The 576,716-nt window shown below is 42.9% G+C and overlaps 1 protein-coding gene across 3 annotated transcripts; it reads right to left on the bottom strand.

The window, feature by feature from the left end:
* Positions 1-107,126: 107,126 nt before the first annotated feature.
* PPARGC1A (PPARG coactivator 1 alpha) lies at positions 107,127-569,785 on the bottom strand. Of its 3 annotated transcripts, none has more exons than XM_043572870.1 (13): positions 569,707-569,785; positions 203,114-203,293; positions 150,751-150,945; positions 148,556-148,678; positions 147,491-147,695; positions 142,921-142,966; positions 142,738-142,811; positions 128,306-129,221; positions 127,604-127,708; positions 127,324-127,444; positions 118,008-118,129; positions 117,523-117,674; positions 107,127-111,162 (listed from the first exon to the last, which is right to left on the bottom strand). In XM_043572870.1, the coding sequence occupies exons 1-13, from the start codon at positions 569,722-569,724 to the stop codon at positions 111,059-111,061; spliced, it is 2,361 nt and encodes a 786-aa protein (XP_043428805.1). In that variant the 5' UTR covers positions 569,725-569,785; the 3' UTR covers positions 107,127-111,058. The 3 variants fall into 3 exon arrangements, with proteins under 3 accessions (XP_043428805.1, XP_043428804.1, XP_043428806.1); XM_043572869.1 differs by lacking the exon at positions 569,707-569,785 and adding an exon at positions 208,348-208,495; XM_043572871.1 differs by lacking the exon at positions 569,707-569,785 and adding an exon at positions 208,348-208,495 and having other exon boundaries at positions 129,104-129,221.
* Between the last annotated feature and the right edge of the window lie 6,931 nt (positions 569,786-576,716).

Here is a 576,716-nt window from a genome sequence, read left to right as displayed (position 1 = left end):
GCCACCCTAGAAATTAAAATTTACATTTTTTACTTTAGATTAATAAATTTTACTGCCTCTCAAAGATTGTAAGTAATAGCACCTTAATTTCACCTTTTGAGCCTACTTCAGTATAGTCCAGTAAACGGTTAGCAGTTATTTGAAGAAAATGTATGCATATGCGCATATATGAGTTTATTATACTTCTTACTGATAAAAAATTATAGCGCTAAGTCTGCAAATAAAAATAAAATATACACTGGAGCACCTGGGCGGCTCAGTCAGTTAGGTGTCTGACTCTTGATTTCAGCTCAAGTCATGATCTCACAGTTTGTGGGATCAAGCCCCACACTGGGCTCTGCACTGACAGCATGGAGCCTGCTTGGGATTCTCTCTCTCTCTCCCTCTTTGCCCCCCCTTCTCCCCTCAAATAGATAGATGGATAGATAGATAGATAGATAGATAGATAGATAGATAGATAAACTAACAACATAAATAAATATACATGGGTCACCTGGGTGGCTCAGTTGGTTAAGCAACCAAGTCTTGATTTCAGCCCCGGTCATGATTTCACAGTTCATGGAATCAAGCCCCACATTGGGCTCCACACTGACAGTACAGAGCCTGCTTGGGATTCTCTCTCTCACTCACTCTCTCTCTCTCTCTCTCCTCTGACCCTCCCCTGCTCACACTGTCTGTCCCTCTGTCTCTTAAAATAAATCAATAAACATTTTTTTTTTAAAAAATAAATAAAATACACATTTCTTTCTATTATAAATTTTGAATAGTCAACTGATTGTCACAGAATGCTTACACTAGATTTTTTAAAACTCATATCCTTAGTCAGAGTATGGTTGAATTTGATGAGTAAGTGTACTTGGGTATATAAGTATATATAAGTATAAATGGGCTTATATCTTGTTATATTAACATGCATGATGAAGTGAAGATAATGAAGAAAAATGTCAGTGCTTGACATATTGACATAAGCAACTTCTTTACTAAATTGGATAATAGTTAATCTGCATAATTAATATTGCTTGGTTGCTTTCTAGACAATCAACAAAAACAAGAAATCAAACCCTGATTTGCAGTATTTGCCAATTTTCATGGTATAAATATTCTCATGAAAGCAAGCTCAAAGTAATAAACTGGCATCATGGACTGTATGTTGCAAAAAGATGCACATTTGTGCACCATTATATATATTATTTTCATCATGCATATATAATAGACATAAATAATCTTAGCAGCATAGATAAAATGTAAAATAATTAGGAGGTGTTGAGTTTGATTATTCATTTCTGTTTGATTATTCATAATTTCTGTTTGTAATCTTATATAACTTAAATTTTAATAATTGTTAAAATAATGGGTTTACCAGCCAACTTTCAAAATTATTAAAAATTTATCACTAAGTTCTTACATGCCAGTGTTAGGTGCCTCCAGCACATCACTGGGCTCTATATGTATTTCAATTCCTCGAGATATTATCATTTTATTTACTTTTTTAAGGTTTATTATTTATTTTTGAGAGAAAAAGAGAGATGGAGTCCAAGCACAGGAGGGGCAGAGAGAGACGGAGACACAGAATCCGAGGCAGGCTCCAGGTCCCAAGCTGTCAGCACAGAGCCGGGCATGAGGCTCAAACTCACAAACCTAGAGATCATGATACAAGCCATTGGATGCTTCACTGACTGAGCCACCTAGGCATCACAAGATATTATCATTTTCAACAGTTAGCTTATCCATACATTTACCCTTTATGATGACTTTTTGCTCTTCCTGCACTATAATGGTTATTATTAGAATCATTTTCCTTCTTCCTAAAGAAATTCCTTTAGTGTTTATTTTAGTGAAGGTCTCCTGGCAACAGATTTTTAAAGTTTTTCTTTGTGTGGTAAATAGAATAATGGCTCTCAAATGTGTTCACACCCTACTCCTCAGAACCTGTGAATATGTTACAATATGTTATGTTTCATGACGAAAGGGACTTTGGAAATGTGACTAAAGTTATATACCTTAAAATGGGAAGATTATCCTAGATTATCCAGAGGGACAAATCTAATCATATGCATCTTTAGAAGTGGAGGGTGCCTATGTGGCTTGATTGGTTAAGCATCTGACTTGGTTTCAGCTCAGGTCATGATGTTATGGTTTCGTGAGTTCCTGCCCTGTGTCAGACTCTGTGCTGACAGTGTGGAGCCTGCTTGGGATTTTGTCTCCCTCTCTCTTTGCCCCTCCCCCTGCTCATGCTGTTTCTCTCTTCAAATGAATAAATAAACTAAAAAAAAAAAAAAAAAAAAAAAGAAGTGGAGAACTTTTCCCAACTTCAGGGAACCAAAGTGATGGCGATGTGAGAAAGACTTGGCCCACTGTTGCTGGTTTTGAAGATGGAGTAAGAGGGCTCAGAGCCAAGAAATGTAGGCAGCCTCTAGAATCCTAAAAAGGCAAGGAATTGGATTCTTTTCTAGCGTCTTCAGAAAAAATTTTGGCCCTGCCGTTTTCATTTTAGTCCACTGAGACTGGTGTTAGACTCCCAATCTATACAACTGTAAGATGATTATAAATTTATATTCTTTATGCCACCAAATATGTAGCAATTTGTTCTGGCCACAATAGAATATTAATACAGTTTAAAATGCATTTACTTTATTTGAGGCATTTTTTGGTGGCATTTTTGGCAATTATTTTCTTTTAGCCATTTAAAAGTCGCTCCGTTATCTTCTGGCTTCATCATTTCTCTTTATTTTTTAAAAAAAAATTTTAACATTTATTTATTTTTGAGAGACAGAACTTGAGTGGGGGAGGGGCAGAGAGAGAGACACACACACACAGAGAATCAAAAGCAGGCTCCAGGCTCCAAGCTGTCAGCAGAGAGCCCAATGCAGGGCCTGAACCGAAGAACCAGGAAATCATGACCTGAGCTGAAGTCACCGACTGAGCCACCCAGGCACCCCTATCATTTCTCTTTAGAATTAAACTATATTTTTTATCTCTATACCTCTTCCTTTAAAAATAATGTGTCTTTTGTTCTTTGGCTTATAAGTTTTATATTTGTCCTTATGTTTTGTTTTTGTTTTTAATACTTGCACTATTATATGCCTAAATATAGCTTTCTTTATAATTACCTTGTTATGGTTTCCCGAAGTTCTTCAAATCTGTGGCTTAATTTATCATGTTTGTTTTCAAAGATGTCAATATCTGCTCAAAAATATTTTTTCCCCATTTTCTCTCTTCCTTTTCCCGGTCTGGGTCTCAAGATACAAGTATGTGAAACATCTTTATTGTATTTTAGGAGTTTGTTATGCTTTTTTTTTGTATTTTGTATTTTTTTTCCTCTGTGCCTGAAACTGGATATTTCCTACTGTTCTATTTTCCCATTCTCTAATCTTATCTTCTATTGTGTTTAATTTTCCATTAAAAAAATCTATTAATCTCTTAATATCTGCTAATTTCCTATTTAGTACAAAATTTCCATTTGATTTCTTCTCATATATTTCAATTTCAATATTTTTTATCTTTTTGTTTTTCACACATTAATCTTAGTTACCTTGAAGTTTCTGTTGGATAGCTCTAATAACTGTTTTAACCAAAGTCTCTTTTCTATGGTCTGTGTTTCTTCTTCTGTTTTTGGTCATTTGACTGTTTTATAGCATTTATTTAATTGAATGCTAAATATTGCATATGAACAATTTTAAAGATTTTGATGATGAACAATTTATTTTTCTTCTGGATAGTAGCTTGAATATGATCATGTCAACTTCATCCAGGACAGTTTATTAGCATTTACCTTTGTTCCCAGGGTATAGCTCTTCCAGGCTTTCAAGAAAACTTGGAGTGTTTACCTAGGCTTCTCTTCCTTTATAGCCCTGAATTGCATTTTTGTCTCCCAAGCACCACAAAACTGCTTAATTTTGATTAGCTTTTCGGACTCATAGAAATATCTCCCTACAATCTTGCCTTTCAAATCCTGATTGCCTTGATTGTTCTCTATTATCTTCAAATAACTTTTTTCCTGTGTATTTTGTTCTGATTTTGTAGTTGGTCTGGCAAGAAATCGAGTCCAATACCAGATATCCCATTAAATTTGGGAGTAAAAGTGACTAAGGGACTAGGATTATACTTTATTTCTTTATGTATTAAAGACTTAATGAAATTTTGGAACATAGTAGACACTTAATGTGAATTGGTAGAATGACTGATTAAATGAGTGAATAGAGTGTATTATTTATGAGTTCAAAAAATAATTGGATATTTTGACCAGTTTAAGCGATAGTCATTAGAACTGCATTTATTGAATTGTGTTTTGATTTTATGCCAAATATTTACATTGATGAGCATTAAAGTAGTCTCATGAAAAGTATTGCGTGTACATTGTTAGGCATATTGTCAAGGAACTTGTTCGTTATGACAGTGGTACTCTCTCTAGACCAGCACACAGAAAGCATAGTTATTTGGCCATAATGTCAAGAATAATTTTTATTTGCCATATTGGTTGGCCTGTTTTTATTCCAAATTTACTATGTTGTATAACTCTCAGGGCTTGGTTTTGTTTTCTTCATTTGGTTAGAGAAAGTTTAGAGAAAAGTTTGAAGTCTATCCATATTAAGTTCGCATGAATTAACCTTTTTCCTCAATATATTTTATTTTCCTGACTTTTGGTCCCCATCACACCTACTTTGAATTATCTTATCTTATGTACTTTTGGTTGCTATCTCATGTTTTGGAACTGGATAGAGAGAAGTAGTAAATTATTTACATTCTTTACAAAGTGCTTTCTACAACATGTATTTGTTTCGCAAAGCTGTATTTGGTCACATTTACCGAAAGGCTTGGTAAATATAACATTTACATATATAATAAATATTTTGTACTTTAATTAGTAGAGTTACAACTTTTATTTAGTTATTTAATATCTAATAAAACTGTAAATATTAACTTTGCTGCCTCTCTAATAAATGAGGAAACCAAGGCACAGAGTCAATTAGATGACATGTGAATAAATAAGAATTCAACCCACATATCTTAACTCCATTATAATATGAATAGAAAATAATAAATAGAAGTGTTTCTGCTTCTAAAAAAAAAATTCCGTGTCTTTTTATGCTTATTCCCATTGTCTTTCTTTTTTGCTTATGTGAGTCTTCAATTAGCCAGTACAAATATTTTCTTAAGTATGATAAAACAATTTTATTTTAGCTTAGTACTTACAAGTCCTTTCTTTGCTTATCACCACACTTTCTGTAAAGTAAGAGCCCTTTAATTCGCCTTTCATACATTTCTGCTTAAAGGTACACCTTCCATGGATCAAACTTAATTGCATTGTGGCCCTTAGCTAGCTGAAATTCCTCAATCAATTCACCTCAGACTCATCTTCTTTTAAGACTAAACAACCCCATTTTTCTTAATCTCTTCTCATATGTTCAGTAATCCCTTCCATTCCATTTATCATTTCTGTTGCCCTATGCTCTCTCCAATTTAGCTATAATGTTCTTCAAATAAGTTCCTCTATCAGATGGGCACATGCTTAAAACTTCCTCTTCTACACTCACATTAGGCCAACTAAGAAGCTGCCCTGGTAATTTCAGCTTGCACGGTTATTATGAGCCTCAAGTCTGTGGAGTGTTAAAGGCAGTATTCTAAAGCAGTGGAACAAATGATATTTCCTTGTGTTAATATTTTGAGGCAACATGGCATTTTGGCTAAAAAAATGAAAAAGTGAGTACTCAAAGCCAAAGAAAGTAAGTTCTTTGCCTATAACATGAATCGTTTGATATTCATGTTAAAGAGCTACTTGCAATCTCAGGAGATAATGTTATAATTGTGAATAATTAAATATGGTTCCTTTTCAAAATACTCAGTGGCTCTTTTCAAGAGGTTATCTATCATTATCAAGGCAATGAGTCCGATATGAATTCAGGGTCTTTGTAATAATGGACCAAATTCATCATAAGATGATATTTGCTTAAAAAAACTAAATAAACAACAAAAAAGCAAACGTTACCTGAAGAAGTTAGTCTGTAGCTCTCTGAGGCATCTCTAAAAAGAAAGAAACACTGGTGTAAGAAACATCAATTACAAAAGCCCCTGAGTGATAAACAGCCACTTCCATGCAAGGAGTAATTACTGTCTCCCGGAGCTGACCCAGAGATTCTCTGTAGGGAATGAATGTAATAGTGTAGTTGGAGCCATATGCCATGGGCATCTCCATGCACTGATGGAGAGGACTCATTTGGGAATGAGTTGGAGGAAGCCATGTGTGTTTATGCAAAACAATCTTGCCATTCTGTTATAAAGAGCTCGAATGCTGTATTCAGATCCTTAAGGAAAAGACAGAGAGGCGAGACCAGAAGTTGGGCAAAGCTGCTCACTGGTTAGCTCTTGAGAGCAAGCGCTCAGCTGAGACAGGCATGGAGAGTAGAGCTGAGCAGTCTTAAAAGCTTGGAATATTTGCTGCCAACGGTGCTGAGCGTTTTAAATGCATTTGGCAGATTCAACCCTTGGAATTCAAGAGAATAACTATCTTTGTATTGTTTAGTGGCGAGTGATGTAGTACCAATGTTACTAGTTTAGAGAAAAAATGGTAATTTGTTGGCCCTGGTAACTGAAAATTTTGGTCATATTCTGGCTTCAGAGACAGATGGCTCCACAGGAAATCAGTGGTATCCTTAGGACTCAATCTTTGGCCATCTCTTCATTATGCTTTCCTCTGTATTGGTTCTACTGTCAGTCTTCACTCATGACGGCAAGATGGCTGCCGGAAGCTCCAAGCCTATATTCATATCCTTTTCGGTCAGTAACCTCAGTAGAAAAAGTGGGTTTCGTGCTCAGTAGTTTGAAAAGAAGTCCAGAATGAGTCTCATTGGCTCAGAATGGCCTGGCTTAGTACATATGTCCATCTCTGGACCAATCCTCATGGGCAAAGACATGTGATTCTCTCACTGGTCAGACATGGGTCCCCTCTAATGCCCCACTCAAATTGCCACCCTTGGAGCTAAAAGCAAAGTTAGCCCTCCCTCCTAAAAATTGCATGTGCTGAGAGGAGCTGATTGGTGTTTCTCCAAAGAAAAATCATGGTGCTAATATTAGAAGAAGAAATGAATGGAAAAAAAAAAGTCTGGTGTTTAGTTCACCATGGACTTAAAAGGAAAAGAGGTATTCTGGGAAACCCTACAAGACTATAAAAAGCAGACAGTCGTAATCCCTTTCCACATCTAAATCCTTAGGCATATTTTTGACTACTACAACTGCCCCAGAGATGTTCAAAATGTCATTAAGGACCAAAAATCTCAATAAATGTCTATTTGTTTTTCTTTTTGTCTTTTTTAATGTTTATTTTCTGTGAGAGAGAAAGAGCATGTAAGCTGGGGAGTGGTAGAGGGAAAGGGAGAGAGAAAATCCCAAGCAAGATCTGTGCTGTTAGCACAGAGCCCGACCAGGGGCTCAATCTCACAAACTGTGAGATCATGACTTGAGCCAAAGCCAAGAGTCAGACACTTAACTGACTGAGCCACCCAGGTGCCCAGATGCCTGATTATTTAAAGTTAGCTTTTTATCGCCCAGTGGACATAGGGTCAGTTACTCCAACAACCATAGAAATCACTCATGTTTTTTATTTGCTTGCTTTTTGCTTGTTTCTTGTAAGGGATGGGGATACTGTATAGGTGCTTTACAAACATCCGCCCATTTAATCCTTAAAACAGTCCTTAGAGGTAGTAATATTGACAGCTGCTTACACAGGAGAAAATTTGCTCACATAAGATTAAATGACTTGCTTATTGTTCCATAACCATTGATGGCAAAACTAGGAATAAGGCACAGATTTCTTGACCTTTTGTCTACATAATGCTGATCCCATCTGTCTAAGTTAGCAGTACCATTTGAAGAGCAGACAAAGTAAACTCTAGTTTTATTGTCAAATAGAAAGCCTTTTCGCAATCACCATGTACAACACTCAAAATCCTTGTCTTCCTTCATACAAACCACCTTAATACAAACACTCAAAGAGAACTCAGACTTTATTTGGGGATCTGTAGAGTGAGGTTGTACCTGTCTGGCAGTCATTTCTGCTGTGTAGCATGTGTTTGTGAGTATGGTCAAAGCAGCTGGATAGTAGTTCAAAACCCATTCCTACCACTTTCTAAATGTATGGATTCAAATAAGGTTTTTGAAACTCTATTTTCAATTTTTCCAAATATTAAATAGGTATGATATTTATACCTACTCCTGATAGCTATTTTGAATAAATGAATTATACATGAAAGTTCCTTAGAACAGGGGCTTGCACACAAAATGCATTCAACACTTTTAGTTTTATTATTACTGTTGTTGCTACTATCATTATTGTTGAGAGTAACCCCCTCTGACATAATCACCAAGAACCAAACAATCAGGAAGCAGAGCCCGTGTGTACTGTTTAATAAAGAGATGAATATAAAGCACTCATTTTCTGTGGTTTTGAAAGCATTCAGTAGAGCTTGAAATATACAAAGTCAAACATATGCATGGAGAATTGATGGCTAGGATTTCTTCTCTAATCATCAAGAATGGATTCTCAGCAGGAAAGGAAGTTGAACAACCGTATGAACAGAAGAACCGGCCATTCAAACGGTATCAACTCTGTGACTTTGTCTAGTTACTTAACTTCCTGAAATTTTAATTTTTTTCATGTTTATTCATTTTTTTTTGAAAAAGAGAGAGACAGAGAGTGAGTTGGGGAGGGGTAGAGGGAGAGGGAGACACAGAATCCGAAGCAGGCTCCAGGCTCTGAGCATCAGCACAGAGCCCGACATGGGACTTGAATTCATGAACCGCAAGATCAGGACCCGAGCAGACTTAGGATGCTAAATGGACTGAGCCCCCCAGGCGCCCCTGAAACTAGATTCCACATTTGCTCGTTTGGGATCATCATATCTGTGCCCAGTATTTACAGAGGCTTCAATGAAACAATGTGATAGTTTGTGATATATAGTGGTGATACACAGCACAGTACAGTAGTTGACTTGAATCCTCACGGATGCAGGATTCTGTTTATAGAATTTATAGACTTTAGAACTCTAAATTGTGCTCTTTCTACTACTACTGTGTTTCAAAATTAATACAATTTTCCAGGTAAGTAAACTAAAATTCTGAAAGTTTCTAACGTACTCAAAATAATGTTGTTGTTGTTTAAGTGACCCTGAAGTACATCATCATTTATTTCTTGCTGAAGTGCATCCTAATTTCTTTCCTATGCTATCCATTCTAAATTTTTCTCTATTTGGGGTAGCAACTTCGATTTCTCTAGATGTTTTGCTGGGTGGCATGGGCCAAATTCTCATCCCCAAATCTTACTATAAACTTCAACAGTGTCTTTTACCAGCACTAATACCTTTTATGCTATACCAACAAAACAGTGTCTTTTACCAGCACTAATACCTTTTATGCTATAGAGTCAGCCAGATCATATGATCCCAGCGGCAGGTCCCCTTGCATGGAGCCTGAACTGTTTACAGAGCCCTTTTCGGCTCTAGGCCCCACTCAAATATGTCTGCCTATTGGGTCATCCAGGATACGCATTCGAGCGATGTCAGCAAGGGCGGTATTGCCTGTCTCCAGAACCTAAAGATACCTATGAGACTATGCCTCCTTTCTCACAGATAAGAAATAGAATCAACTGGGGCGCCTGGGTGGCGCAGTCGGTTAAGCGTCCGACTTCAGCCAGGTCACGATCTCGCGGTCCGTGAGTTCGAGCCCCGCGTCGGGCTCTGGGCTGATGGCTCAGAGCCTGGAGCCTGTTTCCGATTCTGTGTCTCCCTCTCTCTCTGCCCTTCCCCCGTTCATGCTCTGTCTCTCTCTGTCCCCAAAATAAATAAACGTTGAAAAAAAAAATTAAAAAAAAAAAAAAAGAAATAGAATCAAATGTCTTTTAGTTTGGAAGTCATGTTGCACCATGTCCCAGACCAGTGGAATCCTAAAATGTTCACTGATATATTGGTCCCCTGATTCTTCCTCATATTATCTCCTATCTCTCCAAGGCAAGTGTCTTACTGTGACCTCTACTACGCGCGAACTTCTCGTTCATTCATCCCGGTTAGCGTGATGTCATGATGTCATTAACGAATGGACAAGTGTGATATTCCAAGGTGTGTTGAGACAGTCCACTTTTCTTCAGTCTATATTTTGACAGAACACAAGAGGGTTTTCATGTCGCTCTGGGGAAAGACTATAAATGTATACCGTTAATCTCCTGCATGTGAATGTAAACTATTTTTGATCCACCCTTTTGATGGGGATGAGGGAAAAAAAGATAAAAATCATTCACCAGATCGATGGCTGAATACCATGGACTTGAGACTATTTTAATCTGTTCTAGTAAATATAACACATCTGGTACTGTTGCTCAATTAAATTGGTAGCATCCTACTATTATGTTACAGAATTCATCTGACTTTCGTATGGTAAATTAATGGAGAGATGGCAAAATAAATGGAGAGATGATAATATCCACTACTCTGTGTTCTCTAGGTTTTGGGTGGCACCAATCTGTGCCATTTTTCTAATTTTTGTTTTTTCAGTAGCTATTTTGGCAAGAGAGTGAAAGAAAGGTTCAGTTTCAGAACGTTTACTTGGCCATCTTCAGTACAATAGCTTTTATTCTCCAAGCAAAGGACCCAATATGGAACGTAATAATTGAGTATGTCTATTCCAATTAAACATTCAGGGGCCAGGGTGAGCTATCCCTGGGCCAAAACACCATTTATTCTTTGGTTGCCTTATGCTTCAACTTCACCAGGGAAGTTGTAAAACCAGGTTTGAATGTTAACTTGGGTCCTCGATTCTTGAAATATTTAGCTATCCCCCACCCCCTCTTGTAAGTGGGTGAAGGCCCCTTGGAGAGGTATTGGAGAAACTTTATACTTGCCATACTTTTCTAGATGGTTTTCTCCTGAAGATCTGGCCTCTTCTTTAGTCATTAGATTCCAAAGGTGAAGTTGTACAAGAAATTCATGACTTTTATTGGGTGGCTACTCTCAATCTCCTCATCATCCAGTCTTCATTTCTTTTTTTAGTAAAGATCATGGAGTATGCTTTTGGCTATTGTCCGATTTACAATATTCATAGCTCTCTATAGGTCAGGTCCTCCTGGCTGCGACACCAACCCTGCTGTTCATTATGATAATTACACCCCCTTGGCTTCTGAGAATTAAGCACTGCCATCTGGCTTCTTTTATTTGACACCCTATCATTGTCAATGCTACAAGAAGCCAATTGTGTAGTAATATCTTCCAATATCAAGACTAGTCCTCAGAGGAAAACCGGCACTGAGGTTCTCAGTGATGCTGATATTTTTTCAACAGTAGACCCTCTACCAATTTGTTAAACAAAGTGTTTCCAGGCTGTACCATGGCAGATAATCACCCAGTGGGTTTTTCAGGCTCACCTCTGCTCTAACATGCCCGCTTCTTAAAGTTTCTTGAGCTCTTCTCCCATGATACGCCCTGAAAGTTATAGTTACTTTATTTAATGTGCATCATAACATTCTCCAAGCTTCTACGAGCCTTCATAGTTGCATGTTGGCACAGCCTCCTGTACCCTTTTCAGTGCATTAAATCCTCTACTCCAGAAGTATGCTCACATACAGTACAGCATTTGCAATCAGGTCAATCTGATTTCAAACTTAGTGTCCCTCGATATATTTCCCCTTTGTTAGAAAGTTTTGCACTTTTCTTGTTTATATAAATACTGAAAAGTGTATCACCCTTTTTTAGAATTGACTTATGTTGTTTTTTAACAAAAAGTCTGAATTCATGCCAGTGAATTCTGCTCAGTTATGAAGAACAATGAATACTCACTTTCCTAGCTGATTTTTGTGAATTTCCCTTATATACATACAGAAAAATATAAGTAGGAGAACTTCTGTTTTTATAAGATACAATACATTTTCCTTAACAAAGTGTGTGAAATAGATTAAGTGATCAGTTTGATTGATTAATAAATGATTAAATAATCATAATTATCCATAATAAATAAATAGATATATTTGAAATCTACTTTGTTGGTTTTGTTCACTGAGTGATACTGAGCATCTACAACAATGCCTAACACATAATGCTTTCTCAACAAATATTTGTTAATGAATGACCGTTGGGAAATAATAGCTCTACATTTGCACATATGTGTGTATGTGTATGTACATTTATAGTGGCAATATGTCACTTTAACACAATTAAATATTTACAAATATTCAAACAATACGGGCTCCTGGGTGGCTCAGTCATTTAAGTGTCCGACTCTGGCTCAGGTCACGATCTCACAGCTCGTGGGTTCAAGACCCACATCAGACTCTGTGTTGACAGCTTGGAGTCTGGAGCCTGCTTCGGATTCTGTGTCTCCCTCTCTCTCTGCCCTTCCCCCACTTGTGCTCTGTCTTTCTCTGTCTCTCAAAAATGAATAAAAACATTTAAAAATTTTAAAAACATATTCAAACAATATAAATACAAGAAAAAGTAAAAGTTGTAGTTCACTTCAACTTAATTTATTTAATTTATTTGTTTAACAAAGAGGAAACTTCTATGTGATAATGACTGTGCAGGAGACCCAACACTTAGCAAAAATAGAATGATTCCCCCTGAGTAACCATTGTTATTATACCCGTGTTTATCTTTCCAGATATTTTCTTATCTATTTTTAAACACACACACACACACACACACATACACGCCAAATATACATTTTTTAACATAAATGAAATTGTGCTCTACATATGACTGTGTAATAAGCATTTGGGGTTAAACTAGGGTATCTCAAACTTCTTTACCTCATGGCAAATGTAGAAAATAATACAATATTTATACAGCTCACAAGGAATGACTGGTTGTAACTTAACATATAATGGACATATCCTTTATTTAAATAATTTTGGTCATATCATTCTGAATCATGAAATAGTCTTTTAATAAGTTATTGAATCCAGGTTGCTAAATTTTAATTTGCAATTTCTGTCTATATATTTATAGGTGTGATTAGACAGTAGTTTTCTTTTACCTTTTTAAAAAAATCTATCTTTTCCAATGTTGGTATAAGGATTATCTTAGCTTTATAGAAGGAGTTGAAAAGCTCTGCATTTTATCTTAAGATCTGAGATTGTTTTTTACATAGATAAAGGGTTTATTTGCTCATAACATATTGATGATTCTCACCTGTAAATCTGTTTTGCCTTATTGCCTTTGGTGGGGAGTTAGAATGAGCTCTTGACTCTTTTCAATTTTTTTAAATAATTCTCAGTCTATTAAGATTATTTTCCTTTTCTTAAAATCAATTCGGTCATCTGGATTTTCTAGAAATATCATTCTTTTCAACTCACTTTTAAAATTATATATTTCTAATGTATTTTTTTCTCTGTAGCGGATGTGTACTTTCTCATTTAAAGTGAGTTTGTGGTTTCCCTCATTTCTTCTCAGGCCTGGCTGGCTGCTATACTGAACGGGCCAGATTTGTGAGCAAGCTGACTTCCCTTTTAGTTAGTCGATTGATCTGCTCCCACCCCACTAACTGCCAGAAAGAGTGTCTTCACTCTGCTTAAGAACTGTGTCAATGCCTTTCACACTTTCAGCATTGGGTACAACTACGTTTCTTCTTTCTGTTCTTATTATCATTATTATCATCATCATCATCCATTATGAAGTCTGAAATCATAACATACTCTGATGGGCTTCACCACTCTGCCTGACACACAGCTAGAAACCCTCATCAGGAGCACCTCTTGTTTTTAGGTGAGTCATATGCTGCAAGGGGCCACCATTGCATTATATTGTCGGAGGAACACAGTTGGACCAACTCCTCCACAGTCAAGCCTTCACGCAACCCACTGACATAACTGCCCCACTGACTACTCAGTCTCTCTGCACCTTAATCCTGAGCTGAACTTTTTCCTGGTCCACATTGGCAAGAACTGCTTTTACCTTCAGAGTTAGGACTTCTCTGTTCTAACGTCTATGTCAATCTGATTCCACATGCGTTCTGACTGCCAGAGTTTTTCAAAATGTCTATGTTGCTGATGGTATCTCTTCCCCGCCTGCAGTCTACTCTGAATGTGCACAAGTATTATAGTATTCACCTCGACCTCACAAATTGTAATTAATGGTCATCTTGCCATTTTGATGGGTTGAAAACAGAAAACCTTTAGAGGCTAGAGAGCTGACATTTGTATAATATTTGTTTACTGAATGTCGCTATTCATGTGGAAATTATAAGTAATTTTATAGTTCTGTGTATACAACTATATAATGTGTAAATTAAGAATTATAAAGTAATTTTACGTTGTATGTGCAGCTGTCCTTTTTCTCGCTTTTTGTTGAACCGTTTTCAAAATTTCCAACAGCCCAGTGTGGACCGGTTTTGAGAGTGTGGTTGGAAAGCATTTCCACCACCATGCAAAGAGTTTCTAATACATGTCAGCGCTGTCTGATTTTAAAGTATGTGCATCTTTCAGCACCCAGATTCCCATTCATGATAAGTGACATGTGGACTCTTAGTGCTCCCAGCACCGGGGACTGTCTTTCCTACTCAGATCGTGAAGTCCTTTCAGAATTCCGCAGCATTACTCATCTTGATTATGCCACCAGTCTCTTTGATGGGAGGCTCACCCGCTTCCTTGAAGAATAAGGATGCGATTTAAGGTTTAACTTCAAACATTTAAGGCACTTAAGGTGCCAGGTCCAATTTATTTACAGCTTCTGATTGATGTCTACTTTCTGCGTGGAGCATGCATTGCAGATCCAGATCAGCTGCCTCCGTGCCCTCGTCATCCCCGTGCCCACGAGAAGTGGGCACCCTTCTCTAGGACCTCTTGGTGCCAGAGTCATCTTTTGGTGTCAGTCCTAAACCAAATCTTGGCCTTCTTGTCTTTGTAATTCTGATAAGCTAACTGAAGAGATGTTTGGACAGCATATGCAGGAATAGTGTTCAAATCGGAGCCCCTTAGGAAAATTGAGTGCATGTTTGCAAACTATAAAATCCAACTTTTATTAAGGTTTTCAACAATCCTACTTAATCTGGTTTGGAGCCAATAGAGTATGAAAACCAAAGTAGTTCATGGGGTAAAAGACTATCCCCTTTTGAACAATGTTGGTTGTGGTTTGTTTACGATTCTTGCGTGGTTTATAATGTTTTAGTATAATCTTCCCAGAAAGAAAACGTGGTGTTTGGTGGGGGAACAATGAATGGGCAGCAACATAGAGGACATGGCTTTTAATCCTCTATCTGTCACTGAGTTGTTTGACCTTCGCCACCTGACCTGTCTGGCCATGAGCTTCCACGGCTCGGAAATCATCTTTTAAGTTTCCTCTTATTTTCTAAGAATCTGTTTTCGATGCTACTGATTGTGTTTTTTGTTTTACGATTAGGCTCAGAGAAAGTCATGAAAATTCCCATACAAGTAAATAGGCAATCATAATAATGACAAAAACAAAAATTAGAATCCACGACTTCATTTTTTTCCCCTAGCAAGTCTGTAGTTATTCCAGTATTGTCTACAGGTATCTGATTTTATGGGAGTGCCATATTTAAACATTCATTATCAACTCATGCAATCAGACTTAAGTGCACCTAAGTACACCATCTGTCTTTTTCTTTCTTATATATTCCTCTGTAGTCACACACAGATATCTGCTATTCTAGTAGTGTCTGGAGCCTATTATAGCTGCACCAGTTACAGTGCAATCAGCAGAGGAGGCATTCCCTTCCAAGTCCTGATTTTCAGAATTTAACAGCACCAACATTTATAACGGCTCTACCCTTAAATGTGATACTTTCACACTTTTCGACACAGGTGTGTATTTTATTTCTCAAGGCTCCAAAGGCAAAGTCTATCTTTGGGGGAATAGTTCAAAGCTTGGACCTCTTTTGAAAAAGCCAAAGCATGACAGACAATGTTTTGCAAAGCCAGGAGGTTTCTGGTCAAGCTGCACAGTCATGCAAACCACTTCAAGGCTACACTGCAGGCAGAGAATGGTGGGAACGTGGTCGGCTCATTCTAGTCCCTGGGGCAAAAGCTTGGTCCTTTTGATTGGGTTCCACAGCCCTGTTATTTGAGCAGTGTGTCTGGTCTCAGCCCAAAGAGGCATCAGTTCTTTCTCTGCAAAGGAAACTGAACACACCTTTTCAACACACCGGTGATGACTTGGTGGCAGGGGGACCCAACTGTACCGAGCGTCGGCGACAGGTCTTACATTTTGGCAGCGTGAGCATATACATGAATAGAACATAGAACTAGGATTAGGGCCTCCTGGAAACCAAATGAGATCCTGAGGGCGTATTCTGGAATAATCAACCGCACATCGTTGAAATAAAATTCCCCAAAGTATGGTGACCCCTGACATTGAGCTCTTTTACTATATATGCTCTCTTGGGAGAGAAATAGTTGTAGTAATAGAGAGGAATTGGCTTTTTAAATTAGTCAGCCTTCATTTCAGTTCCCACCCCCTGCCACTTACTAATTGTGTGGTTTAAGCAGGTTGCTTAAACTTCTTTAGCCCTGCTTGCCTCTCAGGTGGTACAGTGATCACAAGACCACTGTTCATAGTCTTTGGGAAGATCGACAAGAGCCCAATGTACCAGAGGTATATGGTTACCTCTGCACAAAAGAGAAAAGGAGGGGCGCCTGGGTGGCTCAGTCGGTTAAGCGGCCGACTTCGGCTCAGGTCATGATTTCACGGTCCGTGAGTTCGAGCCCCGCATCGGGCTCTGGGCTGACAGCTCAGAGCCTGGAGCCTGTTTCGGATTCTGTGTCTCCCTCTCTCTCTCTGCTCCTCCCCCGTTCACGCTCTGTCTCTCTCTGTCTCAAAAATAAAAATAAAAAACGTTAAAAAAAAAAAACAAAACAAAAGAGAGAAGGAAAAGTAATACTATACAGTATTAACTACATGCCAGGCTCTATTCGAGTAACTTTCATATATTTTCTCAGTCCTCGTAACAACCAAGAGATAGATACTATTAGTATCCCTACAATATAGATGAGATATTTGCAGAGAGGTCAATTAAGCTGTCTAAGGGCATTCAGCTGGTTCTCTGTGGCATCAATATTTGGGGCCAGGAGATCTGACCCACCCCCACCATGCCCTTGCCCAGCCCATGCTGTCATCTACTAATCTGTATTATCTTGAAGAAAGCCAAGCAGTTGACCACCCACCTCGCCCAGTGCACAAGTATGCTAAAAAATATATCATTTTCTATGCCTATTTGTCCACAGCTCTTTTGGCATCACATTGTCTTTCTTGACCACAACTGGTTGAACTACTAAAGGGCCTGACTCCAAGATTGTCCATCCATAAATAGGCCAGGAAGTGATAATTTGGCCAAATGCAAAAAGTGGGACAGTAAGTTTTTCTCATTAAGGAATTTGAATGAAGAAGTGCAGAGAGAATTTGTCCATAAGCAATGGCATTAACAGCTGAGACAACAAGAGGCTAGCGGAGAGTAGCTGTGGTAAAATCAGTTTTATTAGCCCACATTTGAATGCATCATGGATACTTTTAAGGACCCAAACACTTGTCTTTTTCTTCTATGATATCATTGTTTCACCATTAAAAAAAAAATCTGAAATCTGAATCGTTTAGAACTTGAGAGATACACAAAGAGGCTCACGGAACGAAGTGGTCCTCTGAGTGTGCTTTAACTGTATCTCCGTTGTTTAAAATTCTTCCCAGGCATTTTTTCAATGTTTTAGATTCTTCGTTCCAAGGTGAACATCTTTTTTTTTCATGTTTATTAATCATTTTGGTACGCACCAGGACCAATTTGGGTCCATAGTAAATTCTGAAGGCCCTGATAGGTTTGGCTTAGAGTGGTAGCAGGTGCCTTAATAAGGAACATAGTAAGATCATGAGGTAAGAGCAGGAGAAAAGAAGACAGGGAAAAGGTGGAAAACCTCTCCCAGGCCCACTGCCTAGCTATTTCCCTAAAGCCTAACCACCTCCCTTCTCCCAGTGCTTGGTTTCCTCTTTTTTTTTCCTCCTTTGTCTTCATAAGACCAAACATATTTCTTAGGATCTCATCACTGCTATTCCTCCAACACTATGAACACTATTATTTATCTTAAGGAGGACCATATTTCCCAACCAACTGCCTTGGGGATACTCTGGCCATAAGGCCAGAATAACTTCCTCTTCTCTCAGATGGAACAGAATCTGATACAAGATAGAAGTATCATTGCTCAGTACAGTAGCCTCCAACCATATATGGACATTGAACACTTGAAATGTGGTTAATCCAAAGCAAGGGTCTGCCATAAGTGTAAAGTACACACTGGATTTCGAAAACTTATTACCAATAAAAGAATAAAAGGTATCTTATCATCTTTACATTGATTACCTGCTGAAAAAAAGCACTTTGGAATATTTGCTTAAATAAAATATAGTATTGCTATTAATTTCAATCTTTCCTTTTGTTTTTCTTTAATGTGGCTACTAGAAAATTTAAAATTATATATGTGGCTTCCCTTGTATTTAGGTGGGGTTGCACTGGTGTAGAAGTTGACAGCAATCCTATTTTCATTTTTACTAACATATTGGAATTAATAGTGATGTTAATGCAGGTATTTTAAAATTACATGAAATAAGCAGCGAGGTGTTGCTATGGCCATTTTGCTTTATAGCAATCTCTGACAGTGAGGAATTCTATGCAAACCAAAATTGTAAGAAATGAGTCAGCAGAAATTCTAAAGGAAGGAAAATATACAGAAGTAGTACAAGATCAGGAACCCAAGCTTCATAAATCTGCATGAAAAATAGATGACAATATAGACAAGAGTTGAGAAGATAACTCTGCCTCCTGGGCAAAGGGCAGATGTCCCCAGGTCCAGCTCTTGAGGTCCCCATCTTGGATCTGGAGCCATCCTTCAGTTCCAGCTCTTTCCAAGGATATGGGTGTGTCACTTCACAGTAAGCCTCCTACTCCCAGAGGAAACTTTTCTTGTCTTTGTTAAGCACCTTCTGTTACGGAACCAGGCTGGAACGCTGGCGGAAAAACGAAGCAGCACTCGGAGATCTTGGCGGATTGGAGATTTATTGAACACCAGCGGACTCAGAGGAGAACTTTCCTCCAAAGATCTGAGCCCTGAATGAAGGGGGGGAAGGGTAATTTATAGTTGTCACCTTCCATATCTGTGGCGGCTTTTTGCAGCAAACAGGGCAAGAAGAACCCGGAAGAGGGGGTCTCTAAGCTAGAGACCAGATCTTGTTTTAGTCCCATCAGCCATCGTATGGTGTGAAACTTTATTCATTTTCCCAACATTTCAACATACAAAGCACCTTTCTTTTGCTCGGGAGTGTAATAGTGAATAAACCAAGCAGGTCTCTGCTTACACTTTGAGGGGAAGAAACCAGTAATATAGAAATAATCAGTATGACATAGCTATGAAACAATAGCTAAGCACAAAAACAAAACAAAACAAAACGAAAACTGATGTAGTGAAAAGATCCCTAAAGACTGTAAGACAGGTTGATTCCACAGAGGGTTTTTGTCAGAAGATGACTACTCCTTATTCAGGAAGTAACCATTGAGCTGAGATGTGGAAAGTGAAAAAGAGCCATTCATGCAAAGAGCCTGGGGTACGGAGAGGAAAGGGGAAAACATTCCAGAGAAGAACAGCAGGTACAATGTCTCTAAGGCAGAAAGATATTTAGTTTGTTGGAGAAACAACGTGATTATGATTGGAGGGAAGGAAGGTGGTGTGAGAGAAAATGAAAGAGTCAGACAAGGGACCTTGTCTAATATAGTCATGTAAACAATTTGAATTTTATTTTGAATGCACTGGAAAGCCATTGAAGAGTGTTAAGGTGAGGAATTGATGAGGTTTTGGGGTGATAGTGGGGTTTGTGGGGTCCAGAGTCCACGGTCTAGAAAATTCTTGAAGACGTCTTTGGTGCAAAAAGGTGATTTTATTGAAGTACGGGGACAGGACCAGTGGGCAGGAAGAGCTTCCCGTGGGCCATGAAGAGATGCCGGTTAAATACTATGGAGTTGGGGGAGGTAAAGTCCAGGTGAAGTTTCCAGTGAGATTTTCATATGCTAAAGATGACTCACAGGATTCTGGAGGCCTAGCTATTGTCAGACTAAGGTTGTTTTTCCCTCTAGCAAAGTATTAGCATGAAGACAGTGGGGAGTTCCTGGAGAACCGGTTTACTCTGGCAGCCTCAAGTGTTTGTCAATGGGCTGCAGGTTATAAGGAAATTTAGTTCCGCCATTTCCTTCTGCCTTTGTTCCCCACATCACTATGGAGGGGCGATGGAGACTTAGATCCTGCAGGACTATGATCTCTATCAGTTAACCATTTGTTTTTCCCCTTTTCTTTGTTCGTGGGCAGCCAGGAGTGCCTGAGGAATACCATACAAATCCCACCTTGGCTGGGGCGGGGGGGGGCGGTGTTTGCAGCCTGTCGCATCGCCTTATGCTCCCTCCTCACAATGATACAACCAATTAGGAATCTACCACAGTGGTCCAAGCAAGGTGGGATAGAAGCTTGCATTTGAATAATCCCTGCTCCTTTTGAATCAACATAATACAGGACTGTGCCATTTAAATGACATGTATTGAATTTACCAAGAAACAGTAATATTCAGCTAGTTTTTAAATGTTCAATTCTAAGCTGCGTCTGGTTTCTTGGCCATTTAGTATTTCTAACATAAAACGCATTGTTTCATCTAAGATATCAATGGTTAGCACTTTAGGCTCCAAAGAGAGGATGTTTACTTCACCTGAGTACATTTATTACCTCATAACCAATCTTGGGCAAGAGTTAGCAGGGCTCAGTATAGAAATGTCAGAAGAGCCAAAAAAACTTGTGTTCAGGTCCTGGCTTATTCAGCTTCTGACTGTGTCCTTGGGTGAACCACTTCCACAAAGCCTCAGTTTATTTCCCTATAAACTGTATTTGTTCTGTAAGTTATTGTATGGATCAAGAAAAGTGAACATGCTATAAAACTCAGAAGTTTTCTATAAATACAGGGTGCTATTGACAGCTGGAGTCACAACCTCAAAGCATCTTCAAGGACTAGGTGGGCCTGGCTCTGTGTAAGGTGGATCCGTTGGGCCTGTGGGTGATCTCTGCCATTGTGGTAATAAAAGCCTAATGTTGTCTGACATTTCAATTTTTTCTTCAAAAGAAAATCTATAAATTTTGATTTTGGGGGGGGTAAAAATCTCCATTTTTAAGTTTTGATAGCTAATTAAAATATAATTCAAAAAAATAATTTTGTAGACCAAATAAATCATATCCATGGGCCAAAGCTGGATAGAGATCAGTCTATTAACTTTTATTGTCTCCAATTAACATGGTCGCTAACACCCCCCAAACCTCCATGTTGGCACCTTAAGTTAAGAGTATTTATTGTACTGATTGTATCAAATATAGTCCAATCTTGTAGTCACCAATTATTTGTAATTATTTCCATGATGAGGGTTTTTCACTTCAGGTGGCCAATTACTTCCTATCAAATTATCACTGAAAACCATTATTTTCATTTCCATTTGTAGACATCTCAAGACTTTATTTTCCATTTGGTACAAGAAAATGAAAAGGAAATAATAACAGCCAATGCAATTATGACTGTGATCTTATCTGTCTGGATTGATTAGAAGTCCTTACTCTAATCATGCAAACTCTTTGTTAATGTTAAGTTTATTATCACCCAGTTTCAGATGTAGTGATGTTTTTAGAGATTTCACTCATTTTATATTTTTATTTTATAAGATGGTAGGGAGTACAGGATAGGAAAAAGGAAAAAGACCTAGCTACCAAAGGGACCTAGTTTTCCTGTAAATTGGCTTCCCCACACTGATCTCTGTGAAAATCTTTCTCCATTTATCAAAACTCTGTCTCTGGTGAATTTCAGTGAATTACGATGGAGTGTTGCTAATTCATACTAATGAGTGGGATACCCAGTGCAGATTATTGAATTCTGAGAATTAGCAAGTGAACAACAAAAAAAAAGGAGGGTGGGGGGAGGAATGACAATAAATTGAGACCACTGCATCACCAAAATGTCCTTTGTTCACTTGTTTTCTTAGTTATAAGCTAGTTTTTAATTAATTCGGTGAATATATCATTGCTATTAGTGCAAATTATGTCCCTAGAGCTTTCCGACATTAAATATTAGTTAAAAATCAGGTGCAAGTTTATTTGGCAGCGAGTTGAAATAAAGCATTGGCAAAAGAACAAGGAGAGATTTAGATTGGTACTAAATTCACTAACTTTCCACTTAATATAATATTCTTTTTTTTTTTTAGCCTTGCCATCAGTACTTGGTATTAAATATGATTCTCCATTATCAGCCAAGAAAATCGACCAGTATTCCAAAGGAGGGCTGTCCACTGTTGAACATTTACCTGCCTAAAGTAATGGCAACTAGGTGTTCATAGGTGTTGGCATGGTTGCTGCTTCTCCAGGTAGCCCCACAAATACCTTAGGGTGCAAACAGTTCCCTCCCCCCTCCATTTTTTTAGGAAAACAAAGGAAGAAAGATTGGGTAGAATGTAATGAAAAATACAATTAAGTTTAAGAAAAATGTTAAGCATTGGAGACCTCCTTATTTTATTTATTTTTTAAGGCTTATTTAAGTAATCTCTATACCCAATGTGGGGTTTGAACTCACGGCCCCAAGATCAAGACCCACATGCTCTACAGGCTGAGCCAGGCAGGTGCCCCCCAAAGCTCCTTATTTCATAGGTGATGAAAATGCAGTTCCAAGAGAAAGAGAGAGAGAGAGAGAGAGAATGAGGTCCCATAGAGGGAGATGAGTTTCATGCTTTCTTCAATATACCTCCTGGATGCTGAAAGATGCCTCGTACTCCTCACATTTTTGTTATTTATTCTTTTAATGAATGTAAGGCGGTATGAACTAGGATTGAATTGGTTTCCTGCTCATACTGTGCCTACAACACCTAGTAGAATTTATAAGCAAATAATAATCACTCAGTAAACATGCATTAAGTGGCAGTGCTTACATTGCACCAGGATCTAAGGACACAGAGCTGGGGATCTTTCCTTTAGGGAGCGCACATTCTTGAGAAGGAAAGAAAAAATAAGCAAATAAATACAGTAGGATGTTTCTGTGATGTAGGGTAAACTCAGATTTCCTTGAAAGCCCAGAGTAGGGGAAGCGAGCCCAAGAGTAGGGTCAGAAAAGGCCCCTAGTAGGAAATGGTTGAGCTGAACTGTCAAGAATCATATTTACTTAGCTGGAGAATGTTGGAAAAATGTTTAGGAAACTTCACCCAGTTCACTGTGTGGAGTGAATAGAAAAGAACCCAGCAGGTAGGTAGGAAATAATTATAAAAGACCTGTTATGCCTTGTGAGCTGCTTATGTTTTATTTGGGTGTCATCAGGAGCAGTACCAAAGAGGGACCAAAGGGACAAGACTGGGGGCAAGAAGTTCAATGAGAAGACTTGCAAGGGTCTACTTGAGATTTGACAAGGGTCCCCTGGGATCTCTTATGGCTACCCTGAGCATAGTTCCACCCCTAGTGGTATAAAGGATTTCTGGAAAAGTACTTTCCCCCAATTTTAGCCTGCAGTTTGAATGCAATGACTTCATTCTCAGCTTCAAGGGTGATTCTCAATTAACTTAAGCTAATCACTAAATTCACTCACTTGACCATAGTAATTAAATTGAGACTGGACATGTGACTCAAGGTCAGTAAATGAGACCAGAGAATATCTGGACTGGGGCTTTTGGAAAAGAATCTCCCTTGCTCTTCTGGGAGAACCACTGGAAGTAATATTCTCTATTCTGGAACCAGGGCACATGTAGTCTGGACAATATTGGCCACCATATTATAAACAGAAAGAAAATCAACTGTTAGATTAAGCCAGCACTACAGAAAGAAAACATAGAGAAGTCAATGCAGCAAACCTTACTTTAAGTCTACACTAACTTTGGGTCTTAGAGTTATGCAGAATTATGAATTATTTGTAATCAGCTATGTTATTTCAAGGTGTTGTGGGTTTTTTTTCCCCCTCACTTGGACATTCCTGTTCCTGGAAGCATCTTAACTGCTAAAAACCTGGTTTCAGCAGTGACAGTCTGCATAAAGGTAGAAACTTAGATGACCTCTTCCAGTTTCTTTATTCTCATGATTCCACCTCACTTCTTGTTTATTAAGAAAATGTGAAGCCTGCACACCGCACGCTGATGACTGAAGAAAAATAGCAAAAACATCACAAGAGTCAAATGACTCCTCCACAGTCCTCTGACAGCTTTTCTCCCTTCCTCTCTCCCAGCCTGCCTGTCTTTGGCTGCCAAGAATTTGCTGTTTGCTTCTCACTTCCCTCATCCAATCCACACTGAGAAGATAACGTGCCCAGCTAGCTCCAGAACAGAAAGCTGAATGTTGGCACACATTTCGCCTTGAATGAAAATAACCTACCCGTGCAGAGTGGCCTCTGCTCTCCAGGGCTGAGACTGTATTGGGTTCAGTGGTGAGTTCTTCGGCCGTCTGGTCCTGGGATTTCAACTAATGGCTTTGGGGTTTTGCACAAGCCAAATGCGCCTGGCTTTAATGTTGCCACCATGGATAAGAGCTTGTCATGTTGTATGATATTACATAGTTACTCCAAAGGGGTTTTCTGGCTAAGTGACAGCATTTGACATGTCTCTAATATTGACAGGTGTGGTGACTTTCAAGTGTTCTATTTATTTCAGGTAGAAAGGGCGCAGAGATTTTTTAAATAAATAAACACATGCAAAGGAACCTTCTAGCTTGGTATAGTAAAAATATCAAGGGGGTTTGAATACTGGCTCTGCTCTTTTCTTGCCATGGACCACTGGTCAAAGTTAGAGACTCAGCCTGTCACCGTGGAATGGAAATGATGATACTGCCTACCTTTAAGCATCATACATTTTTAAGTAGGCTCCACGCCCTGTGTGGGGCCCAACTCAGGGCTCAACCTCACGACCCTTCGATCAAGACCTGAGCTGAGATAAAGAATCAAATGCTTAACAGACTGAGCCACCCAGGCACCCACAAGCACCATAATTATATTATCTCATGTGTCTAAGTGTCTTGTGTGATGCCTGGCTCATTGTAGACCAATCATGGCACATATAGTAATTGGGATTTCCTGCAATGCCCATAAACTTTTCTAAGTAAACAGCTATAATCAAGCCCTTAACTCTGAAAATCCTTAGACAACCTTGTTTCTACCACAAGGCTTGGCTCCTTTGGCCACAGATGAGCATACCATTGGTAGCCAGACCCAATATAGCTGACCCATGAGGTGACCGAGAAATTACAACCTGGCATGGTGCTTGAATATGACCTGCTTCCAAGAACTTAATGGACTCTTGCTTGAGTTCTGAAAGTATCAGGGGGTCGGTAACAAAGATTGAGACTGAGAGGATTTATACAGAGAAGCCGTGTTATAAGACTAAGCCATGAAGAGTCACAGAGGTTATGAGAAAGGAGACCACGTGTCAAGTGGCAAAATTCAGAAACATTTATAGACAGAAAGAATCAATGGGTTTATGGTGAGAGAAGTAGATAAACCCGGAGAGAAACAAATGTATTCAGAGTAGCTGAATTACATGAGTGGCAAAGCATACAATTGAGACCTTTGAGACCTTTGAGAAATGAACATTTTTGCTAAGGACCTTGCAACCCCCAATAGATCCTCTACAGGCAGGATGGTCTAGGAGGAGGCTATACAGTAGAACTGTTGATGATATAACTCTGAAATCAGAGCAGCTGGGCTCAAGCCCTAGCTCTGTCACTAACTAGCTGTGGGAATTTGGGCAAGTTTTTCAACCTCTACACTGCCTCGGTTTCTTCTATAACACAAGGAAACATGGGACCTACCATTAGAGACATTATGAGGGTTAAATACACGTGAAGGCTTAGTACATTACTGGTGCAGAGTCATTTTTCAATAAATAAATATTAGACATTATTAGCGTTCATCAACTATGCCTCAGTAGTCATAAAGCTGACATGTAAGCAGCCCCTCAGCTCCAGTATAACTCTTGTCTCCCTTAAGTCCAAATGCATCTTATAATTAACATCACTGTCAATCACAAGAGCCTAATTAAATAAATATCTATTATCAGTTTTGTTTGAAGAACACGATACACAAGGACAAAACAGGAGATTAAATGTTAAATACAATAGTAATAGTTACCTTTTGTGTGTTCTAACAATTTTTGTGCCATTCATTCAGTCCTTTACCTATTTGGTCATTCATTTATTGAGTCTTCAAAGATGTATTGAATTTCAACAATGTTGGAAAGTCATTTTGAAAATGGAGCCCTGTACTTATGGAGTTTCAAGACCCTGTAGCATTAAGCAAACAGTGATGCAGGATCATTTTAGAACCGAAATCTGAGGGTGAACAATCTTCTTACTTCCTTACCTCATTTAGCTAGTAACTCAAAAATCATCTTTTCAAAGAGTTCTTGTGTAACAGAATGTATTAATGAAGATAAGATAGGTAATATAGTGGTTAATAAACTAACACCATATTATTGGCTTACCAAAACAAACATATATTTGTTTTTCATATTATGTGTGCAAAGTTGGTTAGTCAGGCGGTCTGTACCCCACACAATCACTAATGGAGCCAGGTTGATGAAAACTCTGCCATCTTTTATTGGAATTATCTGGAACATGAAGCCTCTCATGGCCTCAGTGGCAGAAGAAGAATGGTCATAGAGCCATTTCACAGCCTCTCTGAAATGCTCTTAGTGGAAATTACCACATCACTTTTGCATTGGTCCAAATCAGTAATGTGGGCCAATGTAAGTGCAAGGGGCTGGAAAGTCTTCTCAGATACCAGGGAACACAGAGAACTAGTCATCTGTCCTGGACCATCTCATTCAAAGTGTAACTCCAACTCTAATCCTTCCCATCCTCTTCCCTGGATGAAGTCTTTATCACCATTTAATATATATCTCCTAACTAGAATGTAAGCTTTAAGAAGGAAAGCATTCTTGTTTCATCTTGTACACAGATACATTCCCTAGCATCCAGAACAATGTTTGGCACAGATAAGGCACTCAAGAAGTGTCTGCTACATAGGGGCGCCTGGGTGGCTCAGTCGGTTGAGCGGCCGACTTTGGCTCAGGTCACGATCTCGCAGTCTGTGAGTTCAACCCCTGCATCGGGCTCTGTGCTGACAGCTCAGAGCCTGTTTCAGATTCTGTGTCTCCCTCTCTCTGACCCTCCCCTGTTCATGCTCTGTCTCTCTCTGTCTCAAAAATAAATAAACGTTGAAAAAAATATTTTTAAAGAAGTGTCTGTTACCTAAATGAATCAACGAATCTTTTTGGTGGCAAGGGGTAGCAAGTTTAAGTGGTAAGGAGCATTAAAAAAAAAAATTAAAATAGGAAAGAATTTGTTTTGTTCAAAATAAAAGGATTAAGTGAAGACAACTGAACTCCTCTGGTTGCTGGCCTCGGTGGGATCCGATCAACCAATGAGTAATTCTCAGAACCTGAGGATCTCAGTTCCAGGTTTTGTTTTTTCTTCTAATCATGAGTCATACCATGTGCTCAGTCTTCCTGAGTGAATTGAAAAGGAAGTGTATTGGGGAAACAATGGAAACCAAAATGGAAATTCTGGGTTCTAGTTCCAGCCGTCACTCACTAGTCATATGACTTTAGTCAATACACTTCATCTTTCCATGCCTTAGTTACTGTGTCTTTAATAGGGATGATACCCTTTCTCCCTTCTATCTAAGAGACAATCTACTAAGAAAGACCTCTGTAACCCAACTCAATTTTATAAGGTACTCTCAGTATAACAACTTACTTGCTGCTTATGCAAACTCCTCCAGGAGAAGTTGATCAACGGTCAGTCCCCACCCTCTCAACTTCTTGCTACACTCTACAGGCATCTGAAAACTTTAAGGCAGAAAGGTGGATTTACCAACTAGTAGAGGGGATTCACATCTCGTATTTAGATTCCAAATCCATTTTTTTTTTCCCTTCACACCACAAAAGTATTTATAAAATGTAAATATATTTTAATGTTGTGATCTGAGTTCTGAGGGGCATACACTCCCTTTTTCAAATTCCATTTTCCTGTTGGATATACCAAGACAGAAAACACAGTCTTGGTCCTATGTCTTGGGGCCCATGAGTAACCCCATGGCAGCAAAAGAAAAGGAGGCTACATAGCTTGTCACTGCAGGGAAACCCAATGGAGAAAGAGCCATGCTCCATGTAGGTAGTAAAGCAAAGTGAGGAAGGGCTTTAGAAGGAATGCTTGGGAGTGGTTATTTTCACCCTCAACTCTAAGTGCCAAAGCAACACGATGTTCTATAGGAAACCATTATACTAAGGAAGTGACCCCAGATGGCACCAAGGGCATACTTCATCTCGAAGACATGAAATTGCTGGACTATGAGAACTGAAGCAATTCCTAGAAACGGGGACTCAAAAGGCCAGTGTAGGCTATGTGTTGTTCAAGGTGAATCCAACTGGATCAATGCCTTCTTGCCAATGAAAGTTACAAACGATTCCATAAAGTCATACTATAGAGGTTAAGGAGCAGGCATGTTTGGAGAATGGGGAAACATTACATCAGCCAAGCATCAGCTAGATGGGGGAGGCAAGAGTCTACCTGATCCTCCCATCATCCCACAGAGAATTAGCTCAGAACCAGGACGTGGCTGTGCATGTGGGGCAAATCTGCATTCCAAGGAAGGGACCATGCCCCACTCCTCATTCACTGTTTTTATGGCAAGTCTGAGAAAGGAGTCTTATCTATAGAGAATGCACAGTCATCTTGCCACCAGATGATCTGATGGGGTTGCCAGCAGTTTTAAGCATTGTCCATCCCTGGAGTCTCTAGCACCATGAGAATGTTCAGGTCCTTTCTAAATTTTTTTAGTCTTTATTTACTCTTGAGAGAGACAGAGAGAGAGAATGAGTGGGGGAGAGGCAGAGAGAGAGGTAAGCACAGAATCGAAAGTAGGCTCCAGGCTCTGGGCTGTCAGCACAGAGCCCGAGGTGGGGCTAGAACTCATGACCATGAGATCACGACCTGAGCCAAAGTCAGACGCTCAACCAACTGAGCCACCAAGGCACCCCCATGTCCCTTTCTAGAAGGAAGGAGACCCCAGCCTATGAAAAGTCAACCTGAGTGCAGTCCCTCCCCCTGGGGAAAACATCAAGGAAAGGGTTGCTGGCCCCACCAGCTCAGTGTCCAAGCATTCCAGAATGAGCACCCGGAGTCACTTTCCAATGGCTCAGATCCTCTACCGCACTGTGTCACTGCCCTGGTGTCCCCTAGTGTGTTAGAGAAAAAGTTACTAAGCAAAAAGAACCTCGCATGGCTGAGGCAACTTCATCAATATAGTTTGTTAATTAAAATAAGACCTGAATCGGAGTTGTTTTTTTTTTAAATAAACTAAATAAGATATAATTTATACTGATTTTTTTGTTTCATTCTGTTGCCACTTAAAAAAAAAAAAAATGATTCCAAGGCTGCATTCCATAAGGGCATTTCATTAACTGGTTGAATTTAAGTGACTTAATTGATGTAGTTAAAGCATTAACTCTGCTGATAAAAAATAAAATGACTCAGGGCAAACACACTGTCATATTGTTATTATTGAACACGGACTGCAAAGCGCCAGCCCAGGAGTTGCTGCAGAGCACAGTTAGACACGGTCCGTGTCCCAGGGGCATGCAATCCCAGCAAGGTTGTTATATGGTATTCATTGCAATTTGATGAACTTCATTTATCTAGACAGCCACTTATTTAGGATGAATTGGAACCTACTGAATCATCTTAATTCAGAGGCTTCTACTGCACCATGGGTCTGCAGCAGCTATTAAACTTGAGAAGATTCGGCGGCCATGACACAATGAATGTATTATTCCCACAAAATTATCTGGGTGTGATGAATCATCAGCTTTATGGACAGGTGTTGGGTGATACCCACTCTCACCTTTCTACCCCCTTAGGTTTGTAAGTATGATATCAGTGCTGCAATCACAGTTACTCATCTTCCCCGATGAAGAAGTTATCTGTCACAGATGATGCTATTTCCCCAATAGCACAATCATTCAATTCTTGGGGAAAAAAAAAATCACACAGCCTGAAACCCTGATACAAGGAGAGGGTTCCCCTAGGCACTGAGTTCTCTGAAGCGATGAGTTAATGAGGAGAGAATAGTTCTCTCCGTAACAGATACCTCCACTTTATGGCATTCTATTACTAATTGAGAGTAGGAACTCCCATAAACTATACTTGGAGGATTTATTTGGATTATTTACAAGGCCAAGGGAAAAAAAAAAACATGCAAATAGAGACGTACATGTAGAGTGAATCCAATTGCCAAACACTCTTGCATTCTGTTTGTAGACTGAGGGCTTTTGCAGACACGTAATGTGTAAGAGTTGGGGGGGAAAAAGAACCAAAAACCTTAGGGCTGTCATCCTCAAAATTTTTGGCCCCTTTCTAAATTCAGTACCAGAGACTTTTATAACCTCCAGACCAAGTGTATGTTATCTTGGATGGGAAAGCTGAAATTTCAAAACTACAAACTAAATAGAAGAAAATTATTCCAAAATGCACAGCAACTTTTAAACCTCTCAGACTCAAAAAGCCCTAGGGGCATTGGATTGGCCAGGATTCTCGAGAGAAACAAACAGGACCAATCTATATATTGTGTATTATTATAAAAAATATACATGATTTATTCTATACAATAAGTACACGATTTATTCATATATATAATCATATACATGATATATAAATCATATATCTATACAATTTATTTTAAGAAATTGGCTCACATAATTGGGTGGCAAGTCTGAAATTGGTAGGGCAGGCTGGCAGGCTAGAAACGCAGGTGGGATTTGGAGTAGAATTCCTTCTTGTCTGAGAAACTTGTTTTGCTCTCTTGCCTTCGATGGACTGGATGAGGCCCACTCATATTATGGCGCTTCCCTCTGTTGTAGATGTTACTCACATCTGCAAAACGTCTCCACAGCAACCTTAAATGAGTGTTTGACCGGACAACTGACCGCTGTAGTCTAGTCAAGGTGACACATAAAATGTAACCATCACAGGCATCAACTCTGTTTGTCACTACTTAATGCTGTGAACTTCATCAAGCAGTATTTATTGAATTCGCGTATACAAAACTCAATAGGGTCGGTTCGATAAAAAAGGATCATCTAACTTTTTCATATTGTGGCTTAAACCAAAAGTTACTTGGATTTGAAACACATCGCGCTTCTTTTTGCCGATGCCAATTCTCTCGCTGAAAGGGCCTTTCTTATGTTTTGTAACCCAGGTGTTGGCAAATGATGGCCCGCTGCTAACTGTGACCCACTGCCTGTTTCTGCATGGCCCATGAGCTAAGAAGGTTTTCATACTTTTAGATGGCTACATTATGAATAGTTATGGAAGGAATCGTACACCCCAAAATGGTTAAAACAAGAAACTTCATGTTATTTGTTATTAAGACATACACACAAGCTACGTAGGAACCTACATAATATCCAGAATGCTGTCTCCTGACCCTCAAACTCTAAAATATGTGACATCTGACTCTAAAAATGTTGCTGCCCTTGCTGTAAACCAAATACTTTCTCATTGAGGGAATAGGCTAACCCCCACCTGGTTAGTTGGACATGACAGTAACACATTTCTTTGATCCATCTCACGATTTCATAATTCCTCAAGAAGCATTGAAAATACTAGCTTTGTTTGTATCTTACTTCAAATCCTGTCTTTATAAATAGACTTTAAAGAAAATATCAGGAGCTCTGGTATTTAATGGAAGAAGTCCTTGCTTAAAGCTAGAAAAGGAAGTAAGGCAGCAGACTCCCAAGGCCCACCATGGTCTGGCCCTTTGATTTCCCCTTCAGCCTCACCTCCTGTGACTCCTCTACTCCTAACTTTAGTCCAGCTACACGGACCTTTCCTTTGTTTTTCTTTTCTTTTCTTTTCTTTTTTTTTAATGCGTGTTTATTTATTTTTAGAGAGACAGAGAGGAAAAGAGAGATCCCAAGCAGGCTCTGCACTGACAGCCCTGATGTGGGCTCAATCCCATGAACCATGAGATCATGACCTGAGCCAAAATGAAGAGTCGGATGCTTAACCAACTGAGCCACCCAGGCACCCCTTCTCTGTTTCTTGATTATTTCCACCTTGTTCCTACCTCAACTATTCCCTCACCCTGGGGCGCAATCCTCAAAGAGCCTCACATGGCTGCCTTCTCATTGTCACCTCAAACGGGACATACTGAGGCAGACTATCCGGGCTCATCCTTCTGACCCACCCCGGTACCCATTTCTCCATCTTACTATGCTATTTTAATTTGTATATAGTACTGTCTGGAATTATTTGTGAATTCATTTATCATCTTTCATCAGTAGATGCTGGCTCTAAGTGAGCAGGGATCTTGCTTGTCTTGTCCATGGCTGTACCCCATTATCTAGACTATTCCATGGCCATGGAAAGTATTCAGTTAATATTTGTGAGATAAGCTAGTGGGAAGACAGAACACAAGCCAAACTGGATTCATGTGTTTTTGTCCCTAGAGATTAGTATTCCAATTAAGTCACCATTGGGTTCAGAGTGGATTAGAAAGTATTTAATCTGACTGTTCATTCATTTAAGTAAAGGAATTGAGGACCCAACTCAGGCAAAGTTCTAGATGCTGCAGACATAACAGTAAAGAGGAAAGACAAGATCCCCACACTCAGGAATGTCACAAAATGATACATCAGGAACAGAGAAGTGTGGGATGCCATACTCCAGTGGTATTATAAAATATACTTCATATAGTTGACTGGATATGTTTTTCTTACCTCAAATACTTTCTCAAACTGCTTTGAATCCTATTTTCTAGCATTAATACATCTGAGCATTCACAATGGCGCCATGCATATGTATGGCTTTGACACTGGATCAATGTTACCTGTAAGGAATTATTATAAAGATTTAAGCTAAAAGGTAAAGAAAAGACAGAAAAAAAAATTTTTTTTGCACCGCTTCCCAATTGTGATTTTGAAAATCTCAGATGACCCCCCCAAGCCCAGGTTCCCTGTCCCAAGAGGAAAGGCCAACAGCAAAGCCTGGAAAATAATCCAGTAACAGATTCAGAGCAAGAACGAAAGAGAGAAGGAGGGACACTGGATCTGCATGTAGTGCTTCTCTGGTTTGCTTCACGGAGAATATTGTATTTGTAATTCGATCGGCATGAGATTATTAAATAGCAAAACAACAACAACAACAACATGAAGTTCTACCTGATAAATCTTTCTTTATGATTCTGCCAATATCGGTATGACTGCCCCATGACCTTGTTTCTTGGGATGCACGCTTCTAAATACACACACGCGCACATGCACAAATTAAAGGGGGATGTAAGGGCTTTTCTCTAGTTTACTTCCTGGCAAATTTAGTAAAAAAGAAGAAAATTGCATTCCAATCAGCCTTTAACACAAAACTGAGAAAAGTTTTGTCTTCCTTTCATATATATATATATATATATATATATATATATATACTTTTTTTTTTTTCCTACTGAGTGAAAGTGACAGATGGGTAGACATAACTACCACAGAACTAAAAATCAGGAAACCTGGCTGGACTGTATCTCAAATCATCTTCAACCTTAATGAAGATTGATTGAAGAACTTTATTCTCAGTTTCCTCATCTATAAAATGAATGTGCCCTTATTCTATCTTCTCTAATCTGCTCATTCCCGGTTCTAGGCTCTACCATAAAATTCAGTTTGTAAAAATAAACAGAGCCCTGCCTCATTATAATAAGCATAGCCAACTTAAAGCAAGGATGATCCAGAATTTTTTGGAATTTCAGGACTGACGCTGTATACATATGTCAAAACATATAAAATTGCACACTTTAAACGTGTTCTGCCTGTTGTATGTTAACTATACCTTAATAAAGCTCTGATTAAAAAAAAAAGAATGACACTTCAGCTCATTATCTAAAAAGAATTAAATTAGCAGCATTTTGGAGGGAAAAACAAGAAAGACATAGTTTTACGTGGGTATTATTTTAAACTGCTGATTAGATAAGTAAGAAAATGTGTCTGTCCCTTAGCAGCCACTCCTGCTGCACTGACTAGCCTTGTCTACACAAAGAAAATGCCTTGAGCCAAGGCTCCTACTAGTTGAATTCTGTTGACCTGTTTTTTCTAAACCACCTCTTCAATTCAGAAGACAGTTATGCATCGTTTTCAAAATAACCAGTTGTTTGTTCTCCCTGTGCCAGTCCCCCGGCCGGGAAGGAGCCTGGGTGCAGCGACTCTGTTAGGAGCCAACAAGTGGAAGAAGGCAGGTCTGTTTACCTGCCAAGAAAGGCCTGGAATAACTGGACTGCTTAGCTGTATTGCCGCAAAGCAAAGACAACTCGCTAAGGAGAAAACAATTCAGTCAAACTGAGACAAAACATCATTTTCTCTGAACGCCACTGTATTTTGATAGACTACAGTCAATGAAACCAATTAACAGAGGGTCAGGGTGGCTTTGGGAATAATGAGGAGAAGAGAAGTCTATGGGATGGAGAGCAAGCACAAGAAGAAGAGGAAAACAAAAGAGGAAGGGGGAAATTGTAGCTTGCAGTTTCAGGATCAAAAGGTATGCTTTCTTACCCTTTAATTTCTTTTTTTTTTTAATCCCTTCTAGAATTCCCAGGCAAAATGTATGCCAACGCGCAACTCTGCGAATACAGAAGAGAAAATAGGGAAGTGAGGCAGCTACGTGGATGCTGAAAACAGTCTCCGCTGAGCATCAAAGAAAGTTAAGCAAATTCTTTCTCTTTACCTTGAATTATTCAGAAAATTGTCTCTCAACGCTTCACTTCTCGTTGTGTTGTAAACAGCGCTAAAGCCAAGTGCAGGGTGGGTCCCGCTCTTTGTAATTCTCTTTTGTGACTGCCCAACTCAGGCAAAAAATCTGAATGACACACATTTTTCTGCAAAGGTGTAGACCTCGTACTGGAGAGCTCTGTGAAAGAGAAGCTGTAAGAATGGGGTAGTGTCTGCTAAGAGCACAGAAATATTTGCGGACATTTGCCCGTGTCTTTCCTGAGTAGCGAGGGATGTTTTCAATAAGCTTCTGCTTTCATTAACACTTAGACACTGTTCCCTCATAAACACTGAAATGACATCCTAAATGGCACGTCTGTGTAGTATAACCAGGTCACATTTTTGGTTTTGTTTTCTGCATCCCACATCAACAGCAGGAAAGGGGAAAGATTGGCCTGGGCATTGCCAAAGCAATGGAGAAATGCCTTTAGTTATTATTACCACAGTAAATGAAGAAACGGCAGACCAGATGGGTGTACATTATCTATCCAACTAAAAAAGTGTCTTGTTAACAGAGATAAATGGTCTGAAATGGCAGAACATTTTCTTGCAATTTTAAAAAATAATAGCGGCAATATTTCAGAGGATAATTCTGCAATTTTTTCAAGGTTTCTGCTAAAAACCACATTTGATATTGATAGATACATTCTTAAAGTGTTCATTGACACATTCATAAATATGTGAACTTGAAAGGGGATTTTTTTTTTAAATCCCAACTATAATAATCTCTCTTGGAAGCTTGAAGACATGATAGGATCCAGTAGGGCTGAACATATTTCATTCATTCCTGAATCAGCATTACCAAAACAAAATAGAGGTTAGAGGACATACACTGAGGAATGCGAAGGTATGAACAGTCAGACAGATCCAGGCCGCTCTGGTTCTTGTCTGCATGACCTTGAACGTTAAATAATGTCATGCAAACTCAGTTTTCACATCCCTAATGTGTATATAAAATCTAGCAGAGGGGCGCCTGGGTGGCGCAGTCGGTTAAGCGTCCGACTTCAGCTCAGGTCACGATCTCACGGTCCGTGAGTTCGAGCCCCGTGTCGGGCTCTGGGCTGATGGCTCAGAGCCTGGAGCCTGCTTCCGATTCTGTGTCTCCTTCTCTCTCTGCCCCTCCCCCCTTCATGCTCTGTCTCTCTCTGTCTCAAAAATAAATAAAAACGTTAAAAAAAATTAAAAAAAAATAATAAAAAAAAAATCTAACAGAGAGAATTCTTTAAATATCCTGTAAATATCTTGTCTGGTACAAGCAGGGTGCCATCTAAATGCTAACTTTTCAATGAGCAATCTTTGTACAATGTACTGTTTCTTTTCCTCTCCTTGTAGAAAAGCCTTCTCTTTCTCACGCAACTAGAATGTTTTGTTTTCTTTCCATGTTATGGGTGCAGAGCTTCACTTCAGGAAGAAAAGGAAACAAGATCTTTGGTAAAAATTTATAGTAAATACTATCCCCCTTCTATAGTCCTTGGCCTGGTTAAATCTAGGCTATAGTTAAACCTGAAATCTATAATGAATATGAAAACATCACCCTCATTTGCATTCAGCCATATCTGTAGGCAACAACAACAAAAAAGGTTATTTACTAGAAGAAAAATACAATTAAGTTCTGAGATATTTTATTTTATTTGGAAAGCCTCCTTTCTCCGGGAACATAACAATGACTTATGATTTATAAAGTGCTACACTTTAGAGGCGGTCAAAATGCTTTTCTTGGAATTGTGATACTACCTTGCATTTTTAATCTCAGTAAGACCTAGCTAGAACATCAAAACCGCCTTCAGAGGTGCTCTGGGCCTTTCTGTTTGTGTTACCTCAACTGCCCTTGTAGCTACCCAGGAGCCTTGGATGGTTTTTATATTTCCATTTAGCGCTGGGTTAGTTGGTGTGTTTCATTCCTGGGAGTGCTGAAGAATACAAGTGTCTTGTAAGGTGGTTAGTCCCAGGAGAAGCTACCACACTTTCAAGTAGCCCCCAGGAATAAAAGAGAAGATGCAGGGGTCTCCCTCGGAACTTGCAGCCAGCTTTGCAAGGTTTGCTGTGGTCAGCATGGTCCCCAGCGGTGGCCCACGTCACTTGGAGATTCAAGTCAGAGCACCAAATGATGACGTGTCAAGTCAAATGACTCTTGAAAAAGGTGAAGGCAGCGTGGGAGAGACTCGGAGACTATCTTCGCTACGGTGGGTCCAAAGCAAGCCTCTCCTTTCTCCAGCACTGTCTCTACTCTTCAGTTGGGCACCAGAAAAAGAAGCTTGTGCTGGGATTGAGAAGACACATTATATGCAAAATATGTATCTCAGCACAGTGTGGAGGTTGGGACTGATGGCCCCACATCACAGTCATCTCTCTTAACCTATGATATAAGAGAGGACTCTGCATCATCTACTGGATCCATGGCTGTATTTTATGGGATTAGGTATGCATTTTAACCGACCTCATCACATTAGTTTTCTGCCCAGGAAACTCATCTCCTGGAACCAGCTTGTTCCCCACTCTATCCGTGAGCTCCTGACTGGAGCTGCCATGCTTTTATTTAGCCTCACCCTCTTTCCCAATCTAGACCAATCCCTGCACTTTCCTGAGATACTTTAAATCTCCCAACACAGGGAGGGTGATACAGTCTCCCTCTTGTGGCCAAAGCAGAAACTGTGAATCTTGTTTTTCCACTTCCCCAGAAAGGTAATGTGTGGTGAAAATTATCATCATCATCATAAAGTTGAAATACACAAAGACAGCCATGAGACTTGGAGGGAAGATGGACAGCATTCACACCCTGATTCTGGTGGTTCCTGAGGCTCAGCTGGATTTTTTCCCCTTGCCCTTGGGTCGTTCAACTGTGTCACGATTGTATAAGTTGATAAATGACCTTCTTGCCCATAGCTTGCTAGGGTTAAGTTTCTGACACTTGCAACCCAACTAATACACTCACCAAAGTGTTATTTACTCAGCTCAATTTTCTTCCAAGCAAAGACTGAAATAGCACCCCCAATAAAACTCTCATTACTTGCATAAATGTATAGCAGCCTTACCTGTGCAAAACACTTCATTTTGACAGCCTGACATAACAAGTTGCTTCGGCTGCCTGGGTTTTAGGCTTCTCACCAATGGAATGATGGTCATGGTCAGAGGGACTAAGGGAGACACACACCCTGTGGTAGCTACTATGTATGGATCCTAGCATTCTTCCTAAGGACCCTCTAATCTGCTTCAGAAGATTTCTCCACACAGGACACAAGATGAAATTTGCTTTTCACTCCTGAACCTTAAATAACCTGAAAACACCATTGAAGCCTTTCTGACAACTCACTGTATTAGACCCAGCAAGTTCCTAATTCCCATTTCAGAGGTAAGGAAATTGAGGTACAGAGAAATGTATGGCTTACGTAAAGCTGTTCAGCTTGTTTTTAACCCCTCTCTTCCCCATTCAGGACTGGGGGTGGGGAGTGGAAGAAGAAGGAAAAGCTGGATGACCTTGAACTGTAGTGAGTTTCTTTCCTTGGAAAGGGAGCAGAGTGGGGCAAATCATTCCATATCCTGTGTATGATCGCTTTGGAAATGATCTTCTCTTCCCTCAATCCCTTCCTCTCCCCTACATCACATCAGTACCAGCTGGCTGTGCCCCACATTAGAGGAAGAATGGGGCCCAGCCAATTATTGCTTCTCTGCACTAAGATGTACCCTGGTGAGCAGCGCTCCCAAAGGGGGTTAAGTTATGAGTGGGAAATAACAGAGGAGCTAAGGGAAACTGGCTCAGGGACCCACTTTTGAACCCAAGCAGAGATGCAAATTTGGGGTCTGAGCATGCCATTTAGTCAACCATGCAAATTAGCACATGCTCACTTGCCCGGGGCCTGAAAGAAACCAGGAGGGGGGCCACAAGGAATTCCAATCTGTTGTGTTTCTCCTTCAATTGACTTTTGGTCATGTTTCAATTGCTATTTGCTTCTGTAGATGCCTATGGCTCAAAGGTGAATATTTGTTTTCTTAACCTGGGCATCAGGAAGCAGATGTGAAGTAAAAGAAATGAGTTAAGATGAAAGGTTAGTCATGGTAAACTAGGAAGAAAGTTTTCAAAAAAATAAGATATCTACATAGTTAGACAGATATGGATATATCTTATTTTATAAATCTTATATCTGTCTATGTGTATATAGATAGATATAGATAGTTGATAAATAGATAGATAGATAAATAGATAGGTAAATAGATATAATTTTTTACACACACAAAATCTGAAAAACTGGTACAAAAATGCAATTCAACCTAGTCAACTCTACATCGAAGAATCTTTTATTCTTTTTCTTTTAAAGGTTACCATTTATAGTCATTGTTTATGGGCACAGGGGTTAGGACGACTGTATTTAGTTGCAATTGTTGAAATATATGCTCTTCATAAAAGCAAGTGTCTCACTCTGACAAGGGTTGTAACCCCCATACATTTCCTATAGCTCTAGCTGAATTGAAACTGTTAGGTTCTATTCACTTACACCTTCTTGGCAAAGATTCCATTTCCCAATTATTGGAACAGTGAGTCAAATAAAAGCAAATGTTGCTAAAGAAAACAACATAAAAAGAGTCTTTCAATATTTAAAGAAAGCTGGGGATTGATTGCAACTATGTAGTTGGAAACACATCTTCATCCATGTCTTAACTACAAAGGCGGTGATGGGGAAGCAGGTGGGGTGAGGCCAAGTGGTAGGAGCTTGGAGCAGGGGCAAGGAGATGAGAAAATTCATTGAAGTAAAAAAGAGAATTAGTATCTGGTATTTCCCCTGCAATTTAATGCTGTCAGGCCGGCATCTTGCACACTACCCAGATGGAATACATTGCTATTACGGAAGCAGAGCTCTCTTCTAGGATAGATTAAAGAGCTAATAGGTGAAACCAGCTGCAAGGAGCATCTGTTTTTTTCATTTCAGAGCAAGAGTCCTTGCAGAACTGGAAAAATACAGGTTCCAGAGTTCTCAGGGGGTTGTAGCCTGTAGCATAGGAGGAAGTTTCTACAGTCTTCCATTTTTAAAGAGCCCTAAGCCTAATGAATCTTCAGGAATCCTTCCAACGTGTGAACTGACGTAATAGTTTCACCTTCTAAAACATTACTGGTATGAAGAGACCTAGAGAAGCCCAGTTCACTTTTGCCCAAGACATTTCCTATTCATTGCTTTATTCCTTGAGTAAGACCTGGGTGTGTATATTTGTAGATCTTGGCTGCTGGCTACTGTGAATGGTAGCCCCATTACTTATTCCCTAAAAGAATAGATGGCCTGTGTTTTTGCAGTCATCAGAGCCTATCCAAATGGTTGGAAATGACAAGTATGCCAAACAGCTGGGGGGTCACACAGGCAACTCATGGGATCTTTAGGAATTTCTTTGAGCAGGGTTCAAGGTCCATAGACGATGAATTGCAAGGGTGTTGGGAAAAGAGAAGGCACTCAGGATATTTGCTGAGCACCACTGGTATGTTAAGCAATTTAAATCTGATCTCATATTCTCTTTATAGTAATCGTGCAAAGAAAATCTGTTGATTCCCCATTTTCATTGGGGAAACATAGGATTTGTCAAGAATCTCCACATTCTTGGCTATAGCTTTGGGAGGTAAACTCAGCTTTCTTTGACTCCAAACCCTCGTGAACCACAGAAAATACATCTACTTTGTTTTCCAGCTTTATTGAGGTATAATTGACAAATACAATTGTAAGACATTTAAAGAGTACAACATGATGATTTGATATACATGTACACATTGTGAAAGGATCCCTCGCACTGAGTTAATTAACATATCCATCAATTCACATATTAACCCCTTTTTACGTATGTGAATATCTATGGTCTACTGTCTTAACAAATTTCAATTATAAAATCCAGTGTTAGCAACTAAATAGTCATTATGTGATACATTAGATTCTCAGACCTTATCCATTTTATACCTGGAAGTTTATACCCTTTACCAACCTTTCTCTACCCTCCTCACTTCCCAGGCCCAATGTATCCACTTTTAAAGTTGCATTGCCATTTCTCCAAAGCCCATCATAAATAGCAGACATTTTGGGATAAAGTAGATCCCTGTCCACTTATGTGTTCGGGGTTCTTATGGTTTAATAGCAGTGGTTTTGAGACTTTTTTGAGCATGATTCACATGCGAAATAAATCTTATATTGTGACTCTGTACAATGATATTTATTATGTATGTATATTTATAACCGAAAAAAATTCCTCAAGTAACATTTTCGTTTATGCGTTCTTATATGTTCAAATGTAATTTTAGACTATATTGTTGTGAACTCATTAGCATTGTGGCTGCGGGTACACATCGTAGAGTAAGGCCAGCTGGGATCATGTCTGAGTCCAGACATTTGCCAATTGTGTGAACTTAGAAAAATTACTTAACCTATATTACTGGTCATACCTCAGAGAAATTATCATGGTTAGTTTTATCTGTCAACTTCATTGAGCTCAGGGATGCCCAGATAGCTGATAAAACATTATTTCTGGGTGTTCTGTGTGTGTGAGGGTGTCTCCACAAGACATTAGCATTTAAATATGTAGACCAAGTAAAAAGATCACATTCAACATTGTGGATATGCATCGTCCAAGCTATGAAGGGTTTAAATAGAGCAAAAGGTAGAGGAAAGGCAAATTCACTGTCTCTGCTTGAGCCCTTACATCAACTTTTCTGCTTGAGGACATGGGGCTCCTGGATCTCAGACCTTCAGACTCACAGCAGAACTTAAGGGGACTATCAGCCCTTCCAATGCTCAGGCTTTTGAACGTGGACTGAATTATGCCACTGGCTTTCCAGGTTTTCCAGCTTGCCGATGGCAGGTCATGGGACTTCTCATATAGATATCTATATCTATATCTCTCCTATTGATTCCTTTCTCTAGAGAACCCTGATTAACACATTGATGTGGTGAAGACAAAGTGAATTAATATTACGTGAAAACTACTGACTCATAAAAAGTACCCAATAAATGTTAGCTCTTATTAAGCTCATAGCACAATGTGACGCACAGATGGGGAAACTTTATAGTGACTGACACATACCAAGTACTCAACAAACACTTGTCCTTTGGCAGTATATACTTATCTGTTGTACCTACTAAGTGTAGGACAATGTGCTGGGTATGTGGGGAGTACAACAAAAGAAATTGGAAAATATTTAAACATTAAAAAAAGAGTTGCGGCAAGATGGCGGCTTAGGAGGACGCTGGGCTCACCGCACGTCCTGCTGATCACTTAGATTCCATCTACACCTGCCTAAATAACCCAGAAAACCGCCAGAGGATTAGCAGAACAGAGTCGCCGGAGCCAAACGCAGACGAGAGGCCCACGGAAGAGGGTAGGAAGGGCGGCGAGGCGGTGCTCGCTCCACGGACTGGCGGGAGGGAGCCGGGGCGGAGGGGCGGCTCGCCGGCCAAGCAGAGCCCCCGAGTCGGGCTTGCAAAAGCGGAGGGGCCGGGCGGACTGTGTTCCGACGGCAAGCGCGACTTAGCGTCTGGGAGGTCAGAAATTAACAGCTCTGCTCGGAGGGCGGGAAGGCTGGAGGACAAAGGGAGGGAGAGCTGCTGAGCCCCCTGACAACAGAGCTCAGTTTGGTGGGGAACAAAGGCGCTCGCCAGCGCCATTTCCCCCGCCCATCCCCCAGCCGAAATCCCAAAGGGAACCGGTTCCTGCCAGGGAACTTGCTCGCTCCGCGCAAACACCCAACTCTGCGCTTCCGCGGAGCCAAACCTCCGGCAGCGGATCTGACTCCCTCCCGCTGCCACAGGGCCCCTCCTGAAGTGGATCACCTAAGGAGAAGCGATCTAAGCCTGCCCCTCCTGCCCCCGAGCACCTTGCCTACCCACCCCAGCTAATACGCCAGATCCCCAGCATCACAAGCCTGGCAGGGTGCAAGTAGCCCAGACGAGCCACACCACCCTACAGTGAATCCCGCCCCTAGGAGAGGGGAAGAGAAGGCACACACCAGTCTGACTGTGGCCCCAGCGGTGGGCTGGGGGCAGACATCAGGTCTGACTGCGGCCCCGCCCACCAACTCCAGGTATACACCACAGCACAGGGGAAGTGCCCTGCAGGTCCTCACCACGCCAGGGACTATCCAAAATGACCAAGCGGAAGAACTCCCCTCAGAAGAATCTCCAGGAAATAACAACAGCTAATGAGCTGATCAAAAAGGACTTAAATAATATAACAGAAAGTGAATTTAGAATAATAGTCATAAAATTAATCGCTGGGCTTGAAAACAGTATACAGGACAGCAGAGAATCTCTTGCTACAGAGATCAAGGGACTAAGGAACAGTCACGAGGAGCTGAAAAACGCTTTAAAGGAAATGCATAACAAAATGGAAACCACCACAGCTCGGCTTGAAGAGGCAGAGGAGAGAATAGGTGAACTAGAAGATAAAGTTATGGAAAAAGAGGAAGCTGAGAAAAAGAGAGATAAAAAAATCCAGGAGTATGAGGGGAAAATTAGAGAATTAAGTGATACACTAAAAAGAAATAATATACGCATAATTGGTATCCCAGAGGAGGAAGAGAGAGGGAAAGGTGCTGAAGGGGTACTTGAAGAAATCATAGCTGAGAACTTCCCTGAACTGGGGAAGGAAAAAGGCATTGAAATCCAAGAGGCACAGAGAACTCCCTTCAGACGTAACTTGAATCGATCTTCTGCACGACATATCATAGTGAAACTGGCAAAATACAAGGATAAAGAGAAAATTCTGAAAGCAGCAAGGGGTAAACGTGCCCTCACATATAAAGGGAGACCTATAAGACTCGTGACTGATCTCTCTTTTGAAACTTGGCAGGCCAGAAAGAATTGGCACGAGATTTTCAGGGTGCTAGACAGAAAAAATATGCAGCCAAGAATCCTTTATCCAGCAAGTCTGTCATTTAGAATAGAAGGAGAGATAAAGGTCTTCCCAAACAAACAAAAACTGAAGGAATTTGTCACCACTAAACCAGCCCTACAAGAGATCCTAAGGGGGACCCTGTGAGACAAAGTCCCAGAGACATCACTATAAGCATAAAACATACAGACATCACAATGACTCTAAACCCGTATCTTTCTATAATAACACTGAATGTAAATGGGTTAAATGCGCCAACCAAAAGACATAGGGTATCAGAATGGATAAAAAAACAAGACCCATCTATTTGCTGTCTACAAGAGACTCATTTTAGACCTGAGGACACCTTTAGATTGAGAGTGAGGGGATGGAGAACTATTTATCATGCGACTGGAAGCCAAAAGAAAGCTGGAGTAGCCATACTTATATCAGACAAACTAGACTTTAAATTAAAGGCTGTAACAAGAGATGAAGAAGGACATTATATAATAGTTACAGGGTCTATCCATCAGGAAGAGCTAACAATTATAAATGTCTATGCACCGAATACCGGAGCCCCCAAATATATAAAACAATTACTCATAAACATAAGCAACCTTATTGATAAGAATGTGGTAATTGCAGGGGACTTTAATACACCACTTACAGAAATGGATAGATCATCTAGACACACGGTCAATAAAGAAACAAGGGCCCTGAATGAGACATTGGATCAGATGGACCTGACAGATATATTTAGAACTCTGCATCCCAAAGCAACAGAATATACTTTCTTCTCGAGTGCACATGGAACATTCTCCAAGATAGATCATATACTGGGTCACAAAACAGCCCTTCATAAGTTTACAAGAATTGAAATTATACCATGCTTACTTTCAGACCACAATGCTATGAAGCTTGAAATCAACCACAGAAAAAAGTCTGGAAAACCTCCAAAAGCATGGAGGTTAAAGAACACCCTACTAACGAATGAGTGGGTCAACGAGGCAATTAGAGAAGAAATTAAAAAATATATGGAAACAAACGAAAATGAAAATACAACAATCCAAACGCTTTGGGACGCAGCGAAGGCAGTCCTGAGAGGAAAATACATTGCAATCCAGGCCTATCTCAAGAAACAAGAAAAATCCCAAATACAAAATCTAACAGCACACCTAAAGGAACTAGAAGCAGAACAGCAAAGGCAGCCTAAGCCCAGCAGAAGAAGAGAAATAATAAAGATCAGAGCAGAAATAAACAATATAGAAACTAAAAAAACTGTAGAGCAGATCAACGAAACCAAGAGTTGGTTTTTTGAAAAAATAAACAAAATTGACAAACCTCTAGCCAGGCTTCTCAAAAAGAAAAGGGAGATGACCCAAATAGATAAAATCATGAATGAAAATGGAATTATTACAACCAATCCCTCAGAGATACAAACAATTATCAGGGAATACTATGAAAACTTATATGCCAACAAATTGGACAACCTGGAAGAAATGGACAAATTCCTGAACACCCACACTCTTCCAAAACTCAATCAGGAGGAAATAGAAAGCTTGAACAGACCCATAACCAGCGAAGAAATTGAATCGGTTATCAAAAATCTCCCAACAAATAAGAGTCCAGGACCAGATGGCTTCCCAGGGGAGTTCTACCAGACGTTTAAAGCAGAGATAATACCTATCCTTCTCAAGCTATTCCAAGAAATAGAAAGGGAAGGAAAACTGCCAGACTCATTCTATGAAGCCAGTATTACTTTGATTCCTAAACCAGACAGAGACCCAGTAAAAAAAGAGAACTACAGGCCAATATCCCTGATGAATATGGATGCAAAAATTCTCAATAAGATACTAGCAAATCGAATTCAACGGCATATAAAAAGAATTATTCACCATGATCAAGTGGGATTCATTCCTGGGATGCAGGGCTGGTTCAACATTCGCAAATCAATCAACGTGATACATCACATTAACAAAAAAAGAGAGAAGAACCATATGATCCTGTCAATCGATGCAGAAAAGGCCTTCGACAAAATCCAGCACCCTTTCTTAATAAAAACCCTTGAAAAAGTCGGGATAGAAGGAACATACTTAAAGATCATAAAAGCCATTTATGAAAAGCCCACAGCTAACATCATCCTCAACGGGGAAAAACTGAAAGCTTTTTCCCTGAGATCAGGAACACGACAAGGATGCCCACTCTCACCGCTGCTGTTTAACATAGTGCTGGAAGTTCTAGCATCAGCAATCAGACAACAAAAGGAAATCAAAGGCATCAAAATTGGCAAAGATGAAGTCAAGCTTTCGCTTTTTGCAGATGACATGATATTATACATGGAAAATCCGATAGACTCCACCAAAAGTCTGCTAGAACTGATACAGGAAATCAGAAAAGTTGCAGGATACAAAATCAATGTACAGAAATCAGTTGCATTCTTATACACTAACAATGAAGCAACAGAAAGACAAATAAAGAAACTGATCCCATTCACAATTGCACCAAGAAGCATAAAATATCTAGGAATAAATCTAACCAAAGATGTAAAGGATCTGTATGCTGAAAACTATAGAAAGCTTCTGAAGGAAATTGAAGAAGATTTAAAGAAATGGAAAGACATTCCCTGCTCATGGATTGGAAAAATAAATATTGTCAAAATGTCAATACTACCCAAAGCTATCTACACATTCAATGCAATCCCAATCAAAATTGCACCAGCATTCTTCTCGAAACTAGAACAAGCAATCCTAAAATTCATATGGAACCACAAAAGGCCCCGAATAGCCAAAGGAATTTTGAAGAAGAAGACCAAAGCAGGAGGCATCACAATCCCAGACTTTAGCCTCTACTACAAAGCTGTCATCATCAAGACAGCATGGTATTGGCACAAAAACAGACACATAGACCAATGGAATAGAATAGAAACCCCAGAACTAGACCTACAAACGTATGGCCAACTCATCTTTGACAAAGCAGGAAAGAACATCCAATGGAAAAAAGACAGCCTCTTTAACAAATGGTTCTGGGAGAACTGGACAGCAACATGCAGAAGGTTGAAACTAGACCACTTTCTCACACCATTCACAAAAATAAACTCAAAATGGATAAAGGACCTAAATGTGAGACAGGAAACCATCAAAACCTTAGAGGAGAAAGCAGGAAAAGACCTCTCTGACCTCAGCCGTAGCAATCTCTTACTCGACACATCCCCAAAGGCAAGGGAATTAAAAGCAAAAGTGAATTACTGGGACCTTATGAAGATAAAAAGCTTCTGCACAGCAAAGGAAACAACCAACAAAACTAAAAGGCAACCAACGGAATGGGAAAAGATATTCGCAAATGACATATCGGACAAAGGGCTAGTATCCAAAATCTATAAAGAGCTCACCAAACTCCACACCCAAAAAACAAATAACCCAGTGAAGAAATGGGCAGAAAACATGAATAGACACTTCTCTAAAGAAGACATCCGGATGGCCAACAGGCACATGAAAAGATGTTCAGCGTCGCTCCTTATCAGGGAAATACAAATCAAAACCACACTCAGGTATCACCTCACGCCAGTCAGAGTGGCCAAAATGAACAAATCAGGAGACTATAGATGCTGGAGAGGATGTGGAGAAACGGGAACCCTCTTGCACTGTTGGTGGGAATGCAAATTGGTGCAGCCGCTCTGGAAAGCAGTGTGGAGGTTCCTCAGAAAATTAAAAATAGACCTACCCTATGACCCAGCAATAGCACTGCTAGGAATTTATCCAAGGGATACAGGAGCACTGATGCATAGGGCCACTTGTACCCCAATGTTCATAGCAGCACTCTCAACAATAGCCAAATTATGGAAAGAGCCTAAATGTCCATCAACTGATGAATGGATAAAGAAATTGTGGTTTATATACACAATGGAATATTACGTGGCAATGAGAAAAAATGAAATATGGCCTTTTGTAGCAACGTGGATGGAACTGGAGAGTGTGATGCTAAGTGAAATAAGCCATACAGAGAAAGACAGATACCATATGGTTTCACTCTTATGTGGACCCTGAGAAACTTACCAGGAACGCATGGGGGAGGGGAAGGGAAAAAAAAAAAAAAAGAGGTTAGAATGGGAGAGAGCCAAAGCATAAGAGACTGTTAAAAACTGAGAAAAAACTGAGGGTTGATGGGGGGTGGGAGGGAGGAGAGGGTGGGTGATGGGTATTGAGGAGGGCACCTTTTGGGATGAGCACTGGGTTTAGTTTGGAAACCAATTTGTCAATAAATTTCAAAAAAAAAAAAAAAAAAAGAGAGAGACCAAAAACTCAAAGACTTACATGGAGACAAATATTCTTTATTACTTTGAGATCAAAACCTTAGCTATTTCCTTCTGTAATTTAATATACAATAACATGGCACAGACATGTATCTATTCTCGTATTTTAAACTATTTCTTTCGCCAGATTATCAAGTCTTTTAGGTTGAGATTGTGTCTACTAATCTACCACTGTGTTTTCTTGGTCTAGAGCCATGACTTTTACAGAGAAACCACTCTAAATTACTACTTGCTAGGGGTGCTTGGGTGGCTCAGTCAGTTAAGCTTCTGACTCTTGATTTCAGCCCAGGTTATGATCTCACGGTTTCAGTTTCATGGGTTCAGGACTTGCTCGCGCTCTGCGCACTGACCACAGGGAGCCTGTTTGGGATTCTCCCTCTCCCTCTCACTCTCTCTCTGCCTCTCCCCTACTTCTCTCTCTGTCTCTTAATTAATTAATTACTACTTGCTGAATAGATAAATAAATGGATCAGTATTATTAGTCTATTCATATCCATATCAAAATGATTGTTCAATTTAGTAAAAACTATAGTCTTTTGGACTCTTGGTTGTCAGTGAGCAGAGCCCTTTACCAAAATTTACTCACTTTTCAAAATCATGCTGATATCCACACAATATGAGAGAGAGAGAGAGAGAGAGAGAGAGAGAGACCAAGAGAAAGGGGGATGGGAGGAGAGAAAGAAAAAGAGTGTGTGCACATACTATGTGCTTTTCCAAGCTCTAAAAGAAAAGGCAGAATTGGACAAATTTCACCTTTTTCTGCGAGGCACATCTTTTCAGGCTTGTGGCATCTCTGGGGAACTGTGTGTGTTCTTACGACAAAGGTTGAGAGGTGGAGATCTCTAACAGCCCAGGTGAGGAAGCTGGTTGCCTGTGAAGTCCCACTCCATCCACTAGCCCAGAGAATGGAGAGAAGCTAAATAAGATTACATCACCTGAAACTTCCATTCATAGGTGTTTTCTTTTGGTTTCCTCTACTGATCTGGGCAAAAGCACAGAAGAAATTGGCAGTAGGAGAAAAGTACTGAAATCCAAGAGGGAAAAGACCTATGAGATTATGACACATTGTTTCCTGCTGATGCTTCCAGCTTCTTTCCATGCTCAGTTGGCATGATATCAGAGAGGCATTAACCACTCTTATTTCCATTTCTGTTAATAGAAGAGAATTCCGCTAATTGTGTCAATGCAAGGGAATTACAAAGTTGGAATTCTCCAAAGCATTGAGAGATCATGTTTCAGGAGAGAATGGCCTTGATTCACCTCTGTAAGTGGGAGATGGGGGGATGAGCAAGGTCTTGGGATAAATAAACCAATTATGTATTATTGCTGAATGCCTACTTCTTACCTAATACAGTGCAGAGCAAGTCCCAGGAGGACGAAACAGGAGACTCAGTCCTGTTCAAGGAGCAATGAAGTTTTCTTTGTAATAGGAGAGAATTGACTAAAACATGAAAAACATAAAACCCTAAGGGCAGGACATGTGATTCCCTGTACCTAGCACAGGGCCTAGCACATGGTTGGTTAATTGTCATAATTAACCAATGAGTAGATTAAAGTAGAACAAATGTTAACATTTGGAAGTGGACCGACTACATCTCAGATCTTTTCATTTCCTAGGTATGTGATTCCACACAACCGACTGGATCTCACTAAGTGCTGGCTTTCAAAACTTGGCACATCTTATCTTAAAAATAGAAACTGTGGGGAGCGTCTGGGTACCTCAGTTGGTTAAGCATCCAGTTCTTGATTTTGGCTCAGGTCATGATCTCATGGTTTGTGAGATCAAGCTCTGAGATGGGCTCTGTGCTGACAGTGCAGAGCCTGCTTGAGATTCTCTCTCCTCTGTCTCTGCCTCTCTCTCTCTCTCTCTCTCTCTCTCTCTCCTTCAAAATAAATAAATAAGCCTTTAAAAATAATTGTACAGATTAAGTGGATCAGCACTAAAACATTTAGTACAGCACCTGACAGAGAGTAGCTGCTTGATAAATACATAGTTATTGCCTTATGACTGTTGAGATCATGTCTTAACTTATACTCAGCATGGGTATCTCCCTTTTCTCTACATGATGATGCCTGAATAAACCATAGTGCAGAGCACGGTTCCCATGTGAACCCAAAGGAGGCCTATGGATTATCTCCAATTCAAATATGCTTCCCAAATATCTGTCCCAATGATGTGCTACTGATCTCAGATTCCACCTTTGGCTATTTCTTGGGTACTACTGACTCCTAATACTGAAAGTAGACGAATTTATACTTTGGACAAATGAACAGAAGATCCAGTCCTGCCAGAGGGAGGCCACCAGACAGTAGAGGGATACTGAAAGATTACAAGCCAAGAGGACAGTGATGAAACGTACATAATAGAAAGGAAACACACTCTCTTGACTAACTCTGGGTTCAAGTCCAAGTTATGCAGTGTACTAGGTATTTGTACAAAGGCCAGTTATTTAACCTTTCTGAACTATGGATTTAAAATGTAGATATTATCCTCAAAGTTGTTATAAGAATTTATATAACATAACATAAAATGTATAACTAACACAGTTCTTGGCACCGAATAATTAACCGATATCTGCATCTAATACTTTTTCTTCTAACTTGATCTTAGAACTCTACCAGTGGGTGCAGCCATTTTCCCACATTCTCATCGTGCCTTCCTAAAATAGTTCTAAAAATACTTCAGTTTTGCACTGCTTCATTGGACACTAATAGTTCTCATCCTTTTAAAACATAAGACTTCTTAGTTTCTGAAGAATTGATCATTTGTGTCATTAGACCCCCCCCCAAACCCTCAACTCCTGAAATAGTAGCTTTTCTTCTTGAGCTCAAGGAACTTCGTCAACAACAATTACCACTGTGGCAAGGACTTACTCTTTCAAAACTCTAGAGACAAAGATCACTGTAATTTGCTTCTAAATTTCATCTGATTTGTGATTCCAATTTAGCCAGAATTATGAAATGTCCCTTCAAATTAAGCAAAGCACAGCCGATCTTGTGCTGTCTATGGGATGACAGTGTATCCCATTAGCCCTGTTCTACAGATTTCAAGGAAATCCAAACTCATTTGTAATGGCCCCACAATTGGCACTACTGGCCTTGGTCAGTACCGCAAGTTTATTGACAGAAAAGAGGCATCAGCACTCAATAGACAGTGTTAATTTCCAAAAAAGCTTCTGTCACTTGCAGAAGATTGTGGTTACTTATTGAGATGTTGATAGTTCCTAGTCGTGAATCAAGATATAATAAAGAGAAAATTAGGTGACTCCACCAACGTTTATGAGATGTCACGTAACAAGGTAAAACTATTACATAAGTACAATATGGTTCTGTGTTATTAAAAGGAAAAAAAAATGAATTTAAGCACGAAAGAGTGACATTTTTAATATTATTCTCCAGGAATGGAAGTTTTCAGACTGGTTAAAGAAATGGATAGTGCACATGAGCGTTACAGAGGGGAGGTATTTCAGACATTTAATCTATGTCAACTTATAGAGCAGTCATTGTTCAAGTCACAAAACCCTTTTTATGACTCTATAAAGAAAATACTATCTCAAGTTTTGAAATTAGTGAACTGAGGGGCTCATGGATGGCTCAGTCAGTTAGGCATCCAACTTCAAATCAGGTCATGATCCCACCGTCCATAGGTTCAAGCCCCATGTCAGGCTCTGTGCTGCCAGCTCAGCTTTGGATTCTCTGTCTCCCTCTCTCTCTGCTCCTCCCCCACTTATGCTGTGTCTCTCTCTGTCTCTCAGAAATAAATAGATGTTAAAAAAGGGTTTTTTTAGGGATGCCTGGGTTGTTCAGTCGTTTGAGCTTCTGACTTCGGGTCAGGTCATGATCTCATGGTTCTTGGGTTCAACCCTGCATCGGGTTCCGTGCTGCCGGCTCAGAGCCTGAAGCTTGTTTCAGATTCTGTGTATCCCTCTCTCTCTGCCCCTCCCTCCCTCGCTCTCTGTCTCTGTCTGAAAAATAAAAACATTTAAAAAACTTCTTAAAAAAAAGGTTTTTTTTTAATGAGTGAACTGAGATTCAGAAAGGTTGAATCTAAGGGCACACAGCTAGACGTGGGGGTATTGGGGTGCACACATAGCTCTGTCCAGATTTAGATTCCACACCTCAGGTTGGCTATAAGACTAAAAAGACAGATAACATAAAGTGTCAGAAGCATATTACGTTGAGGACAAGGGCTGGAGAGGGATGGCTTTCCATTCAGTTTTGAATTCAATGCAATTCTTTAAACATTTATTTAGTGACTACCATTACAGACTTTTATCAACTGCCCTAGGGAAGCTATATACCTTAATAGTTATGCCTGTGGGTTTTAGAGTCAGATTCTCTTGGTAGATGGATTTCTGCTTTGCTACTTACTAGCTGTGTCAATTTAAAGAAATGTGCTTAATTCCCAGGTTTCCTCATCTGTAAAATGAATCCAAAAATAACTACATTGCACAGTTTCCATGAAGATTAAACAAGATGACATATAAAAGCAAAGTCCATTGCCTGACATACTGTGGACTCGATACATGGTAGCGGTTGTTATTACTCTTGTTAAAAAACAAAATCCAACCGAGTACATTGGAAACTCTCTTTGGCTGTATCAAATGACTCATGAACCAGGCAGCACCCCTTCTAGCAAGCAGAGAGATGTTCTGAGGAGTTGAACAAAATGGAAGGCTTTTATAGGAAGGAGGGCATGGCATGGAAGTTATTCCAAAAGACAGGAAAGGATTGTTTCGGGCCATGACCTCTTCCTTTTGGTGGGAAAGGAACCAGTATGGTTTTTATCATTCAGATGACCTCACTGGCACTGATTAGGAAATTTCGGATTGACTTTTAAAAGGTCACATTCCTGGGATAGGTTGAAACTGTAATTAAATCTTAAATCTTGATTTGCTGTCCTTGTGGGGGATGTGGGGGAAAATTACTCCAATTTGGCCTTTTTTTTTCCTTTTTTAACACTCTCTTAATACAAAACTATTTCACAAATTAACATAATCTAAATGAAGCAGGTAAGCAAATAGGTGCCAAAATCACTTGTTCTTAAAGAAGAGACGAAGAGTGGACAAACATTGCTTATTCAGGATGAATGAATGATTCAACCCAGTCAGCATTATATCTCCTACACAGTTATGCAGACATTCTGGAAAACGAGAATATTACAAGTACTCTCCCATGGTAAGTCTGAGAGCCATACAGCAAACTGATGGCAAGAGACCAGATTTTTACCTGCCTGTGTTAACAGAATCTTCTGGGTTTGTTTTGTTTTGTTTTGTTTTGTTTGTTTGGTTTAATATCAGAGGGCAAAACTTTACTAAAACATGTGACAATGAGCATTGATTGGGGAAATCTAATGAGCAGCAGCTACCCAAAACTACTTTGGAGGTATGGATTATCCTAAGAATTTTACTATTGTCTCCCAGCATCCAGTTGTTTTATTCTTTAAATTTCTTGTTTCGCTGCTGGCCTAGGGGCATCACACACTTTTTAAAGAATCAGTTCATCCAGGATAGTTTCCTTCATTCTGATCAATGATTTTGTCAGGGGAGAAATTGTCATTAATGGCCACAAAAATGCTAAAACTCCTATAGTCACGCTATTCCAAAATCTTTAGGGCACATAATCCAAATAAGCTAAATTTGCCTCTTTTTTTTATCAAAGGCAAGAAACCTCTGGGTCACAGTGATGGAAACAAGGTAGTGATGTAGCTCCAGAACACTGAGAGGTAGCCCTGATGAGCCTGCATCCATTCCAGCCCAATTTCACGTTAAAGATGAAACGATCACGTGTCCCCTTTGACTATTAACTCCCCATACATTACTGTCATTTCACTTCCTAAGCAGAAGATAGCTATGTGGACCATGACCAAGCCAACCTATTTTTCTTTGAAGACATCTGTATCCCCCATCTTCCCAGGGGAAATGCTTTCACAAGGTACATGCAGGAAATTGATGTATCACCTTCGGTAGATTTCACCTAATATAAACATGAGAGAGAACACTCTGAGTTCTGATGCCAAAGAGTTTCTATACAATGACCTTGGCACACAACCCTGGAATGCTTAAGCACTCTTATTCCAACCCAGGCTGAGACTGTTCCCATTGGCCAGTACTTTCTTACCCTCTTCTGGGGATCTTTGCTTTTCTTCCCTTTCCTTTTTCTCCCTCTCCCTTTCCTATGCTGTAGGTGCCACATGCCTCCACAGATTGTTAGTACATTTCCTTTTCTGTGCCTTCGTATTAGTTTTACTTTCTAGCATTGGGCTGGGCCCTTTTCATATGCTTCATTCTCACTGGTGTTTTCTCTCCATGCAAACTTCTACTTGGTATCTCTTCCAATGCTAATTTTCAACTTTTCAAAACTCTTACAAGAAGTAAGGTAAGCTTGGAAGGCAAGCCTTGACATTCAAAGCATCCTGGAATATTCACCTCAACTGGGTCTTATTCCCAAGATGTTTGCCTTTCTCTTCTTGTTAGCAGAATGCTGGAGAGGAGAAAACGAAGACACAATATGATTGCTGATCTTGGTCTTATGAGACTGATATTTTCATGGGAACAGACTGTTTGTTTACAGTGAGGGCCCAGGGGGTGGTTTCCATTGCTGGTTGCCGTGGCAGCTTCAACAACACCATCAGCAGAGATTTACCACCACCTTGTCTTTTCCCCACACCTCCTTCCTCCCACCTTTCCTCAGTCCCTAGCTACCAGGACACAATAGAAAACTAAAACGTTATGTAGACCTCTTTGTCAATAGAAGAGCTGACTTGCCATAGTTAAGCCTGTGTTTGCAGAATTAAAGTCAGCTACTTGCCTCCATTTCTAAATGTCCCACTCTGTCAAAGCCCAAGACAAATGAATCTGCTCCACATTCAATCAGCCTTTATGTTGACTGTGTACCTGACACCATATAATCCCAAAGGAAATGCCAATTCCTGCCTTTCTGGAGCAGCTGATAGCTTGGAGGTCCCTGTGGCTGATACCAGGGCAAGTCCAGCGTGATAGGGGTCAGAATGAATAAATAGTTGGCTGTCACTAGGTACCGTGCCTAGTTTCTAGTGTGCCTGGGGAGAAACTGAACCCCTGAACCCACAGTCTCATTACCTAACCCTGAAGGTGGTATCAGACCATCTAATTGGCTTCGTCCTCCCTGTTTTTCCTTTCCTGTTCTAACAAAGTAGCCCTTTTCAACCAGAGCAAACTCTACTTCCGTACCCCTGTATCAATATGAATTGACCTCTTGTATTTGAGACTGTGGAACCAAAAGTTTCATATCTGAGTCTTTGTGTATTTGACTGCTGCAATATTGGCAATAGTGGAGGTGGCCTAAAGGTAGATCGAGCTGGATTAATATTAAAAGATACCTCGAATTTGATGCTTTGAAATCTGGATCTTTCTAGAAAGGGAAGTTATCCCTTAGCACGTGACTTCTAATATGTTTTAGTAGTTTAAGAGACTATAAGTAGAAACGTTTTAAAACAAATCACCACTCTTGTAGGTCAGAGTCCTGGGAAGCTGTGCCTCTCATGTCATATCCTGCCCACTCCCATCACACAGAGAAGATGGGAAGAAGGAGGAAGGTTGCCATAACTTCACGCCAGTAAAATATAATGACTAAACAATTTAAAGACAATCACAGGATCCCAGGCGGCCCGGCCTCTCAGTTTTAAATGACCGTGGACTCATTTAAGCATTTGTTCACAGAGGGCCAAAAGTCTATGATGGATCATGCAAGTCAGAGCTAAGTAATGGTTCACCATGGCCTGGTTAATAGTTAGACAAGCTGTTCAGGTTTGATTAGGGTTTTCTTTTCCATTGCTATAACTGTATGATAATTAACTCAACAGAATTACATCTCATTTGGGGAAAATACGTACATTTTGAAGTTTCAGGAGTAACATTCCACATACCAAGAAAACGTCTGAAATTATACTGTGGGTCTACTGCTCAGCCATAAAGATTAGACCGTTAGGTGTGTGCCTTGTGAGTTTTGTCTCTAAAGGAGCTGCTGAGTTTCCTTAGCTCCGACTTCTTCCAAAGGCCCTATGCACAAAAGCGCTCTACCCAGACAGCTGTTGATAGATTAGAATTGCCAAGTGGCAAACAGCATGAACAACTAATGTAATCTGACTTTGGAACTCAACTTGAGATAGAACACACGAGGCTTCCCTGAAAGAAAAAGCATGCATTCATACAGACACCACCCCATGATCAGGTGTTTTACATAATGGAAGGAAATTCTTTTAAAGCAGATGGCAAACTATAAGAGTCGGTATACGCATTAAGTCATTTATAAATTGGCCACACTAATAACCATAGAGATCTTTTCCCTCCTCTGACCGCATATATACTTATCTCTACCACACATTAGAGCTAATAATAATTTACTGTCTCATATTTATGCTAATTTCTAGAGTTGCTTGTATCTTTAAAAAAATTTTTTTAACGTAATTTATTGACATATTGGTTTCCATACAACACCCACTGCTCATCCCAACAAGTGCCCTCCTCAATGCCCATCACCCACTTTCCCCTCTCCCCCACCGCCATCAACCCTCAGTTTGTTCTCACTATCCAAGAGTCTCTTATGATTTGCCTCCCTCCCTCTCTGTAACTTTTTCTTTTCGCTTCCCCCCCCCGCCCCCCGCCATGGTCTTCTGTTAAATTTCTCAAGATCCACATAGGAGTGAAAATGTATGGTATCTGTCTTTCTCTGACTGACTTATTTCACTTAGCATAATATCTTCCGGTTCCATCCACATTGCTGCAAATGGCCAGATTTCATTTTTTCTCACTGCCAAGTAGTATTCCATTGTATGTATAAACCACATCTTCTTTATCCATTCATCAGTTGATGGACATTTAGGCTCTTTCTATAATTTGGTTATTGTTCAAAGTGCTACTATAAACATTGGGGTACATGTGCCCCTATGCATCAGCACTCTTGGATCCCTTGGGTAAGTTCCTAGCAGTGCTTTTGTTGGGTCATAAGGTAGTTCTATTTTTAATTTTTTGAGTAACCTTCACACTTGTATCTTTACTTAAAAAAATTACAGTTATTTATTTTTGAGAGAGAGAGAGAGAGAGAGAGAGAGAGAGAGAGAGAGAACACTAGTGGGGGAGGAGCAGAGAGAAAATGAGACACGGGATCCAAAGCAGGCTCCAGGCTCTGAGCTGTCAGCACAGAGCCCGACGGAGGGCTCGAACTCACAAACCGTGAGATCATGACCTAAGCTGAAGTTCGACGCCAAACCAATTGAGCCACCCAGGCGCCCCTAGAGTTGCTTGTACCTCTAAAGAGAGAGAAGACACTTTAGAGCGGGGACTCTTCTCTGTTTCCTCCAGATCTTGCGAGTTCAGTGCTAGCTCATGGTCTGTGCTTAATATGTGAATCAAATCATATCCGTAGGCCTCTACATCAATGCCATCTTTTCTAAGAAGCCACCCTTGACTACCAGTATTGGGTAAGTTGTCACTATTCTGTTTCTAGAGCTTCTTGGACTTAAACTTATCAAAACATAGGAACTCCTGTATTAAAATTATTTTCTTGCTTATCTTGCTTGTCTACAGTTTGTTCTCAATAAGGAGTTTTGAATGAATAAATGAACAAACACATTTACCTTTCTCTTTTAGCAAATAATAAGAATGATACAAGGTTCTTTGACAAACAGACCAATTTATCTTCTGGCTAAAACTTAGTATTATTCCCTTGCCAAATTCCAACAGTCCTATAATGTCAGGATTTAGAAAGCTAAACAGACTCTTCTAGGATGTCAGTAATGACCTGTCAGAATAGGGGGAGAGAAGGACAGGGTGAATTGAAGAGAATCCTACGATTTCTGAAAGGCCAGTGCAATGTTGCTTGATGAGGCAGATAGCAAACAAATTATCACCCTTAACTGTTGTCTGTGCTAACGATGTCTCTTCTTCCAGGGACCTTTGGATCCTAGACGCAGTGATAAGATTGATTGATGTAATACAAGCAAAACAGGGATGGTTTTCCTGCTTTTTGTCTACCAGAGGATTCTAGGGACCTAATATCTCTTACCGAAATCCTTGATTTTTGAGTAGATGAATGTTCTGGTATCACTGACAGTATTCCCTGTTCTCCTGTTTGCCTCTGACATGATGAGTTTGTATTTCTCCCATTGAGTTTTTCCTCCCTTTTACCCGTCTCTATCTTAACAGGGAAGCTCTTCTTTCTCTCTCTGGTCCAAACCTGGATAGAAATCCCTCTCCTTATTTCTCCTTAGAATAACTGAAACGTGCTGACATTTTGGCCGGATACTTTATGGGAAAATAGCCAGATCCAATGCAGATTATAGAGTTCATTACAGAGTTCATCTTAACAAGTGCATGTTTCTGATTCTATACATCCTAGAAAATGCAGTGAAGAGCATTCACACCCCAAATTCCCTATTCCTGACATAATGACATTCTTGAAAGCGTTGGCACAGCTGTCACTGTGGTTCTTCCTTCCCAGCCTGGCTATAAGCCATGTTGCCTGAGGACACCATCTTGCCTCTCTATCACCCATATATAGAACTGCTTATTTATTATATCCTTCTAAGGATGAATATCAATGCATTAAATGACAACATTTGCTAGTTCAAACCGTGTAGACACCTAAGGCCTTCCCACTCAGCTCCTGTTTCCTGGTGGAGGGTCTAGCTTGGTGCACACATAATTTGCAAGGAGGTGTTCTACCTGCGATCCCCTCGAGCAACCTGATTCTTCCACCTCTGGATTATCCACAGTTTTGCACACGTCTTGAGAATTCCAAACGACTCACCAAAGGACGCACCATCACCTACATACCTAGAGAAGTAGTATTTCACTCGACCACCAGTTACAAAAACATACTTTCAATAAGCATGTGCATTACTTTTTTTAAAGATATATTGCATATAGAGACAAGGAAATGGTGCTTGCAGTGTCCTACTTTTTACTGTACTGACTTGAAAGATTATAAATGCTAAACATGTAACTGCTTATAACAGTAGCCATTATACTCTCTACATATTTGTTTATATTTGTCTCCTTAAAACCAGGAGCCCCTAGAAATCAGAGATTATGCCTTGTAAAATATTTTTTCATTGTCTTCACCCAGCACAGGGTCTAACACTCAGGTAGCCCTTAGTAAATGTTTGATTAATTAGCAAATAAACGTGTGAATGAATGAATGAAGTCTGATGCAAAGTAACTTTGTTATAGTAGGTACTATTTAAATTTATATTAAGGAAAACATAGACAAATTCAGGTAAAGCATAGCAATTGAATGCCCTAAATGTATGTGGGGCGGTAGTGCTGTCTTGGGAGCACAAGTTAAGGATGAAAACCTGGATTTGAATCTCATCCTTACCCAAGGGAAGGGATATCACTTTTGGTGAGTTGATTTCCTTGTCTGAAAAATGGGGATAATTACCTTCATCTTATTAGGCTTTTATATAAAATAATGTTTATAAAGACCTTAGCATGAGCCTGGCATGGAGTCAGCACTCATAAAATGGGAGCTTCTGCTGTTGCCATCAGTGTGTCAGTGTAACAACAGCAGACAAAGCACAACTAAAGAGTCTCCTGGTTAAGAGATGCCTAGAAGTCTAAGTGAATCATTATCTGAGGCATCTGTCTATGGATAGCTGATGTCTAGACCATGGACTAAGGTTAACAGTTAAACTTTTAATTGCTAGAAACATTTGACAAAAGCCAAATGGGGTCTCTTAAGCAAAACTGAGGGTTTTGAACAGACAATGATGTGGGAACTTAATAATGGGACCAGAGAAGAAGTATTATGTGGCCACATAAAGACACAGCCCAGTAGAAACAAAGGCCGTAACTCCATGGCCAGGTAAGGAGACCTCACTCTTAGCAAGGAGTATAACTTCCCATGTCTAGGGCAAGCGGTTTATATGAAGCCCCAGCAGACAAAGAGGTTTTAGAGTACTAAGAACTCTGTCCGTAGGTGCAAAGTCAACTGGGGCATGGCTGAATCTACGAAAGGACAGCTACGGACCAAACTGGGAGGAGCTGAGGTGAGCAGAGGCAGGCTGACAGAGACCAAGACTAGCACAAAGCATTCAGTGCCTAAGGGATAGCCATAGCATTGGGGTGAGAGTCTATAGCTGAAGCTGAACAAAAGAAAATCCTGTGTGGCCAGGCCCCATTCATACAACAAACACTCTGGGCGTCCATCAAAATGGAATCATGTTCAAAGTGAAATCGTGTTTGCATGGCCAATGACAGTGCATCAATCAAAATGTGCATTTGAGTCCAGGATGTAGTAAGAAATCTGAAGTACAAGATAGCATCAAATGCCTGTAGCAATATGACATAGAAGGCCCAAGAAAGACAATTTGGAGAAAAATACCACAGGAAAATGGAGTTATGGACATACATCATTCCTCAGGGTTGACTTGACCTAAAGACACATATCCCAAAATACGTTCTTTCTAGTATTAAACTGTGAGAAGCTCCAAGAAAAAAATCAGTTCTGTGCTCAAGTAACTGCGAAATGCTACATGCTATAGCCCCTTTTGGATAGTTATAATATCATAAGAGCATATTAATAACATAAAAAGACCTGTTTAAAAGCATGATTACATTTGTTTAATCTAACACTACCCCAGTCTTCCAGGGCTGCCATTCTTTTCATAGTACTTAATATTCTGTGAAATAACTGGGAAATTGTGGCCCAGGACTATCCATATTAAAGCAACTACCGCTTGTTGATTTCCTCATTTGAATAACAGAGATACCAGTAAGATTGCAGCAAAGTGTAAGGATCAAATAAAGTAATGAATGTTACATACCAAGAAAAGCACCCAACATGCTATATTGTAGGCAGAAACAATGGAGGTTAACAAGATGAATTCTTGAGAACAATGGCTAAGAAGAATATTACTATTATAGCTAATGTATCTTTGAAATATTAGAACTAATACCTTCTATATTATTTTAGCTAATATATTTTTGCATCTGTATCCACTGTTCAAGAAATGTGTGAAGCACATCTTAGTGGAAGCTTACATTATAACACAGTATTAACCTGTTCCCTTCTCAGATCAAATATTTCTGATCACGTGTCAGTTCTCTTTAGAAAATCTCTGTCTCGGTGGTCACCCAATCCGCATCCTGGTTCCCTCCAAAAGCAGCACCATTAAAGAAAAAGTGGGTTTTTTTTAACGTTTATTTTTTAGAGAGAGAGAGACAGAGACAGAACATGAGCAGGGGAGGGGCAGAGAGAGGGAGACACAGAATCTGAAGCAGGCTCCGGATGTGCTGACAGCTCAGAGCCTGATGTGGGGCTCAAACCCACGAACCGTGAGATCATTACCTGAGCCCAAGCAGATGCTTAGCAGACTCAGCCACCTAGGTGCCCCAAGCAGCACCATTTTAAATGGAAACTGAAAAGCAACAATAACAAAAAACAAACAACAACAACAAAAAAACACCTTGTTTATCTCTTTTCTTTCCTTCAGATCCTCAATGGATGGGAAGAATCGGATCAAACAGAAAAATCTTGGAACTGAATCTTAGAGAAGAAAAAAAACAAGAAAACCCCCTCACACACATACACACACCTCAACATACACATCCCAGTGACAACAACAACATAGATTTTGCACAAGGTCGAGTTCTAGAGATTCAAATGTTGAGTTTTCAATCGACCTAACCTTCTCCCAGAATTTGAAACTCTTATATCTATCTGCCTATCTTATATCTCCAATTGGATATCAAAACCAAATTTTTGATCGAATTTGCTGCTGCTAGGTTATCAAACTGTTTCCCCCACAATCATTCAGTAAATGCAGTACACAGCAGCCCAATCTATCATTCCTCAAACGGAAGTCTCAATGCCATCTTGACTTCTGTCTTTCTCTCCCATACCACTTCAAATTCTTCAGCAAAGCCCACTGCGATGTCTGCACTCTACTCCTGTGGAAACCACCGCTGTCTCTTACTCAGATTACTACGTCATCTTAACAGATATAGCCTTACTTTCACCTGGTGCTGCTTTTAGCATGTTAATATTCTAGTGTAAGGTCTCCAGCAGCTTCCTAGCTGACTCACAGTATAACCCAAAGTCCTTACCATGGCTCCCAAAGGTCTGCCCTCTGCTACCGCCGGCCCCACTTTGGCACATCTCTAACTCTCCTCCTACCCCTTCTTCTCCACTTGCTTGCCTCTGGCCCTCCTGCTCTATCTGGAACATTCAAGAATGCTCCCACTTTGTAGAACTATCATAAAGATGAAATGGTTGGGGCACCTGGGTGGCTCAGTGGGTTGAGCGTCTGACTCTTGGTTTCAGCTCAGGTCGTGATCTTGCAGTTCGTGAGTCTGAGTCCCACATGGGGCTCCATGCTGATGGTGTGGAGCCTGCTTGGGATTCTCTCTCTCTCCCTACCCCCATTTGCTCTTTTCTCTCTCTCTCTCTCAAAATAGATAAACTTAAAAAAAGATTCAATGGTTAACACGTACACAGCATTTTGAGCTGCATCTAACTCACTGTAAGTTTTAATTAATATTGCATCACTATTATTTGGAGCTCCTATGTCTTGCTTTTGCTCCTTCTTTATATTTTTAACACATAGTGTATCATGGGTACTATCAGGGATGCCTCCACCTCTGAGCATTTTCTCCAACGACTCCCTCTACCAAAATAGTATTTGATTCTGAAAACCACATGGTCTTCAGCCTCACTGCCTTCAGATTTCTCCTAAAACCATCTTACCCATAGGCGCTGTTGACCACACTAAATACATAGCACCCATGACACCTGATGTGCTGACAATATTAAGAGGCAAAACAAAGAGCCATAGATCCTCCAAATAGTTGTAAACTGATGTGGAGACTTACTGTGAATAAGGCATGGCTCTAAGAGCTTTGCGTGAAATTGATCATTAAGTCCCCACAATAATTCTATGAGATAGAGAGTATCATTCATCCCATTTGTCAAAGAAATTTAGGATGCATCAAATTTACTAACCTGCAGAAGGCCATGCAGCGAAAAACCGCTATGAAGTTGAGATTTGAGCACAGGCATTTAAATTGATGGCCAATCTGTTTATCTACACTGCAGCCTGTGTGCCTTGCTGCTCCCTCCATTCTGGTGCATATAGAGCCCATCTTTCACTGATTTAGCAGTGTGTCCTTGGTCACCCACTGTGTGGCATGGTGTAGGCATGGGAACAAATACTGGTAAAAAATTAATTTGGAGAGGTAGCCAGGGCTCAGATCCCATATGGCTTTGCAGGTATTGTTCTAAGAGACCCTTGGGCGTTTTTCTAAGTGTGATGAGAAGCCCTTGGAGAGAAACGACGACATTTGCATTTTGAATGAAGCACTCTCGTCGCTGAGTGGAAAGTAGACTGTAGGAGGCAGTAGAAGAATCTGGGGGTCATTAAGGAGGCTATTGCTGGAGTTCATGAAGGAGGAACCATCATGGGTGGTGACTTAGATGAGGCCTATGGTGGGATTGGTCAGAAATGTCGAGATTCAGGGTACATTGCAGGGGAAGAACTAATGGGATTTGCTGGTGGATTGGACATACATCTCCCATGTTTTAAAAAATTGTCCCATTATATTCCACACTATGAATACTCCATTGCTTATTTAGCCATTCCTTATGTTTAAGGCATCCTTCTCTCCTTTTTTTAAATTCCAAAGTGTGCTAGAATATTTGTTCACATTCATGGCTCTTATACACATGTGATTGTTTATATAAAGCTATGAGGTGAAATTTCTGGGTCATGGAGTACATGAAAGTTTAATCTTAACAGATACTGACAAATACGTCTCTACGCCATATGCACTGATCAGCCCGTGCCAATTGTTATTTCTTTACTCCACTCTTTAAAATGCGATGCCAATGTGATTTCAATGTGACATTGACAACAGGCCCTCTTCTGTTTTCCCAATCTATCCACAGGCCATGCTGGTACTCAACCTCACCTATACACCAGTGATGAGATGGTACTTGTTGCATCACTGGCCTCTCCCTGTCTAGTCTTTGCAGTGCCCAAGCTGACTTTCACTTGCTATTTGCTACTGTCCTTTCTGGGGAAAGTTGAGAAATCACAGACAGAGAAGAGGTGTGGTGACTTTGAAAGGAAATGGCAACTGCCGCATTTGGCTACCCTTGTAAATACTTGAATAGAGAGAGAGCCCCTCCCCCCCCCACCCCCCGCTCCCCTTGAAAGTCTGGTTATTTCCGTGTTAGGAAGATGTCTTTTCACAGCCCTGGTACAAGGTCAGGCAGTGCCTTCAGGGACTGTTAAGAACAGGTTGCCCTGTAATTAACCGATGTGCTACAATACAGTAGTAAGGCATGTGTTTCCTCTAACCTTGAATATCACCCTGTGCATAGGTGCTCATTCACCTGTAAGTTGAGGGCTTCCAAGGAAAAGAGATAACTCTGCTCAATAATCTTTTGTACCAAGGTTTCATAACCCTCCACTATCTAGCACACTCACTTGTAGATTGCCTATCACAACAGACTGTAGACTTTCTGATAAACAGTGCTCTGGATACTTTCTAAACTTTCTACCATTAACCCTTTCAACCTCACATACCTGGGAGCCAGAGAGGCAGGGATATGTTATTCTAAGTTTACTTAGGTCAACCTGTGGAATGGAAAGGTTAATTGACATGGCCAAGGTCGTAAAACAAGCCATAGAGAGAGCCAAGAACAGAATTCAGATCTCTGGAAATGTTTGCAGTCTAGTGTGGGAAATGTTAAATGAAGTACATTGCTCTAATTCCGCACTGTTCTTTTCTACAGTCTTATCCCCCAAGAGCAATTTTGCCTTTTCAATTCTTCTCAATTACATTTCCACATCATGGAGTACACATCAAATGGCATGGTGTACACATAATGAGTGTAAATGGATGGTGATGTCTATGGTCTAGGCGACCAACTTCAAGTCCTAGCCATTGCAGGCCCTGTGTACTTATTTCGAAGAATGGAGGCACTGGCATCTCTGTCCGCTGTGATCTAGTGGGATCAAACTAATGAGGAAGCATCCAACATTTCTACAAAACTCGACTTCCTGCCAAGATCAACCACTCTGCTTGGAAAAAGATACGAAACTATGACAGAACCTGAAGGCGTGTGATGTCATATACGCTAGAGGACCCTCTAGGCCTGGGACTCACAGCTGCAGGAGACCAGGGGTTTGGAAGAAAGAACTATGGACTAGGGCAACCTCCCAGATAAGAGAGAATGAACTGCAGGACCGTGAAAATGGCAGTGACAGAGAACAGGCATCTGATTTGAAAGAAATTTTTAGGAACGGGTGACTAGTCATGTGGAGTGTTACAGGAGAAGTTAAGGATGTCTTCAGCATGATTAGCATTTTAAAGTTCTCACTAATCTCTTTTCTCTATACTTGAACATATCATCTCAAATCTTATATCGTTACCTCTCTAACATAAAAGTTTGGTCACACTTTCTGGGCAAGCTTTAATGGTTTCTTATCTGCCATAGGAAAAAGTCCAGGTTCATTACCTCAGCGTGAAAAATCCTCCAAGACCAGTCCCTGAAAACAAGGCACCAGGTTTCTCTTTCTCCACTGTCTATCTCTAAACCAGACCCGAACGCACAGCAAAGAATGATCTCTTTACCAGATTGAGCTTGTCTACACTTTGAAGATGCTCTTTGCTCTTTCCTTCTTCTTGTTCTTTGCCTGAAATACACCTACTCCATATCCTACCTCCACGCTACCTCCTCCATAAAGTGCTTCCCGGTCCACCAAGTATACGAACCTTCTTCTTCCCTTTTTCTCCCACAGAACCTTACAATTCTTGCATATTAACTAATGATCCGCCTAAATTTCATCTCTCCCGTTGAAGAATGACATTTCCCCCTAATGTCAATGCCAAGACTTAACTACAACCCGCATTTAGCATAGTGCTTGGAACATGATAGGTGTGCTTGTTGGCGGAATTAAATAAATAGATCTTTCATGTTCACCAATGGTTGAGAACTAAGGAAATGATGATTCCTTGTATTCTCTAACACCTTGCTAGAAGTTGCCCTCAGTGGTGCAGAGGATAAGCTGAAGTCATACATGATTTCGAATCTCACTTTTGACACGATTTTAGGTGAGTTATTTCTTACCTTAGAGCCCCCTTTCCCTCACTTTTAGAATTAATAGAGCAATACCAACCTTATAAGGTTGATGAGAGGCTCCAGTGTTACCCTAACACTTGCCACATTCCAGAATGCTCAGTAAACATTTCTTCCTTCCTGATTTTCTTCATTGGCTCCACTTTGAATACTAATAAAAATGCCTCTTGTACAACACTAATCTTTATGCACATCTTTACTCTTTTATAAAGTTCATACATTTACTTTTGGACTTCTTTATCTATGTGAACATAACCTATTAAAGCATATATGTATAGTTGTGTCTTTATGTATATAAGCCATAGTTTTAAAAGGCATACCCAAGAAATCATTGTTCTGCTGAATACTCATATAGTCATACATATATATGAGTGGCTAAAAATAATACCTTACAGTAATAATCTGAGAGGTAATGTAATATTAAGAGCTTGAGCTAGGGGGTGAGAAATAAACCTGTATTCAAATTTCTGACAATATACATTACAGGAAAATCTAACTTAATGAGGCTTCGGTTTCCTCAACTGTATCATGGACTTATTAAACATGTTTAACTTGAAGAGTTGTAAGGACCGAGAGAGATACTGAATGGAAGGCACTTGGCACAGAGCCTCTCACCTAGGACACTCAATAGCTGTTATTTTTATGGCTCCAATCATTATTATTATTTCTCTGGCTCTCACCCAAACTTGCTATTGCAGACTTCCAGGCCCCTGACAATCTCACCTACCTATTCTGAGCATAGGGAGCATAGGAAGGAAGAATGGGCGCTCTTGGTGAAGATCTACGCCTGCCCAATGGATCCATGCAGGAAGCTGTGCGACTCCTCTTTATCAATCCTGCCAGTGCCAGAAAAGCGGTAATCCCCTCCTCCAACACTCTACCACCCTTCCATCCTCTGAGCATGGCCCCAGTGCACATGGCCACTCTGAGGCACGGCCACCCCATATCTTCCTGCCACTTGAGTCCTGGGTATTTCCAATGTACAACTGTTCTTGATGTGCCAAAGGAACACTGAATTCTGTGCCAAAATGAAGAGAATGTTTTGCCACCATCTGTTACATTACGTTTGTGACATAGACACAAAAATGGTTTGGCCCTGTGGCCCAACATTTTATAGGGTTTTTACTGTCTGGGAAGTAGACGTTAAGGTTGGGGAAATATCTGAATGACTGAAAGCATTCTTCTATGAGAACCACTCCTTTTTTTTTTTTTTTTAAGAACCACTCTTTCCTTTTTTTCCGAGAACAGAGTCAGATCACTAGACAGAGTCAATTTGTTTGTTTTGTTCTTCCCTTAGAGAGAAAGTCACTCTAGTTGGCATCCCCAAACATTCCCACCCAAGTTCTATGCATAGTGAACGCAAACTCTGTGTGCCTGGGAACAGGGCCAAAGATGGCCTGACATGAAAGCTAAATCTATTTGGTGTTTCATCTTTTATCTTAGGGGGAAAAAAAAAACATGAATTTGGCATCCTCTCCATAGTATTATGTTAATATAAAATAATGGCGTTATTCCTCTGGATTTTTTAGTCCATTTCATGACTTTTGGGTACCCCCTGGAATACCTCACCAAACTCAAGAGGACTTATATCCCATGTCACGATCCCAGATCAGCCTTGGAATAAATGAGTTCTCTCTCAGGAGACTCCTCCTTTGGTAGAACTTGGTAGAAATAGATTTCTGGCATATTCTTCCTGCTCATTTGTCCAACATGCCCTGACGTGGCCAAATCCCAGCCATAAACACAACTTACAATTAAATGTGCCTCTTCTATCCCCCAACAGATCCCAGCCACGCCTCAGAGACATCATCAAGAACCTTCGTTTTTATCCTGTCATCTGCCTGTGCATTTGCCAGTGAAATGTGAGGTTTTGTTGGCTGAGTAGTCAAAAGCAGAAGGTTTGCTGTGCATGACTACTGATGGCAACCACATTTCTTCGAAGCGTGGACATGCCCAGGGAAACATTTGACAAATGTGTCTTAAAGGCAATGACTCGCATGGCAGTATAGCCTTATACAAAGAAACTTTGGGTTATCCACAGATATTCGGGACCTTCCGGAAAATAAAACCCATTCGATGAGTTCCCTCCATGTACTTAAGCATATAAAAGTAATGGATCCATAGAAATTATTGCATTCCATATTCATACCAATTAAAAATTCCTCAGATGGTTCAGTCAATGGCCCATATGTATTATAGTTCCAGCAACTCTCAACCATATGCAGTGACATAGGCTGTGCCAGAAGTACCAAAATAGTCTTTAGAAATAAATGCCTCTGCATTGTGGCTCATAAAAAATACCTGTTAATTATAAATGGAAGCCAACTCAGCCCAGTATCAGCTGAATGACATGAAGCTAATTTCTGAAACGCAGGGAGCTCGAGAACTAAACACAGTGGGTAAAGACTTAATGGAAAAGTAATAAGGTTAGGTCATGTTACTCTTATCTGCAAATTCCTGTGGTTTTCCATGAAATAAATGGGGCTCACTGCAGTCCTGTGAGATACCGAGTTTATAGCCCTCATGTTGGTTGGGCTTAAAAAGGCCAACCTACCACAAAAAGGAATGGAGTACAGATACATGCTATAACACAGATGAACCTTGAAACATTATGTCCCGTGAAAGAAGCCAGTCACAAAAGGCCATGCATTGTATGATCCCATTTGTATGAAAGCTCCAACACAGGCAAATCTGTAGAGACAGATGCCAGGGCTTGGGGAGTAACTGTTGATGAGCAGGTGTAACGGAAGTGTTCCAAATTTACGTTGTGGTGATTATTGTGCAAATCCACGAATGCACTCAAAACCACCAAGTTGTAAGCTTTAAAGGGTGAAATTTTATGGCAGGTGAATTATATTTCGATGAAGCTGTTATTAAAGGGGAAGAAAAAAAGGCCAACCAGGGTGTGGTATTAAGTGAAGTCTAGGAATGGGAAAGGATGAGCCATGACCAAAAAAGACCAAAAGGCCTGATCGCGACCAAAATCCTTAGAAGAGCTATACTGGACCTCTCCGCTCCTGGACAGGCTTCCACAATATCATCCAGAATCATTCTCCGACTTCATAGTTTTCATTGCCAGGATCCAAAGGGCCACGCTCTTCAAGTTACTAAGATGTTGGCGTTCCCTCTCTTTCTTTGTTTCTTTTCACCCCCTCATTGGATTTCCTAGTAATTTTCAGTCAGGTGGAGAGGAGTCCGCTCTGCTCTTGCTGTTCATTATGGAAATTGATTTGACCCTCATTTGCATCTATTTGCACTGCCATCAAGCTGATTTAGAATCCGAGGGTGGTTGCAACCTCCTCCGAAGCTGGCAGATTTGCTCTAAAAACAGAACCCTGGAACTTTCCAACCAGCTCCGAAGAACTTGTTCTCTTGCCCTTTTGATTTCTGCACAATATGGGAAGAGTTTCAGAGAAATACAACTCGTGGTAAAAGAAAGAAAGGAAACCTTTGTTGCCTCCTGCTATAAATAGCCTCCATTCCCTTGCCTTCCCTTCATGCTACTAGTCAACCCTGCAATCGTGGGTTGCACATCAGAAATAAACACATTGGTCTGTGGAGCCAGAGGCCCCAGGCAAGCTTGCAGGCTGGCAACTGGCAGCACAGGAGTTAAATCTTAAACAATCCAGCATGGCAATTATCCCTCCTGCACTGACCCATGGGTTCCTCACTAGCCCTGCTACCCTAGCCAAGGAGCCAAGGGGAGTGATCAGAAACTAGGAGAGTGCAGACTTCACCTGGCTCAGCCATTCTGGCCTCTCTGGTTTCCCTTCGCCTCTACAGCCCTGGGCTGGTTCCTTGCTTTCTATCCGGTTCTTCCTCTCGCCTGCCCTGTGCGGGCCTCGCGTGTGTCCAGCAACAAACACCATCCTCACCTTCCCTGTGCACCTGTGCTCTCTTTTATTGTCCGAATGGAAATTGCTTTCTTGCTGTTTATGATGTAAAATGCTGAATTCTCATGGTAAAAAAAAAAAAAATCAGTGTATATAAAAAGGGAAGGAAGAGGGCATAAAAATTAGCTACGCTCTCACCGCTCAGAGAAATTCACCCATACTGCAAGTGTGGAGTCTTCAAATTCTCAGAGAATGTTTTTTAAATGAAACCTATGAGACATATCTATTTTTCACTTAGAAATCCATCTTGTGCATTTTTCATTTCAATAAATATAGATCTACACTACCATTTTTAGCAGTCTCTATAAATGCATCCATAATTTGCACACTTAGTCTGTTTCTTCTTGATTCATATCTATGTATATATATATATGTGTGTGTATATATATATATATTCATAGATAATATACACATTCACAGTTTTTTTCTTAGTCCCAAATTTATCCACGAGGACCTCCTTCTACCCTCAAGCTCAGTCACACCTGACATCTGGGCCTCCTGCTGCCCCAAACTGTCTGCTCATCAGAAGTTACCCATCCTAGGCCTTACTCCTCAAGACCCTACGCTACTTGATGGTAAATAGAGAAACATAAGGAACAAAGTGAGTTACTGGGTTAATTGGTACAGTGGCTTTTATTTGGTGCCAACGGATAATTGGAACAGGAATGGCCTTTAGAAATAATCTGATCTGTCATTTTCCTAACTTGTCAGTAGAGTGTAGGGGTGAGAGAGGTATAAAAAAATTCACTGGTCCCTCCTCCAGAGAGTTCAACACATGATTTGTCTGGAATGGGGTCTGGAAGACTGTCATTCAGCAAGCTCTTCATGGGATCATTTTGATCAGTAACATTTTAGAAACTCTGATTTTATTCAATATCTTTATCATTCATGTGAGGTCACAGAGGACTAAATAGATCTGGTTTGTCACGTCTATACGGACAATTGGCAGTGGGACTGGAGGTATTGTCTATATTTCCCCATCCCTGAGCCCATCATCATTTTGTGGCACAAGACCATCTTATTCCAAAGAAAAATTTTATTAGAACAAAGGACTTCTAAATATAATACTATAATAGGAAGGATTTGTACCTGTCACACAGTGATAATTCTGGAACTCAAAGTGGGCTAAAGGGAGGTTGACTTTGAGTCAAGGAAGGGATCTTGTATTGACACTCAAACCTGTATCTTGCAAATGACTGTTTGCATGCATGTGTGTGTGTGTGTGTGTGTGTGTTGGTCTTAGGAAAAATATTGGAAGTCAAACATGATTACAGAACCCACAGCATAATAATAAAGGATAAAGACCTATATCTAGAAGTATCCCCAGTGGTGGGGGAAAAAAATGCCAGTGCTAATGCAGAAAGACTGGATCTAATCAAAAGCAAAGATTTCCTTTTACTTGAGTCTATCTTCATCCATGAAGACCTGTTTCAGGAAGATTTTCAACTTTCGTTGGAAACGTGTGTTATACAGGACACACAGAGACAGAAAGAAGACTTCTCAAGGCAGTCTTCAATAGGAAGCTACTTACCTACTCTGGTGGCCAGCTCAGTCATGGTGTTCATGGATAATGGGTATCTGACAGGATTCTTTAATCCAAGACCTAATAAAAATAATAAAGGTGATGATTTAAATCATCCTAGCCTCATGGAATAGGAACAGTCATGGACACCTTCCATTTTCCTGGCAGACAGTAATTCTTCCAGCGGGTACAGCTTCAGATGGTACATTCTGCTGTCTGCACTGTGTGGCAGGGGAAACAGCCGTATTGATTTGCATGTCTCCTGTTATGGGTTGCATAACTCCTCAAAATTCATATGTTGAAGTCCGAACCCTCCTGCTACCTCGCAATGTGACCTGATTTGGAAACAGGGTCATTGCATATCCAATGAGTTAAGTTAAATGAGGTCACAGTGATGTAGGATGGGCCTTCACTGCAATATGACTGGTGTCTTTATTTAAAAAAGGGGGAACTGTGGACACAGAGACAGAAATACACACACAGCAAAAATGTCGTGTGAAGATTGGAGCTATATGTCACAAGCCGATGAATTACCCGAGCTAGAAGAGGCCTAGAACAGATCCTACCCTAGAGCCTTCGCAAGGAGTATGGCCTTGCTAACACCTTACCGTTGAACGATTGGCCTCCGAAAATAAATTTCTGTTTGTTTCAAGTACTCTGTTTGTGGTACTTTGTTCCAACAGCTCCAAAAAACTAGTATAGTACCCTTCAGAACACAGCCTCCACCAGATGACAGTTTTTAAGGCAAGAACAACTCAACAATGGGCTTATCCTTGTAATATTTACTAGTGTGGCCACACGAAAGCTTAATAGATTTGGAGATCCTAATGCCAAAGGAGGAACACCTGAAACAAAGTACTTACTAACCTTGATTCTCTTTAAATAGAAGCTGATTCTTCCCCTTTGCCACTTCAGGCTCCTTATGTGGCTGCACCAATAGGCAGAGAAAGGTCACTGTACCTGCAGCCATGATTGATCCTGGGTCACTGGATTGTTGCTATCAAAGAGTACAAGAAGGGCTGTACATGGAACATAGGATGTCTCCTGGACGCCTCTAAATGCTCCCTTGCCTCAAAGTACTAATGATTGGAAAACTGGATCAACCCCCTTCCCAAACACAGACACACACACACACACACACACACGCACACATTCTTCCTAAAAGACCCCTAGGGAAGCAAAATTATGGGAATGAAGGCTCAGGTCACCACTTTCCCCGCTGAGGTGCTGCCGCAAGCTACGAGGAACCGGAAATGTATGGTAGGAAGGGATAGTGATGATGATGATATTGACAGCAGCATGACCAGCTTCCAAAGCCTGATTAAATATGATGATTTTTTACTTTTTCTCTTTCCTCTGCTACATATTTTATATGATGACCAGGAACTAATGTTTTAAGTTTCAGGTAGAAGGATGAAGGAATCCATGTTACTCCCCATAATAATACAGTAGTGACTTTGTCTCCTGTGTTTGGGCCATAAGTTTTGAAAGGGACAAAGGATAAGACCAGTTGTCAAGATACCAAAGGGATTGACTGTGCTAATTATAATTCCCTTGTGTCTTTAGATCTGCTCACTGCTCTTCCTCACCCTGCCTCTTGCCTCAGGAGGATGACTTATAAATGTTACATGAATAAATTCTCATCTCTCTGGGTTCCTGTTGGCATCTTCTTCACTATGGTTCTCTCAGATGAAACGAGAACGGTGGGACTAACTAAATGAGACCAGTAAGGACTAACTTGATTACCTCTTCCTGGGACAAAACTTTGCCTTTGAGTATAATGCTGTAAGACAATAGAGTCTATTATCGATTCAATTCAAAGTTTTAGTAGAATATGAATTGGTAAAAAGACTCCGGGTAGGGAGTAGTCCAGATGTTTTCCACTGATTTTCATTTTTTCGCTAGGATCCTTTCTCCCACTGTTACCACATGGGGATTTCCCTTCCAGAGCTCTTCCTGGTAAACACATCGGAGGATTCTGTGCTTGACATCTGTAACGGAGGAAGTAGCTGGACCAGACAATAAACACTTTGTGTAAGGTGCTGTTGAGGAGAAAATAGTCCAAACCCATTTACACAACTGTGACACCATGCTTCTGAAAAACATGTTTTTTTGGTAGAACTTGGTGGTCAATTTTTTTCCTACCTGTATTGAGGTATACAATTTACACATAATTTTAGGTGCACAGCTTTACACATTCTCACAAACTGACATAGTCATGTTACCACACAAAAGCCAAATTGTAGAATATTTCCGTCACCCCCAAATATTCCTTTGTGTCCCTTTGGACAAAATCCCCTTTCCTCAACTTTAGTCCCTGACAGCCTGTGATCTCATGTATGTTTGCCGTTTTTAGAATGGTGTGTGAGGGGGATCGTACAGTATTGTGGCCTTTTGAGTCTGCTTTTTTCATTTAGCATAATGTTTTTTGAGAATTATCCATTCTGCTCCAGGTTTGAGTACTCATTTCTTTCTTATTGCTGAATAGAACACTTATTAGAGCATTTTATTGTATCATACGCTACAATATGTATCTGAATTATACCTACAATTTGGTGGATAATTGAGTTGTTTCAAGTTGTTGACAATTATGAATAAACCCACTGTATACATTCACGTATACGTTTTGTATAGACATGTATCTTCATTTCTCTTTGGTGAATATCAGAGAATGTATTAATGGGTTGCGTGGTAAGTATGTGCTTCACTTCATAAGAAACTTCCAGACTGCTTTATAAAAAGCTACATCATTTTGAAGGTGACATTAGAGTTCCGGTTTCTCCACATCATTACTGACATTGGTTATTGCCATTTTTTATTTTAATAATCGTGTTCTGGTTGTTAGTTTTTTTAATGTTTTTGTTTATTTTTGAGAGAGAGCCTGAGTGGGGAGGGGCAGGGACAGAGGGAGACAGAGAATCCAAAGCAGGCTTGGTGCTATGAGTGTAGAGCACAACGTGGGCCTCAAACCCACAAACTGTGGGATCATAACCTGAGCCGAAGTCAGACGCTCAACCAGCTGAGCCACCAGTAATTGTGCCCCAGTAATTGTGTACCGGTTCCAGTTTACGTTTCTCTAATAGTGAACGCCGTTAAACATTTTTTCATGTATTTGTCATCTGTGTATCTTCTCAAATGAACTGTAAGTTCAACTATTTTGCTTATTTTTTATTGGGTTGTTTCTTTCCTTATTATTGAGTTTTGAGAGTTCTTTATATAGTATGATTACTCCTCTTTACAAATTATTGCCTTTAAAAATATATATATTTATTATATATATACATTTAGTATATACATTAAATGTGTACACACACACACACACACACATATAATTCCTTTACATAACGTTGCAACCCCAAGGAAAGAATCACCTCCTAACTCTTTTATCACCTTCTGAGGATCATTCATTTCAAGCAATTATACTTCTGTTATGCCCAGAATTCGTGATCCCCAAAGACCACACCAGGGAGCCGAGTCCGATGCGAAAGCAAAAGAGCCTTTATTCGAGCTAGCTCCAGCTCAGTCTCCTACCTGCACCAGAGGCAGCAGTGAGATACCAGGGAGAGAGAGCGAGTTTCAAAAGCACAAAGGTTTTATTGGGGCCTAGGGGCAATTGGTGAGGTAATGGCTGTGGCCTCAGCCGATTGGCTGGGAAAGGGTCGTGGCCTCAGCCGATTGGCTGGGGAAGGGTCGAAGTCCTGTTACGCAGGTCGCTGGGCGTGTTTTGATCAGGAAGTTTGCACGGGTGAGCGGGAGGTTACTCAAGGGGAGGAGGCGTGGTCTAGGTGAAGGACACAGAACGAGATGGAGTCTGCCGTCATAGGCCCGCCCTTTCACTTCCTCAATCTTTTAATCTTAAAATGTTGATCATGCGTTGCTTTAAAAGTTGTATGAAAACTAACTACTCACTCCGTCTCCCGTAAAAATCTGCATATATACAAATTTTTGCATATCCTTTTTGGAGTCCATAATATACCTGCTCCTGAAGTTGCGCGTGGACCACAAAGCAGGACCCCAGGCTAGAAACTTACGTGTACAGTCTGTTAATGTCAACTTGGATCAGTATAATTATCTTCCTTCTTTATCTTAGGTGAACTTAAGCTATTGAATGATGCAGGATAAGGCATGCAACTGTGCAAATTAATGCACTAAAGATATGCTTTCATCCCTTTTTGCAGGGTCTGTGCAGCTGCACAATATTTTTTTTATTAGTCTCTTTAGTTCTATTTTTAACGCCCACAGAAGCCAGTTGACAAATGTTCTTTATCACCTGTATCCCCTTCACTCTTTCATCCTGCTACCTACTCCACTGAAAAATAGAAGAAATCGGGTATAAATAAGTATCCCCACTTAATTTAAACTTAATCTAAACTTAATTTAAACATAATTTAAAGAATGCACCTCCATTCTTCCTTTGAATCTCCGAAAGAGATGTAACTTTCTTGCAGCCAATGTTATTCCTTCCTTTTGGGCTCCTGGTGCTACTCTATCCTAGACCCCATTTTTGCAAACAGCTCCTTTACCTGTATTATTCATGTCTCCCCCTTAAATTGCTATTCGTTCTCAAGATTTCAACATTTTTTTTTCCCATTGGAAAAAAGAAAAAAGCTCCCTCAACTGTGGAGCCCACTTCTCACCCCTCCCCATACTCTACCCCATGCATTTCCTTTGTTTCACAGCCAAGCAGAGACAAATACTTTACACTCTCTAATGGTTCCATTTCTCACATCACTACAAACTCTCTAGCATCCCCAACACTCCATTAAAATTGCTTTTTACAAGCAATAAATAATTTTCCAAATGGTCTAATTACAAAGAAAAAAACCGAATTGGTTATTTTCAATGATTATACCTGTCCTCTGGGAAATATTTGTTATTGTTGACTATTTCCTGAAACTCATTTCTCTCTTGTCTTCTGTAGCAATACTCTCTCCAAACTTCTCTGTTATGTGTCTATGTTGTGGGTCTCCGACCTCTTGTTCTAACAAGTACCACTGTGATAGTGATCCTCGGGTCTCTCTGTTAAGTCTTTTTTTCTTTTTACTCTCACTCAACTGCTGAATGACCAAACTGCATGATATTTTCGACTATTGCCTACCTACCTATAAATCAATGAACCAAAACTCTTGATCACTTTTAGGAATTCTCCAAAAAAAAAAGAAAGAAAAAATGAGGCAGTCTTCTCCTAAGTTGCTTGAACACAACCAGTCCCAAGTAAATGTCATCATTGTTACCCTCCCCAAACCATTCTCCAAATTTATTCCCCTCTCTTTTTTCTATCTCAGTGATTATCTCCACCATTTCCCTTGTTGCCCAAGCAGAAACCTGAGAATCACACTAAATTACTCATTTCATTTCTGAATGGTGACTAGTCAATCATACACTTATATGTGCAATAAATAATTATGGAGTGTATATACCATGTGCCAGCCACTCAGCTTACCCTTTCTGCTAACCCTTTGCCAGGTTGAATTAGACCTTATCTTGGCTCTCAAACTGCTTACATTGTAATGTTGCAGAGGCTACAGGCTATATTCAATGAGAGTTTAAAGGAAGGGCTCTCTGAATCAGACTGAGGTGGAGGTGTCAAAGAGAACTTGCCAGAGGCAATCCTTGCATTGAATGGTAAAGGATCAATGGTAATTAGCTAAGGAGAGAAGAGAACAATAATCCAAGAAGGAGCAGCCTATTGCAAGGTTTGACAAAGTGGTTCTGCTTCCTAAATCATTCATAGCCCTTTGGCTTTCTCTCCAGATACACTGCTAGAAACTTGCATACAGCCAGCCACCATATTTTTCACCAATAGAATTAAAAAGGCCTTTTCATTAGCTCTCATTGGCCGCTAGTGTTACCTTCATCCAATCCATCTTCCACATGGCTACTGGACAGATCTTTCTAAAGTGCCTCTCTGAGCATAACTCTCTAGTACTTAAATGGACTTCAAGCTGTATTCCAAAGCTGTAATCATCAAGACAGTATGGTACTGTCGCAAGAGCAAACACTCAGATCAATGGAACAGAATAGAGAACCCAGAAATGGACCCACAAACGTATGGCCAACGAATCTTTGACAAAGCAAGAAAGAATATCCAATGGAATAAAGACAGTCTCTTCAGCACGTGGTGGTGGGAAAACCGGACAGTGACATGCAGAAAAATGAACCTGGACCACTTTTTTTTTTTAATTTTTTTTAATGTTTATTTATTTTTGAGACGGACACAGAGCACGAGTGGGGGAGGGGCAGAGAGAGAGAGGGAGACACAGAATCTGAAACAGGCTCCAGGCTCTGAGCTGTCAGCACAGAGCCCGATGCGGGGCTCGAACCCACGAACTGTGAGATCATGACCTGAGCCAAAGTTGGATGCTTAACCGACTGAGCCACCCAGGCACCCCTGGACCACTTTCTTACACCATACACAAAAAGAAACTCAAGATGGATGAAAGACCTAAATGTAAGACAGAAAGCCATCAAAATCCTCAAGGACAAAGCAGGCAAAAACCTCTTTGACCTTGGCCACAGCAACTTCTTACTCAACACGTCTCCAGAGGCAAGGGAAACAAAAGCAAAAATGAACTACTTGGATCTCATCAAAATGAAAAGCTTCTGCACAGCCAAGGAAACAATCAGCAACACTAAAAGGCAACCGATGGAATGGGAGAAGATATTTTCAAACGACATATCAGATAAAGGGTTACTATCCAAAATCTATAAAGAACTTATCAGACTCAACACCCAAAAAACAAAACAATCCAGTGAAGAAATGGGCAAAAGACATGGATAGACACTTCTCCAAAGAAGACATCCAGATGGCCAAACGACACATGAAAATATGCTCAACATCACACATCATCAAGGAAATACAAATCAAAACCACAATGAGGTATCACCTCACACCTGTCAGAATGGCTAGCATTAACAACTCAGGCAACAACGGACGTTGGCGAGGATGTGGAGAAAGAGGATCTCTTTTGCATTGTTGGTGGCAATGCAAGCTGGTGCAGCCACTCTGGAAAACAGTATGGAGGTTCCTCAAAAAATTAAAAATAGAACTACCCTATGACCCAGCAATTGCACTACTAGGTATTTATCCAAGGGATACAGGTGTGCTGTTTCAAAGGGACACACGCACCCCCATGTTTATAGCAGCACTATCAACAATAGCCAAAGTATGGAAAAAGCCCAAATGTCCATCGATGGATGAATGGAGAAAGAAGATGTGGTATATATATATATATATATATATACAATGGAGTATTACTTGGAAATCAAAAAGAATGAAATCTTGCCATTCGCAACTACATGGATGGAACTGGAGGGTATTCTGCTAAGTGAAATTAGTCAGTCAGAGAAAGACAAATATCATATGACTTCACTCATGAGGACTTTAAGATACAAAACAGATGAACATAAGGGAAGGGAAGCAAAAATAATATAAAAACAGGGAGGGAGACAAAAACATAAAAGACTCTTAAATATGGAGAACAAACAGAGGGTTACAAGAGGGGTTGTGGGAGGGGGGAGGGGCTAAACGGGTAAGGGGCATTAAGGAATCTACTCCTGAAATCATTGTTGCACTATATGCTGACTAACTTGGATGTAAATTAAAAAAATTAATAAAATAAAAAAAATCAAACCAAATAAATCAATAACCCCCAATTTTCAAATTGCATCCTGACATATGATTTAGCTTCTCACTACCCTGCAGGTTTAATGAGTTACTATCATTGGACACTCTACTAACCAGTCAGTTTACTGACTGACAATGTATTCTGTAACTTTTGATCCTTTGCATATGTATATGTTGATTCCTCCTAAGATTTTCTTCTTTCTTCTTGTGTGACAGATACTCACTTACGAGTGAGTGTACTTCATCAAGACTCATTTAGGTGGCATATCTTCAAATGCTCAGGTAGATTAAGCACTACGTTCTCTATGGTCCACAGCAACATATGCATATATTCATTACAGCATATGTCACATTATATTATACCTGTTTACCTGTCTATTTCCCCAATCAGACTTGGAATGTCTTGGGGGAAAGAAAAAATGTATTATTCATCTCCATATCCTCAGTGCTCAACATAGTTGTTGGCATATTCATAGGTGCTGAAAATATTTATTGTGTAAGCATTAATTAATTAATTAGTTACTATTAGGCACTTCCATTGATTAATAAGGGAGATTTCCTTTGTGAAATGGAGAATATTTCTTTCCTACAACCTTAAAGAATCAACAAATATTTGCCAAGCTCTGACTCTAGGATAGTCACTGTGCCAAGCACTTTTAGTTTGAAGGCAAAAAACATAGTCCCTACTCTCAGTAGGGCTTATATTCTATGGGGGAAGACATACATGAAAATAGGCAACTACACAAGAGAATTAAGGGATATGATAAGGGAAATAAAGAAAACTATGAGAAATCGGGGCCAGAGGACATCAAACCTACTTCTGGATCATTAGAGTAAATTTCCAGAGCAAATGACAGTTAAGCTGGGACCTGGAGAATCGGTAGGAGGAGGGGACAGCTATTCCAGGCAGTGGGAATTTCATGTGAATGTCCCGAGTGGGAAGAAAAGCACACCCTAGCCACAGAATTTAAAGATCGGTCTGAATGGATCACAGTAATTCAGAAAGAGTTGGTGGGAGGTGAGATTGTGAAGGGTTTTGATATCTCCCAGGATTTAAAAAAAGGGACAGAAAATATCATGCTATGTTTAAGAAGATCACACTGGCTGCAGAATGGAGGCTGGCTTGGAGGAAGGCAGGAATAAAGACTTACATGCAATCATGTAAGTAGGAGACGGTGGTGGCAGTGTATAGGAACTCTGTCACCTCCAACATTTTTTTAAGACTGGCCCCTGTGACCATGGACTGAGGAAAGCTGCTGTGCATTGAAGGAGCTCTAACATCCTGCCTCCCTCACTGGGAAATGAGAGGAAAGCTATAGCGTGAAGGCAAGGGGAGCCCTTATATCTGACTTCATTTGGATGCTTATTTATTTATTTATTTATCCATTCATTCATTTATTTAAAGTTTTTATTTAAATTCCAGTTGACATACGGTGTAATAGTAGTCTCACGTGTACAATATAGTGATTCAACACTTCTATACGACACCCAGTGTTCATCACAAGTGCCCTCCTTAATCCCCATCACCTATTTAACCCACCTCCCCACCCACCTCCCCTCTGTCACCATCAGTCTGTTCTCCATAGTTAAGAGTCTTGTTTCTTGGTTTGTCTCTCTGTCTCTCTTTTTCTCCCCTTTGTTCGTTTGTTTTGTTTCTTAAATTCCCCACGAGTGAAATCATATGGTATTTGTCTTTCTCTGACTTACTTCACTTGGCTTAATACTCTCTCCGTCTCATCTCCATGGTTGCAAATGGCAAGATTTCCTCCTTTTTGGTGGCTAATATTCCATTGTATATATGTACCCCTTCGTCTTTCTTCATTCATCACTCGATGAAGCAACTTGGGCTGCTTCCATAATTTGGCTACTGTTGATAATGCTGCCAGTTTAAATGTATGACGCAAACCTGAACAAAACATGGTGTGAGGGGCTGAAGCTCAGAAATGGTGACAGGCTGATGATTAGGCCCTGGCCAGCCACGCCCCAGAAAGAATAGGAGGCCACAGAATATTGCACTAAACAGCAACAGTGAAAGTATGTTCCATGGGCAAGAGAAGATCTTGATGGGCAGCTGAATAACCCCTGAGATAGCTGGCCCGTAAAATAGGAGTCTTTTCAATGGGACAGAAGTTCATTTCAATAGCATCCACGCTGGGTTCAGATTCTTCCAAATCGCTGTAGTCATTTTGTTTTCTTAGAATCTGCCTTCAAGTCCTTCTTCATCTAAGGAAAAGGCACCTGGAAAGGGACAGTAGAACCTCTGCCTGCGAGGCCAAATGTTTTCTACCATACTCCTCTCGCAAATAAACAGCTACTGTCAAGAAGAACTCCCCCAGATTTCCCCAGTGAGCCCATATATTAATACCTCACAGCGGAGTTTCCACTTGGCTTCATGACTACAGGAAAGCATTCAAGTGTACACAAAGCACCTTGATGCTCTAATACTACCCATCCTTTGCCATAAACATTGGGCCTGTTTCACGAAAACCAGAGGTTCTCCTCCCCTGTATTACCAACTATAAAAGTGTACATTTTGCGGGCGTAGGTTTCTCATAAGCTCCCAGTCACTCAATCAGATGTTAAAATATGGCATGAAGTCATATTTACTCCAGATGGATACCAGAATATGTATCATATCACATATTCCATGTCGAAGGACTATGGCAAGTTCTGCCTAGCTCAACTTTTTAGATGATCTCTTCATCCCATTCACTTTCCTCTATCCCAATGGCCAGTAGTTCAAGCCACTACTATCTCTCACTCAGAGGCTATAATTGAATCCATCCCAAATGACTCTGCCTACAGTCTTGCCCCATCCAATCCATCCTCCACACTGCAGCTGGAGTGATACTTCTAGAATGCAAAATGAATGAATCATGTCGCTTCCTTACTTAACACTCATCAAGTGTTTCCCAGTGCTATTACAATAAAGTCCAAGCCCTTTAGAATGCCCTTTGTGGCCTGGCATCCTGCCTTTCTTCCCTAAGCTCACCCTCTTGTCCTTCCTACCTTAGGTTCAAATCAAGAAATGTGTACTTTTCTAGTTCTTGAGCATAATTTTACTCTTACCTACTGAACTCTTCATGGCCACTTTTTTCTTTTTAGATATCATCATCAAAGCCTTTCTACCCTTTGGTAAACAACATCAAATGCCCCTTTTATGAGCTCATATTAAATCTTACATCTTGTTGTTGTATTTATCACATTTTATCACAGGTAATGATTTAACTGCCTATTCTCCTGCCATACTGTAAACTTGCAAAGAAGTGATCATTTTTTATCTTCTTCACCACTGTATTCCTAGCACCTAGTGCAGCATTCATATCAATTTGTTGGATGGATAGATGGATGGATGGATGGATAAGGATGAGCTTGTAGAGAGCTTGATAAAGAAAGCGGATGGAGGCTTGTATCTCCTCTATAAAGAGGAGATAATAAAAATACTAACCTCATATCATGGCTATAAATATTAAATGAGGTATTTATTATATGTAAAGTATTTGAGACTGTGTCTGCCATGTTATAAGCACTCCTCTAAAAAAGTCAGCTAGTGGGGCGCCTGGGTGGCGCAGTCGGTTAAGCGTCCGACTTCAGCCAGGTCACGATCTCGCGGTCCGGGAGTTCGAGCCCCGCGTCAGGCTCTGGGCTGATGGCTCAGAGCCTGGAGCCTGTTTCCGATTCTGTGTCTCCCTCTCTCTCTGCCCCTCCCCCGTTCATGCTCTGTCTCTCTCTGTCCCAAAAATAAATAAACGTTAAAAAAGTCAGCTATTATTAATATTAATATTAATATGGTATATTCTCAAGAAATATGACAAATAAATGAATGGGTTTAAAAAGATTATTCAGTAGTAAAATCTAGATACATTCTCTCCGGCATCTCTGTCTAGCCCTTAATTACAAAAAAGCATTTGAGATTTCCTGATAATGCCCAACATCTGTGGTCACAACTCACCCACATTCAGCAAGCAATACAATAATAGAGTACAATGAAACATTTTCTGCCCTAGGATCCAAGTTCAACCCTTGTTACTAGAATTGTTTTTGTCAAATTCCCACCCCTAGGCTCTGGATGCTGCCCGTGTTCTGAGATCTATGACATCTTCTTGCTCCCTGCTCTCTTACCTGACCTTCTGGTCTTTGGTCCCTTGCCTGTCTATACTGGTGGTACCTGATTAATTGGGCTCTGCTCCTGACCCTTTCTTGTTTGGCTTGTGGCCAGGGTGGGTCAGTGGCTTTAAGGACATGCCCCTGGGCAGTGCACTGTGCCAAGACACACGGGAGAGGAATGCCACAGTGGTTGGTCTGCATTAGCATAATTATCTCCTGAATCTACTTGCAACCAATTCATACTTTGTCTCAGACCAACCTAGTTTTGACCTTCTTTTTATTTTTATTACTTCCTTACAAGTTGCCCTTTCAACCTGATGTTGTTCCTTTTTAAGGCTTTGATTAGCATTCTTCTAATGTGACATTTCCTCGGAAAATGTTTGGCTTGGTCCCAGGATCCCCCTTACCAATGGGCATACTTCTGTACTGCCCTACGTGGGTATAAGCCAGAGGTGATATGCAAAATATTTAATATCTGATAAAACAGAGGCAATGAGGAATCAAAATGAATGATGGCAAGAGGACTGGAGGTGGATCCTGGAAGGTCTCCATACTATGTCGAACACTGATTCGTTAGTAGCTGTATCTAAGGTTACAGACTGGGGATGTGGGGAAACAGCTGCTTACCAAGCAGTCTAATTTTTAGCAACCACTAGAGTATACCTCAAGATTTTCTCTAGGTTGGTGTTTTCTAATACAAGCCTATTTTTTCATGCTCCATAATGCGTTGCCCATTAGACTAATCCCTAAACTTAGGCACTAATTGACAGGATTGCTCACAAAAATGTCATATGCACATATATTGGCTTTAGTTGTCCAGTATGAAAATTGCTAGAAGCAAAATCATCCCCCAAATCGCTAGGTTTTTGAGGGGATGATGTTATTCAAGAAACCTCAAATTTATTATTTTTAACCCTATAAGCCCTCGAAACTTCGTGAACAAGAAATAAACTAGAAGTTTGTACATTCCTCAGGAAAAGTATCTTCTCCAAAGTCAACTTCAAATATAGTCGTGATGAATACTAGGGATCCTCATAGGAAAAATAGGTAGATTGTCTAATAAAGAAAGGCGGACTCCAGGGCCAGGGAAATTCCGTGCTATTTGACATGTTATAGACCAGTAATTTGTATGTAATTCCCATTCTTCCTTTTTCTAAGATGAAGATTCTATTGTAGTTACCCTGTTCCTTCACCACCCCTGGATACTGGATGAAGGGAATAGACAACTTATCTTTCCTAATAGTCTCTAGACTAGAAAATTCACATCTGGATCTGATAGCGAGGAGTGGACATTACTCAGAGATGATACACTTTAAGCTAGATCCTAAAATAAATGATCTTTGGGGTTACTTCCTCTAGAAAAGGGCTAAGTAGACTCTATTAAAATGTGTACATGAAGAATGGTATGCACGGATGCCCACTAGTCTAAGGAATGTCAGAGACTGTTCATTGTTGAATTCAGTACTTACCTCTAACCTCCTTCTCCTGTGCCCCATCCACCGCAGAGGCCAGAGAAGCTACATATATGTTTTCCCAGCTCCCCTTACAACCAGGGTGAGCCACATGACATACTTCTAAACAAAAAAGATGTGAAGGTCAGAGGTAAGGTGTGAAAGCTTTTACTTTACTGATGAAATGAACAGACATCACTGATAATTTACCTTACCCCATTTTTCCTAACTTTAAGTAGACATGAGATTTGGTGATGTGGTATCCATCTGATAACCATGAACAACAAACGAACAAACCAACCGAGAGATTTAAAGAGGTGCAAGCCCTGACACTACTATGCTAGTGAACACACGTCAGCAATAATCAACCTCCTGACTCTTGAGTGCAAAACAGTTACTCATATTATTTTACACCACTGCTGATTGAGTTTGCTGGTGTTTGCCGCGGAAAACATCCTTACTAACAGAGCCCTTTGTGACGCAATTAAAGTCTCTAACATCATTACCCAAGTGAAAACAACGGTGAATTTTGCACTGCACATTTTTTATGTTTTCTTAGATCAACATCTCTGTTTTCTTACAGTCCATGTGGGATGTCTGTTCTCTGCTACGAAATCTGTCAGGGTACAATTTTGCAGCAACCCCAACTGGGCAAACAATACAAGGGCCAGATGGCTATTATGATACATCAATCCTTCCAGAAGCAAATTTTATAATAAAAAATTTAGAACCCCCCAAAATTATCAGAAAACTAAACATAATTGAAGTAGCAATTAGGCATGAATCAACAATAAAAAAAATCATAGAATTCAAGCTAGCACTTCCAAGCACCATGCCTATGATAGATATTGCTGATGATTACAGTATCTTTTTTCAGAGATACCACTTCATACCTGAGAATACTTCATAATGGTTCTAGGCAACCATTATCCAGTAATTGGAGCTGGCACATAATGTGAAACCTAACTGTATCTCCTAATAACTGCATAGTCACGCTATATATATAGTCACAATCCGAACAAAAATCCATGTTCACTAGAAATTGATAATATCTTTGGGGGAGGGAGTTTGGAGGGTACCAACTAAGTGTTTCAATTTCATTTTGTACCCCTTCTTATTTCTCTTAAGTCCTAGTTGACCTTGTCGTCTTCATGACTACCTAGTCAAGAAGACATATAAAATCACATTGAGTTCTGAAAAGCCCCATTATTATGACCTTGTGCCCATCACTATAGCTAGTAAACAGTCTACGCCCTTTGTATTAATCATTGATTGATTATATCTCGATCCCTTTGTCGTTGCATCTGAGCATTTGAAACTTGGTCAAAACTAGTTTTACGTATAAAAAGGATTTTCTATTACCTCTTTACAAAAGATTGTGTATCTGCCCTTTTGGACAAATGGGCACACACATTTGTTTCTAGATATGACTTTTTGGAAGACAGCCTCTCTCCTATACAGGAAAAGACATCCTGGCTTGAGAGACTTCATTTTCTACTTCAAATCTATCTGGCAACTTAAAGGATAGATACAAAGGAGTAGAACTATTAGGAGTTAATGCTTAACACTTTCCTGCCAGGTACATGGAAGGTCCTTCTTTGATCTGGGCTGCATTGAAAGAGTGCTAAAAGATACTACAGAAGATACCAAAATAGAAAGAGATGCTATCGGGAAACTCAGGCAATTGCTGTTTGGTGACCTGAAAGGAAAGAATTACATATGAGAAAAGCAAAGGATAAAATACAAGGAAAAGAAAATATAGGTCACGGGGAACGAAATAAAGCATAAAATTAAGTTGAGTAACATTTTAGAAATGAGTGTATACATATATATATGTGTGTGTGTGTGTATACATACACATATATGTATGTATGTGTGTATATATATATATATATGAAAAAATGGTCTAAGAAAATTGGACTTCTGCTAAAAGCAACCCTAGAAGTATAAGAAATCTGAAAAATAGAGAAAGTTTGACATAAAACCAGCTGGTGTCAGCAAGAAAGAATGGGCGTGGAAATTCCAGCTCCCCATGACAAAATGGCATGATCTGGAAAAATAAGTGTAAGTTCTCTCATTGTAGGTGATGCTGTGAGCCCTCCCCCAAGGGAGGAAACAAAAACCGCATGAGGCAAAGACAGTAAACAAATGAAGAAGGGCATTTTGACTTTGTATTCAGTCATTCAATTATTCAAATATTTAGTGAATCTCTACTAATGCTAGGCACTGTGCTGGGTGATGAGTGTATGTCAGCTAGCAAAAGCCTCAAAATACCTGCCCTCATTTCTAGCAAGGGAAAGACGTGATACACTCTAAGGAATTGTAGAGATCATATCCCTTCTGTATTATATAATCGTGTAAAATTAAGCCTAAGTATTGACAACTTTTCAGATTCCACTGACCTATGGTCTAATGAAGTCAGTGTAAGAGAGAAATTATGTATTTGCATATACATATTGCCTTGCCTATTTATGAGTCAGCATCCCTTCCTATAAGAAACCATGCTTTGCTAGAAGCTCAATTTCTTGATCAGGAGATGTAAAGTGGACTAGGCAGTCTTATATGCTATTCCCCCTGGCCTTGCTCTTTAGGTTAAGGAGGGTTAAGCCTTCAAAAGAAGGGGTAATCAAGCAATGTTTAGCACTAGAAAAATCTCAAAGAAATTAGTAAAGATACTCAAGGCCAAAGCACTCAGAGATAACATCTTCTTTAAAGGTAAAAAAGTTAGTATAAGGATAGGTTAAGAAGTATGTTTTCAGGCAGGGGCTGCTGTTCTAGGTCATCTGTCCATCCACCCATCCATCCATCCATCCATCCATCTGTCCATCCGTCCATCCATCCACCCATGTATTCTAGGAAGAGCAGGGAGCTATGCAGAGGCACAGGCAACTTTATCCTCACTAGGAAAGAGGTGCCCTGATACAAGTTGACTTGCAAAATCATATTCAAATCCCATGGAGTTTATGTTGTAGGCTTTGTCAGCAGAGTTGATTCATGCGGGGGAGGGGGGTGGCACTTGTGACACCAGCCATATTTGTCTCCAGCCCAGTCTCTTCTTCTCGTCCTGTGCATTGTTACATTTTTTAAATTCTTTTTTAACACATGGGCTTTGGTATCCAATTTCCCAAAGTTGCTGGATAGCCGTGTTTGTGATAGACAAAGTCAAGCCAAAATCCTACAAAGAGAAATTTGCCTGCTGTCAGAGATCTGACATACTTTTGTATGAATGATGTAGATTCTATAAAGCATTAAAGCAATTCCTGAGAGATTTATGTTGAACACAATCACTCTTATATAGACATATATCTTGGAAGTCCACTCCTTGACATTTCTTCCTTAAGACAAAAATTAAATAATGACTCTCTGTAAAAACATTAAAGGTCTCCTTTTACTGGGGAAAAATGAGCAAAATCACAGGGCACTTTTGAAGCTTAACTTCTGTTTAGCCCACCTTGAATTCCTTTGACACACTTCTAGGTCTACCTAAGAGCAGTAGGAGAGATTCCGTAAACTAGAGATTTATAACATATGACAACTCAACCCAGATCCTTATGAAACTAGAAGTGAGTCAGCAACATTATAGCTGCTTGAAATTCAGGGCATTTCAGAGTGAGGGGGAGAAATCTTCAAGAATTTCACAGGCAATGTTTTACTCTGAAAAATTGCTGAGAATTCTTCAGAGGCAAAGTGGTGCCTGAGTTTTTATTTTCCATGGCTAGCTGGTAAATGAACCAAGGCTTTGTGAGTTGGGATCAGACAGCTGACGACAAGAAGGGCCACATCAGCGGGATGTCTAGTTGCTTCCACACAACCTCTCTCAGAAAGTAGTTAACCTTCAATGGCTCCCATTCCCTTCAAGAAAATAATCTCCAATCCTTAATGCAGGCTATAGGCCCTTAATTAACTGGCTCCGGCCTCACTAGTCACACATGCCATCTGCTCAGGCTTTCTGCTCCTCTCCTCCATACTATTGCCAAACTGAAATTCTCTCATTGCCTCGATGAATCATGCTCTAGTTCTGATTAATTATTGAATTGACCCTCGATGGATTCATAATATAAAACAACTAATTATTATACATAATAATAACAAAAATAGAGTCTCCGTGTATTGAATATCTACTCAGTGCCAGACATAAGTCTTATGCTTCTATTTTACTAATTTTCACCCAAACCCTGCAAAGCAGGCTATATATCTTTTTAGAGTTCAGGAACCTACATTTTGAGAGGATAGGTAATTTGCTTAAGGTAACACTGATAGTATGCGGTGGACATACAACTTTAGCGTAGGTCTTTTTGGTGTCCCCTAATTAACTCATCTTTGACTCTCAGTACTCAATGCATTGCAGCCATGTTCAGAAAGGTTTCCTCTGGTGCCCTCTGCTCCTGTGGGGAGAACAGGTGCTTCTCTTGCTATTGGAAAGCAAATAAAACCTCTATGAGTTACTGGTTTGCTTCTCTGTGTCCCCTCTCTTAGAATATGAGCAACAACCAGCACTCTTTCTTCTCCGACGCATCTTTACCTCCCATATGGAAGCAGCTCATAAGATGTTTCTCACCCGTGGCCAACCATAAATGAGCGAATGCTTGAAGAGGTGTCACGTGGTGATTCAAGAACCAGGTGAAGCCAGGGAAAAGCTATCTTAAGCCTTTGCCAGTGAGCACTTTCTGAAGCTACCCTTTCTTTTTTTTTAATTTTTTTTTCAATGTTTTTATTTATTTTGGGACAGAGAGAGACAGAGCATGAACGGGGGAGGGGCAGAGAGAGAGGGAGACACAGAATTGGAAACAGTCTCCAGGCTCTGAGCCATCAGCCCAGAGCCCGACGCGGGGCTCCAACTCACGGACCGTGAGATCGTGACCTGGCTGAAGTCGGACGCTTAACCGACTGCGCCACCCAGGCGCCTGAAGCTACCCTTTCTTACTTTACTAGCGGTGAGCACTGACTAGGACAACTAGATGTAGCTGAAAACCCAGGGCTGTGTTTTTTGAGCCCTCACCCTCACCCTCACCGAACCCCCTCAGCCCAGTTCACCTTTCCAAATGATCCAGAAAAACTAAAAGACAAAATCATCTCCCTACAAGGAGGTTTAAGAGTGATCATGTAAGGTAGCTGCTGAGGGACCGGTGTGAAGGGAAGTCATGATAAAGGCTGTTAGGAGGCTCTATTGAATCGTAACTCGGGAGAAATGTGGCTGGATTCATCAGGCTGTGGTTAGGAGACCTATGAGCAAATTTTACTGGCTGACCTTAACTAGAGAATTGATTTTTCTTTTCTCACAAATCTCATAACAAGAGTAGAACAGAGAAAAGACAAGAAGCCAGCAGGGATGGAGAGAAGAGCTGGCAGAGCTGAAGGGATTCTTCCCTTCTTTCCTGAAGAAGAAGAATGTGTTCTCTGCCAGGCTCAGTCCCGGGCCAGGGCCCCGCTGCAAATGAAATCCATGCATCTCCTGAGCTCTTCAAGGTTGGGAATTTCCAGACCAAATCACAGAGCAGGTCGCAGAATGAGGATCACAGGAGAGGACGTTGATTTCCTGCTTCACTTTCAAGGGCACTGATTCATGCATGTAAACACACACACACACACACACATACACACACACACACACACACCCGTTTTCCTTTCTTCTCTCTCCATCTCTTTCCGCACTTGACAAGGAATCCCTGTTGCACATAAGCCCTGCCCATGCTTGTTTACTAGCTAGTATATATTTTCAGTCACTCAGATGTCTTACTATCCTACTGAACTGGGGTTACGGAGCATGCAGGGAGCACCAGGTACTTGAGTTGCAGAAACTGTTCCGAAGTATGCCATTTATTAAGTAACGAAAACTCTTCCCTGGCAGACATGGTTATCACAGATGTTGCAGTCATTTGCAATTTTAAAAAAGGTAACCATGAATATTTTTATATGTCACCTCTAGGGATTCCTGAACTGACCAAACTTCTTGATCATAATAGCTGTTGGCTGGTGTAATCACACTTAACTCCTGGGGACTGTGAGCACCCAGGGAGGGGATGAATCTCCTGCCATGTTGGAACAGAGAAATAATCAATATTTGCTGTTATTATTAGTCACTGGTAATATTAGTCCCATTTTATATATAAAGAGGCTGAGGCTTACAAGAGTTCCAGGCTTGCCCAAAGTCACACACCTAGTAACTGACGGAGCCAGGTTTTGGTTCCACTGGGTGTACGTGAAGAATCCATCAAGGCTTCTGGACAAAATAGAAATGGGTGTAGAATCAGAGGAACAGAGAGACTCACACGGCTGCCATTTTCTCTCCTTGTCTCAGAGGAGAAGGCCAAAAAAATGCTTCTTAATGGGTTAAAGACAAGGAAGGTCCAACACCGTGTATGTGGTAAGAAATCAGCAGCGGGTCCTTGGGACAACTTCGCCAAACACCTCCATCTCAGAACAAAGTTGCTCCAGCTGCATTTACCGGGAAGTGCCGTTAACTCCTTGGAACTCAATTGCGTTCTGACATCTTATTCATCTTCCAGATTATTTCCCATCACTGACCCCGATCTTATTAGAAAAACCTTGGAGAATATCAGTAATGGCACCTTTTCTTTCTTGCTCGCTTGCTTTTTTTTTTTTTTTTTGACAAGTTACTCCAGAATGGATTTAATATCTTAAAATTGTCATTGATTGAAACTAGTAATTCTAAATGAGCAGTTTAAAACTAATATCCCTCTTTTTTTTTAATCTTTTTTCTCCCTAGCTACTCGACACTTGGTCTTTTCAAGGGTGTCTTCCTAAGCATTCAACAGGCCATAAAGATGTCCATGGCAGACAAAGATGGCAAGAAAATGTCCAGGAGCGTAGGACCTCCCCAGAGACGTCACTTATTCTCCCACTGAATCGCCCACCTACCAAAGAGTTTAGCACATAGTAGGCGCTCAAGAAATATGGAACAAATCAGGAAAAGTCATTCCTAACTGGAGCTTATTATTCATAAAATTAGAGGCTAGAATCTCAACACTCAGTAGTTCTTCAGTGGAGCTTTTGTGAGAAACAAACTACCAACATGCAGGTGGAGTGGAGGACCTGGAGGCAATGAACTTTTGTCTACTTCAAACATTTCTCTTCTCTCTCTCTCTTCCGGCAACCTTCTACTAACTGAATTTCCCATCCCTTCTACTAACTGAATTCCCCATCCCTTCCCTAAGGAAGGGCACTAACTTTGGAATTCAGAGCTGTTAGCCCAGATAAGTTTATTTGACTAGCTAATAAAGACCTTGGGCCCTGGAAGGACAAAGATATGGGGTGGGTGAGTCCCAGTTCCAGGAGGTAATCAGAAGTGCTCAACCAAAAGGGTGGCATGATTGGTTGCTGTTTGAGCAGAGGAAGTTGAAGAGAGCATGCTAAAGGGAGGGCCACCTAAACCCAATTCACCAACATAACTAGCTTGGCCCTGACACCAAATGAATGGCATGGGTTTGCTGCAAGAAAGCCATGTTTGCATTGTTCACGAGAGAAATGCAGCATCATGAATAATAATAATCATAATAATCATAATAATAGGTTTGGGGGCCCGAAAAACCTAAGTTGGAGTTCCATCTTCATCCCTTTTTAGCTATCAGGCCTATGACTTACTTTGTGTTTACTCAGTTTCCTCACCTGTAAAATGGGTATAGTTGCCCCTCCGATTCGGTGGCGCAATAAGGCATAATTGAGATCATGAAAATGCCTAAGATTGAGTCCAGTGCAGACAGTGAATGGTAGTTTCATCACCCTCAGTAATCATCAATAATTCTTTTCGAAGCAATCTTTAGCCTTGTTACTAAAGCAAAAATGAAGAGGGTCAAGGGAAAGAGGTAACTAAATCTGGAGAGGGAAGAGCAGGGACAGGAATATTTATCAGGCATCTACAAGGTGCCTTCACATAAGAACACACCCTGAGGAAAAACAAAATGTGTCATATGAATCTAGCCTTCTCTGTCTCCCCCCTCACATCACCATATCCCACAGACCCCAACTCTTCAGGCTCCCCAAAATACAGAAACACTGATGGAAAAGGAGAAACGTGAGTGGGAGGAAGAAGAAGAAAATTCTGTATAAACCGAAAGCTTAATTGCTGGAGTGTCAGACCCGGACACTTTCTGAGTTATCTCAAAACTCTGAGTAGCCTCATAGGGGAGAAGGAGATTCCCACACTGCCAATAAGACGTGATCCCTTAGGGGCGCCTGGGCGGCTCAGTCGGGTAAGCATCCAACTCTTGATTTCCGCTCAAGTCATGATTTCCTGGTTGGTGAGATCGAGTCCTGCATTGGGCTCTGTGCTGCAGCACGGAGACTGCTGGGAATTCTCTCTCCCCTTCTCTCTCTTTGCCCCTCCCCTGCTCACTCTCTCTCTCTCTCTCTCCCACAGTAAATTAGCATTAAAAATAAAAGGAAGCGATCCCTTAAGAACACAAGCCCCGTAGCAAATGGAAACCTGGTGTGCACTGGTTCAAACATTCCAGGGGAAGGGACCAAGAAGGACGGCTGAGCAATCAGAATCACGGAGTCACAGAGTCAGGCAGTATGAGCTTATAATCTTGGGAAATTCTGGAAGAGAAGAGTTTGCATCCCTCCTGCTATTTGTTCATCACCTCTTCAGAAGTATTCAAATGAGCTGAGACAACTGCTTCACTTGGCATTTGGATCCATCTATTAGCCACTCCGGGCCGCGAGTGCTTAGTCATTTCTTAGCTCATGTCACTGCCACTTTGTTCGCGCATTTGACACTGACTCCAATAACCTTGTAGCATCTGCCCTCCCAATTCCCTGAAAACCCTGAGCAGCCGGCTTCGATGAACGCTCCTTTGAATGTCCTTTTCTCTTTCTCTCTCTCTCTCTCTCTTTTTTCTTTTGACAAGGAAAAGAGCTATCAGGTTTCTTGAACATTCTTGAATAGCTAATTCCTGGAGTCCTTGTCCTCACTCCTTCCCCTCTGTACCTCACTGGCATTTGCTCCGAGATCTGCTGCTTTTCAAACAACGACCTGGCACCGAGCTGAGGTTTCCAAATGTTAACTCCCTGGCATCAGTCCTGTAGGTGCTGAAAGAATTTTTCCCTGATTTGCACACAAACCCTTTCATTTCGATGCATATCAGGGTCAGCCCGGCTTTCTGCCTTACCTACAAGGTGGTTTGGAGGCCATGGCCCAGGGAACAGCTAGAGAAGTGTTCCTCTTCCTTTTCAAACCATCTCTCAGCCACTCTCACCCAACCATTTAGAAATGCACAGTCCTCCCAGGTTCTTATTTAAACCCCTACAGGCAGAGTCACGCGGTGGACTCTTACCTACACTCCAGCTTGTCAGACTTCCTTCAGGGAAGTCTGCACAGGCTCCAGCAGCTTGTCTGTTCTGTTCTCATGCCCTTGCTCAAGGGAAAGCTTGTCTAAAGCTCCTATGATGGAAGAAACTTTCCCACCCAGGTGTCACTGTCAATATGATTATTTTAGCAGATTGCCACGAGGCTATGATGTCTACTCTAGGGTGAAGGAGTGGTCTCACCTGCCTGATATCCATTGGTTTCCACATTCCGTGCTTGATTCTTACAAGCAGAATGTAAGTGGAGCCTGGCGAGAGGAAATCAAAGAGAGAAGGCGACACGAGTGAAAGAATCCATTCATTCACCTATTAATTCTAAAAACTTTTTCTGAGTGCTACCATATGGATCTGGGAAAGGTGATGGGGAGTCAAGGAGACACATGGCTGAGGCCTTTGTCCTCCGGAACCTCAAGAGTCTAGAAGAGAAAGTGAAAGCATTTCGATAGCATATAAGCAGAGCCTGTTACTTAAGAGGAGTATTTAACCAATGCTGAGTGAAGATTAGGGATTTAATAAGAGCTTTCCAGAAGGAACAGTGTTGGAGTCAAATCTCAATGGAAATGAAAAACTGTTTATGGTTGGCCTGTTGTGGTTCAGACAGAGTGACAAGTGCTAGATATACGTCAACAAAATAGACTCTGTGCTGACATCATGGAGCTTAAATTCCAGCTCAGGACATAGAGAGATGGAGTTGGGGATGGGGGGTGCTTAGATTCTCGTTGTAAAGGCCACGTGTTAGTTAACAACTATTGAATGTTCCTATGTGCCAGATGCCATGCTAGATACATCATATTTAATCTTTAGAATGACATTATATAGCAGATATTGCTATTTCCACTTAAAGGTGATATAACTGGGATTTAGAGAGCAGTAACAGCCTGCTTACAAAGTTTACAAGTACTAGATCTGGGATTTGACATCCAGTATGTCTTACCCCAAAGCATGGGCTCTTAATCACCATGGGGAAAAGGCCGATGGGCTCTCTCATAGAGCAGGTGAAGGAGGGCATTCCAAGTAGAGGGGATGGCTTTTGCAAAGCTTCGGAAACATGATAGAATAGAGCATACTGTATTCTGGAAGCTGTAAAGGATGCAGTAAGAGTGAAGCTGTCGTGCCGGGGGCAATAGCGCTGGGAACATGAGGAAAAAGAATGTTTGTGTGAGGGGAGAGACCGTTCATAGATGAGTTCACACTCAATGCCAAGGACTTGGCACTTGGCTCCAGGGAGCACATCAGTGGACTCTAAGTAAGGGCAGGGTAGGATAAAATTGGGGTTCCAGAAACAGTATTTTGAAGTAAATGGAAGAAATGGTGGAATTGGTTATATATGAAATAATGACGATGAGAAACGATCAGTTTGAGAGCTTTGAAAGAAGTAAAGAAAATGCGATGATCTTCGATTTGGTGAAATTAGATGTGGTGAGGAAAAGGAGGAAGGATTTATAGTGACTCCTAGGTTTTTGGACAGGGCAGGTTGAGTTGATGACAATCTCTGAAAAGAGGAATGTAAGTAGTTTTTAGGGAATAAGATGATATGTTCGGCTTGGGAACATATCTTATTGTTAGGGGAAACTCAAAAGGACATGTCCAGTAGGTCAATGAGTCTGAGCAGTGGTTGGGTTGGTGAAATTGATACAGAAGTCATCTCCCAGGGCCTTTGGGAAGTCAGTGTTATTGGAGTCAGTGATACATCTCAAGGATACAGTGGCACACATCAAGAACAGAAAGATGATTCAAGAAAAAAGCCAGGGGGATATCAACATGAAAGAGTTAAGTCGAGGAAAAGAAACTAACAAAGGAGAATATGATAGGATAGCCAGAAGAGAAGGATGAGAGCATATTTTTCTACTTGCATACCATTTTAGAATTGGAAGCTATCTACCCCCTTTGCTTTGAGATGTGGTCAGTGGGGCTGGGAGAGATAAAGGGTATTGGCAAGGTGCGTATAGCTAATACTAAAGCCAGAACTAACACCCAGAGATTCTAGTCCAACTGATGCCAGGGTTTTGGTTTCTTTGTTTTTGTTTTTGTTTCCCTTAGTCTATCTGGAATAGTGTAGGAGGACTAAAAAATGTTGATTGAAAAAGTATTCTTTGGAACTCAGATTTCATTACAAATTTCCATGTTTTGAAAGGCATCTCAATTGTCACTGAGAAGGGATGTGAATGTGCTCATTGTCTGCCAGTTTCTTTGACACAGATCAGGAAATATCATATCAACCCCACAAAATGGACTTAATTTTCCCACTTTTTATTGAGGAAACTGAAGCTAAGAGATGTAAAGAAATAAATTTCCTGGGATCACGTGGGGAAAGAAGACAGTTATTTCACTGTCCCACTGTTCTCATTACTTGCCAACTTCTTGATCAGAGCTGACTCCATATTCAAACTCGACAGAAGGGACAATTTTAGAGGGGCACACAATAATAATAAAAGGGGGAGGCTAGGTTGATTTAAAACTGTTGTTCTCTGTACTGGGGGACTGAGATGAATTCTACAGTGGAGCCATAGCTTTGGGGAAATTAACAATATCTTTCAAGAAATGCCAATAGCTGAGAACCAACTTCAGAGTTATTAGTTGGTGCTTTGCTCCTTCAGAGCAAGTCTATCAATGTGCAGAGGCCTCAGCCTCTTCTGTGGGAAATGAGTTAATGTAGTCAAAATATGACATGCTATTTTTATTTCTTACCCGGATCAGCCATACTCTAACAATGCATTTCAAAGCACTGCTGATGGAAGCTCCACCTAAAACCTGTTCTCGCAGATAAGTATCTTCATCCCATTCATCCTTTCAAGAAAAAGAAATCTTACTGCACGGCAGCATTTTCATCTGCTTTGGTTTCTACCAGAGATAAATTGTGCCTGCTGCAACCTAATTAATATCAGTCACCTGGAAAGCAGAAATTGGGAGACAACAGGCTTCTCTTTCTTGACAAACAGATTGCTGGGGAAGGGATGCACACGAATGTGACAATTCATTTGGCCATGGAAATAGGAGAAATGAGACTTTTGGGACAGATACTTGGAAGGCATGAGGAAATCTCTTTCGGCTTCATCCACCTTCAGATCAGGTGAGGCTTTTGCACTAAGTTTCGAGCTTCCCGGAGTCCTCATATTCAGCAGAAATTGCTAGGCCCCTAGAAAGGTTGCCCTAAAACTGTAACCAGACTGTTAATGACCAAATACTTGGAAAACTGGCTCTGGGGACTGAGGAGGGCACCTGTTGGAAGGAGCACTGGGTGTTGCATGGAAACCAATGTGACAATAAATTTCATATTAAAAAAATGTAGTTAATTAACAAAAAAAAAAAGGAAAACCGGCCCTGTATTCCTTGCATTAGCAGCCCCCTTGCCTGACCCAAGTTCGCTCTTGGGTAAAGAACCCAAAAGCCTGGCCTCCATAGTATGTAATGCAAGGAATCCAGTATCAGAACCAAGCAGCTAGAAAAGAAGAGCAAATGATGTTTAGAAGCAAGAAGCAGCAGACAGCTTCCTCAGAGCTACCCCGTGGGAGGAGATGTCCTAAAGTGCTGAGAAAAGACGGTTGTTTTGCGTGGACCAAGTGGACCAAGTTCATCCCAGCTACTCTCAAATGAAGATATCACATCTTTGTCCTAGCAAAACCGTTGTGCCAGGAGGCGGTTCTCTGAGCCATGAGAGGGCAAATGCCACCATATGAGTATTCCTTACACCCAATTTGCTACAGAAGGCTTGAGGGATCATTTTCCCATCTCAAGAATCATAAATTGCCATTTTTACAGGAGCCTCAGAAGAATGATACTCCAGAAATGCTTCCATAGCCACAGAATTTGGGGATTAGTTTAGCTAAACATGACAGTTCACACCCACCCCTCCGTCCAGTCAGTATCCTCATAAACCCAAAGGGCAAAACAAAGGTAAATTAATAAATTAAAATATGATATTGTCATGGCTGTGATAGATGTGGATGTAGAAGACAACAACGAGCCAGTTCTACAAATCTGGGGTAGGAGGTGGGGATAGGTCAGAAGGGTTTTTGTCAAGACGGCAACACTCGAACTGAGTCAAGGAAATACGTCAAGAGTTCATAGGCAGAGTTCAATTCAATTTCTAGAATTGAAAGCATTCTAGAGAGACCTGGGGAAAAGGTTGTTGTACTTCCACTTCTGCCATTGCCCAGGTCTACATATCAAGGTCAACTCAGGAAGTAAAGATCCCATAGAGACTTCACTGTCCAGCCCCCTTTTCTTAGTGGATTTGTTTCCATAGATCTTGGGACATTTCCTAGTTATATGCTCATGACATTGTAATAAATCCACTGGATTACAAATTACTCAAAGACAGGGTCTCTCATTAACTCATTTTTTTCCACTTTGGTAACTGAAACAGTGTCTGGGACAGAGCAGGTATTTTGCTGGCATTTGTCAATACAGTACATGTCTCCACACTTGATTAAGAATTTCTGAAAGATAGGAACTATATGATTCATCCCTTTTAGGTCTAGTACAACACTCAAAGTAGATGTTCAATAACTTTAATGAATGAAAAAATAAGTGAAAAAGAAAGTTCTTAGGTATTGAGAATATAAATACTACATCTTCTTGGAGCCCACTCAAACTTCAATGTGATAGTGAAGTCAATGACACACCCATTATATGTCCTTTTTCTGATCGCCCAGTGTCATTGTCTTTCCTGCCTTTCTCCAGTCAGTGAGGGCTTGGGTACCCAGATTTGTTTCACTTTTGCTCTAACACACCTTGAAATAATCTGAGCAACAGTGGGCTAGAACTGGTAATGTCTCTGGTTCATTGGCTTACATCATTTTCGTTATTTATTATCATTTTATCTTTTCAGTTTTATTTTAAATTTTTAAAATATGTGAATCACCAAATGTTGATTATTTGTAAGAATTATGTGTAAGTCACCCATGGAAGGGATATTTTGTGGGAAGGAAACCTGTACACGGACCTCACAACTCCCACTATGGGTGCAGCTGCCTGATCTTTAATGAGACTGATTCTGCCTCCTGTTCTGGCCACACCTGACTGGTCAGTCAATATCCCTGTTGTCCTAATGGACTCAATTTCTTCTGTAAGAGTTTGTTATTGTCACTGTATTGCTGGTTCATGTTCTGATATTGTATGGCGCTCAGCAACCGGTAGCATAAGTGATGTAACTGCAGCCTGTTCTAACTCAGGCTCTACTGTTGCAAGACCTGAAGCCAGGAACTTAGCTTCTGTGACCCCAAGCATCTTCGTATGTGTCCTTGAAGATCCTCATCGTGATGCTAGTTCTAGAATCCTTTGAGTTTTATTTATCTTCTCAGTGAGAATCCGTGAAGACAACAGGGATGGCATTTCACTCTAACAAGTAGATTTCCTTTAGAAGGGAGAGGGGTGACCTCGGAAGGATGGAAAAAATTGCCACGGATCTTGTATAACCTATTAACAATGATTCGTTAAGCTGCCAAGAGGTTCACAGCCTAACTATGCCTATAAAACAACCTATTCAATCCCAACCATTGGTTTGATCTATGCAGAGGGTTGGAAAATGCAAAGCAACAGAGAACTCTGGAATTGGAATGTCATCCATATATTTGTTGGGTGATGGGAGAGACATGAAGGATCAGGGACAGATCAGATCAGGGAGTAGTGTCTTCTGCATCCAGACTTACTTCAGAACTACCTCCTTTTTGAATTTAAACATCCACTGGTTGTATATAGCAGTCCTAAATACAGAAAGGTCACCTCAGGGAGAAACATGCCCTCCAAACAGAGTCTAGAACCAAGTTCTAGACAGATTCTTCCAGAATAAAATTCTGCATTTCTTCTATAAATCACAGCCTCTTTTCAACAATTCCTTTCTCACTTGGCTCATGAAATGAATCACAAAGAGATTATTTTCTTGGCAAAATGGCAGGAAAACCCTAATGTAGACAGTTCCCCTTCTGATTGCAGTCTGACTTCCCCTTATTGAATATTACATCAAGTAGTGGGTCAGGGGTTTCAAAGGAGAGCTCAGCAAAAGGAGACAAAAAACAAAGCCCACAAATTTTTTCAAGGTACCTACTGCAGAGTTATCAGGTCATAGATCTAAATGTCAGCACTGTATGCCTGATTTGCACATTTCAAACCGATTTGGTTTTTTTTTTTTTCATTTTTATCTGCACGCCTGAAGTACTCTGGAATACTGAAACAATTTAGAATCATATTTAGTTTGCAACAGTTCAATTAACTTAAGTGCTAAAACATGCTCCCCAGCTGGTAACTAGTTTAATCGGTTACTATTACAAGAAATAATTTTTTCGGTGCCGGGGCTCCCCAATGTCCTCTCTGAGAGGGCATGGCCATTCACAGGTATGTGGGAATGGGAAGGTTAGGAGTCTGGCAAAAATCTCTGACTTAGCAGAGAAGAAAAAAAAAATCAAAGAATCCATTCTCCTATAAAAAACAAAACAGAACAAAAACCTAGGTATGGGTTTTCATCTTCTGCTGTGATTTTATGACCTCCTGTTTCTCTGGAATAAGTTTATAACCACTCAATAAGCAAGATGAGGGTATGGACCAAGAGTCGAAGATTTTTAAAGATATTGCATAAATGCACTTAACCATGAGCCAAAGTGATAAATAGGAAACCAAGATGAATGTCAGAAACACTGTGAAGAATGATTAGCTGGGACAGTTGGAGCAGCTGCTAAGGCAACTCCAAACACCTGGAAAGAAGGATTTCCTTCTGGCTTACACCAGGGCTGAATTGTTCTAATTGCATTTGCATTAAAAGGCACCACTGGCAAATTGCAAAAAGGATACATACAGTACAGTAGAAAAACATTATGTAAATTTTCAAAAGACACACAATAATACTGCATCTTAATTTTGGATATATGGAAATGCAGTTAAAAGAGAAAGAAATGGATGGGGATTGACACACACCAACCACAAGAGATGGGTCACTACTGAGAGGGGAAGGAGATGGGTGTGTGATTTGTTTGAAGAGAGATTTTAAGCATACAAGGCAACATGCTAAGATCTTATAAATCAAGGAAGTGGATATACAGGGCTCTATTTCATTATTTTATGACCTGATGCTTGTTTGAAATATTTTATAATTAAAGCCATTTTTTACAAGAGTCACTGACAACACCTGTTTTGTAGCCATTGTTAGTCATTTCACGAACATTTGTACCTCACCATGGAGACCACAAACCCTGGACTATTCAGGGTTCATAGAATTCCAAAGACTGATCAACCACCCTCTTTCCCATTACATGATCTTAACTGACCTCGTTGAGCTTGACAACTGAGTTGGAGATGGAGCCCAGATATTGCCGTATTGGAAACCGAGCCCTCTTCTCCACTATTGGTGCTAGATGCAACGAGAACACTACCCCAAAAAGACCACCCATAAACTGGGACTGTGAGTGTCTAGTGATTGATTTCCATGGTAATCCTCAGACCCAACTGTAGAAAGGTTAGCTCTGTAGAGACAAATCCAGATGAATATATCTGAGAAATTTTGAGGAGGCCCTCTGCCACGAACAGCTGATAGTCAAGATAACAATGACCATGACCACAGGAATGAGGAAGCATCCGGTTACAGGGTAACTTGTCAATATGCCTATTGTTTCTTATACATCCCAGCCTAAACCAGAAACTTTTAAATAGTGTTTGTAAAATCATAAAGAGCTCTAAAATAATTGGTTTTGTTATTGAATGCCTAAGTGGTAATAGTGTGCCAACTTAAACCTCCAAATCCATTTTAATGTAGGGAGGAAGTCTATTTTTTTTCCTTTTAAGTTGGCTACCAGTCCTTTTAAATCAGGTTGTATACTATGGTGTCACAGCCCTGTGTTAGTTTTGTCCATTAAGTATGAGGATCTCTGACCTTAACCTTCACAGAAATTTGTTACACAGTCATAGATATTCCAGAAAACACACACACACACACACACACACACACCCACAAAGGGTCCTGGCAAGAGGGTCCTGCTGTTGCTATTAGTAAACACACATTTTATTTTTCTTTTACTATATTTCCAGCTAGAATGTAGGGTAGGGTCCCTATCTAATTCTCCTTTTGCTCTTAGAACCTCATGTGGATTCTGGCCAATTCGAAGAGTTTGATGAATGGATGCAATATGTGCTAAATTTGGCTTCAACCAGATGGTAACAACAACCCTACCCCAACTTTTCAATGACCTCCAATGCAAAATATTTTCTTCTGGGCATTTAGATTTTATTTGTCGAGGCATTGTATGTAGTGAGATGGTCAATGAAGTAAGTTTTGGGGTGAACTGGACTTCGCTCAGATCTTGGCAGTCCCTTAACTTCTTTACATCGCCCTTTCCTCATGTACAGTTGTATACCTACTTCATTCTTCAGTTTGGAGGACCAATTAGGAAAATTCGCATAAAGAGCTAAGCAAAGTGACGAGGAGATAATAATCTTATAATAAATGTTAGCTGATCATATTATGGTCATCATCATCTTCGTGCTTTAATCACCCCTGAGTCTACTGGACTTTCAAATGGAGGATGGCTTTTCCTATTGGTCTTCTCATTGCAACAGGAAGATTTGTCTAATTTAAAATGAAGATGTTAGGGGAAACTGGCCAGATTAAGTACCACCATCACAGCCGAAGTGGAATTACTGTGAAACAAGGAAAGCAGATGCGTTGCTGAGAGCCGATTCTAAGAAAGGAAGTCTCCAGGTTGATCCAGTTTCCAAATGGAGTTGATGAGGCTAAGTTTTTGAGAGCGTGAAAAAAATGAAATAATATTTGTAAATCACCCCAATGCCAGAGTTTAAATGTCTCCACAGTGTCTAACAGATAAGACTTTTTGAAGGGTTTCAACTTTCACCTTCAAAATGCTGAAAGTCTGAGAAGGTTCCGTGTCTCAGATGGCTATGGGAGGGTAAAACTGAATAAATCAGAAGAAAAAAGGGGATCTTCCTCAATGAATTATTGGGATGTGAAAAGCATTGTTTACTGCATGCACATAGGGGCATCTTTTTATCCTTCCACAAAATTAAAGGTGAAAATTTCCATCCAAAAACCTGGCTATGGAAATCCCTAAAAGCCTTCCACCAATCCAGTAGCTGAGGCAATAGGCAGGATTTCAATCAACTCCTCAGAACAACATCAGGTCAGTGAAGGCCAACTGCTGTGTAGCTGACACACAGCCACGCGTACACATGGAACAAGCATTGTCAAGTCCATTATCTTCCTCACAACTCTGCTGCCTCAGCTGTACAATTGCCTCTTTTGTTTATAGAATCCCATGGAATGAGTTGGCATGAAAAGCAAATAAGAAACCATGAGGACTCTTTGCCCAAACCTTGTTTTGTACCCAAAGTTCCAATGTGTTTGGTTAACCTTCTATTTATTTCTTGTCTTTTCACCAGCTGACCTTTCTAGTCTTCGTCTTTGCCATGGCAGAAGGTGGCTCAGTGAGACTCTCGTACCATGTGACAAAGAAACTCTTATGGGCTCTCTATGAATTGTTTCATTCATCAGGTGCATTCACTGGCGCTCCTTTGTATGGCCACCAAACCTGCCATTAAAAATTGGAAAATGTCCTTTTCCAATACACAAGTACTTCTTCAGACACTGAGGCAAACAGTGGGCAGTGACTGTCAGTTTTTACGTTTCCTCCAGTTAATTTCCTGTTGGACGGTCTGCACGGCAGTTTGGATTGCTGACCCTGGGAAAGGTACCTTATTGAATAGGGATCAGGATGTTTTTCCCATGTAGCCAGATAACTGGAGGAAAATTAGGCCACGCGTTGAACTTGATCATTAAGTTACGTGACATGAAAGTAATATGGTGACATCACATACTGTGTGGCCAGTTTACTAACTTAAACTGCTCTAGGAAGTAATTGATCCTTACTCCCTGATAGGGTACACATATTCCTGCCAACAAATAGTAAAATGCTCATGGGCGGGGCAATACCTCTATGCATTATGCAACACTAATCACTTTATTAAAGGTACAGCAATCAAGCTGAAAATGGTCTAAACGGTTAAACCAGGAACAAGCATGGTCTCACTGTCCTTCAAGTCTTTCAGCGCACTGAGAATCTCAGTAGGAATAGGCAAGAGGCCTAGTTGGAAGTGAAGTGAGAGAGCAATGGTATGAATGAAGACAGGACGTGATTTTCAACAGCACAGAAGTCAATCAAAGGAAAGTACCGGTGAATTCCCTTAAATGACCTGCTGGAGGGTATTGTGCGGTAACTAGATTACTATAGCTACTTCTTTCCCCCCATCAATTAGTATTGTTAGAGAGAAGCTTGACTATGGAGTTCCTAACAGCAGCAAAAATAAATTCCCTCCAATTAAGTAGTCTAATAAGCTATTTAGGATTTTACCACTTAACATTCTTTCCTTCCCATTTAATTTCGGCTTTCACTTGGATGTCATCTTGTTGAAAATCCATCACAGACAACTATGTGGGGAGAAAAGATAATGTTGCTAAGTGCCCCTGATGTTCAAAAACGAGCGGAAGCACAATATTTTTTCTAAATCACCCCAGGATTTTTCCTAATAATTCAGCGTCTTCCTCCTAGAAATTAATATATGAAAATACATGAAAATGGTCAATATGCAGACTCAAATATCACACCAGCTACTTGTCTTCAGTAAGTGCTATATGCATAAATTTGGAACAATATAATATTCTAAGGTTCCTTGATTATAATAATGCCTTGGTGTGCATATGTGCATGTATAATTATGCTCATTTAATTTAATCATGAAAATATTATAGGATCATTTGGTTTTCTCCTCTAAAAGTTCTCTCACTTTTTTCAATTAATTAATTCCACTTTGCCCCTGCTAGTAGTCAGCTGATGGTAAGTAAGGGTTTTTGAGCTAACAGGAATATGGCCACATTTCTAGGGAATTATGGGTAGAAAAGAGGCATATGGGAAGGTGATGGCCTCTTTAGCATACATCCCAGTCATGGAATGATGATAAGCTTTTCAGTGGAACCTGATCCTAGAAATACTCGCATTTTATGATCATTTCTTCCCGCAAGTTTCCAGTGTCCCCCAAATACTGAGAATTTGCCCAGGGGCAGTCACCTGATTACAACAGAAGAGTCAGCTCATGTGACCCTCACATTCCACACGCTTGACTGGAGTGGAGCTTTGGGGACTTTGCAGAATTACTAGAATCACATGGGATATATTGAAGGGAACGAGGAGGTGGAGGACATTGAACTTAACCGTGCCTTAGAACAGATAATGCCTCTGTAAGTAGAATGAAACAGACCATTCTGAAAGGGAAGAAACGTGGCATAAAGGCCATCTCATACTATCCTTCCCCCATCAAGACATCTTGTTTCCGTTCTCGCCGAAAAACTGTGTCTGTTCTCTCCAACATGTTAACAGAGACCAATGAAAAGAAATAGACTGCTTTGTGCCCATCAATAGAATCTATATAGCATCTTTTCCCCCAGGGATTAATTCAGCTTTTGATTAAATCTTTCTGAGATTTAAATCATGATGTTACAAACCTCCAAGGAACTCCTCTATGAGTTGTGACCTTCTTTATTACTCTCTGCTGTTTGATAAAGTACGAAGATTGATTTATAATGGCGTATAATGTGTTTGAAAACAAGGAATGGCAACAGGAATTGCAAAATACGAGATTAATACAAAGTAAATATTGCGAAAAGGATGCTTTGGTTAAAATATTCTATAATTAATGCTGAGTTACAACTGTGTAGCTCGTAACACTAGTGTCAAATGAGTATACTAATGTTGGGGCTGTAAATTATATCCAATGATTAGCTAAATAATCCTACAACGGAGAGAAAACCGGCAACGCTGAAAAAGAATTTTGAATATCACATTGTACAGTTTAGGCAGATTTCGTGTACAGGACTTCTGCATTGAGACAAGCTCCCCTTAAGTAAACCGTTCATATTCAGCGCTCATTTCTTTTTATCAGCCTAATTTTGGTCCCAATAATTGTTTTTGCCATTCGTGTCATCAAGGATGGGAGTGATTTAATGTTTTGAGGACAACATGAAAAAGAAATCTTTTGTTTTGAAGCAGAGCATCCTCGTATCAGACCAGCGGCTACTACTGCTGCTTCTGCAAATTCCCTCTTTACTCTCCAAAGGTTTTGAAGGGTAAAAAGTTAACCTTTAAACCCTTTAAGAGAAATACTTGCATTATTCTAATGTCCTTGCTGGGTCCAGCCAGAAGATTGAAAATGTCGTATACAATTTAAGCATCAACCGAGACGGGTCAGAATCTGAGGGTGATCTACCGAATCTCCAGGAGTGCTTCATGCCCACGGTTGTCGATGAGGATGGTATTTGGGTTAGATAATGGCAATTTTTATTTTCTATTTTGCCAACGTGGCTGGCAAATCTTAGAGTGGCATAAAATAGAAATAATGGGCAGCGCTTCTTGTGTTATTTGGCAGGTTCCAATGTACTGTTTCCAAGAATTGCACACACTTTTTTGCTCTAGGAGACGGAGGGAGGCGAGGGCTGGGATACATTTAGCCACCTTCCCCCTAGTGCCCCAATGTTTAGGGTGGGTCTTGCAGTGCAGGTGGCTGGGACCGGGGACGACCATCTGAAATCAGGAGAGGACAGAGCCCTAAGTGTGCCCTCTGTCATCTCTATCATCAGGACCACCAGTCACCTGCGAGGCACAGCGGACAGACATCCTGACGGCAAGCTGTGTCAGCGGCTATCGGCTCGTCCCATATTTAACCTGATGACTTACATATGATGGGGGCTGCGTCCTGTTAACAAGTCTTCGAAACGTGTTCAGTCCGTCCACGGAATTGCTTCCTAAGCTGAATATTCAGCAGGTTTCTCACTAGGGGCAATGGCTTGTACTCAGGAAGACACAATTTCTGTACAAAAACAGAGGCAATCCATTTCATAAAGTCTCACGTCACTTCTCGTGATAGAAAGCACTTCTGCCTCTGCCATTTGAAAGAAGAGAAGGTAAAACACAGAAGGTCTACATTACCTTACAGCTGAAATCCATCCATGAATACGGAAAAGCGGGGAGAAAGGGAGGGAGGTCCAGAGAGGAAATAGAATAATAATAAGCGAGTAATGGGTACCGATCTGAGAAACATGCCAGGAGTTTGGTTACAATAAATAAGAAAAGCAGAAGTAGATTTGAAACATTCGTTTCCCTTTATTAGCTCAGTGAGGCTGATGTGTACTGCACATTTAAAAAAATCACAGGAATTTTCATACAATGAATAAAACCACAACAATACATGTAGAATCGGCAGGTGGAAAAAGGAAAAAAAAAAAAGAAAAAGAAAAAAAAAAGCCCGGCAAGGGCTGAACTAATCGCTCACTTACCCTCTTCAGCATAGTTCAACCAACAGTGTTACACTTTCACCTACAAATCTTAAAGTAGCTCCATCAAATCAGCAGTTCACATTATTGAAAATGTCTGTCACATAGGTACAAATTTAGAATCATCACATTATATTACATGGCTATTCTAGGTCATCTATAGATCAGGTCTTAGACTACAGTGATTGAAGTTCTCGTTACAGCCATCGAAAAAGGACACATAATCATTACCTACTGTAAGCTCACATCTAAAGGCATGAAAAGGTTTCCTTTTTTCAACTGACCCAACCACACACCCCAATAGTGCAAAGTTCCCTCTCTGCTGCTTTGAATGTTGACAGCCCAACCGCGTTGTTCTCGGAGTCGTTTAGCAAAAATTGATTTGGTTGCACTGGAAGAATTATTCTGCTACATCTCTTTAAAAAAAAAAAGGAAGGAAAAAAAAAAAGCCCACATCTCTAAAGCACCGGTTCGGTTCCCAAAACTGTAGATGTGGTACTTACCACAGCAAGAAGGCAATGGCCCGCGGTCATCTAAAAATCCTACAGATCTATGCTGAAATTTGCCTCCAGTGATGATGGTGTGCATGTGTTCATTGGAAAGATTCTCTCCAAAAAAAATTACAAATAAAAGTAAGAGGAACACAGTTTACGTTTTGATGGCCTACCCACAGGGTCTGCATAAGATACAAAAAGCTCTACTCGGACGGTTTAGTGATTCTCTTTTTTGCACTAATTTTAGATGTAATTTGAAGTCCGTGGAGGAAAACTATCTTCATGGTGACAATATTTGTCAGGCCAGAGTGGGGATAAATTAAGCCTCAACGTGAAATCTGTAGTGTTGTCTTTTTGAAAAGTAAGAAAAGAAACCAAATATTTGACTCATGTCAACAATCCAGGGCAAAAAGGAGAATGTATTTAAAATTGGATCACAAAAATTTAAAGGCAAAATAGAGAACGCATCTGGTCCTTGAACACATAATATGATTTACTAAATATTGATTTCTTAAAAATAATTTATTGCTCTTAATAGTCTTTTTTTTATTATTATTATTCTACAACAGAAGATACTCAAAATTCCGAAAGAAAGACTGTAAACTTTAGTTTGGCGTTCACACAGAGTTAAAATATCTGCATTTAACCTACAGAACAACAAGAATTAGGCGGATTAAAGATGTGTTACTGCCGTAACGCAGAACCTGTGAACAAGTTCTTTGATTTCATATTTTTTTTTTATTGCTTTCTATCTACTTAGAAATAAGAAGCCAAAAAATCAAGCAAGCATCCGACAGGACAGACAGTGGATTCACTCAGAACACAATATGCTGGTGATAAATGAATACAGCTATCAAAATTAGCTGCATTGGCCTGGGGGTGAAATCCGTTCTCTAAGATTGTGTTGGGCGAGAGAAAGGAAAAGAACGATTAAGTAGTAGGTGTATCACATCTTCCAGAAAAGTCATGTCGGCAAAACTGTAATCGAATCTCAATTTAGAAACTTGAATACACACTCCAAACTTTCCTGACTTCCTTTCCAGGGGCTCCGCACTCAGATGAAATCCTGATGCTCAAAATGGAGGTTTTTCTGAAGTTTTTATTGAATTTAGCAGAAGCAATGTCATCAAGAACAACATCATGGTCACGTGAGAGGCCAAGCTAGTGCAAGTAGAAACACCGCTTCTGCAAAAGCTGAATTTTCCAAATGAAACATTTCAACTGCAACCTGACAGTCGCCATGCATCCTAGGTAGAAAATTTCCACTGGCTTTATTATTTTCATCCCCTCATAATTTATAATAAATAGGCTATCTGCAACTGATAAATATGTCTCTTTAGTAAACAAAGGAATGAAACATCAGTATTTATACAGGATGCGTAACTGTAAAAAATACAGATAAATACCATCATCATACTCTGCCAAGGGAAAGAGATACTGGCTTCAAGAATAGTCTTCAGACACACATTAATTATTGTAAAAATCATACTGTAATTATTACCTCAGCATTTTGTATCAAATTAAAATCACAAAAATTAAAACGAAACAGCATTTTAAAAAGATTTCTGACCTCTAGTTTCAAAACTACTGTTGATAGAGAAAATAAAAACATTTCTTAATGGTTACCCATTGAGAGACTTTACATAAAATCATGATATCTCCTAGAAAAATTTTAGATGAGAAAATTTCATTCCCCTAACAAATCCAGTGTATAAAACTTCAAAGGAAAACAAGCAACAAGAAAATGTGGAAAAATATCGCGTAAGTGGTTAATACCTTTGGGGGGGGGGGCTGGGGTATTTCTTGACAAGATGCTCAGATTGACGCTCACGTAAGAAGGGATGGATGTGAGTAAAGCATCATTTTGTTGTTGCACTTGACGGACACACACACTGTCTTTTTTGTTTTTTACAATCAAATATATATAAGCAGTAAGTTCAGCTTCTAAATATGTTAGTGTACAATAATTGTATCACCTCATAATTACATTTGAATATTCTTGATTAAGAAAAATTTAGCAGTTTTGAAAAGAAGGCTGCATTTACAGTGCATAGCTGTAACAAAAAAGAACATCGTTGTATAGTATGCACACAAAATAAAAATACTCCATTTAACATCTGTAAATACTTCACTACATCAGAGAATGTAGCAATGACACTATCTGAACACATACCAGAGAGTTCTACCCAACTCTCCTCAGTAATGTAACACCGTGCCCGCTCCTCAGAAAGAACCACTGAATAAGCCGCGCGCTCGACCATTTACAAGGCTTTTGAGATTTGCAGTGGAAGATCAACATGTGGGACATTTACATGGGTGTCAGGATAGAGGATGAACTACAGAAACTTCAAAATGTTAGGAAAGTTTAGCATTCTGGCGCCCGCAGTATCCTCTCCCACCCAGACTCCATGGCAAAAGGAAAAAGAGAAGAAAAAGAAAGAGAGGGAGAAAGGAGGAGGGAGAGAGGAGAGACAGGGGAGGGGACGGGGAGAGAGAGAGAGAAAGAGAGAGAGAGAAAGGATATTAGTTCTACCGAAACTGTGGTTTCTTCGGGATTGTCAGATAACCATTACATTACGAGAGAAAGCTTGCTTCAAGTTGATTTTGCACTTTCTTAAAAAACAGAGTACGGAGGTTGATGCCCAGACATCGGTGGCTGTCATTTTAGGGTGGTTTGTGGTCGGTTGGTTAGTTTGCTTTCCTTTTGAATTTATGCATTTTTTTTTTCTTTTTGAATAGAGTATGAACATTTTGAAGTTCTAGGTTTTACGTGCGTCTTCATGGAACTGCTGCCATTTGAAGCGATTCGCCCGGGCACACTCTGGTCACGTGCCCCCAGTCCCCACCTGTACACACAGACTTCCCCCACACCAGCCGTGCGCATGCGCGCACACCCACGCCCATACACCCGCACCCACGCACACACCCGCGCGCGCAAACACACACACACACACACACACACACACTCCGTCACCAAGAGACTCCAGGGAAAGCAAAGTTGACACCCATGAATAAACGTGCTTACTGGATATCCTTCCTGTCTCTTGCCTCTTCAGCAGCTGTGTTCATGTAAACCATTGTTGTTGTTGTTCTTGTTGTATTGTTGTTGTTTTGTTTTGTTTTTATACAGAGAGTGTACAGTAGGAGAAATTCCTAAGTATGACTTGCAATAGTCAGTTAGGGAAGGACGCGCTGTCCCGTGAGGTATTCACCGTCCCTCTGTCATCTTCAGCCAGGGAACATGTTACCTGCGCAAGCTTCTCTGAGCTTCTTTCAGTAAACTATCAAAATCCAGAGAGTCATACTTGCTCTTGGTGGAAGCAGGGTCAAAGTCATCTGAGTTTGAATCTGCAAGAAACCCAAGCTAGGTTAGAGACACCCTTTGCCAAGTGTCATTAACTCAATCATCCAATTCAAGATTACCTGATTCAAACACAACTTGTCCAGTTAAAAAAAATATACCCAACTTTTGTCGGTATATCTATATCTATATCTAGATCTAGATAGATACATTGCCATAAATATCAATATTGATATTAATTGATATAAATATAATTGACATCAACATCAATATTGATGTAAATTTACATAAGTACATATTTGCAGAGGGTATATACACCCAATATTTTATCGGCATACTATTGATACATATATATAATTTACATAATAATTTATGAATAATATATCAGTATACTTATACTTTATTGGCATGCTATTGATACATATATATAATTCACATAATAATTTATGAATAATATATCAGTATACTTATGAATTTATATATATATATAATTATATATAATACATAAAAATAAGTATTTAAAATACACATATATTTGCAGAGGGTAAGGGGTGGGAAGCATTCAAAACACTCATTTATTGACTCATTTTAGTCTTAAACAATCCTAGGAGATAACCAGAACAAACTTAGTATTTCTATTCAATAGCAACACATTCAATCAATATACTTTAAGAAAAACCATGTCCTGCCCCCTCTCTGGCATGTTAAATGACTTACCCAACGTTCCTCGACAACTTAGGTGGACAGGTAAGAGTAGAAGCTGGAATTAATTTCCCTATCCAACAGGATGGATTTCACAGAGCATAAAAGCCAGGAGAGTGGGCAGGAGGGAGAATCATTAGAATTTCACCCATTCGCCACCTGACTGCTCCCCTTTGAGGCAGGAGGGACATATGATCCATTGATCTATTCCAGTACCTTGGGGAAACCCCAGCAATAGTGGCACAAATTATGCCCACATGAGAAGGTTCAGGGAAACACTTCAGGTCCAGAGAAGGTAAAGTCAACCTCTTTACCCAAGAATACGAGAGGAAAAATTCACAGGTAAGAATAAAACCACGGCCTTCTTTGAATTCCTACACTAGTCCAAGTCCGCTTTTGTGAAGAGTTCCACATACTTCACATAGCCCTTAACAAAACTGTCATGTTCCAGCAGCAATGGGTGTGAAATGAAATTCTGATTCTAAATATTTCTGATTTTCCTCCACTGACATTTATAAAAAAGTCAGATATTTCTTGCCGGTCTTGCAAACGAGGAAAAGGTATCTTGGAGACAGAATAGGAAGCCTCTTGGCAAATGAACTCATTCATTTGAAAGCACTTATTTGCAGGGAAAACAAGACCTCTCTGGGAAACATTAACAATCCTACTAAAATATGAACCCTTGTATGTTTTATCCAGAATAAGTTACAAAATAGAAATGTCCGAAGTGACAGAGAGTGTAAGAGTAGATAATGTGGAGGCATACTCATTGACCTCACAAGCTGTTCTGCTGAAAAGGTTGCAATCCCTCAAGCTCTCCAGTACCAGGCTGATTTCCCCTCCTCGCTTCGAGCTCCTTTAACCATCTCAGACTTAAAGGCAAGGAAATTCCTTCACTTTTGTTTTTCCTTTCATTCTTACCATCCCTTGTATTTACTGACGTTTGGTCAATCCAGTTTTTCCAGGTAAGAACAGCAATTGCAGTCAGCCTCAGACATAAAAGAAAGGGGAAAAAACAGCCAATCGCTCCCCACTGAAATCTCCAGGAGTCAATTCTTAAATCACACTGGCTCCCACCCTTCTCTTCATAGCCTGATGAGCAGTTGGCTCGTATCACTAAAGCCTCACGACCAGCGGTTGTTCCAAAGTCTTTCTTGTAGAAACACACACACACACACACACACACATACACACACACACACATGAAGTCCCGCTCGTGGCTTGACATTAACTTGAAATCAGAATTCCACTTGCATTACAAATAAAGTTAGACGAGCTCCCTGATGGCCGGACTCTGTGGCATTAAGGTCATCACTGAAACATCAAGAGCACACATACATATCTTTCCTGAAGGAAATTCTGAGAAGACTTAAGATATCTTAACTTTGGGTCACTCTACATCAAACCCAGAGTTTCAGGGTTTCCATATTTTCGTTAGCAAAAGATGCTTCGAAACCGTGGCTCTCAAGAGTTTCTTCACTATGAAACATGCTGGCTGGTATTCACATAGATGGAATCACTTATACGGGCATACTATGTCACACTACGGGCATCCGCAAACTCTTTGTCGTCGCATGAATACAGAACGTGGTTGGGGCGCCTGGGTGGCGCAGTCGGTTAAGCGTCCGACTTCAGCCAGGTCACGATCTCGCGGTCCGGGAGTTCGAGCCCCGCGTCGGGCTCTGGGCTGATGGCTCAGAGCCTGGAGCCTGTTTCCGATTCTGTGTCTCCCTCTCTCTCTGCCCCTCCCCCGTTCATGCTCTGTCTCTCTCTGTCCCAAAAATAAATAAACGTTGAAAAAAAAAATTAAAAAAAATAAAAAATAAAAAAAAAATACAGAACGTGGTTAGGTACAATTCCTGAGAAAATAACATCGACAACACCTCTTTCTTGCCACTAAAGAAGGATGTCGCAACACAACTAAGACATAATAAAAGTTTTACGGGAATAACCCCAAAGCCACTCTAGTTATTAAAAATGAATAAGTTGTTACAAATAATGATACCGTATAAATAGAAACACATCATGTTACAACGGTATTCCTACCGCCTAGAAAACTTTTGGCACAAAGGAGGTACTAAAATGAATATTTTTTGAATGAATGTATTAATCTTGAATGCCAGCATACTAAAAAAAAAAAAAGTGGTTGAAAATATTTGTGTTGGGATCTTGGGATGATTTACCAATTAATGCCAAGGGTATATATAAAGTTATGGATATATTCAAGATGCTGATAATGTAATACATTTTTTGAGTTAATAATTTGTGATGGATATGTTATTTATTTTATTTTTCTTAGTATAAGTTTTATGCGATAACTAATTCCTGATGAGCAAATTATTATATTCCTTTTTATACCTTTTTTTTAATGTTTATTCTTGAGAGAGACAGAGACAGAGTGCGAGCAGGGCAGGGGCAGAAAGAGAGGGAGACACAGAATCTGAAGCAGGCTCCGAGCTGTCAACACAGAGCCCGATGCAGAGCTCGAACTCACGAACAGGGAGCTAGGGACCTGAGCCGTAGTCAGGTGCTCAACCAACTGAGCCACCCGGGCACCCCAAATTATTATATTCTTAATACTGACCCATCCTTCTCTTCTGGTCTTACAGTCCTAATTTAATTTCTATCTTTCCTCTTCAAGAGTTTTCATCGAGGTCTTTCAGAAAGATCCATCTGTTTACAAGACAGTAAACAGACAGACTCACAGATTACAGATTCATGGAAACCAGGCCTAAATCCTGGCTTGACCTCGGTAACTTTGATTGTCCCTTTAAACTCTTGAGTCTCACTTATAAAAGTGGCTCATGATATTAACTTGGAATCATTACACTGTGCACTAATAGCATTGTGGTAATCACTAGGTGGCCTCCATAGCAGAGGGACAGGATGTGTGAGCTAACTTGGCTTGGGGAGCAAATAAAAACAGAAAAAAAAAACTGGTTAAATCTACCTAAAATGATAGGTCACTTTACTCCTGGTAAAATTAATCTATATCACATCATTTTCACTAACTCTGGACACACATATGAGCTCCCGATCCCTCCAAGTGTCCAGTCTGGTCTCATGTTCACCAAATTCACCGGACGTTCCCTGAAGCATTGCACCGAACATCTTCAGGGGACAAAAACAAGACACATATGAATGTCATTCAGTTCCGAAGCTGATCCCTGACGCTGACGCTTTCATTTTAAAATAACTTGAAATTACAGAGGCGCCTGGGTGGCTCATTCGGCTAAACGACCCACTTCAGCTCAGGTCATGATCTCGCGGTCAGTGGGTTTGAGCCCCGAGTCAGGCTCTGCGCTGACAGCTTGCAGCCTGGAGCCTGGTTCAGATTCTGTGTCTCCCTCTATGCCCCTCCCCCACTCACACTCACACTCTGTCTCTGTCTCTGTCTCTGTCTCTCTCTCTTTCAAAAATAAACATTAAAAAAATAAAATAACTGGTATTTCTAACTTCTCATGACCATCATTTATAATCACAATCATAGCTTCTATTTATTGAGCACCTACTTTCTGCCAGACACCGTGCTAACAGCTTCACACAGACACTGTGCTAACAGCTTCACAAACATTTATTTAATCTCTGCAACAACATTATGGAGTGGTTTACAAATGAAGGACTGGAAGCAGAGGAAGTGTAATTGTTTGTTCAAGGTCAGAATTTAAGTCAGGTTTCAAAACCAGGTCTGTAAGATTCCAAAGCCAGGGGTCTTTCCACTACAGAGCAACTACGCTCCAATCGACTACCCTTCGTGAAATTGTAGGGCTTGAGGGAATTGGAAAAAGCCATGCTGCTACAATACACATCAAACCTACTTTTCACAGAATACAGAGCCAGCTTAGCGACGGCAAAGTTTCTATTGCTGCTGGCTAGACAGAGAGATAACAAGAGGGGAAACATTCTTCTTAGAAATATTTCAGGGAGGCTCCGGTTCAATTTGGAAATACCATCCAATCCTCCCTCTACCAGTGATGAATCGTGATTTAAAGGCCCCTCTAGGTAGCTTATTTTAAACTCTAGATGTTTTGAAAGACTGGAAACACCCTGGCCTTCATCACTGAAGAAAATAAGTCAAATCAACTTAAGACTTCAATCCGTCTTGACTGTTTTTATCAGCCAACATTTGAACAAATGACTTGCCACCTTTTATATTTTCATCCCTAGGCCTCTATCTCTCTGACAGTCAGCTGCCTCTCCCCTGCTTCATACTATCTATTTAGCCTGTGAAGTGAATTATAGCATATTCCCCCCCGAACAATGCACACCACCTATATCAATTACTTTAGGAAGACATCACTTCGGTGGAAGGGAGGAAAAAAAATCCCCGTATTTGGTATTCATTTCTTTCTTTATACCAAGCCAAAGCAAGTGCAGACAGATACAGAGTAATGCTTCGGAAGAGGTTTCTATGTTAATTTTATGATTATTGTTACAAATTGATTTAAATAATTATGTCACATGCACAAGACATTTGCCATTTTCCTTCCTTCATTCCTTCATCTAAGAATTTAAAGGCTTACAATACACACATTAAATAGGGACCGACATGCAAAGGCACCGAATTAAAATGGAGAAGAAAATTAAGATGTCCATTTTGGCATTATTTATAATGCCAAAAAATTGACAATTAAATGAATGTTTAGCTGTAATGGAATGATTAAATATAATGGTACTCACCTAACACAATACAGTGCAACCATTCAAATAAGTTGATAAATTATTTTGAATCCCATGAATCACAGTGGAAAATGAACTTCTATAGTATTAACTGAGAAAAGTAGAATTTAAAGCTTTATAAATCTATATGATGTGACCTCAACTGTAAGAAATTAGACATTCTGAGACAAAACACTGGACTGCAAATCACACAGCAGACCTTTAGGTGATGTGCTGATAGGTGATAGGACTATTTTTCTTAGTACTTTTTTATATTTCCCAAATGTTACCCCTTGAGTCTGTATAACTTTTGTAACAGGAAAAATGAATACTTAGAAATGCTTCAGTTTCCTTATCTGTCAAAGGGAGATGACAGTAACAATAGCCACCTTCTAAGATTGTTCTGTAGTAATTAAATAAGAAAATGCTTGCAGAGCCCCGGGCACAGTGCCTAGCATCTGGAAACACTAAAAACAGAACAGGGTTGTTGTTTTTTTCCCCTCTCCTTTTGTTTTAAAGAAAGTATAGTGTGATTTAGCATATGAAATTATATTTTCTCTTCTCAAGGTGTAATTTGTAGAATATGTCTTAACATTTTTAAGAGTTTGTAGGACAATAAGGAAAAAAGAACCAGACTTTTGCATATTCTGTTCCACGAGCCAATGATGATAATGCTAAGGTTTATACAAAAGGAGTCACACGGCAAACCTACACAATAAAGACACACACACACACACACACACACACACACACACACAACATAAGCGCTTGCTAACATACACATACGCAAATAGCCCAGACTTTCAGCATTTGAGAAGATACTCCAAAGAACTCACTTCTGCCCTTTGTTTCCAAAACCTAAGCCCCTTGCTTCTGAGAATGGCCCAGATGATAAAAAATTAGAAATAAGATAAAATATGTATTCAAATATCCCCCCTAGCAAAATAAAATGATGGCCCAACCCAATATGCCTATGGTTTACATCTGCTTCCATTTTTGAGCCTTACATTATGGATTCCTCATTCCATGTACAATAAAATCCATACCTAGGTCTGCATAGTTAGACTTGAAAAATTGCTTGCGTCCACAAAAGTACAGCTCGAAGTCAGTTTCATTCGACCTGCGCAAAGTGTATCCATTTTCAAGAGCAGCAAAAGCATCACAGGTATAACGGTAGGTAATGAAACCATAGCTGTCTCTGGAACAGACAAAGAAGAGAGGATCAAAGCTGGTGAGGAAGGATTAACATATATGCCTGTAACCCTTCCTTACTTCGGGAGACTTCGCTGGTGCCAACGTCTCAACCGCTGCATCCATTTATCAGTGTGATTGTCCTGTCAAGCAGCTAAATACTTATTTCTGGGACAGGAAATCTCAACTAGAAAGATTAATAAATAGGGATAAAAGAAAATAAATAAGGTTCTGAACTCAACATGTCATCTGTCAAAGCATTCCCATCCTAGTAATCTTACGGCCATAATTTTTTACATATGTCAGCCTCTAAACAAGAAATAATCTTGAAGATTCTTACCCATCATCCCGCAGATTTACTGTGCACTCCTCAATTTCACCAAAAACTTCAAAACGGTCCCTCAGTTCCGTCCGTGTTGTGTCAGGTCTGATTTTACCAACGTAAATCACACGGCGTTCTTCCTGGGGAAGGGGTGGGGGGGAGCAAGGAGAGACTTTTGCCAGTTCTGGAGATAGGAAGGAAGTTACATCTCTAGAAACATTCATACATGTATGCTCATGCGCACCAAGAACCCACGGAGCATGCCAGCGAAAGCAAAACATACACTAAAACTGAATGAGGGACAACACGTGACCCCAGTTTTCGTGTCCATTTCTCCAGTACTGCTCTTTCTCCCGCGCACCCTACCCTGGATCTCACTCTTCTGCTTTTGCTCTCCAGCTCTGTTCTTCTCTCAAGTGAGCGTCTATGTATTACAAAAGAAATACGGGCAATGCAATCTTTTTATCTCTGGACAGCTGGAAGATACCGGTTAAATATTTTAACACCTGTGACGTGATTATTCATCTTCCAAATTGGTAAGAAACTGACCTGGCTTGCAAAACTGTTTAACTTCTCATTTAACTCAGGATTCGAATAATGAGATGTACAAATTTAGACATCCCTCGAAACAACGATTCTTAAACTCCAGTATAAATAAAAATTACCTGGGGTGCTTATTAAAAATGCAAATTATTGGGGTTTATCCTGGCTATATTAAAAAAATTAGAAAGTACGATTCAACAATCTTCATTTTTAATAAGCACACCCCAGTGATTCTGATGCAGGTGGTCCAAAGACAATAATATGAAAATACAGTCTTAAAATGTAGGCTATTTTAAGCCATGGGTCTCTGCAGAATAAGAGCTATAAAAGAAGCTATAAATTTCACTTTAGCAATGAATCTTATTTTAGGAACAGACTAGAAGGGTGTGGCCTAATTTTCAGAAGTGGAGTCAATATCATCATAATCTGAAAGTCATCAGCAATTTATAGCCTACAAAATATGGGAATAATATCTTACAGCCCAGGGATGGACTCCTTTTTCAGGAAACAGTAAAAAACACTTCTCAGTGTAAGAAGCAATCCTGTATTTGTCGTTCCAAGAAGACAAGGCCAAAGGTGATGATGTCCCTCAAAACCAAGGCAAGGTTTTTCGAGAACATAGGGCGTCAATGGAAAGAATGTGCTTACCAACTCGTCTATATGCCTACTGAGAACAAACAAGAAAGAAGTGAACTTATAGGTTGCAAGCTTTAAGTTAGATGGGAGCCAAGATTAGGAAACACACAGGACTAAGGCATGGATTCAGCTTGCCGAAGAGTTTCCTCCAGATGTACCGAGGGTGTCCTGTCTCGGATGAGGTACAAAGTAATCTGCGCTTATGGCAAAGAGATACTCTATGTTATTCCCTGCATGTCTTTCCTTTTCATATGCCCAGTATTTAGCAAAGGGCCTGGCAAAGAGTGAAAACTCAGTAAGCGCTTGTGAAACGTAACTGAGCAATTTACAGACTAGAGTCTCCTAGGTGATCCGATCATCCGTTCATCATCTTCTTTTACCACAGGCAACACTCATATTTCTGTTTTGATAAGAGAAGTTCCTCGGAGACTCAGATGCAAATAGCCAACTGTCTATCTGACATCTCGAGCTGGATGTCCCCTGAGCACTTCAAACTAGACCATTACCCAAACCCAGCGCTCCAGTTCCACCCTCCCCCCAGTAGGTCTCTCTCCAATGGTCTTAATGTCAGTGCAGTTAATGTCATCTAGCCAAGATTCAGGACAAAAACCTGAGCGCCTTCCTCGATTCTTCCCTTTTAGTCCCCTCTATACATCCAATCATTCATTGGCTCTGTTGATTTTACCTCCTAAATACCTGTCTGGTCTGTCTCTCTTACTCGATCTCCTCTAAACCGAGGTGCCAGCGTCTCTTTGTGGATTAGCATAACAGTCTCTTAACTTGGATCCTGGGTCTATATTTATTCTCCTCCAATCTATTCTTTCACTTCAATCGGAATAATCTTTGCTAAGGGAACAGGAATCTGATCATGTCAATTACTGTCTAAAACATTTCAATGGCCTCACACAACTTTTAAGGAAAGACCTAAATCATTAACAGGACCCACGAGGCCTTGCGTGGTCTAGACTCGTCTCCCTCGTGGGTTTTCTCTCCTACTTCCCACTCATCCCTTTATTTTCCAGCCACCTTGAGCTACTCGGTCCCTAGTATATACTGTGCTCCTTTCCTTCCCCAAGGCCTTTGCACAAGCTGTTCCCTTGCTCCTTATAATAGCCTCCCCACACTGTCTCCTCCTCCTCTTCTCCGATGTACACGTACTGTCTAAAATTACACCGAACTCAACAATCATTTCCTTTCTGAGACTTGAGATGAGGTCAGGTTTCCTATCATTTGTTCTTATAGTACACTATTTCTCTTTCAGAGTTTGATGACCAATTGCAATTAAATAATTAATAATTAACTCGTTGTTTCATGTCTGTTTCCCCCTACAATCTGCATCTGTCCGATTGACAACTGTATGTTAAGGGTACTTGAAACCTCACAGAGTCTAAATGAATATTTGTTGAAAAATCAATCAATCACCAGTCAGTTAATCAATTTCAACACTTACCCTTACACCCTTCATTGCATCAAAGAGGCTGAAGGGTAATCCTTACTCCCTGAGACTCTCTAAGAAAATGGAGAATGAAAGCCAGGTTTGATGCCTAGTCATAGGAAAGACCTTGCCAAGGTAGTTAAGCTGAGTGAATTGACAAAGGTTTCCATGATTTGTTTTTACAGGTTTAAGTGGAAGAAGTGTGGAGTAACTACATGTTTGCAGAGCTCTCACTCCTAAAAATCACTTCTGAAAATCCGAGGTGGGCCTCCACTGAAACACTCAGTAAAACACAATTCCCTTGACAACAGCTATCAGGCCTAAATGATTGACCGGGTGAAGTCCCACAAACAGAATGGAGTGCCTGATTCACTTCCATGTAGATTGTATGTCTCAACTGAAGGCTGTAATTGTGTTGTTCCAGACCACCCAGCACATCCTGGAAATCAATAAATATAAATGGATGATGAGACTCATCCTGGGGCAGTGTTGTACACTGGAGTAAGGGACTCATAACACCACATTCCATTCTATTTACAGCCAGCTCTAGCCAAACAGCCAAATGTGATGGGACTGTTACCTAAACTTTCTGGCGCCTGCTTGCATGGGTGTTACTTTTTTTTTTTTTTTTAATAGGCCTTTTTTAGGAAGGTTACTACTGTATAAAGAAAAAGGAGGGGGAAAGGCAGAAGAGAGAGAAAGAAATTGAACCATCACAAAGAAATTGCTCAACTACCATTATGGGAATACACACAGCCTACGTATTCAAGGAAATTTGAAGTTAAAGCTAAAATCGACCATATGCACGTCCATATGCAAACATATTGGGACAGTCTCTGAATTGCTTCTTTATACAAAACTGTATGCAACAACGATCCCACAAAGAAGATAAACCAGAGGACCTTTTTGGATACTGATACATTCTGCAGTAAAAAGAAGACACAATCTAGATGGGAAAAAACAGAAACCCAAAGGGCTGGTGCACAATCACTTAAATTACCTATTTGTCTATCATCTCCTTTTATGAAACACAGGAATGGAACCACGTCTTGCTTCCTTACAAAGATCAGAGATTGAATACATGCTGAAATTCTCATTTTAGAAAATGATTAGAGTGCTTGGTTTTCCTAGTGCTAAAAATGAAACTAAAAGGCATCTGAAGGTCTAAAAGCAAAGACAAAAATCTTTCCAAGATTGGCCAAAATGTCTAGCAAAGAACCGATTATTTTTAACATGTTGCAGTTTTATTAGGCAGATGAATAGATTCCATATCTTTAAAAAACCTTAACATTTGCAGCCAATTTTTCAAGACATTAATTTCTAAACAGGAGATGAAAGGAAAAGAAATCAAAATGCTTAATAACATTTTCAACTTCTTAAAGGCTTGGAGGAACTCTAAACCTTTGGAAAAAGCTCCTTGAAAAATGATTTTCGGACCAGTTTTCACTATTGAGGAGGATGGAACATTTATCAAATATCTTTTAGCTTCAATTTTCACAAAAGCTAGTTTGCTGATGGTGTGGATAACAAAATTGAAGATTTATATTGCATTAACAGGGATAGTAAATCATCATTATATCAAAATGCAGGGGGGGGGGGAATACAGGGAAAAAAACTGACTGAAATTAACTGACTTTGCATGATCAAAATCTTTATCAAAAAGAGAATAGAGCCTCTCGGGTAGCTGGGGAAACATACAATGGCTGCAGTCAAATAATAAGCTAGTTTTGGTAAAAGGGGTTTGACTAAGAGAAAGGGAATTTAGCAGGGAGGTTAACATTTATTGAATTCTAATATATGCCAAGCACTGTGCTTGATGCTTCTTTATGGGTTATCTCCCTAAAATGCTTTGCAACACCAGGTAACAACAAGGAACAGCCTGACAGAATTTAGATTTTGATTCTCAGAACTCTTAGCCTACATTTCCAAGTCAGGATAATATAAAAATTCTTTTTCCTATGTTAAGGAAGCTGCATGTCAACTTCAGCCACAAAAGACTCATGTTCATTTCCAGATTAGCTACCAACTGACTTCCTCAGAAATTTCAAAGATATTACAAATACTGTATGTGAGGTGTATGGATAAAATCTATGCCCTCTAGGCTGAATGGTACAGTGAGGTCCTCCATCTAAAAGACAAGGTGAGGGGGTGGATGGCTGTGAAAAGGCACATATGGACAGAAAGAAATGCCAAACCTTGACAAAAGTCAAATTGTGTTTTTTCGCTCTCTTTCCCTTCATATTGATTATAATAATACTCTTAGGGAAGAAACAAAACTACAGTACTCAGTTTTCCAAAGTTACTTGCAGTTAAGTACTACCCAGGAATATTCTTCTAAGCCTAAATTTGGACCAGGGTGAATAAATCCAGGATAGTCTACGCACGAGCCAGTATGCAAGTAAACACACGGATAAGGCAGACAGCATGGAAACTGAGAGGATGGAGGACAGCTTTCAGTAAAACTGATAATTTCTAAATAGTGAGGTTCAACTCACAATAGAACATGTATTCTAACCTACATGAAGTATCTCTTGAAAAAGGCTTGGATAGAAAACTATTTTCTCCAAAAATTCTAACTATGAGAAATTACACACACACACAATTTTTTTTTTTCCCATTTGGAAGAAGCTGATAATTATCCATGATGAAGCACTGTTCCTGACTCCTGGGCTGCATACTGACGAATGGAAGGGAGAAATGAAATGGCTTAGTCATTGCCCAGGCACATCTGGTTTGGGTTTCAAGCACTGAGCCGTATCATAATGTGTACATTTACCCTTTAAATGAACATCCCATTATCATGTTTTCTGGCAGAAAATTTTACTGACTGCAAATGAGTGGGACTTAGAACTCTACGAGAAATTAGGGCAGTGACAGTTTAGACATTAAGTGCCAAACTCTGGCTTGCAAAGTTCCGATTAACCTAAATTACTGCAAGGCTGAGAAAGACAGGGTGACGTGGTTCTTGAGAAAGAATTTAGGTGGAAAGTGGAGGAAAGGAACAATCAGAACGGTGGCAATGGTCAACCCCAATATAAGATTCTGTGTTAGTAACTACTGACTATTAGACCTCTCTTAACTCTCTGATTTGCTGCATCCAGGTTGGTCTGGATAAAGACTTTTAGATGCATAAGCAATGACAAAAGTTTATACAGACCTCCTAAACCGTCTCCTTACGGAACTCAAAATAAAAGCAATATAGACAGCAAGCCAAAGGCGGCAAAGACCCCTTTAATTTTGTAAAATATCAGTCATTCGATGATTTAACATTTTTTTCATTTCCTTTCTGGGCCTCTGCTTTGCTAGTCCTCTAATTATATGATTGATCTGAATTAATAGATAACCCAACATTGCGCCCTAGATATTCTAAACAAAATTTACTACTTATTCATTACGTCAAGGGTTTCTCAAAAATATGAATGGAAATCACCTACCCAACCAAGTTAAGAGGACTGCCCTAGTTCCTTTAGCTGTTTCACGAATGACCTCTCAAGCTGATCCAGTCAAATGAGTCAAAGCTCATCACATGTATCTCTGTGCCCAAGTCCATTAAAATACATTTTGCAAATGCACTGTGGCACAAGAAAGTAAATCATCTTGATGAAGGAAAGCAATCAGAAAATCTTCCTATGGTAAACTCATTAAGAAATTCCACTATGCCTTCAAGATAGCCTTCACAATCTTTGTCATGTCTTACAGGACACTTTAAGGATCTCGCTTCCATCGAGCCCTCCAGTACCGATTCTGTTCCCCAGTGTTCTGGTTAAATGACTAGCAGTTTCTCAGCATACCTTGCTCTTGTCTAGGGACTTACTGTGACCTATAGCTTCTGCCTAGAACAGCAGTGCCCACTAAAAACATAATGCAGCTTATGCAAGCTTAAATTTTCTAGGAGGCACATGTTAAAAAGCAAAAAGAAACAGAAAATTTAGTTTTAATAATGTATTTTGTTTAGCTCAATATGTCCAAAACATTATCATTTCAATTTGCCATTGATATGAAAAGTATTAATCAGGCATTTTACCCTCTTCTTTTGAACTAAATCTTCAACAGCCAATCACATTTATAGTGCATCTTAATTCAGTGTGGCGAGTGGCTGCCATATTGGAAAGCACAGGTGTAGAAAACCTTTGCCTTCCTTCTCTTTCGATTTCAGATCAATCTCACCCTCTCCAGGAATGCCCTCCCTCATTCTCAGGTCTAGATGTCCACCCATTTGCCACCAGTACCTTAGGTTACCTTCTGCCATAGCACTGAACATACCTTATTGCTCGTTTGCATATCTTTATCTGCCGGGAGACTTGAAGCTCTCTGGATGTGTGGACCAGGTCTTACCTGATTCTATATCCTAAGCAACTAGCAAATGTTTATCACATAAAGGATCACGAGTTCTCGCTTATGTGAAGCAGAAACAGCATGTCATTGTCCAAGAGGGGGTGAATTTACGAGTTAGTCCCAAATCTTTATATTCAGCTCTCATTATCTATAGTTCGCTGATTACAGAGTAAATAATCCCTATGTCCTAGTTTTTTTTTCCAATCTCCTTTTCCAAAACAAAAACAAAAAAAATCTCAAAGCCAGATGTCTAGTTAATTTATAATGACTCAGTGTAAGCCAACTTGATATTTTTACTATATAAGCCATCTTTCAGAGATGACTGATAAAGACTGTCTTACTCAAAGAATTAACTAAAGAACTGGTCAACATTGGGGACACAAAGAGAAGGCAGAGGGTATCTGCTTTCAGTCTGGGGCTAGTGACCTCGAGGTTGCTTTTGGCACAGGCGTAACTGTGGAATGTAGACCAGCCACACCAATTGATATTTTGGAAAGAGCCAAACTAATGAAAAGACCCCTCTCTCCTTTAGGCACTCTCATTAAGTATCCGGCACTAAATTATCTTCGGAAGGAAAAAAAGAAACACATGCCATTTAGCCACATTTATCTGCACAGCTTTGGTCATAGCGGTGTATTTTGCACAAACGCACGATGAAACCGTTAATCGTTCTCTTCGCTGTGATACTTTTGGGAAGAAACATGAAGGATTTTACAAAATATGGATTTGCAAACACTGAAATAACTCTTTTCCTACACGCTTGCTCAACATGATTCTCTTTTGTAAAGATTCACTGTAATGTGCCATACCAAAAGGCTTTGTAAACTCTATGGCATTATATAAATGTGAGTTATTATAATTATTGAACAGGCTATTAATTAAATACAGCAAAATTAGAAAAATTGAATTTTTAATTTTCATTAGTCTTCTTTAAGTGTTAGCGAATGACACTCTGGCAGCTCTTAATACCACAGCTCATTTGAAAGTTGAGAAAAATGAGCAAAGGTGTTGTAATTTGCACAAGACTTTTGATTCAGTCTTAGGTAGCTTCGACGTTAAATGACAGCAAACACTCTAGACCTTTAGCCTAAGTATTCAATTACTTCTCCCTTCTTTTTCCTCGAGTGCCTGCTATTAACAGGCCTCTCAGTTAACCTTTTCCCTCTGGTTGATAACTGTTGGCCAGTGCTTGATTTTGACCCCATTCGTCAGTTCTTTTAGGTAGTTTTTTCAAGATTTTGTTGATGGTTGTAGGTTTTCTTAAAGGTACAATATAAATCTCACCTTTACAGTTGAAAGTCATTTCCCTAAACCTCGGTTCCCTTATATGCAAGACCTGGGAACAGCTGATCTAACTGAAATGACTCTCAGGAACAACGAAGCACAGACAGGCAGCCACGGCGGACGAAAGCAATGCCACTTCTGATTGATTACTCAAGGCTCCCTGAAGCCCTGAGTTGGGAGAGACCCAAAGTTTCCCCACGGGCTCAGTGGGAAGAGTTCCATAATTGATTAGGAATGTCTGCCATGGGCAAGACTGACAACTGGGGCCAGTGGCTTTCGCCTTCTAAGTTCTGGGTTGAAAAGCAATAGGAGGGAGCTGGGGTAAAATCTACCTACTTGCGAGCAGGTGCTGGGAAGTAGTGACCCGCAGAGAACCAACAAGTTCAACATAGCCTGGATCTTTACATCGAAGTGTCAGTGATGTCTGTATGTCAAGGAGATGCGATGCCTTGCAGTACGTGGTGACGAAATACATAATGGGTTACTGCAAAGTAGCTCATAAGAAATGTGGATGGGTCAACTACCCGGTTAGATGCTGACCCAGCACAAGTAAGAAATGATGACTTTTTAGCAAATCTTCATCTACCGCCTCCTTTAAATCTAACTTGAACCCGGTCCCTTCCCGCACGATCCAATTCTAACGTCTGCAGAAAAGACAAAAGCTAAAAAACCAAACACGGGCACCGCCTCATCTTCCACTCACAAAAGCCGCAGAGGACGGTAAGAAAAACCCATCGTCTGACCCGATGGAGCCAGTCTTTGACTGAATACATCCCTGCCCCCTCCATTTTGGAAAACAAAAGGAGAGAACAGCAACGAGCTGCAAGATGAATGAGGAACGTGAAGTCCGAATAGGAACCTACGCTCATTTACCATGTTGCTTCCCAATAATCTGCGTCGAGAGGGATTGGATGGGGGACGCACCGCTGCTTCAAAGTCAACAGGCTGAATGTTGCATATTCTAACAAAGCCTTCGCTTTAGTTTATTTTCTAGTCTACAAACAAACAAACAAACAAACAAAAAAAAACAGGTGGAAGGGAAGGGAAGGGAAGGGAAGAGAAACCCTCCCTTAAAATGAAAGCGAGCTCCCAGCTGCTTACGATTGCCTTCTGCCTCTGCCTCTCCCTTTGTTTGGCCCTTTCAGACTCCCGCTTCTCATACTCTTTGCGGTATTCTTCCCTCTTCAGCCTTTCGTGCTGATATTCCTCGTAGCTGTCATACCTGAGAAACATAACTTCATCATTAAGTCAACCGTCAACCGCCTCCACTTACCCAAGCAAAACCAATCATGATCGGGGGAGGGGGCAGGGTTCGAGCTACCAGCGCGTCATCTAGAGGAGGGGGTGAGAGGAGCAGAAGGAAAACGACAGGCGCCCTCACCTGGGCCTCCGGCCGTAGGGCGACCCGGAACGTGATCTTGCGCACAGAGGAGAATTCCGGTGCGCGCGGTGTCTGCAGTGGCTCGACTCATAGTAGTAGCAAGATCTGGGAGCGAGAGGAAAAACAGAGAGGGCATTTGCAACCGCCGCTTCACCCCGGTTTACTGGCACGACAGAATAGCCCCCGCAACACCGCGTGACAGAGAGCGGCTTTTTCTTCCTAGCTACTGGTGAGATTTCCCGGTGGCGGTTTGTGATGGTGTAGTCAGCTTAGAGGTCTGGGGAGTGACGTGTGCTTTCCCAGCCTCTCTTATTGATGCTAACGCCGAGCGCCAGTCTGGTACAATGTCAGCTTTATCTCGCGTGGATCTCAACTGTACTGGCACAGGGCAACCCTCCAGGTAATGGAAAAAGTTAGGGGAGCAAGTAGGTTTCTTACAAATTGCTCTCTGTGATCCGACTGGCTCAAGCCACTGTGCTCAAGGCTGACAGATTTAAGATGAGGAGGACTGTCTGTGTGACAACATCCTCGTTAGTTCCAGAGGCACTGGGGATGCGGTGTTGAGGGGCCCGGCTGCCTGTGGGTTGCGAGTGCGTGTTTTGGTTTTGGTTTTTTGGGTTTTTTTTGGTTTTTTTTTGGTTGGTTGGTTGGTTTGTCTGTTTTTTGGACCTGACGCTCTGGGGTGGGTGATGACAAGGTTACCTTGAAGAGGATCTACTGCCTGGGGACCTTGATCTTGACCTGGAATATGGTGATCGGGAACACGACCTGTGTCGAGAAAAGGACCTTGAACGAGAGCGCATCCTTTGGGGTCTTTGAGAAAATAAGGATTTGGGTGGTGACACGGAATCTCTACACGGAGAGTTAAAAGAGGAGCAAGAAGGCGACACATCGAACAACGAATAGGATTGTGTGCCATCCCAAGGGTAGTTCAGTTTATCACTTTCATCTTCACTGTCATCAAACAGGCCATCCATGGCTAGTCCTGAATTTATAAACATAGGTAGTTTGGAGAATTGTTCATTACTGAAATCACTGTCCCTCAGTTCACTGGTCTTGTCTGCTTCGTCGTCAAAAACAGCTTGACTGGGATGACCGAAGTGCTTGTTCAGCTCGGCTCGGATTTCCTGGTCTTGGAGCTGTTTTCTGGTGCTGCAAGGAGAGACCTGCTTGCCCGCCCCCGGAGTCTCTCTCAGGTAGCACTGGTCTGAATCTGTGGAAGAACAAATCTGCCCCTGCCAATCGGAGGGGGCATCTTTATATTCTAGTTGTCTAGAGTCTTGGAGCTCCTGTGATATATTAATGAGTATTTCCGTTTTGGAATTAATCGACTGACAATAGTCATGGTCACCAAACAGCCGTAGGCTGGGCCGCTTGGCCTTCCTTTCCTCGTGTCCACTGGTGAGCACGGAGGTCTTGCTGAGTTGTGCGTACAACTCAGACTGCTCGGGCCCCTTCTTGGTGGAGTTATTGCCTTGGGTGCCAGGAGGCTCACTGTACCTGGGCTTCTTTGATGGAGGAGGTCCCACAGTCTTGCAAGAGGACTTCAGCTTTGGAGAAGTCCTGAAAGGGTTATCTTGGTTGGCTTTGTGAGGAGGAGTAGTGGGCGGAGTTAGGCCTATGGGAAAAAGAAGGAGGGGGGTGGGGAGAGAGACAAGAGATGGAGATCATGTGGTTAAATGCCAGGACAAGTGTTCCTAACTTCTCCAGGGCTTCAGACAATGGCGAGAAAGAAGGTACATGAAATTCATGCAAGACCTGAAAAAGTACCTCTCTCCCTGTAAGCCCCTGTCACCAAGAAAAGACAGATTTCACTACTGGCAGGCGGCAGTGAAATCTGTGATATTTTGTGTTTTAAATGCCAATGCTAACAGACCTGGCTTCCCAGAAAACTCGAACGCCTCCCTACCGGCCTCCACGGGCACCAGGCATTACCCAAGCTCGCATTTCCAAGGGCACCGTGCGTCTGCCTTATGGAACATTAACACAGCACGGCCCAGGGGGATCACAGAATAGCTTTGGTAGCCTTTGCCTGCAAGGAATTCTGAGGAGCACACAAGTGGCTCAGAAAAATTTCCCCAATCGAGGATCACTACCCAAGGAGCCCCAGAACTCGGCAACTTAAAAAAAAAAAAAAAAAAGATGGGATGACAGCAAATGTGGGGCAGGGTGGGAAGAACACAGACAACTTCAAAGGAAGTCCAGTAAAACACGACAGACGAAAGCAGGGAACCAGACAACTGTGCAACTTGACGGCAATGATTCTTTTGTCTCCACAGTTCATTAACTTAGTAAACCATGGCTAATGTAGGTATAATACTTTCTTGTAAGCATAACTAATACATTCTGTCTAAAATATGGTTCTGCAACAGAAACCTAAATGAACAGGAACACTAAATATTGCAGTGCTAGTGGACCATTTTATTTAGAGCACAACATCGGGGCGGGTTAGGAGGCTGAAGGACGGAAACGGACCCAAACTCCGGCAACCAACTAATTACAAAAAATAATAATAAAATAAAGGGAGACCAGAGACGCCCCATCGGTTGGTGTCTTTCGTCCTTTTCTCCAGAAGAGCAGAAAATGCCATCAGATGGCCATGGCGGGAGAGTCTGTGAGCTGTAGTTGCCTCCACTCTGTTTCACCCCCGAGAAAGTTCTACTCATCCCTTCACACCGAGGAAGGATAATTGGGAAATGGCTCTAGAGTCCAAGGAACTTTGAAGAAGGGCACGCTAGGGTTCAAATGACTTTACGCTTACAGGGGAACATTTGCGTTTACAATCCATTTTCTATTCGGGAGGATGGGTGAACGCTGTTCAGCAGAGTTCAAGTCTGCTAACAAGTCTGGGGTTAGACTTAAGGCAACTGCACATTTCAAGGAAATGGCAGAAAAACCTGACTTGGCTGGAGAAAAGGGAAAAAAATACACACACACACACACACACACACGACCAAGTAGGTCACAGAAAGCCACATGCAATTTTGGTATGAACAGGAAGATACTGCCTCTTTTTCCTACTTTGCAATAAAAATCTGGAAGAAATTAATATTTCCTGTATAATAAAATATTTGACACCACTATTTGGCAATTTTTATTCTGTACGGCTAAAGCTTTCTAAATGAGGGGAGAAAGGCTACAAAAATGCAAAGTAATGTGACTTTGGAAATCCATCCCAGAGAAATTCAGAAAGACAGGGGAATACAAACACAGAGAAGGGACCCAGCAGAGTCCCAGAAAAGCTCCCTTGATTAGCAGGCACCCCCACATGCCTTCCGTACTCTTCATTTGAAGGTAATAGGGAGGCGGCATATTATACAATGAAACCTCCATGTCACTGAGGCACACTCTCCTTTTGTCCCCTCTTTCATGGACAGGTATGCCTTTTACTCGCTCTAAGAGATTCTTATGTATTCAATCTTTCTCTCTCTTTTTTCCCCTTGTTTCCTTTACCTTTCGCACTGCCCCGTTTCCAACACTCATTTCTACCACGTGCTATCTTCAGTTACCATTACAACAAATTTAAAGATACTAATGCTCCTCCAAAGAAACGATAAATTCTCAGATACTTCTCACAGGAGGCTAAGATGCCCAAAGAAATAATGATGAATAATCTCTCTTTGCTCAGCCAATAAAAGTCAAATATTGCAAATGACATAGCCTTTGAATAGGGGAAATGACATTCGACATCCTAAAATCCAATTCCATAAATCTTCTCGTGGTTCCCAAATTAGAGTAGTTGTTACATTCCTAATAATTTATTGCCAGGATCACTCGTTTGATACTTATCAGATAATGCTCTATACTCTTGCTCATCTCTTTTTTGAATGTATAGTTTATCTTGTCTTTCCAAATAGATTATATGCTCTTAGTAGAATGTTGCTTGGGCTTATTTGTGCAAAAATTCTTGTACTTTTTTTAGAAAAATTTTTCTAGATTCTCCTTTAGTCGCGGGTCTTATATTTCAGTGGCTCAAGAATACCTTGGGAAGCTGGTCAAACATTTTTAATGAGGTGGTTCATGGGCCGCAAATGGAGAGCCTCTGTCCTGTCATGTCTAAGTAGCACATTGCCTTGTTCTCAGGTGTATGTATTTTGACTGACATTCTAGACTTATAAAAAGAAACCCTAAACTTCAGAAACACCAAATTAGGCCACTATTAAAGAGAGACTAGTTCTAAAAATAGCTCAGCTATCTAGGGATTTTAAATATAGAAATTCTTTTTAGTCTTGAACATTCGAAACCCTTGTCCTAGTACCTAAGCTCATTATCACTTAAATAACTGATTCTCAAGTTGCTCTGGGGAGTGGCGACACCCTGATGGTAGTTTGTTTGTTTGCTTGAGTTTTTTTGTTTTTGTTTTTGTTTGTTTTTTGAGTTAAAAACATAGCCTTTTCCCTTCTGCACATTTTGGAGGGCCTATGGGGGTGGAGCAGACATCCACTGGGCTTGTACTCTGTGCTGGGTAAGACACCAGGGTGCTGGCATTTTAGGGACTTCATGGTTCCTTTTAATAAACAGGCAATTCCCTAAAACTTGAAGTAAGTGTATGTTCTTGCATGTGTGCGTAAGATTTCCGGAAACACTCCGAGATAACCAAACAGACCCCACGAGGGAGAATATGAGGGGTGGAAATTTCTGTGGGCACTGCTTGTTAAAAAAAAAAAAAAAAAAAGTAATACCTGCTTCATGGATGGAAGTTATTTCAGGATTAGTGAGTAGGTGGGTAAGGGAAAACAGCTCAGATAATTCCCTAAACTTTTGTACTGTTTACTGAAATATCTTTATTCAGAGAATACCTCCAAGCAAGACTGGGAAATCTCAAGGATGCAACCACCAGTGCCTAAGTGAAAATCTATTTCCAGATATAGTTGAGACCTAAAGCAAAACAAAGCAAAACAGAAGCGTGAGAAGCACTGTATATACTTATATATATAAAATAGTGTCAAACTTTCAAGAGCCGCTGATAGGACAGAGACCCCTTGCCGCACCTGAACTAATTGGATTTCTCCCATTTCCCCACCCAGAACTCTGTCCCCTGCGGGAGGAGGGCAGTCAATACTCAATTCCTTAATGCCACTACCTTTGCTCATCTTCCCTCTAATGGCCAGACTCTCAATTTCACCCCACAAGCTTAAATCAACAGGGCTAATGCCTCCCATAACCTCCGGATTATTTCCTGTGTGTTGATTTTCCGGGGAATGTGTACATTTCGGTGTTGACAGTACAAGGTATATTCCATGCTCTCTCTTGAACTTAGCAGGTTTTGACAGATTTATGTGAGGACAGATGGCCATTACAGGCTGAAGGCTGACAAGAGGCAGTTCAGAGCATTGCTAACACACTTGCACAAACTCTCAGCAGTGCAGCACTGTGCAGAATGTAATTCAGACTATAGCTTTTTTATTACTGCCTATTTTCTTTTGTCAAAAGAGCCTGCTGTGCAGAGCAACAAATGGCTGCTATTACCCGGAATGTAATGGGTGTCAGACAAATCACGTAACACAAACAATCAAGAGTATGTAGGTCATATTTCAACAGAGCACAACCTTAGCAATATTTATGATTACTGCATTGAAATGTGTTCTATAATAAACAAGTACCTCTGCATCACTCACACTTAGGCACTTCTGCAAAGCAAGTCTGGGAAAAGTGGTGCACACTCCACAGTCATCTTTTTAAACAGCCCTTTTATTTAAAAAAAAAAAGTCAGAGACAAGTTTTGTTTCGTTTTTCATTATGGGCTATAAAACGATTTTCTTTGAGGAGTTCTCTCTTGGGTTTGTTTGTTTAATTGCATGACTCTGATAAACGGTGACTCCTCTGTGTTTTGCGTGTTCCACTGTCTACGCAGTGACTTCAGCAGGGTTTTGCTTCTTGTTTTTTGTTTTTGAATAGTTTACAGTATTTTGCAGAACCTAACGCTGTATCTGTGCCTTGCCTCGCAGTTTCTTTGACGGCGGGATTTCCCTTAGGCCACATGTCGATTCGGATATTTCTTAAGGACAAACAGTGGGAAGGTGAGGTTCTCATTTGCTTCAAGCCTTCCCGGAAAAAAAGAAGGACTGGGCAGAGAGGCGTGTGGCTCCTCCTACCCATGCAATCTATGCCTCAAGAATCTGGAGATTATAGGAAGGGCTGACACTCAGTATGAACTGCCACTGCTCTGCCAGTGAGAATATTTCGTTAAAGGAGTTGCTCCTGTGGTCTCACCCACCCCCAACTTCCCGGAACTCACCGGAGCCCCAGAGGAGCCAGCCACGGAAGTGTTAATGCTTGCACAGGGGAACATCCCCTGTGAGGTACTCTGCCCAGTACTCTGGCTGCCATCAACCCCGGCTGGTCTGAGGGCCAGTGCTCCTGACTTTGCTGCTTTTTCAGTATTTCCTACATCACCCCTGATTCCCGGAGAACAAACCGGCCTCACGGAAAGCCTTCAGAACATTCCTAGGACATGTGCCTAACTCCCCAACGCTTGCTCATGGAAGACGGAGATACTAATTGGTTCCCCTTGCACTTTCCCACAGAGCTGGGGCAGGAGTAGGGATGAGGGTGGGGGTGAGGGGGTGACGTTTCTGGGAACGTCGATCACCAACTCCCCCCACAAGCTGATGTGGGAGAGGAAATCACTGTGTTATTCTTGGCTTAAAAGAAATTTGGATAGTATTATTTCCTGAAAAGATAACAAAGGAATGATCATTCCAGATGTTGGGTCAAGAAGAATGAGATCAAAAAAAGAAAACGAAGAATGGAGTTGAAATATGGAGGAAACCCCTGACAGTAAGAGGTGCCAAACACTGGAATGGGCTGTAAAGAGAATTTGTGGGGTCTCTCTTTCTTGGAGTCTTCAGGCTCAGTAAAGGATTATATGACCTGTCAAAATCACTTTCCAGTTCTCTCATGCTATGGTTTTCCTTTGAAAACTACCAACTACTGCTCATATTTGGCTTTGGTTCATTTCCCCAAAGATAAGTCACATACAAAAGAAGTATATACCAAAAGCGTACAGCAAATCTATGCTCTCTGTCAATATTCTGTCCAGCAAAACAGATTTTTAAATGGGAAGTCCAAAAATGGCAATATAAAACTCTACCTAGGGGCACCTGGGTGGCTCAGTCAGTTAAGCCTCCGACTTCGGCTCAGGTCATGATCTCACGGTTCGTGAGTTCAAGCCCCACATCGGGCTCTGTGCTGACAGCTCGGAGCCTGGAACCTGCTTCGGATCCTGTGTCCCCCTCTCTCTCTCTCTCTGCCCCTCCCCCACTCACACTCTGTCTCTCTCTGTTCTCAAAAAATAAATAAAAATTAAAAAAAAATAAAACTCTACATAAAAGAATAAGAAATGACAAACTGATGGGTTAATGAGTGGGTTCTTTTAAGAACAAGTCCACCAAAGTTCAGTTTGGATGTTGGCCAATTTAAGCCAAGGGAAAACATACAGTGAAAAACAAATGACACCAAACACTTGTCCTCTATCATCAAAACCACGAGGAAACTGCAATACCAATGGAGGAAAATATTGCTAAGACCTAGTGCGTTAGGGTGATGAAACTGCTGATTATTTTCTTCTTCCCCTTCCCCCTAATTAGTTATAAAATAGCCATCTTGCTTTTTATTACTTCCACAGAAATAATTTTAAAACCAGTTCATGTGTACATGTACACATACATACATGTGAAACCTGGGGGTCAGCCACTTTGGTCCCTAACCAAATTCCTTTTATGTCTTCTGGCTGAAGCCATCATCCAGTTGAGCTGACATTGCCTTGCCATTTCCATTTCAGAAACAAAAAGTCTAGCACTCTGAAAATCTCCATATGCAATAGATTTAAATGCCTTCTGCCAAAAGAGCATTCTCTCCTCTCATCTTGTTTTACTAACAGCTATTTTGAAATCAAATTAGTTTTTACACCTGTAAAAAAGAAGCGGTTTTTTTTTTTTTTATCAGCCAAAATGAGCTAGTTTAGGACAATCACAAAGTCAGACCAGCTGGCAATACCTAATAAAGCAAACTTCCTGTCTCATCCCTCCTGTTTCCCAAAGACTCTGCAGATGGGGCAGAGGGATTTTTCTGGAGGTCTCAGAATTTTGTTGACTCTTTACATCTGCACGTAAATGTTTGGAACATGTCCCTAAAATTTGAGAAAGTAAAGAAAAAGGAGACACCAGAAGGTCCTGGGCAACAGCTTGATCCATTTCCTTGGCCATAACGAAATGGATTAAGCCTGTAGACCAAAGATCAACAAATCAACAACATGAATGTTTCCACCCTGTCCACCCCCTTGCTGCACCAACGGCAGACATCACTAATTGGTCATGACATTTTCACTGAATACAGACTTGGCCTTGGAATCCTCCTCAACACAATGCTCCTGGCAGCCAATACCAATCAATGACACTTGGCAAATGAAATGAAACCTATTTAACATAACACATGTTGACTACTATCTTTAAAATTCACGCTTCAGGAAGGAGACATCATCTCTAGTTGGACAGACATGCTTTGAACCCAGGGTCCACCACGAAGCCAGTGTCAACATATAGGTTTTTCCTCAACCATGAAATGGCCAGAGAATCAAAAAGATAGTATATAGCACATGCTTACTAGGGAGTGGCTAATCTCCAGAATGTGTAGGAATAATAGAAGTAGCTATTATTGACAGAGTATCAGGGAGGAGATTGTTCTTCCTTGACTTGGTAAATCCATCCCCATACCAAAAATGGCATATGCTGAATTTCATATTAGAGAATTAGAGGGATTTTGCCACAAAGAGAATATGTAACTTCATATGAGTGTGCCAAGGAGAAAACAACATGAAGGCCAATGAAAGGGAACAGGTGAAGATCTCACAAGTTGAAAAGATGAGCGACAGGGTACAGACACCTCGGCAGATAAAATTAAGGCAGAATCAGTAATTAAATACCTTATATTTATTGAATACTTATATATGCTGGCACTGGAGTAAACCTTTTTTCACATTTTATCTCAATCCTCAGAGAGACCCAATGAGATACTGGTGCTGTCATTATCTTCCTTTGGTGCATTAGGATCCTGAGCCTTACAGAAGTTAATTAAAATGACCAAAGGCCATATTGCTAGATGGTAGATCCAGAATTTGAACTTGGGTTTATCCAATGTCAGAGCCAAGGTTTTGCATAACTTCACTAAGCTATGCTGCCTGTTTTCAGAAAATCATGGTAGACTACTTTTATTTGGAGCTTTGCTGCTTATAAAGTTTTAAAATTCTGGTTGGACGCACACAAAATTGCCATTTTAGGATGTCAAAAATGGTTGAATGCTGGCAATTTTATTTTTCCAACCTATATTTTAGTCCTTTAAGTCAGACAGTAGTTCGATTGGGGGATTATAAGTATGATTTTAACATTAAGGAAACTCAGACCCAGAAAAGATTAAGGAGAGAGAAAAGCGTTTTAGCAATTTAAAGACGAAGGGGGAAAAGCGCATGGCCCGTCTTGCAGTTCCTTACTGATGTCACTGCCCATGCCAAGTTCAGTGTTACTAAAACATCTCTTTGATTTCCTGCCTTCTTGCTTCTGCTCCGTCAATATCTTCTCCCCTTAGTCCCCTGGGCAGTTCAAGTCTGATACAAATATTCCTCTCCCTAAGGCTCCCCCAGTCAGTTTTGCCTACAGAGAGCAGGGTTCCTTCCACACTCCTTTCCATGGATCGCCTGGGTCCTTGGCTAATGATATCACCTCAATGCTTCCTTTGGTCCTTGAACCGTCTTTGTAATCCTTTTCAATCTTCTGCGCAGTCATTGTATTTAACTTGAAGCAAAGTGACTTGATAACTTCTTTTCTCCCTTTGGTGATTCTCCTGAGCTGCAATCAGTGTGCATCACATCCTCCAAACACTACTATGCAAGAAGTTTTACTAGAGATTGTTTCAGGAGATGGAGATCATAACCATCACATACGGCAGAGCGCTTCAAACCCACAATATCTCTATCCAAAAAAAAAACAAAAACTTCCTCACATCCTTCTCCGGTCAAGTTCCAAACTTCTCTTCCTAACCTCCTTCTGACTGCTGCAAGTTTCTCCTCAGTCCCTTGTTTTCCTGGAGCTGTAAATTCTTTCTAGTATGTAATGCAATTTGACCCCACCTCACTTTCTCTAATTTGCATCTTTACACTTAAAACTACCATGCTCAAGAAACTAAAAACCACCCCCTGGGCCCACCTTTCTTAGAAGATAACAAAACATGAGAGGTAATAAATATTTCGCCTTCATCCTACTTGCCCCATGTGTGTTATTTCCCCAACAGACTATAAGCCCATATCTTTTTTTTTTTTTAATGTTTATTTATTTTTGAGACACAGAGACAGAGCATGAGCGGGGGAGGGGCAGACAGAGAGGGAGACACGGAATCCGAAGGATAAGCTCACATCTTAAACACAAGACTATTGAGCAGGCCAAGTACAATGCTTCATGCTTTGTAGGGATCAGTCTCTAGGCTTTATATTTGCTGTACATCCACTAAGACCTATCATATTGCAAGCATTGAGCAGGTATTAAAAATGGTGGTAAACTGATTTTCATTGTACCCAATAATCTTTCAAAGCACCAAGAAGAAAGGATTTAAACCAGTCAGACAAATTCTGATTCACTGACAGAAATAAATCCACTGTGTATGTTTTTAAGGATTCTAAATATGTAAAAAAAAAAATGTATCTTCTATAAATCGCTACTTTTCTCTCAATAGCATGGGCTACTAAACTTTCAAAATGATAATTAAATTATTTAAAGTTAGGTTCCTCTCAAGAAGAAAAATGCTAAAACTTTTGCAAGAAGAAAAAAGAAGTGCTTTTTTTTTGTAACACCATAATCTCACTAATAGAAGGAATGCAATGAAAGTGATATTCTCATATACACACGCGAGCAAAACACTTCAAAGACAAAGATACCTAGGGGCACCTGGGTGGCTCAGTCGGTTAAGCCTCTGACTTCAGCTCAGGTCATGATCTCACAGTCCATGAGTTTGAGCCCCGCCTCGGGCTCTGCGCTGACAGCTCAGAGCCTGGAGCCTGCTTTGGATTCTGTGTGTCCCTCTCTCTCTGACCCTCCCCTGTTCATGCTCTGTCTCTCTCTGTCTCAAAAATAAATAAACATTTAAAAAATTAAAAAAAAAAAAGATACCCAATGCCAGGAAGGATGTAATAAAGCAAGTATATCCATGGAAGGATATCCATAGGGTGATAAATGAAAGCACTTCTTTTGGAAAGCAGTGTGGCAATCTATACAAGAAGGCCCTAAGATATTATATCTTTATATTCATTATTAAAAACTACTAAGAATTTGTTTTGAGACAATAAGATTAAATTTATGAACAGAACCAACAAAACCCACAAATAATCCAATTAAAATGGGCAGAAGACCTGAACAGACATTTTACCAAAGAAGACATACAGATGGCCAACGGAAACATGAAAAGACGCGTAACATCACTAAATCATCAGGAAAATGAACATTAAAACCATGGTGAGATATCACCTTATACCTGTCAGAATGACTCGTATCAAAAGACAAGAAATAACAAGAGTTGGTAAGAATGCTGAAAGAAAGGAATCCTCGTAACTTCTGGTGGGAATGTAAGTTGGTGCAGCCAGTATAGAAAATGATATGGGGGTTTCTCAAAAAATTAAAAATAGAAATACCATCTAACCCAGTAATTCCACTGTTGGGTATTTACTCAACAAAAATGAAAACACTAATCAGAAAAGATATATGCATCCCTACATTTATTACAGCATTATTTATAGTAGCCAAGATATAAAAGCAATAGATGAATAAAGAAGATATAGTATACATATAAAATGGAATATTACTCAGCTATAAAAAAGAATACAATCTTGCCATTTCTGAAAGCATGGATGGATCTAGAGTGTCTTATGCTAAGCGAAATAAGTCAGACAGAGAAAGACAAATCCCGTATGATGTCACTTATATGTGGGATCTAAAAAACAAAACAAAACAAAAAACGAACAAACAAAAGCCAGAAACAGATTCACAAATACAGAGAACAAACTGGTGGTTACCAGAGGGGAGAGAAGGGGGGGGGGGGGCGGGGATGGGCAAAATAGGTGAAGGGGATTAAGAGGTACAAACTTCCAGTTATAAATATGTCATGGGGATGAAAAGTACAGCATAGGGAATTAATCAATAATATTGCAATAAACTTGTATGTTCACAAACAGTAACTACACTTATCCCGGTGAGCACTGCATAATATATAGAAGTGTTGAATTACTATGTTATATACCTGAAACTAGTATAACATTACATGTCAACTATACTTCAGTAAAAAAAAAAAATAAATTATGAGCAAACATTTCTAATGCAGTGCCATTTCAAAACAGTAACACTTTAAAACAACCAAAATTTATAATAGGAGTATGATGAAACAAATTTTGACGTACTTACTAAAACTAATGTCATACAACCCATTAAAAGCCTGATAGTAAAAGGCCGGTGAAGATATGAAAATTTCCTATTAAAATGCTAACTGAAAAGTCAGGATGCAAAATTATATATACAAAATGACTATGGTATAAATACAATGTATAAAATTATCCATAGGGAAAAAATACTATGGATAACTGTACACCTTAGAATTACAACTAACTTTTCTACTAGTTTATATTTTTGACATTTTTACAAGAAGATTAAATTATTCATAATATAATACATAATACAATAATAAAAATGTTTTAACAGAAACCTGGGTGCGGGTATACACAGTGGAAGCTTTCTGAATCCTCTTTGGAACAAAGTAACTGCCTTTTACAACATTCTGCACACTCATATTTAACAGATTCAACTGAGTTCTTATCATGATCCACAGTAGTATTTCCCAAACAAGGTGATGTCTATTATAGTGGTAACTGGAATTATGTAAGATAATAAAATATTACGAAATTGAATGACATATACGAAAAATAGTTTCCATCAGAAGAACCAATAAAGGTATCCCACTAAAAGAAGAGTTGTCAAATAAGTTGTAGACAGGTGGTATTGAAAATACTGGGAAAACATGGGAAATGATTATTATTATTTAATTATGTGAAAATCATAAAAATCTAGGATGATTTTGCTCTCAGGCTACAACACAAATATCTTTAATTCTTTTCCTTTAAAAATCAAGAAATGAACAGTATATACCATCTATGATACATTATTAGTGCAGTTTGTGCCAGAAAGATGAATGGATTGACAGGACATTAAAGTTGAAAGCAAAGGTCTCTGTTTCTTATACAGAAAATTTGATACTTGAATGTTTCTTTATATGATTTAGGCAAAAGTAAAATGACAAAGCTGTATACTTTAATCAACTTTTTCAACAGACCCACCAAATACTCATTCTAAATGGTCAGATAAGAAGGTCTCTGCTGTGTATGATACACACACATAAAAGCTACTTATAGGAGTAATTATAATTTATTTAAGAAATGATGTAAAGCATATGCTTTTAAGCGAATCTCTGTGCGCGTATATGTATGTAGGCATATAAAGATATGTTTACATTTGCATATGTATATGTCTGTATACACACACATACACACATAAAATATATAGAAATACCATGAATTCAACTAATCTACTGCTTGACCAAATCATGCGATCATGCGAAAGACCTTTTTCGTAAGGAGGTAATTTAGCAAACTCAAAGTGCGAAATTAAACTTAGCAACAATGACCATGGTGCATATAGGCACTAACTATAGTGCCTGGTTAAAGGAATCTTGTTTAAGTTACTGTTCCTTTACCCTTATCAGCAAGGGCCAGAGCCAAGGAACTTCTTACTCAGACAAGCCTAAGATTCACCCTCTGGTGTAATTTAAGTACCTCCACATAAAGCACTCAGTGCAAAGGCACTTTTTTTTTTTTTAATTTTTTTTTTCAACGTTTATTTATCCTTGGGACAGAGAGAGACAGAGCATGAACGGGGGAGGGGCAGAGAGAGAGGGAGACACAGAATCGGAAACAGGCTCCAGGCTCTGAGCCATCAGCCCAGAGCCCGACACGGGGCTCGAACTCACGGACCACGAGATCGTGACCTGGCTGAAGTCAGACACTTAACCGACTGCGCCACCCAGGCGCCCCGCAAAGGCACTTTTTGTAACCAACTTAGAAGTCTTCCTAGGAAGTCCCTGGATGATTAAGTTACTTAGGGGTTACTCCAAGTTTTTAAGGCTCCTTCCTCTTCAGTATATAAAGTAAGACTCACTAAATGAGTCCAGAAGTCCAAACGGTAAAGAAAATCACTCTTGTTTGAGGATATGGGAATACATTCCGTTTTGGTGAATGGGCAGATTTTTATTTTTCTCCTTTGCTGAAAAGATATAAAGATGGTAACATATATAGGAGAGATCATATTGTTAAGTACAATGGCGAGTGAGAAAATATTTCAATTAAAACATCGATATGATCACTTTGCTCCTTGGGTTCAGAACTTTGCTCCCTGTTTTCTAGCTCTGTGATCTTGGGCAAGTTACTGAACATTTCTGAACCTTATTTCCTCATCTTAAAGATGGGAAAACTACCACTATCTTCATGAGGTTGTTGTGAAACCAGTCAAAAATTCCTCATGTTTGGGGCGCCTGGGTGGTTCAGTCGGTTAAGCGTTGGACTTCGGCTCAGGTCACGATCTCGCGGTTCTGAGTTCGAGCCCTGCGTCGGGCTCTGTACTGAGCTCAGAGCCTGGAGCCTTCTTCCCATTTTGTGTATCCCTCTCTCTGCCCCTCCCCCCCCCCCACACACTCCCTCTCTCTCTCTCTCTCTCTCTTTCTCAAAAATAAATAAAACATTAGATTTTTTTTTAAATTCCTCCTGTTCAAGTTTTGGGGTCTCAATCTGAAATAGGGTTATTCAAGGATCCAAAGCAATAATACACATCAGAGGATCTGGCCCCAGTCTGCCACACACAAAAAATGTCTTCTTTAAAAAAAAGAAGAAGAAATGAAAATATTTATAGGTAACTTCTTATCCAATGTTGTTTGTACTATTTGTTAATTTCATTAATCACATAGAGAATACACGCTATCATTTAACACATATTTCATACACACACACACACACACATAACTACACACGGTTCCAAGTGATATATAAGGCTCACCTGCAGTTCCAGAGAGTTCCACACTTAAGGTTCGTTCAATAGTCTTGTTCTCAAATGGGGAACCCTTGGGGTCACTGGAAGATATGGCACATTTATAAAAACAAACTGAAATGGAGTTGCTGTAGCCAAATGTATTAGAACCCCCTTCCCTTTCTGAAAATGGTTACATTTCTTAATACTTACTTTGGTGACTCTGGGGTCAGAGGAAGAGATAAAGTTGTTGGTTTGGCTAAAGGAAAGAAAAGGAAACTAATTATGAAATATTGAGGGGTTTTTTTAGATTTTTTTTTTTTTACTACAATCAGGTTGGAAACTGGAAACTGGAAAACTAAAGTACGGAAATCCCTGAATATTGGATCAAAGTCAGACAACAGTCCATTATGCTAAAACAAATTCCAAACAACATTTCCATCAGTAAACTATCATTCAAAACCACATACAAAAACCAGAATTTTCCCCAAAATGTAGCATCTCGGTTAAGGATACAAATTTTGCATCATACCATCAGAGAGAAATAATGTTTTCTATTTTAATTTGGAATACAGTACACGGTTTGTTTAGACAAGAAAACAGCAGAATAACTATCAGACAACAGAACGTTATGAATATTCAGTTGATTTTTCTCCTAAAATGTATAATTTTATATCTAGCCCTGAGAATAGGTTATATCTACGAGGCCAAAGCTCAAGCAATAACCGTTCCATTTACTGAAAATTAATTGAGAGATTATGACAAATTGTGGACATTGACCCAGATGGTTTAAAAGAGGTTTAGATCCCCAAATCTTACAGACTACGGAAGTAAAACACTGCATTTATCAGTGGAGAGATCAACAGACTTGCAAAGAGAGAGCTCATTTACTTCCTTTTATGCTTCCTAAATCTTACCTCCTACAGGTGGCATTTCCTAATTAGGAGGGGTGGAGTAAGAATATTCTCACTCCAAAATTTCAATTGCTTCTCCTTGGCAGTCTTGTATTTTGAACAGAAGGAGGGGAAAACATGATGAGAAACGCACTTGGGATATACATCCACATATTATGCATATATGTGCTTGTCTATAAAGATATATTTATATGTAAGTAAGTTTATGTCAATTTCTTCTCATTAACACAACTACTTTCGAAAGGTCAAGAGGTAGTCATTTACATAATGAAAATCCTAGACTTGAAAATAAAAAGGTCTCTAGAACAAACTCTTATTTTAGAGATGAAAAACCTGAGGTCTAACGATATGAAATGATATTTCGAAGGGCCATAAAACTAGTTCCTGGCAGAGTCAGCCCAGAATATATTTCCTTTTTCCTGTTACCGAAAGGAATTGCATTCGATAGATATTAAAGTAAATTAATCAACCCCAGTAATTAAGGTCCTTTGAAATGTGAAAATATTATTTATGTCCAAATTAGGCTGAAATTACATACTTTACTTGGATAAATAGTATTTACATATTTAATTTGTCGATTTAGATTTGGTTTTTAAACAATTGAACGGTTTATCATCTATCCAGTGTGCATCCAGAAATATGAAGTTCATGCTGCCTTCTACAAATTAGGTACATTGATTGATCGGCTTTTATATATACAGATAAATGAACTGGGTTTTACATTAATTGTTTTAGTATGTCTGATATAACGAGCCTTTCCAAAAGAGCACACTCGTGAAAGAAATTTACCAACTTTTTCAGTGTTCAACTAATAATTAGGATCACGCATACAGGTTCCATGGAAAATGTCACCAGATAGGAACTGTGTGCTATAGGTCACACAATAAATAGACATTGAAAATTGGTCTTTGAAATTCCAGTTTTCAAAGTGTAGGGTAGGCTACCTGAAATGCTCAAAGGAAGATTCCAAACATTCTGATAGTTGGGTATAGGTGATCATGATACCATGATTCCTGAATATGCCCATGGTCACAAAAACTACCACTAGGGGAGTATTGATATGGTTTCCTGGGAGTTTAATCCACACCATTCCAATGACTGATAGACCAGGGCCTCTAAGATCCTTGAGGGCAAGAATGCATCTTTTTCCTTCAGATCATGGTATTTTGGACCACGTAGACCCTTGGTTATTGTCTCTAATTGTGAATATACTTTTTTTCGGTTTGAATAATAATTTAAATAAGTCCTGAAGCTGAGCATTTATTTCCTGTTGGTTATCCACAGCCAACCATTTTATTTTTTGTTTTAGGCTTTTGATAACTTCAGGAATTTTGCGGGTTTTTTTGGTCACTCGTTTTTGTTTTTTGTGTTTTGTTAACAGGCCTTGTTCTGGGATAAACTTTTTATGCTTTGCCACAGACAAAATATCTTTTTTAAAAACCCATACAGGGGCACCTGGGTGGCTCAGTCAGTTAAGCGGCCGACTTCAGCTCAGGTCATGATCTCACGGTCTGTGAGTTCGAGCCCCGCATCGGGCTCTGTGCTGACAGCTCAGAGCCTGGAGCCTGTTTCAGATTCTGTGTCTCCCTCTCTCTCTGACCCTCCCCATTCATGCTTTGTCTCTCTCTGTCGCAAAAATAAATAAATGTTTAGGGGCGCCTGGGTGGCGCAGTTGGTTAAGCATCCGACTTCAGCCAGGTCATGATCTCTAGGTCCGTGAGTTCGAGCCCCGCGTCGGGCTCTGGGCTGATGGCTCGGAGCCTGGAGCCTGTTTCCGATTCTGTGTCTCCCTCTCTCTCTGCCCCTCCCCCGTTCATGCTCTGTCTCTCTCTGTCCCAAAAATAAATAAACGTTGAAAAAAAAAATTTTTTTAAATAAATAAATAAATAAATAAATGTTTAAAAAAAAATTTTAAATAAATAAATAAAAATAAATAAATAAATAAAAACCCATACAAAGCAGGTCTCTAAGGAATATATCCTCCACAGGCCAAGTTAACGCCTCACTGTGATGGTTTTGTAAGAGGTTACAGTAATATTAGTAGTAAATGGATTTAAAAAACAAACAAACCAAGAACCCCCAAACTCTCAAAATCCAAAAGAGCCAAATAAAGTCTTAAGAATGTAAAAATTAAAAAGATGTTTAGGGATGCCTGGGTGGCTCAGTCGGTTAAGCACTGAACTCTTGGTTTCAGCTCAGGTCAGGCTCATGGTTGGTGGTTCAAGCCCCGCCGGGGGCTCTGTGCTGACAGTGCAGAGTCTGCTTGGGATTCTCCCTCTCTCCCTCTCTCTCTCTCTCTGTCCCTCCTGCACTGGTGCTGTCTCTGTTTCTTTCAAAATAAATTAACGAACTAAAACAAAACAAAAAACAAAACAAACAAACAAACAAAAAAACCATGTTTAGAACATGTGCTGCTTGTCTGGCTTCACGCACTACAGGGTTTCAGCCGGCTTAGGACTCTAAATTCAGCTCCAAAAACGCTGAACTCATGACTAGGACACACTAGGACCAGGGGGAGAGCAGCCCAGTGAATTTTTCATCCCCTCACTAGAGCAAGCCCAGCTGCGCCCCCTTCCCCTGAGGCTCTCTCCACACCACTGCGTCCCAAAGCGCTGCGGGTTCTGCGCTAAGCGAAACTGTTCCCGCGCATGCGTGTGAGGGGCCAATCAGGGCAAGGTGAGCTGCGAAACAGCTTGGCCCATTTCAAGAAATCTCGTTCCCTGAACCGACAGAAAAGGATGGCCAAGTGATTTTGAGATAACCACCAGGGAAAACCTCATTGAAAGCCAATTTCAAACTCTGAAAGAGAAGGTTTATGGGGACGTAGGGATGAGAGAGGGAAATTCAAAACACTGGAAAGAAAATACTTATTAAAAGCAGCAGCAACGGCATACCTGTATGAAATAATCATGGTTCAAAACAGGGATCAGGGACTACCACTCTGCAGCTGGAAGGGGAAGTTGAGGAAACAAAAGGGGAAAAAAAGAAGTGGGTGTTTGTAATGGCTATTTTACAATCTGCCTGCTTCCACTATAAGGTTAAAGGTAGGGCAAATGTGGAAGCTGGGATATTTTAAAGCAACAGCAACTTTCATAAGCTTCTCAGACAGGACTTTTGTGAGGGAAGAGCCAAAAAGAAAGAAAATTATATCTCGGCCAAGGCAGGTTTTCCCCAAATCACCCTGATCTGCCTCAGAAGCATCGGCCTTCCAGCAATGTATGGGAATAATAAAAATCACCCCAGATGCTTAGTTTGCTCTCGGCCATATTTTTTAATCGAAAGCAAATGAAAATAAATTCCAGGAATTTCCAAATCATTATTTACAAAATAAAATCTATGAGTGTAACATGTGGTCTTAAAAAAAAAAATGAAAGAAAGGAAAGAATACACTTAATAATCGGGAGAGGCTGCATACATTATTATATACTATTTCTTAAGGTATATACAGCAAATCAACAATGCCTCATTTTTGCCATTATTAGAAGGGGGAAAAAATAAAATCTTTTTAATATTGGCTAGCCCAGCTTGCTCAGAATTTCAATTATCTCAGCAATTCAGATTTCACATAAACCTTGTCCGAGGTAGCTATTCCCTTTACACGCCCGCCCCCCCCTCCCCGTCCAGTTCACATTTCAGGTGCCTTTTGGTGATTATGAATTCGGCCGCATATCAGCCAAAGAGGACATGTTCAACCTGTGTCCAAGGAAAGATTTCTTTTATTTTGCTTAATCTCTCCCCAAGTGCTGAATCCTCTTTCCAGAGAGACGGCCGCGGAGCGAAAGCCCAAAGTGGGGGCATCGCAGCCCGGTGCCGGCCGGGTTTGCCTTCGGCTCCCTCCCCGGCAGCCTGTGTTTGGGTCCCCAGCCTACCTTGTAAATGTTGAGACTGCGACTGTGTGTGGGACTTCTTTTTGGAGGTGCATTTGTCTCTGCTACTGTTCCTGTTCTCTGTGGGTTTGATATGAGGTGGGTCATCATTTGTGGTCAGATACTTGAGCAGCTCCGAGCAGGGACGTCTTTGTGGCTTTTGCTGTTGACAAATGCTCCTCGCTTTATTGCTCCATGAATTCTCGGTCTTAAAAACGAGGCATAAAGAAAAAGCTAAAATTAGTGAACTGAACCTTATCAGAATGGATATAGGTTTTCTGAAGAGATGAGATTTTCAATGAAGTGTTCAGTCTAAGTGTACTAGATCTATGAGCTGTGAATAATTGTTTGCAGAACAAGGAAAGAAAATTACATTTAAAATTCCTAAATGACATTTAGGCAGCTTTTTATTTCATTTCTCCTACATTTCAATGTTCCTACTCAGCAACATGTAACTAACAAGACCCTATAGCGCCTTTACTGTGAATAAAAAAAAATAAGCTGGTTTAAACCTTAATTTGCCACTGATTGCTGGAGCCCCGTATTCACAATTCTCTTAAGTACCCCTTAACGCTCCGTTTTCACTCACAGTGAATGGCAAGACAAACATTGTTTAATACAGCCCGCTAACCGAATTATGTCATTGCCAGCCTTCTATCCAATTAATGGCAGAGACAGATCTTTTGCGGTGATTCCAGAACAGTCTTTCTCAGGTTAGACAGCTGGCAAAACGGCAGTCCTGCATCTTAAAGTCACTCCTAGATAATACCAGCCTATCAGCAAATTTTATTGTAACCCACATTGCCGCACGTATTAATACAGTGGGCAAGGAGTAACAGACGGTGGAACTTCCATTCCAATCATCCGAAGACAAAGCATAAATGAACTCTTTCTAGTTTAAAGTAGCTGGAGCGCTGCTTTTGGAAACCCATTTCGTATAGTTTCACAGTTAGAAAGCAACTGCGGGATCCCAACTGAATACGTAGAAATAAACCTATCCTTTGTTTTACAGCTTCAAGCAAAATCCTTTGTTAGTTTCCCTCCTATATTACAAAGTTCACATCGTACCTTAACGACTGCAGGGTTTGTTCTGATCCTGTGATTATGGTTTGCATGGTTCTGGGTACTGAGACCACTGCATTCATTATAACTTAGCTGAGTATTGGCTGGTGCCAGTAAGAGCTTCTTAAGCTAGAAACATATCAAGGGGAAAAGCAAGAGAAGTTATGCATCTTTTAAGCATCTGAATAAGCTACTGAAATTTTAAACTTAAAATTAATTAATTTTAATTATAAACATTAATTCCATCACTCTCTAATTATATTCACACCTCGGCACAATAGTGCTAAAGGAAACATATTTCGAAAAAGAAAAATTTGGCATTACACTACCAACTGTGAAAGTATGTCCTTTCCCTACATTTGAGACTAAGTGTTGTCTACGTTGACTTTTTTTTAAAGATAAAATCAGGCAAAAGGATCTTCCTGAAAGGGTTTCTAAATACCTACTAGATGAGAAATGCTGCCTTGCTAAATGAGGAACAGGGGACTGGGGACTGGGGACAGAATCTATGTATTCTGTCCCCTCAATAACCCAAATGCATCAAGTGAAAAAATATATACAATATTCCGCAACGCTTTGAAGGATATTTCACAATCCATTTTAACTTTACCGATTCAAATATTTGTGATGAAAGTGTGGCTATCACTGAAAAAGATTTGTAAGTAGATAGAGTCGGGAGATGTGATTCTGGTTCACGCAAAGCATTTACTCTCTCTTTTTTTCTGGAGTTTATTTATTCATTGTTAGAGAGATTGTGTGTGCACACGTGTACATCAGCAGGGGAGGGACAGAGAGAGAGGAAGAGAGAGAATCTCAAGCAGGCTCCGCATTACCAGCGCAGAGCCCAACACGGGGCTCGATCTCACAAAGCCATGAGACCATGACCTGAGCTGAAATGGAGTCAGATGCTTAAACCGACTGAGCCACCCAGTCGCCCTGTCATTTACTCTTTCTTGACCCCTGTTTCTTCATTTGACTTGCTGGCTTGCTGGGACCTCCCTGCTTGGACAGGCAGGATGACCCTGAATCAACAACTCCTCCTAGTCGAATCAGTTATGCGGATGCAAATCATCTGATATCAATGTAAAGCAATCAGAGAAATGGAGAAACGGGGTGTGTGTGTGTGTGTGTGTGTGTGTGTGTGTGTGTTGGGGGCCAGGTAACAATTACTTATGAGACAGTTTCTTCTAAACCAGAAAACTCAAAATGCACAGGCATACGAATAGAGTCTCCATATGTTTACATGGAGTGCTTTCCACATTTAAAAAACTTAGAGATGGGAGAGAAACAACCTCTAAATGGCATGCCAAGGAACATTATTAAAGTTTGGAGAACAGCGTTCCATAATTTACATAGTGTGGTCTTACATCAGATTTATGGCAAATGACAAATGGCTACCATAGATGAGAAGGTAAACTGTGTCTTAGAACTAATAAAATTCTGGTCAAGCACTGCATCGAAAAGAAAATTTACTCTTCATTGCCAACAAATTCACTCTTCATTGCCTACCATAAATTTAGGGAACTTAGGTTGCAAATGTGCTATTATTTTTCAATCTTCATAAGAATTATGGATCTAAAACCTTAAAATATTGCATATCCCTTTTTCTACCTTTTATTTCTAGAATCACAGGCATAAGAATAAAACTACAGATATGTCGATTATTACATAATTTATGATGGTGAAAAAACAGGACAAAGACCAAATATCCAACCATAAGAAATCTCTTAATGAATTAGAGCATCCCCAAACAGTAAAGTCATGTATAACACTAACAGTTATGCATATCTAAAATTCATAAATATGATGACAGATCTTAAAACAAGAGGAGATTTCAACCTTTTTCATATTAGAGATTATTTGAAATCACAGGGTGAATTTTTGGTGCATTCATTTCGGGTCGTCAACGTCTTCTAAGTTTCTACCACGAACATAAATAATGCTAAGAAATAACAACACACACACACATCCACAGCCATAGACAGTTAAAAACAAACTTCCGTAAGCCTACGCGAAGACTGTTAACGACCAACATTCTTAAACACAAAATCACAAGAATTTGCAGCTCCGAGTGTGCTCGGGAATTATTTTGGCATCAGTCTAAATTAAAAACCCAAACCTTATTGGTACTACGTCATACCCACGCAGCGGGTAGCCAGAGGCAACTCCAATTCCCGTTAAACACTAGGAAGGGTTCTTACTAGAGACGTCTCTTCTGCCTCCTGAGGCGGAGGGGTGCCGTCAGGCATGGAGGAAGGACTAGCCTCATTCTCAGTGGTCACATCTCCATCTGTCAGCGCATCAAATGAGGGCAATCCGTCTTCATCCACAGGGAGACTGTCCAGTGTCTCTGTGAGGACTGCTAGCAAGTTCGCCTCGTTCTCTTCATCTATCTTCTGCAAAAACGGAAAAACAGACGTCGTGATGAGCTGACGTTGGGCGATAGGTAACGCCATCAATCAGCATAGGCGGATCATGTTTATCCAAATGAGGAAACTATTCGTGAAATTTTGGAGGCTCATGCCGGAATACAAAAGATCCTGTCTTCCTCAAACTCCAAATTCACTTTGGGTCTGAATCCGACAATTAACTGATACCTCTCGGTGCCAGTCTTTGATTGTTGAGCTGTCCAATTTAGCAATTTATAGCATCAGTGCTTATCACGACTGGGTATGACTCCGTCTTGCTCGCACTTTCCCCATGTTTATGTCTTGTTTCCCTAACCAAAGGAGAAGGTCTAGAGAATCTCTAGAACTTGAGAGCATTTTAACCATCATCTATTTCATCTGCGGATGCAGTGTTTCAATCTCCTGTACAGGCAAAATGTTTAGATAACCCTCAGTCTGAACAGCACCAGAAACTGAAACGATACCAAGAGGAACTATACACTTTCATGGTTTCAATTATAATCTCATCACCGAACACTCCACAGCCATTTATTTCCCTCCCTGACATCTCTCCCAACATTAGTCATAAATCTACCACTGCCCGCTGGACATTTCTACCTGATAATGGCTCCCTCATCCTTCAAAACCCAAACTCAGGCCCTTTCACAACCAAACTGCTGTTTCCCTTGACTTCCTGAGTTTGGGTAACAGTTCTGCAGACCCAAACTCTAGAACTACCCCGAGTCTTCTTTATCTGGTCAGTCATTAAGTAGAGTCTTGCTTTGTAACGTCTCTCAAATGCATTCATTTCTTGCGGCTGGGGTACTAGTCTAGTGCAACATTACTCTGAATGGGGGCTCCTGAAAACATATCCTAACTCGTTTCTCCAACTCCCACAATCATGCCCATCGACACACCCTTGGAGAGTTAAGCTTCAGGTATTCATTCCATAAACATCTGCACACCTACAATACCAGGGCCATGCCTGGTGTTAGAGGTAAAAAGAGAAAGACCAACCTTTGCCCTCATAAACCTTCCAGTGCAAGGGAAGAATGTGTACATAATGCATTATAAAAGATGATATTTATTTCAGGACTCTGCACAAAAACTTTCAAGATCTCCCAAGTTGGGGCTTATACACCTTGTTTAGAGGAAAATGTGTTATACCCCATGCGCCTGGGCAACCAGGGCCAGTGCTGGCACACGGTATCATCATTGCTTCCTTGCTGAATAATTCCTTGATCTGCATTTAGTACCTAGAATGTATGTTGTGTAGATCACTTTTTCCCCCTTCTTTTTTTTTTTTTTTTTAATTTTTTTTTAACGTTTATTTATTTTGGAGACAGAGAGAGACAGAGCATGAACGGGGGAGGGGCAGAGAGAGAGGGAGACACAGAATCGGAAGCAGGCTCCAGGCTCCGAGCCATCAGCCCAGAGCCCGACGCGGGGCTCGAGCTCACGGACCGCGAGATCGTGACCTGAGCTGAAGTCGGACGCTCAACCGACTGAGCCACCCAGGCGCCCCACTTTTTCCCCCTTCTGATAGCACGTCACATTGTTTGTCCAATTTGACCTGCTTCATAAATCTTTTTTTTTTAAGTTCTGTATGCTATGACATTAACAATATCGGCTAAATTATCCCACACAGATTCTATTACAAAAGGCACCTAAGCTACTGACATCTAATGAAGCCAGCAGTGCCCACACGTCCTTTCTCTCGAGCACTCAACTCCAGTTAATTGACCTGACAAAATTACAAGAATCACAGAATAAGACAGCTAATCAGAAAATCAAATTGTATTACTAGAGAAATTAGGCAGGCCTTTATCACGTATACATTCTATTTTCACATAAAAATTGTTTTCCTTCATTACTGAGGAGTCCCCCACCCAGGAATAAAACTACAGACTTCTTTCTCTTTTGGATTCCAGGGCCCAAAAAGAGCCATTTGTCCTCACGGTGGATTTCACTAGCATTTCTTACATTTGCATAATGTATCTCTCGAATGCTCCTGGACTTAACGCTATGAGTCAAGTGGTTTTGGGCACACGGGGTAGAATGACAAGTCTCTGAGTTTGAAGACTCCAATGCAGGAGGTAAATCCTAATCAGAGGGGTAAAATGTTAACTCCAAAATGGCACCACTTCTTCCAAAACTGACCGATTCTTCAAAAACAAATTGCTTGATTTAATAACAAAACATTAGTGAGCATATCCCCCAGCCTCCATTCTTCTGGATCTGTCCATGTAATCTGAATAATAAAGATACTGAAATGATTGTCACTTATTTTCTGTCCAGGGTCATAACCTAGTGTCCAAAGATTCCAATCTCTCCTCTTTTAATTTAGATTCCCCCACGTACAAAAAACCAAATTCGGGTTATTAATCTGTCCTAAATAGAAGTCACATTTAAATGAAATATATATTATTTTAAATCATCTAAAATCACGAGACTTACATTAATGTAAGTGTATGCATATTATCTAATAAAAACAATCTTTGAAGATATCTCAAGCACACACACACACACAACTCAGTGAACTGGGCTTCTTTTCCAGGTATCCCAATTTTCAGAAAGGCTTATTTCAATGGCGTTCAAAAATAGCTCAAGAAAAAGAGTTAAGAATGTTTACCAATAAATGAGTAATTTTGTTTACCCCGATTTAAATTTTGTGTTTGGCTTTCCAGCAACACTACAAGCCTCTATTTGCTTTCAATCACACAATACAATAGCGCCTTAGTTCCGTCCCTCGTGTAAACAAACTACAATAATTCCAATCAAGTCAGAATGACAAAGAACACTTAAATTAACTAGTTTTCTCCAATTTCTTTAATAAAGCCCGGGTGAATGTACATCAAAAACAATGGCAGAAATAGTGGAGCCTGATAATGTCATAATTAATTTACAAGATCTGATTAAACCACAGCCATTTAAATTCTCTCTACTGGAACCACAATGGGAGGGAGGGTTGTGGGACGGAAGATTGGCAGTGTGTGTGTGTGTGTGTGTGTGTGTGTGTGCGCGTGTTGGGGTAGGTAGCTAGGGCAGGCTGGTAGTCAACCAGTATGGACTGTAATCGTTATTTAATCCGTGTTCATCAGAAATGATTATTAAACCTCTTTATTACCATCCCTGAATGTGGGTGACTCAGACAGGTGCTCGGAGACCATTTAATCAAGTTGTTCTTGAATTATGGAAGAAGAAAATGTTATTATTTCAAATTCTCCATGTTTTGTCTAATCATAGAAGACCGGGGGGAAAATTAAAATATTTATTGATGACATTTTCGTTTTGAAGCTCAACACATACTCCTGTATATAAAGGTGAGTGGACATTGCTCCTCACTGTGGCAATATCAATTAGTTTAGCATGAGTTTCAACAGTCACACACTCCAGAGAAGGCAATGGATGTGACAAAAAGGATTCTGGTAAACAATTAATGTCACTTCCCATTATCGCTTCGGTCCCAATTTACAGAGCAAATAAATCAAAGTCACTGCAGATGAAGCACACTGGCCTCCTAACACATGCCTGTTCACAGGTGACGGGGCATGGAAATACATCAGGTTGTAAAGTGACTTTACAAGATATCCCTTCAAAGACTCTGCTCTGCTACTGCTTTCTAATCGCTTGAAATTACCATTCCTACAAAAATACACTTATGAGCTCCATATAAGTCAAGAAAAGAAAAGCAGAGAGTGGGTCACCAGTTCCGTAGCGATCTACAACTACACAGCTGAGCTCCGTCTTGCAGGTGGTAGCAGAGAGATAGAGAAAGGAAGGAAAGAGCCCAGGCCGATGGGCATTTCCGCAGGGGAGCTCTGTACCTATCAGGCAGCTCTTCCCATGGTGGGTGTCAACCTTGGGCTCTCCTTCCGCAAGTCTGGTGCTATTCTTCCGGCCTGAACAAAGGTCTGTGTGACTGTGACACTCACTCTCTAAGGGAGCTCCAGGAGTTAAGACGCCTCGTCAACAAAAACTCACTCAAGTTGTAAAGAATTTCCAGTGACAGATGACAGGCGTACACGTATACTAACAACCCAACATTTAGAATGTTCAACAATTCCGAAGCGTTCGTCACCAACAAATGACAGTTCAACACACTCCATCAAACCAGAAGTTTCATTACGATCGCTGGTTGGGACTGCTGGGTCCCCATTTGACCCGCACTAAGTGTGAACTCGTTCAAAGGGTACAGTTAAAGGAAGGTCGATCCTGCTCCTTCAAGTGCTCAAAGTCACCTCGAGACTGCAGTTTGGGATCCAGTACATCATATCTGGGCCTGCTTCCCTTGTGAGCAGTTGGCAAAAGGATCTTCCAACTGATTACACATGGTGGGGCAGACATGCATTCAGCTTGCCCGGGTGCGGAGAGAGTGACTAAATCTACTAAATGAAGGAGGAAATGAGGGACTCTGAGATGCTCACCGACACCTGAAGGGAGAACTGCGAAGCGAAAACTGCATGTGGTATCCCAAAGATTTTTAAATGCAGGCTATTATGGAAGGACCATGCCCTGCTTATGATAGTAATTTTTTCCACATCTTGTAGAATTGCAATTACACTCTGCGTCCCCAGATTCTCACACTCGCTTGATCTCTGTTTGATAAAAATAGTTTAATAGCCATTTAATCACAGCTTCATTATCTTAGCTCTCTTAATGCGAATTAGGCCAGGAGAATTCTTGCCTCCTCATTATTCAAATCATCAATAAGAAGGAAACAGTGGGGTCTCCTTATCATTCATTAATCAGTTTCAGTATCTTAGGTACTGTTTACTCCGAGATCAATCTATGTGAGGGGTCACTTAACCTCTCTGAGCCTCTATTTTTTTTTTCTATACAAAATTTTAGGTCATTATCTGCCTAATTCCTATTACAGAATTTTTTCCGCACTCATGGTTAATAGGGAGACAAAAAGAATTGATAAAAGCCTGAGAATTCTTCAAGAAGGTGCTCAACAAACATCTCCAGTGTATATGCCCATCGTCTTGATTGCCCATATTTGAATTTCATTCTTTGAGCACGATCTACCACCGACTTTTAGCACTGGGCCAGCTTCCTCCCAAATACCCAGCATGCCTTGGGCTTCCTCCTTGCCCCATCCCGCTGATTTGGAAGCAGCTAATGAAGACAAAATTAACTCCTCCTTTAAGTGAGGCCTAATTAGGAAGGGAAATCTGCTAGAGTAACATCTGGTAATGCATTCTGAGGCCAAATATAAATGACATTTTTGGATTATCCACTATCTTGGATTATTTGTCCCACTAGACCCCAACTGGGAGTTGAAGTAAATAAATGAAAAAGTGACTTTTAGGATAGATTCAGGGGTTCAAATAAGAAATACAATTGATCATAGGAGTCCCTTTCCTGGATCTTCATACATAAAGTTCTGTACTTCTGTTTCAGGCACAAAAAGACAAAAAAAAAAAAAAAAAAAAACTTTTACATGTATAATTTTTGGTTTTAATGTATAAAGTTTGATTCAAGATTTGCAAGAAGCTGAACTAAAATTTTAAAAATAATAATTTCTTCTTTTTTGAAATGAAATAAAAAATAACAATTCAGACTTAGACTACTGAATTAGACTTTGAGGTTATTGGCTTTTTTTTTCCTTTAAAGCATTTTAATCAGGACAGATCCCACGTCACTGATGGTTTGTTGTATGCATCCGCTCTGAGGGGTCTGAGCCTCTGCTGGAGAGGTTAATATTTTGAATAGTCACTCTCAAACAACTCTCTTTCTCTTTTATACTTTTGTATCTATTCATTTCTCACATACTCCCTGAGAATTTGCTTATTCCCCTATTTTATTCCCATAAGAGATAAGATAAGCACATTATGTGACACTGTATTTGCTCTGTTGGATGCCAAAGTTGCTGGAATTTAAAGTTGTACTGATACAATGGTTAATAGAAAGAACACAAATTTTAATTTCACTGTTTGGGTAACTCTCCATGGACATATAGGCTACTTAAAATATCATGTATGTAGGGGCGCCTGGGTGGCTCAGTTGGTGAAGCGTCCGACTTCGGCCCAGGTCATTGATCATGCACTTCGTGGGTTCGAGCCCCGCGTCGGGCTCTGTGCTGACAGCTCCGAGCCTGGAGCCTGCTTCGGATTCTGTGTCTCCCTCTCTCTCTGCCCCTCCCCTGCTTGTACTCTGTCTCTGTCTCCCAAAAATAAATAAACATTAAGAAAATAATTTAAAAAAGAATACCATGTATGTAAACGTGCCTATAGATACCATGCCCCCAACACAAACACACAAAAGTTTGCATCTCAAGTACACATATTTAAAACAGAATCCATGTAGATGTGCATTTCAATCTCTTAAGTGTATTCTCCTATATTCCATTGCAGTTGACTACATATGTGTGTAATCAGCACATGTACTCTTCCTCCCGGTTATCCACTATAACTGAGGGAAGCAATGATCAAAAACTGAAGACAGTTCCTGTAAAAATAAAACGAGAACCAAATGAAAATAAATATAAGCAAAACTGAAGATTTCCCTCCATAGATATGTTTACACCTGTGGGAGTCTAGTTCGTTTTTGTTAACATTTATGATCCTATTTAAGCAGCCAAATAATGTGTGTTCACATCGGTATTAGGCTCCATCCAACCTATCAGCTTTTAGCACACATCCATGAGTTAATAAGCATGCCCCCAACATGTGGAATTCATTATTCTGAAGAGGTTACATGAGCCCAAGGTGGAAATACAGACGTTCAAGAGAAAGGCTTAAGAAAATCTTGGTTGAGGCTTCAAAATGAGCTATCATTTGGAAGGGGGGAAGGAAGATGTTTCATGTCCATTTCTCACCACATGAAGAGGAAGCAACCACGTGGGACTACCACACAGGAGGCTTAATGGGCCTGTAAAGATCTAGTCCGGCACTCAATTTGTTCCCAGGTTGAAGAAACAGGGCTCTGTGTAAAGGACACCAGAGTGAAAGTCAAGACTTTCAATTGACCCAAGTCCCTTCTGCACCACTAACTAGTTACACAGCCTCAAGTGAAATGACTCAATTCTGGCTGCGGTGCACATGCCCAAACAATAATCTGGTAGGTTCCCAACTGGCTCCGCTGTTTTCACCCTTGCCTCTTGCCTCCCCATCCCAATAGCCCATTATCAGCACAGAAGACAAAGGGATCCCTTTTCTAAAAAAATATTGATTTATTTATTTTGAGAGAGAGAGGGAGAGAGAGAGCCTGTGCACCTGTGAATGTGCAAGAGGGGGAGGGGCAGAGAGAGAAAGAGAGAGAGAGATTCCCAATTCACTGACAGCACAGAGCCTGACACGATGCTTGATCTCACCAATCGTGAGATCATGACCTGAGCTGAAATCAAGAGTCACTGCTTAACTGAGCCGCCCTGGAGCCCCAGAAGATGAAGTGATCCTGATAAAATCTAAGTCATGCCTGCCCCCCTTTGGATGTGGCCCTCCAAGGCTTCTCTTTGTCTCTAAAAGTTAAAATCCTAAGAGTGACCTAGTAGCCTAGGATCACCACGTAATTGAGCACCCAAGCCAGAACACTCTTGAGCATGTAAATACTCAATCACTGGGGTATTAACCCAGACTATCAGAGTCTGAGATGTATGGTTGATTGCCCTATATTAGACCTACATCATCTGACCCTGTCAATGCCCCCATTTATCTGTCTCAATCCTCTCCAACGACTCTGATCTTAGTACTACTCTACAGAAATGCCAGGCATTCTCCTGCTCCAAGGCCTCTGCCCCTGCCATTTCCTCTTACTAGAAGGCTCTTCTACCAGATGGCCACAGACTTGCCCCTTCATCCCTTCATTTACCCAAAAGTCACTTTCTCAGTTGGACCTTTCCAACTACTCCGAGCACGTTCTATCCATTACCTTAATTTATTTTTCCTTTTGACACTTTCTTCTATAACTCAACTCAATATATTTTTACTGACTTACCGTGTTCCTAGTCTATCTAAAGTAGAAGCACCGTGAGACCTGTCTGATCACTACTAAGGCACTTGGCATATAGTAGATGCTTATTGAAAATGAATAAGCATCACAAAGAAAATGTTGAACCAATCCTAAAAATATAATGTGACTTTTCATTTTCTTGTTGTTGTTGTTGTCATTGTTGTTCATAATTCCCACCTTTTCCCACCCCCATCTAATTAAACGGTGTTCGTCTTTGGCTACAATTTAAAATTAGCTTGCATTCATTCTCACACATCAACTGATAGGCCAAACAGCCAATATTTTCTTAGTGGGAGATAAGGAAATTTGAACAGAACTACAGAGGGGCGGATTCTGAATTAAGCCCCAAAGTACTGAAATTGTATGAGTCAAAATAATGGACACTTTTTGTAAAGGAAGAGGTGGGGATAGGTCTTGTAAACAGAGAGATTAATTCACCCCAACTCTGGTGTTTGGGAGGATCCTGGAACGGATCATCAAGGAATTAATTTGCAAAATTTCCAAAGAGCCAAGATGGTTTGTGAAGAGAAAATCATGCCAGACCAACTTACTATCTGTCCATGCAGAAGCATCAGGCTCACTAATCAAGAGAAAACAATGGATGGAATCTATCTGGACTAGGGAGAGCTTCTTTATTCCTTACTGTATAACACACTCATCGACAAAGTGGGAATATATAGTAGCCAGAGGCTTTTTGGAACTGTAGTCCATGGAGCTGTGGATGTTAGTGCAAGTGCTATAAGGACTGATAATAAACGCTGTAGTATATGCTATATTTATGTATTTATATAATTGAGCTCATATAGCAATATAATTAGTTTTTAGAAAGCGACATGCACACTCAAATGTGTTATTTCTCCCATCATAAACACAGCGGAGACCACCACTGCATTAACTTGCCATGCTGAATCACTTTATGTTGGTCTCAGGATTTAAAAAAAAAAATACCTTGAGAAGTGAGGGTGAGCAGCTTAAAACCTGGAGCCATTTACAAATACTCGTTTCTATGAAGCAGGATTTTCTCAATCCTCTTAGATCAAAACAGAGTACAAAATAATCAGTTGCTAAGATTGATATAAGATACCGGTCATCATCTTAAGCCTCAACTTCACATTTTTTTTCTGTTCATTTGAATAGTTTCATAAATACTACTACCAGTACATTTTATTTTATTTTATTTTATTAATTTTTTTTTAACGTTTTTATTTATTTTTGGGACAGAGAGAGACAGAGCATGAACGGGGGAGGGGCAGAGAGAGAGGGAGACACAGAATCGGAAACAGGCTCCAGGCTCCGAGCCATCAGCCCAGAGCCTGACGCGGGGCTCGAACTCACGGACCGTGAGATCGTGACCTGGCTGAAGTCGGACGCGTAACCGACTGCACCACCCAGGCGCCCCAGTACATTTTATTTTAATAAAAGAAAAAAATGCTATGAAGTGGCAACTGACTTTTGCTGAGTGCTTCCTACGTGCCCAGTGCGGAGTTAATTTCCCCGTACATACTATTTCATTTAAACCCCCCACTGACCCTATTGGTGGCCCTAAATCCATGCAGCTGATAAGAGGTAGGGTTGGCTATCAAACTAGGTATATCTGATAAAACCTTGTTCTCACTCCCTTTCTTTATATGTTGGAATTTTATGACCGAATTGATGGAACAAAAATGAGAGTGGGCATGCGCTAGTCTAATCTACATTCATATTAGAGGATACAAAATGAGTTAATTATCAACAGATAAGAACTAAGGTGGGGAACCGCAATTACATCCCCTGACGGCCTTCCACGTAGAAAGAGGATCTGGCTTTGAGATTGCTTCTCAGTAGTTATTGCTGGCCCAGTGTTCCACGGAGCTTATATCTTCAGTCCTACTGGGTGGGATCCATCCTTCTATTAAAATGTTCTTTCCCTTTCCCTTCATTTCTTCATATCCTATCCCTACCTCAAAGCCTATCTATCTTCAAGCTCCTAAAGCCTTTGTAAGAGTAACACGGATCCCCAGATAGACATACGGATTCCTAGGTCTCATCACAAACCACTACATCAAAACCTCTAGATCAGGGTTTCTCGACGTTGACACTCTTAACATTATGAGCCAGATGATTTATTGTTACAGGCTGTCCTGTGCATTTCAGGATGTTTCACCGCAGCCCTGTCCTCTACCTATTAGATGCCAGTAGCATCTCTCTAATTATCAAAATAGTCAAAAACGTCTCCAGATATTGTCAAACATTTGCCAGGAGGCAAAACTGCCCCCAGTTGAGAACGTTATCCCGGAGGAACAGTCCAGGATTCTGCAGTTTTGATAAGCACCCCAAGAGTTTCCGAATCATGCAGGTCTGGGTAATTTTCTGTTTTGTGGCCGTTGAGTAGTGTATAGATCAATTTATGACTGGAATTTATGACTCCATGTGCACTAGACTTATCCCTACTAACACAGGCAACTCTAGCAGCTCTTAACAGTCATTAATAACAAAGTTTTATTTACTCTATGTGAATTCTTATCTCCAATATCTTACATTATGTGCCCAGATGTTTTATAGTCAATGCTTCCTTGTTGATTATAACTTACTGGTTATTTACTCCCGGAATTTCTTTTTGATTAGTCCGATGGCATTTCACTCTTTTTATTGCCAATCATTCTCCTCTTTCTTCAACATATTCTTACCATCATCATTATCATAAAGTTCATTTTGGTTTTGTAGTCTCTTTGATTACATAGACTACATGCTAACTGGTTCTTGAGGGTTTTCTTCTATATAGTTTCACAGAGTTCTGAAACACTTCTAGACTTCTTAAGATTTTTTACAGCTCAAGAAGTGCATAAAAGCCCTATACAAGTTTTATGTTATTATGACAGAGGCGGTGAGGCAAAATATAGACTCTGAAGTTAGACCGCTTATGTTTGGATCCTGAGTTCATCACTTACAAGGTGCGTAACCTTCAGTAAGTTACTTAACGTCTCTGTGTCTCAGATTTCATGTCGGAGAAGGGCGTTATAATAATAAGACCTCAGTTGAGGGCTTATTTTGAACCAATCCATGAAAATCATGTAGCACAGTGCCTGGTAGATAGCAAGGACTATCATTGTCATTATTATAGTCCTTATACACTAGGTTGAGTTCAAAATAAGTGACACACAAAAATGGATTTACTGGGAAAATACTATAAGGGAGAGAACATTGAAAGTGGACTGAGTTGGCACAGGATACGAACAAATGAAGGGAAAAGGGAAGACCATTCTACACAATAAGCCTACACAATATAGAGGTTTTAAGCGTGGCCTCAGAATGCTCAGAATGCTCAAAAATCCTTACAACTGGTGTAAAGGTCACTGTCTACCAGTCACTTGTTAAGGCTGATATGTTGGAGTTAACAGATGCAGTTTGACATAATCACTGGCTGTTTGCGTGTATATCACATGGACTGATCACCTGAAATCCATACCAGGCTGAACCATGATATCCTCATTGGATGCATCCACCATTCACGTACACACATGCAGACCTATATTATATTTATGTACATATATTTTGATTACTTATACCTATTTATTGAGTGCCTACTATATGCTATATAATCTGTTTTCTAGGAACCTACGTTTTACTTTGGTGGAGGCAGGAAGGCAGATAATAAACAAATGAGCCCTGTCCAAAGATAGATAAATAGATAGGCAATGTATACATACACATATAGAGAGAAATAATATAGAGTATATAATATAGTACTCTATAACATAGAGGGTATATAATATATGTACTCTATAACATATAGAGTACATATAATAATATATAATTTCATACAATTATTATGTTATTATATAACATAATAATACGTTTTGCATATATATACACAAAACATAACATAAGAATAGAATATGTGTGTATGCATACTTGATAGCAAAATATATACATCCAATAATGTTTATGTATATATACTGATATATACACAGAGACAGACAAGATGATAGCATTTGAAGTAGCAAGCCGTAATAGAATGTTCTAGGCAGAGAAAGGAAAAGTATAAAAGTCCTGAGCTGAGACCCTGCAGTGAGGAAGACATTAACATTTTCAGAGTTTACATATTGGTATAAGTGGGAGGGAAGTGATCTTGAAAATATTTAACAAACATTACACACGAGCACTGATCAATCAGAACAGCGGCACCAGGATGTCAGAAGAAGGCCTATCCTATAAACGACACATAAAATTTTATTGTGGCAAATTAGCAGATTATATTAACCCTGGGCATAAGCATGTTTTTTAGGCTGACTCTGTAAGACATTTTGTAAGAATTTCCCATTACAACCAATAAATTCTCTATACGATAGTGTATTTCCTGTCCCAGAGAAGTGCTTAGAAGGTATTATTACACAGGCCAATGCTATTGGCTCATGAAGGCTTAGCACCCCAAGATGGGTGCAAACCACGCAGCTGCAGATCCCTGGCACCTGGACGTACGTGGTACATTAAGGTTGGGGACGCCAAGATTCAGGCGACATCAAATGATCTGATTACTTGCAATAATCTGGCAATGGCATTAAAATGAGAGAAAATTGTCTCAAGGTGGTTAGGAGCTATTCAGAGGCAAGGCTGTCCTCTCTGTGGGGACATCTAGGGTGAAGGAAATCAGTGTGCTTCCTGGTAATCCTCTGTGCCGTGCAGGGCCCTTCCCCCAAGAGAATAGGAGCCATTTGGAGCCCGGGATTGGGTCTTCGACTCCTTGAGCAACTTCCATTTCCTACTAAAGTGTTCTGAACAGAATAGTGGGTTGTCAGTAAATACTTGTCAAACGAATACAATATGAGCAGTCTCAAGGACTTTGTATCTAAGTATTCCACACGGGTCTAGGTTTCCAAAGCATCTGAGTAAGGCTGCAATCTCCTAGGATTTAGAAACTGAGCTTCTCTTAATACCAGAATGAGTATACCCTTCGTGAGGAATCTTTAAATACTTTATACTGAGTCAGTTCTTGATGCAGAATCACTCATGATTCTCAGCGATTTGCATGCATATGTGGTGAACACACACAGTAGGGTAGCATATGACACCCAGTTAGACTAAGTGGCTAATAACACACAAGGGGACATTTATTAAAGTGACCTTGATCACTGGATTAAGGAAGCACAGGTGCCTGTAACAACGCGAAAATGACAAAGGAAGTACAAACCAAACTGGATAAAAATTCAAGAGTTACAGGACAATAAAAGGAGAAAAAAGTCATTTAACAATAGGCTCACATAATGATAGGATGTAGTCACTGAAATACTGAAGAGGGAGAGCCAAAAAGTCAACTCATCCAACTGTATGATTTTTTGGAGATGAGAAGACAGATAAATAAAGTGTTAAACAGACTTTCTCAAGGTCAATTCGGAACTGATCTAAATCTGCATTTGTTTGGGGCCTATGGGCTCCCTAGTCTTTCTACTAGGCCATGTTGCTTCCCTGGAGAATAAGAGGAAATACTAGCAAAGAATCTTTCTCTTACAGTTGACATTTTTCTTCTTTAGGCCTCTACACTGTTTAGAATATTGCACATGGGAAGTTCCCAATGCAGACCTCTCTAGAAATCCTGGACTGTAACAAAGTTCCATGTTTGTGTGTAACGTTCTTGAAAATAGGAATCATGTGCATTTGTGCCTAACCTTCTTGTGTGTTTGTGCATAACCTTCTTGAAAATAGGAAGCATGAGGGGCACCTGGGTGGCTCAGTCAGTTAAGCGTGTGGCTCTTGACTTCGGCTCAGGTCATGATCTTACAGTTCATGAGTTCAAGCCCCACATCAGGCTCTGCACTGACAGCACGGAGCCTGCTTGGGATTCTCTCTCTCTCCCTCTCTCTCTGCCCCTCCCCAGCTTGTGCGATCCATTTCTCTCTCAAAATAAATATACTTAAAAAAAAAAAAGGAATCATGATTTGCACATCAAACTGTCATCAAAAAACATTCAATATTTGTTGAGTACCTACTGTGCACTAGGCATTCATGACACTGATCTAGCAATGAACAAAACAGCTAAAACTTCCTGCCCTCACAGAGCTTTATTCTAACAGGAAAGGCAGATGGTTGACAAAATAAATTACTGTAAACAAAATAAACAACTGTGAGGAAGAAATAAACGGATAAAACAATACAAAGTCCACTTTTATTTATGGAAAGTCAAATATTTTTTAAAAATCTGATTTATTTAGGGAAGCAGAGCACAGATATTTTTCTTAGAAAAGGGGTGGAATAACTTAGAAACACTTAAATCCCTAAATTGTTGAAAATATAGTTTCTTAGTACAAAAACTTCACGCAAAGAAAAGTTTCCTGCTGACCATCTTTTATACCAAGCGGAAGATGCCTATAAAGCCACGAGTCTCTGGGGCGCCTGGGTGGTGCAGTCGGTTAAGCGTCCGACTTCAGCCAGGTCACGATCTCGCGGTCCGTGAGTTCGAGCCCCGCGTCGGGCTCTGGGCTGATGGCTCAGAGCCTGGAGCCTGTTTCCGATTCTGTGTCTCCCTCTCTCTCTGCCCCTCCCTCGTTCATGCTCTGTCTCTCTCTGTCCCAAAAATAAAAATAAACGTTGAAAAAAAAAAATTTTTTTTTAAAAAAAGCCACGAGTCTCAGTTTTGGCTACATATTAAACTTAGGTGAGCATTCAAAAAATTATTTATGCTTGCCCTCCGCTCCCACCCCTAGCCCAGAGCAATTAAATCAGTCTCTTTGGAGGACGGACTTAGTATTTTTAGAAGCTCCCCTGGTGGGACTCTAATGGCAACCAGGACTGAGAATTACTCCTATAAAAGAGTGAATGGTAGAGTCTTTGAGGGAAGGTGACTATATTTGCCATGATCTGTCTTATGGGCTAAAGCTGAGACGGCTTTCCCATCAGGGTAGACCAGCTGTCTCACATTGAGACACCTGAAACCCGTGTCTTCTATCATAAAATGTTAGACTCTGTATGTTCCATCTTCAGCTGGTACATATCAAGGCAGTCCTCTTTACTATGAAGGCTTTCTTTCCTGGGCCCCAATTCTTGCCTCAATTACCCTCTTGTAGCCGGGAGCTTCGACCTTTGAACCCCTTCATTTGTGCCTATCAGTATCTTTCTCCAATGCTTCCTTCAGTACTTATAAGTCCCTCAAACAGATCTCTTTGGCAGATGGCAGGGACACCTACCAACCAAGACCCTACCTACTATGACCATAGGCTAGTCAGGCTACGAAAGCTTGAGCTTAAAGGAAGACGACGTCCAGTAGAAGCCACACCATGACACTCTACATCCATGAAAATGATGGCATAGATGTATGTCATAAAAGTGAAACATACCCATTAAATAGCATTAAATCAATCAAGAAAGTTAGCCAGGAGCACTTGTTCAGCCCAAGACCTAGGCATGCATACTGGAAGCCATTTGAAAGAATAAACTCCAAAGTATTATAAGGAACTGTGACTTGAGATGACCTTAATTGAATTTTTTCCTAATCTTTTTACAATGAGCATTTTTGTATCTGTAACATACAAATATAAAACTGTAAAACGTGTATGGTGTGTGATAAAAGGGACAAGAGAAGAAGCTCACGTGTGACTATGTAATTAACCAAGGTCAGTCCAGGTCTACTCAACTTTGGGGCCCTGGCTTAGAATCTGGCTTTATTAGGCCTTAATTTCCTCATCTGTAAACTGGCAGCCATGAAATCTGCCATGGCTATCTATCCCCTAAGGTTACCAGAAGTAAACATAGCATAATACCTATGTGCTTTGAGGAAGCATTAGATAAAAATGTAATGCTAAAGATACATGCATCTCAGATTAAGTCAATCAAACAATATTTACGGAATCTGTACTACCCTTTTATGGTTGAATCCTTCACTTGGATGTATTTCTCCCTCAAATCACGCCACAAGATCAAACAGACGATAACATCCTATATAAGAACGATGACAGTTTGCCTGAGACTCCACAGCAACGTGTGGAAGGAAAGGAGGAACCACAGGGATGCTCCCCTCGGGGAGTCCTCTGCCCCAGGTGACATCAATGGTTGTAAACAAACTTTCCAGGTCTGTTTGTCGGGATGAAGTCAGCCAACTGCAATCTGTTCGGAGGTAAAGATCTGATGGTAGCAGCTAAGGGCGGCCCTGAAGTAGATCCTTTCACCTCCAGGCATAAGAGGAAAACACCAGGCTTTAGCAACTGACAGAGAAATAGTTCTGTGCCATTACAGCATTAATTGCTGTTCAGTCCGCCCCTGAAAGAGCATTCGGTAGTTCAATATTTCTGAAACATGAATCCAAGGCCTCTCAAGTTGCTGCTGTTGCTATTGATGGCATGTCCCCTGTGACAGTTTCCAAAGTAGTAGTCAAAATCTTAAGAGCTGTGGTCTCCCAAGACCAGATTCACGTTCTAAACCTGCCCCTTACTAACCTATATTCTTAGAGAGGCATTTGGGCTTTGTGTCCCCAGTGCCATCAACCGGACAGCAAAGATAGCTGCCCTACAACAGTGTGGTAAGAAGTAACGTACTGGGCGTGATGGGCACCATGAAATACTACATAAGTATTTCCTGCTATTTTTCTAACGATTTTCCTTTTATTTATTTATTTATTTATTTATTTATTTATTTATTTATTTATTTTGAGAGAGAGAGAGCGCATGCACACGATCAAGGGAGGGGTAGAAACAGAGGGAGAGAGAGAATCCCAAGCGGGCTCTGTGCTGTCAGTGCAGAGCCCGATGCAGAGCTTGATATCATGGTTAGTGAGATCACGACCCGAGCCAAAATCAAGATTTGGATGCTTAACCAACTGAGCCACCCAGACTCCCCAATGATGTTCCTTTTCAAGAATCATTTTCAAAATGCTATCCTGAATAAAAGAGCAAAACCAACAAGGAAATCCAAAGAAACCTTATATAATAAGAATTTATTACCTAAGATAAGCCATTTACAACGTTTACTCCTGATTAAATAGCCTTCCTCCTTACCTAACAAGTTGGGTTTAGTAACTTATAAAACCCTACACGTATTGCCTTCAGTCGGAAGAGCTGACCTAGGACAAAAATATTGTTAAAACAAGACAAAACAAAACAAGAAACAAACACACAAAAACAAATGCCACTGAGTCATAGGAAATATCAACAGAAGATATATATGAAAAAGCACAGTTTATCTGTTTGGAGATGACAAGGCAGAAGAACAATTCATTTTACTTAAAAATATGATTAGGCAAAATAGAGTCCTCAGTAAATGCAGCAGACATTTTACTTAAATTCTTTATAATATCTTAAAAAAAAAAAAAAAAGGAAAGAAGGCCTCAATACATATCTAAGCTGTTTCAAGTCAATGGCCATGTTTTATTTGGCTTTATTCATTCTTTTCTTCTTTTATTCATTTGTAGATTTCCAAGATAGGTTTTTGGCTCTCAGGTGTTTCAGGAACACAAAGTGGTTCTAACTGACGCAGTCCCTGTCCTCATGATGCTTACGGCATCCTAGCTGCCCAGCAGTCACTGGTAGATAACACAACATAATTATTTCAATGCTGAATGAAGGAAAAATAGACTAAAAAATAAAAATACAGATGGAAAAGAAGCATGAACACCAAAGAAATGGGAATTAGAAAAAGAGTGGAATAATCCATAATTGCATCATCACTTAGAGTTACAAACAAAATACTCTTCTCATGTTCTATTCCTCATTGGGGCTGCGGGCTCCAGAAAATAATTACCCTCTTTGTAATGTGAACTAACGTTTTTATCACCACACGCAACTCTTCAACTCCTCTTTATTCTTAAACGTTGCCAAGATCGTTGGGGGCTACAGCTATAATGAGACATTAGAGGAGAAGCAAGATTTTTCTTTGAGCTTCTGTGACACTGATCGTGAGAGTATTATTGCCATAAAGGCCAAATAAAATCAAACCATAATCTACCAGGGAACTAAAAAGTAAACTCTTTTTTTTTTGGCAGAAACTGTCAATTTCTCTCAAGTATTAAGCATGACAGGGAGATACAGCTTTCTTTCTGATAGATAATACAATGGCTATGTGCTTTTTAATGATTACATCTTTAATCTTGAAAGAAGAAGGCTGCTCTAAAATCCAACTGATTTGGGGATAAAGGGCAAGTGAGGAAAAATATTTAGGTTGACAAAAAAATAGTCGTCTTTGAGTTCTTGCTGTGGGCTAGGGTGTTTTTAAACACTTTGCACGTCCTCCTTCCTTTTATCTGCATTACACTCCTTTGAAATATCTACAATGTCACCTTTATGCAGATAGAGAGGCTGAGGATTAAGGAAGTTAAGAAACTCACCTAAAACTAGAATTTAAATAAAAATTTGGAGGAAAAAAAATTTTGTTTAAAGAAAGAAAAGAAACTCACCTAAGATTCTATACCAAACAGGCTGGAAATTTGAAGCCAGATTTCCCTCTCTTCAGTACCCATAACTTTTCCAGAGCGTTTTTCCCGTAGCAGAATTCAAAACGCTTCATACCTTCACAGGTGTACATTTAAACTTAATTGTTAATTTTATTTTCAAGATCTCTTTGGGGAAAAAAAACACACTTCACTGAATATTCTTCTAGAAAAAGAAAGTCACATGTTTCACTGCCTCTAATGAGTTGTTGCAGTTCAGAAGTTTCCATTACATTCTGACAATTAAGTTGCTAATAAACTGAGGAACCACTAATTGACTTATCCATCTCGCAAATTCAGGACCCAGCTAGCACCCTAGAACACAATTTCCATCACCGGACCCAAAATCGTTCACATTTTGCAGTCCACGGAGTGATTAGATTTGATTTGGGAAAACCACATATTGTCCCTACACTTGACATGAAGTTCTGACTGGGAACGCACACGCACACGTGCTCTCATACAGACTAGTAACAACGGGCTGTCCAGGTGCCGACTGCATTATCAGAACCAATAACGAGAGGTCGTTAAGCTGGGGCCCATGCAACGGCCCGAGATAAAAAATTCATGGTGACTGAAACCACAGAATCTTAGGAAATGCAGTCAATTTCATACAGTATCAAAAGGTCACTCTATTCAATTCATACTTGAAGCCGAGCACAGTATTGAAAACACACGTGACAGCAAAGGGTCCTATCAGCTGTCCAAGATTCGACATTTACTGATGATGGAAGGTAATTTACTGGTTACCAAATAAATGCACTACCTGTGTCGAGCCCTGTATTGGCTCGCCAAATTCTCGTACAGAACTTAACGCTTTGAAAGCATTACTAACTATGTCAGCATTACCATATTAACTGCTCCATTCAAGCTTTAGTAAGAGTGAACTTTTTCGGTTCCATGTTCCACTAGTAACTCTAAAGGTTCTGGGAAATTTGGCTCTCTGCTCAGACTCTTGGGGTATGATCTGTCTTACAGGAGCTACTTAAAAACAAGAACATTAAGTCCGATATCTGGTGCTTCTCAGACAATAATGTGCGTACGAATCACCGGAAGGTGTCGGTAAAAGGCAGAGTCTGATTCACAGAGCCCGAGACTCTCAGTGTCTAACAACCTCCCAGATGATGTTCACGCCGCTGGTCCACGACCACAGTTTGAGTACCAAGACTCCAGTTTTCTTCAACTCAGCACATTTTCTTTATTACTGGCCCTCATCTTGTACGGGGCAGGGGGGAAGATCTGTTTAATGACAACTAATCCCCACTGGAAAGGCATGCCATCACGTTTTGAATCAAGACTTACATCCTTCTGTCATTTCACTCCTTCTAGCTCAGGTTGCAAACTGGAGGTCCTCAGGCCAGAACCAGTCCAGACATAGGTTTTGTTTAAATAGCATGCCTCTAGGGGCGCCTGGGTGGCGCAGTCGGTTAAGCGTCCGACTTCAGCTCAGGCCACGATCTCGCGGTCCGGGAGTTCGAGCCCCGCGTCGGGCTCTGGGCTGATGGCTCGGAGCCTGGAGCCTGCTTCCGATTCTGTGTCTCCCTCTCTCTCTGCCCCTCCCCCGTTCATGCTCTGTCTCTCTCTGTCCCAAAATAAATAAACGTTGAAAAAAAAAAAATTTAAATAGCATGCCTCTAAAAGGTTTTAAACATTATTATGTTAGTTAACAAGATTTACTATACTGGAGATTTCGTCTAAAGTTTCTGTCTTTTCGAAGGAACCCAGAAGATGAGGAGATGTGATCAGAACCCCCTCCCGCTCTCCTTACAGCCCTGACTTTGACTTCCCGCCGTCATCCTTACGGTATTTCCCGTTGGCATTGGATTCACTCTCTCCTCTGATTTGTTTTTCCTCCGTTTTTGCACCTCCTCATTAAGTTATCTCTGATATAAAATGCTTTTCCCATTTCGTTTCCTCAAAAAAATCCTAAGTGGGGCTTAAGATCCCGTTTGACTTTTCCTGTCCCGTTAAATATTCTGTAAGCACACTAAATTAACTCTTTTAAAGTGTCTTAGCACATCATACCACATTTTATGCTTATCATATAAAGCCCAGTTTTCATCTTTTCATAAGCACATTTTCGTCGGCCTTTATCTGATGAAGTGAAGTAGAGACGTACAAGATCTATGACGGAGATATGCAAGTGTGTATGCATTGCCCGTGAGCCGTTTGTAGACCAATTACTTCAACTTTCAACTACATTGTCACTGTCCTCGGGGAATTTACAGTGCGTTGCGGTGTTTGCAGGTTAACAGGATGATCTCCATGAAGTAATTACAGGAAAAGTTATTTCTGATTGTATGATGGAGCTATGATAGACCTGTTTTCACAGGTTTTCCTTTTTGTACAAGGCACCTATCTGTGAAGAAGTTTTTGGGGGGGAGGGCTGCCTGGGTGGCTCAGTCAGTTAAACATCCGACCTCAACTCAGATCATGATCTCCTGGTTTGCCAGTTCGAGCCCTGCATTGGAGCCTGCTTGGGAATCTCTCTCTCTCTCTCTCTCTCTCTCTCTCTCTCTCTCTCTCCCCCTTTCCCTCTGCCCCTCCCCCTCTTGGGCACTCTCTCTCTCTTTCTCTCTCTCTCTCAAAATAAATAAATTTTAAAAAAATTTAGAGAAAAGAACTTTTCGTTTAAGCATTCAGCACGTAGGGTATTGGTTTTCTACATTAGAAGAACGTTTTGGCCATAGAAAGCCAAGCCATAATCAAAACTTCTAACTACTGAAAACTTGACAGGTTGATTAAACGTTAAGTCCAGAAGTTTAGTGGAAGGCACTCTCTGAAACATCTCTTCGAGTGGGAGACACGTAAGTGGGAGACACGTAAGAAACAGAGGTGGCACAGAAGATTCTGCACAAAAGCAAGATTTACACTAGGGTAGTGATAGTGATATTTGATGTGCTCTCTTACAATGGGTCACAGGATTATTAGAATAATGAACACACTTGGGAAACTATTTGGTAAATCGATCATTCCATATTTGCGGAGCCCCTTCCATACCTGAGTCATCGTTCAGTAAGGCAAGAGACGTCTCGCAAAGCCGTGCGGTGACGTGGACGAGGGTCCAGGATCGCTCTGCGTGGGCGGGGATCCTGGCCCTGCCACTCGCGAGGGTTGAGGATCCGTGGCAAGCTACTGAACGCTGGGACTCAGTTCCCCATGGGTAATGAAGACAATTATAAAACACCTGCCCCGAGGTTGGTGTCAAGATGAAATGGATTAACACACGTAAAGCACACAGAATGCTACCTGGCCCATTGAGGCTTCTGATAGATAGTAATTATTGTTAAATGTTACTTTTGCCCTCCTCCGTGAGTTTATAATCTAGTCGAGGAAGTGAGATAGGACAAGGAAAAAAGCACTATCTCCCAAGGCTTGTATGTATGAGAAGTGTCAGATAAGCCATTTGGATACTCGGGGTTAGTTCTGAGAAGGGAGAATCATTTTTAGTTTTAACTCATGTCGCCAGGAATCTAGGCAAGGGATTGCTTATCAAGGCACAGAATTTTTAGCAAAAGGTTACCACAGCATACATTATTTTGGTCATGGAAATCCCTTCGACGACCATTATAAAACAGACCTCTCCTAACATTCTGGCGTATGAACACATCCAGGCTTTCCCCTCTGACCTGGACAATGAAGGCGTATCACGGGCACATCTAGACTTCACACAAAAACTGATTATGGACCTATCCAATTACTGGCAGCACAAACACATTTCTGAAGGCCTCTCAGCTCACCCGGCCTGACAGAGAGGTCTTAGAGTCAAATAATCCCACAGGTTTAGCATAGGAACATAACTTGAAAGAAGAAATAAAAACTCAAACCAAGATGCCCTTGTCCCACAAAGATGAGCTTATTTGTATTCAGTTATTTTTATCAGTCTACTTATCTTTAATTCAAATGCAGGAGTTTTATTTTATTTACAAGTTAGGAATGATCTAAAATTAAAATAGGAAGCCACAATGGGGGGGAGGGAAGCATGATTTCTTTGATGGTAGCTATATAATAGAAGTTTATCAATGCCATATAGAAAGCCTCACATATTGGCATTTACCATCAGTATAAAAATGGCAATACACGTTTGCTATCATTTATACGTTTTAGTTCATTTTCTGAATGTCAGTAATAAAGACGTGTCTTAATACTATTAAGATGCACTGTACTAAAATGTTTGGTTCAAAGGCAGGGCTCGTCTTCAAAAAATGTTTACCTGTGTGTGTTTCCTGGGGACAGATATGCCATTTATTTTTATATTCTGAGTATCTAACACAGCATACACTGAGTAAGTCCCAGATGAATGAATGAATGAATGAATGAATGAATGGCTATGATGAAAAACAGGGAAGGAAGAGAAAGAAAGGCCTTATTTCAGAATAAAATAAGTTCAAATATTTTACCAGCTTCATAATCTCCTTCCGTATGCCACACTTCACTTATCATTGTCTTATTTGAACCTGCCACTCAGCACTCAAGACAGAGAACACTCAATATTAGTTACCCTTTAAAATACCCATCTTTACTTTCACATAGACGCTGACCTGGAAAATAGGAGGCATTCAAAGAGCATTTGTCCAATATACAAGATTGGTTGAATTCACTGGAAGCTCCTTTAGGACAGGCAAGGACCTACTTATGCTTGATGGCTCTCCAAGTACCTAGCATTATACCTTGGTATAATGTACTCCAAAAATAATTTCAGATTTATTTAACTCCTTATTCATTCAACATATACTTACTAAGGATTTACTGTATATCAGACACTGCACTAAATAATGGGACTGTGTTAGTGGAAGTCACAGCCCAGACCGTCAACGAGATTCCTGTCCAGAGGGAGAGGCAGAACAGATTAGAAACAGGTAGATTGAGAAATCGGTGGGGAAAGTACAGTTGCTACAGGGCACTTAGTGTAGACACCTAGATCCCTCAGGACACAGAGAGAGAGATTCTAAGAGAAGTGATAGAGAAGGGAACACTCAGATGATAATATGGGATTAGGCAAGCAAAGAGGTGGATAAGGAGATGTGTTGCATCGAAACAAAACAATATAACTTACACACAGAAAAACCCAGAGTGTCTCCAGACCTGACATATTGTAGCAGATATTCAACAGTCATAAGCAGGGATTACCCCAGCATTATGTCAGGGAAACCATCTCATACATAACTAACACCAGGTTCTCCCGCCCTGCACCAAAATAAAGCATAAGATATGCAAACTTGTTGCCAGAGTTATAATACAAAACAACAACAAAAATGTATAGCCCCTGACCCTTCCTCCCCTCCGCCCAAATGGCTCACACAATGCATAATAAAGCTTGCCGCCTTTCTAGAATTCGCCATGACAACTGTAAAGAAAATCACAGAGCGGTTTGTTGAAAATGCTACGCGCTGAACTTTTGCAACCGGTATTCTGAGCAAGGATCCTCTGTGTTGATATTTTCTGTAGTGTAGGCCTCTGCTTCCCGGCTTCTGCTTAGCCAGGACTCATTAGTCATCGCAAACATCATTGACTAAATGTGGTTCACTTTAACATACAAAATGCCTTTGCGTGTTGGCTCTCATCAGCCACATGAGAGAGAGGTCCGGGCCGTGCTCAAAGCTGCAGGGCACTCTGAGGAGTCACACTGTGGATGCTTGTCTTCCCTCCAAAGGTTACATTTCATGACAGAGATTAAACATCTTGCCCGTTCTAGGATTGCTTTTGAAAATTATGCACTAATGATAGCCACTCAAGCAAGGAGCTTACTCATTTCCCTTTGGCCTCTGTCTAGAGCTTCCCAATTTGGTCATTTCTTCAACAAATATTTCTTAGGTGCATACCGTGTGCTAGGAACCGTGCTCAGTGAAGGGTACCATGGTGAATAAGAAGAAACATGGCCCCTCCCTCACGGCCTTGACACTGGATTCAAGGTACCCACTGGATACACACGAAGAAGCCACTTCAGAAGCCCCACTTGCCCTACATCGCCGAGGGGCTGGCACAGAGCCCAGGGGAATGCTGTTGGACACACCCTCCCGAAATCTGAATCTTGCCTAGAATTCTCTTACAGTTTTGTGCCCAAGGACACTTTTGGTTTTACAGAGCTATCCAGGAAGCCTGGGGTATTGAATGCTCCTACAAATTGCCACTTATTGACTACCGATTATGTAGAAGCGTTGAACTACGCCCTTCCCTGACATTATTTCTCCATATATTATTTGGAATTTTTTTTAATGGAAAGACTCATGTTTCTTGGCAGAGACATACCAGTGAATTCTCAGGGATAGCAAATATACGCAATTACAAAGCGCAGTGTAACACATCCTCCCACGTTCCCAGAGCCAGCATACCGCTAGACTCATAGAAGATGCTGATCAGTGATGCTCCAGACCTGTGTCTAGAATTGTTCAATCACCAGAAAAGGCAATGAGTGCACGGTTCCAAATGTCAACGCGATGCACAGACCATAAGAGGGAGAGCTCACCTTTGGTAAATAATGTCAGAGGTAAGGTTTCATAAAAGCGATTTAGTGTGTGTTTATCTACATTTAAATTTTAAAGGCACTAATAATGAAAAGATCAGCATTATTTTCAATGACTGGAATCCCAGAGGACACCAAGGGTGGTGGAACTCCCACTGCTTATTGGGGAACAAGAGCCCCATTTGTTTTCTAAATGTCAAAAACATGCTGATGATAAGATCCTCTAACTACTACGAAGACCCTATAGCTTTCATGTGTTGTTTCTTGACTGCTTGTAACAGCACGACCATTTCCTTTACACATTATCCCTCCACCGTTGGGTACAAGCCAAGAGCCAGAAAGCAAACTTGAAAAAAAAAAAAAAAAAGCAGGGAGGGGGGAGACACCTGGGTGGCTCAGTCGGTTAAGCCACTTGGTTTTGGCTATGATTATGATCTCACGGTTCATGGGTTCAAGCCCTCCTGTCAGGCTCCAGGAGGACACCGTGGAACCTGCTTGGGATTCTCTCTCCCTCTTTCTCTGCCCCTCCTCCTCTAAATAAATGCATAAGTAGATAAGATAAACAAACAAACACACAAAACCAACTTAAAAGAGCCAGAAAGCAAAAGCCCCACTCTCTGCTCCCTACCCAGGGGCTGGCACAGAAGCCAGGAGAAACCTACTGAAATCTGAATTGTGACTGGAACCTTCTTGTAGTGCTGCTCCTAGTTCAATACCCTCGCTTGGCCTCCATGGATATTCTTCTGCTTTTCTATGTAAGGAAAACAGACTTGATCCCTTCTTGTTTGTTTGGTTGGTTGGTTTGAATTCTGTTGTTTGCAACCAAAGCACTTTAAATTATAAATCCCAACTACTATAGTTAAATATATTGTTTAGAATGGTTTCCCTGGGAATAGACTGATTCTTAGAAAAGAAAAGGTCTTATTAATATTACATTTTTTTTTATCTTTATAGATATACTTATGGGTAAAGGCAAGTATCATCATCTACAGCTGTTTATAGACCTTTTATTCTTATTTCCAAAAAAACATTTATTGCATACCCACCATGTTCCAGGCACCGTGCAAATCACTTCCAATGTATTATCTCATTTAATTCTAACAACAACCCACTAGCAGGATTTCTAGGAAGGCAGGATTTCTTTTACCCCTTCATTCACTACTGAATCCCCAGTGTCTATCAGATTTTTCACATGTAAGTGATCAGTAAATCTTTGCTAAATGAATGAATAACCCTATGAGGCAGACACTGTTATGTGAAAGAAGAAACTGAGACTCAGAGAAGTCGAGTAAACATTTCCATGGCCCCACTGCAAGTAAGCGGTGAAGCTAAATATAAAACCCAGGCCTGTCTAACTCCAGGGCTCCGCCTCCTAAACATCTGTTTTTAAAGACCTTTTAAAAATGTTTATTCATTTCTGAGAGAGAAGGGGGAGGTGCAGAGAGAGAGGGAGACACAGACTCTGGAGGAGCTGGAGAATCCAGAGCTCCAGAATCTGGAGAATCCGGCACAGAGCCCGATGTGGGGCTCGAACCCATGAACTGCGAGATCATGACATGAGCTGAAGTTGGACGCTTAACCGGCTGAGCCACCCAGGTACCCCTCCACCTCTTAAAACATCTTGCTGTGCCTTTGTGTTCTCTTGGATTGCCTATGTCCAGGAGCTTAGGCAAGGCCCTCTGATTTCTTGTCTCTTCACTGTGACGTGGGGATACGACTCTCATTTGGCTTTTGTAAGTTCGTGTCACTCTTTTTGCACACATGGAGGATGCCATGGAGTGATAATACGTTAAAATCAAGAGAGGCCGGAAGAGTCAACTCTCACCTTGGCCATTGCTAGCTTGTGGGTTGTCAAACCTCTTAATCCTGAGAGTGAGTGCCACACCTCAAAACACCTGCCTTGTAGTCTTTGTGAAAGGCAGGGAGAATTACTGCGCGCACATGGGCTGACTCCGTGAGTTGAATTATAAACATTAAGTTAAGGCATTTAAATAAATAATTATATAAACATAAATTATATATAGACTTAACGTATAAATGTATACCTATGCTTCATAAGATAATTATAAATATAAATTAAGGTAACATAAAAGTGTAGATTTATATGATATAAATAAACATAGTTATAAATATAAATTAAAGTATGACCGTAACGACTTTTAATGCCAGCCCACTCCAAGTATTCATGAATTATCCACTCTCCTGGATTTCCTAGACTTCCCAGGGAATAAAGTTATATTAGGAGCCTGCTCAAGCATCGTTCCATAAACCATTCTTCCTTGGGTTGCCTCTTAATTAGGGAAGAGTGATATTGCTTCAAATGCCCGTCCCAAAGTCAGACCAAGACAACGCTCAGGGCAGAGATGATGCCAACACAATCAACACGGAGTCACTGGTGGGCTATTTCAGATGTGATCTTTGGCTTGTCCAGTTAGCTCTAGTCTGCTGGCATTCCGAAAGGGTAAGGAAGAGGCACCCTTAAGATCTTCCAACAAAGGAAAGAGAAAAGATGTGTTCAGAAAATGAGGAAGAACATTAAAAGACTGCAAAGGGGAACACTAACAAGAACTAAAACACTTAAAATATTTAAAACATTTAAATCATCTAAAATAAAATACCAAGGGGAGCAAAGAGCTTCACTACATCCTGGTCAATGGGGGGTATTCAAATAGCACAGAAAATTCCAGAAGAATGGGCACCTGATAAAAGGCTTTCTATTAGACAATTAAGAATCTTTGGATAGTATCAGAGGAAGCACCATTAAACTCAAGATGGAGGGGGGATTAGATGGAATGGTATTGGGTCCTCATATTCCTTCCAAAAGTAGATGAAAGTATGACTTAAAGAAGAAAAAAAAGTGAGCAGGGCAACAGAAAAATTCTAAAAAGCTAAGGGATTCTAAAAAGGGGGTAAAAAAAAAGATTGATGCAGGACAAGAGAAAGGGCAGAACACAAACGGTGATGCTTGGAGGGCACTGGGTACCACTGGTTCGTACTCTGCCTGGTAATACTCACCTGCTGACCATTCTTCGCCTCCACGGGATGACCAGGCTCCCGGGAAAAACAATAATGCGACTGGTGAAACCAGTTGTGCTCTTGGAGATTTATCTCCATCCAACAGCGGTAGAGCTGTTACCATGATACCCCAATCAATAATTTGCCACCAGCCCAGAACACTATGACCTTTAAATACAACATATTTCAAACGAAGGGCAAGTACATGTAACGGTGTTTCCTCAGGGTGCTGCAATGGGGCTGGTTGCGGGCCCTCTCCTGTTTAGATGGCAATAAAACACTGTTTTGTAAACATAACCAGAAATGCACAATGGGCACCGCTTTATCTTAAACATCAATGCACAAAAACTTGTATTATTCGAAACAGTGAATAAAACAAGCTGAAATGGACTCGTTGGCCTAACCAAAATTTTGATACACTCACCAGACCCAGCCCGGCAACTGCTTAGAGGATCTTATTACGCAGGTAATTTTCCCAGGCTCCTACAAACATTTCCAGGATGGTTTAGGAGATCACGAGTTAAATGCCACTCATTCACTCATTCATTCATTCATTCATTCATTCGATATGGAGTACCCTTTGCGTCCAGAATTTTGAACTAGGTACTAAAGAATGGCTAGCAGAACACAGGAACCAAAAGGAATTAAAAAATCATCATCCCTACTTATAACTTAACTGAGGTAATAATACGTACCTCAGTAATAACACGTAACCCCACGGCATGTATTTGTTGGTTTCTATTACGTATGTGCGAGGTGTTGCATTTAAGAAAAAGATGAATAAGGTGTGGTTTCACACCTTAAGCCAAGAGCAACAGAAAGCCAAAATGTTAAGAAAAAAAACTACACAGCCACAATTGCAAGATGATTTGGTGCCTGCTAAGGGAAGGAGAATGATCAGAGCTAAGTGCAATTTGTAAGAAATGGCTTATTTGGGGGAATATGCCTAGTTTCAGTTGCATTTTAAAAGAGTTATATTCTCCACTAAACTTGTCTTTCGGGAGACTTATCTTGCAGGTATATTCTACCAAATCTACTTTACGAAGACATGCCCAAGAGTTCAATAAAGGACTTTAAAGCCAAGGTTAGGATGCATTATCAATACTTCAGAATTGCCTTCCTTCTCAATCAAATGCCAAAAAAATCATGGTTAATCAGTCAACAAGTATCAAAAGCATGCACGCTGGGAGCAAAGAACATCACAAATAGTTACTGGCCTTACGATTTTAATATGTGCTTTCAAGAGCAATTCTCTGCAAATGGAAACATCTACGGATCCGTGGGCAGCAGGGCACGAACTCCGATCTGCTGACCAGTCTGTGGCAGCATGGCTTCATGCTGATCTCTCGGCTAAATAACATGAAATCTGCTCCAGCAAGATCAGGTCTGGGCTCTGTTAGCTGTTTAGGTAGAGGTGGAATTAATCAGGGAACACTTCCTGAATTTGAGAGGTTCCTGCGATTTTAAAATTCAGCAGGATTGAAAACAAGAGGACAGAAATAATTCCAGGCATTTGGAAAATTTGAAAAAGGCTTGGGAGTGGGAGGGGATGAGAAGCTTAGTGCCTGGCGAGAGAGGTATTAAGTCAGAGGCAGTGTAAGCGAGTGGTTCAAATTTTAAGTTTTGGAGTTGGGCAATCCCGGTCCTCCTGGTTCCTTTTTGTAACGTGGCCCTAGGCAAGTTACTTCTCTGAGCCTTACTTTCGGACCCGTAAAATGAGGTACACCCTCCAACCCATCATGGTGATTAAGAAAATCAGGTGAGATCATTTATTTTTAATTTATTACATTAAACTTTAGAAAACTAAGGTTTTTCACATTAAAACGCCGTGGAAAACTGTTTGGTCCCAGGGTCTGGCACACAAAGACACCCAAAGTTACTATTATTATTGGCAAGAAGTCTGGCAAATTATCGACCTCAGAGTGAAAGTGAAAAATGCGTAATACATCCGACAGAGGGGAACCCTCAACTCCCCCATCCACTGTGTCTGCCAAACGAACATTTTCTTCAAGACAGCTCTCCTCTGAAAGACTTCCGTGACTGCTCTCCAGCTCAGTCACTATATTTCGTTCATAGACCCCCAACAGCAGCTACCCCATTTACAATCTACGCACATCGCATTCCAGATCTTTCCTCTTAGCTCCTTCCCTCAACCGGATCCTCCTCTGATTCTCTTATTTTCCTTAACTGACCCCACATCCTCTAAATCACACAGGCTCGAAACCAGTCATTTTCGCTTCCTTTTCTCTCACCGCAACATTGAACCTATCACTTCATGTGATAAAGATCTGTATCGATTCTTCTTCACAACGTCGCCCACATCCAGCCCTTCCGCTCACCCCACCGTCACCCCCTAATTCAGTCCTATTGCTTCAAGCTCGAAAACCACAACAGCCTGCTCACTGGGCTCCTGCCTGCAATCTCCGTCCAAGATAACCCTTCTTCCGTGACAACAAACCCTATAGTCTGTCTTCTCCCTGCTCGTCCTGACGTCAGGCTGAGGTCCGTTATGCAACCTACTTAACATGCCTGGGCCTCAGTGTCCCTAGGGCTAGACTAAAACTGTCTCATATTCATTGAGTATAATTCTGAGATTCCATTCACTTGTATCACTTTCTCTTCTGCCCAGTTAGATGGGTCCTTATTTCCCGATCACCCTTGGGGTTCTTCTCACTACTGACTTTGCTCATAACATCATCTCTACCCTATCCAGTTATGCCAACACCTAACATGAATCCTGGCCCGTAGCAGGTGCCGAATAAGTATTATGTAAGTAATGAGATGACCTTTGACCCTTGAACAATGTGGAGTGGGGGGCAATGATGCCCCCCGCCATCAAAACCCTGGGTATAACTTTTGCCCTGCTCCAAACTTAACTACTAATTCCTTCCTGCTGGCCAGAAGCCTAACCGATAACATAAACGGTCGATGGGCACATATTTTGCATGTAAAATGTAGTCACTGTACTCTTACAATAAGGTAAACTAAAGAAAATGTGATTAAGAAAATCATAAAGAAGAGAAAATATGTTTACAGTATTATGTAGACATTTATTGAAAAAATCCACGTGTAAGTGGATCCATGCAGCTCAAACCCATGTTGCTCAGGGTCAACTGTCTTTTCCTTTCCTCTTTGCCGACAGAAATCTCTCTCCATCTTGAAGATCTATTTTTCCACCAGCCCGACTTCCCACTTGCCCCACTGGTCTTATGGATCTCTTCCCACCTCTAAAACTCTTAGTGTAGTTTGCCAATATCATGCCAATGATCACATCTCCTCATGGGACAGTTACTTTTTAATGGAAACTGAAGGCAGGAACAAAATCGCTGACTCTTCTGTGCCACACGGTGCCTGGAATAGAGATTTGTTGAGTGACAATCCACCTTTCACCCACTGTCTGATTGTGTCACATGCGTGGGCTTTATCTCCTCATGAAGTCGTGCATCCCCAACGATGATCCCCAAACCCCTTTTACAAGTACTATAGTTGTTGGCAAAGCCTAGGCACACAGCAGAGGCTGAAAAATAATGGTCGCTTTCATAATTAAGTATGGTGTGTGTGGAGTATGATATGTTCAGGATGACCGAGGGAAGAGGGAGGCAGTAAAGGAGGCTGAGCTCGCTTAAGTATGAGTTAGTGAAAGATAAAAAGAATCGATGGAGGAAGATGGTGAACATTCACCTAAGACCCAGGAGGAAGTCTTCAGCAACCGACCAAACATGGAGAACAAAGGACAGAGAGACAGAGGCAGTGACCCTATGTGGTCTGGGGGAAAAAACAGCGGACTGGTTTCTGATCCCTGGGAGCACACAAACAAGAAGTTAAGCAACCTGGTGTGCACCGTGTTGCAGAGTCAGCCTGTGCTAAAGATTAACAGCCGGTCTTAAAGGGGAGTAAAGATCAGGAACAAGCTTGCAAAGCACAAAACACCTCACTGGCAGCAGACTCCGCTGTGGGGCGATGGATGCCCATATCCCACCCGCTCCTCTGCAGAAATTGGCACCCTCTGATCATTTAACAGTCAATAGGGCATTTTGATAAAGCACACATATTCTGGGAGATGCCCGTGCAAGTGGCCAGTGTTTCCGAGGCTCGCTCACAGAAGAGAGCAATTCCATCCTCCTGACGCTTCCCCCCCCCCCCCCCCCCGCAAGAGATGTGATGGGAACCAGGAAATCTGAGTTCTGGTTAAATACTAACTCCTAAATTCCTAATCTGCAGGAAGACAGAATCCAGGCATAACCAAAGGTAGTGATTGGGGAACTTACCGGGGGCCCAATGAAATGCTAACCAACAGGCTGGTAAGGGAGGTAGAATCATGCGTCAGAGAGGAGCCTAGGCATGTGTCTGGGACATGGTAGGATATCTCTAAATGTCCTAACCTTTTCTGACTGCCACTCTGTGGGCATGGCTATCTTATTTCTGCAAGTTGGTGACAAGTCTCCTTGAGGACTGAGGTCCTGCTCTAAAGCCCTTTCTATTCCCCATCATACCTGGCGTAACACCTTATATAATATATGAGCACAATAAATAGCTGGCAATTGACTGCTTGACAGGGAGCGTCTGTGGCTAAAATCTACTCCATACTGAACTGACAGATTCAGTCTTCTGAATTTCAGGAAACTGGTTAACCTTGGAACAATTGTAAACTTTGAGGATTAGCAGCATTGTTTCTGGTGAACCAAGTAGAAAAGAAGACATTTCAAGCGTCCGCCTAATATGGTCATACGATTGAAACAGGGACAGCTCACACACAAACACACACACACACACACACACACACACACACACGCAGAAGCACGCACTAAGGAGAAAGTGTGCACAATCAAGAGCTGATAAAGCCGTTTACGTATACTGTATAGAGACAGACGGACAAGAACAGACAAGAGCAATGGTTTTACAAAGGGCTCTTAATATGTAGGAAAGAAAGATGCCAGGAATAGCCAGCCTAGTGTTTTAAAACTGCATTTTCTTTGCTCTCTGCTTTTAAATTACACACTGCAAAGTCACTGAGGGGAAAGCTTTAAGAAAACTTTCATTTGCTATGGTACAGCTCGCCGGTCTTCCTTTGCCTAAAAAAAATAAATAAACCCCCTGGAAACGTTTCTTTCTTCTCGTAGACACTAATAATGATAGCTTGAACTGTAAAGATTTGGTTTTACCGAAGGTAATGGAGTAATGTTTATTTCCATTAGACTAGGCCTATAAAATCCTCTTTTTATAACCATGAGCCTACAATTTCAAAACAGCAAAGCTTGACATTTTGGTCTCTGACAGGCAACACTTAATATTGGGATGTTTTAAAAATCTATATGAAAAAAAGCTCTTAATACAAGATAGGCCAAACATTTTCCCCGCAAATGGTTTGTTTTAGCTATCTCTCTTCCTCCCGGATGGACGAGGAAAATCAGACAGCTTATTGGCTTAGTTTGTTAGGCCAGGTTAAAGGGATGCAATTCTGAAAGACTCTTAGAGGAGCTTACCCTTGGGCTAAAAATAGCAGGCACTAGAGAATTATCTTAAATACGACCAAACTTGTTCTGTACTGTGAATGCAGATAACTGTAATATGTTTCCATTTTTGGTCATTTCAGGGCTTTTTTTAAGTTTGGCTTGCTGTAGCTGACTATTTAATTCATTTCTCATTCTCTATGTCACATTTGCTCTCAGAGATAGTACCCGGGGTGCTTGACTGAGGAATTCTTACTTAGTTCTGTTGCTTTTGTTAAAATCTAACGAGCTGTCGGACTGCCAAGCACCATGTAGACTGGCCTTACTGGAAAGGTGAGGAAAAGCCTACTGTGCGCCTCCTTTTTCCTGACCGTTCTGGTTTCCCCCTGAGGAGAAATGCAATTTACTACATTTTATAAATCAACAGGAATGTTTAATGTCTGATGTAATCAAGTCTCACGACCCTATAATCTACCAACCCTTATCAATTCTCCTCTCTGTTTTAGCAGACATTTTTACGCTCTCTTTGTGTATTTGTGGCACTTCATTGCCACAACTTGACCACAGAATTCACCCCGCTATCTTCTAATTAGTTAAGTCTGTCTTCTTCTCCGGTCCACCAACTCCTACATCTGAAGGATTATGTACACGGTACATACGTCTTTGTATTTTGAGTACCTGACTGCAAATCTGGTGCATCGTTGGTGCTCTTTAAACAGTTGATAAACGGATCGATTTAAGAACGAATAAAATCATTCCCTGGATGGGAGTGTCCTGTATAATAGCATACTGAATTATAACACATGAATCAGCCTAAAGTCCCGGACTGATCAAACCATCCCCTTCGAACAAAGACAACTCGCCAAGGTCTTTGCTAAACTAGCAAAAATGACCATGAATTCAACTGCTCTACAAAATCTACTAAGAAATTCAGGTTAGCGGATCCTCTTTGCTATTTTTGCACCCTGGCTTCAATGATCCCAGCCCATAAGCGAAAGCGGGGCCAAAAACATTCACGCCTTCTGAAAAGCCCAAAAGCCTGCGGCAATCGGTCATCCTTCCCCATCCCGCCCTTTCTTTCTAGCCTTTGTGTTTGATTCTTCCAAGAAGTCAGGTAACTGCCAGGCAGATACGGCACGATCAACCTGTACAATCACGCAATCACTTTTCCGAGAGAGGGGCCTTCCTTCCGTTGTGATTTTTGACAAGGACACTACAGCAACAACAAAATATTTGCGGAAATCTGATGCCCGGATCTCTTAAGAGAGTTAGAACAGACCAGGAAATAGGGGCACAGTGATGGGAACAGCGTGCTGGGAACCCGCTGCCGCGTACCTAAGGGAGCTCCCAGGTAACATTCGGGTCCTTGTAGGGTAGCAGAATTACCCCGATGCTCTGGATCCTCGAAAAGCTACCAGTTCTGTAGCTCTTCGTGGAGTATGAGAAATACTCCCTGTCCTGTAGGCGAGAGGAGTGAACACTCAACACCCATCGTAAAACGTGTAAGGGCGCCTTCGTGTGCCAACGTGCACCGGCTTAAGGCAGCCACGTGTCTCCCCGACTGCCATTAAAACCACCCAGATGTCTTCATCGGGGCAGCAAGCGAATTAGAAGGTAAGTTCGCAGCCTCTCGGGCAGGCACGCAACATACTGTTGTCGCTGTTGGCTCTGCTTACAAACCACCTCTTAGAGAACACGCTCTCAGATCTTTGGCACGTCTTATTTTTAGCATGACTGCTCTGAATGGCTGGGAAGGTCGTTTTATTCTCTCCCTCGCTCCCTGATTTGGGTAGAGCCACTGTAAATCCAACCATCGACAGACATCGGAGATCGAGTCCCTTACGTGCCTGGCTTGGTGCCGGGCCCTGGCAAGGCGATGAGGCGCCGACTTGAGGCACATCCTTTGCCTCGTGAAGTGCATCATAGAGCTTGAAGGACGCCGACAGGAAGCTGACGTCTAAACGGCCGCAGCCACAACATTCGAAGGCCCGCACGAAAGGAAAAGACGCGCCTTTGCACGTGTGGCAGTGAAAACTCACTCGGTGCCCAAGAAGGGCCACGAATCCCCTTCCTAAATGTAGGGACTTAATAGTTTATCCTTTGCCCGGTAAAGGCTCCGGTTGAACACAGACCAAGGCAAACACACAGCCTTTTGAATAGCGCTTTGTTCTAAGGCAGTTTATGCCAATTGTGTCTATGGAAAATCTCCTTTGGCCGCTCACTCCTTGAGACGTATTTCCACTGTCACTCCGAGGAGGACAGATGTCATTTCTGGTAACCCCAGCTACACACCGTGCTCTATCCCTGCCTCTGCGATTAATTTGCATTGACGCTCTCCTTCCCACCGCTCCCTCCACGGAGGGCACTGACATGGCGGGGCGGCCAGCCTTGCGCACGGCCTGGAGCCGGCTCTTAGGCCACGGGATGAAAGGTCGGGTGGAAAGACCCACCACTGGCACAAGTAATCTGGTCACTCAGGGACCATCCGCTAGTTCAAGAATAGCTTGCAGGTGAATGATGGACAGGGTCATTGCTGCCTGACTGTATCAGGGGCTATTACGACAGCCATAAAGAGAAAGGGAAAAATTGAACACGGGAAGAATTACTCCTGAAAGGGACATGAAGGGAGACACAAATGCCTTCGTCTAAAGGCTAAGGCATGAAAAAGTACCAGGGGAGCCCGGCTGCTTACAGAAGTCAGGGGGGACAGCAGCCTTTGAAATTGCCAAAGTTTGAATAGTAATGAGGGGTCGCGGCCTAACCAAAGCTCAGGGCCCATGTGGCGAAATCCAAGCTGTCCATTCTCTCCCTTCAGGTGAGAGGTGGCGCTCTCTGGGCCAGAGAGTTTGGATAAAGAAGTCACAGTCAGAGCATTTCTTGGGTTTCTAGACAGAAATTAGATCTAGGGAACTCAGCCCCGAACCTTAGCTGAAATCCTTTCTCCAAAACCAAATAGCACATTTTAGTGATTATTCTGCAAGCCCTGAGGTGGGTGGTTTATTTATAAGGGTCTCCGGACAAAATGAGAAAGAAGGGGGAATGACTTAGAGCACTGATATTACAATTTAGTGTGCCCCAAATGAATATACACGCGTGAATTATGCATTATTGTGGCTCTGGCTTATTTGGGGACTGGGGAAGAGAGCCAGAAAGGGGAAAAGTATAGGTAATTTCATTCTAAAGTAAGGTGGGGAATTACTGATTTAAGAATAACTCTGCTGAGCTGTATTTGTCTTGACTAATGGCCCCGTAGCCAAAGAGCTTTAGTATTGACAAGAGAAGAAAAAAAGTCAGCAGCCTCTTTATCAGAGGAAATTTTAACAGCTGTATTTTTTAAGGGAGGAAGTGATCTGACAGATCATACAATGAAGTTCAGCATTTCATGGAGCATTGTCTCATTTAGTGCTGTTACATGGGAAAGTCTTACAGAATGACGTCAAAACTCCATGAAAATCTTTCAGATCCAAAAATGTGCATGTGTGTTTGTATATACGCCTCATTTATCCTCCTCGTCAGGCATTAATCCACACAGACACTTGTGCAGATGAAACGAGAGGCTGACTTACTTAAGCACCCAACTTGTTCTTAAAGCATTGAACGGAAAGAGCTCAAAATCGTTTTCGGACTTCTCCCATCTTAAAAATTGCGAGATTTGATTTTTGTAGCATTGGGTGATACTGCTAAAGGTCCACAGGGAGCTCTTTGGAAATACAGCCCCGAGAAAAACGGGGCTACGTGCCCCCAAACCCAGTCCTATTTTGAGTGCGTGGCTCCTTTTTTGGTAATTTTTTGTCTCATCTCTTTTGGTCAGGGCCCACTTCCTGCTATGATCTCCTTGCCTCTACCAGCTCATTAACCTTCTAAATCATTTCTTCTAATCTCCCATGCGCTTGGAAAACAGATAACCAGATTGGTTTAAGTTGTAAGTAAAACAAAAGGAAGCAAGTGGTAAGGGAGGGCTGGAGAAGCTTATCCGGGAAGAAAATGCATTCAGTGTGAGGGTATGATTTTTCTGCCTCCAGTTTGGCTTCTCCGAGACAGTTTTACAAATGGTGTGCTTCTCAGCTATGTTTCGGACAATTAATAATACTAAGTTAATAACGGCCGAAGAAATGAGGTCTCCTAATATGAATTATAAAAATAACCACCATGATTAAGTAAAAATGCATCCTATCTGTGGAACATATATCTTCCCTTCCAGCTATGAAACATGGAGCTGGAAATAAAAATGAACCAGCAATGAGAGGGAAAAAGTGGGATCAGTGTTTTGTTTTGTTTTGTTTTGTTTTGTTTTGTTTTGTTGTGTCACAAAAGCAGCAGGGAGGTCACCCAGGACTGTCGGAGGGTATCATGCCTTTGGCTGACTCAGAGAAGAAACCGTTTGCCATTCGAAGACAAATTAGATGGGACATGGACCACGCGATGTGGGTGACCAGACTCAGTTATCTGCCAAGAACAGTTACCTCCAAATGCATCTAAACACAGAGAATTCTTTGGTTCTGTGCAGACAGAATGTCTTTGTCAGAACATTGTCAAAACTTGGACAAACTTGGACAAAACTTTGTCAAAATATTTGTTGGAACAAATATTGCAAAGCAGCCAGACTAGATTTGTCCCAGGAGAAACTGACATACATTCCTTTAGGACAGGGACAGCCACCTCGGCCACGTCGGTGGGATTGCCGGGTGACAGGATTAAAGGAGCTAGAAAGTGGCACTGTGACCTAATGTAACTCTCAAATCTGCTGCACGCAGAGCCCTGGAATTGGGGACCAGCAGGAGAGAGAAGTCACTCATCCCATGCAGCATCACTGCACTCAAATGCTCAGGCATTCGCCTAGACTCCTCTCCGGCAGGAACAGGAGGGTGAGCCCGCCCATCAGGCAGCACTACCTGAAAAACACAAAACCAAAACCAAAAACAAAAAAACCAGGCTGATAGATGCGGCTCAGAGGAGAGCAGGGTGTCCCCGCTAAGCATGTGTTGGCAAGACACGAGAGGATCCTGACATGAGAACATTTCTGGACAGAATCTGAGTTGGCCGGAATCCCTGGGCAGCCAGGAGAACTGTGGCTGGAAATGAGACACTCCAACTTCACATCTGCACAAATGAAATGGCACCCAGGGAAGCTAACGTCCTTAGGCCAAGAGCCTGTGGAAAAACCAAGGGCGTTCCTATAATAGAGGCACCTAATTCTCCCTACGCAAGCACTATTCCAAAGCAGAAATAAGCCTCTGAGAAAAGACTGGGGAGAAGAGATTTAAACTGAGGTATTACAGGAAATATTGAGCATAGCTCAGTAGAGGTACAATGCTTGGTACCTCAACAGAGAAGAAGAAGAGGGTAGGTCTACATGCTTCGTGTGCAACAAGACAGTCCCCGTGTAGGATTATCCCATGAGTCAATGAGAAGAGGGCTCCAAGAGACAGAAAAGTCACATATGCAGGGTGTCACATATAGGCAAAAGCGTGCCAGCCCTTCTGGCTGGACAGAAATATCATTCTCAGAGAGAAAGGTCACTAGGCCTAAAATGGTGCAAAATGGTTTTCCTCCAAAGGAGCCCCATATACTTTGCCAGGGGCACAACATTCTAATCACGTCAGCCTTGCACTTGGGTTAAAGAACTTTCTGCTGACAGCTCTGCGTTCCTCCCTGAGGTTGGCTTCCTCTTGTCCTCCCTCAGCAATTCCAAGGAGCAAACTGCTGTTTTCCTTGATACGCTATGTGTAGAAAACCAGAAAGCTCAGGTCTCCCATTTTCAAATATTCTGTTCCACTGCCCTGCACTTGTTGGACCCTATGCCCAGGCTCTCGGTTTGGAATGGATGGCCCCAGTGACTAGGAGAGCTGCTCTCCAGAAAAATCCCGCTTCAAGGTGAAGGCCTTTCTGAAAATGGTAAGTGTGCCAATTCAGAGAAGGGTAGAACCGATGTATTAGCGATGACCAGGGTAATAAGCAGGCAGAGAAAGTTCCTGCTTTGCTGTCTCTATCACACAGCTTATCTCACTTGATTTGAACAACTTGTCTTTATCACTAACCGTGAGCTTCCTGAGGCCATGGACTGTGTTGACTCTAAACCACTGCCTTTCCAGAAATTGGCGATGATGGTGGGCGACGATAATTATTTTTGGATATGGATGGGTAAACAAGCAATAGAAGAACTTTTTTTTTTAATTTTTTTTTCAACGTTTATTTATTTTTGGGACAGAGAGAGACAGAGCATGAACGGGGGAGGGGTAGAGAGAGGGAGACACAGAATCGGAAACAGGCTCCAGGCTCCGAGCCATCAGCCCAGAGCCTGCCGCGGGGCTCGAACTCCCGGACCGCGAGATCGTGACCTGGCTGAAGTCAGACGCTTGACCGACTGCGCCACCCAGGCGCCCCTAGGAGAACTTTTAAAATCGAGAAGCACGAAGCAATGCGACAATACGCAAAAGCTGGAAACCATCTGAGAAAATGTGACCACCTGTATCACAAGCGATACGGGATGAAAAGACCGGTGGGGATAACAATCCTCCCTAACAGCTGTCTTCTAATGCACTGCCCTGAGGTGTTGAGTTAGCAATTGATGGGATAAACCACCACACCTGCAGAGACACACTGTGACACTTGCTGTCTTGGGGCCGTTTGAGGAAGACGAGGAGGACGGAACACGCCTAAGAATTTCTCAAAAGTGAGAAAGTACTCGACGTCAGTTTCTACTCTCGCCTCTGGTGCAGAAATACCAGTCGCTGTGGAAAGTGGCACCTGCCATTTCTCCCTAGCTCCTGGTGAGGACACTTCATCTGCCTCCTCCTCTCCTTTCAGTAAGTTGCAATTTGGATTCAGTAATTTCTTTTCTCCATCTCTCTAAATCCTCCAGACCAGGAGAGTTCACCCCAAATGCCCAGCTTTCACCAGGGATCTGGTACTGAATTAAGAGTTAACAGAGGTGCAGAGACAACAAGAAAGCTTGCCAGAGTAGAGCTAGAGAATTTCATGACAATTAGCGCTGATTTGCGCTCCAAGAATAGGAAAAAAAAAAAATTGTTTTAAAGGAGCACAAAAAAAGCTACTCACACATACACAACCCAAAAAAAGCTTTCTAGCACTGGCTGCAAATGATACCATTGGATGGCAGAAGAAACACACCAGATTAGCCAATTAGCATTCACCCAAGAAAAACAAGTGCTTTGGAGGGAGGGAAGAAAAGGGACCCATCATCGTGAATATCAACTTTACAATGGCCCTGACTGTTTATCTACCCAAAGGAAGTGCTACCTCCCTACTTTTTTGTGACCCTCTCGACGATCGCGGGGGAAAAAAATGTTAGTTCAACATTATCGCAAGCCTGAATAGGACTCTATTTATGTGACAAGTTGACAACATACAATTTCATGCTTGTTGAACTGATCGGTGTTATATATTCACTGTGAATATTAGGAAGCCTCACCATTATAAATATGAAACAGTATACACTTATTCAAAATAACTCCAGCAGTGGGAATTTATAGCTTGGTTGTTTGTGTCCTTACGAAGTCTAAATGCCGCCTTAAGAAGCTGCAGCATGCAGAAACAGATGTGCAGTGTGACTGCGACCAAAATGGATTGGCGATGACCTATGTGAGAACGGGCTATTACATTCTGGTCTGCATGGCAGCTGACACTGGTTTGTATTTAGATATGTGACTGTTGAGAACACTGTGTCCTTAAAGCTCTGTTTAAACATGGGCCAAGGCATTTGTCTGCTGGACTAATTATTTTACCACCCTTCTATGGCGAGTTATCGCTTTGTGTTTTCCTCTAAAAAAGAAAAGAAGAGAAATGTAAATGTGTATGCACATACACAGGCACACGTTTCCACTACGCTCCCTCAAGTTACAGCAAGTACTTTAAACCTTGGTCATGTCAGGTGAATGTTGGCAGGCGTTCCAGAATGCCTGCATAACAGGACCGTACCACTTTCCCGATCAGGTGCCTGGGAACCGGACAAGGCCACAAACCATCAAACCAGAAGCTGTCCCCGGCAACTGTTTGGGGTCAGGTTTTTCCCTCTTCCTCCCGCTCCCCTGCCTCCCTCTCTTTCCCCTCGGCGAGCTTCAACCAATTTGCAAGCGTTTGCTTCCACAAGGACAAATTTGGAAGAGTGAAGAACAACACAATTTAGCTGAATGTGGAAGGAAGTGAAGGAACCAGGCGCCTTGCTGGAGCTAGATATCAAACATTTGCATAAGGAGTTTTTCCAACAGAGGTGGGACTCAGAACAAAACAAATTGCTTGTATTGCACGCAAGGACACCAAACCTTGACCAAGTTTGTGGTTGCTTCCCCTGCTCGTGTTTCTTTTTTTTTTTAATTTTTTTTTTTTAACATTTATTTATTTTTGAGACAGAGAGAGACAGAGCATGAATGCGGGAGGGTCAGAGAGAGAGGGAGACACAGAATCTGAAACAGGCTCCAGGCTCCGAGCTGTCAGCACAGAGCCCGACGCGGGGCTCGAACTCACGGACGTGAGATCATGACCTGGGCCGAAGTCGGCCGCTTAACCGACAGAGCCACCCAGGCGCCCCATCTGCTCGTGTTTCTTAAGTATACCCAGATATTCCCGCTCAGAAGCTCAGGTTAGTTGCCCTCGGTAGGTAGACCTGGAAAGGTAATTGTTGATTTGTTACATAATTATATATTTTCAGGTTGGCCTAAAAAGGCTGCTGTTTACGTAGGAGTCTTCAACATTTTTATCTCGCTGCTAAGAAAAGTAAGTCCCCAACATTTGAGATCGAAACCAAGTTGTTCCAGGATTGTCTAGTGACTCTTTTGTGTCCTCGTTGTTTGTTTGTTTGCTTAGTGTTGGGTAACACTTCTCGCTCTTGTTTTGAGATCCAGCAAAGGATTCGGTGATGGGAATCCTGGGTCTCTTTGGAAACATTTTAATTACAGTGCTTTGGAACTTCCCCAATCTAACAAAGTTTGCCATCCAGAATCGGCATCTCTCTCTCTCTCTCTCTCTCTCTCTTTCTCTCTCTCTCCTTTTCCCATTGGACGAAAGTGGTGGTGTCGGTCTGTCTAGGAAAGCCAACCCACAAGATAACATAATCACATACGTTCATTTCTCAGGGACCTTGGCGGTTCTTATCTCCTTGCTTTTATGATCTCTTATGAACAGCCAGGAATAGCAATTTGCAGCCTGTTTGTAAAGCCATCTTAGTCTGAACCTGGCCTTCTCCTCTTTTATCACACGGTGATATTCTGCAGCGAAATCCCACTCGCCACATCAACATTTGCTCTGAGCTCCATCTTAGAATAATGTAAGTATTCTCTGTGTGTACGGAACATATCACACATGTAATGGAGGGCAATTATCATTTCAATGAACTATTTATTAATAGAAGATGCCTTGTGTGCTTTGCTTAGATTTATTGATATGCTGCCCACTGTACGTTGTAGCCTGCAGCTACTTAGTTCATGGTCGTCAGCATCTCAGACAAGGAGCTCTGCGTTTCACATGGTCCTGGTTCTTCTGTGTGCTTTGCTCAACTTTATTTTACCATTATATCACCTAGAACATTAAACACCACGCTCGAGTTCTGTGTTAAATCACGATTGTTTCCTATTAAGTGTTCCAAGCTACCCATTTTTATTAACAGTTACTTTATTAAATCCTTAATAACATAGATAGAATAGTTAGTTAATTTGTGTGTTGAGCCATGGATGTTAATTTGTAAACATAATAACATACTGCAATCATTTGCATAATAGCATTTTAATCTTTTTAGTAAAAGCTGTAATTCCCCACAAAGTACACTGCAGCAGAAACTAAGTGACTATTGGTAATAATACAAAAGGCCTTAAAATTCTGATCCTATTATAGTGTTGGAACATACCCAAACTGCTTCCATAATCTCTGAAATGTTACTGTTCTCTGATTTAGGTGTCTGTGTCAAGAATAAAAATGAAGTATAACGGGTAGCAGTAGACGATTTCCTAAATGTAATTTAGTATTCACTAAGCACCAGCACTTTGCAAATAGCTCTGAGGCTTTCCTTCAAAGTTCAGAGCTCCAGCTCTGCATTTTGCGTGAGGAACACCAAGGAACTCACTCTAAACTCAGTTGTGCTGCAGACAGGGCTCCGAGAAATGGTGCTGATTTGGCACAAGGAAAGGCATCAGCCACCAAGGATTTGGCTACCGAGTTTCCTCCCTCCTCCCTGCCCTATCAGCCTGCTTGCAGCCCCTTGCACTGACTGCCTTCAAGCACACGTTTGGGAAAGAATGAAAATGGTTACAGGGAGAGTATTTAAGGAAGATACTTCTGGGGGGTGGGGGGGACAAGAAAGATTCTATAGGAGGCTTGGTCTCTAGAGCGAATTAACACCAATCACAAGACTGGCCAAAAAAAAAAAAAAAGAAAGCAAAAAGTAGTTGCTTCAAAGTCAGGCCAAGTCATTTTACGCAAGATCTGGTAACTCATTAACCCATTTGGCTGCAAACCCTGAATGAATAACTCGCAGTAGTAATAGAGATGGGCAGGTCTACAAGGTAATGGTGTTTAGAATCTCAGACTATGCAAATTATTCTATCACTTTGGAACAGAAAAGGCACAAAAGTATCTCCCATCATTGTTTTGGGACAAATGGCCTAACGGATAAGAAGCCATTTATCTTCATAAAATTTTGCCCTTGCCAAGAATAAGAGCGTGTATTTCATTGTGTATCTCTCTTCCCCCTTCCCTACCTCTCATCCTAGCTACTTGTAAGCCAGCATCTGTGGCAGGCTACAGGAAAATTTGGTATCCTGCTCTGCTTTCAAAACTATACTTCAGAGCACACAATCTTGGAAGTAGCCTCACAGGTGGGAAGAGAGAGAGAGAGAAAGAGAGAGAGAGAGAGAGAGAGAGAGAGAAAGAGAAAGAAAGAAAGAAAGAAAGAAAGAAAGAAAGAAAGAAAGAAAGAAAGAAAAGAGAAAGAAAGAAAGAAAGAAAGAAAGAAAGAAAGAAAGAAAAAAGAAAAGAAAGAGAGAAAGAAAGAAATAGAGAAAGAAAGAAAGAAAGAAAGAAAGAAAAGAAAAAGAAAGAAAGAAAGAAAGAAAAAAGAAAAGAAAAAGAAAGAGAGAGAGAAAGAAAGAAATAGAGAAAGAAAGAAAGAAAGAAAGAAAGAAAGAAAGAAAGAAAGAAAGAAAAGAAAGGGAAAGAAAAAAATGGTCCTTACAAAATTGTTTTACATTACAGGTAATTCATTTTATAAAACCCACAATAAAAGTTTTCATTGCTAAAAGAATAGGCATGTAATCATAGGGACAAATTAACCTTGTTAAAAACGTGAAGTCTAGGGTAGGGAACAGTAGAAGAACAATTTGGCTCTCTGTTTAACAACATGAGCTTTAAAGTTCATCTTTTTATCTGCTTTGTGTGTTGATCTCATTCAGAGGTGAGCCATCTGCTGGGCTGTGTCTCCACGATATCACATACAGACAGGGGGACATGGACAAATAGACACAACATATGTGTAAGGTTACTATACAAGCACACACCGTGGCTACACAAATAGCCAGTTTGTCCAATCCAGCACCCCGAATCTTGATTACTTTAACCAACACTAATATCCTTCAAGTAAATCTAAGAGGCCATGAGCCACTTTTTCCTGATTCCTCTCTAGGTTTACCTCCTTGTGAATGTGGGTCTCCACTTTTCTGGCCCCAAAGAAATCTGGGCAGAGTCATTTTTAGTTAAATTATCCACTTAAATGAATCCAGAAGATGGGGGAAACCTAAGCTATGCCCATAAAATGGCTCACCCACATCTGAGAACACCTAGAGTATCCGGCATGAAATAATTGGTCTCTACTCAAAAAAACACAAAATGGTACATTCTGCAATCATTGTGCCTAATTAAACATATAGATTCTCACTTTCCAAGTTGCAAATGGCTAAGGACTGGATCGACTTCCATGAAAAACAGCCGCCGACCTCGTCTCCTGTAACCACAACTTACATTAGCAAAAGCAGGCACCAGGAGAGTTAGTGATGGTGAAAGATGGTCATGTAACCAGCACCTGCAAGCGACTTGCCATTTACTAGTGGGGGGTGATGCCAGTTAGACATCACCGTGTGGGTCAGGACTCCTGAGCCCTATTTTTCCAGCGGTCAGCATAATGGCAGGGAGGAAATACGGTGATAAACCAGATGTTCCCAAGATAAGGCAGATGTTATCAAGGCAAGAAGTCTAAAATAGTCTCTAACTGAGGTGGGTAGATGACCACACACACACACACACACACACACACACACAACAACAACACTCTTTAGTCTCCCTCAAGCTAAGCCGACAGTAGAGGTTGAAAACAAAGCAGCACACAGGCTGGGTCAGATTGTTGCTTCCTGATTTGTGACTCTCCAAGATGAACATCTAACTGATTTATACCCAGAATTTGGAATTTTGTGGTAGATTACAAAGGCAAAGATAAGTACAACATAAATTTTTAAAATACTCCATAAGTCTCCATGAGTTTCAACATTTTTCAATGTTCTTATGTTACAGCCAATTATCTCCCCACTTAAACGGCTATTATTTTCTTCCTTGAAGTTGATGTTCTCCGTTAAGTGTCATTGCCAAGTGTGGCAAAAATCTGGTTGGGGGCTGTAAATTTCATTCAAATGACAAACATTTATTGATTGCAAATGGGAAATCCCAGAAATCTCAAAGAAGTGATTATTGTAAACTAATTTAGCGTCTCCAAATAACAAAGGGAAATTTATTCTCCTGATGATTAAATTAAGGTGAGGGTGCTCTGACGCATATTTTTTCATATTTTTTCTCTGTCGTTGTGTTAAAATTCCAAGAGGTTTGCCATTCATAGAAAAGTCTGTCTGACCACAGGCACAGTCAGGAGCAGGAATTCATTACCATGGAAGGCTGCAGAATTTCCTCCAAGGAGACAAGTGAAAAAAAGCAGACACCACATAAATTTGTGGATTGGGTTAAATATGTTCTGCCCCTGAGGCAGCAGAGAGATGGGGAACCCCTTTGTAAAATGACTCACAAGTCCGAAGAAGGTACTTCGGCTCCTAAAGGTGAGTAGAAACGTAACCAGGAAGCTCTCCGTGGAGTTCTGTTCCCTTTGGAGTATTTTTGAGTTAGCATTCTTTGCCACTTCCCTCTCTAACCTAACTCATATTCATCAGGGCTGATGGAATTTTCCTTCAAGGTGCTTCAAGTCTTTGTTCCCTGGACACCATCCCCTCTGCTGTCACCTTGTCCCTTCGCTGCACCTGCATTGCATGGTGTCGGAAATGCAGCAAGCCCTGCGGTCCAATTTCTTCTACTTTCTGCTCGTCCACAGCTCTTACGATTATCAGAATGAACACGCTGAAATCCCATCTCCATTATAGGGCTCTCCCGCTAGAAATCTTCATGGCACCCCAATCCCTACGATGTAAACCCTAAACATTCCCAACCGGGGTCCCGTGGACGGCCATAATTTTGTACCCACCCTAAATCCAAACCTACTCCTCCTCCTCCTACGTGCCTATCAGTATATATTTTACTTTGGGGGTATCACACTCCTCACTGTCATACCCCCTGTACGAAAACACTTCACTTTTATTCTCTGATTAGCCATGGTGAAGTTATTCTTTCTGCTTCCCTCCTCAGCTAGGATGGATACACACACACACACACACACACACACACGTATATATGCACACACACATATATAGAATATATAATATAATATTAATATGTAACCCCATGTACTTAAATATACATGCACACATATACATGAATATACAGTCTTACGTTATCTAATTGCTAAACTATAAACATATACATACATACATACATATGTGTATGCAGTCTTTCATTGTTTGCTAATTGCTGCGCATTTCTTCACTTGACATCCCAAATCAGGCTTGAGGTCCTTTAGGAAACAGATCCTTTCTGCTTTGTATGTAATCTTCACATGACCTAAGGCAGTTGACGCCATCAATAAATGTATGATGGTCCGTTCATTCATTATCTTGTAAATATTTTCAGTACTTACTTTCTGATGTTTGCTAACAAAACATCTAGAAAAGCTTCAGGGAACAAGACAAGCAAGTCCCCTGCTTCTAAAATGCTCACGATCACTTGAAGAGCCAAATTTTGATTGCTTTTTTTTTTTAACTCTTTCGTAAGTACATAGTATATGCCCATTTTAGAGACAAAAAGAATACAATTGAAAGTCACAAGAAGAAATATAAAATCATTTACATCCTCACCAGAATAATTAAGCATCCTCCAAAGCCTCCAATCATAATTCCCTTGTTAGCATGATAGGATACCTTAGGAACAGATAGCAGGAAACTACCCCCAGTTTGACTCCCACAAAAGTCCACAGTGTCAGACCTTACGCGGAGTCCCCGTAATCACCTGACATGAATGCTGGGTGCAGCTGTGAGCCCTTCTCTGCCCATTCGCAAAGGCAGGCCTCAGAACATATTATGAGTAATGACCTAGAGACAACTACATTCTCCCTTGCCGTGTTGTAAAGAACTCCAAGTAGCTGCATTCAGAAGTAAGAGACTAATGAATGAAAGATGCTCATTCAGTTGTATCAAGGAGGCACTGAAAGCAGATATTCAAATAAAGCAGGGACAAGGTGGCCCACGGTGACCCAGAAGGGCCAATGCGCTGTTTAAACTAATCCCGTGCCACCCATCCTTACACCATGCCATGCTGTAAAAGTACTCCTTTATTCGCCTCCTTCAAACAATGCACAAAGGCAAGAGAGGGAAGGAAGTTATGTTGCAATGTTCTGAAACATAAATCTTGCTACCAACCGGTCCAGAGACAGCATCCTGTTTTCCTGACACATGGATTAGATTCACAGGAGGCCGCACCTACAAACGCCTGTGTCCTGTTTTCTTCTAAGTGGCCTCTGAATAATACCTGGTCACCTGCATTTACACCTCCGACAGAGGTTGTGCAAGCAGAGACGGCTGTTTGTGTGTCCAATTTCTCAATCGACATGGACAACTGCGCGTTGCCCCCCCCCCCCCCCCCCGCCGGCTCTCACGGAGGAATTCACTCCTCCCCAAACCGTGACATTCAATGCCATTCTTCTCTTCTTCTAAAGTCCGATAAAAATTAAACTTAGATCCAAACGCACGGAAGAGGCCAAAGGAAGGAATTTCTACGCACTCGTGGGGTTTTAACATTCTGCTACACGATCTGCAAGCCACCCGGATCCCATCCGTATCGCTAAACACCCCTTGCTTTCTGCTTTGATTAGAATTCAGAAACCCTGTGGTCAGTTTCCACGTGCTGCTTGAGCCAGGGAAAGTGTTTCACTCCTGGTGCCTTATTTTATTCTGGGAATCTGAGGTAGATAATGCTTCGTATTGGTACATCAGAGGTGGCGGAAACCGTGACTGTTTGGCTTGCTCAAGTACAAGGACTTCACAAATGTGATGAGGCAGGGCTTTGAGAACTGGAAGAAAGTGAGCCCGGGGTAAAGTCCGCGGGGAGAGGCTTAAAGGCACAGGCTCCGGGAAGGGCTTCGGGGAGCCGCAGGAAGCTACACAAAGCCGTGGCCGTTCAAGGGTTACCGTGTTGTGCATGGACCAACCGCCCAGGGGAAGACACAATTTTTGAATTCCACCTGTACTCCGCACACACTTTTTCCTCCCCCTGTTATAGAAAAGATGTCTGAGTTTAACACTAGAGGGCAAAGAGTAGAGGCATGCTGGCTGTATGCAAATGCTCAGGAAGCCGCGGCCCTGGGTCACAGTATTGCCACATACGGCCTTACCCTTTGCACAGACAGAGAAGAATGAGTTTTGTGACATCAGAGAAAACGGTTACAGTTATCTAAATGGTCACTTCTGCTGTCACTGACAGAATTCCTGACATCTCAGTCCCGAGGCCCTGGGCATCTCCACAATTTTATATGGCTTCTGATTGTTTTTACATATTTTTTTGAATGTTTATTTTAGTTTTGAGAGAGAGAGAGACGGGGGGGGGGTGGAGAGAGAGAGAGAGAGCACGCGTGGGGGAGGTGCAGAGAGGGAGACCCAAAATCTGAAGCAAGCTCCAGGCCCTGCACTGTCAGCACAGAGCCCGATGCAGGGCTCGAACCCATAAACCGCGAGGTGGCGACCTGAGCTGAAGTTGGACACTTAACGGACTGAGCCACCCTGGCGCCCCAGCTTCTGATCCTTCATATCCTGTGTCTTAACTATGTAGTCTCTCTGAAACCTGACCAGTTCATCTTTAGTGTCTTACAAAAGGGAATTTCAGTGACTTTTTTTTTTTTTTAGGGTTTCTCAACCTCAGCACTATTATCCTCTGGGGCCAAACAGCTCCTTATTGTGGGAAGCTGTCCTGTGTGTGGTCTCTACCCACGAAACGCCAGGAGCGTCCTCCTGCCTTCGGTCCTAAAAAAAAAAAAAATCAAACACATCTCCAGACACTGCTAAACGTCCCTTGGGGGGCAAAATTGCTTTCGGTTGAGAGTCACTGGTTTAAAATGAGCTAATGAGAAATTAAATTAAATGAACCCTGTGTTTTAGAGCATTGAAAACAATTCTATCAGTGGTAGAAAGTTATACACAGAACCAAAAGAGGTGTCTTCGTGTAGATTAAAGCACCTATATATAACCAGTTGCTGAACCAAGTCTCCTCAAGGTACCGATGAGAAATGCCTCGTGCAGGTGCCACAACATGAAATATGGGGACACAAGGTCATGGGGAAGGGATTTTTTTTGAAACTAGCTCACCGGGGAGGCACTGACTCCCACGCCATGCCCCCCACCCCCACCTTTTAGTTATTCCCTGGCCATCACCTACAAAATGCATGGCAATCACCCAAAATGGAATACCGATTTTTAGATAAGAGGTCTATAGAGATGGACATTTTTTAAAGTACTGTTTATTTAATGCAGCATGACTTAAAACGGGCCTGTCGCCTGACAAGTGTACTGAATGAGGAATGTTCAATTTACCAGTTCTAACTAGCCAAGTCCTCACATGAACTTTCAAAGACCCGGCTGAGAAGCCTGGGAAATAGAACTAACCGCAGACCTTCAGTGCCTCTTCTCCCCAGCCCGGACTCCCCCATCTTAAGTCCTCATCCAAGACTCTGTTCAGACATATTAGAAACTCTCAGCCATGGACGGAACCTACAGCCACCTTGGCTCCCCAACTATTCCTGCTCCCATGTCAACCAACACTGAAAGGAACGAGTCTGTTCTATTTTTAAATATATTCAGCAAAGCAGCAGCTTGATATGTCTTTGTGAAGGATGGTTGTCACCCCACCTCACTGGTACTCTATTTTTATCACTGATATGGCCTTGGACATCACATCAATTTGGGGTTCAGATCCCTGGTCTTTATTTGTCAACTGTGTGATTTGGGGAAAATCACTTCACCTCTCTGAGACTCGGAGTCTGAGACTCACTTCACCTCTCTGAGACTCGACGGAAAACGGGAACGGTACTCATGGTACCTAAAAAATACGTTGTTTTAGGGATATGCGAGATGACACATACATAGCACAGGTGTCTCAAAAGCTTGGCCATTGCTGTTATCGCTATTACTGTTATTAACATTACTATAGTCACCGGTCATTTATCAGTCGACCCACATTTATTCAACACCTTCTGTGTGCTGGGGTGCTGGAAAAAAAAAACTCAGTAAATATTGTAAAATTGGTTTTCTTAATGACTCAATAAACATTTATTCGGTGCTTTTTATGCGCTGGGTGCTGGAAAAACTCAATAAATATTGTAAAATTGGCTTTCTTAATGACTTGAGATCTCAACCAAATACCCTGAAGTTTAAGGAATGGTTCTGCTGGTGGGATACAAAAGACATTTAAAGTGCTTCGCATGGGGCCTGGCACATATCAGGGAGAAGATGTTAGACAATGATGGGGGTGCTGGTAGTGGTGATATTGAAAACTAGTTGACTCAACAACCTTTATTCAGTTCATTTGCCAGACTGCTCAATGTTTGTCCCTCTAAGAAACCATTTCTTCTTAAGTAAATGAGTGCTGATCTTGTAAGAAAGAACTTCTTTTTTCAAAGTAACACTTTAATAGGAGTAGATTAACATTCCTTATTATAGGGTAGGCTTATAATAAGAGTCTGGAGCCTAGGAGGTAATTTTCCCTATTGAAAGGTAAGCGAATTTTTACTAATTTGTAAGTAAATATTAGAATAGCTGGGCTTAGACATTTCTATACTGTAGAGAAATCAGAGGTCTGATCAAAAAAATGACAATAACTGGGGCGCCTGGGTGGCGCAGTCGGTTAAGCGTCCGACTTCAGCCAGGTCACCATCTCGCGGTCCGTGAGTTCGAGCCCCGCGTCAGGCTCTGGGCTGATGGCTCGGAGCCTGGAGCCTGTTTCCGATTCTGTGTCTCCCTCTCTCTCTGCCCCTCCCCCGTTCATGCTCTGTCTCTCTCTGTCCCAAAAATAAATAAAAACGTTGAAAAAAAAATTAAAAAAAATGACAATAATAATAACTACCCACTAACTTTGTGAGACAAATAAAGGCAGACGTCTAATCTCCTGGATAAAAAAAAAAAATGCATTCTTTTACATTTCGCATTAATTTACATTAGGCACTTTTCTGTGGGAAATAGACAGGAACAAACAGGTTTAGACTCTTGTTCTTCTTTGTCCGGAAAGCTTTCACAACCCCTTAGTATTTCGACACAGAGTAATGCGCTCTGTTAGGGGCCCTTAGCCCCCCCAGATCTCAAAACAACAACAGCGAGTCCACTCATTTGCCAAACACTGTTCTTCCACGAAAGAGGAAGGGCCTACCTGTGATAAGAAGTCTTTTGATGACAGCAAAGTGAGAAGCCGATACGCTTTCAGGCCAATAATGATATGATGGCCCAAGCCACGTTCAATGAGAAATTAATTTTCGCCAAGGGATGATGCCCTTACCTCAAATATGTTTGAAGGCTCATTGTTGTACTGATTGGATATTATTTCTGATTGGTCACTGCACCACTTGAGTCCACCCAGAAAGCTGTCTGTATCCAAGTCGTTCACGTCTAGTTCAGAAAGGTCAAGTTCAGGAAGATCTGGGCAAAGAGGCTGGTCTTCACCAACCAGAGCAGCACACTGCAGGAGGCAGGGGGGAAAAAAAGCTTTCATTAACTGCAGGAATTTATTAAACTGCAATAGCATGTGATAGGAATTAAGTCTGGTTAATTCAACCACACCACCAAAGCTGGTTTCCAGGGTTTTAGCCACCAGGGAAAAAACATCCTAAATTCTTTTCCTGACTTTGCTCTCAATGGATACTTTGCCTGATCCATTCCACCCAAGATTCTACCTCCAAATTCATGGTAAATGCCATGTTTCCGTGAAGCCCTCTCTGATTCTTCCAGTTAGAAATCAAGTTAAAAAAGAAAAGAAATCAACTGGATTTGGACTTTTTTGATGGTTAGCACTGAACGAGTTTCAACTTTTTCAGTTGCATAGAGTTACCTCTACGCAAAAGTCTACTCTACCCTGGGAGTATAATCTCTTTGAGGGAAGGATACAAATTTGATTTTACCTTGGAATTGCCATCACACGTAATAAAAACAAAATAAACAATTGTTGAATGAAAACTAGCAGCATAAGAGCTCTACTAGGAAAACTTTCTCCATTCACGTTCCCTTTGACCATTATAATCCACATAATTCATTTAGCAACTAATGATGCAAGTCCTCTAACTTGTCTATGGTTCTCTTGAATTATTATTTAAATCTCGCAACTTGACTCTTCATGAGCCACAGCACTTCATCTTGAACAGGTCAAAAGCAAGTTCCTTGAGATAACGACAAAAGTCCTAGTTTTTCTGTATGATCTTTGCATCTTTTACAACGTTTAACTTGCAAGTCAAGTGTGGAGGGAGTGCATGTGAGTGGGATCGCTTGACATCTACGAAGGAAAAACCCCTATAGCGCCCCACAACCGTATTTTTTCTCATCATTTATGTATTCCTCACCTACGCTCTGAGTGAATTCAAAAGAAACTATTTTCCTTCGGAGTTTTTCAACGACTTCAACACAGCGAGAGGTTGAAAATAGCCCATACTGTGGCTGGGCTGCCTGTCAGCAAGGCTATGTCAGACTGGAAGAGTCATTCACTTCCTTGCACGGAGTAGGTGGTCTTTTCATTGTCCCACACTGTGGCTTTTTGAAGGAAGTGGCCCCCCCGTTATCAGAGAGGTGGTCTTCTCACCTCCAATCGGCAATCTGACTGCTGATTTCCTCACGGCATACTGTGCAGAACCCTGCAGAAGTTTCCTACTGCAGGGCTCCGGTGATACCAGAGCCAGAAGGACTTTATCCACCTGCAAGCCAAGGTGTCTAAATCAGAGCAGGTGCGCAGGCTGAAGTGGCACCCTCACGGCCCTGCCTTCCAAGGTCAGGAGAGATGCCGTGGAGTTGTTCACATCCAGGCAGCGGTTGGGCCTGAAGCTCAAGATTCTGCCTGACATTTAGGTTTTGAATCAAAGAAGTTTTATGCAGATTTTTTTTTTTTTTTTCCTCGAGCACCCCTGTCATCCCTGGCAGGCTACATTACACAGGTCATATGCAGCAGCACGATCGTAAGCACCACGCTGAGAAGAAGGTACTGGGTAATGGAGTCAGCAGTTGGTAAGGGGAGGCCGGGGGCAGCCTGAAGATGACTGTGATTCTTCCCTAAGACCACCAGGCCCCAGTCAGATCCCAGACTGCAGCCACGACGGTAACGCGAAAAGAAAGGGCAATCCTCTCCACCTGAACTCTTTCCTTATCATTCTATCGGTCGTTCCATTTTTTATTATCCGAGTTAGCCCAAAGTTGCAGATCGGTATACTTGACTAGGTTTATAAGCAGGCGGAGGCTGGGCCGCGGAGATTTTGTGCTGGTACAATGTTCGCGTTCTGTTATGGGCGTAACACTTCCCAGTCTCCATACTGGCCCACGCTGCTTATCCTCCAGGTACAAACACACAGTGTTAACTCTTCCCCAACATGATCGATTCAGAGACAAGGGTAACTTTTTCAATGGTGCAAACCCCACCAGGGCTTCATTGAGGGACAGTCCTTACACAAGAAAGAAGCAGCATGAACAACAGAAACAGCAACAAAAAATAAAATGAAGGTGGAAAACACAGGAGGTGTCCATCTGGCTTAAGTTCCTGTCGTGGAGAACATAACGTAGAAGCCAAGCTTCGGCATGCCGGCGTGTCCCATCGACTGGCGAACAACTTCTTGCTGTCTCTCCCCTCAACTGCCTTCTCTAAGCATGGCTGGCTCAACACCCTTCACCCTTGCAGGTACGTGCATTTTTAAGTGCCTTCTGAAAAACCATGAAAAAGACCAGATCGGTTTCTGGCATTTTACTACGCTGTCATTCACGCATTCCTTTCCTCCCTTTTCTCTTTCCGTCCCATTTTTGCTCTTACGTTGTGGTCGGAAATGTGCGTGTGCCCTGGCCAATGTGGACATGCTAGCAAAATCAGTGTTTCTGAATGGGGCGTTATCCCGATACTCTAGAACACATTAGTGATAGCAGGTGTCCCTGTTATTAACTTGTATTTGGCCTTTGGATGCTGCCAGACTTAACAGTCCGAGCCCTGTAACTGTCCTCCTCTGACATGCTGATATTTACTGCTTCCCTATACATCTGTAACAGGTGTCTTTCTTGCAGTTACAGAGACACACTCTCCTGCCTCTTTGCAACTATGACAGCTATTTCACAACCGTAGCCTTAATTTTATAATGAGATTTAAGAGGATAAAGCAGTCACTAAACACAAAAGGCTAATTATTGTACGTTTTTTCACCCCAACAGACTTTTCCCTTAGTTAAGGAGCAGACAATAAATTAGCTTAACTGCACTGATGATAATGAATCATCATAATTAAGTATAATTCTCCATTAACCTTTTGGAGGTTTTTGTGCCATTGATGGTAAATTTTAAAGAGAGAGAGAAGAAAGAGTGGACTTGGCCACATTAATTATATTAAGGAAAAAAGAATTCTTACTTCTTAGAAAAAAATTAGTGAGGACAGGGAAAAGGGAGTAGGGCGGGCGGGGGGAGGGGGGGCAGGCAGTAAAGAATGACAGTCTTAGTGGAGGGTATGTCATGTGAACTGTCTCTATCAATCTTGGTAACCTTATTGTACATCGCCTTCATTAAACTGTAAAACACTAGGGACTCTGAGTAGCTACAGCGATATAGGCCTTTATGAACCACTGTGCTGTCCTGTCATTACGTGCAAAAGGGCCTAATACGTTTTAGGGTGACAGCAAACATTAACGATTCCAAAAATGAAAACTGCCTATGCTACCTGCTGCTCGTAACACGTTAGGCTGGCCGAGGTGGTTCCCAGAGCTGCGGCCGCCAAGGCACAGCTTCTCGCAGCTCGCTGCCTCCAGTGCAACAGAGAGGCGACTGGCCAGTCTCCGCCGACGACTCAATCCACGGCTGGACGCTGAGCCCGGGAACTCACCTCCTTCAGAAGAACATAAAAGGGCCACTGTTCTAAACGGTCCGGACGCTGACTTGAAAACGACTCCAGGAATTCCAGTGATGAAAAGAAATCCTCCATATTTCCAGATCAACTCCCAACAGCATCCAGAATAATGCGTGATGGAAAAATGAAACTACAGCAGCTGAGAGACCCACACTGCCAGCCAGCCAGCCAGCCAGCCAGCCACAGGACGCTCCGGCTGCTCCAAGACACTTGGGACTTTGAAGCCACTTAGAACCCTGACTCCTAATAGCGACAGCACGTATGAATTAGCCCTATCCAGTCCACCTTACCGAGAAATCACAACAAGATAAGGACAGTCAGGATCCGCAAGTACCAGCTGCCAAGGCAGGAGAGGGCAACCCGAGCCAACATGTGCAAACCCGGTAAAGAGTTAAGCAGCCAGGGCATGCCTCGCTAGATAGGAGAAATGCATTCGCGGACGGCCCGGCCAAATCATTTTCACTTTAGATGTGTATCGCCACACCACATGGACATCTTATTTAATCAAATCACGTGTGGCTCTCGATCCTCCCCCTCACCCTACGTGCCCTCGGCTGCCCAGAGGGAGCCCTAGCAGTCCTCTGCCGGAGTCATTGTTAGCTGCTCCGGTCCCCCGTGCAATGCAATTGGGCTACATCTCGCTGCAGTCCGCAGAAAGTTTCGCTTCTTTCCCAAGTTGCCCAAACTTTCCGAGAACATTCCATTGTGTTGAATGCAAACATGCCGCGGCCCTCCTTCCCCCCGCTAGTCACTGTAGGCTCCAGAGATTATGAGGAAACGGCTTGCTTTTCTCCCCCTATATGAATTGTGGCCAGGAGAGACTGTGGAATTGATGTATTGCCGTCTATTTTTACACAAGCAGCGAGCAGCCCCACACACAGCCCTGCATAAACTCCTCTCTCCGGCTTCAGGCAGCTCTCCGTGGTACAGAGAGATTTAACCATTGGCTTCCCTGCCACCGACGCTAATGCAAAACCTTGCATCGTAAGGCGTATGTACATAGTTTTTTATTTGCTGACCAGATCTTTCAACCACATATAGCTGTTTTAAAGGGATCAGCTCCCTTGGTTTGTGGTGCTGTGGGGAAAGCAATCTAAAATAGCCTAGCAGGATTATTTAGGATTTTGTGAGTTCTCTGTCTGATGAACAGAGAGAGAGGGGAAAAAGAGAAAAAAAAAATCCGGACTAGAGTCAAAACTGACTATATTTGAGCACATCCATTTTAATATTTTTATCTTCATCTTATTATAAATAGAAATGGCATTTTTCCAACCGGGCCACTAAACACCACTGGAAAGACTTCAGCTTCTGATTCATATCAATATCTTAGAGCATAAATATTGCATATGAGTAGAAACAGAGCCAAAGGCACATGGAAAGAGTTTCCAACTGCAACAGATATGGGTGACAGCAGCTAAGCTTTGATTTGCTCAAGGCATCTCAGAGCCACCTTAAAATAGCAAAGTTATTGGAGTTAAGATAAGATTGAGATTCCCTTCCAAAAGCTCCTGCCCGGGATACTTTCCTGCCTCCTCTCCTTGTCCAAGCCCTCCCCCCCCCCCCCCCCCCCCCCCCCCCCCCCCCCCCCGTTACAGGAATAATTGCATCGGGAGGGAAGCTTCAGTCCTGGCTGCAGTGCCGAGCCCAGCCCCAGCTCACCTCGATGTCACTCCATACAGAGTCCTGGTTGCACATGTCCCACGCCATCCAGCTCCTGAATGACGCCAGTCAAGCTTTTTCAACTCCAATCCACAGTGACACAGAGCACACACTCATGCAGGCAACCAGCCCCTTACTGAGAGTGAACTGAAGGCACCTGTCTTACTACAGTCCCCAGTCACATGACAAAGCTATTAAAAAGTAGGCTGGGCTGTCACTCACCCAGCCTCCCTTCTCCTGTGCAGCTTGCTGCTCAAACTCGTGACGTCACTCAAAGGCAGCCTTCTGCCTCAGTGAAGTAACGCTTAAAAAAAAAAAAAAAAAAACGGAAAGAAGAAAGAAAGAAAGGAAACACTTGGACTTTTGGAGGCTTCAAGCATCATGCTGTGATTAAAGCCAGCTTTGAATGCCACAGACTCTAAACGGAGTCCTGGCCATATAATAACTAAAATCCCCTGCAATCTTTTTTTAATTTATTTTCCTTCCAAAACAAGCAAGTGGCAAAGCTCCCTGTTTCATCACAGAGTAACTATACTCTTAGCTAAAATGTGCACTCCCCAAGGATTCAAATACTAAGACCTCCAGTGGACTCCAGCTCGGTTTGGGACTAAAGCAAGAGCTTATCACATGATGCATTTTTATGAGACATTTTCTAATTGGGGGAAGTGTTTGAAAGCAGAGAATGGGGCAGGCATTTTTTTTTTTTTTTGCTTGTTTAATCAACAAAATAGTCTGTATTTGTTAAGGTATAAACAAACTCCTCTACCCAGGAATCTGCTGTCCCCGTGGCGGTAGGGAACACCAGCTCACAAAGTGTTACTGCAATTTGCTTTGCTCCTTATAAGGAGAACAACGAACAAAATACCACCCTTTCAGGTCCTTTCTAATTATTTCCATTTCTCTCATAGGCTCCCACAAAACAAGTGTTAGTAAATACAGTTGCTGCCGCTGTGCTCAGATCAGCTGAGTTTCCCGGCTGCCTTTTTTTTCATACGTGTACCATTTCCACCCCAGCCGCCTTAGGGTGCCTTTTTGAATAAACACTGGATTCCAACCCAAGTGCCTGAGCTGTGCAGTTTGCATTTGAGACCAAGAATGTCCGTGGAGTAAGGGAAAAATACTGACACGCTATTAGCAGAAATATTCATTTCTTGAGCTTTTTAATTTTTTTTTTCCAGCCTCTACCCTGAGACAATGAAGGCTAATGCAGGTGCACTGTTTTATGATGACATACATATTGAATACATAACAAACTCAAGTCACTGGGGATCGCCGAGAAACACTTCCCATAACACTACAGTGGTCTGATTTAACCCTTCCAAGTTCCAGGGAAATGTACATGTGTATCTAAATTTGTGAATACATATGTTTTTAATAAAATTTTCAACCCAATATACTTTAAAATCAGTTCAATTCTTTTACTTGATAATAACTTCTCTGGAAAAAAAAATCCCCCAGGTATCTAAAAATAATTTTAAAGCACTATTAATTTAATCTCCTGTTCCACTAAGGTTAATTTAATGGGTTCTCTCTTGTCCATCTCTTTCTAAAGAAAAAAAAATGGTGATTCTCCCTGACACATTTTAACTGTAAAGTGGCACCGATATTAAAGGTGAAAGGAAGACAAATCAAACAAACAAAAATCAAACTGTCTCTTCTTTCAGACCACACATGTTATAAGGTATTTTTCTACTCTGATATCTGCAACAAGTTGCCAGTAAATTCCTGAAAAATGTGATGAAATTGACAGTTTGTCATTACTGGACATAAAAAGATGGCCCAGAGCTTTGACATTTTAAGTTAGCTGAGTACATTTCACCGGCACATTTTCCCTCTTACAAATAGCGGAAAATTACTGTAGTTTTAATTTCCTAAATCAAGAAAGAACAGGAAAATACAACCTCGGGAAGGCTTTTATACATGCAATTAGTGGCATTACTCTGCACTCCCCACAAAGAAACACTAATTTTCTTCCCAATTATATTCTGATTTAATGTAAAACTGCAGTAAATTATTAAAATTCAGGGCAAAGGTCATTGGCTCTACCCTCAACACAGCCAACTGTGAAATAAGAGTGGTCAGTTGACCAATAAGAGTTGATGTTTATTAATTATTATCAGGTGATCCCCGTGGTGATTTTTTTCTGATACTCTTAACTGTCTTTATCAAAGGTTAGGCATCCATCATGCATATCTTTATAAGCATATAAATGTATATACATATATTTTTTTAAATTCTGTTCACACATTTTAAAGAAGTTCTCTGCACTGGAACATTTTGTATGATTGTTTTTGATATTGTGACCTGCCCACAGTGTGGTGTTGGGGTTTTCTTACTTGTTTTCTTACCACCTAATTCTACTTTTTCTTAATCCAATCAGCACACTCACTAAAACTACAGTGGTTTTTATATACATTTTCTTCTCCCTTCACCATCACAATGAGGGGGAGTTAAGAGTCAAAACACTGACGTGATTTATAAGCTACAGCACAGGGCATATTTCCCCTCAAGTTTCTATGACGGGACAATTCCAAACTTAAATTGATCCTTGGGACAAATTAGAGTAACTTTCACTATTCTTTTTTTTTTTTTAATCTCAAAGTTACAACTCGAACGAGAGGGATATTTGAGAGGTCTTATAATTTGGTTAATTAGCTCTGCAGATTTTAAAAATTCTCTTCTGTCCAGTTTTTTCTTTTCTCAGGAGAACATAAACTGTTAGTTCCTCACCAACTTAGCTCTTTTCTGGCTTCCCAGGCAGTGTCTATATTTAATTCTTTCTCTGTCTTGACTGTTTTTCTCTTCCTCTCTCCCTGCGGCCCTCATACCTCTCCATCAGCTCTGCCTCTAAGATTTCCAAATGTTTGTTTTCAATCAGCAAGGATCTATTGAAATCTGACTGTGTCCACAGCAACGTATTGTAAGGACTACCAAGAAGGCAGAGGACATGGACACAAGGGAGGTGACAATTTTAGGGGGATGACAGCCCTTAAAAATGAAAAATAATTTGTTATGAAAAAAAAAAAACAATGCAACTTTGCCCAATACCAGGATTCCTCTTCTCCTCAAAACACACCCTTTTTAGGTACAAGGTCCTTCCACTAACCATTACAATTCACACCCAAATCAACCCCACTTTGTCCCAACAATAGAAAGAGGTATTTATTAACATCTGTTGAGAGCCCATAATGTTCCATATCTTCACAGAACCTAGATTCCACCCCAGTGGAATTTCTCCCCTCACTAGCTCTGTTAACGTTTCCCAAGACTCCAACATTAGCGAAGGCAAGAGATCTAGCCTCAGTTGATAACAAGAGAGAAAATAAACCTTCGAGATAATTCCATTCCGTAACAAAAATATTACACAAAGCATGTAACATTTCCCCACCACTGCCCCAAACTATAGGCTTTTCCCACCCTCTCCGCTTCAGACAATTATCACTTCAAAACTAAATAAACACAATCAAACTCAAACACCCAAGTAGACAGCAGCAAAGACAATTTGTTTTAACATCATTATTGCAAATAGGTGAGAACTCAGAAGTAAAGAGCTACTAGTATAAAATATCTTTGTCCCATTGTTTTTTTATAAACTTAAATAGAGATGTGAGGACAAATTAAAGGCTGAAACTTAAAAAGAAACCTGGAAAAGAAAATATATATAGCAGGGCTGACATGAGCTTGACATTAAGATCAGCATTTTATATAGCATATTTCAATCAATTTTGGTCCTCAAAGCTACTCAATAAAGATTATCTTGTACTCATTTTATAACTGAGAAAAAATATAAAAAGAAAAAAAGCAAGGGTTTAGAGAGCAGCTGAAAATGGCATATAGATCCCTGAAAACCCTTCTAGGAAGGACTGAAGTTTCATACATAAGAATAATATTCATTCCCAAGTTAAAACACCAGCAAAGACCCCGGAGGTAACTTTATATCCGAGAGAGTGTCTACATAGCTGGAAACTAACATTCCTGGGAATGCTGCCTGCCTAGAGCATTCTTCCAGAAAAGGAAAGGGATCTGCCCAGAATTGCTAATGTTTTTAAAGTTAATCATTGCTAACAGGCATTCAATTGCTTGCTTTTAATTCCTAGAGGGGCTGATTGATTCTGATACCCCATGTCAGTTTCTGAGCACATGCTCTGAGCCTCTGGGACATGTGTGAAGCTGGGGCCACGCAGGGCACCAAAGTTGGTGGCAGAGCAGGGTATATCAAACACCTCTAGCCCACAAACACTCTCAAATCAAATCTTACTTTGTTCTGCCATGATGATGTCAGTGTGAACAAAGCACCTTGGGGGAAACAAACAGAAGAAAAGTCACTGCATGGCTTTAACGCTTCCTTGAATTCATTTGTTTATTTTTTTAAATAAACTGAAGGCAATAGACAACCTTGGCAACACAACTTTTATCCCCAATAAAACCTTCTGCAGAACAGTTCTGTGCAACTGAGTCAGCCTGTATTTTAACACAGACCTCAGAATCTGCTCCTGCCGTTTTTCACATTAAAGCCAAAAAAAAAAAAAAAAAAGTGAAAATTAATTTGGGCTGCAGTCAGTCAGTTGGACTAAGCTAAACATAAAGTAAAAAGTATACTTATTAGGTGTCAAGATAAGAAATAATAAAAGGATGGTTAAAATCTGCTTTTGTCTGATATTTAATTCTGTCGTATTTGTGCATCTACAGACATTTTCATTTACCTTAATTATTTCAAGTTAATGCATCTATAATGCAGGGAGTTATTGGTTATATAAATAAGAAATGCTCCATAGGATTATTTAGCAATATTTTTTTTTACTGAAATTGAAAATAAAGCACATTGTATTTTATTAAATTTGGCACTATTGAAAAATATAAAGAGCCACTAAACCTCAGTAATGTAATAGTTCGCTGAAGAAGATATTTTTATTCCCTAAGGAACTTAGTGAAGGGCCTGAGAAAACTGAGGTACACAAATTACTAAATTGAAAAAAAAACCTCTTCGTCGAATAGTTCTGCCTGGTACTTTTTTCTAGAGCTTGGGTCCTAATGAGCTTAACTTTTCTTGACTTTAGTAAAGTAAATTGTATTTTTCAATTAGTCTCAAAATGGAAGCATGAAATAGGTGAAGAGTTTTCTTTCTTTCTTTCTTTCTTTCTTTCTTTCTTTCTTTCTTTCCTTCTTTCTTTCCTTCTTTCTCTTTCCTCCCTCCCTCCTTTATTTTTCTTCCTTCCTTCCTTCCTTCCTTCCTTTCTTTCTCTCTCTCTCTTTCTTTAACTCCCATCACTAAGTCTCAGAAAGGTTTGGTGATTTTGCTTTTGTTTCTGTTGTAGATTTTTCCAGTGCTTTGATATTTGAATTTAATTCCAGCAGAGCTAATATCTATCCTGAAAATGTGGGAAGGCAGAAAGGGAATAAATTCCTATCTTAAGAAGCAATTAGCTTCAGGTCTAAGCTGAATTTTATGATGACTTAAATAAAATCTTACCTTATATTTGCTAGCCCCAACAGACACAGGATTTTTGAGAAAACTTTCTTAACCAAGAAGAACACTTCACTAAGATTGACCTCTGCATTTAGCAGCTCAATCAAAAATAGATGTCAAATACTACTGGTAGGATTACAAATGGGTACAAGTGTTTCTAGAGGACAAGTAGGCAATACGTATCAAAAGTGTTAAAAATAGGCATCCCCATAAACCCAGAAATTCTACTTCTGGAAATTCATCTTAAGGAATTCATCTTAAGGGCACAACAAGGGGATGTGTGCAAAGATTTTTGGTGTGAGGAGACCCAATACTATATTATTTGTATATGAATATACACAAATAAAATACTTGAAAACTTGAAGGCTAGGTAAATGAGTGATAGTAATAGTCTAGTTAAATAAATTATAAAGCATTTTATATGTGTGTGTGTCTGTGTATATACACATATATATTCATATATATATTCATATGTTTACATATTCATTATATATGTATATTCAACGCTAACATTAAAATCTATTGCAAAATACATTTAATGGCAAGTAAGAAAATGTTCAAAATACACTAAGGTTTAAAATTACGTTTGAAAAGACTATAGTCAAAACAAATTTACATGCCAATGTATCTACTCAAAGAAAAGAAGAAAGGACTGGGAGAACATATGGCAAGGTGTTAATAGTGGCTGATGATATTATAAGTCCTTTTTAATTTTCTTTCCGTGTGTGTATGTTTTTCTGTAATTTTTAAATTTTCTGTGATGAACATGTATAACTTTTGTATTCAAAATAGAAAGTATTCCTTTTTCAAGGAAATCTAGAGGTTCAGGCATATAGCTGTGCCCTCTTAACGTACAGGGAATATAGCAAACAGAAATGGCCCCTGGCATCCAACGGAAGTCTCAAATATTCATCACCTGTTTACAAGGAAGCCATTTCTGTCTATCGTACCGAGTGTAGCCCACACTCCACTCAGAACAAAGCCTCCTGAGTAACTGGGAGCAGTTACTCCTCAGCATTCTGAGAAACCCTCTGAGCCCTGAGCTATAGGTTGAGGAAAGCTATCAAGTCTTAGTAGCTTGCCTCAGAGGTGGGCCCAAACCCCTGGCCCCAAGATCCCCCTGGCATTTTCACTTTGTTTCTCGATTTGAAATTTCATCAGTTCAGTTTAACAAACTCTCCGTTCAAAACTGTAATTATTCTTGGTAGGGTAAAGGAGATTTCAGTTACTTATACAAAAGCATCTATTTGTTAGCCATATTTTTCCTTCCTTTCTAGCATCTAACAGAGTTCAGAAGCACATACCAAGAAAAAGACTAGTAAATGTCTTCAGAATGGTGTGACTATAAACTATTAAGAAGATTTCTCAGGAAGAGATTTTAGCACCTGGGAACAGGAAGGGGCCGTCCTGGCAGGTTTGGGAAGAGTTGATGTAGACGTGACTTCTTCCCAAGACAACTGAAGTGGACAGGATGAGGAAAATGCCGTCCAAGTTTCAAACCAGTGACTTGCAAGTGAACTTCTGGGACGCCACCTGTTCCCAAATGTGTCGCCACTGTGCAGGCTCTCATGTGGTGCAGCGCTTTTCTTGGGCAGGAAGCTCCTTCTGGACCCTCCAAGTATCCCGGAGGAGAGGTTGACCCATTCTCTTTCCCCAGGAAGGCTCACTATCCTCACAGGAATGAAGGCTCTTACTATTAGCCCCTTGGAGTTAGTGTTCTCACAGTTTCATGGGCCTTTCCTGCAAATCACTCTTCCCACACTTGGGTGATCATTATTTTGACTATTAAGAATTTTCGTGGGAAAAGGGGTAATGAGGCTGGAACCAAGGCCAAGTTCATGAGATTTGTAGTCACGGGAATAAAAGGCACAGCAAAAGGAATATAGTCGATGGTATTATAGTAGCCTTGGATGGTGACAGATGGTAGCTACGCTTGTGATGAGCATAGCATAATATTTAAACTTGTCGAATCACTGTGTTGCACACGTGAAACTAATGTAACATTGTGTGTCAACTATACTCAAATTAATATATATATATATATATATATATATATATATTTTAAAGGGATTACATTTGGCTCAAGTCTATCCGAGAAGTAGAGGTAGAGGAACTTTGTGGATCTTGATTCAGTCCAAGATGGAAGGAAAGGGATGATGGAAGAACATGGGTCCTCACTCAGCTGTGTCACTAGCCCACAGTTCAGCTTTGGGCAGTTCACTTAATGTCTCTGAGCCTCGCTCAAAGGAGATGGCCAGATTCAAACACATCTCAGATCCCTGCCACCTCTCAGACGCAAGGATATGCCTGCCTTGACAGAGGCAGAGACAGGCAACCTGGAAAGACCTCTTCGCACAGAGTAAATCCAAATGTTTCACTGCACAAAGGCAAGAATTTAGAAAGCGTGTGCAAAGTAGAGTAGGAAGCTGGTTTTCAACTTTGTTGAAAGAGCACAGCTTCATCGCTTCCCTTGCAATATAGGTATTTAACTTCCTAACCATTCTAGAAAAGGAATATACTACTTTCACACATACTGACTATGCGAAATCTGGCTTCTACAGGCCTGAGTTTCTTACAAAGCCCAGCAGTTGCCCCAGAGAAACGGCAAGTTTTCGTCTTGTTTGTCATTAATGCTATTAAGTGGCATAAGTCGTGTGTGAGACCAAGTTCCTACTCGCACAATAAAAATGAAAACCACACACCTCGCGTGATAGCGACTATTGACTATGCCTGCATAGAGATGCCATTTGACATACTAACATGCAATTTGGTTTTACAACAGGGATTAAAAGACATTACCAGGAGAGAGAGGATTTGGAAAAGAGGAAGGATCCCGAACTTAAGGTTTTGTAAAGAGGAATAAGGTCTACAGCGTCTAGGGAAATAAAAACTTAGAGTAACCCTCTTGCCTCCTAATCCTGGAATGCTCCCCCACCACTGCACTCCCCCTTGCCCAGCTTAAATGAAGGATTCATTATATTTGGTCAAAGGAGACCTTACCCCTTTTTAATTTGAGGGAAATTACCTGAGATATTACGGCAGGGTATGGAAAGAGAAGAGGCCGTGTGCCTAAAATGTTCTATTATGGCATTATTAGCAAATGTACTAAACCAAGGCTGTATCACAGGTTGGTTGATGTATCCTTGGGAGTTAATAATGTCTCCCAGTCAGCTGTTTTCTTTGTACGTACAACCCAGTCTAACAGGAGGAGGAAGATCTATGCTTCAGAGTCATCTGATGCCACCCAGCCAGAGATCCTCCTTTAGGGCTGAGTGAGCATCCACAGGCACACTAAATTCCCTAATAGGAAATTTGGAGAGAGAGCCCTAGTGACAATGGAGTAAGCAAAGTAAGACCAGGTAAATGATAAACCTCGGTGAGGACAAAGCCTTGATAAACCACCAGCTATTTTCATACAATGCTGGATGTCCAAAGAGTACTCACTAGCACGACATACTTAACGGTCCCATTTTCCTGCACCAAGAGCAAAGAAACCATAAGAAAGCTAACATAGGAAAGCTTCATTTGCATGCCTATGGATTAATCTCCAAAAGGCAGTTTGCAAGAGTTTGCCTTTTAAACAAGCCAAAAGCTTCCTTGCGCTTTAAGGAGACTGGGTTGTCCTTTGCCCCGAGCAGATGATCAGAAAGGATTCTTTTGCTACCTCTTTTCAAAGCAAAAATCTCTGACAGCTCCTAAGGTGTTAACTTTCCACCATCTATCTTAGTGGACCCACTTCCACGTAGGGCACCTAAAAATAGGCCACGTCTAACCTTTTGCACAGCTATACAAAGCTACTAAGTGGGAACTACAACTCGGTGCTCTCCTGTGGGTATTTTCAGACGGTGTTCTTTGTCCTCTCTATTATATTACCTGAGGTTGACTATCGCATAAAAACGCAGGACGAGAGTGGGTTGCTGGGATGTACCTTGCATCACCACCGCTAAGGTGACTGCTCTGTCATTGTGTTTTAGGTTTATTATTTAGATTTATTTACTACTTTCCCTTTGTCTGTTGATGTATTTAGATTGTATTGTTCCTGTGTTTTAGATTGAACCAAATGGAACGAGGGATGATAATGTTCTGGGGGGGAAAAGCCATTGAAATGATATTAATGTTCCATAAACTTCTTAATTCCACTTACAATATTAAGGTTGTTGGGACTTTTACGCTTCAAGAGTATAGTCAAGCACATCGATGAAAAAGAATGAACTTCTGTGACACATCAAAATGTACATAAATCCCAGAAACATCACGTGAAGCAAAAGGGGTTGGACACACCAAAAAAGCGCATACCTTATTCTATTCTTTATAGAAATAAGTACAGAAAGAGATAAGCCTAATTTACACACTTGGAAGTCTGGACAGAGGTTGCCTTTGGCAGTGGTGGGGAGCTGGGGACGTGGGCTGTGGGGAGGGGCTCCAGAAAGCTGGCCATGGTTTATTTCTTGCTGTCAGTGCTGTTTATGTGGGTATGTTCAGTTAGCGAACATTTGTAGAGCTGAACACCTACGATGTATGCACTTTTCAGTATTCGCATTATACTTCAATAAAAAAGTCTAAAATGCATAGAAGGAGAAAGAGAAAAGAATCTTCCTATAATATTACAACGTTTCAAAGATTACTACACTTCTGTTAAAAAAAAAATCCTGGGGGCGCCTGGGTGGCGCAGTCGGTTAAGCGTCCGACTTCCGCCAGGTCGCGATCTCGCGGTCCGGGAGTTCGAGCCCCGCGTCGGGCTCTGGGCTGATGGCTCAGAGCCTGGAGCCTGTTTCCGATTCTGTGTCTCCCTCTCTCTCTGCCCCTCCCCCGTTCATGCTCTGTCTCTCTCTGTCCCAAAAATAAATAAACGTTGAAAAAAAAATTAAAAAAAAAATCCTGCATGTTTAACTTATCTTCTCAAAAGAACCATTAACCACGCAGACAAACCACTGGGGAGTACGTGTGGAGCAACCTGATGTCTAAGTGTGTTTGTTTGCCCGTGGACAAAGCCGCTTCAACTTCCTAGGTATATTTTCTATCAAAAGATAGGATAGGATTAGGTATTCTCTGAATATATTTCTTTTCTTTTTTTAGTTTTTTTTTTTTTTTTTTTTAGTTTATTTATTTTAGAGAGAGTGCACACACAAGCAGGGGAGGGACAGAGAGAAACAAAGAGGGAGACACAAAATCCGAAGCAGGATCCAGGCTCTGAGCTGCCAGTGCCAACCCCAACATGGCGCTCGAACTCACTAGCCGTGAGATCATGACCTGAGCTGAAGTCAGATGCTAAACTGACCGAGCCACCCAGGTGCCCCTCTGAACGTATTTCTTAAAAATTGAGTGAAGGAAACTTCCAACTCTAAATCTGTAGTATTTTGCCGATGGTTCAAACTTCATTATTGAATGTTGTCACTGATTTGGTTTGGAAACGTGGTCCCATTCTCTGAGAACATGACCTTGGGGGTCAGTCAGTGCAGATCTGTCACTTAGAATCTATCTATCTGGGTGACCCCAAGTGAGGTACCTAAACTATCTGACCTCACATTCTAAACAATGAAAATGGCAGTGTAAATGCCCATTTTTGATGGTTGCTGTTAGGGTTGAATGAGGTGTATATGAGCCCAGTGCTTGACATATAAAGTACTCAATGATGATACTTTATATTCACATACAAATACTTCACACTCAATTTAACATCAAACACCATTATAGTAGATGGGTAAGTTTGCACTTTGCCTGGCTTCCTCGTCTTAAAAAAAAAAAATCTAGAAACAAAGCAGAGCACTTTCTTTTGAAGTCTTAACATTAAGCCGACTTTCTATGAGAGCACACACAGAATCATCGTCTAAGCTGCAGGGACGCCACGTGTCTGTTGGCTTCTCTGTTTACCTGAAGAAAAGTAAAACCAGCCTCATACTGGTCCTGACCTGGCTCTACCTCGAAAGAGACCAGAAGCACTAAGTGCGGAAAACAGTTTTTGTTTCCATTGTGCTGGCCACAAAAGTCACTTAAGCCAAAAGTCTGCAAAGACTTTCTCTGTTAAGAAACAAGACATCCCATACGTTGCGTGGAAACTGACAAGATACCATGAGCTTGCAAATGTAAGAAGAACCACAAAGTATCAAACCGTGTTTTAAAATGATGGTGCCCGTGGGGGAAACATGAAAAACAAAGCCACAGGAGCAAAACACTTTTCAATATCAAGTCAATTTTGCCACCAGTGGCCTATCAACTGAATCATCCAAGAGTCCATACTCTTCCCAAAAACTTGTGATCATACAATCACTTTTTAGATGGGTAAAACGACATAAAGGCTATGTTATACTTGTCTTAGATATTTAAGGTTGTTTTTTTTTCTTGTAAGTCATTTTTCTGTGTAATGAAATGCTGAAAAGCTGGCATATAAGTTAAAAACTGTACTGTCCAATACAGCAGCCACCGCCCACATATGGCTGCTGAGCACTTGAAATAGGTCTAGTCAAAATGAAGATGTGCTGTAAATGTAAATATACATGGTATTTCAAAACGTTAGCGTGAAAAATCAAATGGAAACGATCTCATTAATAATTTATATTGGCTACATGTTAACATGATACGGCGGATGTATTGGGGAAAACGAGAGATTTTCTTAAAATTAAATTTACGTTTTCTCAACGTGGCACCTAGAAAATTCAAAATCACGTACGTGGTGTGCGGAACCTTCCTATTTGACAGTCCCCGTCTCCCGTTTTGCGCTCCCCCCTCAAGCAAGTGATACGGTACATGCAAGTTAAATTAGTGAATTACCGCATGGGGGAATTGCAGAATGAATATGGGGTAGGAGAGGAGGGCCACAGCAATGCACTCCCCTAGGGGGCACCACTCGCATCCCAGGCTGTGAAGCGTGATCACTGGAGCTTTACAGTATTCTGTGTGCACAGCTCTGTATTATATGCTGTATAATCCATCGTCCCTACATAATCAGGAATCCCTTCCAGAACATCCCTGGGGCAACCACACACATCTTCAACACTTTACACACTTTGCCAAAACATATACAAAATAATGAGATGCAAATGTATAAAGTGAGGTCTACCCCAGTACTCCAGACTGGGAGGATGGAAAATAGAGCTGATCATATTATACAATTCTAATCGGATACAGAAGATAGCCAGAGCAACACAAAGTATGCAGTCCCCGATATTCACCGGGATGCGGCGTTCTCAAGAAGACGGTTTTCTTCCTGGAGACTAGAGGCATTTTTCAGAGGGTAGCATCCACGTTAATTACAAAATGCACCCGCCTCTCTCTTCCAAGGGAGAAAAGCCTGTTGTTGCATCTGTAATGTAGCTTTAGTTTCTGATGCCAAAAATGATTCAGTAAACACAGTTATGTTATGGTATACTATTTCTTATTCAGCACTCAAATTAATCTCAAGGCAGTGCTGGCATTAATTCAATTTGACGCCTGTACTTAGGATTTCACATAGGTGCCTTCATCCAATTCTTCTTCGCAACTAATAAAATCTTAATTCATGGTAATATATTTATTTCTAGTTCAGTTCATGTTAAGGAGTGCAGTGCTTTACAGAAAACTAATTAATATCAATCATACATTATAACACTTTTAATGGTTCAGAGGAAAACCCTACACTGGGGGAAAGATTAGATGAACCGAGGGGTCTGAGCCCATCCTATTTACTCTATTTTTAGGATTTGAGAAAAAGATACCAAGCATCATTTCAAATATTAATTTAACTGAAGGTGTGCATCATGGGAAAGCCGGGAATTAAGAACCCGGGTTCTGATCCCTAATAGGACATTGATTTGATGTGGCCCAAGAATGTAATTCACACTCTCAGAGACTCCGTTTTCCACCTATTTTGTGTAATAGCCATATAATTTGCAAGTTGGTAAAGATATTCAAATTGAGATGCATGGCACTATTAAAATAATGAACAACTTCACTAATAGAGAGCCTTCTGCAATTGTTGTTAACAATTCTATTTTTATGTAATGTTTGAGTAATGTTGATAGCATCATATTTTCTGGGATTGGACATATAGTCAGCGGGATAGTTCAAGCGTGAGTCCTCACTGTGACATAAACGGGGCCCCCCGGAGTTGTGCAGTGCAGTGGCCCTCACATTTCCTCAGAGAACAACATTTAAAAGGCCTAATTCCTCCCCTCGCCCCCCGCCAGGCACAAAAAGCTGGAACGGTGACTATCCAACTTTTTGAAAAAAAAAAAAAATTAAATAATAATAATGCAATAGGTCCCTTGAAATGCATGGTCATAATATTTAGTCCTCCCAAATTAGGCAGTAAGCATTTCATTCATTCAACAATTTCTCCATATTGACATTCTACCATCAAGGGAAAAAAAAAAGCACATACTATTCTGTTTTCTCTCTCTCTCTCTCTCTTTTTTTTTTTTTGCCTCTTTAGAAATCTACACATAAAACCTCCAAATCTGATCCCCATATAATTTTTAAAATCCTGATCATTAGAAATAAAACAAAAGCCCAAACACCGGCAGCATACTGGCTTCTGGTGCAGAGATAATACCTCTGGATACTCACTGTCAAAACTGAATCCATAGATGATAACCCCCAGACGTATGTCATTCATTTTACTGCAGTGCAAATACTTGTGTTGCAAGCTGAGGGAACACTCACGACAGGGGCCTCCGCAGGCTACTTTTAATTCACAAGGGCATGGTGACGTGGGAGGGCACCTCAGAGTCACTGTTCAATGAACTCCACAATAGGGCACAAATCTGAAACCCAATCTTAGGCAGATATGGACGTAAGAGCAAACATATACAGTATCATGTGCTTTCCAACAGCCCTGTGTCTCGAGGGAGCTCTCTGACATCAGCAGTTGAGACAGGTGGTTCCCTTTCCAACTGTGGAAAATAAAACCCTAGTGCAGAGGCACTAAGTAAATATAGCTGTACTGTAATCTTTCCTTGGGGCGCTCTCCCTGTGATTTCTGTCCTGTGATGATACTTTATCCAATGAACCCATCCAGGACATTCTTCGATACTAATAACGGACCGCACATTTGCAAACTGGCTGAAGCTGGCATCGAAGCTACCGAGCGAGGATTCTGTTTGCTGCCCCCGTTGGTCCGACGAAGGTTTTCCTCCTCTCATTTATTCAAAATAGATTGTCAAGTGGCTGCCCCACCCCTCTGCGGGGACATGTCACCCTTTGTCCCCTGGTACTAATACGACCCAACAAAATGACAGACAAAAGTCAGATCGTCTTAAAATCACATGCAGAGAGCAGGTCAATACCAACCGTATCCAGTTTGGGTCTGAGAACTAAAATCAGCTGAGATGTACTAAGCCCTCTGTGGCCACAACTATTTGCTTTTGCATTTAGGAATTACTAGCAGAAGGGCACCCTGTAACGTGTGTGTAAAATTACTTAATTCAACTTCTATTTCCCTTTCTGAACGTAGATACTTTTACACTCTGACAGCCGCTGGCTCTTAAAGCATTCTCCTTTTTGTTGTATCTCCTTAGAAACACAAATCTTGTTCCCTGGCAGCAGCAGCCCTCAGTGCTGTACCACATGCCCAAACTCGTTCTCCCTCACAGCTTTAATTCACAGTAAGTGGCATGAAAGGAGGTCAACCCTTCTCAAAAAACACTCGGAGTTCTTTTCGACTTCAGAACCTATTTTGAAAAAGCCACACTCCCTGCTACGTAAAGAGCGGCTTCCCATTTTGAAATTCTGGCCATAACTGCTGTCGACTTATGGAATGGTCTGCAAAGGGGCAAACACAGGCCGATGGTCACAGTTTCAACCCTTGGTCACAATTCTCTTAGAGAATTCAGGAAACTGTGAGACAAGCAAGTCGGCAACTGCCATCCCCTCCTTACCCCCAAATAACCCTTTCGCCTGGAAACTGCTCAGCGGCACACATACATGTTATAGCTTTCTTTTCCCGAGGTGTTCATTGCATGCTTAACTCAATAATGCCATCTTAATCCCTAAAGTTTCCATGGTAACCTACCACTGTAATAAACAAGTCTGAAGAATGAGAAACCAAGCAAGGTGCTCCTGCTTCCCCCATCCTCCTTCAACTTTAAAGAATAGGGTCTTCTCTAATGTTCTGAGCATCATGGGTCATAGCTACTTGAGCTGGAGTAAAAATAATAGCAATAAAGCAATGATATCCAACATTCGGTGAATATGTGCCAGCCACTGTGCCGAGGAGTTAGGTAGAATATCTCCTTGACTTCTTACGCCACCACTAGGAGCAAGTACTCCTATTACGCCGACTCTAGGGTAAGTCGGCGGAAGCCTAGAGAGATTAGGTGACTTTTCCCAAGACAAAAAGCTGGTTTGTGGGCGACAGGGGAGCTGAGGTTAGTCTCGTCTGATTTCCAAAGTTTTTGTTTGTGCCCAGTAACCACATGACTTCAACATCTAGGAGTCTCCCTACAAATCAGAAGGGGAACCACAGCCTCTGATTCCAATGGAAAGTAAAAACACCACACACATGTGGCCAAAACAACCAGGGAAACTAAGGAAATCATGACTCAAACAGGAACGGCCGATACATGGCTGCTCTGGTCAAAAGAGGCTGTACTACAGGGGTCTTTGAATGTGACCTGTCATATCATTTAAGAGAATGCACCTTTCTTTAGGGGCGCCTGGGTGGCACAGTTGGTTAAGCATCTGACTTCAGCTCAGGTCACGATTGCTCAGTTGGTGGGTTGGAGCCCCGTATCGGGTTCTGTGCTGACAGCTCGGAGCCTGGAGCCTGCTTCAGATTCTGTGTCTCCCTCTCTCTGCCCCTCTCCCAGTCATGCTCTGTCGCTTTCTCTCTCTCGAAAGATGAACAAACATTAGTAATTTTTTTAAATAAAAGAATCCACCTTTCTTTGTAGACCAATCTCTAAAGGTAAAAAAAAAAGTTAAAATTGGGGTGTCTGATTCAGATCACCTAAGAGCACTCTCAGAGGAAAAGAAGCCTTTACATAATGCCACATCTCCCCCTAAATGAAATTGAGATTCCTTTTGAAGATGGCAGTTGCAAACAAAGGCCAGATTAAAACATATCTGAAGACCACACGGCAAAACATATTACAAAAATGTTTCCCATGCTACAAATGTATTTCCATGCAAGTCTATCCCATGGAGTACATATATTAGGTTTATCTGACTCTAGACGAGAACTCAACAAACAGACTTTAACCTTGACTCTTAGTATTAATAACTGAATCAACTTCTAATATATATTTTATAGCTTTTGGTTGGAAATATGGTCAAATATGAAAAGGTCACGTGAGTTAGAGCCATTCAAAACTCACCACGGTACAAGTTTTGGGAAAGCGGGGCTGAAATATGTGGTTTTCTAACCTCCTCTGATTTCGGGAATAGAAATAAACTCCAATGAACATGTTTCAAAAAAAAACTTTGAGAACCCTGTGGCTCTGGTCTTGAAACTAAGTTATAACTAAGGTCCAAAGTACCTGGGTCTTCTGGGAGGCTAAAGGGCCATCATTCAATAGGGCAGGTTCCAAAGTGAATGGCCCAGAATACAAAGCCAGAATAAGCTGCCTTCTCTGATACCCTCCCACCTTTTGGAACCTAGAAGAACAAAGGCAAACAGGAATGGCCTATGGCCATCTGGCGGGGTAGGCATGCCATTATTAATTCTGACATCCCCACTGTGACCAACATCACCACACCTAAAAGGATCAAAACCGCACTGATGATTATTGAGTAGGGATGGAAGTTACATGCCTTTGAGGATGTGAATTCTGAGGTCTGGTCCAGAGGTTATAACATTCAAAGAAGAAACTCACTTTCCAAAAGAGCATTAAGCCAAGTCCACATTCATGATCCTTTTCTAGGTATGCAAATTATGCTGCTAAGAACAAACCTTCGAAGCAGAATCAGAACTCTGATGGACACGGAATAAATACACTGGCTGTGGAGGCTACGCACGTGGTGAACACGAACGAGGAACATGAACATAACTCTGAATACACTCTACCTCAACGAACATCCACCACGTCAATATCACCAGTTGAGCCACTTAATGTCCGTGAGTCTGTTTTCCCACTTAGAAAATGGGGAGAACACCCCCCTCACTGGCTTATCATGCGGACTCAACAGGAAGAGCTGAAGGGATATGAGGGAGGGCCTTGCCGAGAATGCCTTATCTGCAGGGGTGCTACACAAATGTCCCTTTCCTGCGTTGTTCACGGTGCTCAGCTCCAACTCTTTATCTGCCCTCCCAGACTCTCCTTCTCTTCCAAGAGTTTGTTTGTTTGTTTGTTTGTTTGTTTTAATAAAATATATACAATAAGACTTCTGCACCTTTGACTCAGTCGGTTAAGTGCCGACTTCGACTCACGTCACGATCTCACAGTTCATGGGTTCAAGCTCTCCATCCGGCTCTGTGCTGACAGCTCAGAGCTTGGAGCCTGCTTCGAATTCTGTGTTTCCCTCTCTCTCTGCCCTTCCCCCACTCACACTCTCTCTCTGTCTCCGTCTCTCTCTCTCTCTCTCTCAAAAATAAATACACATTACAAAAAAAAAGACTTCTGAACCTTTCATTCCATGGAGTGGACATTGTGACTTACGAATACACAAACCTGTGTGGGAAACAGGGCCCATCCCTCCCCTTCTGCTGGTGCCTTGCCCACGTATAGAGGGGAGAAGAAACACCAGCTCTGCTTGGAGCATAAAGTCAGCCACAATGAAATATTTAACGAGGCATTTTTATTTTTTATTTTTTTTTAATTTTTTAATGTTTATTTATTTTTGAGACAGAGAGAGACACGGCATGAACGGGGGAGGGTCAGAGAGAGGGAGACACAGAATCTGAAGCAGGATCCAGGCTCCGAGCTGTCAGCACAGAGCCTGACACAGGGCTGGAACTCATGGACTGTGAGATCATGACCTGAGCCGAAGTCAGACGCTCAACCGACTGAGCCACCCAGATGCCTGTAACAAGGCATTTTTAAAGATCAAAGATTCATGTGAAAGAAAAATCTTGAAAAACTTTGCAATGGGAAAAACGTTGACATTTGGACTTACTGCCAATGGTTAGTTACTGCAAGTTTGGGGAAATATATGAGTAAAGATACAGTGCAAATTGCCACTACATGGATTTTCATTTTAATTTTTTTTAATGTTTATTTATTTTTGAGAGAAAGAGAGACAGAGACAGAGACAGAGACAGAGCACGAGTGGGGTAGGGGCAGAGAGAGAGGGAGACACAGAATCTGAAGCAGGCTCCAGGCTCTGAGCTGTCAACACAGAACCCAACGGGGGAGCTGTGAGATCATGACCTGAGCAGAAGTCTGATGCTTAACTGACTGAACCACCCAGGTGTCCCCATGGAACTTTCTTTAAAAGAACCAGTGACAGACAATGTCTGCACTTTCCGACTCAAGCGTCTCTTTCGGTATTTAAAGACAAAACTACCCAGGACTAAATATGAAAAATCCAAATTTGGAAAACTCAAAAATACCTGAAATACAGTAATTTCCTACTTAGGAAAAACAAAACACTACAAAACAAAAACAAGGAAAACCTTAAAATTAGCCTATTCATATGCACCGAAGCTTTCTTTGAAGATCCGCCTCATAAAATAACTCTAGAAATGCCTACTATTTTAAAAAACTAGGGGCGCCTGGGTGGCGCAGTCGGTTAAGCGTCCGACTTCAGCCAGGTCACGATCTCACGGTCCGTGAGTTCGAGCCCCGCGTCAGGCTCTGGGCTGATGGCTCAGAGCCTGGAGCCTGTTTCCGATTCTGTGTCTCCCTCTCTCTCTGCCCCTCCCCCATTCATGCTCTGTTTCTCTCTGTCCCAAAAATAAATAAAAAAAAAAACGTTGAAAAAAAAAAAATTTAAAAAAAATAAAAATAAAAAACTAATATAAATTCAACTGGTGACACAGGAGAAAAAAATGTATTCTCAAAATCTATATATTGTTTCTCTAACTATTGTCTGAAACCAACAGCACTCGAAAGAAAATACCATACTGCTTGGGCAATTATCCACAAAGAATCTATCTCTCTAATTCATGTCTACTGTTGTTATTTATAGTCTCAGACAGTAACCTTAGACTTGTCCAAAGGTGTGGAATGTACTTCCTTCTTATCTGCATGGATTCTGCTTAGCTCATACTAACCGTTCACCGTCTTCCTAACTTGTAAAGGTAAATAAAGCTGGCCCTAAAAATTAAAATTAAAAATCTTGGCTAAAAGTCTCCATTGGGGTCAAAGAACTACTTTAGCTCCACGAGGCCATGGCAAAGAGAAAGACATGCCTCACACCTCTCTCTACCCCTCTCCATGGGTATGGGAAAACACCCACCCGTGAATGTGCAGAACACATAAGAGGACACCTACTAGTCTGTAAATCAAGAAGAATCTATTGCGCTCCAAAAGATGGTCCAGCAGGATGCCAGTTGCTGAACCTCTGTAAGATTTTATATCTTCCTGCCCTGAAAATGCTTGCATTCTAAGGAGTAAGTGGAGGCCAGATTCACAACCAACCGGCCCACATGTGAACAGAACAACAGCACGTGTGTTGAGGGAGAAAAGATGGGAATTGTTTGAGGTTTGAAACAGATCTCATGAACCTTATAAACAGCCTAGAATGAGCTAGTCACGCCCTATGAAGGCTTTGAAAGGCCCCCGCCCCATACGTAGTCCAGTGTAAAAACTAGACTCATTACCCAATTATGTACAGATAGGGAAGCCCAGAAGAGTTCTAATCTTTGTCCTAATAGCTGCTTCAATAATTACATTAAATGATCAAATATAATAGTCTTTCAAAGGAAAAATTTTGGTGCCCCTGATGGGTGCCCTGCTTTGCTGGAGGCTCTACTCGCTAGTTTAGTGTAATATTGGGCAGTCCTCTGTAGGTACCAACATACCAAGAAAGAAAACCAAAGATGTGGTTTGCCGGGACCTTGCCCATCCATTCTTGGACCTTCCGATAAAAATTCTGGGGTCCAAAGGATTGCGAGAAACATACTTGACTGGAAAAGACCATGTGGGTTTTTCTAGCTTTGGGGGGTGACTGCTAGGCCCCTAAAAGGAGAAGAGGCAGAAGGAGAAAGGGTCATGAGGGAAAGACAGTACTGTCTTTAAGACCTACTTGGGGGTAGAACCAGGTCTTGAGACTTCCTGACTTGTTGAAATGGGTCAACATGGACCTCTAGCAAATGGAGATGACACAGCCATCCTCACGGAGAACGTAAGGATCTGATACTTAGCTTGGCACCTGGGAGATATTTGGTAAATGCTGGTTTTCCTCAATACTAAGGGGACTAGAAAATAAAAAGCCCTGGTGCAAAATGACGAATCATACGAGGTCCAGTGTTAGCTGCTGAGGGAAATACAAAGAAATATGAACGGTAGCGAGAGCCGAGATTTGGCTCTCAACTAGGTGGTGGGATGCCGCCGCTTATGTGGTATTATTGAAGATCGGTCTTAAACTCAGCAGATTCCAGGAGGTCATCACAAGACCAGAGATACAAAATCAAAGGTAGTGTAAAATGGCAGAAGGTGATTTTGATTTTTTTGTTTTAAAGTACAGTCCAATGTATGTGGCCCACCATGTATCCACCACTATTCCAAGTGTCTCATGAAATGGGATCTATTGTTGTCTTCTGCTTTCTTGTTTTCAGATGCAGAAACAGGCACGGAGAGTTAAGTAACATACCCAAGGCTACACATATAATAAGGGGTAAGGTGTGGACTCGAACCCAGGGTGCCTGGTTTTGGAGTACATGCCCTTAACCCCTCCACTAAGCTGCTTCCCACCGCCATTTCATGCAGTTATGAATCTTTACTAACTAAAGTCGAGTGAAACATTACAACAACATAGTTCAATTAGATTTGGCTCCTGGTCTCTCACAGAGCCCACAGTTTAATAGCGATTCTGCAACTTATGAGTCTGAAGCAACAGAACCAACTGTAGGACCCAGTGAGTAAAACACAAACAGAGAACCCCAGGCTGCCTGGAAGAGCATGGGAGAGGAGAAGGAGGCGTTATGAGAACAGAGCCCTTCTCCTTTCTTCCATTCTTTGAAATCATTCTGTGTGTGCCCAGCAGGGCGTAGGGAAGCACTCAGTGGAAATAATTGCCTTTGTCATCTTTGGATTCTTGAGATAATGATGTTTTCTACTGATCTTACTCAGGGATATTAATAAAATACAATATATCCTCCCAAGGACTTTACGATCTTGTGGGCACAGAGACATGGATGGATTCAAAAGATTCTGGTACGAGTTCACATGGTCCACAGTGATGACCTGAAATCTCCAGATGGGAGCCATGGTAAACAAGAAGAATCCTGATGTAGGGGCGCCTGGGTGGCTCAGTCAGTTAAGCATCAGACTCTTGATTTTGGCTCAGGTCATGATCTCACATTCATGGGATTGAGCCCTATGTCTATTGGGATTCTCTCTCACCTCTCTCTCTGCTCTTTCTCTGCTCTCTCTCTCCCTCTCTCTCTCTCTCTCTCTCTCCCTCGCTCTCAATCAATCAATCAATCAAAAGAATCCTGATGTAATCAAACCAAATTCTGAGAGTTACCTGATGATCTTCCTAGTGGACTACTGGTCTGACGGTATCTGCTATTCACTGCAGATAAACTGAGATCAATGACCATGAACTTAACCAGAAACACGTCTTAAATTGTAATTAGTTAATAACGTTCCAGCTGGACAAAAAATTGACAGTGCTTACCACGGATTGGAGAAATTATGATACATGAAGAGCAATTATTTCGTCAAGAAATATATACTAAAATGTATTTTGATAGCTTCTAAAAAGCACCTATTTTTAAAGAAATGGAATCCTACAGGCTGTTCAGGAACTTCATGGTCCCAAATATAACCAATTACAAACTGACAAATCACAAAATGGAAGATTAAACCATATGGAGGTCATTAGGATTAGATTGAAAAGATACCCAGTTGGAGAAACTAGTTTTTTTAGGTAGGAAAATGTCTAAGAAAAGATATTTACAGAGAGAGAGAGAGAGAGAGAGAGAGAGAGAGAGAGAATTCCAGGTGAAGAGATGGCGTTTTCAGAAGTGTATTCTTGGTTTACTAGGCCAGGTGGAAAGGCAGCAAGGTACAGGGCAGAGCCTTATACCCTCTACTCTGACGATGACGTTGGCTCATAGCCACATGGCCCAAAGAAAGGTATGGAGGCTCTCTGTGCCTTAGTTTCCTTAACTGTAAAATAGGGCTCACTGTGCCCGTTTCTTAGATCCTATTAGGATTCTATAAGCATAATAAAAGATAATACACATGATTGTTTATGTGTCAACTTGGCTGGGCTATGGTGCCTATTGTTTATTCAAACACTAATTTACAGTTGTTGTAAAGGTCTTTTTTGTAAATGTAATTAATACATACAATCAGTTGACTTTAAGTAAAGCAGATGATCCTCCATAATGTGGGTGGGCCTCATCCAATCAGTTGAAGATCATACAACTAAAAACAGAGGATGCCCTAAGAAGAGATTCTGCCTCCAGACTGTAACTAGAAATCTTGCCTGAGTTTCCGGCCAGCTAGCCTGCCCTATAGATATATAGATTTCAGTCTTGCCAGCCCTCAAAATTGCATGAGCCAATTTCTCAAAGTTTCTCTCTCTCTCTCTCTCTCTCTCTCTCTCTCTCTCTCTCTGTCTGTCTCTCTCTCTCTCTTCCTCTCTCCCACATTCCCATGTAATAAATAAACATATAAAATGTAGCCCTTCATTTTAGTAGTTGTAACCCCAGGACTTTATTTAAAAACAAATGTAGGACTCTTCAAAGAGAGGAAATGCAAATAAAATGAGGCTTCAAGATGTTTTAGAACATAATCTCCACGAAGACAGGGAAATTGATTTGTTCACAATTCTGTTCATTGGTCTAAAACGGTGGCTGGACCACTGAAGATGTGCTAACAGTGAGCGAATGCTAGAATTCTATAGCTGTGTAGAGAAAGGCAGCAAAGTCTTTCCTGTTACTTAGTATCAACCCAAATGATTTTTCCTCAGAGCTAATAAAGCATCGTATAGAAGGCAAGTATTTCCATCCATCTCTCCACCCACCCGTCCACAACACACGCACTACTGCTTTCTACAGGCTGTGCCGGGCTTTGGACTGTGAAGACAAAGAAAACAGAAGTCTTGTCTTTGGAGCACCGCAGCCTAGTAAGTGAGCAGATGAATAAACAAGCACAATGATATTAGTAGAATATACTGGAGTAATAATGCAGGAGGTGTTAAGGGACCTCGAAGAATGGACACCTAACTTCTTCTGGAAGGGATTCATTCATTCACCCACGCAGGCATTCATTTCCAAAATGAATCTTTACGGAGGCGAGCTCTGTGCCAGCGCGGTGCGGTGCTTTATTTACCCTGGCCACAATCAGATAGCATAATAAATAATATTAATAAATCTTAGATTTTTTTAAAGTTTATTGATTTATTTTGAGAGAGACAGAGACAGCACGCGTCGGGGAGGAGCACAGAGAGGGAGAGAGAGAGAATCCCAAGCAGGCTTTGTGCGCTGACAGCGCAAAGCTCAACCCAGGGCTCGGACCCACGAAGCCGTGAGATCGTGACCTGAGCCGAAACCAAAAGTCAGATGCTCAAACAACTGAGCCACCCGGGAGCCCCAATAATGGCCAGATTTTATTGAGTGCTTACTATGTTTCAGGCATTGGTCTAAACCCTTTGCATTTGTTTACTGCTTCTCTTTGTACCACTGGAGAAAAGGGTATGCATTTTCCATATCCTCTTCTATAAGACAATCACACAGGCACAAATTCTCATATTTACTCCTCAAAGAATGACTGATCACCCACCATCTAAAAGGCACACTGTTGGGCACAAATTCGAACAACACGTTACCTCTGCCCTTAAATTTACTGAAAGAGACAGACATACTAACAACCACAATTTCAGACCGTATGACTCCCACAGCCTCGCCCACGCCCTGTCATAGCATAGGCCTGCCATCTCCAAAACTTCCCGAAAATTTGAAAATGTGATTTTCAACATAACCAATAGAAATGTGTTGAGAGTCTCCCGTACTCTTACAAGGAAAATAACCAAAAGGAAATACTGTTAACATGCAAGATAGAGCTTCCAAATTATACTTGAGAACTAAGCTCTTTCTGTGTGCGTGTGACCAAGGAATAGATGACTACAGGTCAGCATGGCCTGTGCGTGGCTCACACAGATACCTAGGTTATCAGCCAACGCGAGTGTTTTCTATTACCTCGCAGGCACTACCACTAGCATAATGCATTGTCCTCAAGACCTCAATGCTTGAAACTGTGAGCACGGCAACAGAAGATGCTGATATAAATATCATGCATTATTGATAAATAGCATGAATTTGTCATCAATTAACAGCAACTATAGGTTGCAACGATTCTAAGTGGAACCTTATAAATAACTGTAGTTTTAATTACTTGAGAAAACTACAACATCCATCAACATTCACGGCTCGTGCTGAGGACCACCATGGTCCTAGAAGTTCTACAGTCACTGAAAATGTTTACAGCAATGAAAGAGTAAAGATTTCTGCACCTTAGAAAAAAGAAAAAAAAAAAGCCAATTCTATCCAGGAATCACCAATCTGGACTTTCTTGAAAGTGAAAATTAGGCGAGAGAGAGAGAGAGAAAGAGAGCGGGGGAGAATGTGTACGTGTGTGTGCATGCGATGCACACGGGGAAGAAACCAATAAAGGAAAGGAAACAGTTTCCAATCAAATCAAAGATGAGATTATCCAACAGTCAATATGGGTAAAAACAAGGAGATACTCCTTTGGGTTAAAGGAAAATGGGCTGTTGACTCTCTTGTACTCCTCACTGAATCCATTCTTCTTTTTTTTTTTTTTTTTGATATTTAAAATGTGTATCTTATCTATTTCCAAAAATGAGATTCTGGATTCCATACAAAGTTAGACACATTAAAACAAGACAATAAGAATGAAAACCAGATCAAATCAGGTTAAAAAGAGCAAGGAAGCAAATGCTCATATATAGTTGGAATGCCTTACTTTTTTTGTAACTGAGTTCTGAATTTAGCTCTGAGTTTCCTGGCTGTTTTGACAAAACTCAAAATGTGTTGGGTTAAATAAATATTCATTAGTTAACAAAAGGAAACAGGACTTCCCTGACCTCTCTAGTCCCACTGTAACCCCACCTCTATTCCCGGGGCCCATCCATCAGTATCCGTATTCTGCCTGTATTTTTCTCCATAGTATGTGTCAATTTTCTAAATTCTGTATCTTTTGCTTATTTTCTGTCCCCTTCCACTGGAATGTAAGGCTCATAAGCAGCCCTATAAATACAGAGAACAAACTAGTGGCTTTCAGAGGGGAGGAGGTGGGGGATGGGCACAATGGGAGAAGGGGAGTGGAAGATCCAGGCATCTGGTCATGGAACGAAGGTCATGGGAATAAAAAGCACAACACAGGGAATGCAGTCCGTGGTATTGTCACAGTGCTGTATGGTGACAGATGACAGCCACCCTTGTGGCAAGCATAGCACAATGTCTAGAGGTGTCAAATTATTATGTTGTACCCCTGAAACTAATGTGACATTGTGCATCAACTACACTTCAACTAAATAAAAAGGCAAGAGAAAACAAAAAAAAGATGTAAGGCTCACGAGGAAAGGATTCCTCGTTGTTGTTTTTTTTTAATTTTTTTTTTCAACGTTTTTAATTTTATTTTTGGGACAGAGAGAGACAGAGCATGAACGGGGGAGGGGCAGAGAGAGAGGGAGACACAGAATCGGAAACAGGCTCCAGGCTCCGAGCCATCAGCCCAGAGCCCGACGCGGGGCTCGAACTCACGGACCGCGAGATCGTGACCTGGCTGAAGTCGGACGCTTAACCGACTGCGCCACCCAGGTGCCCCGGATTCCTCGTTTTTTTGTTCACTGTTTATCTGGGCTTGCCACAGAGCTCACCTTAATAAAGATTCACTGGAGAAATGAATGCATGAATGAATGAACGGATCCCTTCCAGAAAAGGTTAGGTGTCTGTTTTCTGAGCCATATAAATGCAATCAAGAATGATTTTATTTTCAGTACCGAATTCCAGTAGACATTTACCAGGAAGAGCCCTAAACAAATTACACCAGGCTATAAGGCTATGTTGGGGTGGGGAGGTAATGGCCTAACAATCCATAATGAGCATTAAATAAAAGGCACATGCAAACGTGCAGTGACAAGGGAACAAAATTTGAAACCAGAAGAGCTAAATTCGGCTAACAAGGCCACGTCCTCCCACCCTGTGCCTCCTATCAAGTGGCATGGCATAATTGTGAAGCACACAGATCCTGGAGCCAGCCAACCTGGTTTTAAATCCTGGCTCTACATGCTCATAAGCTGTGTGACCTTTGACAACTTACTTAACCTCTCTGGGCCTACAGTTTCTTCATCTGCAAGATGTAGACAATGATAGAGCTTACCTTAAGGGATTACTGTGAGAATTCAATGAGTTTATATGTGTAAATCAATCAGAGCATAGCCTGGCACAGAGTAAAACTAAGTAGTGGCAGTTAATTTGAACTTGGGTTGTAAAACAAGGCTTACAACTACCTTTGGTGTAGCCATAAGGATTAAGTGGTCTTAACATATGCTAATGTGCTAATGTTTCTTAGTGGATGATTTATTTTTTATTTTCATGAAAGTAGCATATGTTCATCATAAGTTTTTCAGAAAATGCCGAAAGATGGAAAAGAGATATAAAAATCCCCTATATCCCGGTAAACACTGACAACCACAATTAGCCTTTTCTTGTGTAAACTTCCAGATGTCTTTCTAGGCCATATCTACACGTGGATATATGTGTGTTTGTGAAAATACAATTTTTAAACCGAGCTAGATACATTTAATATATTGCTCTGAAACCTGCTTTAAAAAACAACTTACCATGGGTGTTATCTGATATCAGCAAATAAAGATCTACATTATTCCATATAATAGCTGCCTAGTATTCCACTGTATGCAAGTGCCTTGATTTATTTAGCCAATACTCCATTCACAGACAGTTAGGTTGTTTCCAATTTGTGAAAGTGCTCTGTAAACTACGAAGTAATATACAAATGTTAGCTATCATCACCATTATTTTTAAAATAAATATCTAGACATCTCCATTAAACTCCTGAAAGGTCTTCCTTCACTGTTTCTTTAACCCCCTGGAAATGATGCTTCGATCTAATTGTATTCACACCATCATTCAACAAGCATGATGTTTAGGGATGCCACATCTGAACAGGAAAAACATGAACTACTGAATCAGAACTGGGGGAAGGTGTTGGGGAACATTCCCAAGGGCCTCATTCTCAGTGCAAAGACTGTGTATCTTTTCCGGGCAAAGGCCACCGGGCTCCCTCTCCGTTGCTCATAGACTGATATCACTCACTGATGGCCACCCCTTTCAGAATCTGCTCATGACCTCGGAATCTTTTTTGACAATGGACTCCCAAGCAACCATTATGAAACAGTCAGAACAGGCAGGAGAGATGAAATGTATCTGCTAACCCCATGTGGAGGACATAAGGAATGAAAACAGTGATACCTGCTTACTGAGAACTTACGGAGTAGTTACCACGTAAGGTACACGTCTTGTAAATCCAACCCTTCTTCGTGGCCTCTTTTCTCTAGTAAAATGCCACGTAACAGTGGATGCTTAATAAATGCTCACGTATGGGTAAGCCGTTTAAAAAATATCTGAAGTTCTTGCTCTTGTGAATTTTATAATCTTGTTGGTTAACAACAGAAATTGGAGTCTCTGAAAATAAAACCTGCCATGTTCTTTCTCATGGGATGTAGTTGGGTAGGACATCCAAATGCAGGAAGACAAGTCATTTTGAGTTGCTACTCTTTTTTTTTTTACAATAAATTTTTCTCTATTAATTAATGTTGTGACTTAGAGCAAATGTGCATGGCAGGAAACAGAGGGCCCTGCTGATACGAATTTTACAGAAGAAGGTGGTTTGTGCATTGAGATATATTACAGATATACTAGTTCCTGGCTCAGGTCCCAGCATGAGTTGGATGGATTCAGCTTATAAAACTCTGGCCTCTCACCTCTTCAAGGCTACAATTAACTTCTCTGTGAGTTTCATTCATTCAACAAATATTTACTGCACGCCCAAAATGTACCAGGCACTGCAAAAAGCACTAGACCTAGAGAGAGCCGACATGCCAAAAAATAACTTAAATTCAAATAGATTATACGCAAACATTGCGGGTCTCTTAACGATGGCTCGTCCCGGCCAATATTCCTCGTGATTATCAATGGTAAAGCTTATACATTTTTATCTTCCGATATTAAAATAGTAACTCATCGCACTACCAGAAATATCTGTTCATCCAAACATGGAGGTTAGCAAACATATTTCATCATTTGCTGCCCTGCCTGGTCCAACTACTTCAAAATAGCTGCCAGGATTTCATTGTTTAAAAAATATTCAGCTCTGTCTGGGTTCTGGGAAAAAAAAGTTCTGCAATCGATGACTAATGTCTGCCACGAACAGAGAAGGGGGCAAGTGGCCCGCATGTCAAGTATCTGCCATTCCTTTGCCGTATATCTCCTACTGACCTTGCTCCTCTGTCCTGCGCTGTTCTTTCTGAATAACTCTCTTCTACTGGTTCTTTGCGAGTTATCTGAAGACCCATCTATATTATGAACCATGAGCAAAGGCAATAATGAGTGTTGCCCCATCCCCACTGCACCATCTAGCACTTGACTGTATGTCCGGCTTCACCCTTCTCCGATTCCTTCATTTAGATAGTCTTGCTTTTAAAACTGTTTTATTTTAGGGGTGCCTGGGTGGCTCAGTCGGTTAAGCGTCCGGCTTCGGCTCGGGTCATGATCTCATGGCTCGTGGGTTTGAGCCCCGCGTCGGGCTCTGTGCTGACAGCTCAGAGCCTGCAGCCTGTTTCAGATTCTGTGTCTCCCTCTCTCTCTGCCCCTCTCCCACTCGTGCTCTCTCTCCCTCTGTCTCAAAAATAAATAAACCTTTAAAAAAATTTTTTTTAAAAACTTTTATTTTAATGTTTGTTTATTTTTGAGAGAGACAGAGAGAAAAAAAGAGCATGAGGTAGGGAGGAGTAGAGAGAGAGGGAGACACAGAATCCGAAGCAGTCTCCAGGCTCTGAGCTGTCAGCCCAGAGCCTGACGTGGGGCTCGAACTCACGGGATCACGACCTGATCCGAAGTTGGATGCTCAACAGACTGGGCCACCCAGGCGCCCCATGATATGCCTTGTTTTCAAAAGCAAAACCATAAAGCTCCTTGAGGGCAGTAACCTTTTATCCTCACCCTACGACACTAAGCACAATGCTAGCTGTATCACAAGTGTTCTACAAATACTTCTTGTATCATCGCACGGGGAAAGAATTGGCCTCAGAGCTCTGAAAGCATGGCTTCATAAACATGAACAAATGTTTGTCTTCACTTACCTACATACACAACTTTGTCTTAATTTATGTCACTCTTTTGGGCCTCAGTTCCCCCATCTTTAAAATTGAGAGATGGCAAGAGAAAATCCCGAAGGTCCCGCATCAACCTAGCATTGGATGATTCTACGTATCTTAGAAGATACTGTGCTTCGAAGGGAGCCTCTGCAGTTTGGAATATCTCATTTCATCCAGTGAAATAAGAGTTGTTGTTTTTTTTTTTTTTTTTTTCAAAAAAAGAAGTGAATTGTGAATCCTCTTGAGAGACTGTTGAGCTTTCCTGCACTCTCTCATTCTAAGTTCCCAACAAATGAATGGTGATTCTCTCCTCCTGCTTCAGCCCTTTAAAAAGTCCACCCTCTTACTAACAGAAAATAGGATTTGAGTGATGGCCCTCCCGCTAATTGGTCAGGGGCCCTAGATAAAATATTGTTATTGACAGAACGTTCTCCCTTTTCACGAGCTGAATAAGTGGCTTTGCAGCACACATAGATAGAGACTAAACGGAGGACAAAGAAAAAGCCCCTGGAACGTGGGTCTGATTGGAAGAATCAAGGCAGCACTGCCGGGTTCTTGCTCATAAGAGACCCTGCGAAGAGGATAAAATGGAAGCCAGCAACATATTCAGCAAGACAATGAGGAGACAAAAGCAAGAATCACCAGTGGTGGGTGAGAGGTTGAGAAGAGGGTGAGATTCCAAACGTCTGACTTGCCCTGTGTGACCCCTGAGTTCCACAGAAGATCAAATGTAAATGAAATCATTTTAGAGACTATAATTTTTAACTCAGCCAGAAGAGTGATATGCATAAAGAAATCCCATCACAATCTGTGAAAAACCATCTATTGATTTTAACAGATAAAACATAAAATGTTCAGAGGAGCATCATAAATATAATGGTCTGGGTTAACATCAAGTGCAGACAAGCTTCTATCGGTGGGGCCGTATTCTGCTGCGGCAGGTGATGAACTCGGTGATCTATCAGCCCTTTTACCTAGAGAGGAGCCTCTGGCTACTAGAACTTGATCTATCTAAAGTTGGAAGAAAAAAAAAAAAGGTGGAGCCAAGGTTAGTGTCTGTTATTCGTCGTCATAATGGTGATTTGTTTATGTAGTATGGTCAAGCTTTCAGTTTGCCATCCCCGAGCACTAAACTCAAGTGCAGAAATCACTTCGTGGCCGGCAGCTTGGCAACGCGTTGAGGGACATGGAGCCCACGAGGGGCGCAAGCAATGCCTCCTGCCCCTGGGTAACTCGACTCCCGTGTAAATGTCACAACCCTTTGGCTTCAGTAACCCGTGGATAAACCAAAGCTTCATCTGCCCTGAAATCGTAAGCTTGTCAAGGCCAGATGTTGAAATTACTCTTCTTGTCTTTTCCTCTTCCCACACCAACTTTCCTCCTCCCAACTGTCCAATCCCAACCCTCACTGGCCCCTGGGAAGGGAAATTTGGGGAAAGTTCTGCTGGACTTCTTTTATGGGCTCTCCCCTATCCTACGATGTCATCATTCAGCTCCTAGAACCAACTCCCCCTTCCTGTTTGTCCCTCTATTGAAATGACCAGAGCCAGGCCAGACTCAGGTTTCTGTTTGGGGAAAAAACAAAGAGGTTCCTCCAACTCCTCAAACCAGTCCCAGCTCTGGGGAGCCTGCCCCGGCCAGAGCCAGAACTCTATCCCAGCCACACCACCCAGCCTGGGCTTGCCCACCAAGTAAACAGCAAGGAGCCAGGAGGGCACAGCCCAGGAAACTAGGAGGTTCTTCTAGAAAAGGGACCATTGAGTTCCCCACAGCACCCACCCACCCCCTTCCTACCACCCGTCTCAAAGGGAAAGGAGTGGGTTACACCACTTTGAGCACCGGGCAAAGGGACAATTCCTCTCTCTCCCACTGTCACATTCTTCTGAGGAATGGGGCTGACTTTGATTCTTCAGATTACATTCACAATTAAACTCTTCAAGACTTTGTACTCTGGGAAAAGAGTAAACAACCCAACTCTTGTCCTCAGATAACCAACTGTGTGTGTGTGTGTGTGTGTGTGTGTATGTGTGTGTGTGTGTGTGTGTGTGTGTGTGTGTTGGGGCAGCACAGAGTGGAAGGAATTGAATGGAATGAGAAGGGATTCTTTAACTTCTGAGAAAGTCGCCACAAAGAGAAGCACATGTGAGTGAAACACCTTGTAATTTAAAACTATGTTTCCCCCGGCTTCTCCAGCTTTCAGCCTGAGCCAGGCCAGGCGTGGGATTTGATTTGGTTGCCCTTATGGTTAACAAACGCACTACACTACATGGCAGAATCCGGGGTGCCAGGCAGCTCCTCTTGTAAAGCCCCCGGGCACGCTGAACACCATTTTGCTTGACATTTCCCTGGCGACAACAGAACCTTCTGAAAGCACTCAGATTCCATCAAGCACAGGCAGGTGGCTGGGGAGGGGTTAACAAGATAAGCACACTTTGTGTGGGGCTCTTCTGGAATTCTTTTGTAAAAGGCAGCACGTAGAGCCTACTGAATGCAAGCGAAATTTTACCGGTGCAAATTTTGTGGATTAGTTGGGAGGAAAAGTTATTTGGACTCTGCTTTCAAAGGAAGCTCAGCCTGAAAGGGAAAATAATAATATGTCTGTGGCTTCAAGGAAAACATGCATTCACCTAAATGGAATGCCTCTGCTGGTCCCCAAATTATAATGTACCGCCAGTAACGTTAGAGAACACTTCCTACGTGTTTGAGCCTTCCTCATTACGCATCAGCAAGAAGTAATATCACCCATTCATGCCACAAATAGAGTATCCACAATGATGGTGAAGTGTTCCAGCCATGCTAGGAGCTGGGCAGAGCTGGCAAGGACACCCAGATAATCATAACCGGATTTTGCCCCTTAAGGAATTTGCAGTCTGAAAGGGGAAATGATACACAAACAGCAGAGATCCTTCAGTGCTAGGGGAAAATGCTAGGCATGTTCAAAAATGGGCTCCAATGGACTGGGTGCCTGGCACTCAAAAAGAAATTGATTCCAGCCAATGCAAAGTATATTGCCTAGCTCTGCTATCCAACAGAAGACGGGGAGTCCTCAACATCCCATCACATCGAGAAAGGAGCATCTCTAAGACAACTTCACTTTCTTGCCAAGATATGCAGGTACACAGCCATGTGTGGTCTGAATCTCTATAGGTGCTGAGGGTTTTTTCTCCCTCTTTTCCCTCCAGTAGCAGTGGGGGAGTAGACGTGTTCACACAATAGGGAAGCTTCTTTTTTTTTCTTTTTTTTAACTCTGTCCTGTTTTAAGAGGATTAGCTTTATTAGTTCAGTTGGTTCACTTTCCTTTGTTTTCTTTTTAATGTCGAAAACAAACCAAGAGTAAAAGCAGTTTACTTCAGTAGTTCATGGTAAGGCACGAATTCTCTGGGTCTGAGATGGAAGCTTCTGCTGGCATGTTAGCTCTCTCTGTGTTTGTCTGGCTTACTCCTGACAGATACAATGGAATGCTTCAATGAAAACCGCCCAACTCATTTTCCATCTATGAATGAACAGAAGGCATCCCATGGCTAAGGAGGGATAAATATTCAACCCCACTGAAGGCCTGCTGGCTCGCCCATGCTACGCCATTATTGTACCCACTCTGTTTCCACACGCAATTTACTAAAGTTTGTGCTGTTTCATGGCAGGGTGATTTATCACTGACACCTCCTTGCCACTTCAACTGGGGGCCACTGCAATGGGGCAAGGTTCAAGGAAGTTGGCCGAAACTGAAGCAGACATTTTATCAGCTAACTATTGCGTTTTCTTGCTCTTGACTTTTCCCCAGGAGCCTTTGGTTTTCATTTTGTTGGCTGCTTGTTAACTCCTCTGGTGCTGGACCACTCTAGGTTTTTTCTTTTGAAAGTAATAGAGTCTCCAGTACAGTGGCGTTTTGTTGGCAGAAGGTTTCAAGTATTAAGAAGTGTTTCTGGAGATTGGGGAGATGGACAGACTAAGGCATGGAATTAAGCCAAACGCCTTAAATTATATACAGGTCAACAGAGCACTGGAGCCACCCACCTAAAAACAATCCTATTCTAGTATCTGTTCCTGTCATAACTTCTTCACTTGCTCACTCATTCATTCACGTGTTCACTTGTTCATTCATTCAACAAATGGGAAAGATTATTGTGCAATGATAGAATGGTAGCGACAGAAACGAAACGTAAGACGCGGATGCTCCTCTTAAGGAATTCACAGTCCAGCGGGAAAAATACGTGCCAACAAATACTTTGGTGCAAAAAAAAAGGAAAAAGAAAAGAGAAAAAGAAAGAAAGAAAGAGAAATGACTACCAGAGTACTCCTATCAAAGAACTGTCAGAATAAAAAGGAAGGGAATATAACCTGATCTACCCGTATTTAGAAAGAGATTCCCCAAATACTCCAATTGTACTGAAGCAAAATTTTATCTTGCCCTTCTGAGACAAAAAAAAAAAAAAAGTCATTATACCCTCCCCCACCTCTCCTCTGAAATAAGATATATCCAGACAAGTTCACTCTCAAAATAATTGGTCCACTTGGTTTTTCTTAACTCTACACCCGCCCTCAACACCTTCTTTATGCTCTCGCTCTTTTAGCTCTTGTCGAAGCCACATGGTTTTCTTTGAGAGGACCACAAGTGGGGCTGGCCTACACTCTCGTTCTCTACTAAGGAAGGATGTCATTCCTGAGTCTGGGAAGCAAGACTAATTCCGTTTCCATGCTGGCTCAGTCCTGGCCTCTCCTGGGCACAGGCAGAAATGATACCAAACTATGTTGAATCACTGAGAGTGGTTTTATGATGAAGATAATCAGTCACAGGAGATAGATGGTGACCATCAACTTCCTTCTATAATCCTGCAAAACAGACTGGACACCAAATGCACCAGTCTTAAACTTCTGAGCCTCCCCCTGTGTAGACAAAAGGTTTGCCCTAACCCTCCTCTGAGATTCCCTACGCTACTTGCAAGGACTATTAGTGCTCTTTGGAGAAAGGGTTGCTCAATTAATGTCCACAATAGATGTCCAAGGTATTAAGGCAAAAAAGTAAAGACAGAGTTTTTATTCCATTCTTTCCTTGAACAGGCCTCCAATAAGGCCCTGGGACAGCTGATCTTTCACATGCACAGACTTCCGGAGAGCACCAAGCACAGGCAGGGCCGGCTTCTTCACAGTGTTTCCCATCGAACCCCTCCCCCTTCCGCATCATCAGAAGGCGTAAGGGGTGTGGCCGTCTGTCTTAGCCCTTGGGTAACCCACACTTCTTGCCCCCTCTTTCCTACAACGGACAGAAGCACGGTTTTCTCCCCTTTCCTTTCCTGTATAGAAGCATGATGGGTTCATGGTCATAAGACCAGAACACAACACATCAGTTTCCAGCAAAATACATTTTGTCTTGGAAAGTATCACCTACTTGAACAATTAAATTGTTTAAAAGACAGGCCTGCAAGTGTCCTCAGAAGAGATGCTCAAGCATAATTTGCTCCAAAAACGCAAACCTGGACAACAAAACATGAGCCCAAAAGCGTTCTGTTTCTAATGAACTTTTCTAAAAATCCTCTCAATATGAGTGATCTTTCACTGACCCACTGTCACCTAGAGGAAACCGTCATTTTGGTCATTGAAAAAGTCATTTGTTACCAATAGACTGTCATTATCAGTCAATCTAAGGTTCTCTGCATATCCCTGCACTAAATACAAAAATGAATAGGAGAATAAATCTGTAAGTGAATAAATTTTCTGCACATCAATCCCCGCAGGCCATGTGTTTATAAGTCAACAGCTTAAAATGAAAACATCTGATGAAGGTAATACACCTGTTAAAGGAGCATAAAATTCCAAACCCAATGGTAAAATATAAAGATTATAAAGCCTCTTAAAGGAGCCATCAAAGCGAACTATTAAATGAATACATCTGCTCCGTGCTAGAGTCTAGTTTATAAGTGCCACTCAAAATAAAAGAGATTTAGGACAAACATTTCATAAAAGGACGTGAGAAGCAGTGAAGGGAACATATTCTGAGGATGAGGAGAGAAAATGGAATAGATTCCGTTAAAAAGAAGAATTGACCTAAACTCAGTCCAGGACTCCAACGAAAGGTTTTTATGAGGTCGTTGTCATTGGAAGAGGTGAGACAGGAGGGGACATAGGAGGATCGTTTTTATGTCCCACTTTATACTTTGGTTTTAGACTACAGGCAAAAAGAAGAAAAAAATTCAGTTTCGAGCTTAATGGTTACCTGGAATGAAAAATAACACTTAAGGAAAATACTAGAACAAAACAAACGCAACTAGAAAACAAACAATAAAACCAAACCAACAAACCAACAAAACCCAATATACCTCCAGTCAAGGCAATCAGGACAGTTCCAATAAAATTGCAAAGCTAAAATGTTACCACAGTACAACACGAGAGACGTATGATCAGAAAGCAGCATTCGTGGTCCATGCTTGTATGTCTGCCGACCTTCCTACTTTTTTCTTAGTCTTCCACTGTATTCTCTGGCTTTCCTGCCTCCCTAAATGCTGTGTCTGTGTTCCATCCCTTCTGACTCTGTTCTCCGCTCACGCTGCTTCTGCTTCTCACTCTTCCCTGGATGATGTCACTGCCTCTCAAGGCGTTCACCACCTTCCCTGGAGCCATGATTCCTATCTCCGTGTCTCCCGCCCGAGTGGCCCCTCTCGGTCTCTGCGGCCGCTGATGGCTGACCACCAATGGCCCGCACGTCTAGAGAAAGTCAAAGTTCACAAAAGGGACCTTACTCACCATCCTCACCCAGTCCAGATGCTCCTGGGTCTACGCTTTCTGTATCGCTTGGGAAGTAGCAACAAGTTTCACTCGGCCAAAAATAGGGAACCATCGCTTCTCATTCCTTGTGACCCTTAAATCTTTCTTTTGTTTTTTTTTTTTTCCTTTCCATTCCACTCCCAGTGCCCTACTCCAGGTCCTATACAACTTCACCCTAGTGATCTCTCCAAAGTACAAGTCTGGCCACACTCCACCTTGGTGTGCCTCATTTCGGCGCCTCGACACTGACCTCGGGGGAGATCCGCAACATGGCAGCGAGGCCTTCTCTGACCGGCCCCTGCCCACACGCCCTGCTTGGCTTCTTATCGCGCCCTGCTTCCAGCTTCTAGACGAGCACCCTTTCTCACGCTCTTCCCCAAGCTCGACCTGAATTGTCTTTCTGGGCCTTCTTTCCTTATCTGACATCTCTTCATCTTTTAAGCATCAGCTAAGGTGTCGGCTCTTCAAGGAGGTTTTGCTGACCCCTTGAGGATGAGTTAGGTCCTTCCGCTCAGGATTCAAGTGCTTGGTGTGCTTGTCTACTGCTGCCTTTTAACCATTGGCCTATACACCTGTTTCCCCAACGGACAGTGAGCTCCTTGATGACTGGGGCTCTCCGGGATTCATCTCTGTATCCACCATACACACAACAATAAACAATCACCGAATACAGGATCTCTCTTACGAAAACACATACACACGTATATTCTACGCGGAGACGTCTTAAAGACACTATCATTTTATTGTGCCAGTAAAATAACAACTTCACAGACACTTATTTCACATCATCGAGAAAAGTTTTATGGCTTCTTCCTCAGTTTGGTTTTGTTGTGCAGTTAGGGAAGAGGGCAATTGGAGCTGTTATACCTTCTCTTAAAACGAATCAAATTCGAGCATGAGTTTTGCCAATATTCCTAATAACAACGATAATAAACAACAATCCTTGCTGAGCCCTCACCAGGTTGAAACATTGCTCTGGGTGCTTTGGGTGTCTGAATTAACTTATCCTTACAGTAGCCCTAGGCAGGCTGGGGTCTAGGTATTACTATTCTTCCCATCTACACAAAAGGGTAACTAAAGGCTTTGGAATAATTCATCTAAAGCCACATGAATCAGAAGGGATGGAACCTCGATGCAGCCCAGGTTTTTCAACTGCATACTCTACCGCCCTCCATCAAAATGCAGCTCACAACGATGGACTTCCACACCGTGGGACAGAACTGTGCTAGGACTCCAAAGCATTTTATAGCCATGACAGCCAATGTGCAAATGGGTACCCACCAATCAGAATGTGTCCTCGAAGCCCCTGCTGTAACAAGTAATGCTTTGGTGCTGGGATCATGAGGCAGCCAAGGGGTTCGAGGAGCAGAAGCCAGGGGGGTGGGCACACAGGGGCCTCCAGCAGCACCTATTTGCCCACGAGCATTTCAATACTTATTTTGACACCTGATATTGCCATAATATGAACAGCGTATCAATCTGACCCGATCCATCAGAGTGAGGGTATCAGGGAAAAGGGTCTGGCCTATTCTCAGGGTTTGATATTTTACTCTCCCAAGGGTCATCATCCTGGTAAAGGACGCCATTGAGTAGAATCTCCCTTAGAAGGAAAATTCACACTTTCTGGTGGAAGAAGAGGCCGTAAAATTATTCTGGGCTTCTAGACTCTTCTTCTCCTGTATCGCCAGGCCCTAGCAGTGCACCTAGTACAAAACAGGCACTCAATACGTATTGTTAAGTAAACGAATAAGCAGCTCACCAAAACTGGACTAAATGTTAGGTCAGCTGGGGAGGTACACAGCGCACCCATCTATAAAGGGCCAGTGAACTGCTGTAGATAAAATGAGACAGGGTGTTCTACGGGGCAGAAGGAAAACTGGTAATACGCTTGTGATGGAAGAGCGAAACCCCCAAAGATGTGTTCATACCATAATAAATGTGCCTTAAGCCACCAGCTAAGGATGTAGGCCCAGAGGGCCACAGGCCTTGTGAATGCTTGAGTGCCACCTGGGAGTTTGGGGGCAGAGCTGAATTGCTCAGGCATTCGGGGTGAGGCTGGCATTGCTTCCGGGGGTCACCTCGCTCCCTTTATCATTTTTCTGGAAGCGGCCCCAGTCTCTCCGCAGTCGCTAAGTGGGAACAGTGAGGAAAGCAATAGCAGACACGTCTCTGAGGGGCAAGAAGTGTGGCGCTCATCGTGGGGGGTGGGAAATTGGGGCAGGGGTGTTTGGGAGTGGCTCCAGTCCCTCAGCAGGGGAAAGGGTTGAAGTGGCCCGATGTTTGAAATCATCCCGGATGTCAACATTTCAAGTCTGTGTTCAAAGTGCTCTGCCTTCTGCTGCCGATCATGCAAACAATAATAATAACTAGAGTAGCACCTGCTACCTTTCACTGAGCACTCACGCCCCAGGCTAAGCCTTTCTAAGCCTCTTCTCATTAAATCTCTTTAACAACACTATGAGGAAGCTACTATTATTACTCTGTCTTACAGCCGAATGTTAACAGGGCGCGAGTTCACCAAGGAAGGAAGTCCTCAATACGTGGCTGCTGTCCAACACCTCCTAGAGGTCTACAGACCCCTCCGGGGTCCCCCACTAAACATATTTATATGTTAGCCCCGGGGACGTCTTTTCCATGACGTCATCTGAATTTTTGATCTAAACACTCCGTTTTATGTACCTTCGCGTCCCCAGATAGAATTTGAAATTCCTTTTCACTCAAACACAGAGATCCTTTGCACTGTTTCACATGGCTTCAAGCGGGACAAAATCCCTCTCCACCACGTGAGAGGCTCTGAATTTGATTTCTGTCGTGGCAGGCTCTCGTGCAGCTGCCTAGCATCGTGCCATGCCGTGGACACCCAGGGCGGCACATAAATAATAAATAATAGCATTTCTTATATTTGCTTTGCACCATCCGAGACGCCAATCATATTGTGGGGAGTAACGCCTTCTCACTGCTGACATTTAGGTACAACGCTGAAGGACTATTTCTCTAGCTAGGACTTCAGTGCGGTCCTCTAATACCTTAAAGATCAACCTTCGAACAACAACCACAAAGGCATAGGATTTTATCAGTACAAGGTGTACGAAAAGAAAGGTTTTGAAATATGAACAACCCTCATCATTGATTTTCTTTTGAAGCCCAAAGAGCATATTACCACTCAAGCTACGGGGACAAAAATACATCGTTGCCGAGAGACCATCCAAACGGGAGCCCACAGGACCCTCTGAGGTCCAACGGACTTTTTTGTTTCCTTTCCCTCCCTCTCGGGGGGAATACACTCGTGTGTAAGAAAGCGATCCTGGAAGGAATGGGTTAACAGAAGCAGCACAGTGCCCTCAGTGGTGCCTTAAATAAGTGTCACATGGCCCCTATAATCTGTCCCATGCTGTCAGCACTGGGTTAGTCATAATAATATCAGATAAGAGCTGTTCAAAGTGACACACTAACCAACATGAGAGCCACATGACTTTCTGGCTTGACGACTGCCCTTCAGCTGAACTTTGGCTTAGAACGAAAGACTCCCAGAGGCAGCCCTGCACATGCCGCAACCCGGAGCGTCCGGTGGCATTTTCCGTTACTAAGGCCTCTGTGGCTTCACGGTCCCGGGGACGGGCAGCTGGGGCTCCGTTACAGGCGGTCGCCAGCTCACCCCCAGCTCTGGGGCCCGAGGAAGGGGATCCGCGGCTGTGGCAGCCGCCGCCTTTCTGAGCTGTGCTGGGACTCCCTGTCCCTTCCACACTTGATTAGTTTTGCAAATGTGCGTGCGGCACGTTATGCCAAGCGCTGCAGCGGGGAAACTCGGACCCCCAAAGGGAATTTGTGCTGGGAGAGGTAGAGAAGGAATGTGACTCTTGGCTCAGAGGACGCAAAAGCAAGGGCAGGAGCGGAAGGGGAAAAAAAAAATTAAAAAAAAAAAAAAAAAGGCAGGAAAGCGGCCACCTCTGGGTGGAAGGTTATTAGGGCCTGGCTCTGTTTGATTTGTGCTTTTCTGCTGCCCACCCCCATTCCTTTTTCCTCCAGCACGTTTTAGATTGTTAATTTGAAAAGTAAAGTCATTTCTTCTTCCTCTTCTTTTTTTTTTTTTTCAAGAAGGAGAATAAAGGAAGCAAAGTATAGTGGAAAAGAGGGAGAAAGGAAGGTGACCCATCCACTCACTGATTCATTCACAAAGCAGACAGCAGAAAGGAAGAGGGGGCGGGAGGGTCATCTGACGTGGGGATTGAGAACATTTATTGGCTGTGTGCCTCTGGTGAACTTACCTGACATCTCTCTGTATGCTTTATTATTCTCAGCAGTACAATGGAATAATAATACTTACTTTACAGCCGTGAGGATGAAAGGAGGTGATGTAGGCTGCCCGGCCAACACGTGGCAGGTGCAGGATAGACAGCAGCTACTGGGAAACCACAGAAGCTGTGATGTTGTCTGGAGTCAGAGATACCCAGGCCCAAATTCTGGCTCCACCACTTACCAGTGTGTGCCCTCAAGCAAGTTATTTCACCTTGGTGGGCCTCAGTCCCCTTATCTATAAAACGGGAATAACGATACCCAACAGTCAGGGTGGTTGGAAAGAATTAGGGAGGTGACGTTGAACACTTAGCACAAAGTCAGGCATGAGTGGGTGCTCAGCCAGCAGGCACGGTGGTTGTAATGGTGGTGGTGGTGGTAGTAGATAGATAGACAGATAGACAGACAGATAGATAGGTATTTAGAAAACAGCAAGTCCGTTGATGTAGTTAGCAGACGGAACTTACAAGAAGCCCAGGTAAAGGTAATGATTGTACAAAGGTCTCGGGAAGAGATAACTACAAATCAAAGGGCATGATCAATAATGGTAGAAAGGTTCTAAAAGGACACAAATACCTGAGAAGACAGAGAACACCACAGAATGTCCTGGGCAGGACTCACCCTTCTTCCTGTCGATGGAAATGACCCAGCCCACCTTGTGGCTTTCAGGAAGGCAATATGGTGTTCTTCCCACCTCACAGACTGACGCTTGGAGACACGTAGTGACTTTTCTAAGATTACGCAGTTAGCATAGGGGATAGCACAGGGGGCCCACACCCCACTCTTCTCTTTTAGAAAAGATCCGTGGATAAGAAAAATATGACAAAAATTCCGTGTAAGTAGGGAAACATCAACAGCTAAAGGAATGGCAATAAATGGTATCAGATGAAAATTCCTGTTTACGCCGAAGGAAATAGAACCAAAAAAAAAAAATCATAGGTATGTTTAAATAGCACAAACAGTATTTTGACACAATAAAACTTTTTAAGTGAGAAGTAAAAATGGTATTCGGTAGAAAGATATCTTACTGAAGACACATCACAGAAGCCAGAAATTCATAGAGCTACGTAGAAGAATTCCAGGGGGAAAGAGAAAAGCTAGACCTTTCCTGCTAGTCTGATTATTCAGGGCACCCCATGTTCTAAGATGTTCTGACAAAGGTCCGGGGCAACTTGCTCTGCAGACGGGAAAGCCACCAACACAGAGGGTCTAGGAATCCAAGTCTCGCTGGTTCTAGGCTGTTAACATTAGTGCCTAATGAGAAGAAGAGAGAATTAGGAGAAGAAAGAACATTTGCATGGGGCAGGTGGGCACACTACTCCCTAGAGTGGCAGCTCCAGTGGGATAAAAGTTGGAAGACCCCAAAGTGAAGGTGAAACTGGGGAAGGAACTGGAGCCATTGCTTGGAGTCTCTTCCCAATTATTCTAGTGCCAAAATTTCTGAAACCTCTGTGATTTTTTTCTTTTTTTTTTTTTTAAGTGGGGCCATTCCCTCTGCAGAAGCCAGGCGATGTGCTAGAACAGAAAACCACACAGATGATGAAGTCAGCTGCTCTCGTGCCGCTAAAGAGCTCTGTGGCTCGGGCCTGTCCCTAAAGCTCACCATGCCATCTCGTTTTCCTCAGCTATCAAAAGAAAGTCCTCTGCCCTGTTTTGAGGATTAAATGAGATAGCTGGTAGAGGCGTGCCTGGCGCATTGTGAGTTATTAATACTATTATTCTCCCTTTGCTTCTAGAAGCACGCGTTTGCAGCTTCCTCTTCCCCCACCACGTACAAGTTTGAGCAGTTGACTGGACCTGCTCACCTCCCACTGGGTGGAGGCTCGTGAAGCTTAGGCAAGAGCAACTAATATAAAAATGGATGACAGAGGAAAATAAAGAATGGGAAAAGAAAGGAAGAAACATGATTCCATACACTGGGAAAGAGGCACTGGCCCAGCATACTCTGAGGCTCTCGAAAGCATTTTATTGCAGACAGCTTTCTGGCTATCACCTGCAGTTCATGAGCACCAGCCTCGCCTATACGAAGTGCATAAATCATTCCTGCCTATTTAATAATAGCCATAATGGCTTGCTTTTATAGAGAGTGCTTTAGTTTAGAAGGCAGTTTCACCACATTACTTAATCATTCCTGGGACACCGGGTCCTGGCAGGTGCTAGCCACTCATCTGCCAGGGGTGGGCAGGGCAAGTCTTTCTGCAGTTATGTAAAGATGAGGTTCACGACACCAGTTCCTTCCGGGAAAGAGCTACCATATCCTGTGCGGCCCAACAAAGACGTCTCCCAATATTCCCTGCCGTGCAGAACTGTCCACTGCAGAGAGGTGAACAAGTTGTCAGAGAGAATAACGGGACTCTCGGAAAGAAAGTTTGGAGGGTCTCACTTGATACTGAGTGTTCCTGGAATCTTTCCATTACAATGAGGCAGTCTCAACTAAGGTCCCAAAGAGGACCCGTAAGAAGGATAGGGAGGCTAACTGGGCAGCAAGGGGAAGGATAGACTCGGCTGAGATGGAAATCCATCCAGAGCCTACCACCCTGTCTTGGTATGATGCTGTGAGGAGCATTGACTTAGCATGTGGGGGTGATGAAAGCAAGTGGCAAACCGGAGCCCAAGCTAGGAGATGTCATCGGGTCTGTACAGGGATCTGTGGCAACAAAGCCCCTGCTGGGCAGTGGACTAGCCCCTACTGTGCTACGCAGGCTCGCCATTCAACAAGGACACCATGCGGTAGCAACGAAAGTGGCGGTGCTATTTAGAAAAAAACAAAAAACACATGGTATTCACTTGTCCCACTAGCCTGGTGTTTAGAAAACACAGGCTGAATCCTCTAGACTAAATAAGCCCCTAGTTATTGGGAACAATTAGGATTGTGATCTGTGAGAGGATAAAGAAGCTTTAGGAGGGCAATTTCAACTTCTTGCGACAATAGCAACTGAGACACTCTGTTGATTAATAACAATAATAAGAAACGTGACTGTGTGGCCCATTCTGGTGAAGCCAATCATGCTGGCTGAGCAAGAACTCTGGGCCAGACACTATGAGACAGGCAGAGAGATTCTTATCAGCCCCAATTTAGAGATGAAGAAACTGAGTAGTTTAGCTTAAGTAGTTAGCCTAAGACTCAAAACCCAGGAAGTGGATAAGCCGGTTCCCTTTCGGATAGAGACGATTCTAGGTAAACCAGAAATTGCTCTCCATTGGGACCAAGGTGGAATATCCCACTGAACACTGTGGATTTGTCTCTGCATGTGAGGCAGTATCGTTTTCACAAAGGTCCCCTGTCTTTTCCACTCCCCTACATGGACTTGGGCAGAAACCAAGCTCGAGGTTCTGCTCACATGCTTGTGGTTTGGCTCTCAGCTAGGGATCACATTCCCTGCTCCACGGGCAAACCCAAGGATCCTTCTTGCAAAATACTACCGGTGTCCTGGTACCACCTCCCCAAGGAAGCTGTCTACAATACCTGCCTGTCTGGGAGGTGGGGAGGAGGCGGGGAGGAGGGAACACTGGCAACAGAACATCTGGCAAGCAAAGTTGACGGCCACTCTTTTTCCCAGTCAGTTTCATAAGAGCCAGAGACGTGACCATTGATGAATACAGCCCACATTCAGGAAATCTCTCAGAGACGAAGTGGTGAGATTAAAGAGAGACAACATCCAGCAGCATCTAATGTACCAATTTTGGCCACTTATTCCTGCTTATACATTTGGCAGAGGAAGAGCAGAAGAGCATGTAATTCTGGCTCACAGGTACTTTTCCTAGCTGTGTCATCATAATGATAATGTCAGTAGATGCAATTTTCGTTTCAGGGCCACCTACTGCACGACTCAAAGGGATGCCACTTACGTAGAACACAACGTGAGCAGTGCCCCCCAGAGGTGTGCAATAAGGCTGTTTCTACTGAATTCTGTTGTCTTATGCCAGGCGTCAAAAGGGTTTACACGCAGTATCTTACTTTATCATAATGACAGGCCATGCGGTAGGTATCTCTGTTATGCAACTAAGGAAACCAATGGGTACGGAGAGTTTAAATGATTTGCCTGTGGCAACACAACTAGTAAGTTGTAGCAGCAGGATTCAGTATTATCTGAGTCCAAAGCTCGTGTTAACTATCTCACTATCATAACTGATGCCCTAATATAACAGTTAGACACAAACCTTCGAAAGAGAGTTGCAAAGTTGCTCAGACCCTATATATATAGAAGCGGACCTTAAATTCTCTTTTTTCAGCAAGATAAAAAGGCAAATGGATTAAGCTTTTTTGTCCTCTTACTATAGAAGACCTTTTTAGTACATCTGTTTAGTTTAGTGAATATTAAGTATTGACATTAGTGCGTATTAATTTGTGCCCACGTCCAGAACAAGTTTGATTTCATTTAATTTTAAATGATAAGCCAATATCATCACAAAGTCTCCAGATACAACTGACCCGCCAAGATGATTTCAAGAGCTGATAACAAAAGCTAGTGCGTATTGAGTATCTACTATGTGTTATGTACAGTTTTAAATCATTTCCATAATACGTCGCATCCACAAAACACCCTTACAATGTAGGTACTATAATTAGTCCCACTTAACATAGATACGTTCAGGAGCCAGAATATGAAGCAGGCAGTCTGGCTCTGGGTTCTATTCTACTGACTCAAAGAGCCAGATCAATAGGACACAGAAAAGAGCAGAAGGAGTCCAGAAGGGTAATCATATAAAAACAAGAAAGAAACAGGCTCCCGGAACAGGGTAAAATACTAGCTCCTACAGGGACTCGATATCAAAAGCACAGACTTTTCAGTAATGCCCAGGAAGGAAGAGCCACTTTCTGTGCAGAACAGAGACCAGAAGTGATACCATGAAGGGCAGTTGCCCCAGTGACAAGTAACAGACTTCATGATCTACAGAATGATGCACATCTTTTCTACATAGAAAAGAGAGGAAGAGAAGACAGGGGATACCATAAAATCACAACATCCCCAACCAAGGTCCGTAGGTCACTTCTACTGATTGATCCCACGTTTGTTGCCTCTATGTAGCTTTACAAGAGAAATCCATCCTTTGTTTACTTAATGCCTTTTCCCCACCGACATAGTGTGCTCATGCAATGTATGATGATGCATTCAAAAGCCCTGCTGATCCCATTCCGAACCAGGAAATTGGGTCAGAATGTTCTACGGTTTCTGCCTAAAGTAAAACTTGGCACTAAACAAGAGATAGAATTGTGGGTCATACCCAAGAGTCCCAATTCCCAGTCTACAACCTCCCTATTTTTCTCACTGGAAAAAAAAAAAAAAGTTAACCCAGATATAACCTCTAGTGACTCTCTTCTACACGTTTTTCTCTTTAAATAATCTAAATTTCTGCCTGTCCTCAAAGGCCTATCTCTCCTCTCCAGAAAGGTGGGTAGGTACCACCAACCGTCCAGTTGTTGAGCATAAATTCACTTGTGGGGTAATCATTATCCCATTCTATACCTTGCATGTCCAGAAGAGTTAACAAATCTCTACCAGAGACAGAAATGATCTCTGTGTTTCTCGCTCCGCAGGAGGAAGAGCAGAGCTGTTGTGTGGTAATATTTTCTGCCTCATCATCACAGTCCATTCAATTATACAACTTCTTGTTATTTAGGATTAGTCCCTTTTCACCATGTCCCAAAGGGAAGTGCCTTGACAAACCTCCCATTCATCTTAGGAGAACTTTGCAAAGTCAGAGTAATATGCATAAGCACAATTGGGCTTGGAGTTAGGTCCAAAAGAAACTATCTAATGTTGTGACCCGTGGGAGGCTGAGAGTGGCCAAAATGGGTCTTATGAGATCCAGAGTCAAGGCTCCAGAGAGGTTACAAAAATAAGTGACCTGAAGAAATAGAGGAGTTGTACAGAGATGGGAAAATCAGGGGGGGCGGGGGGGAAAGGTTTCTGCTGACTACAACTTCTGGTTCTTGCTGTGGGTTTAATTTCAGCACCTTTGAGTATCTTGAGTAAGAACTATTACAGGGAAAGTCTGAGGCACCATGAAAAGTCCCTCCTTGGAAGGTAGAGGCACCAAGTGATCCTTCTTCATTTAAAAAGAAACACATCTTTTCCTGGTCCAACAACTCTCTAGGTCATTCATTTATTCATCCTTTCATTAAATTTTTGCAAACTTAGTACATGTCATATGTCATACTAGGTAATCACTAGAGGATGTAATGACAAAGATATGCCTTCAAGAATTCTGCAGTAGTGTTGGACAGACAGATTCTAAAAGACTGATTAAGAAGTATGGCTAAGGGAGCAGAGAGGAGAAAATGATTAACTCTAAAGATGACAAGGAAGGCCCTTCTTGAAGATGTGATGCGTAAAGCACCATGAACAATGAATGCAAGTACAAGAGGTAAACAAGTAGGAGAAGGCCACTTAGGAAGTGGTAATACCATGACCCCTTTTGTCAGGCAGGAATCACAGAAAGAACAGGGAGGGGAGCGGAGGGGAAGGGAAAGGAGGGGAGGGGAAAGGGAGGGGAGGGGAGAGGAAAGGGAGGGGAGGGGAAGGGAAGGGAAGGGAAAGAAGGGGAAGGGAGGGGAGGGGGAAAGGAAGGGGAGGGGAAGGGAGGGGAGGGGGAAAGGGAGGAGAGGGAGGGGAGGGGAGGGGAGGGGAGGGGAGGGAAGGGAACGGAAGGGGAGGGAAGGGAAGGGAAGGGAAGGGAAGGGAAGGGAAAGAAGGGGAAGGGAGGGAAGGGGAAGGGAGGGAAGGGGAAGGGAGGGGAGAGGGAAAGGGAGGGGAGAGGGAAAGGGAGCGGAGGGGAGGGGAAAGGAAGGGAAGGGAAGGGAAGGGAAGGGAAGGGAAGGGAAGGGAAGGGAAGGGAAGGGAAGGGAAAGAAGGGGAAGGGAGGGGAGGGGAAGGGAGGGGAGAGGGAAAGGGAGCGGAGGGGAGGGGAAGGGAAGGGAAGGGAAGGGAAGGGAAGGGAAGGGAATGTTTGAACAAGAAGGTTAGAAACAAAGGCCAGAGACCTGGTGAGAGACAGTGTCAGGGAGGCGACCATTCCTCCCAGCCTTTTAGGACATTACTTCTACACAGGAGAAGTAAAAGCTGCGAGGAGCCAGTGGGTCTGCTGCCCAGCGAAGGTCAGCCTTTGGTGGCTAGGAGGCATCCTGTGGCTGCCCGGGCAGGTGCCGCTTGGAGTCAGGGAGAAGCCTCCACAGCTGCTCTTGTTCAGAAGCTCATCAAGGCTATTTTGGGCTGGATGGGGTCCATGGTGAAAATTGCCTGACCAGGGCAGCTCACTCAGTGTTACTTTTTCGCATTCTGTTTTCCTTGTCATTTAGCTCTGTACCATGCAATTACTCAAATAAGGAAAAAAAGGGGGCGGGGGAGAACATGACTACATCTTATTTTTAGCACTCAAATCAATGGTGGCGATGTCCTCTGCATTTCAATAGGAATTTTGCATATCAAAATCCCCCAAAATAAAGCATAGTAAACATATTAAAATCCATAATGACATTTTTCTGTGCTGCTTCAAAATACGTTTGTTTGTTTGGCAATACCAAAATGGCTCAGCCCAAATTAAAGACTAATTCATTGACAGATGGGCAAAAATAATGTATAAATACAATGAGCAACTTCAGAAGTGTGTGCCTCACCTTACTGCTCTCTAGGTCAAAGAACATTTAAAAAATAATAACTGTTTTTTTTTTTTGTTTTTTAATTTCTACACACTCTCCTAAAAAACTCAAAGCACGTCTCAAGGATTATCGTGGTCATATTATTCTATGGTGGTAGGAACTGTCAAGAGATTTTGCTGTCTTTGCCCTACACATCAACATTCCCTGGGAAATGAATTTCTACCCCATTTGAAAATCACAGACAGGGGAAGGATTAGAGAGTGGCTCACTAACAAATGACACAAACCTGGGAGTTAGAGAGAGTTTCGCTTCAACACTAATAATGGCTAGCATTCAACCAACTATGCGCAAAGAGGAATGCTGGGAACATTACATGCAACGTCATAATGTAACTCTCACAACGACTCTAGAATTTGATATTACCCTAGTTTTACCTATGAGAACATGAGGCTCCAGAACCCATAACTTCCGAGAGAGAATATAAGAAGTACCTTCAAAAAATGATCTTAAAAAAATTGCATACTACCAATTAACCGGGAAAAACAATCCCCTCATTAATGTAAGGTATTTCTTTTCATTTTCCCTCCCTTGGAAGTGGTCAGTGCATATAATACATGCATGGGTTTGAAAAGAAGATTTTTAATCCTTTGACATCCCTAAAATCTTTCCCAGAACTCCACATTCTCAAGCCTCCCCTTCCTGGCCCAAATTTCTAAAATGTGATCAGTGATTGGGGTGCCTGGGTGGCTCAGTCTGAGTATCCAACTCTTGATTTTGGCTCAGGTCATGATCCCAGGGACATGGGACTGAGCCCCATGTTGGGCTCCATGCCAGATGTGGATCTTGCTTGGGATTCTCTAACTCCCTCTGCTCCTCTCCCCTGCTTGTGCTCTCTCTCTCTCTCTCTCTCTCTCTCTCTCTCTCTCTCTCTCTCTCTCAAATAAAATTTTTAAAATGTAATTCGTGATTTACTAAAACCTGGAAAAATTGTGTGAGTCTCTCTTCAGCAATTAATTTGCCAAGTGTATATTAAGTGCTTTCTTTTGCCACGCACTCCCGTTTATCTACAGGGATTAGAGAATACCATTCTTGACTTGAGGAATTCAAGGGACATGTAATAAATAGTGGAAGCAATGTAACAGTTCCATCTCAGAACAGAGAACTATGGAAGGTACTACATAGAACATGTTACAGAAAGTGCCAACTCTTCCATCAGCTTCAGGGAAACTTCCAGAAGGAGGTGATATTTCATTTAAATCTTAAAAGATGAGTTGAGCCTTCTCGGGTGACCTCAACAGGCAGGTGTCAAAGGAGGAAGGACGGGTGGAAGCACATTCTAGATTTCCATTTGAAAATATTCTATGGTTCCCACTCTCATGTTAAAAACAAATACACAGGGGCGCCTAGGTGGCCCAGTTGGTTAAGCATCTGACGTCGGCTCAGGTCATGATCTCGCGGTCCGTGAGTTTGAGCCCCGCGTCGGGCTCTGTGCTGACAGCTCGGAGCCTGGAGCCTGCTTCAGATTCTGTGCCTCCCTCTCTCTCTGTCCCTTCTCCACTCACACTGTCTCTCTCTCCTTCAAAAATAAATAAACAATTAAAAAAATTAAAAAGAAAACAAATGCACAAAGAAGAAACGTCTAATTTTCACGGACTCTACATGCTTATGATAGTATCAAATGAATAGTAATGGTATAGTCAGTAGAAGCGACATTATGAAACCAGATGACATCAGCAAAATTAATCCACGAGATGTTTTTATCTCATACATTCCAGTGTGTGTGTGTGTGTGTGTGTGTGTGTGTGTGTGCGTGCATGTTGTTGTTTTTGCTTCTGTTTATATTTTGTGGTTAGTTCATGGAATTATCTTGTTTTATGGGCTTTCTGACAAACTAGACCCAGGCCTCACAAAGAGTCAGCCGACAAAATCCAATTCTAATTTGCTTGGCTCCTTCTTGGTGACTTGCTACTTAAAAGCTTCAGCATAAGATTATTCCCCTGAAGACCCTAGAACACAACTTAGCTCAGTATGAAATAGATGAACTTCAAAGCCCTAAATGGAGTGTCCCCAAACCATTAGCTTCCGCAAAAACGTCTTATAAAATTAATGTTTGTTAAAGAGAGACCTGGGCAAAACCAGAACGCTGAATCACTGAAAATAGATTTTTTTCAGTGCCTTCTGTCTAAAATGAATGAACCAATCCCCGATGCTTTGTAAGAGAGAAAGTAAAAGTCCAACCCATAGATTAGAGTGTGATACCTCTCAGGCTGCATCAGACGGGCCACCGATATCAACAAAGAATTTCAGCATTACCTTCTAAAATGGAAATAATGACCCACCTTTAACCTCGTCCCTGAAGGGACTTATAAACTCCACAGATAGAGTATATATTCCACTTCACACATACTCATTTTAGAAAGGAGAATGGCTCTGGTGATGGATTTCCATGTCAGAGGGCACCTAGTGTTGCTTTTTGTAGCAGGAATTCTGATGCAAGACTGTTCTAGCTTTATGGGGGCCATGTGAGGTCCTAGGGCACGGTATCACTACTAAGTGGGCTTCATATCCATCGATCCTTTCAGGTATTATTTCCCTGGACACATGTTGGGCATCATCACTAAAAAAACCTCACTGCATGAACCCAAGTCACAACACTGACCAGCACTACAATTACATTGTAAAGAATGAGTATAATAGCTTTCCTTCTCCTGCTTACCTAGACTACTAAGAATGATTTTAATTGGGTTTGGTGACAAAAAAAAAAAAACGCCGTTATTTCAGAGAATGGCCAGCACCTCTTTGTCCTCCTTACTTCAAGCTGGGCAAAGGCTTTAGCTCCTAAAGTCAACAATCTAAGAGTACCACACATGTCAGGAGATACAGTCTTTCTATTACATAGGACAATGTATTTCCAGAAAGCAAAGGAAAAACAAGAAGGAGAGGGAGAAGGAGGAGAAGAGGAAGAGGAGGAAGGTGAAGAAGGATAAAAAGAAAGAGTACAATGCCATGAATTTTCGACCTTATTGAAATAATTTTCAAATTTCACCTCTAGCCATGCTGATCCAAATATGTTCTAAAACAACACCGTCAACAGCACAGGTCTCCTTGGAAGAAACAAGGAGCCAATGAGCAGCAAGAGGAGTAAGTAGTTGAATTCACTTCACTTCACTTCACTTCACTTCAATTCAATTCAATTCAAAACAGTTGAAAATGTCCCTCTGGGGAAAAGAACTGGTATCAATATTTAGCCTTCGATTGTATCCAAATGATTCCCAATTTCTTATCAATTCTACATGCTCTCAGAATTTTTCTGTGTTTCTCTGGTAAAGCATCTAGACATAGTACATTAAGATCATCACAAACAGTATAGGGTTTAGGACAAAAATCTCAGTCTGTGGAAACAGCCACGTTGCTGTTATTTGTTTAAAATTCACTTCCATACTCGCTGAAGCTGTGTAGCTCTGTTTTCACCAGATCCCATTTAGTGCTCATACACTTAGTATTAGTAAATTGGTCCCTTTGGGAATCTAAACTGAGGCGCACGTAACACTACATCTTGGAATTCATAATTCTTTCATAATCACCTCCCATTTGGCATCTGTGAACTCACAAAGGCAGGTTTCCTCAGTGAAGATCTGTTCCGAGTCCAATATTTACATAAACAATTTCTGTTTGGAGTGCAGGTTCCTTCATGCACCAATGACTACTCCATCTATGTAGGTCTCTAAGTTTCATGTTAAATAAATTTTAGCACTACTGAAATACTTCAAAAAATCTTCACTATTTTTCAGCATGAAAAGTCATGTAGACCATCTCGAGAGGTATTTTGTGAATTCTTAATGGAGTAAATGCAAGAACAATTTGAATTGTAAGTATTATTCTGATTACAGGAAATTTTTGAGTTATATGTAAATAAATATGTGTGTGTGTGTGTGAGTGTGTGTGTGTGTGTGTATAGATAGATAGATAGATAGATAGATAGATAGATAGATAGATAGTCTCCCTCTCTAGACAGAAGTATCCTTGGGACTAGGGACTATTTACCTATCCAGAATATGGTCTAGCAAATACCCACAGCATTAACTTTTTAGTCAACCTCAGTTTGTTCCATTTTAAAACAAGAAAGTGATTATGATTTCTCAGTCAAAATAAGCCTTTGATTCTGTATCCTTCTTTTAATTGTATAGCCTCTTACCTGCTTAAATTATCTGCTTATCAAATCATCAGTGATAAAATGAATAACACACAGCGTTGCTATGGCTTGGTGAAGCTAGCTAGCACCCAGCGGCTAAAAGAGGTATCGCCCTTCTAGAAAGTAATTTGTCAATACAAATTTAAATATTTTTTCAAAATGCCTGTGTGTTGGCCCAAATGTATGTAGAGGAGTTTATTCTAAGGAAAAGAATTTGAAGGGTTCGAGGATATTTGTAAAGGGTATTCATTTGGCATCCCTTTAGCGGTTCGTACAAATAGGAAAACCTCAATGTCCATCAAGAGGGGGTTGAGGAAATCAGTTGTGGGACATCTTTGCAGTGTAAAAATGCAATCATGCTCCCTGCTCAAGGAAGTGGAACATAACTCCCACCCCTTAAGTGTGGGCTATACTTAGTGACTTGTTTCTAAAGAGTACAATATAAAACGTGGGGTAGAAAGTAACTTTACAGCAGAGAAATCTGACACGCAGACCTGAGCCAGGTGATCAAGATTAACATCATAATTCATGTTGAAAGCATGTATTCTTGACATGATATGTTGAGGACAGCACTTTACCTCTGTGGACTTCCTCCCCCAAACCCGTAACCACAGTCTAATCACGAGAAAAGCAGCAGACCAATCCCAGTCGAGGCTCATCCTATAACACATCTGACGAGTATTCTTCAAAACTGTCAAGATCATCAAAAATCAAGGAGAGTCTGAGAAACTGTCACAGCCCAGAGAAGCCTAAGGAGACATGACAACTAAATGGAATGTGGGATCCTGGATGGGATCCTGGAACAGAAAAAGGACATTAGGGAAAAACTAATGAAATCCGATTAAAGAACTGAGTTTAGTTAATAGTCATGTATCAATATTGGTTCATTAGTTGTGACAAGCATGCCGGAGTAATAGAAGATACTAAATTAGGTGAAACGGGGTACAAAGTGTGTGGGAATTCTCCAAATTCTCTTTACAACTTTTCCGTAACTTCCATAAATTTTATTCTAAAATAAAAAGCCTATTTGAAATCATGCAGTCGTGAACGCTCATGGTAAATAGATACGTGCACCTCTTCCAGATTAGGTTACACGTTACCACGTGCCCCCACGGTACCCTGAGCTGCTCTTACCCTTGAGCACACATCACACGCACGTGGTGTCTCGACAGCCTCCTCCCCACTTCATGAGGGCAGAGAGTAATTCTGTTCTGCGCAAAATTCTCCTAACACTGCGCGTGGCGCTTACCAGGTACTTCCTAGATACCCGCTAAAGAAATGAATGGGTTACTGCGTTGTCAAGCGAGAACAAAAATTAAAAAAAAATTCGAAAGTAGCTTACAGAACACAAGGTAGAGCATCCGATCCTCTGTCACACGGGAATGACACGACCTCGCACAAGTCAGTTCACAGCTCTGAGCCCCGGGGTCTTAATCTCCAGAACAAAGATGATAAGTTGCACACATCCCCATAGGCTGGTCCTGAGGATTCGTGGGTTAACACGTATGAAACACGTGTTCTCTCTCCCACCTCCTCTCTTGGTGGGGCGATGCACTTAATCTCTCACCCAGATGGAGTGATTAAAAACTGTGTCTGTATGAGAAGCTACAACCCAGACTGAACAACGTTGGCCGTTTTCTTCAGTTATTTTAAAGCGATTGTTTCTCTCTGCTCACAATTTTTAATGACGAAAAGGTATTACGCTTCTTAATATTGATAAGCTATTAAGAAGGAGATACACACATGCATGCACCTGGACCAGTGACACATAACAAAGACACCTAGGATGTGGTTCTGTCCTGCGCACAATGTATAATCTAGGGGAAGAGACAAGGGACAAAGAGAGCCACCCAAAAGTTGACGACCCAGTCAGTGAAGCAATATAACAGATCAGGAAAGCAAATGCTCTCTGATGAGAAGCAACTGAGGCAGCAGCAATGATCGAGAGGTCGGTGCCTGGGCGAGAGGAAAGGGTGCCGCCGGGAGCACACTGGGGAATGAGTGGGCGGGGAGGTTGGGCCCAGCAGGAGGGGCAGCGGGGGTCAAAGCACAGGGTTGGCGAAGCTCAGGGCCTAGCAGTGTGCGAGGCACAAGGCTCGCCTTTTATAGCCACATCAGTCTGGGTCCTTTAACTGTCCCCAAGTCCCCATGTTTGTTTTCCAAAAAAACTCCTGACTCACGAAACCCTCAAGCCTTTCTGATCCGCTCCCGTTACATAGAAAGAGGAACAAACGACCGAAAGAAGCCTAACCTGATTTCTGAGTTTGTATTTCCAACGCCAGTGACGCACATGTCACGATGGTCAGCCTCATGTGACCTGCAGATGTGAGTCACAAACGGCCGGAGATGCCCAAGTGGCAGGATCCCGCACAGCTGGAGGCGGTCGCAGAATGACAGGCCCGACCCTCCCTCCTCCCCGGGGACCAAACAGACTCTCTCTCTCTCTCTCTCTCTCTCTCTCTCCCTATCATAACTTGGCACGGATATCTTTAGGACGCCGTGCTCCCAGACAGAGTGGGGGAAGCAGGGAACGAATTGGGCCTCGCCGCCTGACAACACGTCGTGGAGGACGCGCTCTCTCCCGTCCCCCCCCCCCCCCCCCCCCAGAAAACAGTACCCACTTTGCCCACCAGGAGACCCGATGGCCTTTTTAAAAATAGATTTTGCCAAACGATCGTGCGGGCAAATGCTGACTTGCAGTCTGGGAGACATCTCGTCGTCAGGCGCCGCAAGATGAAAGCAGGGTCTATTTTCACCGCGAGCGAGCCGTGAACGGAAGCACCAAGGAGAAACTCGCTGCTCGTCTCCATCCGGCGGAGCCAAAGCGGGACTGGCTCGAACAGTTGCCAAAATACCTCGCGCGCGGGCGCGCAGCAGCTTCAGCTTGAAGAATGGCATCGGGCGGCTACAAATCCCCAACAGGAGGATCTCCCGTTGCCCAGCTCAAGCTCAAAGTACAAAAAAAAGAAAAAAAGAAAAAACATAAAAAAAAGAAAAAAAAATCTTTCCCCCGCCGTGTGCCAGGAACTTGACAGTGGAATAATATTAGTAGGAAGAGCAGCAGGTCCGAGTGCAACTCAGACAGACGGGAACGAGAAAAAGGGCCATGAATAAAGCCTGCTTCGAAAGTCGAGGAGTGGGGCGCCTGGGTGGTGCAGTCGGTTAAGCGTCCGACTTCAGCCAGGTCACGATCTCGCGGTCCGGGAGTTCGAGCCCCGCGTCAGGCTCTGGGCTGATGGCTCGGAGTCTGGGAGCCTGTTTCTGATTCTGTGTCTCCCTCTCTCTCTGCCCCTCCCCCGTTCATGCTCTGTCTCTCTCTGTCCCAAAAAAAAAAAAAAAAAAAAAGTCGAGGGGATTGGTTCTTTTTTTGATCCTTTTTAGGTTTTCCCCCCAAGGCAGATCCTGGCCTTCAAGCATCAAGGCTGGGAGTAGTTTTCAGGTGTATGTATTCCCTTCCTGGTGGGGAGGTTAAAAAGAATTAATATCTACGTATATTACGTGTGCAGGTATTTTGCTCCCTTATTAACGGCTCCAGAGATAGCATTTTTGAATATTCATGTGACACCTCTGGTGTCAATATCTCCTTACAACAATCAGACTGAACTCACAGAGCCCAATTGTGCACTCTCTGCCTCTGGCAGGTTAGTGCGAAATTCGATTTGTACTAATCAGCCCCTGGCTGTTGAAGCATGTAATATACTTGATGTGACAATTCCCTGTCTTGCAATATCTACTGTTCCCCCCTGGAGGTTCCCTAGTGCCAGCTAACTGGGAGCGATCACCTCATTGAGAGAATTAGGTATAACGAAGGGTCAGGTTCGGAACCCGTTAATAAGGAGGCTGATGGTGATGATCTGACGAGCACTAATATGAACTATGGCAGCTGATAATTATGGTGTGCCTACTGTGTGCCAACCACTGTACTAAATGTTTCCGTAGAGTATCTTATTTGCCCTGCAAAATAATCCTGTTAAATTACCATCACCCTTTAATGGAGGGGGACCCGGAGGCTTAAGGGACACTCGATCGGCCTGGGGGAGAGATGGGATTTGAACCTGCACAGTGCACGCTAGTCCACTACCCAGATCCGCATCCTTCTCAAGAACAGCTGCTCATGCCCCACTCCCCAAAGCTTGCTTACTACCCCTTAGTGCACGCAGGAAATAAAAGCCACAGGGTCGAGACGTGGCCCATCAGAGTTCACACACATCACACGTGGAGATCTATCTCCTCTCGGGTCCGACAGAATTGCTGACACTCTCAGGCCCCTGGGTCTGTCCGATGCATACCGGGCATGTGGCCGCCTGTTGGAGCAGCCTAGAAAAGAAGAGCTACATAACTGCCGGTGTGGGAGGCAGAGAGTGGGCACCAGGGAAATTACATGTGTTTCTCCCTCCCTGCTGTGCTGGGCTCCATATTTGCTTCCTTTCCCTTTCAGACGTACAGCAGGAACTAGGGAGCCAAGTGGAGACAGGAGGGCCTGGTTTTTCCTCGGGTATCACAAACCCTTGCGAAGAGCCTTCTGATTTTGCCACTCAGCTGCAGTTTCCTTTCGGGAATGGCCACTCTGTGTTCTCATGCTTCCTGAATTCTTATCAGCCAAGAATGCAGCCGCCCTCCTCTCGGTCTGAAAAGCCTCTACTATTCTTTTATTCTTTTAATTCATTCATCTCTCCAACAAATGTTTGCTGAGTACCACTCTGTGCCAGGTACCATGTGGTCAGGATACACGATTAATAGGACACTTGCTAACTTCAACGGGTCCAGCATTTAGTAGGGAAAACAAAACTACGGTTCCTACCTTTAAAAACGTGTGGTAATTTTCTTCGCTATAGTAGAGTTGTCCACGTGGGGAAGGGAGGAGGGGGAAGAAAGAGGCAGGAAGACCAGAAAACACTAAGGAACGAATCCTGTGTGACAATCCCCGTTTCAGATGCCTCACGCACATCTCACTGAATCCCTTCTACAGTTCTGAGACGCAAGTACTGTAACCCCCATTCTATGGCTAACCGGGGTTCAGACAGGTTCAGCAACACCTTTTCCAAGACCATGGAGGTTTCAAAGGTTCTGTCTGGGAGGCTCGGTGGGGTTGAAAGCAGCTGGACCAGGGGGATCCCTGGGGCTTGTACTGAAGCTGCATTTGCAGAGCGAGCCCATTGCCCTGACTTACGAACACCACACGTCCCAGCGTGCCCAGCATGGTCCCTCTTCGTGCCTGTGGTCCCTGAAAAAATTATTACAAACCCCTGTTTTCACTTGTAAGTGTTCTACTTTCATAATAACTTACATGATCATCCCAGTTTTAATTCTGTTCTACTCTTATTTTGAGTTGGCTCGGAGAAGATTGGTAGACATTGGTGAGCCTGAAGATTCTGTTTCCCAAGCCGGCCCGCGGGAGCACCCAGAGCCAAAACACTGGTGACCAGCACAAGTGCGTTTCTTCCCCAAGTGAACACGCTCCAAATCCGGAGGTCTTTTCCCCAACATACCCGCTCCCTAGGAGAATCGTAGCTGGACGTGAACTTATAACCTAATTCCCAGATGGCATTACTTTCTCTTGGCCTAAACTAGTTCTTACCTCATATTTCTAGTCGGGAGACAAACAGATAGCTGAATGGCACAGCACTGGTTCAGTGAAGATCATTTCTGAATTAGCTGCCCATTGTCAGGCAATCCGAATAAAGATCAATTAACAGACCACTCAGAAACTCAAAGAGCCCTCATACAGATCATGGACCAGGCACAGCTTCACTCATCCCACAAAAAGCCAATGCAATTTCGACTCTGTCAACCACACTTGGAATGAGGTGCACAAAAGAAACAAAGAAAACATCATGACGCTTTGCAATCATTGACTGTCTCTATGCTGGGCTGTTCCATAATGGAAGTCCCAAAGCACCAAGCAAAGCACTAAATTACGTACAGGTAGGGGCCGGATATAGGCTGCCAGCCGGCTTTTAGCAACATCCCCCATATGGCTAGGAACACTCGTGCCAGTTAATTAGCACTGGCATTAATCGAGAGAAGGAACATTGACCAGGACATCGAGGTTATCCTTAGACTATTTGAATATGTCATGTGATCACTTGTTCCATCTGTTATCAACATACTTCACACTTAATCCAGTAAATAACCTCCCTACCATTTTAAGCAAATGGATTCCATCTTGGCAGACCTCTTTAGACTTTACAAACCTTGAGATATTTTTCTTCCCCCTAGAATCTATATTGTGAAGTGTCACAGTGTCCTGATGTGAATTCAAGGACAAGAGCCACCCTTGCCCTCCATCCATGACACCCTGGGGAAGTACCCACAAGAGGTGGGGGGAAAAAAAAAAACAATCACATGCCATCACTCACTCAAATGCAGATTTTTCACTTTGCAGCTACCCTACAAATCTCCCTTGTTTTCTTTCCACGCTCACAATTCTGCTGAAAGCACATAGAAAATAAAGCCCATTATTCAAATGAATTTCACCGTGCACTAAAAATGTGACTGAGTTTAGACAGAAACCCATTTTAAAAGTGCTCTCCTCTGAAATGGATGATGGCAGGCAAGGTATAAAACACTCGGGTACTTAGAAAAGTAGATAGCAAATAGTCCCAACCCCAAAACACCTTATTGGCAAATTGACTCATCATAGGCATAGACCCAAAGTAGACTTCTGATCCACTTCCTAGAAAGGTATATATTCCACACATTTTTAAGAATACTGATATAAATCTTCCCTGAGAAACTTATCTTCAGAAGAGTCTGTTTTCTTGCCCTAAGAAAAGTGACACATTGGGGCGCCTGGGTGGCGCAGTCGGTTAAGCGTCCGACTTCAGCCAGGTCACGATCTCGCGGTCCATGAGTTCGAGCCCCGCGTCGGGCTCTGGGCTGATGGCTCGGAGCCTGGAGCCTGTTTCTGATTCTGTGTCTCCCTCTCTCTCTGCCCCTCCCCCGTTCATGCTCTGTCTCTCTCTGTCCCAAAAAAAATAAATAAACGTTGAAAAAAAAATTAAAAAAAAAAAAAAAAAAAGAAAAGTGACACATTCAATACATCATCAGTCTCTAGTATCTCTTTAGCTACTCTCTTCTACAGACTCCCTTCTTCTCCAACATTCGCTCCAAAGCCAATTTTTAGGAGGTTGACAAAAACGTACTTCATTTCCCCAATTCCCAAGATGGCCTTTAAGGAGAGACCAAAGCCAGAACAAGACTGTATACAACACAGTGAGTATTGGTCAGGTGAAGGTGAAAATAATCCCAAATAGCAATGGAGCCTTCTGTCAGGGCTGAAAGGCATCTTGGAATAATGGACAGAAAGCACTGGACCTGACTCAGGAAGACGTAAGGTTCAAATCCTGTTTCCTCCCGAATGGCGACCTTGGCAAAATGACTCGATCTCTCCTAGCTGGAACATGACAATCAGATCCCTATTCTCTGCACGTGTCAGAGTGGGGCTGAGGATCCAGGGTGAAAACGGCCATTGTCATTGCCATCCTATCCACTGTGGACTTGGCACGCTAGTGATAATTAGGGTTAGTTCCCTGCTCTATTACTGCACATAAAAGATATTACCGAGTCTGCAATTTAGTCTTAACAAGAAATACAACTTAACTCGTCCAGGTAGCTTCGTGTGACAAAGCAGACGCTTACTGGTCTAATTTTACCCTAAGCACAGGGAAAATCCAAAAGTCATCTCAGGAGCCAATTAATCAGAGAGAGATAATTAAATTTTACACATCGGACTAAGTTTTAACTAGGACACTAGAGCTACCTTGAGGATTACGTAGTGTTTCCCGCTTTGGGGAAAATGCAAATGTTGTAATCATACAATGGTTCGGTTCAACAAATATTTATGACCCGCTTCATGCCAGCTCTTGTAGGCTCTGGGTAGTAAGAGAAATGAGACCCTTTCCCTGAGTCTGAAAGGCCAGCGGTCCAGGAAGCAGAGTCCAACACTCGGTGTCGATGTGATATATGATACGGGAGCGATGAGACAGAGGTACACAGAGACTGAAGGATGATTCCCTAGAAGGGATGCCAGGTCGGAGTCAAGATGAATAAGTGTTAGATGGGTGGCCAGGAGCAGGAAGGGTTATGCCAGGCGAGGGGAAGAGCACACACAAGACCTTGCGTGGAAACTTTACAGGGAGCTAAATGCTGGGCCTTTTTTCCTAGAAAACAAACAGAACAGAGGAAGGTCTGGAACACGAAGCTAGGGAGTATGATTAAACAGATAACCTAATGATAGGAGACGGGTGTCATGCATCATCAAAGGATTCTTGACTTTAGTCTTGATATCTCACACAGCTTTTCTTCGCAAAAGACCAAAACATGCAAACAAACCGCATTCCAGTGCGTAAAGCCCGGGTTTACCACAGATTCTGAAGAAAACATCCGTTACCCAAAAAAGGAGCAGAGGGATACATACGAGGAGGGGGGTGGTGGCCCAAGGGAAGCTGAAAAGCTGACTCCCTCTGCCCGACATTCACCACCCAAAACTACCTCGGAGTCGAGAAGGAAAAACCGAGAGCTTAACCATTCTGCTCTAACCTCTTCAGTGTACTGACTCGAGTAGTTATCGGTCTCTCGGTCTAGAACCCATTCGTGCGAAGTAAATTGGTCGCCCTCTGCCCTACCAGCAAAGCCATTACCTTCCTCCCCAAGACAATGCTTCAGGAGCCACCATTCATATCCGTCATCAGGGATTTGTGTAAACATTGGAACAGTTATTAATGAAAGCTCAGACTGAAGGATGGTGGTTCATCTGGAACGTGTCTGTAGGTTGAATCATTTTGTTTATACCTCACGGTCATTTCCTTCCACTTCCCCATCACCGTTTACCACGCGGGACACTCCGGTCCACGGTTCTCCAAGTGTTCTGTTACTTGTCCTGACAGAGGCTGTTGGACAAACCAGTCTCCTGTAAAATCTTAACGCTATCTTGTGGTTTATTCTTCTCTGAATCGGCCATTAGAAATCTCCCTCCCCAGTTCACAAGTTCGCAGACGCCTCTAAAAGGGTTCAGAGCACAAAATGATACATTCAAGTCCTCTGAATTAGAAAATAGGTCACAAAGTCAATTTTACCACACCTCTGTAACTAGCCCCTCTTCATTTAAACCATCAGTGCAGAGTCTGTGTCCCTCAGAAATCTTTTCCCATAAGCCTATTCTAACGTATTATGCGAAGCCGTGACAGGCAACCTTGTTTTCTTCCCCTATTGCCTGCCTACTTGGGAGACATTAAAGTTTGCTATAACTTGGTCTAACTTTTGAGTCTCCGCTTCCTTTCCAAAAGCAGAAGTCAAAAAAAAAAAAAAAACCAACCCAACAACGAAAAAAACCAAAAACTAGACAGGGCTAGAAGGAAACACTTGACTCTCTTGTGAGCTTTTCCAAGCAGGTTACAAGTTGAACGTATTGGGTCCATGTTCATTGAATGCATCAAAGAAATATTAGGGTATCTTTCCGAAGACACAGCCAGTCAACTTCTATTTTTAGCAACTGTAATTGCAATGCGCTATCTGGCATTTCTAAATCACCCCCTGTTGCTCCTTTTGAGTCAACCTCTCAGTGGCCACCCAGGACAACGTATTATTATGTTACAGAAGAAATTTATGATAGAACCATGTTGGTTCAGCTCTAACCACACAGAGTACACGCTTCTGCAGGTATTTGGTGCAGATGTTTGAACGATCAGCCCCTTGCATTTACTGTAACATCCAAGGTATCCATTAGAGATTATGCAATCATTAGATTATAGAACAATATCCCCGGTGAAGCAGCCTGGGCTTCGTTTTCCGGAGAATTTAAAGCTCACTCAGGTTACGCCTGCATGAGCCGTTGTTTCTTCGCAATTTTCAGAACCATGTCATTACTCACGTCCGCAAATACTCAGTAACAAAAGGAATTGTGACCATTTTATGATTGATTCAAGTCGTCAGACAACTTCACCTTCCAAAGTTAGAAACCCGAAGAGCTAAGTGCCAAGAAGAAAATACAAGGCCACATTGTCACACCTGGAAATACACAAGGGGATTCCAGGCACTTCACGCGATAAAAGTGCTTCAAATTAGAACAACGCGTTCATTGTAACCAAGATTGTTTATAGGACTATGCTGTCCAGTAAGAAACATTCAGTGAAATTTCCTATGAAATGTGGCTTTATTCCTTCCCCCATGTCATCACTTATCCACCTAACCCCCTACGATCAGTCATATCCTTCTTTCTTTTCTTTTCTTTTCTTTCTTTCTTTTTTTTTTCTTAACCTGTTCATAGCAACCTGTTCATAACATAGTTACGTTATGAACATAACCTGTTCATAACATAGCTACCACTTTGGATTTTAAACTACTTATAGATGCTGGCTCCCTTTCCCAACCAAGTTGAACTTTGTATTACGACGTTAGTGTTTCTAGGATGGAAAGGCAAGGGGGAATGAGATCTTCCTAGTAAGCTCAACCATACCAAATGTGCTACAAAAAATAAACACGCTCTGTTCTCCTGCTGTAGTTAAGCAATGCTAACTGTGGTGATAACCGGTCTTCACATTCTGCTCATTTTCTAGCAGGTTGGTCCCAGGCATGTGTTAGTGGTCAGATAAATATTTATTTTAAGCAGTGGTCATTTTAAAGGCTTTTTGGACAATTTTGCACGATTTGTAACCTCCACGTAATATATATTCTTTTACATTTAAAAAGGCTCTGGAGAATTCTTTCACACTGTTTTACAACCAAAGGCTCGTGGGAAGAGTTCACATTTAGCTGTTTAACATGAAAAAGTTTAAATGGAACTTTGAAATAGTCTCAATAATTATATAACACAACTTTAGCATAACGATAGCAGAAGCCAATCGGAAATACAATGTCTATTAATAAAGCACAATAAGATGGAGAAAAAGAATGTAAATAGAAGGCATATGTATTTGTCTCTACAAAGCTGTGAAGAGATAGGTTGTTTCATACTGAAGCAACGTCCCATGCGTTGCCATGTGTCATGTTTATAACTTGTTACAAATGTGAATTGGGTTTCTCTATTTCCTAACTCTTAAAAGTCTGTACTAAGAAAAGATATTTCCAATAATTGAAGATCTAAGGAAATTATCCACTTGTTAACACCACAGCCCAAATGTTCTATGCACGACCAGGAAATCGCAGCCCGTAAATTCTCAGCTTTGCTGCTCTTCGCACTAAATGTCCCTGGATATCAGTATTTGCTAGAAGAGATATCAGACTGTAACTAATAAGAAAAGGCACAGGTAAAAAGGCAGGGACATTCCATTTTTCTTGAAACAGTATCTTTCTTTTGAGGAAAAGTTATACTTCAGTTGACAAGATAACCAAAATGTTTATCTGTACTCAATTTAAGTTCAAATCAAGGTCCAAGCACTAAATACCAGCACGGTTTTTTTTTTGCAGCATTTCCTCAAATTGGGAAAAACCTCCATGGTGGTGATTTCTTTACTGAAGCTTTTAAAATGCGTTCAGAATACCCCGTGCTTGTGTTACTATTAATAAATGTGAATTCTTTACCCTAGAAAACCTCTGGAAATACACACAGCATCTGCCCAGAATATAAAACAACACTGATTTATGCCTTGAATGTAGAATTACAATGAATAACAAACAAATTCATTATGATGGCATAAAAATATCAAAATAAATTACTCCCTAGTATCTATACCACATTGTAGGTTATTAGTTATTAATATCATTATTCATGACAGGCCTAACTACGGATGTAAAGGGGCAATTTTCTTTATTACTAGGCATTCCTCTAAAACTGGTTAGTTGCACAAGGGCAGAAATCAAGGTAACCTAGAGTGAATGTCCAGAGGGACAGTGGTGTTAGATGTGCCCGAAAGGAAATCGGCACCAGTGAGAAACATGCATGATCAAAGCAAAAGACCTGGGATGTGCCCTGGTCATTTATTCATATTTTTATTGAGTAATAAAAGCCAATATGTACTGAGCACTCCATAGACGCCAGTCTTTGGGATAACTACCATAGATGCATTATTCCTGTATATTCTTATGATCCCGTGGGATAGAAATTTCATCTTCGTTTTATCAATGGGAAAAACCAAGGCATAGAGACTTGAAGTAACTAACGAAATATTGGAAAATAGAAGCAGAGCTAGATCCTAGGGCCGCCTAACTTCCAAGTCCTTTCTCTAGACCAGAGGCCAAGAAACTTTCTGTCAAGAGCCAGATGGTAAATACTTTTGGCTTCGTGAGTCATACATTCTCTGTAACAACCACTCTGCCACCGGAGAGCAAAAACGACCGTTGACAGTGTGTCAAGGCAAGAGGGTGGCTGTGCTCTAGTAAAATTTTACTGAAGGATATTGAAATTTGACTTTCACATAATTTTTAATGTGCCACAGGACCTCATCCTTCCTTTAGCTTTTTCCAACCACTTAAAAATGTAAAAAACATTCTCGGCACACCGACTAACAACAAAAACAGATTGAGGGCTAGATTTGATCAGGGGGCTGTTTGCAAAATTTGCCGTAGAATGATGCGTTTCTAACTTTGACGTACATGCGCATCACCTGGGGATTGGGCTCAAATGCGGATTTTGATTCAGGAGGTCTTGGGTGGGGTCTGGAAATTCTGAAAATCTCACAAACTTCCAGGTGACGTTGATGGCGCTGGTCCACGGGCCACCCTGAGGACCGAAGCTGTATACTACAGTGCTATCCTACGAAATCTCTAAAGATGCTAATTTTCCTATGTCCAGAGTTTGGGTTAATGATCTCTCTTAAGCTCTCCAAGCTGGGAACCTTGGAGCCCCCTCTCCCTATCATTCTTGTCCCACCTCTGAATGCTCTTTCTAGGGTCTCTGCCTCCTTTTCATCTCCAATCTCCAATGCCGCTGCCCAGTCACATCCTCCAAATGGGTCTCTCATTTTCAGTCTTCTTGGAAATGTGTTCCTCTATTTGAAAATACGAGAAAATTCTTTCTCTCCAAAATAAAATCCAAACATTTCCCTCCCTGACTCATACTCATGTCAGTGAGGGACTAATGCATACAAAATAAAATTCAAATGCTAAGTTCTTCACAATCTCACCTAACCAATTGTGCCAAGTTTGTCTTGCATATTTTCTTTTCTTTAATGTGTATTTATTTTTGAGAGAGAGAGAGAGAGAGAGAGAGCAGGGGAGGGGCAGAGAGAGAGGAGGACAGAGGATCCAAGGAGGGCTCTGCGCTGACAGCAGCAAGCCTGACGTGGGGCTCGAACTCACGAACTGTGAGATCACGACCTAAGCCGAAGGTGGACGCTTAACCGACTGAGACACCCAGGCGCCCCTGTCTTGAACATTTTCTTTCTCTCTCTCTCTTTCTTTCTTTTTAAATGTTTAATGTTTATTTTATTTTTGAAAGAGAGAGAGAGAGACAGAGTGTGAGCGGGGGAGGCACAGAGAGAAAGAGAGAGAGAGAGAGAGAGAGAGAGAGAAGGAGACAGAATCTGAAACAGGCTCCACGCTCTGAGGTGTCAGCACAGGCTCCATGCAGGGCTCGAACTCACGAACCACGAGATCATGACCTGAGCCGAAGTCGGAGGCTTAACCCACTGAGCCACCCAGGCGCCCCCGTCTTGCACGTTTCTAATTATAATAATAACCACAGCCCCAAACTTTTGTCAAGCTCTTACTATGTATCAGGCACAACTGTATTTCTTTTCATCTTTGCTCCAGACAACTGTATGAGGTTAAGTCCTGTTATTTTTTTCCCTTTTACAGATAAGGAAGCTAAGGCAGAAGCAGCTTAGACAACAATAGAGTTCATAAACCATAGAGCGAGGATCCGACTCCAAGGCACCACTAAGGCGCATTCCCTCCCAAAGTTAGTTCACGTGCCCATCATGCTTAATCACTGAAGGGTCACGTCATTTCCAGCTGCAGGCCCTTGCAGCCATTTGTCCTCTGCCCACGACCTCCTATCACCATCATCTCCTGTGTTTTTCTCCTCTCTGAATATTCAGCTCCTATCCCCAAGGAATACAGACGCACCCAGAGCCATTAATGTTTTCCTGTGCCCGATTCCCCCACTCACGCCAACCTCCCTTAAGGCAGCGTCTCTGTTTAACTTTGTTTCTGGTGCAGTCATCAGTTAGTACTAAGCTTTGTAGGTAGGAGGTGTTCAGAAAATCTCTGACGGATGAACGAGAGGATTGAGTAACAAATGAATGGAAGAGCGATCAAAGTAGAGGTCATCCTTAGCTTAATTGCCACATCTATTTAAAAAAGGGATTGGGGCGCCTGGGTGGCGCAGTCGGTTAAGCATCCAACTTCAGCCAGGTCACGATCTTGCGCTCTGTGAGTTCGAGCCCCGCGTCAGGCTCTGGGCTGATGGCTCAGAGCCTGGAGCCTGTTTCCGATTCTGTGTCTCCCTCTGTCTCTGCCCCTCCCCCGTTCATGCTCTGTCTCTCTCTATCCCAAAAATGAATAAACGTTGAAAAAAAAAAAATTTAAAAAAGGGATTGAATCGGGTAAGTTCTAAGTTGTTCCCATCAACGTGTCTTCCTTCTTTCATTCACTCATTCATTCATTCATTCAGTCAGTCACTCCCGTATTTATTACGTTTCTACAACATGTCAGGTATGATTCCAGGTCTTCAGCACCCGACAGCAAGGAAAGCAAAAGCTCTGCCTTTGTGCCTTTTACAGTCTGGTCGGGGAGTGAAGGCTGGGTCAGTGATAAATCCATAGAGGGAACAAAAGGGGCACTCCTTTAAAGAGATCTCCACATACACAGAAAAATAGAGAGCTACTGGGGCACCTGGGTGGCTCAGTCAGCGAAGCATCTGACTCCTGATTTCAGCTCTGGTCACCAGCTGGTGTTTCGGGGGATCAAGCCCCACATCGTGCTCTGCACTGAAAGCACAGAGCTTGCTTGGGATTCTCTCTCTCCCTCTCTCTCTCCGCCCCTCCCCAGCTCACATGCATGCTCTCTCTCTTTCCCCCTCCCTCCCTCAAAATAAATAAAGAGACTTAAAAAAAAAAGAGAGAGAGCTATTTATAGGTGATATTTATAATTTTATTAACCAATTCGTATGGCTGCACTGCATCACACCTCCTGCCATATCAGCCATTTCCAGGGGCCGAACCTACTGGAACTGGCTGAGAGGTACATTTCTGAACATCGTTTTTTTTTTTTTTTTTTTGCGTTTCACCTCCGTCTGTTAAAAATACTGAAATGAAAATCAGTCCTGTCATCTTGTTAGCATGAGTCATGTATTTATACAGATTTGATTGTTTTAATTTTCCTTTTTGTGGGTAAATGTTATGTAACGATTTGATTCTTCACAGGTTTAACCCGATTTTCAAGATCTTTTGGGCATTTGGTCTTGACTGAGTTTTGGTGGCATCAGTGTCACTGCCTGCCTGGCACCCTGGTTTTTTAATACAACCAGGGTTTCGTTGTATGTCCTTTTCCATCGAGGTATGGCATTTCATTAAGACACTTCAATACAGCCCTTCATTTCTAGCTGTACATGGGATGAGGAATCGGTTCCTTTGGTCTTGAAAAATGTACTGCCAATATGGTGGGAAAAGATATGTACTATCAATATGGTGGGCATCTGGAATGTTGGCAAAAGCAGAGAGGGCTACCTGAGTTTAGGTTGATGATACAGTCCTTTGGGGCCTTGAAATTGTAGTCGTTTTGCAATTGCTAAAATCAGTTGCTAAGCAGCCCATTTCTGGGTTTAAATGGGCCCATTTAAATAAGGACACTGCAAATACAAAAAGGAGAGGGATGAGAAACACCACCTTCCCATAATTTGAGAAAGTGATCTTTCAGAGGAAAGGACACTGATACTTGTTCAGTTGTAGGCTACCAGCACAAATGACTTCATTCAAGTTTGAATTAAGTTCCAAGTATTGGATGAGTTTAACGATAATCATTGTTTTCCTTTTCATTGTACTTGTGGGTCATTTTTACTCTAGGTAGAATTGCAGTTACAATAAAAAATATAAGCATGCCCATAGAAATAAATATAGCCTGAAATCCTTACAAAATTTTCATAAAAACCCCAGTAAGACAAACTTGTAAATTGGTACATTGAGATTAAAGGCAGCAGATAACGTGACTTAGGCCAACCACAGTTTCATAGCAAAAATAGATATAAATCCAGGGGCCTAAACGTACTTTCCAGGTTTATAATCAGAACTTTCTTTACCTTGTTTAAAATTCTGCTTCACTTTAATTAACCGTATCTGTATCACCTGTAATCTACTTTGACAATTCATTTAACCTTAACGATATCAATTTTGTTCAAGCACGGGGTAATTTTCAAATCAATGGTCTTATGTGGATATCTGTTTGTGAATGTAAGTCATTGTACTTTCTATAAAAAAATATCAAAATACAGAAATATGAAATATGTCTTCTTGTACAAATGTGTTTTCTTATAGACATCGTGGCAAATGGAAAATAGTTCATAGAAATAAAGTGTAGCCTATGGAAACATCCCTAATAGAAAATCATGTTTTTATACTTACAGTGTTTCTAGTAAAATTACTTCTAGAAAGTACTTCAGTGTACTAATGAAACAGAATTGTCTGTAGCATAGACTACGGCATAGCATAAAAATAGATTAATTTGCCCTTCCTACAAGGAAGCCTAAAAACCGTTAGTGAGGATATACCCAAATTGAAGCCTAGCTCTCTTAATTTCTTAAAGAGTAGTTTATTAGTGTGATTTATCCCCAAAGGGTTTATGGTGTATTCGTATTGACAGAAGGAGGGGAATTTGGAACACATCCTAGAACTTCAGTATGCAATTAAATGACTTTAGCTAGTACCCTTGATGTTTTTACAAAAAAAAAAAAAAAAAAGCGTCCAACCCTCATCCCCCACATTCAGTCCTGCTCCAAACACAAGGTTCTCTGCATGGGAGAGGAGTGTCCCGTCTCTTGTCTCATCAGAGCATGAATGCAAATGTGACTGCATTGATTGAGGGGTGGTATTGCCTACCATATGGCCCTCCTCAACGGACTCAACATGAGGAGGGGCTCTTTGCTGACAGAGAACTAAGCGGGAAACAAAGTGAACACCTGGTCAGATAAAAATCCATCAGGATATTTGAACTGGCTGCCCAGTCTCCAAATTATTCACAGGCATCAAGTCCAAGGTAAAATGAAATGTGCCCCTCTTGCATATTTCAGTAATTATTGTGGTGTTAGAATGTTGTACGACATACCCCTGAATGCAAGAACCTCCTCAATTGGCTGGTGTGCTTCTGGACTCTACACAAGGGGATGGTAAGATACGGTGACCAGAGAAAGAGATTAGAAATTGTGCATCCTCCCTGTTTCTTCACTGGGGGCATGCCAGCGCGGTGTGGCTGGGGGGAAAATCACTTGCCCTCGCTTCGTCTTGGCCATTTTTTTCGTTTGTTTTTGTTTTCTAAAGTTCATTTGTTGATTTTTTAGAAGAGAGAGAGGGTGAGCAGGGGAGGGGCAGAGAGAGAGGGAGACAGAGAATCCCAATAGCGCAGAGCCCCACGGGGGGCTTGATGCCACGAATCATGAGATCATGACCTGAACTGACATCAAGAGTCAGACACTCAAGCAACTGAGTAGTACCCAGGCACCCCTCATCTTGGCCAGTTGGCAAGAGGCCAACAGGAAGCCCTGTAGAGATTCTTGCTGCCCTTTTAAACCTTCAAGAGGCTGTGAAGTCTTGGACTCTCTTATAAGGGTAGGAGGAGAAGGGGTAAATGTGACAGGTCGGTCTTTCTCCTTCTTAGCTCTCTGATCAGCACTTTTTGTCCTTCTCATTGATAGAGCAGAACTTCCATATCAGCTGAGAAGGTGATGGCAGCGGAAGATTTTGAATCGTTGGGTGCACAAGTAAAGGCTGTTTATCAGTAAGTGCACCAGGCCATGGTAAACTCAGCGAGCTTCTGTAATGAGTGCCCAAGAGCAGAGGGGAAACCTTGAGTCTGTAAAAAAGCAACTCAGCCTTAAGCTTGGTCAGCCTGGGCAAATGCTCCAAGTGGCGATTTCAAGGCCAGACTAATGAGCTAATAAATTATAGTCACTTCACACGCAACCTGGTATGATTTCTCCTGCTGAGTTGAATCAGGTAGCAATCTAGGCTAACCTTTAAAAACTGATTTGAGATCTCCCAATAAGGTGGCCACATAGATTCAGCCTCTATTTTAGATATGAAGGCCTAAATTCTCATCCTTTTGTGTCAGAAATATCTCCAGAGCAGTAGTGATTTTGTTCCCCAGGGGACAGTTGGCAATGTCAGGAGACATTTTTAGTTGTGACTACATAGGGGACAGGGATGCTACTCACACCAGTAGATGGAAGTCATACATGCTGTTAAACACCCTACAGTATACAGGACAGCCCCTCCTGTATACTCCACAAAGAATGATCTGGACCAAAATATCAATAGTACTAAAGTATTATCAAGAAACCCCTCTAGGGGCTCCTGGGTGACTCAGTCAGTTAGGCATCCAACTCTTGATTTTGGCTCAGGTCACGATCTCACGGTTTATGGGATCGAGCCCCCCATCGGGCTCAGCACTGTCCGTATGGAGCCTGCTTGGGATTCTCTCTCTCTCTCTCTCTCTCTCTCTCTCTCTCTCTCTCTCTCTCCCTCTCTCTCTGCTTCTCCCCCACTCTCTCTCTCAAAATAAGTAAACAAACTTAAAAAAAAAAAAAAAAAGAAACCCTTCTCTAGAGCATACATATTAAGCAAAGGAGGGCTAATTTGACCAAAAAGAGTGAGCTGGAAACCTGTGGCTCCTAATTTACGAGGCAGGAATGAGCAGAACCTGCAAGTCTCCTTGAGTTCCCCTGGGCATGTGTTGGCCAAGTAAATCCTGTATGGAGTCCTACCGAGCACAATACATTTGTCCTATGAAAATGACTAAAACGAAAAAGGAGGAAAACCATCATTATTTCTGGCACAGAGCCTCATCATCTTGAATTGTGAGATGTGTCCTGCAGGTGGGTAAGATTTAATGAGCATGCTCAATTAGCTGCATCACCTCCACCTAGGGTGAAAGTCATCACGTTGCTACAGAGCTTGAGGCTTCAAACCCTCCTTAATCTGCCCAAATTCATAACAAAATTAAGCATCACTAAAGCCTTCCCAATTTCACCGGGAATCTGACGGACTAATGGACTTACACGTACATGGCAAAATAATGGTGGTTAGATTAATCCCTCTGATCAACGCGTACTCTCATTTAGAGTTATCAAGGAAATAATCTACGAATAGTTGCATTAATTACATTTCTGCACTTTCATTTAGTGAAGCGTACGCATTGGCAGAAAAAGCAGAAGGATGGCTAAAAGCATGTGCATGTGTGTGTAGGTATACTTTTCCTAGATAGTTCTCTTAAAAGTAATCCCATGACTGGACAGCTAATAATGCCAGGAAAGAGGCAGTACGCCATTTTACTATTTATATCTCGTAACAATACTATCTCTCCACGAGAGATCTGCCGCCGTAGGAGTTCTGATGACAGAACAGTCATTTAGATTTAATTTCCCTCTGATCAAAATGTCATCAAACTTGAAAAGAAGGTCAGAGTCTCCTAACGCAAGGTCCAGTCCCACTTGTGGAGGATTTAAGGGAGGCAGCGAAAGTATATGACCTGATTTATCCTTCCTATAGAAACCATATGTTACCCGGAAGTTCCCGGCCTGCTCAACTGTATCTTCAGAAACTACTGGGGAGACTGGCCATTTCCCTTGTTGACTCCCATATTACCCTTCCTCTAAAAGGTTAGGGCACTTGTGGGTAATTTCAGCATGAATCCAATTTCCAGAGCAACGCAGGACAACGAGGCTGACAGAAACACAGGAACCCCCACCCTCCTGTGTCACCTGCTATTGCAAACACACGGTGCGAGAACTGGCCATTTTCACTGTGGCATTTGGGACAGGCGTTAAGTGGTCACATCCTCTGCCTATCACAAGCCCCCCTGTGCTTGTTATGTGGTGATGAGATGCTCATCGCAGAGGACTCTCCTGAAATCACCCTTCTCCCTGCACGGTGACACCAGCCCCAAAGGTGTCCAAGTGAGTACTTTAACTAATAGGCTGTTTTGAGGACTTTGGATAGAGAAATGGATGTGAAGATCATGACCAATAAAGATAATGAGCATTTGCACTGTTAGGTGCCATTTCCAACTAAATCAAACCCTTCCAGCCAGTAAGAAAAGGGTGAGGGGAAAAAAAATCAAACGGCAAAATCTGCTGAGAAGGCCAAATGGGTCCAACTTCTGCAACCTCTCTTCTCATTTTTTTTTAATAACACACAGAAAGAAAAGAAAGAAAGAAAGAGAGAAAGAAAGAAAGAGAGAAAGAAAGAAAGAAAAAGAAAGGAAAAGAAAGAAAAGAAAAGAAAAGAAAAGAAAAGAAAAGAAAAGAAAAGAAAAGAAAAGAAAAAAGAAAAGAAAAGCAGAGGTAACGAGAGGGGGGGACAGATTTTCTTTTAGATAAAATATAGCGGGGTAGAAAAGTCTGAATATTCATTCAGTAATAATTGTCACATTCTGTTGTACATCTTGGCGGAAGGCAATGCATCGCTACAAGGGACCGAACCTAGGTTGGTCACACCAGAGCATGTTAGGGCCGCGAGGACACTGGCCCAACACCTTCATTTTAAAGAGGAGGAAACCGATGCGCAGACAGGGTGAATGTCTTGCTCAAACAATTCTCAAGTAAGAGCACGAGGAAGCAAAACTTGCCGCTTCATCACGTGGCCTCCCCTCTCTGTCCCATTTTCAGATCCACCGCTGAGAACCCTCTCTGGAGCCTACCATCTCTGTGTTCAAGCTGCCCGAGACACTCTGAGAGTGCAAAGGAATCGGTGCCCCCTAACTCTCAACTCCAAACTGGGTGTTTGAACTTGGGGTTGGTTCTTCCTAGCCAGGAAGATATCGGTCTGAGTCTGAGCAATCCCGAATGTCAATACAAGAATCCTGTTTGCCAAACGCTTACTGCACGAACTTGGCCCACTGAGAGCAGAGGGCCTGCGAGGTACCCGCACGTATAGATTATATGTAACCTTGACTGAAGCCCAAGCAGAGGAGGTGATCAACGTAGCTGCCATTAGTCTGAGCCTTTTACCTCTCCCATTTCAATTGTCTCCGGCTCTTACCTGAGCCCACGGGAAAGCTGCACAGCAAGAAACACGAAAAGCAGGGAGGCCTCTTAAGCTCCAGGGACTTGAGCTCCTAGCTGCAAATTTCCTTTCATTCAAAAGAACACTCTCCACCTTTTTTCTCAGCACAACACTTACCATGCCCATGAGGGGGGGAAAGTGTTTCTCACCAGGAATAAGCTGTAAGGTATATTTGAAAATTGAGGTTTTTGAATTGCAATTGGCATCTCTCGGTGCCTTTCAGATGGGGGCCATCTAACTGCAAAGTGACATTTTGTGATGCGGACGTAGTGGAGACCCAGTGAAAAACCACAATCAATCCGTTTCTAAAACACAGGCTCAAGAAACTGGGACCTAGCATTAAATCTGGAAGATCTTTTATGATTGTTCGTCAAAGGAAAATAGCAAGAGACATTCATTTTTCAAATTATTCTCCCTCACTAGCCTCTCTCATGGCTATTACCATGAGCAATATCATTCTTTACCCACTGCAGGAACCTTTTGTGAGCAAAATACCATAGAAAATCTTTACTTTCAAATCCATTCACTCCTGGCAAGAAACAATCCTGGATGAACTTTTAGAGTGCCCAGCTGAGTAAATGAGTGACCTTTGGTTGATCTAATTTACTTGTCTCTTTTTATCCACATATGATTTATATTACATGCGCATTTAAGCAGGCCTTTGTCTTCTAGCACCTGTAAGTCCTTCATGATCATTAGTTAAGCCTCACAGTCCATTTGAAATAAGAGGTATCTTACCTTCGGAGAGGAGGAGAAAGCTCCCGGAGGATTGCAGGTCCCCATGGAGGCAGAGTCATGCATGACTCAAGCCCTAGAGGGAGCTCAATACATTTCCCAACCCCCTCCAGGCAGCTTAACTGTTCATAAACGTGTGGCCATAATATTAAATTCCTACTAACTACATAATTGCACTTACGAACCCTGGCAGTCGTGCATTCACTCCTGGGTGCTCTTGGAAAGTTGGCCAAAGGGATGGAAAATGAGGGTGGGGGAGCAGAGCTAGAGTGAGGCCAGCCAGGGAGGAAAGATTGTAGTTTTTGATGTCTTAATCTTCTTAAAGCAAGTGTTCTTTATAACATGGTCAAGCAGCCGTGTTGAGGAGGCATTGGAAGAAGCCAAAGCTGGAGGCCAGGAGGACAGTTTGGATGTCTTTTTTAGGGTGAATCCAGGAAGTGTAGTGGTGAAGGGTCACGAGTTTTGGTCAGTCAGCCATGAGTTAGAATGCTGACTTTAGTATATGCTGTGGAGATTCTAGAAGATAAATGTCAATCACTCAGCACAATCTTCAATACGACAAATGTCCAGCTGTATTGTATTCAATACAATAAATGTCCAACAACTCAGGAAGTATGTGTTCCATGTTGCTTCCATTTCACAGATGAGCAAACTAAGGTACAGAGGGAATTAGTCATTTAAGTCATGGAACCAGAATCCAAACCCACGCACTATCTCCAGAATCTGTGCTCCATATCACTTCTCTAATAATGGCAATCAGTATTAACTACTAAGGCCGTAGGTCAGGAAGGAAGGCAGATTTAAGGTATATTAAAGAATGAGTGCCTGGAAGGATGTATGAATGATGAGAGAAGGGATATCCGAGACTGGTTCCTGGTGTTTTGACTTACGTAATGGTCCAGGGCATGGGCTCATGGAGGTAGGGAATGCAGAAAGAGAGGCATGCGTGGGACATGTTGAGCAAGTCTCATGTATTTGTAGCATATTCAGGCACAGTGGTTAATAATACACTCGTGGATATATGGATCTGGAACTCAAGAAAGAAGTTAGGGCAGATGTTACAGATTTGAGATTCATCAGAAAACACCTGGGAACTGAAGTCATATGACAGATGGGGTCACACAGTGTGTGGAAGGAGAAAGGAAGAAGGCTAAAGGAGACCCCTTTGGGGGAAAGTGGGGGGACACCAACATATAAGGGCTGAATACACAAGAACCCTTAAAGGGGAGCAAGAAGGAGAACGCTTGATAGATGCCCAACGAGAAGAGGTTTTAACGGTCTTCTGGTTTAACACTGTATTTTTTTTAACTGGGAAAAATATTTTATCTTCTTCCGCTTACCACTCCACAATTAAGTGCAAGGGATTTAAAAGACAGGCTGGATGGATCAGTGTCACACCCACTCATCTCCCGGGAAAATAGGGGAACTCGCATCACGAGCTAAGGGGTGGTCGGTGGGCCATCCTTCTCCCCATGTCTAGTCAGATCCAGCCATTCTTCATCTCAAAGACTACCTCCTCCATGATGGTCTGCCAGGTCCCCTAGTTGGAAAGAAAGCCATGGTCCCTTGTGGTCCTAGAGAATTCCATGTATATCTATACCACATCTTTTTTTTTTTTTTTTTTGCAGTCTGATTCATACCACAGCCATTTGCATATCACTTGCCAGACTAAAAATTCACTGATGGCAGAAGCAATGTCACATTATCAGTCCTGTACCACTAATTCCGGATGCCATGTCTGACCCACAGGGGATGCCTCATAAATGCCTGTGTCCCACAAATGAATCTAAATCACTACTGAAAGCATAGCAGGTACGTTCGAGTCGACCTCCGCCTTTCTTTGGACTCAACCCTGCTTGCCGTGACCCCTTGGTAGTACGGAGCCCCCACATCTGTAAACTGAGGAAAACAGGGCTGGCGGGAATTAAGTGAGATTATACACTTAAAACAGCAAGCATCCAATACTCATTAGCTATTAAGTGCCAGCTTCCCAGCTCGAGGGCTGGCCCAGCCCTACGGTGAAGGGTGTTTAGAAATCCCTTACCTGGTTTGGACTGAGGCCCCTCATAGACCCAGGGGTCCTGGTTCCCAACCCACCGCTTTAACTCCTGTCCTGCGAGATTTATAGCCTGACTGTGACAACTAATTTTGGAACTGTAATGCCTCCTGTCATCTTCCATAAATTTGACATAAATAAATCACAAAATACGCTTTTTATATCGCTTTTTATCTTGCCACGCTTCTTGTTTCTTTTGGAAACAGTTTTTATGGCAAATGCAGAGTGTAAATCCACCCGGCAATAAAGCATGCCAAACAAGCGTGTGGAACAGGCACCTGAGAGGAAATTACCCACCATTTGCAGCGCTCCACACAATTATCAGCAGGATGTTCTGGAGTGGGCCTATTCAACGCACTGCACTGTATTCCTCACCCACGATTTGCATAGCCCCTGTGTAAACAACACCGTTGAACCCAGGAAGTGGGCACCCGCCGGTCCACGTCTTCGCGCTGGCCTCCTCTCGTGGTAACGTGGAGTCTAGACTTCGCATGACACTCCCACCCCCACCGGCCCGTTTCTTTGGAGAGGTCACTTCTCCCAAGGCAGCGATGTCCAACTGAAGTCGCTGCGATGATGGAAAGGCTCCGTATCTGTGCTGATCAATATGGCGGCCACTGGCCCCGTATGGCTACTGGACGCTTGACGTGTGGGTGGCGAGGCAGAGGACCTGGATTTTCAATTGTATTTGAAGTGCTATCAACTTCAACGTGAGTAGCCACGGGGGGCTAGTGGCTACCTTAGGGACAGCACAGGAAAGGCTGTGCTCGATACATCTTCCATTACAGACACCTTGTCTCACACACCTTCAGTCTCAAGTGCCAGGAACCACGCCGCGCATCCCCTAAGCACTTTCTCACGCACCCTCTCCTTTCATCCTAATGGTGACCCTCTGGAGCAGGCGCTATTATCTCCATCATTTAAATGAGGCACATGAAGTTGAGAGAGTTCAAGTGACAAGTCTGAAGTCTTTGGACTACCACGTGGCAGAACAAAGACGCGAACGTAGGTCTGTCTGTCAAAGCTTTGCTGCTCTCAGAGTAGTACTTAGACCAGGCATGCTGGCTCGAGGTTATTATACTTGAATCACTAGGGCAACCTTTCTGTGAATTCGTTAGCACCGTGGGGCTCGACATTTAGGTCAGCAAAGCTCTCCACCTAGGAATGGACAGAGCTAGATTCTCATCACGCCTTACTACCCACTAGCTGCTGGCGCGAGCCCCTGTACTTCCCGACATATTTCCTCATATGTGTGGACAGGAAGAAATGCCGGCCGCTGCCTGCCTCCAGGCCTGTCGGGAACATACACAAGATCCCTCTGAGGATGTGCTAAAGAGTTAAAGTGCTACATGGAGGTGAGGCTTTGTTATTAAAGGAAATTCTGATGAATCCCACCGAACCCTATTTATTTCCGGCCTAAGTTGCCACAAAATCCATGTGCAATATCATTACCCACACCGATACTCACCAAACACCCCTAAAAGCCTACGCTCCGTGCGGCGAAATTAAAGGAACACATCCCGTGAACTTTTCGTAATGCCAAATGAAAGCAATGAGAATCCACAGCAGAAACCCACCCCACCGTGCACCGATTATTAACATGTTAATTTCTATGTCCCAGCTTTTGAAGATGATTCTGGGAACTACTTATTGAATTTTTAATTTGCAGATTATCGACCAAATTGGCCGCCGTGGCTCTGAGCAATGGGGCCCACATGTCAGAGGGGCAGGTAAAGCAGATGTGAGCAGACAGCAGAGGCTCCTGTTCTGATGGGAAGAGTCGGTCTGCCTGGGAACTGGGCTCCTTAGGGGCTCCTGGGAGCTTCAGGGTCAAGGGAAAGAATGATATATGTCCCAGATGTGTGCATGGGGAGTGGGAGGGATACAAGAATTTTGCCCTAAGAAGGCTTCTGAAAATTATTCTACAATCTGAACTTCCAAAGCCGTTTACCAGGTTTATCTTTTAATACCCATCCTCCTCTGTTTTTCCCTTTTTTCCTTCCTCCCTTCCTTCCTCCCTCCCTTCTGTCCCTCCTCTCTCCTGTTTTGCACTGGGGATACCATCATGAGTAAGACAGACCCTGCCTCTGCACTCACAGAGCTCACACCCCAGATGAAGGCTCAAGACAGAGACGGTGTGTGACACAACAATGTGACAAGAGGTATGCACGGAGGAGCAGAGGGATCCCTGGCCCAGAGAGGGGGAGGAAGAGGATCAGAGAAGCCTTCCCAGAAAAAAAGAAAATTAAAGAAGGAGCAGGAGAGAGTCAAATGGCTGAAGGCAGAGGATACGTCAGGCCGTGGGTGCAACAGACGAGAAAAGCCAGGAGTCCGAAAGCTTTGGGCACGATCCTTCACAAGGGCAGATGGTCCTCGGTCTGTCCCTCTCAGGTGGAGGTGATCCGCAAGCCTCCCCAAATCCGACAGAAGGCAGAACAGCCCCCGATTCCATAAGCACCGCTTGTTAACCAGCGAGTGCCGTAACCCTTCCAAGTCTTATTGTCCACATCTGCAAAATGGGAATCATGAGAGTATTCTCATGAGGATTAGAGAAGGGCACAGTGGGGAGAGCAGGTATCACAGCACCCATATGGGCTGCATAAAATGCCAGGGGTGGCCGCTTCGTCATCAGCACCATGATCATCAGCACACAGAGCTTCTGCATGCCTTATTCCTACAACGAGATCGTAACGACTTGCCCGTAATAAATGCCTCATTAAAATAAGAACCGCTGAGACTTTGCACCTGCCCAGAACTTTGTGGCTCGCAAAGGGTTCTCACCAGAGGGACCGTGACGAAGATCTGCGGAACAACCCCCTCAGCCCGGAGGACAAGTGTTATAATCTTCATTCTACTGTGCCTCAGAGAAGCACAGGAGCTGAGGGAACGTGTCTGAGGCCACACAGCTGTTTCACAGTTGAGCTGAGGCTAGGATCTCAGAGCCACGGTACTAAATGTCGGTGAGGGCGTTGACAAAATGGCTAACGTCTATTGAGTGCTCATTGGGTGTGCTGTTCTAGAGACATTACATGTGTAAAGTACACGGACTTCACAAGCACTCTGTGAAGGAGTGACTACCAGTTTGTGCTTTGTTACGGACAAGGAGACTGAGTCACGGAGATGTTAAACAGCTTGCCTGGGGTCACTAAACTAGTCACGACAGAGCTGTAGGTGTAACCTATGCTTTGGCCAACTCGTTGGCCCATATCCACAACCACTCCGCGTCCTGCCTCTCTTCACTTCTCTGATACTTGCTGGGAATCCTCCAGTGCTGGGAAGAATACGCTGAATATTGGAGAGGCTCAACGAATATTTATTTATTAATATTTTTAACAGCTTACTGTACTATTGGGAGAATAAGTATCTTGGAATGTTAGAAGGCTTTGATTATTTTCTTCCAAAGTTCCCACAAGGACCATGGCTGTCCATGAATCCACTCTTTTTTTTTTTTAATTTTTTTTTATGTTTTTATTTTTGAGAGAGAGAGAGACAGAGTACAAGCAGGGGAGGGGCAGAGAGACAGGGAGACACAGAATCCGAAGCAGGCTCCAGGCTCCGAGCCGTCAGCACAGAGCCCGACGCGGGGCGCGAACTCACGGACCGAGAGATCGTGACCTGAAAACCGAAGTCGGACGCTTAACCGACTGAACCACCCAGGGGCCCCAAATCAACTCTTTCTAACGTTGTTTTATATTCAGTCTCAACCCTAAACCCATGGACATTCTGTCATATTATTTCTGTCTGCCATCGGGTCACCCATGGGGCCTACCCGCACCGGGACTCCCAGACGTGTGCCTGCCTCAAAGGGCAGGGGTTGAGCATGAATTACACTTGCTCAGCAGAAGGCAACTTCAATGCTATTTGCTCAAAAGACCCCATCACGTCCCTTAATCTTTTCTGCTGGGCCAGGTGAAGACTTTCTTCTGTTCTCTTTTTCCTTTCCCACAGAGATGAGTCAACAACTCTCCTCAACACTCCAAAAGCAAACAGAAGACAGCGAGAGAGTGACGCAAGATGCAGTTGCGTGCGCGTGACCTTGAACATTCTACGGGATCCTTCCGTGTGTGACCGACTACCCCACTTCTCATTTGCCAAAAGTAATGCGGATTTAGACAGACTTCTTACTAGATACCTTTGACCTCTGGGTTGGACAATTCCCATCGCAATCTGCAGGGGACCAGAGAAAAGTATTGCGTACAAAAACTTCCAACTCACCAGAGTGCCGGCCGCTGGACAAGAGAGGAAAGCAAATGACTCAGGCAACCCTTCTCCCTCGGCTGCAAAGGGGTGGGGCGAGACTGAGGCTGAACGAGTTAACTGTAAGCTGTGTAGTCAGACGCACCCTGCAACTCCTTGAGGGCAGCCCTGCTATTTTGCAACTTAGCAGAAAACAAGCTGTTAGCCACATGTCCCCGCCTAGTCCCCTCCAATTTTTCAAATCATGATTTATATGCTTGGCTGCTTATGCAATATGCGGTTATAGCAGGGGGTAGGTAACCATGGGGAAACAGTACCTGGAGGTTTAGCGCAATTAACAAGCTCTGAATTTGACCCTCGGGGAAGGGTGGATACAATTCATAGTCACACTACGCTCTCTGCCTTGATGCATTTATTCTCTGGGGGGCGTTTGCCAATCCGTACAAAATGTGTTCCCTGCCGCAGAGGGACCTCAGGCCGCTCGTTTATATCCCTTCTCCCTACCCCAATGGAAGGAATACCAGGTTGCTATCTATTCTGAGTAGTGTCAGTGGCCATGATTTTGATTAAAGGTCAAAAGGTCTTTGTACCCCCGACTTTTTCTAAAACCAGGAAAACGGTGCCCACTTCTATTTCCCAGTATGCTTCTCATGATATACGCCCGTGTGATATTCAGCAAAGTGCCGTGGCATCGGCTGTTAAAAGATTACACTTCCAGGCTGGTATATGCGGGTACTCCAGTCCTCTCCCCGCTCTCTGTCCTATTTCTCGAGGATCCAACAACTAAGAGGGGAGCATAGCACAGCAGGGGGAGAGGGGGCGTCCACAATCCCGCTCCAGCCCAGACCTCGGTCCGTTCTAATTGGTGATTGCCCAAGTTGTACCTATGGTTATGTTTTCCAAATTATCTTCCTAGGTAGACGGGATAATAAATGCAAGAATAGCAGAGATTTATGGAAGGCTCCCTGGAACTTTCAGGAAATATGATAGTAATTACTCATATAATCGATATGGTTAGGGTATAGTGTAGACAGAATTACCTAATTCGCCATTTACGAAAAATTAGTCCACTTCTGCAGGGAATCCACCCAAGGCAAAGGCCCTCTCCCCAAACAATGGAGATAGTACCCTGGACCTGTTTCTCAGGTATTTGACTTTTGTGGCCAGCCTTTCTCTAATGCACATTCTTAGCAGAAAACAGGACTTTTCCAGCAAATTACAATATCTGTCATCTGGACCATCATACATACTTAGAAACAGCACTCTATGGCTGCCGAGTTGCTTAGCTTCAGTGACGTTGACCAAGCAGGATGGAAATGAGGACATTCATCCTCCCCAAATGACACTGGAATAAAGGCACAGACATTTAAAGAAATAAAGTAAAATGTGAAATGTGAAACGTCAGAGGTGGTGCTTAGGAATAATGAAACTGTAAGAAGTTAAACACAATCAGGTTTAAAGAGATAATGATAAAAATGAAAATCTGAAATCTCTTGCCAGTAGAGTAAACCTAGTCTAGGAAGATGAATTCAATATTTCCTGCAAATAAACAGCAGTTTCTAAAAATAGAAAGCACAGCTGTGCAAGCCAGAAAGTTTCAGAGGATCATTGGTAGTGGTGGTCAAAGTATGACTTTTTGTGACTCTGTGGGATTACAGATGAGTGATTGCAGCCCCTCGGGTAACTGAGATTTTATTAAACTGACAGACCATAATTTAACACATCCTTGGTGGAATATACATAGGCTCACTTTTCTGTCATGGAAGTGCTTTGTGAAGCACTAAACCAGTTTACCTTTGTATCCAAAGAATCAAAGACTTGTGAGATCCTTAGTGAAAACTCAAACTAGTATTTCCCACTGTGTTTCTCAGATGTTCACAATGCCCAGGAAGCCATTAAAGGCTCTGACAAGTACCGCAACATTACTTTTGTCTTTCTTTCTTTAATCGTCATTTCCCAAATTTACCTCAACACAGAAACCACTTTATTTTGCCATAATTTGGAGAATATTACATTAGAAAAATATAAGATATTATCATCATGCTACCGGTAGAGTTCTGAAACATGAAGTTTCTGTGCGTATCTTCAGGTGTCTGACACTGAGGGTCCTCAAAAGGACCCTCTCAGGCTTCTACTTGTGACGTCTATCGTACCAGTGATGTTGGCTTGAGGGTCCTTCAGTTGCTGGTTAAGCAAAGATTAACTGCATTATTATTCAACTGTAAGATTGCACCCACTGTCAGTTCCCTGCAGGATCAGATAAGCCCTTCCACTGTGGCCTTCCTGGGCTCAGGATGCTGGCTCGCAAGCTTCCCTAATTGCTTCACCCCCTCACTTCCTACCCTGCATTTTTATCACTGGCAAGTGTTCGGAGAAAGTGCAGTCCTGTGGATGAAGAAGGAAAGAAAATTTAGAGCAAGTGCCTTCTTTTAAGGAGAGCAGCCTTAGCAAAAAATGTTACAAATTAGCTACAATATCAGGTTCTCAATTCTTTCCTGATTTCCTCAGGTGCCTGCACTTGGCACTCCAAAGGCTTTCAAACTTTATTTTCCATTCTTTGATTGTGCGGGGAGAAAGATGCAATTCTAAAGGAAATGCATCATAAAATTTATATTTGGGCAGTCTTATCAGCATTGGACATGCATAATCTTCCCTTGCAAAGTTTTTGCTATGAAATTGCACACAAATTTGTTTCTAAAAAGAGACAGAGACAGAGACAGAGATGAGAGAGAGAGAGGGAGAGAGAGAGAGAGGAAACCCTCTCTGTTTCTATGGTGTTTGATGTCTATTTATATGTTTCTTAAAGATAAAGCATTTATTCTATGCATGATTTGAATTTTATGCATCTCTTCTCTTTGCCTTAACGGAAGTGAATTCTTATTGCATAGCCAAATTTCACACTCAATTTATTCTGCAGAGTAACTCCTGTCCTCCAGATGGGACTATAAACCAGTAGAAAGAAGTTTTTTAAGTGTTCCTAATTGAATATATGGGGTCTACTTCTGAAATGAAATCCAAAGCTCAGGGAACAGCACAGAACATCATTGGTAGAGGACACAAATATCCATAAAACAAAACCAGACTGTTGGTGCAGGGATGGGTGGCCCCATCGTCACCGAGTCACAGACCAGGCAGCCGGGAGCAGGAAAGAGTGCCTCAGGGGGTAAAAAAGATTTCTCCAGCTCTTTTAAAAGCTACTGGAGATCAAAGAGAGGGACATCTCATGGCTAGCAAGATAGAAGAATAACAACAAAGCCCAGGAGAGCAGCCCCAAGTATTAGATAGATGGAGAGGTAAGAATTAGTTACACGAAGCTCACTACAGGGGATCCGATAATGATCACATGAGAAAAAAAACTGTTCTCTGCTTAAGAAGGTAGGGGTGTGGGGGCGCCTGAGTGGCTCAGTCGGTGAAGCCTCCGACTTTGGCTCAGGTCATGATCTCGCGGTTTGTGAGTTCCAGCCCGGAGTCGGGCTCTGTGCTGACCGCTCCGAGCCTGGAGCCTGCTTCGGATTCTGTGTCTCCCTCTCTCTCTGCCCCTCCCCCACTCACACTCTGTCTCTGTCTCCTTCAAAAATAAAATAAACATAAAAAAAAATTAAAAAAAATAAAAGAATGTAGGTGTGTGTGTGTGTGTGTGTGTGTGTGTGTGTTTTCCCACAGAACATCCGTGACAATGCTATATCCAAGCGGGGCAGGTACCAGCTACGGGACCCAAAACAATGTAATAACAGTAGCAATAATCATACGATGAGGGCTTATCATGTGGCAGCAACTGTGCCAAGCACTCTGCATGTATGATGTCATTCTCTGAGGTCGCACCCCGTCTCTAGTGTTCACAGTCACATTGAAGGCAGTCAATAAACACGTATGGATTAAGAGACGTTGCCTCGATGTGGTTACCGTTATATTTCCTCTCTTACACATGAGAGAACCTCAAAGAGGTTAGGATCCCACACAGGTAGAAGTTTGCAAGGGCCGGCTTGCGCCCAAGGACTGTCCACATCTGTGCTTTATTTAGACGATGCTGCTTAAGGTAGGACAGGGACAAGGCTTACAAAGTTTGCAAGTGGTGGGGGGTCAGGATGTGAAGCCGTGGCCGCAGTGGAAAGGCAAGGGAGGGAAAAGAGACACAGAGAGCCATCTACTCTGAGTTTGGGGCTCATTGTAACCAACTTAACCTCTTCCTTGGTCTCAGTATCTTTATCTGTAAAATGCGGGAATTGAAATCCAGGTTAGTCAATTATGAAAATCTGAGATTATGTCGACAAAGCGGTATTGAAGTATTTAAAACCGTAACTTTTGTTTTCGTTATGTGTCATAGGACAGCAACCCCTGCCGCCTGGGGTTTGTCGGGTGGCACCCCATCATACGACCATGTGAGAATAAGAACCAGGTTGGATCTTGGGTTCTTCCTCAGTCTGAATAACTGAGTTGAATTAGGGTGGGTTGATAGATTTAAACTATCGACGCTTCCAGGTTTAAACTATGCTACAGAGTCCTAGCAGCGTAACAGTTAGGAGTGCAGGTGCCAGGAGCAGGCATTCCGAATTCAAACTCTCTCTCGGCTAATCCTTGCTCAGCCGCTCACCAGCTGTGAGATCTTGAGCAAGTCACTTAACCTCTTAAGGACCCTCATTTCTAATTTCTAACATGCAAATAATGACCTGATGGTCTCAGTGTCCACATGGGGAATGCATGAATAGTAGTTATTATCACTGGATACGGTTGTTGGAGGGACAAAGTGAGTTAACACACTTAAATCAAGGTCTGCCCAGTTAATATCAGCAGTGATGATAAAGGAAACGGTGACGAAGATGATGGTGGTTTTTTATCAGCCAGCTACTGGGGTTTGAAATGCTCACCATACTAGTAAGTCAGCGTTGGTTTAGCGGATATGAAACTTCAGAAAAGTGAAGGGCAGAATTTGGAACGAACGTGCGTGCGGGCATTCGAGTTCTGACGTAGAGCAGGAAAAGAGAAACGAAGAAGACTTTATTCAGTCGTTAAATAAAGAACATTCCTAAGATCTAGTGGTTCTGCTGCCAACACCCCAACTGCAGGCTCGGGACCTTGAAGAGGGAGATATTGGTCCGTGGGAAGAGGAAGATATTTGGTCCAGATTCTCTGGAAAAGGTGGTGGTTTGGGCTCCTTCAGAGACAGATCCCTCTTGGATGTGGGATTACAACGTTTAGTCCCCAAAATAGGTCTAAGGTATCTTTTCATACAATGCCTTAAATGGACCATTTATCCAGACAGCCTTTATAGTATTTGTTGTGGACCGAAATGTGTCCCAAGTTTTGTATGGTGAAGCCCTAACCCCCAAGGTAAATGCATTGGGAGACAGGGCCTTTAAGAAAGTCATTAAGGTTAAACGTGATCATAAGAGCAGGGGCCCTAATCCTACAGTACTGAGGTCTTTGCAAGAGAAGAAACACCAGAAGTGGGTGCACACAAACAGGAAAGACCACGTGAGGACACAGGGAGGAGAAAGTGGCCACCCGCAATCCAAGGACAAGCTTCAGACCAAACCTATCCTGTCGGCATTTTGGCCTTGGACCTCCGGCGTCCAGAACTGTGGGGAAATCAATTTCTGTGGTTTAAGCCGCCCGATCCTTGGTATCTGGTAATGGCAGCCAGTATACACCTGGACAGTAGCCCTGAGAACTTTCAGGCTTAGAGAGTTCCTCTGCTTGACTGTTGAAGAAGAAGCAGGAGGAAAGGTAGCAGGCATTGGATTGTGGGAGGGGAAGGAAGAGAGGGAGGAGGAAGAAGAGGTCCAGGAGGTGGACAGGAGAGCAGTGCGCCCCGGTATCCGCTCTGGATCACAGTATAAAACCATCACTGCTGAAAAATCTTCCCATGACCCTCTGCGGAGGACCGAGGTCGCCTCTCACGGTGCTCAGCCCCATGCGTGGTGCCACGTCCAGTCCGTCTTCTGCCCGAGCACCAAAACCACAAGGATGTGTCATCTGCTGGCTTTTCTGCCCATTGCCCTCGCTGACATTGAGCCCCAAGCAAAATGATATTTTAATAAAATCACCTCCACTCTAAAGAGAACAGAATAGGAAGTGTAGCTATCTGTGAAACCTCTCATTGTTTAAACGATAAAGGAAAGAATGAAAAGAAAAGGAAAGCAGCAAAACCTCAGGGAAGCTGTCTCCCATATATATGGCTGCAGTGAGTGAAAAATTAAAGTATCAAAGAAATGGATGGCTTGGAGATGAATACAAATATGAAAAAGGAAAGCATTTGTCACTTTCTCTCCACTTCTATCATCATCACCCCTTCCCCTCCGACTCTGAAGGTTAACATGGTACCCGTTGGCCAATAATAAAGGTAGAAAGTATTTGAGACATGACTATCAGCCTCCTGGTGTATTTTCATCACAATGTATACTAAATGTGTATTTGCTTGCCTTCTCTTTCACATACCGTGGCAGCCAGAGTCAAGGTTAAGAGGCCACTACCACACTGTACAACGGGGCAGAGAATCACGTGACGGTGACAGTATTTTTGGCTGGCATTTACAGGACTCCAGTCAGATAGCGGCAGCCATCTCTGGCAGCCGCCCCCACCCCCGAGGCCACTAAGCTCCCCATCTGCATCCGGTTTTGCTTACTTCCCAGCTGAAGAAAACACTCCAGTGTTACTTTGAACCCACTCCAGTCTGACAGGGGAGGACCATTTGAGAGGAAATTATGTATTCAACAGTAAAACGCTTGCCTGTTAAGGTCACCTAACCATCCTACTCTATTCTGTTTGAATTTACTGGCTAGAGACTACTTTAATTCATTTTATAGCAGAACAGTTAGATGATGCTCCATTTATTATAAACATTTGGTTTGCATAGAAGATTTGCTATGTTTTATTAATCCATCACACCGTCTTTCTAAAAATACGATGGAGGAGGTAGCCCAAAATGTCATTCTTTATCCACTTTAGGTAGTTGGGCAATTAACACGCCAAGCCTCTGCGTCTCTTCTGAATCAAAGGCTGTTTTCTGATACGGATCCATCTTGCCCATATCATCCGTGGAATCACAAAACATATGATAAATCCAAGCATTTGACAGCGTTATTTCTATCAGGTTATAACCCTATTTGATAAACTCCAATCAGCAGCAAAACTATACCAGATTAATGAGAACCCATCAGAAAGTACGCCGTGTCATTTCATTTCTGGGGAATGACAGCTAAGATACGTTCTCAAACATTCAGAACAAATGGGGCAGGATTTTTAGAACGTATATTTTGTTTAAAGTGACTGGGGGGAGACAAAAACACCCGCAGAATTGTGTGTTCACCACATCATGTCCAAGAAGCTGAAACAGGAACGAAATAAAACGAAATGTGTTTTTCGCAGATGAACGAAAGCTTCTTCAATTATGAAAGAGTAAACTGATAATAGGATCCCAGAGACAAAGAAATCATATGAACACATGGCTTACCGCTTACCGTATATACGGTGTGGAAGCGAGTTACACCTTACCGCACAGAGAAAGCGACAGGGAAAGAGTAAAAAAAAGGACGGAAAAGAGAGGAAGAAATTAAGGCTGCCATTGTAGTCCACTTGGCCCATGTTACAGTCAAACAATAACGTCAGGTCTAAAAATGGCTTAACCCAATAACTTAGCAGAAATTCCGGTTTATACGTGATTATTGAAGAGAGCTACCACCGTCTTTTTTTCTTTACGAAGATAAAATTGTCATATTCAGATGCTGACCTTTTACCGCGCAATAGAAAACCATTAATAAAAATTTATTTTAACACCAACAAGCCCAAAATGCTTTGAAATATCAATTTTAAAGGATACTTTCTCCCGTATCCCTTATTATAAATGTTACACAGACAAAGGCAGAAACCAAAAATCAATTTTTAATATATTTCTTCCTACCACAGGGCATGAGAAACATTAATGGTTTCTGCATCTACATGGTTACAATTATTAGCTTTGCCTTTCTAACTCAGTGCTCATAAAGTATGCTCGGCTTATGATTTGGGGGATGGGGTGCTATTCTTAAGGTTTTTCTGGATGTACGTTAATAAGCAGCAATCCAGGATCTTGAGAGTCAAGCCATTACTTGCTTCCCCCATCCAGCATCCTGATATTTACATGATCACTTACACGGAAGCAGCAGAACAACTTAAAACTTAATGATCCCAATTCACAACTCTGCAGGGGGGATAAGAAGCTGCCGTAAACCTATTGAGGGATGCTGCCATGGGTCCTTGCTGTACAGAAGGGGAAAATAACCATTCCAATGGTTTTGTTTCACCTTTGCTCAGATAGACTCTGATGTATCTTGCGTTCTTCATTTCAGATGTATTCTTCACTCCCGGCCCAATGTCTTTGGGGCTATCGCTGAGGACAGGTAGAGTGGACATCTCCTCTTTCGCCCTCTCATGAGCCCCTGATCTCTTTGGAGAACCACCTCTGTCTCTCTCTGTCTCTCTCTCTATCTCTCTCTCTCTCTCTGGCTCTCTCTGGCGCTCTCTCTCTCTCTCTCTCTCTCTCTCTCTCTCTCTCTGGTTGGTTTTATTGGAACTGTTAATCTGAGTATATGGATGTCTCCTAGCCAGTCAGGGTAAGCATAGGCTCCAACCCATTGAAGACTTGCTTTATAATTCCTAGCTTCCAGGGCCTCAAGAATGCTCTGGCCCTACTTTGCTGAAACCTGGTTCCCAGGTTTTCCCCTGCTTCAGTAAGCTACCCCATAGCCTTTCTTTTCTGTTTTAATTAACTTAGCCAACATCACTTTCTGTGGCTCGAATTCAAACTACCAGCCAGCAGAAAACGGGAGATAAGCATCTTGGTCTTTACTTTCCTCCAAACTCTCACCCAGTGATGTCATTTATCTGCCCAAATATCTTCAGAAGCTCCCTTTTCTATAGGTGAAAATCCTCATTCTTCTGCAAGGCATTCGAGGCTCTTGCCAACTGGTTCCATCTATCTATCCCAACTTAACTCCTGTGTTTTTTTGTTTCTTGGGGCTGTTTTTTGTTTTGGTTTTTCACTACAAGGAATCCACTGCTTGAGTGAATTCATTTTCCCTTGCTTAATTCTCTACTCTGAGCGTCTGCATATTCTTTTGGTCATCCCACGTAAGAAATCTCCCAATCTTTATCAGCAGCGATTCTTAGTTAGAAACAACAGATCCTATTTCCGCCCGTTGAAGCTGACTTAAAAAAGAAACACGATCAAAGGACATAAAAAGCACTTCCCAGGCACTCCCAGAGCATCAGGCCAGAGACTAAGAAACCAAAAGCAATGCTTAAATCCCAGGCCTACTGTTCAGTAGGTCTCCAGGGCATTTGAGACAGGCCATAGACTTCCCAGGAAAGAGGCTGGCACGGGAGCTTGCCCAGATTCTCTCCCCCTGCTACCTCTGATAGCCAGTTCCACACACAGAGTCTGCTCCTTCCCGTAAGTCATTTCCAAACCCAAATCACATGGGCGCAGAACGAAGATCACATTCCTGCACCTGAGGAAGGACCTTGGGAAAAAGCTTCTGTCTTCTGCCCTCAGGGAGGCACAAATGCACAGGGTGTCGGGCGACAGTGAACTTGAGCCCTCACGGTCCTACCCTCCCCCCAAGGCCTCCTCCAAGTTTTCTGGTAGGGAACATCCTCGCTTGTCTCTGAACTCCTTTCAACTTATTATCTGCATCTCAAATGTTCAGCTTAATTAAACACATTTAAACTACATTATGATTTGCAAAGCGTTTCCACACATATCATCTCTTTTGATCTTCCCGACACTCTGTCAGTTGTGTTTCCCCAGTGGTCTCCTTTTATAGATGAGGCAGTGGAGGAACTGTCCAGCTTCCTACTTAAAACACACTGTGCATCACCCTCGGTAAACACACCATGAAGGCAGAAGTCAGGAACCAGGATTTCCTTGGCCGGCTATTCTCTCCAACTGCTGGCCATAAACAATGTTGCTTGTGTCTCTCTCCTTTTGAACTTTTGAACTTTTAGGACAGAGCTAAACAGCACACGAACCATGAGACCCTGCGTTTCCAAGGAAGAGGAGGAGGAAATGGGTCAAGGATATCATTGCTGTGGAAATTGTCACCCCCCCCCCTCCGCCCACATCTCTGATGGCCACTTGACACAATCGGGCACCTTGAGAGAAGTTAGGCGTGGGGTGGAAAAGGAGCATTTCTGGAAAAAGGGATTGGCATCATCTGACGAAAGGAAGGGGTCAGGTGAAGGAAGGGAGTTTCGCAGTGTAGATAGAGAAAGGGCAGGTCCAAGCTCTTGAAAGGGAAGTCAACACACAGAAACAAAGGAGCGAAAGGCCAGGATGCCATAAGCGTATAAGCTTTGTCATTTCTCCACACGCGTATGTTTTTAAAAACGATTACCATCGTTCCCTGTCGGTGTTTGGTTTTTCTTTGTCCTGTGTGGCTTTGTTTTGCTTTGGTTTGATCACAGAGCGAACAGCAGTGGTGCTTTTCTCTGAGGCCACAACGAGCTGGGAAAGCTAAGGAGAAGCCAGGCTCAGCGGGGAGAGGAAGCCCAGGGATGGGATGGGAGGAGGATAACTGAATGAAAGCAGAGGCAAGCAGAAGAGGTTGGAGGACAAAGGGACCTTGAGGCAAGGAAGAAAATGTAAGACCAAGATGGAGGCCCCGAATTAGCCAGGCCAAGAGCAAGACGCCTGACATCAAGAAAGGGACACCTTCATCTCATTTCTCCTCAAGCCTGGAGGCGCACCCATTCCCACACAAGCGAAAGATAGTCCCGAGGACCTACCCAGAGTGCGCTCTCTCCAATATGGGGTTTTATATGAGTAACAGATTCGCTGCTGTAACAAAGATCCTCAACATAACAGTAGTGCATACATTTTGTTCAATGTTTATTTATTTTTGAGAGAGAGACAGAGAGACAGAGCATGAGCAGAAAGAGACAGAAAGACAGAAAGAGAGGGAGACACGGAATCTGAAGCAGGCTCCAGGCTCCGAGCTGTCAACACAGAGCCCGACGCGGGACTTGAGTTCACGAACCGCGAGATCATGACCTGAGCTGAAGTCGGACGCTTAACCGACTGAGCCACCCAGGCGCCCCTTAGTGTTATTATTCTTAACAGGGGTTGGCAAACCACAACCCGAAGCCAAATCCGGCCCACTCTCTGTTTTTGTAAATAAAGTTTTATTGGAGCACGGCCATGCCCATTGGTTTACATATTGTCGATGGCTGCTTTCACACTACAATGGCCCAGTTGGGTAGGTAAGACAGAAACCGTGTGGCCTGCAAAACTTAAAATTTTACCGTCTGGTCCTTTCAGGAGAAAAGTTTGCCAAGCGCGGATGTATAGAGTCGAACAGATCTTGCTTTTGCCGAATCGCGTATGTTCTGTTACAAATAAATCATGACACCTGCTTCATAGCAGTGATTGTAAAAAATAAAAGAAATAAATTACGTAAAGCACCACAGCAGCAATCCCATAGTAAATGCTCTATAACCTTTGGACTTGTTTTGTGTTCCTTGATGTATGGTCAACACTGGTCCTGAAAAAACACTGCTGAATGTGTGCAAGATGATGTCATGAGACAAAATCAAATCTTTCACTTTGATGTGCTCACATATATTTTTTAAATTTTTTAATGTTTATTTTTGAGAGAGAGAGAGAGAGAAGAGAAAGTGAAGCGGGGGAGGGACAGAGAGAGAGGAGACACAGAATCTGAAGCAGGCTCCAGGCTCCGAGCTGTCGGCCCAGAGCCCGACGCGCTAACCAACTGAGCAACCCAGGCGCCCCTTGATGTGCTCACATATTAAATGCAGACGCAGGGCCTTTAACACGTTGGTACAACCAGCCAATGCGGTGACACCTCATGTTACGCCAGGGAGAGCTGTGTGCACCCTGACGTGCAAATAGGAACGAAGCATCCACGTACACATAAAGGGTAAGTTCTTATCTAAATGGGGCCAAGATATATAAAGCTTTGAATTAGAAGATGCAAAATCTAAGCCAAGAATTTCCAGAACTACAGAATAGAGAAAAAGATAGAACAATGCCTGGCCCACAGAAAATATGTGTTAAAGGCAAAGAAAGGAGGAAGCGAGCCTCTAAAGGCTCTCCAATGTTCCCAAACTGAGAAAATTCCTAACTGCCTATCCTATCTTCCTTTAGAGCACGTCACCTGCCACCAGCCCCGCTCATTTCCTGCCCCTTGACCATACTGTCCTTAGTGAAGCTTCTTGAAATTGCTCATATTCCTCCTACCTTTACAAGAATGCATGAACATTGAGTCATTTACAAATTATTACAAACTGTATACATACATTCGTCTCCAAAAATGCCAAAAATAGAAATTTAAAAGGCCACCTAAGAAGTTATTACGAAGCAAAGTTTTAATATTTTCCCATACCCCCTGGACACGCACACCTGCATCTCTCCCCGCCTCTGCTCGTCACTCATTCTATTCCAGGTCTTAGCTCAAGGGTCACTTTTTCGGAGAACCTTTCACACCCAGAGGGTACCATTCTTCTTTACTCTTATTACTTGTCACTTCTTCCCGTACTTACCACCTTTTAAACTACAGGCTCCTTTGTAATCATTCAATTAATGTCTCCCTGTCTCCCTGCCAGCCCCACCCTATGGCCCATTCAAATATCTATTCAAACATCTATTATGCCCTCCTCGTGAGAGTGGAGATGGCGTCTGTTTTATTTACCAGGGTGTCCTCATCATTTGTGAGATGACACATTGTGGCTCTTCCTCAATATTGATTAAACAAATGCGTGCGCCGCTTCTAGAAAAGAAATGGAAGCTCAAAAAAGCCTTAGAAAGGCCAGCTTTAGAAATAGGTAATGGCTTATCAAGATGGTGTCTGATAAGATAAAGCCAGGTGAGTCGTTGCAGACCACTTTCCAAGGGCATCTTTATTTTTCAAAAGCCTTTTCCCTCCGTGATCGTATCAGATTTTCCCAACACCTCTTCAAGTAGATGAGGGCAGGGGGTTTTGTGCCCATTGTACAGATGAGAGAACCGAAACTCGGAGAGTTAGAGTGAGTTTCCGAAAGCCACACAGCTAGATGGTGCAGGACAAGAGCTCCGACCGTCTGTCTACCGCCCACCGCGTGGCCAGGGGGAGGCAGGACATGGTGCGCAAGTCCGGGCAGGGACATTCCTGCTGCCCTCAGAAAGACAGGAATTAGAGCTGTCAGAAGAAGCCACTATATGCATTGCCACGCAACACTGACAAACATTTCAGAGGGGCCAGAAGACAGGCATGGAGATACTTAAAGCCCTGGGAATTAAAAGTGAGAAAGATTACAGGGCTACAGTGAGAAGTTTGGAGGACAGAAACTAAGGGATGGGTTCCTAACAGCCTGCCGTCCATCAGTGGTTATTACATGGGAGGAGGCTAGCCAGCTGCTCTGCAGTTCCAAAGACTACCAAAGAATGGGAAACGGCTTTAAATTCTATGAGGACACGCTCCCCATTCGTGACATAGACACAGCGCTCATAGAACAGGATGGTTGTTAGACTGCAGAATTACTCCGCAGGGACGTCCTGTTCCCTGATGGTGAGCAGGAGAGGGCTCACCTAACAGGGTCCATTCTGATGCAAAGGTAAGGGAACCAGCACTGTCCGGTGTTCAGAGGTGGCTGTTACGTGCAGAGCAGAAAAGGCCAGGAAAATTAGATACATCCCCACACTTTTTCCTGCTGACCGTTCCTGAACTGCTGACATTGATGCTTAGGTTTGTTTGTTTGTTTGCTTGTTTGTTTTTTTAAAGCAAATATTTTGGCTACACGGACAAGTAGGAAGCAGAAGTAAATGCACATCTAGGAAGGATGGTGATTTTGACCGATTACTCATCTACGCAGGTGGTGTTTTCCAATTTGAGAATGAAGCTAAAAAAAAAAAAAAAAACACAACAACTGAACACAAATCACACACAAAGTACAATTCTCAAGGAACTGCAGAAAGATCACGAGGAAATTCAGATGTGCCTACTTTATCTTCAAGTTAATCAACAACGATAAAATAGAATGGTTTTTATTGGGACTATTTCTCATGCTGGCCAATCACACCTAAAGGATGTTCTGTATCACACCTCAACCAACTTTTTAATGAGGAAACGATAATAGAAAATGGCAAACTACTGGTGCTCAAGGAATCAGAAGACCTAACCCTCAATTCTGAGACCGAACCCCAAGTAAATGCCAAGGTATCTTAGCCACGCGACCTTGGGCAATGACCCTTCCTCTCTCCACACCTGTTGCCTGGTCTAGAAAATGAGAAGACTTCTTCTGGCACTGCCCGAGGCTCTTTCCGCTTCTACAACAACCTGGCTCTCTGATTTTCAATCTCCAAAGAGGCATTGAAGGTAAGCTATGTACTGAAGGCCTCCTTCACGTCAATCTCAAAATTAGAGAATTTCTAGAAAATATTTGGAAAGTAAAGTGTTCACTGGGATGCATCTCAGTATTAATTGAAATGCCTTAAGGCAGAGTAAAAAGGCTAAAATATTTACATACACTTAATGGAGATTAGCTAGGGGAAAATAGAAGGAAGATTTTACCTTACTTTGGTTCACGGCATTCTTCATCAATTAAACTTAAGTGTAATGACATTTTGACTCAGGTTCTCAAATTAAAATGATTTGTATATGACCCCAGGTAACATTCAGTTAAAAGTAATAGTTAATAAGGCTCTGCTTGCAAGGCTAATGGGCTGGTATTTATCAAGTGAACACAGCTCTGTACAGATTCTCAGCAAGCTCGGAGCAAGTGAGCTCCCTTCCCTTCGGGAGTCCGGGCCGCTCCCTCGTAGGAAAAGGCCACGGAAACGTAGGCTGCATTAGGTATTGGATCATATGACCTCATTCCAGTGTTTCCACCCACAGTAACTATGGGTGGTCTCGTCCACAGTTTACAGATGATGAGACCGAGGCTGAGGAAAGTCACATCTGCCCTGGGTCACACAGCCCAGTATCCAGCAAAACCAAAATTCAAACTCAGTTGTACCAGTTCTGTCTGTCTTCTAGTGTCACCTCTCTGGGGTATATTCATAAACCGTGAGGCATTATTGAGTCTCCATATTAAATAAATGACATGTTCAGAGGGAATCGCAAAGAAACGCACAGAGGGTTTATCAAGTGTCGAGTACATCAATGTCTCCTTCTCATTTTCAAATTCCCCAATATAATTTGGCCATTACGGGTGGTTAAAAAGTATTCCAGTGGTAATTCTACCATGAAGAAGAACCTGGAACTCATCATAAAAGTAAACCCCGAGGTATCCAGGTCTCCTTCTGGTTCCCTAAGCCCATCGTGCTATGCTTGCCTCTGAGCCTTAGCAGATGCTGTTCATTCAGCCCGGACAATCCTATGCTCACCCTCCGCCACCCACCTGACTCTTTTCCTTTAGGCGTCAGTGTTCATGGGGGCCTCTGCTGGCCCCCACCCTGCCTGCCACGCCCATGAGAGGTGCTCCCTCCCGGAGCATCTCATCACCTCCATGTTCTCGCACATACACTTCTAAGATATAACCACCTGTTCTTTGGTTACCCTGCTCAGCATATGACCCACAAGAGTAGAACCTTAGTTTGTTTGCAGTGATATCCATAGCAACCAGCTCAATGCTATCACATTGTAGGTTACCTATAAATACTTGTTAAATGAACGAGCAGGAACGGCCCTGGTATTCAATATTGTTGGGAATAACCAAATGCAAAAACTATCCTCAAATAAACAAACCTTTGAGAGAAAACTTCATACAAAGCTTAGTGTACTGAAGGCTAATAACTTTTCTGGCTCTCTTAAGTATTTAGAATATATTCATGGAATAATAAGTATTCTAAATAAGTATTTAGAATATATTAATTCTATAATTAATAGAATTAATAGAAATCATCCCAGTAGTATGTATGGGTTTACTGCTCTTTATAGAGAAAATTATATACAGTAGGTCTATATTGATATTTATATACATACCTATTCTCTATATATTTATGCAAACAGATATTATCTATAACACATAAAAAGAGTTATAGCCATAAAAATAATTTGCACCTGAAGTTTTTGTGTTCACATGAGTGTGCATGTGTATGTGTGTATAAAATAGTATGCTATACTAATCCCTTGGCCTCTAGGGAACACATCTGACATTTGAACTTTTCCTAATGCCGACACTGTTAGACAGAAACACAAGGTTGGAAAGCTTACCAGCAAGTATATATTTATCAAGTGTTTCTAATGTCCCCATCACTACAAGATCGAATACCTTCTAAACTTTCAGATTAATGGCTTCGGAATTCGGGGTGGAGTTTTCTTTTAATAATGCACATTTCAATCCTCGGTTAACAAGAGGTCATGTCAATAATTAATGGTTTCTGCAGCAGTTTGACACTGCATCATTTCCTTGACAGATTTTTTTAAATGTACGCTTTGTCTTCATAAGTAAGTGCAAGCGGGTAAGGGAGTAGGGAAGTGTGGCAGGAGTGCATTTTTAACTTGTGCTCTAAACTGTTCTTACATATTATCCCATCTGACAGGCACAACAAGCCTGCAAGGCAATTGGAATGGAAGGAAGAGGAACGAACCAGAACGGCGGAAGATACTGCCCTATGTGTTTCTAGAAGTGCAGAAACCCAAATAAAGAAAAGTTGTGTAAGTTACCTAAGGACATAAACTCCGTGAGAATGAAGACATTATCTGTTTTTTTCCCCACTGCTTGCTTTACCTCTAGCATGGCGGTGGCTGGGTAAGTATTTACTAAATTAAATGAAGAATGAATGAATGAATAAATGCAAACTGAAATTTTCTGCAGAAATAGGACCTCACCTCTAATTTCCTGACTCTCAGTCTCAAGAACTCCCTGATGTATGAAATATTTTGTTCTAAGCCTATTCCTTAACAAGATTAAAAACGGCTTAAAGGAAACATAGTTATACACATTCAAAGCAATTAGTGAATCCCCACCCTAAAAGGCAACACTCACTGAAGATTTTTTTAAATTGGTTTTCTTAAATAATTTGTCTCTACCATTAGTGCTCACTTCAAATACATATACTTAAAAATAGATATATTTCATATATTGTAAAAATATGTTATAAAAATTATATTTTATATATATTTCGTATATTTCAAACTATATCCATTTCATGAGGAATAAAGAATAGGATCTTGAGCCTCTTTGTTGGTATCGCATTCACTATATTATGTACCACACATGTGTTAATGCCGCAATTATACAGCCTGGCCTGACCACACCAGTGACGCACCCTAGTTTGTAGCAAGAAAAACCAATGCACGTTAGGATAGTCCATTTTCCTACAGTAATTACCATGATACTACATCATCCGTAAGAAAACTGCCGCGTGCTTTCAAGAAACATAAGGAAAAACATCCCTCTCCTGTTTTCATCGCAGTCAAAACTCGGCTGGCCTCTCGGAAGAGTAAATTTCTTGCTGAGAAACACACTGGCCATTTCCTGATCGCTGGAGAACCGAGGCGCTGCGCTCAGGTCCAGCTCAGAGGTAGACCCACGACACTGATGAGTTCGGCTTTTGCAGTCATCACTACCTCGCAGAGGATCGACAGAAAGTCAAGAGCACCAGTGGCCGAGGCGCAATTTTCAATCAATTCCTATAAGACGGGAGGAGGTAGGGGATGAAGCCTGACTGCCTGACCAAGTAAAAATCGAGAAGGACGGAGAAAGAAGCATCCTCATCGGATATAGAATTTGGCATCTGTTGCCAAACATGCTCCCCAAAATGCTAAAATGAGACCAAAGCACCTAAACGTCTCACCCTGTAAGAACGTGGCAGCTGCAATCAGAACATCCTGGTAAGTAGGAGACTTGTTTGAATTGAGTTTTCCCATGTCCACTTAAGATCAGAAATAAAGAGCTCTTCAGAATCATATTGTTGACCTGGAGGGACAGCCTTTTCCAAGCCCAATCCCCAAAGGCCAGTCACAAATGACAGGGCCACTCCACTTTCTGGAAATGATGGTCACTCCAGAGACACGGCCAATTAAGAGAGATGGGCAGGCAGATGGCTTTTTTTGTTTTGTGTAGGGATGTAAGACAACAAGGAAAGTTTTACAGAATGAGGAACTAAGTCTCCTCCATTTTTATAAGCCCCCAGTGCCAAGTACAATGCTGCTCAATAAACATTTGTTGAACAAATCGAAGAATTGATTCATCTAGAATTAACACAAATTAACCAGGTAAGAGAAACATTTGACCCTGAGCTCAAGCAAACACGGTCTCTGCTGCTTTCCCATAAGGGCTGGGGGGTTCTTCCACTCTGATCCCATGTTGGGAGTATGTCCTTCCTTCTGGAAAGAGCCTCCCGGAGAACGTGAAAGCGTTCACATGGGGGACCATACACAAGCCTTTATTGGGTCAATCCTGCTCTGGAGGCCTGCCCTGCATTGTCTGGATTTATTCCCAAACAACCCTACTGCAAAACCACTTTTATAAGCTTCATTTGACCAAAGAGAAAACAGAGGATAAGGGGATCAGGCTAATTTGTCATCTAAAGGGGACACAATTACATTTAAGCGATAATTTAGGCACCGGGGCAGCTTAAATCAGTTGCTCAAAACTTTCCACGAGCAAAAGTCAGAACAGAAACGTGACTGCAAGCCTCTGAAACGCATGTCACATTCTGTCCCGGACAGCCCAGACGGTTCAACAAGTGGACTGAAAAATCTACATGTGATCAAGGTCAACGGAGAAAGAGGAATGGAAAAAAAGAAAAAAAAAAAAACATAGCAAGAAATCTCAGCTGAGGAATACTGCAACACAGGAGCGAAAAACCTCCTTAAATCGAGCAAGTTTTCTTTATCTCATACAAGGCAAGATCTCAGTTCAACGGAATAAAACGGGTTTGCAGGCACTGCATTTCGGAAGGAATTGACTGTGAGAGTCTTTTTATAACATGCGTTGAACAATATAATAAATGATCCTCGCATCAGCTACTGGTTGGTGATTTTTCCCCTCCTTTCAAGTGCTCGGAAAGGGAAGTTTCAATCATATTTCCCTGTGTCTGTCACATGGAAACAAGAACTATCTTAGCAGGTCTATTTATGCCACAGGGCTAGTACAGAGAGCAGGAACAGACCCGATTATATTACTAGTAATATTATGATGACCATCAGGTGATTGCATTACTGTTACGTCCCATTCCTATTGTGTGCCAGGCATTACGGTAAGTCCTGCATACATTATTGCATTGTAACCACTTTACAACCCCAGCAAATAGGTATTGTGTGTCTCCACCTTTAAAAAAAACCAGGGAACTGGGAGCCTGAGAGGTCACCTAACTTGCCTACCACGTTAGCACCCAGAAAACGGCAGAGTTTGGATGTGAATTCAAGTCCGCTCGACACGGAAGACCCATCCTCTAAACCGCAGCTGAACGGAGGGTGCCGGTTTTGTGACTGTTCCTCGTACCTTCTGACGAGCTACACGTTCCCATTTTCAGAGAGTGACTGAAAGACTCGATAGAGCCCATTAATTTTAAGCCCACTTGTATCAAAATCTCTTCAATTCCCTTTGCAGCTTTTCTGCTTCCATTTCAGACTCTGCTGTTCCCTCTGCTGCTCCTGCCATTCGTGTGCACGCGTCAGAAGAAAGTCAGGAGGCTCCTTCTGGCCTAATCTCCCAACATTTGAAGAGCCAATGAAAGCACCTTCTCGACTTTCAATTAAACAATATTTAATTCACACAGCACTTCCTTTCTGAAAAACTCAAAGAGCCTTAGGTGCTTTTAATCAGATTCTCTTGGTACCTAAATTATTGCTTAAGTTTAATTGTGTCCCCTTTAGATGACAAATTACCCTTATCCCCTAATTCGGGAATCTGAAGGGAATGGGTCTTCGTCTTTCCTCCCTCAGAAAACGAGGGCCACAAAAATGAACACATAAACAAACAGAGCAAAACAAAAGGTCAGACTCTGTGTCCGTAGTAATAAAAAACGGTTAAAGAAAAGCAATATTCTGTGTTACTGTATTATAGAAGCTAATAGGAATAATGATGGTATTTAACGATCATTGAGTATATTCTATGTGCCAGGTAACACGTTAGCTGTCTTACTTAGATTGTTTCTTTCTTCAACACTGAATCACATCAGACACAAAATAAATTTAACCCCTGCAACGTACAGAGAGGACAACGAACGAGGACAGACGAGAAAGTTCACTGGACCAACACAGCAAGAACGAGACACTGACATCTAATGATCCCCAGTCAGAAATGTTTGCCAATTTCCTCCATGAAGAAGCAGTAATAGTCAAAAAGTAAATTCATATTTGCAGTAGCGTATTTGAAAGTAACTGTGCTCTGCCTGTCTTAGCTGCTTGATGTATTCTGTTCACAGTTCACCTTTATGAGCCAGGGACAATTTCCATCACCCCCATTTTAGAGATGTTGAAACTGAGGCTTGAAATGGGTAAGTAACTTGCTCATGGACACCTAGATCATCAGGGCTTAGAGACAGGGTCTGGACCAAATTCCCAAGTCCAAGCTCTCGGCCACTAGGCTAAAAAGGCTCTCATGACAGTTTATGACCTACCTGTTGTCTTTGGGTCAGCACGTCATACAGATGATAGAAGGAAGGAAATGGATTTTTTTTTCTAAACAGCACAGCAAAGGCATGATAATTTCTCGAGTGACTGGGATTATACTCAGTACCCTCAAGAGTAATTTTCTCAGTGGTATCCTAGGGGCTTGAAACAATCCACTGGGCACTTTTTCCTTTCTAAAGGAACTTTAGAATTAAAAAGTTATCATTTGTGTTTGACAATCTCTCCTGAGGTCAAAGGGGGGGGGGGGGAAACAAGTAGAAGTTTCCAGATAATGTGAATTGGAGGTAAAAAAAAAAAAAAAAAAAAAAATCCCAGTCCGCTCAGATGCCCATGCCATGAGCTACTAATACGCTGAGGATTAGAACCTTGGTCACCTCATTTTCAGGAAAACCCTCTTTGTACTACTATTCTGGCCACTTTCCTTCTGCCTCAGCTTAAACCCATCCCGCCCCTGTCCATGTAATCCCTGTATGTAGGCAGTAACCAGTTAAAGGCTCCCGAACAGATTTAAAACGTTCCGAAGCTCCAGGAGCCCAGAGTTCTTTTGATCCTGTCTGGAAGATTCAGCAGAGAAGCTTTCAAGTATACCAGTCAGAAAGTACTAGAGAAAAGGGCTGTTGTGTTTCCTGGGGCGAAAATCTTCCAGGGGGCTGAGGAGGGAAGTGATCTGTACGGAAGCCGGTCTTCTCGCTAATGACATAGCATTCTCCGACAGACATAAACACTTGCCCAGATCGGACAGGGAAGGGGAACACAGAAAACGCTTTTGCTAATAGGGCCCTTCAGCAATCATTTTCTAGGCATGTGAATTGCAGCAGACACAGCACTGGGCACAGTCCTCGTGTCCAATCTAAACCTGACAACGATCTGCAAGGTAGGTATCAGCAATTTCATCTTTTACAGACGGAGAAGGAAAAAGAAATGAAAGAATTTGAGCAAACTTGTTCCGAGGTCACAAAGCTCCTAAGTGACACTTTTCAGATTTCCCCCTCAAGCTTGTGACATTTCAGAGTCCACATGGCTTCTAGCATGCTCCGCTGTCTCAAGACCAGTGATACAGCAGCAAATAGCAACCCACAAGGTTTCAAGAGGGAGGCGTATGCATTTAAAAATGCACAAATGTATGGAAACCAATTTGACAATCAATTTCCTATATTGAAAAAAAAATAAAAATGCACAAAATATCATAATAAGGAAAGAAGCCTATGATAGGATAGGCTGTGCAAGAAAGGCGACCACAAGTGGAGTCCTTTCGGAAATGACGATGACCACACACTGCCAAGGAATGGATTTGGTCACTGCAACATACACCGATAGAAGCAACGATCCGCGGAACAGGAATGAGCCTGTCCTAGACTTAACATGTTTACCAGCTCCTTCCATGAAGGACTGTGGGCCCAAACTCATGTTTCCGATAGTATATTTGAGATTGATCATGTCCTGCCTAAATGAGGAGTTTGATATAATTTAGTGTGAGTCTAAATCATTGTTACGTAATCAACCTCTTTTTGCGACAAGCTCCAGTTAAAAACCCCCAATGGCATGGATTGTATCAACATTTCTCAGGGCTACGTGAAGTCTGCAGAGACGTAGAGTTCCCAAATGATGACTAGAAGATTCCTATTGGTCCTCTGAACACACTGTGCTGCATGGTAGAAAGTAATGCAGGAAAGTCATGTAGATTGACTGAGAAATACACACACACACACACACACACACACACGGGCTTTTCCATCTTGCCATGGGCTTATTCTCCTTCTAAGTGTCATGTTTCGGTTTAAAGTTCCTTTCTGACCTCCCAAATACCCTTTTAAGGACCCGTTCACCATTTGATGTCACCGTCCTGCTTAATATCCCTCAGGGTCCTCAGTGGTCCCACGGCAGAGAGAATCCAAATCCCCTAGGTTTGCACATAAAGGTATTTGTGATTCCCTGAGTGCCTCCTACCACCCTCCAGTGGTACCCAAATACATTCACCTCCTCACTTGGATTTTTTACTTTTGTCACCTCCTTAGCTGGACACAGGCCTGGAATCCCCACCCTGCCCCTTCTCATTCTCTGTGTTCTATGCAGCTCTCAACTTCCAGCTGCAGAGTCCCTTCCGTGAGACAGTAACTTCCCAGGGAAGGAGCAGACCCGCCTGGGGCACTGCCAAAAGCCCCCACCCCCCTTCCCCCCTTTGTCCGAATTGTCATTTACTTGCTTACTCCTCTGGTAGACTGTGGGGAGGAAATGAGTCATAGGCAGTTTTATCTGTTCATTGATTAGCTAAATGAAACAACGAGGAATCATTTTTAGCAATATAGAATGCTTCAGAAGGTGAGGCAAATTCTAGCCAGCCTTCTCAAGGGAGACTGACTCTGAGGCCAATCCAGACAATCCTCACAGGCAAGAAAAAAAATGAGGCTCCGGAGAAAGCACGCTCTTCTTATCTCTAGCAGGACCGATGTCTGCCTGACACAAGCAAGAAGACCCTTCTCGTCCATCCAGAGCGTGCTGTTTGCAAGCACTTTCAGAGCTGGGACAGCGTTCTCTGCCCTGATGAAATGGGGTGATGGAGACCAATGATGATTCAACTCTTACCTCCTACCAGCACTTTTCATGTGTTGTATCCCTCAGCAACCTGAACAGGTACGCATCATCTCCGTTTACCACGCAAGACCCAAAGTCGCACAGAAAGTGCGTAGCACACGTTGTGGAAACCTAAGCTCCTCGCACCATACGGCAGCTTCTGCAGATGAGAAAAAATCCTTCCATTCATTCCTTCCTGTCTCCATCAAAAGGCATTTCCCAGCCAGAATGGCAGAATAGGGTTCCCCATGAAGCTAGTTCATCGCTTCTCATTCCCATTACCGCTTAGACCTGGGCAACACCTAAAAGATCAGCCCCTGGAGCGTGGTTGGGAAGCAGGTTTCCCCCTCTCATCCTCCCTCCTACCCCGTTTCCCCTGAGAAAGCTTCCTAACACTTTCTGTTTCTGCAAAATGAGGAAAGCCTAGACAAAGGAAACCTATAAAGATCTGAGCCAGGGGTCAACACAATTTGTCTGTAAAGGGCCAAAGAGTAAGTACTTTCAGGCGTTGAGAGTCATACGGTCTCTGCCATAACTATTCAACTCTGCCATTGTAGCATGAAAGCAGACATTAATGAGTGAACATGGCTGTATTCCCATAAAACTTTATTTTCCAAAACAGGTAGCCAGCCATATTTGGTCCACGAGTTACAGTTTGCCAACCCCCTGGTCTAGGTCAAGGGTAACAAATACGTTTTATTTCATATGCCAGCTTTGAATAAGGAGTAGTAGTCAGCTTCCTGGAGTCTGGTGAAAGATCGTAAGGCCGTATCTACGGGCTCAGTAGGATAGATGGCATGATCAACTAGTGATGTCCGCTTTAGGGGTCAGAAGGATCATGGAGGTGCATGTGCCATATTAGCCATTTTTGGCTGAGCTTTGAGTGTACAAATGAGTTACAAAGAAGCTACCAAACAATGAATAGTTTTCAAAAAGTCCAAGACTCACCAAAACTAAGCAACGGTCAGGTTGCCACTCGGCCACCGCCTCTTTCCCTAGTAAATTTCACCTCCCTTCTGTTCTAAATGGGTCACAAATCAGGAACTTATGATGTGGGAAAAGAAGACAGTAAAAATGTCCATCTATAGATCAAATCTAAAAGTAAATCACAGGGGCGCCTGGGTGGTGCAGTCGGTTAAGCGTCCGACTTCAGCCAGGTCACGATCTCGCGGTCCGTGAGTTCGAGCCCCGCATCAGGCTCTGGGCCGATGGCTCAGAGCCTGGAGCCTGTTTCCGATTCTGTGTCTCCCTCTCTCTCTGCCCCTCCCCCATTCATGCTCTGTCTCTCTCTGTCCCAAAACTAAATAAACGTTGAAAAAATAAAAAAAAAATAAAAGTAAATCACACTTGGAGAAGTTGGATAGGCAAAAGTCCTTTTTTATCTAAGTTTTGTACGTCAGATCACCTAGGATTAAGAAAGCATCCTGCTCTCTCTGTGGCAAAAGCAACCGTAGCAGGTGGGAATTGTTTTTCCTTTTTAAAACAGACTCACCATTAATAACTGCCAAGAAAGCCCTTTCTGCAAGCAATGTTGTCGTCGACGAGAGGGACAGTTCAAGAATTGTACTTTGAGTTAATATTGAACTTGCAAGTAAATACATAAAGCTTCAGCACCATAAAGCTAATTTAAAAGGGACATTTCTCTTTATAGTTCCCTGGAGTATTATAGACTCGATGATATTCTTCCGCCATAATGTAGGATTCATTAAAGAAGAGAAGCTATAATTGTCTACATCAGTACATACGGGCCGACTGGATAAATCGGCCAAATGAATTGGCTAATGCAACCCGAAGTCTTTGGTATAAAGTTCTCCACCTGACCCCTGGCAGGTGGGCAGAAAACCCAAGGCTGGATTTCACTTGTGAGAATATCAGAGAAGGGAATTCAAAGAGAATTACCAAAGCATCATAATCTTTACAAACATAAGACAATTTCTACGTCACAGTTTTATTCCCCCAAATGGAAAATGATAACATAGGTAAAACTATATACATCTATAAAACACATACATGCATATTTTTAAGATGTATGTAATAATTATTTCTATTGTTTATTGTGTTCTATATCATCTTTCTCATTATATCAATAATGGGAAATTTAAATTGAGCTGAAGAAGTATTACCATTTGAAGGCAAGTCCTTTCTTTTCTTTTCTTTTCTTTTCTTTTCTTTTCTTTTCTTTTCTTTTCTTTTCTTTTTTTTTTTTTCCCTACCATGCTTCCACATCATCTCTGTGAAATGTCAGGGTAGAGACACAGAGTAACAAAGAGACTAAAGTAAGCACTATGCAAAATGGTAACTTGTTAATTAATCAATGAGAAGGCCATGTGATAACAGGAATCGTAGAATAACACAACTTTTACCCTAAACTCAGAACTGATTTTACTGACAACAATTTTGGAAGAGTAAGAAAATGCAGAGTACATTGGCCAGATATAGATATAATTTTGTCTGTTTAAGATTTCTGTGCATTATCATTCATAAAATATGTATGGCTTTATTGACTTCCCAGGGAGAAGGAGAGGTTGCTTCCCTTTAGAATATAAAAAGTCAGGAGAAGCTTAAGAGTCGATAGCTCTCATCCTAAATGCCGTGGTAGCTTGGTGAGTGGCCTATATCTGAATGTTTTGATCTCCCTTAGTTGTTGTCAAGTTTGAGGACGATTTCAATGATTAAAATTCCAAATGGGATACTGTGACTAAACTCAGAAACGAAGACGCTTGATTTATTATGTATCGTGAGCATTGCGATCAGCCGATGCATGCATATTTATTTATTACAATAAAAAGAGGCATCTGGGATAACAGGGGACCCTGGAGATTCTTGCGCCCATGTTTTATTTGGGCTGGTGACAGGCAACAAAGAAACCAGCCTATGTAGCACTTCCGGCAAGTGGATATCTACAAGAATGCCAAGGGCCTCTTCCTGAGCGCCTTTAGAAGCCACGGTATTCCCTACCCTCTTCTGTGGAAGTTATTGCTGTATTAGACGTTGTTGAACATATTTGATATGAAAGCATTGTCTGTTTGCTACCAGTATCTAACGAGTCTCTCCCCCAGAGTTGCCAGCAAGGTGCTGATTAATTAACTGAAGTAGTGAAGCTGAATCGTACAACAGCTGTTTAGAGAATTGTCATTAACTTGGTCTCCTTTCCCGTCTATTAGCTTTCTTGCAGCGCTCCCACTAAAATGCAAATCTGGGAAACTCAGCATCACGATTTACCTTCACCTCTGTGCCCTCTTTGATGCACAAAAAAAAAAAAAAAAAAGGAATGGTCTGGGCTGATTTTGTGTTTGTTTTTTTTAAGGGAAATCCGAGGAGGGAGCAGGAATGGAAAGAAGAGAAACCGTAAGAGGGTAAACAAGGGATTTGGGAAACTTTCTAGAAGTTACAGTTCGTCTTGTCACTCGTCATTGGCAGCTGACAACAGGACAGTCCTTTGGGCTGAATGTCAGAACGGGACCCGCAGAGATCTTGAGTTTATTGAACAGTTCAGCTATCTGACAGCCTCTCGCTGGGACCTGCTTGCACCGGAGGGGAGAAGGCACCAGCATGGAGAGACTAAGGCGAGGAGCGGTGCGGAGAGGCAGATGTGGTGGCTGCTCTGGAATGATGACAGTTGGCAAAGGATTCCAACCTGTAGACCTCAGCTGCCCCAAGAACAGGGATGATTATTCATAGGAGCAGAATCTGTATTAAGTGGCAGATTGGAGGGAGGGTCGGGTTGATGAGACACAAGCGCGTCATTAAAATGTTCTACTGTGAGGTGTAGTGACTCAGACCAAATAAAAATGATGGGATTTTTTTTTAAGTCTCTTCCTTGCTTTCTTCCTTCTTCCTTCCTTTATTCTTTTTCTTTCTCTTCTCCCTTCTTTGCCCCATCTTTTTCTTTCTCTTCTCCCTTCTTTGCCCCATCTTTTTTTTTTTTTCCTTTTATACGTCTCTATATATTTTAAGTCTACCTGGCAGGTCATGTGAAAGGCAACCGTGTCTTCCCCACACAGGCCAACAAAATTAATTCATAACAGAGGCTGTCGCCGTTTCATCCCAGGTATCGCCCGATAACCCCGGTAAGCTCTGCTTATTCCCTCTGACATGAATCTCAGAGACTTGGTACCAGAGAGCTCAGATGTTAACACCTTCTGTCGCTGCAACGGTTACCCCGTGCAATTGCCTATGCCGAAGTACCCCTTCACATCAGACTCACTTCATAAAATACAGACGGAATTTTTCAAATCACAAAGAAGTAGAAATTAAAGGTGTGATTAAATAGCCTCTACTCAGGTCATCAGGGCACATGTAACAAAGAAGGCAAAAACATCCCCCTCCCCCCCCCCCCAAATGCAGAAGGTGCTTTTTTTTTAATGAAGCAGATAAATGCAGAAATGAATACACTGATACAGACAGAGCATCTGCCTCGTGATAAAATTAAGTCTTGTGACAGAAATAAATCACCGTGGGGGAGAATGTAACCCATTATCCAATGGGATTTTTTCTTTTCTTCTTATGTGACAGGACTTATTGGATTCCCTGACGCTAGGCAGCTAAGTGCATCCACAATTTGATGATAAATCAGAAAGACTGCAGGATTTGAAATTTAACAACTACTTATTTTTCTGTGATGTAGAGATAAGGGAAAATTTTCGGTGAGTAACTATTAAATTGGGAATCTCCTTCTTTCCTGATAATCTGATCTTCGGGTACTATGTCACATCATCACACAATGCCAACAACCAGCAGTGAGTAAAATGGATTTTGGACTAAGATGAATAAGGGAACTACTTATCTTTCTCTTTCTTTCCCAATATTCGGTTTTATCTAAAGAGTACCACAGAAAGGTTACTTTTGACATAAAAATATACTGCTCTTATTACACTTTCCTTTTTATCCCCTTCAATATTTTAAAAAAATGGCAATAAAAGCATGTTTTTCTTTTTAAAACATTTTCACATTTGAACAATAGAAAAGGAAAATCCATACATCATGTTAAAATCCACGGGAAATAATAGAGCTCAGGACTACTTTACCATGTTTGATAAATATGACTTGAAACAAACATACCTTCACGTTTTAGTGATTTCCTTTGTTACAATATGCTATTAATTAGTGGGCATGGGGGGGGGATAAGTCATCTCTCTGCGATGTACCTTTAGTTTTTGGTGTTGAATCTTTGCAGTTCATCGGCTCTTTGCTAACACTCATCCCAATCACAAGCCCTCGTACTGAACTATATAGATTGCCCTTGTAAGAAACGGAGAGGGAGAAATCAAATGATTTTTTTCGCCCTGTAATTTTTTTTTTAAGTGAGAACATAGTACATCTTCAAAAGGAAACGGATCCATTGTAGAAAAATATAGGAACAATCTAGCAACTGACATTGCCGAGAATGCTCAGAAACGGCGCATTGTTGAGCCTAAGTATATTTCAAAAGCCAGACCACAATCAGTTTTCTTGTAAACTAAATCAAGCTCACTATAAAGCTGCTATTGCTGATTGTTTTTCGCTTTCTCTTTCTTTTTCTTTTTCTTTTACATCCTGTCTTGTAAAGGGGCAAAGGTGGGGTTGGGTGGAGAGGCATTACACATTGATCACTGGTAATTGTGGTAATGTCCTTCAAGAGCGTTGACTGCTGCAAAGTCAGCCTGTCTTCAGAGAGCTAACTCCGTGTGACAACACAAGGAAAGCTGTTACAAAACTGTAAACTCCTACAGCTGGGTACCAGCCTGTAATTAGAGTGTGGCACCGAAACAGACACTCCTCGAGGATCCGAAGAGATATACGGGATCTCTTAGTTCAAGAAGTAAGAGAGATAATCAGCCAAATCATACGTCTATCATGAAACATACCAAGAAGAGAAAGAGGGGGCTGTACAGTCAGCTTAATGTCATGACCGTCAGGAAGAGAGTCATTCAACGTGGTTTGTTATTTAGTTGTTCTGTTTCACACCAATCGGATGATAAAAAAGGAAAACTGGAAGACAAACATTTCCAGGAGTGTTTGGAAATTTGGAACATTCTTCGAGGCTTTAGAAATTTAGTTTGACCTGATTGGTCATTTCCGGAAAGCAGAAGTCACTGATCTCCTTGCCATCTGCCATTGAGAGAGTGGAAAGGGTTCTACAAAAATCAAGCAAGAGGTCCTGGCATAATCCCAGCATTAATTATGGTTCTCGCAAGTGCATACTGCTTTTTTTTTTTTTTTTTTAATAATCATGACAATATTTCCCTGGCTTTGTTTTCCACTAAAACACAAACAAAAAGAATGAGACACAATATTGAATTGGCTAGTTCTCCAATAGAAACCTTACGCTAAAGGACTAGAAAACACACCTCATTGTGTCCTTCATTCTACGGACCACCTCACAGTTTGGATCCAGCTACCTGGCCTGCCACACATAGCCACGAATGTCCCACTTACTGTTGCTGTGATTTTTTTCTAATCACTCAGGCTAAAAAACAGTTACAGGAGGAAATAGACCCTCACAAAGGGGACTGGGCCAACCTCACAGCATCTTGAATCTTTTCCAAACCAGAAAGAACTTGAAATGGAAAGCCATGTTCGTGTCAATCTTGTTGGATTTCCTTAGTCTGATCCTCTCTTGATCACCACAGAGAAATCCATTTTTATGATTGCATAAGGAATCATTGCCATGTTTGAAAACTCTGTCCAGGCTGGGGCGCCTGGGTGGCTCAGTCGGTTAAGCGGCCGACTTCGGCTCAGGTCGTGGTCTCGCGGTCCGTGGGTTCGAACCCCGCGTCGGGCTCTGTGCTGACAGCTCGGAGCCTGGAGCCTGCTTCCTATTCTGTGTCTCCCTCTCTCTCTGCCCCTTCCCCCGTTCGCGCTCTGTGTCTCTCTGCCTTTCAAAAATGAATAAATGTTAAAAAAAATTTAAAAAAACAAAAAAACCTCTGTCCAGGAATAAGAGATTGAGTCAAAAGCATCTGATTTTCTAAAAAGGAAGCTATAGGACCCCGAGAGATGGGAGTGTTACCTACACCCGTACAACTGGTTAGCAAGTGGGCTAATCCAGAGCACAGACTCCCTGACTCAGAGTCCAATATTCTTTCCACTCTGTCTGCTAAACCCCATTTCTTCTTACTCTCCAAGTGAACAGCAATGAAAGGAAAATCACAAAGAAATCAAAGACATGTTCCTCCAGCCTCTGGGAACTTAGTTGAATATACTTTCAACAGTACATAACACCTAAAACAGACGTCCAGTAGATGAAAGAACAGAGCTAGCTATAGGAAAATGTGCAGTCGAAGGAGCTTTGAGGGACGAAGAGGGTGAGGATTTGGACTCATCCGGGAGTATTACCCAGGCCACGAAGATTAATTCAGCTGACACCAATTTCAGGTGTCAAGGAGCCAGCTACACAGACATCTTCACAAGAAGCATTTCGGCCCAGAGAACAGCAAGTACAAAGACCTTGAAGCAGAAATGAACTCCAGAAATAGGGAAAAGACCAAAGTGGCTACAATTGAGTAAGCAGGAGGTAGAATAGAGAGGTAGGCGGGGGTCAGCACCTGTAGGGACTTTGAAACCACGGGAAGGAATTTGGCACCTGTATGGATGGCAACAGGAAGTGGATGCAGGGTTTTAAGCAAGGATACGATACGATCAGATTGATTTTTTTTTTTTTTAAAGATTCCTTCGACTGCAGTACGAAGAAAGGATTGTAGGACTGAGATAACATACATGAAAGTCCTTTTGAAAAAAAAATGCTAAGGTAAAATCTAAACGGAAGCAGTGGCTGTCATTACGGAAACAGCATCACAATCTCAAACGATAACAATACGGTGGTATTTCTCACAGCAGGTCTTAAACTTTGGCGCTGGCCAGAAGCATGTGGTCTGTCCACGTTCTGAAACACTGACTAGAGAGAACTTGGAAACAGAGACAAGAGGAGAGTGATGCTGGGCATCATTGGGTGGTGTCGTCACTAGAATTCAAGCCGTCTGTGCTGCTAGTGACGATTAAGAAAACCCGAACTCTAACACAGGCAAGTGTCGGCTGCTTAAAGCTGTGACCACTTCGGAGTTTTGTCTCCTAAGCTGTCCTAGTTGAATTGAGGGAAACTATATATATATAATATATAATATTATTGAGGGAATTGAGGGAAACTATATATATATAATATATAATATTATTGAGGGAATTGAGGGAAACTATATATATATAATATATAATATTATTGAGGGAATTGAGGGAAACTATATATATATAATATATAATATTATTGAGGGAATTGAGGGAAACTATATATATATAATATATAATATATAATATATAACATATAACATATAATATATAATATTGTAAATATATATTATAATATATAATATATAAAATATTATATAAAATATATATTATATATATAACATATATTTTTTTTCTTTTCCTCAAAGAAGGGCCTAACAGTCATCTTGCTTGAAAAAGAAGTGACACAGGGGAGCGTGGGTTAAGCCGACTTCAGCTCAGGTCATGATCTTGTGGTCCACGAGTTCAAGCCCCACGTGGGGCTCCGTGCTGACAGCCCAGAGCCTGGACCCTGCTCCAGATTCTGCATCTCCGTCTCTGCCCCTCCCTCACTGGCACTCTGTCTCTCTCCCTTCTCTCTCTCAAAAGTAACACAAATTCTTCTCTCTCTCAAAGTTCACAATTTTTATTTTATTTTATTTTTTATTTTTTTTTCAACGTTTTTATTTATTTTTGGGACAGAGAGAGACAGAGCATGAACGGGGGAGGGGCAGAGAGAGAGGGAGACACAGAATCGGAAACAGGCTCCAGGCTCCGAGCCATCAGCCCAGAGCCCGACGCGGGGCTCGAACTCACGGACCGCGAGATCGTGACCTGGCTGAAGTCGGACGCTTAACCGACTGCGCCACCCAGGCGCCCCCTTTTTTTTTTTTTAAAGAGGTGGCACAAGTGATCGGAAGGACAGAAATGAAGTCTCTGCATTGAGAACAGGCAACGCTCCATGACTTGAGGGATCAAAGTCCAGATCCGTTGGGATGATTAAAACACAACTGGTGACTTCCTGGGCTGAAGGGGTAGGAGAGTCCTGCACTGCGCTGAATTCAAGCCCGTTCATTTCATTCTGGCACTCTCCATTCAGTTTCAGTAGTGACTATGCACTGCTAACCCATGGCAGAATCCACCTCTAAATGACTGCCTCTCGATGATAAATGTCCAGGGATGTTCAGATAAGACAGAAACTGAGACAGTTTATGAATCTCTTTAGGGAAATTACTGATTGTGTTACTGGTCTTCGGTAAAAGATAAATAATTAAGTCAACAGCTCAAGAACCTCGCTGGCCACACGTTATGAAAAAGTCAAGTTCTTGGATCTGAAAGGGCAAACCACAAGAACGCCATGCTTCATAAAGAGACAGACTCGGGTTTGAATCCTGGTTCCACCCCTTGCTACTCGAGGGACTTGCTGATACATTATTTTTGACATCTTTATGCCTCAGTTTATCTATAAAATGAAAGTCGTATTGACACCGAATGTTGAAAGGGTTAAAAAAAGACCATGTTAGTAAAGCACACAGTAGGTACACAAGATACACTCCACCCGTGCCAACTTGTTCACACCTTTTCACCCCTGAGGGTTTTCCAACAGTATTCATGACTCAGACTCTACCTGTGCCATAGACTGTGTTCCCTCCATCCCCAATGTGATGCTATTTGGAGGTGGGGCCTATGAAGCCTAATCCCCAATGTGATGCTGTTTGGAGGTGGGGCCTATGAGAGGTACTTAGGTCCTAAGGATGGAGTCCTAATGAATGGGACTAGTGCCCTTATAAACGAGACCCCAGATAGTTCTCTTGCCCCTTCCACCAAGAACCAGGAAGCAGGCCTTCATGGGACACTGAATCGGCCAGCACCTTGATATTGGACTTCCCGGCTTCCAACACCGTAAGAAATAAATGTTTGTTGTTTAAGCCACACAGTCTATGGTATTTTTGTTACAATGTCCCGAGCTAAGACAATCTGGTTACAGAGATAAGGTCTTTTAAGAGAATGAGAATCCTTAAGACAAGATCCTGAAGAAACGTTCTGGGACCCTAGGTTATTCCTAAGAAAGAGGATTTACGTTTAAAAAGTGGCAACAAAGCGTCTTGACGTTGAGGACTTAAAGAAAATTACAGCACTAAATTTGTAAGGAAATTCATATTTGTATTTTTAAAATGCAAACTAAAAGAAAAGCTTTTAGGGGAAAAAAAAGATACGATTCCTCTTCAAAATAGGTTTGCATAACTCAGAAGGCAAAGTAAATACACACTTAAAATAGGGTACCGGAATCTATTGTCCTGAAAATTGTTAAGAACGAAGTCAGTGTGATATGCTGGAGAGAACACAAGATGGCAGCCCAGAGAGTTCTGTCTTAAGTCAACCACTACCACCTGGGTCACCTTTGGTAAGTCATTGCCCCATTCCCTTGAGAGTCTGCTCATCTGTTAAATGACTGAATTAGGTAAGATAACCCCAACAGATCCTGTAAGATCCAGAATTTTTTATGCTTCTGTGGCCCAAAGTTCACAAGACTGAGAGAGCAGTGGTAAGTGCCATAGGACTCACATTTTCATTTCTAGACACAACTGGAGGTTTCTGGAGTTGAGGTGCTACACCTAAGCTAGAGGGGAGAACACAGAGCGAACCTATGAAAGAATAAATACCAGGAGTGAGGGGGAAAAATACAACAGAAAGGGGAAAGGGGAGGATTTTCTCTATGGCATAGTAACTGGCACTGACAATGAGTCTCTTGGTTAAGAAGAAAGATGGAGAAGAATCTGTGGAGGAGTGTAGGGCACAGAGGGCATACCTACACAAAACTCAGGAATCTTATGATTCATTGTCATAGGGGGAGGGGAGTTCAGATTAAGAGTGGGGACTGGAAGAGTCCTGGAGACCGGAGATTCCCATTGAGTTTCACAGGGGTAACATTACCTGTCAAGGTCATTCAATTCATCATAGGCCTAGGATCAGAACCAAGATCCTTGGCTATTGACCTGAAGAGCCCCTTTTGCTGGGGATTCTACAGATTGGTTCCTAGAGAGAAAGCTGCGGTGCCCATGCAAGGAAGGGTCACTGAAAATGTCCACTCCTCGGGAGCATGAGTAGTGGTTTTGCAATCCATAGATTTGTCCCTAAACATTGGTTCGAACCATGGTTAATCCATAACTCGTCTTCAGAATAACATGGTGCTGAAATCATCTCAGAGAGATGTATAAATATGCTACTCTACAGGATCGGAGCGAGAAGACATGCGTGAGGACCTCTCTGGACTACGTGCCGTACCGTTCGTAGCCTGTTAGTCCATTGGTCAGTGCGTGCCATTGGTGGCCATGATATCTTCCTCTTGCTACAGACTAGACTGTTCCTCATAACCTCAACCACCTGAAAATCGAATGCTACTTCTCACCCAATGGTCAAGGTGCACCTATGTGACCAGATGTGCCCCAATCCATGCTATATTACCAGAAAAGAAAAATAAAAACACCGTTGAGGTCAGCAGTGGCATCCTCATAGCCAAAAATTTGTGTTTAGTAGCACAAACTCTACATTCATTTGACTGTCATTTTAGCCCATTTTTCCCCAGGCTCGATATCATCCAATGCTAATGTGCATTTATTCCAAGATGCACATCTTTCCACATTCTGTCATCTGAAATTTTATGTCATATCTAAATGTCTAAAGTTGGTGTGGGGGCACTTGACAATCAATGGTATTTCGTATGTTAATTGGAAGTGTTTTTGTGATATATAAAGTAATTGTGTGCCATATAATTATGGTATCTTAGACTTCACGGAATGCAGTATTCAAAGTGGAAACAGAGAACTATTTCATCACTTATCTTCCCTAAGCTACAGGATTCTCTCTCTCTCCTTCTCGCCCTCCCTTCCTCCCTCGTGTACACAAGTGCAACTTTCACTCCCATTCTCTCATCCTTTTCTTAGCTAACCTAATAAGTATCCGATGCCTGCTCTGTGACAAGCACTATGCTAAGCACGGGAGACGTAACCATGAGCCAAAACAGAAGTGGTCCCTGTCCACATGAAGCTGATCAACTACTACGTCTCTGTACAGGTATTGACTAAGTAGGACCAAAACACACGTAAGGCCACAGGTATAGCAAAGTGCTTGACAGGAGAGCTTTATGGGGCTACAAAGGAGTCCAGAACAGAGTAATGACCTAGGCGGGAAAACTTCCCCGAGGAGGCGAAAAAGGAGCCGAGATACCATCTTGAGAAGAAGTAAAGGCAAAGGCTGAAGGCAGAGCCTTTTTGTTCAGAGGGAATGACGTAGCGAAAGGTCCTTTGGTAGTTGGAAGTAAGCTTTGCGGAAGTCATGCTGCTGGAGCCCAGAAAACGAGGGGAGGTGATGCAGAGGTGGGACGAGTTGGGTCAGGAGTCAGACGATGGCAGGACTCTGTCTTTATCTTACGAAAGTTTGAAGGCATTGAAGAGGTCAAACCAAGGGGACGGGGTGGGAGAGGGAAGACGCTTCGATCAAAAACAGCATTCTAGGGGTCCAGATGGGAACCGATAGAGCAATACAGACTCGGGGCCGCTCGTCTTCCTGGCTCAGCCACAGACCTCAGTTCTGCAGTACAGCACTTTCCATAGCCTGGACACAGACCTGCAGTGACAGCCCGGGAGCAACACCCAGAGAAGGAGGTCAGAATGTATTCAATAAAGGTTCCCGCTGCAGAAGGGAGACAGCCGGGAGCAAAGCAGGACAGAGAAGGGCGCGGGGCATGCACCAGGAGAGGAGAAGGCACGGCCCGTATGGTCGGCCAGGTCTGGCCCCGGGGGGGGGGGGGGGGGGGGAGTTATGTGCCCAGTCTGGCCCTTCCTCTGAACATTCCAACGCTGTGAAAGTACCTCTCGCTCCGTCCTATTCAGAGGTCCTGGGGACCTCACACCCAACTTGTGGAAGATAAAAGTTGATTTGAAGCCCGAACGAAAAGTGCTCTTTATCTAAAGGGAACACAAAGGGTCCTTAGGACCTTTTTTCTTTTTTTTTTTCCCTTGGCAGATATTGACTTACAAACCGATCTTACTCCACGGGTTGGAATGTATCTATTTCCAGCTCTTGTACACCTGCCCTATGAATTGCAATTTGATGAAGCCACATGAACAACTAATAAAGTCTCAGTGTAAAAACGCTATATGTTCTTAGGAAGGGAAAACATAAAACTTCAATCCATGTTTTATTAAAATCCCCAGTAAGCACAGTTTACAAAGCCAAACGCCAATACCTATAACTCTCCCCCATGATAATGTTAGCCGTAGAGTAACTGCTATCTCTAGCTGCATTCGAGTTTGGTTGCCCTTCAGAAGCACTGAAGATCTAACTCCTAATGGCTTTTGATATAAAAACAGTCTCTGATTGACAGAATCTAATCACTAGAAGGGCAGCAAACAAAAGCTGGGCAAAACACAGTTCCCTGCTAATTTTTTTTTACCCTTGCAACATCCATACGCATCTGATCACACAGTTGTGCAATTATTTGCTAACTGAAGATGTTATTATTCTGTTACTGTCTTAGAAAAATAGTAACCTTTCTTGGCAAAGATAAAAATATGTGGGTTCTTTTCCCGCAGTTTATATATCTTAAATCTTAGGTCATTTTTACAGCAGCTTTCTTCTGGACTCTCCCACCATTTATCTTTCCATTCTCAGCAAGGGCTAGTTTACTTAATACAGGAAGACCTTCACATAACTTTCTGGCATTAATTATTGTGGTGGCACAGACTCCCATGTGAAATATTTGCTGCAATGTGTCCCGCAGCCTATTAAACAAAAATACAGCGAAGGGAAAAAATGGAAGGCAAAACACTTCTGATGATTATTCACTACTGTAAAACAACTTTACATAATTAATCGAGAGTTCGACGGTAAAGCACAGTGCCTCTCCTATACAGCCTCGCACTAAGAAGCTAATCTAAACCTTTTCCAGCTGTGCCCCCAAGTAAAGGAAGCAAGAAAGAAAGGCGGTCAAGGTTCTTATACAGGCTTCGTTCCGAGAACGAGGTCTGATTCTGTTCTTGCTAGGTCTCTTCTGGCAATGGAAGGGGATTAGGAAGCAATGTGAGTGACATTAAAATAATACAGCCCCGAAAAACTGATAAGCAGTTCTGAAGAGTCAATCAGCCCGTTAGGATGACAGGCGGTGAGATGCTGCACATTTCTGGGCTGACAGTGGATTCTAGCTTCCTTCTTCTCCCTCTCCTTGTGACTACAAACAACTCTCTGTAAACTTCCATTCTGAGAAGAAGTGAAGTGGGTAAGACACAGACCAGGTCAATATTTTAAGGGACAGCTGTGGATTTAACTTAACGGGGGAACACGGACAAGATCTCTGTTGCAGAACACAACACCAAGTCTGTTTGGGAAGCAGTGGTGACCTCTTTGCAAACAGACTGTCACTTTGGTCTGGCTTTGGAGCATTTCACTGTGCATTACCCACTCCATCAGGAGCATCTGTGAAGTAAATTGGTAGAAACTGGTTGGGGCGCCTGGGTGGCTCAGTCCGTTGAGTGTCTGACTCTTGATTTCGGCTCAGGTCATGATCTCATGGTCATGAGATCAAGCCCTGCATTGGGCTCCGCACTGAGTGCGGAGCCTGCTTAAGATTCTCTCTCCCTCTCTCCTCCTCCTCCTCCTCCTCCTCCTCCTCCTCCTCCTCCTCCTCTTTCCTACTCTTGTTCTATGTATCTCAAAAAAAAAACAATGGTTGAAACTGGTCAGTTTATCTTACTGGGGCATATCTACACCTCCTCCCCCAATCCCTGGCCCCTCCTTAGCACGTCAAAAATGGGAAGGCCATGCCACCAGGAACACAACATGGTGGCTGACATAAAAGTCATCAATAAAAGTAGGTTAGTTCACTGGTTGGCTGAACGAACCAATCAAAGAAGGACATTGGAAGGCTCTCGTGATTCAAGGGGTGACTCTGGAATTAACCAGACTTGGAGTCAAATAGCGGCCACTCGCCTTATCAATCTGTATTCCTGGCCAAGTCTTTAACCTCTGTCAACTTGAGTTGCCTCACTTACAAAATGGGTATATTCATAATATACACCTCGCAGAACTGTAAGTGAAAGACTCATGCATGTGTCAACAAAATACTTACCTCAGTACCCAGAACACAACAGACCCGTCAATAAATATTAACTTTCAAGGCAGCGTTGTGCAGTCTAGGGTATTTAAAATTGCCCCAGCAATTCAGAACCACCTTCAAAAGAAGAATTTAACGTTACCACCCCCATTTTTTCACTCACCCAGACCTCTCAGGTGATCCATTCATTTAACATCATCAAATGCCGACTGTATCCCTGCTCCAAGAATATGGATCGACTAAAACAAGGTCCCTGCCCTCATAGACATATTCTAGTGCAGAAGACAGGTAACACACACACACACACACACACAGCAAGAAATCTGCAACGTCATAATGATGCATAAAAATCATTCATCCATTTCATGTATATTTATTTGATTACGTTCTACAAATCACTGAACTTATATATATTTTATTCTCATCACAGGATAAAGAACTTTTGATAAACATACACCTAAAATATCAAGAAGTAAAAAGGGCCATGAAATGAGAACCGCCCACAAAGCCTCCTCGAGCAGGCTGCAGCCCATGACACTTGCCGAAGAAGTACAGCAATGCTGAAAATTGTGACTACAGACACATTCCAGGTTGGGGCAGGGTCTCCAAACACTGAAGTAAGATCTCGGTTTTAGAATAACACGGGGCTCCCAGGAGTGTTAATTTTTACTTGGCATCGTACGGAATTCCAGAGAACCGCTCAGAGCCATCTGTTCGCCTATGATAATGAGGGGCAGGGGGTTTCTTGGGGGAATGTGCCAGGATATACAAAGAACCAGTAGCAGAAGCAGGACCTTACCATTTTCAAAACAAATGGAGGCAACCCACCATCTATCCTGTTGGCTACCTGGAAAAGTCCCGGCGGCCACCCTTTCTTTCTCCTGTGACTACAAAATGAGTCCACTCAATAATGATAGACTTTAATTAGGATTGTCTCCTTTTTAAAAAAAAAAAAAAAAAAGGTCAAAACTTTCTGTCCCTTCTCTCTGGAGCTCTTGGGCCAATGCATCCATGTAGGGACTTTACCAGCTGCCATCAGGACATTTGCTTCCCATACATGTTAAAGTCTTGATGAAAACAAAAGGGCACCAATTATACACTCATGGACTCAGGCACACACACACGCACACATGCAAACATATACTGGAGGCTCTCATTCAAGGCCTTCAACACAGCTTTTCATCCCCATGCGTGCAGAGTAAATAAGGCAGCTTGAGCCCAAGCAGGAATGTGCCAGAATCCCTTGGCTTTCTAGCCTGTGGACTCGAGGGAGAGTCATCTGGGACCACTGGAAGGCTGTGCAGAGACTGCTCTCTTGTGTCCACGAGGTACTGGACTTTCTCCCTGAACTCCTCTGACTTACAGTCACTAAACTGACTCACAGAACTCGAGTTCTGTCACGCTCGAATCCTGATTTCAGTCAACTCAGGGCCTATAGGGAAATGGCAGAATGGCAGAAAGAAGATGAATCACCACAAGTTGGTGGCAGCAGCTGTAGGTGGAATCTGTGGCAAGCTTGCACCGTTTGTGAGCAAGGGTCGCCTCTTTAAGGACAGTTGGCGTTAGGTGCCACATATAATCTATTCTGGAGGTTGCTGGCTGATGAAGGTATGGGAAAACTGCCAACTTAGCATCTGAACGGCAGTTATGAGTGGGAACAAGCATTTTAATTTACATTCAAATTCTGTTTTTAAGTTAACGAGGTACCTCACGTGCAATCCGGCAAAAGGCCGTTTGTGCACGTAACCTTTCTGCTCCCTAAAATAGAAATCTGGGTTTCTATTACACCTTTCATACTCCGGGCCCCCTCGCAGGAGCACCGAGAAAACAGCGAGAGAGCGGCTCGCCAACAAAATGGAGCTGCCTTCATGTATCCAACGGGTCTTAGAAAGCAGGAAATATTTTCGTGAAGAGTGTCAAGTGTGGGTAAAGCTAAAACACCTGTGTACATAGAGGTGAGCAAAAGTATGTTGCAGACCGGCCGACCTCATTCAAGCAAGTTGGTAATTTCTAGGTGCGAGGGGTGATGCTAGGAGAGCCTATTGTCAAGAAATACAGCTCAGCTCTCACCAGTTGACCCGACAGTCTTAGGCTCTTGACCCATTACTCAGACTGAACAAATGATTTCTGCTGTTCACTCTTAACCTCCCTCCCATGTCAGCACCTACCTGCGCTCCTACCTGTGAAATATTCTCCGGCCACTGCCGGCCCATCTCGATGGGACTCTCCTCTGCCCCAGCTCCCTGATGGCCACCCTGGTACTGAGCTGCTCTTCGGCTCTGAAGCTGTGCTTCACAGCAGTTTCCAGATCTGGATCACTTGTCCTGTCCTCAAGCCTGGCTGATTAATTAGCCACCATAGCCCATTAGTGTCCCTAAACCTGGTAAAATATCAAAAAAGGAGAACCTACCCAAACTTCGTGAAATCTTTAATCATTCCGAAGGTGAGACAGGAAAGACTAATCAGATACTATTTTTGAAAACAATACACGTATATATTTTTTTTGTACATTCAAAATATATAGTGGGTCCCACTGTATATTCAATGAATTCAGTTGCAGCCTTCCTTTGGAGCCCTGCTTTAATGACTGGGAACCAACGTTTCGCGATTGAGCAATCATTGCCACGTCAACAGTTCATTCTTCCCACTTTTTTTGTTTCTACAAATGCAATCACATAATTAATCTTATGAGGAAAGAATTTTAACGGGTTGCTCAGTGGGTAAGATTCACTCGTTTGGTCCCAGTTCTGTTTGAGCATCCACTGCCACGCGAAACTCTCTGGTAGGCATTGCGGAAGCAAGAGACAAGAGGATGGGGCATGTCTCTTGCCCGCTGGTGGAGCTGACATTCCAAATTCCCACAAATTCTCAGTTAGCAGAGTATTAGCTAATTAATTTTCATTTTGCCATGTGTTGGGTAGTACAAACTTTTCCCTAAAATTGTAGTTTCAAGTCCAAGTTCGGTATCAGCTGAAAAATCAATGAATTTATCATCACCACAAACTCTTCTTCTGGCTAAATTCCCCTATCCAACTCCAGTCTCAACACTTCTTCCCCGATGCCTCCCCTCTCTCTCCCGCCCCGGTATGGTTTCGTCGCCCTACCCTCCTGTCCATCATCCCTTTGTACTTGTGGCTCACAATCTAGCAAGAGTTCACAGATGGTCATCTTTGCATGACTGCTACCCAAATGGACTGTAATCTCCCTGAGACATGGTCCGGCTTTCTAGAACGGTCCCCTCGCAGAGCTGTAGGGCATAAAATAGCAAAGAATGACTTGAGACCGGAGTCCAAGCGTTCACGGATTCCCTCACAGTCCTCATGGGAATACCCTTCCCCCCCTTGTCCACGCAAGCCATCGCCATTACTATTCCTGCGAGAGCAAATTCAATAAACAATTAATTGTTGGCAAAAGGAAATGCAATTGTGCGTATCCCATGCCTGGACATTTAGTCAGTCAATTCATACCTAAGAAAGTCACAGTTGTGAAGCACTGTTATGATGCCAAGAATTAATTACCCCCAAATAAGTTCTTGGGGAGAGACCAACTTTCCCTCATCAACATTCAAGGCAGATGCCACCACACAAAGGGAAAGAGGAAGAAAAAGCCCGAAGCCTGAATAGGAAAGAACATTAAAAAAGAAAGTAGGGAAATAAAAGAAGTATATTATAGCAGCCACACGCCTTCTTCTTCACGCAATGCTGTAGGATGATGTGCCTGCAGGGAATGGTCCAAGACCCCATTCCTAGTATCAAGTGTCTGATGTTTCTAAACCAAGAGAAAATTAAATATTTTTTTTTTCCTGGAAAGAGAGTTTCTCCTTACTGCAGGAACAGAACAAAGTAAATAAGAATAAAGCTGAGCTCACAGATACGGGTGCAAAAACGCCCACTGAAGCCAGCATGAACACGAGGCTCTCTCTGTACCTCGGGCTCTCACCTAGGACCTTTCTCTGGGTCACTTATGGACGGAGGTGGATGAAGCAAGATGCCGAAGAGGCAGGTTGCGGCAGGCCCAGGAGCCATCAGAGCCACTCTCTGAACATGCAGATCTTTGGCTGTGTGCATTCATTCTCTATTGTTACATACCTAATTACCGAAACTTTGGTGTCTTACACAGCACACATTTATTATCTCGGTTTCTGAAAGTCAGCAGTTGGGCACATCTCAGCTGGATCCTCTGCTGAGGGTCTCACAAGGCTTTCGTCAAAGTGCTGGCCAGCCTGTGCCCTCATCTGGAGCTTAAGGTCCTCTTCCAGACTCAATCAGGTCGTTGGCAGTTCTCAGTTTCTTGAGACTGCAAGACTGAGACTCTTGGCTCCCAGGGGGCCATAGCCAGGTCACAACGCGGCTGGCTGTTTCATCACAGCCAGAAGGAGAGTGTCTGTCTCCTTGGAAGGACGCTTTTAAGTGCTCTCACCTGATTAAGCCAGACCCACCCAGTATGATCTCTCGTTTAATTAATTCAGAATTAACTGACTTGGGACCTTAGTTACATCCATCAAATCCCTTCTCCTTTTCCTTTTAATGCAACCTAATTATAGAAGTGGCATAGCATCATGTGCACAAGCCTTGACCACAGTCAAGGGGATGGGATTATACAGGGCACATACACCAGGGAGTAGAAGTCTTGGGAGCCCTTGCAAAATTCTGTCTGATGCAATGCTGCAATTCTCTTTTGGCATTTACAGCTTATTTCTGTAGTGTACAAGGAAATAGGGGAAAAGGGGTGGGAAAAATAGGCAAAAAAAACCCACTCTGTGGTCAGGGTTACTGGGCCAAACCCTATGAAATCAATAATATTTCATTGGGTGTTTTTTTTTTTTTTTTTTGGCCAACAGAAATAGACAATATGCAATGAGCAGAAGATATATATGCATGTGTGTGTTTCTCTATATGTATGTGATCATAGATCGATCGATCGATCAGATCTAGGGATAGGCCCAGATGGGATAGGTACAGACAGACATGGAATCAGTCTTTTTCATAAAGTGACATCTTCCAAAGCACTCTGTCACAGCACTCTGCCCACAAATACTCTTTTCAGTCTGGTGCATATTATGTGTATTTGAGCTGAGATATCAGCGGCTTTAGGGGTAAGACAGTTATGATTTGTTCTCCATTCTAATAGGTCCTCTTTCTCATCTCCACCGTCCTATCTGCAGCAACAATGGAGTCCCAAGGAAGGGAGGAACAGGATAAAACTCATTCGAGAACAGGCTTTCCTCACGACTTCAGTGGCTTGGAGCTATTCTCAGTTCATGGTGGCATATGCGTGTCTGTATGTGTGCGAGGGTGTTGTGCTCGTACGTACGTGCACTTGGGAGACTCTGGAAGGAAATGCGTCCCAAGTACTTGTCATTTCTGACGAGAATGAATTAAGTCAAGTCTAACCGACAATTCATGCAATAGATACAAAGCTACCCAGAGAAAGCCTCTCCCAGAGCAGAAAAATAAAGCACAACTGAACTAAATTAATGTTTATTTTGTAAAGTGGGAAAACTTCCAGAAGACATCACATGTGAACTTGGAGTGCACATGCCGGTTTCATTGCCAACAGTCACGAAAAGAGGTGAGATTGAGCTCCGCGGACAAGCCCTGGAACATTTCAAATGCATGAGTTGTTTGCAGGTTGATAAGACACGCACAAATATGCGATCGTGTGTACTTTCGGTTGACAAAACCTCTGCCAACAGACCTCGGTGTCTGCAGCATGAAGAGGAAATTATGAGCCTAAAATGTCAGAATTCCACCAATTGTTAAAGTAAGGAAACAGTCTGTAAGTGTTCTGAAAACTGGAAGCCGTTATTTGAGTATAAATCTGTCGGAAGCATGAATTAGAGTCAGAACCACCAATACTTTAATGAGCATTTCGAGGGCCCACGTTAAGTGAAAATTGAACATTGACTGAAAAGTTGGGTTGCAGTTGTAGTGTGAGGGGAAGTGGGAAGAGATGAGGAAAAGGCAGCATTTTTTCACTTAAACAAATGTTTGAACCAAACAGCCACATGTAACCTCAGTTTTCTCAGTGACGTCCTGTGTGACCAAAGGCAAGTTACTTCTCTCTCGGCCTCAGTTTCACAAATGTTCATTCATTTAACAAACATGTACTGGATGCAAAGCAGAGGCCAGGTACTGCTCTCCTTACTCTCAGTGCATTCAGAGAGATCAGCACAGCCCGAAGGGGCAACACGGGGGAAAAGTCATCAAACATTTGTGTGGGGCAAGGAAAACTCAGGACCTCACAAAAGACCCCCCTCTGAAATCAGAAGACCCACGAATATGAGTGTGTTATTGGAAACTAGACATGCACCAACAGAATTTTTGAGTTCTTTCAACTTTGGCTACTTGTTCAAATTGTGGCGAAATACACTGAAGCTCAAAAACAAAAACAAACAAACAAAAAACCAAAACGAAACAAAGAAAGAATAATACACCGCAATCACACCAGAGAATGATTTATACCAATATCACTAAATGGTCGGTAGACTTAGATGTCAGGGACCTTGAACGACATCCACAGAGGGCTTGTTTGTTTGTTTGTTTTTGTCAACATTCTTTGTCTTGGGGCCAGCCTTACATATAAGCGGAAGAGGCATCCAAAGGATAACTGGAGGCACCCCCTCTTATTGGTCCAGCCATTGTGACGGGAAATCCCATTGTCCTCCTTCTGGTGGAGGGGAAGGGGTGGAGGGGAGCCTGGGGGTTCCAGGTGAGGAAGCTGTGGGAGCAGAAAGCAAGAGCACAGACGCGGCCATGTCCAATGGCTGCAGACATCGGGGCAGCAACATGGAGGAACGAAGACCCCAAAGAGTGACGGAAGGACTGAGACATATTGGACATTTTTGGGGAGCTACCGCTCCGCTTCAGCTCACTGTGGACCTGGGAAGGTGCCCAGGGTACAGAAATCATCTTTACCTTTTTCAAAGAAAATCCGAATTTCCGTGTAAAATCGTAAAGCCCTGGCAAACAATTTAACATTTGTAAACAGCATCTGTATCAAAGAAAACAACCAGGTAGCCAGTTGTGAGCTCTACAGTAAGTAGACCATAAAATGTTAAGACATTTCTATCTCCTAACAGGATACATGAAAGTATAATAACATAATAATATAATTCTTGGTGACTGAAAGGGCTCTCTGGAAATGGACGGTGAGAATAAATCTTACTGGGAAAGCTGGGACCTCCATGGCACAAGAGGGAATTAAAGGGGAGCAAAGAGGGTCTCGCACAGAAAGATGGTGCACGCCAGAGAGAACAAAAGGAAGATGATACAAATAAGCAGAGATAGAGACAAGAAGCATACAGAGAAAGAGGGAGAGGAGAGGAGTGGAGGGAAGCAGAAGGAGAGAGAGCATGCACAGAAACAACGAAGGCAGAAATGGGCATTTCAGGGAAGTAAACATAATTTCTCGAAGGTTTCACTTAGAAGAATCTAGTAAAATAGCTTTTAGAAACTTTTACTGACAATAATGTCATCATCTGTAATGGCATTCAATTTATTTTGAGAAAGAGAGGGAGAGAGAGCATGAGCAGGGGCAGAGAGAGAGGGAGACAGAGAGAGAGAGAGAGAGAGAGAGAGAGAGAGAGAGAATCCCAAGCAGGCTCCACGCTGTCAGCACAGAGCCTGACACAGGGCTTGATCTCACAAATTGTGAGCTCATGACCTGAGCCAAAATCCACAGTCGGATACAACCCACTGAGCAACCCAGGTGCCCCAATTCAAATACTTTATGAGGCTGAACTTCTGAGTTGTGTTAGAGATGAATGGGGCCCCAGAAGAAAACTGGTTACTCCTGGAATTAAGTATTTAACAGATTGGAAATATGTCTGTGGACATATCTGAGAGTATGATGGTATTGAGACAAATATTACTTTTCCATTGAAAAACACTTGGAGTTAAAAGGATAAAATGTACACAAATGTGTGTTAACCCTTCAGAGGAAAAAAAAAGGACAGTTCATAACCATTCGGGGTGCAATCTTATATGTGAACACATAGGCACCCCATCTCTGAAATACATATTCAGCTGGCAGCCCTGAAAATTCCAGAACCCTAGGGGTCAAGTTGTAGCATTATAAAAATGATAAACTACCATTCGTGAAAATAATTTTCCATTTATGAAGAAAATTAAGGGACTAGCCCACTCCTGAGGTATGAATATAAATAGATATTTATAGCAATCATGTGTTCCTTCCAAACATTATTTCAATTTTGACAAAATCCATTGGGATTTAGACCCAACTATTTCAATAAAGACTCGATATGAAACTATTCTCGGTTCTTCTCCTCTTTTTTTTTTTTTTTCCCTCTCTGAACAGGTACAAGTTTCCTTTTTCTTTATTATTTTTTTCTTTTTTTAACAAGAGTCAGTAAAAGTGTTTAAAATGTCACAAGTTACTTTTTCAAATTTCTATCCAGATAAGTCATATGTTGAAAACGACAACTAGTCTTTCTGCACATAGCAATTTTAGAGAGTTTTATAGCTTATCCAACTGAATCCGGAGGGTGGATGGGTGAGGGTTTGGACGTGGGGTGAGGGAGGTGGGAGGGGGGCAAATTGTTCCGTATACCGCCCATAAATGCCAATCAACCTCCGTGGCATAGGTCTCCATTTTTCAAATGTCACTAAGTCTTCCATTAAAAAACAAAAAACAAAAAATCTATGGGCCAAGTGACTGTACGGTTCTCATTCTTCATGATCTCATTTTCAAATGTTCCTGATCTCTCATTCCTTGCTTATGTTTTCTGATGGAGTGACACAACCTTTAGCACGTCCCGCTTCATATCTCAAAATGTCTGAGAAAGCCATACCGATACTATGGGTTTTTTTTGTTTGTTTGTTTTTTTGTTTTTTACCATTGGAGGATATTCCCCAACTGGGACCATCAACCCATGCTTAGGTTTTCTTTTGTCCAATCAAAGAAATTCTAATCAAGAAAGGCACACGACATTGTAAACAATACAGACAAGCAAAAAATGAAATCAAAACATTAAAAAAATGTCTATGCCATCAGCCATGGATATCTAGATATGCATTTTTGGTGCATGGGTATATCGTTACACTTTTACTGTTTGGACACACAATAGGATGATACTATCCTATTGATAATAATCAGATGATGCTTAATGTTGCACTTAAATTATTGTGAATACTGTTCAGTCAATCAACTATTACCTGGTTCCTAACAGCCAAATCAGACAATAACCATTGTATTTATTTTCCATAATATACTTAGTCAATCCAACTGTTCAAGGTTGTAAACACTGGGAAGAACATCTTTGCAATTAAATCTTTGTATATGTCCATAACTTCGTACAGGTACCTTTGTACACGTCTTAAGGTAGATCCCTACCAACAGCAGCAGCAACAACCGTAGAGATAATATTTACTGAGGACTTACTTTGTGCCAGGCTGTGCCTAAGCACTTTACATACGTTATTCCATTTAATCCCTGTACCAATCCCAGTTTACCAGGTTAGAACACTGAGATACGATGAGGACAAGTAATGCACCCTCTAAGTAGCATTTCCACACCTCCCAGATCTGGCTGAATCCAAAATCCATTCTTTAACCCACCTGCACTATTTTACCACACTGGAGATGAAGTTTTCAGCTAAAACAATGTTCATGCTTCAAGATGTTTGATGAAACTCAACAAATGTCCCTCCAGTTATGCCAATGTCCACTGTCTCTGTGTTCAGGGGAATGGTGTTCTCGGCTCGCCCAGACCCCTCCAGGAACACATTACCAACACCACCAACACCATTGAAACACTGCCTTTAAGTTTGCTTTAACACCTCAGAAAACGGGGCTATAAAAATAAGCAAAAGACCTGGGACTCAAATTGAACATAAAAGTTGTTGTAGATATTGTTTCTTGACAAACAGCCTCTCTAAACCACATAAATTGTCCAAAACCTCTTAAACCTTTGCTCTACATCACCCACATAGGACCGTAAAGGGAATATCACAAAGGAACTACAGGCTAATTGAAAAATCATTCACTTGAGATGCCGTAAGGATCATGCTCCATTTCTGTGGATGTATACAGAAACTAGAAACACGTGGAGTCCTCCGGAACCAAGCAATTGGCTGATCAGCAAACTCAAAGGGAAATCATCTGCCTTTTTCTCCCTTGCATTGCTGGATGTGCCCTTAATAATTCATGGGAGATGCGCAAAAACACATAACTCTACCGGGGCGATCAGGTATCCAAACTCCTTCTACCCCTGAGCCCGGGCTTCTCCCCTTTCAAAGAAAAGCTGCCGCATTGACTGGGTGGGAGGCCAGTCTACCACCAAGAGCTGATGTTTCTAAAACCTATTGTTCAAAGATCATTATCATGGTTTTCCATTAGCAAGACTAAGTAAATGCTTTCCTAAATAATCCTGTCAATGGTTTAAAAAATATATTTATTTTTGGAAGAAAGGCTCAATACGGTGCTGGCAGGGGGATTAGATTGATCCTCATTTTGGAGGCTTTTTCCCCTCTGCTTTTTGGAGGGACAATTAATATTGACTGTACCTATCATTAATTTTCCACAGTCAGCAGGGGCTTTTAGGTTTTATAAGTATAATATCAATACAGACTGTCTTCGAAGCTCTTATTTATTTTATCTTTTCCTCCTGCATTCAATGTTCTCTACCCCCCAAGACAATACTTCACAGCTTTAAGGCAAGTGGCTACTAAAGAGAGGCATCCCAAGCGTGTAAGGAGGTGGGCTGTCTGTCTTTCTGGATCAGGATGTATACGGGAAATGCTGGGATTTCACAGATGTCCTGTCCTAGGGGGTCTCTGAGAGCAGAGACAGGAAAGGGAAAGGTAGACATAACAGGTGCACCACCACGCCTTTTTCTTCTCCCGCACCCCGGCGCACAATTCCGTACACCCCTTATCTCTGGGAAGCTTCCATGGAGCAGGCGCCCCACCAAACAGGCATTTTTCTTCCTGGGGAAACATCAATACTCAGTGTAATTATAGTCTGTGTTCTCTCTCTCACATCTTTCAGAAACTCTCTATTCTTTCAAGAAGCCCTAGGAAAACACCACCAAAGATGCCAACAAAAGCTAGAATGCGGCCTCTGTGACTCTGCTCAGGCCAGCGCGGCCTGGTCACTATTCCTGCCTCCCGCGATTGATCTCAAAGTTCCAGTCAACTCCCCAGGCTTCTTGGTCCTCATCTGTCCCCTTTCCCCTCTCAGACACACGAGCAACTGAGAGTCTGCTGGCTGGGCAGGAACATCCCTCCCCCAGCAATCTGTCCTCAGACAGGCCGACGATGCACGACGGCACTCAAGTTTTCCAAAGCCATGGCTCAGAAGCACAGACATCCCCCACGAGCCTCTCTCCTGGGTGGATGTCTTGACAGGGATACCTCCTTTCCTTGCTCAGTCACGTATTCGGGGCGACTCTGCCAGGTGCCAGGCTGTGCTCTAAACCCGTCTATCCTGCCTTCGAGTAGCTCACACCCGGGAGTGTATATCACCTGGGGCCTGGGAGGGAGGGAAGAGAAGGGCAGGCATGGAAACATCACAAAAACAGTGATAACTCTAGGTTGCTGTGCTATCTGTAGGCTGGGTTACCTCGGGCAAGTTTCTAAAGTTCTCTGAATCACAGTTTCATCATCTCTAGAGCGAAGGTAATAAGAGTACCTACGATTAGGGGCTGTCGGAGAATTCAGGGAGCTCAGACAGGAGAGCGCCCAGGAAGAGCCTGGTCTTCACTAAGGTCCCACGTTAGCTGACTTCAGCATTAGCGTTCCGTGCTTCCGTTCGCTAGGAATTGAGACACGTTGGTGGGAACCCATTAGAGTGAGCCCCATCCCAGACTGGGGTGGGGCGGTCAGAAAAGCCTTTCCAGGGTTGACGCCAAGAGTTCAGTTTTTAAGAGAGACGGCTGGGTGCAATGTGGCCCCAGCTGGGTGACGGCAAGAGCTGAGACCGGGGAGGTAGAGGTGGCCAGGGCTCGCGGTGGTCGTAGCCTCAGGGCACCAGGGAGGGACCGATGACTTCCAGGCAGGGTCGTGGCCCATGCAGAACTGGCTTCAGCAGCAGCAGCCGTGTGAGAAAGGTCTGGAGGAGAGGGCAGGGCTGTGGGGGGCTGAGGAGCAGGGGGTTGGAGAGAGCAGGGGAGGGGCAGCTGCTCCAGGCCCGAGCGGACCCCTGCCTGCTGTCTATCGTTCCGTCCACCCCTCTGTGTCTCACTCTTTCCATCTGGCTCCTCGCCGTCCCTCACAGCTTTGCTTTCCTCTTTCTGTCTGGTCTCCAGTCGTCTGTCTCTCAGTGTCCATGTGACTATCTCCCCCGGCCCCTCTATCTCCAACTGTCTCTCTGTCTGTCCCTCCCTCGGTGTCTCCCCCTCACCCTGCTGTCTCTGCCTCCCAACACATCTCTTAGTTACTTCTGTTTCATCTTGTTGGCCCCCTCCCCTGCCCATTGGAGTGTGAGTACCACGGGGCTGAGATTTGCCACCTGTTTGCTCACGGGCATATTCCAAGCACCTAGAAATATGCTTGGCATGTGGTAGGCGCTCTGTGGTAAATCTGGCATCTGTCGTTATGGTGGTGAGGGTTCGCGACTGACTCCGGAGGAGAGGGAGCAGGGGAAGCTTCCCTGAGTAGGACCTCGATATCTAATTCCAATATGGCGTCATCCATTGCCTCAGATTAGAAAGTAGACAGAGTCTCTGGGGCCCCAGGAAGCAGGGCCCCAACTGGATCACAGCCCAATTAGTCACTCCATTCTGCTGGGCTTTGGCCAGGTGTCCCTTCTTTTTAGCTTCTGAAATCTAAATTATCAAAGAAGAAATAGGTTTAGGAATGAACAGGTAAGCTCAATTAAGACCACTGACAAGTAGGGAAATATGGAGACCAGTGCCCTTTGGTATTGCACATAGGGCTGTTTACGGTAATGTTCAGCCACTTGTCTCTGGAGTCCAGAATTTTCTAACCATGATACCTCAAGAATACGGGAGCTGATATCACCGGAAATATATACTGACAAGTCTTTTTTCCCTTGGACATTTAAAGTAGAGGTGATATCATCACTGGCCAAGAGAAACGAAGATCAGTAAAATCATCCTCCAACCTTTTAGCAAACTGTTTATTCATTCAACAAATATTTGTTGGGTTCCTATTACAGCTGGGGATTGTACTGGATCCTCTGAATGCATCAAATCTAGATCACATGGAGATTTGGTCTAGAAGAGATTAAAAACTCTCCACACACGGTAACGCAAGGGAGAATATGAAGTGGCATAAGAAAAGTAAAAATAAAGTGAGCAGGGTGATCAGAGCAGGTGGCATCTCTGACAGTAGATGGCCGAGGTGGTTTTGTTACAAACCTTCAAAGCAGGTGGAAACTAAGCTTCTCTGAGTGCATTCCGAAGTGTAGCCAACTTAAGTGGCAGTTTAGAGCTAAAATGCTACCCGAGGATGTCCCTGTTGCAAACAGTGGCATAATTCACTTATTTCTTCTGCCTTCTCTCTGAGTGTAATCAACATCTGGGGGCCACGGGCCAACCAGACCTACTAAGCAGACTAGAATAAGAAATGACCAAGGTCCTCTCTGTGTTTGGATCCGTATTCAAGCCTAACTCACTAATGGGCACCTTCCTGTGTTCAGGGTCAGACCTCTGATCCCGCCCGGACCAGCATGTACAAAGCATGCTCTACCCGTCAAGCCTGGACCCAGGTGCCTTGCATAAGCCCACTCTACAGACTGTGAAAGCTGTGGCTGGGAGGCTAAATCAAGTCATACAGCGGGTGAATGATGAAACCAGCTTCCCAATCCACGTGTGTCTGATTCCATAGACTGTGATCTTCCCCCCACATCAACGGTCAGCTGTTCCCTGGCTTAGTTCACAAGAGGCAGCACCTGCCTCCACCTTCCCTGTCCACGCACACCCTCCCACTTCACTCAGTTTCGGGTTTTGCCTCTTCTCAACAGCCTTGTCACAATGCTGCCCACAACCCAGCGTGACAGTCCCTAAATTCTGCTGGGCAGCCGCTTAGATCCAATTCACCCGGCCCAGTTTCTTCTCAGAGATGGACTTCGAGGGTTCTCTGGAAATGAAAAGTATCAAGCGTTACGGTGTTCAGTGGCGATTTAAACAGACCGGCCAGTGGTCAAGCTCTCTCGTGGTCGGAGTGTTATCTAGTTATCCCCTAGCAAGTGCTAGATCATTGCCACAGCACAATGCAAGGATAGAGAGACACTGCCAAATATCTGCTGTGCTCACAGTTCTGTGCCATTTATCTAACAGCTAATATAATATCGAGTGACAGTTTAAACAGGCTACTTTCACCTAATCTGCGCATGCTATATGCAAAACAGCTCTGACCCTGGCTTGATTCCTTAAAGCATGTAGGATTTAATTATCTCCCACTGTTACAGAAATAATGACAAGTTACTTAGTACTTTTAGGACTGATAAATAAAGCACTTTTGACAAGCGAGCGGAGAACCGACCCTGTTAACAAAGTTGCAGTATAAAATGGCCCTGTCCCTAAACCCAGGCTCTCCTTCCCTCAAGACGAAAGAAAATGATCCCTAGTCCCATAACACTGATCACGCCTGGTCACTCTTAAGTGTGCTACACCCAGAGTGATGTGGAATTTCTTAGGTGCTACCTGGGATATATTAACACACGCAGAGGGGGAGCGTGAGGAAAAAAGAAATAGAGAGATGCATCTGTGTATTTTATTAACACTGAACTTCAAATAAACACGTGTGGGAGTTTCAATGCACTTGACTGTAGACCATCATCTTTATGTCATAGCTAAGGCCCCGGATTTGGAGAGCGCAGCTGAGATTTATCTGCAGTGATAAAATCTCCAGTTTCTCTCAATTCACATTCATTTCTCCCATCTTTCTTGAAGGCATAGTCTCTCCTCCCCTCCCCAGGAATCGCAGATCTGCTCCCTCTCCCAGGGCTCCCCTTCTAATCTTTCTTATTTAACTGAGTTTGACATGCCTCTAATACTTATTTGGAGCTGCCGGTCACCTCTGTCCAATGCCTCACCCTCGCAGATGGGTATTTGCCACTAGGAAAGGACGTATGGATATTAATACAGGTGGTCCAGGAGTCTGCGAGGCTTCAAGCACAGCACACAGAGAGAAACAGAATAAGTGACGTTGCCATAGATATACTGAAGTTCACGAAAGGAGGAGCTGCTCTCAACTGACATAATTCTAGGTTTAGGCGATTTTTTTTTTTTAATCCTCATATAATTCAGTTGGGAAAGAAGCAGGAAAAACTTGTGTTCTGATGCTGTAACTGTCATTAGTGAAGCCAAGCCTTTCCCACGTTTTCCGGACCACAGTCTCCTTCAAGAATCAGATGAGAGTTACAAGTCCGTGTTTGCACATGCGTGGCCCCGTGGCTGATATCTAACCTGACGTCATGTGGTGCTCGGCCTGCATTACCTCAAAAACCTTGAAGTGAGCTGACCCTATTAGATTGAAATATTTCACATAAAGCCCAGAAAAAAAAATGTGCTTCTCTTGAAAAGTTCAGAGGTCAAACAGTAGTGGGCCAGCATTCCCCTGTGGCCACGACTGGCTGATTCTGAGTAGCAACTTTTCCTTACGATGGGGTGTGTGGTGTCCAATTGGCCACACTCCCCACCCTGTCCCAACTTCCCTCCCCCTGCCTGCGTCATTCATTTGCATGATCTGTGGGCGCATGAGTGTCTGACTCCTCCCATAAGCCTTCTCTTCGGAGAAATGTTTGTACACACAAAATTCACTGCAAAGGTTCGGAGGTGGACGGAATCTTCGGTAAAGGTTGCCCACTGTCCAGAGCTTCTTGAGCTCGGCCAATCTCCTCTCTGACCTTCAGAACTTCCTGTCTGTAAATAAAGAGTATGCATGGGCATCAACCCTTTCTCCCAAACTCCTACTGCGTTTATGTGAGAGACAAAACCTCTTGTCAAATAAGTTGCTCCAGATAAGTGTGGAAAGCTCAGAGTTTCAAAACAAAAGAAAACAAAACAAAACAAAAGAATTTTTTTTAATTTTTTTTTATTTTGCAGACCAAGAAACAAGCCACTACCTATGGCACATTCAAAGACACCATGGGGAAAATTGGCAAATCTTTCGATACGCGCTTCCACCAAATAATCATCCACCCTCCGCTCTGAGTCATGGAGCGCCCGCTTTGCACAGCAGACAATCACCTGCAGCCGTTCGAAGGAGCCGAGCGTAAAGGCGAAACAGCGGGATAAGAAATCCAGCCTGAGAAATCTCTCGGTCCACAATGCAGCCATGTGTGTTTCGGAAGAGAATCAGTACTCCAGGACTGAACCCCGAGCAAGAAGCTGATCACGTGTTTTCAGTTGCTCTGTGGGGCCTCTGTCCTGACTTCTTTCCCCAAAATTGTACAAAGTGGGCCTACGTATACATTAAGCCATTCACGTGCTGGCCATTTTCTACCAGGGCAGTAACGTGGTGGAGACACCCAAGGGAAGCTGTATTTTGGCCCCCTACTTGCGGTCTTAGGCTTAAAGATTTTAAAGAGGCCCTAATGCAACTCTCTCATTTTACAGAGAAGGGAAAACATTCAGCTGAAGAAACAGGACAATGCACACCTGCCCCAGGCACGTGTGTTTATTTCTTCCCCATTTAGAGCCTAGCGTGGGCTGCAGAACCAGCCTATCTGCGTTCAGAGCTTGGGCCCGTCCTCACTACCTGAGTCCCCTGTTTCCCTTGACTGTGTTTTCTCATCTATTAAAAAAAAAGGATAATGTGGTATTCATCTCGCAGGATTGTGTGAGCAGAAAACGCAATGATTCAGGCAAAGGACGAGCTAGAGCGCCCAACACGTAGAACACAGTAAGCGCTAACTCATTATTTATTTTGCTTCCGAGTGAAATTAACTGGAAAACAGTGAGGGGTTGAGCCAGCTCAATCTTGGTTCAATGTGGGGGGGGGCCTCTATGCCAACATACTGGGCCACTGAGCAAGTAAGTTGACCACCCTGAGATTTAATCACCGGTCAGTAAGAGGCCAAGAGAATTCCACAAATAACGTGTACGGGACTGACTGGCACTAGGTCCCGCGTGTACAGGCGCTAAAGAAAAAATTAACCATGAATATTATTAATTTTTGCCAACCACCAGTTAAAGGCCATGTACAAAGAGCAGGTGATATCTTGGAATCTCGCCTTTCCAGACACATCAGCACCAACAATGATTAATATTTGGCAAGTGCGTATTATCTACAAGGCACTATGCCAAGTGCATTCCAGGTATTGATTCTCTGAGTCTCCACAGCCACACGATATGACATCAGGTCATGTTATTATCAGCCCCCTTTTATAGATGAAAAGACTGAGGCTTGGGAAAATAAGCTTAGTCAAAGACATACGGCTAATAATTGGAAAAAAAAAATAGGCATCAGATCTCACAGTTGTTTTCCTGTCTCCCCAAGGAAACAGAATCTGTTCTCCTGATGAGTTTTATAGCTGGCCATTTCTGCCACAGGGTTTAGAAATAAATGGGCAGGGATATTAAAACGATAGAGTTAAACTTAATTTCTTTCATGGAATGAAAAAGCCATTGACAAAGTGTTTTTTGACAAACATGACCGTTGAGACGCATTGGCAGGTGGAATATTAACTGCACTAAATCTAATAATCCACCCTAAATCATTATCAAAGTGCCACTTGGAATTTTGTCCTTGTCAAAATGAATGGCGTCTATTTGCTGGGCACTCACGCCATGCCAGGGGCCATCTATGAGCCTTTGAGACGTCACTGAATCCTAATGCCATACAGGTGCTAAATGACCTAGTCAGGACTTGCCTGGAGTCTATCCCACTCTATGCCCAAACCCTGTGCTCCATGAGTCAAAGCAGAATGTGACACGGCGAACAGGGAAGGTCCTGGAAACAGCTGCCTGCCTTCCAACATTGGTTCCTCATTTCACTAGCCTTGTGGCCTTGGGAAGTGACTCCTCACGCCTCTGTCCATCCTCCTGCAACATGGGGAAAATAACCTTACCAAGAATTACTGCATGTGAGTTGCTTAGAGAAAGGTTGCTCAAAGAGTGATCTGTGGACTATGCCAGTCTGCATTGTGTATGTCACCAGCCCATGATCAGATAAGTACTGAAATCGACCATCTCAGAGAAAGTAACGTTTATGTCCATTGACCCCAATAACAATAAAACAGAGGGGCATGCATTTTCTATGCCATTTTAAAATTTCATTTTTCTATTAATTAATTTTGTCATATTTTATTGGACAACGGTCCATGACAGATTGGAACTTTTTAAGGAACAAAAAGGAGGTGGCGGGGGGGGGGGGGGGGGAGGGAGGCCTTCCCCACAGGTGGTCTGAGAAGCATTAGATTAGATGCTTACCTGTTCCACATAAAGTTCTCAATAAGTGTTAGTTATTAATACAAATTATTTGCTGCTCTGTCCCTCCAATTCCTACAAAGGGAGCCAAAAATTCAAGCAGCATCAAGAAGATACATTCCAAGACATAGGATGCTGTTTACTGACCAGAGCTTGACTCTTTTCAAGCCCTGGTTCATGATCCATGGAGAGAAACTCTGAGCAAGCTCAGACTTTTGCTGGATCAGATCAGTGGACTTCCAGGATCCCCTTTGGTAGAAACGGTGAAAAATAATTGAATCCCTCAACTTTTTCCCTGCATCCCGTGTCCGGTATTCTCCCATTTCCCAGTTATAAAGTTCTTTGCCTTAGCCTTTCCCTGGTCCTCTCCTTCCCTTTACAGAGAGTGTTTGATGGGATTTGCCAGAAGTTTGGAGAAAAGATATATCTGGACTGCAAATCCCATTTCTCCATTGACAGGCTCTGTGCTATTAGGCACATTACCTATTGTCTCAGAACTTTGATTCTCCCATCTGAATAACTAGGATGGTAGTGCCTACCTTAGAGCAAGGGGTCAAAGGGAATGCCATATTAGAAACACTCAACAGATTTAACCCCCCTTCTCTATTCTGTGTAAAGCAGGTGACATTGCAGTTAGTAGAGGTGGGTGGGGAGACGGAAGTCATAAGGTCTGAGAACTAATGCAACAGAGTCATTTTACTCTCATCATTTATTTAAAGCCAAGACTCCAAAATGCCCGCTAGACTACAAGAAAAATAATAATAATAGGAAAGATAACATTTTAATACCATTGCCAAAAAAAAAATTCTCAGAGAATAAGGTTGTTCAACTGAAAACCTGAGAGAAACACCCTGTGTTAAATAATTGCTGGGGCGAAGCACAAGCTGCCAAGGGCCCACCATATGAAGGAGGTGGGTTGGCCTGAAAGGGGGTTTACAGAAAAACCAACATCAGCGAGATCCCACCCCCATGCAACAGTCAGCCACCCACCACGCGGACGTAGTACCTCTGCCCGGGAAGTGAAAGAAAGACAGTGGACAATAAATTAACCCTAATAACCTCTTGACAAGGACAGCGGATCATTGACCAACTTACGTGATCCCAAAGGAACTGAATTAACTGCTACCCAATAGTGTTTAACAAGCACAGTCACTATTTGATTGGTTGCCAATGCTTTTGCTGGGTCAGAACTTCCGGTTTCAGGGGCGACTGCAGGTACCAGAAGAGAAAGCCACCCCTGAAAAGGGATCTGGTGTATCTGAGAACTCCCTCCCCAGTCCCATCCTCAAAGACAAAAATACAGTCTCTGCCAGAAAATACAGTTCACACCGGGAAACATCATTTATAAATGGTTGGTGCCACGAATCTGAGAAAGGTTTACATTCGGTGTAAATAAGTTAGACTAGAGAAGTTAATGAGCTCCACTACCCAAGCTGCTCCTTATTAATTCATACAACTCGAAGACATCCACTAAAAATAACACCTTTTGTGCCGTATACCACCTTTATGGAGATCATCAATATTTCCCCATAATAGAGCAGTTACCGGTCCCATTATTTCCCTTGATCACCTTCATGCTCCTGACCCAAGACACCGGCTCATGCACGAGTCCCGCTTGTGTTAAAATACCACTAGCCTTCCTTTCTCCAAGTGACCGTCCCCTCGATGTGCCCTCGCGATACCTCATCCAGAAAGATGTCCTCCTCCTTTCTGTCCAATCTACACTACTCACACTGGAAGGGAGGGGTGAAAGGAAGACGAAGTCTTAAAAACTGCATGAAGGCTGGCCTTTGAAGCCTTGTCCCATTCATTCATTCATTCATTCACTCTCTCACTCATTCTTGCCACAGCACTGTTGAGTGCCTGCTCAGTGCCAGGCACGAGGCTAGATGCTCAGGATACAGAGAAGAGTGACACCTGACCCCTGCAGGGAAGCAGACAGATAAACAGATGACCCAAGAGGGCAAACGCAGGGCCCAGTGGGAAGAGAGAGGAGGGTACCTAGCTCACCAGGAGAAACAGAAAGGAAGCTTCTATGAGCTGGGTCTGGAAGGAATAATAGGACTTGCCTGGGAGATGAAAAGGAGGCAGGCAATCTCATTTTAAAGGGAATAACTCTGTGCTGCTCTCTGTTTTTCTCTACCCCCAGCAATAGCACCAAACCTCACAGGCAACAGGTATTTCATGCAGAGTGAGTGAATGGATTAATGGCACAAAGGGATTCCCAGGAGAATCCAATCACTCATTGCCCATCAGTGTCTTAGCAAGCTAGACAGCGATCCATTTCTATTCCTTTTGTGGCCCCTTTACACAGAAGCTGCTTTATGCTCTTCACTCTAAGGTGTTCCCGATTCCATTTCTTACGTCGTATGCCACCTCATCTTTGTTTCCAACTGCCTATCATGAAAAGACGAAGAGAATAGGAAGAAAAGGCTCCTAAATAACACAATTTGTATGCGGCCCCTTTCAAATAACCAAGACGCCTAGTAAAAGAACTATGGATAGAGATGTCCATGCATATGCAACGGCGGCTCACCTCCACGTTCTGAAAACACAAGATAAGCACCGAGCAAGGATTTCTCAACCTCAGTGCTGCTAACACTTGGGCCAGATCATTCTTTGTTGTAGAGGTCTGTCCTACAGACGGTTAGATGCTTAGCAAAATCCCTGGCCTCTACCCACTAGACGCCAGTAACACCCCCCAATTATGACAACTAAAAATGTCTTCAGACATGGCCAAATCTCCCTGGGGAGGGGGCAGGCAAAATCACCCCCAAATGGGAACCACTATAGGTAATATGTTCCTTGCAAACCTCCGCTCCTGAGGGTCTCCATTGGTTAGATGTACAGTCTCAGAAGGCCATCTCAGAATGCCAGTATTAAAAATGTTGTGGGAGCTCAACCAGCCCAACTCACTCAGGTCTGGCCTCTAAGGAAATGAAAGGTCATCGAGAGAAAATGGCTGTTCAAAAGTCACCTAGCCAATGGTGGTAGAATAAGCCACCAGACAACAATCTTTCTTGTCCGTCAAACAACAGGCTTGTGGAATCTGGGTGGTTCAGTCGGTTGATCATCCAACTCTTAATTTTGGCTCACGTCATGATCCCAGGGTTGTGGGATTGAGCCCCATGTTGGACTACATGCTGAGCGTGGAGCCTGCTTGATTTTCTCTCTGTCTCTCTCTCTCTCTCTCTCTCTGCCCTCCTTTTGCCTCACGTGTGCGCACTCTCACTCTCTTTTCTCTAATTAATTAAAAAAATAAATAAATAAAAACACAGGAGCCTCTCCACCACACCATGATTCTGTAGGACACTCTTTTTGAGAAGTCCAAAAAGAAAGGAAGCTAATATTGATACGGCATCAATATAGGGGGTTTCTTACAATAACGAAGTTATAAGAAGAAGAAGAAATAATAATAGGAACAAAAACTAACATGCACTAAACAACCGCAATGCTCCAGATATGCTCCTAACAACCTTTTTGCATTTTCTCCCAACCTTTCGATGTGGCAGCCACAGAAATCCTGCAAGGTACATATCACCGGCTCCATTTTTATTGACGAGGGACAGGGGCTAAAGGCTAGAAACGCTTTAAAGGCTAAAAACCTTGTCCATGGTCCCAGAGCAGGCCAGTAGCAGAGCAGGGCTCACACGGAGGCCCCGGCTTAAGACACCTCTTGTCTTTCCACACCGTCATGTGTCTGCAGAGCTCCCCCTGCTCCCGGTGGGGGCAGCTCCAAGCTGACCACGGTCCTACCCGTCCTGACTGGAACTGGCCGCACGCAGTTCCATTTAAAAACACAGAAACGGGGGCGCCTGGGTGGCGCAGTCGGTTAAGCGTCCGACTTCAGCCAGCTCACGATCTCGCGGTCTGTGAGTTCGAGCCCCGCGTCGGGCTCTGGGCTGATGGCTCGGAGCCTGGAGCCTGTTTCCGATTCTGTGTCTCCCTCTCTCTCTGCCCCTCGCCCGTTCATGCTCTGTCTCTCTCTGTCCCCAAAAAATAAATAAACGTTGAAAAAAAAAATTTAAAAACACAGAAACGTATCCTTGTCACCTTCCATGAGGTAGATCTCAAATTTAGTGATAAAAACCTAGGAGCAGAAAGCGAAATTAGCCAATCAGAAAAAGACAAATATCATGACTTCGCTCATACAGGGACTTTGAGAGACAAAACAGATGAACGTAAGGGAAGGGAAGCAAAAGTAATATAAAAGCAGAGAGGGGGACAACACATAAGAGACTCTTCAATACGGAGAACAGAGGGTTACTGGAGGGGTTGTGGGAGGGGGGAGGGGCTAAATGGAATTAAGGGGCTTTAAGGAATCTACTCCTGAAATCATTGTTGCACTAGATGCTGACGAACTTGGATGCAAATTTAAAAAATAAATTAAATAAAAATAAAATTAAATTAAAAAAAAAGTCCCCCCAGTCCCAAAAAAGAAAAACCTAGGAGCAGAGATCTTGAAGCAATTTGTTTAAAGTCACACAGCTGGTATGTAGAATTGCCCCCATAATAGCTCAGAAGGAATAGCACATGATCCAAAGTGAATATATATATATATATATATATATATATATATATATTCCAAAGAGGCTGAACAGAATGGTGGTTAAATACACAGGTTCAGGAGACAGACTTTTTCTGGGTTGGCAACGCTGGTCCACTACTTACTATGTGACCTAGGACCAGTAACTTCTCTTTGCCTCAGTTTCCTCATCTGAACAATGGCGGTAATTAGAATACCTACCTCAAAGAGGAACAAATGAGCCAATATGCAAAAAGTACTTTAAACGTTGCTTGACACATAATAGCCACCACTTGTATAGCGCTTAGTATTTTCATAGTAAAGGAGAGAGAAGGAATAAATAGATGTTCTCTCTCTCTCTCTCTCCAATTAGAAAACAGTCTAAGAGTGAATAAAGAGTGGTACAGTGAAGTGTCACAGGGGGAAATAATCTTTTCCTGGCCCACAGGAAATAACACCTTGCCACTCCATGTAGAGTTGAAGAACATCCTTTTTTACTAACATTCAATTCAATTTAACCTTATATGTTGTTTAAGAAAAAGAAGGAAGGAAGGAAGGAAGGAAGGAAGGAAGGAAGGAAGAAAGAAAGAAAGAAAGAAAGAAAGAAAGAAAGAAAGACGAAACAAGGAAGGAAGGAGAAGAAAGAAAGAAAGAAAGAAAGAAAGAAAGAAAGAAAGAAAGACGAAACAAGGAAGGAAGGAGAAGAAAGAAAGAAAGAAAGAAAGAAAGAAAGAAAGAAAGAAAGAAAGAAAGAGGAAGGACGAAAGAAGGAAGGAAGGAAGGAGAAGAAAGAAAGAAAGAAAGAAAGAAAGAAAGAAAGAAAGAAAGAAAGAAAGAAAGAAAGAAAGACGAAACAAGGAAGGAAGGAGAAGAAAGAAAGAAAGAAAGAAGGAGGAGGAAGGAAGGAAGGAAGGAAGAAACGCTATTCCAAAATGCCTTGGAGTGGATGACAGAGGGGAAAAGGCACATGCACAGACATACAAAAGCAGTTATTCCTGTGTCATGCTGCTACCCTGTGTGAAACTGACGAGGCAGAGCTCTGTAGAAATGGTTCAGATGGCTGGAAGAGAGGGGGACTGTGTGGAGCCAGTTGATGGGATACTTAACTCCAACTCATATTCATTTACTGCTACATTTAAGCTACTTTCAAGTCGATTTTCTCTCAAAAATACCATTCATATCAAAATGGCAAGGTTCTGGCTCTGACGCCCGAGGATGCCGAGTGATTCATTTTGCCTTCTTCTTCCTAAACATGTGGGTGAGCAGGGTCGTAGACAGGTTACTGGTGCCATAGCATCATAAATAAATAATTATGCAGATACCTGCTGGACGTGCAGAAATACATTTTTCTAAACAAATAAAGAAGCCTCATTATTCACTCAATGACTAACTCAGAAGTCAGTCCTAAAGTCTTCTCCTCACAAAATACTTAAGACGGGGAGAAAAGAAATCCCCACATCCATTTTCCATTTTGTTACTCTGAACTCAAAAGTTGGAAGTGATCTGTCTTCAGGAAATAAATTACACAGTAATACAAAAGAGATGGGGAGGGTCCATATTACTCGAGTAAATGAAGCTTAAGAGACATATCAGCCAATAGCAACACATGGATCGTATTTAGGTCCTTACTCAAACAAATTGTGAAAACATGACATTTATAAAATAATTGGAAGTTTTAACACTGACTGTATATTTGGTAATGAGTATTATTATTAAACTTTTTGATGGGCTGACGGGATTGCGATTGCCTTTCTTCAAACACACATGATAAAATATTTACAGGAGAAATCATACCTTGGATCTGCTTCAAAGTAATCTGGTAGTAGGAAGTAGATACAGGTATTAAAAAAAACAAGATTGGCCATGAATCGCTAACTATTGAAGCTGGTAACAGATGGATAAGTGGTTTATTATACTATTTTGCAACATTCGTAAGTACTGTTTACTACTGGCTTTTTTTGCTATGTTTGATGATAAAAGGTGAAGGAGATTCATTGTCAAAGGAGCAAGAAAAAGTATTTTAAAAGGAAGTGACTGAGGATGAAGACAGGATGGCTTTTTCTCTGTCCCATCTAAAAGTGGCACATATCATTAGCTACTGTGTCACCGGTATGTGGTGAAGGCACCGGATGGCCTGGCAGAGCTTCCAGACAACGGAGAACTCTGGACAGCCCTGTAGCATGTGACGTATTCTGGCTTACACTATTGCAACCTGCAGCCATACCTAATCCTTCCCCCTTTTCCTCCGTTAGAGTATAATCTCCATGACCAAGACTGGGTCTTGTTGATCACTCTGCCTTCTAAAGAGCCAGACATAACATCTGGGACCCACTAAATGTGTAGGAGACAGTTAGTTGTTGACACTACTGAGGGAGTGTTTATATCTCTATTTGATACTCATTTGTTCATCATTATAGATAGCAACAAAATTTTTGAAAACTGAGAAATGGGTGATTTGGGCAGGCACGTCATCACATGGCTTCAATCACTGTTTCCCAAATTATGAGTACCACAGTGGTGTGTATGCAGAGTGATTTTATATGGTTCACAGACAACTCTTCTTTAGGAATCACATATTTACTTTTAATATTTACTAAGATGAAAGTAATTGGTGTTTATATAGATACAATAGTCTGGGAAGAGGCCACAGTGGTTTGTATTTTAAATAAAATTGGTAAATATTGGTACTCTTGGTAAAGAGCTGTGGGCAAACTGTTTATGGTATAATTTAATTTTTTTTTCAACGTTTTTTAGTTTATTTTTGGGACAGAGAGAGACAGAGCATGAACGGGGGAGGGGCAGAGAGAGAGGGAGACACAGAATCGGAAACAGGCTCCAGGCTCCGAGCCATCAGCCCAGAGCCTGACGCGGGGCTCGAACTCCCGGACCGCGAGATCGTGACCTGGCTGAAGTCGGACGCTTAACCGACTGCGCCACCCAGGCACCCCAATTTATGGTATAATTTAAATGGAAGAAGCCCAGAGAACAGCTAGCTACCTGTGGACACTTTAGAATATCCCAGTGGGTAGTGAAGTGTTTTAGAATGTGGACTCTGGAACAAGACTGCCTGTGTTGAAATACTGGCTTTGCCAGGAACTGGCCTGTGTGACCTTGGGAAAGTTACTTAACCTCTCTGTGCCCCAGGCTCCTCATCTGTGAAATGGGGATAATGATAATGCCTATCTCCAGGGGTTATTTGTGGATTAACAATAAGGCATTTAGAAGGGGGGAAAAATGAGATACTACCAATCAATCCACCAGAATGGCTAAAATTTAAAAGACTGACAATACAGAGAACCAACTGAAGGTTGCTGGAGGGGAGGAGGATGGGGGGATGGGCTAGATGGTGGATGGGTACTAAGGAAGACACTTGTTGGGATGAGCACTGGGTATTATATGTAAGTGATGAGTCACTGCGTTCCACTCCCAAAATCGATACTACACTGTATGTTAACTAACTTGAATTTAAGTAAATAAATTAAAAAGAAATAAAATAAATAAAAGATTAACAATATCGAGCGTTAGCACAAATGTGGAGCGACTAGAATTCTTATATATTGCTGGCGAGACTGTAAATTGGTTCAACCGCTTGGAAAACTATTTGGCCATATCTACTAAAGTCAAATACATGCCCAGTCTAGGGCCTGGACACTCTGCTCCTAGGTTTCTATCCAAGAAGACTGAGTATGTATGTCCCCAAAAGTCTTGCAGAAAAATGTTTCTAGCACTTACATTATATTAGCCCCAAACTGGAACCAACTCATAATGTCCATCAGCAGAAGGACTAAATAAATTGTGGTAAATTAATAAAATGAAATAGTACACGGCAATAAAAATAGAGAATTAATACTATGTGTAACAACATGGGTAAATCTTACAGACATTTTGTTGAGCACAAGAAGATGGACAGGAAAGAATAAATAATGTATGATTCCATTTATATGAAGTTCAAGAACAGACATAACTAATTGATCGTGATAGATGTAACCTCTGAGAGCAGTAACCTCTTGGGTAGGGAATTGACTTGAAAAAGGCACTAGGAATGCTTCTGGAGTGTTGGAAATATTGTACACACATATAAAGATCCATTGAGCTGTACATTTAAGATTAAAGCACTTTACACACTTTACTGTATTCTTTATATATTGATCAAAAATTCTTTTAAGGAAAAAGTATTTAGAACAATGCCAAGTACATAACAAGTACTGTCGAAGTGTTTGCTATTATTACTTACTTTTATCTTCTAGTTCTCTATCCATTGCAAAGAGTTGACAAGCATTTCTTAGGAGCCCAAATGTGCCATGATGGTACAAAGGTTATCGAATACAGTCCCCATCCGAACACGGGGATAAATTATTTGCGGAGACTTGTTAAGCAGTTCCAGTCACTAGTCTGGAAGCATCACCATGCCTTGGCCATTAAGCAGTTAGCCTCCAAAGTCAGAAAAATCTGCTTGTTCTGCCCTTACAAGCCTTGGTAATGTTACTCAACATCTGGGATTCTCAGTGTGTTTATCTTTAAAACACAGCTGATAATAGGAGTTGCTTCATGAGATGTTTTGAGATGCTTCCAAAAATTTAGCTACTATTACCATTCCCGGGTTGATTTAATTTTATTTTTCAGAGAAAACTGATCAGGGCCAAAGGTAAATATTTTAGACGCATTAATTACAATTGAGTTAGCTATGCTCCCAGGTTCACCTTTGTCTGAGTCACTTCAGAATGTTTATGTAGACATCATCTAAGAAAGGCCAGAGAGATGATCTTTCCAGATCACATGGGAGTATCAGCTCCAATTTATTTACAGACGTGCTTGTGAAAACCTGTCACTATGGCAGTCAATTATGATTTTGTTTTTAAGCATTATCCCTCTTACCAGCAGAGAAAGCAGGGCATCCCTAGCTGTATATTTGCGTGTGTCTCTTGATTACGGGCAGATTTTCCAATGACCTAAAAACAAAAATGAAAACGAAACCAAAAACACCAGAAAACCGCAGAGGCTTCTCCACACCCGAGTGTGATCCTCACCAGTATTGGTGCCCGTACCTTTCCCAACCTCGCGAAATTGCCTAAGCTTCTTTTCTCTTTGTATTGATGACCCGTGGCAGGCATGGACTTTGATTGCTGCATATATTGCCTGATAGCCCCTTTATCCCTTTACCTGCCTGCCATCCCCGCCAGACCACAAAGCTGCTAAAGAGCAGAAGCTATGGCTTGCTCATCTCATACCCACCAGAGCTTAGCATGGTGCCTTGTACAAAGTAGGTACTCAACAATTTTGTGTTGACCTAAATATCCAGAATGATCCAAGCTGCCGCTAGCCTGAATGGCAGCTTTTTAAAAATCAAAGATACCCCTTTCTCCCAACACAAGCAGCCACTCACCAGGACACAGAGCCTAGCAAGCTGAGAATGGACTGGATTTCAGCCCCCCCTTGCCCTCTCAAACCAAGTCCCCTATGTGGTACACAACCCGCTCCAACACAAGTGGAAGACCAAGAGAACATTATGACCTTGTAGAGCGAAACAACACAGAATGCCAATGGCTTCACCACGCGTCACTCTCTAGCTCGGGATTACTAACAGTCCCCTCTGTGAACCTAATCTGGATGTCTTTGTCACTTCGAGAGGAGATAACTGTAACTAAAAGGGTTCCCAACGACTATGGGGGTCAACTGGGGTACGGTTGTGCCTGCCCAAACTTCCCTTCCACAGGAAAGTCAGTAATACCCAGTCTCCATAACTTCCATACCTGCCGAGCCAATGCAATTAACACAAGGTTGAACTAAGAGTCTATCGCTGATACCAATAATTTCAGGACCAGATACTGGAGTAATTGCCTCTCCTGATTCTGATCATCTAAGGTTGTTTGGGTCCAGCCTGTTCTTCTAACTCTCTCCCCCAGTGAGTCCCTAGTAAGAGAATTCCAAACTCAGGCCCTGAAATCATTCCAACTACTCTCCCTGAGGGGAATATGCCCTCTGGGATCCTCAGTGTAAGAAAGTCTTTCTACATGGGCTACTGGCTTGGGTTTTTCCTTTTGGCTCTTTTTTTCTTTTTCTTTTTCTTTTTTTTTCTCCGCCTCTAGTTGTGTTTATGAAAGCAAACGGCTACATTCGGTACTGGACCTATCCCCAGTTTAATTTCTATTTAAACCTTGTAAGTGCACCCCAGACACTGCACTGAGATGGGCATTCCAGAATCCAAATAGAGCAAGTGATATATGACAAGAGGCGAGCAAATCCTCCCTCTTAACTCCTCAGCTTGGTAATTCCCCATAGAACAGACAGGCTCACCTCACGTCGCCACAGAGATTTAATAGCTAAGAGCCATGGTGAGGCCTTGTCTTACACAATTTAATTACATTCACGAAATAGACAACAGTGCATTTACTGGCCCACCATTAAATATTATCATAAGTAATTTAAACTCAACTTCACTTGTCCAAATATATGGACAAAATACATTCTGTCATCCCAAAGCTTTAATGTTCCCTCCATAACTGTGAATCATCGACAAACCCTCAGTAATTTATTCTGTTTTCCAACTGGAAGCATATCTTAAAGGAAGAAAAGTCAGAATGTGCAACACTTCTGATAGTAAACTTGTCCACCTGCTATCCAACATAAATTAAGGAGCCATACTTTAGTGATTCAATTACACCACTGAGTAATTGAAAATACGCAATTACAAGGAGTTGAGGTTCTTATGAGAAATATAATGTCTGCATTCCAGATTCCCTAGTATTTGATTTATAATTGGAATATTGGCGTAATATTCTACATTTGAGAGGAATTGCTCCCTTTTGGATAGTTCTAGAATCTGAACATTTAGGGCTACAAAGGCCCTTAGAGCTCATCTTGCTTAACCCTTTGTTTTATAGACGAGGTCTATAAAGCTCACAGACCAGTCAGCTTACAAATTGCAAAAGGAACCCTCAAAAAGAGGCTGTCTGACTCCAATTCAGAAAGTTTAGCATCGTGGTCAAATTCACATCTCTGGAGTTGGACAAAATTCAATCTTGACGATCTACAAGCCACTTAATTTTTCTATGCCTTTCTTCCGAAAGATGGTAACTCCTAGAGCAACTAAAGACTATTATCTGCTTAAATACAGATGTCTTTGCTTCTTCCTCTGTTAAATAGAGATGATAACCCCGAAAGCAACTAGCAACAGAGAGCAACGCCTAGAGCTGCTGACAGAGTGTATTTTCTAAAACACTTAGCGTTGTGCTAGGCTTACAATGGTAGGCATACCAATTTTTACTCAATAAAAAATCAGTTGCTGCCACCACTACCACCGCCACATGTCCAGTGCTGGTCACTGGAGCCTTTCATAGTCTTTTATTTCAATCATCTTGACATTCTCAACATCCAACCAACGATTTGACCACAATAGAGCACGATGACTATTCCACGGTGGCCAAAAGAGCGTTACGTCCTATCCCAAAGATGGCACATCTCACAGCACCCGTCTCCAGTTTGCAAAACTGGATCCCCGTTCATCTGAGAATATACTAACCGACCACTAGACATCTAATGCTGGAGTCACTTCCTGGGTTCTATGCCGACTAGGTCTGTGTGCACCAGGCACAACACCTCACCAGCTTAGTCTTCCTGTGCCAGCTGTCCCGACTCAAACGCACACAGATCTGCCATTTGAGCTCTGTAACTAACAGCTGTAGACGCTGCAACTTGTTCTTCGTACGCGAATATTTTTAAGATCACAAATGATTATTCCCATCGTGGACCTCCACTCTGTCTCTTGACCAAGAAAACCACGGCTTCTTTGAAACCCAAAATACGCACATGTGATCAAATGCTAATTTAGCAATAAACAGGAAATTGACTTCAAATCATCTCTCTGTTACTCTAATTGATTAACAGTCACATGAAAATTGATAACATGATTTTCAGCAACAGAGCGTGTGGCACAAGCTCGTCGGTTCTATCGGCTTTGGATATTGACTTCCTTCCAAATAAAGCTTTTTAAGAGTACATTAGTGAGTCCGCTAATAATCTTAAAAAGCAGTCTAATTACAATAATGAACTCCGTACAATGAGTTAATGCAATACTGGAGCTTACAGATCTGAGTCTCTCACTGAAATAAAAACAAAGTACAAATTCTGTTGAATATTGTAGATAGTTTTGTTTCACTAGCAGCGAATAAATGACTATGGTCCTCTTGCTTCCCTAGCATTCCAGCAAAATATGCTCACATGATATCTACCTGCCTTAAACTTTTCCCAACATCCATAACACTTATCTTAACATAAAATTAATTTTAAGCTGCTGATCCTCCAGGATTCACACAGCTCAATTAGAAACCATCAAAAACATAACCAAACATAAAGTTGCATTGGTCTAGATTGTGACTATTTCTAAACCGAGAAAGTTATAAATGCAGAACTTGGATTCAGTTCACGTTGGCAGTAGGAAAACAGACATCGGGATTATAATAAAGCATGCTAGCTAAGTTTCACTGCGCTGGTTTCCATTTGTTCCTCCAGATCTATACTTCATCCTCCTCTCTACCTGTGCCCCTGAAGCTGACATTTAGACACTGCGTCCACGGGCTTCCCTGCCTTCCACTCCTGATTAGACTAGGATGCTGAGAGGCACTGAGGCCAGGGGGAATATGAGGGGGGTACTTTCCCTGCAGCTCCCTCCTGCTGGCCACAGGTTGAAAGGGACTGCACTCCACCCCTGAAGGCTGCATTCCTGAGAGGTACCCTATCCACCGGCTATAGCTACAGCTGTCTGGGTTCTCTAACAATTTCCGTCCCCCAGCAGCTTCAGGTCAGAGGCGATCCTGGCCTCATACTGCTGCTAGCCCCGGGGATTCGTCACTTGTTGGTTTCCTTTAACCCTTCCCACACTTTTAAAAATAGTCTTTTTATTAAACTCTAATCCCATGTGAGTTTGCCATCTCTTAACTGCCAGAATCCTGACTGATATGACTACCTTCCATTAACCGAGTGGTCCTCTACCTGTTGGGAGTTACATGCCCCTTTAAGAACCTATATTAGGGGCGCCTGGGTGGCGCAGTCGGTTAAGCGTCCGACTTCAGCCAGGTCACGATCTCGCGGTCCGTGGGTTCGAGCCCCGCGTCGGGCTCTGGGCTGATGGCTCGGAGCCTGGAGCCTGTTTCCGATTCTGTGTCTCCCTCTCTCTCTGCCCCTCCCCCGTTCATGCTCTGTCTCTCTCTGTCCCAAAAATAAACAAACGTTGAAAGAAAAAAAAAAAACAGAGAGAGAGAGAGAGACCTCTCTCTACCAAAATGCACATAGTCACATGCATGAGAATTTTCTGATACAATTTGAAAGAACTGACAGATACCCTGAAGCACATCCAACGATCCCAAAGTATACACTCCTACCATGTATGGCAAGATGATTTTTAAGAAAATACTTTTATTTTCAGATGTAAATTATGTGGGTACCATGTTGTTCTTTAAAGAGTCCTACTCTGAATATAAGATTGTAGAGTATGAAGTTATGAAAGAGCACCCACTCCTAAAAAAATCTCCAAAAAAAAAGGATAAATAGAAAATACATTATTTTATATTACATATTTCATTTCACCTCTTTCCTTATTTTTCATATCATGTATTTACCACTTATACCCTTAGAATGTCTTTCCATCAGCCAGTGTTTTACTTACTTGTAAAGTTTATTATTCATCATTCCGAGTGCCATCAGGACTACTGATAAGTAAATGTCTTTAAAAATCTCCGAAAGAGATTTCTTAAACTTTTATCTATCAGACCCGCTCAGCATTCCAAAGCCTGATCTCTAAGGATGCTGGTGTGTATTCAGCTGTTTTTTTTTTTTATTAACACTGGTGGCTTCATAATATTAAAAATGTATACACCAAGTCACCCCAATAGAAAACATGCATGAATTGTGATGAAAAATAAATTCCACTTCAAATAGCCACCCTCTCTGCCTCCACGGTCCAGAGGAGCATCCCTTTATGGAAGACGACAAAAAAAAAAAAAAAAAAAAAAAAAAGAAGAAGAAGAAGAAGAAAAAAAAAGAAGGCTCAAGTCCAACACTCCAGTGTGCTCGAATCTCTTAAGGTCTCTATCAGTGGCTATTAAAATTTAAAGTGCACTGCATAATACTTAACTGTAGAAAACACATGCTACTTATCCCATATTCCTTAAGCTACCAGCAGCTTAAGTTATTCTGTGTGGGTCACAGGAGGACAAAAGAACCAATGCAATAGATGTGAGACCATATAAATGTCAACCAAGGAGCATATGGAAAAAAAAAAAATAACCTAGCTGTTTTCCTTTTGTCAGTCATCTTAATGACCCTGTATTTAAGAGTCACCTTTTTTATAAGCTTGTTTAAAGACCATGATATGGTATATATAAACTTGTATGTGCCCGATGGGTATATAAATTATTCTTTTTTAGCCACAAAAAATAAGATGAACATAAAAGATAGCTTTGGTGTTCATAATTTTAAAGAATGCATGAATATATAAACTCCATAGTTCACCTAGTTTATTAGCAGTGGAGTGCCTGTCTTTATTATCCTACATTATTTTCTTTATTAACAAAGATCTCCCATCTTTAACGATCTTTGGTGACTATCTTTAACATCGATCATCAGCAGTCCTGCGAGAGTGGTCTATCCTAAAATGTTATTTCCGTCCCTCATGATTTCCTAATCTGCTAATCTTGTAGGCAGCTATCTGGGGTCAGCAAACTGTGATGTATGTCTTCCCTGCATCCTTTCCCCCCTCCGACTCTCTCCTACTGCATCGGGACATGACTTCTGTTTAAGCTTAAAAGAATAAACATGCAAACATATTCAGAAGTCCAAGCTCTCTCCTTGCCGTCTTCAGCTCACATAGGGATCCTACCCCTGACTCCATCCAACACCCTGCTGCCAGATTAACCTTTCCAAAAGCAAGCCCTGATAGTCGGTCCCTCCCCCAACACGTCAAACCCCTTCGAGAGTTCTTCTTGTGCCACGAAAGGAGAAATTGTTTTAACTCTACAGCCTGGGATTCAGAGCCCTCAATAATCTGGTACTGGCCTTACTCTGATTTCCACTTTCCTGTTTGGTGTTACTGGGGGCTCCAGATGGATTACATCACCATTCACTGGAGGTGCCATGTTCTTTATGACCAGGACTTTGCTCATCTTTCCCATCTGTCCATACAGGATGCCTTTTCTAGGCCAGTTCAAATGTTACCTCATCTAAAACATGTTCTGACATCTTCGGGCCCTCCAGCCCAAACCCCAGTGATTTATCTGGTAGTAGTTTACCTATTTGTAAACTGACTATATCTAGTTTGCCCATTGGTAAAATGGAGTTAATGATAAGTAATTATGAGGATTAAATATGTGAAATACTTAAAGCACAGATACAGTCTTTGTGTTTTGTTGTGGTTATTGCTTGTATCCCGCATCAGTTACTATAGCGTAAGGGACTTGAACATTGAGTGGGATTTTGTTTCTTTTTGTACCGTCCACTGCCACTACCCCAGTACAAATAACTTACGAAGGGACAGAGGAAGGACATATGAAAGAAACTCCATGCCCGCCATTCTGGGGCAAAGAAAGAATCAACGTTTTCACATTCTGAGTACATCATCTATGCAGATCAATTTGGCCTGGAAATGCCATATGTGAACACTGGCTTTCACTTAACAAAGAGTGTTAAATTGGGTCACTGCACTATCACTAATTGAATTCTAAGAGATGTCAACCATAACGCCTAGGCTGAAGCTCTTTTGAGCAAGATGGCAGCTGAGGGTAACAAGGATCCCTGCTGCTTTTACCAGAGGAACCGAGTCTTTGAGTAGGGGCCCATTTCCTCCTCTCCAGCTTTCCCGAGTGCGCACTTACACAGAGAGCAAATGAGGTGCCACTTTGTCATGTTGGTCTGCGGTTTCTCACGAAGCCTTCCGCTTTTAAAAGACCTTGAGGGTCAGACTCTAATCTGAGCTGTACTGTGATGAGTCTCTTAAAAGAACCACTCTGATGCCTGCCAGCACAGCGGAAAGTATTAGGAAACACAACTCATTAGTCAAAAGCATGGCCACTTCACAGAAATCTCACATAGGACCAGAGCAGCCATTTTGTTTTCAGTAAGGAATACACACGCCTCACAACCATCTACCAAGCATGAACAGATTTCATTCTATCAAAAGACTGTTTTCTTCATGCAGAGCTTGGAATGAAAGATCTGAGCTGAGGCACAGTCAACTGCTCTGAGACAGTTTAGCCATCATATACACTCAGTCGGCAGAACCTCTGAGCCAAGGGAGCAACTGGGTCCATCTCAAAATGACGTACGGTGACATCGAGTTCCCCCAGAGCACAGGGCACCCAGTTAATTGGCAAGGCTGGTCACCAGAAAGCACACGTCACTCTCCGGCAGCTGGAAGGCCACTTGGGCAACACCCAAAGAAATGTTTGGAGTGTACAAGAATTGCCAAACTCCCTGCATACAGCTCACGTGACAACCAAGAACAACTCCTTATTTGCACTTGTCTTCGGCACTTCCCAGGCAGTGCTCATGGAGCGGGAGAGGTAGGTCTTTCTGCACAGCCAAGTATTTTAAGCCCTACTGAGCACAGAGGTTCTCCGGGGAACGACCCACAGCCTGCAGGGTCACTGCTTTCTAATTTCCCCAGGTGGTACCTGATGACTCAGCAAGAGCCTGCATCTAATTCTTGCACAGAATGGATCACCCTAGTTCCAGGAACGACTATTAAAGCCAGAGGACCTCAATACATTCACTAACCATGTGAACTGGGGCAAGTTCCCTTACTCACTAAGCCTTAGTTTCCTCTTCTCTACAGTCGAAATTGTGTTATATGAGAATGAGACTATGTATAGAGATAGTCTTATAATTTGGCAATATGAAAATATTTGTAAATTAATGTCAGTTTAGATGCTGAACAAGGATATACCATCCTTCTCTGTCAAAATGCCTCTTTCTATTTGGTGCCATTAGCTAGCACACTGTGCATTAGTTCCCTGGGGCTGTCATAACGAAATGCCACAAACTGAGGGCTTAGAACAATAGAAATTCACTCTACCACAGTTATGGAGGCTGGAAGTCCAAAATCAGGGTGTCAGCAGGGCCATGCCTTCTCTTTAGGCCCTAGGAGAAGAATTCTGTGATGGTTAATTTTATGAGGCAACACGGCAGGGCCACAAAGTATCCAGATATTCGATTAAACATTCTTTCTGGGCGTGTCTGTGAGAGATTTCTGGATGAGATGAGAATTTGAATTGGTGGACTGAATAAAGCAGGTTGCCCTCCCATTGTGAGTTGGCATCATCCAAATCCATTGAGGACCTGGTTAGAAAAGTTAAAAAAAAAAAAGAGAGAGAGAGAGAGAGAGAGAGAGAGAGAGAGAGAGAGAGAATTTGACTGGTTGAATGTGGGCATCAGTCTTCTCCTGCCCTAGGATTGGGACTTAGACCATAAGCTCTCCTGGTCTCCAGGCCTTCAAGTTTCAACTAGAATTTGCACAAGTGGTTCCCCTGGTTCCCAGGCCTTTGGGCACAGATTAGAACTAGAAGACCCGCTTTCCTGGGTCTGCAGCTTACAGAGGACACATTATAGGACTTCTCAGCTTCTACAATTACAAGAGTCAATTCCTTATAATAAGTCTCTCTATAAACACACACACACATAATATTTATAGGTTTGTTATTTATACATGTGTTATATATTTGTATATATACTATATTATACATGCATATATCTTCTATTGGTCCTGTTTCTCTGGAGAAACCTTTCATACATTTCTTGTCTTTTCTAGTTTCTAACGGGTTACTAGCAGACCTTGGCATTCCTCAGCTTGGAGATGCCTCTCTCTAATCTCTGACTCAGTCTTCATATGGCATTCTTCCCTGTGCATCCGTGTTCAGACTTCCCTCTTCTTAAAAGGACACCAGTAATTGAATTGAACTGACACCATCTTGATCCATTATGACCTCATCTTATCTTGATGAAATATGCAAAGATTCTATTTCCAAATAAAGTCACATTCACAGGCTCTGAGGACTTCATCGTATCTTCTGGAAGACACAGTCCAATCCTTCAAAAGCACATTAGGCATCCCCTGACCTCACAGGTTAGAAACAATACAACTACCAACGTATTGGCTGTATCACATAGCCCAATCAACCAAAAGACTTGTATTCTTCAGCATCAACCACCAAGCATTGCAAATTATTTGTTTCTGGCTGATTCACAGGGCCATCAGGGCCATGGCTCAGCTGTAGGTGCCAAGCACTATTCTCGACACATATTAAGATCTCAGTAAATGTCAGATGAACAAGTCCTATGAATGGATGAACATATGGACTATGGATAACGGTAGACATAGAGTAATAGCACCCCCTGGATATTCCAAGATAATTCCGATTGTAACTATGCTGGCCCCACCATTTCACGTGTGCACATCAGAACATTCGTCCTAATACTGGTTTGGAAAAAAGGCTTACTAAAACACAGGAGTCAGAAATGGGGAGTTTTGTTCTTCAAACTCTTCCTGGCCCCTCACAAATCTCTTCTCCTCCTGTTTCTTCTTTCAGTGAGTGACAGTTGGGAGTTCTTGACCCTTCTCCATCAATTTTTGTCATCTTTATCCTTTTCCCTCCCATCCACTTAACCCTGTACACTCAAACTCTTCCATATGCCTCTATCAGCCTCTTCTTCTCCATCCCCACACCATCTCTTGGTTGAGGACTTGTTGCATCTCCGATTACTCCCTTTGCCAATGTGAATTTTTGGCCCCACCGATTTTTCTACTACTACCAGACTCATCTTCGTATTTTGCAAACTTGATCATTCATTGGTTTAAATTACCTCGGCAACGGTCCTTCCTTCAGGATTAAATCCAAGATTCTTAACATGCCATATGTGCTAGACACTGCTGGCTAGTGTTCATCAAAATTCATTTCCTCTTCTCCTGGGCACACAGCTGGAATTCAAGGTCTAGCCTTCCTTGTAGTTAAATGTGACCAGGTGAGTGTGTTCCTGGCCAATGGAACATGAAAGAAAATGACAGGCGCTATACCCAGCCTGGTCCCTAAAAATCTCCCAAGCCATCCCCGATGCTCTTTCTCCTCCAGTTTTCCACTAGATGCAGGTCTGCTACAGGGCCCTGGGGCCCTAGGAAATGGTAGAGACACAAGACAAAAGAAATCTGGGTTCCTGGATTAATATTGAAAGCTACCCGCTACACGAGTGAGATATTCATGTCTACTGTATTAAGTCACTGAGTTGTGGTGGTTGTTTATTAGAGCAGTGAGCTTACTCTTACCATTGCACCATTGGAGGCTCTCGTTGTTCTGGCCTCTACCTACCTCTCCCCTCTCATCATCCATTCATTATTCCTTTCTACCTCATGCCATCTTTCTGCCTCGGTGGACTACTGTGGTCTCCAAACTCATTGTTTCCATCTTGACTTTGATTCCATTGGAGTAGCACTCTCTCTACTTAGGATAGTTCACTGCCCCATCTCTTTGCCTGACTTACTTGTCTTTATCACACTTGTCACAGCTTGACATATTGTGTAGATATTTCCTTATTCTCTCTTTCCCACTAGAAATTAAGCCCCTGAATATGAACTTTAATCACTTCATGTTTATCTGCCCAGCACCTTGGTTAGCAGGGTCTGAAGTAGAACCTTAAATATGTCCTGAAAAAAATGCATAAATAACAACTGGTGATTTCAAGTGTTTACAGTGCGCCTGGCATGTGCTAAGATATATCTCTTTTAGTCCTCATAAGAATGCTATGAGATAGACTATTCCTTATCGTCACTTTACATATTAGGAAACTTAAGTCTCTGAGAGGTTAAGTTCCTTGCCAGGTTGCCAACTAGTGTGTAACAGAGTCAGGACTTGAACCTAGGCAGATAGATACAAAACCCTTGCACTTAACCTCTAGTTCATGAATCAATAAATGGTTTGTAAATAGTCCTTTTCAACCAACGGCAGAAAAGAGCTCAGGGTGGAGCCATCACCAGACCTGCCCCAGACCACTCCGAAAGCTCAGACACCATCCAAAGATACGATTTACGAACACACACAGACAAGCTATACAATTCCCCATTCTTAATGTCACTCTTAATCTTACAGAGAAGAAAGTTAATAATATCATTCCTTGAAGGTAACATAAACACTTAAAATGTTTTCTTTCCAACTCTTCACACTTTACACTTCACTTCCTCTGCTTTTTCGGGTTCAGTGCCACTGAACTTAGTGGGTAAATGGGCAAATATATACCTCCAGACCATACTAAGCATGTCTTTTGATGTGCTCAAGTTTCAAAATGAATGTCACTCATGTTACAACCTCTCAGGTGCTTAGAAGTATTAGCAATTTCCCTTTTCCTTTGCTATTTTTCTCTCTAGGCTATCTATGCTATATTACTTCCATCTTTCTTCGTACAGTAAGTCATGCCCTCTAATCCATTTATCATCCTCGCCATCCTTGCTTGCAGTATTTCCTTTTCATCTTTCTTTAAAAGCAAAATGGTGCTCTAATATAAACACACACATATAGAGACACACGCTCCACAGTCTCAGGCACTCCAAAACCAGTCCTGCCATCCTAATTCTCTCTTGACAACAGCTGACATAATTTTTGGCTTGCCTCTTCCCCAGCTCTGCTCCTTGGTCAACACTTTCCTTCTTGGCCTAGATCTGTCTCTCTCATTGTTGCCCGATTATCCTCAGTAGTCACAACTGGCTCTTTGATATGCTGTAATATACATAAGTAAACACATCTTACAGTCGAATTTTTTCAAAACTCAAGAATTCCAAAGAGTGATGGACATAAGCAACTATAAATGGATCCTTGCAGCACCCTGTGAAAATCAGGGTTCAGACAGGGTTCAATCCAGTCTTTCCAGTATTGATGAAATGTAGCATCCAAATGGTGCCTGTGAGAATGCTGTCTATACCAACCGAGCCTAGAGAATTTATGACAAAGAAATAATTCTGCTTTGCTATTCTCATGCCTTTTTATAATTGCCCCTAAACTGTCCATAGATCTTATTTTCCTCCCGATCGTCCGCGGCTCACACTCTGATCTTCGACACCAATCTCTTCCAAGCTATCAGTCAGTTAATTTGATAAGCTAATTCTAACTAATGGGCATTAAGGAAAAATTTTCCTATCTTTAGTCAAATGATAGCATCTCTGAATCTCAGTTTCTTTATGTGTAAAATGGAGATAAAATTCTGCCTTATGCATTTCTTTATGTAAGGAATTCTCAATTATCCATATGCTTATTGCAGTAACAACACATTAATTTTCACAGCCTCTTCCCTTCACTCTTCTCCCTAACAAAATAATTCTAGTATTGCTATGTTCCCCTCCTATGAGCTCCTGGAGCATTATATATATATATATATTATATATTATACATTATTATATATTATACATTATATATATATTATATATTATACATTATTATATATTATACATTATATATATATATAATAAAGGCATTAGTTTGAGCTTGATGAAATAGTTGGTACATAGTAGACTCCCATATATATATATATATATGATATATCATACCATATCATATGATATATATATCATATGTATATATATATATGACAGCCCAGGATAATCAGGAAGGGGAAAACCTGAGAAGGTCCAAAGACAGGATTGATTCTGATAAAGGTAAAAATAATAGGTTCAGGAATGGGGTAGGGGTATATCAGTAGCCTCCTGGAGTGGATTTGGGACAAAATCTGGAGAATAGAAAAAAGAGTGACTATGGTCTGTGTGAAAACAAAATAGGAACAGAAGGAAAATATCGTGGGTCTTTTCCACGTTCTACTTTCTCAGCATCTGTCCGAGAAATAACAATGAAAACTTAAATCAATGGCAATGATTATTTTCCTTTGACTTGATCCTTGCCAAGACTGTTCTATAAGAGGTTTTGGCTTTGTGAGGGTTTCATGCAGACTGTTCACTTTTGCATTATCCAAAGTCGTGGTTGTTTGCATCTCCCCAAATCCAGAATGGTCCACTTCCACCTTTGCCCTTGTGAACAACTGGCTCCCAGCCATGGTCACTGTCCACCAAGGGATTTCAGAACGACATTAGCAAATGCTTTTAGAAAGTGCATCATCCTACTGTGAAGAAGACAAGTACTGAAGCACTTCAAACCCAAACCAATAGTTTGAGGATTATCCACAAATGTGATTTGTCTGAATTCTTCTCCATTAGTGTACTTAATCAAGGACTGTGTGGTGAATCACATATTTCCATGGTTTCTAATGTTCCTTCTGAAGATTTTTCTTCATGAATTACTCCCTTGTTAGCTCTTTAAGAACCCTTGAAATAGATGACATAGTCTTGCTGATTTGTATTGTATGCTTTGGTAGCAAGTACCAAAGCCACTTATGTATCTTTCTGACTCTCCCATCAAAAATCTCCTCAGCCTTGGCTCCTCTAAGTTTCTCGTCTCTATAATTTAGTTACAGAGGTAGGCCGAGTAATCGCTCATTAATTTCCTCACATCACAGTTCTCTGGGAGTCTGGCTTCCCTCTCCACATGAAGTGACCTGTCTGGCCACGTGTCCTCCTTCCCTTTCTAATTCCATCGTTTACATGAAATACTTGGGTTGTGGTTGTTTTTGGCAGAGTGGAATGTATTTCTACAAAATGCAAACTGTCCGGGGCCAGTTGACTCTTAAATAGTCAGTGACAACCAGCTTATTTCAAAAGCAATTTTATCAGCCTTGCTACCAAATCCAATGAACATTTTATTTAGAATCTAGTCTATTCATAGAACTCTATCCATTCATTCCAATATTTTATTGAATGCCAGGTAGTATACTAAAGAGCAGGGCATATGATGAAAGATATGCTTCCTGCCTTCCAGGAAGGGGTTTCAAGAGAAATATCTTCATATTTGAGAAAAACGGGACACGTTTTTCGAAAAAGACTATATTCTATCATACGCGGTATCGATAATAATGGCAGCCATTTATTGTACACTTATGCTCTGCGGGCTCTCTCTACGCTAAAGGCTTTAGGCTCATTCTCTCTTGATACCCACCACAGACCTATGCGTTAAGTGTCGTCATTATCCCCATCTTGTAGGTAAGAGAACAGAGGCTTAAGGAAATTAAGGCACTAACCCAAATCATAGAGCTTACCGGTGGCAGAGCTAAAATTCTCGTCTCTACTGTCTGCATTTTCAAGTTCTAAAATGTACAGCCAGCATGAGTGTGTCTGGCACTCATGCCACCATTGTGTCACTCGTAACAGCGTTTGGTTAATCATCAGTGAGAAGAGGGGCTGGGGAGACAACAGTGCACTGAAACAAGTTTGAATCGGGAAGCAATGGGAGCAAGGAGTGGATATGCAGGCCAAGGGAGTGGCCTTGGCCTCTTCTGGGAAGCCAGACTGTGGAGCGAACACTAACACCTGCCCGGGAGGGGGAAGGCACTGAAAGCTTCTGAGCAGGGAACAAACTTGGTGAGTGTGTCACCCGGGGACGACGGTTCTCAGCAGTGATGGCACAGGGAACCAAAAATCGGAGGCCTTGAGACCAAGCAGAAGGAAATAGCGATAGTCTATGGGTGGGGCAACCATGAATTAAGAGAAGAGGCATCACAGAAAAAGAGTGGGCAAGATTTGAATATTAGACTTTGTGGGAAGGTATAAACAATGATTCTAAGGCTCTGGAGCAGACGGCTATGACTGCCATTATTTGAAAATCATGTAAATCCGACAAAGGCGTTAGTTTGAGCTTGACAAAACAGTTGGTACCTAGTAGACTTTCAGATGTTCTTACACAACTAAAAAATGGAGGGACAGATGAGTACATGAATGAGGTCTTTAAAAAGCTGGATTTGGGGGGAAGGGCAAAGCCTTTCAGGTAGAATCCAACCCCATAGAACTGCCCCTGGGAACAATCCACATTCCTTGTGCCCTTTCATTTATTTTTAATTTGCCCCTGTGGTAGCCAAGCAGACTGATCGTTCTTCCTTTTCTCCATATTCATTTTTTTTTAATTTTTTTTCAACGTTTTTTTATTTATTTTTGGGACAGAGAGAGACAGAGCATGAACGGAGGAGGGGCAGAGAGAGAGGGAGACACAGAATCGGAAACAGGCTCCAGGCTCCGAGCCATCAGCCCAGAGCCCGACGCGGGGCTCGAACCCACGGACCGCAAGATCGTGACCTGACTGAAGTCGGACGCTTAACCGACTGCGCCACCCAGGCGCCCCATCTCCATATTCATTTTAAAACTCCTTTCCTGAGTTATTTCAGAAAATGTTGTAAATAAACATTCAGATTTATAGAAGTAATTCCTATATATATATATATATATATATATATATATATCTCCTGTTGTGAAGCCAGATTTTTTTTGAATCCAGTAGGATTTCTCCGATAACAAGAAGACACAAGCTATACCTCTATCCAGTTAATACGAGGTGACTTTTTTTTAACTCTCCTTCAGAATACAAGTCAAATCAGAGGATCCAAAGGGTTACCCAAATAACCTAAGGAATTATTCTGCTGTTCTGCACTGGATAGAAGGCACATATGAAAAAGGAAAACAGAAGAGCCAGTAGAGTAATATGGGTGAGAAGTTGTACTCACAGAAGTCTAGGTACCAGCTTTGACCACCACCACCACTCGTGCCCCAGGAGTGAGAGAGAAAGACGGAAGTTGAGTGAGCAACGAGAAAACAAAGAAGTGAGTCAAAGTTCATCAATCCTGAATCTCTGAGGCCATGAAAAATGGAATTTGTTGATGGATCCATCCATCCACGAATGAAGGTTCCAAAGTCAGACGGATCTGGGTTTGAGTCTCAGCCACCCTTGCCATTCACTGAGTGACATGGTGGCAAGAGGCTTTGCTTTTCTCTTCCTCAGTCTCCTCATTTGTAATATGGAGATAAAGCCTCCGGTTAGTTGTGAGGATTAAATGAGATAATGTGCCTAAACTCTTAGCATCTGGCTGGTGCACAGTAGATGGCTCCATAAACTGTAGCTGTTATTTAAAATGGTCTCAGACTGTGCTAAGTACCGAGGTGAGTCGAAGGAAATCTAAGCCTTGCTGCCTTGACCCTGCACTCCCCACCTGCCTCAGCCAACAAACGCCTGCACATAAAGCTGCTTCAGTCGTCAGAACACCACGAGGACATGAAGGGAACGAGAAAATGTGTGGAGTAAATTAGAAAGACATACGCTAGTTACTGGTCTAGCACTGCGGCTGCTCTGGATTAAGGAGATTTGGGTCATCAGCTCCCCAGTGTTGCTCAAAGTCGGGTTGAATTGTCTAATGGAGAAAGGATTAGAGGACACAACCAGCTGTCGGAGGTATTGAAATGATAAGAATCTGAGTGCGATTTTAAGGAGAGAGAGCCTAAGGAGGAAAACAAAATGCTCATTTCTATATGTATAGTCTTATTGGTTACTGAGGACAGGTGGTGTCTGGGAGGGAATGAAACACTCACTCTTTATAGTCTCTTAAACACACACACACACACACACACACACACTACACGGGCACTTGGAACACGGGTTGGTTGGAGGAAATAACCCATCTGAGATCACAGCCAATTACTGATGTCTTGGGAGAAAGGAGAGTTTTTTGGAGATGTTTATTCCACTCGCATTTTCAACTTTATGTTTTGCATATGTGTATTTAGAGTTTTCAAATACTACTCTCTTCTCTCTGTCACTAATCATATTTGTACTCGGGAGAAAGTTACTCTGTAGTGCGGTAGGTGCTTGAAGATACCTTGTCAATTGAGTAAAATTTTTACATAATTTACATTTTACATACATATTTAACTCTCATGGCAAAAACATAATCTCACTCAACTGGCAAAGAAGTCACTATTAACATACTTTATTAATAATAGGAGGAATCCTATTTAAATAAAGGAATGTAATCCCTTTAGAACTTGAAGCCAGAACATTTAACACCTCGCAATTGTGCTTTAAGGCTTATTTCACGAGACCTATCTGAATCCCAGAAATGATCGTGAAGCGAGGAATGCTTTTAAGCAGGCAGATGACTGCATCATAGCAGCAGTAGTGACCATAGAAGTATAATCCTGGGGCGCCTGGGTGGCTCAGTCGGTTCAGCCTCCGACTTCGGCTCAGGTCACGATCCCGTGGTCCGTGAGTTCGAGCCCCGCGTCGGGCTCTGGGCTGACGGCTCGGAGCCTGGAGCCTGTTTCTGATTCTGTGTCTCCCTCTCTCTCTCTCTCTCTCTGACCCTCCCTCATTCATGCTCTGTCTCTCTCTGTCTCAAAAATAAATAAACGTTAAAAAAAAATTTTTTTTAAAGAAGTATAATACTAATAGGAGGAGGAGGAGTGGCGGGAGAAATAGTCCTAATGTGACAAAGTTTCCCCAGGCATTGTTCTCAATGTGTCCTTGGTGTTACCACACTTAATCCTCCCAACGCTTTGAATTCAGTTCTTGATTATCCCTTTTTACAGATGAGTAAGTTGCGACACAACAAAGGGGTTAAGCATTGCCTCCAGATCGTGCAGCTGCTAAATGGCAGAGCTGGAATTTACCCCAGAAAGACAGGAGAACCTGAGACTCGTTTAATACTTCTCTAGAACACACAACACTTGCACAACTACGAGGAAGGTGGGCTTGAATTCTAGCCCACACCCGTGTGCTTCCAGCGCGCAACCCCTGATTATGAGACCACAGTTCATTCTCAAGAGGCTCCCGTGGCTTTTGGGCAAATGTTATGCCGAGGGACCGATCTCATGGGCTCAGAGTATATGACCTACCTTCCTCGTCCAAAAAGTAGCTAGGAGTTAGGTCTGGGCAGCGATGGAAAAAAAAAAGAATGTGCATCAGGGAAGTGGTTCTATAGGCCTTACTTGAGAACTTTGCTCATTTTTGGAGGGACAGAAGAAAGGAGGCAGAGAGAAGAGAAAGAGTTTAATCAACACCTACTAAGTGCCAAGAAAAGTACTCAGGACCCTTATATGTAAGAACTTGTTTCACTGGAGCACAGAGTTCAGAAACAGAGCCACAGTGTGATCAAAAGGCAGAATTATTAGAGACTCGGCTGGGAGAGCGGCAGTCACATGCCCCAAGTCACACCCTGTGTTAATGCTGAAACCAACACTGCACCGGCCCCCTGGATTTCCCTCTGCCCAGTCTCCGTGTGTGCTTCCAACCCCAGAGAAGGCGTCTTCGCTGCGCCTTCCTGCTTCCCCCCCGGTGCCTGGCACAGATCACATCTCAGCTAAGACATTCTACCCCCAGGATTGATTAGTGATGAAGTCATCAATCAGAATCAGGGCTACCCTTTGTCAGCTGAACTTAAGGCAGCAGTTTGACTGTCCAACGTACCTAAGAGGTTTTGTTTGTTCCCATTCTTCCTTGGGGGAAAAGAGGCCAGATGTTATGAGCTAGATATTTTTACACCCATTCCATAGATGAAAAAACTGAGGTTCAAATAAATTAACCTAATGTTATGAGCTAGTAAGTGACAGATTGAGGGCTCAGCTATAGGACTGGTGAACAAAAATTTCACCAGGGTCAGTGAAGTGCACACATTTACATGTCTATTCCTTTCACCTTGAATCGAAGAGAATACCTTCTGTACTAGGAAATCTTTACAAAGGCACGGTCTGAGCGTGGTCTGCTCAGGCTGACAGAAAATAGTCGTCCTCCTTCCAGCCCTAGGAGTCGTCACTGGGTTGGTCTCGCCTGCCCAATTAGGAAAACTATTATGGCACCGAGAATGACCTGCCCTACTGTTGTTTCGCTTATTTTTCCTTTGCTCTTCTTAGAACAACAAAGGAATAATATCTTTTCCACGCTCATACGCAATGTGCAGAGCTCTGTTTCCCTGAGAAGGTATATGGCAGTGTTAGCCATTAAATGGGAAAAGAAGGGCTTCCAATTCTTTGTTGATATGCTGTCAATATGGCCAGCACAGGAGGCCTTACAGAACCGGGAACTTATTTTTCTAGAAGGGCTCGAGAGCCAGCTGAATGTGAGTATAACCAGCTGTGTAGCCTTGAACAACTTATCTCATATCCCCAAGCTTCAATTCCCTGATCTTTCTTTTCCAGCTTCACTGAGGTATAACTGACAAATAAAATTGTAAGATATTTAAAGTGTACAACATGACGACTCGCGTTTACATTGCGAACGGACTCCCCCCACTGAGTTAATTAACACATCCATCACCTCACGTATTTACCTTTTTTTTGTTTTGTTTTAAGAGAACACTTAAGTTCAATTTCCTGACTTTTGAAATGAGGAAAATAAGACCTGCTACAGCATAGGGTGGTTGTGAGGCCTATAAAGTACTTAGGCTCCCACGTCGCACCCACTAGGATGGCTACTATGAAAAAAGCAGAAAATAACACGTATTGGTCAGGGTGTAGAGAAATCAGAACCCTTATGATCTATTGGTGGAATGCAAAAATGGTGCCACTACTATGGAGTACAGAATGGTGATTCCTGAAAAAAGTAAACAGAATTACTGTGTAATCCCATAATTCCACTTCTAAGTATATACCCAAAAGAATTGAAAGCAGAACCTTAAAGGGTATTTTCTACCCGCGTTCACAGCAGCATTATTCACGACAGCCTGAAGGTGGAAACAACTCAAGTGTCCATCGATGGACGGAAGGATAAGCGAAATGTGGCATACATATACAATGGGATATCACCTGGCCATAAAAAGGAAGGAAATTCTGACCTATGTTACAATATCCATGAACCTTGAGGACATTATGCTAAATGAAATACACCAGTAATAAAAGATATATACGAGGCGATGCCACTTACACAAGATACCTATAGGAGTCATATTCATAGAGACAGAAAGCAGAATGGTGGTCGTCAGAGGCTGGAGGAAGGGGAGAGTGGAGAATTATGGGTTAATTGATACAGAGCTTCAGTCTTGTAAGACGAAGGAGTGACGGAGACGGATAGTAGTGATGGGTACCCAACACTGCAAACGTACTTAATTCCACTGAAAATACACTTAAAAAAATAGTGAAGATAGCTTAAAAAAGAAAGTCATGGGAACAGCCAACTTGGGGGAGGGAGAACAATGACATAATCAGAATACCTGAAATGAAGAGAAAAAAAGTACTGAGTACAGTGCTGACCTATTGCGTGTTGAACTGTTGGTAAAGATGGCGGAAGGCGGTGGTTGTGAGGTTGCAGCCGAGACGGGAGAGGTAGTAACGTGATATGAACGTGGCCTGTGTTACGTCTCTCTTCTTTAGAAGAGGTTGGCTTCCGGAGAGAAAGACGCGGGCTTTAGATCTCAGAATGCAAAGCCACACTGAATGGGTCAACTTCTTTTATACAAGATGAACCTCTGTGGCAGCTGAATACAGGTAGCACACGGAGAGGCTCAGCCTGGTGTGGCAAGGCATAGCATTTGGGGAATTGCTCCAGAAATTGGAAAAATGTGTTTTAATTAGGTTGGTTGGTTGGTGATTCCCAAAGCAATGGGTTCTGAGGGGAAGGCAAGGGTGAGCATGTATGTGCTTGAGTACGCACATGCAGGGGGCGGGGGGGGGGGGGGGTGGCCCATTGCTGCCACACTTCCTCGGCTGACTCTGCCTGTTTTGTATCTTCTAGGACGGCTAGTGAGGTAAGCATCTCATGGGCCAGGGCTAATAACAATAATGAACCCCCAGGAACAAAATTGACTGAAAAGAATGAAAGTTTTAAAGTGAGACAGTTCTCCATCGTTTCTGTCTCGGGCTACGTTGGGGAAGGTTGAACACAATTTTATTGAGAAATCAATTGTGACTGGCACTCTGCACGATCCCTGGCAGAGGGCACTGATAACAGGCTCTCCTGAAATCCGCAAGCGAATTTACTTCTGCTGCCCACTTCCTGACAAGCAAGCCCGAATTCAGGGGCTCCTTTTCCTGTCGCATACCCAGGCGGACACTGATGTTGCAGCCCCTTCCTCCCGTTTATAAGCTCAACAATGAATCTGGAAAAGGCAACAGAAGGGATGAGTTCAGGGCAGGCAGTGAAAAGCACGGCTGAGCAGACAAAGATAGAAGTGCAGATGACAGTGTGTGCTAAGGACTGGGAATCTCCAGGATACAGTTGCCCAGAGGAAAAAAAGGAAAAATAACCGTATATGTGTCTGCGGTGGCAGCAGTGGTGTTGGAAGTGCTTTTTTATTGTGATTTACCAACAAACCCATCAAAAGATGTCTTCCTACGCTCTCTTCCTGTTTATTTCAGTCAAGCTGTACCACCTTAACCAAAGAGAGAACATGCCAATATTGTGGCTGTTGGGGGGGGGAGGGTGTGAAATCTGAACAAAATCCATGAGTTTCCAGGAGCAAAACCTAAGAATGTGCTTTTTAATGCAATGCTCTACTGACCTTTTCAAGGGGAGCAGCAGCTGGCCTCAACAGACTCATGGATTACTTTCCTCCGAATTTGTCCTACGTATCGATGCAAGTCCACCCAAAGTATCATTTATTTAGGTGGGAATTGCAACATTAGAGGCTTAAGGCCCACCCAAGTGTACCTCGGAGTGTCCCGTCCCTGCGACAAGGCCAAGCAAATGGCCGTCAGACATCGCTTACTCCAAAAAGCCGGTAAACTTCATACTTAGCAATTCATCTCACGGACAAGCACCCTGAGCCTCTCATGCTCTTTGGTGTGGGAAAGAGAAAAGGAAGAAAAGCCACGTTCACTTCCCCTTTGGCTCTGTGCCCACGCTCATCACTTCCCAGTCCCCAGTCCCCTGTCCTGGGCACGGCTGTAGCTGTCACGCACTCTTGACAGGGGTCCCCTCTCTGAAATATAGAATAGCATCTTCAAGACAAGCCCCACTACAGCCGAACCGCCAAATGCCATCAGTCTCCCAAACGTACTCACATTCTGGGTTTGGCGCTGCAGGTGAGGATTGTCTACCCGTCCCCTCCTGGGGTCCCCAGCTTTCGTCAACCCATATAACATGGATCCCTTTTCTCCGTGTTATTCCCAGCGGCCACCAAAATCTAGGGCAACATGGCCCAAAACAATCATTTCCTTCAAATCCCAAAGCCACTTGGGTCCCCATCTCTCAGGACGCTACTCAAGAAGGAGTCCCTTTGGGAGTGGCCTCGCCACACCTCCCCCACACCTACCGCAAGCCCACAGCAGCCGCCTTCCAGAAAGGTTCCCCACAAAGCTATTGTTGCAGACTCTTGACCTGACCGGCAGCACATGGCTCTAAGCTCTGAAGATCCAACTCAAGAATGAGAGAACTTCACATGGCTAAAGCCCAGGAAGTTCAAAAACGAGCAAGCCGGGAAAGTGTCACAGTGAAGAAACACAAAAGTTGGAGCTACGTGCTGGTTATGCATACAGCCACACAGGCCGACCCTGGAAACCAGCTTTCGTGCATTTTGCAAGCAAACCACTACAGAGCACAATTTCAGGAAATATATGCCGTTAAAGAATATTACAAGCAGCTTACGGCAGTAATACCTATAATTTTTCATTCATTTTAATATGCCTGTTTTTCACGTTTAGAATTTCTAGTAACTCTACCTTATTATGTTCTCTTGGGTTGATGTCCTATATAATCGGATAAACATTTGTCTAATACTGGGTTGTGCTATTTTTAAAAGTACTTTTGTGGAACAACAAAAACAAACAAACAAAAAAAACCACTATAAAAACAAAAGCATCCAAGCATTGCCTTTTAATGTTTAAGCCTTTCTAAGGTTGGGGAATGAAGCTATTTTTTCTTTCAAAAGGGATTTTAAGGAAATGCTTTCAGATTGTCTGTTGATTATAATGTCCTGGCCACTTAGACTTTTCAAATCAAGTCTTTTTTTTTTTTTTGGCCAAGTGATAGGGGTAAGGGCAGTATTTTGTGAGGTCTTCCTTGGAAATGTTTGTATAAATGTCTAAACAGAATAGCAATGAGCACATATTAGTAAAACACACACACACACACACACACACACACACACACACATTTAATGAGTGGTTGCTACATGCCAGCATTTTACATGAATTAATCCATTTAATCCTAACAAAAATCCTGTGAGGTCTATATAACATTTAACCCCATTTTTAAAATGAGGACACGAAGCCTCACCTACTATATACGAGGCACAGTGTTAAATATTCTACATACATTATTACTTTAACCTTGGCAACTCTCATTATCGTCCTCATGGCATAAACATCTTTATTTTTTCTAAAAACTGAAGGAAAAGAGAATTAAAGAGTTACAGGATACGTCAAACATCACACAGGGATTCAACCCAGAGCCACCTCCTTCTAGAATCCACACTCTTAACTTCCATGCTAACTAACATGGCTGATAAACTTTGTCAACAAACCAACCCAATTTTCACTGTTCCAGACTACAATGGTCGAAGGCGGTTGGGTTCACGGTGCTAAAACACAGGCACTTTGGCTGGGATGCAGGTTTGGCCCGATGACTGGACTCCATTCACGCAGGCAACTTGGGAGAGGCTGCGTGCACTGATGTGAGCAACTCTGGCCAAAGGGAATGCCAGACAAGTGTCTCAGAAACTGTATGCAATTTATGGCAACCATCACTCCATTTCTACTTCCTTGGGGCTCACACGACCACAAGAGGAAGACGCAGACCTTCTATCCCTGCAACCACCAAGACCTGTCTTCGAGATGATAAGTCATTTCGCACAGGAGTCAAGACCAGGAGAAAAAAGGCATATGCTAAGCTATGGCACTACGGGACGGTAGGATGGAGGGAGGAGGCTTCAAGCTGTTGAGTCAGCTTGCTGTGGTCCCTTTGGATCCAAGCTCTTGCGCATCCTGGTCTCTCTGGCTTTCTTCTCAGGACCATCGCTCTAAATTCATGCTCACATGTGGCATCTAGGCCAGGCGTAGAGCTGAAATAGAAACCAAGAGAAAGGAGGCCATTGAGGTCTCCCCAGTGTGAGTACAGGTGTCCTCAACCACCTGCTCTCAGCCTAGCCAGCTGACCAGAGCTTGGCTTCTGCAGAGTTCGGGCAGGGGGGTTGGTCACTGTCTCGATTATTCATTCAATATGGCTTATTTTCCTTTGCCATCTATATAATCTTCTTCAGGCCCTTCATGAGAAGAAGCCATCATGGCTACAGCAGGTCTGGTCAAGGCTCTGGCACACAGGAACCGGAACCCTACCAAATAATACACCACATCCCAAAACGTAGCCTACAACCTATTTATACTCCAAGCAATAAACCCAGCCCTTTGCAAACTCAGTCCTGGGATTTTGTTCTAACACTACTGATAAAAATTTGAGAAGTGAGGAAATAGCATGACTTGGCCCTAACAGAGCAACGTTGATGTCTTCCCCTGTAATGGTACTCAAGATGTGCTACAGGTGACAATGACGTTCTTCTCATGCCTGCAGGAGGCTCTTGACACCTCCTAAAATTCCATAGGACGTGACTATAGCATTCAACTAGATCAAGTGTTTCAGAACAGCTTTTGTTTACCCATAAAATGAACCAGGTGGTCACCATCCAATTCCTAATAGGTACAATGTGCCAGCCTCATCAAAGCCAGTTTGGGGAGAGCATAATCTGCAAGGAGAGTTTCTCTGACATGAATCACCTCTTCCTCCGTGCTCCCGCAGCACGGTGTACCAGTCTCCCCGGCAGCTCAGCTCACACAACCCCAGAATTATTCATCTGCATGTGTGCCGCGCCCCAACTAGCCTGGGGGGCCCCCGCCGGCCAGGCAGAAGCTCTGTTCGGTGCAGCTACGCGTTCTCGGTGCCACACAGTCTATGGCCCATTGTCAGAGCTTTACAAATGCTTAGCAAAGCACCACGCTACCCGCTCTCCCAGTTTTCTTCAGCAGCCAGACACTAAGTGCTGGAAGCTAAAACTGCGGCATTGTCTCCTGGTATCAACCCAAATAGTCAGATACGTGCTTCAAAATGGATGCTTCATCCAGAAATGTCTCTAACCCACTTTTTTAAAGCTATGCATTTGCCCAGAGACAGAAGCGCCCACATTTACACAGGCGAGTGCAGAACGGCCTCTTATACCTCCTGAACAACTACAGAGTAAGGGAAAAAACATGCCCATGGTTCTAGACTCCTAAACCAACGGTCTACCCTTCCCCCAAATTCTCAAGACTCCATCAAATGAGACGGTATTCTCCTCCCGGCCTTCATCTTTCCAGGCTGAGAGAATTTCTATGGCAAGGGGCCATAGCAAGGTGCCTTTCTAGGGCAAGGTCTCCCTTCTTCTTGACCATTTGAGACGTCCCGCTGGCAAGTGGACCCTTCCATACTTTCGGAAGCTTCCATAACTGAAACTGTCCGCTACGCCCCAGCCATGGACCCTGAGCTGGCAGATTTGACCGGCCAGGTTAGCAGAAAAGTAAAAACCTGAACAGGCCATAAGAGCCAACTCCTTCAAGCCTGACAAGGGGGGAACCAAAGTCAGAGAGAGGAGACGAGACCGCTTGTCCTGCCTTCCTCCGGCGTGTTCAGGGCATACTCTGTCTTCTTCCGTTTAAACAAAGGGCATTCTCCCATTCTGCCAAGGGCTCAGCCTACTTTTCTGGGATCTGGCCCAGGGCATGGCCCCATACCCACTCAGTAGGTAGGGAGTGACTTCTGCCAAGTCACTTAACCACCCAATCTCAAGTTCCTCATCTGTAAAATTGGGATAATATTTCTCAACCGACATCCCAGGTTCCTAGCGATAAATATTAATGTCCGTGGAGGGCTTTGAGATCCCGGGGTGAAGGATGCAGCAGAGTGTTATTTTTATGACGTTGCAGCTTCCATAAAGCATCAAATTCAATGAGAAAGAGGAGAGAGGGGGCACTGGGCTGGAACCAAGAATAATGCAGGCAGATGCTGTTCGAGCTTCCCCCTAGTGCTAATGCATCTCGACAGTCACCTGCAAGTCTGCTGCTATTCCAGTCCCGGGGCTTTCATTTTTACTGGTGACCTCGTTCCGTGCTTCCCCATCCCCCTCTCGTAAGCATCGCAATCCCTATTTAGCATCATATTAATATGGAACTTCATAACGCTGATATGGATCTGTGTATTACAAACATCAGGGGGCCCGCCTGGCAGTCTGCTGGCACCAACATGCTACTCAGCAGGGAATCTGTGTTCGAGACTCTGGAGTGGGCCAGCCTTCCGGAGCTGGCCAGACGCCCACATCCGAACTGCCCAAGCAGCAACCCACCCCCCTCCCTCCTTTCCCTCCCTGGAGAGGCTTTCCAGGCGCCCAGGCACCAAAAAGTAGCGAAGACTGCTGTGCACAGACCTCCGTGACCAGAAAAGAAGCTGATTTTATTTGGGGATAAAAACTTAGAAAAGGAATCCAGTAAGAACAAAGAACCGAGAAGATAATTCAATGGAAATAAGACAGGAGGGGCGGAGGTGGTTACAGTGCGATGCCCTGGCTCTATAACAAGTCAGTGACCATTCATTCTCGGCGTGCCTGGAAGGCCTTTGGTGAAGGGTTGAGGAGAGGGGACCAGTGCCGACCTGCGGCAGTGAGGGACCGAGGGGCGATGAGTCCACTGCTGGTTGCGGTCGTCCCAGTGCCGGGGTTGGGGACCGGGGGCCAGAGGGAAAGAGACAAGGAGGGGAGGGGAGGGGAGTGACTCTCCCCCTCATTCTCCGGGCCCGGGAGTCAGAGCCATCCCGAGGGTCAGCAAACCACGACAATCAGACCTGGTTAGAGCTGTCAGAGAACAGAGGGCAGCAGCCGGGGTTTGGAAAAGATGCAGGGGAGGCTCTCTACCAGAAAACGTGACACCAAGACCACTCAAGATGCTCACAGAGGTACACAGCGGGCAGCTGTCCTCTCTCACGTGCCCACCCACCACCGCCGCCCCTCGTCTTTTCTAAACACCTCTTCTCCTTCAAAATGCCCTCAGCACCTCCCTTTTTCTCAGACGTCATCTACGTAAAAGACTGTCTTTTCTGGACTTTTACAGTGCCGACACGTCCACCTTGCTCGATAGAAAATGACTTCCCGGGGCGCCTGGGTGGCGCAGTCGGTTAAGCGTCCGTCTTCAGCCAGGTCACGATCTCGCGGTCCGTGAGTTCGAGCCCCGCGTCGGGCTCTGGGCTGATGGCTCAGAGCCTGGAGCCTGTTTCCGATTCTGTGTCTCCCTCTCTCTCTGCCCCTCCCCCGTTCATGCTCTGTCTCTCTCTGTCCCAAAAATAAATAAACGTTGAAAAAAAAAATTAAAAAAAAAAAAAGAAAAGAAAATGACTTCCCAGCCTGCCTTTTCCTCACGGGCCTCGGTACAATCCAGATCAGTGGATGTTGGGGGTCAAAAAAATGGGGAAAGATAAAGATTATCACTCTACAACATAGGGGTTCCGGGGACGCTGCCCTAGCACAGCACTGAGAAAGTTGTGCCTCAAACTCTTTAGAGAACAAATTCATTCAACACCTTGCAACCTGTTTAGGAGGAACATTTATTCCCCACTTGCCTTGTTTCTATGGTGGAAGATATCATTTAGGGCAACACTATTGGCTTCCCTCACTCCATGCCTCTCTCTTCTCCATGCTGGGAGAAGGGACTTACTTGATGGACACTCTGGAAGAAGAAACCCGACTCGGGTAGCTTCTGGGCTCTCTCATTAGGACTTGTCTACCTGTGTCTGCTCCCCCAAGCAGGAGTCCCGCTCCGCCAGTATCAGGGTTAGTCAGTTTAATTCTAAGAAAGACCCCGCAGAGCCATGGCAGGCTCTTCGTTCAAGATTTTACCAATAATAGCATTGATATTCTGATCTTCTTTTTAATTTTTTTCTTAATGTTTATTTATTTTTGAGAGAGAAAGACAGCACAAGTGGGGGACGGGCAGAGAGAGAGAGAGAGAGAGAGAGAGAGAGAGAGAGAGCATCTGAAGCAGGCTCCAGGCTCCAAGCTGTCAGCACAGAGCCCAATGCAGGGCTAAAACCCACGAAGTATGAGATCATGACCTGAGCCAAAGTTGGACACTCAACCAACTGAACCAGCCAGGTGCCCCTGATCTTTTGTTTGTTTGTTGGTTTGTTTGTTTGTTTAAGAGAGAGAGGGCACAAGTGAGTGAGTGTGGAGGGAGAGAAAGAATCCCACAAGGGGCAGGGAGAGAGAGAGAGAGAGAGAGAGAGAGAGAAGCAGGGCTCACCCAAAGTGGGGCCTGAGCTCCCCTGATGCAGGATTCAAACTCACAAACCATGAGATCACGACCTGAGCCAAAGCCAGATGCCTAACCAACTGAGCCCCCCAGGCGCCCAATATTCTGATCTTTGGCTGATTGCCTCTCATGTCTACCTAACACAGGCGAAGCGCTCCCCCAAAACCCCACGTAGCCCAGCTGGTTCTGCTGTGGCCATGACCTCAGTGTGGCTAAGAAAAGAGGTGCGCTTAATAGAATCCGTGCTTTGCTTCTGTTGGACTGCCAATAGGCCAGTTTCGTGCTCGTCTGTCCCGGTTGGGACTGGCCTTCGGTCTAAGGAAACATCTACTGAGTCCTTACTCTAGAGCTAAAACCTTCATGTGACCTAACTCCTTGACCCCTCCGGAAGACCCCACGAGGCCAGGCAAATTGCCTCCCCTGGGTTCCAGGTGAGGAAGCTGAGACCTGAAGAGCTTATGGAGCCGGTAAGAGACAAGGACGAAAGCCAACGTCGAGCTCACGTGTCTGTGCCTACACCTGTCGGCTCGCCACGCTGCTGCTGCCACACCTTGGACGCCCAGGTAGAAATGAGGATGCCCTCGCTCCTTCTCACAAGCTCTGGGGGGGAACCTGCCCACGGGATGCTAGATTCCTAGCAACCCCGGGAATCAGAGAGCTGATTCCCAGGGTGAGTGGGCTTCAGCCTCCAGGCTGCACACAAACGTCAAGCTACTTCCCTCTTTGCCATTGCTCTCCTCGGGTGCTCCCCGACGCTCTCCGCTGTGCGCCTCCCTCGCGGGGGTCCTCTAAGCCTCACCCCTGCCAGAGTCGCGCAGGGGAGGCCGATCGAGGCCGAGCCCCGAGCTCCAGGCCAGTCAGGTGGAAGGATGCCTGGAAAGCAAGCGGAGTGAAAATCGCCTTCCACAAACCAGCGCCGAGTGAGCAAAATGGCCATTTATTTTTCGGGTGGTGGTGGGAGGGGGCGATGGTTCGTTTGCAGGGGAAGCAAAGAATATTAATATTTTAGAATTTGTTTCCGTCGACAGGGAGTTCTCAAAGTAGAATTACGACCCTCTAAAACGGAGCTGACACAAATCTCGATTAGCATAATGGCACCGCAACGCCATCAAAGCCCCGTTAACGCAGCCCTCTGTCCAACTCCGAACACCAGACAAATGGAGCAAGAATATTATTCAGGGGTCTGTTCCTCCATCAGTGAGGGGACTGTTTGTATGCGGGGAACACCCATTAGTGCTAATGGGAGCTACAGATGTAAATCCCCAGGCACGGGGAGAGGAAAAGGTCCCCTGGGACTTGCCGCCCGAGAACCCATCCCCTGCGATAGGTACTTGGGAGCCAGAAAGTCTGTCCTCATTAGCACAGCCCCACTCGGCGAGTGATTTGCAACCTCACCCCGAGAGTGAGAGATGGAGCTAGTCTTTCTTTGCCATGACACCCACAGCCTCTCATGTTTTCTGCCTCCAGATACCGTGCCACCGAAACCCAGGCTAAGACAAATGCATTTTAATTTGCTTTAGGCAGTGAAGGCCAACACACATTTCGGCGGAGAAAGTTATGTGTTTTAATTGCTCTATGTAGACATAGCATATGCCCTGACACAGTTAAATGATTAACAGATTACTCCAAATGCCTTTGGCATAGAATATCTATACGTTCATTAGCCAGAACGATTTATCTTCTTGATAAAACTAAAATTACTTATACAGCAGGTTTATTTTCCATGATTAATAAATGATAAAAATCTAAATTATCCATCTGAAATGTCTCTTTTCGGCCATTAATCTCACATTTATCAGCTTCTGTGATACATACTATTCGTACAAAAATTCAATTTTCCAAGTATTTTAATTTGCTAAGAAAAAACAAAAACCCATTTAATGCAAAGAAACATGTCGATTGCTAGGAAATTCTACAGCGCTGCCTAAATCGTCCGGGAGCGGAAAGACAGTTCGCCTTGAACAGGCTTTATAATAACAGATAAGCGGGATCCTGTAGCATCCACCAGCATCAAAATGCCCCCCGAGTGATCCCTCTCTCAAATGTGTGCCCACTAGCCAGACATCAGAACTAATGGAGAATTTGGTATCCGCCCGTGTGCGCTCCAAAGGACAAAAGATCACGCTCAGAAACAGAACCGGGAACGTACTGATCTAGAATCCACTAAAGGTCAACACGCAAGCCTCGCACGTGTCCAAGAAAAGGAGCTTGGGAAGCACACGCCTAGCTGGAGGGAAAGCCTGGGGAATTAGATCCTTCTGTCAGCTTTTTAAAATGTTTAAGACCGTCTGTCCTCCAATTAAACTGATCAAGGGAGTCCAGGATGGTTTGTTAGAGACTCTGCTCCGGAGAACACTCATTAAAAGTCCCAAGGCTGATCACGGACTCCAGGCGCAGGCGCTGGGCGTCTGCTGTCAGCTGCTCCTCTCTCTCAATTCTGACTGCCAGAGTAACTGTGGAGGCTGAGCCGAGCTTCCCCCGCTGCCAGAAAAGGAGGAGAGAGACATCTGCCACTGTCCTGAGTCACCTGGTACTTACCTCGGTGACTCACTCTCCCGGAGGGGCCAGAGCGGAACGGCTCCCGAGAGGACGTGTGTGCGCGTGCGCGTGGTGTGCACGCTCACTCGTGTTCACAGCCAGGTCCTGGGGCCTCCCGTGGGGCTCCCGCGGGAGGTGCCGGGCAGAGCTCAATGGCCCGGGCGGACTGATAAAGACGACATTGCAGGGGCGCCTGGGTGGCTCAGTCGCTTAAGCATCGGACTTCGGCTCCGGTCGTGATCTCGCGGTTTGGGAGTTCGAGCCCCATGTCGGGCTCTGTGCTGACAGCTCCTGCTTCGGATTCTGTGTCTCCCTCTCTCTCTTCCCCTTCCCCCGCTTGCTCACTCTCTCTCTCTCTCTCTCAATCCCCAAAATAAAATAAACTTAAAAAAAAAAAACCCAGAGGGAATTGCAATACAATGGGATACATACCAGGGGGAAAGAAGGAGGCCATGCCTTCTGGAAGCGGTAACTGATGAAGCTGATGAAACTGATGAAGCTGATGAAGTAAACAGAAAGGGGGAAAGCTTTTGTAGTCGGAGGGAAGAGTGTATGGAAAAGTCCAGAGGTGTGAAAGAACCTTCACACACTCATCCCTTCTTTCTACCCTTCACTGAGCACCTACTATATACTAGGCACCACCCCAGGCGGTAGGGTTTACAGTGGGGTGGGACGGCCCTGGTCCTGCCTTCCCAGGGCCTACATCCCAGTGGGCTTTGGGGAGTGGCAGCTTAATTCCGGACGACCACAGCACAGCGGGCGGGACAAGAGCCGCGGCTACAGAAGTATGCAGGCCTTCGCCTCTGTCACGTTGAGGACTTGGACTTCACGCGTCACGCCATCGTGTGTATAGATGGGTGCCCATGTTTGTACAGTGTGGGAGGACATGACATCAGAACAGGACACACAGCCCCGGCCTGCGCTGAAATCAAAGGAAAAGGTATGGGGTAGCGCTCACCGAGTCATAGCCTGGCCAGACTTCCTAAGTGAGCCGTGTGCCCTGTTCTGAAGGGCAACGCTAGTACGTCCTCCTACACACCCAACTTTCTCTCATGCCACTCATCACCCCAAATCTTCGACCTCATCACAGCACTCTCCCCCCGGACCCTCATGGCGCCCTTATGGTACCCCATTCTGCACCCCAGCCTTCTGCTGTTGCTGGATCCACCACGACCCCTTCTGCCAAGAGGCGATCGTAAAACGAGTGCAGAGTTAGGGTCAGACCTGCATTCCAATCTCAGCCTTGGCAATGATAGTAACAACCATACCTGGCGCTTAATATGTGCTACCTACGTGACACTCGACATGGATTAACTCATTCAACCTTCACAATAGCGCGACAAGGAAGGACGGCCGTGACCTTTTTTCTTCTTTTCGTTTCCCCTAAAGAAGGCAGACTGCCACCTGTAGTGCTTCACTTGGACGTGTTTGGAGTCTTGAAAGCTTGGCTTCCCTACCTTCTTCTGCAAAAGCACCTGGAGAGCTTGTCTGGAGGGTCTAGCAAGGAAGGGCAGCTTCCCTTCCAGGGCAGGTCATATACCCCTGACCTAAGACTGGTCCTCCTCTGTTGGCGACGGTCGTGCTCTTCAGTCGAGTACACGGCTTTGGGAGGAACACATACGAACCGGTGAGGGAGGAAGGGGACACCCGCCTAGCCAACCAGATCGGCAGAATCAACCCTGGCGATCAATGAATGACGTGATAAATGTTGCAGCCGGATCACCCTCACCTCCTATGATCACTATTTTTTATTTTATTTTTTAGGAAACGCTAGTTAATTATTTATTTATTTTTTTTAATATGAAATTTATTGTCATATTGGTTTCCATACAACACCCAGTGCTCATCCCAACAGGTGCCTTCCTCGATGCCCATCGCCCACTTTCCCCTCCCTCCCACCCCCCCATCAACCCTCAGATTGTTCTCAGTTTTCAAGAGTCTCTTATGGTTTGGCTCCCTCCCTCTCTTTTTTTTTCCTTCCCCTCCCCCATGGTCTTCTGTTAAGTTTCTCAGGATCCACATAAGAGTGAAAACATAGGGTATCTGTCTTTCTCTGTATGACTTATTTCACTTAGCATAACACTCTCCAGTTCCATCCACGTTGCTACAAAAGGCCATATTTCATTCTTTCTCATTGCCAAGTAGTATCCCATTGTGTATATAAACCACAATTTCTTTATCTAATCATCAGTTGATGGACATTTAGGCTCTTTCCATAGTTTGGCTGTTGTTGAAAGTGCTGCTGTAAACATTGGGGTACAAATGCCCCTATGCATCAGCACTCCTGTATCCCTTGGGTAAATTCCTAGCAGTGCTATTGCTGGGTCATAGGGTAGTTCTATTTTTAATTTTTTGAGGAACCTCCACACTGTTTTCCAGAGTGGCTGCACCCGTTTTCATTCCCACCAACGGTGCAAGAGGGTTCCTGTTTCTCCACATCCTCTCCAGCATCTATAGTCTCCTGGTTTGTTCATTTTAGCCACTCTGACTGGCATGAGGTGGTATCTCAGTGTGGTTTTGATTTGTATTTCCCTGATGAGGAGTGACATTGAGCATCTTTTCATGTGCCTGTTGGCCATCTGGATGTCTTCTTTAGAGAAGTGTCTATTCATGTTTTCTGCCCATTTCTTCACTGGATTATTTGTTTTTTTTGGGTGTGGAGGTTGGTGAGTTCTTTATAGATTTTGGATACTAGCCCTTTGTCTGATACGTCATTTGCAAATATCTTTTCCCATTCTGTCGGTTGCCTTTTAGTTTTGTTGATTGTTTCCAAATATTGTTAAAATGTCAATACTACCCAAAGCAATCTACACATTCAATGATCACTATTTTTCAAAGAAGGAAACTAAGGAAAAGCAAGGTTCAGTGTCTCAAATGTAGTCACATGGCCAGTTAATGGTCATGCTTAAAGCCAACCCCAGGAAGTTTTAACTACTGAGCTATCCTACTTCTCTTGGGTGCCTTGGTTTCCTCGATTTCAGAGTGGATATAGTAATACCGATGTTCGGTAAAGCTTAAATGACTAACTTCAGTGCCCAGCACAGTACACACTCAAGAAATAGGGATTTCCCCCATCTATTCCAATCCTACCCATTCCCGGGGCCTATGTCAAATCTGTGCTTTTTCATGAAGTCTCTTCCAGAGATGGTGTCTACATTGACATGTTCCTTCTTTGAAATCCCTTCCAATTTAACATATTTACCTTTCATTGGTAATATTGTTGGCATTGGTCATATACTTCTGTGTTATAATTGGATTATTTAAAACTTTCTTGGTCTTTCCAATAATGTGCATGTTTCTTGGACCAGTAATCAGATCTTGTCTTCCCCTAGTAACTTTCCCAGAAGCCAGGACATTTCTAAGGGCACGGGTTTTCCAAACAAGTTGGCAAAATAACGAATAAGGAAATACTATCAGCATCCACATGGGGAATAAATACACATTTGGAAGGAAACCAAGTAATTTATAAATTAGTTCAGAGAGAAGGAATTTGTACATATCTCTGTCCATCCTATAAATTCTGAGAAACTTAAATTTCAAGTTATGTTCTAATCTTTTACTTAAATTCCCGTGTTTCCCTAGGTATCTATTTTCTTCAATGTCCAAAGGCAAAGATCCTCAAGTCAACAGAAGGAAAGGAGCTAATTGCTCAACAAATTTGAATGTGGGTATTCATTTTTCACTCTCGAAGGCATGAGATGCCCTCCTACACTCAAGTCAATGACTTTGGCTTAGGAGGAAGCAAACACATTAATAAAATGCATAAACACTCTCCACTGGCAATAAATTTTAAGTATAATTGACCTCATCAAATCAAAGTTTACATGTGGCTTTAGATCCCAAGCCCTATAAACTCTAAACTAGAGGCAAGCTGCGTGGCTGAGCAGAAGGAGCAATGCATCTGGAGTCCAGTATTTCTTTGAGCTATAGTTCCACCACTTTCTACCTGCGTGACTTCCCTGAGTTCAGTCTGCCTCCTGTACCAGAGTTTTTATAAGGAGGAAACTTGTTCCCTTAAGGACATGCTATTAGTATAGGGTACTACTGTCATAAGAGGGCCAGGAGTCAACCCAGAGTGTAGGGATTAGAAATGTGAATTAGACTAAGAACAAATGAGGGACATCAGTAACCAGTGAGGGAGGTAGCCAACACCCTTCACTGAGTGCACTCCTGGGGTTTGTTAGCAGAGTAGAGCCCCTCTGACAGATGGGAGGAAGCCAGAACCCAAAGTACGTGAGGCAAGGTTTCCCCACCAGTGAGCACTCTACACAGGACTATCAGAATGCAGAAGGCACTTCAGAACAGCAAAAATCTTTAGAAGTGCTGTACCTTTGGCATGATGGCAAACCTGTTCAGCAAATGGTCCGTACAATGCAGTAAAGAACCCTCTTTGTTTTATCCACTGGAGTGCTTTGTGGATCAGGAAATGGGCTATAGAGTGAAAAGATCACACACAGACCTGACTCTGTCTTCTGTCAAGACCGCTGGTCTATGGAAAACAAAGCAAAACAAAGAGTACTTAGATTCCAGAAACCACAAAATTAGGGAGAAAGTGGCAGTTGCCTTCTACGTGTTTGCTGGGACAGCAGAACCATTTCTTAAGTGATACATCCTAATCCTTTGTTTGATAGCCCAGTGGTGAGAAAACCACGACCCGTGGACCAAATCCAGCCACCCCTCTGTTTCTGTATATCCCATGAGCGAAGAATGATTTTCCTATTCTTAAGTGGCTGGCAACAATATTAAAAGAAGAAGAATAGGGGTGCCTGGGTGGCTCAGTCAGTGGAGCATCTGATTCTTGATTTCAGCTCAGGTCTTGATCCCAGGGTCATGGGATCAAGCTCCACATCAGGCTCCGTGCTAGGCGTCGAGCCTACTTAAGAATCTCTCTCTCTCCCCCCCCTCTTCCCTTCCCCCTCTCTAAAATTTAAAAAACATTTAAAAAATTAAAAGAAGAATAATATTCTGTGACATATGAAAATGATATAAAATTCAAGTTTCTGTGACCATAAATAAAGTTTCCTTAGAGCACAGCTATGAGCATTTGTTTCCATGTTTTCTGTGGTCACTTCCGAGCTACCATAGCAGAGTTGAGTAATTGCAACAGGCTTTATGGTTGGCAGAGCCCAAAATATTTACTCCCTGGTCCTTTACAGAATAATTTTGCCAACTCCTCATGTCTAGGCCAATTATGTTTTCTTTCAGTTTGCAAAACTGACCTCGCTGGCCTAGCTGCTCCTTGTCAAACTCTTTCTGACCTTAACACTATAATGCAAATGTGTCAGCCTCTGTTAAAGATGGTTCCTAGAATTCCAGAACACTCTTCACTCTTGCCTCTGATTTACCACCTCCACCTCCAGGTACACACCCAGCTCCCCCCATACACACACTCCAAATTCTGCTTTTTATTTCCTCTCTCTTTATACTCTCAGAATTCCTCTGCCTTGCTATTACACTGTCTTCCATAATTCCTTAACTATCAACACTCCATTTCCGCACTTAACGACAAACTAAAGGAACCACCAAGCAGGTAAAGACGTTACCAGAACTCAATACTAACACTGGAAAGCTCCTACCAATTCTTCTTTCTAATATTCCATAGTTCTCTCTATGCATACTACTTTATTTTTCCTGTTCCAATTTGCCTGTTTCTTTTTTTTTCCTGCCCAACTGGGCCAGTTTTACAGGTACCTTGTAATTGTTTACAGGTGTGTTATAATCTCCAGGAGTCTCTAAATGACAAATGAGTCATTCCCATTGCAATCACATTAAATAGCATTTTAAAATCATCTGTCTGTCCGAAGAAGAGAACCTAGTTTATCAGAGCCCTATTCAGGATGTGCCTGAATAGTGTCAAAACACATTCTGAGAAGCAGGATGGTGGTGGGGAAAAGACCTCAGACCCAAGTTTTATTTTGTACAGTGTCATAAATCAACTGTTGGACCTTGGACAGGTCACAGCACCTTTCTTAGTTTTCTTCACTTACAATTATATTGAGCTAGTCTGGACCACGAAGAGCTTTCTCACTCTCACATACCCGAATTCTCCGAAGATAACTCACTCATCGATTCTAATTACATAGTTGGCATCATATGACAATTGGAAAAATTAAATGGTCGTATTTGGTCCGAGTATTTAAATTTTTGTTTTGTTTTGTTCTGGCCTGGGAATCAGGAAGGGATAATGGTATTTGCCCATTAAGGCATAAGACTCAAAATGGGGAAAAGTGGGCCAACTGGCTTTCATTAAAATTCCTTTGGAACCATTTGATTTTTAAAGGAACTATCATAAGCTCATATCATTTTGATTTTTTAAATTTTTAATTGAAGCTAGAGGGGGCTTTAGATTACTTCCAATTCATATCTTGATTGATGGGGCTAGATATACTATTGAATTTTAGACACACTCATTTGTTTGACATGCATTTCCCAAGGGTCACTGAAGGGACCACGGGGGGCTAAATGACCCTAAAGCCTTATCCAATGCCAGATTCTGGACCTCTGTCTCTTCTCTATTCTTTCATTTTCTCTATGAACAATTCTCAGCTCATGAGCAATTTCCTCACTGGGAACCAGGCAGGTGGAAGGTTTCAACTTTCAAAGTTCATTTATGTTTGAGTCCTCCCAGAAAAAAAAAAAATGAGATTAAAATAAAAATCTTTTTATTTCTCTAAAACCTCAGAAAATCATTTAAAACAGATCTTGTATGAGATTTATCCCTCTAGGCTAAAATAAAGCATTCAAGTCTTTTGTTAAGGAAAACATTTCCTCAAACTGAAAGGAAACAGAGCTGTCACGGAAATAGGAATGCAGGGTGCAATTCCAACCATCTAATAGAACATTAGAATTCTGCATTTGCGAATTACTCCAGTTTTATGTACATATGTTATTCAACGACAATGGTGTTTCTTCGGTTTCATAGATTTTTTTTCACTAATTTAATTGGTGATATAATTACTTGCTCTTATAAATCTGAAAATTAGGAATTCAAACACACACACACACACACACACACACACACAGAAGAGAAACTTGATTCTTAGTGGCTTAGTCATTTTCCCCAGGACACTGACATCCCTTCAGTGGTGACTACAGGCCCTGTGCGCTCATGATCAAAGATTTCTAAACAACTCTTCCTAAAATGCACATACAGACTTCTCCAGGCAACCTCAAGCAGCCTGCACGTCTTGCACCATGACTGTTCGAAAGACCCCAGTACTTTAACAGCCCGAGTGTGGCTCAGCCTTGCTCAGAGAAGCTGGAAAATTCAGTGACTCCTGGAAGGGCTGCTTGGTAGCAGGGGGGACAAAACCAAGTGGAAACACTGGCACCTCACAGCTGCACTGGGAGCTGCAGGCCAAGGGGGACTTGGTTAAGGAAAGGCACCAGGTGGAATCGCCTGAAACCACGCAGTCACAATGACTGACTTGTCCCAAGTCACACATTAAGTCCAGCTAGAGCTGCATGAAAGAGACGTAAGAAAAAACCTCCGAGGACAGCACGGACGCCGAGGCATCTTTTAAAATGCTTCCTGGTGTCTTCTTTCATTCAATCCAGAAAGGCAATCCAGGAAAGCTTTCAGTTTTTCTGAGAAACACGTTTCAGAGTATTCTGGTGAATGGTGGGCTTTATCCATAATAAAAATGGAGAGAAGCCTGTGTGTGTGTGTGTGTGTGTGTGTGTGTGTGTGTGTGTGTTTATGTGTAAGGGAGGTGGGTGGAATGCTCAGAGGAGTCAAGAGAAACATCATGCACGGAAGGAGCTTAGGTTCCCAAGCATTATTCTTATTCCTGTTTTTCCTTCTCTCTGACCCTTCCCTTCAATCACCCCTATTCTGGCAAATCCAAACTGCCAGTAGCTGAAACCAATCTCAGGCAAAAAAGAAGAAAGAAAGAAAGAAAGAAAGAAAGAAAGAAAGAAAGAAAGAAAGAAAGAAAGAAAGAAAGAAAGAAAGAAAAGGAAGGAAGGAAGGAAGGAAGGAAGGAAGGAAGGAAGGAAGGAAGAAAGAAAGAAAGAGAGAGAAGGAAGGAAGGAAGGAAGGAAGGAAGGAAGGAAGGAAGGAAGAAAGAAAGAAAGAAAGAAAGAAAGAAAGAAAGGAAGGAAGGAAGGAAGGAAGAAAGGAAGAAAGGAAGAAAAAGAAAGCCAACATGCCCTGTGCAGACTCTTTGGGCGTGGCAGTGCTATGATGATGATGACGTTGGTGCTGCTGAAAGTGATGCTATGAGTTTCTTGTTCAACACAACAGCTCTTTGGGGCAGCTACTATTATTATCTTCATTTTACACAGAGGGCAGCACAAAGAGGTTCATCGATTGTCAAGTTCTCACAGCTTCTAAAAGGGAGAGCCAGGACTGGGACCCTTCGGTGTGCTGATTGGCATTAGACTGGCCTCTCTCTACAGGCAATCATGAAGAATTGCCGGCCAACCGTGTGTCTCAGTTTGAAGACGGTGGCTGTGGTGCAGGGGACAGCTGTGATGTCCTCAGATCCTGCAGTGGCTCCCGTGGGCATCCGGCACCACAACCAAAGAGAGAGACCTGGAGGCTGCCCAGATCCTCCTCCTAGCCTCTGTAGAGGGTTCCGGAAGGAAAAGCGGCCCAGCAACCACCGTCAGGGGGACGCCAGCAAGGAGGATTTCTAGTAAGGGGGAAATATCTGGAAGAGGAAGGAATTTACTTTCCCCTCACGGGAAGGAAGGAAGACGACAGCCTTTGGAGCCAGAGAGACCTGAGAGGACACTGCCTGCTGCGACTTACGTGAGCTTGGACACCCTACAGAGAACCGACCTCTCCACCCTTCTGTTTCCTCATCCGTGAACAGCAATAATTACAGAATGATAGCTGCAGATCGGCCATGAGAATTCAATGCAAGCTACCACACGGGCAGTGTATTACCTAAGCTGCCTTCTCCCTATTCTTTTTACCACCTTTCTTTTTACCACCTTTCTCCACGGATGTCACTTCTTCCACATGACCCTTTTCCTTCCTCGCGTGCCCTGATCTTTCTACCGCGAGATCAGCCTCGCCATTTCAGTCCTCCACAGAATTCTCTGAAATGTGGATGAAGTGTTCTCCCTGGGGTAACTCCCACGGACTGAAAATATTTGCCTAGTGCAGTGAGATGCAACTAACTGGACGCTTTTGCCCTTAAGCATCTGCCTGACCAAGTGTTTCCCACCCCCCCAACGCTGCAGAGAGAGATGTCTGGGGTTTTTGAACCACAAGCACAAACACAGCACTACAAACGGGAAGCTCTTGCCTTCCCTAAATGTCAGGGAGTCTTTTCCCTGAAAGCAAAAGGAGATGAGATCCTCGTGGTCCCCCTCACAGATTCCCGCTTTGTGCTCCAGAGATACCCAGGCATGCCCTGTCTTCAAGTCCCAGAAGCCAAGTTGGAGTCCCAGGTTAGAGAAAAATGCAGCGTTTCCAAAGAGGGGATGACAAATACTCCCCACTCTGCAGAAACCTTCAGGTTTACAGGAGCCCATCTCTACCCCATATATCAGAGAACACAGCTTGTCATTGAACAATACATTATGTTTTGAAAATGCCCTGTACCACGACCGGCGTATCTCTGAAAAACAAGGAAATTTGCTAAATGGGCTTCCCGTTGTAGACCAAGCAACCTATCTTCTCCCTTGTGAAAATGTGTGATTAATGGTAGTCTCCATCAGGGCCACCTCTCAAGGCAGGGATTAAGGCCAAGCATCCCACTTTTGCTCAACCACTTCTCAGAACTGCCACCCACGGAATTTTTCAATAATTCCTGGACCTACTTTTATATCCTGAGATGTCCCATGAAATATTCTGTGGATAATTGGGAAAAATAACAAACCTTGTAAGATACGACGACTACAACCACTAGCAGAACTATGAGCTCTGATCCAGTTGTTAAATACCACTACCAGAAGCAAGGCTAGGTTTAATCCATGCTAGTAGTTGCTAAGGCATAAGACCTAAAATTGTCACCATACTTTCTTGACGATTTCTCTACCTATCTCCATGTTCCTCTTGCATTTTTATGTCATAGGTCCCACCAGCCATGTCATGTAATGTTAACATCACAAACATATTCAGAAGGCTCAATATTTGTAGTGGGTTTTGGGGTTCAGCTGTTCCTCCTGCCTCCCCCTGCTCTCTACCCCCAACCACGCTTCTACTGCTGCCACAACCATTAACACGCCTTGAGCCTTTCCTTAAGGAAAGCACCGTGTTGATCCCTTTGCATTCATCATCTGATTGAATCCTCTGAGATGTCTACTATTTTTATTCCCATTTTGCAGAGAAGAAGACCTAAGCTTGGACAGATGAAGCAGCTGGCCCAAGACCAGACAACTCATCAGTGGATGAGTCAATTCCCAAACCCAGACCCAGAGTAACAACTAAGCCAGCCCACTCAAATCGCAATTTCTATATAAATTCTGCCTCTTCCTACAAAATAGTTTCCTCGGCAGCACGATTCCTGCCTCTTAGAATGGAACGCACATCGAACACATGATAAAAATCACTGGTTACCGATCTTAATTCAATACGAGTTTATGGAGAGAGAAAATTCTATGGAGTCGTCCAACTTAGAGGTGTAGGAAAAGCCAAGAAAAGGCAAAGGATATTTTTTTGACAGATCTTTCTGCCACGGTTCAACATCAAACCTGGGGGATCAGACAACTAGGTTCTAGCTCTGCCTCTACTACGAGCTTGCTGTGAAACCTCGAACAAATCATCCAACACCTGGATTCATTTCCTTTCCTGAAAATTATAATAGCCCATCGAACCAGATTGTTATATCAGACCTTACCTACAGACTCGCAGCTATGGAAGGGGAGGATGAGCTCTTAGACCACCCCTACTCTCTCACGTAAACATGCTCTCCCTTCATTCTTCCAAATAATTTCATAGCTTTTTGTTAAATTGTTTCTATTAAATTTTCTTTCTTAGATACTTTTTTGTTTTTTCCTGGAGTTTTAAAAAGTTGTCTTAATATTTCCTTTTTTTTTTCTTGGACTCAATGACAAACTCTATGTCAGAGCTGAAAAATACCTCTCAAATACGTTCAATAGGTTCACATCAGACAACTGTTCAGCTCCTTTTTTTCCAAGAGGCATCCCTCTGGGGGTACTTAATCCTCTTGTGATTTAAACTTGCTTCTCCTCAGGCATTCAGCATAGCTGACATCCTAGAGCTCTCTTTTGCCATCATCCCAGCAATATCTGTTGCCTCTCTTTGCGTTTGGACCTCTTATTTCCTAGAACCCATATTTTCTTTCTTGGTTTACTCTCTTATTTTTCTGGAGTACATCCTTTAATAACTTTCTGAGAATGTGTAAAGACCTCGCAATCCGAGACTATGTTACTCTACTCCAAAATTTGATCAACTTTACATTCATCATCCTAATTAATCCTACGAGATGCCTACTGTTTGTATTCCCGTGTGAATGAGAGGCAGTGACAGGATATTGACTACTAGGTTGTGAGTCTGTTAACGTTTGGAATGTGCTACCCAATCTTCACGAGGTTCAAGTGGTGTTTTCCAATTTGATTCTCACTCTTTTGCTCGTGGCCTTTCCCCCACCCCCCCGGGATTATTTAGGTTTTCTTTATTACAGATGTTTCAAAATTTTTCAGTGATGTATGAAGGGGTGTGTATGTGTGTGTGTTTCACTCATTGTACTGACATTAAGTGAGAAGACCCTTCTATCTGTAAACTTAAGTCTTTCATGTTATCTGGTATTTCTTTTTGAAATTCCTATTATTTGGATGTTGGACTTCCTAGGCTGCTCCTTAAATTTTCTTGGTTTTTTTTTTCTTTCCTATTTGATATCTCTTTGCCTTTTTAACCTAATTTCTCAGGGATTTTTCTCAAACGTGCCTTCCAACTTGTAAGTTTAATTCTTGCTTTCATATTTTTCATTTCCAAGAGCCCATTCTGGTTTTCTGAAGGTTTCTTCCCACAGTGGTCTATTGTTGTATCATGAATGCTATATATTGTCTTACTTCTCAAAATAAATTAGAGTTTTTTTAATGTTTTTTTTTTTCTGCTCTGCATTGCCGTAGTTTGCTTCAATTATGTTTTGTTTCTGTTTCAGTCTGTCTCTTTCATATTCGAAGTCTTCCAGTAAGACTGGTCATCTGCTCCATTTAAGAGAAACTACCCAAGGCTGATTGAAAGTTCCAGAGAGAGAATTACAAGGGGTGGGCTTTACTGCAGCGAGATATGGACAAGAACTGACCCTTTCATTGGAGGCTTTTTCTATTGGGCTGGTCCCTGGAGCTTTTTTGTTCCCCAGAAAGGATTCCTCTGCTCTCTTCTCTGGCAAAGAATATGACAAGTCGCCAACACTTTGGAGATTAGAGAACCGGGGTCTCACTGTTCAGTCAAAAATTTTCACTTGAAACCTCTTTATTTTCATTATTGTTTATTGCCAGTTCCTCCATGGTGCTTGCTTGTCCCCAAAGCCAGATTTTTTTGGCTCAACTTTGTTAGATATGAATTGTTTTTCGCCTTGGTCCAGTGGGAGAAGGGACCTGGCCTCTCTGCTTTTTTTCTGTCTACTTTCAGCCTGTTCACTTATTCTCCATTCCATCCCACACCCTCACCTGCTAAGATACCTGGCACATCAAATTCCTGAGCGTTTCCAGAATCTTGCAGTGCAAAACAACCTGCTTTTTGTTGATTCCTACCCTTACAAGGTTACATTTCACTCTTATGTGAATGCTGTGCCAAGACAGTTACCATTTGTCTATTCTCTTTTGAGCCTTCATAGTGTAGTTGACATTTCTTCACTGATACTGTCTCCTCTTTCATTCTTTTTGTCCTTTGAGTTTTAAACATTTTTGATGGCTTAACTGTCTTTTGTTGGTTTTCAAGTACCCTATTTAATCTAAAGTACATTTTCCACTATTTTCACTTAATATTATGCCAAAAGTTAAATATCCTACATAAAATATTAAAAACACCATTTTTATGCCTATTTCGTAGCATGTTTAACCATTAAACTATAATTGGAAACTTTAGGATGAGTCATTTTTTTTTTCATAAGCAACATCAAAATAAACATCTTTTTCCAAGAAGTTTTATATTTGTCTCTGATAACTTCCTTCTAATCTATTTCTAAAATCATATTAAATCGAAATTTTAAAACTTTTAAGCTAACGACACATATTACCTAGCTCATTTCCAGAAAGGTGGTAACAATTTACACCTTCACCCCAAGAGACAGAGGCAATAGCTACATAGGATTCATCTTATCATCACCAACATCATCACCATCATGACTGCTATTCAAAATCTTTACCCCCTGTGTCTCATTATTGTTTTAATTTGGATTTCTATGCTGACAAAACTACATTTTTTTCATGTATTTATTGATAACATATATCTCCTAGTAATTGCTCACGGACCAAATTCATTTTTTCCAGTGGCATACTAAATGATTTCTTATTTGTATGAACTCTTAATTTGTTAAGATATTAAGACTTTAGACCGGATTTTTCAAAAATATGTTTTTACTTTACATTTCTGACATAGAGAATTTTTAAATTTTTACATAATCAAAATTATCGCCCTTCTCTTTTAGGCTTAGAAAAACTTCCCATTCCCAGATAAGATAAATATTACCCTATATTTTCATCTTTCATTTATATGTTTTGGGATTTTTTACACTTTACTCTTTCTCTCTGGAATTTAATTTGTAGCATTTTCTCCCAGTCAATCAGGTGAGTCAACACCGTTTATTACGTTACTGTTAGGTCCTCAACTGGTATGTAATGTAACCTTGACCACATCCACGTCCTAAACTCTACTTTTCCAGAGTCTGTTTTTGGTTTATTTCAACTTCATTTCTCTGTTGATTCTGCCTCTAGAGCATCCGGTTTTAATTACCGTAATTTTATAGTATATAGCAGTATCTTCTAGAGAAAACCTTGCTTCACTACTTTTCTTCCCAAATAGTTTTTAACTCTTTCATTCTATTTATCATGCACCATGAACTTTAGAACACTTAATCAAATTTCCAGGAAACAGCAGCAACACAATTTTGATTAAAATTACATTAAATACATACATTCATTTGAGAATTAAAGTGTTGACAGTATTCATTTCTCCTTTCTAGGAAGTTGACACTTTTTCCATACATCCAAGTTTTCTTTGATGTCTCCTGTTAATTTTATTGTTTTCTTCATGCAGAATGTGCATTATTATTCAATAAGTTTATTCTTAGATTGTTTATTTTTAGTGCTATATTGAATTATTTTTATCTTCGCATTTTCTAATTGGTTATCACTACTAGGCCAACAGGTTGTTAATTTTTGTATACTTATTTGATTTTGAATCAACTAACTCAACTCTCATTTTTTCTAATAGTTGTTCGGCCTTTGCTAAATATCATTGCTTTCCTACGGAAACAATAATTTTATCCGATAACATAGCTTTTGATCTTTTCTTTCTATATTTAGTTCTCAGTAGGTTAGTATGAATGGGCTTGTAAACAGCACTGTCACAATTTTGGTCTTAATGGAAACACCTTTGTAATGAGAATAATAATTGCTAATTTTTACTGAGTGCTTTCAACATGGTAGCCACTTTGCCAAGGGATTTAACTATGTTATTTCCTTTAATCTGCATGATTATCATAGAAAAAAGTTACTATTATAATCCCACTCTAAAGGTAATGAAATGGAGACTCTATAACAGAAATATATCCAAGGTTATCCAACTAGTCAATAGCAAAGCAGGATTCAACCTCACATTGGTTTAACTTCAGAGCTCAAGCTTATAAGTAATATAACTAATATTATATTCTAGAACTTGAAGTAAATGTGATTTGATGATGAGCATTTAAAATTTTTTTAAATTATTTTGTGGTTGAGAAAGGAGATGGGAGAGAGAAGAGGAGCCTGAATCCACGCAGATGAAACAGACACAAAGAGCATATTAATGATGCAAGAAAAGTGCAGCATAAGATGCTTCTCCATAGTGTCTCAAGCTGTGTGTGAACATCAAGATCAACTTACTAAAAAAAAAAGAACATATTTCAAAGACCAATGCATCTAAGAGTTTATTATTATTCCCACACAAATAACAAAGTGGTATCATGCGATCTCTTGGTCATTTCAATTTCCAGAAATTTCTCAAGAAAATATTTGGGTCTCATTAATGCAGATCTTTGATTCACTGAAACTCTGATTCAGCCAAAAGGTGGGGTGGAGGTGATTCATGCTATTTAAGTCACATCTTGGCAAGGAGCTGAGTTGTGGGAGACAGCGTGCCTCCTTTTCCAGTGTGACAAAAGGAAATTCAGCAATGCTGAAAATAAAGTCTCTGAGAGTGTTACGCAAAATTATGTATTTCTGCAGCATACCCCGGGTTACTGACTGTGTAATAGCCCTGCTGGACTCCCACCACTGCACGAAGCCCATGCCTGAGGCATTATGATCAGCGTGGAAAAACATGAACATCTTGCTTTTTCACCAGACAATTTCATTGTTGGTGTTAGGGAGAGATGCTTTGCCCCAGAAACAGTTACATAAAAGTTTTCAGCTTTAAATGTCATACTTTTCGGGGAAGGGCACAACTGATTGGAGCTAATTAGGTGTTAATTTCAGAATTCAATTTTTGACAAGCTTTAGGAAAGTGTACCCTTGACCAGTGAACAGAGAGGCAGCTCAATCTGAGTGGACAAGCCCAGGATTGCACTTCAGACCCAGATTCCAGTCCCGGTCCTGCCGGGCAGGACCTATCAGCCCTCGGCGTATTCATTAGACAGTTGGTAATAATGACATCGCTGCCATTGCCTTCATAGGGCTTCTAGGAGATTGAAAAAGGAGTATAAATGGAAAAGTGCCTTTGAAAACTGAAATGCAATTGACGCGTGTAAGGAAAGATCCAACAGTTTCTAGGACACTCTCCCTAAAGAGCAGTCATATTTATTGCTCACCCAAACTCCCCTGAAAAAGACAAATAGTCATCAACAGTAACGGAGCTCTGCAGAGCCGGCCCGTCTCCATTTCAATTCAAAGCCCTCGAGGCAGCAAACTTTCAATCCAGGCACTACCCCTGAGTCTCCAGTAAATTTATCTGTTTCCCCAATATATGTGGTGAGCCCTTGAACAGCAGCATCGGGCTGTGCCTGATCATCTTATCCTATCAGGCGGTGATCATCACAATTTAAAGGAGAAATGACCTATTTTACATGGACTTTCCGAGAGGCTTTGGAGAGAGATGCCACGTGATCCCAGGACCACTTGGTAACTCAAGCTCTGGGCCGCCACCTGGCTCCTTCTTCCCTCAGTCCCTGCAGCCAGTCATTTCTTTATATACCGTACAGGGGTACTGGGAACTGAGCTTCAACTGAGCTTGAGACAGGGGCCATGGAATGATTGAGTAGTGAATTAGATAGAAAATCGTGGCTTTTGCGCCCTAAGTGAGAGAATCGCTGCATTCAACCAGCTGCTACAACTTGAGTATTTCTCACTTCTTTTGACATTTTTTCAACAGGGGAACTTGATGTAAAACACATTTGTCTTTTTAGATGCTCGAGAACTGCCTTTCCCCCACCCTCAACCTTCTTTTAAAATCTGTACTCCACACTGTGAATATTCTTTAGCCGTTGTCAGCATGGGTCGTGACCTATGTAAGTCATTGCTCAAGATGGAGTCTGAGAAGGGAAAAATATAACTCTTAAATTCACCCTAGGTTCATCGGGCCCCCATCAGAATAATCAGCCAGGAACGTGACATACAGGAGTACAGAAAGCTGAATATAAAAGGCAAAGACACCACAGGGAGAATTTGTTTCTCGTATCGGTCTTGGGGGTTTTACACAAAACCATTGCCTTCCCAAGAGGTGCTCGAAATTGAGTCAAATTTGAAAACTGTAAAATCCCCGGATTCATTTATTTGCATTTGTTCACTCATGCATAAGCACAATCGGCTGTCCTAGAACAGGCAGATGAGGGCACTGGCTATACACAGCAAACGTTATTTCAACACACATGACTTAAGCCTCCTCTGTGCCTGGGACTCTGTTAGGGCCTGAGAGAAAAAAAAAAGGAAATAAGTAAGATTCAGATTCTGGCCTCCAAGGATTGACACATAACTCTGACCCAAGACAGAGTAAGAAAACTACTAGAAGAGAAACATGAAATGCTTTGGCAGCCTCCCTAACTGGTCTATAGCTTTTTTAAATAAAGCTTCACGAGTATGGATTAGGTTAAGGATAAGACAGAGCTTCCAAACTCCATTCATTATCTGATGCCAGGCATCAGAAGACCCTCTTGCCAGGCTCACAGCCTGCCATGCCCATGTCACAACTAGCCACTCACTGGTTTTCAACCATGTGCCAACATCTACTCTTTCAGCTCTTTGCTCAGAAGGTTCTGTCTTCCCCTAAGAGCTTCCTTACTCTTCCCCTAAGATCCAACTCAGTGATCTGCAAGGTGAAAATGAGCAATGACCTGTCATTCCAAGGTCTCTCCCACCCGATAAACAAGGACATGTGAATTTAAGAAGTATATCAAACAGTTTACCTTCCTTGAACTATGAAGCTATTCCTGATGCCCTGAGGCATAATTCCTCTTGGTCCTCCGAACTTCCACCTCACATGCTGGTAGAGTATTGAATGTACCAAGTTGTAATTCGATGCATATTTATTGCTTTATCCTTCCGAGTAGAGTGGGTACCGCTCGAGGGCAGGGTCTACATCTTATTTAATTTTTATTTTATGTAATGGTTTCATGGCCGTAACTATGTGCCAACCATGATTCCAAGTGTATTACGTGTATTTATCTACTTAATCCTCGCAAAAACCCTATGAGATAGATACTATCATTATCTCATTTTTCCCATGAGGGAACTGAGATATAGAGCTTAAACAATATGCTCAAGGTCATATAGCTGGTAAGCAGTGATCCATGATATGAACCTGGCTCTTAAGTGCTACATTATGCTGTTTTTACTTATCTTTCTACCCTCAGTGCTTTGCCCAGAGGTCTAGTGTTTAAAATGTGGAGTCCAACAAATGTGTCTTAGCTGACTGAATGACTGAGCAGATGATCACTACTGGTTAGTCCTAGCTGGATCTCTTGGAAAGTTCTAGGCTATAGAAGTTAAGGGTAATGAACAGACTTAGAGAAGGTTCAAAGAAACTCAGGAAGATGGAAATGAAGAATTATACCTAAGGATTTAGGTTGCTTAGCCTTGAGAAGCAAAAGCTGAGGGCTGCTTTCATAATTCTCTTCAAGGCCAGGAAGGCTGATTCCTGAGGACAGTGACTGAGCTGTTTTTCTCCACCTTCAGGGAGGATGGAGACGTGAAACTTGTTCTAAAGCTGCATAGGGTGCCATTTAAATCCACCACAAAGAAGAATTTCCTTAACCTAAGAATTGTTTGTTAGACCTAAGAAGGAGCTATGGCAAGAAGCTATATAAGGTGTCTTCAACCTTTGGACTTCCTTCTGCTCAGAGTGAAGAGCATGCAGGGTGAAAACAAACAATGACTTGTCACCCCAAGGTCTCTTCTAACTTTATGAAGCTATGATATTTGAATCTAAGAAATACACCAAACACTTTAGTTTTCTTGACCAAATGAATGAATAAGTGAATGAGCCCCACATAATTTAAAAGGCAACAACAAAAAATTGCAATCAGTAAGGAAAGGAGTCTTCTTAAACATACCATTGTGTCAGAAACGTAACGATGGAGAAAAATTAGAACCTGTGTTCTAACTAACCTAAACTCTTACATGTTCTACATTCAAAACGTGTCTTGCTAGGTCCATCCTACCTTGGACACAAAGTTAGAGCTGGTTGGTCTACATCCTCAGGTGCCAACTTTGACCTGATCCCTCACCACCATTTAATCACCATTTAATTTGGTATCTTGAAGCAGATTTCTCTAAACAAAGTGAACTCAAAATATGAGTCACTATCCCATTAATCCCAATGTGAAGTGCTTCAAACATTAAAAAAAAAAAAAAAAGAATCCTTTCCTGAGAGCAGAAAACACCACCAAACCTACTTATTTTCCTTCCTACATGGAAACCAAAACACAAATGGTAATGGAATTGGAAGGGAATTGGAAGAGGGAGAGAGTACACCAAATTGTTTCTGTGCTTGGCATTGTTTCAATGACACAATTCTGCTTCATTTTCCGTTAATAGAAATAATATCTTACACTTGTGTGATGCTTCCCAGCAGACAAGATTCTTTCTTTTTTTTTTAATGCTTTAAGTTTATTTATTTTTGAGAGAGCGTATGAGCGGGGGAGGGGCAGAGGGAGAGAGGGAAAGAGAGAATCCCAAGCAGGCTCTACACTGTCAGCGCAAAGCCTGATGTGGGGCTTGAACTCATGAACCATAAGATCATGACCTGAACTGAAATCAAGAGTCGGACACTCAACTGACTGAGCCAGCCAGGCACCCCAGACAAGGTTCTTTCAAACGCACACGACACCACTGAATTTTTACCTGGGGTGGGGTTTCGGGGGGGGTGGTGGATATATTTTCCCCCATCATACAGAGGAGGAAACAGTTCAGAGATGAGGGACTTGCCTGAGACCACACATCTAGGACCAGCAGGTCTTCCTAAATTAGCCCTCCAGCTTCCAGGACCACCATTTCCCATACATCATGGCCTGCTGGGTACGGACCTGCTAGTTACTCTGTGAGCCTTGCTGGATCGTCCTTCACCATGTGCAACCTTTTTGGGACCTGTGGAGTTGGCCTGCACCACCCTGAGAAACCGGACCAGTCCAATAACATTAGGAGACCTCCTGAACTCAGAGACGTGTACAACAGGCTGTTCGATGTGCCTCAGATAGAGATATCCACCATCATCGAAGCAGGAGATCCTGGATTCTAAGTCAGGCCTTCACCGCCCCCAAATTATGTTCCTCCTGAAACACCTGGGTCTAATGCCATCTATTCTGTGAAATCATCTGGCCCCCTAGTTCCGCGTGGACAGACGTAACCCTAGGGTTCTTACAAGTTCTGGATCCAGTCTGCTTTGGCCCAGGCCCAGGTACCAGTTACGTGCTCCTAACCTCTCTCAAACTTCCTTATCTACAAAATGAAGATATTACTCATATCTCCCTAATGCCACAATGGTAAGAATTCTATGAGTTAACACATGGAAAGGGCTTTCAAACAGCTCTTGGCACAAAGTAAGCTGTTCATCAATGTATTCCTGGTGTTAGTACCTTCTCTGAGATTTTTGAGTCCTCACAGGGTTTTGTTTGTCCTCCTAGCATAAAATGCTAGATCACTCGTATTTGTTATAACTCTCCTCAACTATTTTGTTAGTTATTACCTACCGACCGTATCATGAGCCCAGAGACCATCTCCTCTCTGGTAATTCTTTCAGATCACGGCACACATAGTCACCTAGACATCCTAAAGAAAAACCTGGGGGTCACTTGACCCTTCCCTCATCATCATACTCTACCTCAGTCAATCACCACATCGTGAGGCTGGGATCTTCTAGATATTTCTGAATCCACCCCTCCGTCTCCATCTTGCTGCCACACCCCAACCAGTCCTCGCTTAAGATAGCGAAGCGGCTTCTTCACTGGATTTCTGGCCTCGACTCTTTACGCACCCCAGTTTATCATCCACACGGAACTCGGAATGATCTTTCTTCAAAAAGAAATTTGATTCCTCCGTCATGCCCCTACTTAATAGCTCCCCATGCCTCCCCACCGCCATTTGAGGCTGTTTGGTCGGGCCACACAGGACCCGTTTCCTCCCTCTCTCTTTAGACTCATCTTGTACCACTCTTACCTCATCCTGAAAGGCTAAAACCACAGGACAACTCGCTGCTCAACACGTACCTGAGAGTCTCTGCCCTTCCTGTCTCTGACCTCTTCTCTCTCTTGGCTTGAGCGTTCTTCCCAGCTCTTCGTCTGGCTTAAAGCGCTCCCACTGTTTAATCAGCTCCCGTCTCACCTCCTCCAGGCAATGCTTTAGACCAGAGGCTACTCCTCCTCCGTGTTTCCATGATACGGAGCATTTTCTGGCTATTCTATAATTATAATGACCTGCCGCACTTGTCCCACCATGACCTCAAGCTCAAGGGCATTGCCTCTCGCCAATTTCTCATCCGCTTAAGTGTGGATGTGCTCTGCACACAGTAGGTATCCAAAGAAGCACTGAATGCCTGATCTCATTACATAGAAAATAGGTAAATAGTAGCTGATACACTTAGCGGATGTTGCGGGTCACTTAACAGTTCTTACGGAAGTGCTCTTCTAAGCACTTTCCACAAATTAACACATTGACTCCCCGACAACCCTATATGGTAGCTAGGATAATTATCTCCATTTTCCAGGTGAATGGAGGATGAAACTGAAGCACAGAGAAGTTAAAAACTTTACCAATGTTACATAGTTAGAAACGGATGACACCAAGTTTAGAACCCCTATGACTGGCTCTGGATGATCGGGGTTCTAAACACTTGACATTTATGCTGTCGTACCTGTCTAGACAGTGGTACCATGATCAGTTAAGATACCTAAACAGACATAGACAGGATGGTTCAGCTCCAACTTCACAGATGAGAAAGGGGAGGCACAGGAAGTTCATGGAGAAGTGGTCCAGAGAAAAGACAGCCAAGGCTGAGGCTGGTGATCCCTGCCCCTCACTATGCAGCCGTGGAACTCGGGGCAGTCACTTGGCCTCCCTAGGCCTTATTTCTTCAAGTGCAGATGAGGGCCAGATCACGTCTCTGCTTTCTTCCAGCTCAAGTTTGCAGTCCCCTTAGTTCGGCAACCTTCATCAGGGTTGAGTGTGTGCCAGGCTCCGTGATAAGTGCAGAGACACAGACAGACAAGATGCATCCCTGCCCTGAGGAATTTATCTTTTTGTGGGGGAGACAGGCGCAGACAGACAATATCGACAGCTGGGTTCGAAATGGCCACAGTGCCATTACTTCGGTTAGTTTACAGGGAACCACCCCCAAATAAGATGCTCTCCAGAAATGAGTCGTTGGCTCCTCCGTAAGGTCCTTCAACGGACAGCGGCCCAGAACGAGAAAGTAGCACCATGACTCCTCCTTCCCTCCAATGCCTCCCTCAAGCACAGTCCCATTGCTTTACAACTAAAGAAGCAGTCACTGCCTTAAGTCAGCTTGTCAGTGGTCAGATGACTCCCTGGTGGCATAAGCCACTCCCACCTCTGTTTCCGAGGCTCTAGAGGCTCTCGCATAGTCGAGCTATGAGAGGTGGGAGCATTAACTTGGACACAGCTGCTATTTGGTTTTCCAGTATGGGGTATATGCTTAACTGAATTTTCAGATTTACGGTCAATTCCAGAAATTGCATCTACTTTATTTCCAACTCCATGGGTAAGCTGGTTCATTTAAGGCAAACAGCGTCCGATTAAAACACATTCTGGAGAAATAAGTGAGCAAGCCATTTTTGCCCAGCTCTTAATTTAAAAGAAAAACAAAAAGCCAAACAACTATCAGAGGGGCTTCTCAAAGACCAAATCCCACCACATCATTGTGAGATGAGACAGTTAAAATATGCATGATCAAAATATCATTTGAAAATACACTCCAAGAGGCAGTCTTGTATAAGGCTGGAGGCCTCGGGGCCAATCTCAGTGGGTCCACGTCTCTTTTCAGCATCTTATCAGCTGTGTGACCCTGGGCATGTTCCCTCATACCGCTGAGTCTCAGTCTCCCCAGCTGTATAATAGGATCACATAATATTTGTCCGTCAGAGTACTTGTAAGAATTAGAAATGCAACTTTGTGCCTGGTATAGAGCAAGGGTTAAAAAATAAAACTCTTAAAAACCATTTCATTAAAGTCGTAATGATTCAGAGATTGATTATTCCATTAGAAGATCGGCACGCTTTCTCCCTTTTTTCCTTTTGCTCCCTGCCTGCCCACATCACAGCTGTTCATAAACTAGCATTCCGTAAGATAAAAAATGAGATAAAATTCAATTCAGACCCCAATGGAATTGGTATTGGAGTCCAACAGGCCTGAACTTGAGCCCTGCATGGCTTTCCACAAGTCAGGTAACCTTCTCTAGTCTTCATTTCCTTCATCTGTAACATGGAGGCAATCATAGCATCCTTCCAGGCTTCTTATGAAGATGTGAACAACCACACACACACACACACACACACATGCACATGCACACTCACACATACACAAAATCCCTAGCACTGTGACTGACGAAGAGTAGTTAGCTAGGAAAGTACTGGATCATTTTCAGTAAGAAATGTAGTCCTTGGCTAAACTAAAGCTTCAGCATCACCCACAATTTGTTTTATTATTATTGTTTAAGTTTATTTACTTATTTCGAGAGAGAGAAAGAGACCGCACAAGCAGGGGAGGGACGGAGAGAGAGAGAATCCCAAGCAGGCTCCACGCTGTCCGCGCAGAGGCTCGCAGTGTGAGGCTCGATCCCACGAACCTTGAGATCATGACCGTAGCCAAAATCAAGAGTCAGATGCTTACCTGACTGAGCCACCCAGGTGCCCCCACAATTTGTTTAAAAAAACCCAACTCCATCACTGCCATGGATGGCTAAAAGAAATCGTTCAAACAATAAAACTCTTACATCTTGTGTCATTAGATTTAATTTCCTCCCTTGGGGACAACTGCAGTATCAGCAGAAGTGGGGTGACTTCGTGCATGTGAGGACCTGGCGGGACGATCGTGATGACCGGAGGGTGGTGACAACAAGCAACCCTTAATAGGGTGAAGCAGGTGAGTCTGGACCTGACACACTGGACGTCTTTTCCATCCAACGCCACGCATTACCAAGAGTCAGGGAGACCAAATCGGAGATTAATTGGGATGTTCTTTTCATAGCCACTGCTTCCACTACCTAGAGGGAGAGCTTAGGTTATCAAATGGAAATGAAGGGGTTGACCAGCTATACCAGGATCACATCTTTGGAAGCAAGTAGCAAAGAGAACGTGTTCATTATTTGCCTTTGGGAAATTACTAAGCTAAAAGGTCATGGGATGCTAACATTATAGGACACATGCTTTTTTACATAAACATTTGGATTTCATGTTTCAAATTTAAATATTTTGTCTACAGAGATCTCTGAGTCACCTGCTCACATCCTTCTTCCTTTAATCCTCCCTTGAGGCAAAGACTATATATAAAATGCTAACTTTCTAAAGGAAAACACATAAACAAAAGACAAAAATCCTACAGTCACATCCACCTACCATAAGATATCTGAATATTTGCTTAGACCCCCTGGAGACCCACCACATGACATTCTCAAAGTAGCACGCAGAGATTCATTCTGTATCCCTTCCTACTTCCTAAATAATGCTCCCACTCAAAGTGGAAGGATGCCAATTTCATGGCAGGCTGAAGGATGTTTATTTTGGAAGCTCCTTACTTAACACCACATTGCTTAGAACAGAACATACCTGTCAATATCTGTACCACATTTCCCCAAGATTTCTCCCGCAGAGGAGAAATTTTAAGAAAAGTTTCCCTCTCTTTACAAAAAGAGAGAATTATTTTTTGTAATTGGTGCTGAAAATCAACAAATTCCTGAGTCGCCATTTTTCTGTGAAACTTCCTTCTATAGACAAAATGGAAAATCACAGTTTCACTTTATCCGACACCACCCAAAAGAAACGCTTCATGCATGGAAGTGTTCTTTTTCCATAAGGCAGCAGCATTTAAGGGGGAAAAAATAAAAAGCTCTGCATCGCTCTTCAATATTGTTGTCTAATTAAATGGCAATGGAGTGGATGCGTAAAAATATGCATTAGAGGTGTGTAATGTGTAATGTGAAGAAGAGTAATCAAAGCCATTCACCAGGATTTAGGAAGGGATTTCAGTTGGCAGCTTACGAGACAGGAGCATATAATTTTGCTAATTTGAAATAGGTATTGTAACGTATAAACATTACTGCTTTGCATATTTTAATGAAAACTACCTCTACACCAAAATGATTTCTTTAGCTTGAACTCTCTGCATACCACAGAGCTTCTACCTCGTATGAGTTCAGCATAAATAAGAAAGGCACGCAAGCTGCATTAAAAGAATGGTCACCTCATTAAAATAGGTTAAAACCAAGCCCCTTTTTCCAACCTACTATAACAACATAAAGTAAGTCTGATGACAGGTGTTGTATTAAATTTTCATATTACAATGAACTTGTACTCACACAAACCAAATCTGCATGTTTCCTTTGATATACACCTGCAACTTGCTAATCCGTGGACTTTATTAAGAAAGTATAAATTTAGCAACATCTATAGATTTGTAAAACTCTATTAACTTGCTAGCGAATATCGAGTAAATTCATTTGGAGTCTTCTTTGCATGGTTTACAAAGAAATGGAAATTAACAAGGACTTTTCCCAAATGGATGTGCCCGCAGATAAAGCAGTTCTGCAAACAGACTGGTGTGAATTACCTACACTTGGGCTAAAAAGTTGAGAGAGAGATCTGGGTCCGTCTGGAGCTGAGGACGTCACTTACCTGCCAGCTCACTTCTCGCTGAAGGCCTTTTTTCCAGTCTTCTTCCAGCCTGGGGGAGGTCTCATCCATTGCTGATGCTGCTTGCGCAAACTGGATCCGCCAGTGGCTGTAACTCCCTTTCGTTGCAAGCCTTTACCAAAGCGGCAGCGAGGGCAGTTCAGGGGCAGACTGTCATGGAGAAAATGCCAGGCCAGAGGATGAGGGATCGGGCAGGAAGAAGCCACATGGGAGTAAATTTGGGATACATGGGGCTACCCTGACAGCTGCCAACTGGCCAGGCGGGAGGCCAGCTCAGCCATTGAGCGTCCAGAGATTAGGAACAACTAAGCTCCAGGGCCAGCAGACAATGGGTTATTCTTATGTTTCTGGCATAAAGGTCAGAGGAGGGAAATGTGAAGGCATGCTCTATGCCCTAGAAATGCGCACTTGTGTGTGTGCTCCTATCTTCTCCTCACCCCAACACCACACACACACACACATGCATGCACACACACACACACACACACACACACACACCAGAATTTGCATTGTTCTGCAGGATTGCATCAATAGGTCGGAATATCCTGGAAGTAATAAGCTATTTTACATAGAGGCAACACATTTCATTTGAACACATCTCCCCCAGCACCATATGAATCACTCAGCAGCCAGTAAACATGAATAACAGCAAGCTCCCTCGGGTAAAAAATAGACTGATCCCTATAGTTGAATCCTGAGGACCTACAGTCCCTGCTTTCACCCCCACAGAACGTTGTACTGCAGGCACTCAACCCTGACCGTGGACCTCAACCCTTTTTGCAAATGATTATCCGAAATGAGCAGAGGCTTCAGTTTGGACAGATTGCTCAAAATATGAGGCTAAACCAAGCCAGCTCCAACCAAACTCTGTCCTGCTTCAATGGTTTCTCACACAGAATGACCCTCTCCTGCTCTTAAGAACTCATTACCTATAGTTGTAAGACCTGTAGCTGGCACTATCGTCAAATCTCCTGCTTCTTTTCAGTGAGAACAGTGGTCCTCAAACTCGGCTGTGCAACAGAATCAACTGGGAAGCTCTACAAAATATTGCCACCAAGCCTTCATCCCCTTGAGAACCCAGGATTAAAATCACAAAACTCAGTTTTGAGTATCATTTGAGGTTTCTCGAATCTGATCACTCTTCTGATGCCTGAATCCCCAGGATGCTACCGATCCCCATCCAAACTGTGCTTATACCCCCAGAGACGGTCAACTCACCACCTCGTGAGACAGTCTGGTTTCATGGTTGAAAGCTTTGTCCTCCATTGAATTGATATCCTTCCCCCTGTAACTTCCATAACTGTACTTTTTTTTTTTTTATTCCATAAGGAGTAAGTCTAAAGCCTATTCTGTAGGACAGCCCTTCAAAGAGCCAAAGACAATAGTGGTCCATGCCTCAAGTCTCTGCTGACGTGTGTCTTTTCCAGGTGAGATCTCCCTAGTTCCTTCAGCAAACCAGGTGAGAGGGTTTCGGGTAATTTCTCCATCCTGGTTACTGGCCTCAAAATACATTCCGCTATCTCTAGTGATAGTGATCGTAATATTCTAGAAGTCAGTGTCGTATTTCTGCTATGATCTACCATTACACACAGAGCCCAATTATCACCTAAAATCCTCCCGACAACAACCACCATAATAATAGGAAGAGCAGCCAGCATTTACTGGGCCTGGACCTAGGTATCCAGTGCTGTTTTAAGTGCTCTATTAGCCTTACCTTGTTTATTCTCCACCAAGATTCTATGAAGCCATCATCACACTCCTGATTTATAGATGGAGAATTCACAAAACACAGACATCTGCTCAGGTGATGGCCAAGAGTTAATCCAGATGCGACTCCAATGCCGTAGATCCCTACTTCATGCCAGCCAATGCCCCTTCCCCTGTGGAGTCTTGGACCCCATCGCCTGTGTTAACAATCACACGTCACTGATAACAGTGTCACTGTCGATTAGTGCACATAGGTTTGCTCACACTTTCAGATGATCGATGAACACGTTTTGTAGACTAGGAATTTCCACACAAGCCTAACCTGCCATTATTATCCTCTTAATACCTACAAGACTATACCTTCCACCTCACCTCTAGCAAAGCAGATACCTGAAAACCCTTCCTGCACTTGCTTGGCTTCTCTCTTTTGTTGAGAATATTCAGATGGCGCTTCAGGGATTGTCCCAAGGTGTAAAAAGAGAAAGGCCAGAGGGACAAGGGTCCGGAACATTTTCCCAGACACTAGACTCAGTGGCAGCCTCACCAATCATCAGTTCTTCCCCGTCTCCTATAAACACTGATCAACAGGACTCCACAAGGCAAGCTGGAGCAATCGGTTTCATCATTTGAATCAAACCATCTGAAAAGCAGCTCAATCAATTTTCACAGAAGGCAGGACACAAAACGGTTGACTATAGACTCTGAGGTCAAACAGACCTAGGTTTGTTTAGCAGCTCCATTATTTTTTTTTTCTTTTTTCTTCAACGTTTTTATTTTTATTTTTGGGACAGAGAGAGACAGAACATGAACGGGGGAGGGGCAGAGAGACAGGGAGACACAGAATCGGAAACAGGCTTCAGGCTCCGAGCCATCAGCCCAGAGCCTGACGCGGGGCTCGAACTCACGGACCGCGAGATCGTGACCTGGCTGAAGTCGGACGCTCAACCGACTGCGCCACCCAGGCGCCCCGTCCCCATTATGATGTAGCTTCAGATCCCTGGGCAGGTCACCCAACCTCTCCGAACCCTACTTTACACACCCAACCTCTCTGAACCTAGTAAAAGGGAGGTATTATCATCTCAGTTAGGCCTATGATTGCTCATCAACATCTGGTTTTCTTCTATTCCAGTCAAACAGCGAGACCGCATTGCATTAAACTCTTTAAAATTAACCATAAGCACACGGCACATTTTTGCCAATGAAGTATAAGAAAAATGATGGGTATCACTTCCGAAAGGGAGGTAACTGACTGTCAGCCTACCCTTTCCCCGTAAGGCAGTGATGACGAGGCATTTGTTGATAAGATGTGCCTTAACACAAAAGCACACTAGACTGCTGAGCCAACTCATGGAGAACGGTTGCCTTGGTGAGTAACCTGGACCAACAAAAACTTCCAGGGTTGGCTGTTTCCTCAGCATAACCTAGCCCACCCTGGCCAATACACCACTCTTGCTATTTGGAGTTGTTGTAAGAAGAACATGACGTTATCCAACTAGAGCATTTACCACAAGCACTGAGTAAGTCTGCAATATTATTTTAAATAGATCCCATTACAAGGGCAGTCTGTTCTACATATGTCCCTCATACTCCACTATTCCCCCTTCTTTCACAGCTGCTCATAAGTTACTAGCATTAAGCGTGGCAATTTCTACAGATGATGTAGAAATATGAATTTTAAAACGAAAGGGGGAAAAGTGTTCAATAATGCAGTGTCACTCTGTCTCAGAATGCAAACTCAGAATAGCATGACTTTAATGCTACTTAGCATTTAGCAAGGAATTGAATGAAAGCAAAATGAAGCATCAAATAATAAATGTAGGTCAATATAAATTCACTACTGATAGAATAAAGTACACGCCGCCAAAATGTAAACATAATGAGAACATACATGAATAAAGGAGCTTATTAAATAACATAGCTTTTATTCACTATTCTTAAATCAAGCAACCAAAAAAAGAATTCGTTTTGTTTCTGTCTTTGTGAAATGTTTTCATTAAAGGAAGTTTTGACAAGAAAATAAAGTATAAGGAAAGTACAGATAACACACTGGCCAGATCACAGCACTGTCATCTTAAGACACAAATTCTAACCTACTCTAGGACACCACTGAGAGAGTCTTTTTTTTTTCTAATGTTTATTTATATTGAGAGAGAGAGAGAGAGAGAGAGAGAGAGCGAGCACCCAGGCAGGATAGGGGAGAGAGAGAGGAGACAGAGAGAATTTCAAGCAGGCTCCACACCATCAGCACAGAGCCTGACACAGGGTTCAATCCCAAGAACTGTGAGATCATGACCTGAGCCAAAATCAAGAGTTGGATGCTTAACTGACTGAGCCACCCATGTGCCCGGAGAGTCCTTTTTGAAAATGGTGTTCAAATGCAAGTGCTAATAACCATGACCTATGTTATATGCATTGTATTGTGTCCTCCCAAAGAGATACGCTGGAGTCCCAACGCTTGGTACCTCAAAATGTGACCTTATTTGGACACAGGGTTTTTACAAAGGTAATCAAGCTAAAACAAAGTCATTAGGATGAGTCTTGATCCAATAGGACCAGTGTCTTTATAAAAAGGTTGAAATGTGGACAAAGACAGACACACATGGACAAGCCGTGTGAAAACAAAGGCAGAGATAGGGCGATACATCTACAAGCCAAGCAACACCAAGGATTGATCGCTATTTTTCCCTCAAGATAAGCAGCTTATTAAGAATATGCTGACTAATAAGAAATAGAGAGAGTTTTGGAATTTATCACATTTTCCTTAGGAAAAAGTTAGATATAAACATTTAAAAAAGGAAAAATCCATACAAATGCATCGTCAGTCAATCCTCCCTTGATTTTAAGGAAACTTCTTTTACATTACACGATAAACATGGGTTAATACTTTATGTCAAGAATCAAAAGTCTAGAAAATAAAAAGTTCTCCAGGTGAGTTAAACCATGCATTACACAGTACCCAATGAGGACACAATATGGCCATAAACCTGTTCTAGTGGGGCACCTAGGTGGCTCAGTTGGTTGGGTGCCTGACTTTGTTTCAGATCACAATCTCGAGGTTCGTGAGTTCGAGCCCCGAGCTCTGAGCCCCCATCTGGGATCACTGCTGTCAGCATGGAGTCCCCTTCGGATCCTCTGTCCCCCTCTCTCAGCCTCTCCCCCGCTTGCGCTCTGTCAAAAATAAAGCAAACATTTAAAAAATAAACCTGTTGTAATAGATGCAGATATTCTGTCTAAATAAAGGGGAAAATGAAAGGAAGTCTCGGGTCAGGGGGGCAGGGACACAGTGATGAAAGTTAGGAGGGAGCCAAGGAGTCTCCAGGCATAGAAGAAATGGATGGTCTTTTACCAACAGAGAGGATTTTGTCCAAACTTTCACTTGACAGCTGGGCTAGAAGTTTTATGAGTTCTTACCACCCATTTTATTGTACATTTTCCCTTCACACCCATTCTCTCAAAATTTTCTGAGACATTTCCTTGTAAATGTTTACTTCTGTTTTTGCTTTTTGGTTTGCTTATGCCTTTTTTTTTTATTGGAAGCTAATACTAAGGTGGGCATCTTCAGAAATGTGCTTCACGCAAAAAACTATAATAATGTATCAGAGGTGCCTGAATATTAACTCTAACAAAATAAATACAAAAGCAAATAAGCAAACAGGAACCGCTGTCATAAGAATGATAAACCTAAAATAGATGAACTCTGGTCCTATAGTCGTATATTGAAAAAGAGAAAAAAAACAGAGTATTGGTCTTAAGTTCATTGTTTCACTAGAATAATTAATGTTTATCATTTCCCTGCATAAAATATCTAAACTGAACTACAGTGATACCCACAGTAGAATAATGTGGCCTATAAAATACTCTCTCATATACCCATGTACTTTGGGTTGTACGCTTACCAAGATTCACTTGTGTTTGTTCCCAACGCTGTTTATGCCAGTTGTGCATGTTAATGTAATTACATAATTTAATTAAATAATATTTCCATAAAATACGAGTTGCAATGGAAAGGGATTTGTTGCTTTCCTGAAACTAGTCAAATGCCTTGAAAAGACCCAATAAAGAAAAAAGGCTTTAAAATTTGCTGTTGCGGGGAAAAGGATCATAAAAATCCATACGAACTCTACTTGGGTTGCTAGTCAGTCTTTATATTCTTAATTCACTTTAACGAAACTGAACCTGGAATTTGTAGAGGTTCTTTTAGGGATATAGCTTATCCAAAAAAAGATCCCCCACTCCCAACTTACAGCAAAGTCCTTGGCCCCACAGCAAAATAATGGTGAATAAATGTACATTTATGAATTCTGAGCAAAAGTCAAATGTTTTATGTATGTATATGATTTATGATTCCCCAACTTAATCGACTTATATGATCGGTCAACAACCATTTTCAATCGTATGGAAGAAAAAGTCTTCTATGATAAAAAAGAAAATGGTAAACTAGGAAGGACTTTTTCTTAACCTACGTATAATGAACAGAGATCGAAAGTAATAGGCTCAAATATGCAAACCAAGAAACAGAATCCATTTCAATACCCAAGTCTACTTATATCACTTAAGTGAGAAGCAGCTTAGCTATACTCATGAACATTAAATGTTGTGTAAATCTGAACCACGTAGACTCCAATTAATTACTGCATGGTATTACCGTGTCTTCCTATAGCTATGTAATAATACCAACTGCCTATAATCGGAAGGATTTAGTAGACATTTATTGATGGAAATCAGATGATTTCATCCACAATGTCTGAATTGCTTTGATATGTTTGAGCCTGCAGCAAAATAATGTAATAAAAAACAACATACAGATGAGAACCTCAATTTTTCTCTACATATGAATCTGTCACTGATTTGAGAAGAATCAAATCTAAGTCCAACCAGGTGAAGATGTTCCATACATTATCCTTCCCGATTCAATATAAAAATATTTCCCTTTCTAGTATGTTCATATACTGTTCCTGACTTTGTGGTACCCTGGACACAGAGAGAGCACAGAGATACAGAGTATTGTCTCAGCAAATGTTAAACAAAGCAGAGATGAATTACGGAATATTTTCCTAAAGTTTACTTGAGAGACCATCTGAAGTCATAAGCCCTCAAATAGACTAATGAGTAGAGTGGAAAGGTAGATCTCATGAGTAAGATGAATGAGAAATAGGCTATCCGGTAGACTGGAAATGTCTTTCCCTCTTCTTTCTCTCCTCCCCCCCTGCCCCCACCAAGAAAAGTCCTCCAGTAGTCCATCATGGAGCTGAAAATTCTATCAGTCATATCTTTGGTTTTAAAAACTTTCCTATCACTATGAAACTGCACATACTCCTAGGAGGGGTAGCCTAAAGCCTTATCCCCTAACACCTTGTCACAAGTTATTTTCCAGTTTGGCTTGAAGAGTAAGACTTTGCAACCAGGCAGGTAGGGATATTGGGAACTTCAGAAGAGGAGAAAGGCTTGGAGCAGAGAAGGTTAAGGATGGCCAAAGTCCCTGAGGCACAAATAAATTTCTGAAATAAGAATTTAAAGACTCATGAAAATTGACTTTATCAACCACCAAGTTCTTTTGATTAAAGATTATTAAAAACAACCCACTTGCTTTACATACTTACACACATACTTAGGTTCTCATTGCTGTTATGAAACACAAGTTGACATGGGTGGAAGGGCGGGAGGGGGTGTTGGGCATTTCTTCCCTCTTCACTTACTCTTTTCTTTTTTTATTTTTATTTATTTATTTTTGAAAGAGAGAGAATGCATGTGTCTGGGGCAGTGGCAGAGAAAGAAAGGGAGACAGAGAATCTCAAGTAGAGCCCAACTGAAACAGCCAGGTGCCCCTCCTCTTCATTTACTCTTAATAGTAATATCTTAACACAAGGGAAAGCTCAGATACCATTTGCGAATTTTCAAAATAGGAGTGAATTAGGATGTGAATTTGGTTGCAAGGTAGGCTAAGGACTTGTCACTACAGACCAGCATCACCTAGGAGCTTGTTAGAAATGTCAAATCTCAGGCCCCACTCCACATCTACAGAAGTTCATTTGCATTTTAACAAGGCTAATTCATTAAGTGTAAGAAACAATTGGCTAGGGAGACTTTCCTTGAAGGCCTACTTGCATAGCAAGCTTATTATTATTATTATTATTATTAATTATTATTATGAGTATAGATTTAAAGCAGCTTAGAAACAGAATGACTGATAAATGTTATAGGGAAGAGATTAGTCCCCAGCCAAGAAACTGCTTGGTGCTCCCTCTGGAGAACCTTCTCAGTGATCTCACTTTCAAAATTACATAAGAATTTTTATAAGTATGATACAATTGGTGTGAAGGGCAGGACTCCCACCCTTCAATCACTCAACAATCTCAACATACATGACTATTCCTCTTAGTAGTTCCGAAAAACAGCTGATGACAAGTGAAAGACACCTCCTCTGGACATTTAGATGACTGATTTTGTATAAATCAATTTTGAGTGCCACAAAATGTCAGAAAATACCAAATGAGGAGAAAAGAATCAATAGATAACCCTGGAATTAAATGAGAGATGAATAATCTTTACCAACTAAAATAAATTAAGCCATGAAAACCAAGTCAAAGTAACATCAAGAATTTGACTAAAAACCACACACACACACACACACACACACACACACACACACACACAAATAGTATATAGATCCTCCTTGACTTACGATGGGGTTACATCCTGATAAACCTATAGTAAGTCGAAAATATCGTAAGTCAAAATTGCACTTAATAATACACCTTAATGTGTGCTCAGAACACTTACATTAGCCTACAGTTGGGCAAGATCAGAAAGCCTATTTTATAATATAGTGTTAGCTATCTTATGTAATTTATTGAAGACTGTACTCAAAGTGAAAAAAACCAGAATGGTTGTCTGGGTACAGAATGGTCATGTGTCAGTGGTTTACCCTTGTGATCACGTGGCTGAGTGAGAGCTCCGGCTCACTGCCACTGCCCAGCACCACGAGGGTATCCTATGCATATCACCAGCCCATGAAAAGATCCAAATTCCAAGTTCAAAACCCAAAATACAGGTTCTCCTGAATGTGTATCACTTTTGCCCCATCAAAAAGTCAAAAAATCCTAAAGCAAACCATCATAAATTGTGTCTACAATTTAGAGGTAAGGCCACTGGCTACAAACATGGCTGTTCATTCTTTTTCCAGAAAAGCATTATGACAGGAACTACAAAATGAGAGCTGAATTCATACTTTCTAGCTTCTGTCTGAACAGCCATAATTTTTAAAGGTTCTACAACAAAGAAACCAATTTGCAGATGCAGACCATGTATTAACCTAGCAACCAGGAAACTAAGCATACATTTGTTCAGCACTTTCAGCATTTAGAGAGTAGAGGTAGGGGGACAAACTCTACAACGTATTTAGTTCACTTTATTTTATATTTTAAATGTGCCAATTAGAGCTATTAAATAAACCAGAAATTTATAGACAGACCCAATGTGGAAATTCAACTTCAATGTTTTTCTGAGTACTAAACTGGCATCAGAGAGAAATCCAGCCCTGTAACAGAAACCAAGACAGGTGTCTTTCTTGATAAGTAAACAGAGGCAAAGTAGTGTCTTCATATCATTTTGTTAGACATGGATACTCAAAGCATAAATTAGACACCTACTGTGTGCTAAGAATGGTGCCGGTTACTGGTGATTAAGAGAAGGAGAGAATACGCACGTGTCTTCACCGTCCTCTGGGGAGAAAGCTAGGTAAGCAAATCATTTCAGCCACGAATAATATCTGAGCTATGGAGAGAGAAACGTGTTTGCACTAACTACCCCAGGGAGCCATACTATCCCACCCCCCTACCCCAACATAGTTCGACTCTAGAAGTCCCATCCATATGGCCGCGTCCTTTTTAAGAAGAGCAGCATGGAGACCCTGCCCCAACCCTTGATGTAAAATCTAGCTTTAAGGGTTTGGGAGGTAGTGTTTTTCAATAAAATAGTTTCTGAAATAGTTCCACAGCAATGTAAACCACAGCACCAGGACTCGACGGTACTCTGACCTGTGGATTATTTTTCGTTTCAGATTCATTTCCAAAGCCAAATATCCACGCATGCCTGCAAGACACTGATGTCCACACAGACAAATGAACTCTCCTCTGATAGATTCCAGTTAACGGTTTGTAAAAACAGAGAAACTTGGGGACAAGGGTCCTTCTGACCTAACAGCCCATAGGCCCTGTTTCCTCAAAGGTCTCCTTCAGGTGTAGACCCGCCCAAGATCAGCAGAGATGGTCTTTTGAATGGCATTTAACAAAGGCATGTTCCTTTGGAAAGCTGCCGTCCTTAAAGACAGAGGGACAGGAGCGCACACGACAAAGAGATTCAACAGTGGAGCCTCTTTGAGAAGAATTAGTGAGTGGGTGGAGGCTTGGATTGGGCAGAAAGAGGGCTCTCTGGGACCTTTCTAATTCCACCTCATTGGAAGAAACTGTGCAATGTTTCTAGCAGTTCCATCTCTCGGGAAGGGGTTGTGGGAACAGCAGAGGAAGCAGAGGCTGGGACACCTTTCCTCCAAAAGGCAGCCCACATAGAGCATAGATCTAACACTTGTAGATGCAACTTCGCATCTCAAGCCGAGTCTGCCGCCCTACCTAAAACAGCACCGGGAATCGAGACCATGAACAAATTTGGAAACCAAATGAAGCCAAGACCATCCTGCAGATGGTGAAGACATAGTAAATATACCAAACCAGGGGCCTGGATCATGTCATTGCTCTAGAAGAATCCCTGGAATCACCCTTTGTTACAATGGCAGACGTACAGGCTAAAGGCATGCCGTGCGCTTTAGTCTTTGATACAGTTCTGTAAGGCATTATCATCTCCTCTACAGAGATGAAGGGAAGGAAGCATGGAAAACCAAGTTCGAAAACTTTCCAAAGTTCTCATGGCCTTTAAGGGGTAGAACCTGGACTAAGTGGTGATCCCAGAGCCCATTCTGATAGCCATCCCCATACCCACTGTTCCTTCCTAATCAGCCTTTACAACAATGAAAGGCTGTGATGGCACCAGCCATCAGACTAAAGCCTCACCGGGGCTGTTTTCCAAGCCATCTCCCAGATCCACCCACAACAAATGGAAACGATGGGTCCTGAAGTATGTGGGAAATGCAAAGGCATGAAAGAATATACAAGACAGAGAGCAGAGCCCTCTAGCAGAGATCCTTGAGCTTACACTACTTCAAGAAGCCCTAGTCCCTCCTTCTGGTTCAATGGGTACTCACACAGTTGTTTGCTTTCAACGAGAGTTTAGTGCTTTCTTTAAAGGAGGAGGAGGGTAGCAGGAGGAGGGTAGGAGGAGGGAAGGAGGAGGAAGAAGAAGCCTCGTAAGTATATAATGAACCGGAATTATAGCTGCTGCTCTGATGCTGTGTGTTATTTTTGGCTGAGTGTCCTACTCTTCTGGAATCCGATGGTAGGGTGCTGAAGCTTGCTCCAGTAACACAGGCTGACTGCTGTCCCCAAAGGACCCTGAAGAAGACAAGAGGAACTATCTCCTAGTCTTCAGCAGACAGGGGAGGTTTAACATAAAGAAACTCCCACTTAACATTTTCTTCAAAAAGAATCCATTCATTATCTTTATTTCCGACACAGTATTTATGAATTTTCTTTCAACAGGGCCCATCAGGGCAAACGTCACAACTCCGTGGTAAAATATCATGTGCGATTTCTTTTCCTCCTAGGAAGATTAAGGCCAATGAATAAAAGAAAGGGGGATGTGGCCCCTATATTTAGCTCTCCTTACAACATCCTGTCTCACGGGTATTAAAAATAGACCCAAATCACTTGAAGACATTCTGAAAAATCAAAGGCAGAATAGCTTTCCAAGAGAAAGTTTTAAATGTTTGCTTTCTTTCTAGTTGAGATTTTTCAGGAACAAAAGCAATTGAGTGGACTCCCCTTCTTAGGAAGCCGGGCCAGGTGGCTCCTGGGGTTTTAAAACATGCTCTGTCTCCTCTCATCATCACCTCAGCCTCCACTCTTTGTGGTCTGGATTTTAAGAGAAATCTGGGCTGGCCCTTGGCAAAAAGTGTGAGAGAGTCTGTGGAGAGAAATTCTCCTCTGTTAACAACCTTTCCTCCACCCGGCATTCTGACACTCCCAAGGTCCCTGTCAGAGCGAAGTCAGCTTAGATTCAATTCACTGAACAAATACGTGTTATTTGTGATGTGCCAGGCACGGTGCCAGGCAGGGCAAAGGATGCAAAGGGGAGCAAAGGATGGAACGTCCTTGTTAGAGAAGGTGCCAGGTAATTCCACAATTAAGTAAAGCTTCCAGAGGACCACAGGCAGCACCATTCAAAGGGAGAGGTGACATCTTGTTGGAAGGTATCAGAATGGACATCATGCTGGACGTGGCATTTGAAACAGACAATGAAGACAAGGATGGGGACGGAGAACTCAAAATACCCAAGCCCCGGTGTGAAAGAAGGTCAGGAATCAGCCTCGTGTAATGCCTCTTCTCAAAAACGTATGGTTGGTAAACCCAGAGGAAAAAGCCTTTTAGAACCAAAGAAAGGGATTTCCAGTTGGAGAAATCACATAGATTTAAGAATGCAGCCTCTTTCAAATCTTGCAGTTCCCCAGCTGTAGAACTTAGGCAATTTCCTTCCCTTCCCTGAGCCTCACTTTCATCATCTGGAAAATGGGGGCCATGCTCCATACAGCTGATGTGCTGATTATATCATATCATGACTTCATATTTGGGTCAGTGCGTGGCATACGGTTCATGGAAAACCCTCAGTGAATGGATATAACTCACTCAAATGGTAGCTACTTAATGAGATCATGTTTCTAATATCGCTCCAATCACAAGCAGCCTCCACGCTGCTGGCAGGAAGTCTTGATTGACATTGGGGTACAGCAAGGGTAAAATGGTGTGGCCTCGGTTTTCGTAAATGTCTAATTTTCAGACTACTTTTTTGGCTGGTGCCCCTCGACAAAGGAAGAAGGCCCCACAGCCACTTCCAGTTTCCAATTACCAAAGCAAATATAGAACCTTGAAAAATAATATCTCTTAACGGGACTTCATTTCAATCTATGCTAGTGTAGCTCATGACACTTTGGCGTCACTCATATAGAGGTTAATGAAAAGTTGACGAGCATTTTCTAACGTAAGGTAAGAGAAAAATGGGGCCTTAGAGGTTCACAGTGAGGGAACAGAAATAGCCAGGGTGAATATCGATGTTTGTGGAATAATGTGGTGTCTCTTAAACTTTTGTGAGCACACAAACCCACTGGGGATCTTGTTCAAATGAAGGCTGACTGGTTGGTCTGGAGCGGGCCTGAAACTCATGAATTCCCAAGTGACATCTAGGTCATTGGCCCATGGACCACACTCTGAATAGGAAGAGAACGGTATTTCGTTAGAGCTTAAGAAAGAGCTGAGTGGGGGAACCATGAGAGCCTCAGATGGAAGAAGGGCAACCCAAACAAGATGGCAAGGGTACTGGATGGTTTGAGGGGCAGCCATGCCAGAGACATAAGTACAGATGCTCAGTGTCCAAGAGAAAGTTTTTTTTTTTTAATAAGAAGAAGCCCCAGATCACAAAGTTCCAGTGGGTTATTCACGTAGGCTGTGAGTCACTCACAGCCTTTTAGAATTGTCGATGGCAAACATTCTGGAGAGTGCTGCGATCAGGAATGTGCTCACAGCCATTAACTATGAAGCACTAACTCATTTCAGCAGCCTGACACAAATTATGCTCCGCACTTGAAAAATAGCTATTGATCAGTCCCTTCTTTCTTATGCCTTCCAATACTTCAGATCAGCACTTCCATTCACTTCCCCCCTACAGATGCCTTCACACACCTAGTTAGATCCTTTCCAAACCAAAAACCATCCCCCAAGACTTCACTCTACTTTCTTTGAGATTTTGCCTTTCAAAAACAAGCCAAGAAAGAGGCTCTCTTTTCACTTGTCCACCTATCTGCTTCCTACGAACTTCCCAATGTCTTTCATTTTCTCTAGTCATTATAGATACAAAGGCAACAAATCAACTGATCTATCATTTCCCGTGTTAGAAGATAAGAGACTAAGAGGGCATGGAAAGGACAGAATATAGAATTAGCCTTTAAAGAATTAAATCAGCTTCAGGGGCAGATTGAATGGTAATACCCTGAGCACCTTCAAGTAGTAGCTTGAGTATCAATGAGGCAAAAGCAAGCTCCTGGTCTCTCAAGCTACAGTAATGTGCATCTTCCCTGGTCCCTTTCTTAATATTAAAAACAACAACAACGACAACAAACGATGGTGCATGTAGATCTTCTGTGGCAGACTGACCGAAAGCTGGATGTCCCAGTTCTCTGTTCCTCCCTGTAGCCACACCCTGTGCCACCATGTCACTCTGTAGCTTCCCCCACTGAGAAGAAGGTGGAATCTCTCTCCAGTCCATGATTCTTGGCTGCCTTGTGACACTTGAGCCAGTAGAATATGGTAGAAGTGGCTGTGTGTGTGTGTGTGTGTGTGCACGCACACGCGCGCACGAGCATTATGAGCCTACTGGCTTTGTACTCTCCTCCCCACTCTCTTTCTCCTCTGCCTTCACCAAGAGAACAAGCCCGGGCCCGCCTGACACTACTCAGAGCAGAGCCAAGGTTATCCTCCAACCTGCCAGCCTCTCGCTGACCCACTAGCTGGCCCAGATACAAGAGTGAGCCCGGCTCAGATCATCCAAGCTTGGCTTATACCAGCACAATTACAGAGATGACCCTTAGATTCACGACAAGTAAAAAACAGTGGTTACTTCAGGCTGCTAAGTTTTGGAATGCTTTGTGATGCAGCATTATTTGGCTAAATAAATACATACATAAATAACTGATGCAGCTTCCTTTGGAGAAGCTGTGATAAAAAGTCCAGGTATACAAATAATTCCAACAGGACACCGGCTTTCCTCTGACAAAATTATTAATGAACGCAGATACACTGTAATAACATAATTGCATCATTTATAAAACAAAAAACACATTAGGGAATTAGATAATAAAAACACATTTCTATATTAGTTTGCATTTTTCAAAGGGTTTAATCTATTCGGTAATTGCCTATATTAACTTGAGCAATTTTTTTAAGTTTGCTAGACTTCAAATTCTGTTAGTCATTCCTTCTTTTGAGCGTTCATTTATTGAGGATTATGATGAACAGAGTTGCGAGCTGGATATGGTGGGGGCTTCAAATATGAATAACACAATGGTCCCTGATCTCAAATAACTTCCATCTCCTAGAGTTGACAAGGGCACATACTCACGTTTCATGCATGGCAGAGAACATGTCATGCCCTTATTACTGTGTCTACCATTTTAAATCTTACTCGGCTTACCAGACCCAGATGAAGTGTCCTTTATTTTATATCTTCCCTAATCTCACCCTTATTTTTCTTGCCGAAACATAAGTAAACTTCCTCAACGTTAAAAACACCGTATGGGAGGTCTAGAGCAGGCTGAGGCAATAATCCAGGAAGGTCATAAAATTCAAGGCTAAAAAAAGAAGGTTTAGATCAGATGGATCATGAAAGTTCTTGACTATTGATTGCTGAGTGTGTACTTGATTCCACAGAAAACAGAGAGCCATGGAAGGCTTCTGAGAAAGGGAGTGACGTAATCAAAGCTGTCATTATTGAGAGGTCTCAGACCCTTACGGCAGGACTGTGGAAGCCCCAGGGTGATGGAGTTTCAGAAATGATGAGATGGTCAATTGCATATGCTACATAGAGGTAAAACAGGATGAAAAATTGAGTTTGCCAACTAGGTAGCCTCTGGTGACCTTGTAAAGGAAAAGTTCAATGGACTACAAAGGAGAAAGAAATGGAGGAGGTAGGTGAGAAACCCAAACTACCAGTTCCCGCCCCAAGTTTTTCTAGGGAGGAGGTAAGGTTGACTATTGTTCATAAAGAGAATTTAAGGATGCAGATCATTTGAGGGAAGATCCGAGTCAGCCTCCCTCTGATAAATTGCTTTCATTGGTCTAAAGGACCCAGGAAACCCTGGTGTTTCTCAGAAATGTCTTACAGGCTGTTATTGGGAAAGAAGAGAACATTGAGGACTCAAGGGGCACAGGCTGAGTGGGCAAGGTTCAGACTTCCTGTTTTCATTTCAACACGCTTAATCCCATTTTTCTTCCTTTTATACCAAGCGTCCATGCTAGATTTTCTTTGGAAAATATAGCGTTCCTTGTATTGACTTAAAAAAAATAATAACAATTTGAAAACTATTAAGCCGGACGATTGCCATGATAAAATACTAGACTAATTATCTTCCAAAACTTCTAATGAGAAAAAAATCAGGAGGTGCTCACCTCCTGAGCATATTCTAGGTTGGGCAACGTGCTATACACTTTCTTTAGGGTCTCTCATTTAATTCGCACCACAGCTCTCTGAAGGAGGAATTATCTTCATTCTGCAGGTGAGGGAACAGAGGCCCAGAGAGATCAAATACCTTGCCCAAGACCTTAGTGTTGATCCCAGAGCCTGGGTTCTTGACCACCAAGGCACAGCGGTACACTCAGCCTTGCCCACCCAGTGGAGCCTGTGGTTCCTCCATGAGTCTCGAGGTCTCTAAGTTTGAATTTGCATTTCTAGGAACACATTCAGATATGCTTTGGGCTAGAAGATGCCACTAAACTTAGGGAACAGAAGAAATATGTTGAGAGAAAGACATAGCAAGAGAAAGACTGAAAGAACTAGAAAGAATCTGTAAAAAAGATTCGTAAATTAGTGGAGCCTGGAAGAAATGGTGAAAACAGAAACCCTGACTCTGGAGCTATAAAAAAAATCACACACACACACACACACACACACACACACACACACAATCATAAATGCCATGTCTAGAAAGGATGTCTATGTAACATAAAAGGCATTTTTTATGCTATGTTGGAATAGATTTTAATTTTGAAAATCTAAACTTCTTTGGAAGAATGAATTATTAAAACATAATAGCTAGCCCACCCCCTTTAAAATTGCACCTCTCCCCACGTCTTTATCCCCTCTTGGCTTCGTTTCTCCATTGCATTTAACACCATTTTCTAAAACTAGAGGTCGTGTTTATTCCTTTGCTTACTGCCTCTCTCCCTCCACCGGGACGTACGTTCCTTGGGCGGGGGTGGAGAGTAGGTTTCTTGCTGTTTCTGTGGTTGCTTGCTCTGTCGCTCTAGCACCTACCATAATGTCTGGCTCCTAGGAGCCACTCAGGCACTCAATAAATATTTGTGGAACCAATGAATGTGTTACTGTGTCATGCTATTTATGGAATGAGCCTGTATATCCATCCATTCCCATCGCACCTTATGGTATCTGAAATATAAGTGTGCCCATCAATTACAAGTCTATTTAGCATTTACATGGCACCGTGTATCGAAAACACACTGTTCAATTACTCCCCCCCAACAATCAACCTTGAAAATAGATGCTGAAAAGTGGGGTAGCCCACATCTCTTTTCCGTCCTAGACTTCCACAACAGATGTAGCCATGGGGTGGGTGGGAGAAGAGGGGAGGGATGGGGAGGTGAGGCACAGAGAGCCCCTGTTGTTGGAACTCCATTCCCTGGCCTACCCTTACCTCCTTAGAAGTGGGGCACTGAGCCAGAGATCCTCCCCTCCAGCTGCTGCAGATGAGCTCGGCATACCCACGGAGAAGGAGGAGAAGGAAGAAGCCCCAGGAGCCCAGAGAGGAGGTGAGGCGTGAGAGGAGGAGGGACTCCCAGCAATCATCTCCCAGCAGCAGTCTCCAATTTGCCCTCTGAGCGCTCCACCCTTTTTACAGGTGGCAACCAGACTGCATTCCCTTTCCCACCCCTTTGCCGCTTGCCTGACGAGCCGCAGCCCGCCACCGCAAGCCTGAGCCACCAGGCCTGAATGCCAGTGTCCTCGCCTCGCCATCTTATCTACCCTACCCCTCTGGACCACAGGACTTGGCCCTCACGTGGGAAGGCCAATGGGCCACATTGCGTATGGGCCAAGAGTGGTAAAAACAAAAAGGAAGACAAACCCCGATTTTAACCTGAGAGCTGGTACGTCCCACTTCACTTACAAATACCTCAACCCTGTGCCTTTTAGGAAGAGGCTGCCTGAGCGTGAAATCAAGTGGACACAGTTACATTGCCTAAACCACACATACTAAACAAACACCTGTCTACACACCTACTTTAGCGCTATGAGACTTAAAGTCTCAGCTCCAAACCTACCACCTCCTTCCCCAGCTCAGCAGCAGGAATGACCAAATCATCACGAAAATAAGCAGGGAAGAAGGTCCAGGTGTTGGTAGCCAGATGGGCATTCCCGGACAAGGCAAGAAACGCAGGTAGGAACAAGAAAATCATCTTCATCAACTCGGTACAATACTATTGGCTGTTTTCGGAAAATTCCTAACACTCAAGGTGCGAAAGAGCTTTTCTTCACGTAACAGTAAAGGGGAACTAAGACTTGAGAAGCACATCGAGCATCTCCAATGTGCCCCGCACTATGCAAGCTCTACATAGAAATCATGTGACTTAAACTTCTCAATTACCCTATGAGATATATGTAATATCATCTTCATTAAAAGGGGGACGCTGAAAAAGGCTCCTAAATGTCTAATAACTTGCTTAAGGTCCCACAGTTAAAAAGCGGAAGAATCGGGTCTAAAAAGTAGGTCTCCTAACTTCTCAGCCCATCAGTCTGTCTGGTCATCACATACAAAAAAGTTACATGTTTTCTTTCTTTTTTTTTTTTTTTTTTTTTTTATTTCCCACCGAATATTCGATCTCTTCTTGTTTTAGGGGCTTAAGGGAGAAAGCATTTAGGTCTTTAATCTTCCTTCAGTGTTACTCTTGACATCACACGTCTTGCATGGCCCCAGGGAGATTATTGCAAACATTATTTATCACAACACTACTTGATCTCTGGGTATTCATTGAACACTTATTGATTGTTAATAGGGATCCCTAGCTGACAGAAGGAGTAGAAAGGCCAGCTTTGTTCTTGCATTGTTTTGTGCATCGACTTCATTATTTGAGGCGTCCATCTTATCCTTATGGACATTCTCCGGACATGTGATTCAAAGACATGTTCACTCCCCTGGCATTTGTAATCTTCAGTAGGTCAGACCTTATGTACGCATCATCTAGGCAATACACGCAAAAAGATATGGTTGACACACATAAATTCACACCGCATGACGCTTCGTGCGAGAAACTTCCAGGCAGCCAACTTGCTATCGGACCATTAATAAAAATGTTGTGGAAACCGCTTCTAAAGGATGGCAATTAGCTACGATGATTAGACGAAACATGGTTTCACATTACATTAAATTGATATTTAAATGTAATTGTTTTCAGCTCTGCGGTGTCAAGGTACTACATAAATCCATTATTACTACTATTTAAAGCAATAGTAACAACCACAATAACTCAGCCAAATTTTCCAAGATTGTAATTTGCTGTGCCCCAATGAAGTTAATTGCATACTTGGGAGGTGGGTTAACTCTTTCAAGCTGCTTGGGATCGCTGAATGACAGTTTTTTGAAAGAGTTAATTGCCTTCCAAAATGTCTCCCCGTGGAAAGAGTTCATATACATATACAGTATAGCTCTAAAGAAACATATTAATTTACACTTAGCTAGATTAACTCTGCCCAAATAGTTTTACTCCATTTAAAACTAACTGAAATGTCAACACATTATAAAGAGGGCTATTAGCAATTCAAATATGACGTTATTCATGACTTTAGACAAACCAAACAAAACAATAAAACCTTTAGAAGAGAGTGGTAAGCTTTCTCCTAGGACTTTGAAAAATGAGAAAAGTCGAATGATTTCTAAGTCGGTACAGTGTATCTGTGCTGTGTTGTGTAAATCTGAACTAAAACCTCTAAGTCAGGGATGCCAAATCCCAAAGTTTCCAGTCTCCACCAGGAAAAACAAATGATTCAGTAGATCCCATGTGAGGCAACGGGGAATGGTAGGTATTGCGGCAAACTGAAGAGGCCACACCCTGTTCAAAGCAGTTGAAGCTTCCAAGTTCTGAGCAAGTGTTTCTGTGAGGGACATGGCCCCAGGATGTCTGCATATTTCCATTTTTTTTATAGATTTGGATGAATCTGAGAGTTTGCCTTTTTTAAATTTATTTGCTTGGAGAGAGAGAGAGAGAGAGAGAGAGAGAGAGAGGTAGCGAGAGAGGGAGAGAGAATCCCAAGCAGCCTCCACTCTCAGCACAGAGCCTGACGTGGGGCTCAGTCCCATGACTGTGAGATCATGACCTGAGCTGAAATCAAGAGTCAGATGCTTAACCTACTGAACCATCCAGTCACCCTGACATCTTTCCATTTTCAAAAAATTTTTGATGTTTATTTATTTTTGAGAGGGGGGGGAACAGGGAAAGAGCAGAGAGAGAGAGAGAGAGAGAGAGAGAAAGACAGAATCCGAAGCAGGCTCCAGGCTCTGAGCTGTCAGCACAGAGTCTGACGCGGGGCTCGAACCCATGAACCGCAAGATCACGACCAGAGCTAAAGTTGGACGCTTAACTGACTGAGTCACCCAGGCACTCCTACATCTTCCCATTTTTTAAAGAGAGGCTCCAAATCTGAATTTTTATTTTTTAAAATTTCATGATTCTAAAACACCCCAGGTACACCCAACAAAATACGACTGCAGGCTGTATTTGACCTACAAGCTTCAAGTTTGCCCGTCTGCCCTAAATGGTTTCTGACTTCAAGTCTAAGATGGCAAGAAGGCCGTTTGTAGATGTACACCTAGGAGCTATTTATGTCATTATGTCTTGGAAATGTAGCCAGGTATAGGGCTGTCTGCTTCCAAAAGGGGAAAAAAAAGAGAGAGAGAGAGACCACATCAATGCCATGATCATTCATCACTGTTAATGCGGCTGATGATTTCTATTTCTTCTCCTGGTTTTTGCTGTAGTGATCTTGCCCTCGATGCATTACTTGGAGTCATTGGTGACATAATTCCAATAGCAATCTCATCAAAACCAGCCACCCAATTCACCCACAAATTCAAATGCACTCATTATCAAGTGAGGCAAAAGGACATCAAGACCCATCTCTTGCCCTATCAACCCTCCCTTCCTAACCAGGGACCACTCCATCCCTACATGTGTCACTGGCAGCCACAGGAAGCTGGGGCAAGAGAAACTGTCAAAAATAACTCCTGAGAGGATCATGGAAATGCTTTCCGATGACAAAGCTGCAGAAAGGGCTATTGCGTTTAATAAGGGCTATTACGTACAAACTGTTCACATCTCATCTTATTCCAGAAAGATTCTGTGGTTCTCCCATCTGTGAACTCCCAGTTCAACTCAGACTTTCTAGCATGAACCACAATTACTTGGGCATGTAATTTCCAAAATGCATCTAATTTCCAAAATGTATCAAGGTTGCTTTCAGAGCAGAATCTCCGTCTGGTTTATCTCTGTATCCCACAAAGCAATTAATATATCCCTAGTAAATGGCAACTTTTCCTCAAGTATTTGGTAGGTGGGTAGTAGGCAGGTGGCTGGATGAGTGTCGGGTGGGCGGGTGGATGGATGGATGGATGGATGGGTGGATGAGTGGAAGGAAAGAGAAAGGATAGATGAGAAAACTCCTCTCTGGCTAGGCCCAGGAAGCATGATCACAAGTATGGACTAGAAGAAACATCGGCTGTGCAAAAGACTCGTGCTTGTTTTGTGGCAGGCAACATATATTGGCTATTCATGACCCAACAGCCATAACCCCACCTTCTCGTTGCAGAGAAAACCCTTGATCTTAGAGAACAGGGATCCCCCCTCCATGCCCTAGTGCAATTCTAATAATCTTACTGCTCTTTAGTAATTTGTTGGGGGAAGAGTGGATCAAATGGACTAGCCCTGGCCAATGAAACTTAAGGAGAAGCCTGCAGAGTTTCAGGGAGGAGCTTCTTTTCTATAGAAAACAAACATACAAGAGTACAAGACTTTCCCCCTGTCCTTCCCTTTCTGCTTGCAACACTTAGTGTAAAGACGCGATACTTGGAGCTGCGGCAGCTATCTTGAGACCATGTGGCGATACGCATGAAGAGAAAAGGCTGAGAGTGATAGAGAAGAGGATGGAAAGAACCTGGATTCTTAATGAGAGAGCTGAGCGAATAAACCCTGGGATCACCTATCTCTCCCGCTAGGTAAATAATTAATGTACTTATATCGTAAACAACGGTTAGTTTCTTGAATCTTTCAGCAGAAATCGTTCCTTACTGATATGGCCTTCCACCCAAGGACAGATGTCAATAACCACCCCCAGGCAGGAGGATGCCGGAGCCTGGAAATTAGTGGCCAGGTCTGAACGATTTCCACTACCCAACCCTGCAGCAAAGCGAAGTCCTGGGGGAGAAAGCAGAAATTTAACGGTAATACTCCAGCATCTCTTTGCTCCGTCTCATCAGGCAACCACACACTCCAAATGAGTGCCATTGCTAAGACTGACAATTAAGAAACTCGTTCTTTTGTCCCCATTTGCCTCAAATCACAGGCCTCCAGCAGGCCTCCCGGACAGGATTTGTGCAGGGTTGAATACATGGCTCACATTAGAACAAATAGAACTTCCTAAATTGGGCAATTTGTGACTCTGCACCTCAGGTTTCACTCATCCCTGATTTGAAGTGCACTAAAAGCACATTATTACTGTTTAAGATGCAAACTACTGCCCTGAAAAATAGTGCTTTCTACCTGAGGTGAAACAAGTTATAAATTAATGATTGGTCGAGGGTAAGGTGTGTGGGTAAACAGAAATCCCTGAGAACCATGTGGAAGCCATTCTGCTAATATGACGAGGCTATACTTGCAAGTGGATTAATTACTCTTTTCTTCTAACTTAATTTATTTCAGACTTTAAGAAACCAAAATGTCCAGTAGCCACTATGCTTGTGACAAAGAAACACAATAAAAGCAATTTCTCCAGTACAAAAAATAAAGCGTTCCCGGTAATGCATTTTTGAATCCAGCATACCTTCCCCTAATGAGGTTTCAGCGTGCTATAAATAACACTAATGAGACTTTGTCTTGCCCATGTAATATATTTCCTTGATATAGCCTTAGATTCTCCGCGTCGCATGGAAAACTAACAGCCTCAGAAAGAAATGTCGTCCAATAGCACATTAAACCAAAAGCACAATTAAATATAAATGAATTCAGTAATTTAATTGCACAATTGTCGCTGTAAAAAATTCAGAAGAAAAGTAATGATGTCATTTTTTTAAATCGGTAAATAATAAAAGTGCTTGTGTGGATGGTGCAATATTTAAATAAACATTTTTCCGGTAAGGGTAGGTAGCAAAAGCGGTCATACATGCTTAGGAAAATCCTGTGGCTTGCAAAAAAATTGAGTGTTTTGGTATACATCATTCTGCACACGTGCTATGCAAAGACAAACACCTCCGTTTCAATCTCCGTTGAAAGTGTTTTCCACAGGTGGAGGGTTTTCTGATTCTGAACATTACCGACCAGGAGTCACATGATTCCAATTAAAATGGGATGCAAAACGGCAGTGGGCGTAAGAGATTCTCTAACCAGCTCCCGGTGAGATGCGAACCCTGCGTGCCTACCAGAAACGCGACCGTTTTCATACACCAAGCAGGTGGCGTTTTAATGCTGACCAAGCGTTAGAAAATCATTAATGGCTATTCTTGACTTCCCTTTCATCCAAACACTGACCCAACACATCCTCCCTTTGATTGTCCTCCCCGATAAGATCAGAGACCTGAAACTTTGTCTGAAGGAAGATCTGAAGAAAGGATTTGGGTTTCACTTTGCATTGATTTGTATTCAATTCTAATCAAGAACACATCCAAGAAATTTACTTGCTCGGTTCCAACATTATGATAAGGAGAACCGGGGAAAGAGGCTTTTTAATTTTAAATTAGCTATTACCTTGCATCCCAGTTTTTGGAACAGGCACGAGCAGATGAGAGAAATGTCCTTATGCGGCCACCTAATCAGTCTAAATATCCTGAGCTGGGGTGCCCGGGTGGCTCAGTCGATTGGGTGTCTGACTTCGGCTCAGGTCATGATCTCATGGCTCGTGGGTTCGAGCCCCGCGTCGGGCACTGTGCTGACAGCCCGGAGCCTGCTTCAGATTCTGTGTCTCCCTCTCTCTCTGCCCCTCCCCCACTCACACTCTGTGTCTCTCAAAAGTAAATAAACATTAAAAAAATTTGTTTAAGAAAAATAAATAGGGGCGCCTGGGTGGCGCAGTCGGTTAAGCGTCCGACTTCAGCCAGGTCACGATCTCGCGGTCCGTGAGTTCGAGCCCCGCATCAGGCTCTGGGCTGATGGCTTGGAGCCTGGAGCCTGTTCCCGATTCTGTGTCTCCCTCTCTCTCTGCCCCTCCCCCGTTCATGTTCTGTCTCTCTCTGTCCCAAAAATAAATAAACGTTGAAAAAAAAAAAAAAGAAAGAAAAACAATGAAATGATGTGCGAAAAAATGAAAAAAAAAAAAAGAAAAAGAAAAAGAAATATCCTGAGCACATCTGCCCCCTTGTTTTCGTTGTATTTGTGCTTGATATTTACAGTAACGTGGATATATGATTTTCATGTACTTTATCTTGAATAACGCTCCAACTAGACCACTCAGTCATTTTCCCATTCATTCTTTCAACAAAATTTATCGAGCACCCTCTCTGCCCCGGGGCATGACCCCAGACACCGGACTTATGTACTTAACAAGACCATCCCTGCTTTCAGGAGCCGACACTCTAGTGCATTTGGGGTCACAGGTGATCGAACAAGCAAATTAAAAGATCACTTCTCAAAGCAATAAGCATACTAAACCTGTAACAAGCACAATCAAAATAGGAAATAAAACAATGCAATAGAAGCTCGAGCGTAGAGGGCCGATACTTCAGTAACGCGGTCGAGAACGACTTTTCTGGAAGCTGGTTTGTGAACACGATGGGAGACAAGCAGCCAACGCACACATCTGGGAAGGGCACTCCTGGTGGAAGGAACAGCACAGGCAAAGGGTAGGAGGCGAGAACAAGCCTGGCCGATCCAAAGAACAATGAGGGAACAAGCAAGGCTCATAGAAAGGTCCTGATTTTACAGTGATGAAACTGAAGCCCAGGCAAGACTGTGTGAAAATTCACTGGAGTCTCAAACTCAGACCGGCAGGCTCCTAAGCCCGCTTCTCCCCCGCACCACAGCCCTGCTCTACTTAGGATAAAAGACTCTGTCTCATCCTTTGTACAGAGTTCCGAGCGGCCCTCGAGGAGCTCGCCCTCAGGACTCTGCGGCCTTCCCCACGGGTTCTGGGGCCTCACGAAGTTCAGCAAACCAAGTTGAGGCCGACGCAGTGAAGTTGGTAAAGGAACCTTGGGAAGAATGTTTTAGATTCACCCGGAAAGGGTTACATCTGTCTTGAGCAGGGGGGATTTTCCCAGAAGGCTTTCAGAACCATCAAGTAATAATATCCCCATCAACAGAGCACTTCGTACTTTTCCAAGAAGACCACGTGGTCCGAATTCAAGTTCAGCTGGTGCCTTTAGCAGCTGCGTGGCCTTGGGCTCATTCTGTGCTGCGGTTTCCTCTTTGGTAAAACAGAACTAATAGACTAACGCTGTCCGGTGGCTGAGGGCATCGAACGAGGGAATCCACACGAGGTGCCAGCTAGGACAGGGCCAAGTGCATACTCACGTCCTTGGAAGGTGTTGTTTATCGACGTTATTTCTCCAGCAGCAGGTCCCCCAAAACAAAAAATCAGACCAAAGCATGCGCGCGCGCACACACACACACACACACACACACACCCTTTTGGAGGACAGCTAGTGCATGTCTAACATTTGCTGCTTTCTCATCTCTCTTGCCTATAAGTGCCTAGTGGGCAGAGAATGTGTCTTTTTAATTAACTTTCAACAGCGCCTGGCACACTTCAAAAGGAGTCCAGTGGCTCCCCGGGAAAGAAGGCCACCCCCTCTATAAATATCTGCCACTTGGTATGAGGATAAAATGAGATGACAGATACGAGGGCACCGTGGCACTGAAGTCCTTTGCAGGAACAAGACACAATTGCTATTAATAATAAATAGCAATAATCAGGAAGATCAATACGCGTCACGTGAACTATCCTCACATCCACCGCAGTTCTGGACCAGTCACCGGCAAGTTCTAAGCAATTCATGCAGTGTCTCACCAGAGTCCCCGCTTTGTTACCCACGTTGAGCCTCATTTCCAATTCCCACTTCTCCAAAGCACAATCTCTTCCACGAGACGGGCACAACAGCTGTGTTAGGCCAACCCATCATTCATGTTGGCGCCCCTCGCCATAACTCAAAAAGCCGGTGATCACTTGGAAACCACCTCTGATGGGAGGAGGCAGCGCGGCAGACTGAATTTACAACAAAGCCCTGCCTGCAGAAATCTTCCTGTCACCTGCAGGCCACATAAACCATTAGCATCCCAGCCATCGCGCACGGTCAATGAGCTACGCAGGCATTTCAAAACCGAGCACTTGGCCGCTATTTATGGGCCAAGTCAGGGACTCCAGCAGCCCTCTGATTTTCTTGTCGGCCTGCCAGAAAAGAAGCTACAAAGAACAGCTGCATTACCCACCCTCCTACAGTTGGAACATTGGAAGAAAATTAAGAGAAAGATTCCCAAATGTTAAAAGGTGCTGCTCTTCTCCTTGCTGTGTTTCTCAGGCCCTGCAAAGCCTTTTAGCTTCACTGCCGGCCACTGCCTTCTGCAAAAGAGGAAATCGGCACCAGAATATCATGTTTGTCTAACTGCCCTACACAGAGCTTTCACCAAAGGCGAGCCACAGTGGAATAATATTATTTTTAGAACACTACCCGGTTTTAACATTTTAGCAGTCATGTGATCTCTAGAACCACAATGGTCCTAAATGAACAATTTTACCCCATTCTCAGAAACAGATAAATATAGAGACATATATATATTTTTTTTAAATAAGCCCTTTACCCTTATGCAAGCTGATAAAAATATACCCAAAAGCCCATACTCCTATCTATTTATAAGCATAACATACACACATAAGATATTTAAAGTGCTGATTGGTCCTCCGTAATAGATTTTTTTCACTTGCATAGAAAATTAAGTAAAGGTCAACACAATGAAAGGTTTTCTAAGTCACTCCTGTTTATTAGGAAGTGCAGGATAATAGGCTCCAACCTGAAAAAAAAAAAATGTCAATGCAATCTAAAAATAACAAAAGGTGCATAACAAATTTGTCCTCATTTTGTTCTCAATAGAAGGTGTTTCCAGTGCATCGGTGAGAATGACCTATCAAACGCCTCACCTTGTACAGTCAATTTATTCCTTTATCAGGCAGTCATTGGGGAGGGATTTTGTTTTGCATTGTCTCAACATAAAATGGAATGCCAAGCCTGCTTTCCCTGACGGCATGAGGGAGGCTCTTTTGTCAGGAAACCTTTTTAAAAGACGCTTGATCAAAACCAAGAAGATGAGACCCAGACCTGTTCCTCCTGCCACCTCCAGACGCCGCCCCCGCCACCAGATAACAAAGCCTGTCGATCTGAGAGCCGAGAGTCAGGTCTGAGGCAGGACCCCTCCATCAGAAAGAGGCTCTCAGAACATTGTCCCCAAATCAACGGTCTCCCTAGACCCGACAGTCCTGGTCTCCAAGACAGGAATGTGCCAAATGTTCAGTCGTAGAAAGTGACGGGCGGGGAGAGATACAGGGGCTTCTCCGGGGAGCTGCCCAGGAAGGTCATCATCCGTTTGCACCTCATTATTTGACCAGGCCTGACGAAAGCCGTAGGCCTGGCCAACGTTACGGTGATATAGGATACACATATGGCCAAAAAAAAAAAAAAAAAAAAAAATTACAAATAGCAACTTGTTGGAGGATCGGAATTTGGATAATACGGTGCATATTTTAACGGGGAGAGGGAGAAGAAATGGAGGCTTTCATCCATTTTTATTCATCTGGGATGAGCTGGAGAGACGTGAATGTCAACATGTGCGATCCCGGGCCCTGAAACCTCCCCCAAACCCTGTCTGCTCATCCCTGTCTCTGAAACACATCCCAAATCATCGTCTTATCCTCGTAAAAGGGGCTCGAATGCGCCTCCTCGTTGGAAACATATTTCTGGAGTCTTGAACACAAGTCCTCTTCTCAGGTTACAGAAACACCCGGGACGAACACCGCGGTAGGGGGCCCGAAAGCGATGTCGGTACCAGGGGAAGGCAGCTGAGGGTGGGAGAGGAATAAAAACCTCACCAGTATGGAATGCCTGCTATGTACCAAGAACATTACATATATTGTCTCCTTGAATCTTTGCAAAAAAAAAAGTCTTTTAAAGTAGACATTTAACACCACCATCTGGTCCCACCCCAGCCAGGCTCGCCAGCAGGAATGTGGGGAGGGTTGGTTCAGAGACAGCAGAGTTACTCCACGGACGCTGGCAGAGGCCACAGCAGGATGCTCATAACCGAGACTGAATGAGCACTTACTATGTGCTGATTCCCGCCTATTACGTGCACTCTCTCATTTAATCCCCATAAAGACTATTGAGATCATCACGGTTCTTATTTTATTCATTTTTAAAGGCTTCTTTATTGATTTTGCGAGAAAGAGAGCATGAGCAGGGGAGGGGCAGAGAGAGAGGGACAGAGAGAGAATCCCCAAGCAGGCTCCACGCTGCCAGCGCCGAGCCCGACGCGGGGCTTGCGCCCACGAACCGTGAGATCCTGACCTGAGCCGAAATCAAGAGTCGGACACTCGACCAACTGAGCCTCCCAGGCCCCCCGTCGTGTTTCTTATTTTAAAGATGAGAAAATCAAGACCAAGAACGAGTAACTTGCTCAAGACCTTACCGCCGGTCAACGGCAAAGCGAGGATTCAAACCGGGTCCTCGGACTCCTCTGCTTTCTCTTTCTCCCGTGCAGCAGCAAGAATGAAATAACTCAGCCTGCTGGTTGTCATTGCAGCAAGCTACCTAACCACCCTGGTCCCCAGTTTCCTCACCTGAAAACCAGAACTAGTAATAACTGCCAGTCGGGTTTACTGCGATGTTTTGGGGTTACCCGCAGGGCGCCTCTAGTCCAGCTGCATCAGAAGCCCAAGCACCGAGGTGGCCAAAGTTCATGGTTCGCAGCCCCTCCCGAGAGCCAGCTCTGGCCACGAGAAAGCTAGCGAGGGAGAACACAGGAGTGTTAGCGAGGAGTTTCAGACAGGTTGCAACAGCAACTAACTCGGCCCTCAGGAACCCTGTGCCTCATCAAGGATCCCGGGGGTCACGCTCCCTACAGATGCCCTCCAGGCCTTCCCTGCTTCTCTTCCTCATTGCCATAGCTGTCTAAGCACAACTGCTAGCAACCGGAGAAAGATCGCTAAGGACCAAGACACCTGCCGGCACCACCTCAGACCCAGGAGCCGTCCCTGCCAGGCCAGGGCACCTGTGATCTGCTTCCCCGCTCTTCCTGGGCAACCCACCAGCGACCAGGGGTGAGCAATGCAGAGAAAGCCACAGGCCCCATCCACAGCTATATATTTTAAATAGCATCTCCTCTCTGCAGCCCTATGTGGGAGGGGAACATATGGTCCTACATTCATTATACTCCTGAGTTTAGGTTTGAAACATCATATTTTCATTACAAATAAGCTTTGATGACACTGCCTATTGCAATGATTTCAACGCATGGTTAATTTTATCTGCGGCAGTGGTGAGAGTGGCATACCAATTTACTGCCAGAGGAGAACAATCTGATTTTAGCATCTTAACCCTGAACTTGAGTTCCCTTTGTTCCTGAGAACCTCATTTTAGCAAGACTCAAGGCTCGAAGTGACTGGGGAGAGGACGTCACTGACGCTGACTCAAAGGGAGTGGAAAAGTTGAGGGGGTAGAAAACGAGCTGCAGAACCTTCATACTCGCGACGGGGGAGCAGGGGAAGAGAAAGGCAGCGAGTCTGGCTTCGCTGTGACCGTGTGCTTAGAACTTCAACGAGCATATCAAGACTTCTCAATGTGGCCAGCGCCCTGGCAAGAGCGGACCTATTTGTGAAGTTCCTTTTCTGCTGCATCTGACTTCAGGCCAAGCCAGGAAGCAGCAAGAAAGGCCTCACTCACAGAGACCTTCCTTCTCGGCCAGGAAGTTGAGAGCAAAACTAAAATGCAGAATAATGTTGCTGGTGGAGGGGGTGGCGAGGAAGGTATGCTAACTTCTTAGCTTCTCTGTAGGAGCCAGAACACATTATGAAGAGGCAACTATATAAATATATTCATTTGTTGTGTATTATTGTATATTTCATTGTTATCTATTATGTATAGCATATTGATGTATTATAAATTTTTTTCCAAAAAATGGCTTCATTCTTACTTGGCAAACTTTTCTGCAGCCATTTGCCTACATTTTCTTTCCATTCTTCCAGTCATTTAATGTGCACTTGCTCGTTGCCACAAGGTCCTGGGAAAAGAAATAGGGAGCGAGAATATGGTCCCTGTGCCCGAAAAACTGAGGCCTCGTCTGGGACGCAAAGTGAAATGAACCCATTTCAGAGACGTGGTAAGTTGTTCAGATGTACCATGAATTCTGAAGAGGTACCTGATTCCACCTAGGGGTGCAAAGAGGTGGCTTAACCTCTTCAAGGAGGTGGTTAAACAGAAATTGAACCCTAAGGATTAAAGAAGAGTTAACCAGAGGAACGCCACCAGAGAGAACAGTCCTTACAAAGGGTCAGAAGCTAAACACAGCTTAGTGATAGCATTTCAGCAACGACAGGCACAGAAAAAACCCCGGATCACGTGTCATGCGATAATGTGAATTTGGACATCATTAAGAATTGGCTCCTCTCTCCGGCCCCAGTTCTCAAATGGGAGCAGCTTAAATTCTGGCTGCGTGTGTGCGCATGCGTGCCTATCGGTGTACCCGTGTGTGCGCACGTGCACATGGTGTCCTCATACACAAAGGGAGGTTAACGTGGGGCCCCACATACCAAGTATTCACTCCTCCCAGTGGCTCCGGAGCGGGCCAACAAAACAGACGACAACCAGCTAGAGATTCCTGGGACGACAGCTGCCATCCTGAGGGTCCCAGCCAACCGGAATGGTTCCTATCAATAACTAAGCCAGAGTAGACGTCTGCCACCACGTGGTACCAAACTACAGATGGGACTGGGATGGATTTGGATCTTGCAGCAGGATCTCTGAAGCCCGGCTGCCTCACTGCATAAGTTCTCCTCAGTCATTTCATCCACTTCACAGCCAGTGCCCCCGCCTCCTCATCCTACGCAGTTGACTTTTCTGGAACCCACTCATTGCATTATAGAAGGTTTTACTATAGTTGGTTCAGTGTGAATGGCATAGAGACTAGTGGGAACGGAGTGCAATGCAGAAGATAAGCATAGAAACAAAGCCTGATTGTTAAGACTTGCATATTCCGTGCTAAAGAGTTTGGACATCATCTTGAGGTCCAATGGGGGGACCGGCGATGACTAGAAGCCAGGGATTCAAAGTAAAAGCCGTGCCCAGATGCAATTTGCTTGGCCTATGCAAGGTTTTCAAAATCAAGGCGTTCTGCCTCAACTTGGATCTCTGACTTGCCTTAAGAAGTTGGGCTGACTTTCCCATGAGCTGGAATAGCTTTGCTCTTTTGGAATGGACAGTGCTCGTAGTCACCACACGCTCCCAAGCATCTAATTGGGTCCCTGCCTTAGGTAAGCCTGATGCCTGTAGGAATCTGGGTTTGCTTAAAAAAAAAAAAGAGAGAGAGAGAGAGAGAGCTGTGGCAGCATCCGATTTACACGTTAAAACCCTCACTCAAGCACCAGTGTCCAGAATGGGTGACAGGAATGGGGAGAGATCGGAGGAAGGAGAACGTGATAGGGGATGACGATAACATCCAGGTTCCACACACAGAACCCAAGGAAGGGCGCCGGAAATAGCGGTGAACGCACCTTCAGCAGCCACCCTGTAGCCGGGTACGCTACTTTACAGGGCTAACCCGTAACCCCACCATCTAAATGCAAATGTCGGGGCATCATGGCAGCACCACGAGCCGCCAATACTGATGCGAAGGACAATTAAATACTGAGGCAAACTTCCCAGCCAGAAGCACAGTAAATTAATAGTACAGCTTAGCTGGGATCACAAATGAATCACTCCAAAAGCAATTTTGTCCCGTTGTAAAAGGAAATAAACACCTACTTGCCAGTTATTTTAGGAATAACACAAATCAGCCCATCTGTCTTAATTCCGTGGTACTCATCATACATTTTTAAAGTTATCGCTTCCTCAAGAGTCATGCTATTGACGCCAAGAGACCCCTTACGTTGACAGTCGATGGCATGACCTCCATTGGGGTGCCACTTCAGAGCGGCTCGGAAGCCCTGAGCTGCGTGCCTGCCCCGGAAGTGACTTGTTCGCTAGAAAGCCGGAGAGGAGGGAGCCCTCGCTTGCGGGCCAGATACAGTCTTCAAATGACATTGGGGAGGGAGCTGAAGGTAGAAAGACCTTTTTGGGGATGGAGATGCAAATGTTAGTACAGAGAACGATTTACTGCAAACTAAATTCCTAATCAATATCTGACAGTAGAACAGACTGTCCACCGCAGTTGTAAGAATCATATTCAGCCCATGATGGGAGATACTAGAAAGGGGGACTTGCTCTGTTTACATTGTATTCGTGTTCTGTATTCAGACATAAATCAGCTTGCTGATCGTATCACTGTCTCAGATTTATGGTAAACACAGGAGAGCAGAAGAATTTCAGAAAACCTCCCCGGGTCTTGCAATTTCTCAGAGTGAATGCTTTACACTCCCTCTTTGAATGAAAGACAACATGGGATAAGAGTCCAGAAAGCTCCTGAAATTCGCAAGAACTCAAGGCTTCCTAGAAAATATTGGATTAGACAGCCTGAAGTTAGGGCAGCACAGTGAAAAGATCTCAAAATATGTTTTATGACCAACCCAGGCTGCATGAAGAATAATGATCCCCTGCTACAGAGAGTCCAACAATGGTATTTTACACATCTTAAATTAATCATGATGGGGATCACATAATTAACTCCCACTTAGCATTATCATTCTGGGCTCTCAAGAAACTTGCCAGGCCCTCCCTCCACTACAGTGCCAACAACATGACTATAAATTCATTTTTGTTGCAGACAGCAAGCACGCTGAGAGTCTCCCTCGCCAACCCCTTCTACGTGGTGGTCTCCGGGCAAATATCCTCTGCGTTACTGATTAAATGATGTGGAGCTAGGGATTCCTGGCCTCTGCTTCTCCAGAGAAGCCCCCACACCCGCCTCCCCTCCAAGGCATCTGTCATTAGTTCCAAGGCTACCTGGCCGGGCTACCTCCTCTTCTTGCAGAAGTGGTTCTGGTTCAATGGAAGACTCCACTGCTGCCCCCTCCTTTCTCCTTCCCTACTCCCTAATCCCCCTTCTTCATAATTATCTCCATAGGAAAGACCAGCAATTTCCAAATAGTGGCATCGAATCTGCAAAGTTGCTGAAAAGTTTTATAGAATATTAAAGGCTCATATCAGAAGAGAGAGAGAGAGAGTGTGTGCGTGCGTGTGTGTGTTCATACCCCAAATTTACTAAGGGTGCCATATTTCTTCAGTAGCACAACCAGCCCCTTGGTTCCTTGAGGTGAGGGGGGTTGTGGCTCATATATCTGCCTGACCCACCTACCTCTCCCGAGGGATCCTTGAATAAATCAGCGAATACCTCCCCTTGCCTCCCTGAGATTGAAAGCAAACCAAGAGAAGGATGAGCTCAAAGGTGTCATTGTTTTAAAACCTTGGCTGGCTATGAAGTGAAGGCTGCTCTCGACCCTTCACAATGACTTGTGAGGTAGTCATCATTACCCCCACTTTACAGGTAAGGGAGAGAAAATGGAGGGTCAGAAGGGTTAAGCGAGGTGCCTAGGGGGAGTGCCTGCCCATTGTAAGTGACAGAACCAGACTCTGATCCAGATCTTGCTGGCCCCGCAACCCAGGGTAGATGCCAGCAGTGCATCGCCTGACAATGACTAATTTCTCCCACTTCCGTGAGTGTTGACATAGTAATTTAAATCATCGCCTGGGCCTGGCTTCTCACCACACACAGACACAGTCATTTGTTACATGGGTAAACTGACCCAAAAAGGTCTTCTAGGACCTTTGCAGTCTAAAGTTACACAAGGGACAAAATCATTTCTCTGGTTCCTTGGAGGAAACATACCTCAAATGGGCTACAAGACGGTGGGTGGCTTAACTGGGATGTGTGACCTCAAGAGGACGGAGCAGAAGCCTGGCAGCAGGACGAGACAGGTACTTGCCTTGTCATCCAAGGACAAGTGAGTCTCAGAGATAGTGAGGTGGGAACTAGGTGAGTTTTTCTGGACCTTTCCCCGGCCTGATGATAACGTCTCAGAAGCTGTCTAGCCACGATGGTAGGAATCCCCAAAAGGTTGCCCCCTATATATCAAATAATCAGCAGAGGTGGGGAAAAGGTAGGGGGTCAGACAACAGCACTGATGTTAATTATGGCTTCCCGAGGGCAGCATTCCAGTTACATTACCTGTAACTTTCAATTCTCGAGCTCTCTCTGCTCAAGTGAATGAGCCATCACAAAAGCTGGCTGACCAGCCAATTTCTCAGATACAATTACGTTTTTATGATGAGGTTCAGGAAAGCTCAGGGCATCAGGAGGACTTCTCGGCACAACACATCATACCCAGAGCCCTTCTCACCGGGTTCCATTTGTAAAAGGACAAGTCAGCCTGGATGGCCATTTTCCACCCTTGAACCAAACCGTGGGTCAGTAGCTTCCATGCCTTCCTTTCGCACTGCAGGTGACCTCCCGAAGTCCTGGATCACAGCTGACTAAATGAACTGGATAATTAAAAGAGGGGATGAGCCATGCCTCGAGATTTTGCCTGCCTCATCAAGAACACCGTGCCCTTTTTATCAATCTACTAGGGTTTTTTGTTTTTATTTGTCCCCCTTTGAAAAGAGATTAGCCTTGAGAAACTTCCTAACCATGGCACCATCCACCATTAGCTGTCATTGCCAGAGTATTTGAAAAGTTTCAAATGCACCCCGTGCTTAGAAAATTCAGTCAATAAAAACAGGTGGGGACGGAGGGCCTTTTTACATCATAAACCAAAGCACTAGTTTTCTTCCATATTTGATGATTTTCTATTACATCAAGATCTTTGTTTAGAAACATTTTTATCTAATGGGGAAAAGGATGGAGATGGGGATCACCCTTTGGTTATCAGGATTTCGGTACAATTCTCAAGAATCATATGAGATATGATATATGACATAAAATATATATTATGCGTATATATACACACAGGTGTGCATGTATGTGGATATATACATAATGTTATATAATAAATACAGATGAAGATACTCAACTTAATAAAAACTTAAGTTCTATGATAATTTTCCATTTCTTCCTGGAGAAAATTTCCATAATCAAGGATGCTAAGTGGGACCCAAAACATTGGTATGTGTGCAAATATGCCTAATATATCAGTACATCAATAAGGATGTCATTATGAAAGGAGGGAGGGAGGGAGGGAGGAAGGGAGGAAGGGAGGAAGGAAGGAAGGAAGGAAGGAAGGAAGGAAGGAAGGAAGGAAGGAAGGAAGGAAAAATGTAAAAATCCAGCCATAAAGGAACAATAAGAAGCCATATAGACCAAATGAATTACCCAAAAAAAGAACTAGGCAAAGACTAGTTTCCAAGTTATTTTCCATGCCCTATAATAATAGTTCTGTTACTAATGTTTAGACCAAACAAATTCTGCACACTGTTCTTGAACTTCCTCTCACCTAAGTTATTGTGTGTCCATATCTCATTAGAATGAGCGCCCTTAGCCTTCTCCATACATATCTGTAGAGAGAAGGGACAGATGATAGAAAGTCCAGATTGCCGTCCTCCAACAGAGCCTTTTCTGTAAGGCATGGTCAGATCCCCTGTCACCTGCCAGTCTGGTGTGGTGCTTGAGAATCTTGTCCAAATTCTACCTTTACAACTCAACAGCTCTGGGCCAGTTATTCAGCTTCACTGTGACTCCGTTTTCCCTTCTTTACGATGGAGATGATAATAAGAGGACAGATCTCATAAGGGGAGTTGTGAAAATTAAATGAATTGATACATGTATGAAGTCCTTGAAACGGTGCTTCCTAAGTACTAAATGCTAAATAAATGCCACTCATTATTATTACTATTGCTATTATTATTATTCTCATTACTTGGTTGCATGAGTAAATCATGGATCCTGAGAAGTTACATATCAGTAACAGAAAGATGCCGATCTCAGCTCCCCAAACCACAATCCAAGCTTGTCACAGTGTATTAATGTGTTTGCGTGTGCGCACGTGTGTGTGTGCGTGTACCCAATAATAGGAAGGATACAAACAAAGCCAAAGCCAATATATGTGTGAGTATGGGGTTATAGGTGGTGTCTACCTTTATTTTCCATTTTTTCTTTAGTCTCACTGTTAGATGTATAGCAATTAGAAACACAAAAACGATTGTCTTCCCCGCCCTCTCTTAAAACACTTCTGTCTGCCTAGGTGAGAAGCTAGATGATTTCTCCATGCCCCAAATAGGACTCTACTCCTCACCCATAATTTGGGAAAAGAATCTGAAGTCTGGGGTAAAATGAACTAGCATCTCCCCTAACAACCAATGACACCTCACCCAGCAAATGACAGAAAGTGACCAAACGCTCTTCACCTTCCAAGAAGGTGGGCAACCCAGAATACTTCACCAGGAAGAGGAGAATACTTCAATAAGGAGTCACAGGGCAGCAAATGACAGAAATGTATCATGTGAGTATGACGACAATTTTAAATATGACTCCAGATTGTAAGGACCCGATGTTTTGCGCTAAGGTTAAAACGAACTTATTGGATGTTCTAATCATTTGAAGCATGGGGATATAAATGACAAGGCTGCATGTAAAGGATTGGTACCCAGGGTGACAAGTGGAAGACTACAATTCCTTAAGAGCACACAGGTGATGACAGTAAGTTTACAGAACCCCTTCGTTGGAGCCAAAGGCTTCCACAAACTGCTTGGTGGAGATCTACAGATGGTGCCGGAAGTTCCGTGGGATCAGGACTGAAGAGCCAAAGTCTCCATGCCATCCCCCAGCAAATGGCTCAGCATTACAATGTCCAGAAGAATACATTTGGTCAAGTCCAAGATCTCTGTGGTATTTTGGTCAAGTCCAAGATCTCTGTGGCCTTAAAGCTATCTTGGGGCAGCAGGGCATAATGGAAAGAATGCTACACTAATACTTATTAACATAATAAATTAATTAACGGACAGCGTTTGTGAAGAGGCTGCAGTGTGCAGGGGACTGGGTTACACACATAATCACCTAATGCTCAGGGTACTAGTACCCATGGCAATACCCGCCTACTCACCGGTAAGGCAGCTGAAATTACTATCGCCATTTTAAAGATGGAGACACTGAGAGCTCAGAGAGACTGACTTGTTTGATGATAGGAAACTTAACAAGACGGCCAAACCCAATTCGGACCACCAAACGGCCCGCTAGAAACCCCCCGCCAATCTTCCTATCACACATCATTGCCTCCAACTTATTCCTTCATGCCTCCAGGCCTGCATTTCCTCATCTGTAAAATAGGTAACCTTTATTTCAAGCCCACCTCCGGCTCCAACATTCGATGCTTCCATCAATGAAAATGAACTCATGCCACAACCTACTCGAGCCCCATCAGCAGCCACTCGCTACCTAGGAGGTAGAGTCCGACCTCCCGGGAACGGGCCACTGGCCCTGCTCATCTCTCCAGACTCATCTCTCGAGCACCCACCCCGTTCCTACATCCAGGCCATGCCCGTGATCTGCACGTGGGTCCCTCGGCCCAGAACACGCTCGCGCAGCCAAATGCTCTCTCTGCCCAGCAAAACCTGCTAAGGTTTTCTCACCTGCTTCCCGTGCCTTTCAGATACACCTGGACACCTCCTTGCCTCCAGCCTCTCCCTACCCTCTGTCACAGCACCCCTTCCGCTTTCCTGCATTTCTTTACTGACCCATCGGCCTCCCTCGGCTGCACCCAGGGGCCACATCTCTCATTAGTATCTAGCACAGGGCCAGGCACACAGGGCTTGGTGAAAAAACGCTGAATGAACAAAGGATGAACTTGTAGGCTGAAGAAGTGTTGACAATGGCTTTAATCTGAGCACCGGGGTCGTATCTAGCATCCAAAACGTAATCCCTTGGTTGCTCTAAACGAATTAAGAACCGATTTCACGAATTCTGTCACCACCCTACCATTACAACTATAACCAGTCAACAAAAGATAAATGAGTGTCTGAAGTGCCAAGCATTGCCCAGACCCATGTATGGCACCGGTAAATAAGGCAAGGTCCCTGCCCTGGGAGAAATCCTATGCTAGCTGGGGAGACGGGTACGCGGCACACGTCAGTAATCATACTGCTGCAAGACACACGGTGTGAGAAATTATACTGGGCCACAAAACGGAAGAGAAGGTTAAGCAGCCCTCTGAATATTCCCCCAACTAATTTTAATGGACAAATGGCAAGAAACCGCTTACTTTGATTCTCTCCGTCGTCCCTCCACAAGGTGTAGGATTACTAAACAAAATAAAGCCACTTTAGTTAGAACACCACGACCGAAAATATAAACCAGAATGTGAGGTATTCCAAAGGTGACTTTGGTTCTACACTTTCCAAAGGGGTTTCAGAAGCCAATTCATGTTGAAAACAAGATCAGAAAGGAAGTCGACTCTTGCAAGCACCTGAGCGGGACCCATTTTGTACGTAAACACAGCTCTCAGGATATAAGCAGAGGCCAGCGGCTCTGATATGTGAATTACGAATCAGGCCGCTGAATCATTAAGGCAAGACTCTCCAGATAGTAGTGTAATTCTCGTGCACACTTGAGAATAATGAACCCACATTTATGTTAAAACATGGCATCGTTTAGGTGTTTCGCTAGTTCATGTTGGTCTTCCTCTGCCTCCGTCTGGAGCATTTACTGAGCGCTGGGGAAGACATTTTGCGCGCATCGTTAAATCCTTCCAACAACCCCGCAAGGCTATGCTATTGTTAACGCCCCCGTTTTGCAAAAGAAGAAACTGAGGCAGATGCATTCAACACAGCCAACGTTGTGCTCTTGCAAGTGGTACAACCAAACTTCATGCTCCGTTCTTTCTGACTCCTACCCCCTCCGGTAATCCATATGCCATATTACCCTCATGGAACTAGACCAGATCGGAAAAAGTTAAAGCCATCATCAAAATCAATTACCAAACCAGCTTCGGTTTGTTGTCGGTTTGGTTTAGTTTGGCTCGGCTTTCGTTTTGAAGTCAGCAGCCAACCGCTCTAAAGCTCATTCTGAGGACTTCCTGGGACACTAGGAGGCGTCCCCCTGTAAGTAGTTACATAGCACAGAACTCTCAAGTAATCAGCAGCTGCTAACAACGCCGTCACCTTCCCCGTTACACGTTACATTGTCTAGTCAGCATGTGTACCTACAATGACTCTCTTCTCTTGATATGTGCTTAGGTTACCAAGAGAAAGCTTGAGAGCCTGTTAATGCAAGACACATCGAATGCAAAATGTTTTGCTTCCACCCTCTGCTCTCTCAAAACTGACCTTGGCCATGGGGTCTTGACAAACCTTCCCGTGATTTCAGGCTCGATTCAAAATCTGGTAGGGGGTTTCCCACGTAGTCACGTAGTAACATTTGCTGTTCGGATTTTTTTTCCAGACAAACAACATCCTCTCCAAGGGTTCCTCTGGTACCTTCTTCACTTGACCTACCTAATTTAGAGCAGTCCCCGGTGCCATCTTGGTGGCGACATTGCTCTGTGATAGCTCATACACACGCATACATTACTGCTGACATTTAAAAACATTCCTAACAGTTTGTGCAACTACATGGTAAACAGATGCTATGGGATTTTTTTACCCATTATCAGTCATCTCTGAAGACTGCAGTCAAGTGACAGGTTTTTGAGACTTTTCGCTCTAACGGCAAGAGATTTATTTTTAATAGAATATTGATATTATGGTACAAATGGCGTTTGGTGTTTTCTTCCCACCCCACCCCCACCAGTAATACAGTTCAGCTTTGTGGGTTATTTTGAAGCCCCAACACCCTCTATTCTGTTAGTCTGTTTTTTTTTTCTTGGGTGGGGGGAAAGTTGCAGACTTTTATGAACTCTCTGATTAAAGTACCTCCATCTGAATGCAGATTAAAAGTTTCAACACCTGAGAGCTCAAAACCAATGAATATTTATACTGAAAACCAGCAGATGAATACACTCTAAATCTTCAAATGCAAGTCTAGTCATGGGTTTTATCTTATTTTAGGACTCACTTTTTATTAAAATGAACTCTTGCATATTTACACTACAGAAATAAATGTTATTTGCAAGCACAATACAGTGGAGACCTTACAAATGCTTGCTCTGGGGAAGGCAACTTGGCTTCTCAAGCAGATTTTCTTTCTTTATCAGGTCTTCGAGGAAGCGAGTGTCATTGTATGCGGTTGGCATAATTTGGGATGGTGGAAATACATTCACCCGGGGGAGATTATTCATTTAGTGGTCAAGACAATTGTGAGTCCCTCCCTAGATGGGGGATTTCATTGATTTAGCAATTTCCCCCTTTCACTGTAAACTTCTTTCTGGACTGCTTTTCTAGAAGGTAGAGATTTGTACAAGCGAGCACAGAGGAACATTGCTTCGGCAACAGGTTGATTTGCCCTCCCTGTGAGGTGGCTTCACACATTGTGGTTTGATAGTGAAGGCCCTGGTTAACAGTTGTTAGGTGCTTCTTGTACTAGAAGAAGAAGCAAACTTGACATGTAGGCTGAAATCATGATCTGCCTCCAAGAACGTAACTGGAGTGCACGGCCACTGGCCTTCAGAACAATTAGCTCTACAGAGTGGTTGGAGGTGAAAGGTCAGGCCAAGGCTTAATGACACCAGGACCAGAGGCCGATAACCTAACTCACTCAGTAACACAAGTGAAAGCAAGTACTGTCAGCAACCGACACCACCAGGACAAGTAATGACTCCAAAACACATTAAAAAGTGATGATTTCGAAGATAGAGAATTGTTCCATCTTAGAATAACTAAGCTAAAGGTGAAAAATAAGCCCATTCCTTCCCTAATTCCCTTGCAACCTCTTGCTGTTCGTTAAAGTGCAATAAACCTCACATTAAAAAAAAAAAAAACCAGTGGGATTATCAGAATTTCGGGAAATACAAATTTTAATTGACCCCACCATGCATCTTGAGACTTCCGTGCCCTCACAATACGGAGGACTTAGAATGTGCAAATTTGCCATCATGTTCCTAAACTTATTCCTTCTTTTTCATAAAGTAAGCTTAGAGATAAATGTTTACAAATCAACCCAGTCATCATTTCTTCATTTTAATGCTTAAACGCTTCATTTTGATTGCTGCCTTTTTGACATTTCACCAAGGAAATATGTTTGCGTGTTCGCAATGCCATTGAATCAGCAATTAGATCTCCATATTCCAGATGTCATGAGAGTTTTCAATGCATCTCCCAATAAAATTTATTTCCGAACTTTGAAAAAAAACCACACAAATGTACTTTGTATAAATTGAGCATATTATCCTTATTTTTCTAATTGCTACATTTAACACAGAGAGGGCCTCTGGATTTATTAATTCAAGGATTTCACACCATTCTACATAATATTTTTTCTCGCAACGAATACAGTTTTGGGTTATTTATGGGAGCAACTTAGGCATCTTGATTCGCTATTTTTTTTTTCCGGCGAAACAGGAGACACGGAGACAAATTTGTGCTATTAACGGTGTGCTATACTCTTCATCCTTATGAGTCTGTCTGGAGCCCTGGCACTCTGGCTAACACAGGAAATACATTGTCAAAAGTGAACAAAGGAAAATGGAATTCTGGTCTCCTTCATTAAGACTTCTAACTTCTTAACTCTCTCCCTGCAGACCTCACATTGCTCTGATTCTCCCTTAGCACACACAGCTAGCTTGAAAGTACAGTTTCTGTGACACCTTGGCCATCCTGTGTTCCCAACACCAACCTTTTCCTCTTTCAGTCCTTGGTGAGCTGAATACACAGCTTCCCCACTCTTTGCAACAGACTCTAATTGACTCTTTAAAAAATACAGTAAACCAAAATGACTACACAATGTGCAATATGGCACCACTGTAACATTTAATTGGGAGTGCAGAGGTACCTCTGTTTTCTCCAGGACTCGCTTCCGGAAGATTCTGTCCACCTGATTTGGAAATGCACACACACATACACACACACGCACACACACCCCAAATCATCATCCTTATTCATGTAGGAGCATGACCAAGCAAGCAGAGTAATCCTTCCCAATGGTCCTCTTACAGGCCACACCCATCACCACGGACGGCCCCGGCAGACAGCCGAGGTGCTACTCCCTCCATTATTCCCAAGACAACTCTTTTGGCATTTTCTTCTCTAATGAGTAAAATGGCACAATCCAGGGCTCCTTCTGAAAATCCCGATGGAAGGATTTTACTCGGTATTTACCCGGTTCTGAGGGTAACACTAGAAGAGCCTGACTCCCTGTTCTCCTCCCATCCGTAGAGTGTTTTGCGGATACCTCTTTCTGGCCCATCCCACCTCTTGAAAAATGTGCCTGAGCAAAAACTCATCTGTTAGTAATAGAACTGAAAAATGCCTCATTCCGGCTAGAAGTGGTATGAGAGCTGCTACTGCTCCAGCAAATTTATTTTGCCTTTCAAGGGTTTAATTGCACACAACATGGTGCAGTTTTGATTAATCCTTCAGAATTTAATATATACTCTGGGGGGGTCAATATGTTGATTCTTCATGCATCGCTATCATGGGAGTAACTGGAATGCGTTTAACCACCACAGGAGGTACACTCCTCAGACTTACCTGGCCCTGCCAGGGGTAAAAAGTGCTCATTAATGACTCCATCCAGGAGAGGAGCCAGCAGAGGGGGTGTACTTCCTTTCTGACACTATTTCTGGCTTGCTTGGCAGGCAGGTTTCCCTTGGGGAGGTCCCAGGTGAGGCACACGCTGGAATCTTCCAGGCTTATGCCCTGATCATTTTAATGAGAAAGCAGCGTCGAAATATCGGCGCCTTGCATCCACCCAACTTACGGAGCCACTGTACGGGCACTTAACTGAACAGTTTCAAGATCAGGAAGGGGAGAGTCAACCGGGTCAATGAGTGTTCATTCTGTGAACTCAGGCTACGAAGAGGTGGTTCAAAGGCGATAACAAGTCCAGTCGCCATTTTCCCAAAGAGTGATCTTTTAAATTCTAGAGTCTATGTTCCTGTAGTTGGGTTTCTAACGGAGCGCAGGAGGACTACGGGTTAGAGCATCTCACTAAGCGTGTGGACGGGCGTCATAAGATCTCCTGATTTGAGTGAAGATAAGCAGACTCTTAAGTCAGCTCTGGAAAGTCAGAAGCAGAGGTGAAGAACCATGAGAACAGTGCTATGGAAACGCTGCACTTGTGAACTCATTGTACCAACTATCCCCAGGAGGGAGGTCTGCTTCAACAGAAGCAGAGGGGATAAAAAAAAGAGAGAGAGCACAAAGCATAGAATCAGAGGGAGACTCCAGTCTTGGCCCTGTTGCTCTGGACAAGGTTAAACAGCCTCTTCCAGTCTGTTTTCTCACCTAAAAATTATAATATTAGACCCACCTCAGAGAGGTCATGTTATGGGATGAATTGTGTCATCCCCCAAATTCATATGTTGAAGTCCTGTTAGGACTGCCGATTGTGACTATATTCGGAGATAATCACCTTTAAAGAGGTAATTCAGGTATAATGAGGACATGTGGAGCGGGGGGGCTCTAATGCAATATGACTGGTGTCCTTTTAGAAAAAGGAGAATTGGGTCCACGTAGAGGAAAGACCAGGTGAAGACACAGGGAGAAGATGGCCATCCACAAGCCAAGGAGAGAGGCCTCAGGGTGAGATCAACACAACAGACACCTTGATCTCGGACTTCTAGCCTCCTGTGAGTAAGTAAATTTCTGGTATGCAAGCCAGCCAGCCTGTAGTTTGTCAGACTTGGTAAATTGATAGACTGTTCTGAGCCTCTGATGTCATCAGACACAACAGGTGCTCAGCAAAGCACAGACCTTCGGAGAACATTAGTTGCCATTCCACTCTCCCCAACCCCATTCTACAGATGCACAAACAGAAACAGACCCATTAAGATGAGTTGCCTGAAGGTGATATAATAAGTGAGGAAGGAGGAAGTCACCTTCCAAATTGCAGAGACCCAGACTCCTAGTGCATGCTGGGTCTACTGGACCATACTGCCTCCCCCAACAAGAAATGGGAGCCCAGGGGACATGGGAATCACATCAAACAAAGGGCCTACGTGACATTTTTGGCTTCTGGCCAAGGCATGATTCACATCTCAAGGTAACTTCAGTATTTCTAAGCCACAAACAAGGGTTCGGTGGGAGATGACTGCGTAGGCAACGAGCTTTTGCAAAATCCGTTCTCCGAAGCACTATCCAAACCATCAAGCAACGGCTAGCCCATCCTCACCCCCACAGACAGACAAGACTACCTGACAGTTTTATGATGAAAACTAACCCAATTCTAACCACCACCACCCACCCCCCACCCCCAAAATGCCATCCACTGTGAAGGCTTTCTCAGTCATATTCATAGGTGGCCAAGAAAGCATCTGAAGAGCTTCATGCCAAAGAGAAAACCAGGGCACCAGGAGGCCAGGGATCATGTGCAAGTCAAGACTCTTGAGTATATAACTGCCCACGCTCCTGGGCTGAGTGCTCACCAGATTAAACCAGCTATGAGGCATCTAAAAGTTAGAACAACAAACGCACTGCCAGGTTTATAGTTACACTGCAGTCAGACGGGGCCACCAAGTCATGTGTGCCCCCTCTTAATCCCCACTGAAGATCAGGTAATTCACCCACCACCTGAGAAACGTGCACACCCACCCACACCCTGATCCCATTTGGTTTCTCTAGCTCAGTCAGGTCTCTCAACCTCCAAATCTTGGCAGTTCTAAGAAGCACTACCAAAGAGACAATTGGATGCAGTTCAATTGCAGTGAAATTAGAAGCTGCCTTAGCTACACCGGGGTATACAGAACAGGGACTGTTTACTCAACGTATAAGTCAAGGTCAACAAGGGAAGGAACACTTCCTGTTCACAAATCCTTTAGGGCTGTTTGTTTTGGGGCCTCTAGATGTTCCTGGTGAAATCCCAAAGTGTGTGCCTGGGAATAACCAGCTCAGTCACATGAAATTCATTCTCTTTTGCAAATTGCTTTAGTCTTACCAGGCCTACCAGGATTCAGTTCCTGCTGGTTCTTGTTAAGAAGCAAAAGGGCAGAATTGTGCCCCTTCTCGCAAAGGCAGAGGCCTCCGGCCACGAAAACGGTCCGCTCTCCCTTTAGACTGCCAACTCAATTCAACTGGAAACGTCAGGAGAAATCCACCTGAATGCAAAGGTCCTAGTGTGTGCATATGAATACATTTCACCCTGCCCAGAAACACAGCAGGGACTGTCTATTAAGCAAGAGTATTGATTTACAGACTTGCTCCTTTAACCTACAAGACACTCTGTGGCCTCTATCTGGCACCTCTTTTAACTTCTGTGTTTTGGGCCATATATTGTGATCTACTGAGGGAAGCTTGTTTCCATTAGAAATGTCTCCTTGTAAACTCCGTGGGGTTCTCCCGTGCAGTTTTTCTTCCTTTGAATCGCTGGTGGATGCAAAGTGGGTTAAGCTATTTCAAAAGAAGCAAGTCACTAAGTTGTTTTTCTCCACCATCAGAAACTTTTAATTACATATGTTTACTGGTGAATTTTTGCTAAACGGTATTTAAAAAAAAAATCAACTGACATTAATGACTCCAAGTGTGAAATACACAGATTGCTTAAGTAAACATCACTTTCTTTTTCACAGAGTATAAGTGAAGAGAAAAACAGACTTTTGCTATTAATTGATGAAATACTATCTAAATGATCTCATTTAGTGAGAAACAAGCAAAATCCCCCAACATGAAGGTCACTGCTGTCACCCTGACTTGTTTCTTGGGGCCCAGGGATACCTGAGGATTCTCGACAGTGTCTGATAGGACCCCGCGAGTGCCCCCACGAGAGGGTACACTTTCTGCCTTCCCACGTATTGATAAGCATTTGAGCGCAAGCATCAGGCGAACTGCACACTCAATAACTCACAAGGGAAGTGCTCATTTGTGAGCTTAAATACTGGAACCGAGCACACCAAAAAGGAGGTCTGTAAAACTGGTCCATTACAGCTCAATTATCCACAGGATTAAACCTTAAAGGCAAAATCTCCGAAACAAGTGCATCTGAAAACTCAACTGGAAGCTCCTCCAAAAACCAAACAGACAAACAAAAACAGCCTTGCTCCATCCCCATGGAGGATGGAGGAGAGCTGGGGTGTCTCCAGATAATAAGCAGAGGGAGGCCCATCTTCTGCCCTGCCACTCCAGAGGTCATGGGGAGAGTGTCACTCAGTCAGGAGCCAAAAACTGCCCGCGATTCCTGCCTGCCATCTGGTTGTGTGAGACACTCGCCCACAAAGGCACGGGTGAGAGAACGCTTCGCCCTCAGCGTGGCACCGAGGGCGGACACAGGGACGTCGTCTTCAAATGCAAAGGACACGCTCAGAGATAAGGGTGGGGACAGGTAGAGATAAACCCGACTCGCATTCGGGAAGGCATCCATCTTGGGTCACCTATCTGATCACGGGCCCTGTAATCACATTGCCTTGAAACAGGAGCAAGAGATTTCTTTTGTTCACCACAATGCCAAGGATCTGGGATTTTGTGGCCTGATCCTCAGACAATGCTCCATTGGAAACTTTCTGAAAATAGCACGCTCCTCAAACGTATGTATTGCCAGAAGAGGACTGAGACAATACGTTCTGCCCTCAACTTGGTCACATACCATTAATGGCTCTAGAAATTTCTAAAACGAATGCCAGGGCCCCGTTGTAAGGGAAACTGGATTATACGCCAATGGCCTAAAAATAGGATTCTGCTGACAAAAAGGGAGACAAAGAAAGGTGAATCTCTTTCTTTGTGCTCACATATCTGAGAAAAGCATGACTTAGAGGGATTCTTCCAAAACCCCAGTTCCTGATGAATGTACTTATCCTCAAAACCACCAAGAGACATCAGCCCTTTCAGACAAGTGGGAGACATTGTCCCCATCCCACCCAGAACCCCCCCCCCCAAAAGAAAGCAAAGATAGAGTCCCATCCAAAAGTGACGGAGGGTGATCTTGGCAACACGGACTTATCTGTTTTTCCTCCTCTGAATCATCTTGAATAATTCTCCAGACACCAAAAGAACTAATAGGAGGTGGGAGAACTCTAGGAAGGGCTAATGACTGACTGCAGGCTTCTCAGCCATTAGAGGCACCAGAAGACGCTGGGCCAGGATGCTCCAAGCAGTGAGTGAGGGAGAGAACTAGGGAAACAAGGAACAGGCAAAATCCCTCACTCCAGAAGAACCACTAGACAACTCTACAACTCTGGCAAATTGCCTTCCCTAATTCACAAGATGGCGGGCACATGTGAAGGGCCATAAAGGGCAAGACAACAGCCAAGTGGCCTCAGAGTCCCCATATTCAGTCCCCTGCCTATCCTGAGCGTGCCCACCCCTCAGGGAATGAGTTACTAGAGGCATATACACAGATGTCATGGGCAGTTGTGAGGTCCCTCCAACACCTCCAGTGTTGACCCTCGACTCAAGAACTGCTGGGCTGGTAGAGTTTGACCCCAGATCTGGGGCTTGCTGACCAGCTACGCCAAAGTGTGCACCTCTCAGAGGAACCAGCAGGGATTCCAAGCAAAGTGGCTAGAGGTAGAGAATGGGGAATCCAAAGAATTCCTTTATCAAGCAAGAGCAGGAGGCCCTGGGGAAAATGGGCCACGTTTCCCCCTTCCAGGGCAGACTTTCTGACGACTAGCTTTCATCTCGAAATAACCACCAAGGCATCGAAAATTCAAGTGAGAAACAGGCTGGGGAAGGAAAGTTGCTTGTTTTTATGGCATATCTGACTCGCTCGGAGGCAAAATCTGTTGCTGCATTTGGACTCCTGAGAGAATGGTTTGCATCCCCTGCTTGGGGATCTAAAGATGCGCCCGTCTGAGGCAAAGAAAGACACCTTCCGTTTCCTTTGGTGAAAATAAGACACCACGTGCAGGTCAATAGGTTCTAAGAACAGCTACCAGGAAAAGGGACCATGCTTCTAATCAGGGCGCAAAATCTACTACGAAACAGTGGCTCAACAACCAGGGCATCATGCTGCAAACGGTCATCCGTAAAACTACATTGGGACCCTTCCCGGAAGTGCTCAAAGAACGCTTTCGTGTTCACATTATCCTAATGTAAGAGAGTCAGCACGTAGTATGACATGCACTCGACAAATTAAATCATCGTGGCCCACACAGTCCCACTACCTAAAATGATGGCACTGAGGAATAATTCATTCAGCCAAGATCTATTATGACCAACATCAATGAAGTATCCCAGGTCCCGTTATAGGTCCTGGGGAGGAAGCAAAGAAGAAAACAGACAAACTCCCCCACTCTCGCGGAGCTTACATTTCAGGAAAGGTGAAAATGGAGCACTAATTAGTAAGAAAAATGTACATTATATCAGACAGTGGTCAGCACTGTGGAGAGAAACAAAGCAGGGAAGCGAGACAGAAGAGTGCTAGGGATGCAGTTTAAAAGGGGGAAGCGGGTAGTCAGGGAAAGTCACACAGACAAACCTAAAGAGAATGAGGCCATTGGTCATGTGGATATCCAAAGGAAGAACTTTCTAGACAGATGAAGTAGGATGTGCAAAGGCCCTGAGGCTGGAGCATGCAAAGAGACCACTGTGACTGTAAAAAAAGCATCAGTGTGCTTAGAAACAGCAACATGGGGCGGGGGGGGGCACCTGGGTGGCTCAGTTGGTGGAGCGTCCAACTTCAGCTCAGGTCATAATCTCACGATTCGTGAGTTCAAGCCCTGCATCGGGCTCTGTGCTGACAGCTCGGAGCCTGAAGCCTGCCTCTAATTCTGTGTCCCCCTCTCTCTCTGCCCCTCCCCTGCTCACACTCTGTCTCTCTCTCTCCTTCTCAAAAATTAATAAACATTAAAAAAAATTTTAAGAAAAGAAATAGCAACAGAGAGAGAGAGAGAGAGCAAAATCGAATAAGTATTATGGGAGGGGAAAAGGCCAGTAAGAAAACTGTCAGCATAGGGTGACCCTGTTTATTTAAAAATCGCTGCATAATCCGTATCTTTTAAAATAGGAGAAAATACACCAAAAATGTACAGCGGCTTTTGGTCGGGAAAGAATTTCAAAGATCAGGCGTGGTCTCTGTTCTCTTCTTTTTGGATTCTTTCAAAAGTGAATGTTTACGGAGCGTGTGCTGCATGCCAGACATGGGACATGTAATGATGGATGAACCCACAGAGGCCTTTCTTCCCTCCTGAGCTGATATTCTAATAGGACAGAGGGCAAGTATACACAGCAAGAAATCTTTCTGCAAAAACAACAACAACGGCGACTGCAAGTTGTGACACGTGCCGAGAAGAATCAAACAGCTAAGACAGAGAATAACACGTTTGGAAGAAAGCAGTGAGGGAAGGTCCCAGTGAGGTGGTGACTTAAGTTGAGCCCAAACGGATCAAAAAGAGGTGATCCGGCAAGTGTAGTTAGAAGCGCTTTCTAAATTTTTTTTTTTCAACGTTTATTTATTTTTGGGGACAGAGAGAGACAGAGCGTGAACGGGGGAGGGGCAGAGAGAGAGGGAGACACAGAATCGGAAACAGGCTCCAGGCTCCGAGCCATCAGCCCAGAGCCCGACGCGGGGCTCGAACTCACGGACCGCGAGATCGTGACCTGGCTGAAGTCGGACGCTCAACCCACTGAGCCACCCTAGAAGCGCTTTCTAAATGAGGGACTGGGATATGTAGAAGCCCTAAGGCAGGAAAGAGGCCCGTTTGAGGAACCAAAATAAAGTTATAGTAAGTGAGGAAATGTAAATTAAATAGCATGAGATGGCGTGAATATGAATAACTTATATATATATATATATTTACAAAATATATATATTATAACGCATATGTATATGTATGTAACGTATATGTACAAACATATCTTCTACTTTCTGAAAGCTCACAACATGCCGCTTCATCTTTTTATAGATTCAAAATACGCTTTTTCTTTTTTACATTTTCTTTTTTTTTTTTTTTTTTAAGTAATCTCTGTCCCCAGCGTGGGGCTCAAACGCACAACCCCGCGATCAAGGGTCGTAGGCCCTACTGACTGAGCTGGGTTCCTCACCACTTTGTTTGTACGAAAGACCCGCTTTCGCTAACTGAAAGAAATCCAAAGAAGCTTCTTGCTTTTGTGAAACAATGCAAAAAACGGAAACACAAAACTCGCTCTCGGCCTTGGTTCCACAGCCAGCCTCGGCACTACAGAGGCAGCCCCCAGCCCAAGCAGTGAGCGTGGCCCCACCAAGCTCCTACCCCAGGCACTGCACTCACACCATCTCATCGTCAAGTCACCATGGCTCTGAACTGGGTCTGTGAGCATCTGTGCTTCGTCTCCATTTATTTTGTGCATCCATCAGCAAGACGGATACCTGATGATACCTAAGGTATCAGAAAAGCCTAAGAGAAGTTATTCTGGGGCGGGGGGGGGGGGGGGGGCTTGGGAATGCTCAAAATTTCTCTGTATAAATGTATGCTAATTGCTTCTTCACTTTATGCCATTTTGGCTGACAAAAAGGTTTCATAGGAATGCTCTGTTTTCAGATAGTGGGGAAACCCTGTGTGTTTAGTCTTACGTGGTTATATGACTGCCAAGTTGTCTTTTTTTTTTTTTTTTTAGGTTTATTGATTTTGAGAGAGAGAAGGGGGGGAGGGAGGGGCAGAGCAAGGGAGAAAGAGAGAATCCCAAGCAGGGAGAATCCCCTACCAACATGAGGCCCAAGCTCCCAAACTGTGAGATCATGACCTGAGCCGAAATCAAGAGTCAAAGACGTCCCGGACTGAGCCACCCAGGCACCCCAGTATTTTGATCACTTATTCATTCAACAAGTGTTTATTGAACATCTATTATATGCCAGTGACTGTGCTAGGAATAAGGCTGTAAATAACACAGAGACGGTCTCTGCTCTCAGGAAGACTTAAGTCAAACCAGAGGCAAAGCCAGGATCTCAGAACTCCCACTTGGCATGACGGCAAATTGGGGAAGAGCCAGGGACGAATCTCAGGAACCTGGCAGTCTAATTCCAAGTATGCCACAAACTTCCAGCACAAATAGCCCCCAAACTGGTTCTCTTTAGCACGCTTTTGACTGAACGAGTATATATACGTGCCTTCGTCTCGTTCACATTCATACATTCACCCAGCCCTATTGACCACGTGACATCGCTATGCTGACACCATGCTAAGAGGGAAAGTTACAGAGGTGGAAGAGAGGTATCCTTTGAAGGAGCCAGCAGCCAATCTGATGAGATGGCCGGTAAACATTTACAGTACACAGAGCATCCCGTGAAAGAGTCTGCACATTCAGCCTTGCGATGATTAATGTGTATTTTAGCAAATAGGGTGGGCAGATGTTAACGGCTTTGATTACCTCAAAGTCACAAATGTCCAAAAGCCTTCACCAGCACGAGCACGTATGATACACGATGCTACATTTACAAAGGTATATATTATTACTAGAATGTTCGGTGGCCTGCCGACAGTCTGATGGGAGGTATACAGAGGTCTGTGATTAAGAAACAAGGAAGGGCAGGGGGGCCTGGGTGGCTCAGTCGGTTAAGCGGCCGACTTCGGCTCAGGTCATGATCTCGCGGTCCGTGAGTTCGAGCCCCGCGTCGGGCTCTGTGCTGACGGCTCAGCGCCTGGAGCCTGTTTCAGATTCTGTGTCTCCCTCTCTCTGACCCTCCCCCGTTCATGCTCTGTCTCTCTCTGTCTCAAAAATAAATTTTAAAAAAAACGTTAAAAAAAAAAAAGAAACAAGGAAGGGCAGCTGGGACAGTTAAATGCCAACTATTGGTTTCGGCTCAGGTCACAATTTTCATGGTTTGTGAGATCAAGCCCTATGTTGGGCTCTGCACTGACAGCATGAAGCCTGCTTAGGATTCTCTCCCCATCTCTCTCTGGGTCTCCCCTGCCCACCCTCTCTCTCTTCCTCTCAAAATAAATAAATAAACATTAAAAAAAAAGAAAGAAAGAAACAGGGAAAGGTCTGCTTGATAGTTTTAAAAATGGCAGCCCATTCTTCCCTTTCTCTCTGTCCTCCTTTGAACCTTTATGTCACCTCATCCAGACAGTAGAAGAACAGACCCAGCATCCCCACAAAATAGACGCGCCATTCAAATAAACGTTTGGCCCTCGTCTGAAGTGGACATTTGGCAAAACAACCGAGGTGTTACCTCGCATCTCCGCAAGTGTTTTCATTTGCAAGCTCTGTGAGGGCAATAGGCATGGTTCAAGGCTTCTTTTCGCTCTTCGGCTCTGCCCTCCTTGAGGGCCAGGAGTTGTCACTCAAGTAGTGACTTGAGTGACTCCACGCTTCTCCACCCTTTCGAGTACGTCCGTTTTGTGTAAAAGCCAGTGTTTGCTGGACGCATACGTGTTCAAGTATTCGCACGTGCCAGGCACGGGCCTAGGCACTTTATAAGTATTTATACACTTCATCTTCTCACTTAAGTCTCACACCCTTCCTCACAGCTTCTCGGTTATCATCTCCTGGGTACACAGGAAGGAGGCAATGGAATGCCTAGCCCCAAGCCCCTCATCCAGTACCAGCAGCCACAACCAGCCAGTCTGGCTCCAAATCCATCCCTCCTTGTGACAACACGGTGCCCTTTGGGCCACCACTCACGGTAGATGAGTCGGCTTTCACCACTTCCACCAACACATAACGGCACAAAGATTCGGCAAGTCGAAGCTTTTCTTGGCACAGTCGTGCCCTCAGATCCTAACCCATTTCCCTGAATCTACTGCCCAGATTTGTCTAAAAAATCCCGGTGTTCTGAAAGGATTTACGCCCAGAGTGACAGAGGCTACCTTGGAAAAGCCACAGTCTGTCTTTCCCGGCTTTGGAAATCCCTTTTGTCAGAGAGAAGATGTGAAAAACTAAAGTCACTCACAGAAAAACAGAATAATACCGCACTCTTCTTAGGTTTATAAACACCCAGTACGAGACAGCGAGAGATAGGAGGAGAGTCCCAGATGCATAACGAACAAATAGCAAATTTAATAGTGTGGGCCTTGTTTATATTTCTGCCATCAACTTTAATGATGAGCCTATTTATGCTAAACTTCACTACATTATCGGAGTCATTAGTGCCTGTAAGTGAGTGATAATGCGCTTGAAACTTTCACAAGGACATGAGCTTTCTCCAAGCCTTACATCGCAAAGTCTAGAGATCCAGTGAGTATTCCTGTCTGTATGCCCAGAACAACTGTTTGGTATTATGCCCCGGAGAAGAGCCTAGAGGCCCAACAAGTTTGAGAATGTGAGTTAAAGAGGGTTAAATGGACTTGTTTTACCTCAAAATCTCTAACATCGTGTAAGGTGTCAGTGCGTCCCCTGAATCTCCAAGATGGGACGCACTACGTCAGATTTTCTGAACACTGACCAAAGAAAGTTTCTTCAAAAGAGGACCTCACTAGTTATTAGTCCATTAAAACACTAGCGTAGCGAATGTTGAACCAAAAACAACAACAACAACAACAACAACAACTGTAGCAATACCCAATATCTGAATCATAATAAAGTACAAACAGAGGGGCGCCTGGGTGGCTCAGTTGGATAAAGGTCCGACTTCAGCTCAGGTCATGATCTCACGGTTCATGGGTTCGGGCCCTGAGTCGGGCTCTGTGCTGACAGCTCAGAGCCTGGAGCCTGCTTCGGATTCTGTGTCTCCCTCTGTCTCTGCCCCGCCCCCCACTCCCGCTCTGTCTCTCTAAAATAAATAAAGCATTAAAATAAATAAGTAAATAAGTAAATAAATAAATAAATAAATAAAGTGCACACAGAACATACATTGGTTCATCACCAGCCATTGTATCCACGAGCCGAGCAAAGTTGCCTACCCGAGGGTTTAGGTATTTCCGAGAGTTTACATGCTACTGAGAAAGCACATTTCTGCACATGTGAAGTCCTAATTGAGAAGCGCTCAACAGAGTTAGAATCAAAGGTTTCACAAAGAGCCTCAAAACACTGCGTGAGTGTTTCCCTTCTGCCAATGTGGGCCAGAAGTTCTGCGGAACCTCAAGTATCCCTACTCTTGGGACCACAGGAACCTTTGCCCACTTTGCCAAGGGAAACCCAGCATCAGTAGAGCCTCAAAGGAGGGACATATTAAACACTCCGACCAGCATCAGAATTTTTCTCAATGTCGAGCCGTGTTATCAGGAGACAAGCTACATGCGGCCTAAATCAGGCCTGAAAAAGAAAATCGGTACGATGGCCGACACCGGGCCTGAGCAGAGCTCAGAACGGAGCCGGCTGGAGTGTGGCAGAGAAGCATTCTTACACAACAGACCTCAGCACTTTCTGACGGTGTCCTGTCACCAGAAAGGCCTTCCCCTGACCACCTTGTCTGAAAAAGCGACCTTGTGCTTCTTCAGCCCATTTCCCCGTCATGGCTTTCTGTGGTACGTATTGTCTAATACCATCTTCTTATTTTTCTTTTTTATGGCCCACCTCCCCCCGACTAGAATGTAAGTTCCATGAGCCCAGGAACAAATCCATCACATTCATCACCATACCCGCCCCCACCCCCCCAACACCCACACACCTGGAACAACGCCTGCCACAGAGAAACCACTCGATAAATACTCACTGAACACTGAATGAATGTTCTGCTTTGTGGAAACTTTGATTCCGGGAACAGGTACCCTGTCTTGAGGGCAGGAATAGACCTGGGTTTAATTTCCTGTGCTACCTTGACACAACTCTCACTCCTCCTTACACTCTTATAAGCTCCCACCTAACCAGGGGGAGGAGTCAAGAAAACCAGAGGAAGAGGAAGAAAGAAAACAGGAAGTCCAGGGGAAGAAGGTAGAGTTCTGGTGCTGAGGTAGACATCACCTGTGTCCGCGAGCTCATACGCTAACCAGAAGGTCAGGCTGTTCAAGGAAGACTTCACAGGAAGTATTTCTCAGCTTCTGGCACCAGAGTAGACAATGCCACGCATGTGAACCAGGCTTCTGGGCACAAGAGGCACGTCAAAGCCTTTGCACACTTGAGAGGACCCCTCCTTGCGACTTTTCTTGCACTGGACATATTTTATTCCCTGCCCTGCCCACAGCCCCTTCGGAAGAAACTGAATAATTCAAACACCCTGGTAAGGTCACTTGCCCCTCAATCTTGTCCACAAGATTACAGCTAGCCAACGCTCTGAGTGACCAGTGGCCAATCAGCTCACATTCTCCTGAGAGAATATCTAAGAGACCACCGTCCCTTGGTCACGGGCTGTAGATCTATGAGGCCTTAACAAGTCAGGGTGTGCAGCCGTATTGGCCCCTAAAGGAGCAAAAGGAAGCCAATCAAAGTACAGTCACCTGGAGAGAAGAAGGAAAGAGATACTGTGTGGCTTCAGTGGTTAAGACGCTTGAGAAACCAGGCCCCACCCTCTTTGAGGCCGGAGAGATGCTCTCAGTCCTAACAGATGCCAGACTCCAACTCACCCAACATCTGAGCAGTTTTCATTCCTATATTAGTGAGTCTGCCCCCGATGCCCCCTCAAAGGCCTTCTTTACTTCAACTAGCCCGTGCGGTGTTTCTTACGTCACAACCAAACATACTCCTGGCTGGAACACCTGCTTTGGGTCTAAGATGCACTGGCGTTCGTGAGCGGCACTGGTTCCTTCTTTATCTGAGTTCCCGTGGTTCTCTACATAAATTCTGTTTTCCACCCTTCCTGCATGGCCCTGCTCAAATCCTAACTGCCCTCTGAAGTCTTCTTTGAGCCCCAGTAAAATGATCAGCAACCCCCCCCCTTACAAAATTAGCCATGAACTCGCACTCCCTATGGCATCTGCTGAAGTTCCTTCTCCTACGTATTGAGAATCTGCCTTGAGCTCTGTCAGGTTCTCGTCTCTGGTGACCAGGGACACATGGTCTCTGACCTCGAGGAACAACGAGCAAGATATCAAGAAATTAGTACAAAGTGCCAAGAACTAAATGGAGTGACAAATGGGCAGGAAGCCTTGAGGTCTCCTGTGTAGGTTCGGGGTCAGAACTGGTACTTCTGTGTCTATAATAAACCTGAAGTTCAAACAGGTGACATCAGGGGAAAAAATTATTTGCTCGCCATATCAAAGTGATAGGTATATGGACAAGACAGAAAAAAAAAATGTTCTTGGAAATGCTTCTGTCATGTAGACATGGACATGATGAAAAATATTTCCTCCTCATAAGTGAGGCCATTCACAAACAGTAGCTGAGACAACCCATTAATGACACAGACTAAATGCCTCTCTAAATGTAATGTAAACACATGTGCTTGATATATCAGTCAAAACCGTTAACATGCTCAGTAGTATCAAAGACGACTTTCAAATCATGCTGTGTCCAAATATTAATCTCTGGCTGCTTTTCCCTTTCACCATCCCCATTAAAATGATTACTACACTTATCTTTAAATGGGGGGTGAGGAAGCACACTCGAATGAATGTCAAAGTAAAATTGATAAAAATACCAAGAGAATGCTCACAACTACAGGGAAATAAAGGATCAAACAGTTCCAATCAAGACTTTTCTATATGAGCACAGTCATTATTAGCTCTATCTGTCTTGCATGGTAAATCAAGAATAACGAAGATATGCCATCTGTATATATTCCCATAATTCACTATTTGCTCCTAAAGCCAATATTTCTAAAAGACAAAACCAAGGTATGTAGTCTTCATGAGTTGCTGGATTTAGAAGTTTTAAAAAGATTTCAATATCTAGCATCTTTTATAACACTCTGCTAATAAAAAAAAGTAAGTTGGCAGTGAAAAGACAGACCTGTATCTACGGAATCAGGCTGGAGTTCAAGCCACAAGGACTATTGGGTTACCATTTTTATTACTAATTTGCTCTGTTCATTTAAGGAATCAATTTACTGCCATTAAAGGCTTGGATTTCACATATTTTACAATTTACACACATTTCCTGATGTGAATGAGCTACAGCTCATAAGAACTCAGACAAGCTGTCCTCTGATGGTCCAATAGTTGTACATGTTCTTGGAATGTATTTGCAAGTAGAACAGAAATGTCATGATGCCTACCACTCAATAAACAGGAAAAAATACTGAGCGGTGTGGGAGCTTTGTTCAGCAGTTATATATATTTATGGATCCTCCCGCAATAAGCCAGTTATGAAATAATAGAAATTAAGAGGGGCCTTCCTGGACTTGACTGTTTTCACCTAAATCTAAATGTAATTTTTCCTTAACTTAACAGCAAACCCCATGGGAGAAGCTGAACTTCATTGATTTGGAATAGGATGAATGACTGTCCTTCCCAAACCCTTCAGGAAGGTAGAATGGCCCCAACTTTGGGGGGAAAAAAAGAGTTTTTACAGATCATGGTAAATCAATAACTCATAGACAGTATGACAGATACAGAATATCCTTACTTAAGATGAAAAACAAATTGCACGTTGCAATCTTTAATCGATAAAGAGCCAACAAATCAGCAGTGCAAACAAGATGAGACAGTCTTATTTCATCCTCCGTCACGAACTGAAAAGATACACTGGGCTGTGTTTCGTGGTTAAAAATTGCTCCCAGGATGGGATGCTTGGGAACTATTGAGTGAGAAGGTCAGTGGAGACCAGCGGGCTGTGGGATTTGCAATGCAGAAAGGACAGGTGGGTGGAACATAAAAGGGCACTCTACACAAATGTCAATGAACGTATTATCCTTCTACAAACTTCCTTCAGCAAGGACTGTGGTGGCTTTGAAGCGCCTGTTCATCTCGCGCGGGAGCAAGAATGAGACACCTCTTGCTTTAGCTTTTGATTAAATGATGTTCAGAAGAAAACCTATCAACGTCGACTAAACCCTTCACAGTTAAACCAGAGGGCTTAACCCACCCCAATTAGCCCAACGCCTTTGAAATTTTACCAAGGGCTCCTTTCTTTTCTTGTGCCAGTTAACTCTAAAAGATCGTTTTGGGAAGGTAATTCCTCAATTACAAAAACTCTAAAGTGCACCGTACACAGGAGAGATGCTAATTATAGCCATCTTTTGAGCGTCTAAAACATTAGGACTTATGTAAGTGATGCTCATTTTATAGATGAAGATTCTGACACTCAGGAAGGTACAGCGACATGCCCGCGGTCATACAACTGAAAGAGGCAAGGTTGCGACTCACGTCGCCAGTCTGACTCCAAAGCCCATTACCCGATGCATTACACTGTGGCTGGGGACTACCAGCCACAGGTGGCCCATCCTCATTTCCAATGCCTCCCCACACACCCTCTCCTCTCTCTTCTCACGTATCTCCTTATTGTCCCAAACATGGCTTGTGCTCTGCCACTTACAGCTGTCCACGTGTCATTCCCCGGTTCTGGGATCCCCTCCACTCGTTTTTAAAAAAAAAAAATATTTTGACGTTTATTTATTTCTGACACAGAGCACGAGCGGGGGAAGGGCAGAGAGAGAGGGGGGACACAGAATCCGAAGCAGGCTCCAGGCTCTGAGCTGTCAGCACAGAGCCCGACGCGGGGCTCGAACCCACGGAACATGAGATCATGACCTGAGCCGAAGCCAGAAGCTCAACCGACTGAGTCACCCAGGCGCCCCCTGGGATCCCTTCCACTCTTTATCTTCAAGGTCGTACTGTAGCCTTGTCTCCCCACCTGTTGTCACTTGCTGCTTCCAACAAAACATTTCCACTGCATCTAATGTCTGTTACTTTTCCACATTTCTCTACTTTGTTGCTTCCCCCCCCACCACCACCACCACAAACTGTATGTTGCCTGAGGGCAGGAACTGTTTGCCTAGTGTCTTAGTCCTCTTGGGCTAAGACCATAGACTGGGTGGCTTAACGACAGGAATTTCTTTTTTCCCAGTTCTGGAGGCTGAAAGTCCAAGATCAAGGTGCTGGTAGATTCTGTTCTTGGTGAGGGCCCTCTTCCTGATTGACAGACGGTTGCCTTCTTGCTGTGACCTCACATGGTGGAGAGAGAGAGGGCTCTGGTCTCCTCCTCTCTTATAAGGACACTAATCCCATCACGAGGGCTCTACCCTCAGAACCTCATCTAAGCCTGATCACCTACCAAAGACCTCACCTCCCAACACCTCACATTGGAGATTAGGCCTTCAATGTATGAATTTTGGACAAACATCAGTCCATAGCACCTAGTTAATACCTATTGAGCGCACACATTTTTGTGTCAAGCTTTTTGTATTGATTAGACGTATTAATTTACAGCAATCCTAGGAATAGGGCTATTAACTATTACTATTACTATCCCTACCCTACAGATGGGGATGTGAAGGCACAGAGTGGTTAGTAATGCAGCATAACGTCACGGTGCTATTGAATGAGCACAGGCCCTATTTGTCGAGAGGTTACTCTCTCAACTTCGATGCCACAGCGTCCTCTACAAAAGCCCCCGGCTCGGGGGCACCTGGGTGACGCAGTCGGTCAGGCGTCCAACTTGGGCTCAAGTCACGGTCTCATGGTTCGTGGGTTTGGGCCCCGCATCGGGCTCTCCACTGACGGTGCAGAGCCTGCTTGGGATTGTCTCTCTCTCTCCCTCTCTCTCGCTGCCCCTCCCCCACTCATTCTCTCGCTCTCAAAATAGATAAACTTTCTTAAAAAATCATCAAAGAATAAAATAAGTAAAATAAAAAAGCACCCAGCAAAATGCCTCAGCCACAGGCAGAAACAAATAAATGATGGCAGAGGAGTTGGAATCATCAAATTCAAGCCAACTCAGAGTCTGCGGTGGCTGGGAGCATCCGGTTCGTTCGTTCAAACAATGAGGCACACACAGGGGAAATGCACGGCCTGGCTGCTGAGCTGGTCTTTTGTCGAGGAAACCGAAGAAGAAAAGCATCGCTCCTCAACCGAGGGGGCTGCTGGATGCTGGAAGGTTTTTCTTTCTTCTTTTCAAGCCATTTCCACCCAAAACATAAAGATAAATTCTAAAAGAAGCTTTTCATTAACTACAAAGGCCTCGTAACTGTCTTGCCTTTCTATCTGTACTTACATCTTTAAAAATACGCAGCACTGGGGGCAAACTATTTCCTTGGCTGGTATTAAAATCAATGAAACTCCGAACATCGGCCTTCCGTTCACGCAAACATTTATGGAGTGCCCGAAAGGTGTGAAACACCGCGAGCTACCGTGGGACAGCAAGGTTAAGTTCACACCCGCGGAGAGGGAAGGTAGTGGTTTACGCAACGCAAAGGCTAGCACCGTGTGAAAAACACACATAAGGAGTTATGGGGGCACACAGAAAAATCAGGGATTGAGTTGGGGCGCTGAGGTTCAGAACTGTTGGCAGCTACATGCGTCTAAGGGCTACAACACGAAACGCAACAGAGCCTCTGTTAAATACGCGACTCGTTTGCCATTTGTTATTTCTTAACCATTGCCAGTCACGGCTGTTGAAGTACCTGCCAATGATGACGGGAGCTAACGTCATTCATGAACTCTTCACCGAGCTCTCTGATAGTGAACTGTGGAGACTAACACGCTCCTACCCTAACTCTGGGTCTTCGATGAAGAAATGTCTACTTACATTTCACAAATAAGGTGGATTTCTCAAATCTCACCTTGCTTGCCACTCGGCAACGCTTCCATGTGCCAACACTTCCGTTGAAGACAGAAGACATTAATTAAATGATTAGCCTTGAGCTCCGACAGGAAAACAAACACAGTTCATGAATTTGTTCACTGTTCTTCCCTGCTGTGGACACGAGCTATTGTTAGCAACAGGAATAACAGCACAGACTCGGTTTTCAGGGAGACCCTTTGGATACAGGAGACGAAACGAGCTCTGACGTGAAGAAGGTTCCAAAGAGTCACGCGGAGTGTTTGAAAACACCGACCGTGGGGTCGTTCTGTTTATGTGGCCACATGGAAGAGAAACAGAAATACTGGTAAGCCGAACGGAACCTAGCGGACAGATGCTAGAATTTGTACCCAACACTAAGAATTCGATTCTCTCTGCCGGGCCCCCAGCTCTCAGAAATAAAAATCATGTAGATAAGATCTCAAAAAAAAAAAAAAACTGGCATGCTTTGAAAAAAATACCAAGCCTTTTAGCACCCTCCCCTTCTTTCAGTAACCAGAAGATTTGATCTGCATAAAAATGAAAACTAGACCCTACAGATTCCTGTTCCAGTGTTCCCCCAAGATTTCTTTATAAACGAAGTATAAATACCAATTATCAACAGACCTGTACACTGGGCATGAAAGACAACAGTTGGCAATGGATTTCCAATAGGAAATATTGAGGACAACCAGAAAGCTCACCAAAAATTCTCTCTGCTGTTTATTAACATGTCAATCACTGCTTAGTCCATAGAAATGTCATAAAATACGACACCCATTTTCCCATGTTCTTCATTCACGTGAAAACCTAGTGATATTATTATTTGTGCCATGGTTTTTTTTTTTTAACGTTTATTTATCTTTGAGACAGGGAGAGAAAGAGCATGAACGGGGGAGGGTCAGAGAGAGGGAGACACAGAATCTGAAACAGGCTCCAGGCTCTGAGCTGTCAGCACAGAGCCCGACGCGGGGCTCGAACTCACGGACCGCGAGATTGTGACCTGAGCCGAAGTCGGACGCCCAACCGACTGAGCCACCCAGGCGCCCCTATTTGTGCCATGTGACTAGGGGTTGATGGTGACTCTGCCGATGAATAAAAGTGGTATGATCTGATTTCCATGGCTGGACCGTAGCATTTCTATCACTACAGTCCTGGAAACAAGATCAAACTGAAACCAAACTAGACCAGCGGCCCCCGAGAGGAATACGGAGCTTGCCAAACAAAAGCAGATTTCTCCAGATGACCGGGGACATGACGGTAGAGAACATACATGAAAGGGGGAAAAGGTGAAGTGAGTGGAGAACAAATGATCTCAGAAAAGCCAGATTTTCTCACAAAGAAAGAGCATCATGAGGCAAAGAAAAGGAACCCACAAACCCAAATTCAGGAGTCACCTTTCCCATTAAGGCAACAGAAAGTGATAGTTGCCGTTACTTTTAATTTTCTTCAAACCTCAAGGCCCAATTTGAGTTCCATCTTCTCCGGGAAGCTGCCCATTATCACCACCCGTGAGATGTATCTCCCCTCATCCTGCGAACTCATAAGCTGCACTGCACCACTGTGATTAATGTGTCTGTCTCTCCAGCCAGACCAGGAGCTTCTAGAAGGCAAGAGCTGGGCTTCTCACTCTTCAAATTCCCTACAGGACCCGGACATGACATCCCCACACAGCAGATGCTCAAAAAAAAAATGCCCGTCAAATAAATTAACCAAGCCAATGGCTTTCTTCTCATATTCACAGAATCTGAACATTTTTATTGTCTGACTGGTGGAACTTAAAAAAATACAAGAAAACCTGGAGCAAATGCTATAGGAACAGTCTTCTACAAGTCGTGGTGGTCTGGCACCACTCAAAATAGATGGCCAGCCAACCTGATGAAAGGCTTCTTCTCTGCCTTCTAGCATCAAACTTTCCCCTTGACTTCAAGCCAGGTGAAGTGCATGCCCCTTGCTGGTCACAATCACGATGACAATCAAGTCATCCAACCCTGAGCGAATGAATAAGCAGGCGCTGGAAGGTGGGAACCCAAAAGGAGTGAAGCTCTTGTCTCTGCCCTCATGAAGCCCACAGTCACCCAGGAAACAGAAAGCAAGACGCAGAGACGAATAACAATCTTATAAAAGGCAGGGTGAGATTAAGGCTTAAAGAGAAACAGAATGCTGGGGCGCCTGAGTGGCTCTGTTGGTTGAGCGTCCGACTTCAGCTCGGGTCATGATCTCGCAGCTCATGAGTTCGAGCCCCGCGTCGGGCTCTGTGCTGACAGCTGGGAGCCTGGAGCCTGCCTCGGATTCTGTGCCTCCCTCTGTCTCTGCTCCAACCCATTTGCATTCTGTCTCTGTCTCTCTCAAAAATAAACATTAAAAAAAAATTTTAAAAAAGAAACAGAATGTTGTTGACACAAATCAAAGACAGATTTAACAGGCCAGGGCACTGGGGAAAGCCTTTATAGTAGTTGCTAAGTCTTGACCTACACTTTAGGAAACGTATCAGATACCCACCCATCAAGTGAGTGGCAAAAAAAAGCAAGAACCAGTATGATGTAGTAAAAGAGTCTAGACTTGGCTCAGATTTGTGGTTTGGTCTGGGGTCAGACACTTAAAAATGGATGGCCTTATGTGAATTGGCCATCTCTTCTTTGAACCCCAGTTTTTCTACAGATAGGAAGGTCAGGGCTAACTTCAACGGACTCTTCTATTAATTGTGATCATGTGCTTGAAGTTGCCTGGCAGAATATTTGGCAAAAGGCAGGGGCTGAAGATCTTAGGGTTCATTTGGGAAATACATCAATGAAGTATTTGCAAGAGGGACATACTATGAACCCAACACTCACTACCAAACATACAAGGAGAATATGAACAAATCATAGTATTTCGCTTCCCGAGGCCTCATGAAGCTTGTGGTCCCTTTGCAAGGACCCAAACACCAAGGCAAGTGCAGCACAGGGCTCAGTGGAAATCAGCGTGTGCAATCATCCAGGTTTCACCCAGACAGAACAAGTTTCCAGGAGCTGGTCCCCCTCTGGGAGAAGTGTAAGTTACAAGTTTCAGCAGAGGGAGCTCCGTGTAAGGGGCTAGCAAGGGGCTAGCTCCGTGTAAGGATCTGGATAACTGGAGGAGGGTCTGTGCAACGCAAGGAAATTTTAGACCTCTGTATCCAGCTGTTTCTTTCTTTGTATTCTCAGGGTGAACAGTTTGGTGTGTGTGTGTGTGTGTGTGTGTGTGTGTGTGTGTGTGTGTTTGGTTTTTTCCCCGAAAGAAGATCCACTCACCTTAAAACTCAAATTTAAATAGGACCCTGAGCTTTGAATATGAAACCTGGCATTCAGGTTCTGTCGGGGATAAGCAAACGCTGTTTTTCTCATTTTGAAGATGGATAAACTGAGCTCCACAGACAGGCTAAACAACTTGTTCAAATCAACGACACAGCTGGAAATAAAACCCAGTTTCTTTACCTCCTGGTTCAGTATGTATTTTGGGATATATAACATAGGCTTCAAACAGTGTTTAAGTTCTATTTAACCTTCGTGGGGAATATTCCAATTAACATATCCACCCCCGGGGTGTTTCTCCCAGTTGAAATTTTCTTCCTTTTTTGTAATGTGAAGGAGATACTCTCCCCGCCCCCTACCTCTTTTTTTTTTTTTTTTTTTTTTTGGTTTTTTTTTTCTCCCCCTTCTCTTACTAAAGCTGGCAAATGTTAGTGGCTTCTTGGGTTTTCTGCTCAATTCAACTCAAGAGGAGCTTGAAATGTATTCCATTTTTTGTAACAGTTAGGAAGGGACTGTTAAGGGGTGGGGAAGATCAATCACTTGTGAAAAATGCTAGGTGTCCCATTATGGTATGATAAGTTCGGCTGCACAGCTGATGCATTTTTTTTGCTCTCTGAATAAATGGCAGAAGTCAGTTCCCCATAAATTCAAAATGTATATTAGAACATGAAATCATATTTTAAGTGGATTTCACATATTGCTTCTCTTCATCATTCTAAATACCAAAGATGAAGCTTGCCACTTGCTCTGGAAGTCTTTTCCCTGCTGTTATTTTGTTTTGTTTTTGTTTTGTAGCTTTTGTTTAATCGGATGCGAATCGTAGTTGGCGGCCTTTATTGCTCAAAACTACCTGAAAGGGAAAGGCAAGAAAATGAACTTGTGCCTGCTCCCTCCGTTCCAAGCAGCATTTATTTTCATTATGACCGTTTCTGGCTTCTTTCAAAATGGCGCTGCTCCCCAAATGGCGAAGCCAACCCCAAATACCTTTCCGCTAAGCCAATCCACGGTCCCCATCCGGCTGCTCCTTTGATACAGAACATTGGTTTTGGTTTTGGTTTGGTTTGGGGTTTTTTTTTTCCCCCCTCTCCATTTAATTTAAACATCCTCTAGGATCCCACACAGAGGCAAGATAGTCCTGGGATTAAGAACACAGATGCTGAAGCCAAGATCCCTGAGCCCAGCTCTGTCACTTCTGTCACCTTGGCAAGTCACTTGACCTCTGTGCTTCAGTTTCTATAAAATGAAAGGTAGCTGCTCCTTGGGCCATCATCAATATTGGTTCCAGGAAAAGTCTCTCTCTACTAGACTCCCAGCCCCAAATGGGTCTGTCACTTGGCACTTATGATCCAGCCCTCACTGTCTTTAGTCCTTTGTTCCTTTTCCTCCTTTCAACGCATCTGCAAAGCGTACCATCTTCTCATGGCATTACCCCCTGTGGGGGCTCCTTCTGAATCCCCTCTGCGGGCTTCTTGTCCCCTTTCCCTAAACATCTCAGCTTTACCTCCATTCTCTCCTAGAAAATTTCGCCCGAGCTTGAAATCATATCCCAAATTTATACCTTTAACAGGGACTTTTCCTGTGAACCCCTGACTCCCATAGGTGCCATCTGTCCCCCGCCACTTGGACACCTGACTGTGTACGTCCCACTGTACAGACTCCCATTCTGCCTCAGAGTCAGCCTTCATGTTTCTCTTTTCATCCTCCCAAATCCATACCCCAAGGTCTCCACCTCCAAAATCTTCCCTGATCTGGCCACGTCTCTCCATTTTTATCCGTGCCATTGTAGATCTAGTCGGGATCTCTGGGGCAGCCTTCTAAGTGCCCTCCCCCGATTCCATTCCTGTCCCTTACCCCCCAAATCTTCTCTCTACTCTGCGGCCAGAGAAATCAGAAAAAAACAAAAAGTGTGTTAGGTCTAATCACTCACCAGTTTAATGACCCACCCTCCTCCACTGGTTCCCTTTTACATGTTAAATAAACTCTCTTGCCCTCTTCCTGGCCTTGTCCACTGTGACCTAGCCCCTGCCTGCTTCTCCACTTCCCATCCCATACTCTTCCCTACGTTTCCAACACTCCCTGATTCTTTCTGCTTTGTGAATAGTCCAAGCTCATTTTTACCTTAGGGTCCTTGCAATCACTGTTGCCTCTGACCAGAACGTTCTCTCTCCCCTCCCATCATTCAGGTCTCTGCTCAGTAGTAGCCTCCCCAGAGAAACTTCCCTACTGTTCTGCCTACAAGAGCCTCAGCGTCAGTCACTTTCTAGCTCATTATCCTGATTTATTTTTGTGATAGGCTTCATTGCTATCTGAAATATTATTTCTTTGTTAACCATTTATTATCCACCTTCCCCCATATTTCATATCAACAGGCACTTTGTCTGGTTCATCGTCTCACTTTCAGTATTTAAAAAAGACCAGGCAAATGTTATACTGTTCATAAATATTTGTTGAATGAAAGAATGAATAACAAATGTTTAAAATCGCTTAATTCCCTGAACTGATCCACATTACCTTGGCGAGACATTTTGTGGGCCTAGATAATTATACTGTAATTAGTCTGAGAGAAAGGCATTTAAGTTGTAAGTTAACAAGCAGATGAATGAGTGTTCCGAGGATGCTGACCACTTGTCGTCTGCAGAGTGGAATATGTGAGCAGAAGCTGGCTGAAATCGTGGGACAGCTTGACTTGATGTAAGAAAAATCTTTTGAATTCTAAGGGTCGTGGATAATGGAGAGAGGTTGCCAAGAAAGGTGCCAGCACTTGATTCCTAAAGCACTTGACAAACAATACCCAATGCTTTGCCTTAGATGCTCAGTAATTTGTTAATTTATTGTCGTTACTAATGGGTTACACAACCCATAACATACACGACATTTCACCCGTTCTAAGATGCACATTTTTCCACCTTCCATCACTGATTATCAGAATGTATCTTAGTGCATGATAGTTACATTAGCAGCATCTTTTCTTAGTGACATAAAATAATGATACTTAATATGTGGCATCTCAGACTCAATAAAATACAGTAATTTTTTATAATTTACACTCATCGAACGCTGGCTTTGGGGAAGCATTTACAAATGTTATCATATTAATCCTCCCAATAGCCTATCAGGATAGGTGACATCAGGCCTGTTTTATAAATAAGAAACTAAGGAACAGGGAGATATAAATAACTTTTCTAAACTCAGAGAGACTCTAAGTGTTTGATCCCAGAATTTAGTCCAGAGCTACCTGACCTCCAAACAAATTTGTCACCATTCTGCTATAATAATTATCAATTGTTAAATTAAATTGGGTCCTGTACATGATAGACAAAATGCCCATCACAAATGAGTCATATAGCAGGTGTTCAGTTCATGTGAGTTCCCTTCCTCTCTACTCCTTTACATTTGCCCGAATGTGAGAGCATGAACCGTGCTCTGATTCCGGGATTTATGTAAAACCTCTTAGAGGGCAAGCTTTGGCAGTCAGAGTTTGAGGTCTGGCTTTTTGAAAAGATCAGAGCCTATATCAAAGGCAGCAAGTTAGCTCGGAAATCAGTGGGACCACATAATGATCGGGCTGCCGAGAGACCCCTCCCTGATGAACAGGGGAGAGACGAACAGCCAAATCAACTCCCTGCCTCAGTCTTGACTCAGAGGACACTAATGAGATTAGACTTTGGAAGCAGATGGGTCGATCGTTCTAGAAAGAGCAAGGGAGGTAGAGCACAGTGGGAAATGCATTGGTTTTTGAACTTCACCATCTTGGGCTCCAACCCCAGCTCTCCTTAACATCTTTGGACCTTAGTTTTCGAATCTCTAAATTAAAGGAAGTAATCTCTAAATTAAAGGAGGTGCTATTCCTCTGCAGGCTTGTAGAAACGATGTGTTTAGTTCACAAATACTCACTGAGCACTTTCCATGTGCATTGGTCTGCACCACTGAGATGAACAAGGAAACATCCCTGCCCTCATTTGGCTTACATTTTAGCAGATGTAGAGTGCCTAGCATATCACTTGGTGATTCATAAATAAGAGTCATTATTAAAGCAATTAAGTGAAAAGCTTCACATCAGATACTATGACTGGAACAGGTGTCCAGCCAAAAATTGCCCACAAATTCTTCATAAAGCACCAAACGGTTAAACCTTGGGGCCCTGACGCTTGGGTCTGCTCTGCCAAGGACTTTCTTTGTCAAGATCATCACATGTCTGCCTCCTTATCACGCCACATTCAGTCCCATGTCACCCCTCAAAGAGGAGACGCTGTCTAAGCCAACCCCTTCTGCCTGGTCCCAGGTCTCTATCACCCCACCTTGGTTAGCCCTCACCACAGTCTGATATTTCTGCCTTTTAAATGTGTTTGCTTGTTTCCTTATTCATGGTGCCATCCTCCATGAGGACGTAAGCTCCCAGAGCATAGGGACCCCCTGCCCTTTGTACCTAGACTAGGTCCTGGCACTTAAAATCTGCATGACCGAACATCAGTGCTATCAGCTACAATGAATAAACATGTTAAACCCAAGGGTTAAGTTGGGGACCCCATGAACAAAACACCCAAACTTTTGCTACCAGTGGCCAACGTGATGCATGGTTGGCAACGCCTACAGAGGCTGGATCCCAGCTTCTGGAAGGACAAATCACTCCATTTACTCTGAGACCTGCAAGCCTTGGAATCAAAGGTTTCAGATCACTGGACACCGCAGACCACAAAACCAGTGGGAGAATAGGAGTAGAACGGAGGCGAGATGCAATGAACCCAGGTCTGCTTGAGCAGGGAACTCCTCTGAGGAGGCAAGCATCGGAATTAGGAGAAATGAATCCATATGGTTTATTTAGCCTCAAAAAAGACTTCTGACAATATTTCAAATCCACAGCCATTAAGACACTGAGTCACGCTGGGACTGTGGAAACTAGCCTGACAACAAGAGGGGATCAATGAACCAACAAGAAATCTATTGAACGCGTACTACATACCTGACCTGCGTCAGGTGAGCTGCCATAAAGATCCGACAGAGTGCAACAGGAGGGAGCCCCAGTGGCTACGCCAACATTGGGCTCCTTCGATAGTTTTATACATGATCTAAATAGAAGCATGCATGCAATTCTCCAGCTCCGCTGAGCAAAACAAACTCTTCAGGTTCATAAAATGTTGAGCTGATGGAATAAAGGGGCAGAAAGGGTTCACAATGCTACCTGATGCTCGGAAGAATAGCAAAGGAGTGGTTCTTGTGAGTGCCGCACTGGCAGAAGCCCCTTGGGAGAGGCAAGCGAGAGGCTACGAAAGGCAAGGGCTTTCTCGATCTCGGTTGTCACTGTGCGCCCAGGTCTAGACCAGAGCTAGTACACGACAGACACTAATTGTGTGAAAAAGAGGAGGAAAGGCACTGGAGAGCTAAGATGTGCCTTGCATTGACTTTCAAGACACTGGGGGTAGAGACCTTGGATGACAGGAGGCAGAGCTAAAACTGTGCTCAGGGCCAGACTTATTTCTTCACTCCTGAGACCTGAGCAGACCACAGATTGTTTGTCGAGAACAACAGTCAACACCCCTGATTCTCGTGACAATGGGGAAGAAGTGGGACAGAGAGAGGAAAGTAGGTAACTTTCATCATGGACCAAATGGCCAACACGAGGAGCCTTTGTTCTATGAGAACATTTAGAAAATCTGGGCTCCCCTGCTTCCCTTGGCTTAGCAATGCAAGACCTGAACAGCAAAGGATTTTCTTTGTCGCATGATCTAAAATAAACATTTGACAAGTTTGATATCGCCGGGCTTTCATATTACACCACTTTGTCACGGGAGCTCAGTGGTGACACTGTTTGTGGTCTAATTTCTTAACTTCAAGGGGCTCCCTAGACAGAAACCTGAAACTTCACAACAGCGTGAGGGAAGAAAAAGCAAAACTGTTTCATCAGAAATGGGCTTTTGAGGATCTCTGGCTCTGTCAATTGCTCTCCCTCCTAATGCCAAAACCAGGTGGTCACCGGGAGGAGGAGCCGTGGAAGACGTGGCAGGAGGCGGCAAGGATGTTTTAACCAGGACACCGGGCTGTGCCTCAGAGGGAAGACTCAATGTGGGAACTGAGCCAAATCGTCCTCCTGCCTAGGGGAAGGCCATGACGGGAAAGGTGTGGGTGTGGACCCTCAAACACAAGGGGGGGGGGGCGGCTGTAGGAAGAGCACTCTGTCCATTCTAGAGCTATGTTGGCTGGTCCTACAGAAGGAAGAGAATAATTCAGGACTGCAATGGTCAGGCAGGAACGGAGCACTGTTAAATGACCCAGGTCGTCTCTCGGCGGACAAATCTAAAACACCAGAATCCAAATGACTTTCTTCAGGGTCGCTCTTCTCGGGACTGGCCACCGGCTCTCACGCATCTGAGCGTCACTCACGCTTCTGCATTTGCATTCTAGCCTGCTCCCACCTAGAAGGTCCAACTCAACACCATTCCAGCCCCACCTTCAGGATCCAGCTCGGATTCCACGCAAAAGGAGCCCTGCCTTTGGAGCAAGGCACATTTGGAATCTAATACCAGGTCCGTCCCGTAGGAGATGTGTGCCCTTGGGAAGCCACTGAACTCGCCGGAGCCAGTTTTCTCACCTCCAAAATGAAGCCAACAGGATCCATCTCGCTGACTCACAGGGTTGTAGGGAGGTACCAAATGGGATTGTTAGAAAGGGAAATGGAGGCCAGACAGGTAGCAAATTGTAAATCAGCACCTTGAGGGGGGTGGCGGTTTGATTTAGTTGGATAAAATATGAAGGAGTAGCTATGGGTTTGCAGAGGGTCAGATGGTAAATTCAGAGGTCAGAGAAGGGATTGGCAGGGAGCTATCGTGTCACCGAGTGCCAGCCACCGCACAGGGCCCTGGGAGACGCAGAGGTGAACAAAAATGATAGGACCCATTCACTCATGAAGCTTCCAATTTAATGAAAAGGAATGGGCTTTGGAGCCAGGCCCAACTGGGAGTAAATTCCAGCTCAGCCATATTTTAGCAATTGGTCTTGGGCAAGTGATTCAACCTCACCAAAGCTATTTCCTTAGCTATAAAATGAGGTTAATATTAGCTACCTCACAGAGTTCTTGTAAAGATTAAGTAGGATACATATGTAAAGAGCCTTTCCTATAGGAGAAGGAACTTAGGCAATAGACTTGCTGAATTTCCTTCTTACTGGGGTTTTCTGCCACGCCAGAAATGTCTGAGTTGTGCTTCCTCTAAAAGTCATAATAGATGATTTGTGGAAAACAGACACTAAATGTATTTTTTTTCCATCTCTCTTTCTAAAAAATAATCGTTTACAAACTATTTCCCCTATGTGTATTGTTTTGGATGAGCATCATGGCTCTTATACAATATTCTTGATTTCCTCCTGAAAAATAAAAGATCTAATGATTTGAATGCTTCCCCCGCCCCATGATCAACAGCAATGCTGATTTGTGTATGTTTCCACTAAATTATGTGCCATACTAGATAAAAGATTTGCTGTGAAAAACAGCCACTTCCAAAAATGAGAGTTTATCAATTCCAATCATTCTTATCCAAAATTAGTTGTCAAGTTTCAATGGCTGAAATGAATTTAACAACATAAATTCGGTACCACTACAGAATGACTAATACTACCTTGTAGAGCAGTCCTGAATTCACAGCCCTGTTGGGGTTCACCAACTACATCTAAAATATCAGCACTTCTGTGTGATAATTGAGCCTATTAACAACAGTTGACTGACATTAGATGTAGTCAAACTAAGCATCAATTAAAAAAATATGCTGGCTTCCCCCGCCCCCCAAAATTAAGAAGCAGTTGTCACCCACTCACCAAAGGGAAATCAGAATCATTAATGTGGTGTTATGAAACCGAGTTATTTGACTAACAGACAGAAATATTTTTTTCACTGCCACAAAAGCCAGCAAATACATTACGATGCTGTAGCAATATTGATATTCATAAAACCTCATTAGGCCAACTGGAAGTCAAACATTAGCCAATCATGCTCCTGATTCCTACTTACAGATCAAAGTTAAATACGGGGTTTAGCCAGTTAGAAACAAAATTGAATCTGAGATCCGCATCACTCCCATTAAGTAGCATTCTGTGAGGCTGTGTTTGAGACGAACGGCCCATTGGGAGCTATTCCCAAACCAACGAGAGAGCCTCCTACCCACGTCAGGCTTGAAATACCATGACTATTCATTTAAATAAACACATGCTCAAGCAGTCTGGATTTCCATCGTCCTGCCCTCCCTTTCCTTGGTCATTTCACCTTAGACTGGTTTGTTTCCAGCAAAATGAAAATCCTGTTTGAACCAAATAATTCTCATTTTCAACATGGGCATCTCTGTTATCGTGCCCGTAGTACAAGAGGCAACTATCTTCTTTGCGCGTTTATGTCTCTCCTCTCTGCCATTAGCTCTTAATGAAAACAGAAAGACAAATAAACTGATTTAAACAGGTGGTAGGAGCAAGCTGAGCTCCATGCCCGGGAAAACAAAGTTGAGCCAGGCGGTGGTAAGCAGGGTCAGGCCGGCACCCAGGGCAGGAGCAAAATCTCAGTATGGTTGGTTGTGGGGACAGAGCAGGCGAGCCTTCCTCTGGATAAGACCGTGCTTTAAAATTCCAATAAGCAGCACAAACACAGCAGCACCAGCAAAATGTGTCTCCCTTCCTGCTGAGATGGTTCACTGCCTCTTCTACATCATTTATAGCCCACAGCTGGGGGTTATTCCACAGGGTCGCCAGGCCAGGGAGCAATACCCAGACACTGACAGCTTTGAGCAGAGCCTCCCGTCCTCAAATTCTGACTGTATCTCCATGGCGCCATGTGTGCGTGTGTGTGTGCGTGTGTGTGTGTGTGTGTGTGTGTGTGCGCGCCCTCTAGTTGGTTTACACAAGGGACGTCAAACAGAAAGAGGTTGATTTGATTTCGTTGTACCCTTTCAAATTAGTTGCCTCGGAGAAATCTGTTTTAAAATTACTGAGAGTTCTACCACATTACATACAATGTACGGCCTTCAGAGCTCGCAGTGCACGGGGAAAGCATGATTTAGTCTTTGCTTTGCTCCTTAGCGCACAGATTGGAGAGTAAATAAACCTGGCTACACGCGTTGGCAGACCCAGAATTTCTATAAGGAGGAGGAGGAGGATGGGCAAGCAGGTTGGAACGGAGGACCCATCTCAGCGTGACATTGTTTATGGCAAGTGCACTGTTTCAACTTAGCCCATCCATTGGGCGTGGGAGGGGAGCTCACTGAGGGGAAAGGCTCGAGGTCCTTTCAAGCTACTCTAACGCAACTACTGGGAGTGATTACAGTTATCTCTTGGTTGGTGCCTGACTTGCTTGACTCCTTTGGAAACCTCTTGAAACATGAAGGCATTTGAGGAAAAGGAAATATTTTAAGGAAAATAGTAGAAAGTTTTTTTCATAACACAAATTTCTAATGATAAATGATGCAATAAATTCTACAGTTAAAAATGATAATTCATTTTTCGTTACAGTAATAACTTAGGGGCACCTGGATGGCTCAGTTGGTTAAACGTCCTACTCTGGCTCAGGTCAGGATCTCACAGTTTGTGAGTTTGAGCCCCATGTCGGGCTTTGTGCTTACAGCTCAGAACCTGGAGCCTGCTTAGGATTCTGTGTCTCCCTCTTTCTCTGCTTCTCTCTCTCTCTCTCTCTCTCTCTCTCTCTCAAAAATAAATAAACATTTAAAAAAAACCTGAATGCTGGCATTTAGGATGCTGTACTAAATGTATGTTATTTGGTCAAACCAAAATTACAACAATGGCAAGCACAATATACGCAGAAGTTTTAGGATAATAAAAATAAAGCAAATCTTTACATAGAACATTTAATTTGCAAAACATTTTCAAATATATGAACTCCCTGGATCTTTGCTGCAACCCTACAAAAGAAGTGGGCAAGCTAGCAGTGTCTCCATTTTCTACATCACAGACAAAACTGAGGCTCACAGACAAAATGGCTCGCTTGCATTCACACACACACGCTTACACTTACTGGTGCATGCTAGTGCCCCAAGAGTAGCTTCAAATTCAGAGCCCCTCTTCCCATATCACAAGTTCGCTCCTTCAAAAAAGTGTTGAAGATAACATTTCTCTGGGTATAGAAGCAATAACATCTCAGTAATAATGAGCACTCCTAGCACGTTGTTTTTGGTTTCTAATCCCATTCTGCAACAAAAGAGACCGGGGCTCCTTGCAGAAGTGGCTGAATCTTGGACTGGGACAAGAAAGACACAAAGTAACCCTGGGGCATCCTGCAGTGCCAGAAAGTAATTAAGCGTGCACACACACACACGCACACAATGATGGAAGAGAGTCGAAGGGACCCAATTGCCAGAGCTGACCAAGATAAATAACAGATCACTGGATTATAACTTGCAGTATAAAATAAATATCCATGAGTCCATATAAGTAAATGATTGGAATAAATAAGTAATGAGAGAGAGGAGACAAATCCAAACATTTTCTGTACACATGCCTCCAAGAGGTGAAGTATAATTCCAACTTTTTAAGCATGGCCTATGCATTGTGATTTTCTCCCCAAGAGCACAGTATGGAAAAGGGGGAGAAGAACTTTACAGTGGAGACACCTGGTATACACTCCTCAGTGGAACAAGCTCAACACCAACAGTAGTAAGTCATTCTGACAGTATGCACTCTCATATAATGTAATTAACCTCTGTCGTCTTCCTCCCCCAAACCCATAAGCCTAATATAATCCTGAGAAAAACATCAGAAAATCCCAACGATGGGACATTCGACAAAATGCCCTGACCAGTCCACCTCAAAACTGTCAAAGGTCATCAAAAACAAGGAAGGTCTGAGAAACTGTCTTAGCCAAGAGGGACCTATGGGCACATGAAAACTAAATGGACTGTGGTATCCTGAGTAGGCTCGTGGGACGGAATAAGGATATTGGGTAAAAAATGAAAGAACTCTAAATAAAGTATAGACTTTAGGTAACCGTAAAGTATCGATATTGGTTCATTGATTGTAACTGAGATACCGCACTAATATAATGTTAATAATAGGGAAAACAGGTGCAATGTATATGAAAACTCTATCTTTGCAGTTTTTCTGTAAATCTAAAACTATTCTAAAATCAAGCGTTTATTGAATAAAAAAGATTAACCTCTCTGCACCAAAATCATACACATGACACATAAACTCCACGATCAAAGGATGGACCTTAATTCAGAGTAAACAAGGAAACGTAACTATGATTTCTACGCATCGGCCCCCATGGTAGCCCAAATGTTTCAGCCACCTACATGTTGGACAATGAATATTAAAAAAATCATAAGACCATCTATAATCTATGGGCTATCCTTCCTCACCATGGAGCAGACTAGCAACAGATCAGAAGCAACAGCTGCAAAAGAAACAAGGGAAGATTTAAAAGAAGGAGAAGGAGAAGGAGAAGAAGAAGAAGAAAAGTGTGGCATGTGGTAGCACCCGGGCTATCTGATTCTGGCCCCAACAATCCTCTACTGAGTGGTGGTGAAGGGTGAGAAATCAGTCAGTCACTCACAATTGGGGGAGTAAGAGGCAAAAGCTTCAGCTTAAGTGCGTCTGTACCCGGTGTGAAAGAGATCCTAAAATTGCAACTCTAAATGCCTTGGGTATTGACAGAGCAATCCATGTGGCAGCTAAGTGGACATTAATGTACTCTACAGTACCTGTTGGAGCCTCACAAACTAAATTATTTTCCCTCCTACCTATCCACCAAGAGAGTATAATCTACTGAGGGGGAGAAAAAAAGAATTCTTGATTGTTAAATGGAGCTAAGTGGCAATGCCATGGCAGGGAGGGAGCCCAAGTTAGACTCTGGCGGGTGAAATGAGGTGTTGTGCTGAGGTCCTCAGAGGCTGCTTCGCAAGCCCCACCTGCAACAAATGCCAGGGCGATATACCATCAGCTCATCGACAGAATGGAGGCTCTCTGGCTTGAATTTCATCCACTCAGACATCCTGCCTGTTTAGCACAGAAGAGCCATTTTCTATCTCCAAGAATTATGGTGCCATCTCAGTTTTGCAAGGGATCTGAAAAGCGACCGCATCCAGATGACTATTTGACACCTGGTCTATCATCATAGGATCCCTGCCAAGGGCTCCTTCAGCCTCTCCTTGGGACGAGGCCCTCATTACCTTTCAAGGCATGTTCCGAGGGTATCCTTGCCCCGGCTGGATCCCATTTCTCTGACATCATCTCCGACTCTAACTCCGCATACCCCAGCCATCTGACCTTCTCACTGTTGCTTGTACCTTCTAGGCAAACTCCTGCCTCAGGGCCTTTGCACTTGCTTTTTCTCCTATGTGGAATGTACTTTTACCATATACTCACATGACTCGCTCCCTCACCTTCTTCATGTCTTTGCCCAAATGTTGCCTTCTCTGTGAAGCTTTCCCGGACCATTTTGAATTGTCCCATTAACAATGGGACAGTACTCTGCCCTCCTTTGCGGCTTAATTTTTCTCTATAGCATTTACGACCATCGTTTATGTTTTTATTGTCTTATTTTCCCCTCTAGAGTATAGGCGCCATGAAGTCAGGGTTCTTTATTCACTGATGTACTCGCAGCACTCAGAACTGTGGCTGTCACATATCACTCAATTCATACAAATTCATGAACAACTAAATTCTTCACTTTCAAACTTTCCATTTAATAAGCAAGTCATATTTATAGGAACGTTATATACCACCCCTCTAAAAAAGTTAATTCATGATATGTGTCCATATGGCATTCCACTTTTACAACCTTATAAACTTTTCATTAACCTGTCTTTTTTAAGGCTGGCTTTTGGTGTAGAAAATACTATCACCCTACATATTAAAAGTGATGATAATGACACAGGTTTCTTTTGTTTATTATTAGGTACTGGGTGGGAAATTCAAGATTCAAGTGAGATTCATTCCTCATGCATCTTTGTCTTCCTCTCCTCTATACAAAGCCCAGCACACGGCTGTCCATTTATGTCCATCCAAAGACTTATGCGTGAATTTTCAAAGCAGCATAGAAATCAAAATGTAGGATAAATGCTAACGTCCATCAGCTAGTAAATGGAAAATCAGCCTGCGGTGTGTCTATACAATGGAAAACCAATCAGCAATAAGAACAAATGATCTGCTGACATGTACCGCAATGTGGATGAACCTTCAAAACATACGCTATCACAAACAGGCAAAAGTCACAAAGTATATGATTACCTTACATAAAAAATACCAAAAAAAGCAAATCTATAGAGACATGATATAAATGAGTATTTGCCTGGAGCTGAAGGAAGGGATGGGCAATAACTACCAGTGGCCAGGAGGAATCTTTCTGGCAGGATAAAAAATATTCTAGATTTGAATTGTGGCAATGGTTGTACAATTATATAATTGACTAAGATTCACTGAAGTGCACAGTTAAAACAGATTAATTTTATCGAGTGTTAAGTATACGTCAATAAAGATATTCAAAAATGAGGGGAAAAAAGTGTCGAGGAGCCATCTAGAAGCTCTCTTACCACGGTGTTCTGAGTCAGTAGAGAGGACAGAAGCAGAGGAAGAACAGCCTCCAAGCGCCACCCTCTACCGGGCAAAAACTACCACTTATTTGATCAAAAGGAGAAAAGGCTGATACTGAACCCAAGACCCCCCAGGATACATTACGTCATCGCAACAGAGCACTGAAAATAAAGTTTAAGGGTGGACTCTGCCCCTCTGGGTGTTTCCCAACCGGAAGGACTGAGATGTTCAGATAAACTGCCCACTTAAAAACATTTTAATGTTGATCTTCCAAAGAAGGAGGACAATTCATCCAGTGTTCACTCATTCACATTTCAAACCATTTATTGAGCACCTCCTTGTGCTCAACCTATAATGCAATCATCTGCTGGGTGTTGGTGACACTTCAGATGCATCAGATACAACGAAGTCCAGAATAGCTCTGATACTGGCACCCGAAACTCATTCAGTAAGATCCAGCTGAGAACCCTTCGTCTTTCTGCTGACAGCTGAGGTTCCTGGGATGATAGTGGAGGAGGCTCAGGCCAGTCCACAAATCTATCTCCCTCCAGGATTCCAAGAGAAGGATTAAAGCCCTGGGATGTGCTCACGGGGCCGACCCTGAAAGAAGTGAGCGCCCGGGGTGTTTTATATGTAATTCCCTCCCTCCCTTGAAGGGCCGTCTGGGTTTCTGCTTCACTGTCAGTCTCTTTCTCTCAGGCAGACAGTTCATCCGTTGAAATCAATAGGTAGGAAATCAATAAAATGAAAACATGGCACTTTGCCCTTGCCGGTTTAGACTCTCTCCCTTCAATCCTGAAAACACCGCAGTGTTTCCTTTACATCACTCCCTTTGTGACTTAAAAGCCTCTTCAGTTTTCACCATCTAACCATTTTCCTCAGCTCTGATGTGAAGTCGCTTTGTCGTTTACCCACCGAAGGCAACCATCCCCGAACCCAGGAATCCTGTGCTCTGAATTCAGTCAACCACTACTTACCGCAGACTGCATTTTAGTAGCTTCCATCCACCCCGTCAGCCCAACGGAAGACTGTACATGGAAGTGAACGTGAGCAGATTGTGCTGTCAGCTCAGGGGTATCTCAGACAGCCTAGGACAGAGGGAACAGGTTCCCCGTCCCTGGAGGAATTCAGACAGAGTTCATGATGCATCACAAACATTGCTCAAGGGTTGGCCTAAATGACCATTAAATCCCCATCTAACTATGAGGTTCTTTTATTACAAATGGAGGTGATAGATCCATATCATAAAAGCAAAATAGTAGCGCTCAGTATTGGACTGGACAAATAAGGCCCCGCCCCGCAGAAATTCTGGAGAGAGGCCGATTGTCACAGGCCAGACTGAAGTCAAGGAAGTGGAGCCTGGCTGCATTATTCACAATGGGACCATAGCTGTACAAAGCAACTTAAGAAGTCCAAACCATCGGGATAAACTGTGAGAATAGCCACAGCAGGCGAGTTGAAAGTCTGAGGTCGGAACCGTGTTCCAGATCCACCTCTGCCACAGACGATGCTGGCTTAACAGCCTCGTGCAAGTTACATGCCCTCTTCCCAAACATCAGTTTCCTCATCTGTAAAATGGGACTAAATCAAAGAGTTGTCATAAAGATTAAGTGGGATAAATCCGAAAAGCTGGGAAGTCCCTAGTGCACACGGAGCCTCCCGTATCTTGGGGCTCATTATTATTAATTCTTAATGCCATTCAGGCGTTTAATCTTCTAGATCATCAGCACGGAAAGAAACTGTCAAATGCCCCACGGATTGTGCTAGACGAGCGTGGCCCCAGACAAAATGCCAGGCTGGCTGACCGTGGATCTAATCCAGGGGGCACCTGTTAGACACCTTGTGAAGATGCCTGGCTGAGCAGATCCTCAGAAGATTCACTACGGCTTATGGGGAGAGCGTCTTAATGGCAGCTCTACCCCAGCAGACCACGTCCATCAGAACTGCCTGCAGTGGGCTAGGTCGGCTCGGAGAGAGCTGTGCACCCATGTCACTCTGATTTCTGTCTCTCTGGGGAATCTTGTTTCCTGGGTTGATATTCATTTTAAGTTCAGAATATAGCTGTGTGCCTTGCAACTTGACATGACGCAAACGGAAAAAAATTCGTTCTGTCAAAGAAAGGCAGCCAAGCCACTTGAGACGGTCACGGCAGAGTCACAGGCCACATCTGCAAGTGCACCTGAATTGAGACACAGCAGCCCATAATCGTCGGTTACGTTGCCACTTGCAGAAACCAAGGGCTGCATGAATGGGACAGATAACCAAATCACGTGCCTGATTCAGCCCTGCGAATGACAGAAAAACCATCCAATGAATCCTTTGCAGCTTCTCTGTCTTCACTACCATTTTCCAACCGAGTCTGACCAATAGAATCCGCGGGCGTGCTCATTCAATGCAGGTTTCCGGGCCACTCTCCTGGAGAGTCTCAGTTAACGGGTCAGTAGGGAGGCCTGAGCATCTGGATTTGCACAAGCATCCCAGGAGATTCAGGGAGCAGGCCACTTTGGAGAATACTTGTCTGAGGACCAAACCATTTATCATTGGTTTGGTTTCCTTTTTTTTTTTTTTAACGTTTATTTATTTTGGAGAGGGGGAGAGGGGGAGGGAGGAGGGGTGGGACAGAGGATCTGAAGCAGGCTCTGAGCTGACAGCACAGAGCCTGATGAGGGACTCGAACTCACGAACCGTCAGATCATGACCTGAGCTGAAGCCGGATGCCTAACTGACTGAGCCACCCGGGTGCCCCGGTTTGATTTCTTAATAGACACTCACTGGGGGCCTGGGATATGCCAGAACCTTCTTACAATGATGCCCGTGAGTCACGCCTGTCCATCCTCCCAATTTCGGTGTGACGTCCTCAAGGGGGTAACAGACAGACCTGAAGCTCAGTGCGGTAAGCGAGCGGCTCCGTAAATGTTAAAGCAGGGGTTCCAACGCGGTCTTATGACTGCCACCAGAGCCTTTTTCCATGAGCTCACGGTTGCTGCAGTAATTTAAATCACTCCTCTATCAACAACTGCAAGACCGATGATCCAGGCAGCCGGACGGGACTAGTCATGGGATCTTCCTAGACTAATTCTGACATGTCTTTCATAGAAGCAAACAGAAGCTGCATTCCCAATGGGATGTCACTGGCCGCAAATGGCACCGTGCCCAATTCACGGCCTCTTCAGACATCCTGTGAAAATGCCCTAAGAATGCTCTCGCACGGTGTTTATTTTCTCTGGTAATACTAACTACACACGTCATCTCCCTGGAATCCGGGAGCTCGGGGCCTATGTATAAGTTTATAAAAGCACCTACTGCCTCCACACGGTTCCCTACAGAGGCCTCACTATATATGTCATTAGCTCACAAGCTTCACCGTTGGGTAAAAATGCCATTAGAAAACGTATCATTTTCCCAATAGACTGAAATGGATCCCAAGGAGCTGTTCGAGTCTATCAGGTAATTATGGGGGGAACCCTGTATTATTTACTGGAGAAAATGGAACGCTGCCCTGGGAGAAATGAAGGTCCATCCCCGCGCTCCGTGATAAAGAGATGATCCCATTTTGTGATAACAACGATTGAGATTACTGTGATTTCTGGGACTTTTTAAAAATCTTTTTGTTGCTTTTCTTTTATTTTATATATAGCGAGTGGCTCCAAGCCAACCGTAAATAATGAAATATCTAAAAAATTCATTGTAATCCCATTCAGAGCTTTATTTAGCAGAAGGGAGCGCAAAATCCTCCGAAATCTCATTTGTTTCACGACTACGGTAATGACCATTTAAACAGGCAGCATATGGCATCCTCTCATCTCACGGGGCCTTTCGAAGCTTAGAAGCCATGGGCACAGAGTCAATTGACCCCTCCTCAAATGCAACCGCTCTGGGGCTTCCAACCGGAAACACGGTGAATAACAAGGACTTACCCTTTCACTCTAGCTATCCCAAGTCTTGAGGATCGCCGGGCTGGGCCTCTGCCTCCTCCCCAGGAAGTCACTCTTCAGCACCTTGGGCTGGAGTATTCCTGTAGCCCCAGGACCTACCACAGCCCCTGGTACCGTGAGGACACGCGATAAGCATGCGTCGTGTCAAAGTGCCCTTCTTCCAGCTCTAACATCCTAGAACTCAGCCACCACTAGCCACTGCTTTGTCCCAATACCTACAACAGTGCTGACACAGAACCAAATTATCTTTTGAGCCCGTGGGTGTTTTGTTTGTTTGTTTGTTTGTTTTTTTCTTCCTCTTGCAGCATGACTCAATGGCTTGGTCACATGGCCTTTACTTCTTGAGCCTCCATCATCTTCCATGGCCCTGGCAGACAATGGAAGAAGTGTAACAAGGGGAGGGGAGTGGGAGCACAGCGCGAGAATCGTCCTTGAGTGGAGAGAATGGCAAAGGAAGGCAATGAGATGCTGCTCAAAGGCAGAAGAGGCCCCAGAAAGTTATAATAGGAAAAGATCATGAGGAGCTGGGGAATAGCCAAAAACAGAAGACGGAATCTATTTAGCCGCTTAAAAATGTATTTCCTGAATATGTGGAGTGTGCAAATCCCTGTGCTAGACACAACCCCCGTGAGACAGGGAGAAGAGCTGTCACTTCTTAACCAAGGACCCATAACACTCCTGGTTGCCCACTTCCTCAGAGAAGCATGACCCCAGACCAGGAAAACAATAATGATAATGAACAATGAGAATAATGCCAAGTCAAAGAACCACACAGAAGAGATAGACCTGGGGATAGGAAGGCAGAGCCCAGGAAGAAAGTTCCAGAGCAGAGGACAGTAAGCCACATACCTCACATCCCTGGTGTGAGGCTAATTTGCTCCACTTCACACATTCTTCACGGGATTCATGGTCTTGGGAAATGGGTCTTAACGCTCAACTTCGAGGACTCCCTGCTGCCTCAGCATCAGATGCAAAGCCCCTATAGGGTGTGGTTTGGGCAGTGTCTCCAGGCCTGAAGAACTCGTAGCCTTCCTTGTGCCTCGTAGACACCAGGCACGCTGAGAGCTACCAAGCACACAAAACACAGTCACTCATCCTCCAGCAGTTGGCCATCTAAAGAAGGGGACCCACAGGCAAACGGGCCACTTAAATATCTGTGATGGGATGTCTCAGGAGAGAAGTATGTAACGGGTGAACTGTCACTTATATGCGACAATACAGATTCCACTTCCAGGAAATCATCTATAATTCTGAAGGTTACCTTGTAAGAGGACTGACTTCTCTGTATGGCGTATACAGATCATCTTAGAGAAGCATACTCCTGCACACAGCGTGGAGTACAACAGCAGAACCGGAAACACCCTTAGCAGGATGTAGTCTTGTCTCTTTCATCAACCATATGCTATTTTGGTTACAAAACGGCCTTTGAGAGTATTTCGTGAGTGAGGTCGGACTGTTCTCCATAAACCACCATCATTCATTCATTCATTTATTTTTAACTGAAATGCACCTGTCATTCACTAGGTTCCCTCGTTGGAAGTCTAAGCAGGATGGCATCAAAAGGTCGGAGAAGTGTCAGAAAATAGCCTCATAAAGCACCTGAGATTCACTGTAACATACATTGGCGTTCATGCTACCTATTTGCGACTCACTGAGATTTTAGTAAAATTCAACCCTTGCCTTCCAGAGCCATATAATCTAGGGCCAGAAACAGGAAGCAAAGACGCCCTTTCACTACCCAGGTGTATATACCGACGTGTCTACATTTTAAAACAACGCCCATAATGAGTAAGAGCCACAAGTTCTAAATCACACGCTGCTATTAGCATATCGCATTCTATTAGCATCACTCAAATAACATCATAAACATGTGTGAGGCTGTGCAGCAGAAAAAAGGAACCGGTAAATGTACCAAGTCGTCTCTTAGAAGAGCTAACGGTTAACGTTAGACTAACGGCGAACGGTTTTAAGATCTTTATTATTATTCTTTTTAATCTGACTCTGTACAACATCACAGCATGCTCGACAATTTTACTTGAAGCAGTTAACTGTGGGAGGAAAAAAAGTTGAATATTTCTCGGAAAAGATTGTCCATTTCTACCTGCTAATGCACAATCTAAAATGACCATTTATATGCACAACCATTTACCTGATGCATAATACTTAACTCGAAAATGATCACTAAGAGGTATTGTCAGAGCCAGCATTTGAGCACAGGGTTTTGGTGCAAATGCTAAAGCATTTCTACAGATAATGAAGCACTCAACAAAGTGCCCTTTGTTAGACAATAAAAATAAATGATTTCAAAAGCCATCAACCGGTGATGAACAAATACATTTTATAGGAGAGCAGTTGGAGATCTTTTGAGTAAGCCCATAGTCACTACAATGTGTTTGTGTTGCCTTTTGTTTTTGTTTCTTTTCTAATCACAACCTACTCGGTATTCTCCACCTACAGCTTATCTTCAATTTTTTTTTATTAATAATAAAAAGAGCCACTGCCATTTATGGAATCCTTCTTTGTGCCAGGACTGGGCTAAGCAGCTTGCGGTTTTCATCATCCTGACTCTTCACGTCTCTTTATGAGGCAAGTTCTATTTCGACGTCCTGTGCTACAGAGGAATTTGTGCAACGTAAGCACAAAATCACATCTTTTTCAAGGGACTTTGTAGCTTGCAAAGTGTTTTGACATAGTTGGTCTGATTTGTGTGGCCTGGCTGCAAGTCTGAGAGGTTAGTACATTATCTCTTTTTTAGACACAAGGATACCATGACCTACAGAACTGAAGTGACTTGTCCAAGGTGATATGTTTGCCAAATGGTTGTAACAGACTGCAAAAATAGCAAAAACGAACGAGCAAAAAAACTGGCCACAGTGCTTCCCTTCCCTGTAGCCACTCCCCTCTGCAATGTAACTCTGTGGTCCCCCTCATCAAGAGGTAGGGGTTCTTGCCCCCTGAATCTGAACCAGCCTCGGGACATGCTTTGACCAATCCAGTGTGTTAGAAGCAGTAACGTACTAGTTCTCTGGCTCAAAAGATCTTGCACTCTCTGTGTTCTTTCTGCCAAGAGAACAAGCCCATGTTAGCCTAATGGATGCTGAGACACATGTGGCCTGGTCACTCTCATGGGCCCAGGTGACAGGCTGCAAGCCCCAAATCAAAGCTACCTCCAACCATCAGCTCACTGTAAATATATGTATGAACCCAGATGACACAAGCCCAAACTACAGAACCACAGAATTGTGAGCTACATAAATGAATGAATGAATGAATGAATGAATGAATACGTGGTTATTTTCACCACTAAATCTTGGAGCAATTTGTTACACGGCAAGAGCTGACTGACACAGTGACATTGCTGAAAAGAGTTCCAGGAGCCACTGCTATTTCAACAGGTATGTTCTTCTGTTAGTTATCGAAAAGCTAGACTACTTTGTAATTAAAAAATAAATGTTGGGGATGAAAGTGTTCCAGTAACACTAAAAGATGAACACATGGAATTAATTGCTTTAAACAATGAGTAGGGTCAATTATTCCTCTGTGTGTGTGTGTGTGTGTGTGTGTGTGTGTGTGTGATTCGTTACCAGATCCTACCCACCATTCTACCAAGAAACAATCTCTGTCTACAATTTACCATCATTATTGCCTTACTTACTTACTTGAGTGACTGCATCCACTGTGACTACATGCCCAATTTGAGCTCTGAAAATATAATGAGCATGAAAAACTTTTAGTGGCATTTACACACACCACATTTTGTTTTTAATTAACATTGCATTAGCCCAATACTCTCCAAACCTTATTCATTTACATATCACTTTCACAATCTTTGCTAATCTGCAAACTACCTGTATTGCTATTTACTGCATATTTTTCTTTAAATGAAATTCAAATTGATTCACATTTTTTACTTTGCCTAATCTTAAGCGATAATACGCGTGAGATGACGTTTTATAAACTAATTATATATTTTTCTACCTGACTGTTAAAGTAAAAATGCGTATATTCAGCTGTGTACCACCTAAAAGCACCTTGCTTGCTATATTCTGAGAAACGTTGCATTACCCATATTTAACTAACTTCAAGTCTTTACCTTCGAATACCAGCTCTAAGAGAAAAATAACTTACAAGGCTTTCATAGGCCAAAGGGAACTCTGATGGAGATGACAATTCCATGGGTGACTTGCTTGAGCAACACCCTGCCATCTGAACAACATACACAAGTATTCTAGCCCTTGGCCCAACACGCAGACCCTACTTCCATGATCCCAACTGAGCTTCCGGCTCTTTTCGGCACTCGTGATCTGAACAGGCGATGCGAGGTAGGACAAGGTAAATATCACCAGGTCCTCAGGTGGCTCTGAGACCGTGGAACCGTTCACGTTCATCCGTGGGAACTAGAAGAGGAAGTGCAGAAGCTGTTGGATTGTTCCCAATGCTCCACGCCCTTTCTTGATACATTTGATCCTCAACATAAGCTCTTTTTTTTTATTTTTTTTTTCAAACGTTTATTTATTTTTGGGACAGAGAGGGACAGAGCATGAACGGGCGAGGGGCAGAGAGAGAGGGAGACACAGAATCGGAAACAGGCTCCAGGCTCTGAGCCATCAGCCCAGAGCCCGACGCGGGGCTCGAACTCACGGACCGCGAGATTGTGACCTGGCTGAAGTCGGACGCTTAACCGAGATCGTGACCTGGCTGAAGTCGGACGCTTAACCAACTGCGCCACCCAGGCGCCCCAACATAAGCTCTTAAGTAAAAGCATTTAAAGCCACCATTTCTGGGGCGCCTGAGTGGCTCAGTCAGTTGAGCATCTGACCTCAGCTCAGGTCATGATCTGACGGTTTGAGAGCTCGAGCCCCACATTGAGCTCACTGCTGTCAGTGCAGAACCCACTTTGGATCCTCTGTTCCCCTTGCTCTCTGCCCTTCACCCGCTTGTGCTCTCTCTCTCAACATAAATAAATAAACTTTTAAAAATATAAATAAAATAATAAATAAATAAAAAATAATAAATAAAAATAAATAAATAAAGCTACCGTTTCGGTGTCATTCACAAAAATCAAGGCTCAAAAAAAGACCTCTCTGGGACAAAGGAGATGCCTGTGCCTCATCCAAGTAGATAGCTGCTGGTCCGCAATAAGCCAGCTTCCACCCTTGGGAACCTATTTTTGCCCCCTGGATTGCTGCTGACAAACAATATCAAGGAAATGCCATAAAGGCAATAAAACTTAATCAAAACATGGGATAAAATGCTCCATGGTTTCTTTGAAAATAGGATTGTAGACTTAAGTGAATTACCAATAGCCAAAAGTCACTATAGCCGAGAAGTATGGACTAATGGATTAGTTTCTACAAGAGCGATCATAGGGTATTTGTTAGAGTGAAAACCACAGGTTCAAATCCCCTCACATGTGCTAAGTACTTAATTAACACTGGCTATTACTCTTGTCGGTAAGGCTGATCGTTTCTTTTTTATGTCAATACGGGACGTTCGACTTTGGGTGCCACGGGCTTTATCCGGCTCCACATGTTTGCCAGGCCCTGGAAGGAATGTGTATAAATCATGCTGATACACTATGTGTGGGTAAATGAAGATAGAAAGAGCTCACCCAATAGATGTCAGAATGAAAGTTCCAAGATACCTTGACAAGCAGAGCATGAGGCACACAGACAAGAAAACTCAATTGAACAAGGATAAAAGCGGGGTGTCTGGGTAGCTCTGTTGGCTAAGCATCTGATACTTGATTTCGGCTCAGGTCATCATCTCGGGATTGTGAGACTGAGCCCCACACCAGGCTCTGCGCTGGGAGCAGAGCCTGCTCGGAATTCTCCGTCTCCTTCTTGCTCTCTGCCTCTCCTCCCCTGCTCCTACACTTCCTCTTTCACTTTCTCTCCGTCAAAAAAAAAAAAAAGGATAAGCGCAAAGTCCTCCATGGTCAACTACAACCATGTACAGAAAACCTTACTTCATGAAGTCCAGTTGGCCAGTAGCTAACGTGCTCTACACGACCGAAACAGAAATGAAAACGCCATGGAAATCTCGCCCCGAGAAAACAACCCGGAGACCCATTTTCCAGGGAAGGAACATTTCCCCAGCCCTCGGGGCTGACAAGATCACATCTAATATACGGTGCTCAGCTCCTGGTACCACGTTTTAAGAGAAATAATATGAGTGGGAGGCTGCAGAAAGTATCGGCACCAAGTCACCTAAGACATGGCCAACTGTCTTAGGAATATCCCCACTGGGCAAGAGAACCAAACTGATCAACTGACACCTAGGAGCACCTAATCTGTGCCGGGCTGTCCTGGGCACCAGGCGTCACACGGCGGACAAGACAGACAGTGCCTGTGCCCTCAGTAATTCACACCCCAGTGAGGAGAGTCACGCAATACACATGTAATCAAACAAAGAGCATCTGTGGCCTCAGGCCCTCAGAAGTGCTCCAAGGAAGATAAAACAGTGTCTGCAATGCCTTTCTGAGGACATGACTCCAAATGGAAAGATAGGAAGAATACCAGATGGAAATAAGGATAACATGATATGCTAGCTGTAAAGCATTTATCAAAGTGCCTGGCACACGGTAAAAGACTCAGTAGCTGGTGGCAGTAACACCACCACGAGCAAATATTTCTACAGCACTTACTGAGGTGCCAGACTCTGCTGTAGGCACTTTGCATATATTAAGTCCTCTGTCAGGTAGGAATTCTTTCTACCCCATTTTGCAGAGGATGACACTAAGGCACCGGGTGCTTAGTAAGTTGCCTGTGATCACGAGAGTGACCAGCTAGTGGTTGAGATCCAAGCTCTGGATCAGGCAGCCTGGCTCCAAAGCCTAGACTCTCGGCTATCATGCCTTCCAAATACTGAAGGATCATCTCATCAAAAGGGAGCGTCTACTCTCCGAGGTAGACCAGAAGACAGGAATAAAACAAAGTTAGGAAGTGCCTTCAAAGAATATCAATCAACACGTGGTCCCTGGACACTTGGCACGTTTTCAGCCCCCTGCTAGGCACGAGATTGTGGTGAGAGCCACAGGTTTATATTCAGAGCGGGCTTGCAGCAAATGAGGCAGCGTTCCTGTGATAAAAAATAATCCTACGGTGGGCATGGTTTTCGCTCCTCACTCTGCCCTTTCCTTCTCCCTTCAGTGACCTTGTTACCTGTATCAGGAACATTCGATCTTGAAAAGAATCTGCTGGTGATAAAAGAAAAAAATGCAAGATGCGACCTAGTGCTTTCCCCGCCAGAGATGTTTTCTTTAATAAAATGCAACCGGAGTCTAGTTTTCTGGGAAATAATCAGTTTCCAAGTTGAAGGAAAGATGCAAAACTCCACGTACATAAGGCCTGGTGTGAAAAACCCTCGCTTACACACACAAAAACAAAAACAAAACAACAACACTTGCTGGATCTTCCTTTGCTGCATTCCTAAAAAAAAAAAAAAAAAAACGCACTTCCTTGGGATCTCACGTCCAACTTTCTTATTCGCACTTCTGCCCTCCAACGTCATCAGATGCAGTGTGATGCCGGAAAGGTGTTGCGGAGCTACCTGGAATTGGCGATACAAAAATTCTAGGACACCACTGAACTCTAACAACGACAACAGTAATAGTAGCTGACAATTATTGAACATAATCATGCGTTTGGCACTGTTCTAAGTGTTTCACCCAGAGTTCCATACTTTTATTATCTCAGTTTGGAAATTAGAAAGCTGACTTCTTAAGGGGAGTATGTAAAGTTACTGGAGGAAAAAAAAGAATATTCTATTTTCTGGTGAGACAACAGATGGTCCAATGGCAAGCACTGAGCTACATTTTTCCTTCCTACCTCCATGTGTCTTAAAGCACTCGGAAACTAACACTGAGGAGATGTCTGAGAAATTAAGCACCAACCCTTAGCAGGTGCTTAATCCACACCTGGTATTGGGGGAGGTACCTTTGTTTTGCAACAAGCAATCCAATCATGTCGCCAAGGACAAAAATGGTGCCTCCCTAGGACCAAGCGGAGTGTCTTGCACATAGTAGATGTTCAATAAATACCTGCCAATTGATTAGTTTCCTCCTCTGTGCCCAGCCTCAGCCTGGAGCACATGAAAGTGAAGATTCTGTTCTTGGTGTTGGCGATGCTTTTTTCTTTTCATCTGCCACCTCTTTTTTGTCCTCCAGAGCCTACGTGAAATTCTACTGGGCTCAAGAAACATCGGACGGGGTGCTGAATCCTCATGCTATTCAGAGATAGCCCAGCTAAAATCATTTTCTAGGGTCAAGAAATAGCTTTTCCCAGAAGAGAAAAACAAAGGGACGAGGTGAGGGTGCTGAGAAAAAAGGCAGAAGACGAAAAATCAAAATGGAGAAAAGGAGACAGGAATAGGAAACAGAGAATCAGAGAATCAGAGACAGGAGAGCTATGGACCATTCTTAGCCTCAACCCGGTGATACAGTGAGCTTCTTGAAAGGCACTGTTCTCTGAGAAGAGGATTTTGTTCACAGTCTAACAGGTGTGGAGGCTTAATTATTATTTTAACAGTGTGTTCGAGAAAAGTACAGACACTGATCTATACAATTACTCTCCTCAAATACAGACATTTGCCTCTGTTTTCACACATATAAAATGAAATCATCAGATGTACCAAATGTTGACATTTTCCCTCATGAAATACCAGATATTTCCTGAAACTTGGCTAATTATGTCCTTCACCACCCTCCACAAAAAAAAAAAAAAAAAAAAAATTAAAAAAAAAAAAAAAACCTCAGCCTGTCACAATGTAATTCCGAAATCATTAAAATTCTTAAGTCATATACCTGAGACCAAGAGACACCGAGCGGTAGATGATTGTCTTGTCTTAAAACTGAAGACTAAATCAGGTTGATATTTACAAGCAAACCTTGGGATTCTCCACAAGAGCGAAGATGAGCACGTCTCCAGAACCTTAGAAATGCTCCTCTATGAAATTGTGGTATTTTGTATCCACACGATCAACACGTAGCCCCCGATCCCTCTCAGAGGTGGTGACACTGGCATTGTACTTCTCCCCTCACCAGACCAACAAGTGAGTTAGAACAGCTGCCAACTTTCGGTTTAAAGATTAGGCTCTTTGTACGGGTGATTTATTGCATGTTTATAGCTGGGGAAAACAGATTTTTTTTTTTTTTAGTTGAGACTATTGCTTTCTTTCCGGGCTTCAAGATTTGTACCTTTCTCCTCTCCTTTAAAGCCGCAAAAGCATTATATGTAGGAGGAATCTCCCTGGACCAGATTCTGTTTACAGATATTTGGGGGAGGAAGGGGAAAAAAAGGAAAAAAATTCTTAAACTAATCTTCAGTTACTCATGTACAGCAAGTTCAATTTGAATGTTCATGAATTCGTGGCAGGTTGATACCTCTGGTGAACTTGTCAATTATCAGCCGGTGCACAGATTGCAGACTTTAGCCCCATGTGAGGTGGAAGGAGGGTCGGGGACGGAGGGGGGCAGGGAGGGCTGGTGAGGGAGAGCAAGAGAGGGATGAGAGAGACACGTTAATAGAGGCAACGAGACAGAAGCACACACATTGCCAAATGCCCCAGGATACAAAGAGGACCCTTCTATGAAACCATTCAGTTAGTCGAGCCACCTCTGAATAAGCATGTGGGCTTCGAGTGATGCCACCTGTCGCCAACCACAGCTGTGGCTCCTGAGGCAGGATCCCCCCCCCCCAGTTATTAAGAGTGTGGGTGCTTCTGGATCAAACCACCCACGTTCAGATCCGTAATTTGCCACACGCTCATGCTACATACGACCTGAGCAGTTTAATCACACTCTCCACATCTCTGTGCCCTCAATCTCAATCAATGAAGCCCACCTCATGGGGTTGTCAGAACGACCGGATGCAGGGAAAGGGTTTAGAACAGTGACTGGCCCGTGGTAAGGAAAGACTCAATAAACATCCACTCCCGCTATACCTAATTATCACATGACAGTCTCTGAAGGAAGGTTGCAAAGAGGTTGATATCCCATTGAAGCCACATCAAGCATGTGCTTCTTTGCATGGGGGCATCATGAGTGTTCTATTGGTCACCAGTAGTGGTCGTCAGTGCCACTGGTCACCAGAACCAAGGTGGGACCACCAAGGATGGATAGCAGCTAACTACCAGCAAAAAACCAGACAAACAAAAAAATATGGGTACTTGCTATGACCACCGAGGCTGCTCCTGCGTGTGCAGCCAGAGGTATTTTCCAGATGAGCATCCATTTGCAAAAAAACTCAATGTGCCTTTTCTTTAAATACACCTGTTTTTTCATTGCCAAACATGGCACCCCCAAAGACAGGACCATCAACCGCAGCTCCCACTACATCTCTAGGGACTTTTGGGTTTTAGAGCAATCAAATGCCGTGAATACTAGGTTTTCTTTGCCTATGCATCTTTTTTTTTTTTAATAATTTTTTTTCCAACGTTTTTTTATTTATTTTTGGGACAGAGAGAGACAGAGCATGAACGGGGGAGGGGCAGAGAGAGAGGGAGACACAGAGTCGGAAGCAGGCTCCAGGCTCCGAGCCATCAGCCCTGAGCCTGACGCGGGGCTCGAACTCACGGACCGCGAGATCGTGACCTGGCTGAAGTCGGACGCTTAACCGACTGCGCCACCCAGGCGCCCCACTTTGCCTATGCATCTTAAGATGATGTCACTTGTCCTCTGCAAATGGCCTCGTTGACCCGATGATGACAATGACGCTGATGATGACGATGGCAGGGGTGACGTGGTGATGATGGTTCGCATTTACTGAGCACTCTCCCTGAGCTGGCACTTGTCTAAGTGCTTTACCCAGATTTTCTCGTTCCTCACAACCTCTCTAGGAGATGGGTTACCTTTCTTATGCCCATTTATACAGATGAGGAAACCGAGGTGCTGATAAGGTAGGTACTTTGCCCATAGTCACACAGCTAGTGACTCCAGAATCTCCGCTACGACATCATAACAGGTTACCCCTAAAACGGTCTAATAGAAAAATCATTGGTTTGGAATTCAGGAAATCCAGTTGCGGGTCCTGGTTCTACCCAACTAGCTTTTGGTCCGTGTAACCGTACCTGGTTTAAGTTGCTTCACACCTTCAGTTTTAATGTCCTCCTCTAAGAAGGAGAAGCTTTCACATCAGTTGTCCGCTAAGGTCTCGTCCAGATCAACAATTGTATGATTCACTCATTCATCTAGTGACTAGTAATTGTGGATTCAGCATCTACTATGTTGTAGACACCGTATGGGTCCTTATCCAACAGGGGTGAAAAACAAATAGATGTGTTTCCTGCCTTTCTGGAGCTCATAGTCTAGAGAGGAGATAATGTTAAGCACACAAGTAAATACATAATCACAAATATGTATATATGCCCTAAAGGACAAGTACCAGGGTCCATGAAAGAGAAAGACATAAATGACCCAATCTAAGCCAGGGGATTTTTTGAGGATATGATATTTAAAATAAGGACTGTAGGATAGGTAGGAGTTGGTTAGCTAAAGTGTGCAGGAAAGCTATTCCAGGTTGAGAGAGAAACACATGCAAAGGGCTGAGGTGAAGAATATGGAATATTCTGGGAACTGAGAAAAGGCAATGTAGCTAGGACACAATGAGTTGGGGAAAAAGTGGTACCAGACAGAAGCCATGAGGCAGGCAAGAACCAGACCACTAGTGTCTGTGCCCATCCGTGTCCTGTATCCTCAGGCTACCAGAGAATTCTACTAATCATCATAGTAAAGAATCCTTTCCTCTCCCCATCTCAAAGGAAATCAAGCTTTCCCCAAGGAAACAATAGGGATAAGGAAAAGGTACTAACTCTTAAGAAAGCCCCAAGCCCCCATTAGTGCTTTAACAACATTTGTCTACCTCATTCTTTTCACCAACAGGGACAGTCCTGGGGAAAATGGCTACCTGGATAATTCAAGTAAAGTCTCCAATAATGCTTCAAAACTGACCTGGATGGTTCCAATAGCTTCTGGGATTCTCCATTTCACTTCACAAATGTAGACAGAACTCTAAACCCATCAAGACGTTCTGACGCACCCCCTGAGAAAGCCCCAGCTAAGTGCTTTAGCCCATCCTCTGGTAAGACTATGAAATTTGAAGCCTTTGGCAGTTGTCTTTTTCAGACTTCCAGGTCCTTCTAACGTCACACCTTCCAGAAAGTCTTCTCTAATCACGCTTGCTCTACATGGGAACTCACTCATCTGACTAGCTGTAGTTCTTGCATCATACCTGCATAGATGGTTATCTTATTCTCACTTGCACTTACCATTTGTTCACTGGTGGTAAGCACCCTGAGAACAGAGGCTGACTTAGTCAAAGGTCTCCTTGCTGGCACCTGACATTGTAGCTGGCACAAAGGACCCTCACTTTGCATACGTTACATTTCATGGATTTAATCATGGGCAGCCCTAACTCTCTTTCACTGCCTACTATGCTCCACAGTGTCCCAACCACACTGCCCTGGGCTCCTCAGCAAAGGATGTCACCCAGCAGCACTCTGTCTTCAACCATTTCCCAGCAGCCTCATCCCAAACACGCCTGTTCTGTATCCCATCTCTGCCCGACCTGCTACTTCCTGCTAGGCTACAAAGGATGCGAATTGGTTGGTCCAATAAACAAAGCCTTGCTAACGTGGTACCTAGGTAAGGAGGTTCCCTCCCAGGTAGCTTCATACCATAAGCCCATCAGAATGGCCAGAGTTACAAAGGACTTAGAAGAATTCTGAACCCCTGGCCAGTAGTCCTCTGCTGCAGGACCATCTTTGGCTAAAATCACATTGGGTGGCTACCAACTCCACTCACGGATACACCTGACCTGTAAGTAATCTCATGAAAATAATAAAAATAACTACCTCCATTATTTTTTGAACCCCTACTGACTCCCAGGTGCTAATCCTCTCCAAGTTCTGTAAATTAGGTCCTATTAGCCTCGCGTTACAGAGGGGAAAAGAGACTCAAAGAGGTGGAGTGACTTCCGCGTGTTATGCAGGTGAAAGCCAGAGGCAGGACTCAGGAGCAAGTCTCCACAGCTTGGGCTGTTGCTACTCTACCACCTAATCTCTCTAGAAACAAAGGAATCTGACAGCCAGTGGCCAGCCCTCACTCTCTTCAAGCTCAGCATATTTCCCACCGCTGGTAGAGAGTCATCAACAGCTGCGACACCCTCAAGAGAGAGGTCAGTCTGACTTTCATCAGAGAAAGAGTTTCCAAATAAAGAGAACAAAAGGATCCTACATGGTTCCCAAACACTTCCCCCTTCTGTCAAACGGAGCAGGACAATGATCCCCAGGTTCCTTGAGATGACCGTAGCCCCCAGCTGCTAGGTGAAGACAGCAATGGCCCCACACTGGTGTTCATGCTGGATAACGGGCAAGGCTCCACAGTTCTCGGCGCAAAGCCATGACACTGACAAGGCATGCAAGTCACATGATTCTGCGTCATGAAGAACCTAACTATATGAGTTCTTTGAGCAGAAGTTACACCTCATCGAAATGGGGTCAACATTGGCCTGAACATGAATGAGGGCAAGGAAAACAAAACCCAGTAGACACCAGGTGCTGAGCGAGGCATTTTACAGGTCTTATCTCCGACCCACCTTCAGAGGGAAGTATTAACGACAGTCCCACTGTGCAGAAAAGTAAACTGAGGCTCAGGGAGGTGACTTGCAAAGGTTTACAGGGCTAGCAAGTGGCAGATTTTGGACCCATGCCCGGGTCTATCTCACTCCCAGGCTGATGCTTTTTCCATTATACGATAATGTCTCGCCTTTGCATGCTTTCTGAACTCTATTTGTTGTGATTTTCAGCTGCCTGGATGGATCGCACACTTGGAAATCCACCAAAAGCAGATACTACATCTTTAGCGATTCACGTAAACGCTAGGCCAAATTCCAACCATCTTTTTAACAAGAGAACCCTCCAGCCTGAGTAATGGGACTTAGAAAAAAAGAAAAAGGAGAAAGGCAAAAAGTAATTCTCCCTCGCAGAGGAGGCCTGTGTGATTCGGAGGGTGTGGGTGGCCGAAGCTGGCACAGATATAATCACAGCCCATCATGGGAACAATGAGGCTATCACTCCAACTTCTGAAGAATGCCATTCATTCATTCAACAATTATTTTTGAGTGCCTCATTTGAACATAGCAAGGCCCTGTGGGAGTGGCAAAGAGGCAAAAAGCTTAGCCCAGCCCATAGGGAATACCCCACGTTCCCATTCAGAGTTCTCAGAGAGAGACAGAACTGGACAATCACACCGAGGAGTACTAGATTTTTCAAACACCGCTAACGTGACCAAATGGACAAGTTCATTCCTGTTTCTAAGCTCATGTGTTTGGTCCACAGTCCCCTAGTATTTCTCCCTTACTTTCCTGTTCTTTCTCTCACATATCTCTAGTCCTGTTTCCTTACCTCTCTGGTAGCATGTGCCCTGCAGTGGAAAAAAAACCTGTCCTGGAGACACAAAAGAACGATGTCTCATCCCAGCTCTTCAATCTTCTAGCTATGGGACCTTGGACCAGTCTCCGTGCCTCCCTTCGCCTCCATTTGCCCCTTGGTAAAAGAAATGTAACGATCCCTGTCTCAAGAGTGCCAGGAGGACTAAGCGAAGTGATCATATGTGAAAAGCGTTTGAAACGGACTTTTCTAGCAAACTGCTAGGAAAATAGACGTTTTACCACCAGTGCTAAAATGTATTAGATTCTTATGTTACTGGTTAATATTGTGCCAAACAGAAAACCCTGCCAACTGGCCATTATTCCTTCTGGTTTTCCTTAGGCAAAGGCTGGCTAAGCCAAAGAGAAAAGCAAGACAAAGGACGCTACTTTGTGAATTCTTCCCCAAAAGGACAGCATTGTAAGTCTGCCGTGAATAAGGAGTGTAAATTATATTCAGCATGATATAAGTAATGACATATCAATTAACTGTGTCAACAAGGTCTAAAAATATGCAAATTACTGTACTTCAATTAGAAAAATCTACATCCTTAGAGAATATTGTAAATCAGGAAATTTGGGAGACATTAAGAGTAATCAGTGAGGGAAAGCATGTACTTTTTGCCGTGTCCTATTTTTATACATACATAATGAAATAATTATAGCTACACTGTATTTATGCCTCTGCAAAAATATTAAAATCTTAAGATCTTTACAATGATAAGTTAAATCTGTATTATGTTTTCAGACAACATTAATTATAAGAAAAAGAAATCTATTATCATTCAATATAAGTAAGTTGAAGCTAATTTGGACATGTAAATTAGAAATGCTGTTTTTCTGAGCACCAGAACATTAGCAAAGAGAAAGAAAGAAGAGATATCTAGATCAATTACTGAGTCTATAAATGCAAAAGCTTTAGCGTGTTTAAGTTGTAATGCAAATTTAGGAGTGGTCAGTAACTTTTCTCAAAATTATCAAACTATTTGGTTTTTCAGTTTTTTAAAGGCCTTCCTGGTTTTCTCTGCTTAAAATGCATAAGGCTATCTGTTTGGCATGTATTTGCCTTTCTCTGAGCTGTACCCTAGCTGCAACTCACAAACAGCCGGAGCCAAAGCTGGGAATGTATAAGGCGATGCCAGTTTTCAGTGACTGGGATATTCAGCACAGTAACAGAGGAGTGGTACCTTTGATTTGAAGTGTAGTTGGCGTGAATTCCAAAGACGCCAGAGGAATGCCAGGCAAAGGGACACAGGACTCAGATCAGCAGCCACTCACCTCTCCCCTGCCTTCCAGAGAAGTGCATTCTGGCTGGGAATGTCCTGCACGGAGACCCCCGGAAACTGATCTGTTTTACGCTTGCTAATTGCAAGCTGTATGAGGCTTCATCAGGACCTGAAAATTCTGACTCCAGAATGATTCTTCCCGAAGATGTGTCCACACCCTTCTTCCTTTCCACATTCATACATCAGGACCCAGAGTTCAACAGCATCTTTTCTAAAAGCAATCCCAACTACTCCAGGCTGAGTCAGTCCCTGCCTGAGTTTTATGAAGCCCAGGGCATTTTGATGCTTAGTGTGTCCACCCAGATTAGGGGCTCCATGAAGGCAGGCAGGGTACCTGTTCTCGGGGCTTCGGCATTGCACAGTGACTCCTGCAAAGCATACGCCAATCAGTAGATCGTGCACAATCGATCAAGACAAAGGAAGAAGAAAGACCATAGACCTGGCAAGTCTCTACTAGGAAGAATGTATTTTCTTAGCCCTAACTACGCACACTTCTGTTAAAGCAGCCGGCACTGAGTCAACCCTTTCTTTGGTTAATCCAATGAATAATCAGAGTTAGAGTCGGTTTAATGAAAGATGGGGAAGTAGATGACGTTTGCCTCTATATCTCTTGCCACCCCTCTTCTATTCGCCAACCCCCGGCTCCCGCCAACACCCACGAGCTCTCCACTCGCCTCATGCTCTCTGCACCTGGCTTATCCAAGTCTGCTTCTCTGGAAAACATCCGATAAGACTGCTTACAATGAGAGGCTGGGTTTACTCAAGCACTCCTTCCCGGAGTTTTGTCCTTGAACACGGAATAGAACGTTATGCCAAAAGAAGGAAGACCTAACAGAAGAATTTCAGACACTGGTAGGCCGGGCATCATGTATTTTAGGGAGGAAAGCCCATTTTCAGTCTTCCTTAACACACACACACACACACACACACACACACACACGCAGGTGCACATGTACACACAAGCACAATTAGGAAACTACACGGTCTGCCTGTTTAAATGTCAACTCTGATGGGTGCAGATATTTCTCAAAATGGGGCTATCTGAAATGCTTTTAAATTGTTTAATTGGTGGTGGGAATGAAGCAAGCAAGAGAAGAGACGCTATTTCCAGCTGGTGAGAGGGCATTCTTCAGCCTTGTAAAAAAAAAAATACTAACCCACCAAAATGGTTTCCAGTGCCTTTTCTCCACAGAGAATACGCTTAGTTGTTGAGATTTTTAAAAAAGAAAAGAAAAAGACTAGCTTCTTTCCCAGTTTGCCCAATATAAATCCTGGCATATACACATCTATAACGGTATAGCTATCGACATAGTTGTGGATACAGACGTAGGTATCTCATCTAGTCTGCTAGGTGAATAGCGTATACATGCCATGTGCAAGTAATTAACAGCACAGACTCTTAGACCAGCTCCGCTAACTAATATGAGTTTAGACAAGTTGGTTAAACTCTCTAAGGTTTAGTTTCCTCATCCGTAAAATTGAAAGGATAATAAATTTCCTCATAGGGCTGTTGTGTAATTAAATGAGATAATGCTAATAAAAAGCCTCGTATGCGTGGGAGCACAAAGTCACTCTCCACTGGTTGCAACTCTGAAGTATCCTCATAATAATAGTTGTTACGTCTGCCATAAGTTTTCTCTGCAAAGAGGAGTTTGGGGACTGATGGCATTTTACAAGCTAGTACTTACCCCAAATTTTGTGAGCATATGGTACCTACTCCTTGAGTCCACATGGCTCAAAGTAATTCATCTGCCTTACTTGTTTAAGAACTCAGGGAGGTAAATATTTGGGCCAGATATGCTAATTCAAATGAATTTCCAGAAAAACAAGAATGTCAAACAGCAAGCGGAATCTAAAGTGGCAATTTTAAAACCATAAATTCAAGACTGTTTCTTATGCAAACCGTGATGATATTGCCATCCTTCCCCCCCTCCCCGTATTGCCAATCAGTCCATATTTTTCTCTCCATTTTCTTCATTTTCCCCATCCTCTTCATTGTTATGCCTCACCTTCCACAGTTTTGTGTCTTCCATACTGTGGGATTTAGAGCAAGAGCCCCAGGTTCACGTGTAGCTACGGTTCTTCTGATTGATCACGCTAATGAAGAAAATACGCTCAAGGCTTAATCACCAAACTGTGGCCTGAACCTCAGAGCATTACAGGCTACAAAGAAGTTCCAATTAACAGCTTACGGAAAAGTTAAGGAGTCGGGAAGAGGTGACAGCAAATCTCCCCGCCGGACCTGAATGAGGCCGTGGGGCCTTTCTGAGATCTGTCTCTGCTTCCCCACACTCCGTCCCCAGGAACAGAGAGAGGATTCACCCGTCATGACTTCTGATTAACGAAAGTCAACTTTATTAAATGCCACAGTCCACATCCCGCCGGTTGTGTAGGATGGGTATCAGACTGGGATCAGGAGAAACTCTACAACATTGACTTAGTCATCCGTCTGCCTAAAAATAAAGGGAGAGCTGGGGAGGGAAATCAGTCACTCCTCTAGCACTCCCCGGGAAAGGAGAAAAAGTGAAAACAGGAGAGAGACACACATGCTATAAACAAGGCCCACCTTTTATTGCAGAACTCCTGCTCTGTATCCAAAGGCTTTGCAATTATTTGGCTATTACTTATCTTTAAACATCAGCTAAAGAGATCTAGCATTTTGGAAAGGTAATTATACCGTAATGCAGATGGTCGTAATAACAATTACCCAAGATAAGCCCTTGCAGTGATCTTTGCAAAGCAAAGCAAAGCTAAAGTCGTACTGACTCGTGAAGGACCCCCAGTGGAGAAGGATGCGGTGCTGTAGTCGGACTGTCCCTTGGAAAAGGGGCAGGCAGGTGTTACCAGTCTCACCTCTGGAGGCAAGACTAGGTGGAGGTTAAAAAATTCGTATCGAAGTTTAAAACGTTGCTGACGTGGAGACTATCCCCGATAGTCCTTATTTGACGGGACTCCTACCCACCTCAAGCGCTGGAGGAAGACATTTCTTCCCCAGCCTCTTGTGTCCCAACTTTGGCCTCGATTCCCATATCCGAAACTGCCTGCCACATGCATTTCCGCGGCGAAGGATTTATCCTACAACATGATAGTTGTTGAAACAGGGGGGGATCTAATTGCTTAGAAATCATTAATTGCTATAAATAGATGACTTCTGGGAGTCAATGAACTATAAGCAGAAGAGACAGTGTGTTTGAATGTCACGTTTGTGCTCTGGATATTTTTATGACTTGTCAGTGGTTCCATAAAGAACTCACACGGCACAAGGTGCCTAGTCAACCTGTACTGATTGAAATTGCCAGTTAGAAATAGATCGTTCTTGTTTTAAACCTTGACCACCCTTCTAACAAATCAGGGTGTGCATTTATGATGCTTTACTAAGGAAAGTTAGTATCAGGCATCCAAGAAGGAAAAAAAAAAAAAATGGAGGACACAGGGGAAGCAGTATCTGATCTTTGCTATTTTCCAGGGCATAAAATAACAACCTATCATCTACCTTTTGCAGGTCATTTTTATCACATTGCAGGCCAAACTGAAATTTGACCTCCATTTTCCAGCTATGCCAGTGATGATAAATTTAATGCACACAGAGCAAATGAACAGGAGGCCCGGAGAAAGTCAGATTAGTGTGGGATTATTCATTCCTGAGTTTCTACAAGGGAAAGGGGCATTTCTCTCCTTAGAATCTTCATCACGTTCCTTCCTCCAGGTGGGTAGCTTGATGCCCACACCTTGACCACTTGGCCTGAGTAATGCTACAGTCTTTCTGATTTTTCCTGCACTTCTAGGCCCTTTTGCTCCTAAGCCTTAAGGAGGAGGGAAAATCAGGGAGCCTGGGTGGCTCAGTGGGTTAAGCATCTGACTCTTGATTTCCACTCAAGTCATGGTCTCACGGCTTGTGAGATCAAGGTCAAGCCCTGCACTGGGGGGGGAGGGTCTGCACTGACAGCACTGAGCTGGTTTGGGATTCTCTCTCTCTCTGCCCCTCCCCGCCTCGCTCTCTCCCTCCCTCTCTCTCTCTCTGAAAACAAACTCTTTTTTAAAAAGTTGGAAGGGAAATCATTTCTCTGACTCATTTCATTCTGTGATTCAATGCAGGTGCTCATTTTCCAACAAAGCAGTGAATAAACACCATAAACACCTCTTACAGAAATCCCAGCAATGAAGCAGGAAGGTAGCACCTCGAAAAGGAGGAACTGCTATTGGAACCCAACAAACCTGCAGGGCTTCGCCATGGGGAATGCAAAGGTAATCGAGCTGCCAGTTAGCAGCTTCTTATAAACCTGACCTTCCTTTTAGCTGTGGAGTTTGGGTCTGTGAAGGAAGCCTACCTTTCCTCGAGGCCCACCTGCAGGAGGGCCCTGCTAAGCGGCAGGTGTGCTGAAGTAAGCCCACTCATCACAAAGCAACAAGTCGCCCTTGACCTTGTTGCAGCTTCAAACATGATTTTCCCAAATCCTCGGCACCCAGGGAAATTCCAACCGTCCTCAAATTGCAGGGTCCTCTCCCCCCACCGCCGCCCTTCGTGTTTCCACCTCCTTCACAGACCTACCAAAGCAAAGCAACTTCTGACAGCAGCCAACTTCCGGGACACCTGAGCTCGGAATCCAGTCGGTCCCTGACTACAATAGTTGCTTGTGATTCCATAGGGTCCCATGAAGTACGATTGCCCTTCGGATCGGCATCAGCTGGAATCTCTGAATAATCAAATGTTTTGCTAAGTCATCCGTGCACATGCGTGCGTGCATCCGTTCACTTCAAATCTCACTTGCATCCTGCCTCGCCTGCGATCAAAGGCATCCAATTCATTCATTCCATCCGGAAAGAAATGCAAACCCCTTACCTTGGCTTGCAGGGTCCCTGCTCCCACTCTGATATCGTGTCCTGCTCGCTCTCTCTCTCTCTCTCTCTGGCTCACCTCTGCTCCAGCTGTCTCTCCTACCAAACAGCCCATGCACACGCCCACCTCGGAGTTGGGGCTGGGGTTAGACTTGCTCTTCCTTCTCTCTAAGACATCTTGCCTCCATGTGTCCACGGCTTACTCTCCCTGCCTTCAGGTCCCCACTCAATGAGTCCTTCCGTAGCTCCCCTCCAGTAATTAGCAGCCCCACTGCATTCTCTGTCTTCGTTCAGGCTCCTCTATTCTGAGGCGACGACTTACAAGCACAGTGTCATTAGTAGAGGTGATTCTGGGGAGCCAGAGTGAACGGGCGGGGAGGTGCAACGGGGCAGGAGAGAAAAGCGGTTCAGCCGATCCGGGCTGAGGGAGGGCTGCTGTCCCAGGAGAGCTTTGGAGGAAGTGACCGAGATGGGAAATTCTCACAGGCAAGGGACCTCTTCTTCAGCTGCGGCTGACTCTGAGCTGGCCTGGAGGAGGGACGAGGTGCAGGGTAGCACCAGCCTGTGTTACCTACCTCTCTATCACCTGGCTTGGATTTCCTTTCCTGAAGCTCCCATCCCCCGACTCAGTGCCGGTGATTTGTCGATTTATTTACCGTATATCCCTTTTCCCTTCCCACTCCCAGCCCAACAGACACATACACGTACGCTCAGTGGGAACACAGATTCCCACTACATCCTGACACCTAGAAAAGTGCTTGGCAGATCATGTTGGATGAATTAACTTATTTATTAATTTGTTCGTGTATTTACGTAGCAAACATCGACTGAGCTGTACGTAGGGTGTCAGAAGTGACAGAGGCTCCATTCTGCACAGCCGAGTTCTGTTTTCTAGATGCTTCTTAAGTCTCTGCCCTGGGCCCCCAAGTACAAGTCAAAAACTACTCGGGAGGGATAGATGCTGCTTTATTAGCTCCTAAGAAGAAAAAAACCAAACAAACTACTCAGGAGGGAGAGACTATGTCGTGTAATTGCGTTTTGTTGCTGCTGGGTTCCACGGAACCTAACACAGATCCAGGCCCATGCAAGATACTCAAGAAATTCTCTCGCATCGAGCTCCATGTCTATAATCCCTGCCCTGGAGAATCTACAGTCCAGTGATAAAAATAGCCATAGAAAGCAATAATAATGTAACAGCAGAAATGCAACAACTGAGATCTCTACAGAGAGCTACGTGAGTAAGGAGTGGGAACCACATGGATCTGGAGAAATCAGAAAAAAAAAAATGCACAGAGGCAGGAACATATTAACTGGGTCTCGAAGAATGAGTTAAGAGTTTGCCACTGGAAGACTCTACGTGCACTCCTGGGAAAAGGGGTGGCTTTGGGGATGTTCAGATAGCTGTGTGACATTACACAAATCTGGAACGTGAAACACGTTGGCAGGGATTGAACTCTGTAACACAGCCTTCATCAGCCAGATAGAAATTCCTTTAAAAAGTCAAGTGTGAAAGACTCTGATACCAAGTGTTAGTGAAAACGTACAGAAGGAGACATCCTCTAACACCGTGGGTGGGGATGGCAATTAGTGCAGCCTTTTAGGAGGACAATTGATTGGTGTCGAGGAAAGTTGGAAATACAATTGCCCCACAATTGAGCCATTTCACTTCTGGTAGACACCTATAGGAGGAATGCTCTTACAAGCCAAAGGGGACATCTACGAGGATGTAATTAACAGCACAGTTGATAACCGTGAAAAACTGGGACAAATCTAGTTCTCCATCAATAGGGGAATGCGTGTCTACAGGCAGTAAGCAAATCATGGAATTTATTTAGAAGGGAGTTGAATGAACTTGATTTACATAATCAACATGGAGAAATCTGTTATCATATTTTTTTTAAAAAAGCAAGTCACAAGAGAATACATGCATCATGACACCATTGTGTAAATTCTGAAGCTCACAAAAGTCTAGACTGCGGAGGATACTTGTACATAAAACGTAAAGGTATGAAAATAGGAATAGCTTCCTGTGGAACGGTGGTTATCTCAGAGATGAGAGCAGCAAATGAGATTGGAAAGGGGACAAATGGAGCTTTACTGTATCTAAAATGTGTTATTTCTTAAGTAAAAAAAAAAAAAAATCAGAAGCAAACGTGACAAAGTGTGAGCCTTTGTTAAATATGGATGTTGGACACGTGGGTGTTCCTTAGGCATTTGTTATATTAGTCTGTTTTTCATACTTTTTAAAAATATCTCATTTTTAGTGGTCAAATAAATTTCACTTGAAAGATAAGACCTATTTTATTGTTTTCATTCCATGGCTTTCAGTTTAATGAGTTGACTCTGTTTTCTGTATTAGAACAAAAACTCAGAGACTACTCCATTCATTCATCCAAACTTTTACTCAATCAACAAACATTTATTATGTGTCCGTTATGTAAAAAGCTACTTTTCTACACGACCATAGAGGATATCTATAAGCTCAAAAGATAAAAGCCTCAGTTTCAATGAGTATATAATTTGTCAAGAGACAAAGGACATACACATCCAATCTCTAATATGTAGAGATTACATGCCACAAAACTACATCACCTTGATGTACCTTACTTATTAGCATGTGGCTGGTGTCAGTGTAAAATAAATTCGGAGCCATAAACACACTATCAGCTCTCTCGTATCTCAGCAGTAGTCGAAATCTAAAAAAGTAATGGCAGAAAAGGACTCTATACCTGAGGTTCTGACTTTCTTTCTCTTTTTTTAATGTTTATTTATTTATTTTGAGAAAGAGAGAGCTTGCAAGCGTGAGGGGAGGGGTGCAGAGAGAGAGAATCCTAAGCAGGCTCCGTGCTGTCATCACAGATTCTGATGCAGGGCCTGATCCCACAAACCACGAGATCATGACCTGAGCTGAAATCAAGAGCTTACCAGACTAACCCACCCAGGCGCCCCCAGGTTCTTACTTTCTTGAGGACAAGGAGCCAGAAGTCATGTTGCCAACCCTCACTCCCATTAACACACATGTGGGATGAAAGGAGAAAATAAAGACAAACGGTGGATCCACTCCCCTGGGTGCTGTTCACAAGCAGAGTCAGCCATTTTTTATTGAAGTGTAATTGACCTATAACATTAGATTAGTTTCAGGTGTCCAACATAATGATCCAATATTTGTATACATGCAAAATTATCACCACAATAAGTCTAGTTACCATCTGTCACCATACTGAGTTACAAAAAAAATTTTTTCTTATGGTGAGAACTTTCCGGATCTACTTCCTTAGCAATTTTCAAATATGCAATATTATTGACTCTAGTGACCATGTGTACACCCATTTAGCCCACTCCCTACCCCCTCTCCTCTGCCAACCACCAATCTGTTCTCCGGATCTTTGAGTTTTATTTTGTTTGTTCATTTTTTTTTGTTTTTTAGATTTCACATATAAATGGAATCACAGAATATTTGCCTTTCTCTGTCTGACTTATTTTACATAGCACAATACCCTCAAAGTCCATCCACGTTCTCACAAATGGCAAGATTTCGTTCTTTTTTATGGGCAAGTAGTATTCCATTCTATATTTATCATGCACAGTGAAGGAAATATATATTTATATGTATATAAATATATACCATCATATACTCCAATATATATAATTCCCATACATATATTCCAATTCAATATTTATATAATATAGTGTGTGTGTGTATATATATATATATATATATATAAAATCTATAATGCACAGTGAAGGTAATCATTAACAAAATGAAAAGGCTACCTACTGAATGGGAAAAGATAAAGTCCTATTGATTACTACAGCTACCCCCCAGGACTGAGAAGAAAAAACTCTGGCCAGACCCCCGGCCTTCTGCTCAAATAGGACAGTGGCTCAATACCCACAGTCAAGAAGGAGAAAATACTCACTCTGTCCCTCGTCTCTTCTGAGCTTGCATAATCTAGGATTTACTTCTGTATTAACTTTTTCAGTTATGTAATACATAAATACATTATCCTTATGAAACAGAAAAACAAAAGTCCACGTGTAAATACTAGGGAAATCTCTCTTCAGTGCATTTTTCTACATTCATACACATATATATGCATTCTTAATATACATGGCTTATAGTGAAAGTTAAAAAGTTTTTGTCACTTAATGCACTGTAGTCTTGGCAATCTTTCAACGTCATTACTTACAGTTCTATTTATAGCATTCTTTTTACAAGTGCAGAATATTGCAGTATGGTTAGAGCATCATTTTTAAGCATTCCCCTACCGATGGACATCAAGGGTGTCTCTAACTTCTTTGTGATTTTAAATAATGTTGCAATCAATTTCCTTGTGAAGCTCAATTCAACCAAGCCAGGCACCATTTTCTAGCTGCTCCATCTCTGCCGCGGGCCCCAGTATGATTCAAACCCTCAGGAGGGAGTGACAGCGTCATGTGTGTTTTAACTATGGTTCCACTGAACCTAAAGCAGAGCCAGGCCCATGCAACGTACTCAAGAGATGCTCACGAATTGAGGACATTTGGGACCTTAGCGTTCCCACTGCCTCTACTCCTCTGATGAGCGAAACGTGGGGGGGTAAAAGCTGACAACTGGCATCTCGTTCACAGGAGACACTTTAATAAATATTAAATGACCCCAACAACTCGAATAAACTAACGCATTGTGCCAGAAAGTTGGAAAACTCTCCGTGTGAATCGATTCTCTTCTTCCTTGGCCTTTAGGGGCAGAAAGGACACAGCCCTCTCCCCACCGGGCAGAGAGCCCGTCGCTCACTCTGCCAGGCCCCTCAAACAAGATGCTCGAGTGGGTGCAGGCAAGGTCATTACCTGGCAACATGAACTCCCCTTATCTCCCTGGCCCTGTTTCAGAAGAGTCATTGACAGCAGGGATTCAATCTCCCTTCTAAAGCCCTTTCCCAGATAAACAAGCTTTAAAGAATCCACGGTGTGCACAACCTTTTGAGAGGCCAAGTCATCAAATCAGCAGGGAGGAGGCCGAGGAGGTACCTGCCCCTCTCCAGGAAGAGGTTCTCTCTCCAGAAAGGTTTATGGCCCCGGAAAGGGCTTACAAAAGAGACCGGGGATCCATAACCACAGAGGCAGCTCTGAAAATGAACCATTATCAATTTAACAGGGCACGGCTTTTAAAATCCAACCTGTGGTCCACACACAGGAAGACGCCATGATCGAAGGGAAGGACAAATCGCCAGCCAGCAGGGGCACAGAAATCCCTCCTGTGGCCGGTTTTTCCTAAGAATGGGCACTACTTGAGTCCCATCCTTTCAACAGAGAAATAATAAACTATTCAAGGAGAGTGAAACAAGAAGAAGCCGAAGAGAAAGATAGTCAAGAGCAAGGAAGAGAAAGAGAAAACAGAGAAAGAATAAAGAAGTATTTATGAGTTTGGCTTTAAAGTACAAAAGCATAAGACGTTTTTGAATATAGAAATCTATCCTTTTGCCTGCGGACTCACAGAGGGTAAGGCAATGATGAAACCCCCATCGTGAACGTCTGATGGATAACAGGAGGATCAAGGAGATAAAGCAGGCAAGTTGCTCTGAGCTCTCTGAAAGAAAGAGAGTGTGCCAAATAACTCACTCAGAGTGGTTTAGATTCTGGATTACTTGAATGCGGCGAACTTCGCTCTATGCCTATGGGTGCTGTGAAGTGCTCGTTGGAAAACGTATTGTTCGTTGTTACTGTGAAATTAAGTTGCGAGAGCAGAGCGAACCTCTAAAAATAAACGTTTAAGGGATTTGCTTATTATAGATGTAGAACTGAGACCATCGTTGAGTCAACTCCTGCAGAGACTCTGCCTGGAAGTGACATAAGTCAAAGATGCAGAAAAGTAAATTTTAAGGAAAACTAGAATATCTATTAGGAAAGTTGCAGAGTCAGCCAAGCACTGATCAACCAGTACTTAACGAAGGCCTGCCACGAACGCAGCGTGATGTTAATAAAACTCACGCTGGGCCAACAAAGAGTTAAAGGACTTGAAGGGCCGAAAGGAGCTGTCCTGCTATGACAGCCTGGTTTGCAGTGGAAACATTTGCCCACGGAGCACTGCGTTGATCCTTTGATCAGCACCAGGAGGTCCATCCACTGGAATATCAGCTTTGAGGGCAAAACACTTGTCTGTGCTTGTCCCTGCTCTCGCTCCATCCCGGTAAACAGTAGCTGCGTAAGTATTTGTTGAAAAAATGAAATCATAAATGAGAGAAAGGAAGGAAGGAAGGAAGGAAGGAAGGAAGGGAGGGAGGAAGGAAGGAAGGAAGGGCGGGCTTGAGGAAAAGAAGAGAGAGGAATCTGCATTCCTCAGTGAACAGTTTTCTTAGGATAATTTTGCTAGAAACACCCCACAACATCCTGAAAGATGGACGCAGAGAACAAGGGCTGGCAGGAGAGCTGTGAATGTCAGGACGCGAACACCAAATTTATCCCCGTCCTTCACAATGCCCTAACATTTTGTGCACAACGCCCCTGTAGCACTTACCACTACTCTGTACCTTATTAGTTGTTTATGAGTTTGTTTACTCCATGCTGCCCGTTGAGAAACAGGGCCTGACAGAGACATAGAGAGGGGCCTAGCAAGTTCAGAGCAGAGTGTTAACAGCAGAAAATCCCACGCAACAGACATCATGCTTTCCTCTTATTTTTTGATGGAGTGGGCCATGCGTCCACCTAGTGATGTTGATCCAGAGCACACTTTTTTTTTTAATTTAATGTTTATTTAATTTGAGAAAGAAAGAGAGCATGAGCAGGGGAGGGGCAGAGAGAGGCGGAGACACAGAATCGGAAGCAGGCCCCAGGCTCTGAGCTGTCAGCACCGAGCCCGACGCAGGGGTCGAACTCACAAACCGTGAGATCATGGCCTGAGCCGAAGTCGAACGCTTAACGGACTGAGTCACCCGGGCGCCCCTCCAAAGCACCTTAAAGGCATCATGTAGTCCCTCATATCCCACACTGAATTATTTCCCTCGGAGCTGCCGTCCCTGGGAACACAGCAAGAGCTCACTACATAACTTTTCAACGAATAAAACTGCCTTTCATACCAGACCGCCAGTGGCGATCGCCAGTGTGATCAAGAGAGCCAACAAGACCAGAAGGAAGACATAGCCCGTGAGACCATTAGCCGAGAAGCTGACCCACTAATCAAAAGGAGAGACTTCAGGTATGCAGGTATAGATTTAGAATCACACACAGTGAGCAAACGATACCTGTCGTGGAAATTATAACATGAAATTAAGAAAAGATGTGACTTAAAGAAGCAGATGTTCAAAATGCTCATGCCTGGCCCCTCCAAATGATAGATGGACACGCACGGATGATGCTACGCGCCCAACCTGGATCAGAGAAACCAAGGGTTCTCTTCCCAGAAACATACTCAGTGTGTGGTACAGCTTTTGCTCAAAATCTAAGACCTGTGTAGAAAACACTGAAGTCAGAGTCGGAAGGTCTGGGAACCATCCTACTGCAGGTTCGTAATGGCAAGTCTATCACTGTGGTTAATAAGCCATACGTTTGCCGCATAAAGTAACCCGTGTTCAGTCAGACCAACACGTGGCAAAATATAAGACGCTTCGGACAATTCAAGACAGAACGTACGTTTTGGGGGAAGCAACTATGAATTATTAAGGCTTAGCTTTAAAAGGCAAGACCAAGTGCAGCCAAGTTCCTCTCTTGGCTGGAGGCAGCAATAGCTCCATTCTTCGGCCTCAGGGCAATAATGTTTCCACACCAGGGTCAAGACCTCAACTGCAGTAAATCACCTTTATGCCTGAGACCAGCCCCCAGTCAAGATGTGGAAATTTTATTAAAGAGACAGAGGGCCAAATGGACAGAGCCATTTGGCTTAGGGAAAAAGCCAAGGTAAGACGCCACAGAAGGAGGTGTAAGCAAATCACAAAAGTATGAGAAGGGAAATAAATATCTGGGCCACAGCACTCACCTAATTAAGAAGTCTGCCATTTTGTGCAGCAAAAATAATGGAAACAGCCTAAATAGCTAATAATAGAGGAGCAGTTAATTACGGCTTACTCACCGACGAAGATATTACACTGCTATAAATTTTTAGTAACACAGAAACATGACTGTAAGTTACGTAAGGGGGGGAGATCGGGATACAGAAATGTATGGGCCCTTATCTCACTGTTTTATTTGAACCGCAGTAAAAAATGCTAACAGTGGGTGCAATTAGATGGCAGAACTTTATATACCTGTTAAGTATTTTCTTTTGACTTTTAAAAAAATGTTTCCGCACTTTTCACGTACTTTCATAATTGAACCCCCTCCCCAGTCTCTCAGCCGTCTACTTCCTTTGACTCTCAATGCCCTTTCCTAGACGCAGTGGGAATAATGGGGCTGGTTCCTCTTGCTCTCAAAAAAAAATTTTTTTTTAATATTTTGACAAGGCTGGGCAATTACATATAATTTAACATAAAATCAGCCTTTGAGTGATAATAGACAAGGCAAAATGGAAACTTCTATTCACTCATTCCATTAATACCTAAAGAGAGGTTCCTCAATGAAGTTCAGAGGCAATATGTTTTTCTTGAATACATGCTTTTTGAACAAAAGGAACATTCCAATTACATATCTCACTTAGGTTAAACAACAAAAACCACATGCAAACGTACGTACACACTTCTCTAACTCACTCCCAATACCCAGACCAACACAAAAACGAGCCCATACGGCTAATTCCGCTTTTACAAACCATACTCTGAAAATTATAGGCTTGAGGTGCCGAAAATCTGAAGAACACGCCACATCAACGAGTCAGGAAATGGTGGAAAAATTTCTCCCTTTTTAATGCAAAGATACAGATCATCAACAGTCATTTGCTGAAAAGAAACTCGCTCATTTTTAAGCGAGACAGAAATTAAAACTGACGTAGCTCCTGTGTTTGAGTAATGACGCAAGCAGGCATTAGTTTAAATCAGCTCCTGCTGTTGTCATCAATTTCCTCCTAAATTTATCAAGCATTGTTATGCCTGACTTATTGATGATTTCTGATGTATTGCCAATAATAAAAAAATTGTCCTCCACCTTATAAGTTACCTTTTTTTCCCCTTAAACCACAAAGAGTTCTAATTTTTCTAAAACCAGCCAGAAGAAACAAAGAATAAATCAAGAACCTGAAACCTGATAAGCAAACTGGCGGTATGAAATGGGGTTCAAGAAAATACCGTGACAGCAAGCACCTCGGTCAAATTCAAAGGAACAATTAGACGATCCTGATGATTAAGTTTCTGCATTTCCATTGACTGGATAAAATCATGAAGAATTCACTCTCCTTGAGCTTCAAGTCGGAAGAAAGAAAAGTTTGAATTGCCTTCCCTCCACGTAGAGCCAAATATATTTAGTCACATGAAGTTGCACAGGGTGAAGCGGGCAGGACTTCAGGGAGCATCAGCCAGGGCCATTTTGTGTGATATGAAAGCAGACCAAAAGAGATAGTGATCGCAATTTCCACTGGCTTACAGGGAAGAAAAAATGCATTCATGGACCCACAACCAATAATTACGGATGATTTAGTACAGACCAGCTGAACTAGGCAGTGGGGGTCAAGGGAGGAAGAAGATAGGTCTGCATTCCATTTCATGGAATCTGTAACCAAATACAGAAAACTCAGAAATCTAGATTTACATTACACATTATGATAAGATGTATCAGTCATCGAGAGCTCACTATGTGCAAGGCCAAAGTCTCGGTGTTTTCTATAAGCATCATCATAATCGCAGTAATAGCTATTACTGTTTAAGAGCCAGTCACGGTCATTGTGCTAACTGAACACTGCAACCCTATGTCACAAGTGTTCTCCTCCCTTCCGTGTCTTATCATGACAACGAAAGAGCAGCCTAGGGAAGGTGAAGGAAGGGCTCAAAGTCACAGATGGTAATGGCAGAACAGAGATTTGAATACAGGTCTGCCTGATTCTAGAGCCCATGCTCTTAACCGCCATGCAACCCCGTAAACCACGCTGGGCCACCATGGTCTTCCACGCTGCACTTTGTCAAAGTCCATTGGCGGTGAAGCGCAAGATGTTAAAATTAGATGTGATAAGCAAGGGACAGGAGCGATCCAAAGGCCGATATCATCACTGAACAGCTGGACCTCTGTTTTAGCTGGCCGACCTCAGGAGCTGCTGGATAGGTTGGAAACAAGCCCAAGGGTCCTCCGGATGAATTTCAACGGGCGTAAAAAAACATCTTCCAAGCTGATGCTGTCTGATGCCTTCTTCCTTGGGCATTAGCAAAGACGAAAACATTCCTATTTATCGCCCTAAAACAGTAGTTGTCAACCCGGGGTGATTTTGGTGCCCCGCTCCCAGCAGGGAACATTTGGGCAATGTCCGAAGACGTTGTAGGTTGTCACGCAGGGGAGGGGTTGCTATCAGAATCTAGCAGATGAAGGCCAGGGATGCCACTAAACATCCTACAACGTACAGCCCCTCACACCCACAACAAATGATCTGGTCCAAAACACCAATGGTGCCATTATTGAGAAATCTTTCCTTAAAGTATCCCTATACTGCCTTGTGGATTTTTCTAAGAAAATGAACATTAGGATTGAACCCTGTGCTCTTGCCAAAAAAGAAGCATAGCCCTGATGGCAGCCTTCAATATTGGGTGCAGAAAGAAAAGAGTAAGTCTTCTGTTCATAGACATCCATCTTTATGCTTTTATTTCCTGTGTATGTTTTATCATGTTCGTAAAGGAGCACTACAGCGGTACATGCAAAGAACTTATATGTAAACAAATACACATTTATTGGAGGTAAATGCTCGGAAAAGTTCACTTGTGAGAGAATGTCGGAAATGTAGAGAAAGCACTACAGATTTGGAATCAAGGATATCTGGGCACCAATTCTCAGCTCGGCCTCTCATTTATTAAATGTGTAACACCTTGGGTTAACCATCTGTAAAGTGGCAGCGAGAATACTCGCCACCTCCCTGCCAGGATTGTGTGAAAAATTAAATTTAATTGCATATTAAGTACTGGCACACAGTAGGTGTTCAATAGGTATTCCTTAATCCTTTCCTTTACCCTCTTCCCGCTCCCCTTTGTCTTAGGTGTAAGAGCCTTGGACAGGTCAAAGGTTCTCTGTCCTGAGTCTCTTCACCTATAATCTGATTATGAATGTTCCATCTACTTTACAGAGCTGAGATAAAGGATTAAGTTAGATAATTGATATGAAAGTGCTACCAAAAATACAAAAGATTTATAAAGTTGTTTTCCTAACCTGCAATCATACAACCTTTTATCAAGGTATCCCTGATAATTACTCCCTTGCCCAATTTGGAAACTCAAAGGTCAACATTCAAAATGGAAAGGGCTTGATTCTAATAAATACATGGCTTTTTATTTTCTGCTTACCCCTTTTCACCACCTTAGCTGAGAAAGTGCTTAAATATTGCAAAATCAGGCATTTCAACAGTGGTATATCCAGCTAATCAGCAGGGTGTGTTGGCTTTTTTTTTTTTTTTTTTTTGGTGTTTTTTTTTTTTTCCTTTTCCTAGAGGGAACTGATTCACAGGCTGTGAAAACACATTGCATCACAGACTGACCACGCAGAGGGGCACAGACGCTGTGCGTCTCCAGGACGGTGCTGACGTCAGACCACAGGGCACGTGGCCCTGCATCCCCCCAGATCAGCACAATTCTCCCACACGCTCATGGCCTGGGATTCATGCCTGATCATCTCCAATTCCAAGTGCGTATTTTTAAACTTTTGAAAACGAAGTGTGTTCATGAAAGCACTCTCCACAAAGGTCAAAAGCAGGCGGGAGCCACGGAGCCCTCACTGGAGGGGTCTGCACTCTTGGAACCTCTCCCGGTGGGAGCCTTGGAGATGCAGGGAGCCCAACCCCAACCCAGATTTTTCTGGCATTTTCTGCCTTTCTCCTCTCCTTCTCCCTAACAGAGTTAATAATAATAATAATAGCACAGCATTTTAAAGCACTTCAGATTGGTAAAAGCCGTAATGAATATTATCTCCTTGAATTGCAATTGCTTATTTACGTACTTGTATCAGAGGTAAGATTCCGAACTCCCTCAGAATGCATGCTGTGACTTTTTCACATTTTGTTATCCCTGGTGCCTCCCTAGCCTGTGCACGGCTCCTACTGGGTGCTCAGTATCCGTTTCTTGAAAGCACCACTAGATGAACGGATCGCATCATCCTTACCTTAACCATAAGAAGCCTGAAAATCAGAGACCTTAAGTCACGTGCCCTAAAACGTGCTTTTGCAAGTTACGGAGACAGTCCTGGACCCAAGCGTCTGATCTTAATTTCACCAAAGACAACAATAGAGGAGGTAATTCCTTCCTAAGTGAGATAAGGAGAAAGAAAGCTGAACGCTGCTCCCCTGAGTACAGCCTTGAAGCAGCTGGCAGGCTCCCGAAAAGGGCACAAACAGATATGGTCATACCTGCTAATGCCAATTCCCTTCCTCTGTGCTCTCCGTGCGTTTTGTCCTAGGCGGACAGCTCTCGGGGTCCCTATGGCTGTGCATCTAGGAAAAGATGTGTTGGGCCCTGTGCCGCCTCAGCGTGGGGTCTGATGCCATGCTGGCCAGTCTCGAGATCCGGGGTGAGAGGGGCGAACGTGGGATCCAGGTCAGCCGCTTACGAGTGATGTCACCTGGACCTTTCTCTCTCCCTCTCCTCCTCCGTTAAGTGGGGGAGATAATTCAGCTTACTTCATAGGGATGTCATGAGGATTCAATGAGTTTATACGTTTTTTTGTTAATAGCCTAAGGCAACGAGAGGCACGTGGCCATAGGATAATAAATATTAGCTATCATTATTCTTAACACTGGCACATTCTGCCTCCATGGTGCAATTCTCCAGTGTTTCATCACCCACGCCGGCCAGTACCGTTGCATTCCTCAAATCAGATAGCCTGCCTACTGCCCCACCTTTTCTCCAAGTATCCTCTTTCTAAACCCTTTAGAAAATTCTCGTCTAATCATGACTCCCTCGCCGAAACACTCACAGTTTCTCCACCACCCGCAGGATGCCGCCCAAACCGTATCATGTGACTATCAAGCACTTTCCCCGTCCAGCCGCAACCTCCATTCAAGCCACACCCCCACCTCTTTCCACGTTCTACCTCCTTGATCTTTGAGCGAAACCTCCATAAAATCAAGGACGTGCATTGTTCACCTATCCCTGCACCTGCACAGAACTATAAAAACATTCTAGGTGATTTTTTTTAAGTTAATGTCATTAATTTCATGAAATAAACGAATCCTGAATAATGTCACAGTTAAAAGCCTGGGCCTCGGAAACGGGCAGATTCGAGCTGCAACCTCAACTCTGACACTTAGTCGTTTCTGTGACCTCGGACAAGTTTAATAACCTCTCTGAAACTGCATTTCTTCTTTGGTGAAATTCGGCTATTGTCCGTTTTATAGCATATTGTGAGAATTAAATGGGATGATATATTCAAAGTACTCCTCACAGTGCCTGGTGCTCCCCTCACCCCCCGCAAAAAAAAAAAAAAAAAAAAAAAATGGCAGCTGAAACTAAAAGCTTCTAGAGTACATCAACAGTAAAAAGGCTTATGGTGATAATTGGGTGACTTGTGGGGAGTCCTGGAGCCTACTTGCGTATCCCACTAAGCCCCCTAATGTGTAAGCCCCCAGCAAGAACCACAAGGCCTGCTCTAGAAAAGCCAGTGAGCATATGCTCTGAGACAGCTTTAAATAGGCACAAAGCACGCAGCAACCCTCACATCTCCTCCCAGCCCTTTCTCACCCAAGGAAAGCGGAGAAAACGATGGTCACCACCCTTTCCTACTCTCGTAGCAGAAACGACTATGAACTTGGGTGAGTAAAAGAGTGGTCCTTCCAGGTCTACTGCAATGGCCTGTGCACAGCTTCCCCAGGCCAGCAGTGACTCAGAGATAATGGCAACTGGAAGCAGACCCCTGATGTGACAAGGCTAGTGCTTGTTGGTGGCCTACTGCTAGCCTGGCCTAGAGCAAAGATCCAGCAGTGGTCACCAAAGAGGCTCCAGGTCATACTTACATAATGGCCTTGGTGACCCACAGTTTTCAGCTGCCCAGGGCACACATGAATATTTGACTAACTCCCATGCCCCGTTGGGTATGGACACATACAACGTCAGTTCACTTGAGAGGGACAACTCCTGACTTGTAGATATACCGATGGGAATGTGTGACATCATCGCTTTTCTCCTGAGAGCCACAAGCTGGAGAATGATCCCTCTTTGTCTGGTAGCTTCACAAAACACGACGGTAACTTGACAAGAGGGTGTGAGCGTGCACCCGCGTGCACGTGCATGCCTGCCTACGCGTGTGCGTGCATGAACGAACGTGTGCCTGTCTCAGAACGGGGAAGAGTGTAGAAGAGATCCCTCGGCGTCCAAAAATTCTTAATGGATTATCTAACACGGCGTGTGGGCTCAGGTAATTTAGGAAATTGAAATTATACGTTTGTACGGAGATAATCTACTCTTAAAAAATATCTGGCGTGGATAGGAGGAACAGTGATGAAGAGTTGAAAAACTTGCTTTGTGCAGGCTTACTATGGGGCTAATTCAGAATTACAGTTGGAGAGTTATGGGACTCAACATAAAATGCACCAGTTCACTGAGCACTGTAGCGATCAAGAAAACACGCATAAAAATTCCGATAAGAATGGAATGCGAGGCAAAAGCACAATTCCCTCCCAATCTGGAATATCAGCAGGATTTGCGCTTGTTGTCTGTGGTTTTCTGGGGTAGATGGCACATTACAGCGGAGCATCAGCACTGATGCGACATGGCAGCTTCTCAGAATACCATCTGCTTCCCCGGGAACTGTTAATATAGTTGTAATTATCTACTTCTAAGCACTTTATTGGGAATATCATTTGCAAATTAATCAACTACAGACCGGTAAAACAAATGACATGCGCCCCCGAAAACAACAGCACTATTTCACATTATTTTTCTAAGGATTTAGGGAAGCCAGAGCGGGCGGAGGGGGTTCACGCTCGCCTTTAAAACCTTGGCCTGTGTAGAGAAGGTGAGTGGGGAGGATTACAGAGGAGGGTCTTCCAAAAGGCCTCTGAAGGATTCTAGCAACAGCAAGGAGGAGGAGAACGTAACAACCTAAGAGGTGGGTAGTATTAGCACGTGAGAGACGAGAGGGGTGGATCGCAGCTGACAGGTACACGACGGTGAAGACAAAGATCCCCGGGCTCCTCCGCAATGGCTCCCTTGACCAGGCAGGCTGCCTCCTCAATCCTGCCCTTCAAACCTTCTAAGCTGCCCATGGTGTGTGCCCAGGCCCTTTCTGTCTGCCACAGAACGGGAAGCAAGAGTGCTAAGGGGAGAGAGCGTCGGCAATAGAAAAATAATCCTTGATTCTCCTGCCATAATTGAAATGCTCACTCCCAAGAAGGCAAAGTTCCGAAAGCAGAAAAGCAAAGCATTCCCTGAGAGCAAAGAGGGGAAAAAGGCAAACCATCGAAACGACGGAAGTCACACCGGAGAGTCAGGGTGCACGGTATTTATGTACACACCAGGTACGCGGCCCCTCGCTCTTTGTGGGCCGCTTACGCAAAGGTTCTGGATCACGGGCCGTCAAGTCTGTGGTTTCAAACCAAAGATCCGGTGGTGAAAAAGAACCCAGTCGCACTGCAGAGAGCTCTAGATGCACCTTCCAGATTTGCAGCAAATCTGGCCCTCCTCCCCAGACGCACTGGCTCGAGTCTGGGAAGAAAGGGGGTCAGTCTCCCCAGGACATGTCCAGGCTATAAATAAACAGATGCCTTCAGACCCACCAGCATCTTGTCAGCTTATATGTCATGCGTCAACAGAGATCCAGAGAAGCCCACACAGAGAGAATGGTTCCTGCACTCTTGCTGGGGACGTGGAGAATGCTAGTACCTGATCAGTTTAGGAAGACCCAAGCTGAATTTCACTGACAGAAGTAATGATTTGTTGGCCTCGTTAAATGATTTTCAGAAGAATTTTCCAGAGAGGAAAAACAAATTGTTTGGAATCAGACAATCCTAGTAGTGAATCTTGCCTTTGCGAATGATCGGTTACGTAATCTCACTGTACTTGGCTTAACGTTTTTATCAACGGGGCTTTGATATCTTCTTAAAGGGGGTTACATGCAACTTTTAAAATGGAGACATAAATAAACAAGTTTTCAAACAAGCGGGTTTGGTAGGGAAGAGGTGGGGGGGGCGGGGTTGAAATAATACCACGTGAACACCCATGGTTCCCCTCCCCACTGTAGGTACAGAGGGAATGACCAAGGTGGCCATAGTGGGGAAATATCCATATTGAATTAACATAAGATACATTTATTGAGGGGTGCCTGGGTGGCTCAGTCAGTTAAGCGTCTGACTCTTGATTTCAGCTCAGGTCATGATCTCGCTGTTTGTGAGTTCGGGTCCCACCTCAGGCTCTGCGCTGACACGTGAAGCCTGCTTAGGATTCTCTCTCTCCCTCTCTCTGTCCTCCTCTGCTCACACTTTCCCTCTCTCTCTCTCTCTCTCTCTCTCTCTCTCAAAATAAATTAAACATTAAAAAAGTTTAAAAGAAGGAACATTTATTGAGCACTTACTGTATTAGGCAGATTGATTATTATACACTGGGATATGTGTGTGAGAATGTGCTTTCTATGAAAAGGGCGAGGCGTATGTCCCTTATTTTTCCTTGTAGCTTGTCTCAGGCTAGAAAAAGTGAGATAAGCAAATATCCTCGGCATGGGGATGGGTACTAGACACAGGGCAACTCAATCGGCTTTTTCCCAGCTCCTGTTAAAATTTGTGTGTAAACCTCGGAGGTACATATTTTCACCAGGTATACTTGAGGTGGGTAGTTATCCAGTCTGACCAGACTTCCCTCCTGTATGGAATGACCTCACAGCACAGGCTCCTCTATTCTGCAGCTAACTCCTTATAAGATGGGACATCATGGAACTCACTTACTCAAAAGCAGCTTTTCTTTAGGAAGAGATAATGAGGTTCTTCAATAGTTGAAAAGATTCACTAGGAATTTTTTCACCTTTTGGGTTTTTTTTGTTTTTTTTTTATTCCTGGTCCAAATTATTTCTTCCATGAAACACAGCTTTTTTTTTTTTTTATAATTTTTTTTTCAACGTTTATTTATTTTTGGGGGGACAGAGAGAGACAGAGCATGAACGGGGGAGGGGCAGAGAGAGAGGGAGACACAGAATCGGAAACAGGCTCCAGGCTCTGAGCCATCAGCCCAGAGCCCGACGTGGGGCTCGAACTCACGGACCGCGAGATCGTGACCTGGCTGAAGTCGGACGCTTAACCGACTGCGCCACCCAGGCGCCCCGAAACACAGCTTTAAAACAAAAAATTCAGGAGCCCAGACTTCTTCTTTATTTAAATATTTGAGTGCATTTTCCAGACAATTTCCAGAACCAAAGACAAACCTTACTACCGGAAAAAGGATAGAAAAAAAATCTTACCCCTTGGATTTTCTGATCATCCAAGACCCTTCCTGAGAAGGGACAGCTTATGGATCAAGACCTGATCTGGAAACTGTAGTCTTCGGGGGGGCGGGGGGCACCTGAGTGGCTCAGTCAGTTAAGCATCCGACTTCGGCTCAGATCATGCTCTCCAAGTTTGTGAGTTGGAGCCCCGAGTCGGGCTCTGTGCTGACAGCTCAGAGCCTGGGGCCTGCTTCCGATTCTGTGTCTCCGCCTCTCTCTGCCCCTCCCCTGCTCACGCTCTCTTTCTTTCTCAAATTAAATATTAAATTAAAAAAAAAACCGCGGCTCTGGATCAACATCACATTCGGTGTCTCCCTCTACCCCTCCCCCACTCACGCTCTGTCTCTCTCTCTCTCTCTCTCTCCCCCCAAAATTTAATAAACATTGAAACTATAATCTTGGGTGCATTGTTTAAGCTCGTTGTATATTCCTTATCTTAAAACAGAACGAACAAAACACACAACCACTAGTACTGTGAGGACCACAGAAGGGAAAACATACACAAAGCGGCCGATGCCTAGTGAGACCCGTGAGTGTGAAATGAAGGCCATGCGTGCATCCGCGCGTGCAACCTGGTGAAGCAGGGGGCAACATCAATTACAGGCCCACGGGAATGAAGAGATTTTCGTCCCGTGGGTATTTCCTCCCAGAGATCTCCGCAAAACTCCCAAGTGGTCTGGAGCACATTCGCATCCCCAAGAAACAGTGGCTCCTTAAACCGATTAAAGAGCCGTAACCTGGCTTCAACTGCCAGTGGTCCAAAGGAGGTATTAAGAGTCTGTTAAGGAGACGAAAGCAGGTAACTTTCATTCCTGACCGTAGGGTCTTCCAGGAACCGTGCCACACCTGCACAGAAACGGGTCCCGTGAACGCTAGACTGTGGAAAGCCGGAGGCATCTGGTTAGACGTTTGCCATCGTTCAGGTGAGAAAAGTGAAGCACGTGCAGGGGTACTGGACGGTGGCCGTGAAGGTAAGAGAAGACACCTGATACAAGAGACTATAGAAAGGCTGCTGTTTGGAAAAGGCAAGTAATTTTGTTTCCGCTTTTAGCTAACGTGCGTTCTAATATTCCGATAACACGTGCACAACATGACTATAAAAATAACAAAAGCTTTTCGGATTCGGTGTCTCCCTCTACCCCTCCCCCACTCACGCTCATTTTCAAGACGGTGAAGTGACCTCATCAAGAAAGGAAGGCAGTAGTGCGAAGGCCTCAATCTTGGGTGCCCGGGACGGAATGCTGGTTGTGCCATTCACACAAACGTAGAAAATCAAGATAAGCAAGTTTTCCAGAGGACGGGTTAGAGAGCGCTGATGGATGTATCCAGAGTCCCGTGGAATCTGAAATGTTGGTAAGGCATTCGGCAGCCACTGACATATAGCAAGTGTTCAATAAATGCTTGTCAGGATAAGAAAATAATGGTAGAGACTGTCGGCTCTGAGAACGAAGGGACGCCAGATAGAACAGCTAGACAAACAGCTCTTTACAAAGCCTGGTACACACACGGGGCACCTGGGTGGCTCAGTTGGTTAAGCGTCCAACTCTTGATTTCGGCTCAGGTCATGATCTCACGGTTTGTGAATTCCAGCCCCATGTCGGGCAGGATGGAACTTGTTTGGGCGTTATCATCAGGAAGAGCCCCTCCAAGGGGCCTTTCAACAGGAGAAGTGGGTAGTGGAGATGTGAGCCCCAGAGTGTGGCAATGGCCTTTGGGTGGGTTATGGTAATGGCCTCCAATACTGGGCCATTGTCTCTTCCCACCCCATCCCCGCCCCCGTCCGTCTCCTGCTCATGTGCCCTCTCTCTCTCTCTCTCTCTCAATAAAAATAAACCTAAAAAAAAAAAAAAAAAGCCTGGTACACAAAAGGCTAAAGAGTACCGGTTGTCACAGGAGAAAAAGATTCCATAATGAGTTTGGAAAATCCTGGGTAAAACCATGCACACAAGTTTTTCACACTCCAGAGGGGCCAGAAGCTGGCAGGTGATGAGCAGTGACTCAAGGAGGCGGCCAGGAAGGAAAGGGGGTGTTTCCTGTCACCTACGCCAGCCAGGTTAAAGTCTGGACCAAGTCATGCGCGTGCCTCAAGCAGACTTACAATTTGTCATCTTTTCCAAAAGGCATTAACATGTCGGTTCATTGTTCAGGTAGCAGTATTCCATCTTTTCTGTGGGGTCCCCAGCAAGCCGGGCCTGGCCCAAACGTCCACACCCTACCCAGCAAGCCGGTCAGCAGCTTCTGTCCTCCTTGGAAGGCAGCTCGGGACGTATCCATCACTGCTCAGCATGCCTCCTGAGACGACAGCCGCCCCCAGCGTGCAGCACAATCATGGCGTTCCCTCCGTTACAGTTCTGTCTCCACCCTGAGTGGGGTTCTGATAAATGCGACACTGTCCTCCTCCCCCTCTCAGTGCTATTTTCATGTCCCTTCAAGGCTGGTGCCCCAGTGGCCCGCCCTGCTGCCCACCCCCGACCCCACTTTGTCTGAGATGCGTACGCATAAGGTCCGTCCTTCTCTGGCACGATCACCAAGTCCAAGATGGGGAACCCACGATCCTCTTCCAGTTAAAACAACCGTACTGTTGTTTAGGTGGAGGAGGAGAGGGCTAACTTGTTTTCCTTCGGAGCTCAACTTTTCAGCTGATTCAGAAGTAGGGGTGGCAGCAAAGTGAGCCCACAGGGTGAGTGGGACCAGGCCAAATGACCTGGAGATGTTTCACAGCCCCACGACCCCTGGAAACGGAGCCAGGGAAAGCACGATGCTTTTCTGCAAATGCCAGCACACCACAGGGGCAGTCACACCTGGGCCAGCGTGCTCTGAACTCTCGACATCTGGCAGAGGCCGTCCAGAATCTCTCACTAACCCTGACGGCAGCTGCCAGACCAATGCCTGCAGGCTGGGATCCCAGGCAGAATCTCATCAACAACTGCAACCAGGCTATCTGTTCCATCGTACTGGGCTTCCCCTGAACTGTTCAGCGATGGAGTCATTTTTCTGTTGCCACCTGCATGACTGCCTCTGCCCCAGGAGAATCGCCATCGAGATAAAGCCTCAAAGGAAGGGTCCCGCTTAGTTCACAGTCAATGAAGTTGCTTCCATTATTCCCTTAACTTATCTATTTTCACTACGCACCTGGAGCCATTGGCTGGTCTCCAGAGGCTCATCTCCCCTCCCCCGAATATGGATGCCCTTGAGACTGGTTAAAGAAAGAGGCGAGGGTAGGGATGATGTTTGGGTGTTTGAGGCTCTGTAGGTGGTGCCTGGGACCCAGTATTGGAGGCCATTACCATAACCCCCACAAAGGCCATTGCCACACTCTGGGGCTCACACCTCCACTACCCACTTCTCCTATTTGAAAATTTCACTTCTTGGAAATAAGGCCATTAGAGGACATAGCATATCCTACCTCCAGAGTCGGGGGGGAGGGTGTGCTGGTAAATGAGGACATCTCTAATGCTCACACACACACACACACACACACACAAAACCTGTGGCATTATTTAAAATACAAACAAAATAAAATAAATCTTATCTTATTTTCTAGAGAAAATTTTTAGAGGGGGAGAGGTCACAAAATTAGACAATAAAAGAGGCTGGGAGTTATTCATTGAGAGAAAGAGAAACAGGAAAATAATGAAACACTTCCCAAAGGAGTGTTTGACTTTGGACTCTACCTAAATGTTTATTACATTTTATTAGAAGGTTATTACATATACATTATTATAGTTAACTTATTGAACATGGTAGGTACCTGTACTGTCTGTGCATTCTATAAGCATTGGCTCATTAATTTTATTTAACCTTTACAGCCCATCTACGAGGTAGGGTGGTATTATCCTGGTTTCCTCCTTGAGGAAATTGGACAACTTGTCTAAGATCACAGAATGAGAGAGGCCAGAACTGGGATTTTTATCCAGGTCTTTCTGACTCTGAAACTTGTGCTCTTAATCATTGGGCTAAATTATTTTCCAAACAAGAATAAAATTTCATATTAATAAGACGTATTACTAATTCTTGACAACCAAGCACAGAGGAGATATTTGCATATGATATAAAAGCACAGAGGAAATGCATAAAATGATAAGCTTTGGGGAAAAAATGGAATAGTTGTAATTAAATTACCGAGTTGAAATTATTTATTTGTTCCAATAACAAAAGACCTTTCCTTGCTCAAAGTTCACCATTCTGTCCAGTAGAGAAATAAAATGTTCTAGAAACATCCCGGCTGCTGCAGCATTCGGAATGTTTGCATTAATTTTAGCAAGTCCCCGTGTTTCGAACATCTGCCTCATTGAAAGACACCCATTGATAACACAGGAGGGAAGGTAAGGGGTATCAGAGAAGGGTATAATGCAGGGACCATCAGGGTGTTTGGCTCTGGACTGAAGGAAAAAAGCAGAGGCAGTTAGAAAATATACTTTTGGGGGCGCCCGGGTCGCTCAGTCGGTTGAGCGTCCAACTTCGGCTCAGGTCATGATCTCACGGTTCGTGGGTTCGAGCCCCACGCGGGGCTCCGTGCTGACGGCTCAGAGCCTGGAGCCTGCTTCCGATTCTGTGTCCCCCTCTCTCTCCACCCCACCCCTGCTTGTCCTCTGTCTCTCTCTGTCTTTCAAAAATGAATAAACATAAAAAAAATTTTTAAAAAGAAAATATGCTTTTGGTTGGCAAGAGAATAAATCTCATCCTCCCACCCCAGACATGGAAAGTGACTTGTTAGCTCTGGAGGATTTAGCACGTCTATCAACCCCTCCAGCCTCCTGTCTATCGTACCGTGTGTTATGCCCATAGAAGGCAGTATCTTGAGGTGGTTAACAAAATAGGCTCGAAGCCAAACTGCTTGGCTTTGCTTCCCAGTGTTTTGCCTTACTATATACATCAACTTCTCTGTGTCTGAATTTCCTCATTCATCAATGGGAATAATAATAATATCTGTCTCACGGGGCCATTGTGAGAATTCGACGACTATGGATAGTGATTGGAACTTTGTCCGGCAAATGGTAAATGCTTTATGGAAATGTTTATTGCTGTTATTATCATGTGTTCAAAGCGATTAAACTAAATCCCTCCTTAACTATTCTCTAACAGAAAAAAGCAGCATCAAAGTTCACAACAGAAATTTTTGAAAATTCCAAGGTTAGACAGTCGTACCTGCCTTTAAAGGTCCTTGGGAAATGGTGAGAGTCTAATTAGATTTGTTCTCAGAAACAAAAAATTGATTTTCTTTTTTTCAACAATTCTATTAATTGAATCTTCTCCTCCACCCCAGCCAAAGGCCAGAACTTTGAAGAACAAATTCGAGTGTCTATCACCTAAATAAGATAACTTTATACCACTTTGTCAATAACAACACATTTTACTAGCAGTGTAGACACAGCACTAAATTTGCTTTTAATGTATTTATACCATCTCCCAAATAATCAAAACAATGCACGGATAAATCATCTGTATATGAAATTAGCACAAAATTAAACCAAACAAAAAAAGTGATAAAACCTAATGCTGGCAGAGTTGCAACTAAGCGTAGATAGTCGGGCATACATTTTGGGTAACTGGCTGAAATGTTTTAACCCTTTTGAAAAACATCATGGCGATAAGCTTCAACACCATTAAAAATGTTTGTCTGCATCCCCATAAATTTATACTAAGGAAATCATTCAAAGATAAACGCTACAGGCGCAAAGACTTTCACAGCAGGGTTATTTGTACGTGAATTATGAAAATATAAATGTAAAGTAAATGCAAATGTAAAATAAATAGAAATACTATGAACTATTTTATCTTTCTCAATTTTAAGATCACTTTTTTTGGCAAATTTTCCACATTTCTGGAATTAGACTGCATCTTGCATTGAATGTAGCATTTACTGTCTTCTTGGAAAAGCTGTTATGAGAGCAATGGTGCATTTTAAAATCAGTAGCATCTTATGATCGAGAAAATGCAGTAGTATGCAGTCATTAAAAATAGTAACTATAGAGGTTATATAAAAACATGAGACTAGAGAATACCACCACACTAAATTTTGTATGATCGGGGGCTAGAGCATACAAATGGAAATGTAGAAAATGTAGACAAATGCGGTTTGATTTACAAGTAATATTTTCTTCCTTTCGCTTAGAGATCCATTAAGGTTCCTATGATATTTTGCATGTGTTAACATTTTTTTTTTTTTTTTTTTTTTTTTTTACAAAGAAATGTCTTCTCTGAGATTCATTTCTCATGAAATCCTGGGCAGAAACATAAACAATACAGGAATGAAATCCACCTAAATGCCCCCGTTCGCTATAGAACCAGAAACTCAAGAGTTTTTGATCCTTATCTTCTCCTTCCATTCCAGCAGGGGTTGTGTTGGGAGGACAGAGATGCGGGGACAACAGCGGTGTGATCACTGAGTGCATCTACCCCTGAAAGCAGTGGGATGGGAGAATACCGAGAGCCAAAGCCAACCCCTACGGTGGATTATAGGACCTGCTCAGACTGTGTAGCTACTCCCACATCCCACCAAAGAGTCACGCTCCACAGAAAGAGGAGAATGAAGATAATGCAGTAGGAGGGGCAGGTATTTGAAAATGCGGAAGATATCAGGAGGTTGATGTGGAGGTGGGAAAAAAACAGAGCCGTGGAAGAAGTAAGTTCACGCGAAGAGGGTATGTGCTGGAACACTGTCAAAGACACACCTTACAGGTCTTCAATGAATATCTGTTAAGGGAACAAATAAGAAAGGACTGAGCTCTGCCTGAATGCTAACACCATGCCTCGCTCGGAGTAGATGCTCAATAACGCGTTCCATCGCACGTGCATTCATTCGTTCAACTACTATGTGCTAAGCATCTGTTATATGGCAGGCAATTGTCTAAACAAGGGAGATGAAGTATTGAACAAAACAGAAGAAAATCCATGCCCTCACGGAGCTTATATGGTGGTGGGGATAGGGCAAGCAGGAAGAGTGGTAGAGATAAGGGACTATAATGAACGAATAAGTAAAGCATACAGAACCTTGCACTGTGGTGTGTGTGGTGGAGGAAATGCAGGAGCCCAGGGGATGAGAGTGACGGAGAATGAGAAAGAGATTTGCAACTTTAAATGGAGGGCTCAGGGGGGCGCCCGGGTGGCTCAGTCGGTTGAGCGTCCGGCTTCGGCTCAGGTCACGATCTCACGGTTCGTGAGGTCGAGCCCCGCGTCGGGCTCTGTGCTGACAGCTCGGAGGTTGGAGCCTGCTTCGGGCTCTGTGTCTCCCTCTCTCTCTGCCCCTCCGCCTCTCACACTCTGTCTCTCTCTCACTCTCAAAACTAAATAAACATTGAAACAATAAGTAAGTAAATAAATAAATAAACATAAATGGAGTGCTCAGGGAAGACTTCACTGAGAAGGTGACGTCTGAGAAGAGACTTAAAAGACCACAAGAGTGATCCATGTATATATCGGAGGAAGGAAGCGGAAATAGCATGTGCAAAGGTCCCGGGGTGGAAGGATCTAGTGCATGTTGAAAGATGAGCCAGGAGGCCAGTGTGGATGGACCAGAGCGATGATCTCAGAGACAGAGTGGAGAGGCTGGGGACTCAGAGACCATCGTAAGACCAAAGCTTTACTTATGAGTTGAAATGGGGAGCCAGTGGGGTCTCGAGAAGGGTTTCATGATCTGACCAATTTTAGCAGGGTCTGCTGCCGTGATGAGAACAGTCCACAGGGGAAAGGAGAGAAGCAGGGAAGCCGGTCTGAAGCCTGTTTTAATAATCCAGCTGAGAGACTTGGACCAAGGCAATCATTGAAATGTATTGAAAAAGGATTGGATTCTGGGGATGTTTTGAAAATGGATCCCCTGAGATTTGCAAGTGGATTGGACATGCTATGTGATAGAAAGGGAGAGGTCAAGGGTGACCCCTGGCTTTTTGGTCTGAACAAATGAAAACCGGGGCTTCCGTGTGCTGAGACACGAAAGGCCACAGGAGAGGTAGGTTTGGATAGAGCACAACAAGAGTCAACTTTGGGGATGTAATAAGTTTGTGAAACTACTAGGCGTTCCAGCACAGTCGTCCAGTAGACTGGAGTTTAGGTTCAGCCAATAGCTAAGCAAATGGTCAAAGAACAGAAAAATTAAAAAAACGAAAACTGAGAATAGGACAAAAAGAGAGAGAAAGGTTCAATAAAGTCATACTAACAATAAAATACAAGAGAGGGAGTCGAAGAGGAGGAAACAGCCTAGAAAACAGGGAAGAGAAAGCGTGAGGACAGCTGAAGGCTGGCACCCGTGTGCCCGGGGGTCTGTAACCCACCCCCCCCCCGGCCGTCAGGGGTGGTCTGAACTTCCTCCCCACCCCACTTCTGCCTCTCCTGCTAAACTAAGAGCATGTGTCTGAATCTGCCCCCGTCTGACACCGCAAATACCAGTGACAAGATGATTTTCCACACGTTGGTCTAAAATGTGCTCCTCCCGGCTGGGCCGCGGGATGGTTGGAAATTGGAAAGCTGGTGCGGGGCACGGGCACCCAGCCTTCTGCATCACGGCCTGTCAACTCAGCTTGGGTCTGTCTCCTTAAAACCTGTTTGCTGTGGAACAGGAATTGTTCTGAGGTCCTTCCCCCCGCACTCCCGGCTTTGGCAGGTTGGGAAAGGCTGTTCACCAATACTACAGAGAACTAGGAAGACATGGACAGAAGGAGGGTGGATGAGGCTGAAACCCCCCAGTCAGCAGCTCTCCCCGCACTTGCCTCCAGAGTGAGGTGGGAAAGCTGACGAAAGAGAAGAGAATTAATTCCTCTGGAATGACCCCAGAACAACTATCTCACAGCCTTTTCTTTTGGTGACTTCTTTGGCTTTTTTTTTTTTTTTTTTTTTTTGGAGATTGCTGAAGTCGAAGTCCCAGGGCCCGAGCCTGAACTATCGCTTACTCGCTGTGTCCTCTTGGGTGAGTCACACAACTTCTCAGTGCTCAGCAGTCTCATTTGGAAAAATAAAGATAATTAGCGGTCGCCTGCCAGAAGGCAGCATGCCAGGCCAGATGATCTGGCTCAGACCCTCCCAGATCTAAGGTCTATGACTGTGTGATGTTTATAGACAGTGAAATGTACAAGGGCAGGAGTTTAGAGATGTGTGCAGGGAACAGATGTGCGCGGTCACCTCCTGCACCTTCTCAGAGAGGAACTTCTTAGGAGATCTTTAACAAAAAGAGAAAACCCCTATCTTGGCTCCTTATTCTGTGCAGAGTAGTGGAACATCAGGAAAACCACACACTTCGCATTCAGCCAGAACTGGGTTTGAATTCCGGGTTCCAACGCTTCTAGAAATAATTGAGCCAATCATTTAACCTGTTTATGTCTCCACAGACTCATCTGTAAAATGGACCGAGAATAAGACAAAGATATCTGGGTTGCTGGGGAGACTAGATAAGATGATAAATGGAAAAGACTCACTCAATCAGTCATGGTCCACTCACAAAAACAGAGATCTCTCTCCAGCTACTTAAATGCTGGAGATTTAATACAGAGGGTTTGTTATTCCAGTGATGAAAAGAACATCCAGCTTCTCTCAGCCCCAGGCTCAGCTCAGGCTCCAGACGTCCAAACCCCAGCCTGATTAGAGCACTCCAGGATCCTCTGGACTTGGGAGAACAAAATATGGGTGGGAGGGGGGCACCTGGGTGGCTCAGTCGGTTGAGCATCCGACTTCAGCTCGGGTCGTGATCTCGTGGTTCATAGGTTCGAGTCCCACATGGGGATCTGCGCTGACAGCTCAGAGCCTGGAACCTACTTCAGATTCTGTGTCTCCTTCTCTCTCTGCCCCTCCCGCACTCACGCTCTCTCTCTCTCTCAAAAATAAACAAACATTAAAAAATTCATTAAAAAAAAGAATTACCACTAAACAATGAAGACTATTAGATATGTCTTGGGGCACCTGGGTGGCCCAATCAACTAAGCATCTGACCCTTGATTTTGGCCCAGGTCGTGATCTCGCAGTTTATGAGTTCAAATCCCGCATCAGGCTCTGTGCTGACAATGTGGAGCCTGCTTGGTATTCTCTCTCTCCTTCTCTCTCTGCCTCCCCCACCCCACTCCCCCTCTCTCTCTCTCTCTCTCAAAATAAATAGACCTAAGAAAAAAAGTAGATACGTATCACCAAAGTTCATCTCTTTGTTTACCAGTGGATTTGTCTTCCAATTCTTGTTGTTGTCAGGGTCACCTGGAGAATTGGTTGAAAATGCAGATGTCCTAGCTCCAGTCCATGGGATTCTGAGTCAGTAACTGGGTCTTTTATAAGTACCTCAATGAATTCCCATACTTTGGGAAGCAAGGTCTACAGCTAGTGGTTCTCAACCTTGGCTGCACATTGGAATGCCCTGAAAAGCTTTTTGAAAATACTGATTCCTGCTTCCCCACTCCCAGAAATCCAGATTCAATTGGTTAGAGATGAAGCCTGACTACGTGGGCCTTTAAAAGCGCTCTAGGTGATTCTAACCTGCTGCCTGGGCAAGACCCACAAGGATGACCCTTCAGCACTTGTTGTTGATGGCAGGAAAAGCTTTCTGTTCACTGTCTCTGCAGGGGACAACATGGTAGCTGAAGGCATGTTTTGAAAATGCAGACTAGAATCCCCAAAGTCAGTAGACCAGCACCAAAGCTCATTACCCTAAGGCAGCCCAGCTCCCATTCCCACCGTCTTCCACTGTGGCTTGAACTCACTTTCAAAGGGAGTACAATTTGCACGTCTTGAACTAGACTGTTGATGTTGCTACCATTCCAAGCCTGTTGACTGCGGTGCTGCTGTTGACAACACACTCCGATGTCATCATCCGTATTCCTTCTTGCACGACTACGTGTATAGAAACGAGCCTTGGTGTTTAAACTAACACACATGTTGGGGGTGAGAAGGATCATCGTCAGATGTCTAACTTGCCTGTGAAACGAGTCGACAACAGTTAAATCCAATCCCTCCAAGAAATCTTCCTTTGGTCTTCTAGATTTTCCTTCTGGGGAGAGGGCATGGGTAAGACAAGGCTCTGAGACCCAGTTTAATAGAAATCGGTTCCCATTTCATAGGGACTGCTCCATTTTACAGATGAGGTGCGAAGGCTAGAGATATAAATTAATTTGCCTAACATCACCAGCTGGTTACCGGCAGAGCAGTGAGCAGGCCACACTCTTAATCCCCATCTGGATCCGTGCTATACTGTGCCTTCTTCTGTCACAAGATTTGGTCTCCAACTTGAGCGATGAGTACCTCAAGAGAAGGAAGGAGGTCTGGGACCCCCAGACTGTATTCCAGAGGAGGAGGATGTTGGGCAGTGTGAGCAGAAAAAGGACCCTGGAGGTAGAATCTAGGAAAAGATCTAAAAGTGGAAGGAAACAAAGAAGGCTATTTGCATCTTGTTATCTTGAGACAAATGTGGTGAGGCTTGACAGAGATAACTGCCAAGTGCACATGTCAAATGAATTGGCTTGATATGAATTTCAAACTGTGATCTAGAAATTTGGGGGAGGAGGATGGATCAAGTGAGAGGCATAGGAAGGGCTATGGAAGCATACAGACCATCAAATGTATAGAAAAGAAGGGAAGGTTTTACTGTTTATAAGAGATGATGTCACCTGAACTTTATAATCAGAAAACTCTCATCAGATACGAAAGCAGAACAGACAACAGAGAGCAAATGATCCAAAGCAAGATGTAGGTAAGCAGTTACTGGGCACAGGGGCTCTGCGTGCTTTCCAAAGGAAGTCCAAGGACCACAGCCTAAAACCCAAGTCTTTTCATGACACGGCCCCTGCCTATCTCCTTAGTTTCCTGTTCAGACCCTCCACAACCCCAAGCCTCTCCACACCTACAGACTGTATGGCTAAAATGAAGCAGAAGGAGTGGGTGGTTGGCAGCAAAAGCCACAGAGGTGAAAACCTGGTTCTACCATTCATCCATTTTGTGACACCGGGGTATCCACTTTCCCGCCCTGCACGTCAGATCTCCTCAGATCTTGACCTAGGAGTTCCACTAAAAGTGTCAGACCATTCAGAGAGCCCTGGTATGCAACGTGTCAAACAGATGTAAGGCGTTCTCCAGTCTGATCTGGTCTTTCTCCTCAGGGTTCCCAGTACAAAGGATCTGCCGTGATCCCTACAGTGGCCCATCCCAAAGGGCTCAATACCTTAAATCTTAGGAGATGGAGTTTGCATTGGGGGGGCAATAGCCAGGCTACAGAAACCTCTGGAAAGGGTACAGTAGTCCACCGTCCCACACACACACTCCAAATCAGCTGTCAAGCAGCAGTCTGGAAGGGAGGTCAAATACCTATTTCCAGACACTTCCACTCAGGAAAAAAATTATACTTCCATAAAGGAACACAAAGAATGAGGGTGCCACTAAACATCATTTGGGTATTTGGGGCATGTGTTTTTTTATTTTTTATTTCTGCCGACTCAAAATCCAGCCCTTTGCTTGTCAAATATAATTCTGCAAGAGTGAAACTGACAAGACATACAACAAAGTTGAGGAAGAGAAACACAAAGACCTAGATAGTAACCTATTTATTTTCCAGAGGAAAAAAGTAACAACTATTCTAGCAAAGAAAATAGCCCTGCATTTGGCCATACCCCACCCCCCCCCCGCCCACTTCCCCCTCAATTTAAGAGAAAAACTTTTCAAATTCACACAAAATGGTAGACACTGTCTGCTTTTCTGTGGCCGTCTTCAAATGCATAACCTTTCAGGTCACCATGAAACACTTCACTGAAATATGCCTCAATCTGTCTTTCAGTGTGACAGTGAAATTACCAGACAGTTCAGCATGTGACATGACAGAATCTGGCTTAGCTAACCAACTGCTATCATTATCATACTCCATCCTTTACTTCCTGAAAGGGAGGGGGGAAAAAAATCACTGAGAAATTCCCGGCACAGAATCACACCTGATTATTTGTACAAGTGAAGCAACCCAGTGGACTCGCACAGTTCCCTTCTCGGAGAGATTTCAGGTCAGTGGAACTATTGATGTGGAACCACGTTTGCTTAAACTCCTGTGTCACCACTTTGCCAGTCTCCAATTTGGGACTCCATTAGTTACATATACCTGTCCAACTCCCTTTGGACTGGCAAGGGACATGTTGGAATGTCTCCAGACTAAAGTTATATAGAAGTACTTGACCTTTTTAAGAAACACAGATCAAATCTGCCTTGAATATTTCACTATGTCGCAGGAACAGTCATAAATGGCATATAAAAATTCAATAGCTCCTGGGATCAATAAACTGTCCACCCATGAAAAATGATATATATATGTGTGTGTGTGTATATGTATATATATACACACACACATATATATACATATACATATATATATGCATGTGTGTGGATATATATATATATATACATACACACATAATACATATATAATACATTAATATGCTTTTTTAAAAAATTCACAAAAATTTGCTACTGCTAAGAATTGGTTTAGTTTTTGTTCTAATACAGAGAAGCTGGCTTTCAGCCTGGCATGACTGGGGAATACTCACAGGATCAAATGAAATTCCTACCACAAGTGCCATCTTTTGAACTTAGGGCATTGTCTCTAGAAGGATACTGTTAAAATGCAAATATTTTATCTAGAAGTGATAACATACTGAGGAATTAGTAGTTTCTAACATATTTGCATGGATATGTTTATTGATTTAGCTGGCAGAAAGAAAAAGTCCCCAAGGACAGGGGTCAGAAACAGGTAAGTGTGATGAGAAGATAAACAAAGGAGGAATCCAAGGCAGGCAGAAGTTGACCAAGAATGTCCAGTGGTAGCTAGAATACCCACCAAAGGTGCCCCAAGGCTGTATCAGGGCCCGGGGGCCGAGAGACACGGCGTTACCCGGTTTTCATATTGCCTTGGGTCCACTTTCTTCTTGAGGAAAGCCTGGAAACAATGTGTCTCCAACGTATCATTGGAATTTGTAAGCACAGCACAAAAAGTCTCACTTGGAGGCAAATGCAAATAAAATGAGACTGGAGAGTTTCCTCCCCAACTCAAAACAAAGAAACAAAAATATTCTGAGAAGTCACCCAATAAAAAAGCAATTGCAATATGATGTATTGGCCTGTTCATGCATCAAAAGCCTTTCACCACACACTTTACACTAAAGAGCAGTCTCTCTGTCTCGGTCCCCTCAGCCCCTTGCCCCTCCCCCTCTCCCTCTATCTTTCTCTCAGTTGGATTCAGAGGAAACTAAGACATTGTCCCAATGAGACTGCAGGCACACACCCAAAGGAGTGGCTGGAGGAAACGCAAGGATGGAGAATATCCCATCCGTGCCAAACTCGAGAGGCTCTAATAGCTGGAGATTCCAGGGGTGACCTACACTGAGGACACACACACACACACACACACACACCAGGTTTGGCAAATACTCCCATTTGAAGACCTTCCAAACATTTCTCTTTTCTTTCCAGAATGAAGCTACCTCATTGTCAATGAGATTTTCTATAAATTTGCTTCGATGGTCACACAGGTTAAAAAAAAAAAAAAATTAATAGCCTAAGAAGCTGGGGCTAAAGACCAAAAAGCTAAAGCGCTTACAAGGCAAATAATTTGAAGAGGCAGGATAAAATCAAAAACAGAATTTAAATGGTCCCAGCCTAAGAATTTATAAAAGACCAAGTCCTGACCTCTGACAGAAATGAGAACTTTATTGGGCACGTAATTCAGAAAGGCAGGAAAGGCTGATACACAGAACACAATGAATGTCAGGTTCAGGATTTAAATCTCAGTCTGACAGGGTCGGGAAAACCAATACAATAATGCCGGAGAGAGGAGAGAAGGAAAGACGTGCAGTGCGAAGCCAGTGCCGTTCAGAACTTTGACTGCATAATTAGCCCATGTGGTAATTAAGAATCTAGAGGGCCTATTGAAATGAAAGCACACGGGCAGATTTGGATTTGGCTGCACGGAGCCAGAATACTTAACGCAGTGAGAGATTCCCCCCAATTTTGGCTGGGTACGTCAGTAGCTGACAGCCGGCGAGGCTTATTTGCACTACCTGTTTTATAACGGTCGTGACTGACAGAAGGGGAACATCTGAAAAGTCCTTAGATGGTGGTTCCAGCTTTGGGTTTTCTATCTCGTTTCAGGAAAACCCATTTTTTGGTTGTGATTTCACTATCAGATCATAGGAAACTGAGTTCATTATAGGCATGAGGTCAAGGCTGAGTTCATTATAGGCATGATCTCTAAGCCAATGATAAGCTAGCATTACAGGCATGTTTTATTTATAGAGACCCATGATATAAAATTAGATGGCAAGGCGGAGAGGCAAGAATTGAGCTTTATTTAGAAGAAGTCTCTCGAGCAGCCATCTACCACCAGTTTTCTAAAGATGTAAGACAATGCCATGAGTTCTGTCTTTGCCTTTAGAAAAATCAGAGGAGGAAAGACGACGTTTACAAACTCCTGAGGTTGTGAGCTACTTCAACGGACCCATCTTCATATGGAAGTGAAGTAACCGGAGGAAAACAAAATGCATTTTGTTCATTTCCACTGCTCTTTCATACAATGCAACACACACAGTCAGGGGTCACTGACTCAGCTTGCCATACTAATTGGAAACAATGAAACAAAGAAAGATGGGGGTTTTCCCCCTTTCTTTTCTTTTTTCTTGAGGATTGGCCTTTATTCGAACTGTTTGCAATATAAAAATAAAACATCACATGCTAGATGAATAATGGACAAATGTAAACCTCAGCAAGAAGAACCCCACAACACAGATTCCCGGTTCCCAGGGTTTCTGCAATGCTCATTTAGGGAAGATCTTTTAAGGCAATATAAGAGCCTACCAATAATCTCATTACGATCCACGAAGAAAGATTCCACTGGCCACTTGACACCCACCAAGGTGCCAAGAATAAAAAGAAAGGATGTCAGAAAAGCATCCACTTTCGGGCTCAGAATCCTCAATCCAAGGGAGGCGGTGACTTTAAGAAACTCTTCGGTGAAACTGACATTTATAAGAATCAAGAAAGGAAACCTTCAGTAAAAATGTGGTGAGCAGAAACTCTTGGGCCCTTAATATAGTTTATCTTTCACATAAAGGTATCTCGAAAACCTTTACACAAGTCCTTTATGAGGGAATAATTTCTGAGCTAGGGCAGACAATGGTCTTTCAAATCCATTCTCAGTTCAGAAAGCATTTGTAAGGAGGATTTTTTCCCAGCCACCGCATGAGAAGTGTGTGATGCCCTTGGAAATCTCTGTAATTAACAATAAGCCTCTTTCACAATTGAAAGTGGACCCTCATACCCTAAAGTAGCCACTGATGCTTCTATTTCTGACCTACACCCTTCATTTTATGCAATGTCTTTGTAAAAACCAAGGGCAAGAACAACCTGGAGAGAAATTTTCAAATTTTGGACCAGAGCCACCAAATCAATAATGGCGGAGCAAAATGAATTATCAACCTCCACTGCTTCAATCACAGGGAAAGGCAAGGAGTTAGCCAAAAGAGAAACTGCGGTCAATGTTAAGAAACAGAATGAATTGACTTTGAGGTAGGCTTATATCTAATTAAATGAGACTGGGGGCAAAGTCAAGGTAGACTCATCCGCAGCCGATAAGGAAGTGATCAGAGGCAGGTGACTCAGCTCAACTGAACTGCATTTTCCAAGCTGGAAGGGAGAGCAAAGAGTATCACAGGGAGAGGGGGAGGGCACAGGGGGAAGCCTCAGGTTTTTCAGAGGTAAGTTTTCCTTCATCCTGGGACTGTATGCATCAAATATCTGCAATTCTCACCACTAACAATCAAGTCGCCATGAACATCCAAAGGTTCAGCCTGAGCCCAAAGGAACAAAACCCTGACTGTGGGATGGCGTTCCAGCTAAATGCAGAAGGAAAAGGGATCTGGTGAGGTATCCCTCCCACCGGTATCTAGTGATGAGCCAACATTTTTTAAACTTTTGCCATGCACCTGGAGGCTTTATAAAGAGACTACGCTTCCCAGCTTGGTTCATACCATCAGTGTTTGATGTCCTGTGAGTCTGGAAGGGGTAGGCAAGACTTCTCTAAAGGCAAAACATACTCCCCCCCCCCCCCCCCGTGGCTTCTTCATGTATGTCTTCCGGACTTGACATTAGGGTAGTCATAAAATGGGATCCAACTTGAAGTCTGCCCCACCAACGATGACACCCCTTTATTAGAAAACAAGGGATTTCCAAGGATTTCTGTGCGGTACCCTGAGTGGAACGTAGAAATGCTGGGAGAGCCCACTCAGCATCTGCTTTTAGCCTAGAGGCCTCATCAGGTACCAAGAGCCTCATCACAAAAATGAAATCTCCCCATGCCCACCCAACCTGTGGTTATGTCTGCAACCTGCACTAGGGAAAACTGCACTGAACTTTCACAGCAGATGCTCAGATCAAAGACGCACAACTTTCATCCACTGCGCCCTGAGCCTTACCAACGCATATTGACATTTCCTGCTCCATTTGTGCACACACACAGCATTCTTTAAACGCGTATAGGTGACACCCAGTGCTTTTGAAACGCTCTTAAATAAGCCCAAGATGACTCATCATTTTCTGGTCCTCTACAGCTAATTATATGCTCAGAAATCCCTTCAAAAGTCACAAAACCTACCTCAGTACTCTCCGTGCTTTTAAATGGCAAAGGGGTTAGCCATGGAGGAGTGGGTCTGGCAAGGCCAATAAGAAATTAGCATGAACATTGAAAACAGCCTTTGGCCCTTCTATAGAGCTGAATTCACAAGAGTTGTGCCCGCCCTTATCAGGAAATTATAGATTTTATTATTGGGGAACTAGGTGGCAGATGCCAAAAACATTTAAATTCGCTCCATTTCCAATTCATGAAGCCCATTGTAGCTTGGTATTATGGTTTTATTAGATTTGTGCATTTATCCGGGAACCTATTATTATAATAAAATACAAAATACAATTATTGTTTTCTTGCAGTGAGAACTTCAGAATTACCTAACACTTTATTGTTCCCCCATCAAAAGAAATCCCAAGTTTGGATTTTTTTTTCTTTTTTTTTTTTTTTTTTTAGATTTTTAAAGAAATGTCGCTTCCTCTATTTTCCATAACAGCTCCTACTTTATGCTGCTAACAGGAAAAGAAAAAGGAATTGAGATGGGGCCATAAGTCACATCAGTTTTCCTTTAATTACAGTATTATCCTTATATTTCTCATATTTTGTACCCTTATCTCTGCCCAGGCAAATCTCCATTCCTCATTCAGTGCTCATTAATTGAGATGGTGTTTGGAGAAAGTTGATCTATAGATACGAGTTTCATGCGGCCAAGTGCTCACCTACTATTACACACCAAATGGAGTTCAATACCCGTAATGGTCAATTTAGCTACTTGTCATATGATACCCACTCCTTCACCCATCCCTTACCGGCAATTCCTCTTTTCTCCTCTCTCTTTCCACTCCAAGTTACTATTTTCTCTCTTGACCAGAGAATGAAAAACGTTTTCGAAATACTGAGGGGAATCACGTTAGATGGGAGACACCACAAAATTAGGCTCCGATCCCTGATTTCAGAGTTGGAAGGGGCCTCATAGATCATGTCAGCCAGCCTGTCATTTTCCAGATGAGGATACTGTGACCCAGGAAGATCACAGTCAGGGACCAAAGTCAGGACCTGTCAGCTACTTCTCAAGCAGCTACCAGTAAGCCCTGACTCTGTGCCTGATACCGAGCCAGTGGCAACATCTCCCACAATCCTCGAGACACGAGGTAGGTACGATTCCTTCTTCCATTTTAGAGATGGAGACACCGGTGCCTGGGGAGGTTACACAATTTGCCCAAAGACACACAGATACTAAGTGGCAGAATGGAGACTCAACCCGCTTGTATGATTCCAGAGCCTTACCTAAACACTACACAGAACTACCTTTGCAATACCACCATGAGGTACCTTTATACTGAGTTATTACATATCCCCATGAATGCAAACGTCATTAGTAGTGCTAGTTTACAATACATAAAATATAGACTCTGGAGTGAAGAGGCATGGGTTTGACTCTTGGTTCCTTCACCAATTAGCTAGGGAGCTTTCAACACGACTGTTAAACCCTCTGAGACTACTTCATTGGCCGAAGAGAGAGAGAAAACAATACCCACCTCAAAAAGGTTATAATGAAAGCCAAATAAGTTCATTCAGCCTTTCATCAAATATACACTGAGCTCCTACTATGTGTCAGGCGCTGTTAAAGTACTGGCTATGCCACATCACTGTTCCTGAGCCCCACCCTTGAACCCAAACCCAAAGCAGCAAAATAGGAGGAGGGGACTGGAGCAGACTATGGGTAGGCATCGCCCATGGAGGGAGAGGTTGTCTCTGTCTGCCTTGCTTTTTCTGCCTCCCCATGTCTGTTTTTCTGCATGTAGGTAAAATATAAAGAGACAAAATAGAAGTCATGATATTGGTCATCGGAGTGATTATATAGTAGAAGAAGGTTTCCCTTTCTTAGGAGTCTTTTACCTATCCCTCCACTGGGCATTTTCCCAGTCCAAAGATCGCTTAAGTGAATCTGATCAAGCCAAGGTGTGTGTGGGGGGGGGGGGGGGGGGGGGGGGGGGGGGGGGGGGGGGGGGGGGGGGGGGGGGGGGGGGGGGGGGGGGGGGGGGGGTTGGTGTCTATGTGTACATGATCATTGATTCTTCATATTCTATTGACTTAGACACTCCGGAAATTTTCACATTGTACTTTCTGTAAAGACTTTCTAATTTACTAAAGTTGAGAAAACAATGAGAATTAACCCTTGAGCCCTCACCATGTTCCAGGCACTGTACCACCATGATACATACAGTATTTTTAGACACAGCTATTAGTAAAAGGAGTTGAATATCAAGTACTTAATCAGAAGCTTAGACTCCTTACTCTAAAGAAGTTTGCATTGGAAAGCCAGATTCAACTCACCCTGATTTTTTCACCCGCCTGATAATTATTTCTCGAGCACCACCATGGACCAGGCACCTTGCTGGGCACAAAGAGACCGTGCTCCCACAGAGCTCATAGTCCGGTGAGGGGAACAAAGGTGCCAATGGGCCATCGTGGGAAGACCAGGTGAAGGGCTGTGGGGACCCAGAGAAGAGGTAGTGTGCTCCCTCTTAGAAAACAGGGTGAGATTCTCCCAGTGTTCTTTCAGAAAACGGCCCCCAGACAGGTAAGAGCTTGCTTCGTTCCAGCTGCCTGTGTACCGCCAACTTCCTGTGTGAGCTTGGGCACATCACGTGACTCTTCTAGCCCCTACGGTCCCATCTTTAAAGTAGGGTTCGGGATAGAAAATAACGCTAAGGAGACGCACCCTCACACGCTCACGAGGACCAAACACTTCTGCAGGAGTCAGAATCTAAAATCTGCACACGTAAGGGGAAAGAGTTGCCTACCGTTCTCACAGAGCCTGAGCCTGTCCTCGAACCCAAACCCAAAGCAGCAAAACAGGTCCCTGGTGGCAACAGAGGAGGGGAAGGGAGCAGACTGTGGGGTCTGCCATAGCTGTGGAGGGAGAGGCGGTCTCTGTCTTGCTTTCTCTCCCTCTGACTCTCCCTATCTGCACGTCTCCCCATCACCTGCCCCACCTCCCCCCTCCCACCCCCGCAGCCCCACCCTCTCCCAACACTTGAATTACAATAAGCCAAATGAAGGGAAGTTGGAACTCACTCTGTGTTAAAATGCTTCTCATCAATGGGAAGAGTAGTACAAGTGCCCGGGACTGTTAATAGCAGTTCAAGTTAAGGCCATTAAAAGACTCCCCATGATTTTCCAGAAAGGTATGGCTTATGCTGAAGCCCACGGGAATATATAATAGACTTAGGGAGAACTAGAAGCCAAGGGGACGGAGTCTTAAATCAGAGGCTCGGAGACACAGAAATCCTTAGGAAGTTCTGTGTGTCAGGTGAGAGGATTTGAATGCTTACTTCTCTTTTAATTATCTGATGCTCACACTACCCTCCTTTGTTGCCTTCAGCTAGAGCTGATAAGGAAAGACACCAATAAATATCTTGGCGGTCTGAAGGGAGAAGCCATGTTTCATGGGACTCCCTGCTTCTATAGCTGTTGTTAAAATATTACTGCTAATTAGCTGGCTAGTTATATATAAACCCTTACAAAGGAGTATTTTTACACAATCATAAAATAAATTAAACTACCAAAAATTCACGCTGTTAATTAAAATAACCCCTGTAGGAGGGGGAAAATCGCTACAAGGCTGAGGTAAACAGGAGGCAATTTCACAAGCACAAACTGATTAATTTTATTTCCCATTGCATGTATTTGCTAATATCATCAAAATTAGAAAATAAAGCAATTTTACCTTGACAGTAGTTCAAACGGAGGCGGTTCTAGCCGAGGAATGTAGCTAGTCAGATACACCCTCGGCTCTAAGGCAGTTCCCCTCTCTCTGGAAAGGGTAAGTGGTTTCCCAGCACCAGTTTCCCACCCTTCTCCCAGGGGGCAGGTGAAAGAGAAAGGGGCCCGTCCTAGCCCTCAGGAGCCACCTCCTCAAACTCTCAACCCGGCCTTGGCATGACCCATCACACCACATCCCCTGCCCATCCAAACACACAAACATCTGAAGACACAAGAGAAACCAGGATGCAGAGGGGAGGGGGGATGGTGTACAAAATGAACTAACTTGCCCCCTGTTCCTGGAATGGCTAAGACAGTTTCCTCCCAATGGATGAACATGTTTGCATATCCTCTCGCTCGATGATTCTGCCCCTGATGTTATGGTGAAGATGCACTTTTCTAAAGTCTGTGTATAATTCCTATATTTAATTACCCAAACCCTTCATGGATCACGAGGCGGGGGGGGGGGGCGTATCCTGGGTGGCTGGCTCAATCGGTTAAGCATCCGACTTCAGCTCAGGTCATGATCTCACGGTTTGTGAGTTCAAGCCCTACATCGGGTTCTGTGCTGACAGCTCAGAGCCTGGAGCCTGTTTTGGATTCTGTGTCTCCCTCTCTCTCTGCCCCTCCCTCCCCTCTCAAAAATAAATAAACTTTAAAAAATTGTTTTAAAAAAGAACCCAAGGGGTTAACCAAAAAGCCTAGAAAATACTTCTGTCACAAAAAGTGCTATTTAGGAAAGAATGAACTCAAACTTCCAGTCCTTTTGGCCCTTTGTCTGCCAGCCAAGTGAAATGACAGACTTTAATTCAGCTGGAGAACCCCTCCATATGCACAGCATTTGAATCTCCCCCGGCCTCCCCACTCCCAACTGCTCAAAGCAAATAACCACCTGAAACTATATTCCTACAAAGCCTAAATACACTATTTTATATGCCTTTTGGTTAACCAGAAAAATTCTCGATGGCCTTGGACCCATAGTTAGTTTGGTTCTTTTTATTGCCCCTTTACGTGGAGTTTATTCATTCTTACACCCCTTAAAATTCATCTACAGGCTCAAGCCTTGTTTAGCACCTAGTTTTATGAGATGGCTCTTCACAAAGACTCACGGGCTTTGTCAATGGGACACCAAACATCTGGAAGAAGAGGCAAAACTTCAGGCCTAAATACAGATGTTTTATCTATGCGACTCCCAACATCCAGATGTTTGGCGGGCGGGGGAGGGGGGGACTACATTTTATAAATAATGCTGTGCCTTTGACAAAGAAAATGAACAGGTGCATGAAGAATCCAAAAGAGCAGAGAAAATGGGAAATACTCACTGGTGCTTCTGTACGTGTGGGAATATTTCATTCCTGTCACTTTGCTCCACTGGAAAGTTTTATCCAAGCCACGTTGGTACAGACTAACTTTGACATTCACCAGCATTTCCTCGGCTACTAGGGAAGCAATAGTCAGGCCCTCTGTGGCATGGTAGACCCCTGACACCGAGTTTTATGATTCTGTCTCCTTAATAGCTCCAGCCCACCCCTGATGCCCTGGTGAAAGATCTCTTTATTCCTCATCCTGACCGCTACACACCTTTGTATGAGAAGTTCCGGCTTCAGCTCTACACCTGCACGTAGCAGCCCCGTGACCCTCCTCAACCGCCAGCTGAGGATCTCGACCTCCCTCTCAAAGTTGTTCCACTGCCTCGTCTTCAGAGCGACACCCAGCGTCATGACCGAGTCTCCGGGGCTCTTGGCCAGCTGGCCACACCCAACTTACCTCATGTCCTAAGGTTCCCTCTTCATGCTAGCCCTGGGCTCCAGCCTAGGAACGATAACTTGCTGTGTTCTGGCACATTCCCACCTGTCTGTGTAGTTGCACTCTCCCTATCTGGGACATCAGCTTGGAAGATGCCCACTCTTACCTCACGAGAACTCAGATGTCACCGTCTCCTCGAAGCCTACTTAGGGGCCCTCCAGCAGGTTCAGTGGCTCTATCTTCAGTGCTCTTAATGGCCTTTATCTCCGTGTGTCCTCTCCGTCCATGGATCTAATCTGGCCCATATCCAACTAAAACCAAATATGTCCATTTTACCCGGTAAATAGCTCTCATAATCCCTTCAGTAGCCTTGATCTTAAGGGAAAAGGCCAAAATCTCTAGGCCCCAAAGCCCTACTGACTCTATCCACCTCTGCTGTCTGGACTCCAGGCCTGCCAGCTTCCATCACCCCCTGGGTCGCCATGCTTGCCTCACGTTGCGGCCCTTGTGAGACCCCTGATCGGGGTCCTAATCCCTCTCCTCCCCTTCCAACCTCAAGACCTTGCTAATGCACACTCCGCCTTCACAGCCCAAACAAAACAGTTTGCTTGGTAGAGAAACATTCCCCAATCCCCTCTTTCCACCCAATTTGAGTAGCTTTCGTGGTCACATGCATAGAACCAAGCCCTCTTCCCTCACTGCACTTAAGCAACCTTGCAACCTTACTGTATATTGATTAACGTGGACTTTCGATTTATGTCTTTCTCTTCTACTAGACTGCAAGCTCCATTGATAGCAGGGATGGTGTTCTCGCCCCAGTGTACCTCCAGCTCCTAGCAAGGTACTCGGTTCATCGTAACTGCCCATAAATGTTTGCTGACTAAATCAATGAATGATTTATATCCACGCAACGTATCACTATGACCACAACTTGGTCCTTAATGGCAGAAGCTAGATTTTATTCATATTTGGGTCCTGGCACACAGGGCATCCTCCAGATGCACTTGTTGAAGGAATACGGACTACAGATACAGAGAAGCAGATTTCTGTGCCTCTAACAAGAGTGGTTCGGCATTTCAGCAACCTCCTAACAGTGAGCTCCCCGTCTCTGGAATCATTCAAGTTGAGCACAGATGGAACCTGTCAGGAATGGTCTAGAAGCAATTCAACCAATGGACTTGATGAGCTCGCACATCCTTCCCAACCCTCATGCTCTATGGTGCAACTAGAAAGGACTAGAGAGAGAGAGAGTTGCGAAACACAGGTGAAACTGTAACATTTCCCCACCACCCCCACCCCCAACCCAGAAAGGAGAATTTCAGGACAAACGGGAAAAGGAGGTTCTTGCCAAGTCTCCCAAAATTGCTGGCAGGTAGCAGACAGTAAAAATGTGCGTGATGGCTGGAGGAGAGATGTCAAAGGTTACAGTCTTAACTCCCTCCCTGACGTCTTCTTCCTTCTTAGCCTGGCCCTTCTTTCTCAATTTAGATACAACTCAAAAGGGACTCCGACTTTGAAGACCCGGGCAGAAAATTGTGCTAGTCACGTGGAATCATTGCCTGTTTTCTCAGCTGTTCGCCAAGAAAACAGATTTAACACGTGTCACCCCCGTTCCTGAAGGAGGAAGGCGATCTCACTCGGTCCTCAAGCGAAAACCACAAGGAGGATTTGGCATTCGTTGAGTGCAGAGTGGGGTTCGGATTAATGGCACATTGAGGGCTTCTTTGTTTTTACAGTCTTTCTGTATTTTCACATTCACGAGGCTAAATGAGTTGCCCACGCCTCTTCATGGGGTTTCCTAATAGAATGATCCCACCGGGAAACTGTTCTCGTCCACCCCCTCGACACGTCTCTCCGTTCTCCCAGTTTCACATCTTCATCCACAATTAGCCACTTTCTGGAATATAACAGCAGCTAGGGGGTGGAAGGAGAGAGGAAGAGGGCAAACCCAGAACCGAGCAACACATGGCCAAAGGGGGTTCACAGGACGGCCTTTTATTTCACTGCACGTCTAAGTCGACAACCGTAATCTTTCCACTGATCTGTGTATATAGTCAGATCATCAATTTCCAAGCATGTATCATATGCCATATTCTTTACACACACTAGTTTCCCTGATTTTCCATCGCCTTGTAAGTTAAGTATTATTATCCTTAATAGGTAAGGAACTTAAAACTTAGATAAGCTAAATACCTTGCCCAAAGTACACCAATTAGCACCAGTTCAGGCTGGAGCCAACATTCCAACCCAGCCTTTCTGCCTCCATATCCAGATCTGACAAATGCATCTACACAACCGCAGAGTCACTGAGATTGTTCATCAACAAAGACCCAGCAAGCTGTCACACTAGATCAACCAGGCGCAATTTTGCTCCTAAGGGGACATTTGGGAACGGCTGGTGACGTCTCGGGTTGTCACAATGGGTCGGTGCTACCGGCATCTAGTGAATAGAGGCCAGGGATGGTCCAAACCTCCTATAATCACAGGACAGCCCCAACGGCAAAAAAATGATCATGTCTGGAATGTTAATGGTGTCAAAGGCGAGAAACTCTGACTAGATGCCCCCATTATTAGGTACAATGGGCTCTCTGCCACCACGTGTTACATACAATGTGCCTCTGCCTTCTGTGTTAAAAAGGGGGAACAGCTTGTAACTTCCTGATGTACGGTTAAATGCTTACTAACGTCTGGAATCGGCCAATCCTTTTTATGAGGGAAAAGGAAAGGAAGAGGAGGGAAAAAGGGAAAAAAACGAAAACGAGGAAAGAGAAGGAGAAAACTAACGTTAGAAACCTCCACCGCGGCATTCAACAGCTGGATCACGTTACATGGAAATCAGCCCCAGTGACAGCACAACAGGCTGCCTTTGTGTCTTCATGAATAACGCAATGTGCTGGGTAAATGCTTTTCCCCATTTAGAAACAGGTAGTTAATGAGAATTGAAGTGATCAAATGCTGTGTACCCCAAGGTTACTTACATCCCGGGCCTGGGTGGCCCAGAGCTCATAAATAAAGCATCGGAGCGTCTTATTTTAGTCCTGGTCAGATAAGCAAAGGCTTGCGTCATGTGAACTGAGCCCACAGCGCGCTGACACAGAGCCTGCTAATTCCAGGACCTCTTGGAATGTGACATTTGGAGAGCAGGACACTGAGCTCACGCCTTGTGGAAGCTCCCTGGTCCACCGTGCCTTAATTTTCCATCATCTCCTTGATTCAGCCGCTGCGAGAGAAGGCTGTCAGTGAGCTGGACTTTAAATCATGCCAAGCGCATTCTCTACTGTGCAGAAGTTAATTTGAGGCACATTATAACTCCAATCTACTCATTTGCTGGTACACGGACCACACACAGCTTGACAGCCTGCCAGCCCGCATAGACCCTTCCCTCGGAGGAAGTCGGGCCCAAGTTGTGACCCCGTTTCGTAGCTCAAAAAACAGCTGCTGGACCACGTCGGAATATGGAGTTGAATGTAAGACATAAAAATGTCTATTCTCTCCCTCAAAGTTTACCGTCTCGTTATGTAATCATATCCCTATTCAGGTACTTTAACATAAATCATGCTTCATTAAATTGTTGCTAATTTGTTATTATTAGTTCATGGTTTGTTTGCTGATATCCATTCAACAAGGCATGTGAGCGCATGCGTGCACACACACACACACACACACACACACAAACACACACCCACACTTAGGCTCAGTCATACTAGTGTTGTTGCTTTGAAAGTCATGAAAATGGTTTCTGTGAATAATTTCTCTGTTTGACAGAATAATGAAAGATTTCGAAGAGCACTTATTCATATGGTATACAAATGGCTGGATGAATAACTCTAATGTGATAATTTGCTGGTGTTATTGTTCCTTTTCTCACAGACTTCCTATAATCTGATCATATCAATCAAATAATATATTCTTTGCATGAAATAAATTCTCCTTACTACAAAACAAAACAAAACAAAAAACAGCTCCCGTAATAAATATATTCTCCAGTGATCGGTATTTTACTGTTTCTCATCCGGATCCTGGGATCCCAAAGGAATGTCTTCAATAAATGTTTGTCAACTCGAATTTGGGATAAGACACATGGTCTGAATTTCCTACGGGACTGTGTAACTAGTTGGTCATTGATTAAAAGCCCCAACCAAATCACCCATGAAACTGTCGTCTGGAATAAGGGACACTTTCCTATAATACGTATCTTCTCTCCTGTTCCACCTGTGACCCCTCAGAAGCCCATTCCTCTGCCTCTACCCTGTTTCTCAAAGTGTGGGCCTCAGAACACTTGCTTGTTAGAAATAAGGATCCTAATAAGCTTGTCAAGGTGCTGGTTGGAAATGGAGATTCCTAGCTGCTATTCCAAACCGATTAGATCTGAATCTTGGGAGGAAGCTGCACATCAAACAATACCTTCAGGTGAGAAGTGGTTTTCTGAAACTTAAGGAATATGGATTGGGAGGGTAGAAGAGAGAAAGCAAAGGCATACTATCAAAACAATATTTCCTGGGACAAGAGATGCAAATGAAATTATAGAAAATGTGCTCGTTAACTCACTGCGTTTGAAGTAAACCAACGTCAAAAATTTCACGCTGAAGATCATTAGTTGGCTAATGCCCTATATCCTCTCAACCTACAAAATAAATTCTTGTCCTCACAATGACTCCCCGAAGCTCTACAAAAAGAAAAACGTAGTGATATCATGTATACTAAGGCATGAAAACAGAGACAGAAGCATGTTTCTGCCATATACTTCAGAATGAATTTTCAACCAAAAAGGTTTAAAAAAAAAAAAGTTTTCCCAGCTAAAACTCCACTTACCTACCGAATATTCTGGTTCTTAAAGGTTTTGCCAAATAATTCATTATCTCTTTGGTTTTCTATTCCTGCTTATCATCATTGTGATGACAGAGTAAAGTGACTTTAATTCAAAGTTCCAGATAAGGCTCAAAAGTAAAATGGTGACATCATTTACACCAAAGAGATCAGCTATACGTTCAGAATTATGCCCGAACCCCACGTGGCGCACACAGGGACTACCAATTCCAAACACCTCTGTTAACCTTAATTCCGCGTAGTTGCCAGGGTTGGCTGGGTAGGTGTATGCAACGTGTTAGCACAGTGCAGTCATTCATTACTACTATGTTTGCGGCTATGGTCGTGTGAATGGAATCACGGGGTCTGTTTAACGCACCAAAGATTTCTACCAGCCCACAGAGGAAGGGATCTGGAGATACAGGCAAGAATTCAACCATCCCCACCAACTAAAATGTAAGCACTTAAGGAGGGCAAACAGTGGCTCCTATTTCTATGTTCCCCCGTTTCACCTAGCATCTGGTTGGGGATATAGCTGCCCCCTGAAAAATACACGTGGCATGACAAGAACCATCATGAGGGTCAGACCCAGCCTTGGTCTATGACTACAAAGACAAATACACACACACACACACACACACACACACACACACATTTTGAACCCTCTGCTTCCTACACAACCACATGAATTTCTTGTCCAAAAAAACTGAGAAATAAGATGGCAGCCTCATCATCCCTGGAGAGAAAGTGTATTATCAGCAAACTCTTGGCAAACTCAGATCCCTTTACTTTGTAGCTACAAACAAGGGAAGTGTCCCATCGTCACCCAGGAACCATGACACTTCTGCCTGGGACCCAGCCGGATTAGAGATTTACCGTGTGGCCTCAGGCAACTTATTCAACCTCGCAGTGTCTTGATCTCTTCATCTGGAAAATGAAAATGCTACCTACAGCATGGGCACAGTGTTTCAAGATTAATACACGAGGCCGATGTTGAAATGCAACATTGTGGGGGGAAAGTCCCACTCCTACTCCAGGGGAGGAGTTCCTACTCCAGGGGAGGAAGTCAGGCACAGCAATGCGCTTCTGGGTGGTTACGACATATGCAGTATTGCAAAAGTGGGCCTGAAGGTCAGTAGCACACATGACAAGTGCAAAAAGCCATTTCTGATGGAGAGAATTATAGACCTGGAGTCTTTTATTGTTATTGCCAAGAGGAGTTAATAAAGCAAACAAAGCAAAGGGTCGGGAACCCTAATTTATCACACATATTGATACAGACCTGATATTGACAGGCAACGAGCCACTTTTAGATTCAGATCAATAAATCCATCTCATAATACAGCACAATCCCAACACTTCACCCCCAAATCCATCCATCCAGATATTAGAAATCTATCCTGCTTTGCCTGCAGTCTGTCAAATGTCACCACAGAGTGCTGAAGCCACCCTGCCAAGTCTATATCCTGAACTAAATCCCAATGGAAACTTCCCAGATATAAATAACCACTATGAACATACAGGGAAGAAAAATAGCTATGAAGTTCCACTCTTACTTTTTTTTTTCCTTTTAGCCTGTGACAAGTAAAAATCATAGAGTTACTCACTCTCCAAAAAACAATCTAAAGCCAGAACGTTTAACCAATTCAATTTTCTAGTCACTGTGACAACTATTTTCATCTGTGAAACAGCGTTTGGGGCACGTTTACAGGCCTAATCCCATGGCGCTCTCACGGGCAGCCCCTGCTGGAAACTCTGACAGCGGCTTCTGTTCTTGGACTCGCTGTGGGCAGTGGCATTTGATGACACTCGGGGTCTCGTGGCATGAAGACAGATTCTTTATCTACAGTCAGAGACAGAGAAACCTTCCTTCCACTTACGGCTGAGATCCTAGGGAACCCACTAAGAGGAAATTCTAGTTTAACGGGAGGTGGGGAAACCCACCCAATGCTTGCAAGGCCCAGGAGAGAAGCATAAAGAAGAGAGAAAACTGAGCTTGAACGCTGGGGTATCTGGACCCGAATCATGCAGAGCAAAGAGTGTGCAGTCTTAGATAAATCACTTCACCTCCCTGAGCCTCGATTTCCCCACTGTCAGCAGGTGAAGCTGGCTTTTGTGGGAACCCATAGCATGAAAGCCCCTGGCACGACACCTATCACATAGCAAGTGCTCCATAAATATTTACTGAAACATAATCTCAAACAAGAAATGCTGAATTACTGATATCACTCATTAACCAACGGGCAAAGTGTAGCTATGAATGCATACCATCGGCCAAACACTAAATGGTGGGAATAGAGAGGTAAGGGGAATGGACATGACACTTGTTCTCAGAATAAGAGGAAACGCACAGTAATGGATTAGGAAACCAGTCATTCTAGACAGGAGACCCAGATCTGGGGTCCGAGGGGCAGGCATCCACACACCTAGGGTTGGGGGACTGTGGAATTATCTGAAATTTCTTGCCCAGAGGTGGCTGGTTACAATCTGGCTTCCTGCAATTTATAGACTAACTCTTTGCGTGCCCAGGGAATGCAAACTCACTTTAATATGAGCCTCAAACAGGTTGTTAGAAAGGTAAATCTGCTGCACACATAAAAGCCTAAGCATGGATTGGTTTAGGATTATCTGGGCTTTTAGATTTTTCCAACCACATCCAAAGGAGAGATACAGGGGCAGATATAACTGCCATTCTGGAAAGCTGAAGATAAATTAAAAGGCCAGGTAGAGTATTAAACTCTCTCCTATTGAATTGCATTGGGCATTTGCATCCTTGGGGCATGGCTTCTTTGGAATCTGTCTTCATTCCCAATAAAAAGAAGGAGAAGGGCGGGGCGCCTGGGTGGCTCAGTGGGTTGAGCATCCGACCTCGGCTCAGGTCATGATCTCGCGGTCCGTGAGTTCGAGCCCCACATCGGGCTCTGGGCTGACAGCTCGGAGCCTGGAGCCTGCTTCAGATTCTGTGTCTCCCTCTCTCTGACCCTCCCTCGTTCATGCTCTGTCTCTCTCTGTCTCAAAAATAAATAAACATTAAAAAAAAAAAGAAGAGGAAGGGGAAGGGGAAGAGGTGGCAGAGGAGAGAAGAAGAAAAGAAGGCAGAGGAAGGACAGAAGACAGGGGAAGGGAAGAGAAACTGAAAGATTCCAAATTAGCCAAGAGCTCAGTCTGGCCCCTCCATAGACATTCAGCAGCAAGGGACGGGGGGGGGGGGGTGCAGTTTTCCCCTCCCCAAAGGAACTGCAGGAAATGGGAGTGAACTTGGCAGGCTACAAAGCCTTCCCTTCCCGTGGCTCCCCACCCTGAGGAAAGCCTACCTGTTTCTTCCCTAGAGCTTAAGGGTTTTACTGCGTTTTACATAGCAATGATGGGGACACAAGAGTCCCCCACGGTGGCTCCATCTCTCCTTGCCCCAGAATTTCCCAGGCCAAAATCACCCGGAGACCACCTACAGGATTGTCATCATGTTAGATGCTGACCCTACTATTATTCCTTCGATGTGACTCCTCCAAATCAAAGTACTTTTGTTCAAAAGTTTACTATTGTTCCAGGCAAAAATATCTATAACAGCACGGTTTTTATGGTGCTGCTTGTACCTTCCTAATACACACGAACGTAAATCATCATGATGAGAACAGCTGACATAGTGGCCGTAAGTACAGGTGCTGCCTGTGTTTAAACCCGGGCTCTGCCACTGACAGCTGTATGATCTTGGACAAGTCACTGAACCTCTCTGTGCGCCAGGTTCATGGCCTGTTAAACGACAGCACCTGCTTCATAGAGTCAACGTGACGATTAAATTAGTTACTACTGGGAAAATATTTGTGCCATCTAGAACCTTCTACACAAACAACTCTCTGGGGAACACTGAAGGCACGAAAGCATACACCCTCTGTTACCTCAAGATGGGCTTATACGGTTCCCCTTCTCTGGAAGGCTCTATTTCTCCCCTCCTGGCCCCATCTGACAACCGTAATCAAAACCAATAGGCACACACTCTCATTCCTGCCCTCGTGAAAGCCGACCTGTCTGAAGGTCCACCTTAAATGGATATACGAGCAATTACAACCACTTCTTTAGTATCTATTATTCTGCAGGCCCTGTGCTCAATACTCTGAGTACAATTGTCTAATTTAATCTTGTATACCTGCTCTCTGAGGAAGACCCAGACTTGGAGAGATTAGGTAATTCTCCTAAGATCCTACAACCAGTAGGTAGGAGAGTTAGGATTCAAAGCCGGGTCCACCCACCTCCCAGCCTGTGCGTATCCCCCTGAGCCACGGGGCCCCACCACCACAGTCACTCTCCTAGGCGCCCGTCTCAGCGTCCAGCCGGACACGGGCTTTCTTTCCTCTCCCACTGAGGGACCTCCCCCACTGGACTTAGTAACCACTTTATAATATGATGACTTACCCGTTTTGTCTTTCCTCCTCTATGATTCAGAGTTATCTTTTCTATTTTAAGCATTGGGGGAGGAAGTCATTCTAAAATTTCCCTAAATTTGAAAAAGGGTTACGTTACACCGAGCCGAGTTTAACATTTTCTCTGCAATTCCAGTCAACTTTATCAACGCCGAATATTATAACGTTCTTTGACATAAACGTAACTTTAGGGCAATTTTTCTCTGCATGGTACGGGATGACTGTTAACAAATCAGACGCCTGAGCCCCTCTCTGGAGCTACCGCATCAGATTCTCTGGGTTAGGGACCAGGACTCACTCAAGTTTCAGGATGACCGCCTTAGGCAATGGTTGGGCATTTGACCCTGCTTAAAACTTCTAGACACTGACTGTGTTTTAAGTTCTTGTGTCTGCATTTCACGGTTTTCCTGACCTCTCCCACCCTGCACGTTGACAGCTATCATTGATCACTGTCAACCAACATTGCTGCATGAATTTTGCCTGTTTTATCTTTTAGCCACCCATCGTATGGTTTCCAAGCCATATGGTTTCTTTTCAGCTTCAGAACGCTTTCCTGAAAACTGATGTTTAGGCAGATGCCGATAAAAAGTACATAATCTCAGAGCTCTCCCAATGGAACATGAGCGAGTGGCCTGGATTCCAACCCCAGTTCTCCCTTCTCACCACCACCCATCATCACCACCACCAATGGTGGCCCTAAGGCCCCTCTCCAGATTCCCTAGGCTTCACAGAAAGCATTTTCAAAACCACTGACATCAGGCAACCTTCTGGTAGACCTAGCCACAATTTCAGAGACAGATACCTTATCTCTTATAAATATTCAAGATTATCAGACAAGGATTTTTTTCTCATGAGAATTTGTCAGTGTTGTCCAGAGTCAAGTGTGTATTCCGTTTTATTTGAGAGGATATCACCAGATTTATAAATAATTCCTATGGTGTATTTGCGAAGTCATCCTTTATAGTGAATATGCTTAACATGGAAAAAGATGGCCTCGTTGTATCAGTAATTGGACTACCATCTACTTTTGGAAGGCTCTCGAAAAAGTAATGGTCGAGGGAATTTTCCTGTTTTAAAAAAGATCTCTCCTGTGAAAGAGAATGTCAGAGCATCCAGAAAAACTTTCTAACCTTTAAAATTTTAGGCATCTTCTTTTGGCCATGTTCCAAATATGTTAGTATATTAATAGTCCAAAAATAAATTTCAAGCACTAGTTTTTAAACCTGAAAAAGAAAATTTAAGCCGAGTTCTCTTGCTGCTCTGTTTGGCTTTTTCCTCCGATACTTGTAATTTCGAGATGCAGAATTTAGGAAGTAAGTTTAACATCATGTGCACTAGAGGTGGGAGAGAGGGCATGTGGTTTCTCTGGTAACTTAGGACAAAGTTCAAAGTCATGTCTATAGAGAAAGATAATCAATGTGACTGAACACATGATAATTAATGAATTAATGATACGTTAAAAGAAAAGGGTGCAGAGTATTCCTTTGGTAGCCTCGTCACAATTTTGCAGCTCTGAGAAGTTTTCAAAATAAAATTGAGGGAGAATGTTCAAAAGCATTCACAAATAAGGGGGGGGGAATTACAGAGAGGGAGGGAGGCAAACTATAAGAGACTCTTAAATCCTGAGAAAAAACTGAGGATTGATGGGGGGGGGGGGGCGCGGAAATGGGTGATGGGCATTGAGGAGGGCACCTGCCGGGATGAGCACTGAGTATTGTATGGAAACCAATTTGACAATAAATTCTATTTAATAAGTAAATAAATAAATACACAACAAAATGGAAAAAAAAAAAAGCCTGCACAAGTAAAGCACAGTCATACACAAAAAACCAATACATTCCATAGGCCTGGGCGAGGGTAAGGAGTGTAGGGCCTCTGAGGTGCAAGGCTAAAGGAAGTACCCCGAGAGTGAGCCCCCCTCGGCTCTGGCATAACTCTGAGAGCAAGCGGCTCCTTAAATTCCACACCCTCCGTGTCTTGCTTGTTTCACCCTGTGTGGGTGTCCAATATTTTCACCTGCTTTCTCAAACTGATGGTAGCAGTCCTGCAGGGCAAAAGTGACAGTCGATTTTATCCACGCCTGCATTCGCTCATTTTTCCTCCAAACATGTACTGAGTCCCAGCCGGAGGCTAAGGGACGACTCAGCTGGGAACCCACACTGCGGCCAGTAACCCTTCTGACTCTCCCGAAATCGTCTTCAACCAAATTGGTGTCATTCATGTATTCATCTGTGCGTTAGGTGCCAGGGACTCTCTGATGCCAGACCAGTCCCTGCTAAACTATCTTACTGTCTGCCTTAATATCAAGACATTGCCTTAATACTATTATGTTTATCAGCAGCAGCCGCAGCATTTACCCGTCTATTCCCCGACTCTTCTAGGACGGGGAATGGGTATTATCCAGCTTTGTTTTCTCAGCCAGCTACCATTCACTGGCTGCTTACAACCCGCCATTTTCTAGGCTCCTCTAGATGCTAGCTCAGTAAAGCCCTGCACCAAGGCTGATTCTCCTTTTGCAGATAAGCAAACGGGAGAGATTAAGCATCTTTCCTAGGGTCACACAGCTTGCAAGAGGCCATGCCAGGGTCTGATCCAGGAGCCCAGCTCTGGAGTCTCCCCTCTCAGCAATTCCACTAAGCTATCTAGAAATTATGACCCAAAGAGCTGCTCCCCAGCTCCAAAGGGCACTCAGCCTGCTCTTCACCCATTATTACCTAGAAAGATCTAGAGGGCACCAGGGACACTTTCAGCGAAATGAGCCTCGACTCCCACCACCTGGGCAGGCAAGTCAGACTTTGGGGGACTTCCTGCTTAATTTCACCTTGTCTAAATATAACCAACTAAAAATAACCCAAAAGGGAAGTGTCTCAGAACCGCCAGAGAAGCAGCAGAAGGCTGCAGGGGACGTGATGGGAAAGAATGATCTCGGCCTCCCTAAAACACTGCGATGCTTTCCAACATCAGCAACTTGCACATTGATGAGAAAACAAAGTTTCCAATTATTGAAATTCCATAGTGTATTTAATTATGCAATTATCTTATTGTAGTAACAAGTGCTAGGGCATAGCAGCAGTTGCCGAGATTTTTGCAGCTGAAAAGTGCAGAATTTATTCTTCCCCCTGGCTGATTACTTCTCATGAGTCTGTCCATTTTTTCTGGGATTATGGAAATGGTCCTATTTCTGAACCGCTTCGTTCAGAAACCCAACGCAAATCACACCCCACCTTTGCCACTCCAACTTTGAAGCGGGACCCCACTACCGACCGAGCAGATTTCAGGGGAAAATGTCTACAGATTCACGTCCCCTTTTGTTCTCATTAGTCACTTCAGGCGCTTTCCTCTTTTGAAATTCAAATAAATATAATGTAAATATAAATTGAAAAGCACTTATACAAATCACACGTTTTCAGTGATGCGAGCACAAATACAGCCTTGTTCATTTGCTTAATAGGGACTTGTCCCAAAGGATTCACGTATCAGACTGCAAAAGTCAGAGGATTTCATCCAAACATCTAAAATAGGTATGCTGTGAGATTCTCACGCACCTCTCTTTGCCACAGTCACCTCGGCAAATGTGAAATGTAATCATGCAAAATTAAACATTCCATACATTTTCTATTCATTTTCTAACACCCTCCCTATACTCCAAAATAGGCTATCACACTTTCAAGTTTATGGGAGCAAAAAGTGAATCAAATTTCTTGTTTCTGAAAGCATTACAAGTAATAGGTCTTTTCACTTAGGGCTGTTCGTCTGAGAATCACCAGGCTCTTTACACATAAAACATAATTAACCCATACAGTGTGCTACATCCCTACCCAATGGGACTCCTCCTGGCTGATAATCACTCATGGGGAAGCCATACCTGCATTTTCTCAGGCTAAATTTGGTCCAGGCTGTTAGGAATGATGTTTCATTTACTTGAGCATGACCAAGAGCCACAGTCATAGGTAGGAAAACCTATTCTCCCAGAGAAGTGATAGTTTAGAACACGAACTCTAGACCCATAGATTCTAGCCTGGTGTTGGAATCCCAATTTGCTACTTTTCAGCTGTGAGATGATGGAGGGAATCCCTTCATTTCCCTGGGCGTCAGTTTTTGTAGTGGTAAAACTGGGGATAAGAATAGGACCTACCCCATAGGGTTATTGAGGGGATGAAATGAGTTAATACATGGAAGTCACCAAAAGCAGTAACTGTTATCGTTTTGTCTCACCCACACACACCTGATGCCTTTCAGTATATGTGCTGCCGAAGCGAGCACTGATCCCTTTCAAAGCCATTTGACAACAATGACCTTTTAAGGTCTCTGCCTTCCTATGAAGAAGTGGGAGCAGATGTTACTATCCCCATTCCACAGGTGAAGAAAGCGAGATTCAGACAGGGCTGCTGGAGGTCAGGACTAGAACCCCTGGAACCCAGTCTAGTATTCTCCCACTATTTGTCTTTATATCCAGAGCAAACTGATTCGGTGACCCGGACTTATTTCGGGGGAGGGGGGATGTGCACAGGGAAGGGGGTATTCTCTCAAACAAGACACGGGAAGCATTCTGTTGCCAAGGCTTATTTTGCACACAAAAAAAGACCCAGATCGGCAGAAGACACATCAACAAGACGGCCTTAATCACGATTTGTGCTAACTACGAAATGTAAGTTAATTTCATGCCTTGCATTCACAGACAAAAAGGTTCAGAGCTGTTTAAATTCTCTTCAGCCCAATGACAGTTAGTAAACAGGATGCTTCCTGTTCTAATGCTTGAAATCACCCTTCGTATCTCAATATATTATTTATGCACTCAGCTTAAAATAAACAGCAACTCTGAAGTAGGTGAGTGGGCTCATCTAGTACGAACTTTTTTTTTTCACTCTGACAGTTACTTTAAAACATCGGTAAACAACCTTAATTCACTTCCAACGAATTAGTAGGCTATTGCTGTGTCTCCAGGAGGCAAGTAGATTGTATTATTAACCAAAGCAACTTTCTCCCTGTCAATCATCTGCACCTCACAGAGGGATGTGGGCTTTGCTGTCTCATTACTCAAACCAATCCACGGGCGCACGTGATTCCAGACGATTTCCTCGAGGTCATTCTCTTCTGGACCTTTGATTAGATCTCTTGACTCTGGGATGCAGAATGGGGCCTGAAGAAGGTAGATTCTCAGTGCTGCTTGTTAAGAAACATATAGACAAATGAGAGTCTTTCCAGAGGGGTGGAAGATTTGGAAGTCATAACACAGAAGGTCCAGTTGTTGAGGGAATGGCAACTGACAAAGAGGCCACGTTCAGGGGGACCCGATAGTGCCACTAAATACTTGAAAGGGTATCACTTTGGAGGAGAAAGTCATTCTTTGTGGATAGTGACAGTAAAATTAGGACCCAAGGGTGGAAGATACATGAGGGTAGGTTTGAGTTCAACTCAAGAAAGAATCCCGTAACTGAAAAGAGTTGCCTCTTGAGGTAGTAAATCTGTCCCTAGAGGTTCTGGGGCACCCACCGGATGGAATCCTTAGAACTGGCCAGGAAAAGGCACTAGATGAGATGTGTAGGGACCCATCCAGACATAAGATCTTACAACCCCATGAATCTCAACAAAACAGGCTTCGATAAGCAGTCACAACCCTTTTTAAACTTTTTATGCTAGGAGTTTTTAAGGGGTGACAGCTATTCCATATATATATATATATATATATATATATATATATATTTATATATTTATATATTTATATATACATACACACACACACACACACACATACCATGGGTTAAGCACTGGGTGAGTCACTGACCAGTCTACTCACTCACACAACACCAGGGCATTGGCTGACCTAGCAAAATGAAAAGATGTACCATTCAGTGGGGAAGATCAGATGAAGCAGTTGCTTCCGCCCAGTACCCTTTCTGCCTGCTCTTTGGCTTTGTAGCTTGCAACCCTCGGCCATTCCATGGATAGGAGGCCACTCCCAAGTCACCTGGGCTGTAACGTGGTCCAGAAGAGGTGATTCACACTTAACTCACCTTGCTAGTTGACCTCCTTCCTTTATCTCAATTCTGGAAACACAATACTTAGCAACGTGCCTAAGGGATGTCTAACTTAAGTTTCATCATTAACAAAACATTGCTCACCCCATCGAAACATTCGGTCTTTCCCCGAAACCAATCATTTCTTTGATACACACACTGCTCAAAACTCAGAGTTAAATACAAATCAAAAAAAATTAAGAAGAAGAAGAAGAAAGAGAAGAGAAAAGAAAAAAGAAGAGAAGAGAAGAGGAAAAAAAGGAGAGAGGTAGTGAGAGAGAAACAAAGACACCTTGCATTCATATCCAGGGTTTATATCAACATGTTCACATAGTTTGCAGACATGTATTCTTCCAAAGTGTCTGGAATATTCTCCCCATAGTTTGGGGAGGCGAGTCAGGCTTTTCTATATCCAACATATTGACAAAACATTAGAGAGTTCAGAAACATTAAGTTCCTCAAAGGAAGTCAGATTATCAATCTTTGGGTTGTGAAACTTGGTGTTGCTAATTTCCTAATACGGCAAGAGCAGACATCTGGTATTTGCACTTTGGAGTAATAGAACATAACATGACAATAATGTGTTATACTTACAAAGTACCCTTCATCCATGGGGCTCCAATTTTACCAATATTAGTTCACTGATTTTCGCAAAAAACCTGAAAGGCAGAGGGTAAGTTTGTGTTACCCCCCACTATGAAGATGGGGATATTGAAATGCAATAGGCGAATAAATTATTGGTCCATTATAATGACAGAATTCAGTAACACAGGACAAGAATTACGATTTTCTCCTTCCCCATCCCAGTGCAAGTTTACCGCCCATCTTTCCCTTGGGGACTGGTCTTTCCCACATAATTTCCACCATAATATCAATGTATTAAACGCATTTCGCCCACAGAAAACAGTGCTGAATGTAACCCCTTGGTCTTATGAGCCCAGACACCAAGATCCCTTTAATGCCACAGAAAAGGTTAGAAAAACTTCCCATCGTTTAAAACATAGTTTAAAATTTTAGATTGACAAAATACAAGCATCCAACTAAAATTTGGCCTGAAAATAATGTTACTACTGTTCAGTTTGTTATATACTTATGTTCACATGTCAGCATATGGACTTGTCTTTAAAAATGATTCCAAGGAAGTCAGAATGCTTCAGAAGTAATCTTGCTAACGGCATTTTTAGAAGGGTGTATTTTTAACAACCCTTTCTAGGACAGCCCATCCTTTCTACCACTCTCCGGCCATTTATTCCACTGAACAAATAATCAATATTTACAGCGTTCTTACTATGTACAAGTTTAGCACTGCATGTGGTTTCTTGGAGGACACAAAAATGTGTACGACATAGGTCCTACCGTCAAGAAACTTACAATTTTGTGGTGTAATGATGTTAGTACAGTGACAATCCCTCTGTTCTAAAAGTCTCCAGAAAGATCTGACGGTTTCTGGACACTCTTGGTGAGTCATAGACACCAATCCCAGAAGGATGGCTCCTTCGGGGAATATTCTCAAAAAAGATGAGTCTGGGTTCTTTTTATGAGCCCTACTATTTGGGATGACAGAAACGCTAAAAGATGTATCTTCAAATGTTTGACCCAGAATCTTCCCAAAGCCCATGAGTTGAGGGTCATGATGTCTCACGATCTTCACCCCTTCAGCCACGCTGACCTCTTCGTTCGTCCTCAAATACCCAAGCATGTCCCCACCACAGGACCTCTGCCCTTCCAATTATTCTCTTCACCTGGGACCATCCTGCGGCAGATACATCTATGATCTCTGCTCCTGCACCTGTCTAACATACCTGCAACTCGTGTAACTCCAACCCCTTACCATTCTCTCTTTCTTGGTGAGGCTTGTCACCACCTTACAGTAAATGTTTCATCTCTTTGTTTGTCTTTCGAGGCCCCACCCCATCCCCAACCAGCATAGAAACTCCACAACAGCAGGGCTTTTTTGTTCACTACTAAATCCCAGGGTCAAGGCACTCCGTAAATATTGGTGGAACAAGTGACTGGCAAGGCTCAGCCGTGGGCTGTGCCCTTCTCTTGTATCTTCTTTCACTGGGATACTGAAATAATTACTGATCGATGAATTTCGATACTGGATCATAATAGATTTTTTTTTCACCCAAAGGAAAAAAACAAAACAAAGCAAAACTCCGCCAACATTCAGTGAAATGTTTCTGAGAAATATAATAACCACCAGTTTTTATCATTTTCCCTTCTCTTGATTGCTCAAGCACCGGGCCAAGGGTCGGGTAACCTCGCTCTCTGGCCAGTGCCCCTGTGAGCTGCTCTGGGGCCCTGACCTCTTCATCCCCCTGGGCCTTGCTTGCCCAGCAGTAAAGTAAGGAAGCTTCGGAAGCTCATTTCCAAGCTTCCTTCTGGTTCAGAAACGATGGAGATCAACACATAGGTGATAGACCAAATCATATTCACGTTATTACATCTTCCGATTTACTAGCACTTTCTACGTATAAGCTTATCTGAAAGGTAGCAAGGCCATTTCATACTAAGTAAGCAGGAATCCCGGAGGGAAGGATGTTATTATCTAACTGTATCTATGAGCATGCTGATTTGGGACAAACACCACAGATATCACTGAAAACCTGTTTCCCCGCCTCCCTCCCCCACTATCACACCACCAATATACGACAGACATGCAAACAAAGATGCCACCTCAGCTGTTTATGACATCTTGAGTCACAGACACTTCACTGAGGTCTCTAAACAGATTTCTTGTTTACTCGCACATTAATAAAACTCGCCCCTTCGCCAGTCAGAATTTTTTTTTCCCCAAGCATCTGAACATCCAAAGAGATTTAGAAGCAATTAACATTCACGAGTAACAGAGCAATCAACATGGGAACCGCTAATGGGACTGGACAGAATCCAAAAGCAGATATTAGGATAATAGTGAGTCCCTGACACAGGTTATGGTGTTAATTCTGGAGGGCAGACTCATGGTATGTGTTCAGTAGCTTTGTGAGGTTGCTGGCACGGCCACGTATGCCTCTTCTATATATGGTTCCTAGCACCCAACAACACACTTTTTTTCTTTTAACCGCTATCGAAAAGAAGGCATTTTTGCAACGTTATGACACAACCCCTAGCATTCATAGTATATGTTGAATTCAAGTTTATTTTTAAATTGCCTACCTGACAAAAATGTCATTTTTTCCCACTTTGGGTCTCCAGACTATCCTCACCTGTTAGCTCTTGTAGCTAGAGGCCACAAAAATAAGAGCTATGAATTTCCACCTTGACGCTTCCCCAATAACTTTTGCCCTTCCTTGGGCGCACACAGGTTCATACATCCCTCGTACACGGAAAGATACGGACGTTCCCACCCCGACGAGCTCTAGGCTTGCCTCCTTGTCAGTTTTCCCAACGTGTTTCTGGTATCACCCCAGAAATCGGCACCCCGCCCCTTTTCTTTTCCGCCCCACTGAGGAAGTCTCCGAGTAATAGAGAATATTTCCATTGTTACTCTTCCTGCCTTCCATTTTCCTGCCTTCATCTCTGGTCACTAAACGCGTCTAAAATGCCAATGCTAAGCGAAGCTATCTTTACGTCCCCTTGGACCACGTTCCTACTTCCCGGCCCTGGCTCTCCTTCTCCCTCAGCCTCAAATGCAGAAGACTCCACCTTCAGAGCCTTGACCTCCCCAGATCTATGCACTCCTCTGAATCCTCCCCTCCCGGTCCCCTCCCAGTTCTTCTCCTGGGTCATGTGGACACCTTCCCTTCCTGTGGACAGTGAGACCCACACAGAAAGAACACCTGGTTTATTCCCTTCTTTTTTTTTTTTCCTTAGGATATAATTAATCACAGCTTACTGTAATTTGCTTTATTCTGTGGGGCTTAAGAAAATAAATTTGTTCCAAGGCAAGTCTTTTTTCAAGTACTTTAACATTAGTTACGTGCATTTAATTGGATAAACGCCATTCATATTGATACTATTTTTCTGGCTATTCTATTTCATTCATGCTCTAGTCTGTCCCTTTCTCCTTCCACTCTGCCATTTTGCGCTATTAAAGGGTCCCTTTTTCCTTACCAATCCAGGTTGGGTTCCCCCCCCCCCCCCCGCCCCTGCCCTCAGCACATATCCATCATGAAAGCATGGCCCTATTTAAAGCTTTGGTTTATTCCCTGAGTACAACGGGCCACTGATGCCCAATCTGCCACCACCCGGCTGTGTGTGTTAAATGCCTGTTTGACAAAGATTTTATGCAACAGAATCCACATTAAAGGGAAGCTATCAACAGACCCATACTTCAGAATCCCCAACTTCATCTCTGCGTTTCCAGCCCTAGCCCCCAAGCTGGGAGACACGAGCCCCCAAGAGCCTCTCCTGCACACACACATCTTAATCATTGCGTCTCTGGCCCCGGGGCTCCCTCCCCACCCCAAGGGGCAGCGGTGGAGATTAAAGTGCTTCTGGGCTGTGGTCGTCCAACCAGCTGCGATCTCTACCTTTGGTCCCCAGGAAAACTTTTTGGCACAACGCCCCCCAGTGGCGCTCTCCATCCTGGCCGGGCCTCCGCTACCGTTATCACCAAAGAGCTTTGTGCTGCGGCAGCAAGAGGCACAGAGCGGCGTCTTTTCATCCCGTCCCTGTGACTCTACGCCTTCCTGGACACTAGACTCTGGGGCCGTTTCTGTCTTGTAAACAGCCCCGTGCCCATTAACCCGGACGCCTTCAATATCTGCTGCACTGGAATAGTTAAGAATGTAGACTTCCTTTATTTACAGCCCTAAGTAGGTTTTAACTACTCCTGAGAGAGAAGGAGATGAATAAAGAAAGCAATCGCGAGAGTTTGGGGAGAGCGGAAGCGATGGTGAAAATTTGTATCTGACCATTTGTCCTCTCACCAAATATTTACTGGGCACCTACTGGAGGTTTACAGTAGTAAATCAATGACCTCAAGAACATTCCCTCTCCCTCCCCGCCCCCGAGGAGTTCACATCCAAACGCGGGGAGACACCCTGTAAGCAAATAAACAAGTAAATATATATGTCCAGCGGTGATAAACGCTATGGAGAAAAATAGAGCACGGGAGGCCAGGGAGGGTAGAGACACGAACCCACACTGCACGCGGCATTTATTGCCCCACGTCATGTCAATAAACATTTGTCACCAAGCTTCTGCGGCGCTTCAGGCCCTGGAATGGATTCTGGAGACACGGGCATACAGATGGATAGAGAGGGATGGGTGTGGATGTTGATGCACGAATACCACACACTGGGTTCCAGTCATTTGCACCTGAAGGCTGTGAAATTTTCACCAAGGGGTGGGGGGGGGAGGGGGTCTGTGTGCGGTGCCACACTGCCAACAGCAGTTTCTTTGAAAGGGCCACTAACGAATGCCATAAGGGGCCCCCAAAATGGGCAGGGTGTGGTGGAATCGGCGTCTGATTTGTGGAAGGGCAGGAATGTTGGAAGCAGGGAGCATCGCGGCCTGGCTTGGCCAACCACGGGCCTGGCTCAGCTCCAGCGCTCGCTTCGCCGAGTGGCTAGAGGCAAGTTACATCCCCTCTTTACCCTTGCAAAATGAGGCCCACAGGCTACCGCGGGGTGCAAAGGCAGTAATGTAAGGCAAGTGCCCAGCACAGTGTCTGGCGCTAATCGGACAGCTGAATTAATTGCTTCACTCGTCTCATCCAGAAGGAAAAAGGACATCACAAAGGCAACAGCTCCGAACAGACTATGTGTCTAGAGTAAGGATACAATAACCGCCTCTGCTTATTTCTTTTCTGTTTTTGTGGCCCAAGGGTTCTGGGGAATATAAGCAGATGTTACTTAAAAAAAAAAAAAAAAAAAGGCCTCGATCAAATAAGTTTCAGACACAACAACAAATCAAATGAACTAACACAGGTCTCTTTATACTCCCTACCCTCCTATTCTAAAGAATACGCTGATGTGCATCACTTCTCTCCAGGAAACAGGAACCATGGGATGTGTGTTTCCCACCTTATTGGATGACGGAACCCTTGGACGCGGTAAATCGCACGTGACAGTTGTTCAACGGAACAGACTTCGGGAAACGTGGCTTCGTGATAAGAACAAATGAATCCAAAGATAAGGAATATAGACTGTATTTGGTTTCGGTGTGGTCCGCTGGCTGTCTTCGAAGAGGCAGACTTGGGCAGATTTTCTGCAAACCAAGAGCCTGGCAGCAGCATTTCCTAGCCATTGGACCGCAGCAACTTCTCCTTTCCTATAAAAGAAGCCATTATTCTGGGGCCACAGTGCACAGGAGGCAAGTGTCGGCAACATCTGAACACTTCTCATTCCCTTGGACAGGTAATTCCCCTATTTTCCGCAATAAATGGGCTCTTAAAACGACTTTTGTTAATTATTCTCTTCAAAGCCAAAACCTCTTCCGGCTACACTGGGGAAACCTACTGCTTACAGTCACCCTGGGTTTTCTATATCATCCGAGTGCCTCACAGTGAGCGTGCATCACTTTCATAAACAGAAAATCAATGGTGGGGGGGGTGGGGAGGGGAAGGAAGATATTCTATAGGGATGTGTTGAGACACCATGATTAGTCCAAAAATTGCCTACTTGTACATGAAGATTTTTATAGATGAGGCTTTTCATGAAGATCTTACTTAACGTTAGAACACCAGATAAATCTCAAGTGCAAGCAGTAGACAAAGAGGCCAGGAGGGCCAAGGTTATTCCTCACCGGCTTCCAATTCAACAGCAGAAAGAGAGAATCCATGGGATTCACCCATCTTCTCTGAGGCCAAGGAAGAGAGAAAGAGAGAGAATGTTATAGGGAAGGAAGGGAGGGAGAAGGAGGGAGGGGCGAGAGATAAGAGAAAGGGAGAAGAGGAAGAAAGAAAGAAAGAAGGGAGAAGGGAGGAAGGAATGGAGGGAGGTGGGAGGAAGGAAGGGAAGGAGGAGGCAAGGAGGAAGGAAGGGAGGAAGGGGGGAGGGAGGAAGGAAGGAAGGAAGGAAGAGGGGAAAGAGAAAGAATAAGAGAGAGAAAGCAAGAGAGTGGGTAAGCAAGAGAATTGTTGAGAAGCCTAAGGTGGGGGAGGGGAACACAAGCCCAGAGATTAAGTTGACCCAAGTCAATACAAAAGGCTTTGTGCAAGGGCTCTGGCATTAATGGGATTTGGACTGCTAAAGCCCCGCGAACCAAGTACAGAACATAACCAGAGACGCCGGAGTTCTTTCTGAAATGGATGTCTTAAGTAATAGGAAGCTTAACTAGCAGGGACACTCACAGCATTTTGCATGGCTGCTGCCAGCTTTGAGGCCTGGCTGGGAACCTGGCTGGCAACAAACTGGAGCTGCCCAATGAGCAGCAGCCTCCCACCCAGGACAGAACCCAGCAGGTGGCTTCAACCCTTGAGCGTGCCCCCTGAAGAGCCGGTGAAACCGAGCAGGGAGAAGGAGCCATGCTGTTGAATCACTTAGTGGTGCAAACGGTATGGATGGAGGGAGACCCTCTGAACCAAGGAATCTTGGAGCCACCGTTGTAGAACCAAGCATTCGTCCTGTCCATTGATCCTGCATTAGTGCCTCCAAAGTGTCCGGAACTGGCCCAGGTCTTAGAGCCACTGTGATGAATAACACCAAGTCCCTGCT

The sequence above is a fragment of the Prionailurus bengalensis genome, chromosome B1 (genome assembly GCF_016509475.1).
Source record: "Prionailurus bengalensis isolate Pbe53 chromosome B1, Fcat_Pben_1.1_paternal_pri, whole genome shotgun sequence".
Lineage (NCBI taxonomy): Eukaryota > Metazoa > Chordata > Mammalia > Carnivora > Felidae > Prionailurus > Prionailurus bengalensis.
The sequence above is the reverse complement of the archived record's forward strand: the minus strand, read 5'-3'. Positions and strand labels throughout refer to the sequence as shown.

Bases quoted from the DNA above. Each gene is read 5' to 3' on its own strand.
- PPARGC1A (XM_043572869.1), bottom strand. From the start codon at position 208,395: ATGGCGTGGGACATGTGCAACCAGGACTCTGTATGGAGTGACATCGAG. The intron at 150,946-203,113 runs GTAAGGGCATCA...CCGTTTTTGCAG, and splicing joins AGCCTTCAAACATATTTGAG to AAGATAGATGAAGAGAACGA. The intron at 147,696-148,555 runs GTACGATGTGAA...CTCGTTTTTAAG, and splicing joins CAAACCCTGCAGTCGTTAAG to ACCGAGAATTCATGGAGCAA.